Raw genomic sequence first — 576,716 nt, forward strand, 5'->3', positions numbered from 1 at the left:
CTTCTACCAAGAGAACAGAAATATGCAGTAGTAGAGAGAGAATGCCTTGATGTCAAATGGACTATGGAGACACTGCGTTATTAGCTCTTAGGCCAGCGATTTACTCTTGTGACAGACCATGCACCCCTCCAGTGGATGCAGCGGAATAAGGAAAAGAATGCAAGGGTAACCAGGTGGTTCTTATCCCTCCACCCATTCCAGTTCCGCGTATGGCCACAGGGCTGGATGCCACCATGGCAACGCTGATGGTCTGTCATGAGCATACTGCCTGGCATCCCAAGTTGCCAACTCTATGGTGTTGAGCAAGGGGCGGGGATATGTGACGGGGCAAGGCCAGATGGCTATGGAAGAGTAGTCCTTTTGGGATCCAGGAAGTGGGCAGGCGAAGCCTGTCCACTGCTAAAGGATCCCCCCCAGCCTAGAAGGGAGATCCACAGGACCTAGATTCCAATTAATTTCTGGGGACAACTAATGAAATAACAGGGACAGGAGTGTGGTCAAAGGGTCAAACTAAGGGAACCGGATGGGGACACCGAGCAGAGAACCCCGGACAGCGCCCACTGCTCCTCAAAGGCGTCAAGGGAGTCAGAGGACGCCACCCAGAGGAACTATGCCCGGATACGTGAACGGACTGAGTATCGGAAATAGGCCCCACAGTCACAGGAGACTCCATCGGCCAACCTCCTCACTCTGGTTTTATAGATGGCCATTTTAGCTAGGGCCAGGAGGAGGTTGACCAGGAGATCCCGTGACTTTGTGGGGCCACGGATAGGGAGTGCATAGACAAGGTGAGGGGAAAAGTGCAACCAAAAGCGTAATAAAATATTGAAGAGCCGGAATAGGGGCTGCAGCCTGGCGCACTCCAGGTATACATGTGCCACGGTTTCCCTCACGCCGCAAAAGGGGCAAGTGTCTGGGATTGAGGTGAACCATGCCAAGTACACACCCGTGCTCACGGCTCCGTGCAAGAGCTGTCAACTGACATCCCCGGCGGGCCTTGGAACTAAGATGGAATATAGGCTGGCCCACTGGGGCTCCTCACCCTCCAAAGGTGGCAGGAGGTCCCGCCATTTTGTATCGGGGCGGGACATGAGGGTGAGGGCATGAAGGGGGTGGAGTACAAGCATGTAAAGATGTTTTCTTGGCGCGGTTTGAAAGCAGACCGGCTGCATCTCGTGCAGCCGGCTTACAGTGAAGAGGTGAGGGGGTCGGTTGTGTCCACGGGGCAGGGGTCCAATTATAAGGTCCGGCGGGCCTGAGGTAGGGGGTGGACGGGGCGGGCCCTCGTGCAGGACCCAGTCGAGATAAACCCGAGCAGCGGGCGGCAAAGGGTCCTTCACCTCCTGAAGTATGCGCCGGGGAGTACAAGGTCTGGAGAGCCCCATGCGCTGAGCGAGCATCAGGGTATCCAGCCAGTCTCCCTGGTCATAGTCCAGGAGATCTCCAACTCTTGTGACCTCTGCCAGGACCAACCTCTGGCGCACCGAGTGGGACTCTGCCACCTGCACACGGAGCTGGGGGTTGTGTAGCAGGGGCTCCGTGAGGAGATCTGCCCCCTCGGTGGCCGCCACGGACCTGGTCATTGAAAAGAGTTTCCAGTCCGGAGGAGGTCCTGGTAGAAGACCAGCAACCCGGAGAGGTCTCGCGGAAGACCTCTCGGATGGAGATAAAGGAGCTGCCGGTCATATCGGAGCCCTCGGAAGCAGCGCAGAAAGGCGTGCATCAGTATGCTCCACGCCGGACTACCTGCACCATAAAGGAGCCTCTGCAGGGCCTGGAGGCGGAAGACATGGACCTGAGTAAGCGGATATTTCAGGCCCTGCCCTCCCTCCTCCAGAGGTAGATGGAGAACCCCTGCAGGGGCCCAGTGCAGTCCTGACCAAAAGAACTCCAGAATCGATGTGCGGAGGTTGGCGAGGAAACCCGGGGCCGGGACCAGGGTGTTGAGCCGGTAACAGAGCATGGACAAGACTAGTTGATTAAGCACCAACGCTCTCCCTCGAAGGGAGAGGCACCGGAGTAGTCCTGTCCATTTCTGGAGCCGCTCTGTCACCCTGCCCTCTAAATTCTGCCAGTTCTCCGGCGGAGAGGGATGCACGGCAGAAAGGTAAACACCGAGAGAGCAGAGGACCTGTACTCCAGCAGATGGCCTAAAGCGTGGGTGGGAGGGAGCTCACCTGCTGCCAGTCCCCTACCACCAAGCCAGAGCTCTTGACCCAGTTGACCCGCGCAGAGGAGGCTGCCAAATAGATGGCCTGGCAAGCCTCCACCCATGCCAAGTCGCCTGGGTCCTGGACCACGAGGAGCACGTCATCAGTGTATGCCGACAGGACCAGCCGTAGCTCCGGCTCCTGCAGCACCAACCCTGTCAACCTCCTTCGGAGGAGACAGAGGAAGGGCTCCATCGCCAGAGCGTACAGCTTCCCGAGAGGGGGCACCCCTGCCGTACTCCTCACTCGAAGCTGACCGGTTCGGTCAGGGTCCAGTTGAGCCTCTCCAAACACTCTGCAGAGGCGTACAGCACCCGGAGAAAACTCTCAAACCTGGGTCCGAAGCCAAATGCTTGCAGAGTGCTCAGGAGATACCCGTGATCCACTCTGTTGAACGCCTTCTCCTGATCTAAGGACAGAAGGGCGAACGACAGACCATCCCTACACCAGAGTTCCAAAAGGTCCCGGACCAGATATAGGTTGTTGAAGATGCTGCGGCCCGGGACGGTGTAGGTCTGGTCTGGGTGGACCACGTCCGCCAGCACGGACCCTAGCCGCAGCGAGATGGCTTTTGCCACGACTTTGTAGTCCGTGCTGAGGAGCAAGACGGGACGCCAATTTCGTAAATTGCGGAGGTCCCCCTTGTTTGGCAATAAGGCAAGCACGGCTCACCTGCACGAAAGAGGGAGGACCCCGCTCTGCAAACACTCGGCCCAGACGGTGACTAGGTCTGGGCTGAGGACATCCCAGAACACGCGGTAGAACTCCATGGTCAGCCCGTCCATGCCCGGAGATTTATTGGTGGGCATGCGACAGAGGGCTTCCGAGAACTTGGCCAGAGTGAGAGGCAGCTCTAGCCGGTCTCGGTCGCCCGCGCTGACCGTCGGGAGCTCCTCCCAGAGCACTCTGCAAGCGTTAGGATCGGTCGGATCTGGGGAGAAAAGGCTTGCGTAGAAGGCTCTCACCCCCCCCCGCACATCTCCACTGGATCTGTGAGGGGGTGCCATCTTCTGCCAGTAGGCAGATGACATGTTTCTTAGCCCCCCTCTTTTTCTCCAGGGCGTAGAAGAAGCGGGAGCCGCGATCCATCTCCCGAAGGAGACTGATGCGGGATTGAACAAAGGCACCCCGGGCCCGAGGGTCCGGAGCTCCTCCCGCTTCTCCGGCATGCTCCACAGAGGGGTGGATCCTTGGTGCTGGCAGCCAGACGCCTCTCCAGCTCTAAGACCTCCCGTTCCAACTGCTCTATCGCTGCATCCCTCCGTCAGCTGACACCCCGGGTGTAGTCATGGTAGAAGAGCCGGGCGCGCACCTTCCCTAGGTCCCACCACCACTGCGCCGAGGGAAAGGTATGCCGCTGCCCTCGCCAGGCCAGCCAGAACTCCCAGAAGGATGCCACGAAGCCCGCATCCTCTAGCAAGCTGTTGTTAAAATGCCAATAGACCGGCCTCGGCCTCTCCGCGCATAGGGAGACTGTCACGGTGGCTATATGATGGTCAGAAAAGTGGGCTCGTGAAAGATGAAAGCGTGATAAATAAATGCGGTCCAACCAGGAGTGGCGCGACCGATAGGCCTCCACCCGGACAAAGGTGAAAGTGGAAGTGTCATCCGGGTGGTGGTCGTGCCAAACGTTCACCAGGGAGTGGTGTTCAACTATCTCCTGGGGGACGGCGGCGGCAGCCAGGCTCCGCTCGGTCTCCGAGCGGTCCCGCTCCTCAAAGGTGATGTTAAAGTCCCCTCCCAGGACCAGGCACTCATGAGGATCCAAGGTGCCGAGGAAGGCGGATGCCTTCTGATAGAATTGCAGCTGCTCTGGACTCGCTGCCGGGGCATAGATGTTGACGAGGTTGACTACGAGCCCCTCCATGCGGACCCGGAAGTGCAGCAGGCGGCCAGGCACAGCCTCGGCAACCCCCAGCACCTCGGGCCGTAGGTCAGGGGAGAACAGGGTCACCACTCCAGCCGTATGAACTGTGAGGTGGCTAAAGTAGACCCTGTCCCCCCAATCCAGCCGCCAGCTGTCTTCGGCGGTCAGATCCGTATGGGTCTCCTGCAGGAAAACCATAGAGTACCTCCCCTCCCGAAGGAAGGAGAGCACCTGGGACCTGCAGAGACCCGTCCTACAGCCGTGGGTGTTCAATGTTGCGATGGTAAGAGGTGCCATGAGGAGGGCTAGGGGGGATCCTCGCCGGCAGGGACGCTCGCGGCTCCCGACGGGCCGCGCAGCAGTCCATGACCTACCCCGTAGGTGAGTAAGGAGTCACGGAAGAGGCGGACCCGCTGGTAGGGCTTCCGAGAACTTGGCCAGAGTGAGAGTTTATCCTCCCCCATGAGGGCCCTTGCTGCCCGGAGGATTTGATTAAAGTCCCCCCCATTGCTGGAGAGCAAGCTGTACTTTGTTGCGGGAGCTACGAACGTCTTCTCGAAACTCCCGCAATTCCTCTCGCAGTGCATGGGGGACTGGGGTTACGGTCTCCTGGTTACTCCCCGACAGTGCCCTTGGTACAGCCCTGTGGCCCACCGAGATGGGCAGACAGGGTGCAGACCTATACTTCAACAGACAAGACTCAGAAGTAATCTTACATCTTTTCTGTACATTTTCTTTAATTTTTTTTATACATTTTAGCATCACCTCGATATCATTAAAAACTTGTCTGTCTTTCCCAGTTAATCTGATTAGGAGGATAGGCACCTGTGTATCCTCTGGGATACCGTGCATCCCACATAGTCTCTAAAAGGTGGACAGGTTCTCTTCCATACAGTCAGTTTCTTTAGAAATTAAGCAGATGTTCTCCCACTCCTTTGTGTTGTGGAGGGGTACGCTTGCTGGCTGGGGAAGCTCCTTTTGCTGCTCCAGTACTCTGTACTGCAATGTTTGAACTTCTATTTGCCTCTTGTGTGCCCCCTCCTTAGCTTTCTCACTGGCTTCGACAGTTAGTTGTTCCATATGTCTTTGGTGGGATCTCTCCTCCTCCTCGGTCTTGACTGCAGCCAGGGCTGCCTCCATGTCCCTGAGCCGCAGCTCTGCCATCAATCTCTGATGCTTGTGTTCTTCCTGGGCTGCCAGGTACTGCAATCAGGCCATTTCCAATGCAGTGTTTCTCTCTGCGGTGCCTAGGGCAGGGAGGGTCCTTGGACAGCTGGTCAAAACTTATGAGCAAAGCTCTCAGCTCCTGAACTGGAGTTTTTCTTTTTATGGGATATTCCCCTCTCTTTACATAACTGCTCAAGTCTTTTCTGTCAAAACCATCATATGACTGTGGTTCACTCACTGTGTCTATTCTTTAACCTTTCAAACTCTCAGTATCCAGTCTAAACTTTAACAGTGCTGGGTTATGATCTATAAACCCAACTGTCCTGTGGCATATGCATCCTGCCATGACTATGCCACTGTCATGCTCTTTGGAGCGGCTCAGTAGCGTGAGTACCAACCTCAGGGCAGACTGGTAAGAAGCAGGGCACAAATCCCAAACTATTTGTGAGTACTATACTTGGATTTCACCAACCAAGCATCAAGAGTACATAAGAACATAAGAATGGCCATACTGGGTCAGACCAAAGGTCCATCCAGCCCTCAGTATCCTGTCTACCGACAGTGGCCAATGCCAGGTGCCCCAGAGGGAGTGAACCTAACAGGTAATGATCAAGTGATCCCTCTCCTGCCATTCATCTCCACCCTCTGACAAACAGAGGCTAGGGACACCATTCCTTACCCATCCTGGCTAATAGCCATTAATGGACTTAAACTCCATGAATTTATCCAGTTCTCTTTTAAAACCCTGTTATAATCCTAGCCTTCACAACCTCCTCAGGCAAGGACTTCCACAGGTTGACTGTGCGCTGTGTGAACTTCCTTTTATTTGTTTTAAACCTGCTGCCCATTAATTTCATTTGGTGGCTGTTATGGGGCTTATTCCTTCACCCGCTTACTTCCCTGGTCCTTCTCGCATGAACAGAGAGCAACAATACCCAAAAGTGCAAACAATTTGATGTTTATTGGGGTGAACTTCCAGCAAGCATGATTCCGGTTTCCTTCCTTAGTATCCCCCTTCCCATATCTGACACCACAGAGCCTTACCTGTGTCCCTGTTCCCATTTCCCCCCTTAGCAAAACATGATTCCCATTCCCCCCCTTCCTGATTGACTACAGACTATATAGTAAAACTTGAGTTCTGCTTAGCTATACCTTAAGCAATCATTTTACTGAAATTTAACTAACCAATCCTAACATATTGTAACATGATTATTTAACCAATTATATCCCACCACCTTAATTAGTTTACACCCAGCAAAATTAATTCTACAGCAGACAGGAACAATCACAGAACCAGACGGAGATTATACACAAACAATAGGGAAATGAGGATTTCACATCCCAGCTATTGATAAGTGAGTTCTTGCCAGACAGGATGCTATCAAACTAAGTTTCCTTTTACATTTTCTAGGGACTTCCCTTTCTCCGGAGGTGATAGGAATACAATCCTGTCCTGATAATGCCTAACAGCCCAATAGCACCTTATTTCAATGTGAGTAGTGAGGATGTGACCATTCGCTTCCCAGCTTAACTAGAGGCCTTAGCCTTCGACTGTCACAGTAAGAGAAGGCCCTTACACCGGCAGACAGTGATTTTGATTTTTATACCTCTATAACTAGCTAAGTGATAAGAATACACCTAAATTCTTAGAGTACAGGCCTTTACAGACAGGCCTGAATATCTATATCCTAACAGTGGCCCCTAGTTCTTATATTATGGGAACAAGTAAATAACTTTTCCTTATTCATTTTCTCCACACCAATCATGATTTTATATCCGTCAATCATATCCCCCCTTAGTCTCCTCTTTTCCAATCTGAAAAGTCCTAGCCTCTTTAATCTCTGCTCATATGGGACCCGTTCCAAACCCCTAATCATTTTAGTTGTCCTTTTCTGAACCTTTTCTAATGCCAGTATATCTTTTTTGAGATGAGAAGACCACATCTGTATGCATTATTTAAGATGTGGGCATATCATGTATTTATATAAGGGCAATAAGATATTCTCCAACTTATTCTCTGTCCCTTTTTTAATAATTCCTAACATCCTGTTTGCTTTTTTGACTGCCACTGCATGCTGCGTGGACGTCTTCAGAGAACGATCCACGATGACTCCAAGATCTTTTTCCTGATTAGTTGTAGCTAAATTAGCCACCATCATATTGTATGTATAGCTGGAGTTATTTTTTCCAATGTGCATTACTTTACATTTATCCACATTAAATTTCATTTGCCATTTTGTTGCCCAGTCACTTAGTTTTGTGAGATCTTTTTGAAGTTCTTCACAGTCTGCTTTGGTCTGAACTCTCTCGGTTGAGTATCATCTGCAAACTTTGCCACCTCACTGTTTACCCTTTCTCCAGATCATTTATGAATAAGTTGAATAGGATGGATCCTAGGACTGACCCTTGGGGAACACCACTAGTTCTGAAAATTTACCATTTATTCCTACCCTTTGTTCCCTGTCTTTTAACCAGTTCTCAGTCCATGAAAGGATCTTCCCTCTTATCCCATGACAACTTAATTCACATAAGGGGAGGGACCTTGTCAAAGGCTTTCTGGAAATCTTAAATATGCCATGTCCACTGGATCCCCCTTGTCCACATGTTTTATTGACCCCTTCAGAGAACTCTAATAGATTAGTAAGACATGATTTCCCTTTACAGAAACCATGATGACTTTTGCCCAACAATTTATGTTCTTCTATGTGTCTGACAATTTTATTCTTTACTATTGTTTTAACTAATTTGCCTGGTACTGACGTTAGACTTACCAGTCTGTAATTGCTGGGGATCACCTCTAGAGCCCTTTTTAAATATTGGCGTTACATTAGCTATCTTCCAGTCACTAGGTACAGAAGCTGATTTAAAGGACAGGTTACAAACCATAGTTAATAGTTCCGCAATTTCACATTTGAGTTCTTTCAGAACTCTTGGGTGAAAGCCATCTGGTCCCGGTGACTTGTTACTGTTACATTTCTCAATTAATTCCAAAACCTCTTCTAGTGACACTTCAATCTGTGACAATTCCTTAGATCTGTTATCTACAAAAGATGGCTCAGGTTGGGGAATCTCCCTAACATCCTCAGCTGTGAAGACTGAAGCAAAGAATTCATTTAATTTCTCTGCAATGACTTTGTCTTTAAGTGCTCCTTTTGTATCTTGATCAACCAGGGGCCCCGCGGGTTGTTTAGCAGGCTTCCAGCTTCTGATGTACTTAAAAAAAAAAAAAAATTTTATTACCTTTTGAGTTTTTGGTTAGCTGTTCTTCAAACTCCTTTTTGGGTTTTCTTATTACATTTTTACACTTAATTTGGCAGTGTTTATGCTCCTTTCTATTTACCTCACTAGGATTTGACTTCCACTTTTAAAAAGATGCCTTTTTTAGCTCTCACTACTTCTTTTACATGGTTGTTAAGCCACAGTGGCTCTTTTTTAGTTCTTTTACTGTGTTTTTAAACTTGAGGTATACATTCAAGTTGAGCCTCTATTATGGTGTCTTTGAAAAGTGTCCATGCAGCTTGCAGGGATTTCACTCTAGTCACAATACCTTTTTAATTTCTGTTTAACTAACCTCCTCATTTTTGCATAGTTCCCCCTTCTGAAATTAAATGCCACAGTGTTGGGCTGTTGAGGTGTTCTTCCCACCACAGGAATGTTAAATGTCATTATATTATGGTCACTATTTCCAAGCGGTCCTGTTATAGTTACCTCTTGGACCAGATCCTGCGCTCCACTCAGTACTAAATCAAGAGTTGCCTCTCCCCTTGTGGGTTCCTGTGCTCCAAGAAGCAGTCATTTAAAGTATCAAGAAATTTTGTTTCTGTATTTCGTCTTGAGGTGACATGTGCTCACTCAATATGGGGATAATTGATATCTCCCACTATTATTGAGTTCTTTCTTTTGATAGCCTCTCTAATCTCCCTTAGCATTTCATCCTCATTATCACTGTCCTGGTCAGGTGGTCGATAATAGAGCCCTACTGTTATATTCTTATTAGAGCATGGAATTACTATCCATAGAGATTCTATGGAACATGTGGATTCATTTAAGATGTTTATTTCATTTGATTTTACATTTTCTTTCACATATAGTGCCACTCCCCCCCGCCACGACCTGTTCTTATGTGTAAACTCCTCAGACATTTTAATAGCCTAATCATGGACTCACAGACAGTCCACTTGGGGGTACTCCAGTCTATCTTGCCACCTAGGCAAGCTTGCCTGTGATAGATGGTCCTTTATACCAAAAATCACAACAATATTCAGTAACTTCCAACTTATCTGTATTGTGTGTGCATATATCCTTACTATATGTTCCATTCTATGCATCTGATGAAGTGGGCTGTAGCCCACAAAAGCTTATGCTCTAATAAATTTGTTAGTCTCTAAGGTGCCACAAGTACTCCTTTTCTTTTTGCAGATACAGATGAACATACTGCTGCTCTGAAACCTTTCTCCTGATAATAGTTCATCTTAACTAATTAGCCTCTCCTAGTTTGTATGGCAACTTCCAACTTATCTGTATGTGTATATATATATTTCTTCTTACTGTATAAAGAAAAGGAATACTTGTGGCATCTTAGAGATGAACAAATTTATTAGGCTGTAAGGTGCCACAAGTACTCCTTTTCTTTTTGCGAATACAGACTAACACGGCTGCTACTCTGAAACTTCTTACTGTATGTTCCATTCTATGCATCTGATGAAGTGGACTGTAGCCCATGAAAGCTTATGCTCTAATAAATTTGTTAGTCTCTAAGATGCCACAAGTACTCCTGTTCTTTTTGTAGATACAGACGAACACACTGCTATTCTGAAACCTAACAATATTCAGATTACCCCCAGTCCCAAAGGACCAGTCACTTACCCCAGGTCAATTGCACTTAAGATCTTACACCAAAAACGGTGCTTGTAGCCGATCCTATAATAAACTAACTACAGATTTATTAACTAAGAAAAACAAGTGAGAGTTATTTACAAGGTTAAAGCAGGTAAACATATGCAGACAAATGAGTTAGTCTTAGATTCCAAGAGATGGTAGAAACATCTGCAATAAGAAAGCTCTGTCTGTCTTTTAGGGATACCCAGACAAATCACAGAGCAGCTTTTGCTTAGTAATCATTTCCCCTCAGATCCAAGTAGCATAAAGATAGTGGTTTTTTTTTTTTTTTTTTCTTTCTTATCAGGGATTTTTATTTCCTTGTTCCATGAGTTTGAGCTGGTGGGGTAGCAGTCTACATGCATGTCTTATCTTCACAGGTGCGTGGGGAGTAATCAACAAAGTCTTTTGTCCTCCAATGGTCTATAATAGTTTGTCTGGTATTTCACATTCGGTAATGCTTTTCTCCTGACTGGTGGTTTACGATTTCAGAACCAACACTTAAATGCTACTTTATAACATGGGCTTCCGATACTATAAGTGAGATTAACGCATGCAGCCATGTACAGGCATTTCACAGAGGTTATAGATTAAACATTTGTATAAATCTAATACCTATTTTAGCAACGCTAAGCCACAGGTCGCCAGCTCTGCATTTGTCAGTGCTCAGCTGAGGCCTAGGGGCCTCGGCATGAGCTGGCACCGAGCCTGCCACCATCACCCCGCCCCATCTCTGCTGGGGCCCCCAGGAGCCTCTCCCCTACCCCATCTCTGCCAGGGCGTCCCTCAGCCTCCCCTACCCCATCTCTGCCAGGGCGTCCCACGGCCCCACCTTTGTAGGGGCTGCCCAGAGCCTGTTCCCCGGCCAGGGATCGCAGGAACTCCCCCTCCCGCCTTGCCTGGCCCCGTCACCTGGCCCCCGCGACTCTCAGCCTGCCCCTTCCGCGCTGCGACGAGTCACTCGCACGCGACAGCCTAGGCCCGGGCGCACGCGCACCATGAGAACTACAGCTCCCGAGAACCCTTGCGGCCGGGCTGGGGTGCGCGCTGCGCTTGCGTACATCCGGGGCTCGGCCGCTCTGTACGGTCGCTGATGCAAGAGAGCTGAGCTGAGCTGAGCGCGGCAGCTTCGGGAGGCGACGGACTGGCTCCGTGAGCGGCGTCGTAGGGACCGGCTTCGGCGACTGACCCTTCTCCGTCTCCGTCGCGCGCGCTGTGCGAGCCCGGCCCTCAGCCATGTCGGGAGACGAGGTGAGGGGCTCCCAGGCTCAGGCCCGCGCCGCCGCCGCCGCCATGTGGGGAGCCGGGCCTCAGGCCCGCGCCGCCGCCGCCATGTGGGGAGCCGGGCCTCCGGCCCGCGCCGGGGCTGGGCGCGGGTTGCTCCGCGCGGGGCTTGTCCCGGGGTTGTGAGGGAGCCGGAGCGGGGTTTGCATTTCTTCCGCCGGCCCCTGCTGGGTGTGGGGGAGCGGGGCCTGGCGGGGTGGTGCCGGCCGCTCCGCGGGTGGGAGGGGAGGCCACCCTCTCTGGGTGGTGGGGGGATTGTGGCGGGGGCTGCGCTTGTCTTCCGGTGCGGACGGCCCTCGGCGCTGCACGGTGGGCTAGGGCCTCTGCTGGAATGGAGGCTTCAGGCCTGCTCAGGAGTGGGGGGGGAGGGGAGCCTGCCTAGACGAGGGGGCATCCCTCCCGGGAAAGGGGGTTTGCTCTCTGGATACTAAAGAGAAATTAGTTGTTTCTGTCTATCAAATAGTTTCCTTTCCCAGGAAAAAAAAGCGGGGGGGGGGGGGGAGGAATTTTTAAAAACTGGACTCCAGGCTGGCTACTAGTCTTTGTAGATGAGATATGACCCGTTCATTGGATAACTTGCAGCAATTGACAAAGGTATTTGATCTGGTGCCAAGTGCTGCTTCCCTCCCACCCCAGCAGTTTGTCAGAGGGTGGTGAGCTTTGTAACATTAGTAATAGTGATTATATCTGGGGGAGCGGGGGAGAATGGCTACATTGTTTTGATGTGGGCCAAACAAAGTTGGTTTCGCTTGCCAAAAACCCACAGCATTTCTTGACTGTTAATTGATGAAAACTAGAGCCTCGAACAATGTGGTGTTGCTCCTGCTTGCATCAGTTAATAACTGGGAAATAATACTCAGTTTTTTTGCAGTGCTTTTGCTGTTTTTTTTTCTGGGAGAGAAGGAAGCCTTTATTTGCAGAAGAGTTGTAATGGTGTGGGTGGAATGGGGAGGGGTGCTTTCCTCTAGTCAATAGCACCTTAATCTTTCGCCTTTTAATACTTAAAGAACACCTATTTAGGCCTTGTCTACACACAGTGTTTGTATTAGTATAATTATTTTGTATACGGGTGTGAGGTTTTTTTACCAGTATCATTACACCAGTTCAATTCCTTGTATGGACACAGTTATTATGGTATAAAGATGCGTTTAACTGATATAGCTTATTCCCATTCCTGTATGGGAATAAACTATACCGATATAAGGTACCTTTATACTGGTATCACTATCCATGCTGGGAGGATGTATGTGTGCAGCTCAGTTTGTGTCTCTTTAACTGCTTAAAAAAAATGAAGATTAAGCCACTGTTAATTGGAGGGTGAACCACCCACATTGCAACCTCTGTTTCCAGGTCAAGGCTAGCTTCTCACTCCAAATACTCAGGAATTTACTGGCTTCTAGCTGATGCAAGCAGGGGCCAAATGACCATTGAAGACCGTGAGCTACACCAGTGGTTCAAATAGGGGCTAATTCCAAGTGTAGACAAGACTTAAGCTCACTAACTGTTAGATGTACTTTTTCAGTTGCTACCATACTTATCCCCTAGTTTCAGTTGAGTTCTCCTCCCTTATGAACCGCTCCAGGGCTTGCCTCGGCTGCTAGCTTTGTCAGATGCAGTGTTCCCCACAGAATTCTGGATAGCACAAGTGTAAACAGACTTGCAACTCCTGAGTTTTCACTTTGTTGCAGCTTGCAAAAGCTTTAAGCTATAGTACAGGCACTAAAATTGTCCTAGACTCAGGCAGACATTACACTGGTTTACACTCATTACATCTACCTAGACGCCAAGTTTCATGCAGCTCTGTGTAACACTATGTCAGTAATGACTTAATTTGCCTATTTGCAGTGTTACATAAATAACTTTAAAATCGTGTTGATGAAAGGTACAGAACTATTTGATCTTTGATGAAGGGAGTCACCTTCATCTATAGGGCAGGAGCAGGGCAAGTTTCATGCACACTACTTTGCTAGGGCTAACACGGACAGTTTATCTCCATCATGGATGCAGTTCTGGCCTCTGTCAACCTGTCACTTAGTGCAAACCATGGTGGAAAACTTGTGGTAGGAGAGGACCTCAATATGAAATGAGTATGAGGGTATCACATATACACTGGATGGGAACAATTTTTAATGCCTGAGCTGGACTGGATTCAAACTGATGACTGGCTCTACAATTCTTTGATAATGCTCTGGGTCATCCAGTCCCCAAATGAGAACTACTGACATACCTTCAAGAATGAAGCTTCCTTTCTTTGTCAGTGGGTCACAACTATTTGTGAGACAGCAGTGAAATGTTTAGCATCACAATTTTTGGGTCCTACTCCTGGCTCTGGGAGAAAACTGTGATCTAGTATCAGAGTAGCAGCCGTGTTAGTCTGTATTCACAAAAAGAAAAGGAGTACTTGTGGCACCTCAGAGACTAACAAATTTATTTGAGCATAAGGTTTCGTGAGCTACAGCCCACTTCATCGGATGCATTCAGTGGGGAAAAAAAAATGCTCAGATAAATTTGTTAGTCTCTAAGGTGCCACAAGTACTCCTTTTCTTTTTGTGATCTAGAAGTTAGAGCTGTGGTTACAGCCAGGCTAGTTAAGCATATAATTTGGTACATTGATTCTAAAAGGCAGAGTGGTAAGACTTAGCTTTGTCATATTGGAGACCTGGGTTCTATTCCCAGCTGTGCTTAAAGTTACCTTGTGATGCCCCTCTTAGTTATCTTGTTTGTAAAATGAAGGGAATGATAGTTGCATATCTCCCAGACAAAGGTCAGTAACAAGGGTTGTGAACCACACAGAAATATTAACAGCGCTCAGTGGAAGAGGCAAGACCAAAACTCATTGCCTCCTGGCTTCCATCCCAGTGCACCTTCCCACAGATCAAAATATGAGATTCCCCTGCTTCCCCCTCCCCAAACTATGCAAGCAGGTGTGACAGGGAGGATGTGGCCGCTTGTCAATTCTGCATCTGGAACATTCTCTTTGGAGCCCCAAGGACTAGATAATTACATTTTCATAAACAATAGTTTAGGCTCTGCAAATGTGATGCTATTTATGAAAATTTCCTACATGATATAGGCAGCTAGAATTTTCAAATCCTGATATTTGAAACAATGAAACTGGCTAAACACATCAGAGTGATGTTAAAGGCATAAAGTACAAACTGAAAAAGTGCATCTAACTTCCAGTTAGTGAGCTTAGGTCTTGCGTACACTTGGAATTAGCCCCTATTTGAACCACTGGTGTAGCTCATGGTCTTCAGTGGTCATTTGGCCCCTGCTTGCATCAGTTAGAAGCCAGTAAATTCTGGAGTATTTTGGGTGGGAAGCTAGCCTTGACCTGGAAACGGGTTGCAATGTGGGTGGTTCACCCTCCAATCAATACTAGCTTAACCTTCATTTTTTTTTAAAGCAGTTAGACACAAACCCAACTGAAACTAGGGGATAAGTATGCCCCAGTTGAAGCAGCCAGCATGTGATGAAATCGTAGGGACTAGCCCACTCTTGCGGTGTTGAGAGGCTCTTAGTTGGGAGGAAGGAACAATAGTGTGTGGCAGAGGGTGGTCTTCGTATTTATTAGCCAGATGGCATGGGATCCAGTTACAGCACTGTCATAAGAATCTCAGTATGTTCTGCATTCCCTGCAATTTGGGAGTTGCATTGTCTTCTTACCTGAGTATTTCCTTTGGACAGTGGGACCCTCACATTTTCTATTGTCTCTAAGTAGCTTTAGTTTTTCTGGCTATGAAGGCTCTGAATTTTTTGTGGGGGGGGAGTAGGGGGAGTGGATATATGTGGGATTAAACGGGAGAGAGGGAGGGTCTGAATTAGGAAAGATTAATGTAGTTGAGAGACTTTGGCTATGTCAAAGCTACCGCTAGTTTGAGGCACTGACGATTGATTTAGCAGGTCTAGTGAAGACCCACTAAATCGACTGCAGATCGCTCTCCAGTTACCCCAGTACTCCACCATGAATGGGAAGAGTAAGGTAAGTCGATGGGAGAGTGTCTCCCATCGACCCAGTGCAGTGTAGACACCACAGTAAATCGACCTAAGCTATGTCAACTCCAGCTACGTTATTAGGACAATTTACTTGGTAGTGTAGACATAGCCTTTGTGGGAAAATGGGAGGAGAAATGGGGTAGAAAATAATAGAGGAGGTGGTCCGTAGAGCAGCATAGGGAAAGAATGATGTAAGTGGCTTTTAGGTTGTAAGCTCTGTGGGACAGGGATGGTTACTTTTTGTTTTTACAGTGCCTAGCATAATGGGACCAGCCTGGTTAAGATCTTTAGGTACTCCTCATCATGGCAAATTCAAATAGGATGTTGCCTACTTGCAGATCCAGTGCCACCTGCATCAATCTCTGGCTAGATCCTTAGTGTGGTCTGGCTGGATATTTAGTTAGATCCCTCACTGGCAATCTTATCATGCCATGTAATCTTTTGGCATCCCTGTGATTGCTGAGCTTGTAGTGGCATTCCTTGGTAAACAAGTTTTGGAAGTTGGCTGTTTCTAATGAGGTCTCTCTATACTATTTAAATATAAAAATGGTGGGAGAGAGAAGGAAGCAAGGAAGCTCTATATGCTTATTTAGTAAGTGTTTGCATGCCTCCTATTGCAATCCCTGATTAGAACTCTTAGGTGATACAAATAATAACTATACTTCAAACAATACAGGAAAAAATACATCATAAAGAAAATATGAAAGAAAAAAAATGCAGTGAAGCCGGGGGGGAGGGGAAGAGGCGCAGAGAGAGAGAGAAGATTGAGGTACTTTTAAAAATGTGTATTCAATAGGAAGTTTAAGTGCAGGGGACATTGCTTGGGAAGAAAGATGGCAGCACAGATAGCCAAACAGTCAGGGTGACAGCTTAGGCATTGTCTAAACAGGAAAATTGCACTGGTTTCACTTAAATTAGTTTTTACACTCCTTTAATGCATGTAATAGATTAAATTTAAATGCAACAACAGATATGTAACCGTTGAGGCATAGGGCTAGTGTATTTTTGTGTGTGGGGTATCTTTTCCCCACCTTCAGATATCCGCACACGATTCAGGCTACTTCTGAATTTTGTTTATATGGTCAAATCTACCTTTCCTGCCCACGAATCTAGCATTGTTTTATTCTGGACAGAAATCTTAAGCTTCCTGCCTTTCTCTCATTCCATTTTGACTTGCGAGCTTCCCAGGTGCCTCTTTAGCAGCAGCACTTCTCAGCAGAATTTGAAACCTTGTATTATGCCATGAGTCTCCCCAATAAATTTTTTTATTGTACACATCTCTAGTATTCAAGTGTTTTACAGAAGGGAGATGCAGCTGTCTCCTTTTTAAATGACAAACTCCATTGCAATCCATTTAAGCCTCTTAGGCTGGATCTACATAAGCAAACTTTTGGTGACAAATGTCTAAATCTACAGTACATTTTCCACCGTTGATAACCCTGGTGGAGCTTCCTGAATTACAGCTGGGAAGTTTTAGTGCAAACAAGACATTCGTGATCAAAATCTAATAAGCTGACTTTTTATATAGGGTTTGACAGAGCTCTTAGTTACTTGGGAAATGCCTCTGAATGAGTGACTCTGTAGCCTAACTTGTATTTGATAGTACAAGTCATAGTACACAATTGGGCTTCCCCTTATTCACGTAAACAAACCTGTGTCTTAAAAGAAATCCTGGAGGATTTCCTTTACAGATCCCCCAAAGGATGCTTTCCCATCTGGAGGCAGTCAGAGTGCAGTGTGCTTGGTTGTGCATGACTTTCGCTGCCATGATGCTCCACCTGCACAATTGGCTGAAGGAGTGGTGTCTTAAGAGCTGCCTATAGCAGCTTGATGCCTGTTGCATAATCTCCCAAATTATAGGAATCCCCAGGTGGGGAGATGTGGGAGATTTCTGGCCAGGCAAAACAAACTATGGAACAGGACAGGACTGAGAGTGGCCCTGTATTTATGTGAGAAGCTACAAAGGGTTTACTTCTGGTGTCTTACAACATATCCTCATTAAAATGAGTCATAAGTAGGGCTGTCAAGCAATTAAAAAAATTAATCTCTATTAATTGCACTGTTAATAGAATATAATTTAAATATTTTTGGATGTTTTCTACATTGTCAAATATATTGATTTCAATTACAACACAGAATACAAAGTGTGCAATGCTCACTTATTTTTGATTACACTGTAAAAAATAAAAGAAATAGTATATTTCAATTAATCTAATACAAGTACTGTAATGCAATCTCTTTATAATGAAAGTTGAACTTACAAATGTAGAATTATGTACAAAAAATAACTGCATTAAAAAATATAACCATGTAATACTTTAGAACCTGTAAGTCCACTCAGTTCTACTTCAGTCAGTTGCTTAGACAAACAAGTTTGGTTACAACTTGCAGGAGATAATGCTGCCCATGTCTTGTTTACAATGTCAGCTGAAAGCGAGAACAGGGGTTCGCATGGCACTGTTGTAGCCAGTATCTCAAGATATTTACGTGCCAGATGTGCTAAAGATTTATATGTCCCTTCATGCTTCAGCCGCCATTCCAGAATATATGTGTCCATGCTGATGACGGATTCTGCTCGATAATGATCTTAAAGCAAAGTGGACTGACTTGTGTTCATTTTCATCATCTGTGTCAGATGCCACCAGCAGAAGGTTGATTTTCTTTGGTTCATAATTTTTTGGTGGTTTATGTTCTGTAGTTTCCACATCGGAGCGTTGTTCTTTTAAGACATCTGAAAGCATTCTCCACATGTTGTCCCTCTCAGATTTTGGAAGGCACTTCAGATTCTTCGACCTTGGGTCGAGTGCTGTATCTCTCCTTAAAAATCACACATTGGTAACAAGAAAATGCATCCGATGAAGTGAGCTGTAGCTCACAAAACCTTATGCTCAAATAAATTTGTTAGTCTCTAAGGTGCCACAAGTACTCCTGTTCTTTTTGCGAATACAGGCTAACACGGCTGCTACTCTGAAACCTGACATTGGTAACGTCTTTGCATTTTGTCAAATCTGCTGTGAAAGTGTTCTTAAAACGAATGTGTGGTGTGTCATCATCCGAGATTGCTATAACATGAAATGTATGGCAGAAAGTGGGTAAAACAGAAGAGGAGACATACAGTTCTCCCCCAAGGAGTTGAGTCACAAATTTAATTAACGGATTATTTTTAACGAGCATGGAAGCATGTCCTCTGGAATGGTGGCCGAAGCATGAAGGGGCATGTGAATATTTAGCATATATGGCACATAAATACCTTGCAACGCCGGCTACAAAAGTGCCATGCGAATGCCTGTTCTCACTTTCAGGTGACATTGTAAATAAGAAGCAGTCAGCAGTATCTCCCGTAAATGTAAACAAACTTGTTTGTCTTAGCAATTGGCTGAGCAAGAAGTAGGACTAAGTGGACTTGCAGGCTCTAAAGTTTTACATTGTTTTGTTTTTGAGTGCAGTTATGTAACAAAAAGAAATCTACATTTGTAAGTTACATTTTCATGGTAAAGAGATTGCACTACAGTATTTGTCTGAGGTGAATTGAAAAATACTACTTTGGGTTATCATTTTTACAGTGCTAATATTTGTAATAAAAATAATATAAAGCGATCACTGTACATCTTGTATTCTTTGTTGTAATAGAAATCAATACATCCAAAATATTTAATAAATTTCAATTGGTGTTCTATTGTTTAACAGTGCAATTAATTTTTTTTAATCCAGTCAATTTTTTGAGTTAATCGCGAGTTAACTGCCATTGACAGCCCTAGTCAGAAGATATAATCCTGAAACTAGCATTGTTTATATGCAGCCAGCTCTAGAATTGTGGAATATGTTATCTATGCAGAATGTCTTCCCTCTTAGCTGATCATAAAGTTGGTCAAAATTGAGGAAGCTGGGGCAAAATGTAACTTTCAAAGTTGATTCCAAATGATTGTGCACTTCAAGGCGGAGAGATTCACAAGTGTGTATTGCTTAATAATATTACTAGAGGAGGAGTATAGTTTACAAGGGCTTGGAATGTGCAAACATCTTGTAAAAGACATTCAAGCACAGAATTTATTAGCCAGTTATACAGAAACACTTAAAAAGCTCATAGTTTGAGAACCTCAGTCTTATGTACCTGCAGCGCACATGCAGTCTGTATATTGCTTATACTTCAGATAATAGCCAACATGTGAAGTCTTTCTCACTTCAGTAGCTTAGCACAGTGCTCTGTGAACTGGCCTGCATAATAAATATGTTGAGACCCAGGCAATGAGGGATTGGGAAAAGCGTAGAACAGTGTAGAATTACAAGAGGTATGTCCATGAAAAGAAATCTTGGATAACCATTATCTTACTAGAATAATATAATGAATGAGGTTAGTAGCTAAATACACAAGTGTAAAAATGTTAATTTGTAGATCTGCTGGCATAACTAAGTTACAAGGCAACAAAAGTCACTAACATAATATGCTGGTGGTTCTGACTGTGCTACTTACTAGGGCAAGGCTGTGAATGAACTCTATCCTGCTGGGTTGTTGCATCAATGGCCTCAACCTGTTTGTGATGCTGTCACATTTAATAATAGAGTAGATATCCCTGTGGAACAAAATGACTGGCAAACCAAATAGGTCTATAATGTTAGGAGCAGGGTGGATAAAAATCAATGATTTAAAAAAAAGGGAGGGGGGAAGGATTTTTTTATTTAAATCAGATTTTTTTTGATAAAATGCTTTTTGAGGAAAACTATCTAAAGATAGTTTTAATTAAGATGCATTATAGCTCAAATATCTCATAATGGAATAGGGATTATAGATTCTATAGTATGAGACAATATATTCGTGTAATGTTTAAGAAAAGTTTTCTAAATGATTTCCAATTGTTCATGGATTAGGGACTCAATTTTATGAGGTTCCAGGGGCTTCTGTGTAGATTATTTAGGTTAATCTTTCTGTCTACCCAGTGGGACTTGGTGATCAGTCTAGAACAGTGGTTTCCAAACTTTTTGACTTGCGCACCCCCAGGGCCAGCTCTGGGAAGAAGGAAAAAAAAAGCTGCCGCTGGCATGCCACCGAAGATGGAGTGGGGAGAGCTGAGCTGCCGCTGGCGTGCTGCCGAAGAATCAAAGGTCCAGATAGACTGCTGCTGCCGCCGTACCGGCGGTGCTCCTTCTGCCACCCACCCCCACGGATGGTCTTGCACACCCCACTTTGGAGACCACTGGTCTAGAAAATACCATCAGAGATGCTTGGTTTCACAGTTCTCAAACTGTGGATTTGTGTCTCCAGAGATAACGTGCTTGTTAACAGCAAAAATGTTTTAATATATAGAAATGAGGAAAAAAACAAGACTTCAACCCTATAATCCCTCTGCAAATTTGTGTACACAAAGTCAATCCCTCACCTCTCTCTAAAAGTGCGGAGTTTTGAAAAGTTCAATAAATAGAAGATTGGTGGTGGTGGAATAGATCTGGATAAGAAAAAAGTCTGGAGATAAATGTGAGAAGGGAGGGACAGGCAGTAGAAACAAAAGTGAAGCTCTTTGAGCAGGATATCCCAGATGTTTTGAGGTCTTTCTGAGTGTAGCCTTCATTGATTTGAGATCTACCATACCTTTCTCTCACTAGAAGGGAAAACCTGTAATGGCAGCAGGCCTTAAAAGAGACCCAGTTTGGGAATGAGAACCATTCAAGAAATATGTTTGCTTGTGATTTTTTTAAAGAAAGTTACACCAGTGAACTGGTGAAAGTCGTCACTTAAGTACGTGGATTCAGAGACTGTTAAAGTGATGATCTCACTTTTAACAGCAGTAGCTGCTTCTGCTGGTATAGAAAGAATATTTTCTTCCTTTGGACTAATTCATTCCAAATTGAGAAATCATTTGGGACCTGAAAAAGCCGGAAAGCTTGTTTTTCTTTTCCAGATTATGAACAAATAGGAAAATGAAGGTGAAGATGACTGAGTTAGGTGCAGAAGCCAATATTTTAAGTTTCTTATGTTGACCTGGCTGACATAGTTGATTTGATTTTTGTTTTTTTTAAACATTTCATTTAACTATTTTAGTTAAAAACAATTTTAACAAAAACAAACCTGATTTTAAAAAACTTGATTGTTTAAGTTAAAAAATTCATATGCTTGTTTAGTTAAAATATTTTATGTTTGCTGTTGAAGAAAAAGATCCAGAATACATAATGTTGTTGTTTTAGTTAAATAAAACAATTTAACTGTCTGTCTGGTGGTGGTCTTCTCCTAATACAGCATGGCAAGAAAATACTCCAAATATTAATGATTAACCTGTTGAATTGGAGATGGTTCATCTCCCTGTGACTTCATAAATATCTGCTTCATCTACCTTTGGTAAATGAAATAACCAAACAATCATTCATTTTCCAATATAGCTGTAAAACTAATCAGAAAAGTTTTCAAAATAAATCACTTTAAAAATGTATAGTGTGTACCTTCTAAAAATATCTGAGTTGTGAAGAATATGTATTAAGGTTATAACAACCAACAAGAATGCACTTTTATGTAGAAAACCATGATTAAATCGAGTCTTCCTGACTAGTGATTTAAATCATGATTTAAATCAAATCTACCCTGATCAGGACTAAACTGAGAGGCAAAATATTAAGGTATGATAGAAATTTAACGGCTTTCTTAAAAAAAACACTGTGGTTATACCAAATACTCATGTTCCTCAGATGCTGGAGTGGAAGGGTGGCTCAGTATTGAGGGCATTAGTCTGGAATGTGCGTGGCCGGATTTAGTTTCCTTTTCAGCCCCAGACTTCTTGTGTGACCTTGAGCAACCACATAGTTTCTTTGTGCCTCAGTTCCCCATTTGTAAAATGAGAATGATAATCCTTTACTGTCTCACAAGGGTGGTGTTAGGATAAATACACCAAAGAGTATCAGATGCCCCAGTAATGATTAATTGAGGTCATATAAATATTCTAGGTTGAGATCATCTTTTTGTACATGGAACAAACTGATAAAGTGCTGAAAATGGAACTGCCGCTGAAGACCAATCTACCCTAAGGATCCTGACTCTAATAGCTGTTCAGCTGAACACAGAGTTGATAAAAATAGATTTTTTTATTTAAATCCAGATTTTTTATTTTGTTTAAAATTATAAGTTTTTCTTTTTAAAAATAAACCTGTTCAAAATGAAATTGGAATTTAATACAGAATATGTTAAGGCCTAAACTATTTACAATCACAAAATGTTTAAATAAAAAATAAGTATGCTGAATCCATGAGCCTCTATTAAAAACTTTGAGTTAAAGGTTGCTTTTCTGTGTTAAGAGAGATGTTCTCCTGATTCTGACTTTTGAGGTCAAGCTCCAGAAATATGGCACAATGGGTCATGCGCCATATTAAGGGATTGGTCTGTGGAGGATATAGGGACTGTGCTACTGGGTGCAAGAGACTGGCAAAGACATCAGAGGCATTGGGACCCAGTCTCCGACTCCAGCAGACCCCATCATGTACCTCGTCACTAGGTAGCAAAAAGATGTACCAAATATAGTGTAAAGGCTTTATTTAGTTATAAATCTACATATTTAGAGGCTATATCAACCAATGATAATTCACCTTACTAGGGAAAAGTTAATTAAGATCTATTTAAATTGAGGCTTTCCACGTATGTGATTTAAATCCTCATTTAACTCAATCCACCCTGGCTCAACTGATTTTAAAATGGCTGGAAACGTTTGAAAAATTTCACTAAGTGTGGACAAACGAAAGAGCCTTAGTACTAGAATAAAAGGTTACTTTAGAGATGTGTCCTGGGACAAACATTCATTCTAAACAAGCACTTGCAGTCATGTTAACTTGGACTAGTTGTCAGTTAACTCAAGTTAAAACAGAACCATAAATTATAGTCTTAGACAAACTCCCACTTGGGTCCAAAGCTTAAGGACTACTGAGTTAGCTGAAAAGAGTACTATACAATAGCCTCATTCAGAGTTACCTGCATAAAGTCTGCTGGCGCTACTGTAACAAATTAAATGATGGTAAATAATGTTGCTAATGAACACTTGACTTTTACAGATGATTTTTGATCCCACTATGAGCAAGAAGAAGAAGAAAAAGAAGAAGCCCTTTATGCTTGATGAAGAAGGAGAGACACAAGCAGAAGAGACACAGTTGTCAGAAACAAAAGAAGTGGAACCAGAACCAACAGAGGACAAAGATATAGAAGCTGATGAAGAGGACAGTAGGAAGAAAGGTACAGTGAAACATTTCAGTGGGCAGTTTCAAAACACAGCTTCCAGCTGTGTGTCTTCAGGGCAAGGGCTATGTATAAGTACATGAAGACAGCTGACCACAATGAGGCCCTGGTTCTGATTGGGTTTCTTGGTACTGCTGTAACACAAATATGTAAAAGTGTGATTTCTTCTCTCTCCTTCTTGAGCTTGTCTGCTGTACTCCTATAAGCAAAATGGTGTCTTAATTTACAAGAACTCTGCTTTCTCCACTGCAGCTGAAGTCTTTGTCATGAACAAAATTGAGAGGTGCTCTAAAAACTGCCAAAATTCTTATGGTGTGCTGTATTATAGTTCTAGTGCTTTGTATTCTGAGCCCATTTAATGTAGAGTTGGAAAGCAGTTGCAATAATTTCAGAGTAACAGAAAAAATTAGGATGGGAAATACTCAAAACCATTGCAAGACAAGTTTTTCTTAGTGACCTGGTTGATGACAATAACCAGTTAATCTAATATTGTACTCTTCAAGATCTTGCAAGAAATAACTTGCAGTTGTATTTGACTCACTTTAACTGAAGTTAGCCATATTGAGATGATCTGATAACATGAAGTAAACTGAAGGGACATTCCTAACTTAAAATCACATTTGTGTGTAAAATTAACCTGTTACTTTTAACACCTAAGATGATTGAAAAGGCAATTTTATCTTTTCCACATTATTTTTTTTGTGAAGTCAAGCTTCTCTATCAAAAGCACAAACTTTGCTTTCTGTGGTCAGTTTCCCCTTGTGTGAGGAACAGCAACAGGGAAGATGAAAAAATATTTAAAATAAATAGGAAAACATGATTGTATGCCACAAATATTGTCAAGGGGTATTCTGTGGCATGTGTAGCACTTGTAACTACTAAACCAGCTATTTTTTTTTTAATCTGACTAGTTTATCCTAGTGAGTAGGTGTCCCTTTAAGTCTTTCACAGGTATGTTTTTTAGAATTCATATCTGAACCAGAATACTTAGGGTATGTTTATACTGTAATTTAAGCGCAGGGTTAGTGGGACTTGAGTCAGCTGACCCATATTAGGGAACCATAGGCTTGAGCGTCCCCATTTTATTTTAACCTTTTGTTAAGACTTTTCTAACAGGTGCTCAAACCTAGGGCTCTGGCATCCACACTGCAGTGCGCAGACCTGAGTCAAAGTAACCATATCCCAGAGTCCCTAGTACACACCTCCCTCCCCTTTCTTCTCCCTTCTTTCTCCCCGCCCCCCATGTGGCTGCTCTAGCCCTAGGACTGTGGTGCACTGTGGAAAAAATTTACTGCCTACCCTGAATGTTACCAGGAAGCGGGTTGATCACTTTGCTCTCCATTACAAACCCAGGAGGTTCTCTGATAGCGTGCTTGCAGATCGGCGCTCAGAAGATAATGAGTTAACACTGACTTAAGCTGCTGCCATTGGCAAAGGGGCAGGGGGGGGATTGTGGTGGTTTCCGTTTTCAGGACTGGATTGTAGATTGTTGGGATAGAGAGGACTAAGGAAATTGTCCCATGAAATGGTGGGATACTTCCAGCTGACTTCTGGGACCTGAGTCATGTCCAGCTATGTCTACACTGCAGAACAACAGGGCTCGTACGCTGGGTCCTGGCTTAACTTAAAACTCAAGCTCAGACCTTCCAGCCCTACAGGGTCCTGGAACCATGGATCCAAGCCCTGAGTTAGCACAACTGTACTGTAGATGTCGGGGGAGGTTAGACTTGAGTCCGGGCTCAAGCATGGGCTTGCATTACAATATAGACATACCCTTAGTTTCTACACAGGTAACATTGTTACTAAGCCTGGTCTTTTCAACTTTCTGGTTTTTTAGATGCATCAGATGACCTGGATGACCTAAACTTCTTCAACCAAAAGAAAAAGAAGAAGAAAACAAAAAAGATGTTTGATATAGATGAAGCAGAAGAGGGTGTAAAGGTCAATTTATAAAGATATGACCTAGTTTGTATAATTAAATCCAGTGGGCTTACTGAAAATTCCCCCTTTCCTCATCCACCTGTGTCCTTGTCCTGTGCCTGCATATCACTCTTCCATTCTTTTAAGATTGACAGTTCAGGAATTCCTTGGCAGTCTGTCATCTTAATTAGACAGTAGATCATTATTAAATGATATACAATGTTCCCTTTATGTACACTTTGGGAGTGTGTGTGTGTGTGTGTGTGTACACATACACCCACCCCAATCTGGTGTTCAGGTTTATAATTTCATTTGTTTTTTGATTTGAGAAAAGTATCATGGATAACACCAGAAGCCACATGCATTAAGTTTCCCTGAAAGTCAACTTTTCAAATGTAGGGCTAATAGTTTCTCCTGTAATATCTTTGTTTCTGTTCCTCATGATTTCTTTAAATATTGGGTGTAACTTCAGGTACTCCGGGGGAGTGTGTGGTATTTTTACTCTTGACTCCTGTTTTTATAACTCTGACAAGTAAATATATCACGTTTCAACATGGCTGATAAACCTAAAGAGCAGCAGAGCAAGGATATATGCTACACAATTTGCACATTTTTCTGCCCTATACCGAAGGGAAAAAACTTCACCTCTGACCGTCACAGCATATCTAAGCTCTGTTGTTCTGTGTTCTTTAGACGTTCAAGAACTTCTTTACGTGTAGCGAGAGCAGGATTGGAGGAAAACTTTGTCTTCAGTTTCTCTGACACATAAGGTCTCTTGCCCTTGTTGTGTGTCAGTGTGGCTGGAAGCCTCTGATAAGTCAAAGGTGTTGTGTGACCCTGTACTGGTCAATAGTTCAAAAACTACTAATCAGCTGCAGTAGGGAATGGCCGTAGTTGGTCACATGACCCATGTTAGCTAAACTGTTCATCAATCCAAGGGAATAAAATAAATCCTATTCTTAAAAAAATAAAGGCTAGACTTTTATATCCACAAATGCTGATTTGCACATGTGCACCAGAAGATGCACCCCAGCTGTGCATGCAAAGTTGTGCATTTAAAAATCTGGCCCCAAATTCCATCTCAATAGTGTAACTAGCAAGGGAATATCAGGCATCTGCCTTTAGCATAACCTAGATCACTCCTTCAAACTTAAATCTGTCATATTTAAGAATTGCTAAGGATATTCTGTCTCACTTCCAGCATGCTATGTTGGGTGTCACTTCCTTATGTTCTAGCTTTATTTTTTTTTTTTCTTTTTGTAGGATTTAAAAATTGAAGGTGATGTGCAAGAACCGGTGGAACCAGAGGATGACCTTGATATCATGCTTGGCAACAAAAAGAAAAAGAAGAAAAATGTGAAGTTTCCAGATGAAGAAGAAATATTGGAAAAGGATGAAGGTAAAAGTACAACCAACTTACCAAGAGTTTAAGTCCTGGCTTGTACTGCTGTTGAAAGTGGGTAATCTTGCAAATAAAGTATACTTATTGCCTAAATAGGCAGTTTTTTAGTTAAAATGCCATCTCCTTGTTTTGGGATTTTCCATTATAAGGTTTAGCAGCAAAATAATATCTCAGTTGTGGAGCCATATGGTCCTTGTTTATATTCTGGTCATCTCCGTAAATGTGTGGAGGAAAACTTCGGCTCACAACACACATTTCTTTGGAATCTTCTTGTACTTGCTGCTAGAAACAGCATTAGCACTGTGTCCAAGAAGTCCACTTTTTTTAACAACCTGTGCTTCATGAATCTCAAACAACTTTCCTTGTTCACAGCTCTGGAGGATGAAGACAGCAAAAAAGATGATGGAATTTCTTTTAGCTTTCATACTGGACCTGCATGGGCAGGTTCAGAAAGGGACTACACATATGATGAGGTAAAGTTAAAAATGCTTTCCAAATATTTCCCAAATCCAGCTGTATGAATGCTAATTAATTAATGTCCACGTATTCTGTTTCTAACTTAATCCTTAGGTATATATGATCAAAGGTTTCTGGAAATATTAACAAAAATAACTAGAAACATAAAATTGCTTTAAAAATACAATACAGGATTGGGTTCTTGTTATCAAATCCATCTCGGAAGACCCCTGTGCTTCACCATGGACTTCATTAGGGGTCCACATAGACAGATACAAGGATTTGTGTGGATCAAATTATGGGATTTGTGCCCATGTGTGAAAAAGCTTGTGCGCTTATTTAACTACTTTATAAAGTGTAAATGTTTCCCTCAAGAAAGGTCAATAATGATTTAAACAAATTTGTATTATGCATGTTAAGAGCAAGTTTTAGACCAAGATTCGTAGATTCCAAAGCCAGAAGGTAACATTGTGATGATCTAGTCTGACCTCTTGTATAACACAGGCCATAGAATTTCCCCAAAATAATTCCTAGAGCCGATCTTCTAGAAAAACATCTGATCTTGATTTAAAAATGGTCAGTGATGGTGACTCTGTCATGACCTTGGTAAACTATTCCAGTGGTTAATTATTTTCTCTCAAAATTTATACATTATTTCCAGTCTGAATTTGTCCATTTTCAACTTCCAGCTGTTGGATTGTGTTATACCTTTGTTTGCTAGATTGAAGAGCCCATTATTAAAAATGTTTCCCATGATTGTGGAAGATGCGTCATTTTTGGGAAACAAAGTGCAAAAACTAAGTGTCAAAGGGCTTTTTATATGCAGTGTTGCGGGCATGTTGGTTCCAGGATATTAGAGAGACAATGTGGGTGAGGTAATACGTTCTTTGAACCAACTTCTGTTGATGAAAGAAACAAGTTTACGAGCTTATGCAGAGATTTTCTTTAGGTCTGGGAAATGTACTGGGAGTGTTACAGCTAAATACAGATTGTTTTGAGTACAAGTAATTAACACACATTTCCAGGGACCATTTGGGGGAAGTGGCCAGTTTACACCTCTTCAGTCATAGGGGGATGGGAAAAATTTGGGGGGTGGGGGCGGGGTGTTGGTTACAGATTGTTATAATAAGCCATAAATACAGTATCTATTCAGTCCATGATTTTCAGTATCTATCAAAGTTATGAATTTAAGCTCCCAGGCTTGTCTTTTGAAGGTATTGTAAAGATGAGGACTGAGAGCCCAGAGAGTGATTGCTTTGTGTAGGCATGTGTAGGACCCATGGATCTTAAAAGGTGTGTGTGTGGGAAGTGCTGATCATCTTATCAGTGGAAATATAGCTACAGGTTTTGCATCTTTTGTTCTGGCAGGGTCTGGTGCCACTTTTAGTTGGTGTATCCTTGTCTGTGGGGAGCTTGCTTCTGATGAACGTGGAGAAGTTTCGGGGGGGGGAGTGGGGAGGGAGGAGAGAGGGTTATTTGAAGGCCAGACGAGTGGTTTAGGAAAGATTTCTTTCAGGATTTGGTTGATTATGGTTTGTAACTGTTTAATACCCTCTATGGGATCCAGTGTAGGATGGTAGGTGACAACTAGGGATGGGTGGATGGAGGAGTTTTTATTTCCATATTGCAGCAGGTTCTGTTTGGGTGGTCTGTTCCATGATACACTCCACCACAGAAGTAGATTACATCTGAATACCTGACTGTGGAGAACAGATTTCTTGGTGTCCTGGGTGTGGTTACTGGATCTGTGAAGGTAGGTGTGGTGATCTGGGTTGTCTGAAGCTGATCGTGGTGTCCAGGAAGTTGATGCAAGTGTTGGAGTGTGCTAGAGAGAGTTGAATGGATGGGTGGTGGTTGTTGAAGTTGCAATGGAAATCAGAGGGAGTTTAGGTCACTTGTCCAGAGGATGCAAATATCATTGAAGTATCTCAGGTATATCATTGGTTTCGTGGTGCATTTCTCTGGAAATTCTTCCTCAAGATGACCCATGAAGAGGTCATAGCATATTGGGGAGCCCTAATGGTACTCATGGCTGTTCCCGTGTTTTGGACAAAGTGTGTGTTTGAATGTAAAATTGTAATGGATGAATTTAGTGTGTGGGGGGGGGTGTCTTTGGTGTTTTAAACATGCAGTTGTAAGTATACTGGGGAAAAAAGTACATTGTTAGACGTTCAATCTGGCAGAATGATCTTAAATGCTATACCACTTAGTTCCATGGTAGTGGGAAAATTATAAACATATCTAGACATAAAATACAGCAATATAAAATGTTTTGTGGATGGCAGGATAAATTATGAAAGGTACGCATATTGATGTAAACATGTCTGTTCCTGCAGTTGCTGAATCGAGTATTTAACATAATGCGCGAAAAGAATCCGGACATGGTAGCTGGAGAAAAAAGAAAATTTGTCATGAAACCTCCACAGGTTGTAAGAGTAGGAACCAAGAAAACGTCATTTGTCAACTTTACAGATATCTGTAAACTGTAAGTTTGGCAGCTTTTAAGATCTCTTGGGGGCTCAAGGCAGGAAATACTGTAGCCTTCCTGTAGTGCATAGTTAGTGATTTGTCTAACTGCATGGACTTGCAAAAAGCTATGTTAAACTGTTAATCACTAAAATTTGTAAATGACAGAATTGGACAGGGTACACCAGCTGAGGCCTCACCAGTGCCAAGCAGAGTGGTACAGTTACCTTCTGTGTTTTATATACAGTAAAGCCTCAGAGTTATGAACACCAGAGTTACAAACTGATTAGTCAACCACACACCTCATTTGGAACTGGAAGTACACAATCACCATCAGAGACAAAAGAAAGAAAATACAGTACTGTGTTAAATGAAAATTATTTAAAAAGGGAAAGCAGCATTTTTATTCTGCATAGTAAAGTTTCAAAGCTGTTTTAAAGCAATATTCAGTTGTAAACTTCTGAAAAAACAACCATAATGTTTTGAGCAGATTTATGAACATTTCAGAATTAAGAATAACCTCCATCCCCGAGGTGTGTTTAACTCTGAGGTTCTACAGTACAACACTCCTGTTAATGTACCTCAGAGCCTTTTTTGCAACTGCTCGACCTTGATTCTTTTTCGATTTGTGATTCACAATTTGTAACTCCTCAGATCCGTGTGAGGAGTACCACTGCTTAGCTAGTTGTTCCCACTTTTGCTTTGTGCATTTGATTTTTTTCCTTTCCAAGTCTAGTACTTGAACTTGTCGTCTTTGAATTTCATTTTGTTGATTTCAGACCAATTCTCCAATTTGTCGATGCCATTTTGAATGGGCTGTAAATAACATTTAAAACAGTAACCGTGTAACCGATTAAAATTCTGTCAGCTACACAGTTAAATGTTTACCCAGAGAGCTTTTTTTTGGGGGGGGGAGGGGTGCTGCAGCCCCCCCCACGTTTTACATGGAGCTCTGCTGCTGTCCCCATGCCTGGGGCTATGCTGCCTCCCGGCATCATGGCACGCTCGAGGTCCCAGGCAGCCAAGATTGACCCCAGCTGCAGGGCTGGCAGCCCAGAGGGCCCCAGGGCATGCTAGGATGCTGGCCAGCAGCCCAGAGGAACCCCAGGCACACGGGGCCGGCAGTCTGGACCCTGGGTGAAGTTTAACCATTAACAAAACCCAATAAGTATCAAGCTTATTGGTTAATTGGTTAAAGTCTTACATCCCTAATTCTAATCCTGTCCTCCAAAATGCTTGTAGCCTCTGCCAGCTTTGTGTCATTTATAAATTTTATAAGCATACTCTTTACTTCAATATCCAGGTCATGAATGAATAGTACAGGACCCAGGACTGACCCCTAGATGTGCTCTCCCAGTTGTACAGCAAACCAGGGATGACTATTTTTTGAATACAGTCTTTCAACCAGTTGTGCACCCACCTTATAGTAACTTCATCTGTACCACATTTCCCTAGTTTATATATGAAAATGTCATGTGGGATGGTGTCAGAAGCCTTACTAAAATCACAATATATCACTTCTGCTGTTTCTTATCCACTAGGCCAGTAACGCTGTCAAAAAGGGGAATTAGGTTGGTTTGGCATAATTCATTCTTGACAGATCCATGCTGGCAATTCCCTATAACTATTATTCTCTTGGTGCTTACAAATGGATTGTTTAATAATTTGTTCCAGTATCTTTCCAGGTATTGAAGTTAGGCTGACTGGTCTATAATTCTCGCTATTCCAAAGATAAAATCAGAGCCCTGTTTGTGCCAACACTTTTTACAGGCTTGCCATTCTGAGAAGTTCTTATCTATTGTGATTCTTAAATATCAAGTTCTTCTGAAAGGTGGAGGTTAAAAATAACTTCACTTTTATTTTTAGATTGCATCGTCAGCCAAAACATCTCCTGGCATTTTTGTTGGCTGAATTGGGTACAAGGTAAGTAGCTTGTACTTATGTTTTTGAGTGCCTTCCTCCTCCCCACTCCTTTTTCTTATCCAAGTGTATCTTGGTTTAGCGGTCCTGATGTACATATTTGAATATGCTTTCTTCCCTCTAATGGTGAGAGTGGAGATGCAACATGGTAACTCTCCTTTCCTTTCAAGAGCCTCTATGCCAGGGGTTCTCATAACAAATTTTTTGGTGGCCTCAGAGTGCGACCACCACCTCTTGCTGGTGGCTGCTCTGACAGTTTTTCCTAAAATACTTAATTAACATTAGGAAAAACAAATATGCATAGGTACATGTCCAAATAATTGTAACCTATCTATGTAGGGTGAGTGGGGTTTTTTGGGGTGGGGTTTTTTTTACAGACTCAATAATAATAATTAATAATAGTATGCAGTTGTCTCTACTCTTTATTGGACCTAAACAGAATAGAAACACGCACAAGGTGCTTTGAATGTTCTTGTCATTTTTCTTATTGTTTCTGTTGCTTTTTTTTAGACTTGCTAGCTACTAAGTGTTCTGTGAAAAGTGATATTAACAAACATACAGATATCATTTTTCACAACAGACTTACTCAGTCCCAGTGAGCCTGGGGACAAATTAAGTCTTGGATGGTAGGTAGGTAGGTACAGAGGGGTCGGGGTGATAGGGCACTGGGAGAGGCAGTGGCGGGCAGAGGTAATGGGTGGATGAGCTTGGGGCCAGAGCCCATCACCACACAGCCAGGGAATGGAGCTCGAAGCCCCATGGCTGGAGGCTGCATTTGAGAAATGCTGCTCTATGCTGCGTGTGGTTAAGGTGGTCTGGTAGGTCAGGGAGGAGTTGTAACTTGCAGGATAGTTCATAAACCATCTATCACTGTATAAAAGAACACTTTATGGATGGATTTTGTATTGCCTGTTTTCAGATTGCACAGTAGTCACTAGCTGTCTACAAAAGACAAGCATGGGTAGACTTACGTGCTATTATCTGCAGATATACAGAGAACTGAATAGCCTAGTCACAAAATGCCTGACTAATTTTTAATGCCTATTAGTTCAGGGATTGAGCTCCCTTCACCTCAAACAAATCTTACACAAAAGCTTCTAAAACTTGGTTTGAAAGATCACTGCTAACATTCTTTCTCGCTTGCATCAGCATGGCTAGAAAAATGGTTTGTTATAACGGCAGCCACCACAGCACGGTTCAGAGGAAGTTGTTTGTCAGATCAGCAAAAGTACCATGTTCACCATACCATTGAAGAGCTTAAGTATTTTCTGGATTCGTGTGGTGTGCCAATTAAGCTGTCTTATTCACAATAATTGTTGCATTGAGGATTTATGCTCAGATGAAGTTGCACTTTGAATCCCTGACCATTAGTGAAATTTTTCAGCAGTGTTTTTGTGCAGATTAAATCTTGCTGATTATATTGCTTTTATTAAGCAGCTTTATGCCCAACAGTGCATCAATTGACCTTATTATATGTTTCAGATCTTGTTTCCCTTCTTTACAACTTGATATGTTGTTCTGATTTGCACATTACTGAATTCATTTTTCTTTTAAATTAGTGGCTCAATAGACGGTAACAACCAACTTGTAATCAAAGGACGATTCCAACAAAAACAGATAGAAAATGTTTTGAGAAGATACATCAGTAAGTACAATTCCCTCTTCTACAAGTTTCTCTTCCTAGCATCTCCATTAACTTTAGAAAATTCCTTTTATCCTTACTCAGTCTTGCACATTTAAAGTTTACTCAGTTTCTTATGACCACTAAAATTCAGTACAGTGTCATTTACATGGAAGTAATCATTACACCTACATTGATTCATATCTCTTTTTATGATACATTTTGATACCTATTTTCCCGTTGTACATTAGAAGGCTGTCTTTATTTTAAACGAGGTCACTGGTATAACAAAACAGATCATCCCAGCCCAGTTCTGGTCAGGATAATCCTACACAGCTGGAGATACTAAAGAATACATGACTTCTCACTGTGTTATAATGGAGTAATTATAGATTACTTGGTCCTGATAGCAATAAATAAGTGGACCTGAGTGAGGCATTAGTTCAGCTCTATCCATGGACTGAAAACATGGCGAGAAAGCTAGTGATAATATTGTAGCATTGCTTCCTGCCAGTCTCAGTGACTTTTTTACTTTCTTGCCAGGGCAAAGGCTGATGGAGGGTACTGTAACGGTGACCTCTGAATAACGTATGTTGTACACATTAATCGTTTTACCGATACAATGTGTGTACTACTGTTCAAAGGAAGCTTCATGAGATCATCTCCTCTAGCTCTATAGTTGTCATTCCTTTCTATGCAGATCTGACTTTTTTAAAGCACTACTTTCCTAACGAGGTGTTGAGATCTGGAAATGCTGCCTCAGGAGGGAAGGCATCTGCAGAGAGTAAAATATCTTGGTTAGAATCCACTTTTTATAGCATTGGTGTCAGTGCTCAAGGCAGGTAAAACGTACACCTTGTTAGCCCAGGAACTAATAATAATCATTAGCTTGGCTCTGCTTTTGAAGTCCATGTACTAACCACATTTAACTTCTGGGACACTCCTTAACTGCAAAAGTTTGGTATAGTTATGTTTTAAAAAAAGATTGAAGTAGCATTTACTAGTGAATTGATGCCTCTTCCAGTGATGTCTTAATGCAGTACCTTTCAATTACAACTTTAATTTCTTTTCTCCAGAGGAGTATGTTACCTGTCATACGTGTCGGTCACCAGACACGATCCTACAGAAGGACACCAGATTATATTTCTTGCAGTGTGAGACCTGCCATTCTCGCTGCTCCGTTGCCAGCATCAAAACTGGTTTCCAGGCTGTCACAGGCAAGAGAGCACAGCTCCGTGCCAAAGCTAACTAGATTGTTAACTGACACTGGATTTTTGCAAAGTGTTCAGGGGAGATGTGACTGGACAGGTTTACAATCGGAGTGGATTTACCATTGTATTAAAAACAAGATTGTAAAAGATACCAAGATATTTGGCTTTTGATTGGTTGGCCTGTGAAATCCTTGCAAGATGCAGATCCTCAAGCTGTTCACATACATTTGCTCATTGAATAGATTTTACCAACTGTCAGAGAAACGTGATGGGAAAGGAGGTGCTTTTTAATCCATTCATAGACTTCTGTAAAATGCAAGATAAATTAAAGTTATTATAACAATGACTGTCTTTCATTTGAATTTTTCCTCCAGTTTTTCTCTCTCAAGTTGTACCTGACAATTGCCATGAACACAATTTTACTATGACTACATGCAGACTGTTAATGAATTATGTGCAAAGAGCAGGATAAGACTTAAGCACACACTTCAGAGTGTTTTTTTTCATCTAGCAAGCTCCTTTTTAGGGAGCCTATAGCTAGAACAGATGAACTAGTTGTTATACAAAAGGGATGCTGGCTGATTCCCAATGGCTATAATAGTCATGTTCATGTGAAAACTGTTCGTTTTTTTAATACATGTAAGGATTCCTGGTTACTTTCCCTCACTACTCCTGTACTTTCATCCTTTGTACTATGAGAACTAGCTTATGAAGTGATAAGCTGTTCAGTGTCCGCTTCCCTTAATGTTTGTGTTCATAACAGCTATTAAGGTCACTTTATCAATGCAGCTGAACAGTTTGGTACAGTTTATTAAGGAGAAAACATAACCCTTAGGTAGTTCAGAAGATCAGCCCTGGATACCATGTTGGTCCTGAATGTACACCTAGTGAGTTGGTAAACTATTGTAAACATTCAGTGTCACTGTCCTAAATTTACAGATTCTGCTACATGAATTTCTCCATCTCTTCTTGCTTAGCTCTGTGCTTTGCACCACTTTAAATAACCAAGTTAAATGAAGCAAAAATGAAAAGGGTATCAGTAACTTTTTATTGCAAACTAGCTCCATTACACTGGAAATGTAAAAATAGTATCTTGAGTTAAAATGTGACACTAGCAGGTATTTTGGGTTCCAGATTTAATATACAAAATCTGTGTAGTGTAAAACATGCACCTTTCTCCACTCGCAGAAGGTCTTTTTAGAAAAGAGAATTCTGACACTTAAAAACAAAAAACAAAAAAACCACTGAACTTAGTGTAGGTCCTACACACATCTGTACACTCATATCTTAATGTCTGCTACATGCAGTAAATGCTGCTGTCTCTTCAGCTTTCTTGTCTAGGAATCTAGTTAAAACTGTTTAAACACTAGCTGGGAATAGGAAGGCATGCTTTCCATTATCGTAGTCACGTAAAAAACGTAGTTTCTATTTGAATAACTGACCCCTAAAATTGAAGTGTAGTGCCAGTCTAAGGAGTAATTCGGCAGCAGGTTGGTGGCTTGATGGGAGTTGAATGGCTTCCCTGCATGTAACCATAGTATTTATGCATCTAGTGAATGAAGTGTGGATGACCATATTACTGACTCATTTTAAGGCTGAAATTGAAGGGTTTCTGTTCTGAGTTTTTTAATCTTTATTTGTATATATACTAATATACAATCCAGTTTTGTTGGTAAACCATTTTTATTTGCTATTTGAAAACTACTTGACAATACAGTGCAGTTAAAGTCAAGGTTTTATAGCTTGTTTCTTAAAAGCATTTTGAATTTAAAGAGTGAGCTGTAACCAATGTTGGATATGTCTTTAAGTGAATAAAACCAGGATCAGTGCCTCTTGTGTAACATAAGATTTGTATTGTAGTCTTGTTTTCTTTAACAAATAGTACGGGGCATTCTTCTATTGGAAATGAGGCTGAGGAGTGGGGGAGGCACAGAGCTGTTGGGGTGCACTGAAGTAGTCTTTAAACTGTGATTTACATTGAAAACAGGCTTGCTTTGTCCTAGGTATGAAATCTTTAAAGACTCCTTTGAAATCCAGTAAAATGAATGTGCTTGGTCTTGAGTTGGTGACACATTGTAATGCATCAAACAAGCATGGTTCACCTCTAGTCCCCCAATGAGGATGTGTTTTAGAATATCATGTTGCTACTGAATGATCAGTCAGTTACAGTATCAGTCAATGGTTTGCATACTTTTATTGCGTGATATTACCAGTTCAGTCTTCGGGGAAAATTCAGAGAGGTTAAATTGCTGTAGCTTTTTCCTGGCATTGCCCTCCCCCGCTTGCCTTGGTCCAGTGTACAGTCTTAGGCTTAACTCCTCCCTGCCCCCTCCTGACTTAATTCATCGAGAGGAGTTTCTTAAACTAGGATATGTGCATGTTGCACACTCCTGGCAGTGCTGTTTCCTGCTTCGCCTTGTTCTCCAGCCAACTGTACAGACTTCCTCCTGTTGGCTTATTGGATGAAACCCAGGAGGATGGCTAAGAAGGTGTGGTCAGTGAGTGAGATTTTAAGGAGGTGAAATCAATGTAATTTACAGTCGAAGGGTACCAGGATGTAAATTACACCAGCTTCTGTTTGCCTCAAATTTTACCTTTTTAAGAGTAGGCTCACTTTGTTTGTCTTCCTGTCATTATGTTTGGAGCTCTGTACTTGGTTTAGTCACTAAACCCTGAGCAGACGAAATAGTCACTGTCCCCATGAAAAGAGTTTCCTCTGCATTTAGGAATATATGGGATCTGAATGAGGGGGAGATGTAATGTGCATGATAAAGCAAGTATAGGCAAAATATATATATGTACAATTTAAAGTCTGATGGGATCTCCTGGGACACCTCTCAGGCTGGTGTACACTTATGCATTCAGATTTCCAGGTGCAAAGAAATGTACTTCCGTGGGAGTTGCACATTCATATAGGATGAGTGAAATAGGAGGAGGAGGAGAAGTACGATACTCTTCATGCAGAAGAGTAAGATACTAGTTAGACTGAATAGGGGAACCTTAGATGGGGCAAACCTTTGCTTGCCTTAGGATAAACTCATACCCACACACTGCATGGGAGTTTCCGTAGATAAGGGACAAATTTGCTATCTGATTTCTCAGAGGTGTCAGGCTTTCCATTTTCTCCCATCCTAAATTTAAACTACGGGCAAAGTTCAGCTGTAGCCCCACCCCCAAAAAAGTGCCAGGTGCTCTGCAAGCAGTCTCATTTGGGGGAATGTTGATTAACACTGAAGCAATCTTTCATCTTGGGGAGTATTCTCAATGGATGGCTGTGGTGATGAGGTGGGAGCAAAGCCTCCAAGCTCTTGTTGAGCAGTCTAGTCCTGCCACCTCAGCTGCACAGCAAAGGTGAAACTCACCATAGTCATGGTGAAGTTGAACTAAAAAGTTGTGGCAAAATAGAAGGGTTAGCTCCAGCCCACACATGTGGTGCGTAGGCTTCTTTAAAAGCACTTAAGATCTGTCTGTACAGCAGTAAATCCCTGCACCTGGTCCAGGTCAGCTGGTTCAGTCTGCAGGGCTGTAAAATTGCTGTGTAGACATTGGAGCTGGATTCCAGGCTCTAGGATGCTGTGAGGTGGGAGGGTCCCAGAGCTTGAGCTGCAGCCTGAGCCCAAACATCTATACAGCCATTAAATAGCCTCTTAGCCTGAGTCAGCTGGCACAGGCCAGCCATGGGTTTTTAATTGTGGTGTAGACAGACCCTAAGGGACTTGCCCAAGGTTACAAAGGAAGTGGTGAAGCAGGGAATTGAACCAAAGTTCTAGACTAGCACCCTCGTCTGAGCCATCTATCCTATCTGAGCACATCCATCAGTACCTTCTGGCTGTTCGAGGCTCTACTCTGAAATAACCATCCACACCAGTGTACCTATAGCTTAGAAGCAGTGCTTAAGGGTGGGATAAACCTTCACCAAAAGTCTCTAAAATAGCTAGTCTGTGCGTGGGGCCAAACCTCTTTTCTAGCTTGCCAGAGCAAGGATGAACACTGCTTAAAGCATGTCTTTAAATTCTTTCACTGTGGTGGATAGGTCTGTAGATGGTGGATCTTGATTCCATGACTGAAAGATGCATCCAGCAGTGAGTCTAGCAGTACTCCCGTGAGGACAATGGCTTCTCACACAGTGGGTTGTGGCCCAAATCATTCTGTTCAAGTATTTATACTCCATCCCCAAACCCTCATCTATGGAAATCAAGGGCCTGGTTGCTTACACAGTAGGAACCCTGCAAACTCTGCAATTAGATTAGGGCCAGGAGAACCAAATGCTAACATCTGTGACTGCTGTAATTTGGGGACCTAGAATCAAGGACACTGCCTGTGCAGTCAGAAGCCTGTAGAGGGGTTATCAATCATTGGCCAAACTGCTGCAGGAAGCCAAAGCCCTGGTCTACACCAGTGGTTCTTAACCAGGGGTCTGGGGCCCCTTGGGGCCTGTGAGCAGGTTTCACAGGGTCCACCAAGCAGGGATGGCCTTAGACCAGTGGTCCCCCAACCTTTCTTGTGGGAATAGCATATTGCTATTCCCAGAAAACTCTGGCAGACACCATGCTGCCGCCAAGGAGCGGCAGCAACAAGAAGCATTCCTGCCAAAATGCCGCCAAGAAACGGCAACGCTTCTCGGTGGCATTTCAGCGGTGGGGTGTCCTGTGGGCACGATGGCACCTGCAGGCACTATGTTGGGGACCCCTCCCTTAGACTTTCTGGGGCCCAGGGCAAGAGGCCAAAGTCCCGCTGCATGGGACAGTAGCTCGGGACCCCGGGCCCTGCCACCCGGGACTGAAGTTGAAGCTTGAGCAACTTTGCTTCACAGGGCCCCTTGTGGCATGGCGCCCCAGGCAGTTGCCCTGCTTGCTACCCACTAATGCTCATCCTGGCTTTTATATGCAGAAAAACCATTATTGTAGCATAAGTGGGCTGTGGAGTTTTTATAGCATGTTGGAGGGTGGGGGGAGGCTCAGAAAGAAAAACGTTGAGAATCCCTGCTCTACTCTACAGGGCGAGGTCAACATAAGGCAGCTTATACACTCCAGCCTTGCTCCTGCTGATGAAGGGCCTTACTACACAGACATCCTAATTCAAGCCCTATGCCTCTCATGGGGATATCATCAGTGTAGCTAGGGTGTTGCAGTGTCAATGTAGACACGGTGGTTGACTTGCAGGGGACAGAGTACTCAGAGGGGAAGGTGAGAAAGCTGCCAGGTTACCAGCTCAGCAGGCACCAGAGCAGCTCCAGGGGGCAGCCTGGCTAAACTGCAGCCCAGCCACTCCTGCAGGCCACAAGCACAACTGGGTGTGTGACATTCAGGCTGGGCTGTGGGAATGCACAGGGGGCCGCTGTGTGCATGAGACACTGAGGTGAGTGACACCTGCCATGTGACACAGACACACACGCAGGCACTGGTGTGCATGGGACACCTGGCAGGTCACATGGAGTTATTGCAACCTCTTAGTAAACTGGCCAGCCCAGAGGTGGCTGGCACCTAGGGTCAGGCCATTTACCCATGTGGCTGTGAGGGGGGAAAAGCTGAGGCCTGGTCTACACCTAAAACAGAGGCTAATCTCTGTCATTCTGGAGTGTGAAGAATTCACACCTCTGACAAACATAGTTAAACTGACATAAACCCCCATATAGACATGTCTAGGTCAATGGAAGAATTAGTCTGTCAATCTAGCTAACATCTCTTGTAGGGGTGGATTTACTACAATGACAGAAAACCCCTTCCCTTGTTGTTGCAAGTTCTACATTACAGCAGCATAACTGCAGCACCCCAGTTGTGTTTGGTGTAGCATGGTGTGACAAAGCTCTGTCCTTGCCTCCATGGGTCCCACGTTTCCTGGTGGATTTTGCTAGCCTCAGAGGCTCACTGTGACCCTCCATGTAACCCTTCATCCTCTAGAGACAAGGGTCACAGTCTACGGAGCCATTTTCATCATAAGCCAGCGAGGGAGGTGAGGAGAAGTTATCCTTCCTTGCACAGTCTCTGTTGTCTCACAGTCTCAGTGATTAATCAGGGGGTAAAGGTGGGGGGGGGGGCCCAGGCCCACCCCCCTACTCTGGGCTCCAGCCCAGGGACCCTAATAGTATCGGCTATGGTAGCTGACCTTTTAGAAACATGACATGTACAATTCCCTGGGCTACTTCCCCTACAGCAGCCCTTAACTTCCTCAAGCTCCACTTCACCCTTACCTCAGGGCCTCCTTCCTTGTGCTTGATATGGTGTGTACTACTCAGCCTCTCCAACCGCGCAACTTCCTCCCACAGCTCCTGACATGCACACCCACCTGACTAACTGGGAGGCTTTTAACAAGTTTCAGCTAGTCCCTGATTGGCTTCAGGTGTCCCAATCTACCTAGCCTTCTCCCTGCCTTCTGGAAAGTTCTTAATTAGCCCCAGATGTCTTAATTGACCTGGAGCAGCTGCCATTTCACTTACCTGGTACCCAGGGATTTGTTTAGCCTGGAGCTAATATATCTATTTCCCACTCCTCTTCCATAGCCTTCTAGCTTGGAGGGAGGTGGGAAGCTGCTACTCCTGCTGCTACTAGGCCCTAAGCTCTCCCTGCTGCTCCCCTGGCTGGGCTAGACACCCCACCCCCCACCGCATTCTCTGCTACCTGGTTGCTGGACCTTCCCACTCTTGGGTGCTGCTACTGCTGCAACTGCAACCCTGGGGGGGGCTGCTAACCCACTCCCCAGAGAGGAGGTGAGGGACCCCAGCCACTGCTGTTGTGGACACCACCACCACCACCTGAGAGAGGTCCTTTCTGCCTGCCTGGACCACCACCTGGAGTTCCTGGAGCTGCTGCTGCTGCTGCTGCTGCTGCTGTGGAGTCTGCTGGCTGGAGCTGCTGAAGCCCAAGGAGGAGAAGAAGAGGACCATCTACCAGTGGGGGAGCACCTAGAGACTTTGCAGACCACCGTGGAGGGGGTCTAAGACTGAGTAATTTTCAAACTGTGCTCTTGTGGTGGGGGTCTTGAGTGTGTTCGTAGGGACACGGGGTGTGGCGTGGAGCTGCCCCCCAATCCATCTGTGTGTCCCCCCCAACCCCCACCACTACTACCACCACCACTGCCCCCTCCACCACCCCCACTGGCTGTATACCATCTGCCTCAGCTCCTGCCTCTGGACTCAGCTGCTTGCTTGGCTTGCCATGCCCTATTTCCACCCTTTGGGCCAGAAGCAGCAGCCAGCTTAAAAAGACTTGTGCAAGCGCATGTGGGTGCATGTGCCCCTCCCGGACCGTCTGCCCCCCAGCTTGCCCTTTACTCCCTGAACCATTTGCCACTTGTAGCTTTGCCCCCCCCTTTTGTCCCAGCCCCCCGTACTAGCTTCAGTTTGTTTGCCGGCCGCGCCCATTTCCTTCTGAAGCCTTTGTTTGTTTGCCCCACCCCAGCCTCTGAAGCTAGCCCCTTGTTCTACCTCCACACCGCTTAGCCCCTCGCTCCATCTGCCCATGCCCCCTCCCATGCGCTTGTGCTATTCCCCATTTTAGTTGCAACCCTCTTCACTGCACCCGCAATGTTGTTATATCCCCCCCTCCCCTAGTGCACCAAGAGGAGCCGGAATTCCACTTTGTGTCGGTGACTGACCCCTAACCCCTGATTGCCCCCCATCCAGCCCACCCCTTTTTGGCGCCCTCCTCCCCTGCCTGCAGCCTAGCGGGGAGGAGTGGTCGACCTGCTTCCCCTCTCAGCTCCTCCTTTTGGTGTCCCCCCTTTCCTCCTTGCTCATGATGGCGGGGGGTGAGACGGGTGAGACCCCTCCAGTAGCCCGAGCTCCCCCTCCCCCACCTGCCCCTCCGTCACCCCCCCAAGCTTCTACCTCCGCTGCCGAACCATCTGCCACCGCCCCCGCTGGGGCACCAGCAGCGACGGGCACCGGGGTGACCTCCACAGCTGCCACGTCTCTCACCCCCTCAGACTCGGGGTGAGTCCCCCCAGCTGGCGGGAAGGGCCAGGGAAAGAAGAAAGGGAAGGGCAGGCAGACTACGTCGGCGTATGTCCCTCCCTACGTGTCCCTCCCCTGGCCCCCAGAGCGTACGCCCAGGTGGCGGCAGCCCCCCCGCCTGCCGCTACATCATTTCTCCTGCCCACCGCCTCCACTACCTATACCTACACTATCTATAGCGGCCGGGGCCCCTGTCCCATCATGACCAGGAAGCACGGCGTCCGTTGCCTCCTGGTGCCCGGCTCGCCCCACGTGGAGACCTATGTGTGGGCGTTGGCGAGGGTGGTGGGGCCCACGGCCATTGTGGCGGCCTCCAAAATGTATGGCAAGGTCGTCTTCTTCTTAACATCGGAGGCCGTCGCCCAGGAGGCGGTGGAGAAGGGCCTGGCAGTAGGTGGTGTCTTTGTCCCCTTAGAGCCGCTAGAGGACCTGGGCGTCTGCCTGGTCCTGACCTCCGTCCCTCCCTTTCTCCCCAATGCCGCCCTGTTACCCGCCCTTTCTAACTTGGGGAAGCCCATCTCTGTCATCAGCCCTCTCCCGTTGGGCTGCAAAGACCCCGCCCTCCGTCACGTCCTCTCCTTCCGCCGGCAAGTGCAGCTTCAACTGCCGCCGGCGGCGCGTGACAGAGAGGCCCTGGAGGGGTCCTTCCTAGTCCCCTACCAGGGGGCTCGTTACCGGGTGCATTACTCCGCGGGGGAGGCCCGGTGCTACCTCTGCCGGGCGATGGGGCACATCCGGAGGGACTGCCCCTTGGCCCGGCAAGGAGGGGCATCTGGGACCCCCGAGCCCCAGCAGGGCACCGGCCCTGTCATCGCCGATGCCCCGGCTGCCCGGCACCCGAAACCACCCCTCCTTCTTCCCAGTCCACCATTGCTCCTGCTCGGGCCCAAGGGGCACCTCCACAACTATACCCAGATGAGCGGGAGAGCCCCGCCCCCGCTACTTGCAATCTGGCGGGGCCTGTGGAGGAGGGTGCGGCAAGGACACCGCTGGGCATGGGAGAGGGCCCGCCCTAAGGGGAATCTTCCCTCCCTTGTGCTGCCCCACCGTTACCCCCTCGAGTCCCTGAGCCATCGCCTCTGCCCCCTGACACAACCCCTGCTAGCCAGCCCCCGGATGATGCCATGGAGGTCTGGGCCCTAGTCCAGGGGAAGCGGGGCAAGCGGAAGGCTCGAGCTCCGCTCCTCCCATCTGACGCGGAGGCCCGCCGGAAGACCAGGAAGGGGGACACCAATGCCGAGCCTTCCGCTCTACCCACGGGTGTGCTCCATCCACCGGTGCCAGCTGGGGAAGACGTGGCAGCACTGGAAGGCGGTATCTCCCTTACACGGGAGTCCATCCCCTCCAAGACCCCCGAGGCACCATCTGAAACCCCAGTGTGCCCCGAAGCAACCGTCGCGTCAGATGCCGGCAGGGAGAATCCCGGGGTAGCGGAAAACAATTTCCCATCTATATATGAGGAGATCGAGGCCCTGGGTCTGACCCCGGTCACCCAGGGGGAGGACGATCCTATGCCAGGGGGCCTCGATCTGGGCGACTTCACTCCAGCCCCCCTTTCCCCATATTCCCTCCCCCTAACCGTTGCTTCCGCTCCCACCTCCGAGGAGCCCCTGGACTCCTCCATCAACCCGGCTGCAGAGGGCACCCCACTGAGAGCCGCCGAGCCAGTTGAGGCGACGGCCAGTACCACGCGGCTGGAAACTGAGCCACCAGGGGCATCCCTCGCTGGTGAGGAGCATTCGACCTCCTCTCCGGGAGAGGACCCTACAGAAGAAAGTCCACCTCCTGATGCCGTGGCTGCCAAATCCACCAGAGAGCTTGCGCCCGGCATCAGTGAGAGCCCTCTCCCAACCCAGACTATCACCTCTACCCCTGCCCCTGCCCTTATCCCGCCCACCTCCCGAGATATCATTGCCACCCCTGGGACTGTCTCCTTCCCCTTGCCAACAGATGACTCCCAGGGAATGGCCTTTGTGTTTACCCATCCCGACCCCCCCAGGGGCTGCTATCCTCCCTCCGCCGCCCCCTATCGCCCCAGCATTCAGGTCAACCCATCAAGAGCCCCGTCGGGGGTCCTCACCCTGTCTGCCCATCTCGCTGGGCCAGGGGGCTGTACCAAGGGCCCCATCGGGGAGCAACCAGACCGTAACCCCAGCCCCCCATGCGCTGCGAGAGGAGTTGCGGGAGTTTCTAGAAGATGTCCGTGGCTCCCGCAACAAAGTCCAGCTTGCCCTCCAGCGATGGGGGGACTTTAATCAAATCCTCCGGGCCGCAAGGGCCCTCATGGGGGAGGGGAAAAGGACCGGGAGGCAGGGCGCCGCGGCCTACCAGCGGGTCCGCCACTTCCGTGACTCCTTACTCACCTACGGGGTGGGTCACGGACTGCTGCGCGGCCCGCCGGGAGCCACGAGCATCCCTGCCGGCGAGGATCCCCTCCAGCCCTCCTTATGGCACCCTTTACCATCGCAACATTGAACACCCGTGGCTGTAGGATGGGTCTCCGCTGTAGGATGGGTCCCAGGTGCTCTCCTTCCTTCGAGAGGGGAGGTACTCTGTGGTTTTCCTGCAGGAGACCCATACGGATCCGACCGTCGAAGACAGCTGGCGGCTGGATTGGGGGGACAGGGTCTACTTCAGCCACCTCACAGTTCATACGGCTGGAGTGGCGACCCTGTTCTCCCCCGACCTACGGCCCGAGGTGCTGGGGGTCGCCGAGGCTGTGCCTGGCCGCCTGCTGCACTTCCGGTTCCGCATGGAGGGGCTTGTAGTCAACCTCGTCAACATCTATGCCCCAGCAGCGAGCCCGGAGCGGCTGCAATTCTATCAGCAGGCGTCCGCCTTCCTCAGCACCTTGGATCCTCAGGAGTGCCTGGTCCCCCCTGGGAGGGGACTTTAACATCACCCTTGAGGAGCGGGACAGCTCGGGGACCGAGCAGAACCCGGCCGCCGTCGCCGTCCTCCAGGAGATAGTCGAACACCACTCCCTGGTGGACATCTGGCGTGACCACCACCCGGATGACACTTCCACGTTCACCTTTGTCCGGGTGGAGGCCCATCGGTTGCGCCACTCCCGGTTGGACCGCATTTATTTATCACGCTTTCATCTTTCACGAGCCCACTCCTCCAGCATCCGGCCGGCCCCATTTTCTGACCATCATATAGCCACCGTGACAGCCTCCCTCTGCGCGGAGAGGCCGGGGCTGGCCTATTGGCATTTTAACAACAGCTTGCTGGAGGATGCGGGCTTCGTGGCATCCTTCTGGGAGTTCTGGCTGGCCTGGCGAGGGCAGCGGCGTGCCTTTCCCTTGGCATGACACTGGTGGGACCTAGGGAAGGTGCACGCCCGGCTCTTCTGTCGTGACTACACCCGGGGCACCAGCCGAAGGAGGGATGCGGCGATAGAGCAGTTGGAACGGGAGGTCTTAGAGCTGGAGAGGCGTCCAGCCGCCAGCCCCGAGGATCCACCCCTCTGCGGAGCGTGCCGGGAGAAGCGGGAGGAGCTCTGGACCTTCGAGGACCAGCGGGCCTGGGGTGCCTTTGTTCGATCCCGCATCCATCTCCTTCGGGAGATGGATCACGGCTCCCACTTCTTCTACGCCCTGAAGAAAAAGAGGGGGGCTAAAAAACATGTCATCTGCCTACTGGCAGAAGATGGCATCCCCCTCACGGATCCAGTGGAGATGTGCGAGAGGGCGAGAGTCTTCTACACAAGCCTTTTCTCCCCGGATCCGACCGATCCTAACGCTTGCAGAGAGCTCTGGGAGGAGCTCCCGACGGTCAGCGCGGGCGACCGAGACCGGCTAGAGCTGCCTCTCACTCTGGCCGAGTTCTCGGAAGCCCTCCGTCGCATGCCCACCAATAAATCTCCGGGCATGGACGGGCTGACAGTGCAGTTCTACCGCGTGTATGGGACGTCCTCGGCCCAGACCTAGTCACCGTCTGGGCCGAGTCTTTGCAGAGCGGGGTCCTCCCTTTTTCGTGCAGGCGAGCCGTGCTGGCCTTATTGCCGAAGAAGGGGGACCTCCGCGATTTACGAAATTGGCGTCCCATCTCGCTCCTCAGCACGGACTACAAAGTCGTGGCAAAAGCCATCTCGCTGCAGCTAGGGTCCGTGCTGGCGGATGTGGTCCACCCAGACCAGACCTACACCATCCCGGGCCACAGCATCTTCGACAACCTATATCTGGTCCTGGACCTATTGGAACTTGGGTGTAGGGATGGTCTGTCGTTCGCCCTCCTGTCCTTAGATCAGGAGAAGGCGTTCGACAGGGTGGATCACGGGTATCTCCTGAGCACTCTGCAAGCGTTTGGCTTCAGATCCAGGTTTGTGAGTTTTCTCCGGGTGCTGTACGCCTCCGCAGAGTGTTTGGTCAGGCTCAACTGGACCCTGACCGAACCGGTCAGCTTCGAGTGAGGAGTACGGCAGAGGTGCCCCCTCTCGGGCCAGCTGTACGCTCTGGCGATCGAGCCCTTCCTCTGTCTTCTCCGAAGGAGGTTGACAGGGTTAGTGCTGCGGGAGCCGGAGCTGCGGCTGGTCCTGTCAGCATACACTGATGACGTGCTCCTCGTGGTCCAGGACCTGGGCGACTTGGCGCGGGTGGAGGCTTGCCAGGCCATCTATTCAGCAGTCTCCTCCGCGTGGGTCAACTGGGTCAAGAGCTCTGGCTTGGTGGTAGGGGACTGGTGGCAGGCGAGCTCCCTCCCATCCGCGCTTCAGGCCATCTGGTGGAGCACGGGTCCGCTGCTCTATCTGGGCGTTTATCTTTCTGCCACGCATCCCTCTCCGCCGGAGAACTGGCAGAATTTAGAGGGAGGGGTGATAGAGCAGCTCTGGAAATGGACAGGACTACTCCGGTGCCTCTCCCTTCGAGGGAGAGCGCTAGTGCTTAATCAACTAGTCCTGTCCATGCTCTGGTACCGGCTCAACACCCTGGTCCCGGCCCCGGGTTCCTGGCCAACCTCCGGTCATCGATTCTGGAGTTCTTTTGGTCAGGACTGCACTGGGTCCCTGCAGGGGTTCTCCATCTACCTGTGGAGGAGGGAGGGCAGGGCCTAAAATGTCTGCTCATTCAGGTCCATGTCTTCCGCCTCCAGACCCTGCAGAGGCTCCTTTATGGTGCAGGTAGTCCGGCGTGGAGCATACTGGCGCACGCCTTCCTGCGCCGCTTCCGAGGGCTCCGATACGACCGGCAGCTCCTTTATCTCCATCCGAGAGGTCTTCCGCGAGACCTCTCCGGGCTGCCGGTCTTCTACCAGGACCTCCTCCGGACCTGGAAACTCTTTACAACGACCAGGTCCGTGGCGGCCACCGAGGGGGCAGATCTCCTCGCGGAGCCCCTGCTACACAACCCCCAGCTCCGTGTGCAGGTGGTGGAGTCCCGCTCGGTGTGCCAGAGGTTGATCCTGGCAGAGGTCACAAGAGTCGGAGATCTCCTGGACTATGCCCGGGGAGACTGGCTGGATCCCCTGACGCTCGCTCAACGCATGGGGCTTTCCAGACCTTGTACTCCCCGGCGCATACTTCAGGAGGTGAAGGCCCCTTTACCGCCCACTGCTCGGGTTCATCTCAACTGGGTCCTGCACGAGGGCACGCCCCACCCACCCATTACCCCAGGCCCGCTGGACCTTTTAATTGGACCCCTGCCCCGTGGACCCAACCGACCCCTTCATCCCTTCACTAGAAGCCGGCTGCATGAGATGCAGCCGGTCTGCTTTCAAACCGTGCCAAGAAAACATCTCTACACGCCCGTGCTCCACACCCTTCACGCCTGCCCCCTCGTGTCCCACCCCAATACAAAATGACGGGACCTGCTGCCACCTTTGGAGGGGGAGGAGCCCCGGTGGGCCAGCCTATATTCCACCTTAGTCCCTAAGGCCCGCCGGGGATGTCAGTTGGCGGCTCCTTCATGGAGCCGTGAGCATGGGCGTGTATTTGGCGCGGTTCACTTCAATCCCAGACACCTGCCCCTTTTGCGGCGTGAGGGATACCCTGGCACACGTCTACCTGGAGTGTGCCAGGCTGCAGCCCCTATTCCGGCTCCTCACCAATATTTTATTATGTTTTTGGTTGCACTTCTCCCCTCACCTTCTCATTTATGCACTCCCTATCCGTGGCCCCACAAAGTCACGGGATCTCCTGGTCAACCTCCTCCTGGCCCTAGCTAAAATGGCCATCTATAAAATCAGAGTGAGGAGGTTGGCTGATGGAGTCTCCTGTGACTGTGGGGCCTATTTCCGATCCTCGGTCCGTTCACGTATCTGGGCAGAGTTCCTTTGGGCGGCGTCCTCTGACTCCCTTGACGCCTTTGAGGAGCAGTGGGCGCTGTCCGAGGTTCTCTGCTTGGTGTCCCCGTCCAGTTCCCTTCGTTTGACCCTTTGACTGCACTCCTGTCCCTGTTATTTTATTAGTTGTCCCCTGGAATTTTTTGGGAATCTAGGTCCTTTGGATCCCCCTTTCAGGCTGGGGGGGATCCTTTAGTGGTGGACGGGCTTCGCCCACCCACTTCCCGGATCCCAATAAGACTACTCTTCAATAGCCAGCTGGCCTTGCCCCGTCACAGTGAGTAGTGTAGATATACCCAGGGCCCCTGCAAGCAGCCCTCATGTTCATGGCATTCACATTGAAAGGTTAGATAAAACCATTTTAAAAAAAACCCAAACAAAAACAGTTGCTGGAAGGTTGCAACATAACATAACTTTAGTTTTTAGAATTCAGAATGATCAAACACAAGAACCCAATCCAGAGAGAGACAAAGCAGGCTGCTCCCTGAAACAGAAAGGCACAAGTCGCCCCCCACCTTACTCAAGGCAGGCTCGCTCGCTGCAAACTGACTCATTGCATGCTTCCCTACAGAGCCCCCTACCTTGCAAGAGGTCTAGGAAAACGCCTGAGAAGTTAAAGAGAGAGATTGTAATTTTAACACAGTTCTCAATACACCATAAGCCTCCCTTCACCCCTACAGGGAAGTTACTGTGTCTCCAGCTAGACATCTCACTGTTAGCTATGTTCCCGTTTCCCCTGCATGGCAACCCGTTCATGGAAGCAGAAGAGGCTAAAGAATGGGGACTTTCCTGTCACTTCAAAGAGCAGGCCAGTGGGTGTCATTGCAGGCAGCTCAAGACTCTACTTCCTCTGCAATAGGGGACTGGAGGCTACTGAGGGCTGGGAAGCTGATTCTGAAGAGGAAGGAGAGAGGCTATTGGAATAGAGCAGGGGCAAGGCCAGGGGTGGGCAAACTTTTTGGCCCGAGGGCCACACCTGGGAATAGAAATTGTATGGCTGGCCATGAATGATCACAAATTTGGAGGGGGTGCAGGCTCTGGGGTGGGATTTTGGATGAGGAATTTGGGGTGTAGGAGGGTGCTCTGGGCTGGAACCGAGGGGTTTGGAGGGCAGCAGGGGGATCAGGGCTGGGACAAGGGTGTGGGAAGGGGTGCAGGTTCCAGCTGGGGGTGCAGGTTTTGGGGTGGGGCTGGGGATGAGAGGTTTGGGGTGCAGGAGGGTGAGCCAGGCTGGGATCGAGGGGTTTGGAGAGTGGGAGAGGGATCAGGGCTGGGGCAGGGGAAGAGGTTTAGGGGATGCAGGCTCTGAGCGGCGCTTATCTCAAGTGGCTCCTGGAAGCAGTGGCATGTCCCTTCTCTGGCTCCTACGCAGAGGTGCGGCCAGATGGCTCTGAAACGCTGCCCCATCCACAGGCACCACCCCTGCAGCTCCCATTGGAGTGCGTAGGAGCCGGAGTGGGACCATGCCGCGGCTTCCAGGAGCCACATGGTGCGGCTTTGGAGTGCGCCCCGGCCGGCGTGCCAGAGCAGAGCTGAGCCGCGTGGTCCGGCCCCTGACCCAGCGCTCCAGCCAGAGCATCAGAGTGGGGCCAAGCTGCATGCTGGGGCTCGCGGGCTGTAGTTTGCCCACCCCTGAGCTAGGCCCTGCATAGGGAGTGGAACTCAGGCTCCTCATAGTTTATTTTTCCTTCTGCCAGGATCTCTCTATTCCTGGGGTTCTCAAACTTCATTGCACCGCAACCCCCTTCTGACAACAAGAATTACTACACAATCCCAGGAGGGGGAATTGAAGCCTGAGCTCGCCCAAGCCTGGCCACCCCGAGTTCGGGGCCCAAAGCTGAAGGTCAAGGGCTTCAGCCGCAGGCTGGGGGCCTGTAAAATGAGCCCTGCCGCTCAGGGCTGAAGCCCTTGGCGGTGGGCCTTGGGCTGTGGCCCCAGGTCCCAGCAAGCCTAAGCCAGCCCTGGCACTACCATTTTAATGGGGATCCTGACCCACAGTTTGAGAACCGCTGCTGGTCTGTTTCAGGTGAAGTGAGCATGACTATTGCTAATCGAGGTTAAGGATGGGCAAAGCCACATGGATAGCTAAAGTTCTCTCCTTGTCCCCAGCCTTTGCAATGAATCAGGGGTGGCCAACCTGAGCCTGAGAAGGAGCCAGAATTTACCAATGTACACTGCCAAAGAGCCACAATACTATGTCAGCAGACCCCATGAGCTCCCCCTACTCCAACCTTTAGTGTGTCCCACCCGCTGGCAGGCCCGGCAATCAGAGCCTTCCCCACCCTCCCCACGCCTCCTGCCTGCTGCAACCAGCTGTTTCCGGGTGGATAGGAAGCTCTGGTGGGGAGAGGGGAGGAGCAAGGGCATGGAGTGGGGGCAGGGCCTGGGGCAGCACAGCGGGTTGAGCACTGAGCACCCCCCAACACACTGGAAAATCAGCACCTGTAGCTCCAGCCCCAGAGTCAGCACCAGTGCAAGGAGCCACATATTAACATACGAAGAGCCCCATGCAGGTCCAGAGCCACAGGTTGGCCACCCCTGCACTAAATGCTAGCTGCACCCTTTTCTTAATGCTCAGAAGAGTTCCTTCCATTAACAGCAAGGGAACCGAATGTTAATTTTCATGCCTGCTCTCTCTCTTTTGCTGCTAGCCAGGTCAGAAGCAGCCAAAACACTTGGTGCAGGGCTCTCCTTGCAGTATTCCCACACGCTAGCCATGCACTTAGGCTCCTGAAGGAATGTAGACGCTGTCCCACACCCAGAGCATGCTCCTTTCAAGTCAAAAATATGCCTTTGGCTGGAAACAAAAACAAAAAAGCAAGGCAAAAAATTAGAAACCAGATGTCTGCGCTGAAAGCCATTCCAAGCAGCCCGCAGTTCACGTGTGAATTTCTATAAGGGCAACTGCAACCCAAAATCCTAACTAATCATTTCAACAAAATCAAAGAGATCTCCACCACAGTTTGCGAGGGAGACAGGGAAAGCATTAGTCATTCTCGCTGCCTAAGCCTTGGATGGAACTTCACAAGATAATACCCCATTATTCAAGGGTCCTGGACAATGCCTGTGACAACGGAACAAAGCGAGAGAAGATTTAACACTGCCCTTGAAATGGGTTCAGGCCTCTAAGTCTGGATTTATTCATAATAGCAAACCAAGTATTCATACGTAAGCTAAATTATGACTTAACTGGTGTAACACGCACTTGGTGGGCTAAAAGTCATGACTGGAATATTGGCATAGACGTGCATAGCTTGCTCAGAAAGGACAGGCAGATGTTGTGTATCAAGAATATATACACTTGTTCTGAAAGGTGAGAGGAAGACCAGTTGAAAGTCTCTAGGTAAAGATGCGGGGGCGGAGCAAAAACAATAGAGATGGTAGCGGGTCTACTGTAGACCTCTAAACCAGGCAGAGGATGTGGATGAGGCAATTCTGGAACAAACAAATACCCAACCATCCCTGGTAGTAATAGGAACTGTAACTATCCAGACATCTGCTGGAAAAGTAATGTGGCAAAACAATGTTTTCAGTTAAGTTTGTGGAATTTATGGGGAACAACTTTTTGTTTCTCAAAGCGGAGGAAGTAACTAGAGAAAGAGCTATTTTAGACTTGCTTCTGACCAACAGGGAGGTTGCGAATCTGAAAGTGGAAGGCAATTTGGGTGAAAGTTATCATGAAATGATAGATTTCACGGAATCTAAGAAAAAAAAGGAGTGAGAGCAGCAGAATAAGGCCAATGGACTTCAAAAGAGTAACTTTAATAAACTCAGGTTTCAGAGTAGCAGCCATGTTAGTCTGTATCTGCAAAAAGAACAGGAGTACTTGTGGCACCTTAGAGACTAACAAAAGAACTCCTGTTCTTTTTAATAAACTCAGAACTGGTAGATAAGGTCCCACGGGTAAGAAAATCGAAGGGCTAAAAGGAGTTCAATAGAATTGGCAGTTTCTCAAGGAGACAATATTGAAGGCACACCTGCAAATTATCCTGATGTGAAGGAAAGATGTGCCTCTTTACTATTCATCCTATATGGCTCCACCAGGAGCTCTTAAATGTCCTGGAAATTAAAAAGCAGCAACACAGATGAATTGCTAAGGAAGAGTACAGAAGAATAGCATAAGCATGTAGAGACAAAATTAGGCTAAGGCACAAAATGAGTTACACCTAGCAAGGTATTTAAAAGGCAATAAGAAGAGGTTCTTTTTATACAAAGGAAAGTATAGGTTCTCTGCTTAGCAGGGAAGAAGAGCTAACAACTGCTGACATCAAGAAGGCTGAGGTGCTTAATGCCTATATTGCTTCAGTCTTCAATAAAAAGGCTAACGGTGACAAAATACTCAACACAAATTTATATTAAAACTAGGGGAAAGGAATGCAAGCCAAATTAGAAAAAGAACAAAAGTCAGATGTATTCAAGTAGACAGGGTCTGATGGAATTCATCCTGTGGTATTTAAGGTAGTCGCTGAAGCAATCTCAGAACCATGATCAATTGTCTTCAAGACCTCATGGAGGATGGGTGAAATCCCTGAGGACTGGAGAAGGGCAAACATAGTAGCCATCTTTAAAAAGGGAACAAAGAGGACCCAGGGAATTATAGACCAGTCAGCTTAACTTCAGTACCAGGAAAGGTACAGGAACAAATTATTAAAAATCAGTTTGTAGGCACCTAGAGGATAATAGGAGCCAGCATGGATTTTTCAATACCAAATCATGCCAAACCAGCCTAATTTACTTCTTTGCCAGGATTATTGTCCTAGTAGATGGGAGGCAGGGGGAAATATGATATGTACATATGATATAGCTTGACTTTAGTGAGACTTTTGACACAGTCCCACATGACGTGCATAAGGAAATGTCTAGATAAAATTACTAAAAGGTTGAAATACTGTAGTCAAAGATCAGTTATTAATGTTTCACTGTCTAACTGGGAGGGCATATCTAGAGGGGCCCCATAGGGGCCAGCTTGGCTCTGGTACGATTCATTATTTTCATTAGTGACTTGGGTAGTGGAGGGGTGAGTATGCTTATAAAATTTGTGATAATACCAAGCTAGGAGGTGTTGCTTTGACTTTGGAGGACAGGACTAGAATTCACAATGACTTTTACAAATTTGCGAACTGGTCTGAAATCAACAAGATGAAATTCAATAATGACAAGTGCAAAATAGACTTAGGAAGGAAAAATCAAATGCACAACTACAAAATGGGGAATACCTGGGTGTCAGTACTGCTGAAGAGGATCTGAGGATTATAGTGGATTCCAAGTTAATATCAGCTAACAATGTGCAGCGCTTGCAAAAAAAGGCTGATACCCTGCTTGGATGTATTAAGAGGAGTGTTGTATGTAAAACAAAGGTGGTAATTTGTCCTGCCCTACACAACACTGAGCTGGAGTACTGTGTCTGATTATGGATGCCACACTTTAGGACAGTTGTGGACAAATTGGAGAGAGAGAGTGCAGAGGAGAGTAGCAAAAATGATAAAAAGTTTAGACAGCCTAACCTCTGAGGAAAGGTTAAAAAACCTGAGCATGTTTAGTCTTGTGAAAAGGAGATTTGGGGAGGAGGGGTGCTGATAAAAGTCTTCAAATATGTTAAGGGCTGTTATGAAGAGATCAGTGATCAAGGGCTTAGTTTGCAGCAAGGGAGATTTAGGCTATGTCTACACTATAGCATTAAGTCGACACACATTATGCCAACGATCATAAACTGCTATAATTACATTGTATGTGCATATTCACACATTGCTCCTTGTGTCGGCGGAGCGAGTCCACAGTTGGTGCTCTAGCTTCAACAGAGAGAGCCATGCACTGTGGGTAGCTATCCCACTGTGCAACTAGCTACCTTCTGCGAGAATGGATCACAGTGCAACGGGGTGTGAGCTCACCATCCCATGATGCATTTTTCTCTGTCCCAGCATTCCATGGGCTACATTTTGCGCTGTTTTTCAACAGCCTGTAAACTGTGCACCCACCATCTCTGCCTAAAAGCATGGATCCTGTGCTGCTCTCTAGTCTTGTGATAAGTGTTATGAACACAACACGGCTGATCATGCAGTACTTCATGAGCTGCAAATCCGTGGTACCTGCCCTACAGTGTGCCATGGAAAGAAACAATTCCAGATTACTTTTGGCATTCACAGAGAAGCTGCACACAATGGATCATTGCTATTGGGCTCATGAAACAAACACTGAGTGGTGGGATCGCATCATTATGCAAGCCTGGGGTGATGAGCAGTGGCTGCAGAGCTTTCAGATGCACAAAGCCACCTTCCTGGAACTATGTGCAGAACTTGCCCCTGCCTTGTGGTGCAAGGTCACCAAAATGACAGCTGCCCTTATGTGGAAAAGTCAGTGGCGATCTTTTGCAACTCCAGACTGCTACTGGTCAGTCGTGAATCAGTTTGGAGTTGGGAAGTCCATCACAGGAGTTGCATTCATGCAAGTGTGCAGGGCCATTAATCACATCCTGCTATCAAGGACTGTGACTCTGGAAAATGAGTGTGGAATAGTGGATGGCTTTGCAGCAATGGGATTCCCTAACTGCAGCAGGGTGATAGTTGACAGGCATATCCCAATTTTAGCCCCAGACCATCTTGCAATGGAGTATATCATTAGAAAGAGCTACTTCTCTATGGTACTGCAGGTGCTGGTGGATCACCAGAGTCATTGCACTGACATCAGTGCAGGACATGCATCTTCAGGAACATTGGCCTGTATAGAATGCTGCACTCTGGGACTTCCTTTCCAGATCAAAAGATTCCAGTGGGGGACTGGAAATGCCCATAGTGGTCCTGGGAGACGATGTAAGCCTATTTCAGTCTTACGGTAAAAGTATAACAGAGAAAACTCATTAAATACAATAGAAGAACCTTACATGCATGATAATAAGCTTACAAGAGATCACCCCAACCTTACTCTGGGCTCCGGCAGGAGCTGTCCTTCAAATCCCCACCCAAGGGGTTTCCTTGTGACAAGTCCATCACAGCTTCAGCTCAGAACTAGCACATGGTCTTATGGGACCTCAGTAGGCCCAGTCCAACCCTTCCCTAAGGACTGGGGCCTTCCATGGCCTGGGGCCCTGTCTTTTTCCTGGATCAAAAGGAAGTCCCTGTGGCTGTTTAAAATCAGGCTATTTAGCCAAAACGTCCAGGTCCATGGAGAATCCAGTTTGAATGAGTATACGCAAACCTCTGTGGGGGGGGTGGCTTAAAAGAAATACCGGAAGCCTGTTAGCATCCTCCACCTCTGAAAGGCCACAATAACACATATCCAAATGCATTTTTAATGCAATGAACCCCGACAGTATTAGCCCTAATTCAATAAAGTATCTTAATTCCATAAGGTTATTGAGGATACGGCAGGATACTGTCAATCAGTCTCACTAGCGTCCCAGCACAGCCTTTGGGTGGATCTTTCCAACAGCAACAGGAGAGAGAAAATGTTCAGATTAGGAAGAAGTGATTGGAAAACCACAGCAACAAGCTGGACGACACAGAGGGAGGTGGGGTATGTGAGCCCGCTTTCACTCTGGCCCAATTACAGAGGTCTGCAAACTGCACTTGAAATACTAACCCTGCCTGTGTTTTCTGCCCCTTCAAACACAAAACCCTCCTTCCCCCTTAAACAAGTTTTCAAACTTTTTTCATACATCATTAAAGAACAGCAGCAACATCCCTCCCACTTCCCTTTGTAGGAACTCCTTTAAAAACTGAAGGAAACCAGAAGGTCAGTTTTTAATTCACAGCCATGGCTGCAAATATGCACCTGCCAACTCCTTGATTCCCAGAGGGACATCTCAAGTCTTCCTGTGTGTTCTATAGGAGATGGCCTTGTCACACTATGGTAATTCTGGAGTAAGTCAATTGTCTCCAAGGGACTTATTTCATATTGACAATCTAACAGAGCAGGCTAAAGAAATGGGAGTTCTAGTGCTCAGACAGACACCACAGACCATATACACATTATCAATACCAACAGAGTCTGCAGAAGTCAGCTCTAGGCTCTTGTTCAGACACTACACCCAGAAGTCACATGGCACCCAACAGGAATTGTTGCCTACTTTTTGTCACCCATAAGTTTCTCACAGTAAGTGCACATCGTACAACTCTGAGCTACAGGAGAATAATGTTATGGAATAGTTACCCCCATCCCTAGATTTAGCGTCCCTTCCATTCTTGTGTCTTGACTCTTTCCAGTGCCAAATGTGGAGAGTTTGGTAACACTACAGTCTTCTGGAAAAAAACCTTGTACCTGCTCACAGACTGGTCACACCCTCAGTCCCACCCGCATTCACCTATGGAAACTCATGCAGTTTTTATTCTTCTGCTACCCCCTGCCTTCCTTGGCTCATAACGCGGGACCAAACCAACTGCAATTTGGGGCATGTCTACATTACAATCTTAAATCTACCTAGGTTAGGTTGACTTACAGCCACTGCAGTAATTACTGCCATCACTGATGTCCACATTACCCTTCTGTTGGTGGTGCATGTCCTCTCCTAGCACGCTTCCACCCACTGAAGAATGGCAGTGTGGGGGGCTGAGAGCCAGGGTGCTACCCCCCGAAGTCCCTTCCTGCCCAGCAGCCCTACCTACCCCCATCAGACTGGCCTAAGTTCCCCCAGCCTGCCAAGCTGTCTCTGGCTCCCTACTTGACTCAGTCTTCTGAGGAGTGCAAGGTATAAGGTCCTGCCTCCCCCAACACTTGCTGCCAATGCTTAGTGGAGCCCTATATGGGAAATCTAGGCTCAATCTGACCTCTTTCACCAGCACTAAATGGCCACATGCAAATTATTTGTAACTGCAAATTGGACACTTGACTAAGTTGCAGGAAATGTTCAATTTGGGACTTGGCTGGTGGTGTGAGAATGTGTGTAACTCTTGTGTGCATGTGAAATCTGTCCAGAGACACACAATCGGCTCCCTTATGCAATTATTCGTTCTGTAAAAAAATGACTTCCAGTCCCATGAAACTTTCTTGCTTTGGCAATGATTCTACAAGCAATCTAAATAACTAAATAAATATTCCCGCAATGCTGAGTGAAGCTCTGAGTTCGGAAATGGTCTATATCATAATATCATGGCCGGTGAGCCATTAAAAAGGCAACTGAAAAATCATATAATAAAACCAGTCCCTAAATTGTTACCAAAACCATCTGAAATTTTAGCAACAAAGGGTCAGGGTCCCCTGTCCCTTCCCCTGCTGTAAATGCCACTGGCATGATAAATTAGTGAGTGAGTGACAACAGAATAAAAAAAATCAAATTTACTTTTCATGAGCGATATCTATTTTCATTCCCCACAGCGAGGACGTTTGTTCAGTTCCACTTTCTGCTTCTAGTCAGTTTTTACTTTCAGGTTCTCATAATCCTGCATAATTTGTGTAGGCCACACTGCTGAGGAAATAGAGCTCCTAGTCACTGGGGACTGAGTCAGCTCTGAGTTATGCTGGCATAATTGAGGTTGTTAAGGGAAATGCCAAAGGAGACGAGCCATTTTGTGGAGTATCATTTAAAAAAACCCCAACTTACTGTATGGTGACTGAATTGTGAGCTAGCACTATAAGAAAGGTATTTTGCTCCTGCATGGAAATAGAAATGTCTTCTGTCATTGACTCATCCTTTCTTTACTGCTGGCTTCCCCTCTCCTGAAGCTGTCTCCAAGTATTACTGTTGCTATCACCATTTGGGACTGTGCTGGTATAATGTATGAATTCTGTGTGAGATAAGGTTGCCAGGTGGCTGGTTTTCAACTGGAAAGTCTGGTCAAAAGGGACCGTGTGCAGTACATCTGACCAGACACCAAAAGTCCGGTTACCATGGACCGGGGGAGGCACCAGGTCATCATCCCGCACCAGGCCCTGCTCCGCCAAGATCATCTCCTACCTGCAGCTCATGGGCAAGCAGACTCCATGTTGGGCCTGCAATTCCTGTCCCAGCCCTGGAGAAGAGGGAGCCCAGTTTGGGGGTGGGGTGGGTGGAGGTGGAGGGGATTGAGTGACAAGGAAGGGGGAGCGGGGAGAAGAGGGAGTGATGGGGGAGGAGGGGAGAGAAGTGAGTGGGGGGGCGCGGGCTGGGGAAAAGGCGGAATAGGGGGAGGGTCTTGGGGGGAAGAGGCAGAGAGGGGGCACAGGGGGGGTTCTTGCTGTAGTGTCCAGTTTTCAGACATTAGAAAGTTGGCAACCCTAGTATATTTCTTCACCAAGCTGCAGACTCCATTTTGAACACGCAGCCCTTTGTCTTCTCTTTGCTTCCAGCTTGGACTGAAATTCTAACAAGGTAGAGGGCAAAGGCCTGACAACAGAGAGTCGTTAAACTTTGATGATAGACCATCAAAATGACAGAAATGGCTGTCCCCACCTCCCGCCAGTTTTTCAAGGGAAGATCGCCTTGGCAACAAAGTCACCTGGCAAGGGCCTGAACTCACCTGAGCAGAATGTCACCGGACAAAGGGACTGGCAGTTATAAAAGGGTAGGGGCTACTTTGCTGAGGGGGCCATTTTTCTCCAGCTCAAGATGAGGGAGAAGGAAGTAAGCAACTCAGGAAGTAGGAGCTTGATGAGACAAGGGACCTTCCTACCCACTTGGACCCAGATGGGCCCCAAAGAGCTCCTCAGGGAAGGGTGAGCTAGCCTGGGGCATTGCAGTTAGGAAGTTTGCTGTGTCCTAAATGCTATGGCCTCTCTTGTGAGTTAGCTGTTAAGAAAAAGTGCAATGGTGTTAGAATCCTACACAAAATGGCTGTGTGTGATATATGCTACACCTACTGTGTGTCTCTAGCAAGTGAAATGAGATCCTGGAAGCCTCACACCTTTGGGGTGCAGTTCCAGGAGAAGAGTGCATTTTGGCTACTGGGGGGGCTCCAGAAATCATCGAATCATAGAATGTTAGGGTTGGAAGAGACCTCAGGAGGTACTATTCCAACCCCCTGCTCAAAGCAGGACCAACCCCAACTAAATCATCCCAGCCCGGGCTTTGTCAAGCTGGGCCTTAAAAACCTCTCAGGATGAAGATTCCACCACCTCCCTAGGTAACCCATTCCAGTGCTTCACTACCCTCCTAGTGAAATAATTTTTCTAGACCTCTCCCACTGCAACTTGAGGGTAACAGACTGAGAGTTGGCGCCCAGGAAATGTGCCACTGAGAAGAAAGAGTGTTGCAGCCTGCAGAGACCCACGGAAGCTTAAAACACCCGAGGATTGAGAGGCTTGGATTCCCTTCACAGCAAGCTTTTGGGTGGCTGGTGGGGATCCGTGACAGTTGCGTGGTGAGGTAGCCTGCCTTAATGTGAGTTACTGTGAGGCTATCATTTGGCCCATATTGAATCTTTTCTTAAGTGAATGTATTATTATGTTTTTTGCAGAGGGGAACAATTTGCAATGACTAGAAAAAAAGTGAACAAAACTTGATACGCAAGATGCAGTAGGCGGGAGCTGTATTGTGCACCTGCTTCCCCAGTTATACAGCAGGAACCTAGGGTATGTCTACACTATGAAATTAGGTCAAATTTATAGAAGTTGGTTTTGTAGAAAGTGTTTTTGTACAGTCAATTGTGTGTGTCCTCACACAAATGCTCTAAGTGCATGTAGTCGGCAGAATGTGTCCACAGTACTGAGGCAACCGTTGACTTCCAGAGCATTGTACTGTGGGTAGCTATCCCACAGTATCCGCAGTCTCCACCGCCCATTTGAATTCTGGGTAGAAATCCCAGTGCCTGATGGGGCTAAAACATTGTTGCGAGTGGTTCTGGGTACATATCGTCAGGCCCCCCTTCCCTCCCTCCTTCCGTGAAAGCAAGGGCAGACAATCGTTTTGTGCCTTTTTTCTTGAGTTACCTGTGCAGACGCCATACCATGGCAAGCATGGAGCCCGCTCAGCTAACCGTCACTGTATGTCTTCTGGGTGCTGGCAGACGTGGTACTGCATTGCTACACAGCAGCAGTTTATTACCTTTTGGCAGCAGACAGTGCAGTATGACTGGTAGCCGTCGTTGACATAGTCCTGGGTGCTCTTTTAAGAGACCTCGATGAGGTCGGGGCACCTGGGCAAACATGGGAGTGACTCAGCCAGGTCATTTCCCTTTTAAGTTTTGTCTCATGGCGATTGAGTCCTACCGGCAGTGCACTGCCTTTTAATCTGCAGCCAGCAGAAGATGATGGCCAACAGTCATTCATACTGCACCATCTTCTGCCGAGCAAGGAGGTGACGATGGCTACTGTCGTACTGCACAGTCTGCTGCCAGCAAGATGTATAAAGATAGATGAAGTGGCTCAAAATGAGAAATAGACCAGATTTGTTTTGTATTCATTTTCTCCTCTCTCCCTCTGTGAAATCAACGGCCTGCTAAACCCAATTTTGAGTTCTATCCTTGAGGTTTTGAGTTCTATCCTTGAGGGGGCCATTCAGTTTCTCGCAAAGCCACCCCCTTTGTTGATTTTAATTCCCTGTAAGCCAACCCTGTAAGCCATGTTGTCAGTTGCCCCTCCTTCCGTCAGGGCAACGGCAGACAATCGTTCTGCGCCTTTTTTCTGTGCAGACGCCATACCATGGCAAGCATGGAGCCCGCTCAGATCACTTTGGCAATTAGGAGCACATTAAACACCACGTGCATTATCCAGCAGTATATGCAGCACCACAACCTGGCAAAGCGAAACCAGGTGAGTAGGCGACGTCAGCGCGGTGACGAGAGTGATGAGGACATGGACACAGACTTCTCTCAAAGCATGTGCCCTGGCAATGTGGGCCTCGTGGTGCTAATGGGGCAGGTTCATGTGGTGGAACTCCGATTTTGGGCTTGGGAAACAAGCATAGACTGGTGGGACTGCATAGTGTTGCAGGTCTGGGAGGATTCCCAGTGGCTGCGAAACTTTCGCATGCGTAAGGACACTTTCATGGAACTTTGTGACTTGCTTTCCCCTGCCCTGCGGTGCAAGAATACCAAGATGAGAGCAGCCCTCACAGTTGAGAAGCGAGTGGCAATAGCCCTGTGGAGAAGCTTGCAACGCCAGACAGCTACCGGTCAGTCGGGAATCAATTTGGAGTGGGCAAATCTACTGTGGGGGCTACTGTGATGCAAGTAGCCAATGCAATCAAAGATCTGCTGATGTCAAGGATAGTGACCCTGGGAAATGTGCAGGTCATAGTAGATGGCTTTGCTGCAATGGGATTCCCTAACTGTGGTGGGACCATAGACGGCACTCATATCCCTATCTTGGCATCGGAGCACCAAGCCGGCGAGTACATAAACCACAAAGGGTACTTTTCAATAGTGCTGCAAGCACTGGTGGATCACAAAGGACATTTCACCAACATCAACGTGGGATGGCTGGGAAAGGTACATGACGCTCGCATCTTCAGGAACTCTGGTCTGTTTCAAAAGCTGCAGGAAGGGACTTTCTTCCCAGACCAGAAAATAACGAATGGGGATGTTGAAATGCCTGTAGTTATCCTTGGGGACCCAGCCTATCCCTTAATGCGATGGCTCACAAAGCCATACACAGGCAGCCTGGACAGTAGTCAGGAGCTGTTCAAGTACAGTCTGAGCAAGTGCAGAATGGTGGTAGAATTTGCATTTGGATATTTAAAAGCACGCTGGCACAGTTTACTGATTCGGTTAGACCTCAGCAAAACCAATATTCCCACTGTTATTACTGCTTCCTGTGCACTATACCATATCTGTGAGAGTAAGGGGGAGACGTTTATGGCGGGGTGGGAGATTGAGGCAAATCGCTTGGCGGCCGGTTACGCACAGCCAGACACCAGGGCAGTTAGAAGAGCACAGGAGGGTGCGGTGCGCATCAGAGAAGCTTTGAAAACCAGTTTCATGACTGGCCAGGCTATGGTGTGAAAGTTCTGTTTGTTTCTCCTTGATGAACCCCCCCGCCCCTTCATTCACTCTACTTCCCTGTAAGCTAACCACCCTCCCCTCTTCCCTTCGATCACCGCTTGCAGAGGAAATAAAGTCATTGTTGCTTCACATTCATGCATGCTTTATTAATTCATCACACAAATAGGGGGATAACTACCAAGGTAGTCCAGGAGGGGTGGTGGAGGAGGGAAGGACAAGGCCACACAGTACTTTAAAAGTTTAAAACTTTAAAACTTATTGAATGCCAGCCTTCTGTTGCTTGGGCAATCCTCTGGGGTGGAGTGGCTGGGTGGCCGGAGGCCCCCCCACTGCGTTCTTGGGCGTCTGGGTGAGGAGGCTATGGAACTTGGAGAGGAGGGTGGTTGGTTACATAGGGACTGTAGCAGCGGTCTGTGCTCCTGCTGCCTTTCCTGCAGCTCAACCATACGCTTGAGCATATTAGTTTGATCCTCCAGCTGCCTCACCATTGAATCCTGCCTCCTCTCATCACGCTGCCGCCACCTTTCAGCTTCAGCCCTCTCTTCAGTCCGCCACTTACTCTCTTCAGCCCGCCACCTCTCCTCCCGGTCATTTTGTGCTTTCCTGCACTCTGACAGTGTCTGCCTCCACGCATTCGTCTGTGCTCTGTTAGTGTGGGAGGACAGCATGAGCTCAGAGAACATTTCATCGCGAGTGCCTTTTTTTCGCCTTCTGATCTTCGCTAGCCTCTGGGAAGGAGAAGATCCTGTGATCCTTGAAACACATGCAGCTGGTGGAGAAAAAAAAAAAGGGACAGTGGTATTTAAAAAGACACATTTTATAGAACAATGGGTACACTCTTCCACGGTAAACCTTGCTGTTAACATTACATACATAGCACATGTGCTTTCGTTACAAGGTCGCATTTTGCCTCCCCCCAGCGTGTGGCTAGCACCTCCACCCTCCCCGCTCCCCATGGCTAACAGCGGGGAACATATCTGTTCAGCCACAGGCAAACAGCCCAGCAGGAACGGGCACCTCTGAATTTAAGAAAAGCATCCTATTTCAACCAGGTGACCATGAATGATATTACTCTCCTGAGGATGACACAGAGAGAAAAAGAACGGATGTTGTTTGAATGCCAGCAAACATACACTGCAATGCTTCATTCTACAGTGATTCCCGAGTACGTGCTACTGACCTGGAGTGGTAAAATGTCCTAACATGGTGGATGGAATAAGGCTGCCTCCTCAGAAACCTTTTGCAAAGGCTTTGGAAGTACATCCAGGAGAGCCGTGAATGCCAGGGCAAATTAATCATTAAACATGCTTGCTTTTAAACCATGTACAGTATTTTAAAAGGTACACTCACCAGAGGTCCCTTCTCCGCCTGGTGGGTCTGGGAGGCAGCCTTGAGTGGGTTCAGGCTCCAGGTTCAGGGTGAAAAACAGTTCCTGGCTGTAGGGAAAACCGGTTTCTCCGCTTGCTTGCTGTGAGCTATCTACAACCTCCTCCTCCTCCTCATCCCCAAAACCTGCTTCCATGTTGCCTCCATCTCCATTGAAGGAGTCAAACAACACAGCAGGGGTAATGGTGGCTGAACCCCCTAAAATGGCATGCAGCTCATCATAGAAGTGGCATGTTTTGGGCTCTGACCTGGAGCGGCCATTCACCTCTCTGGTTTTCTGGTAGGCTTGCCTCAGCTCCTTAAGTTTCACACGGCACTGCTTCAGGTCCCTGTTATGGCCTCTGTCCTTCATGCCCTGGGAGATTTTCACAAATGTTTTGGCATTTCAAAAACTGGAACGGAGTTCTGATAGCACGGATTCCTCTCCCCATACAGCGATCAGATCCCGTACCTCCCGTTCGGTCCATGCTGGAGCTCTTTTGAGATTCTGGGACTCCATCATGGTCACCTCTGCTGATGAGCTCTGCATGGTCACCTGCAGCTTGCCACGCTAGCCAAACAGGAAATTGAAATTCAAAAGTTCGCGGGCCTTTTCCTGTCTACCTGGCCAGTGCATCTGAGTTGAGAGTGCTGTCCAGAGAGGTCACAATGGAGCACTCTGGGATAGCTCACGGAGGCCAATACTGTCTAATTGTGTCCACAATACCCCAAATTTGACCCAGCAAGGCCGATTTCAGCGGTAATCCCCTTGTCAGGGGTGGAATAAGGAAATCGATTTTAAGAGCCCTTTAAGTTGAAAAAAAGGGCTTCGTCGTGTGGACGGGTGCAGGGTTAAATCGATTTAATGCTGCTAAATATGACCTCAACTCCTAGTGTAGACCAGGGCCTAGAATAAAGAAGAGAGCAACAGGGATTTGGGCCAAAGTAGCATCCCTTTCTGTGCCCAGCCGTTATTAGGATGTGGATTTATTGCTGTCACTAAGGGCCACAGTTCCAAAATAGCCTTGCTCCAAGTTAGGCACCAGCATAAGTGAGCAAGTTTTCAAATGAGCTCAGTGTGCCAGGCACGCATTGGGTGCTAGGGATTTTTGAAAATGTGGTCCTTGTTAGGTGCCTATATGCGAGCATGAGGTTGTTCTTGTAGGCAGTTTTGAAAATCTGGCCCTTTGGGCTTTTCTTGAGCCATAGGAGTAGGACAGGCTTTTCACAAAGAATTAATGGCTGTGGGACAAGTTTTCCTCCCAGTTACACCAGTGTGGATTTACAGTAACACCAGTGAAGTTTCTCCTGATTGACACTGATTTGGGTGAGGTCAGCATCTGGCCCTTCCATTCTGGAGGAGCTCCTGTACCATGATCCCAGTTTGACATCACCTCTCCTCTTGCCTTCTGGAACCTCGTCAGCGCTCTTTCTGAAGGGAAGAGTGTCACTTCGATCCTTCGCTCTACGAACAATATTTGATCTAGTGGTTCATGGATATTCTGACCACATTATTATCACAATTACTGATTATTGTATAGTGACCAAAAATGTGCTCAACACTTATGAGAGACTTGAAATGGACTAACCTTTGGTTCCTTCTGTCCGGTAAATCCCTTCTCAGGTGATCTTGAGAAATGCTCTTCTGGACTGTCAGAAACAGACTTTTTTTTAGATGTCATCTCCAGTTTTAAATGTTTCTTTGGGGTCTCGAATAGGATAGGACTAGACACAGGTATGTCTCTCAGAAGGGAGGCTATTCTCACTGAGATCTGCAACACATTCCTGATGCTCTTTGGATGAAATGATTATCTGTCTCACTTTGTATGCCAACTTCATCAATATTCACATTTTTAACCGATTGACCCAGAATGCAGAGCAACAATAATCATGTAATATGCCACCCTCCAGTCTATACTGTGTGATTGCTTTACCTCCGTATTTACGCCCCTGGGGACTGGACATCTGGACCTCCAACGAGTCTCAATCGACATGTAAGGCCCATTTCAACAGGCAATGGGCCTGATTCACCTTTGCATTATTCTAGGTATGGAATTACTTTGTAAGGCTGCTCTAACCTATGCCAGGGTTGGACACAGCTGAACAGAGACTCAGAGAACTCCCTGATGCATCCCACTTCTGGTGCTCTGAATGGATCCCAGCCACAACAGCGAATTTGCCCCTTAGTTTCTAAAAAAATCATATTAATCATACAGGGCCAGAGCCTCTGCTTACCTTGCACCTTGTGCCATCATTTGCATCTATGCAAAGCAGGGGGTAAGAGGTCAATGGTGCAAGTGGAAAAAACATTTACACTCACTTTGCACGGGTGTAAATGATGAGACGTTGTGAGGCAATAGGGACTCAGGCCTGTTGCTTTCAAATTCAGCAAAAAGAAAAGGAGGACTTGTGGCACCTTAGAGACTAAGAAATTTATTTGAGCATAAGCTTTCGTGAGCTACAGCTCACTTCATCGGATGCATTCAGTGAGTGCATCCACTGAATGCATCCGATGAAGTGAGCTGTAGCTCAAATAAATTTGTTAGTCTCTAAGGTGCCACAAGTCCTCCTTTTCCTTTTGCGAATACAGACTAACACGGCTGCTACTCTGAATTCAGCAAAGACATCAATCATCATCAAATGCAGTAGTAGATTGTGCAAATACTACTGAGCAGCCTGCATTTGTATCCCTGTTTGATTCAAAGGATGTTTTAATAAATGCTCTTTTTTGGGACAAGGGGGAGGCAGGAAGGGAGGAGACAGGTGAGGACACATACTTTAGATTTAGGATTATAGCAAAAGTGTTTTTTTCCAGTTCACAACATGGAAATGGTGAGACACTGATGTATGTTCAATGTGTACTTACAATGGTTGCTTTTCTTCAAAACGCTAAGTTCCGGAGCTGACTTAAATGGTCTCCCAGGGGGAAAGCAGAGAGAAAGAATGGGCACAAAGGTCATGGGGCATGCTATTATCAAAGAGCTGGGGATAATTCATGGGGAAATAAGAAGAGGGACCACAGCATGAGAGATCGGAACATGGAGGAGACAGTCAAAAGGAAATTGACTTCTGGAGAGCTCAATACCCACATTTATTTATCCAGGAGCTAATTATTGACTGAGCTGTTGCCTCATGAATATTTACAGCACCTTGAGGGACCATGAGTCTTAATATTGACTGAAACTCAGTCAATGTATGTACTGTTATTTTGTACAGACTACTACCTTGTACAATCAAAGTGTCTTTTAAGGGATGACAGCAGGGTTGTGTAGTTAGAGCTCTGCACTGCTGACTCTGACAGAGCTAAACTGCTGCTGTGTGATGTGATTTTTAGCTCAAGCAGACATACTCACACTAGCTCTAATTGGGCTAGCATGCCAAAAATAGCAGTTTGGTCATGGTGGCATGGCCAGCAGCTTGGCCTAGCCAACCAAGTATTACCCTGCTGAGCTCCTAGGTGCAATCACAACTCAGATCGTTATGGCCTGGACCTGTAAAAACTGGAAGCACAGTAGAGCCACCAGTATGCTGATGCCCTTGTGCTGTTCTGTAACAAACAAGGAGCCGTGCTGATACAGGTTCGGCAGGAGAGAATGTGTTCTAAACAAGACCATCAAAATGATTGGGCAGGAGGGGAAACCCGAGGGTTGACCATGACCAGCTAATGCATTTTTAAACACCGCTTGCTTTGTCTACGCTAAATACTAAGAAGTGTTTAAAAGTTGATTAGTTAACACTTTAAATATTTGCCAAGCACTCCTAATTTTTCTAGTCTAGACAGGATGCAAAGAGCATTCCGGCCCAGCTGTCGCCAGGCAGGGAACTGCACTCTGCTGAGATTAAAAGGTTCTCCAATCTCCTGATTAACCTGAATGGGTCAGTTTCTCCTCTCACTTACACCAGTTTTACATCTGCTACACCAAACCTGGCCATTGAATTGGGACCCAGAAATAATGAGATTATCTTGAAAAATCATGAGATTATTAAAAATAATAATACATTTTGGGTTCTTTGTATTTGCCTTCTGGTTTCTGAACCTTTAGGTGGCTTTTGGTTCATTCACTCAAGTTTTTCTCTGCAACCCAGAGGCCTACAGACTTACTTAAAAAAAAAAAAAGCAAAAAAAAAAAGCAAGATGAGAGTCTCACCTACTCATATGCCTCCAGGAGGTGGGACTTTAAGAAGAACATCAAATGTCATGAGATTCTCAATAAAATCATGAATTAGCAACACTTGCTTAGAGACCATTTGTAACCATTGCAGGTTGGCATAAATTAAAGCAGCACGTAGCCTGTTCTAAGCTGTTGGGGTTGGGAGCCAGTGCAGCTGTGCCATGAGATCCAGGGAGCTGTAACTGGCTCCTGGATGGCTCCTCCCTGCTGTCCTGCACTGAGTGGATCTCCACGTGGAACAGAATCAGGGTCTTACAGACAAAACATCCTCAAATCCAGAAGAGCTTTGTTCAACCCAACAGACTATGCCTCATCCCAGGCAAAGCAAACCCACTGGCAGAGATGAAACAGGAAAGAGTGAATCCAGAAACACCAGCTGGGTCCCAGAGGTCCTGAAAAGGTGAGAGAGAAGACAGCAGAGGTGGAATAATTTCCCTTTTTTTATTATACAGGATTTTATATACAAGGCCATCTTCTTCCCACACATTAGCATCATGGTCAGTTCATAGCAAAAAATTGCAGCTCATCTCTCAAAGCCTAGACAACAATGCTACAATGGCTCGGCACAGCACAATGGACAAACAAATAGTACCGGAACTGAAACATGGAAGGAAGAGGAGAAGGAAAAGAAAAGAATGGTCGTCCCTTTTAGCCCTCATGATTATTTCCAACGACAAAATGCAAGTAAAACGTTGTGCTTCAAAAGCCATGCTTACAAGCAGGCCAGGCTCTTTCGGGGAGGGAAGCACGGCCCCATGGCTTGCTTTCCACTCTGTCTCCCTCCTAAAGACTCTGTGAGAGGTCTGGGTTTGAGTGCTGGAGCAGAAACCAGGAGGCCGCTGGGAAACTGTTCAAGCAGCTCTCTGTGGTTCTGCTTTGTTTCATCCAGTTTCTTGGAGTTGGTCAAGGAGAAGATGTGTGCAGCACTCGGAAGGGTGCGGGGTGGGGCTCCGGTTGGCATGGCAGCATGGACTGAGTCTCAGCCCCATCAACCTCTGAAGCTAGAGACTAGGAATAGGCCCAATAAAGAGGGAATCTTTGACCATGCAACAGATGGGGAAGTGGGGATTCTTTTACAGACTGTTTCATTTGAAGAAACCACCCATGTCTGCTGACCTTTGTCTTCTGGGCTGTGACCGGGCTAAGGGCAGTGTGAATTCAGGGGTGGGGAGGGAAGCGGATGTTCTAATTCCCTCAGGCCCAGCATGCTGGACACTAACCCTCACAAGTCTTTTACGCTCAGGCGAGTTACTGCACCCCCCAGCCCCACTGCAATACACAGCGATGCAGAGTGGAGCCTGCGGGATCTGGTGCAGGGACCAGCTCATCCCTCCCGCATCGCCTTCCAGCCAGACCTTGAAGGCCCAGAGGGAGGCTGGAGCGAGGGGATTGTGTGTGACCATGCTGCTATAGGGGATTGGGCCAGAGGGGAAGAGGTGGCATCACACCCCTCAGCCTGAACTGTTTGATTGTCCAATAAAAGGGTGTCACACTAGCCACCTGGGTCCACTTTCACCCACACCCCCTTATTCCACAGTGGCTGTTTGCGTGCTTACCCTTTAGTTACACATTGTCAGTCGGATGGCTAAGAAACCAGACCTCTGAAGACTAAAAGTGCTCTGTTTCTGCTGCTCTGGCTCACCTATTCTCCTGTCGATGGCTTCCTTCTCTCTCTTCGTGCTGACATGGTGGTCCAAGGAGCCCAGTGCGTAACAAGGGGCATGCTACCGATTCCCTTACACTCGGAGGTGACCGTGCATCCAAGGTGGCTCATGGGATGAAAAGGACTCGGAACGAGGTGATTGGTCCGGGGAGGAAAGGTGCCCCTCTGCCCCATTCATGAACATGATCATATTCGTGAAACTACAAATTGTCCAGACCAACATACTCATTTCCCCAATTAACAAACACTCCGGCCCCTTCTACCTCAGGAACTAAATTCTTTATTGGATTACGACTAGCTATCTCTTCCCGCCTCTAAGGACAGTTCTACAATGTCCCCAATTCATTTTACAATACAACCTCCATCCCAGAGAGTGGTCAGTGACAGTCATGGAGCGTGTGTTTGTCCACTGCCTAGGCTGGCAGCAGGGCTCTGAGGAGCAGGGATCCACTTGGATGACTGGTTTTCTTTGTTTTTGCTTTACAGATGGGTTGAAGATGTCGGTCCATGTTTCTCCTTTGGAATGCCAGGCAGAGATGACAGCAGCCCTGCATTTTATGCTTGTCCGGCTCAGCATGCCAGTCCAGGGTATAACCTCGTGCTCTCCTCACACTGGTGTTCATCGCTGCTCTGAATGTGCTACTAGGAGAGAGGAGGGAGAAAAATAGGAGCGTCACTCTCCTTGTGATTTAGGAGATGCACTTAGGGGTCAATCCAGAGCCCAGCTGAGCAGCCAGGCTTGGTGCTGGGAAAATGCACAGGGTTTGTTGGGTGACGCATCTTCCAAAGAAGCTAAGATACATAAGGTGGAAACGTTTCCCCTGAATCCAGCATGCAACTCTTGGAGACTTGAGAGCTGCGCTAGCTGTACCTGCTTACTGTAGGCTGGCGTCACTCCATAACTGTGTAATGGCTGTTCTCCTGGTAGGAGGGAAAAGGCAAAGAGAAACAGAAACAGGAAATCAACATTAGCCCCTCCTCTTGGGCTGTTCCAGCACAGGGAGTTCAATGATTAGCTCAGACCATGGTGAAAGAGATGGAGGGTGGGGAAGGTGTCAAATAATCCAGGAACATGGATGGAATATATAATGTCGCTGGGAAGCAGCAACAGTTGGAGTCCCTAGCATGGATATTCACACACAGCACCAAAAGCGTGCAGTGAACATAACAAACGGCCAAATCCTACAGGTGGTTGCTTGTTGTTTATGCCCTCTCAGTCTCTCCTATTGAAGCTGTTGCATTCTGGGTGAATTAGAGTCATTGGAGCAGCGGGACTGGATCCTAGGGCTCCTACCACCTCAGGGAGTGCTCTAACCACAGATCTCACTCTCTCGGGATGGTGGGAACTTCTGAGGGCGATGCTATGTTTGTTACATGCTGTGCACACTAACTGGGCTTCTGTTAGTCTATGTTTGTTTCTGTTTTGTTACTTGCTGTTTCATTGTTTTAGGGGTGTTGTTGGGTCCCCGGCCTTCTCCTTGGGCATGGTGGGGGGATCATATTGGGTTCATGGGATCTGTTTCAGATGGGTTTAGTGGTTTGATCCACAAGCACTGGGTTTGGTGTGTGCCTGCTGTCTCCTGCACTGGGGAGTGTGTGTTGCTGAGTGTAGGTGAGGTTATTGGCCATGCTAATATAAAAAACGCCTCTTGAATGAACAAATCGATAGTGATTTTACTGGCTGAGGAGCAGTTTGTGAATAATTTGGTACTGCAAGGACTTTGGATCAAGGAATCTTTTGTTCATGTTTTTCCCTTGTTTATTCCTGTAACGTCCCCACTTCCTTCAGAGTGAGACACTAGTGTCTGATCTCTTCCATTATGGGATGGGAGTTTCTCCTGTTAGTATGCAGGAACCCAAATGTGAAATATGTTATGTCATTCTGCCACTAGGTTTAGGTGGTTCTAAACAGCCTTGAACCTGGTTTTAAAGCACCATATAGATGGTGTTTCCTGTGTGGTGCTGCTGGTCTTTGAGGGGTTCCTGTCCATGCATGACTGGCTCAGGGGTTTCTGATTAGAATATGGGACTCCAGGATAGTGTGGAGGGTGCTGGGACATCAATTAACCTGCATCTGTACTGCCAGATTCTATCCCCTCACTCAGCGTATATGGCCTGCCATTGTCAGGGAGCAGCCCCACAGAGGAACCCTCTATTGTGACCCTGTCAATTGCGCCTGGACAGATGCGAGTCCAGGAGATTGAGGAGCACCTCCCTTGGAGAAAGCAGAAACAGGTTCTAGAGATGGGGGTGAAGAACAGATTGACGAGATGGACTTTTGCAGGGCTGTTTCTAAATGGGCTAAGACTCTGACAGCCCTTGACCTGCTGGCAGTGGCTGAGGATGGAGCTGTGTACCCTGAGAAGGAGGATAGCATTGCACTGGATGGTAGCTCCATGCCTGGAACTCCCAGTGGGGTGCTGTCTTCCCCTGGCATGGTGAGTCCTCAAGCCCCCAATCCTGCATGTTGCACTGATGATTCTGGGTCCCAGCCTGGGACTGCACTGCCTACCACTCTTGGACAATTGGTGTGCCAGCTGCTCCCACTGAATCTCTCTCCTTTGTGAATGGTGAAAATATTACAGTGGTGGCTCAATGTTCTTCTGAGCTGGTGGAGCATGAGGGAGATGAAGAGGACGAAGATCTCTCTGAGTCCTCACTGATTCCTGATGTCCCAGCCAGTCAGCTAGATAGGAAGTGCGCTAAGAGCCATTCGATCTTACTGGGCTCTTGCCAGTGTCATGGTCCCCCTTGGTTGACCCAACAGTTGCAATGGGGCACCTCTGGGTTTTAGGGTTGAGGGTCTTTTTCAGATCTGAAATGGCTCCTTCCTGGACTCTCTTTTCAGGGATGGGTTTTGATTGCCAATAGTCTTGTGGCCACAGGTGGCCTGGGCTAGCGCCCCTCCCCCCGGGCCTTTTGGATCAGATTCTGAGGCATACTTGTTTGAATAGTTACCACTGGCTGCACCCTGCTTTGTTGTTCCTGCCATTAGATGCAGGGGGCCAGGGGCTCATTGATTTAGTCAGCAGAGTGGCAGCCTTTCGCCTCCAGTCTGTTCAGTGGTTGCTATATTCTGTCTTCCTGCTGGCCTGTATGTCCCTTGCTTTTTCTCTCCTCCATCCTGCTGCAGGGATGGGCTTTGACTTTCACCTATTTTTGTTGGACCTGGTCTAGATTTGCCTTCACTCTATAATGGTCTTTTTACCGCTTGTTACCTTCTGCGAAGTGCATGGCCGGACCAGATGTTTTCCAGTTTATGGTTCTTGTAAGAGCTGTGGTTTTTAATCCATCTTTTCACGCTGCAACTCTCTCCTCCAAGAGCCTGTTTTCTGCCTTTACTCAGCCATCAAAACCAATAACACTATAGTATTCAAGAGTAATATTCAAAACAATATGGGTTACATTAATGTGACTGCCATTTTGGGGGCAATTACTGTATAATATCGCAGTTTTTGTAAATAAGGGGGTATGTACTTTTGTAAGTTTCCCCCATGTCACTATTTTACAGTATATTTAACTGGCAACTCTTTCTGAAATGTAAATGCTCATCTGTAGTGATTTATATTCTTGCACATACAGTGGGGGCTAATGCTGCTGTCTTTACCTAATCCTTACTCTGGTAAAACATCCAGTCAATGCAATGGGAGTTTTGGATTAATTGAGTCTGCAGGATTTAACCCTCTATTCTGAAATCAGGTAACAATGATCAGATAACAATGATGGAACGATTACGTGCTGGGGGGATGAGTGAAAATTTCATGTGGAAAATGTAGTTCTGAATTTCCAGACATTTGTGCGATTAAAATGGCAACCTCAACATTGCATTAGCAGAGAGCCAAACCCCAAGAAAGACTGCTTCCTCACAGCTCCCATTGCTTGCAATGGGAAATGCACCTCACAAATGTGGGCCAGGGTTAGTTTGTTTTAACAGTCCTTGTTTAGTTTTTCAAAAAATAATTCTGATAATAAATAGGGAAAATGCATTTTTCTATTTGACCAAAAATTGCCTTGGCAAATATCTAGGGTCCAATTCTGATCTCAGTCACTCTGGGTGTCAATCAGAGTAACTCCACTGAACTCAGTGGCGAGCCAGCCTTGTAAGAGCTCTGTAAGTGAAAGGAGAATTGGGTCCGCAGTTTGCAAAGCAGCTGCTGAGGTCTTCTCCAAACACGTTCACCTTCTGGATTGAAAACAAACATGGTCTATTTTTGACCCCAAAGGGAGTTATTTCAGGAAATTATAAGCCACAGAAATCAGAGGCTGAGAATGAAGAGGCCACCTTGACAGTAACTAGAGTCAAAACAGCAATGCATAAGTGCATTCTAGCTAAAATGAGTGCCCATTGCAAAGCCTAATGTGGCTGGTAGTGAATGCAGAAAGGTATGCAAGTGAATACACATCAAATCAGTGGTGCTGGAACTAGGAGTGCTGGGGGTGTTGCTTCTCTCCCCCCCCGGCTTGAAGTAGGAAAAACAAACACCAAATCCATGGTATCCATGGTTTCCATCAGCAGCACCCCCACTATAAAAATTGTTCCAGCCCTCTTGCATCAAATGAAAGATCCTTCTTGTGACGAATATGTGAAAGAAAGAAAGAAAGAAAGAAAGAAAGAAAGAAAGAAAGAAAGAAAGAAAGAAAGAAATGGTGCCACGGGATCTCTTTATCATGCATAGCAAAGGCACCAGACCTCATCAAAGTAGGCACAAGCCGGAGAGAGTGAGGCCTTGTCTACACTAAAGGGAAAAGACGATATAAGCTACACAGTTTGGGTTATGTGAACAGCATAACTCAAGTTGATGTAGCTTAGATCTACTTACCGCAGGGTCCACACTGTGCGACGTCGACTCTCCCGTCGACTCCCCCTACTCTTCTTGATCTGGTGGAGTACAGGAGTCAACGGGAAAGCAATCAGCGGTCGATTTAGTGGGTCTTCACGCTAAATCGACCTCTGATGCGTCGATTGCTGCAGTGTCGATCCTCCGGTAAGTGTAGACAAGCCCTGAGAGAATAGAGCTCTATAGCTCAGTGGTTTGGGCACTCACCTGGGATGTGAGTCACGTTCAAATCCCTGCTCTAATGAACATTTAAGTATTTTAGACAAAGTGGAACAAGGCTAGGGCACTCATGGGAGGTGGGAGACCTGAGGTCTGCTGGGCAGCAGGGGACGTAAAGTTAGCCATTGTGAAGGTAAGCCTAAGTCCCCTTTGTGGATCTAGCCTCGAGGGCCCAAATTCTTTTTTCAAATAAATAAGCCAAATTCCATCAAAGTCCGTGGAGCTGCAGCCATTTACATCTGCAGGGAATTTGGTCCGAAACATGCAGACTGCCTCTCCCTGTATTGCCATGCTCGCTGCTTCTCTGGCACCCCAACCAAGCAATGCTGGTGGCTTGGCCATGCAGACCTGCTGCAGGCACCCATCCTGCTCACCTTCTGAACTCTACAGGGCTGGAGCTGCTTCCCTAAGGCCTGGGCATCTGGCCCATTCCGTAAGAGGGCCCAGTTCCATTTCTAATTGAGATCTGTGGAATGGGTTATTAAATTTAGGGCTCGATCACCCCAATCCTGATGGGGTCCAGGGGAGACTGGCACAAACACCAGGGGCAGAATATGGCATTTGTGTAGTTACTAAACTTCTATTGTGGGATTTCCACAGGGACAAAGGAGGCAGGTGCCCTACTTCTATTGACTTTCAATGGGCGTTTGGTGTCTAACTCCCCTAGGCTCATTTCAATGTTACAGCCTTACCTAATACCATTGTTAAATATTTCCATACACTTTTTAGCAGTGTGGCCTAGCGGATAGAGTGCACTGAACTGAGACTCAGGAGATCTGAGTTCATTTATTCGTAGAGTCCAAGGCCCAAAGGGACCATTATGATCATCTAGTTCAACCTCCCATATAACACAGGCCAGAGAACTGTCCCAACATAATTCCTAGAGCAGATCATTTAGAAAAACATCCAATCTTGATTTTAAAATAGCCAGTGATAGGGGGTCCACCACAATCCTTGGTAAATTGTTCCAATTGGTTCTATTCCCAACTCTGAGATTGGCCTCCTGGGTGATCTTGGACGAATCAATTTACGTATCTTGCCTCAGTTTCCCCATCTGTAAAATGGGGCTAACGCTATCAACCTCCTTTGTAAAACATGTTTGCAATCTACTGAGGAAAAGTGCTCTATAAGAGCTAAATATTCTATTTCTTCACCTATATGTTATGTATTTGGCTAGTATTGTCCGTTTTATGCATTACATTTAGATGCATGAGCTTTTGCTCCATGAACTCCTCGCCTGAGGAGATGGATGGTCACAAGAGATGCACCCTCACCTTAGGAGACATGCAGGGGCAACTCCTGTATTGAGCATCTTGGGAAGTCTGCAGCAATGGAGCTCCCCTTCTACACACCTTCTAAGCTGTGTAATACAGGCCTGACCCAAAGCCCATTAAAGGCAATGGAAGGGATGCCATCAGTTTCCATGGGCTTTGGATGAGACCCTTGGAAGATGCTTCTCAAAACGTGTGTAGAAGGGCAGCTTATTTGGCTAAAGCTTATTTGTATCTGCTGAGGCATAATTTGACTGGCTCATAGACTCAGATTTTAAGACCATAGCAGATCATGATGATCATCTACTTTGACTCCTTGTATAACAACGGCCCTAGAACTTCACCCCACATTCTCTGTGTAAATGACATATGCAAAAGAAGCTACATGTAAAACGTGTCAAACAAAGAAGATGCTTATTGCAGTAGAGAACAGAGGCTCCAGTCAGGATCAAGGCCTCCTTGGGCTGAGTGCTGTACAGTCTCTAACAAGCTAACAGTTTAAGATATGTGGCCTATCTGAACTGGGGTTGCATCCATCTGGCTTTCACCCAGACAACCCAGGTTTTGGTTTCTGTGTCTGGGTGCCATTTAGGGTTGCCTGGTGCCTGGTTTTTGGGTACTTGGCAATCCTAAATGGCACCCAAACCAAAAGTCTGGTTACCGCAGGGGCAGGGGAGGTGCCAGGTCATTAACCCATGCCAGACCCTGCTCAGCCAAGGCCGCTTCCTACCTGCAGGCAGACTCCTTGAGACAATGCAGCAAGCAATGGGGGGATGGGGGAGAGGAGCGAGCAGTAGGGGCCAAGCCTTGGGGAAAGAGGTGAAGCATCTGGGGGAAGAGGTGGCAAAGAGGGTGGGAAAAATTTTCCAGCTTTTTTAAACTATATACTTTTTTTAAAAAAAGTCCATTTCTGAACAAAATGTCATTTTACACTGAAAAATTGAAACATTTTGATTTTTTTCAGAATTTTTTTAGGCTTTTTTTCTTTGGCGAAATCAACATGAATTCATGAAATATTTCAGTTGACCTGAATCTGCATGTTCAGAAAAAAAAGTTTCAGATGAAAAATTTCACCTGGCTTTAGTTCTGATGTTTGTAAGTCAAGGGATACATGGAACGGAAGGAGCCAAAAAACCCATTGGAAGTTATTGCAGAAATGTTCAAACATTTCGATTTTGCGATTAAAATATCTTGAAAATGGCATTTGTGATTTGCCTTAAAGTTTGTGAGAAAATGCCATCTGGTGGTAAGATGCAGCCTGACAAGTGGCAGGGCCTTTGAGAACTTTTTCACCAAGTTAGAGAACTGTGTGTGTTCATTATCAGAGTCTTGCTTTAACCTTAATTTTGGGGAAACAACTGAGCTTCTCTAATTATAATATGCATTGCAAAGGCTCCTATCACAGTAGTATCTAAGCAGGGTCCTGATCTTGCAAAGCACTTAAGCAGATGCTTAACTTTAAGCATGTGAATAGCCCAGTTGGCTTCAATGGGAGTAGTCAGAACCCCAGATCCATACAGCATACCATTAAACATGTACTTCATATTAAGCACGTTTCAATCCCACTGAAGTCAATGGAGTTTAAGCACATGTGTAAAGTTAAGCACATGCTTAAGTGCTGCCTTTAGCTGGGATGGGAATAAGTGCATGCTTCAGTGCTTTCCTGAATCAGAGCCCACATGCTTAAACTTAAGCACATGTCAATGTTTTTCTGGGTTGAGGCCCAGGACTTGTACTGAGAAACAGCTGCCATAATTCCCCAGAGGTGGCCACATTTCAGTGGTGGGTGAAGGCTCTGCTTCTACAGATTTTGCAACCTGCTTTGGGAATTTGGGCTCTGTCTGGATGAAAGACGCTCTGCAAATGCAAATCATTATGAACGTGGTGCTGTAATAACATATCTGTGCTACATGCTCCAGCACATCTCAGAATCATTTATTACGGAGCAAAGCAATTTGTACAAACCAGGGATTAATTGTTACAAAAGCACAAATAAACATGGCCTGAATATGCAAAGCTAGCCATTTTTCTTCAGCATCTCTGCGTATTGCAATTAATGTAATGCTTTTCCATCATGGAGGAAGGGCTGGGGTAGTGGAATACAGCTGCAAACAATCACAGCATTAAAGATAGTGATTTATTTTTAAGACGGAAAAATGAATTTTTCCAGTGGTTTTAATAAGCACCAGTAAAATCAGAGCTGATTGATTAATTCCCTTAGCAGAGTGGGGGCTCCTCTCCCATTGTTGCTTACCAGTTCGTCTTCACAATCATCTCGCGTGAGTCCCTCCTCTTCTCCCTCCTCCCCATTCAGTGGCTCCTCTGTGTTGATTTCTGCCTCTGATGCTGTGTCGTCCTGGGAGATCTCACTTTTGTTCCCATCTGCCTTCTTTCGTACCTCTGAGAGACAAGAGCCGGGGCAGCAAAGTCAGGGGGATGCAAAGGAAATGGAGGAGAAGGAACAGTTTGGAGTTACACTCAAATAGTCCAATGGGGGCCAGATATTCAGAGCCCATGAGGAGCAATTTTATAAATAATCAGCATGTGTCTCTTCCCACACTGGGATAACTCCATTTACTCGGGTGAAGCTAACCCACACCGGTGTGTGTGTGTGGGGAGAACTGGATCCAGTGAGTCAACTCTGACCTTCAGGAACCATTTCCACAAATGAGGATGGGACTCCCATTCAATCTTCAGTGGTGATTTTGTGTGGTGGATGCCTGTCCACTAGGATCCACACTGAAACCCGCCCTATAGCTCCTCACAACTGTCAGTCATTACACTAGCAACCTGGGCTGGATTTGAACCAGCAAAATCGGGGAATAGCAGGCTCCATGTCCTGTTAGCTACTCTGTGAGTCACCCAGCTCCGCAGCTGTGGGTATTTAAAGCATTCTCCCCTGTTTTCCATGGTCCAGTGTCCGTTTGCATGGGAATCAGAGCAGGAGTCTTCTACATTCCAGTAGCTGAGGCTGAGCTACAAAGGACCTATTTTCCAACACTATCAACATTCTCCTGAAGTTTGTACACTTAAATTCACCCTCTGCACCACCCAAGTCCTCATATAGGGTTTAAGAAGCGGTGACTAGCCCATGTGCTTGACCTCTGCATAGGGGAGAATTCCATGCCTTTGTGAAAAATATAATACAGCAAACCAGTCAAGTAAAACAACTCTACCCGCTGTAGCTGGAATCACCATGTCCTGTCCTTGGAGGAATACAAATTGACTAAGGCGCTGTAGCCTGGGCACTTATACCACACACCGACAGTCAGGGCATTTACCAACTGGGTTGTAGCATCTATTTAAGAATTTGGAATCTTACTGCTTTGGCGAAGAAGTTGGCTGTCTCTGCTGCTAACTCTGAAGGAGAAATCAATTAGTGCCTATGGCTGGGATCATGCTTCCCCTAGACTCGGGCCCTGACCGTGCAAAGACTCATATGCCTGACTTGACTTGACTTGTCCCTTTAAATCGATGGAGCTATTTGCAGTGTGTAGGGTTAACCTCCCTCTGTTTAAGTCTCTGCAGGACTGCGGCCTGAATTGTTAAAAGTAAAAGCAAGCGAGATCATTGAGTGTTTCGATGCACATTGGCTCTGCCTCAAGTTAAACCAACTCAACAGAGCCAGCTCTAAGGGCGAGCAGGGCTGTTGCACTGGGCACCAACTTCCAGAGGGCACTGTTGTGCTGTGCCTTTTTTTTTTTTTTGCACTGCTCTGATTGGCCAGCCTTTTTCATTGTGATTTTTCTTGGCTGATTGGCCTGCTATGGGGTTTGTTAGGTTGTTTTGTTTTGGTTTTGGTTTCTGCTCGGCCACTGTGGGGGGTGGCTCTGAAAACTTTTTCCAACCTGACCAGCAACATAGCTCAGGCCACTCCTGAGAGCCAGGTCAGGGTTATCAGGGCATGCACACCCAAATCTTTGCCAACTAGGGTTGCAAACCCTCCAGGATTGTCCTGGAGTTTCCAGGAATTAAAGATTAATTTTAAATTAAAGACGGAACCTCCCGTAATACTTACAGCCGAAATTGGCAACCCTGAATGCCAGCCCAGGCAGGAGTGTTAGCAGGGCCTGGAGGCATAGGAACATTTAGCAATGAAATTTGAAAGGATGACTCAGCATTGCCAATTCTCACAATTTTATCACAAGTCTCATGATACTTGAAGCCCAAGCTCCTGGAATCATATGATGATGAGCTAGATTGTCAAAGGTGTTTAGATACCTAACAATGCAATGGTGCCTAGCAGGATTTTCAAAAGTGCCCATGCTTTAAAAGGCATTTAGGCACCTCTCTGTATCTTTAGGCATCTAAATGCCTTTAAATATTTGGTGAGTATCTCAGCTTTCTTTTAAAATGGCAAGTTTGTTTCTAGCCATCTTGGCTGCATAGAAAAGCTTGAAAACATGACCCTGGTGTATCCCCAGGGCTCAGAAACCAGAATGCTAGGAACCCCTGCGCCTCAATTCATTATTTTTGAAAATTTCCTGATTTAAAAGTGAAGCTTATGATTTCTGGGGACATGACATGCTTTCTGAAACTCGTGGGGTTGGCAGTGCTGGATTTCAGAATCAAGATTTACCACGTTTTGTTGTGATTTTTAAGGGGGTCCAGATTTGTGGATGGGGAGGGGGAAGGAAGGGGAAGCATACCATTTCTTTTTTTTTCTTTCTTTTTTGCTTGAAATAGGACAATTTTTGAGTGAGCATGGATTGAGTCTTCACTCAAACATGGTTCAAGTCTGAAGCATAAAGCCCACAAAGTTGTGGATTTCAATTTCAGGCAAAACTGAATTTACACCAGAAACACGCAAAAACTATTGTGTGCGACAATTTCACCAGTTAGCAGAAATATGGATTTCAAACTCCTCAGGGCAGGCACCTCATATCCATTTTGGTCTGCAGTGTACCCAGCATGCTCTAGGTGCTATATAAACACACAATAACAGCATTTTGGAAAGTGGTGATCCAGTGGGGTCATAACTTAAAGTAACAGCCAATACAAGAATACAGGCCTCAAGTGCCCAAAGAATGGCCTGCAAAGTCGAAATAACTGGTTTTGAAATGGGCTGCTCTGCATTTGAGCTCCTTGCCCTATCTCAGTGCCATTATGTGCAGCTAACTGACCTGTGGATGATTTCTGTTCTTCAGCAATCTGCTCCAATCTGCCCAGAAGAGCATCAATGTTGGATTTGATCTGTGTCAGCTCAGTTTTGATTGTCTGCAGCTCGTTACATTTCACTTCAAAGAAGAGAAGGAGAAGGACAGGCTTTATTCCATGTTGTTATTTTACAGATTAGTGTTTGATTGGTTTTTAAAAAAGATTTAGGATTAATCACAAAACCTTCAGCCCTAACAGAGCTTGGCAGCCACAGCAATACTGTGGAAATCTCCCAGTGACTGAGATGGTGAGGATGCAATTGGGGATAATCTGGGGTGTCAACACGGAAACTGTACTGAGCCACTGAAAAGACGGGGTGGGGACTGCTTAAATGGGACATCCTAGGAAATGAGATGGGATATAACTGGGGCAGCTAGCAGTGCACTCCCAACAAGAGTTAGAGCTGGAGGCTGTTGTAACTGTATAAATATTATGCATACATGTAAACCCACTGCATGGAAATCCTGGGGCTGCCACCAGCCTGCTCCATTCACTGGGGGCCAGGTGGAACGCCAGGGGCCCTTTCCAAGAAACACTGACTACTGGCAAGTGGGACAGGTTGAGACTTTTGGGAAAAGCCCATTGCCTCTTTGCTGTCCCAACAGTAACCTGCTCCCTCCTCCTCTGGCCTGCCTTTCTGATGTGATTCACTGCCTGCTGCAAGTTACTGATCATGCCATTGGGTGAGGTGGTACCAACAACAAGGGGGAGACAGGAGGTTAGGCTGTGGCCTGGGTGGAACTGGTATGAAGCCAGCATGAGCTGGGAACCACCGTTGTAAGGCTCAAACAGTTCCTGGCTAGCAAAGCTCCCCTCAGTCTCCATGTTACACTCCCCATTCCCAGCCACTAGCCAGCAGCACTGTAACTTTTCTTTCTTGGAACAAATTACTGTGTCCCATTCCTGCACACAGAGCTTTGATCGCTTGGGCCAGCAGAGTCTGGGAGCAGGGCTGCTGCTGTCCATACCAGAACTCACAGGATGTTCCCAGGGCAGGCCTGCAAGTCCACATTCCAGGACAATTACAAAGTCCCAAACTGACTTTGGATGTTGGATCTGTATATGCAGACTCTGTATTGGAATGTGCCAATGGGCATATGTGTGAGCAACTGGGCAGCTTTGAGCACCAACGAGAGAGGTGCACATCTACCCAAATGGCATGCATGAATGCACTGCCAGCAAATCTGGAGGGTGTAACAGATGTAGTTGCACATTTAGTAGGTCTATTTTAGACAGAGCCTTTGAAAATCCAGCCTGCATCTTCACCCCTTGACTTTGGAGACCACTGAGAAGGCTTGGGCTGATTATGTCAGGACCACTTGCTACCAGTCCCCTTAGGGCAGGGAGGGGCCCAGGACCCAGATGCTGGTGCCCCGAAACAGCTATCTGGAGGGTCACATTTTGTACCTTACTCAACTTGCAGCAATGTCTGCCCCCCTGATTTTTGTTTATTTCACCCACACCTGTCAGCAGGTGGCTGTGCTAGTTCCAACCGGGACAGGTAATCACGGTATCTTGGCCTTACCCACAGACCCCAGGTGCATGGTCATTTAATTTACCTTGTAATAATTTCCTCAAGAGGAAAGCTCCATACTTCAACCTCAGACCCAAACTTTAGAGTAGCAGCAGGGCTGGATTATCCAATAGGCAGACTAAGCACGTGCTTAGGGCACCAGCAAAGTGGAAGAATGTGGAAAAAATGTGATATTTCAAAAAAAGCATCGAAGTAATCATCATGGGAAAAACCAGAACTTTGTTAGACTTCCTTACACTCCACTCCACACTCTTCCCCCATTTTTCTGTTCTCTTTTTATTACTTATCCCCATCTAAACCAGGGGGGCATCCTACTAACGTAGATTGAAACAATGTGAGGAAATCAGATTCTGTCATGTATTGCAATAAATTTATGTTTTATTATTAATATATTCTTCTGAGTTATACATACTTGATTCATTTTTTTCTTTCTTATATATATATTATATATATATATATACATAAAAATAGTGTACGTTGTGTAATTTGTTTTTTTTTAAGTTCAGATAACTGAGATAAGGGGCAGGATGAAACGTAACCAACTGAGTGGAGCACAGAAACATAAACTGGTGGAAGAAAAGAAACAAAAAACTAGTGAAATTTTCCAAAATCTTCCAAAGCTGACATCATTTTTCAAAGCGAATCCAACAGAAGCAACATCTTCTCTCAGTAGCACAGACATCGTTCCAAAACCTATAGGTGTTTCAGAGACTGACCCTTCTTCTATTGGTGAAATAAACACCATTCCAGAACATGTGGATGTGTCAGAGACTGTAACTGATCATCCTTCTCCTGGTAGTAAAACAGACATTGTTCTAGAAGATGTGGATGCGTCAGAGACTGAACTTGCTCATGCTGTAAATAATAGGAGAAAAGATCCTGGTATGTGGGTTGATTTTAGTACCGATGATGTAGCTTACTGGATAGATCGTGGACCAAATGACTCTCAACACCACACTGGGCCATTTGAGAAATCACGTCGGACTTTTACCAATGGCAAACAAACAAGATATTGTCCACAAAAAATACTTTTTGGCATGAAAGTGAATGGTGAGAAATACACTCAAGAATGGCTACTGTATTCACCATCAACTGAGTCTGTGTACTGTTTTGTTTGCAAACTTTTTGCATATAAACCTTCAACATCTCGGTTTGCTGTAGATAGATTTAGTGAGTGGAGGAATACTGTTTTAATTGAACAACATGAAAATAGCACTACTCACAGAGATTCAATGTTGACATATTTAAATCAAAGACAGGGCTTTGAATTGACACAAAAATTGGAAGAACAAATTAAAGGGGAGCATGAATACTGGCAACATGTCTTGCAGCGTGTTAGAGCCTTTATTCAAACATTAGCTGAATGTGGTCTGCCTTTCCGGGGATCAAATGACACATTTGAATCATTGCAGAATGGCAATTTCTTGGGATTGTGAGTCAGTTTGACCCATTTTTAGCTGGCCATATCTCAAAATATGGGAATGCTGGCAAAGGTAACCCATCATACTTATCCAAGAGAATATGTGATGAACTCATTGGTCTAATGAGTGACAAAGTTCGTTCAGCTATTGTGGATGAAATAAATACTGCTGGGTACTCCAGTTTATCTGTCAACTCTACACCTGATCTTTCACATATTGAACAATTGAGTATTGTACTAAGATGTGTGTCTCCCACAGATGGGAAACCAGTTGAACGATTTATAACATTCCTCAATTTGAAAAGCCACACTGAACTAGAGTTTGTATTCATGTTGACCATGTGGAATGAAATTTTACAACATCTTTACCACACAAGTCAAGCTCTCCAAGAAAAAGAATTGGATTTGAAAACATGTGCAGATCTCTGTCAATCATTAGCAGACTACTTACCCACTTTGAGGAATGATTTCAAAAGATTTGAAGACATATCAAAAGATATCTTGTCTGATACTAACTACAAAGAAGCCCAGCCCTGGAAGCGAATCAGGAAAAAAGAAGCAAATGATAGCAGTGCAACAGAAACAGCACTGAATCCTAGAGACAAATTTCGCATATCTACTTACTACACTATAATTGATATACTTGAAACTCATATGAAGAGGAGAGGTGAAGTGTACAAAGAAGTATCAAGTAGATTTTCTTTTGTAAACAATATGGACTTATCTGACGAACAATATTCACAAGATTCCCAAAAGCTAGTTGACTCATATTCTGTTGACTTGAACATGAATTTCTGTGGAGAAGTACAGCAGTTCCACTGTTATATGCACACAAAGTTTAATGAAACAGGAAAAATGAAATTCAGTCACACTGATCTTCATGACACAATATTGAAAGATGGAATACAATGTGTATTTCCAAATGTAGAGATCACACTACGTATTTTTCTAACATTGATGAGTACTAACTGCTCCGCAGAACGCTCTTTTTCTCAGTTGAAAAGAATAAAAAGCCCTCAGAGAACAACAATGTGTCAGGACAGACTTGATTCACTTTCCCTATTGTGCATGGAAGCGGACATGCTTTGTCAAGTCAGCTTCGATGAACTTATCCAGAATTTTCCAATCAGAAAATCTAGAAAGAAGCTATTTTAATTTCAGCATACATGTAAGTTTTGTGTCATTTCGAAAAATAAAATTTTATTTTATAGTATAGTATTGTTTTTATTTTGAATTACATATGGGGGGGCACCATAATCTTTTCAGTGCTTAGGGCCTCTAAAGGTCTTAATCCGGACCTGAGTAGCAGGGAATGACATTGCCATAGGTGCCGACTTTGTGGGTGCTCCAGAGCTGGAGCAACCAGGGAAAAATAGTGGGTACTTAGCATCCACCGGCAGCCCCCCTGGTTAGTGCCTCCTCCTCCTCTCAGCGTCTCCTGTTCCTCCCAGCTCCTCCCACCCACCGTGAACAGCTGTTCCGCAGCATGCAGGAGGTGTGGGGGGGAGGGGGCAGAGTGAGGGCAGGGCACGCTCAGGTGAGGGGTGGAACAGGGCAGGAAGAGGCGGGGCAGGACGGAGCGGGGGCAGGAAGAGGTGAGGTGGGGTGGAGCGAGCGCAGAACTGGGGTGGGAAGAAGTGGGGTGGAGCTTGGGGGAAGGGGTGGAGTGGGGGCAGGGCCAGGGGTGGAGTGGGGGTTCAAGCACCCCCAGGCAACTAAGAAAGACACTGCCTATGGACATTGTCCATGCAATCAGATCCTGTGAAATCCTGCATGCTGACGGTTTAGTGAAGTCAGTGCTCCTGATTTACATGTAGCCATTGACATGCAGGACAGAGTATATCTCAGGAACACCCGCTCCAAATTCAAGGCTGGCACTTCACAACGACTAAAGAGGAGACTGCCTGTAAAGCGCAAATTTTACACTGAGCCCAGTGCTGCTGGAACAGGACTTTGGGAGTTAAGTCAGCTCTCTTGGCCCCTCGTGCAGGAGTCTCAGGTCTCAGTAATCTGGGACATAGCAGTGCACAATGTGCCAATACTGCCCCTCTTCACTGGCGAGCAGTACAAACATGGAAATGGCGAGCAAGGAACAGTCTTTGGCTGAGTTCTTCGGAAGAACTGAGTATGCTCAGATGGAGGATTGTAAAATAGGGAACCACGTGCAGCCTTAGGAGAAAGTGTAACCAATAAATAATAATATCAAATCAATCCTTTAGGTGAAATCCTGGCCCCACTGAACCACTGACTCCCGGGATTTCACCCTTTGTACAACACAGAACCTTGCTAGCTTCTCTTAATTTGCCGCTTGTCAACTACTGACTGTTGTATATCGGTGAGTGAAAGTGAAACAACAGGATTTAAAAGAAAGGAAGGTCAGCGCATCCCTGGGTATTCGCCCTTGGTTTGTTTGGAAAGCAGCTGAATGTTAATTATTTAGAAGACTTCACAGTACATATTGCACAGTATATTGTGTAAAGGTCTTAGAAATATGAGGCCTCATTATAGATCTGTGCCAATGAGTCTGGGTTGAGAGGTGGGATGAGACTGACTTTATGAGTGTGAATGATGGGGGTGTGCAAAGTAGCCAAGTGTGAATTAGAAGAGCTTGCCTGTATACACACTGCATTTCATCCAGAGAGCTTGCAGATCCTTACCAAGTAGGTTGGTGTCATTATTCCCATATTACAGATGGGGAAAACAAGGCACTGGAAAGGGAAACTGACTTGCCCAAGGTCACGCAGTAGGCCAGTGGTAGAATTAAGAACAGAACCCAGCTCTTCTGAGTTCTGCAGCCCTGATCTCAGCAATAAACAATGCTGACGCCTTATCGTTCCCACCCACCCACTCCCTATTATTGCAGCTGCTGTTATATGTGAGCAGCTAGAACTCGTTCTTACTGGTGAACCAAACCAAAGACCCATTCAGTTACTCTATCGAGCAGGTACAAGTAGAAGCAAACATTGAGGTTTTCATATTTTTGTATTTTATTTTAATCTATGGTCCCTGGGCTCCTGACAAATTACCAATATGGCCCTTGCTCTTCCAAAGAATGAGCACCCTGCTCTGAATTATGGGTCAGCTCCAGGTGTATTTAATTAGTGTAATTAAGGAGGAAGCACAATCTAATGGTTAGAGCATGGGACTAAGAGGTAGGACTCCTGGGTTCTATTCCCAGCTCTATCAATGACTTGTCCACTGATTTAGGGCAAGTCACTTTCCATCTCCATGCCTCAGTTTCCCCATCTGTAGCATGAGGATAATAACATTCACAAGGGGGCTGTGAGGCTTAATTGATCAGAGCTTGGGAAACACTTGGAGCTTCTCGGTGGGCCATGTTTTATAATATATCATACAGGTGATTTGATGGGATGTCGGCACCTTGTTCCTTGTGTTTGATCTACCTGCGTACATAGGTACTCACATTTTAATTTGGCAGAGCTGTTTGCAATGGCAGCCGATCTGGCGAAAAGTTTGACGGGGAGTGTTGCTTTTACGCGTCGGACTAAGGGGATGGTCACCCGGGGACGCTTCACAGGAACCACCCTGGGGACAGGAGAGACCCGGCCTCGATACTCGAAAAGCCTGTGTGTGTCAAAACAGGTTACAGTCTGCAAACAGTGGAGTGAAAGCCGCACTTTCAGCATGAAACGGGACTTGGAAGATAGGCCAGCAATAGCCACAAAGGGGAATGGTACATGATCATGCCACTAGAGGTTGCTGCCGCTACACACAAACGAACTGCTGCTACATGACACCATGAAGAGTGAGACAAGGTGGGGGAGGTGATATCTTTTATTGGACTGACTTGTGTTGGTGAGAGAGAGACAAGCTTTCAAGCTTACACAGAGCTCTTCTTGTCTCTCTCACCTACAGAAGCTGGTCCAATAGAAGGTATTACCTCACCCACCTTGTCTCTCTAGTACCCTGGGACGAACACGGCTACAACACCACTGCAAACACCCTGACTAGTGACAGAAAGGAACCAGGACTCTGGCATACAGTTTGACTGTACACGTTTCAGTCCTTATGCTGGCAATTTCTCTGTATGCTGAGATCACTCTCTCTAAATGCAGTGGTCTGTTATTTAATGTGTTTTGTTAACCTCCCCCTGAAGGCTTTTGTTCTCAGAAATAATTGAGGGGATCAAGACCCTGTAAGGGCTGGGGTGCATTTACAGGGGAAGGACCTTTGGTTCCTCTCCCCCCTTCCATTCTTCCTCTTCTCCTTCCTTTGAATTTCCTCTCACCCCACTTAGTGCCGCTCCTGTCTCCTGTACCTCCCCAGCTGGTTTCAGACCTCATCTGAAAACTTCTCTTTTCTGCCACTGCCTTGCCTTTGCAAAGTCTCTCTCCCCCAGCTCTGCTGTTCTTTATTCTACTCTGTCCAGCGTTTTGAGCTGTGACTCATGGAGAAGCATACACAGAATACAGCACTGCTGGCAATCGCTCCTCCGCTCACCTGTCGTAGAAGTCATCTCTGTAGTAGTCATAGTCAAAGTCGTATCCACTGTAGAGACAAGAAGATGGAAAGCTCTGATTAATTAGCACTGTTACTAGCACTATTGTAATTACTCTATTCCTGCTGCAAATGAAACATTTTATGAAAAATCCCAGTCCTTTAGCTTCATCGTGTTCTAGAGCCATGTTTTATAAGTGTGAATGTAACCAATCATCTTCCACAGTGGGCCAGTTCTGAAGCATAGGAACATAGGACCTGCCAGACTGGGTGAGACCGGGGCTCCATAAAGCCCAGTATCTTGGCTCTGACAGTGACCAGCACCAGTTGCTTTATATGAAGGCTTAAGAACCCCATAATAGGCAGGCAGTTGTGGGACAATCTACCCCCATGAAGGTCTCCTCCTAATCCCTACCAGTTAGACTGGGTTAAATCCTGAAATGTGATGTTTTTATCTCTTCCAGAACTGTTTGTCTGCATTCACTGTTGTAACTGGGTGTTCGTGCTAACCAAATACCCATCTCATTGAGTTATTTGCCTCAGCGTCATCATGTGGCAGTGAGTTTCACAGGCTAATTATGCATTGCATGGAAAAGAATTTCCTTTCATCAGTTTCAACTTTGCCACTTTGCAGTTTTACTGAAGGTCCCATTGTTCTTGTGAGACAGGAACAGCAGAAGTTCCCAATCTGCCTGCTCTGTCCTCTTCATTATTCTATATACTTCTATGATGATGCCTCTGACTCATCTCCTGTCAGGTAAACAATCCCAGTCCTTTCAATCTCTCTGCGTATGAGCTATGAGGGACTGATTCTGCCCTCACTTATATGGGTAAGTCAGAGGTTATGCTATTAAAGTCATTGGAGTTACCCCAGTGTAAAATTGGTGCAAGTGAGCTCTGAATCAGGTCCAGCATTCACTGGTGGGCTGACTTCTCCCAGCTCAGAAGGATCTGGGTCAGCACAGCCTGGTCTGGGAAAGAACTATGTAGGTTGCGCCATCTGCTTAGCTAGCCTCTCTTTCTCATCTCAGGTTCTCCCCAGCTGGTGCAACAGCCTCCTCCTGCACAGCCCCCTCCTTCTAGGGCTGGCTCTGAGTAACCCCCTCTTAGGAGCTCAAGCCAGTTTTCCACTGGCTTTGTGTGTATTCTCCCCCTTTGCGTCCACTGCTCTGTGCAGACCTCCCTGCTCTTCCGCCTAAGAGATTATGTACCCTCTCCCAAGCTGCTCCCGGTGGCTCTGGCATCTCTCTCCATGCCTGCACTTTACTGCACAGCTGCCCTTTGCCACATTTAACCTTAACATGGATCAATTTCTATTTCCTTCCTCAGCCTTTGTCCCTGCTATTTTAATACGTATAATGCTTATTATCAAGGACATGCAGTTCTGCTCCAGCACCCTCATTACACCTGCTCCTGATACCTTTATAAATGGTATTGACCTTTTCTCTGATAATCCTCCTCTTTGCTTTCCCCAGCAGCGTCTGCTGGGAGCTACAGCTCCTCAAAGACAAGACCCACTTCTAAATGTTTCTTTCCTCCCCACATCATGGGAAATACTAGGCAGGCAGTTTTCCATACTAGGCAGCCCATCTGCTTAGTTTCTGCATAGCATGAAGTCAGTTCCCCCCAGAGACAACACCCATCACATACACACAAACGAGCAGGCAATGTTTGCACTGGGGAAGAAGGATGAAAGTGGCTATCTGCCTACACTAGGCAGGTAGGTCAGAGTTGGGAGGGTGATCTGTACTTGGGAGGAGGGAGGCTGGGGAGCTCAATGCACTGGACAGGATGCTTGTCTGCTGTGGCACGTGCTTGCAGCACAACCCCCAAGCCTGCATCCCAGCTGGTGCACTCCAGCGAGGACTTGCTGCATAAGAGTTCATGCCAAAGCATCCATGCACTTTGTGCCCACCCGACTGGTGCCCGAGCATTGTCTGAGTAGCATGTGCAGGTTGGGGTGTGGCCTGTATGGAAAAGTGATTGTGCACTTTTACACCCGCACTATGGAAAACATAAGTGCTTTAGCTAAAGTATGAGGCTGGGTAAAGTGGGAGCCAATCTGAGCATTCATCTCATGTTCAGAACCAGCCCAAATTCTTTCAGAAGTTCAAAGCATGGTTAACTTGTTTTCTTTGCAATACAGCTCTGCAATTACTGGTTTGAACCATGATCAGAAATACTCCCTGTCTGTAGTGGTACCCATCTCGGATGAACATTAGTCTATTCGAAGGGCTGAATTAAGGCATAACATTTATAGCCCTGTGTCTAGCCCTGTGTCTAAGGCCCCAGCTTCTGGAGTCACAGGATTACATCAGAATTTTAGCTCCACTTAAAACAGTGAGTTTCTAGCCCTCCTTGTTGTGAATAAAAGCTTGAAAATGTAACCTGAGGGTATCTGATGCAATGATGTTTGCCTGAGTCTGCAGGCAGCCTGACACAACAGCACTGTGAAGTGTGAACTGCTCACTACTTTGAGAGGCCCTGCCAACATGACCCTAAGAAAGAACTCTGTGTGTGACAGGGGAAGAAAAGTCCTTCAAGCCCATCCCTCCTAGCTAAGCAGATTTACTCCAGCTGCAAGGCAAAGTACTGGGATGCCCCAGTTGCTAATCCTTGGGGGAGAAAAGAGGGTCCCATGGCACTGCCTCTCTGGAACAGGACCTTGGGGAGTCCTGTGTTGTGGTGTCAGGAGGGACCCAGGTTACCTTTATCTGGCCCTGTCTGTCCTAAGATTTCCATCTCTCTTTCTAGACTGCAGAGCTTTGGAGAAACACATGAACTTCTGGATGCTCATCTGAAAACCTCCTTTCAAAACATTCTGTCCCTAGTTCCAGCAAGAGTTTGTGGACTAAGTTAGTTCTAGGGCTGGTCTACACTAGCTTGACCTGGCTATGTCGCTCAAGGGCATGAAAAATCCACACCCTGAGTGACATAGTTAAGCCGACCTAAGTCCCCATGTAGACAATGCTAGGTCAAGAAGAATTCTTCCATCGACCTAGCTACCACCTCTCAGGGAGATGGTTTAACTACACTGATGGGAGAGCCCCTCCTGTTGGCGTATGTAGTGTTCACGTAAGCAGCACCTCTGTAGCATTTCAACTGTAGACGAGCCCTAGTGTGAGTGAAGGGAAATAGAGGAAAGAGTCCTAGATCTCGTTGCCTGTTGGCCCTGGTTACACTCCTGCACTCACATGTTTCATCATCTCTCCCTAGCATCTAATTCTCCTTGTTTCTGCATTACACAGTCCTCCTTGCTAGGCTCATTGAGAGAGTAAATAAGTGTGAAGCTTGTGAAACAGGAAAGCAATAGGATTTGGCAGTCTGTCACAGTGGAACCATATGGACACAGGCTGGTATTGTCCAAGGAGGCTAAGGGAGTGAGATACCCAACTCCTTTTGAATTCCATTGGGATCTGGGCACTTCCTTCCTTTTTTTTTTCATGTATCAAGACATCCCCAGAGGAACAAGCCTGGCACTTTGGGCTAGATTCCCAGCTGGTGTAAACTAGCCCAGTTCCTTTGGCATCACTAGAGCTGCTCCAATTTACTCCTGCTGGGAGGATGAGTAATGGGCAGCGGCAGCTAAGAGAATGTTTAATACACTGCTGGGATACCGGCCATGGTCATCAGAACCAAACTGGTGCCGTTCTCTTAAGCCTGAATTTCGATCAAGATGTGGTGGTTTGCTTGGCCAGAGAGAGAGAGAATGTGTGCACATGCACACCAGAGGTGTCGATATTACATTTCTTGCCTTTAGTATGCCCTGGAGACTAGATAACATTCTCTCCACCCTGCAGCTGTTTTTCACAAGGCAGGGGAAAACACATAAGAAGTGCAGAGGACTTTCAAAGTACTTCAGAGACAATGATGGCTTTGCTCAGGCCAGATATCCTGGCATGCCAAGGTCCATGGCACAGCAAGGAAAATGCAGCTGCTGAATGTACCAGGATCATCCAGGTAAAACATAGCTGCTGCCAAATGTATCAGGTGTGCACCCGCTGTGCTGCTGATTAACACATGCATCCACAGAGAAAGCAGCGACTATGCTGTTGACTAACTATAGCAGGTTCGCTTTAAGTATGGAGAGGTGAACCAGGCTGCATAAAATAAAAAATGATTCTGGCAGAGGTTCATTCATCTGTGCTTCCAACGTTCTCTTGTGTCTCCACAACAACACTCTGTGCTCTCACACACCCAGCGTCTGTCCTGGGGGAACCTGGAACACTCTGTTTGCAGGGGGGCTGGAGGCGCCATGGGGTTTGTGGTTCAGGGAAGGTTTGGGAAACAGACTGCAGTCAATGGGGCAGTGCTCACTGGGGTTTCAGATTCTGCTTTCTGAGATGGAAGGTTTCATAGAATTGTAGGACTGAAAGGGACCTCGAGAGGTCATCTAGTCCAGTCCCCTGCACTCATAGTAGGACTATTATCTAGACCATCCCTGACAGGTGTTTGTCTAACCTGCTCTTAAAAACCTCCAGTGATGGAGATTCCACAACCTCCTTGGACAATTTATTCCACTGCATAATCATCCTGACAGTTAGGAAGTTTTTCCTAATGTCCAATCTAAACCTGCAATTTAAGCCCAGTGCTTCTTGTCCTATCCTCAGAGGTTAAGGAGAACAATTTTTCTCCCTCCTCCTCTTTGTAACAATCTTTTATGTACTTGAAAACTGTTATCATGTCCCCCCTCAGTCCACTTTTCCAGAGTAAACAAACCCAATTTTTTCAATCTTCCCTCGTACGTCATGTTTTCTAGTCCTTTAATCATTTTTGTTGCTCTTCTTTGGACTTTCTCCAATTTGTCTACATATTTCCTGAAAGGTGGCACCCAGAACTGGACACAATACTCCAGTTGAGGCCTAATCAGCATGGAGTAGAGCAGAAGAATTATTTCTCATGTCTTGCTGACAAAACTCCTGCTAATACATCCCACAATGACATTTGCTTTTTTTGCAACAGTGTTACACTGTTGACTCATATTTAGCTTGTGATCCATTAGTACTCCTTCCTTTCTGCAGTACTCCTTCCTAGGCAGTCATTTCCCATTTTGTATGTGTGCAACTGATTGTTCCTTCCTAAGTGGAGTACTTTGCATTTGTCCTTACTGAATTAGCTATAGTGGTCCATGATAATGGATGGGATGAACACAGATGATAGCCCACAAGAAAGTACCTTACAAAGCTAGGCTGCATCCATTCAACAACTACTTACCACACCACTAACTGTGGCTAAAAGCATGGGTGTGGTAAGAGGCTTTGACCTCACCCGCTCTTCAGTGGCAGGGTGTGGCATGGCTGAGAATCTGGCCCACAGATTGTGTCCTCACAGCACATGATTTATACGTGGTTACTAACCAGTGAATTTTAACCATCTACCCGCAGTGCTGAACAGACCTGGACAAAGTCTGTCTATTGCGCTCATATAGAAGAATCACCTATTCCAGCATCTTCCTATCCCTACCTATAAAATGGTCTGTGTTCTTCTCCCTGGACACCTTTCTGTATCTGGCAGTCAAAGCAGATTCCAATCACACCAGCTCTTGCTGGGATCCTGTTCCCAAAGGTTAGGAGACGGGTGACTCTACAGAGGGAAATGTTCCCACCATCCATAGGCTGGGGAGGCAGGTGGTAGCATCTCTGCATGGTCCCCATAACTCCAACCCAGAGAAATCACTCTCTTTAGTCACTGCAGTAATTCATTCCATGTGCATGCTCACTGCCAGATCTTGCAGGTGGGAAGCTTGCAGTGGCTGGGGTAGAGGAAGGGAGGTTACACTGGGAATCACAAGAGGCAGAAAGTCCAGTACATTCAGCACCTCTTTGAATCATTCTTGCTTCTCTCCTTTCCTGCCCAGTTGATTTTTCACTGCTCCTCTCAGATCACTGTCGGCCTTTAGTACCTTTAGTTACTAATCACGTCCTTGAAGCTCGCTCTGAATTAGCATTCCTCTAAGGCCCTGATCCTGTGGTTGGAACCAGGCGGACGGAACTAAGGGCCCTAGGGGTTCCACATATGCACAGGGGCCGCCCAGGTGGATCTCATTGTAGGACTTGAGCCTATTTTGTTGATGAGCCGAATTAAGTCTCCTCCCAAGGAGGGGAGCAGCTAGGGAGACACAGTTCCAGTGCTTAAAATAACGTCATTTCTACATATGTACTAGTGAAAGGGCAGGAGCCCTCCCTTTGTTAAATGGTTACCATTCAGCTCCAGATTTTCACTCGGGATGCTGCATAAAATACCTGTTGCTCCTCTTTCTTTAATCAGAGTCCCTCCCCTGAGGGATCAGTGGTCCTGACTAATGACTTAGAATACAACACAGTGTAATTTGACAATGAATTATTCATTCAAGGGAAATAATCTGTGTAATCCATGGAGCCAAGGTGGGGAGCCAGGCACTACATAAACATATCTCATCACTGTTCTCTGTAAGGAGACAATGTTCTCTCTCCTCGATAGCTAATATTATTGTTACACTAACCCACCCTAAGAGAAGTCTTTGTAAAACCCTGACTTGCCCAGTATGCAATGAGTCAGGGGCAGAATGAGCAATAGAATACAGGTGGTCTGATGTTTTAACCAATAAACTATACTGTTTCCATAGTGTTTGCCAAGTCAGTTATCTTTCTTTCTTTCTTTCTTTCTTTCTTTCTTTCTTTCTTTCTTTCTTTCTCATCCATCGATCCATCATATCATTCTCATCCTTGTGGCATTGGAGCATCTATATGACTCATTCTCAGAATCAGAATTGTGTATTTTTGGATAATCCCTGTCTAAAACACTTGTGGACCCACCCTAGCACAGCCAGCTGGAAGGATGCCTTTTCTAATGCCAAAGACAACACATTTGTAAAGAGTTATGCCTATCTTAGAATTGTCAGACCAGTAAATTGGTGTTTTAAGTGGCCTGTGCTAAAAGTTGAAATATTGTTTTCAGTGATGAACACCTCTCAGTGCCATTTTGGGTATTAGAGATGGAAGGGCAGATTTGGAAACCCTCCCATTTTGGTGGTGGAAACATTTATGAGAACAATTTTGCACCTCAGTATTTGCAGATACAATGATGTTTTGAAATTTACATATCTGATTTGGAGGTGCAGTCAAGAACATTGACATCTATAAATAAGTGGGAGTACAAAACCAGAAGCTGGATAAAGACTAGGCTGAAAACCAGAACATTACTCTCTCTAATGCTGAGAGTCAAACTTTAGGGTAGGATGGGGAGCTGGTCTGGTCTCAACATGGGTAAATGCTATGTTCAACACCTGCCAACCATGACCCAGCGACCGATGGAAGGAAACTGGGCTAGTCCAGAGATTTTCATGTGGCTCTCCTGGTGTTTACTCTCATGGAATCCCATTTTAACCCTGTGATCAGAACTGCAGATAAAGTAGCATCCTGAGTGTTAATGGCCCTTGAGTAGCTCAAACAATGGTACAAACGCTGGAGATGGGAGAGACTGTGTTTGTGCCGCATAGGATCATCTGCTATCAGACATGCTACCAATAGGCAGGTACCTAAATCCCACCCTAAAGCTGCATAGACCTCATGCGGGCTCTGTGAATTCTGCCCCAATAGGGAGGTTTGTAATATAAATGAGGAAATAGACAGACCTTCCTCAACTACAACCTGGCTATGAATCTTGAACCTGGCCATTTAACAATTGAAAATTGGCTTAACTTGGAGAGAAGGAGCCTGATCTTGTGAGCTGTTTGGCACCTTATAGCATCATGCTCTCATTAGCTCTGCAGATAAAGAATTCAAAGCCCTTATTTGCTGATGTGCAGACGTCCCCATCAGCTCATTGCTAACATGCTTAGCAGATTTCAGAGTAGCAGCCGTGTTAGTCTGTATTCGCAAAAAGAAAAGGAGTACTTGTGGCACCTTAGAGACTAACAAATTTATTAGAGCATAAGCTTTCGTGAGCTACAGCTCACTTCATCGGATGCATTTGCCCCTACATTGATGACATCTTCATCATCTGGACCCATGGAAAAGAAGCTCTTGAGGAATTCCACCATGATTTCAACAATTTCCATCCCACCATCAACCTCAGCCTGGACCAGTCCACACAAGAGATCCACTTCCTGGACACTACGGTGCTAATAAGCGATGGTCACATAAACACCACCCTATATCGGAAACCTACTGACCGCTATTCCTACCTACATGCCTCTAGCTTTCATCCAGATCATACCACTCGATCCATTGTCTACAGCCAAGCGCTACGATATAACCGCATTTGCTCCAACCCCTCAGACAGAGACAAACACCTACAAGATCTCTATCATGCATTCCTACAACTACAATACCCACCTGCTGAAGTGAAGAAACAGATTGACAGAGCCAGAAGAGTACCCAGAAGTCACCTACTACAGGACAGGCCCAACAAAGAAAACAACAGAACGCCACTAGCCATCACCTTCAGCCCCCAACTAAAACCTCTCCAACGCATCATCAAGGATCTACAACCTATCCTGAAGGACGAGCCATCACTCTCTCAGATCTTGGGAGATAGACCAGTCCTTGCTTACAGACAGCCCCCCAATCTGAAGCAAATACTCACCAGCAACCACACACCACACAACAGAACCACTAACCCAGGAACCTATCCTTGCAACAAAGCCCGTTGCCAACTCTGTCCACATATCTATTCAGGGGATACCATCATAGGGCCTAATCACATCAGCCACACTATCAGAGGCTCGTTCACCTGCGCATCTACCAATGTGATATATGCCATCATGTGCCAGCAATGCCCCTCTGCCATGTACATTGGCCAAACTGGACAGTCTCTACGTAAAAGAATGAATGGACACAAATCAGACGTCAAGAATTATAACATTCAAAAACCAGTTGGAGAACACTTCAATCTCTCTGGTCACTCGATCACAGACCTAAGAGTGGCTATACTTCAACAAAAAAGCTTCAAAAACAGACTCCAACGAGAGACTGCTGAATTGGAATTAATTTGCAAACTGGATACAATTAACTTAGGCTTGAATAGAGACTGGGAATGGATGAGTCATTACACAAAGTAAAACTATTTCCCCATGGTATTTCTCCCCCCACCCCACCCCCCACTGTTCCTCTGATATTCTTGTTAACTGCTGGAATTAGCCTACCTGCTTGTCACCATGGAAGGTTTTCCTCCTTTCCCCCCCCTGCTGTGGGTGATGGCTTATCTTAAGTGATCACTCTCCTTACAGTGTGTATGATAAACCCATTGTTTCATGTTCTCTGTGTGTGTGTATATAAATCTCTCCTCTGTTTTTTCCACCAAATGCATCCGATGAAGTGAGCTGTAGCTCACGAAAGCTTATGCTCTAATAAATTTGTTAGTCTCTAAGGTGCCACAAGTACTCCTTTTCTTTATGCTTAGCAGAGACTTGAAGGTATTTAAGCACCTAACTTCCATGGGAGTTAGGCAACAAATACCTTAAAAGAACTGGGCCTTAGGCACCTCTTGAGAGATGTGAGAACATGGGCCTGGGTACCCTAACCAGCATCTCCGGAAACTGGTCTCAGTGCATCAAACATATATTTTCAATCTAACTGCAAACTGCACTGATTAAAAGAGAGTGTTGTCTTGTGCCCTAGATTGAGCTGTTTAGCTGCAAATTGTGTGCTCGGTAATTTCACAGATCATGATTCCCTTTATGTTCAGGGATAATTGTTGCAATTTTCCAATCAGTTGGTAACAAAGAGGGCTATATAGTATTTAAAAAGTAATACGTACGCTATTTAAGAGATAGAGCCAGCACCATTCCTGAATGCTATGATAGGCTTAGTCTCCGGTTCAATTCCTTTTTTCAGCTTTAAATCACTAAATAACCTATTAATTATTTATGATACACACAGGTTCATGACTAGCAAATTAAAAGGGACTGAGGAGAAAATCTTTTTAGCTTTGTGGTTCATTTTGCACCTGCAAAGCTTGTGCTACCTTTTTTGAGAATTTACCTGACCTGCAGGTGTGAATCTGAGTGGTTGCACTGTTAGTGGCCTGTCTGAGGGCACATCACAGGCAGTGAGAAGTGGCATACTGTGCTGATTTACTCCCTGTATTAATTGTTGTAGTGTCATAATTATTCCAGCAGTAGAGAAAGTATCAGCTGAAAAGATACTTTGGTAGTCTTGAGTTGATTTAGCTGCTGAGCTCCATTAGTTCCGCACATATGGCATGAAAGTCCCTTCTCCAACATAAAGACTGAGGCCTTGTCTACACTAGTGGTGTAATTTGATCTCAGTTAGGCTAATTAAGTTATGTAAGTTACGTAACTTTAAGTTGACGTTACATCTACATGTCTACACCATGCTATGTCAATGGGAGATGCTCTCCTATCGACATAGCTTCCACCTCTCATTGAGGTGGATTAATTACGTTGAAGGGAGACCACTCCTCCGTTGACTTATCGTGTCTTCACTAGACCCGCTAAATTGATGCCCGCTGCATTGATGGTAGTGGTGCCAATTTAGTCCGTAGTGAAGACACACCTCAAGTAACTGGACACTGTGCAAGAAGTATGGGAGGGTGAGGGAAGTGGAGTCTATCCCCTGATACAGTCAGCAAGGCAGTTATGCCTATTTATGGGCTGGAATACTGGCCTCAGTCCCTTCTTGCCATGTGCATATGGTGTTTGGGGCCAGAGGAGTTGCATAAACAAAGATCCCAAAGTCCATCCCCCCTCTGTCCTGATAACCGCCCTCCACGATTGGCTGTGTGGAGCTGCACCGAGAGCTTTCCTATGGCTGCATTGGTGTGCAGGCACCTCCGAGAGGCTACTTGGCCTGCAGCTCCCAAGCACAGCCCCAATGGGACCGGAGCCGCCCGGGTCCCTTTTTGACTGGGTGTTCTGGTCGAAAACTGGACTCCTGGTCACCCTACTTCCTCAGTAGTTAAAGAACGATTTTCCACCATTCAGAGACATAATCTTTCCTTTTATGCTGAGTTTTATGGCTCTGAAATCATGATGATATAACTCCGTAACTCCCTCTCACACCCTCTCCTTCCCGCCCAGGCTGACTTGCTGGAATTTCCTTTCCTTTCCATTCCAGGGGACAAAGGTTTAGAACAGACCGCAGACTTTAATGGCATCCTCCCCATAACTGTCTGTAATAGTTTATAAGCCCGTGGCAGACAATCTGATGCCATCATAGATCATATTCTTAATGAATATCCCTGTGGGTAAAGGCACAGTATACAAAACATAGTGCATTATTATAATGGGTTCTCTGCTGAGTTTAGTTACTAACTACTGGGCTCTGAACTTAGAAAGGTCTCAGCAGAAGCTATTCTCAGAGAGGGGCATCAGACACGCCCACCATTACTGAGAGTGGGTGGGTTCTTTTCTTTTCGGGGTCTATAGTACTGATGAATGATCTTGGATTGACAGGCCTGGCACCTGAAGTCTTCTATAGCAAGGGAAGTGGCAGTGCGAACTTCTTCCAAAGTAACTTTCTGATGTGGTTCAGCTTTGACTTGGAGGTACCATCTCTGGACACTGCCTGACTCAGGGGTGGATGAAGATAGCGTCCTTGGGAGCTTGAGACAACAATGCAAAACTGTCTGTCTTCTGGAAGTAGACGATCAAGGAGCTCATCTAGCAGGGTTTAGGGAGAAAGTGAATTGAGAGGAAGATGCTGCCCAGGATTGGGAACAGGGAGGAGGTGAAGGAAAGAAGATTTAGTTGTCCAGAGGACAGCATCTGTAGGAGACTAATCAATCTTTGGGATGCAGACAGGGATTCCTGAAGTTTTGGATAGTGTGGTCCCCATGAAGGGACATGTTACCAGAAGGGAGGTGTCTCCCATTTCTGGACACAATTTGTGTCACTGTTGAACCGCCAGGGTGAGTATGAGCACATGTGCCTCCACCTACTGCACCTCACTGTGGACACAAAGAGAGTAATCAGAGATGCGAGCGCTCATATTTGAACTCTGGCTCGAAACTTGGATTTCTGAAAGCTTGGCCCATAACATCCACTTCATAGACATGGCACCATTTCTCTGGGGAGGGAAGCAACAAAGACGGCTGACGGTAACAATAACAAAGGAGCTGCAAGCCAGACCATACTTGCCATTTAACCTCACTAGCCAGAGCACATAGCCAGCAATATTAATATACCTTAAATACACAGGGTCAATGGCAAAACTCCCATGGTCTTCAATGTGGCCAGGATTTTACCCCAGAGTAACTAGAATCTCCAAACACCAGGAGAGAAATACCTCGTCGGGCCCTTTCCCCATCCGCTTGGTGACCAGAGAAGCAGTCTGTTTTCCTCTGAGCTGCCTGTTAGCAAACTGGCTCAGATCATCCCCACTATTCTGTTTCCCTCTTAGGTATTTCTCTTAATTTTGGCCTGTTCATTATTTCAGGGTGTTTCTTAGTGTCCTAAATCAGAGGCTCTAGACTCAGAAGAAATCCATTGCCCACCACTGTTTCATGTAATTAAAAATAATAAATAAATGCCTGCCCTACTTTAACAGCCACCAAGTAATAAAACTCAAATCCCCAAAGCAGCATCATTCTGTCGTCCTCTCTCCCAACAATTACAGAGCAGTGGGATGCCCGCCAGGTGAATATCAATAAAATACAGCTACTGGAAGCAACAGAAGCCAGTTTACACTGGGTTAAATTCCTGCTAGGGCAGAGAGGCAGCAGAAGTCCCACATATTGCATTTAGTTCACCATAACCAGAGAGTTATGTTTTCTTCCTTATTTTTCCATTTCTCCTTTTCTTTGTTCTTCTCTTTTGCTCCATCTCCGTGTTCCATCCCCTCCCCATATCTGCATTTCCTTTCTTTCCATTCTCTCTCCAGCGCTTGTGTTTTCCCTTTCATGTACCTCTTGTTTTCCCTTCCTCACCCCCCTCCCCTTCTTTTTTCATGGGAAAAAACACTATTCTCTCCTAGTTTCCCTTTCTAAAAAAAAATCCTACCACAACTCCTTCCCTTGTTATCTGCAGGTGTTACCAACACCAAGCAGTCAAAAATCATGAGTCAAACCCCATAACATCATAAAAATCATGAGATTTTATAACAACCCAACACATTTTGGGGTTCTTTTTATTAGCCTTCTGGTTTTTGAGTCTTCCCTTGGTCACATTTAAAAGTTTTTTCTTTGCAACCAGAAACCTACTGTATTTTCAAATGAAAGCTGAATTTCTCCCATATTCACATGACTCCAGGGGCAGGGGCATAAGAAACCCATCAGTAATAAAGAGATTCATGATAGAATCTGGAGAGCTGGCAACACTGTCTCATTCCAATTCACCCCACACTCCTTCACGTGCCTCAGGCCCTGCCCCTATGTCCCATGGCTCCTCCCATTGTCCTGTTTTCTAGTATCCTTGTCTTTCCATAGCTCCATACTCCCACCTCGTTTGCTCTCCTTGCATTTTTCCTTTCTTCCCCCGGCTCCTCCGTTCTACCCTCTCATTCCCCAGTCTCTCCTGGTTCCCCATGTGTCAGGATCCCCGGCACTGTTTGCCCAGCTCCCTCACTCTCTTCTCTTTCCTCACTGTATCTCCTTCTCTCCCTCTCCCCATCATTATTTCTTTCATCCTCTCCCCAAGGTCTTCCCTACCAAATTTCTGCTGGTACTCCCCTCCCTTGTCCCCCTACACCTGGTTCCCCACCCTTCAAGGTCCCTCTGCCCCCACAGTCTCCCACTCTGAAGTCCTCCCTGCCCCTCCATTTCCCCCACATCTCCTCTTTCCAAAATCCCCCCAACAAAGCCCCCTTCCTGTCCATCCCCCCACCCCTGTTTCTCATTCTCATCTGGAGGGAAGAAGAGGAGAAGAACCTGAGGCTGGGTGACTGGCTGGCAGCTGGGGTTCCCCTGATTATGTCCATCTCATCCACTCTTAGCTGCCAGGGGATGAGGGTTTGGCAGGGGGTCAGAGTAGCCCCTAGAGGCAGGGTGCTGCATTGCAGCTGCCTCTTTCCTGCCTGCACCTGTTTGGCTTGACAGAGCTGAGCCTGGGATATTCAGAGTGGCTGAATGGAGCCTGACACCCAAATGCCATTAAAGTCAGTGAAAGCTGGGCTGCTCCTAACTCCCTTGGACCATTCTGTCTATGTTTTTTAAAACTGACCCGCCCACCTGAAGAAGTGCTCCTAGAGCCCCCTTCCTCCTCCTGCAGCCGTGGCTTTCAGCTGCTGCCAGCATAGTCCATGTGCAAACTGCTGCTCTAGCAGTGAAAAGCTCTGTACCTCACTCGGGTCATCCAGTGCTCTCTGATCTGAGGGCTCCGGGAGTGGAAAACCTCGGTGGACTGTGCTAGAGAGCGGAAATGCCCCCCCCCCCACTCCAATGTCTCCATGACATTATCAGGAATGATTACCCTGCCCCCTCCCCCCTTTAATGCAGGCCTTACAGCACTTGATGCATCTCTGGCTGCTGGCAGGCACTGTCACAAAGACTGCACCAGGTGCCTGATCTGGGCAAAGACAAAAGCCTTGGGATAACCACTTGGCAGAACAATAGCCTGTTTCCCTTTCATCTCCAGATGGGGCTTTTCAAGGTGTGGAAGCAGGACTGATATGCAGCTGCTGAAAAGAACACGGAGATTTGCTTAAAACAATTATGCGACTTGAAAGCAAGTTGCTGGGGAGGCTGGGGAGGGAAGGTTCATTAACTGGAGAGCTGGGTAATCAAAAGCGAGCGAAGCTTTATGGATCCAGCAGTGCGGGATGGAAACCTTTGAATTTGCCGGCTGTTTTCTTTTGACTCGCGCTGTGTCAAAGCAGAATAGATCATTTATTCCCTCCCTCTGGGGGCCTGGTGAAGATTCCCATAAAGCTGTTGCTTCCCCCTTGTATCTTCTGGACAAACCTAGGCTATGCCAGCAAGCATCCTCGGCCCATCATCCCTTGTGCTTGCTGTAGCCTACCGTGGAAGTTGGGCTGCTTCTGGTACAAGCCTGGGGTTCAGAGTAGCCCAGCTCTATGGTGGACTGCAGCAGGAAGAACTGAATGGGTAGTTGGCAGCATTAGGGCCTGGCACTGAGATTTATGGTGCAGCCCAGGAGTGGGAGCTCGGAGAGTCCACCCAGAGGAGCATGACATATCAGCCCTGGTTGGGATCCCCTGCTGAAAAGCCATCCCCCCTGCTGTCTCACTCTGGGGAGCTGAGGTACTGAAGACCTACCTGTACAAGGCGGAGGTTGCTCTCTTCAGCCCTTTGGGTCTGTTGGGTTTAGGTTCTCCAGCCATGTTGATATCTGCAATGAATCAACTCCCTGAATTAATGTCAGCATATAAAACTCATCTCACGCATGGCTGGCTCTCTGAGAACATGCAGCCATCTTGTTGACACAGATGCAATCCCCACATCATATGGTTCAATTACCTGCCCACACAGACTCCTAGCAGGGAGCTGTGTATTGTGCTAACCAAACTGTTTTGCTAAGCTTCTGCTGGGACTCCTGCTGGGCCTTGTCCACATGTCCAAAGCAGCTGCTCTCTCTACAAGCCTCTTTTCCCTTACCTAAGGCAGCTGGCAAACAATCAGCTTCTAATCAGAGAACCCACTGGGCGCATGCTAATCCTGGCTCCTAAAGCCCCTTGCAGCTCATGCCTGTCTAGGATTGGCTTCCAAGGAGAATTCAGTGTTCTCTTTACGAAACATGGCGAATGTGTAAGCCCCTCGCTGCTATTGGCTGATAGATGCAATTTATTTCTCTTCTTCCAAGTATAAAATTAATACTAAATATAGGACACAAAAGAAAGGTCTGAAGTTCCCTTTGAGGTCTCCTCTGATTGGTCTGTTCTAAAAGCTGCACAGGGTGCAGAAGCATGTCTGCAGTCACCCCAATTGATCTCAGAGGCAGGTTTCATTCCAGTGATGGTGAGAATGAAATTTTCTGATTGGCTGAGGAAATCTCTGTCCTGAACCTCCACGCTGAATGAGCGCATTGGACGTGAGAATAGAGAGATATGGCCAATTTCATGATATCTGCGCAAAGCCTAAGCAAACTAACTCTGGGCATGGACACAAAATTGCACCGAAACAATCCATCAGAGAGGTGACATATTGCACTGTCCTACTTTCCCAGGCTGGGAGTGGAGCAATTCTCTTCTGCCTGGCAGAGCTTCCCAGGACTCCCCCAATTCTTCATCATTTGTACCCACAAGAACCAGTGTGCTGCCAACCAGTCCCCTCCTTTGAATCCAGGGAAGGCAGCCAGATAGCAGGGTGATAGGTGCTTTTGATCAATGTGCTCATGCTTGGAGGGGTGAGGGGATGGAGGGAGGGAGCATGTGCTGCGTGTGTAGCACTCCCAGGAGAGCGGTGATAAGTTTGCTGGGTTTGATTCATGCTGGGTTTCTACTATTATTATTATTGCTTATCTTTATTACCATCGCTGCCAGGAAACTCAGTCCTGGGCCAGCATCCCATTGTGCTAGACGCTGTACAAACATGGGTCTGTACCCCAAAGATTTTACAATTTGCGTACAAGACAAAATGGTGGAAGTGAAATTGGCTAAGAGAAACCCCTTAGTTAGCCTACCCTGTACACTTCCTCCTCTAATTCTCCTTGCTGCTTACACATTCAATCCTTGTGGACATTTATTGTGTCATCCTTTCACTATCATTAGGCCACACTGCCAACAGAACTGCTGCACTTTTAAGTTCTCTGTGGATATGTCTGCACCGCAAAAAAAAAAACAACCCTGCGGCCACAGGTCACAGAGCCCAGGTCAACTGGCTCGGGCTTACAGGGCGTGTACTGTGAGGCTAAAAATAGTCGTGTAGACATTCCTACTCCGGCTGGAGCCTGGGCTCTGAGACTCCCTGCGGGCCAGATTTCAGAGCCTGCGTGGGACCCTTTACACCGCTATTTTGAGCCCCGTAGCACAAGTCCCAGTCAGTTGACCCAGGCTCTGAGACTTGCTGCTGTGTTTTGTTTTGTTTTCCAGTGTAGACATACCCTGTATGGTATGGTATTGCTTAGGTCTCCCAGGGGCTCACAAGGGTACAGCTGAGCCTAGGGACCTAGTCTGTGAATGATGCATAGCCGCCAAATTTTGTGCAGTTCCACACGTGCCATTTATGCAAATGACCGAATGGGCTAATTTGGGTATTTGCAAATAATTTACCTCTATTCATAAACTTCATCTTATGGTCAACATGCCCTGGCCCAAGCAACGACAGGGACAGGATGGGGAGCGGCACAAAACTTGCCAGCTCTGGCACAGAAGGCAGAAGGGTGTGTGGCTGGATGGCTTAGGGGGAGGTGCTGGACGGTGCCTGGAGGCAGCCTGCGAGGTGCCTGGGCGGGTGAGGGAGGCTGTGGGGGTGGCTGAACACTGGGACACCTGCAGCGAGAGGTGAGGGAGCGGTGGGTGCTGGGCATCTGGGGGATAGCTCAGTGCTGGGTGGGGGAATCTGAGGAGGAAGCTGGGGCATGGCTTGGAGGTAGCAGAATGAATGAATATGGGGGTGTCTGTGGTGCACAGTGGGGTAGCTGTAGATGCTGGGTAAGTTGGAGCTGGGTGTCAGGCTGGCTGTGGGTGCTGGGTTGGAGAGCCTGGGAGGTAGCTGAGTGGGCGGTTGCTGGGGCATTGCGGGTGGGGGTGGAGCGCTTCGGAGCACTGGGGTACCTGGACGTGCTGGGTGTGTGGGTGATGGAGTAGATGGGAATGGCAGAGTAGCTGGAACTGCTGGGGTAGTCACAGGGGTGCACATACGCTGGCTGCCTTCTCAGGAGTGAGTACTGTGGTGCAGGGGCATGTTTGCTGGTGCTTTGTGATAGGGGGAACTGATGCAGCTTGTTGTGGGGTGAGGTTGCCTAGGGCCAGTATTGGGTCCCTTACTTTGTACTGCTGTCTCCTCCCACCCCCTTTTTCCTGGTGGTGATCCAGCAGGGTGAAGAACAGAGAGGAGAAGCAGACAGCTCATATGACTGCAAGGAGCCTTCCCCCAGCAAAGCTGGAAGCATGAGGAGCCACTGATCTGTGGGAACATGATGGGATGGGCTGCCACAGGCATGAGTGTCCCTGAAGCAGCCCTGCTAATGCCAGCGAGGTTTGGCAGGAAACTAAATCTTGAAACATGTGTGTCTTTAGACTAAATTTGTCAGGACCCATTGCACTTTGCATGAAATGCAGTGAGTTAAATTTCTATTCTTATTTTTTTCCATTATTTATATAGCACAAAAAAGTGTGCTAGGTACTGTACGGACAAATAAAGATCCACAGCCCTGCCCCTAGGAACTTACCGCCCAAATAAAGACCTTACAGTGACCCACAAGTAGCTGAATTTCAAGTTAACTTGTACATGGAATCATTTTCAGGAGCTCCAGGCAAGTTGCAGGGCTCATAAACCCTGAAAAAATGATGCCTAGGCTATAAATACAAAATATGGATGTATAAGAACATATGAGGGTCACGGACAGAGAACCAAATGCAAAATGGGGTTCTCCATACATGTATGCCCTAGATCTGCACTCTTGAGAACTTCGAGGGTGCGCATTCTGGCTGGTGGGCTCTCACTGGCCAACAGGCTTTCGATGACATTTGTCCAACCCCTTTGTTTGGTGGCCTTCAGGGTGCTCAGTTTTGCCAGACACTCAATTCCTATGGAATATAAGGCCTGTAATACTTCACAGCACTGGGTTTAGAGTCCAGTGCCAGGCTCATCTACTCAATCAAGCATTTGTCCGACCCTGGGCTGAGGTTATGGAGATTTGTTTCATTTTGTGGAGTGGGGGGCCTGATACAAGGGTTGGTTGGTGTTGCAGCACCACTGAGCCTACGGCAGGTTGATGTTTCGTCCATGTCAATGGAGACATAGTACATTATGAAATAAATTAAAATGAATGAGCCTGAATTTTCCACTGCCTTGCACCGTCACTTATCCCTGTGCAAAAGCAGGCGTGAAACACTACTGAATCAGAGTGGAAGCATTTTATACCCACTGAAACATGATCTATTAGAGAGGGGCTTGAAAGGTGCCAGGAGGATAAGCAGAATACTGTAGCAGCTCAGACAAGAACAGCAGACACTGAAGCACTGACATTCCATGCAGAATATCAGGGGTTTTCAACAGCATTTAATACAACTTCTTTGGTGCTAATTCCTATTCTTGTCTGAACAATGGCAACAGGAAAGACCCTGCTCTCTGAGAAGGGCTGTTTCATTCATAGTGTTTCCTGCAAAGCCAGTATGGTCATTACTGAAAGTGGGCCGGGCTGTTCAGAAACCAGTGCACCTGGGTGACCCCCTAAGGATGGAGGCACTGATCTGATCAAACATAACAACAGATCCGAACCTTCAGCTCCCACTCAAACTTGGAGCCTTTTTCGAGGCTTGAACTTCTTGTTTTAATGGTGCTTCTGGTCTCATCCAGAAGTAAAAATCCCAAAGTATATTGGGACAGATCCTGAGCGGATGTAATCAGCATAGCTCTGCTGAAACTCTGCCAGTTTACCCCAGCTGAGTATCTGGCTCAGTGAGAGTGGCTGTTGTTAAATGAACAGTGTTGCCAACTCTCATGCTTTTATCATGAGTCTGGTAATAGTGCTTTTTCTGAAGCCCTAGCACGTGTCATATGATTAGGTGAGATTCTCTGCTTTCACTGGGAAAAAAAAGAAATGTGTAGCCCTCATGGCTGCAGAGAAAAGCCTGAAACATGCACCTTAAAAATTCAAAACCAAGAAGGAAAATAAACAGAGCCCCCAAGTTTTTGTTGTTGTTTCTGTTTTATGATCTCATGATTTGTAAGCCAATCTCGTGATTTTGGGGGCTTGACTTGTGGTTTTCAAACACTTGGGGTTGGCAGTACAGGAAACATGCCAAGAATGATTGCTCTTGCTTTCACTTCCAGGCCCATTTCTACATCATATCGGCCTGAGTGTAAGTTTAGAGAACCAAAGCTCTGATTTCTTTGAGGTGTTGTTTCACTTTCGTAGGTGAATCGAGACTGTCCTGAACCTCAATCCACCCCACCACTAAAAAATAAAATATTATAAACCCTTTGAAGAGGCAACACTCAGACAATTCCCAGTCACTGCTCATCCCCCTGATCATGGCTCAGTGTGATGTGACATGAGAAGATCAGGGAAAGTGGAAAGGGCCACTCATAGAAAAAGAGGGCAAGGAGCAGGGAAGGGGACAGTGGCTGGACGTGGCAACCAAGGCATGCTAAGTGGTGCTAGTGGTGGACACAGCTCACCTGTCCTCTGCTGTCCCATACCCTGTTGTCTATGGAGGTCTAGGAATGGGCATGGATGGCACAAGGAAGTGGCTGAATTTCACTGGCAATTAGCCCTTCCCAGCTGTGTCTGTGGAGACAGCTGTGCCAGATGAGGTGTTCACCCCTGGCGAGAAAGCAGGTGGTGATGGCATTGCTGCTTTCTGCCAGAGGCAGGAGGCTATATCCTCTGGCTCAGTGAGAGTGGTCTGCCAGTGGAAAGGTCTGCCAGTGGAAAGCAAAAGCAGGGCAATGCTCTTAATTAATATTTGCCAGGTGCCTTCCCTGTCTACCCCTGCTCACCTCTTGGGGAGAGCCTTTGGGGGCTATTTGTGCAGCTGTGACCTCCCCTTTTTGAAAGGCCTTTCCACTTGCAGGTACCAAGCAGGGACTCTGTCCCACTGTCCCATGGGACTACACTTTCTTTCCACACAGCCTGCTGTGTGTGAATTTGCAGGATTCCCATGGTCCCCCAATAAGGAAGGGGTATGAGCTGGAGTCTGTTCTGGCTCTCACATCACCCACAGACCTGTCAGCTGAGTTCTAATTGCAGAAAGTTTGTTAGAGGGGATGAGGTATGAGGGAGACAGTTTCCAGTTCCTCGGTGGAGCTTGCAGTGCTGGCCGCTATAACAATCATCCTTTGAGTTGCAGGCTGATCTGATCTGTGGGGAAGTCGCTGAGTGAGAAGAGTAACTAGAGAACCCCGGAATATCCCAATTTGTGAGTTGCTCCTCTGTTCTGACCTCCCTGCAGGAAACATGGCTGGGAAACTTTTGCCTATTTGTAGTAAATTCTATGTAACGGTTGCTTCCGATGCATGCATGACCTCCCTCTCCCAACAAGGTCTTGTCCATGCAACTGTGAGTCTGGTGACCATTGGGATGACATCTGGAATGGGAGTAAGTGACACTGCAGCTGCATTTCACCTCTGACCTTCAATTCTGCTTCTGCTTCAAAGGGAAGACACACAATAAGCAGTTTTCATTGCAGGCCAAAATCTATCTGTTTGAACAAACCCAAGATGGACTTTCACTGGGTAAATAACAACACAGCCTCTTTAAAACATATCCAGTAGTCAAGTTCTTATTTCAGATTGTCATACTCAAATCAGAGCAAGGTGGGAATGGCTTTCAAATCTCTTATACTCGGTGTCTAGCACTGCTGGTGCCCTCAGCACAAAACCGCTTGCTGGAGGCTCAGAAATGCCAATTTTTGATTAAAAATGTTGTCTGCAGCTCCAATTCTCAGTTTGTACCTGGTGACAAGAGCTCCTCAGCATGTGGCATTTCAGAGCAACGTGAAAAATAAGGATGCAGCTGGGGACGGTTTGTCTCAGGCAACTGGTAATGCGCTAGAGTAAAGCTTGTCAGTGTGGGAGAGACAGAACTTTCTCTGGGGATGGTCCAAGACTGTGGAATGAACTCCCTCTAGAATTTGGGATTATCGCAAACCTCACCACTTTCCTTTCCAAGGCCAGGTGCATTTCTTTGACCTTGCCTTCTGTAACATAAACACAGAGCAACAGGAATATTTATTTTTTAAAAAAGCAACCACAAAACAAGACACTCCCCTGCACACTCTTCTCCCTCTGGGGAGAAGATGAGAGAACAAACATGTGTGGTCAAGATGTGTGGTCAAGTTGCTTGATGAACGGCTGGAAGGCACGCAGAGGCTATGATGAGCTTGGTATAGGGACTTATATAGAACAGAATAGAAGAATAAAGACTTTTACATCTGTCTGTCGCTGGCAGAAGCACTACCCTAGACCTGCTGCTGGCATTTCAATCTGTTGGTCAGAGCAGGTCAGCATGATTTGGTGATTAAAACACAAGTGGCTGCTAGTGCCTTTACTATGCTAGGGCTCTCATGGCTGCTACAGCACTACCAGTAAAGCCACAATAGGCAGGTCTCCAGTGGAAGTTTTTAAAGAAAAAATTGACACCTGCAAGAGGAAACATGCTCCAATGGGCAGGGCCTGGGACTCAGGCAAACAGGTTTCTATTCCTGGCTCTGCCGCTTCTCAAATGGCAAGAGAGGATAGCCAAGGCCAGATTAATGAGCCAGGAGGCAGCTTCGGAAGAGTCTTGGTGTAACTCTGAAATGCCACTGGCAAACGGTTGAAGCAGGGACTGATATACAATGTGGTCCATAGCTTGTGACTGCTGCCCAGTCACATTATGCGTTGTCTCTCCTCTTCCAGAGGTGTAGGAGATGACAGCACTTGCCATGGGCCATTGCTTCTGGGGTAGGTTGAAACCTGGACATTATTTTGAGGGGTCAGCAATTAGTTGTTTGTTTGGGATATTAGCATTATCCCAAAATTCTTTCCAGTGCACTTTGGGATTGAATGAGGACTCCTTAAGAGCTTTAGCCTCATCCCAAGAAGGCTTGGGGGATTTCAGATGTCTTTGGAAAGTTCTGGAGGTGCTCATGAAATGATAAATCCAGGTCAGCCATGGTTCCATTGTACTCACAGGCTGTGTGCGTGTATATCTCCAGATTTTGGGTAGGAGTATATGTGCCAGAATGTGCAACCATTGGTTGTGTGTTCATTTAAATGTTCCAGGTGTCATACTCATCGCAGCATTGAGCTGCTTGTCCAGATAACTGGTATCTGAACTGCCTGCTTAGACTGGTATGCAATATGTAGTGGGCATGTATACCAGTCAAGAGTTTCTGTTTGAAGTGTGTGTGCATTGGCACCCCATGTTGTGCTTGTGAGTTTTTGGACAAGACTAGTCCTTGCTTTTACTTTTTCATATCTTTTCCAGATGAGCTTTTGAAGTCAGACTTCTATCCAAGGTTACACTCAAGTACTTTAGACAGGTCTCATTTCAGACCGTTGATTGAATAAGGAGACATGAAGTGGTTCCTTGGTGGCTTTGTTGTTTCGGTGAAAGGCTATTACCAAGGTTTCGGAGGCACTGGGATGGAGTTTCCAGTATTGAGGTTGGAGGAGAGGATGTTGCTGATGGGGGTAAGGTCTTTGCCTTGTGGCACAATAGCAATGCCATTGGCACAGATGAATTTATGCCAAGTTTTATCAGGTAACTTGCTAATGTAGATGTTGAATAGTGAAGGAGCCAGCACAGATTCTTGAAGTAGACTATCACAGAAGGTGCATTCTTTGCTGATATACCCATTGACCAGGAAACGGTATCTATGGTTGCTCAACATAGTGGCCAGGAGTCATATAGTGCTATGGCATTTGATAACTTTTGATGTCTTGAGTAATAGCCCATATCTCTGTACCATGTCATACACAGAGGAGAAATCTATCAGCACAGTTCCAGGTTTTAGATTCCATCTGAAGTCAACCTCAATGTGACCTGTAATGCTGAAAACCAAGTGGTGGAAACTTCGTCCCAGTCTGAAACCAGCCTATTGCTTTGGCAGGATGGCCTAAACCATAGGGGTGAGAAGGCCAGTGAAACCCTATCCATTAACTGGTGAGTTGTGGAGAGGAGTGATATTGGGCAACAGTTGATTTCCCATGTTTGTGATGTCAGTGACTATCACCTCACACCAGTATTTTGGGATCTTCTCTGTCAAATATATGGCAGTGAATACATCTGCCAACTATCCTCTTCTCTTTGATCCCAAATTCTTGAGGAATTTGGGATATATCATCCTTGCCAGAAGCTTTCCCACTTTAGTGATGATGTGGGCCTTGATTATTTCTTCTCGACTGTCTAGGGCTGAGAGTGAAGTGCCGGGGCTTTGTCAGACATTTCAAAAGTGCTCTCTGCACCTTCTGTCTAGTCAGTTTGTCAGTTTTGGTCATTGAATTCCAGAGAAGGTGCGAGGCGACAGCATTAGCCGTCATTTTTGATGGATGGTATTTTGCTGGATCAGCAGTTCAAGCTCAAGGAGGCGTGCTCAAGCTTTGCGACGGCAATGAGTGAAGTCAAGACCCTCCACGGTCTCATTCCATCTTCTCAGGGGCACAGAGTTCAATGAGTCTACTAGTGATTTTTCTGCATCTGGATCACTGCTCTTCTCACCCTTTTTAAAAAGTGCCTCTGTTTCTGGCTGCCAGCAAGGAGTACAGACCTCGCCATAGCCACAAGGAATGTGTTTAACAGCAGCTTTGATAAGAAGATGAACAAGGTGATAGTATTCTAGGGAAAACTTGATATGCTGCATCCTGTCTTCAATGGCTGTGGTACATGCAACCCAGTTTGCTTTGCAGAAATTCCAGCACCGTTTCAGCATTGATTCAATCAGCAGAACTCCACAGCTGACCTGCAGAATGGTGGAGTCGGGTTGGCTCCAAGGAAAGTTTCCAAGCACTGTTTGTAAAGCTTGCAGGGGGACATCTATATAGTCCTTCATCAGAAAACAGAGATCTGGGTTGTGTTTAGTGTTCCATGTGGCTGAGTGAAAATTCTTTACTTGTTTAGGGTTGTAAAAAGGTAGACATCTACAAATGAGGCCCAGTTTGTGAGTTGCTCACCATTTCTGCTGTAGCCCCATTGTGAGTGGTGGCTATTAAAGCCACCAGGGTACACAGCTGGGAGGGGAAAATATAGTAATGTGGGCTCCTGCCATTCAAGATTTGGAGGTTTGTAGATGTTTGTTATGGTCAGTCAGTTCTCTGATTCTTATTGCAGCAACAGAGTTTCCCATGGTCTTGGATTCCTCCAGGACTGCAATATCTTTAAGACCATGGCTGATGGATGTGGCAAGGCTGTACTTCGCGTTGTTCATAGTGGCAATGAGTTCATAGCCATACATTTAGGATCTTGCAGCTTGCTCAGACTCTGCAGCATGAGTTTCTTGCAGAGCAGCAACATCAATGTTATTCACCTAAGAACTCTTCAAAGATAGTCACCCTTAGTATGCGACAGATCGTCCACATTATGTTGATCTACACATAGAGACGATCCTGCAGTTCTTCAAGGCTGCTCCAGATAAGGACTCTTAATAAATGTCACAGGAGAGGACAACAGCCTTCATGTGGTGCTCTGTTCCATGTTATTGGCTAACATAATGTATTTCACTGACCTCCTGGTAGGATTATCTCTGCCACTGATCTCCTGTATTACCTTGGGTGAGGTACTTTACTTATCTTACATAACAAGGAGTAGTGGTCTCAAGTTGCAGTGGGGTAGGTTTAGGTTGGATATTAGGAAAAACTTTTTCACTAGGAGGGTGGTGAAGCACTGGAATGCGTTACCTAGGGAGGTGGTGGAATCTCCTTCCTTTGAGGTTCTTAAGGTCAGGCTTGACAAAGCCCTGGCTGGGATGATTTAGTTGGGGATTGGTCTTGCTTTGAGCAGGGGGTTAGACTAGATGACCTCCTGAGGTCCCTTCCAACCCTGATATTCTATGATCTGTGTCTGTGTTTCCCATCCCACCCTTTCTCAGTTTAGATTCTAAGCAGTTCAGGATAGCTCACTCAGTGTATATAGAGTGCCTAGCACAACAGAGCCCTGATCTTAGTTTGGGCCTCTAGGTGTGACCAGAATATAAATAATAATAACAAGGCCTTTTGCTTCTTTGACTTTTAAACTCTATTGCCCACCCACTGTGATAAATAAAATAAAATAAATACAGATAGATATTAAATGACACACACACGGATTGAGAACATCTATTTTTCTCCAGACAAACTCCCTGACAGATGTAGAATGAATTGCATATGCGATGCAGAAGTTATTTAACATTAGCTACAGTAGAAAAATGTATTAAAGGAAGACATGTGATTGTTCATGGCCCTGTGCTTTCAGGACTCCCCTCTAACAGTTTCTGCAGCTGCAGCTCATGACCTGAGTTTGTGCCTTGATTACAAGGAGTAGAAAGAGGACATGAGGACTCCTTACCCAGCGTCTGCCCGGCAAGTATTCGTCCGTTCTCCCCCAGGACAGCGGCCCGTGCATGCCTCTCATTCGAGTACTGTACGAACGCATAGCCCTTGTGAACGGAGCAGCCCACCACTCTGCCATACTTGGAGAAAATGGTTTCCACATCTGATTTCTTGACTACGGCTGTGTTGAGATTCCCAATGAAGACTCTGGAGTTGATGGACTTGGGGTCGTTCTTGTTTGTGATGTTACTTGTCTGCACCTTCAATGACATCTTGAACACCTGAGTAAACAAGTCAGGAGGGTCAGGAAGGTTGTGTGACATGCTAGAGGGAATAGCATGAATGTAATAAAAATGGGGGGCAGAGAGAGAGGGATTTGGGGATTACAACCCTTTGTCAAACTGCAAACCAATAAACAACTCCATCACTTCATGCCGCAGTTTTTGGAGGCTGCAGGCGCCCCCAGATGCATGGCTGGAATAACAGCTGCAGAAGGAAGAGGCTACACTGCAGTTCTGCACCCCAGAATTGTATTTGAGGGGATTGCATGTGACAACCCCACCACTTGGGCCCATCCATGTAAACTTTGATTACTCCAGCTCCCCATGGGTGGAGTAGATTGTCCCCAGGCCATTCCTTTCACCCAGTTCTGGTCTTTTTCATTCAGACAGACCTAAAAAAGTCAATGGAAACTTCAGCCTTCTGTCTGCCGTGCATATTTTGCTGAGCTGCTGTAGAACTATGCTATTCAGCAGGATGCTTTTGTCTGCCACTTAAACTGTACCTGAACATGTATAGTAGTACTGAAAGCTATTTTTAATATGCAATGTGGTGCCTGCCTTGGAACACCACTGGGCATGTAAGATTCACATTTCCCACTCTCTCTCCTGACTCATACATTATTCACTCCCCCAGATCAATCTGAACAGCTTTGTACTGTGCATTAGAAAGCCAAACAGAGCAGACAGCCAGACTTTCACTTTCATTTTCTTTTCACCAACACGAAGTCAACATAACCAGTGCCAGCTCAGCTCTGTGCGGGTGTCACTAAAACCAATACCAGGGTTTGGCTCATTTTTCCTCCAGTGCCCTACAGCCTCTGCCTTCTCTGGTGCATCCTGCTCCAGGCTGGTGCAGAGATGTGGTGAAGCCAATCCCACCTCTTCTGTTGGCTGTGTGTCTGCAAGTGTTTACAGAAGCCTGAAGGAGACTCTGAGTTCATCTGAGAAAGCACTGAATGCCTGCAGCTCTCACTAGAGTTGACTGAGTTCTGGTTGTTCAACGCTTCTCAGGATCAGGGACTAAAAATCACTCACCTAGGCCAGTGCCAGGAATATTGCAGTTTGCTCCAGAGCGAGATTGCTTTGTGTGTAAGATCCTGCAAGCGTCATTTCCTAGACTAAAGGTTTCATACCAGTTATCAGAGCTACAAGCTATAATCTGGGAATTTTAGATAAAACATATCTAAAGTTCACTTTCTTTCATCTATAAAGACTGTACAGGGATATCAGGAGGTTCCTCAGGCTTCTGGTAACCATGGGAACAGGGTCTGTGATGTTGTGAATACCCTCTAAGATGTGTGTGTGTTCCGATTTCGTTTTTCTGCACTTTACTTTGCATGTGTGATGGTTTATTAATTATTTCAAATAAAAAAAACAATCATTAAAAATAATGAAAGATCTCATTGTAGGATTCTGAGTAGCAGCCGTGTTAGTCTGTATTCGCAAAAAGAAAAGGAGTACTTGTGGCACCTTAGAAACTAACAAATTTATTTGAGCATAAGCTTTCGTGAGCTACAGCTCACTTCATTGGATGCTGTTCCCTTGCATGCTGAGTCTGATTTTAAGTTACCTAAAGAAAAAGTCACAGCAGTGTTTTCACAACTAGCTCAAAATGAAACTCCAAGGGCCAGTTTTTGAATGATCTCAAATGGATGCTCTGGGGAGAAGGTGGCTGTGACTTCCCCCTCTCATGCACCTGTGCAGGGACCACTTATTTAGGTCCCTACACATGGATTTTTGCAGGCAAACTTTAGGCTCTCCATTCTCCTTTGGCATAATTCCTTTCTGTCATGCAATCCCTGCCCTGAGTCCTCATGTGCTGAACAAAGTGAAGTTAAGTGCTCCATTCTGGGATCCTGTAACTGGAATAATACACAGGCATTCCATACCACAGCTGGAATCGCTCAGCAGTGCAAATTATGAGACTGTGTGCTGAAATCCAAAAATTCTCCTAATTGACTCAGCTACCAGAGGTACCTGTAATGCCCAAGTGAGTCCTGTCAGTCACACAGGATATCCAATCCAGGTTTTGCACAGTATTTAAATGTGTCTGGAGGCACAACTAGGGCTAGATGGTGTCATCTAGGCACAGGCCTGAACTGAGGGTGTGAAACCTGCTCTCCATAGCATTTCCAGCCAGCTCTGTGGCTGATGTGAAGGAGAGGGAACAGGGGAGTGGCCCCTCCTCCTTCCCCATCCCATTTGCAGTGATGTGAGTCTGCACGCCCCTAAGCAGAGGGACTGCTTGTTACAAGCCCCTGTGTGACGTGTGTAACAGACAAGAGCTGCCTCCTTCCACAAGGGTCAGTCTTAACGTGACCCAGAGGAGTCAGACACCTCTTGGAGCACAATGTATTAAATGTCCACCAGTGAGTTCAGTTGCTTCTCACAGCACAGGGGCGAGTTTTTTCCCCTTCCTGAATCCTGTGAATGGAAAACTATCTGAGTCCCGATTCCTAGTCAGGTGAAATATAAGAGTTGGCTAGTAATCCGGTTGTGCATATGTTATTTGGGTAGAGCACACACTAGGCATTCTCCACAGTGTGACAGTTCCTTCACTGCTTGCTCACATTCTTGTAATGAGCTCAGATACCAAAATGATGATCATGGTATAAAGACAAAATAGATAGACAGAAAGCACAGTGTATAGGGGGATACATAGACAGACAGACAGCAATGTGTATATGGGGATAGATAGATAGACAGATAGATAGATTTTTACATTTATCCATAATTTTTGCATCATGAAGAGAAAAAACCCAGCAGCTATAAGTAGCTGTATGGGAAAAAATACAAGAACTGAACATATTTGCATACTCTTGTAATACATCCCAGTAACTTGGCTGACAGGACAGTCTGGCTTGGAAGCCAAAACTACTGGTTGTAGTAAATAATTTGTAAATTCGAAAGGTAGACAGTAGAATTTAGACTATAATGGGGTTAGCAGTTTATGTTGGTTTCCCATCCTATCAGTCCTGGCCCCTTTGAAATTTGATTTGATTTGGATTTCATTGAACACAACCTGCAACCTAGTCAAAAATGCCTGGCATCAGCTGATTTCATGACAAGTTTTGCATGGTTTTGAAATCACAGCTTAGCCCCTTGTCACTCTGTCCCCGAATCAGCAGAGTGCTTAAGCATCTGAGTAGGGAAAGTTAGGCAAGTGCTTAAATTTATGCTGAATCAAGATTGATGACCTGGGTCTGGGTTTGCCTGGAAGGCTGCAAAACTTACAAAGCTTTGGCTGAGTTTGTAATGAAACCTGGGATGTTTGGCTTGGTTTGGGGATTTGTAATATATATATTTGCAAAGTTCGACTCTGAATTTTCTTGAGGCTGGAAACAAGAAGTCCTTGTGATGAGCCCAGTTAGCTAACTACCCTCACACACAGGCCATGGGCTGGGGCTACAAGATTGTCTGCAATGCTCTTTTGATTTTGGGTGAACATGTCATTGATTCATCTGTTGCTTCCCCAGCACATCTGTATCGGTTGCCATGTCCCTATTACAATCTCTGTCTCAGCTATTCTTGAATTTCAGCATCTGATATGTTTCCATTCTGTCTTGTCAGCCTTATTCCTGTGTCACCCTGTACGGAGCGGAGCCATTTCTCACTCCAGGAGCTTCTCTTTTCATCCCTCTCTGAGCTGATTGATTGCAATCCCCTCCTGGTCACTTGTAAAAAGCCTCAGTGAATTTGTTGGCCTTCACTCAGTTCCTGGTGAATTATAGTTCACACCACAAAACAACAGCTTTCTTCTTGCAGGTCCAGACAAGTAGCAATCTCAGCTACACAACAACATGCAGCATGGAATAAAAACAATACCATAATGTTGCTTCACTAGATAATGGATTTTGGTCACCGAGGGTGAATTCACCCTCTGCAAAGGGTAGCATGAGTACACTAGGCCCATGTACATCTCATATAAGCTCTGGTTTGGGGAGCTAAGTGGTGAATAGGCCTTGCGTGGATGCTCTGCACAAGGGTGAATTTCACCCTAAAGGAACAGTTATTGTTGCACTTCCCTGCCATTAGGCTATCTGTAAGTGGGGGGTTGTAGAAAGCAGTTACCATATTCTACTGCTGTTCAGTAGCCCACCTGGAAAGAGGTTATGACTGAACTCTGTTCCCCAGTGGGTAAGTGTTAACATCAGTTATCACCTCTTGCCCTACAATGCCAGTCTCCTCAGAGAGACCATGGGTTCAATGTGCCATGGACCCCTGAAATCCTCTCCCAGCCCAAGAGTTGGTCCCTTTACAGCAGGACTCAGGCACATTTCGGGGATGGAGTCAGGTTAAGATTACACGTCAGCTGCCTGTGCTGTACCTGCCCTGAGGGCTCCAGTCTCCAGCGATGTCAATTGTACACCCTGCAGAGTTTTGCCAACATGAAATACATTTAGAAAAAATGGTCTTAAAAAAGGAAAGACCGTTCCCAACGAGCACAGAGCAAGCAGACCCTCTGTACATCATCACGCTAAGTGCCATGGAGTGGGAATCGTGTCGCCCCTTGTTGCAGGGTTCAGAGCCTGTCTGTGAGGGAAAGGACTCTGCCCCAGCCATGGGAGAACTGCTGCTAGCTATACTGTACTTACCAGGATTCTAATCTGACACTTAGGGTTTCAGTGAGATGCTCTGGCGGGGAATCTTGTTCAATATTGAAATCCATTTTTATTCTAAACCAGAGCTTTAAAAATAATATAGAAAAGCTTTTACCTGCTGGTACCTAATGAAAGTTCTAGGGCCCCAAAGTGATCTCAATCCAGCTGTGCAATTACCGCTGTATCTTTAATGCACGGCGAGCATCTTTTAAAAATGGTTATGTCTCTCAAAATAAATGAAAGCCAGCATTTGCACCCAGGGTTTTGCACTTGCAATCAGCCAGAAGCTCAGTTTCGTGGTTGCAGATGATGACATTTAGGTGTCAAACTCCCTGTTCTGCAGCCTCAGGCAGTCTGCTGGCTCTCTAGTCTTGCTTTTACATTTCAGTGGCAGGGCTTGTGAATTCAGCCTCCCTTAATGCTTAGCGCTGCAACGAGCAGAGTTTCCGATGAACAGCAGGTGTCACTGTTACCTTGGGAACAGACAGGCTGTCAGCCACCCAGTGACTTGGCTATTAACTAACTCCAATCCCTCTTCAATAACCCTAAGCCATGCTGTTCCGATTGCCTTGCCTGTGGTATTCCAGAGACAGCAGCTGAGAAAAGGACTCATCTCTCAAAACAAGGGGGGAAGGCTGAATTGACAGTTCTGTGAAATCAAATCTCTAGTCCTGCTCTATCCGCCTGACATCACGCCTGTTGCGGTGGTTGCTGAGCACATAAGAAGATGACAGCAGTCCGGTGATAGCCTGGTTTTTCCCTTCCTCTTTCCAGAAGCAGATCTGATTGTAGGGAACACATTACTGCATGTTTCATACATATTGTATGCTACTTCCATGAGAAAAGCTAGCTCAGAGAGATGGAACATGAAATCTCTTTCTGAGAATTTCACTTTAGAGCTCGGGGGGCAGGAAATGTACCTTTGCTGTGTATGCCAGACTGGTGACCTTACCTGGACATAGCCCCTTTCCTCCCAAAGCACTTTCCAGACCAAACATGTTGCTACAAACGAGACAGCAACCTCCGCTCAAATGCAGCGGCCTCTCTGCCAAAATGCAGCGCCTGCTTAGCAGAGCCCACCAGCTCCCTGCTTCCTTCCTCTTCCTATGATGTCAAACACCCCTGACTCAGCCCTTTAATCTTAAAAGCACAAAGGAAGAGACGGTCCAGTTCCGTCATTGTTTAAAACCATATTATACCAAGCGCTTGGTAATATGGCATAGGGAACAATCCTTTCCTGGGTGCAGTGGGAGGCACTTAATGGCCTAATACATCATTTCCATCTCGACCCTCTTTGATTCTATTAACCCAGCACTAAAATTGGAAACACTATGCCTGCTAGATTCCACTCTTAACAAGCTGGATGTAGTTTGGGTTTGCTACGATTAAATTTCTCTTTTCACTCCTGGAGCTTAAAATAGCCAGAGGTTTGTTTTCTTTAAGAATATAAGAACGGCCATACTGGGTCTGACCAAAGGTCCATCTAGCCCAGTATCCTGTCTTCTGACAGTGGCCAATGCCAGGTGCTCCAGAGGGAATGAACAGAACAGGTCATCATCACGTGATCCCTGTCATCTATTCCCAACTTCTGGCAAACAGAGGCTAGGGACACCATCCCTGCCCATCCTAGCCAATAGCCATTGATGGACCTATCCTCCAGGAACTTATCTAGTTATTTTCTGAACCCCGTTATAGTCTTGGCCTTCACAACATCCAGTGGCAAAGAGTTCCACAGGTTGACTGTGCGTTGTGTGAAGAAATACTTCCTTTTGTTTGTTTTAAACCTGCTGCCTATTAATTTCATTTGGTGCCCCCTACTTGTGTTATGAGAAGGAGTAAATAACACGTCCTTATTTACTTTCTCCAAACCAGTCATGATTTTATAGACCTCTGTCATATTCCCCCTTATTCGTCTCTTTTCCAAGCTGAAAAGTCCCAGTCTTATTCATCTCTCCTCATATGGAAGCTGTTCCATACCCCTAATAATTTTTGGTTTCAGAGTAGCAGCTGTGTCAGTCTGTATTCGCAAAAAGAAAAGGAGGACTTGTGGCACCTTAGAGACTAATAACTTTATTTGAGCATAAGCTTTTGTGAGCTACAGCTCACTTCATCGGATGCATTCAGTGGAAAATACAGTGGGGAGATTTCTCTTTTCTAAATCTTTTCCAATTCCAATATATCTTTTTGGACATGGGGCAACCACATCTGCATGCATATTCCAAATGTGGGCATACCATGAATTTATATAGAGGCAATATGATATTTTCTGTCTCATTATCTATCCCTTTGCTAATGATTCCCAACATTGGTTACAGAGACAAGCTTTTGAGCTTACAGAGACGTGTTGACGTTCTCACAGTGCTTTATACAGGTTAGCATCATTATCCACATAGCAGAGTTGGGGAAACTGAGGAATAGAGACGTTAAGGGCCAAACTATTTCAAGTGCTCACTAATTCTGGTGCCTCAGTTTGAGATATCTAGGGCCTGCTTCTCAGAAAGTACTGAGCAGTCACTGAGACCCCTTTGGAAAATTTGGTTCTTAGGCCTTCTACTACTACTGCTGCCTTCCAAATCAAGGGCAAAGCTGAGAGGATAAAGGAAGAAAGAAGCCCTTGAGCTCCCGAGCCCAGGAGACACCTAAAGTTAGTGTGTGTGTGTGTGGGGGGGGTGCCTGTTCTGTTAAGGGTGACTAAAGTCCTGTAAGAGGGTGGGAAAACTTGCCAGTGATAATATAACGTTGAGTTCACCTGGGGCGCTTTGAAAAGCCTGTTTGCCTGATCTAGCCACATGTACTAGCACACACACATAGCTAAGAGCAATCCAAAAGCTCACGCTGGGTGCTTGCAACAGGTTCCACATGCCCCCATGTTAGATGCGCTTGCTTTTGTGCATGTACTTTTCAAAACATGGTTCAGGAGTTGGGCAAGCCTGAAATCTCTCCAGAGGGAATCTAATCCACTTGCTTGGGTTTGCCAAGATCAAATACCATCATCCACCTCACACCAGCGAGGTGTGTGAAAAGGTCGCTCTTGGGTTTTGCACAGGCAGGTAGGAATCTCATTGCATTATGCAGCCACTTGGTAGAAGGGGCAGAAAACTAGTAGTCCATTTGGTTGCTCTTATTGACAAATGCTCCCCCCATCAGTGTTTCAGGTTAACTTTTAGAATCAGATGTTTAGAATTTGCATAGCATTTTATTTGGTTTATTTTAGCTCCCAACCTGCTCAGATAATGTCTCCTTAGTTTCACTGCTTCATGCTATTTTGGTAGAGCCAGGCCTTTTCATTCTCCTCTCTCTCAGGGATCCTGGGAACCCTGGTTAGGAAAAAAACCCACCCAAACCCTAGCACCAAATCAAATAGAATCCTGCCTGCCCTCCACCCCTCCCCGCAGCATCTCTGAAGAACAAAAATGCTGATATCTTCAAGTGCTGGCTTAGGGAAGCTTCAGCCTGCTATTAGCCTAAATGCTTTCCAAATTCTAATGAACCCAGAACGGTGATATTTACAAATGTTTGACTCTCGGACCAGCTGTTTGTGTCTGTAAACACTAATAACATCAGCAAGCTGAGCTCTCTCAGACTGTGTAGGAGGAATGTGGGTAAAGCTGCCTCAGTGCAGCAAATATGTGGCCTGAATAGAGAGAGGGATATGATATCTGAATGATTTTCAGCAGAATAGCAGGCTGTATTCCATTGAAATCAACTGGGCCAGATCCTTAGCGGGTGCAAATCAGGGCAGTTCCATTGAAGTCAGTGGAGCTAATCCATAGAGTGTGTTTAGTTTTGTAAAAGAGGGAAAAAGCTGGGGACAAAGCACATCTTGTTCTGGGAGCATTGCTGCCTGACGAGTCTTTCACTCTGAGAAGTGACATATCAGTGCTCTGCCATTTTAACTTCCTTGCTAACTAATAAAATAACCACTTAGCACTCTTACAAATCGCACTTTTCACCCCAGATCTCAAAGCTCATCACAGAGGTGGGTAATCACTATTATCCCTCCTCTTACAAAATGGGGAAACTGAGGCATGGACACATGACATGATGTGCCTTGACTCACAAAGTGAAATGGTAAACAAAGCAAATCCCTATAACTTGCTTCATACAACTGCTCTGACCTTGGACCAGCCTACTCCTTCACCTGGCAATCTGATCATTGTAATTCTTGGGGTGAAATGACCAACCTTAAGAAAGCTGCAGCTGGTTGAGAACTCGATAGCCCATGTGCTCAGAAACACAAGCTCTCGAGATCCCCACCACTCCTGTGCTCTGCTGTCTTCTTTGGGTCCACTGGAAACCATGGGATTCCATGGGATTGGCCCAAATTCTCTGAGGGGCCTCATCGCTCTACATAATTATGGCCTTCCATAATGGTTATCTTCTCCCACATCAGTGGAGTTGCCAGCCTTCAGAGCGAGACGGAGTGTGCGGGAGACGACTGTCTCAGCACCTGGTCCATGCCTCCAGAGTTCACTCTCAGACCACATAAGGATGAGTAGGAATCAAAGGCAAACCCCATTTCTCTTGTTACCATTCCCACAGTACCACTACCACAGCCCCCTCCCCTGAAACCAATCAAAAACCCCATCAACAGTAAACAATCAAGTCCCAGCTGACAGGAGAGGAACGAGAGAAGCCTCTCTTTGTGTGCACACGTTACTTGGAGAGGAACTCGGACGCCATGGTGATGAGGAGCCATAAAGGGACCTCCATCGATAACTCTGTTTCTGCTGTCATGTCCCTGTACTCCCCTCACCCACCTGCCGCACAGCGCCACCCATTCCTCCAATCTCTGTCCAACTTCCCTGACCCTGGAGCATGTCACTCCACCTGCAAGCTCCCTCTCCCTGCAGTCTCCATCCTAGTTCTCTGCTTAGCTACACCCTCCCCACACACTCATTCATCTAGGTGTTTATGTCCTTCACTGTCCTACATCCTATCGCTCACTGCACTTCTGTCTCCATCCCCCGCTGGCCCCATATCTAGTCATCCCACTCCTCATCTCTCCATCACTCCTCTGTTCCACCTGCCCTCTGGGCTCTCTTACCGATCTTTACCTCAGTCTGGCTCGTGACACTCCTCCGCTCTTCCCCCTACTCTGCTGGCCTCCCTCCTGAAGCTGGGCACTCTGCTACTCCCCTCTCCTGGGCACAGCTCCATTATTTTACGTGGTGCTTTCCAAACTCTGACTGAGACATACTGCACCAGCGCTTCTTGTGACCCTTCCAGAACCCCTTGCGGCTGGTGCGTGCGTGTCCCTCTTTCTCTGGTACTGCCCCATCTATCTGGACTCTTTCCCTCCTTCCTTCAGTGGCACCAAGTCACAGCCACCCTTTGAATCCAGTGGGTAGGGCAGACTGAAATAGGTGGGGAACTCTCACTGCCTTGGCCAAGGAAGAGGGGAAGTTCTCCCTAGCCCTTGAGCACCAGCCCAGGAGTTGGAGGAGCTGTGCTCTCCTCCCCCTCCCCAGAACTCCTCACTTTATCATCCTGGTGCAAATCTTTCTCTCCAGTGTGTGACCAGTTCTCACTCTGGGAAGCACCATGGGCATTTTGTGTGAAACGTGTTACAGTATATGGTAGGCTTGCACGGAATGGATAATAGATCGTCTTTCAGGGTGTCCTGTAACCGCTCTTGCTTGAGGAGGCTGTCCAGGGATTGCAGAATGAGATAGGATATGGGATTGAAAGGCGTCTGGATGGCAGGCACACATTCCTGCTCAGACCCCAGATGGTGGACACAAAGTCAGATGATGGGCAGGCCACTAAGAAGGACTTGGGATGGAGACAGCAAGGATCTGGAGTCTCCACTGATGTGCCAAGCAAGATGCTACGTGACTGTAACCTGACCATCAAAATTCTTCTTTCAAGCTGGATAAGGAACAATAACGTCTGCTCTGGGGCCAAACCTGTAGAAAGCAAACATACTTCTGGGTTATAATGCTAGCTCTGAGAGGAAGTCTGGTATAGTGGTTAGAGCAGGAGGCAACTGGGAGTCAGGGCTCCTGGGTTCCAGCTCTAACTTGCTGTGAGACTTTGGACAAGTCATTTACCCTCTCAGTTTAGTAACAGTGGCCTGTCTGAGTCTTAATGAACTGTTTACAAAGTGCTTTGAGATCTTGGACAAAAAGCATGTGCGAGGAATAATTCTGCTGGTGAGACAGTAGCCCATACTAGCCTATTGTTCCCCAAAGAAAGCACCCTCTCTGCACCCTTTCAGAGATTTCACTGCAGGCCTTTTCACCCTGTTTTCTTTAACATATAATATTCGTTTCACAGCACTTAGTGCCCTGTTACTGTAACAACTAAAAAAGGGACATTTTTAATCATCACATATTAATATTTCATGCTTCCACTAATTGCATTCTAGTGATGTGAGCATTACACGGCGTATGCAGATTAAATCCAGCACTTTATCAACCACATTGGCTTTGGTTCTTTCCACAGGGGATGGGGCGGGGGGGTGTACAGCTCTCCAGAAAGCATCTACATTGTGCAGCATCTTATCAAGCTGTTCTATTTTTGATATGTTGAGTAAAAGACCAAGGGGAGTCCTGGCTTGAAAAAGAGCAGAGGGTCTTGGTGATATGTCTGATTCATAAGTGTGGGGACTAGGAGTGCAGGGGGTGCTGCAGCACCGCCAGGTTTTATGTGGGGCTCCGCTGATGGCCTTGCTCCCACCCCCAGCTGTGGCCCCAGCCTCAGCCCTCTTACTCCTGTCTGGGTTCCCACCTCCCCGGAGACAAAACCCTGCTCCCGGCCCCAGCTCGGAGGGGCAGGGGGTTTGGAGAGTGGGCAGCAGACAGGGATAAGGGGGCTGGCTTTCAGCACCCCCACTATTAAAAGTATTCCAGCTAGGGTTGACAATTTTGGTAGGACGAATTCCTGGAGATTTCATTAAGACATAATCTTTAATTAATCTTTAATTCCTTGAGACTCCAGGACAATCCTGGTGGGTTGGCAACCCTAGTTCCAATGCCACTGGTCTGATTAGAAAGGTACATGCTGCCGAGACTGACTCTATATGACGATTATAATGATGATAATTGTATTCATGGGATGTTACATTACCACAGCCATTCTACCGATCTACAGCACAACGAAGGCTGCAACATGCTCGACTTGAGTTAAAAAAAAAAGGAGAAGAAAAAAGAAAAGAAACAAAAGGGTGAAATGAACTTCCTGCCATAATACCTGTCAGTTACACAGGCATGCTTCATCTGTAGAGATCAGAATGCTTCACAAAGGCAGGCAAGTACCTCTATCCTCCTGTTCCAGGTGGGCAAACTGAGCCACAAAATGGGGAAGTGACTTGTCCAACTTCACACAGCAAACCTGTGGCAGAGCCCGGGACAAGATGCGCATCTCTCAGCAGGATGCCCAGTCCACGGGGCCTTGCCATCCCCCATGGACTGGAATGTGCAAAGCATACGCAGGCTTTGTGGAACCAGCTTACAAATATTCCCATCTAGACCTTGCTCCCTTTCTAGTGGTTGAGGGGAGGATGGTAAGTCCACTGCCCCTCCACTGTCCCTGTGGTCCCTTCAGGTATTATCTCACCCATCTGTCTCCCCTTATGAGCTCCAGAGTCTCTCTTGCATCTTCAGGACTCCCTTTTTTTCCTGGCTAAGGTTCTGACTTCTATCTTTCCCAATGGTGGGGTGTGAAAGCAGGAAAAAAAACAATGTGTGAGCAGCCAGGAAAGCACAGAGGGCCCCCTAGAATCTTATCTTTCCAGCCATGTCTCAATGTAGAGTATTCAGACACCGAAGAATTAAATGTGCCTTATAACTGGTTCCCTGACTCAGAAACGCACCTAAGGAGACTAGAGGCAGTCAATAAAGCAGACCTGGAAGCATGTATTTCCATGGCTTTGGCTCGACCAGGATTTAAAGGCGTAATGTTAGATCGTGCGAGCTAGCTCGATCTAACGAACACCTTCTCAATCTGTAATCAGAACAAAGCATATTGTACTGCTGCCCAAGTTCACTAGTTGACATAAAGCCTGCGTGAGCCTTGGCTCTAATTTGATCAGCTTAGCATATCGTGCCTTGTTTTAGAGTTTGAGAAAGCAGCATTGCCCACCCAAAGCATTACACATAACGAGGCAACCCCCCAAAATCATGAACTTGCCTTAAAAATCACAAGTTTTTAAAAATGAAGACATGTTGGGCCTTCCCCTCCCCCCCCCACCTTCTGGGTTTTGTGGTTCTAGGGGGGTCACATTTTCTGGCTTTCCCCCAAAATCAAGAGGCTACGAACACCCTTTTCCAAAATGAAAATTTGAGAATCTCATGACCCTGCGGCCTGGAGCTTCAAGAGAAACACCAAATATTGCAGGACTCACAGTAGAACTGTGAGAGTCGAGAACACTGAGACTGTTAGGTCGAGCTAGTTACCGTGTTCTAACATCACACAACTATATCCTAGTAAAAAAAGAAAGTGTGTGTGTGTCCTATAAATACCGTAATCACTTTAAAATAGTACCTACCTGGGAGATCATTAATGTAGGGGAATATTTATTTCCCTTTGTAATTATACTGAATTAAAAGGAAGTTTATATTGGAAACATCTGCCCCATATTAAGTCACCGGAGTGAAGATCTTTATTTTTTTTAAACTCCCTCCTGAAGAGCAGAATTTCTTTAATGCCTTTTTAAACATCTGTTTGCTCACATGCCATTTGACCTGTGGTTTAACACTGACACAATCACTGTGAATTACAACAGAGTAGTTTCATTCATAATCAATTCAAGCAACATAAGGCCCCATTCAGTACTCAGCTATACTTGTGTATATCAGTGGCAGCTCAGCTGATGTCAGCGGGGTTACTTTGCATTTACACTAGTATAATGGAGAGCAGAACATGCCCCATGGGGGGGGAACTTCGGTTCTAATGCCAAGACTGGTAAAAGAAACATCAATATTCAGAGGAAAATTGCCACTGTGAACCATTTCCCTCGGTTGGGAAGTAGGTTTAGTCATTCCCTAAATTCCTGTTTCAGGAGATAGTGAGAAGAGTTAACAATTTTGTCAGTCCTGGAGACTTTATCATGAATCTCACTTATTTGGCCTTTCTCTTAAAGCACCAGCTCTTGGAGTCATGTGATTAATGGAGACTTTCAGCTTTCATCTAAAAAAACCCCTCAAATAAATTTCTAGCCCTTGTGGTTGCAGAGAAAAGATTGAAGATGTGACCCTGAAAAGCTCAAAAGACAGAAGACAAACAAAAATAACCTCATATTTCTTATTTTTGAAATTCTCATGCTGTTTAAACTAGTCTCCTGATTTTTGATTGCTTGGGGTTGGCAACACTGTGACATTTCTGCCAGTTAAAATGTTACCAAAACCAGCCTTTTACAGGCCCTTGACACCTGATGCCTGACAAACTAAAGACAGCTTTTAGGAAGGGTTTTAAAATAAAATAATATAGTGCCCCATTGCTACCAGCAGCCAGAGGTTTGCTGGTAAAAGTGTCATTCTTCTCCAGCAGTATATATCTGTCCACATCTAGCAGTGGCTCAGAAGCAGCTATACCTGTGCACTTTGGTGGCCTGTTTTGTTAATATGGCAATGCTTGTTGTGTGCTTACCCCATAACCTCAGCCATGCAGAACACAGTGCCATCCACAGCCTCAGAAACAACTCTGACATCATAATCAAAAAGGCTGACAAAGGAGGTGCTGTCGTCATCATGAATAGGTCGGAGTATGAACAAGAGGCTACTAGGCAGCTCTCCAACACCACTTTCTACAAGCCATTACCCTCTGATCCCACTGAGAGTTACCAAAAGAAACTACAGCATTTGCTCAAGAAACTCCCTGAAAAAGCACAAGAACAAATCCGCACAGGCACACCCCTGGAGCCCCGACCTGGGGTATTCTATCTGCTACCCAAGATCCATAAACCTGGAAATCCTGGACGCCCCATCATCTCAGGCATTGGCACCCTGACAGCAGGATTGTCTGTCTATGTAGACTCCCTCCTCAGGCCCTTCGTTACCAGCACTCCCAGCTATCTTTGAGACACCACCGATTTCCTGAGGAAACTACAGTCCTTTGGTGATCTTCCTAAAAACACCATCCTAGCCACTATGGATGTAGAAGCCCTCTACACCAACATTCCACACAAAGATGGACTACAAGCCGTCAGGAACAGTATCCCCGATACTGTCACGGCTAACCTGGTGGCTGAACTTTGTGACTTTGTCCTCACCCATAACTATTTCACATTTGGTGACAATGTATACCTTCAAATCAGCGGCACTGCGATGGGTACCCGCATGGCCCCACAGTATGCCAACATTTTTATGGCTGACTTAGAACAACGCTTCCTCAGCTCTCGTCCCCTAATGCCCCTACTCTACTTGCGCTACATTGATGACATCTTCATCATCTGGACCCATGGAAAAGAAGCTCTTGAGGAATTCCACCATGATTTCAACAATTTCCATCCCACCATCAACCTCAGCCTGGACCATCCACACAAGAGATCCACTTCCTGGACACTACGGTGCTAATAAGCGATGGTCACATAAACACCACCCTGTATCGGAAACCTACTGACCGCTATTCCTACCTACATGCCTCTAGCTTTCATCCAGATCATACCACTCGATCTATTGTCTACAGCCAAGCGCTACGATATAACCGCATTTGCTCCAACCCCTCAGACAGAGACAAACACCTACAAGATCTCTATCATGCATTCCTACAACTACAATACCCACCTGCTGAAGTGAAGAAACAGATTGACAGAGCCAGAAGAGTACCCAGAAGTCACCTACTACAGGACAGGCCCAACAAAGAAAACAACAGAACGCCACTAGCCATCACCTTCAGCCCCCAACTAAAACCTCTCCAACGCATCATCAAGGATCTACAACCTATCCTGAAGGACGAGCCATCACTCTCACAGATCTTGGGAGACAGACCAGTCCTTGCTTACAGACAGCCCCCAATCTGAAGCAAATACTCACCAGCAACCACACACCACACAACAGAACCACTAACCCAGGAACCTATCCTTGCAACAAAGCCCGTTGCCAACTCTGTCCACGTATCTATTCAGGGGATACCATCATAGGGCCTAATCACATCAGCCACACTATCAGAGGCTCGTTCACCTGCGCATCTACCAATGTGATATATGCCATCATGTGCCAGCAATGCCCCTCTGCCATGTACATTGGCCAAACTGGACAGTCTCTACGTAAAAGAATGAATGGACACAAATCAGACGTCAAGAATTATAACATTCAAAAACCAGTTGGAGAACACTTCAATCTCTCTGGTCACTCGATCACAGACCTAAGAGTGGCTATACTTCAACAAAAAAGCTTCAAAAACAGACTCCAACGAGAGACTGCTGAATTGGAATTAATTTGCAAACTGGATACAATTAACTTAGGCTTGAATAGAGACTGGGAATGGATGAGTCATTACACAAAGTAAAACTATTTCCCCATGGTATTTCTCCCTCCCACCCCACCCCCCACTGTTCCTCTGATATTCTTGTTAACTGCTGGAATTAGCCTACCTTGCTTGTCACCATGAAAGGTTTTCCTCCTTTCCCCCCCCCCCTGCTGCTGGTGATGGCTTATCTTAAGTGATCACTCTCCTTACAGTGTGTATGATAAACCCATTGTTTCATGTTCTCTGTGTGTGTATATAAATCTCTCCTCTGTTTTTTCCACCAAATGCATCCGATGAAGTGAGCTGTAGCTCACGAAAGCTTATGCTCTAATAAATTTGTTAGTCTCTAAGGTGCCACAAGTACTCCTTTTCTTTTTGTGTTAAGACAGAGGCAGTAGGATCTGCCAATGACCTGACCACATTTAACCCAGGTCAGTAAGTTGAGAGAATGCTACCAAGTGATCAGATGCATCTTTCAGGAGCTCCAGGTACCTGGGATGTGGTCGGTTCCCTACTAATTGCAAGGAGTGGCACAATGATGAATTGGGCCTCAAGGGTTTTCACTTCAACCGTGCCTGACCTGGGCTGCTGGAAATCCTGTCCCAGCACATTAACTCTCTGTCTGCCAGACCAATAGGCCAGACATCCTCCTGATGCATGCATTTATTTCCTCTGGCTTAAGACACCTGCCTCACACAAACAGCACATTAAAATAGAAGGATCCTCAATCCTATCTGAAAAAAAATACAGTCACATTGTCTATGTTACAGCCAGTGCTAGAGTAGCAGGCTTCATTAGGGGAAGAGAGAGGGTGGGAGTCCACACCCCCATAAAATGGAGACCCCCTCATTGCCTCCCTGCTCTCTAATCATGATCCTGGGACTGACACTCCTCATAGATTTCATGCCCAATTAACACATCAGAATGAAACTTGTTTACCAAGGCCAGGGCTGAAAAAATTAACATGAGATTAATTAGCTTTGCATCCCCTAAAGGTTAAGGAGCTCCTGCATCCTTACTTGCTCTCCTAGCTCAGGGAAGCAGCCAGAGTGATTAGCAACATCGAGCAGGCTCTCTGAGCTCTCTTATGACACCCCTCTGCCAGGGGAGAGGCAACATGACCAGGCAGCACGCATCCTCGGCCCAGAAAGGGCCGTGACCAGCTCTCCAAAGTACACAAACTTCCCTTGACAAAGTGACTCAGCCAACGGTGCTTTCCGCCTCTGACAGATTAGAATAGGGGTGCTTGAAACAATGCCATGGTCACTGCTGTCACTACCATGCAGGAATCCCTTACAAATATTGATATTCAATTCAGTCACAGCCTACGGCCAGAGCTGGTTTACTAGATAAGCTATTTTTCCTTCCTGCTGTAAGTGCTTTGCTTCACAGATTAGCTGTTTAATTGAGAGCCAGGTGTCTAAGCCAGAGGACTCAATCTTAGTGATGAACTGTCAGTGAAGAAAAGGCAAAAAAAAAAAATCCACTTCTCCCCGTTTACATAAGGCTCTCCTTATTTCAGTGCAAGGATGACACATAGCTGGGCTGTTACTGCCTTGTTATCACAGTTGTTCACAAAGGGCAAACATGAGTTTTCATCCTGCACCTCGGCTCGGTTTGGTAACAAGTTTCCCACAACTTGGTTTCTCTGAGAATTAAAAAAAACAAAATAAAAGCCCCTCACAGAGGAAGTCTAGGTGGGTTCCGCAGTCATCAAACCCCTCTGCTCGCGATCAGCCACTCATGTTCTACAACAGATGCCCAGTTCTACTCTCTAAGGTGCCACTTCTGTGGAAGCCTCAGAAAGGCTTCGAAGGGCAGAATTTAGCCCAAAGAGCGTTCCAGGTAGGATGAAAGCATCATCTTTGGACAGATGGTTGCTGTAGTATCTCCAGCCTATCTGGAAGTAGCAATAGCCACCAAGCTTTCTGCAGCAGGTTAGTCTTAATTGTTATAGCAGAGAATGGAGAGCCAGGACTCCTGAGTTCTATATCCAGATCTCCCTCTGATTCAGTGTGTGACCTTATTCAGGTCACTGAATTTCTGCACCTCAGTTCAGCTGGCTGCAAAATGCGGATACTGGTATGTACTGACTAAAGGGTGGGAGGTCCTGCATAGTAGTATCATCTTCTGAAAAAGCTTGCTATGATCAAAATTCCTATCCAGGTTTGCAGACTCTAGAGTTTGGGGCAGTTTTGAGAAATATTCAGAGTTCTGCAACTTTTCTAGGCTGAGTCTCCAGACTCTACCACGGAATCTCTCAGCCCATCAGCCAGGCCCTTTGCTTGCCCCCCCCAGAAGAACGCAACCTTTTCAAGGAAAAATATGAAGGGATTCCAGATAAATCACTGAGAGCCATAATCTAGCCTGGCTTCTTGATTTGGCATCACAATATTGTCAGTTTTAATGATCTAGTTGCCCCATAGGATGATGCCAGTTGGCAGGGCCTATGTCAGAGTCCCAGGTGCCTCTCAAAAGCCTATAAACAAGTGGTTTGTTAATAAAAGATGGAAACCAGATTTGCTGCTCAAAGACTTTCATTTGGATGAGGGAAGGCTTGTGAACTCAACCGTTTTTGCCCTTAAAGGTCATTTTTTCATCAAGGGTTTCCAAGAGAGACAAAAAGAGCCAGCAGGAGTTCTCTATCTCTGGTCCCAGTGATTCTGCAAACCATCAGACTGAGATTATTTGCTTTGCCGTGGGTGGTCGTCTTATCAAGAGGGGATTGTGTTTTGTGGTGGGGAAATTTGTGTAAAACAAGGCTCAAGCGCCGGAGACTCTGAGAAAACACAAAAGCATAGAGCAGATTGGGAGCTCACCTCAGATTGACGAAGATTGACTCTAGCCTGCCAGAAGGCTTGTTGGGGTCAACAAACCTACTGTGACTCACCAAAGATGCCATTTTCCTTTGATGTCACTCCTGGTACCATCCAGGAAATGGTATTTCCAAATTGGTTCCCCTCATTGGCCAGTCTGCATGCCCAGTGACCCAATGAGAGCATCACTCTTGGAGGCGTCACTTTCAGTGCCAGCACTCCTGAGCAGGATATTAGAGGACATGGCACTAATAGGCTTTGCTATGGGGTCACGGTGCCTTTAGTCTGCTGTACCATCCGAATGCTTCAACACCAGCAGTGTGCAGGCTGGAAGACCCCCACCCCTGATGAACTGTGAGTGGCAAGGCTAGGGACTCTCGTGTGAAATTATTCCAAATGCACTTATCTGTCCAACTTGGGTTAGTTCTACTTTAACTCCCTCATGCTATATGGGACAAAACACACTTCAAGTGCTGCCCCACACATCCGCTATATCCCTTCTGCTGTCCCAATATTCAGCTTTTGCATATACGGCCATTTCCTTGCGTCCAACTACCATGTCAGAGCACTCTGTCCAGCTCATGAAGTCATCAGGACTTCATCAGGAAATGAACTAGCCAGAGTTTTTAGAAAGAGAAAGAAAATCTAGCTATATGACAGCGTGGCTTTACTAATCACACACACCCAACAAAATGACAGGTTTCAGAGTAGCAGCCGTGTTAGTCTGTATTCGCAAAAAGAAAAGGAGTACTTGTGGCACCTTAGAGACTAACAAATTTATTAGAGCATAAGCTTTCGTGAGCTACAGCTCACTTCATCGGATGCATTTGGTGGAAAAAACAGAGCCTCTGTTTTGCATCCGATGAAGTGAGCTGTAGCTCATGAAAGCTTATGCTCTAATAAATTTGTTAGTCTCTAAGGTGCCACAAGTACTCCTTTTCTTTTTACACCCAACGAAGGGACTTTTCTGATTACACACACACACACACACAGAAAAACACACAAACATGACTGGGGAACTTTTTTGATTACACATCCAACTGGTGGACTTTTCTGATTATACACATACACACATGACAGGGAGATTGTTCTGATTACACACACATACACAACAGGAGGACTTTACTAATCATACACACACATGACAGGTGGACTTTTCTGATTACACATACACACCAGAGGGACTTTTCTGGTTACACACACACAGACACAGACACAGAAAAAATCCCATCTACCTTTGGTACTGATCATTCCTCCCAAGAGAGCTCAGAGAGATATGTGGAGTGATTCTCCGAAGAGCGCAGCCAAGTTCCAAAGCTTTGGTTTAATAACTAAAACAAACACGGCAATCTTTTTAATAACTCAGTCCCCAACTGTTCCTTCTCAGAAAGCTGGAAGGTCTCGGCATCTCTCCCAGAAGATGGAAAGACCATTCTCGCTCTGGTGTAGTTCAATAATTAGAACAAGCCAGAACTACAGAACAGTGTAAAATAGTCCGATGGGTGTTTGGGAAAGCGGCTCTGATGCACTCATTGGCTTTCTAGGGAGAGGTTATTGGAGGACTTAGAAGTTATTACAAAATGGAAGAAAACAAAGATGTCAGAGTTATTAAACTAATTCTAACAAATTTATTAGAGCATAAGCTTTCGTGAGCTACAGCTCACTTCATCGGATGCATCCGATGAAGTGAGCTGTAGCTCACGAAACCTTATGCTCTAATAAATTTGTTAGTCTCTAAGGTGCCACAAGTACTCCTTTTCTTTTTGCGAATACAGACTAACACGACTGCTACTCTGAAACCTAAACTAATTCTGTGAAACTGTCTTTGCCTTTTGAGGAATCTTAAATACCCCAAACAAGTTGGAAATAAACTAAAGTTTAAGGCAAAAGACACTATTTGCTGGGTCTATTGACTGGTCTGTTGCAAACCAGCAGGTTCCCATTGCAGAGCCTGCTCTGTTGTGCTCACATGCTAGCCAGTTAGGAAGGGGAGATTTTATGTGGCAAACGAGGACATTAAAATGTATCTTGATGGTCAGATGTGATCCATTGAATTTTAAAATTAGGTGAGTGGTTGCTCTCATTTGTAGTGCGGGGGTGCAACTCACGGAGACTAGAGTCCTCTCTGACAGGGTGCCTGGATTCTGCTGAGTAATTATAGTGGGCTAAGTCTTGGCACTCTCTTCCATGAGAGTAAACAGTGCGTTGGCAAGCTGCTCCTGCATCTGGTGGCTCTGCAATGACTTATCCTGTGGCCAGTCAAGCTGCAGTGGAAGGAGGTTTGGAGTGACTCCAATGAGGACCTGCAGAGCTGCTGAAATGAACTGAGAGCACACGCAAATATCTACCATCTATGGCAGGTGGAGCAGTCAGAGACTGTATCTCCATGCCAGGAGGCAGGTCCCAGCAGCTTCATAACAGCTACATGGCTGCTGCCATGGAAAGGCCTCAAGGATTTCATTTCTGCTCCATGAGCATGCAGGTTCTGAGGCCTCTGCTCTGGGGCTTGTGGGGAATTTCCCATGGTTGTTACTGTCTGTTAGACATGCCTACAGAATAATTCCTATGATACCTGCTAAGATCATCCTAGGTATTCCGCAGGATCATGTTTCTTCTCTGTAGTTATGGTGTGTATATGGGGAACTGAGTGGCAATTTTTCGATTAAACATTTTTTCATCAAAAGATGCAGATTTGTCAAAACTGAAACGGTTCACAAAATGAATCTCCCGACTCACAAAACTAATTTTCCAAATCGAAAAACTTCTGGAAAAAAAAAGTTTGAAATTGTTGAAACATTTCGTTTTGACGCTTTTAAAACAAAAAATTCCACTTCTAATCTGAGCTCTCAGTGACCTTGGGCAAGTTACATCACTGCTCTGTTTCTCAGTTCTCAGTCCTGCTTGGTCAGCTGTCCCAAACGGCCAGAGTCCCCTGCAGCCCCTCCGCACACCCTAGGGACTCCCCGCGCAGATCGGAGCGTAAGTTCTTCCTTCAATAAAGCGTAGCTTGCTATTCTTAGGCTTGGGTGTCATCCTTTTGCTGGTATCTCCCCCACCCTTGCGGGCACAGAAAGAAAGAACAGTCTAGTGATTAGACTGCTGGCCTGGCACTCAGGAGACCCAAATTCAATCCCTTGCTCTGTCACAGGTTTTCTCTATGACATTGGGCAGGTCACTTAGCCTCCCTGTGTCACAGTTCCCCATCTCTACTCGGGGGATCAGAGCACTGTCCTGCTGCACAGGTGTGTTGTGTGGATAAATACATTAAAGATTGTGAGGTGCTCAGATGAAAGGAGCCCTAAAAGTACCATAGGTGGATCCAGAGTTTCCCAACTGAGATCACAGCCCCTTTATGGTAACACACACATTGTAACACTTGGGATCCCTAAGGCTATTTCTATACAGCATAAAAAGACCTGTGGCAGCTAATCTCAGAGCTGGGGTCAACTGACTTGTGCTTGTGGGACTCACACTGTAGGGCTAAAAAAAGCAGTGTAGATGTTTGGGCTGGGCCCTGGCCTCCAAAACCTCTCTTCTCCCCAGAGTTTAGAGCCCAGGTCCAGCTCAAGCCTGAATGTCTATACTCAGATTTTTAGCCCCACACATGAACCCCGGGAGCCTCAATTAGTTGACCTACACTCTGACACTCATTGCTGCAGGGTTTTTTTTGTTTGTTTTTTAGTGCGTTTTTTTTTTGCTGTTTGCTCTCTCAAAGCTTTCAGAGAACTATTCACAATGACTCCAAAATCTTTCTTGAGTGGCAACAGCTAATTGAGATCCCATCATATTGTATGTATAGCTGAGATTATTTTTTCCAATGTACATTATTTTGCAGTTATCAATATTGAATATCATCTGCCATTTTGTTGCCTGGTCACCCAGTTTTCTGAGATCCCTTTCTAAGTCTATGCAGTCAGGTTTGGACTTAACTGTCCTGGGTAGTTTTGTATTGTCTGCAAATTTTGCCACCCCACTGTTCACCTCTTTTCCAGTTCATTTATGAATACAGTAGAACATCAGAGTTATGAACACCAGAGTTACGAATTGACAGTCAACCACACCCCGCACTGGGAACTAGAAGTATACAATCAGGCAGCAGCAGAAACAACAACAAAAGCAAATACAGCACAGTACTGTGTTAAATGTAAACTACCAAACAAATAAAGGGAAAGAAGCATTTTTCTTCTGCATAGTAAAGTTTCAAAGCTGTATTAAGTCAATGTTCAGTTGTAAACTTTTGAAAGAACAACCATAACATTTTGTTCAGAGTTACGAACATTTCAGAGTTATGAATAACCTCCATTCCTGAGGTGTTGATAACTCTGAGGTTCTAATGCAGGGATTGGCAACCTTTTGCACGCGGCCCATCAGGGAAATCCGCTGGTGGGCTGAGACGGTTTGTTTACCTGCAGCATCTACAGATTCGTCTGCTTGCAACTCCCACTTGCTGCGGTTCACCGTTCCAGGACAATGGGGCTGCGGGACGCGGCGGCCAGCACATCCCTTGGCCCACGCTGCTTCCCCCAGCCGCCATTGGAATGGCGAACTGCAGCCAGTGGGAGCTGCGATTGGCCGAACCTGTGGACGCTGCAGGTAAACAAACTGTCCTGGCCCGCCAGCGGATTTCCCTGACGGGCTGCGTGCCAAAGGTTGCGGATTCCTGTTCTACTGTATGTTCAACAGCAATGGTCCTGGAACAGATCCTTGGGGGACACCCTTCTCCTTTGTGAAAACTAACCATTTATTCCTACCCATTGTTTCCTAACTTTTAACCAGTTATTGATCCATGAGAGGACCTTCCCTCTTATTCCTGCATGACTTAGTTTACTTAAGAGCCTTTGGTGAGGGACCTTGTGAAAGACTGTCTGAAAATCCAGCTACAATATATTAACTGCATCACCCTTGTCCACATGCTTGCTGACACCCTCAAAGAATTCTAATAGATTGGTGACATGGTGTGCATATACATGAGTGCGTATGTATGTACTTGATTCCTATGGGTATATTCTCGTTGGATGGGTGATGTGTATATTCTCTATCTAATGTTAATCTTGTTCTGGAATACTGGAGAAAAGATCAGCTAATGGCAGGGCGTGATCTGTTATCCTCTGTCTTCCAACTGCACAGCAGAGCTAACGAAACACTCAACTTTCACTGAAGAAATTGCTTACATGTTTCATTAAGGATGCTTCCATTTGCCTGAAGACTTTAAGGGAAGACTTACAAATGAATCTCAGTGCACTACAGGTTCAGAGTAAACTTCCTAGTGGTTCTAAACAGGGCTGGGGTAAAGGTGTAAGAGGTCCTGGTTAATGGAGATTTAGGAAATGAAACTAGAAGTCTGCACAGCTTTTACTGCACTCTAAGTTACCTGTCTGCAGCACAGAGTAAAGGCCTATTGTGACCTAATCGTTTTTCTCACCTATATCATCTTGGGTATAACAAAATAGCATTAAGAGATGATCTGGGCAAAATGTTATGACCAAAAATTTTTGATAAAAAATGTAGATTCGGTGACACCAAAACGTTTATATCCCTGGAAGGGTCATTATGGCTCAGTGTGTTAATTAATATCACAACAAGGAGCTCTCCAGATCTAAAGGAATTGTCTTCTTTTCTGTGTCTAGCTTTTATTGCTTTCGTTTTTCACCTTTCCTTCCGAGGCTGAGCTAAGAGCTAACAATCAGATTATTAATTATATTATATTGTATTATTATTATTAATGTGATCTCTTTGAAAGCAGCCCAGAAAACTCCAATCAAAGAGAGCGAATTGATTTTCCAAACGGATAGGCATATGAATTCAAGTTTTCATTTCACCAGGCCATAATTATGATTTAATTTCTCTATATCTTTTTTATTAAAAAAGAGCGAGTTTGTCAAAAAGTTTTTGCAATGAAAAATTGTTTTTTGACAAAAGTTAAATTAAATTTAGTTTTGACTGACATTTTTGATGACAAAATTTAAAATGAAATGAATTTCAAAAAGAAATTAATTTAGTTTTCCCCCTTCTTTCTCTTGATCATTTTTTAAAAAGCTTTTAACACTTAAAATAAAAAAAAGGGGGGGAATCCAAAATGAAAGAAAATTTCTGAATTTGAAATAAATGAAATGAAAACTTTTGTTTCACTTAAAATTTTCTTGCTAGAAAAATTTGTGAAAATTTAAAATGAAAGCAGAAAATTTAATTTCCTTCAAAATTGTTTGTGAAAATGAAAATGAAAGCTTTAGACCAGCCCTAAACAAAACAGACATACCAAAACCAATCGACATGGGGAATGCGCTAGGAGGACATTCTTGCTCTTTGTATGGGTCCATTGCTTTTAAGACCCCAGCCAACACTTATTTCTTTGAATCAGTTTCCTAAACTCCTGCTTGTTTTTGACCTATTTAGTCACACGTTTGGGGTCTGATCCTGAAAGCTTGTCTACATGGAGAGTTAGTGTATAGCAAATCAGGGTATGAATCTACCAAGGACCAGCTTGCCATGAACTAACTGGCTGTGTGGACCAAGCTGATGTGCACTAAGTACTACAGTACACTTTAAGGTGCTCCTCTTTCAAATGTCAAAGCACATTATGGAACTCTGAGTGCATGGCAGCAGGGCTCACACACATAGTTAGTGTGTTGCCATCTAGCGCATTGGAAATTCATACCCTGGCTTCCACTCACTAAGTCTCTGTGTAAACAAGCCCCAAGTACTTGCACTCTCATTGATGGCAGTTTGAATTGTGGGTACTCAGCACCTCACAGGATCAGGCCCCTGACAATCTTCTCCTCCACTGTTCACCTTATGCTGCAAGGGGCTAAACAGATTTTTTTTTATTTTAACTTAAAAAACATAATTTCACTATGAGCAATCCAGCTGATCCTTTACAAACATGGGTAGCAAAGTGCCTAAATGTTAGTCATTGCAATGCTAAGCCTAAATCCCCTTTGTAGATACAGCTCTGGGTATCTTTCACTGTATCATGGCTACAATGGGCGGGGGGGGGGGACTTAAAGATACAGGGTAAACTCCTGACAAAACTTCCATTGACTTCAATAGGTCCAGCATAGGTTTGTCAGCAATGCAGGGCCAGGTTCTACTCTCAATTAAACTGCTTAAGACCTGCAGTACTCCAGTGAAGTCACTGGTGTTATACTGGATTTTCACCAGTGGAACTGAGAGCTGAGTCTGGCACACAAAGCTCAGTTGCCAAACTTGGATGACTAAATTAGGGCTCCCATTTCTGTATTTGAGTGCTCACATGATCACATAGGTACCTCAATCAAGCCCTGGTGGCTTCGGGGCATGGCTTACACTGCCAGAAGTCTGAGGTTTAACTTATGTGAAACCATCATGGCAATAATGGAAATTATGGGATCTTTGGAGATCAGGATAGATTAATTTATGGTCCTTTTTAGTCTTAAAATCTATGAAACTGAGCTCCTAAATGCCAATGTGAGTGATTAATTAAATACCAGTGTTTGAAAATGGGCCCACAGACTGTATTGAAGCTTCATGAGTCTGCTTTTTGAGTTTCTTAAAATTAAAATTCTTCTAGGCCCCTTACAAAAAACAAAACACCAAACAAAATGCAAAGTTGGATTCATCCTTTGACTTCAGAGAATGCAACAAATAGACTTTTGAATACTCTGCTCCTAATCACCTTCAAAATCTATCTTGAATGGGCTAATGTTCTTTTTGACTGAGGCAAAATAAATATTAAAGGTCAGCTGTATCAACTAAACCTGTTTGGGGAGCACTTTCATACTTGGAATTCCATGGGTAACATTTAGGTTATGTTAGCACATGGGAAAAAAATCTTTGGAGGAAAGAATCTTTAAAAGAAAGAAAATGGAAAAAAAACAGCAATTAAACAGAATGTCCCATTGGTGCAAAAACTAATGATTACCTACCGGCCAATGGCACATGTATTAATCTAATTAAATCCTTTGGTACAGCAGTTTGTAGCCAGCTCATTAGAACACTACCAAGATGATCATTAATGACCGGCCATGACTCATTTCTTGAGACTTGAACTTTAATTCTTTATCATTCACATCCTAATAGGAAAACATGATGCTCCAGTCCCCTGTCTCCCTCTCACATCCACCTTGCAGAAAGCTTCTCATCAGCTGCCTATTGACTTGGTGGTAGCTCATGAAGAAACCCTCAGAAGCGCTAATGCTGTTTTAACTACAAATGATTTATTTAAGGGGAAAATGAAATTTCCACCAAGTGAACTTTCAGGGAAATTTCTCAGTTGTGCAACAAATTGGCATCTATATATTTGAAATGGATCTAGTGCTGGCAAAAAGGGGCCATGTCGTCAGCTTTGGAGAATTAACTCCTGCTTTTTCCACCCAGCAGGTACAGCACAGACTAGCCTGCATTGATGCAATGGTCATCCTGCTTTGCCCACCAGTATGCTTCCACCATTCCTGGAGCAATCACATCTGGGAGTTCATGAGCAGTTCAGCCTGCTTGCCCCATTCAGTCCTTGGTGTGCCTTTGTGGATATCTATCCGCTATGGACTGGACAACTCCAGCTAACTTCACACAGGCTGGAGAACAAATGCCAGATTTTTCTTGCCTTGTGCCCAGGGCAATGTCTGAACCAGACTGCTTGTGCTCTTTCTGGACTTGTTCCCTAGCTATCAGAAGGAATGCTGGTGGAGAGTTTCGGAACAGACTAGGAGAGGTAAATACAGTTCTTCCATTCAAAATAACTCACGCCCTGCCCCCACCCACATTGGTGCACAGTGGATTGCTGCTAGCGTAACATGTAGCATGAGGAGCTGCTCTGAGTGAATCCTGGGTGCCTTGCCCCCTCTGGTTGTTGTTTCCCACTTGTAAGTTCCTTGATGCAACGATGTCTTTATTTTTGTGCTATGTTTGCACAGCTCCCAGCGCACTGGGGACCCGGTTCATGACTGGGGCTCCAAGATGCTCTGGTAATACAAATGATAAAAATAGCTGACCCTACCCCCACCACTCTATGTTTCATCCCCTGCCATGGGATTATCCCCGATCCTCTTCTCCTCACTCTGTGCAATGCCACAGAGAGAAGAAGGATGGTCCAGTGGTTAGTGCCCTAGCCTAGCCCTTGGGAGATCTGGGTTCAAGTTCCTGTGCTGCCACAGACTTCCTGTGTGACCAAGGGTGAGTTACTTAGGTCAACACCTAAGCTGCAGGTCCCAGCTCAGAGGAGTGTAAATTGTTAAAGAATGTGAGGTGCTCAGGTACTATGGTAAGTAGGACCTCAGAAGCATCCAACCTTAGACAGACAGTTTCCTTTCAATGGGTCCTTCCTTCTCTATTGCATCTGACTCCCTCAGAATGGGTGTATTTCCCTTACACACTTGCCGGTGTCAAGATTACATTCCCCGGCACTGGGCCCTTCACCCATGGCGGAGCTATCCCCCTCAGCACATGCCAATGACAATCCCCTTGCTTCTCCGGGTGCGGAGGTTTCCTTCCTTGTGTATCTTTGCTTGTTTGGTGTCACCCTTTGCCTTCCACAGAGTGTGTGTGTGTGTGTTTTATTGTCTCTTCTCTTTGGCTGTCGCTTGTGCTTGTTTCCTGGCAGGCCCCTTTAAATGGCTCTTGAACCAGGAAAGGGAACAGACCTTTACCAGGAAGCCTCCGCTTTTGAAAACGTGGCCTTTGAAACCGTTTCTAAATAGCCGCCTCAGAGCGGTGGAAGCCGGCCCAGCCAGCTGTGGTGAAAAGCCCACAAAAGAGGTGCTTGCGTAAGAGGCCACGTTGATATTTGTGTGTGAGAAGCAGTGGGCATGGGGCAGCCTGACAGGGACCTGAGCACCGTGGGCAATTACTCTTCTGCTAAAGATTCTGCTAGCTAGTGCTTAGCTATTTAGCTTCCCCAAATAGCCTTACTTAACAGTCCTGAAATTAATCCTTAACTGTCTTATCTGTCTCTTGCTGGCAGGAAGGGGGGTTATTCAGTGCCATTGCTGCATAAGGTGCAGAGGAAACTCAGCTAAAGCAGAGAACTCCCCTTGCTCCATTTAAAGCTCTCGAATGAGAGAGTCAAACCTGCAAATACAGGGCCAGATTAGCTGCTTCTTTCCACAGTGCCCTCCCCCTGCCATGCAATTAGTCCCTGTGCTCTCCTGAGTGAGTGCAGGGGCTGCTCCTTTCTACCATCCCAAAGGGGGGAGAAACCATCAAGCCTCCCCCATTCCAGCCTCACCTACCTCCCTGAGGTTCAATGTTGCCCAGGCAGTGCAGTTTCACACCACCACATGAACCTATATTTAAAAAGCTCAGTCTGACCCCCATCCTATTTCCTCTCCCCAGACTCAGCAGCACTGTCAGATTATCTAGCACTATGGGGGAGGGGTGCCCCTCTCGCACCCCACTCCCATAGGATAGCTGGTTCGTCAATGTGGTGAAATGGAACATGATCACACAGAACAGCAAACTTTGAGCTGTGGTGGTGACTTGGGATTGGTTAAGGTGTGTTGCAGTGGGCTTGTTCATATAGAGCTGATAATGAGCTTTGGGCTGTCAGCACTAGTTTGTTATTGTAGGGTGACTTGGGAGCACTTTGCAGGTCCTAGCTTAATAATGTATGACTGCTCAGGAGTTCTGGGCTGTGCATGCTATAGGCTTGCTGGTGAGTTCTAGGCTGAGAACTGTGGTCTGTTATTGCAGAGTGCTTAGTCCCAGATAGCAACTGTGAAAAAACGGAACGGGGGTGGAGGGTAATAGGCACCTATATAAGAAAAAGTCCCAAAGAACAGGACTGTCCCTATAAAAACGGGACATCTGGTCACCCTACAGACACTAAGCTGGTGGCAATATTTTTTATTTAGACAAAAAAGCTATTAAGTATTTGTTCTGAAAAGCCCTACATAATCACATGGACTTTTCAAACAAATCCATCCCAGTTTAGGGTTTTCACCATTTGAACTTGTATATGGCCATGAGGTTAAGGGGCCATTACAGTTGGTGAAGCAGCAATGGGAGGGATTTACACCTTCACCAGGAACTAACATTCTGGACTTTTTTCAGAGTAGCGGCCATGTTAGTCTGTATTCGCAAAAAGAAAAGGAGTACTTGTGGCACCCTACAGACTAACAAATTTATTTGAGCATAAGCTTTCGTGAGCTACAGCTCACTTCCTACAAAACACCCTCCGAACCTCTCTAGCCCTTGCTAAAGAAAACCTACAGGATGTTCAAAAAGAGCAAAAAGCCTGGTATGATAAATATGCCAGAAAGCGTTCCTTCAAAGTAGGAGACCAGGTTATGGTCTTAAAGGCGCTCCAGGCCCATAAATTGGAAGCATCATGGGAAGGGCCATTCATGGTCCAGGAGTGCCTGGGAGCTGTTAATTACCTCATAGCATTCCCCACCTCCAACCGAAAGCCTAAGGTATACCATATTAATTCTCTAAAGCCCCTTTATTCCAGAGAATTAAAAGTTTGTCAGTTTACAGCCCAGGGAGGAGATGACGCTGAGTGGCCTGAAGGTGTCTTCTACGAATGGAAAAGTGCTGGTGGCGTAGAAGAGATGAACCTCTCCATGACCCTCGGGCATATGCAGTGACAGCAGATGAAGGAGCTGTGCACTAGCTACGCGCCTACGTTCTCAGTCACCCCAGGACTGACTGAAAGGGCATACCACTCCATTGTCACAAGTAATGCTCACCCAATTAAAGTCCAACCTTACTGGGTGTCTCCTCAAGCTAAAACTGCTATAGAATGGGAGATCCAGGATATGTTACAGATGGGTGTAATCCGCCCCTCTGGCAGTGCATGGGCACCTCCAGTGGTTCTAGTTCCCAAACCAGATGGGGAGATATGTTTTTGCATGGACTACCATAAGCTAAATGCTGTAACTCGCCCAGACAACTATCCAATGCCATGCACAGATGAACTATTAGAGAAACTGGGACAGGCCCAGTTCATCTCTACCTTGGACTTAACCAAGGGGTACTGGCAGGTACCGCTAGATGAATCCGCCAAGGAAAGGTCAGCCTTCACCACACATGTCGGGCTGTATGAATTTAATCTACTCCCTTTCGGGCTGCGGAATGCACCCACCACCTTCCAAAGACTTGTAAATGGTCTCCTAGAGGGATTAGGAGAATATGCAGTTGCCTACCTTGATGATGTGGCCATATTTTCAGATTCCTGGGCAGAACACCTGGAACATCTACAAAAAGTCTTTGAGCGCATAAGGGAGGCAGGACTAACTGTTAAGGATAACAAGTGTCAAACAGGCCTAAACAGAGTGACTTACCTTGGACACCAGGTGGGTCAAGGAACTATCAACCCCCTACAGGCCAAAGTGGATGCTATCCAAAAGTGGCCTGTCCCAAAGTCAAAGAAACAGGTTCAATCCTTCTTAGGCTTGGCCGGTTATTACAGACGATTTGTACCGCAATAAAGCCAAATAGCCGCCCCACTGACAGATCTAACCAAAAAGAAACAGCCAAATGCCATTCAATGGACCGAAGAGTGTCAGAAGGCCTTTAACCAACTTAAAGTGACACTCATGTCTGACCCTGTACTAAGGGCCCCAGACTTTGACAAACCATTCCTAATAACCACAGATGCGTCCGAGCGTGCTGTGGGATCAGTTTTAATGTAGGAAGGACCGGATCAAGAATTCCATCCTGTATTGTTTCTCAGCAAGAAGCTGTCTGAGAGGGAAAGCAACTGGTCAGTCAGTGGAAAAGAATGTTACGCCATTGTCAACGCTTTGGAAAAGTGATGCCCATATGTTTGGGGACGGCGTTTCCACCTGCAAACCGACCATGTTGCGCTACAGTGGCTTCATACTGCCACGGGATATAACAAAATTCGGTGGAGTTTAGCTCTCCAAGATTTTGATTTCGACATACAACACATCTCAGGAGTTCTAACAAAGTGGCTGATGCACTCTCCCGTGAAAGTTTCCCAGAATCAACTGGTTAAAATCGTCCTTGAGATGTGGAAAATATTGTTAGTCTTTATATACTTGGTAGTATATTTAGAGGTGCATGTATCTTATTAACTCTGTTTTCTCCTAGAGCTCCAGGAGGAAATCCCAGCCAGCGTTTCACCCTAGCTGTGATTTGGGGGGCTTGTCATAAAAATAAAAGGAAGGGTAAACACCTTTAAAATCTCTCCTGGCCAGAGCAAAAACCCTTTCACCTGTAAAGGGGTAAGAAGCTAGGATAACCTCACTGGCACTTGACCACAATGATCAATGAGGAGACAAGATACTTTCAAAGCTGGAGGGAGGGAGAAACAAAGGGTCTGTGTCTGTCTGTGTGATGCTTTTTCCGGGTACAGAACAGGAATGGAGTCTTAGAATTTAGTAAGTAATCTAGTTAGATATGCGTTAGATTATGATTTCTTTAAATGGTTGAGGAAATACGCTGTGCTGAATAGAATGAATATTCTTGTCTTTGTGTCTTTTTTATAACTTAAGGTATTGCATAGAGGGATTCTCTATGTTTTGAATCTAATTACCTTGTAAGGTATTTACCATTCTGATTTTACAGAGGTGATTCTTTTTACCTTTTCTTATATTAAAATTCTTCTTGTAAGAAACTGAATGTTTTTTTCATTGTTCTTAAGATCCAAGGGTTTGGGTCTGTGGTCACCTATGCAAATTGGTGAGGATTTTTATCAAGCCTTCCCCAGGCAGGGGGGTGCAAGATTTGATGAGGATTTTGGGGGGAAAGACATTTCCAAACAACGCTTTTCCAGTAAACCCAGTCAAACGTTTGGTGGTGGCAGTGGAAGTCCAAGGGCAAAGGGTAAAATAATTTTTACCTTGGGGAAGTTTTAACCTAAGCTGGTAAAAGTAAGCATAGGAGGTTTTCATGCAGGTCCCCACATCTGTACCCTAGAGATCAGAGTGGGGAAGGAACCTTGACAATGTCCCTTTAAATAACCTGTACTGGGAGTTCACAGGTGGCCTGGTCACTCTTATTTATTTGTTTAGTTTCAAGTGCCCTCCTCCCTCTAACCTCCTAGCACACACGGGGTTACCTGTCAATTCCCTGGCGTATACTGGGACTTCCCAGAGCTCAAGGAGTACAGCAAATCCTCTTTGCCTCTGTTTCCCTTTCCGCTCTTTGTCTATTTCCATAATAAGCTCTTCAGAGCAGGGAAGGACTCTCTCCCCCTGCATGGGTATATGCCGTGCCTAGCCCAGACCCAGGTTTTGGTCCCTTATATGCTACTGTAATTCAAGTGATAATAACCATTAGGCTTCACATGCTGTTCAAATCTTCCCAGCAGCAGTAGAGCCTTGGTATGTCTCTGTTGATGGCAAAATCTTTCCGCAGAGCTCACTAGAGAAACACGCAGGGCGGCAATTTCCCAGAACTCCCTGGGCCAGAACAGCACCCGCAGGCCGGAGGAGGAGCAATAGTAGGACCAGCTCTCACCTAGTATGAATTCACGCCTGTGCAAGGCAGGAAGCTATAGCGGGGAAGGCATAATAGGCTCCTCTACCACCCCACCAATACAGGCTACTGAGGGGACTGCCCTTCCCAGCCGAACCCCCCCATGTTCTGTGCTGCACTGGCTCACCTCAGGAGGATGTGGTCATCCTCTACTGACAGCATTTCTGCTCTCAGGTCCCTCCAGCGTGGAGTTACCATACGTCCGTATTTTCCCAGACATGTCCAGCTTTTTAGTTCTTAAATCGCCATCTGGGAGGAATTTTTAAATATCTAAAGTATCCGGGATTTTGCCACATCAGTTGGAACGTCCTTTGTCCCAATATTGGGGACCGCTCACCTCACCACATGCACCAAAGTCCCAGGGCTGGCGGCACTTCCTGGGGCAGCTCCTGGCGCCCGCCCGCTGGTTGGAACCTGCAGTGTGGGCGGCTCCTAGGCACAGAGGCGGAGGGGGTCTCTGTGTGCTGCACCAGCTCCCTCCTGCCCAATCAGAGCTGCAGAGGTGGGGCTTGCAGGTGCCAGCAGTGGGCAGAGAGCCCTCCGCCCCAGCCCCCAACCTGACCCTAGGAGGAGCCAGAGGGACCTGTCGGATGCTTCCCGGGAGCCGCCCCAGATAAGCACCACCGGGACTCCCACCTCGCACCCCGGCAGGTGCCTCTGGCTCTTAGGGTTGGGTCAGGTCCGGTCGGGGCGGGGGGTGGGGGGGGCGGAGGGCTCTCTGAGCGCTGCCGGTGCCTGCAAGCCCCACTCCATGGCTCCGGCAGCTCCCATTGATGCTTTTCCTGGCCAATGGGAGAACAGAGCTCGTGCTTGCGGTGGGCACAGCACGTGGAGACCCCTCAGCTACCCCTGATCCTAGAAGCCAGAGGGACCTGCGGCAGGAGGGGTGAGTAGGCAAGCGGGGGTGGGGTGAAGAGGCGAGTGGTGAGCCAGCAGCGGGTGGCAGGGTGAGTAGGCAAGCAGGGGTGGTGGTGGTGAAGAGGTGAGCAGTGAGAGAGCCAGCAGCGGGCGGGGTCCAATCGGGCAGGGAGGGGGCGGAGTTGGGGTGGGGACTTTGGAGAAGGTGTTGGAATGGGGGCAGGGAAGGGGTGGAATTGGGGTGGGGCCAGGGCCGGGGGGGGCATGAGCAAATACCCTCCCCGTGGAGTGTCCTCTTTTTTGAACGTTCAAATACGGTAACCCTACTCCAGCGGAAGCAGCTGTGGACTCTGGGTGGACTCAGCCCACATTGCTTGTGGCCATTCCTCTTCAGCGGCCCACCAGAGCCTGAGGCCTTGTCTACACAAGGCTTCTTTGCTCCAAACTTCCCACCAGTTCAGCTTCCACAGTGATAGCAATGGATGCGATGATCAAAATGCTGGCAGCCCATCAACAGTAAAGAGAAGCTGAACTGGTGCTTGCAATGGAGGAGAAATTTGGGCAACAGGCCTAGCATCGGCCCACCTGAGTCCCCCTCCCTGGCTCTGTCGCACCCGAGAGTCCATTGCTGGATAATTTAATCAAGTGGCATCGACACAAAGCTGCTAAGGAGATGCTGCCATGGATACTGCTTCCACTGATATAATTGTAGTTATTCATGTCTGTTATTGGTCCCTAAACAAAAGCACTTCATCTTAATGCTACGGATCCTTTAATATGCAAATGCTGCCCGCTGTTCAGCGCTAAAAAGGCCTGTCTCTTGCTCTGGGTCTGGTTTTATTCATGGTGGCAGCACCTGATGACAGTCCCTATAGTTTAGGGTCATTATTGTTAAGATTCACAAGTCCCTGCTTGATTATTGTTCCGACTCTCTTTTTCCACCTTCACATTTCTGAACCAAGGATTTAAGATGAAATTTCACTCCTGGTCAACCTGCAGCCTGGGGGGAAAGTTCTGCGTGGACTAAAGATGGGAGGCAGCTGCCAAAGTCACTCTGTGCACTGCCAGTGGATTTGGCATTGCTGGGTTCACACATCCCATAACGCCCACCAGCTCGTTCCAGCCATGGCCTCATCACTGTGTATCCCACGTGTTCAAAGATCACAAATCAGGCCCCCCAAAAGCATGAGAATGGCTTACAAATCATAAGTTTTAAACCAACATACTACACTGGGGGATTCTTTTCATTTGCCTTCCATTTTTCTGAGCCTTTAGGGTGCATTCAGGTAACCATTTTCAAGCTTTTCTCTGCAATTATGAGGACTAGAAACTTTTTTTTCATAATGAAAGGCTGAGATTCTCACGTCTCCAGCAGCTGGGGATTTAAAAAAAACCAAAAACAAATCACGAGAGTTGGCAACGCTGCAGACTGAGGAGAAGGGTGTAAATATGATCAGCAGCTGGAGGATTGAAAGAGAATTTCCTGGTCCCATGTTGCTGAATGTGGGTGTGTGCTTTGTGTGTGTGTAATTTCTATGAATTTCTGGGAGGAGGCAGCAGATCTGGTCACTCCCAAAGTCAGAGTATGAGGGTGGGTAGGCTTCCTGGGGGAGGGGGTGCAGATTAGTGTGTGTGTGGGGACCATTTAGAAGCAGTGGAGGTAGGGACGAGGAAGTCGAGGGAGCCTATGATGGAGTGGTCCACCTCCGACAGCGATTGCTGATTGGCTGGAGTTTAGTGTGGATGGGGTTTGGGAGCTATAAAGCTTGGCCCAGCTTTGAAAGAGTTAATCCAGGTTGGGAGACTGAGTTAGACAAAATCCTGCTCCAGCTTTGGGAGACCTAGTCAACCTGGTATGGAAGTTGGCATGGAAGCCTGATTTAGAGGCCTGCCCAGTCTGAGAGATGTACTCCAGCCTTGGAAGACTTTGTTTAGCCTTTGGGGCTTGGCTTAGGCAGAGGCCTGCTCCAGCTCTAGAAGATTTAGTTGATCTGGGACTAAAGTTAGCCTGGAAGCCTGTCAAAGGGCCACCCCAGCTTGAAAAGATTTTGCTTAGCATGGGCAAATGCATGTTCTAACCATGTGGCTTTTACGTTAGTCGGAAGCTATATTGTTCATAAGCTGCTATGGGAGTTTCGGGAACTTATTTCCATTCCCAAGGGGCCGAAAATGAAGTATTTTTTTTAGAATTTTAATGCTCCTGAGGCTTTTCAGCCTTATTCCCCTTCACAGTATCTAAGCCTACGACCCACAGCTGACCTGTGTCAGAGTGCCATGGACAGGCCTTTTCAAAGGGAAGAGGGCTTGTGTGGGGAGTGGATGACTCCTGGGCCAGCCTCAATCCTCTTTGAGGCTCATAGGCGGTTTAAGGGTTCATAGGTGGTTTAAGTCAGAAGGGAAAATGGGTCTGGTGGGATTATTCTCTCCCTAAATGGAGGGAACCCATCTGCATAATAAATAGAGGAAGAAGAAAAAGCTCTTCAGCCCATTCTGCCTGCTCCTTTAGGTGTCTCTTAACCCTGCCTTCCAGCAGACTCCTCTGCTCTTCAAGAAACAAACAGTGTGTCTACTGGGTTCATTTATACCCTCTGTGTCAGTTGTCTCCCTTGATCATTTACTCTCTGTATGTGTTACCTGACAAATAAGAGAGTTCTCCCTGGATTTCCTGGGGAGCTTTCATTCCTACATTGGAGATATAGGCCCCCGCTTTGGGAAACTTGCCGCTAATCTGAAAGTGCATCTATATCCTTCATCAGTGTCCTCACTTCTGAAAATCTCGGCTCAGTAACCTCACTCTGTGTGTGGCCCTGCAGGGTGCTGAGCCATCCTTCGTGGGCTAATTACCCTCAGTTCTCACTGGTGTCCGTGGAAGTAAAGTCATTCCTGTGCCTATGTGCCTGTAGAGTTGGGCTCAAAGTTATTCCTCTTAGTCTGATGGCCCTTGTTTGCTGTGCTAACCCTTGGCTTTTACATTTTTTCAAAACTTTTTTTCTTTATTCTTTACAGTTATCTAGTGACTAACTTTCACAACTACATTAGCCATTGGGTAACACTTTCAAAAGCACTCAAGTGATTTAGGTGCCTGAGTCTCCTGACTTAGGCTCCTAAGTCAGTTAGGGATACTGTCTTTTTCCACAGTGTTGTATTTAATCCTTGCCTCTTTCATTTATTTATATTTGGCCATAACCTGTTGTCTTTTCAATTGTTTTAAACTCTTGCCTCTCTTTTCTATTTAGCCTTGCCCTTTTCTGCTTTATACACATGCATAAGATTAAAAATAAGGCCTAATATTCAGAACGACACACATATGAAACTGAGTATCACCACACTTACGTGCACAATCAATGTAGCTGTGCACAAAAGTCACATGGATGTCTCACTGTCAGGTAGTCCGTCTTGCGTGCAAGCCTGATATCTCTGCATACAAATGATGTGCAAATGTGTGTGGCGAGTCTTAACAGCTGAGCCTAGATACATACCACCCTCCTATTAGTCTTTACTTCCATCTTCCCTAGCAGACGTCTGACCCAAAGCTCATTGAGTCAACTGAAGTTCAATTGGCTTTGGATCAAGCCTTAGATGAATATATGTAGTTTGTTGCTTGAATTCCCCAACAATAAAATCCTGCCCTTGATGAGCTCTGTCCTTTCTACAGAGATGGGGGCTGTGGGTCACTGTTTAGAGCCCCACAAGCCACCTTAGCTTGTGCTAAGGCTTCACTTTGTGAATGGCTGTTCATATCCCTTTGCTATCCTCCCTATTTCCTCATGGTGTATAGCAGGCATGGCTCCCTCTGGCGCACTAGGTTTCTATACAGAGTTAAAGCCACATGCCCCCTTTTTTAATAATATGGAAAGATTAGTAACCCATCATTGTTTGTTGATTATGGTCATTCTTTTCTGTAAATGAAGTTTAAAAGTCATTAAAAGATTTGTCAGCTGTGACTTATGAGCCCTTCTTGCTGTAGGGAAGTAAAGCAGTGACAAATTCCCTCCACTGCCACATCATCTGTTATGTGTTAAAAGTTGCAGCATTCCAATTACCGGGGACCCATGGAGTCTGTAAATGAAAAGCAACTCAAATATCCTACACAGTAGCTGTGAACATTAGTCAGAGTTGGCGGATTTCACTGCTGCGCAGTGTTGGACTGAGAGTGACTTGGTAATAAATAACACTTGCATTCATACAGTAAAGCACCAACTATCCAAGAGTCACACACCGCTGGATCAATGTTAATGAAGCATCACATTCATCCTTGATGAGGTAGGTAGGTATAATTATCTCTATTTTACAGATAGGGAAACTGAGGCATAGAGACGGGCTGGGACTGATGAAAGCCAGATGTTGGGTCACTAACAGAACCCAGGAGTCCTGACTTTCCCTTCCCTGCTTTAACCATTTCAGCTTGATTAATCATTGGGGAAAAACACCCATTGGAACAAATTACCATTGAAATAAACTTCCAAAGGAATTTGTGGATTCTCCACTCTGATGTCTTCAAATCAAAACCGGATGTATTTCTAGAAGGCATGCATTAATCAAACATGTTACTGAGCTCAATACAGGGCTAACTGGGTGAAATTCTATTGACTGTGTTATATTGGAGGTCAGACTGTACGATCTAATGGTCCTTTCTGGTCTTAACTCTATGAATCTATGGGCTTGTGTATACCACCGTTTAAGTAGATATAACTTAGTGAAAAAGACACCCCCCTGAGCAATGCGTCTGGTGAAGCTGTGCCGATGTAGTGTGGTAGTGTAGACTTGCCCTATGAAACCATTGAGTGATGCTGAACTCTGGCACCCAACATAAATACATTGGTGACACAAGTTCACTTCTACTTAGCTTTGTCATCTCTTCCTGGATTTCATAGACTGTTGGACCAGAAGAGACCATTCTATTCATTCAGTCTGGCCTCCACGTCTCACCGTGTGTGATTGTTATTGGTTTACGCATAGTGAATTGGGAGTTTCCTTTGTAGAGCACTATTTGAATGTGTGACAGTTCTTATGAACCATGAAGTGCCTAATATGAGTGTTCAATAAATGGAAATAACACTGACCATGTTGCAACTATGCTAAGTGCCAGGAAGCTCCCAGGCAGGGTTCTACACTATTTCGCATTGTGTCACACAGCAACTGGGAAGATGATTCAGGCCAACATCACCTTTGCTGAAAATCCAGGCAGCAGAAAGGGTCAGTCTTTAAATAATTACGGATCCATCCATATCTGACACCTGCAATGCCCAGTACTCATCCTTGAGGCGAATATACCTTGCCAGCCTTGTTGTGTTCCTACTGTGTGCTCTTAGAAAAGCATGTTTGGCTTGTGAAATCTGATCAGATATGGCAGTTGGAGCACTGCACCAGCCAAAGGGAGGGAAAACCTGCTGCTCTCTTAACCATGCAATCAGTGCATGTGCTACATCAGATCAACCCCCCACTCACATTTACCAGAGCGGTGCCAAAGTCCCCAAATGCTACTCCTCCAAAGAGCCCACACTCCAAGCTGCAGGAAACAAATGAAATACAGATGAAAATGACCTGCCTGTTCAGAGGAACAAAAGCACATTTGCATGCCCAATCGCAGTGGTTGCACCTGCAACTGAGCAGATAGATGTGTATTTGGTTCGGATGTTTTTGTGCCCCATTACCACAATTGCATGTGTAGATTGACACACACATACGTGTGTGTGGATATTTCTGTAATAGTGCAGTCCCAAAAGGCTTGGAAGTACAGTTTTCATGATACCACTAGAGAGGCTGAAGGAAAAGTATAGCAGAACAACAAGCTGCTGTCCTGGAGGAAGTCAGACTATTCTTGTGTAAGCACAGCTGTGAATTCTGCCACCACTGTCTTTGTGGTGCTCAAGGGCATGGAGTGCTGGGTGCCCTGCCTCTGAGGAGAGAAATGAAGAATGGCCTGTAGCTGCAGGAAGAGGAGCCACCACAGTCCTCACAACCTAGGCGTCAAGTGCAAGTCACATTCTCCTGAATGAGGGAGCTGCTGCTGCCTGACTCTTCAGGCATCAATGGGACCCTTGCTTGGGAAGGTCCAGAGCTATTAAAGAACAAGTATATCCAGGTCTCTGGTCCTCAACATTTCTCTCCCCCTAGGTATTCATCCCCAGAAATTTTCTCCCTTTCATCCCCGCTTAGGGAGAACTGCTCCCCCTGGCTTTTCTTCTGCTTCCCTTGTCCCATAGACCCTCTCTGCATACGGCCCCTTTGCCTAGCACCTTTCCTGCTTGGCCCAGAGAGCTTGCGCTTGAGGGCCCATCCTGGTATGGAGCATAGACACAAGGCTCACACCAGCAAACGCCAGGCAGGGCCAGTGAGTGTCATGTACTTGCCCAGCCAATCAAGAAGTAAAAGCACTGGACATTCCAAAAGCACACGGTGGTAGTGGGGGGGGGGGGAATATCCTGTTAGTGGATCAGCTTATTGAACCAATTACATCATATTAAATTCCAATTTGGCCATCATTTTGCTTAATCTCCTATATGGGAATGTTAATGGCCCATGGAAGTTTACTGCCTATTTGGTTTTAATTTGCTGGGTATGACAGCTAAACTTGGTTTCCCAGGTAGCAAAATACCTCACTGTCCTTGAAAAGAGAGGAAACTCCTTCTGATTTCACCTGAATTCTCTATTCAGCTCCAGCAGGCACTTGCTGTAACTGGGCAAGCTGGCAAAATCTGAATTCTTTACAACCCGTTCCATTGATTTTGCAGTAACAAGGGGTTTGGGACAATTCAGGCCCAATTTAAGGAAAGGCAGCTGCTTTTTTCTTTTTTTGAGGGATTTGTGCTCCATTGCATCAGAATTGAGTTTTGCCCTTAATGTCTGAGCACATAACACAAACCGAAATCATCGTATTCATTACAGACCTTAACCCTGCGTGGCCTTGATTCTGGTTTTATGTACATGCACAAAAGGAAGTTACCATTAAAGTAACCAGTTAAACTGGTCCCAAACCGGTGTGAGGTCTGAATCAGTCCCACATATAGAGCTGAGCAAATAACTGATTTTCGGGATGGAGGGCTGAACCAAAAAACCTGAAGGAAAAAAATTTAATTTGCTTAGAATCAAAACTGATTTTTTTGTTTTTTCTCACTGAAATGAAAACAAACAAAGAAACAAAAACTTTGTTTCAAGCTGAATTAAACATTTTGTTTGACTTGAAACAATTTTTTTATATAAACAATGAGGAGTCCTTGTGGGACCTTAGAGACTAACAAATTTTTTGGGCATAAGCTTTTGTGGGCTAGAACCCCCTTCATCAGATGCATGCAGTGGAAAATACAGTAGCAGATATATATATATACACACATATATTTTGTTGTTGTTTGTTTCAGGTTGTTTTGAGTGTTTTCACCCTTTTCATTAAAAATTAGCTAAATTTCAAAAAGGAATGTTGAAATGCTTCATTTTGAAATGGTTAAAAGGAACCATTTTGACTTTCAATTTTTTCTGTATTGAGGGGTGTATGTGGGGAGGTGGGGGTGAGGGTTGGTGGGTTTGAAACTATTCACCAAATTTGCAAACAGTTCTGATCGCCTGAAAAATGCATTTTTTGGTGAATTTCCTATTCACCAAAAAAAAAAAAAAAATCCACCCAGCTCTACCTGTGTGTGTGTGTGTGTGTGTGTGTGTGTGAGAGAGAGAGAGCAAGCAAGTGAGCAAGCATTGGAGTACAGGGCCTATTTCCACTGAGTTACTCCAGTTTTACACCAGTCTAAATCTAACTCAATTGAAATCAATGGAGCCAAATCCTTGGCTGATGTAAATCTGCATAGCTCCATTAAAGTCAATGGAGCTATTCCAATTTACATCAGCTGGGGATTTGTCAAAATGGAGTTGTATCAGTGTAAAGATGGAGTAACACACAGTGAATCAGGCTGGTGTGGTTTGTCACATATATCAGACTATTGTGGCTCCTTAGTTCTTGTGTCTTGCTCTGGCACTGGCTAATACTTGATGCTTCTGATAAAGACAGCACCTGGCTAGTTTGTGCAATGCTTTTCTTCTTGATCCCTGAGGTGAGGAGCTGACATCCTGAAGCATGAAGTCTTGATGACCCTTCGCCTACCCTTCATAACTGCAAACAGTAGCTGGCATACATGTATCCAACCTTTCGCAAAATCCCCTCCAAAACTGGACCTGATCTTTCATGAGCAAACCAGTCTGCTACCAGCTGTATTCCCTGGGATGGAAACATAGTTGACCAGTGGCACTTCCACTTTGGAGATCGGCTTGGGTTATTGGGGCATTCGGCTGCTGTTCATTTGCACCACCATGTACAGCAGATTTTACTATCACCAAAAACTCCAAGCAGAAGTAGATCTGTCAAGACACAGCCGCTCCAAAATTATTCTTTTTAACAGTAACAATCATTGAGAAAGCTGTAGAAGAACCATTTTAGGTTTTTAATGCTGTGTTCCCTCTGCCTTGCCTGGAACAGTTTTCTTGCATTATTTTCCTTGTACATGAATGCCTGTGGTCACTCCATTGATCTCTCCTCAGACTGCACTGAGCAGCTCCCAGATGTGCTAAATAGCCAGTCCTTGTGCTGTCATGCCCCCACACAAGACAGATGGCCTGTGCCACCTCCAGTCAGGCTATTCATTAAAACACAAGGCCAGATTCATTCCTGGAGTAAACCTAATGACTGTAGTGGATTTACACCGGGGCAGACTTTGGCCCACACTTTCTTCAACTCGTTAGTGTTAGTCTGGCAATACTAAATAAGACAGGTGAGAATTGCCCTGGCTCTGCTCTGCTGGGCAACTTGTAATAACAACACCACTACTGCCATCAGTCAACCTGCAATCTGCAGCACAAGGCCCACAGTCAAATACTTGCTGTTTGATGAACTGAATCCTACACAGCTAAGATGGGGAATTCAAGCTGGTTTATGAAACGTTCATGGTACAATACGGCAGAGTTTCAATCGTTCACTTGGTAGCGTGCATAGTTTTTCCATGCTACAAGTCTGTGTGCTGTTCTCCTTACTCCCTTTCTCCTTCCCCACAGACACAGACAGACAGACAGACAGACACACGCATAAACACACACACAGACACAGTATAGATGAATCTAGACCAGTGGTTCCCAAATTTGTTCTGCCGCTTGTGCAGGGAAAGCCCCTGGCGGGCTGCACCCTTTTGTTTACCTGCCGCATCCACAGGTTTGGCCGATCGGAGCTCTCAGTGGTTGCAGTTCGCTGCTCCAGGCCAATGGGAGCTGCTGGAAGTGGCGCGGGCTGACGGACATACTGGCTGCCGCTTCCAGCAGCTCCCATTGGCCTGGAGCAGCGAACCGCAGCCACTGGGAGCCATGACTGGCCGAACCTGTGGACGCGGCAGGTAAACAAACTGGTCCGTCCCACCAGGGGCTTTCCCTGCACAAGTGGTGGAACAAGTCTGGGAACCATTGATCTTCTAGACAGACACAAACACTTGTTTTGTTGAGAATCTGAACATGGAAGAGACAAGAAAAGTGCTCTGTGTAACTACTGTCCCCAGACAGAGTCCAATACACTTATCACGTCTCCATACGACATATAATTAACTTGGGAAACTTGCTGCTGCAGGATAGTATCAATGATTCAATTGTAGGTGGAGAAAGCCAGGGAAATTCCACCATCCTGTATGCCATCTGGCCTCTTCAATGATCAGGATTTGATTTTCTAAACAACAGTAACCAGAGTCACATGCAGAATTGTGTGCATAATTGTGAACCTAATATATTTGTGGCTGGTTACTGCAAATGAGTGTGTGTACTGAGTGGGAAATGGGATCAGGCAGCTTTTAGTGCAACTACTTCTTTAGGGGATTGGCTAAAGGCTGGTGCAAGTTTGTATCTTGCATGCAGAGACACAGATCATGGATGGCTATTTATCAGAAATGATCATACCACTAGTGAATGCAGCTCTGCTAGGATCCATCAGATAAAGCTACCCTGAGCCAGAGCCAATCAAGATAGATAAGGATCTAGAACCCACCCAGCACCCAGTCCAGCTCCCTTTGGAGTTGATGGGTGTTTTGCTATTGGGAGCAGAATTGGGTCAGAGCTGTGCATGAATCAGAGTTGTCCAGCTTTCAGGTTGCTGTAATTTACTGGCCTTCAAGCCTGCTAAGATAGTCTTGTGCTATTTTTATTTTTTTTCCAAAGGAAACATTAATAAGCAGTAGTGTTTATCTTGCAAGCTTTGCAGTTTTTATAAATACTGCTGGGACTGCTGATCTCTCTTTCCTGAGCCGTGAGGAGTAAATATAACTGCAGCTGTTTCCCCTGAAGATATTTAATTTCTTAATTTGTCAGTATGGCTCAGGCACTTCTCCCTTCTCCGTTACTGTCTGACTAGCCAAGCAGGCTATTGAAATTCCAAGGATGTTCAGGGCCTTGAATTAAAGCCATGGATTGCTGAGATGTTGTTGGAGTGAGGAGTAAAATGGCCAGGACACATGACAAAAAAGTTACAGGCGTGTCATAATCACAGCAGGGAGGCAATTTTGCTCTCATCCGCCTTCCGGGTTGGTGTTGCGCCTCTGTTTGTTTTCAGCCGTATATAACAAAAATCTCAGCACTCTGCTCTTCAGCAGCATCCTGATTGCAGACCAGCTTCTATAAATAGCTGGAGTCTGATTCATAAAAAGTGTTGGCACCATGATGAAGCGGGTTTTAATTCTCACTTTGCTTGGGAGCAAACTGTGGGAAGCATCTTTTCCTTGGCAAAAGGCAGGATGAGAGTTTGGTGCTTATCAATCCAGTGTCCTTCTTGCTTAGTGATGGGGGGCTGAATTCACTGGAGATGGTGGAGGGAGGTGAAAACTGCATTCCTTGAGCCCCACTGAGGATTCTCCCCATGAGAGCGCAGAGAGGGAACCTCTTTCTATCATTGACATTGGACAAGTCATTTCCCTTCCTCTGCCTCAATGTACTCATTTGTACAAAGGGAATGCTTCTCTGGCTCACAACAGTGTTGGAGGATACATTCCTGTTTGCAAATTGCCTGGATGAAAGGTGGTGTATAAATGCAAATGATGGCAGCGATATATATAAAGTTCAAGTTAGTTTGACATGATCTATTTTCCATATATATATTAACCAAGCTTGCAATCTGAGATATATCTATCTATCTATCTCAGATTGCAAGTTTGGTTAATAAAGGTAACAATAGTGTTGATGTAGCATGCTTAGACTTTTATACCATGTTTGACTTGCTACTCTCAACATTTTGATTAAGAAACTAGAATAGTACACAATCAAAATGGACCATGCTAAATGGATTAAAAACTGACTGATCGTTCTTAAAATGTAATTCTAATTGAGGAATCATCATCCAGCAAGTGTGTTTCTAGTGTGTCCTGCAGGGACTGGTTCTTTGCCCTTCACTATTTATTATTTATATCAATGGCCTGGAAGAACACAATTACTGATAGTTTGCAGATGAGACAAGGATTGGGGGAGTGGTAACTAATGAAGAAGAGAGATCAATGATACAGAGTGCTCTGGATCACTTGCAGCTGGGTGCACGCAAACAATATGTGTTTTAATATGGTTAAATGTAAAGGTAGCCATCCAGGAACAAAGAATGTAGGTCATATTTACAGGACAGGGGACACTACTCTGGGAAGCAGAGACTCTGAAAAGGACTTTGGGTGGTCACGGTGGATAATCAGATGAACATAAGCTCCTTGTGTGATTCGGTGGCCAAAAGGGCTAAGTAGATCTTTGGGTGTATGAACAGCAGAATATTGATTAGGGGTAGGCAGGTTTCATTACCTCTGTGTTTGGCACTGGTGCAACTGTTGCTGAAATACTGTGTCCAGTTCTGGTGCCCACAATTCAAGAAAGATTTCAATAAATTAGAGAGGGTTCAAAGAAGAGCCATGAGAATGATTACAGGATCGGAAAAAGTCTCACCATGATAGATTCAAGGAGCTCAATTTATTTAGCTTAACAAAGGGATGGTTAAGGGGTGACTTGATCACAATCTATAAGTGCCTACATGGAAAACAGAAGTTTGATAATACAGAGTTCTTCAATCTAGCAGACAGATATATGACAAGATCCAATGGCTGGAAGTTGAAGCTAGACAAATTCAGACTAGAAATAAGGTGCAATTTTTGAACAGTGAGGATAATTAAACATTGGAACCACTTACCAAGGGTTTTGGTGGATTCTCCATCATTGGCAATCTTTATATCTAGATTGGATGTTTTTCTAGAAGATCTGCTCTATTTCAAACAGGAATTAATGCACAGAAGTCGTATGCCTTGTGTTATACAGGTGGTCAGACAAGAAGATTACAATGGCCCCTTCTGGGCTTATAACAGATGCATCTGTGAATCTATTCACCCTTCAGTTGTGCATACAAGACCCTCGGATATTGCTCGTTTCATAGATTCATAGATACTAAGGTCAGAAGGGACCATTCTGATCATCTAGTCCGACCTCCTGCACAACACAGGCCACAGAATCTCACCCACCCACTCCTACGAAAAACCTCACCTATGTCTGAGCTATTGAAGTCCTCAAATCATGGTTTAAAGACTTCAAGGAGCAGAGAATCCTCCCTCAAGTGACCCGTGCCCCATGCTACAGAGGAAGGCGAAAAACCTCCAGGGCCTCTCCAATCTGCCCTGGAGGAAAATTCCTTCCCGACCCCAAATATGGCGATCAGCTAAATCCTGAGCATATGGGCAAGATTCACCAGCCAGATACTACAGAAAATTCTTTTCTGGGTAACTCAGATCCCATCCATCTAATGTCCCATCTCAGGGGATTAGGCCTATTTACCCTGAACATTTAAAGATCAATTAATTACCAAAATCACATTATCCCATCATACCATCTCCTCCATAAACTTATCGAATAGAATCTTAAAGCCAGATAGATCTTTTGCCCCCACTGCTTCCCTTGGAAGGCTATTCCAAAACTTCACTCCTCTGATGGTTAGAAACCTTCGTCTAGTTTCCCCCCAGGATCACGCTGCTGGATTATCAGGTCTGAAGGAAGTGTTTTCCCTTTGCCACTCAGTGAAGACTCCATTTCCAGTGATGCCAGTTCAGGTGGCTCAGATGCTAAATGGATCCAATTCAAAGGACTAGAATAATAAGATCCTGGGAGTGCAAAGAGTTCAGCCCATGGGCTGTGGGTGGCACTTTTACCCTCTCAGGTCAGGAAGACTGACTTGAAAATCACTTAACACCTCAGTTTGGTGCTTGAGACCAAATCCTGCAGTCTCTGCTTGGGAGAACCTCCTATTGTGGACCATGGGCTGTGGCTTGAGTGAGGAGTGCAGATTGGGTGGCTGGATTTCCAGCAGAGCTTTTCAAATTTGCCAAGCAGGTTGACTGGGGAGTTTCCACTGACAAGATCTCCACTGCCCTTCCCAATGCTGGCGCCGTTCCGCTCAGCGCCCTGCACAGGACAAGCTGCGGCACAATACAACAAAACATAGCAACATGGATGCATGGACAGGGACTTGGGCATCCCTCATGGTAAACTGTCAGGCAGGCTGCCAGTCGCAGCTTTCCCTTCTTATTTCCTGAGGCTATGCACTGTCCTTTATCCATGTGAGCCAGCCAAACGGAACTGTGCCCCTGCAGTTATTCCTCTCCATTACTTTCAGCTAATGCCCATTAGCCTTTGTGGGGCTGTATCAGGCGGTTGAACCATGAGCCTTTTAAAACCACCATTTACACAGAAAGGAGTCCCACTATGCTAGACCCTGTACACACATCATGAGAGACAGCCCTTGCCCCCAAAAGCTGGCAGACTAAACAGACACATCAGACAGACAGTGGGAGGGAAAATAGAGGCTCAGGGTAGATTAAGTGATATATCCAAGGTCACTCAGCTCGTCAGTAGCAGATTTAGGAATAGAAGCCAAGTTTTCCATCTCTTCATCACCCAGCATCTAATCCACAGGAGCATTATACCAAGGACTCAGTACTCCTTCCGCTTCCCCTTCCTGCACTAAACACCAAGGCAAAGCACCAGTACCAGGAAGTATACACTGGGAAGTCATTACAGAGGAATTTGGTGAGTTTACAGTACCTGTGCCTAGTTTATTCCTGCCTGGATATCTCCTACCTAGAAAGATGAGAGGTTTACAAAGTGCATTGACAAATGACAAGGGAAGGGGTTTAAAAAAATTACCAGGGTCTTACTTTCAAGAGATGTTTAAAAATGAATGCACTAAGGGTTTTCCCCCCAAGGAAAGTCCTCAGATTTATTCTGGGGTAGGGATTTTGCCAATGAAATGGTTTATTTGCTCTGGGTTATGGCACCACAGCATATTTTATATGGTGAGGACACGAACAGCTGCTCTCGCTTACCCTTGTGTAAATTTGGCATAACCCTACTGAGTGAATGGAGTTAGTGGGATGAGGGGAGACTCAAGCCTTGGATATGCACCTGAATAAAAAAGGAGTACTTGTGCCACCTTAGAGACTAACAAATTTATTTGAGCATAAGCTTTTGTGAGCTACAGCTCACTTCATCGGATGCATTTGGTGGAAAATACAGTGGGGAGATTGATATACACACACAGAGAACATGAAACAATGGGTTTTATCATACACACTGTAAGGAGAGTGATCACTTAAGATGAGCCATCACCAGCAGCAGCGGGGGGGAGAAAGGAGGAAAACCTTTCATGGTGACAAGTAAGGTAGGCCATTTCCAGCAGTTAACAAGAACATCTGAGGAACAGTGGAACAGTGTCCATTTATTCTTTTACGTAGAGACTGTCCAGTTTGACCAATGTATATGGCAGAGGGGCATTGCTGGCACATGAAACACCATCCTAGCCACTATGGATGTAGAAGCCCTCTACACCAACATTCCACACAAAGATGGACTACAAGCCATCAGAAACAGTATCCCCAATAATGTCACGGCTAACCTGGTGGCTGAACTTTGTAACTTTGTCCTCACCCATAACTATTTCACATTTGGTGACAATGTATACCTTCAAATCAGCGGCACTGCGATGGGTACCCGCATGGCCCCACAGTATGCCAACATTTTTATGGATGACTTAGAACTACGCTTCCTCAGCTCTCGTCCCCTAATGCCCCTACTCTACTTGCGCTACATTGATGACATCTTCATCATCTGGACCCATGGAAAAGAAGTTCTTGAGGAATTCCACCAGGATTTCAACAATTTCCATCCCACCATCAACCTCAGCCTGGACCAGTCCACACAAGAGATCCACTTCCTGGACACTACGGTGCTAATACGCGATGGTCACATAAACACCACCCTATATCGGAAACCTACTGACCGCTATTCCTACCTACATGCCTCTAGCTTTCATCCAGATCATACCACACGATCCACTGTCTACAGCCAAGCTCTACGATATAACCGCATTTGCTCCAACCCCTCAGACAGAGACAAACACCTGCAAGATCTCTATCTTGCATTCTTACAACTACAATACCCACCTGCGGAAGTGAAGAAACAGATTGACAGAGCCAGAAGAGTACCCAGAAGTCACCTACTACAGGACAGGCCCAACAAAGAAAATAACAGAATGCCACTAGCCATCACCTTCAGCCCCCAACTAAAACCTCTCCAACGCATCATCAAGGATCTACAACCTATCCTGAAGGACGACCCATCATTCTCACAGATCTTGGGAGACAGGCCAGTCCTTGCTTACAGACAGCCCCCCAACCTGAAGCAAATACTCACCAGCAACCACACATCACACAACAGAACCACTAACCCAGGAACTTATCCTTGCAACAAAGCCCGTTGCCAACTGTGTCCACATATCTATTCAGGGGACACCATCATAGGGCCTAATCACATCAGCCACACTATCAGAGGCTCGTTCACCTGCGCATCTACCAATGTGATATATGCCATCATGTGCCAGCAATGCCCCTCTGCCATGTACATTGGTCAAACTGGACAGTCTCTACGTAAAAGAATAAATGGACACAAATCAGACGTCAAGAATTATAACATTCAAAAACCAGTCGGAGAACACTTCAATCTCTCTGGTCACTCGATTACAGACCTGAGAGTGGCTATCCTTCAACAAAAAAACTTCAAAAACAGACTCCAATGAGAGACTGCTGAATTGGAATTAATTTGCAAACTGGATACAATTAACTTAGGCTTGAATAGAGACTGGGAATGGATGAGTCATTACACAAAGTAAAACTATTTCCCCATGTTATTTCTCCCCCCCACCCCACCCCCCACTGTTCCTCAGATGTTCTTGTTAACTGCTGGAAATGGCCTACCTTGCTTGTCACCATGAAAGGTTTTCCTCCTTTCCCGCCCCCTGCTGCTGGTGATGGCTCATCTTAAGTGATCACTCTCCTTATAGTGTGTATGATAAAACCCATTGTTTCATGTTCTCTGTGTGTGTATATCAATCTCCCCACTGTATTTTCCACTGAATGCATCCGATGAAGTGAGCTGTAGCTCACAAAAGCTTATGCTCAAATAAATTTGTTAGTCTCTAAGGTGCCACAAGTACTCCTTTTCTTTTTGCGAATACAGACTAACACGGCTGCTACTCTGAAACCTGTCTCCTGAATAAAATACTCCCTGGGACTTGCTCCTTAGAAGGAGAGTAAAGCTGTTTCTTCCTGGACATACTGAGCCTGAATCTCCTCTTGCTCTGGTATAGATTAGGGGTGACGTCCCTGCAGCCAACAGACCTAATTCCCCACTTCAGTCTTACGCTGATGTAACTCCACTGATTTTAATAGAGTTGGGCCAGTGTAGAACTGGTGTAAGTCTGAGGAGATCCAGGCCCCGTGTATTTAGGCTCTGAGGTGAGCACCTACATAGACCTATGAGGGTATGCGCCAGACTGCTCTGGAAACAAGGCTGTGGAGCAGCTTACACACAGCCCTAGCCTTAGTGACTTTGTCCCAGGCACACAGCCCCACAAGATCAGAAGAAGGGCCTCAACTTCCCTCTTAGTCTCATGGTCTAAGCCTCATTTGCACTCTATGCCCCTGTTTGCACAAAGATCATTGACTCTGGTTTGAATACTCCATTAAAAGCAAACCTGAGCTGGGTTCTCGGTTTCCCTCCCCTGGAAAAATGCACTGAGGGAAACAGCCATTGCCTCCCAAGGTGACTTTTACTGCCTACTGGCCTGCATTCTCCCCATCTCCCGCCAGCTGTGGGACCCGCAGGGCCATGAGGCAGGTAGGAACCAATACAGAACAAACTGCAGAGGCTGGGGAGACATCAGAAACCACTCCTCTGCCCTAGGGATTCCTGGAACCCTTCCTGCAACAACTGTTCAGATTCTACGATGGCTAAACGGGGACATGACAGAGGTCTATACAGTCATGATGTGGAGAAATGAATAAAGCAGCGTTATTTACTCTTTCACACAATACAAAAACCAGAGCTCATCTGAAGACATGAATAGGCAGCAGGTTTAATACAAACAAGAGGAAGTACGTTTACACACAACACACAGCTAACCTGTGGAACTCTTTGCCATGGGAGGCTGTGATGGCCAAAAGTATAACTGGATTCAAAAAAGAACTGGATAAGTTCATGGAGGACAGGTCCATCAATGGCCATTAACCAACATGGTCAGGGATGCAACCTCATGCTCAAGGAGATCCTAAACTTTTGACTATCAAAAGCCTGAAGGGGAAGGCGGGTGGAACAGTTGTACAGGCCACTGTTGGAGACAGGACACTGGGCAAGATGGACCATGGTCTGACCTACTATGGCAGCTCTTATGTTCTTATGTAACTGTCCCTACAGGCTTCTGCCTGCCCCCTGCATGTGTTTTTCGCAAAGGGGTGAGTCACCTGTGTCTATGTGTACTGGAGGGTGGGGAATACCCTACATAACTTCATCTCCCTGCTGGGTGTCCCCACAATGACATTTCCCGTGGTTTTCTCTCCTCTGCAGTGTGAAGATCTTTCTAATTAGGAGGACACAGTTCAACCTGTCCTTCCACAGAAAATAAAATTCAGATGGGCTTTTTTGTACCACAGAGGCATTGCCTCTAAAAATTCACTCAACTTTTGCATGGTATCTCTTCCAGGCCCTCATTTCTGCTGTTCTCAGCAAGCACAGTCAATCTAACTTAAGGAACAATGAGTTATCTTCTGCTTGCTCAGTACATCATCATTCATTACCACAGTGCCGAGGAGAACAGGGCTGGCATTTGACAAGAAGATCAGACACTGTAAGAGGAAGATTAATATACAAAGTGACATTTCACAAAGGTGAGTCACTCCTGCCCCTTTTAACTCAGCAAGATATGGAGGATGCCTGGGTTTGATATAATTTACCAGCCAGAATCTTGGCTCCCTGCATGCAAAGCAGCTAGAAAAATGACCTACCAGGACAGATGGGGGTTCTACTTGGGTAGGGGAATCGCTGGATGGAGTAAATCTGGCATGGGTGGCTCTGTGCCAGCAATTTCTGGCCCCTCCTCCACAGGGGTGTGTTGGGTGCATGGTCACTGGGCTCTAGAGATCCTGTGCTGGTGGAATGGCCCCATGGGACTGCTGCAAGGCATTACCCTGAGGTTGATCTAAGTTACTCCATTGGCTGAATCAGCCCCTAGGATTTGAGAGGAAGGTGCTTAGACCCCAGAAAAAAAACCTTCATGGACAATTGTTTACATTTCCCCAGCTCTAGTTTTTAATAAGCAAAAAGGTAAGTGGAACAGAGTTATATGCTAGGTTTCAGAGTAGCAGCCGTGTTAGTCTGTATTCGTAAAAAGAAAAGGAGTACTTGTGGCACCTTAGAGACTAACAAATTTATTCGAGCATAAGCTTTCGTGAGCTACAGCTCACTTCATCGGATGCATTTACTGTTTTCTTCCACTTCCAAAAGGGCCCAGTAAAAACCTCCCAAGGTTCAGAAAAAGAGCACCATGCACACTCTTGGACTCAGGTGCAGGGGCCATGAAATAACAGTGAAGGCGCACAGACGGGGAGAGAGAGGACGCTTCACAGACAGTAAGGATCTGGCGCCCAGTAATTAACATTGCGACGCTTCCCAAATGGCTGAGAGTCCAAGATTTGCGGAGGCATTTTTACATGTATTTTACATGTATTCAGGCATTTTTTTGATGCAGAGGTAGTCAGATTCTGGTCAGGAAACCTCATCTGCCCCAGCTTGCATGATCTAACCTCAGTCCAAATTCATCTGTTTGTATTGCTAATACAGTTTTTGTTAAAGCAACTATATAAGAAAACTCTCCTCTTGGAGCAAATGGCGCATATCTCATGTGAAATTTCACCAAGAACTATCCCAGGCTGTGTCGGCTCAGGCCCAGCTAATAGCCACAGATAGCAGGAACAGTAGAAGCAGCAGCAGGACTAAGAATTCTTTATCATTTCAAAAAGAAAAGGAGTACTTATGGCACCTTAGAGACTAACAAATTTATTTGAGCATAAGCTTTCGTGAGCTACAGCTCACTTCACTCATCGATGAAGTGAGATGTAGCTCACGAAAGCTTATGCTCAAATAAATTTGTTAGTCTCTAAGGTGCCACAAGTACTCCTTTTCTTTTTGCGGATACAGACTAACACGGCAGCAACTCTGATATTTATCATTTCAAAGGCTGATTTGACAGGCAAACACTACTCGGCTTCCAGAATTAAAGGGACATGAACATCACATTTTAGACACAAAATTTAGATTTTGTGGGTTTCCTTTTTTTAAATAATAGAGGTGTGCAGAGGCATAAAATCTGACATAAACAGAAAGGTCTCCATGATTTTGTTTTTGTTTGAGTTAATACCATTTTTTTTCTGGAGTTCAGCTTTTCCCTGCAGTGTCCTAGACCCTAATCATAATAGGCCTGTGGTAGGGAATTGAATTAGAAAATGAAACTGACTAGAAAGACAAATGAAACTGACTAACATAGTTTTATTTTCCAAAGTGTGTGAAATTCCAATAAACAAACAAACAAATGAAAACAAAGCTTGGGATATTCCAAGGATCATAAGGGAGTTAAGTGCCTGCATCCTGATACTTTCAGCCCTGGTCTACACTAGGCGTTGAGGTCGAATTTAGCAGCATTAAATCGATGTAACCCTGCACCCGTCCACATGATGAAGCCCTTTTTTTCAACTTAAAGGGCTCTTAAAATCGATTTCCTTACTCCACCCCCAACAAGCGGATTAGCACTGAAATCGGTTTTGCTGGGTCGAATTTGGGGTACTGTGGATGCAATTAGATGGTATTGGCCTCTGGGAGCTATCCCAGAGTGCTCCATTGTGACTGCTCTGGACAGCACTCTCAACTCAGATGCACTGACCAGGTAGACAGGAAAAGACCCGCGAACTTTTGAATTTCAATTTCTTGTTTGGCCAGTGTGGCAAGCTGCAGGTGACCATGCAGAGCTCATCAGCAAAGGTGACCATGATGGAGTCCCAGAATCACAAAAGAGCTCCAGCATGGAGCGAACAGGAGGTACGGGATCTGATCGCTGTATGGGGAGAGGAATCCGTGCTATTGGAACTACATTCCAGTTTTTGAAACGCCAAAACATTTGTCAAAATCTCCCAGGGCATGAAGGACAGAGGCCATAACATGGACTAGAAGCAGTGCTGCATGAAACTTAAGGAGTTGAGGCAAGCCTACCAGAAAACCAGAGAGGCGAACGGCCGCTCCGGGTCAGAGCCCCAAACATGCTGCTTCTATGATGAGCTGCATGCCATTTTAGGGGGTACAACCACCACTACCCCAGCCATGTTGTTTGACTCCTTCAATGGAGATGGAGGCAACACGGAAGCAGGTTTTGGGGACAAGGAAGACGATGATGATGAGGTTGTAGATAGCTCACAGCAAACAAGCGGAGAAACCGGTTTTCCTGACAGTTAGGAACTGTTTCTCACCCTGAACCTGGAGCCAGTACCCCCGAACCCACCCAAGGCTGCCTCCCGGACCCACCAGGCGGAGAAGGGACCTCTGGTGAGTGTACCTTTTAAAATACTATACAAGGTTTAAAAGCCAGCGTGTTTAATGATTAATTTTCCCTGGCATTTGTGGCTCTCCTGGATATACTCCCAAAACCTTTGCAAAAGGTTTCTGGGGAGGGCAGCCTTATTCCATCCACCCATGGTAGGACACTTTACCACTCCAGGTCAGTATGTTCCCCGCTGTTAGCCACGCGGTGGGGGGAGGCAAAATGCGACCTTGTAACGAAAGAACATGTGCTATGTATGTAATGTTAACAACAAGGTTTACCATGAAAGAGTGTACCCATTATTCTATAAAATGTGTCTTTTCAAATACCACTGTCCCTTTTGTTTTCTCCACCAGCTGCATGTGTTTCAAGGATCACAGGATCTTCTCCTTCCCAAAGGCTAGCGAAGATTAGAAGGCGAAAAAAATGCACTCGCAATGAAATGTTGTCTGAGCTCATGCTGTCCTCCCACACTGACAGAGCACAGACGAATGCGTGGAGGCAGACAATGTCAGAGTGCAGGAAAGCACAAAATGACCGGGAGGAGAGATGGCGGGCTGAAGAGAGTAAGTGGCGGGCTGAAGAGAGGGCTAAGCTGAAAGGTGGGCGCAGCGTGATGAGAGGAGGCAGGATGCAATGCTGAGGCTGCTGGAGGATCAAACTAATATGCTCCAGCGTACGGTTGAACTGCAGGAAAGGCAGCAGGAGCCACTACAGCCCCTGTATAACCAACCGCCCTCCTCCCCAAGTTCCATAGCCTCCTCACCCAGATGCCCAAGAACGCAGTGGGGGGGCCTCCGGCCACCCAGCCACTCCACCCCAGAGGATTGCTCAAGTAACAGAAGGCTGGCATTTAATAAGTTTTAAACTTTTAAGTTCTCTGTGGCCTTGTCCTTCCCTCCTCCACCACCCCTCCTGGGCTACCTTGGTAATTATCCCCCTATTTGTGTGATGAATTAAGAAAGAATGCATGAATGTGAAGCAACAATGACTTTATTGCCTCTGCAAGTGGTGATCGAAGGGAGGTGGGGAGTGTGGTTAACTTACAGGGAAGTAGAGTGAACCAAGGGGCGGGGGGTTTCATCAAGGAGAAACAAACAGAACTTTTACACTGTAGCCTGGCCAGTCATGAAACTGGTTTTCAAAGATTCTCTGATGCGCACCGCACCCTCCTGTGCTCTTCTAACCGCCCTGGTGTCTGGTAGTGCGTAACCAGCAGCCAGCTGATTTGCCTCAATCTCCCACCCCGCCATAAACGTCTCCCCCTTACTCTCACAGATATTGTGGAGCGCACAGCAAGCAGTAATAACAGTGGGAATACTGGTTTCACTGAGGTCTGACCGAGTCGGTAAACTGCGCCAGCGCGCGTTTAAACGTCCAAATGCACATTCTACCACCATTCTGCACTTGCTCAGACTGTAGTTGAACAGTTCCTGACTACTATCCAGGCTGCCTGTGTATGGCTTTGTGAGCCATCACATTAAGGGGTAGGCTGGGTCCCCAAGGATAACTACAGGCATTTCAACGTCCCCAACGGTTATTTTCTGGTCTGGGAAGAAAGTCCCTTCCTGCAGCTTTTGAAACAGACCAGAGTTCCTGAAGATGCAAGCATCATGTACTTTTCCCAGCCATCCCACGTTGATGTTGGTGAAACATCCCTTGTGATCCACCAGTGCTTGCAGCACTGTTGAAAAGTACCCTTTGCGGTTTATGTACTCGCCGACTTGGTGCTCCGGTGCCAAGATAGGGATATGGGTGCCGTCTATGGCCCCACCACAGTTAGGGAATCCCATTGCAGCAAAGCCATCCACTATGACCTCCAATTTTCCCAGGGTCACTACGCTTGATATCAGCAGATCTTTGATTGCGTTGGCTACTTGCATCACAGCAGCCCCCACAGTAGATTTGCCCACTCCAAATTGATTCCCGACTGACCGGTAGCTGTCTGGAGTTGCAAGCTTCCACAGGGCAATTGCCACTTGCTTCTCAGCTGTGAAGGCTGCTCTCATCTTGGTATTCTTGCGCCTCAGGGCAGGGGAAGCAAGTCACAAAGTTCCATGAAAGTGTCCTTACGCATGTGAAAGTTTCGCAGACACTGGGAATTGTCACAGACCTGCAACACTATGCGGTCCCACCAGTCTGTGCTTTTTTCCCGGGCCCAGAATCGCGTTCCACCACATGAGCCTGCCGCATTAGCACCATGATGCCCACATTGCCAGGGCACGTGCTTTGAGAGAAGTCTGTGTCCATGTCCTCATCATTCTCGTAACTGTGCTGACGTCGCCTGCTCGCCCGGTTTCGCTTTGTCAGGTTCTAGTGCTGCATATACTGCTGGATAATGCGTGTGGTGTTTAATGTGCTCCTAATTGCCAAAGTGATCTAAGCGTACTCCATGCTTGCTGTGGTATGGCGTCTGCAGAGAAAAAAGGCGCGGAACGATTGTCTGCTGTTGCCCTGACGGAGGGAGGGGTGACTGACAACATGGCTTACAGGGTTGGCTTACAGGGAATTAAAATCAACAAAGGGGGTGGCTTTGCGAGAAACTGAATGGCCGCCTCAAAGATAGATCTCAAAACCTCAAGGATAGAACTCAAAACTGGGTTTAGCAGGCCATTGATTTCACAGAGGGAGGGAGGGAGGGAGGAAAAAATGAATACAAAACAAATCTGGTCTATTTCTTGTTTTGAGCTACTTCATCTATCTTTATACATCTTGCTGGCAGCAGACTGTGCAGTATGACCGCTAGCCATCATCATCTCCTGGGTGCTCGGCAGAAGACGGTGCAGTATGACTGCTGGCCATCATCTTCTGCTGGCTGCAAAATAAAAGACAGTGCACTGCCGGTAGGACTCAATCGCCATGAGACGAAACTAGGGAAATGACCTGGCTGAGTCACTCCCATGTTTGCCCAGGCGCCCAGTTAAAAGAGCACCCAGGACAACGTCGACGACGACTACCAGTCATACTGCACTGTCTGCTCCCAAAAGGCAATAAACTGCTGCTGTGTAGCAATGCAGTACCACGTCCGCCAGCACCCAGGAGACATACAGTGACGGTTAGCTGAGCGGGCTCCATGTTTGCCATGGTATGGCATCTGCAGAGGTAACTCAAGAAAAAAAGGTGCAAAATGATTGTCTGCCCTTGCTTTTAGGGAGGGAGGGAGGGAGGGAACGGGGGCCTGACGATATGTACCCAGAACCACCCGTGAAAATGTTTTAGCCCCATCAGGCACTGGGATTTCTACTCAGAATTCAAATGGGCGGTGGAGACTGCAGGAACTGTGGGATAGCTACCCACAGTGCAAAGCCCCGGAAGTCGACAGTTGCCTCGGTACTGTGGACACAGTCCGCCGACTACATGCACTTAGAGCATTTGTGTGGGGACACACACACTCAACTGTATAAAAATGCTTTCTACAAAACCGACTTCTATAAATTCGACCTAATTTCGAAGTGTAGACATACCCTCAGAATCCTAGCTAAAAAAGGACAGAGGCTGCAAAGCAGATTTGCTTCAGACCATCTTTTACTTTCTACTAATCCTTCTTAAATTCTAAGCTTTTTGGGTAGGGCTCAGCATTCTGCTCTGCATTTGTACAACACCCAGCACATTGGAGTCCTGGTCCAGCACTGGGGCTCCTAGGTGCTCTGGTAATAAGAATAATTAATAACTTTTCCATCACTGATATTGTTGCCTCGAGGCCTGGATCTCTTCTCACTTTGCACAGGGTGTAACCTCCATTCTCTTAAATGGAATTACTCCTGATTTACACCAGCATAAGCGAGATCAGAATCAGGCCCTATGTTTCTATTAGCATTTTAATTACCAGGCATTGAATCTATCTCTATTCAGGGCCTATGTCGCCAATGGCTGGCCTCCCTTTTGCATGCAGAAAAACTGAAGGCCCGATGCTTATGCCTGCACTTTGCAGAAGAGTCTGGAAATCTCCGGTGTGCATGTGTTCTGACTATGTCCATAGCCTGAAGAGAGTAGTTTGCATTAGTCCAGTGCAGGGGCCAGTACTGGGTGTGTTTGAGGACTTTGGCCGGCTCATGGGAGCAGGCTGGCTAGAGGCTGGCTGGATGTATTTCAACTATATTCATTTCAAGCCAAGTCCCATGGTCCTTACTTAAGTGAATCTTCCAGTGATGCCCAAATCCAGACAAGAATGGCTTGGCCAAGTCAAGGAAATGGGTAGAGCGCAGGGGAGTTCTGCTAGATCTGGGTGGGAGTATAGTCCATAGAGGGGCAGGGGAGTCACTCTCCCTCCGGACTGCACCTTCCTTCTCCCAGTGCCCGCTTACTGTCAGGTGGATCTACCTAGCCACAGAGCTACGGGTCACAGTCCTGCCTGTCCACCCACACATCCACACTGACATGCATTAGGCACACACACAACAGTTCTCTGTGATGTGCTTTCAGCAACACCCCCAAAGCCAGGCAGTGGAAACTCACCAATGGGGGAACAAGACTTGCCTCAATGAGTCTTGTTAGACTGAGGAAAAGCGTCAGGATAAGCCCTTTATTCTGCATAATACTCCTTGACACTTGTGTCGATCTCTATGCTTTATAGAAGAAGGCAAGTCTCAATAATCCAACTTTACTGATGGAGACAGTGAGGGCTGGTGATTTGCCCAAATTGTGCAGCAGGCCAGAGGCAAAATCAACAACAGAATCCACATTTCCTAAATCCTGGGCTAGTGTCCTATGTGGCTCTTAATTTCACATGGGCCATTTGGATAGTGCTGTTGAATGTGGCAGTGCAATTACCTCTCCACGGATTTGCTAAAATTATGTGAAAAGCTTGAATAACCACATTGAGAATTATCTCTGATGTTCCTGTATTAGTTGCAGGGCTAAGGGGGGGTGGGAGTATGAGTGCGCCTTTAAAACTTTTAGTTCTTTGGATTAGATTTACAGAACGCTGCACTTGAAAAAGTATTTATTGTGGGGCTGAGGCTGCCCTGAACCTGAAGAGTGTGTCTGATGGGGAAAAGAAGGCAGCATGATTCATTGGAGGAGAAGAGCAACACAACTTATCAGTTTCTGGCAATTCCACTTACAGCTAAGAAAAATGTGCCATCTTCACAGGAATTATGTGTGACAGGAAAGGACAACCATTCCCAACAAAACCACAACAACGGTTCAGATAACTCCTGCAAGGATCCACACACTGGAGCTTGATTCGACTCTAATGGCAGCACCAAATTGGGACCCTCCTTGCAGGACAATGGGGTGTGTAACACGTACCGCATGAAGAGCCAACTTATAAAATAAAATAAAGGAAAGCAAAGAGGCAAATGGGACCTCAACAGAAGAGCTCTGGAATACTGATTCTCTGTGCTCATATTTTATGGCTCTGTGCTATTGCAGGGGCAATTTTATTTAAACCAAAACAAATAAATAAATACATGAAAAGTACCTGATTCCAGAGTGGACAGAGAGGGGGAAATATGAAAGCAAAAGATAATAATGCAGGCCACAGAGAATGTGTGTCTCCCAGAAATGCTTGAAATCATTCCTGAAAGCAAAGCTTCCATCTAGTTCTCCAATTCATTGTTTATTTGGCTCAAGCAAAATGTAAACATCAAGGTCAAGAGCATTACATTCAAACTCCTCTCAAGTTAGCTGGTTCCTAAGCAGTGACTCAAGCAACAGCCTTCTATTGTCATGTTAGCAATGATCAAATCCTAAACCCAGAGAGATTTTTATCTCCTTCAGAAGGAAGGAAGAAGGTCTGATGCATAAAGGCACTTTAGGAGAGGACTTTGGACTTTACTTAGCAGTTAAGGAACACCAGCCATTTATACACAAGCTAATAACTATCTCTTTAAGAAATGGATGGGGAAGTGGTTCAGCGGAAAGCCTGACCCAAAATCCAGCAGGTGAACACCACTGAAGTGGGGTATGTGCAGCATAGTGGGAATCCAATAGGATGCAGGAAGAGAGTTAAGCACCTAAGAATGGGATTCACAGAAGCCAGCGTTCTGAGCAGAGAGCCACCTAGGCTAGCCAATAGGAAATGCCAAGGAGAAGGGTGTGGCCTAAAGGGACCTGAAAGGGACTTAGATGCCTATGTCCAGGCTAAAGGGATGTCCCCATCTCCGCTCAGGATTTACAGCTGAGCTTCTCCTGGAGTTAGGAGAAACTGGTGGGTGGGAAACTGAATTAAAGGATGACTGCCAAAAATACTGTGAGGGAGTGCTTTACTTATCATTCATTTAGATATACTGGTGCCATGTTTTCCCATGCTGGTGCTGGGTTCCCTGGCTTCCTAATACAGTTTTCCCTGGTTTCATACACAGGGTCCATGCTTGAGGGAGGGGAAGTATTGCCTGGTAAGGTGACCCAGGGAAGGCAGTTAGTTTTCTCAGGGTCCTAGGTAAGGGGTCAAGCTGGTGTGTGGGTTAATTTTAAGAGGAACCACTAGACAGTTGAACCCAGCCCCTGTTGCACTAGACGACACTTGCCACTAGTGATACACATGTAACAAAATAAGCAGTTCTCCAGTTGCAGTCATTCGCAGGTAAGGAGACAGGTGTTCAAAAAGCCCACGACTGGAAATGTGTATCAAATACACTAGGCTTGTGCCGAATTGCTGTTTCCATTCCTCCTATTGCTTCTAGCCCACTTCCTTAACTACCTGGTTATCCTTGCTCCTTCCTAGACAGTCTCTTTTTTCATTACAGAGCAAACTCCATAGCAGACCCCGGGGGCCAGATTCTGATCTCAGTTATGCTGGTGTAACTTCATTGAAGTCAGTGGAGTTACTCTGGGTTTACACTGGTGTCACTGAGATCAGAATACAGCCCAAGGAGAGCAGACACTAAACGATCAGTGTTGCATATGAGGTCTGACTGTCTGCCAGGTTACTGTATGTCACAAAAATGTATAGGGCCACATCCTCATCTGGTGAAAATTGGCATGGATCAGTGGAAGTCAAACAGGTGATGCTGACCTGCATCGGCCAAGGAGCTGACCCATATACAGGAAAGGGGTACATTTAATGAATTACCCAGAGAAAGACAATTAAGTTGTTTTCTCTACTTTTTCACATATCTCTTCAGATTTTAAAGATACTCCGGGCTCTAGTACTGATACTATGAGAGATCAGCCATCTGTTTTGGAGTCACTAAAGTCCTTTTAATTAAAGAAATCAGCATTTGTTGCCTGTAGTTAAGTTCTGGTGTTCCTTCAGTACTCCTCCAGTTCCTTCAGGTGCCTTGCAGTAGAAAGGAAGCCATATGCCCCAATGCACAATTTGAATGCTATTTTTATGGTGATCTCACACTGGCTAACCAAATGGTGCTATTATTACTGTAAACACCTTGGAAGAGGAAGCTTCTGGGATTTGAGTTATCGACTTAGCAATCGCACTCAGCACATCTACAGAGCCTTTCCCCCAGGGAGCAGAGGGCATAGGACCTGATTCTCCTATTGTGCTGTTAGAGCTTCGGGAGTTCCTTCTTGCATACACTGGGGCGAGAGAGGGGAGAATCAGGCTGATTGGACGAGATTCACCATGATGCAGACTGCACTCCCCACCAGCAGTGAGACTCTGCTGCCCTCCGAAGCGGACTTGCAAAGCTGCTTCCATTGTCACTCTCTAGATGGTGATTTTCAGCTTCAGTGGGCAGCTGGGGCTTCATAAGCACCCCACTGGGCAGAGGATAGCATGAAAAAGGCACTGAGGCAGCCGCACATCTCCTGGCTGCCTTACCCATGTCCCTTCACTGCCCAGCACCTTCCTGAAGAAGGAAGGTTTGGCCACTTTCCACCACTGCAGCTCTCTTCCATGTCTGTCACTGGGGCCTTGCTGCTGGGTTGATGCTGGTAGGAGCTGGAGTAAATCTTGCTCATTAATCAGTGAAAGCAGACCTAACCCCAGTCGTGATCCAGGGGCTGAATCCAACCCTCCATCCTGAGAGGAATCTTCCAGGAGTTACAGTGGTGTTTGCCCGAAAGACAGCCAGACAGAGCCTAAGCCCCATTTTAAAGAGAAACTAAGCACCTGCCCCCAGCGAATTGAAGCTATGGGAGTATTTCTACTGACTTCAGTGAGCCTTTAGACACAGAGAAGTAGAGTGACAAGCCCAAGCTAACACAGGAAATTGATTACTAAGAAGGGAAAATAACCAAGGGGTCTTGAGTCCTCATCTCCAGTGTTCTAACCAGTCAACCACACTACTTACTGGTTTTGTATTGATGATGTTTCTATGAGAGGTCCTGTACAAATGAGTTGTTATTTTATTATTTTTAACAGGTGACAATTCACAGGGCCACAGCTTTAGCTGAGGGGAAATTCATTTTTGACTGCCCCAATGGGGAAACATCTCTCTTATCAGCACTGCACTGTAAAGCCAGCCTGGCACGGGAAGAGGTTTATTAGAGAATTGCTAATGCAGAGATTTCCTCTTGCTTCCAAAGAATGCACTTCTCAGGGTGTCTACAATGTAATTAGACACCTGCTGCTGGCCAGTGCCAGCTGACTCAGGTTCATGGGGCTCAGGCTATGGGGTTATTTCATTGTGGTGTAGATATTTGGGCTTAGGCTGGAGCTTGGGCTCTAGGAGGTGGGACCACGCTTGGTCTCTGGCAACCTAGAATTAGAGCTGATGCACTGAGAAGCTGGAATATTCACTGTGCCCGCTGCCGGAAGCACAAAGGAATAGTTTGTGACTAGTTGGCATCTCCTCTCAGCCAGCAGGAAGTACCCTGCTACAGCATGAGCTTCCTGTTCAAAAGCCTAGAGAGGGATCTGAATGCATCCTGAGAAGAGGGCATGGAAGGGAACACAGAGAGAGCCGGTTGCCTGCAGACAAACGATGAAGAGGGGAGTGAAATAGATCCAGGAACCCATTCCAGACCTGAGCCCAGACACTCCCTATGTCGCCAACTGGTTTATATGAGATTGAGAGCAACTCACAAGCCAAATTAAGGGCAACATCTCGTCTCTGATCTGCACTGTCCATCTCTTCCCTGCAGTGCACAGGCCTGATGCTCCAGGGCATTGCTCCACTTTTAAGATGATGCAATTCCATTGATTCAAAGAGATTCTGAGCTTGATCCTCCCCCTCCCACACCCTATTACAGCAGTTTTAGATGGATGTAATTCCCCTGATTGGAGTTACAGCAACATAAAACTGGAGTAGTGGAGTGGTGAAAATGGATACCGTATAAAGCCCAGCACTGGGACCCAAGAGACCTGGATTCTGGTCCTGCCTTGGCCACTGGTTTTCATCAATCATAAAAGTCCCTTCTGGTTTTAAGATCATCTAGTCTGACCACCTGCACTACAGTGACCACAGAACTTCGCTGAAGGCATATCCACATGGAGACTTACTATGCAGCAAGCTGGGGTGTACATCTACAGTGTCCTGGTGTGGGCCCTACTGCTGTGCACTGGATACATCCCAGCTTGCTGTGCAGTAAGTCTCCATGTGGACATGTTCTGAGTGATTCTTGCATGAAGCTCATATCTTACGGTTGAGCTAGAGCATATTTTTTAGAGACACCTTATTTTGATTTAAAGACTTCCCCCACATCCCTACGTAAGCTGTAACCCTTATTGTTAAAACACTTGCACTTTATTTCTAGCCTGAGTTTATCCAATTTCTGTTTCCAACCGCTGGATTTTGCACAAGTCCCTAGTTTGGGCCTGTCATGACCGCTCAGTGCCTCAGTTTCCCTATCTATACAATGGGGATAATAATGTTTATCTAAGGGCCAGAAACCTCAGCTGATATAAATCAGCATATTAAACTCAATGGAGTGATGCCGATTTACAGCAGCTAAGGGTTTGGCTGTATGTATTTTTAATGGGCTCCTTGCCATAGCAACTCACAGAGGGTCTGTGAGGTTTAATTCACTAGGGTTTGCAATATGCACTGTGGAGCTATTGAAAAGGAGAGTGTTATCAGTGTGATAGTTGACCCCCACTATGCCCTGGTCATCTGGGCGTGCAGCAGAGCTCTGCGGGATGCAGTAGCAAGCAGACATTGGACTGGCCTAACTGGAGCTCCTGCTACAGCTTATTCAGTTCAGGCCCATCACGGGATAGTGTCAGGAGTGCATGCTTGCCAAGCAAATTCAGCTGAAAGGGCCACTGCTGAGTCACCTGACTAGGCAGTGATAACAAAGGAGCCTTTCTTTATGCAAAAAGAAAAGGAGTACTTGTGGCACCTTAGAGACTAACAAATTTATTAGAGCATAAGCTTTCGTGAGCTACAGCTCACTTCATCGGATGAAGTGAGCTGTAGCTCACGAAAGCTTATGCTCTAATAAATTTGTTAGTCTCTAAGGTGCCACAAGTACTCCTTTTCTTTTTGCGAATACAGACTAACACGGCTGCTACTCTGAAACCTTTCTTTATGCAAATACCTCTTCCTTCTTTCCCTTCCTGTCCCTACTCTCTGCTCCCTCAAGGCCTTAACAGATCTGCGTTGGGGGTTGTGAAGTGAATCTTCTGGTCTTGCTTCCACCATGCATGGAAAATAAAGAGCAATGCAGGGCAATACATGGTGCTGTCCCCGCTGATTAGCTCCTGCTCTCTCCACAACGGGAATGCCTGCCTTGCTAGCTTGGTGGGCACGTGGCAAGGAAAACAAAAATCTCCAGGAACAAGAAAGCCACAAGGATGATGAGCAGCGGAGCAAGCGCCACCCTGATGGAGCGTTACTTGGGCTGCAAGCACGGCCAAAAGGCAAGCCAAGCCTCATTTCTCCCCAGCCCTCCCAAGTGGGACTGTCAGTTCATTCCCCTCCCCAGACGGATATTAGTGGCTTGCTTATTTCCAGTGATGTATGGCAGCTGGGAATGCTCATATATCCAGCGGGCAAGCTCATTTATAGTGTTTGAAAAATAGATGGTGTATGAAGTGCAATTTGGTGCTGTAGCAGAGCTCTGTCCCACCTGGGGTGTCAGGGCATGTGATTAAAACCCTTTTACGGGAATCAATATTTCACTCATTATAACATTCATTCTCCTCTCTAAAAAGCACAAAGATGGACTTGTAAGATGGTGCACTACAGACACACACACACACACACGTTTGTCCATTAGGAAGCCCAGTCCCCTCAGCATTTATTTCCATTTCCTAAGCATATACACAGGTAAATAAACAGTAACAGGATTCTTTCCTAACAGGCTAGTAATAGGCTGGAGCAGGTATGCACTAAGCCCGCTAACTGTAAGATGAAACATCCCCCACAGAAATATTGGCCCAGATCCTCAGCGAGATACTGGCCAAGGAGAGCCCAGAGCAGCTCAGGAGAAGGGGTACTGAGGTAGCCATTGGATTTCCCAGATTCTGGCCCTCTGTGTGCCAGGCTGGACCCGTAGAGTAACTTAGAGCAACCTGAGGGTTGCTTTGAATTACACCAACTGTCAATGGTCTCGGGGCTCATGTGATAGCTGTGCTTCACAGAAGACCAGGGTCATCCCCTATGTCATAGCAGGGATGGGGGCTCTTGACTACTGAAGAATCTTGGTGAGTGAGGAAGGTTCCCCCAATGGCTGGTTAAACTGGGTTTTTGGGCAGAATGCGCAGCAGCCTGGCAGGAAGTGGCTCTGCCACACCCCAGGAGCTGGGATGTTATTAATAAAAGTAAAACCCTTCGAAATTTACCAAGGCTTTTTTCATCTGAAAGGTTGTTTTGCTTCCCATACTGTGATCAGTTAGTATTGAAACCATAGCAACAGAGTGGATTGTACTGCTAAAAATGGGGTGAAAGCAACAATCATTATCTGTGCATGTACCTGTAAAGCTGGCTTGTCTCAGTTCTTGCAAAGACAAAAGATGTTTAGGTTTGAAGTGTGAGTATGGTGGCAGGGGAGTGTGGGGGGGGGAGCAGGAACACCCTCTGTGTCCCTGGACATGTCCCTTAATACCTCTGTCTCAGTCTCATTTTCTGTAAAATGGGCTCTGGGATGAAACTTCCAGCCATTCCTCAGGTAAAACTGTCATTGATTTTCATCCCAACCAACCCAGCTGGAAACTGAAATGTGCACTGCAAAAGCGGCCTCAACATTCCCACCCCAGCTGCCACCCCAAATCTCATGCTCCACTTCAGTGATATTTTCACTTGCACTGAAAATGCGGTGCAATTGTGCACTCCATGGACTGCTGGGTATAGTGCGTGCAAACGACACGTTGATACAAGGAGTGTTGGATTAACTCAGCTTGGAACGTTGGGTTCTAAATGGCTTGTGCAATTATACTGTTTTTCTATGAAAAATGGCCTTTAAGTTTAAACCTTTTAAAAAAATCCATCAAGAAGATCAAAGAACAACGAATTTGGGGGTGTAAAGAAGTTGGCAGTGCCCCTTATAAGAGTGTTATAGTATAAATAGCACATGAGAGAGTTCGCGTACCCATAAAACCAGCTACTCTTTACATATGGATCAATGCCTTCACTTTACATTGAGCTGGTGATGTGAAAGGAAAAAAAGGTGATTCACTAATGTTTTTGTAAATAAAAGTGACATTTTAAGCAGATTATTGTTATTTATAATTTGTATCATGGTAATGCACAGGAGACCCAGTGGATTCTCAAAGATTTTTAAACCTAGACTGGATGTTTTACTAAAAGATATGCTCTAGTTTAAATAGGCATTACTTCAAGGAAGTTCTCTGGTCTGTATTACACAGGAGGACAGACTAGGTGATCACAGTGGTGCTTTGTGGCCTTATAATCTATGAATCATGGACCAGGAGGCCAGTGTTCTAGGGACTGCAAATACAGAACAAAAGATGGCCCGGAGCTCACAGAGTTTACTTATTACGTACGAATCATGAAAACTGAGATGGCTGCTGGCAAATCCCCACAATGGAATGAATTTTAGTAGGGATGCTTATTTGTCCTGGAGAGTATGCTATATGTTATTCCGCTGTGCAAAGAACTCCGGCCATTGGACACCAGCCACACAAAATGAATAGTCAAAGTTGATCAGCATCTAAAAAACCCAAATGTGGTAGTGGTTGGGAGGAGAGAGTGGATATCACAACATTTGTTTGGATTTTTTTCCTGATTATCTTTCAAAATTTGGAATATCAAAGCTCAAAACATTTCCACCAGCTTAATAGTCATTTGAAAATGTGTGTGTGTGTGTGGGGCAGGGGGGTGAGAATGTTTGTGATTCTGTTTTAATTTAATTCCTGGTTTTTTTTAATTTCAGCTTTCTGCAAATTTCAAAACTCAAAGAACTTTGACCAGCGTTGAGAATAACCTATACTTTGAGAATTATGTTTCGATGTAACTAGTTGGTGAAAATATATGAACTGCACCCAATCCACGCAGAGGAAATCCATGTGTGAATGAGCCTCTACACTCTGTGAGACTAGTGGGATCAGAAAAGGAATCTTCGTACACAAATGGGCAGCTGTTCAGTTATTTCTGGACAATCTGCTTCACAGAGAAAGTAGCTGGAAGAGTAGGGACTGGACTAAACAGCTTAAGATAGCCAACTCTGACCTAAATCTTATCAGATGTTGATCTGTGCGGTGCTATCTTCCAACTGCCCATATGCTGAATCAGTCTCACTGTTGCAATGTCTTTACAAAAAATAAATGGGATCGAGCAAAGGCATCCATAAAAGAAATAAGAACGAAACAATGTGTCAGATTTCTAGTGGAGACTAACATGGCCCCAAAATAAATGACTCTCCCTAGGACATTCTTCAGGCAAACTCTATCTTAACATTTATGCCACGGGGGGGAAAAGAAAATCTTACAATCACTGTGATAAGGAGACAACCAACCTTTCTTTCATCTGTCATTGTCATCATATAGGGAAGCATGGGTTTGTGGCCCAACCCTCAGGTTTAAACACCCCTAGAGAATTTGCCTCAGACTCGCTTGCACCTCAGGTTCAACCCATTCCCTTTTTCTCCATAATTGAATTATGTGCATTGCTGGGGCAGAGTTGTTTCCTGGGGTTTGGACAGGGATGGAAACTAGTAGTTGCTCTGAGATGAGCTGCATTAGAGAGTCAGGCTCCAGCTCAGACATTCGGAGGTTGGAAGGAAGGAAGTACCAAGGTGGGTTGCATGGGCTGGTATGGGTGTGGGAAGCTGTCTGACTCGAATGCAGGGGGACAAGGGCTGGTTCTGCAGGGGATGGGATAGTAGATTGGGACAAGAAACCTATGGGAGGGGTGATGGAAACTGAGATTGGGAGTTGGGGAGGGGGAACTGTGACTGGCTGGTTAAGAAAACTGGAAATGGGAAGGGGAAGCTGGGACAGAGAGTCTGGAGCGGGAAGAGTAGGACTTGCTGAGCAAGGAGACTGGGACTACAATGATAAGCATGGAGAATGAAGACTGACATGGCTAGGTGGGAAGAATAGGACTGGGACAAGGAGCGGGGAAGATACTGGGGCAGGTTGGATGAGATAGGGCAGAAGGCGAGATTGGCCGAAAGAGTTGTGCCCACTACAGCACACTCCCCTACAGAGCCTGGGTAGGAACCCAAGGTTCCTGAATCTCACCTTTCCTCCACTCTCAGAAAGTGTCTGTGAAACCCAGTGGCAGAGGGTCTCAGTCCCCTCCAGTTCTGGTTCACAGAGAGGATGATAGCCTACTATTACTATCAGTTAAATAGCAGAGGTCTATGTGATGGATCTAAAGGTTCCAACCCTATTGATGTCCCACGGGGGTGTCGGAATGATGCCACATGGTGAAATTTTGGGTTTTTTTTTAAGTTTTCTTTTTTAAAATCCTACATAAAAATAGCAACATAAAAAGAACATTATTTTGTGCATCTGCATTACGATCCAGTCAGTAATTGCATCCTTACATACTGTTTTCTGCACAGTTCACTCTTTGTGGGTTTTTCTTGTGAGCACAAGAGCTTTTCTGGTGTGTGTGGAGACCTGATATCTTGTTGTAAGGGCAAGTGTTTGCTCTGGTGTCCCCAGAAACTATATTTTCTCCACTGCCCCACTACAGTGCAGCAAGCTGTGTGTCTACCTGCTGTCCTCCAACCCAAAGGTGCAGGGGTGATGGAACAATTTGTGTAGTGGGAGTGCTTGGAGTCATTGAACCAAACTGTAAATCCGGTATATAAGTGAAACCACTTCAAGCCAGGGGGTGCGGCAGCACCCCCAGCACCCCTAGTTCCAGCACCTCTGCAAAGGCATCTGTATTTTGGTAGCACGAAGGATCCCATCCGTGAGCACACGGTTTTGGGATCATGAGTGGTGTGATATAAATGCAAAACATTATCCAGTTCACTAGCAATAACAGGAATTCCTTGCTGTGTTAACTGAGGTCACTCAGTGGCAAAAGCACTCATTGCCCTGTGCATGCCCCCAGATTTCCACTAAGGTGCTCTGGGATGCAGCTGTGGAAGAAGCTAATTGCTACTGCCTCTCATTATGCAGGCAGCTTTTCAGGAGTGCATGGGTCTGCCCCTTGAGAACTCCTGGAGCACTCTGCATGAGGTGGGAGAGAGCCTCTCTCCCAGACCAAAAGAGACAAGGAGCTTCTTCTGCCCAGACAAACCCTGCTGTGAGAGAAGGCAAGGGATTGGTATGGTACTCATTAAATTCAAGAACCCTTTCAAGAGCTGGGGTAATTTCACATTCAATTACTGCAGCTGGGAAAGTGAGGAGATAAGCTTGTTGTACAGGTGCTTGAAAGGGTTCTAAGATCCTCCAGGTGCATGGGCTGTCTGCCTCCCACCCTCATCTCTAAGCAAATAAAATGTCAAGGGGGCAGAATAACCTTGCCAGGCTCCCTCCAACCCCTTCATTCCGAAGGCACTCCCTGGATCGCAGGTGGTAATTAAAGCAGTGAGAGACCATTGATGCTGGTGCCTGAACTATGAAATTGTTTAAAGCAGCTGTGAGTGTTCCCAGGGAGTGTGGGAGGTAGGGGGATGATGGCGCCCCTGTAATTTCAAGGTCTTTGCTTCACCCACTTAACAGCAACAAAAACTGTGCAGGCATATTAAGGATTCTGACAATTTATTGGCTACTCAGCTATCAGAACCTGGCTAATTACTCAACCTCTCACCTCTTTGTTGTCTGGAAACATTTGTTAGCAATTAAGCACATCTATCTAATTTCCCTCAGTTTGCTGGAATAAACACATTATGTTTTCCAGGGCTTGAAGAGAATAAAGGCCATCTGATTAGCAGTCCCTCACCCCTCTAATTTAAGATTTGCTAGCTTGGTATTGTCATCCTGTTTCTAGATGCTTATGGAGCCATGCTGCTTTCCAGCACAAATGGGATTGGGGGGGAGGGGAAACCCTTCTGAGATTTCTATATTTTTATTTGAAATGGTCATTTTCTATTTATTGACCTGGGTTCACATTCACACCCATGGCCTTGTGGATTAATGTTAAGCAGGCGACCTGCTTTTTAGAAGAGTTAAACCTCAAACCAGGCTTTTCTCCTGGGCTCTCCAGGGGAACACTGCTATTGGGGTCCCTTAGTACTCTTGGCTGATTTGCATGTGCATTTCGGAACCATAGCTCTTTGCCATGAGGCTTTTAATAAGCACCACAAAAAAGATCAGAAATGGTCCTTCATACCATTGCAGATCTAACAAGTGATGGCAAGAGACCTGATGCAGTCATATGTCAGAAATCCAACATACTGCAGAAAGCTAACACCTTTTTGACTAGCTCCCTCCTTCTTCCCTCGCACTACATGCTCATAACGCCCACTGGTGTCATTGGAAATTGTGCACCAATAACTAGCTTGTGCATAAGTAGTGAATCAAAGTTGTGGGGCACAAGCATTGGGTTTTTTTCCACACTGTTGCTGACTGAGTGATAAAATCACAGTGCTAAGATTTCGACCTCAGAACAATCCAGCCTTGAAAAATTGTCATGAAAATGTTACCAGCCCAAGCACAAAATTTGTAAACTAGCTAATTACCAGGGTGACTGAAAACTCTAAAGGTATTTTATCCACTGTGCAAAGCTCTGTCCTTGCCTCCATGGGTCCCGCGTTTCCTGGTGGATTTTGCTAGCCTCACTGTGACCCTCCACGTAACCCTTCTTTCTCTAGGGACAAGAGCCACAGTCTACTGAGCCATTTTCATCATAAGCCAGCGAGGGAGGTGAGGAGAAGTTATCCTTCCTTGCACAGTCTCTGCTGTCTCCCAGTCTCAGTGATTAAACAGGGGGCAAAGGTGGGGGTGAGGGGGGAGCCCGGGCCCACCCTCTACTCTGGGCTCCAGCCCAGGGACCCTAGTATCAGCTATGGTAGCTGACCTTTTAGAAACATGACATGTACAATTCCCTGGGCTACTTCCCCCACAGCAACCCTCGCTTCCTCAAGCTCCACTTCACCCTTACCTCAGGGCCTCCTTCCTTGTGCCTGATATGATGTGTACTACTCAGCCTCTCCAACAGCGCAACTTCCTCCCACAGCTCCTGACATGCACACCCACCTGACTGACTGGGAGGCTTTTAGCTAGTTTCAGCCAGTCCATGATTGGCTTCAGGTGTCCCAATCAACCTAGCCTTTTCCCTGCCTTCTGGAAAGTTCTTAACTGGCCCCAGGTGTCTTAATTGACCTGGAGCAGCTTCCATTTCACTTATCCTGGTACCAGGGATTTGTTTAGCCTGGAGCTAATATATCTATCTCCCACTACTTTTCTATAGCCCCGGTGAGCCAGCCTATATTCCACCTTAGTTCCAAGGCCCGCCGGGGATGTCAGTTGGCGGCTCCTTCATGGAGCCGTGAGCACGGGTGTGTACTTGGCACAGTTCACCTCAGTCCCAGACACCTGCCCCTTTTGCGGTGTGAGAGATACCCTGGCACATATATACTTGGAGTGTGCCAGGCTGCAGCCCCTATTCCGGCTCCTCACCAATATTTTATTACGTTTTTGGTTGCACTTCTCCCCTCACCTTCTCATTTATGCACTCCCTATCCGTGGCCCCACAAAGTCACGGGATCTCCTGGTCAAACTCCTCCTGGCCCTAGCTAAAATGGCCATCTATAAAACCAGAGTGAGGAGGTTGGCCGATGGAGTCTCCTGTGACTGTAGGGCCTATTTCCGATCCTCGGTCTGTTCACGCATCCGGGCAGAGTTCCTCTCGGCGGCGTCCTCTGACTCCCTTGACGCCTTTGAGGAGCAGTGGGCGCTGTCCGAGGTTCTCTGCTCAGTGTCCCCGTCCGGTTCCCTTCGTTTGACCCTTTGACCACACTTCTGTCCCTGTTATTTCATTAGTTGTCCCCCGGAATTTTTTGGGTATCTAGGTCCTGTGGATCCCCCTTTTAGGCTGGGGGGGATCCTTTAGCAGTGGACGGGCTTTGCCCGCCCACTTCCTGGATCCCAATAAGACTACTTTTCTATAGCCATCTGGCCTTGCCCCATCACACCACCCATCAAAAATGAGTAGGACAATTGAATTGTGCAATCATATTATAATTCTGGACAAGTTTGATTTGGCATTATTTATCCCAAAAGGCTATAACCCACCCAATCCAAAGGTCATTATGGAAAGGGTCTTGTGAGTTTTCTTGGGATTGATTCAAGTAGGAGGTATTATTTCTTCCTTGAACAGTATCTTGAATAGAGCCAAGCTCACATTAAAGTGTCTTGAGGAACTGGATTTCAGGAAAATTAAAGGAGAGAAAATCATGCTTATTGATTTGGGTCCTTGATGCCTAGAGCTCAACCAGCTGTTTCCATGTTATTCATATTTATTGAGTTTTTGAGTCTCATTCAGGGTGACAAACCCTAGATCAAAACTTGCTGAATGAAAGAAAGAGACTGCAGCCAACAATGGAGATAGAAGATCAGATTCCAAAACACCAGCCAAGAGTAACATAGATGTGGTGCTTCTTACACGACAATTACCCCAGTTGTCTTTACAAAATGCAATTGCTCTAGGATTCCTGAGCATGTCAGAGATGCACCCTTGGACCCACCACTATTCCTAATTCCCAGTTTAACTCAAGAAAGTAAAAGAATCAGCTCAGCTTCAACTCAACAAGAAACAAAGGCCATGAGCCCAACCTCCATGGGACTTTGCATGAGTGTAAAGATCCACCCACATTAGTCCAGTTTCAGGACTTGGTCCAAACCTTGGATTTCACCATGGCCTAAAATTATGCACACAGATATGTGCACACATTTGTACACTTGATTTTTGTGTACAATACTGTGCTAATGGGTCCTTTGCACCCACAGGATTGTGCATGTAGTCACACTAAGGCCCTGATCCAGTGCAGCCCTTAAGCATATGCGTAACTTTCAGCATGTGCTGAAGTCCAGCTGACTTCAGTAGGAATGAATCACATTCTTAAAACGAAGCACATGCTCAGATGCTTTCTTGAATAGAAATGCTTTGCTAAACTGGGGCCATACTTAAAGTGCTTTGCTACACTGGGTTTGCTAACTGGTCAAACAAACAAGCGGCAGTTTTGCACCCAAGATTCTATTTATCTGGGTATCTGAGCCTGTAAATTGGGCTGTTTTCTTTTCATCCCCAAAAGCCTGAGAAACTCCCCCATCTAATTTTTGTGACTTAGATGGTTTACCATCTGCTGGCAAAAATATATTTTTTTATATATTAAAAAATCCCAATAAACCGTGATGTTAAAAAAAGATAAGAATCAACATAATCTTGGGCATGGAAGGGTTTTTCAATTCATGCGGGGTGCTTAGTGAGTGAGGCAGACAAACAGAGACATTAAGTAACAAACCCTCTCCATTCTCTACACCCAGCACTTTGTACTTTTTAGTCTATACATCACAGGCAGTATTAAATTAAGTTAGTTAGATAGATAATTTAATTTCTTTTGATTAGGTGCCAGAAATAAGCCATTGGTGAATGACAGAATGTTTTAATGAATCCAAAGTCTATGGAACACTTTTTTCCCCTGTGTCAATTATAATTTCAAAGCAAAATTCCTATGAGACCAATTTATTGGGAACGCAAAGAGCCTTTTGTTCTAAGGCTCCCAGACTACAGTGTGCCCTACCTGACCCTGCATCTGTTTGCTTTGCAGTGATTCTACTTACTCAGATAAGATGCTGAATGCCACAGCAGAAAGCTCTCGGGAGCAGATCTCTCTTCCTGGCTAACCTAAATATTCTTGTGTGATTACTTACAAAAAAGATAAATAACCTGCACAATGAAGACTCTTTATTGATTTCTGAAGCTCTCCTGGGATTTCTAGAATAGCGTCATGTAGAATTCCTTATTCATGTATTGCAAGAGCCCAGGCTATTTCAGAACACCCTCCTCTGAGTATGCACAACACACTCTGAGCGAGAGCCTCAGCTAGTGTAAAGTAGTGTAGAGTCACTGGAACTTGGTTTGATTAACACTAGCTAAAAATCTGGCCCTGTATCTAAAAAAGATACATTCCCAGAGCTTTAATATTCTACTTGTGCTACAAAAAGGCATAGCATTTTGATTTCCTAAACAGGAGCTCATTGTTGTTCAGTGGTGCTCACCCTGAGGGCACATGGAACATAAAGGCTCCAGGGTGTCCTCTGCCCAGCCCCAACAACAGAAAATATTTATTTACCCCATCGCCCATGCACAGGCCTCTCCTCACCTTACCCACCCCATTCTCATGTTGCTGTTCCGCCAATATCTTGACCTTTCCTTGTCCCTGACCCCAACTACGGACTCAGCATTTCAAGGCTCAGCACCTCATTGGATTGGGGCCTCAGGCTGTAACCTCTCTGGGGCAGTGACCCTGTCATTTCTTTAACAGACTGTGCAGTGTCGGGTCCACCTGTGACATTTATCAGTCACATCTAATGCTAGTAATAATGGAAACAATCTCAATATAGTGTGTGTTCCAATGATACCATGTCTGTTATGTTTACATGACAGCTGGAATCAAACTTGGAATTTCAGTTCCCCTGGAAATTCCAATTTTACAGGAAAAAAATTTTGCTCAGAATCTGTGCTTGTGAACATTTGACTCTAGATCCCTTTGTGTGGTACCAGTCATCTCTAGCCAGGGTGCCACCATTCAGTGCTTGGGCTTTTTCCTCTTCCTTCCTAAGTGAACCATTTTAACAGAGTCTGCAATTTAACAATCCCAACCCCATTTCTCCAGTTAGTCAAGACTGGGCTGTATTTTAATTCTATGCTCCAAAGTATCTGTGATTAAGTATCTTCCCACCTTCACAGCCCAGCATCACTATCGATTCTATGCTTCAGCAGTGGAAATGATGAACAGGACTGGGTCCTGTGATATCCCATTTGACACCCACCTCCCAATATAACACTGAGCTCCACTCAGCCCTGGCATAAAAAGATCCAACTTCACTGCAGTCAATATAGCTTCACGAGCTTACACCAGCACTGAATTTGGTTCTCCGTGTTCAGGTTTTTTTAGCCACGAGGGAATCCATGTTATAATAGTGTCATCCAATCCGTATTTCTCCCATTTCTCAATAATAATGCCACGTGGAACACTATCAGACCATGTACTTAAAGGCCTATGAAATAGGTGAGCATTGCAAAATGTGGACTAACAGAATGCAACTGCAAAACATAGGCAACATCCCTCTGGATTAGACCCACCTAAACCAGCATCTATCTCTGACAATGGCCAGCATCAGATGCTTCAGGAGGTGATGCAATAATCCTGGAAGTAGCAGATGTGGGGTAAGCTGCTCCCCACATAGGTCTCCTCCTAATCCCTAGAGATTGGTATAAGGCACAAAACCTCTTCCTGTTTTTTATAGCAATAACTGTCATTGCTGGATGTTCTTGTTATCCACATGAACACCCAACCCCTTTTTGAATTGTGCTAAATTTCTGTCTTGTGATATCATGTGGCAGTGAGTTCCACATATCTATTATGTGTGGTGTGAAAGAGTATTGTTTTTAGTGGTTCTGAATTTGACAACTTTTCATTTCTGTGAATATCCCCTTGTTCTTGAGTTAGGAGACCGGGAGAACAGAAGTTCCTGATCACCCTTCTCTAAAGCATTCATTATTTAATATACATTTTTATGTCCCCAATTATTTGTCTACTTTCTAATGTAAACAGTCCCAGTCTTTTAAATTTTTCTACATAGGAGAGTTTTTCCAGGCCCTTGATCATTCTCGCCACTCTTCTCCAAACCTTCACCAGTTATCCTATTCCTTCTACATCCTAACATTTTGTTTGCTATTTTGACCACAGGTGCACACTGAACAAAGCTCTCAATTGAACTGTCTACTGTGAAACCAAGATACCTTTCCTAAATTGACACGGATAATTTAGAACCCTGTCAGGTGTACAAACAGTTTACATTTTCCCCTCCGTTGTTCATTATTTGCATTTGTTGACATTGAACTCCATTTGCCATCCTGTTGCCCTTTCAGCTAGCTTGGTTAAGTCTCTGTGACATTTCTCACTTTCCTCTCTGGTCCTGATTAAACTAAATAAGTTTGTTTCATCTGCAAAGTTTGCTACATCACTGCTCAATCCCCATTCCAAACCATTAATAAATACACTGAGCAACACTGGGCCTATCGAACAACACTGAATCTACTATAGAACTTTAAGGAACCTGCTGTTAACCTGTTGCCATGATGAAAATTGACTGTTTAATTCTACTCTTGGTTTTCTGAGTAGCAGCCGTGTTAGTCTGTATTCGCAAAAAGAAAAGGAGTACTTGTGGCACCTTAGAGACTAACAAATTTATTTGAGCATAAGCTTTCGTGAGCTACAGCTCACTTCTTGGTTTTCTGTCTCTTAGCCAGTTTTTGATCTGTGACAACACTTTGTCTCTCACTCATGACTGCTTAGCTTCTTTAGTCACTTTTTGTGAGGGACCTTGCTAATGGCCTTTGGAAAATCTAAATAAACAATGTCAGTGAGATCTCCTTTATCAACTCCTCTACTGACATGGTCAAAGAATTCTCACAGGTTAGTTTGACATGGTTTCCCTCTGCAAAAATTATGCTGGTTTGACACTATCTTGTACAGTGCCTAGCACTTTCTAGTGCTATAGCAATAAAAACAATAATAAATAATAGTTATCTGCTCATGCAAATGTAACACCGACAGACTCCGGTCGTCGTTGGGTGTGATCAGACCTGGGACCTTGGGAGCTAAATGCATGAGCCTTGACTGCCTGAGCCAAAAACCGTAGGACTGTTAGCTAGGCTGTAGAGCATACTCATTAATCTCTCTCTCTCTCTAAGTGGTCTCGGTGCCACTAGATGGGAGAGAACACCACACCCAGGAGGTGTGTGGGTTACACAAACAGATGTTTGTGCCTGCACCTTTGCTAACTGCATGTATAGTTATCCATATGGAAGTACAATTACGCGGCTTTGCATGCCCTCTTACAGGACTGTAGCACACACAAAATGCAAAGGGCAATAATCTCGTTTAACCAGTATGTGGAGCTTTGAAAATGATTCCACAATAGTTTTTACTAAAATGAAGGTAGTCTGCGTCTCCTTTATCTACTAAAGGTGCTAATCCCACCAAAGAAAGAAATGAAGTATATTAACTAACAATTACTCACACACACACAACCCAATATTAACTATGCAACTCATTTGACATAGGTCACTGAACATCCGCCAGATAGCAATGAGATTCAGATCCTGTTGACCTGGGCCAGATGCAAGCTGAAACCCTTTTGTTGATATGCTGTGCCTAGCTATTGCAGTAGTATTCCAGCTGTGCTTTTTGATATCAGACATTCTGGGGTGAGTTAAGGAGGAAGCAGAGTGAAAAAAGCAAAACATTTTCTGTGACCATGTGCTTGAATTTTAAAAGGAATTTCACGCTCACTTCCCTTTTTGCTTTCCACAGGCAGTTGAGAGATTTTTACTGGCAAAGATGTTTGCTGAAAATGAATTTCAAAGTCACTTGCACCAGTGTTCATGGAAACAAAATTTGAAACCAGGAAGAGCATTTCCACTAGAAGTGAGTATTCCTTTAACCAATCAGCGAACTGCAGCAATACCATGTGACTGACCTACTAAACAACACAGCACTCACTTTGAATATTCATGATTAGTCCAAAGAGTGAGCATTTTGAATAAACATTTACCAAATATATGTGAATAATGAATGAATCTCAGGAAACTGCAACCTGTTAGTGGACACTCCATGAGCAGATAAAGAAGCAACATTGGGTGAATAAACTCTGCTCTGAACTATTTGTTCAGCTCCAAGATTTAAAGGCTCAGCCCTGCAAAGTGCTGAGTACTCTGTCCCCAGTCCAGCAAAGAATATAATCAGGTGCTTAACTCTAATCACAGGAGCAGTCTGCTTGGCTGCAATGGGACTGCTCACGTGCTTACATGTTTTGCAGCACTGGGTCCAGAGCGCTCAGCACTTTGAAGGATCGCTCCCTAAATGTGGAGCCCAAGAAGGAATTCAGATTAGATTCTCGTGATATTCAGCGGGTGCATCCTATTTATCTAATGCCCTACTTCATTTAGTTTCATTCCCAAAGTGCTGTAAACTATTGGTGTTATGTTCAAAAGAGACAGACTTAATTTCCCACCCCCTCCCCGCTCCTAAATCTAGACCTGAAATCTAAGGAGGAATCATATTGTCTCATATTTTCTACTTAAAAGAAAATTCAAAACAGCTGTGTTGCATCAAAGAAGAAATGTGGCTGTGACTGAAGCTTTTCGACGGATTCCACAGATGCCCAGAAAGATCCATGCACTCCAGCAGAGCTTTCATGCTTGGACAGCAGGTAAGAGGAGTGGCCCTGCAGAGAGCTAGATCTTAAAATCCATTTTAAAATCCATTGGAAACTCCACTGGGAGCTAAACAAAGCATGAGAGAAAGATATTGATCATGTTGTGGCACCCCAATATTCACCACTGTCATGTAATTAGGATATGTTTTGTACAAAGTAGGCCCTTGTGAGGTATCAGTCTAAAAGTCTTGATCTGCTAGACAGTAACATCTCATAGGATTGTATGTGCTACCATTGTATGTGAAGTTATGAAGTTCAGCTATGTGTGTGTTACGGAAACATGTTGTGAGGTTGAAAATACCCACAAGCAGCTTTTCAGGTACAACAGTAAAAAGGCCAGACAATGTTAATGGCTTATGGAGGAAATGCACACAAGCACAAGGATACCCCAGGAACTGTGTACAATAGAAACGTCTTGGAGATAGCACTACACAATGGGAACTGTTTGACCCAGGTCACAGCAAAAGAGCTTTCCAGCAAGTGGGAAGAAGATATAAAAGGGGGACAATGACATGATGATGGAACCTTACTCTCCCTACAACAACACACCTGGAAACACCTGAGGGGCAAGGACTGAACTGTGGAAAGTGATGGTCCCAGGCTAGAGGGATTTTTAGCCTGTATATGAAAACCTGGGAAAGTCAAGGCAACTTGTGCCTTAAGAATCTGCCAGCCTGTTTATCACTCAAGGTGAGAATTTTCTAATTCATATCCTACCTATCTAGTGTGTTAAACTCAGTTTGCGGTTTTGTTTATTTACTAAGATAATCTGCTTTGATCTGTTTGCTATCACTTATACTCACTTAAAATCTATCTTTTATAGTTAATAAACTTGTTTTGGTTTTTGTCTAAAAGCAGTGTGTGTGGAAATTATAACTTGGGGCAGAAAGCTATTGCATCTCTCTCTCTCCACATTGAGGGAGGGGGCGAATTTTATGAGCTTACACTGTACAGTTGCCTGTGCAGCACAAGACATTATAACTTTGGGTTTACACTCCAGAAGGAGGTGCGTGCCATAGCAACTGGGAGGTGCCTTAGCTGAGCCTTCCCATGCACAGCTGATCTCAGCATCTATGTGAAGCTGCAGCTGGGTGTGTCCCTATCTGTGTGTATGCTGGTAAAAGAGCAAGCTCGGAGAGCTTGGCAACTTATCACAGCACCACAGGGTGAAAGGGAGCCCAGGCTGGTGGGTCAGGCAGTCTCAGTGGTGCCCTAGTTCCAAGTGGTACCCTGGGGAGAACCCATCACACATGTATAGATACAATTAGAAGATACTGGGAGTTTCTGCACAATTTGAAGGTGCTGAATTTGCCCAGCGCACAGGATGAGAAAAAGGAATTATCTTAGTCAACCAGCAAAATACACATAAATCAACACCTTGTCATCTTGGGCAGACACCACTGACTTCATTCCTGCTATATGCTTCTAATGAACAAAATGACTATTTAACATTCAGTTGATCTGCAGAGCTGGCCAAGCAGAACGTTTTTAGCTATCCAGGCAGCCTGGCTTTAAATGTGACCTGGAAGTGTTGATCAACCAGGTGATGAAGTAAAGTTCGGTGGAGTTTAATCTTTTCTGAATTCACTTTTAGGACATTTCCTGCTCTTCCTACACTAAGCACCAGCCTAAACAAGCTGTAATTTAGAACATGTCTCCAAACTGCAGCTGAAGTGGGGAAATCAATCTGCACCTCACCTGCACAAAGATGGTGGGGCAGGGCACATGTGAGAAAAATAAGCAGGGCCTGGCTGACAGCCAGGATGGACCTCATGCCAGATGGAAACCAAAGCTCATAAAGCTGATAAGGACTGATATGTGATTGCAAGATGAAGCAAACAAGCTCAGTAGTTCCTGAAAAAGCTTCCCAAAGACAAACTGCCATCTAGCTGATCAGTACATCACAGCACATATATCTTCTGCAATGAATCACAGAGGGTGGCATTTTCAGAGCACTGGCTCAGCTTTGTTCCCATTCATGTCAGTGGAAGTTGACTTCAGTGGGAGTTAGGCCAGTGCTGAGTGCTTCTGAAAATTGCACCTCTATCTGAGATACACACAAGCCTATCTTCTACTATACAGCCCCTTGTGGTGGTGAAAGACAGGCTATGTTTAACTCTCCTCAAGGCATAGACATGTGCATCCTATCCTATGTTGGAAATTACCACTGCCTCTGCTTCTGTAAATGCTGCAAGTTCCTGCCACATGTTTCAACCTATCTATCTGGAAGATATTTTCATTTTAATGTGAATATTAAATGCAAAGAGACACTGTCAATTTGAAAATAGTATTTCTGCCTGAATGCTTTGCAAAGACAAGGTGGGGGAGGTAATATCTTTATTTGGACCAACTTCTGTTAGTGAGAGAGACAAACTTTCGAACTACACAGAGCTCTTCTTCTAGCTTTGTAAGCTGGAAAGCTTCTCTCTCTCTCATCAACAGAAGTTGGTCCAGCAAAAGATATTGCCTCACTCACCTTGTCTCTCTAATGTTTTGGGACTGACAGGACTATAACACTGCATACACCAATGAATGCTTTGCACACAGTTTTGCTACATGTAACAACTGTATTCACTAAAACTGAAAGAAGCTAATGTACAGATTCATTTTTCTCCATGTTTCAGTTTACTTTGTTCATTTGAACTCACTTGGGCCCTGAGTCTTCATTTACCCTAAGTCTCCTTGCAAATTTATCCCCACTCAGAGGCCCCTTATGCTGCCACAGTGGTGTAAAGGGGCCCTAGAGTAAATGAAATCAGACTCCATGTTTCACTTGTTCCTGTGTTAGTTTGACAGGGGATAGTCACGTAGCAAGCAGTAGGAAGGGTGGATTAGTGGCTAAGACATTGGTGTGGAGTGCACGAGCTGATTTAGCCACACACGTCTTGCATGACCCTGGACAAGTCACTTACTTTACTCCAGGCCTTAATTCCCCATGTATAAATTGGGCCAAATATTTCCATACCCCACAATGCTGTTGAGAGGTTCAAATCCTTTAGTGATTGTGTGGCACTCATATACTGTGGTGATAAGGACCCAGACAAGGGGGAGACTAAGTGAAATGGCTTTTATATGTGAGCAGGGTCTAAATGAAACTCTCCTATGACAGAGCGGGAAGAGACTTCAGGAGCAAACTGTATTTACATGAACACACCTACTCTGTGTAGGTATCTAGCAGACAGGAGCTGTGTAGCTCCAAGTGATAAGCTTTGGCTGGTGTTGGGTTACAAATCACTTTAGTACTGAAAGCAGAAGTAGTGAAATGTTATCAATGTTACCTTCATTGTATGACTAAAGGAGAGCAGAACTGTGCAAGGTCCCCTCAACTGAAAGGAACTCACTAAGTCAGGGGTTTGAATGCCAGACCCCTGTGAAAGTCAGAGGGGTGGGGACAGGTGTCCCAGCCAGGTGATGTGGCCTCTCCCTTAGGGTCTCTGGTCTGGTTTAACCTGTTCTTTCCCATTGTTCAAAGATAGACCTCAATAAGCTTCATTAGGAGCCTTTTGTTATTTCAAGTACTCAATAAGAGCTGAAATCACTTATGGAGGGGCAATGTTTCTGCCCAGCCTGCTGAGAGCTAAAAACCACTAAGAGACTGATGTGCAGAGGTCACAGGGGAGAGCAGGTGGCAGCAGAAGGTAACTGACAGGCAGCTGGTGAAAGTGATGAGCAGTTGGCAGGTTTCAGAGTAGCAGTGTTAGTCTGTATTCGCAAAAAGAAAAGGAGTACTTGTGGCACCTTAGAGACTAACAAATTTATTTGAGCATAAGCTTTCATGAGCTACAGCTCACTTCATCAGATGTTGGCAGTGGCTGGTGGGGCAGCCAGGTGGCGAGGGACAGTGACTGGAGGGGTGGCCAGGTGGTGAGGAGCAGCAGCTGGTGGGGCAGCTCACAGAGAGGAACTGTGTCTGGCAGGGCGGCTGGTGGAGAGGAGCTGTGGCTGGTGGGGTTGTAGAACTCAAGAACATGAGGTGGAAGGCACCACCCCACACACTCTGGGGTGGGTGTCCTGCTCGCAGTTTAATGTTTATGAATCTGGCTTGTGGCATTTTCCCTAATTAATTTCAGGTGACTTCCCTCCTTTCATTAAACGTTTCTTTTTTACACTCAGACTCTGGGCTTGTGAGTGGGGAAATATTGCCTCTCAGAGGTGCCCAGGTGTGTAATTTTCCCAGGTTACTGGGTGGGGGCTCAAGCCAATTCTGTGTTGTACTGTAGATATTGAACCAAGCCCTGGTTGCTGCTGGCTCCACCTGGCAGAAGGGTTACATATAGATATCAACAAGGGAGCACAGAAGCCCTTATAAAGCATTTTTGAAGATTTTTTTAAAGTCATGATATAATGGGCCTCCTTCTGCACCGTCCTGCACTCTATGAAATCACTTACATCATCCCAATTTGGGAAATTGCGCTGCTCTATGTGACTGCATAGGATGCAGGGTGCTAGAGATTCAGACCCGCAAAGGGCAAGGTGGCAGAGAATCAGGCTCAGAGTTTAAAACAGGAGCGATCAGAAAATGGACGTTTGTAATTAGTATAGTCTCAGCCATCTGCTACTTGGGAGCAGATGTCAACTATTTACCAGAAGTCGAGAGAGATTAAACGAGGAGAGGGGAAGAGTAGACTAAGACACTGGAAACAACCTTTGACAAGTGAGCATGGCCAAGGACAGAGATTTAGAGGGGGTTGGATTAAGCTTTAGAATTATCTGATTTAAATCCTCAAGAGAAATTAAATTAAACTGTGGGATATCTTAACTGCTACCTCTATCAGGACTAAATGGTCACGCAAAGGGAGGCAGTTTTGGACAATTAATTAAACTACAGGGAAAAACCCCAGATGTGTCTGAGGATCCCATTAGCTCTACAAAGTAGGGCAGGGACTGTCAGCAGAGGTGCTGGAATGTTTCAGATGTAGGAAGTCCCCTAATGGAGGGGATTACGAGACATATACAGAGAGCCTCAAACAACAAACACACCCTTGCAAAATCAAGCTTGAGACAGAGCTCCTTTAAGCATTAAGACCTAGCATGGTATCATAGCATTGGGGCTCAGGGGAAGATTACAGGCTGCTTTGAGTGGTTGTAGGAAGCAGAAAGCTGGAGACTGAGTGACTTTAATCTCTCCAGAAAAGCAATAATTGCCCTGAAATTGCACCATCTTGACTGGTTTATTGCTGACACAAAATGGAATGTACATGTAAGATTGGGTGACAACCCCAAGAGAGTCGTCAGGGCTAGCTGATTTGGGGGTTCAAACAACAAGGGATGCCACACCTGCAAGTCTTTTAGGGAATGTCTCAGATGGCTCTGGGAGCAATCATCCCAGCCTGGGTCCACAGACTTGTCTTAGCGGGGCTCATGCTAATGCTCTAGAAATAGCTATGTAGACGGTGCTTTGAGCTGCAACATCTACACAGCTAATATTAGCAAGTTAGCGCAAGTTTGTAGACCCAGATGCAGACTCGCTACCAGATGCAGTGTAGATATGCCCAGACAGAGTTTAATTCCAATTTACTGGAAAGCTTCTCTCATCACAAAACAGTCCGATGTCTGCAGGGGAAGCTATGGCCAGTCAGACTCACAAGTATTCATTCAGGGTCCCTCCCAATCCAAGCCAGTCCTAACATGAAAAACCAGTTTAGTGAAAAACATTGTAATGCAGAAATTTCGTTTTGAAGGTTTTGAAACAGACACATTTTTCAACTTTAAAAACTCATGAATTTAAAAAACATATGTCCATAATTGTTCCAGAAAACATCCTCAAACATGATAGAGAAAGTTTTCTGGTATCAAATATCCAGGTTTTTGGTAAATGAAAAACGTTGATAGCCATGCGGATCACATTATCAACAAACATTTACATATATTTTTTCAAGCCAGGTGTATTTTGCAAAAAATGAAGTTTTGATGTTGACAATTTTTTGCAAGAAATGTTTTTGGGAAAAAAAGAAGCTATTTCTAAATGAAAACCTGGTGACTTGCAAGTTGTTTATCAGGTCTAGCATGGAGCACTGGAAAACAGGGACCTTTCAGCTGCAGGTTCAGATAGAACATGTTCCTTCTTGGTTGCCGACTAGGGGCATGACTATAATCCAGGAATGGGTGAACCTCAACACAGTGGGATCTGGGGTTTGCTTTGGAGAGCTGTTCAGATGCACATCCAAACTCTATCTTAACTCTATGAACTATGTGGGCTGGAAATCTCATAAGAACAGGCATTCTTGTAAATGTCTACTTCTGGCCCCAGAAATCATGAAAAGATAGCATATCTTGGAGAGTTTTGGAACTTCCACATTCAATCCAAGCATGGAAACAGAAGTGGGAAGGGGATTCATAGATTCCAAGGCCAGGTGGGACCATTGTGATTATTTAGTGTGACCTCCTGTATAACACAGGTCAGAGAACTTTCCTAAAATAATTCCTAGAGCATCGAGTATTAGGAGGGCAGGGGGAGACTTGCCTAAATATTTCAGAATCATGAAAAGTGGTTTGGTTTATATTAGGTGGAAGTTCAGGTGGAGGTGGAAGATCTTCTTCTGTTCCTAGTATGTTGAGTGATGATCAGGAAATTTTTGATGAAATGTTTTCATCAAACCTAAAATTTCAGGGGAAAGGGTGTCCAATTTCCCATTCTGAAACATTTTTGAGAAAAAAAATGAAAACCTTTCAAAATTGTCAAAATGTCCCATTTTTATATTTTCACAATGAAAAGTTCTGGGGTTTGGCTGAAAAGACTTTTCAGTTAGAAATTTAAGTTAATTTATAGCATTTTTTAAAATGAAAAAAGGTCATAATCAAAACAAAATGTTTATAATGACGTTAACATTTATTTTTGATGATCGGTTTGCAAAATTTTTCAAGATTTCAACTTTTCATCCCATATTGGAATCAGAGAAATTTCAAAAATTTTAAAAAAATGTCAGGAGGCGAGATCTAGTTCCTTGCTCCTCTCTACACGTGACATCAGTGAAAGCTAATCAGAAAATGCTAGTTGTGTCCAGATGCAATTTTATATATAGCCCCCACATGCAAATATCTTCTATCCAGCTTGGAATGGTTCTTCTTGGGTGTCTTTGCCCTGCTCCACTTTTTGTATACCCCAGTGAAGGAGATCTGACCAGGGTATGACAAACGTTGTGAGGGAAAAATCATTTCTGCAACAAAAATGATTAGAGATATGGAACAGCTGCCATATGAGGAGAGATGAATAAGACTAGGACTTCTCAGCTTGGAAAAGAGATGACCAAGAGGGGATATGATAAAGGTCTATAAAATCATGACTGGTGTGGAGAAAGTGAATCAGGAAGTTTTATTTACTCCTTCTCATAACACAAGAACTAGGGGTCACCAAATGAAATTAATATGAAACAGGTTTAAAAACTAACAAAAGGAAGTATTTCTTCACACAACGCACAGTCAACCTGTGGAACTCCTTGCCAGAGGATGTTGTGAAGGCCAAGACTATAATAGGGATCAAAAAAGAACTAGATAAGTTCATGGAGGATAGGTCCATCAATGGCTATTGGCTAGGATGGGCAGGGATAGTGTCCCTAGCCTCTGTTTGCCAGAAGCTGGCAAAGGGTGACAGGGATCACTTGATGATTACCTGTTCTGTTCATTCCCTCTGTGGCACCTGGCATTGGCCACTGTCAGAAGACAGGATACTGGGCTAGATGGACCCAGTCTGACCTAGTCTGACCCAGTATGGCTGTTCTTATGTTCTTATGATATTTACCATCTGTTAATTAGACAAAGCAATTCTTGCCCACAAGGACAGTACAGTGAGATGACATGGGTGGAGCTGAGGAAGCAGCTATCAAGAATCATCTTTTGGCAATTGAAATATGCCTAAACCATCCAGTGTGTAAAAATACAACCCTGTAATTTGGTGCTGAAAGGGGATATTGAAACCCCATGCAAAGTTATCAGAAATTTGCTAGTGACTATGACAGAGCAGTGCAAAGGAACCCGTTTTCTATCCTCCTATTTATGAATATAGGGTTAACCACATAATCGACATGTCACACCTCTGTCATAAATTGATGGGAGAAACTACATTTTTATGTTTATTTACACAGATGTTCCTTTGCAAAATCACTAGAAGACAAGCTCCAAACAGCTCACAATCTCATTCTGTCTGATACAACCCACATGACAAATGACCAGGCACAAAAGCAGACAGTGAAGAGGAGAGAAGAAATCAGTGCTGGATGGCTAGGCAAAAGGAGTATTTGCAGAGCAAATCTCAGGAAAGAGTGGGAAGGGCGGGGGAGGGGAGGTCCATGGAAAAGGAGGGCAGTGGGATGAATGTCTGCAGAACGATCTACAGTGTAAACAGAGATCACTTCACCTGTGTCTGAGTTGTGGAATTGTGGCCAGCTTTGCACCAGCATCACACTAGCAGAAGGGCAGAAGGGGGAGTGAATAAGAATATTGTATCCAGATGAGATGAGAGGGTACTTGGGGTTTTGCATCAGCAGAATTAAATATGAACCAGTATTTCATATTTATTTCATAATATTTCATAATATTTCATATTAAATATGAACCAGTATTTAACCAAGACAGTAGGGCTGACACCTTTGTGCTGAGGTGGCACATAATGTCCGGTGCTGCAGAGAGCTTTCCTTTTCTCTTTTGTCCCCCCTAGCTTCCTCCACCTTCTGAGAGTGGGCAAGCTTAGTGTTATCCCACAGCTGCCATCCCTTTCCTCACTCTGTCCTGCTCTCCCTGTTCCCTTTTTCTTTTCAAATTATCATGACCTGTCCCTTGCTGCCTCTCTGCACCAAGAGCTGTGGTTGGCTGGAAAACAATCCAATATGGAGGACAGTCCTTTTATAGAATAAGCCCCTCTCCCAGGAAGGCATATGCCAAAGCTCCTGAGCTGTTTCATCTGTGCTGGTCAAAGTCACTTTTGCATCCACAATTCGGGTCACTTGGACACACACAACACACAACTACAGACAAGTACTGATGCATGATCTGCAGGTGCAATCAGGTAAGTAAATGTCCAAGCCGCCTCAATGGCAGATACAAATAACTGCAAGTGTTAAACTGTAACTGCAAATTGCAAGTATAAAACTAGAGGCCAACTTCTGACAATCTGGTACTGCATTTGTAATAACACATAAGAGACTGTGTTGCATTAGAATGACAGGCAACTGGAGGTTTAAAGGCAATATTTTTGCTGCTCACTAATTGCTGTATGCTAAGTAAAGAAGCAGTCATTATTAACCAACGATTTTAGAAGTTCCAAGACAAAAGAAAACCCAAGTGTGAAAATAAATCCCAAAGATTCGTTCTAACCACTGTTGTGGAAACACAAGAGGTTTCCAGCAGTCTGTGATGCCACTTTCATAGTATGGCAAGGGACCTTAACCAAAAAATTAACAAGCTTTAACTATGCTAAACATATCACTTAGGTTAGCAAAGTTTTAGTCAATGTCCAAGCCTTCAGATTTAGACCTTCAATCAAGTGACTAATTACCAGCGCTTTGGAGAGCAGAGATTTCAAATTTAATGAGACACTCTTAACACAGAGCTAACAACTTCAGATATCTAAGCATTCTAAAATCCAGGAAGGATGATAAAAAAGGGAAGATTGTATCCCCCCCCCACCACACACACACACACTTTAGGGTTTGCTTAAAAGAAAACAGGGTGCACCATCCCTGCTAGTGCTTTGAAATTGTGATGTATTTATTATGAGGGGGCAGATCCTGAGTTGCTGCAGATGAGTGTAGCTCCATCGATTTCACCAGAGCTACACGGATTTAAAGCAGCTAAGGGATTTGGCTGCATGTTTATGTGCTCGCTTGGGGTCTGCCCATACTGCAACGAGAGGTGGGACTGCAGTACAAGGAGACATGCTCGAGATACCTTTGGTCTAGCTAATTTGAATAACAATAGCAGTGAAGCCACGGCAGCACTGGCAACAGCTTGAGCTGTACAAGCCCACCTGGGACTTGTCTAGATAGATATTTGAGTGGCTAGTCCAAGCTGCTACGCTTGCTGCTGCAGCTTTCTTGCTAGTGTCATTTGAGCTAGATCAAAGCTAGCTTGAGTATGGCTACATGTGCCGCAATCATACATCTGACTGCAGTGTAGACATACTCTTGGATCCATCCTCCCCTTCATATGTTAAAAGCCAGGAGAACCCAATTGAACTAGTTCAGATAAAGCAGGAAGTGACCCAAACATCAGCCATCACACAAACTGGAGTGGATCCAAAACTTTTACAGGGCTCAGAAAAAATTGGATAACGTTAATTTTTTCCCCTCATTTTCTCAGTTCAGGATCAGAAGTGAAAGTGCCAAAATACCGTGAGGTAGACTCTATCCCCACCCTGACATCAAACATTTCCCCAGAGATGCTGTTATGAGATCTCCAGCCCAATGCTCTTCACTCCAGATGTTCTAAGCATCTGAACTTTGGTGTGTTTATGTGAATCAAACTTCTCAGCCTTCTGCATGCTGCATGTCCCCAGGATACAAAGAGCAAAAGAAATAACGTCATGAAAGCACCAGGGAGTCATGACTAAGAACAGGAGAGAGGTACCAAAGATCAACAAAAAACAGCAAAATCAGAGAACAGATACCTGAACTACAGCTCATGTGATACACTCACAGTCACCTACTATGTAGACCAGAGGTGGGCAAACTATGGCCCGCGGGCCACATCTGGCCTGTGGGACCATCCTGTCCGGCCCTTGAGCTCCCCGCAGGGGAGGCTGGCCAGGTCACGGGCCGTGAATTTTTGTTTATTGCCAATGACCTGTCCATGACTTTTACTAAAAATACCCATGACTAAAATGTAGCCTTATTCATACATCATGTTTTCTAGACCTTTAATCATTTTTGTTGCTCTTCTCTGGACTTTCTCCAATTTGTCCACATCTTTCCTGAAATGTGGCACCCAGAACTGGACACAATACTCCAGTTGAGGCCATATTAGTGTGAAGTGGAGTGGAAGAATTACTTCTTGTGTCTTGCTTACAACACTCCTGCTAATAATAAACAACTCCTATATACTACAGAGTAATGGAGTTTACCACAGACTTTAATGGAAGCAGAATTAGGATAGTACTGAGCACTTCTGAAAATCCCCTCCCTTAATTCAGATTCTAAATGTTTTAGGGCAGGGATTGTCTCTTACTATGTGTATTTACAGTGCCTAGAACAGTGGGGCCCTGATCTTTTAGGGCCTTTGAGCATGATGTAAAACAAAGTATTTATTATTAATTATTATTATTATAACAACAGTATGGTTGGTCATCAAAGCCCAGTGGGATCAAATTCTGGTCTCTCTCACACAGATGTTAATCTAGATCTCAGTGGAGTTATTCTGGATTTGTATCCAGATAACTGAGATCAAGATCTGGCCTCTGGTTCTGTTTATCTTCTCTGAGCGGATAATTAAAGAGAAGGAGGGCCTGAGCAAATCACTTGGAACAAGTATTCACCCATCTTTAGCTACCAGCAAAACCATTGTCTATAGCACTAGTAGTATACTGCATCCAGTTCTAGGGTCCACATTTTAAAAAGCCTGGTGAAAAATTGGAGATGGCGCAGAAAAGAGCCACAAAAATGATCTGCGGGCTAGAGAAAATGCCTTACAAGGAGAGACATAAGAAGCTGTTTAGCTCATCAAAAAGAAGATTGAGAGGCAACTTGATTACAATGTATAAGTATCTTCACAGGGAGAAAATACCGAGACCTAAAGAGCTCTTTAATCTAGTAGAGAAAGGCAGAACAAGAACAAGTGGCTGGAAATTGAAGCCTGACAAACTCAAATGAGAAAGAAAGTACAAATTGTTAACAGTAAGGGTGACTAACCACTGGAACAAACTATCAAGGGAAGTGGTGGATTCTCCAACTTTTGAAGCCTACAAATATAGACTGGGTACCTTTCTGGAAGGGACGCTTTAGTCAAAACACAAATTATTGGGCTCAAGATCGGGGTAACTGAGTGAAACTTGATGGCCTGCGATATACAGGAAGTCACTAGAAGATCTAGTGGTCCCTTCTGCTCTTAAAATCTATGGAACCCAATTCACTGGGTCTCGTGGCTGTCAATCACTTTCTGCAGTGGGTTGATTTCTCTTGGGTGTTGATTGGACTAATCTTCATGATACTGTTTTGGAGCAGATTGAGTCTGGAACACAGGGATTGAAACACCAGATCAGAAGCTGGTCTGTGTAATCTGACATTGGCCCAAATTGGGAGCTTCAGAGGAAAGCAAAAAAGTAGGACTGTCAATTAATCACAGTTAACTCACGTGATTAACTCAAAAAAATTAATCGTGATTAAAAAAATGAATTACGATTAATCACACTGTTAAACCGTAAAAGAATACCAGTTGAAATGCTTTAAATATTTGTGGATGTTTTTCTACATTTTCAAATATATTGATTTCAGTTACAACACAGAATACAAAGTGTACAGTGATCACTTTATATTATTTTTTAATTACAAATATTTTCACTGTAAACATGATAAAAGAAATCGTATTTTTCAATTCACCTCATATAAGTACTGAAGTGCAATCTCTTTATCATGAAAGAGCAACTTGCAAATGTAGATTTTTTTTGTTACATATAACATTCCACATTTACACAAATGGAAAATTAAAAGCTCTCCTGTTTGCAAGTGTGGTCACTCAAAACCAAAACAATGTAAAAGTTTAAAGCCTACAATTCCACTCAGTCCTACTTCTTCACTAAGAGAAACAAGTTTGTTTACATTTAGGGGAGGTAATGCTGCCCACTTCTTATTTACAATGTCACTTGAAAGCGAGAGCAGGCATTGAAAGGTATTTATGTGCAAGATATGCTAAACGTTTGTATGCCCCTTCATGCTTCAGCCACCATTCCAGAGGACATGCTTCCATGCTGATGATACTCATTAAAAAAAGAATGTGTTAATTAAATTTGTGACTGAACTCCTTGGGGGAGAATTGTATGTCTCCTGCTCTGTTTTACCCACATTCTGCTACATATTACGTGTTATGGCAGTCTCAGATAATGACCCAGCACATGTTCTTTGATTTAAGAATACTTTCACTGCAGATATGACAAAATGCAAAGAGGGTACCAATGTGAGATTTCTAAAGGCAGCTATAGAACTCAACCCAAGGTTTAATATTCTGAAGTGCTTTCCAAAATCTGAGGGGCGAAGTGTGAAGAATGCTTTCAGAAGTCTTAAAAAGGAACACTCCTATGTGGAAAGTACAGAACCCGAACCACCAAAAAAGAAAATCAACCTTTTGCTTTTGGCATCTGACTCAGATGATGAAAATGAATGTGTGTCGGTCTGTACTGCTTTGGATTGTTATTGAGCAGAACCCATCATCAGCATTGACGCATGTCCTCTGGAATGGTGCTTAAAGCATGGAGGGGATCATATGAATCTTTAGAACATCTGGCGTGTAAATATCTTGCGATGCTGGCTACAACGTTGCCATGCAAATGCCTGTTCTAACTTTCAGGTAACATTGTAAACAAGAAGCAGGCAGCATTATCTCCTGCAAATGTAAACAAATTTGTTTGTCTGAGCGATTGACTGAACAAGAAATAGGACTGAATGGACTTGTAGGCTCTAAAGTTTTATATTGGTTTATTTTTTAATATAGTTATTTTTTGTACATAATTCTACATTTGTAAGTTCAACTTTCATGATAAAGAGGTTGCACTACAGTACTTGTATTAGGTGAATATTATTTCTTTTGTTTTTACAGTGTAAATATTGGTAATTAAAAATAAATATAAAGTGAGCACTGTACACTTTGTATTTCATGTTGTAATTGAAATAAATATATTTGAAAATGTAGAAAACATCCAAAAATATTTAAATAAATGGTATTCTATTATTGTTTAACAGCGTGATTAATTGCACAATTGTGATTAATATTTTTAATTGCTTGACAGCCCTACAAAAAAGCAATCCCTCCCCCCCAAAACCCCAATGCACTTAGCTGGTTGTTCAATCCTGTGCCAAAGGATTAAATATTTTCCTGCATTCCTAAACCACAGGACTGCTCTGTTTACATTGTTCCTTGCCTCAGTATTTTCAAGATCTTGGTGAGCATCATTATAACACACATGCAGGCAGTTTCCTGTATTGTACAGCATGGTTGGTTTTTTTTAAATACACAGTGTGATTATAGTCTATTGTGCCCATAATCCAGGGAATAAGGGTCCTTAACAGAGTGCATTGGCCCACTTGACCAAGAGTGCCTGCTATCACGCTATTGATCCAGGGACTACAGGGGCATCTCACACCCTTTCAATGAAATCCTCGGTCTCTCTGTTGTGATAAACATGTGCAAACTGCAATGAGTGTTAGCCGTTGCCTGCTGTTTCTCCTTTCATCTATTCAATGGAAATTGCTAGGCCTTTCCCCTTGTGACTCAGATCAGGCCCTGAGGATTACAAAGAAGTGTGCTGGTGTCCTGAGCCTCCTACTATTATTATTTATTATTTCTATTACAGTATTGCCTCAAGGCCTCAACCAGGGACTAGGACACAGGGTATAAACACCTAGTTGCCTGCCCTAGAGGGTTCAAATCCAGAGATTCTGACACTATGCATCAGGGAAGCAACCACACAAGTTATAGGAAGAGAAAGTAATAGTGACGTCATGCACGTTTGCTTGATTTATTAGTCACCATTGGAATCAGAGGATTTCTGTGCTTCCCCGCTTTCCAAATTCTTCCAGGGCATGTCTCCAACTCAGACTATATTCAGGAGCATCCAGGAGGCAGCATGCTCATTCCCTCGGAGCCGGAGAGGGAAGAGCAATCACCTTGCAAACTCAGGAGTGACTCCTGTTGACTGATGCTTGGTGGGGCATTGACTCTAACCACCCTTGAAACCTTTGGACTCTGTGGCCTGACTCTCAAATAGGCTGAGCACCGGCTGCTCTCACTGTGACCCAATTAGTTCCTTAGTCCCTAAGAATATCCTAATTGGGAAGATTATTCATTATGCTTTATGGAGAACTCTCCATGTAACCAATGAAAGTCACACCATGCTGTATTGGGTTCTCTCTCTCTAACTGGGTTACAACTACTCTATTCATTTTGGTTGCAATGGCTCGGTCCTGACAGGAGAATGGGAGGAGACCATATCCCATGAATACTTTGGGCAGTGAGATTCTAGAAAGCAGGGTTGCCTTTTATGGCAGCACCACAATGTGTGCAAAAATTATTTGAAATCGTTCGACATCAATGTAGACAGCAGGGAGGAGCATGCAGACTCCCATTCAACCTGGAGGGAACATCTGGCACTGGTGGGTGCAGCTCAACATGAAGTGGCTTTGATCCAGAGGATGGAAGGAAAGTGCAAAAGAAGAAAGCAGCGTGCTGTAATCTTGGACTCCAACTCAGACAACAGATGGATCTGTGAAACTTGTAACAAGCTGTGTTGCTCTCGAATTGGGGTTGTCAGCCATAAACAGATTCATCAGGCACCCGCCCAGACCTTTTACACATACATCATGATTGATGGTTGCCTATACTATATTGATTTTCCGCTTTAACGTGTGAAAGCTCTAATGCCAGATCCTCCAGCGCCCCGTGGCTGCATTGCACTTTGCTCTCAGTAATGCCAATATTAAAGGGATCTTAACCTGCCCAGGGAAGATCATACCTTTTAAAGCTAGAAGGGACCATCTGGTCTCACCACCTGCATCTTTCCAGCAGCACAGGGTCCCCAAGCTCCATGCTGTGGGTCCAATACTAAAAAAGTGCCATCCATGGAATTATTAACACAGTTCCTTCAGCTCCCCACGTTCATTGTTCTCCCACCCAAATACTGACTAGGCTAGTCCTTGCTCAGCTAGTGAGACATGATGAGCTCACAATCCAAGGGGGTATGGTCACCATTAGGCAACCTCCGGCAGCGAAAGAGCTGATGTTGGGGCTCTGATGCCATGCATGTTCCTGGCAGAGCAGGAAAAAGGTAAGGCCAGAATACACTGTGCTATACTGACTCTTGGCTCCCGCTGTGGCTCTTCCAGCCCAGGGTAATTTAGAGCCACCCTTGGGCTGATCTAACCTGGCCCAGGCACATAAACCAGTGCAGCTCCATTGACTCCAGTGCTGATTTACACCAGCTGAGGATCTGTCCTGACATCTCCACAGCAAAAAGGTAAGGCAGGAGTGATATTTATTCCTCTAATAATATTTATGTGCTGGCTGCTGAATGTTATTTGACAGGGTAAATATTTATGCTCACATAGCATCAGTAACCATGAACAGCATTATCTGAAGAATAATCAATGTTCAGCTGAAACTCTCGGGACCCAACACCTGATCCTAAACTACCTTGGTAGATAGAGAATCCTGGTCAAACACTCCAATATATGTGTCTGCTTGCAATATCTGTGTTTACATTTTTTCAAAAGCGTCTCCAGGATTGGCAGTTGGGTAGAACTGGGCCGGAAATGTGTTTCCCACTCTGGGAATATTTTTGAGAGTTTGGATTTGTTTCCCATTCTGCATCAGGAAAAACCAGAGGCCCTCCCCCCGCATTTTTTTTTTAAAAAATCACAAACTAGAGAGAGGGAGCCCCACCCCTGCCTAGCCAAGGACAGGACACTCACCTGGGCTGGGGGAGACCTGGGTTCCAGACCTTATTCCACATCAGTCAGATCAAAGACTTTAACTCAGGTCTCTACATATCCCAGGTGAGTGCCCTGACCACCACCAGGCTACAGACTGTTCTGGAGCGGGGCTCTCTCTCTTTTTGACCAGCAATTCTATTTTGGAACAGTCCTGTGAACAGTTTCAGATTTGACAAATCAACATTTTCCAATGAAAAATAATTTTGTCAAAAAATTCCTGACCAGGCGAGCTGCTAGGGAGAGTAGTCCCAGGGCCCTAGAGGCTCTTCTGGGGCAGCTGTTCACAGTTCATGTATGGCTGTGCACCAGTGATCTTCAACTGCCAGAAGGCAACTGGAATTGGGCACAAACTGGAACAGTACTGAGGCTGCTGTAAACTGCTCCAGCTGTAGCCTGGCCATGATACATAAAGCTGATACACTGCCAAATATGCCCAGTGTTTAAGGACATGATCACATACTATTTTTTTCACACTACCACTACCTTGTTCAGTGTATAGGATGGGCAGCACTCCCTGAAAGAGCAGCAATTCAGTATTTTGTCAGGGGTCCTATGGAAAAACTAGTGTGATTAAAAACTGTATCAACACAAGTTCACAGGCAAGCTTAAATCTGGGATTTCCTAACTGTTGAGTGCCTGACTTTGCAACCTGACTAATGTTCTTTTAGCTTGTCCCTTTCTGCACCATCTCCTCCCAGGTGTACCAGTTCTGTTTACACCGCAACACCAGCTCCTCATCCCTCACCTGGTCAGTACTAGGGTTGCCAACCCTCCCAATTTTGCTGGGAGTCTCCTGGAATTGGGCTCTATCTCCTGGAGGCTACTGAAGCAAAACCGGGAGATTTTAGGCTGCTAAAAGTCTGGCATCGCAGCGGGGCTAAGGCAGGCTCCCTACCTGCCCTGGCTCCACACTGCTTCTGGAAGCAGCCAGCATGACCCTGCAGTCCATGGGGTGGAGCCAGGGAGTCTCAGTGCACTGTCCTACCCCGAGCACCAACTTCGCAGCTCCCATTGGCAAGAAACTGCAGCAAGGCAAGGCAAGAGCAGCGCGCAGAGCCCCCTGTGCTCCCCCCCCCCCCCGCCAGGGGCCACAAGGATGTGCTGGCAGCTTCCGGGAGTGGCACAGTGCCAGGGCAGGTAGGGAACCTGCCTTAGTCCTGCTGCACCACCGACCAGGAGGCATCAGAGCTGGAGCCAGCTGGAGCCAGCACCCCTCACTCCCACCTGCACCCCAACCCCCTCCCCCAGCCCAGAGCCCCCTCCTGCACCACAACCCCCTGCCACAGCCCTGAGACCCCTTCTGCACCCAAACTCCCTCCCAGAGCTTGCGTTCCGCACCCCCTCCTACACCCCAACCCCCTGCCCAAGGCTCATCTTGGAGCCCCCTCGCAGACCCCAACCCTCTGCCCCAGCCTGGTGAAAACGAGTGAGGGTGGGGGGAGAGTGAGTGACAGAGGGAGGGGGGATGGAGTGAGTAGGGCGGGGACTCAAAGAAGAGGTAGGGCAGGGGTGGGCCTGGGGGAAGGGGTGGGGCAAGAGTGTTTGGGTTTGTGTGATTAAACTGTTGGCCACCCTAGTCAGTACCAATCACCCCCTCTCAGGCTTCTGGTCCCAGGTCCAGGCTCCTTACCCTGTTAGTCCTAGTCTCATTCATCCAGGCTCCTGATCTTAGTCTCCCCTCATCTCCCGTTCCCTGTTTCCTTGCCTAGCCATTCTCAGTCCTGTTCTCTCTTACCCCCGCCGGCTCTTTGCTCCCAGTTTCCTTGCCAAGCCAGCCCCACTTCCCTCCCACACTCCCTGAATATCTCCCTCTTTCTCTTTCACACAGGCTCCAGTGGCCCTCTAACCATGCTCCCCAACCCCCAGTCTCCCAGTCCCAGTCTCCTTTCCCAGGCCTCTCATCGAATCTCAGGGTCCCTTCCTCCCCTAGCTTCTTGTCCCAGTCCCAGTCCTCCCCCCAAAAACCAGCTCCATATCAGACTATGCCCTGCCCCCCACCTCCTTCACCCACTCTACTGGTTCCGGGTCCAAGTCTCCTCCCCAGCTCTTCATCCAATGTCAGTTGCTCCATCACCTGACTCCCACCAGTCCCCTTGCCCAATCTGTCCCAGTCACTGCCCCCATCAGCCTCCAGTCCCACTCTTCACCCCCAGGCACTGTCACAAGCCACTCCTCCAGCCTTCCCCTGCAATGCCCTTGTCTCCTCTGTATTTGAATGAGAACACGTCCTACTCCACATTGCCTGGCTGGCAGCCGGAGTGCGGGGGCATTGAAAAGACAGGACAGGCAGGCTCCCTGCTCTCAGTTCCAGTGCCCAGCCCCCACCCTGGCCCGGAGCAGCTTTGAAAGAGAAACTCTGGGTTCACCCCTGTAGCCCTGGGCTGGAGGGGGTATGGTCAGTCACTCTGTGGTGAGGGCACATGTGTAACATAGGAGCTGACAGGAGATGAGAAGGCTCAGTGAGGACTGGATCTTGGGAGATTTTAGCTGTTAAACTCTAGCAAGTCTCTAGTGAGCCTATGTAAACTGCAATTATTCCAAAGATACAACTTGTATAGATTTGGGAGGATTTTCATGGGGATGGCAAAAGACACATCCCTGACACACAGGTCACCTCCCCCTACCAAATTTCAAGTCCACGCTCCACTGCATGAGGTGCTAGATCTTTTTTGTAATAGACAGCTGAGAGCCAGCAGCTGACCAACATTCTGATCACTTAGGCAATAATTAGCCCCACCAGGTAAGGCCTGATGGAGAAGGGGAGCACTTAATTGCCTAAGCAGATAGGGAGTTGATGAGCTGTGGAGCTAATTATCCCACCAGCTGGGAGGCTAGTGTGATGAAGTGGGAATATTTTTATGAGCCCTGTGCGTGCACCTCAGTTTCCCCTATATGCTGCATTGTTACCCAGTGGGTGGGAAAGGACTGAATGCTCTTGGAGCAAGCTAAGAGACATGGGGTGGGTGTTACCAAGTGGCCTGGGCCTACTCCCCATATCAATGGAGCATTTGAGAAGACAATGGCAAAACATTGACATCTAGCACTCAATGCCCCAGAGGGACATTGTTCAGCAGGGAAGCTGAGCATTATTCCCCAGCTGAAAACAAAGGACTGTAAGGTGTGTGGGGGAAGGGAGAAATTGGCTGCTGGAAGGAGTTGGGGCTCTCACTGAAGGAGGACAGGTGGAGAGACAGACAGTTTGAACCAAGGGCTTCACTACAGCTTTGACTGGGCTCTGGGCTAACCAGAATGGACTAAATTTAACCTTCATTTCTCTACACTACCCTAAGGACTTCCTGTGCTGTGTTCCAGTTAATGAATAAACCCGACTGTTCCGACCATGCTGTGTGAGCCTCACTGCAAACGCTCTGGGAGGTGCATTAATCCCGCCAGAGTGGACAAGTCTCCATCAGGGCTCTCTCCCAGCTGGACTGGCTGACTGGAGCTCACAGTGTGAAGCAGGTGTGCTGCAGGCCCAGAGGGCGAGTCTAAGGAGGCGGTGAAGATGCCTGGCTTACCCTGGAGGAAGAGTGAGATCTCTAGTGGATGTGGGACACTGATGGGGTTCCTTCTAGGGACTGTTCCAAAACTGGGGCTGTAGCACTGATCCTGGGGATCTGTGACAGCTAGTTAAAAGCACAGTGAGGATGTGCAAAGCAGAGAAGGGCTAGCAGAGCCCAGGGGAAGCCTGGTCTCTGGCTGGTGAGACTGCATCCTCTCCCTGGAGAAAGGGCTGAGGATTGAAGGACAATGTATATAGAAATGCTGCATGGGGATTGTGACGGTGGCAGAACATAAATAAAAAACTCACCAAAGTGTTCACAAAGCAAGAGGTGTCCGAGGCTGTTTGCAAGGGACCCCAGGGTGGGAGAGGAGCCTGTCACGTTATATTTCCAAAGCAAAGGTCACCAGAATTCTTTTAACATTGCAAAGTGATGTAAGTTTCCTAAGCCCCATTTGCAGAAACAGCTCAACGGTTTTGGCTGAAATTTTCCCAAATAATTCAGCCCGAGGCAGACATCCAGCTTGGAAAATTTGTCTCACAATTATAACAAGTCAAAGTTATCAGCAACTGAAAATGGTCCTATAATGGGACGTGCCAGGCAGCTCTAATACTAGGCAATGCTATCAGCCCTGCCTATAATATGAAAGAGTTTGGGAGCAATGTCTATGGAACCCAGTTCATCCCCATTAAACACTATAGGGCTTTTCAATACAGATTAGGGATGTGGGCAATAGTCCGACTCTGCTCCCCATTGCCATTGGCTGGCAATTCAGAGATGATACTGGTGGGCCCTCTGAAAAGCAGTAGTCCCAGTTGCTACCACATTTATTCCCTCAGTGCCCATGGTGGGACTGGACTTGCCTTTCCCCTCCAAAGGCAGAATGGCACTAGGCAGTAGTGTGGCATCACTATGCACCCTCCTTCCCAGAGCTATGGCAGCTAAAGCCCTCCACTGCCTGTGATGGGAGGGAGACATAGCAGAAGTTGCTACCAATGAGTAGGTTTCAGAGTGGTAGCCATGTTAGTCTGTATCAGCAAAAATGAGGAGTCCTTGTGGCACATTAGAGACTAACAAATTTATTTGGGCATAAGCTTTCGTGGGTTAGAACCCACTTCATCAGATGCATGGAGTGAAAATACAGGAGCAAATATAAATACATGAAAGGATGGGGGTTGCTTTACAAAGTGTGAGGTCAGTCTAATGAGAAATCAATTAACAGCAGAATACCAAGGGAGGAAAAATAACTTTTGAAGTGGTCAGAGACTGGCCTATTAGAGATAGTTGACAAGAAGGTGTGAGTAACAGTAGGGAGAAATTAGTATTGGGGAAATTAAGTTTAGGTTTTGTAATGACCCAACCACTCCCAGTCTCTATTCAGGCCTAATCTGATGGTATCCAGTTTGCAAATTAATTCCAGTTCTGCAGCTTCATGTTGGAGTCTGTTTTTGAGTTTTTTGTTGAAGAATTGCCACTTTTAGGTCTGTTATTGAGTGACCAGAGAGATGGAAGTGTTCTACTACTGATTTTTGAATGTTATGATTCCTGATGTCAGATTTGTGTCCATTTATTCTTTTGCATAGAGACTGTCCGGTTTGGCCAATGTACATGGCAGAGGGGCATTGCTGGCACATGATGGCATATATCACATTGGTAGACGTGCAGGTGAACGAGCCCTTGATGGTATGGCTGATGTGGTTAGGTGCTATGATGGTGTCCCTTGAATAGATATATGGACAGAGTTGGCACTGGGGTTTGTAGCAGGGTTTGGTTCCTGGGTTGGTGTTTTTGTTGTGTGATATGTAGTTGCTGGTGAGTATTTGCTTCAGGTTGGGGTTCTGTCTGTAAGTGAGGATTGGTCCAAGGTCTGAGAGAATGAGGGATCGTCCTTCAGGATAGGTTGTAGATCCTTGATGATGCACTGGAAAGGTTTTAGTTGGGGGCTATAGGTGATGGCTAGTGGCGTTCTGTTACTTTCTTTGTTGGGCCTGTCTTCTTGTGACTTCTCGGTACCCTTCTGGCTCTGTCAATCTGTTTCTTCACTTCACCAGGTGGGTATTGCAGTTTTAAGAATGCTTGATAGAGATTCTGTAGGTGTTTGTCTCTGTCTGAGGGATCGGAGCAAATGTGGTTGTATCTTAGAGCTTGGCTGTTACACATTGGATTGTGTGATGTGGTCTGGATGAAAGCTGGAGGCATGTAGGTAAGTATAGTGGTCAGTAGGTTTCCGGTATAGGGTGGGGTTTATGTACCATCACTTATTAGCACTGTAGGGTCTAGGAAGTGGACCTCTTGTGTGGACTGGTCCAGGCTGAGGCTGATGGTAGGTTGGAAATCATTGAAATCTTGGTGGAATTCCTCAAAGGCCTCCTTCCCATGGGTCCAGATGATGAAGAGGTCATCAATGTAGCACAAGTAAAGTAGGGGTATAAGGGTACAAGAGTTGAGGAAGCGTTGTTCTAAGTCAGCCATAAAAATGTTGGCATACTGAGGGGCCATGCGGGTACCCATAGCAGTCCAAATAAATTTGTTAGTAAGGTGCCACAAGGATTCCTCGTTATTTTTACCAATGAGGAGGTTGACAACAGATGCTATTGGAGGAGGAATATTAACGGGGAGGCATCCTGTGATAACCTGAAATTGGGAGGTGATGCAGACAGACTTTTGGGGTATGGGAAGAATTGGATTACTATGAAAACAAGGCAGATGCCTTCAAGGAAGACAGCATCTTCAAGAAAAGCATTTAACAAGGTGAGATCTATACCCCTCCTGCACCTGTGTTTGATCTGAGAAGGGAGCTGGTGGTGGCGGCGGGGACCAAAGCATATTCCCAGCTTGCCAATTTGTCTATGTTATTTTATACAGCTTGCACTGTTCTCACTGGGTTTGGAAGCTGATTTCTACCTGGAAAATGAATGTGTGCTGTGAAAAGAGAACCCACTGAACACAATTGTTTGCTGCTTGGAAAGTGGCACTAACAGCTGGTGGAGAAGTTTTCAACAACATTTTTTGTTGAAAACTGACAATTTGTCTAAATCAAAACTTTCCACGGAAACATATCGGTTTCAATGACAGTTTCCTCAGGTTGAGGGTGGACTTTTTGGTCAAAACAAGAGAAAGAGAGACACCCCCCAGAATAGCCAATAATTAGACTTGGAAGAATTAATGGGATTTTTATATATTTTGGACAGATACATCAATATTTATTTGAAGCTTTTTTTTTTGGTTTTTATAGATTCACATTTTCTCAGTTGTGTGAAATTAGGGGAAGTCAGACAATTATTTAATGGTAGCAGATGTTGAAATGTAAAAAGCTTAATTCAAAAGTCCAAATGACTGGATTTTGACTCTAAGTTCTCAAGCAGCTTTTTTCTTACTTTGCCTATATGTAAATTTCTGTTATCATCGCTGGACATATTTTTGTGTTGGTTTGTGTGCGTGTGTGTGTGTGTATGGTGAAATCAATGTTTACCAATATTTAAAGATAAAAATTTAATCCTTCCAAGCCTACCAATGCAGTGCTGGCCAATGAATTATAAAGTGATTCATAGATCCCTGGATTCCAAGGCTAGAAGGGGACCATTGGGATCATCTAGTCTAACCTCCTGTGTAACAAAGGCCAGAGACCTGCTCCAACTGAATTCCTAGAGCAGAGCTTTTAGAAACACATCCAATATTGATTTTTAAAAAAATGCCAGTGATAGAGAATCCACCACAACCCTTGGTAAATTGTTCGAATGATTAATTACCCTTACTTTACACTTTCTTTCCAGTCTGAATTTGTCTAGCTTCAGCTTGCAGCTGTTGGATCGTGTTATACCTTTCTCTGCCAAATGGAAGAGCCAAGAGTCATTGGCAACATGGCAACCTCAAGTCACACCGTAACCTTCTGTTTGTTAAACTAAACAGACTGAGTTACTCGAGTAAGGCGTATTTTCTAATCCTTCATTTGGTTTACACAGTGTGATTTACACAAACACTGATAAACTGTTTTCTGTGCTTCTCAGAGAAATAAATAAATACTTTGCCCTTCTCTAGCATTTATCAGAGAACATTTACAATTAGCTATTACCTGATTTATCCGCATTTATATATATGGCATTTTATATACTTTAATTTAAAGATCTCAAAGCAATTTAGAGGCATTAGTCAACTAAACCTCACCCTGGTGTGATAGGTATATTAGTCACATTATTTCACAGAAAGTTAAATTGGGATACAGATGGTCTGATTTTCAGGAGTCTGAAACTACTCTCCCACACTCATTGAAGTCAGTGTCAAAGCTCTCATTGATTTTAACGGTGCAAGGTCAGAGACCGGGTATGCATAAACAGCCAAAAATGCACACACATGCCTGCATTTTCATGCAACCAGCATAGATGCATCTGTCTAGCCACACAGGCCTCCAATTTTGCGTGTGCAAAGTAGACATACATGTATGTGCCTAGAGGGTCCTGAAAACAGGAACCAAAGTCATGAGCAGTGCTCCCTTTAATTTTTCCCACCCATGTGCGGAATGAATTTTGTTATGTGCACAAATATAGAGGTGATGTGTCACACAACCTTCATATTGGTGCACATAAAAAAATTCATGTAGTGGGGGTGGGAACAAGGGTTTTGGAGTGTGAGAGGGGACTCAGAGCTGGGGAAGAGGGTTGGGGTGCAGGGGTGGGAGGGCTTTGGCTGGGGGTGCGGATTCTGGAATGGGGAAGGAGATGAGGGGCTTAGGGTACAGGAGGCTGCTCTGGGGCTACAGAGGGGAGAGAGAGGACTCCTTTCCACTCTCTCTCCTTGCAACTGCACCTGGGCTGGGTGGGAAAGATGCCTGTCCCACGGCAAGTCCTGGGTGGCCTGGCCCCTGCAGGTCCGGGTCGGGGCTGGTTTGGGGAGGGGTGTCCCGGGCGCAACAGGTCCAGGCCAGACCACTCGGGTTGTCCCGGCGATGGCTGGGTCCAGGCCGCCCTGGCAGGGTCCAGGCCGCCCTGGCCGTGGCTGGGTCCAGTCCGGGCCGCGCCACCCCAGCTGGGTTCGGACCTGGTAAAGGAAACTCAGCCACGGTATAGTTGAGGCCGTGGCAAGTTGGGGACCGGGCTAGGTTGGGGCTGGGGAGCCCCTCCCCTGGCTGCAGTAGGTCCCTGGGCGAGTTCCCTGAGTGCCTGCTCAATGCTAAATAGGCTGCTGCACGGCCACACAGCTTACAGGGAACTTAGGACTGGTCATGGAGTGACTTCACCAGGTGATCAGTGGCAGAATAGAACCCAGGAGTCCTGACTCACAGAGTACCCTGCTCTAAAAGTTAGACCTGCCAACACAGCCATTTCAGCTTTGTTGCGAGGTGAGATATAACCCCTTTTAATGCTGACATGTTACACATATCATTGGAGGGCTGTGGTTTTGAATTTTTCCAGGATTTTTCCAATAACTTTGCTCATTTTGAAGTTTCAGGAGTAAAAGAACCCTGAGCTATTCTGCACTGGTGCAGTTTTATTGGCATTAGTGGAGTGACACTGATTTACAGCAGCTAAGGGGCCAGTCCATTGACTTCAATGGAACTACACTGATATTCACCTGATGGGCATGTGGCTCACTTAGCAACTCCCTTGTTATCATTTACACCAGCTCAGGATATGGCCCATTGACTTCAGTGGAGCCAGGTTGATTTTCACCTGCTGAGGATCTGGCCTCTGAAGTTTATTGGATTTGTTTGTATTATTTAGATTGTGTCATTTTAATAATTCACACGCACACAGGATGAGAGGAAAAGGGAATTTCCTGGTTCTCATTCATGCATCTCATGCTCCCCTCTGTATTTCCCCCTACAACAACATGACACTATTTTTCCTCCCAGTGCCTCAATGGGATGACTCCACTAGGTACAAAATGAGTAAAAAAACCCTTCTCAGCTCACTTACGTCAAGTGGTGTATGTTTGTGAGGGGACAGTGGGGCAGGAAGTTCTGGGAATCACAGGAGAAAGTACTGTCTTATGAGAGTTCCAGCCGAATTGTATGACTCAGGTGGCTGGGATGGTTCATCTCTAAAATGTAGCCACCTCTAAAGAGGAACGGTGTGGCTCTGCACTGGTAGCACCATGTCAAAGCTTTTGCCAGGAGGAGAAGTAAAAAAATAACACGTCTGATTGAAACAAGTGGAATTTTGAAGTTGGGACTGACCAGGCCATTGATATAAATCCCACTGCTCTTAGCTTTTAACAACTACCAAGTGATCGGTATTCTCTCTACTGCCCCGGTGTGAGTCATCATCAGCAGAAATGGAGCCTATTACATCTGAATCTAGAAGCATGAGCCTCTATAGCTTGAGCTCAAATCCCACTGCTCGGTTGGCTCAAAGGCAGTCGCAGAATCACAAACCTCTGTGTTGTCTGGCCACTGGATGGGGACAGAGTCACACGCTATATGCCTGGGTTACACACACACAAGTGATGCCCTATACTTTCAGTCTAAACAACATTTATTTTAGCTACATGGAGGGAAAATAAGGAACCAGGAAAGAGCAACTGAGAATTTCCCTGGGAGCTCTGGTGCTCTTGCACCAGCTTTACCTGAGGGTCACTCCAGGGACGTCAGTTCTGGAGCTGGACTTGATCTGTACTAGTAAGAGGCCCATTTCATGGGTTGCTTGTGACACAGGCTGCAGGTGAACTGAATGAGAAATGGCAGCTGCCTCCAACAGAAAGTGGGCCCCTTAAAACGCAGGGAGCACTACTAAGCAAACAAAATCACAACAGGTGACAAGCCACATACAGCATGGTTGGGACTTTGGTTTATATCTCAACCAAAAGCCAGCAGCGCTGTGCTCCCAACCCTATGCTGGGGAAGAGTGCCACCAGCTGACTCACCAGCATACTTCCCTCAGCACATTTTGGCAGATGCTGTTCCATCCCATGCCCTCTAGAGGATTCTGAGACCTGATGAGGTCAGAGCCTGAAGAATTCTGCTGCAGGCAGGTTACTGAGCACCTTCATTCAGGTGACCTCTCTGCTTCTCCATGTGGTTTATCATGGGGGTAGCTAGGGACAACAGCTGCTGCTTGACTTCATTCCTGGAAGTCCTTCAAAGAGCAATGCTGTAAGTACATCAACTCTATCTCCCTTCAGTTCAACAACGCAATCCATAAAACTAAGTTGTTGGGGCAACTGTTAGCTTGGGAGAATAATTACCCATCCATGTTTATTGTTAATACGCATTCATGGCACTCACCCTACCAGATCTGCAGGAGCGTTGCTGTGAGGGATACTAGACTGGGCAGATTCTGTTTTATGGGTCTTTGTATATGGGACTCCGGAATGCTTCTAGTTCCATACAGAGGACCAGTTAGACAGACAGAACTGCAGGACCTCACTACGTGGATGAGACGATGGTGTAGGGAGAAGGGGTTTAGGTTTATTAGGAACTGGGAAAACTTTTGGGAAAGAGGGAGCTTATAGAGGAAGGAGGGGCTTCACCTAAACCAAAATGGAACCAGGTTGCTGACAGTTAAAATTAAAAAGGTCGTAGAGCAGTTTTTAAACTAAGGGATGAGGGAAAGTGAACAGGTGCAGAGGAGCACGTGGTTTGGTCAGAGACATCTCTCAGGGGAGGATCTATTAATGGAGATTCTCTATGTCCTAGTAAGGAAGAGAGGATGGTAGATGATAAATACGGGTATGATCTGATGAGAAATAGTCAAATGAAAAAAGTTCCATCCAATTACATCAACTAATGGCAGACAGCTAAAAAGTGACAATTTTTTAAAGTGCTTATATACAAATGCTAGAAGTCTAAATAATAAGATGGGTAAACTAGAGTGCCTCATACTAAATGAGGATATTGATATAATAGGCATCACAAAAACTTGATGGTATGAGGATAATCAATGGGACATAGTAATACCAGGGTACAAAATATGTTCTTATGTTCTTCTGCCATCACCACAGGGTTCTTAGAGTCCCTGCAACCCCACAGAAGCCTGCGTGGGAGGTGGAGGGTGAACTAGGACTGAGCTTGGCCCGCAAACTTTTTCCTACTGTTTATCCTAAAGTTTTCCTTCTGCATCGTCCCGCTTTGTCCTTGGCAACCAGTGAGAATCACTGATACCAGTTTCCTTTCCGCCTGCCATGTTTCACCCAGTGAAACACAGAATGGAGGTGCTGCCCATTTCTAGTTGTTAAAGATCCCATAGTGCTTTAGGTTACGAGTAGCGGTGCTTACTCCTGTGTCTTAGTGAAATTCTGATTGGGGGCAATTATGTTCTACCTGCCTGAAGTTCTCTCTGTTGCTTCAACTGCATTCAGCCGTCTTGTTCACCGATAGTCTTAGACTGCTGTGTTCTATTAAACAGTTGTTTGATTCCACCCAGAAGTGGCTGCAGTAACTCCTTTTCACTACATCTAACCCATGCCTCTGTATTTCAGTTTATAAAGCTCTTTGGGATCTGCCAGACTAAGAACAGATATATAAATGTACAATTAGATGTACAATTACAACAGTTTCATTCACCTTGGGTAGTACCTTATTCCACTTGAGAACTTCACTTGAGGTGCTACTCAGCACTACTAAGGATGGCAGAATATGGCCAACTATTGTTATCTCTGAAGTGGTGACAGCAGCTACCAATGAAGGGCAACATTTTGAAAGGCAAATCTGGGCATGCACCTGTAAACCCTGTGGCCAGAAGCACAAGAGAGAGTACGGAATGTACAGCTTCAGTTGCATAAGCTTTTTACCCAGAATTCCTCCAGTGGGAGTGACCATAACTGTACATAAACAAAGAATTGGTTGGATTGTGGAACTGAAATAAGAAAGGGGAAAAAAGAGCTCTTACCTCATGGCCAGGATGCAGCTCAAAGTTATGCTACTGGTTATCCTCCACTGAGGATCCTGTGCTGTTGGGAAGATTCTTTGCTGGGAGGTGGCACAGAGATGATTCTTTGCAGCAACAGAGCTGAATGAAGTCTGGGATGGCCCTTCCTACCCAGCCATTATATAATTTTGAAATCACTATAATTGGATTAGGTGGTGGAGCAGGATAAGGCAACACTTCCTAAGGGACTGGAGCCAGGCCTGCCTCTGGGAAAACACTACCCACTGACACCAAACTGTGAGTGGGGTTTAGTGGATGTGTTAAAGGGCATTGACATGCTGGGCATTCCCACGTGTGAGTGGGGAACCAAATTAGTGGACTGGTGCCACAGTTACAGTGTGTGACAAAGCTCTGTCCTTGTCTTTGTGGGTCCCGCATTTCCTGGAGGATTTCACTAGCCTCAGAGGCTCACTGTAAGCCTCTATGTAACCCTTCTCTCTCTAGAGACAAGAGTCACAGTCTACTGAGCCATTTTCATCATAAGCCAATGAGGGAGGTGAAGAGAAGTTATCCTTCCTTGCGTAGTCTCAGTTGTCTCCCAGTCTCAGTGATTAGTCAGGGGGCAAAGGTGTGTGTGTGGGGGGGAGCCCGGGCCCACTCTCTATTCCAGGCTCCAGCCCAGGGACTCTAATAGTATGAGCTATGGTAGCTGACCTTTTAGAAACATGACACCTACAATTCCCTGGGCTACTTCCCCACAGCAGCCCCCCACTTCCTCAGGCTCCACTTCACCCTTACTTCAGGGCCTCCTTCCTTGTGCCTGATATGGTGTGTACTGCTCAGTCTCTCCAACAGCACAACTTCCTCCCACAGCTCCTGACATCTGCCCCCACCTGACTAACTGGGAGACTTTTAACTAGTTTCAGCCAGTCCCTAATTGGCTTCAGGTATCCCAATCAACCTAGCCTTCTCCCTGCCTTCTGGAAAGTTCATAATTGGCCCCAGGTATCTTAACTGACCTGGAGCAGCTGCCATTTAACTTATCCTGGTACCAGGGATTTGTTTAGCCTGGAGCTAATATATCTATATCCCACTACTTTTCTATAGCCATCTGGCCTTTCCCCATCACGGGGGGGAGTGTTTTATGTACTGTTCAGTTAGCTATGTTGTTGCTTTGTTTTCTCAAGTCAGTGCTGTGTTCCCTTTCCCCCGCAGCCAAGCTGTTTCTTATTTCACACACAGGCTCAGTGCTTGCAAGTCGGGAAGCAAGTCTTTCTAAGGGTACCCAGGGAAGGAACTGAATGATCTCAGAAATTGTAAGTGGGAGCTCAAGCTACTGGTGTTTCTTAAGTTGAAGAGGGATTCTTCACTCTTTGAACCCGGCCCTTGTTGCTGCCGACAACACCTGGCAGAAGAATTACACGTGTAAATGCCAGTGCACTCCCTAAGCCACAACTTGCAGGTGTGGCTAGGTGCTTACATGTGCACAAAACTATACTCTGTGGGGCTCTGGCTCTGCGTGCTCCAGCCACTGCTCACATTTTTCAGTTGTGATTATATAGACTCATAGACTTTAAGATCAGAAGGGACCATTGTGATCATCTAGTGAGACCTCCCGCACATTGCAGGCCACAGAACCTCATCCACCCAGCCACAGAACCTCACCACCCGGTAATTTATCCCTAACCTCTGGCTGAGTCACTGCCATCCTCACATCATGATTTAAAGACTTCAAGTTACGGAGAATCCCCCATTTACACTAGTTTAAACCAGCAAGTGACCTGTGCTCCATGATGCAGAGGAAGGCAAACAAATAAAACAAACCCAGGATCTCTGCCAATTTGTTGGTTGGTTGATGCTTTTATTTGGTGTCATCTTTCCACCCTTGACCAGTGCAGGGAGTAGTTCATGAGATTTTTTGGGTGAAGTCAGCTTTCCCATATCACATTAATGTTGCATTGCTATCTCTTTAGCCAACCATATATTGCATCTGCAGAGCAGTGGCCAGACACTAGAATGGGCATAACCAGTGAAGGACTCCCCACCTGGTGGCTGATTATACCCTGCGCTTTGCTACAGCCAGGACTCAACCCAGGAGTCACATGAACTACAGGCAGCATCTATACCAGGTAAGCCTTATATTATCATTATTCAATTGTGACACCTAGAGGCCAGACTCTACTGTGCTAGGTGCTGTACAAACATTTAACAAAGAGAGAGTCCCGGTCCTGAAGTGCTTTCTCGCTAAGTGAGCAATCTAAGCTAGAACTGTGCAAATAACTGGCTTTTTGGCTTGCTGGAAGTTCCAAACATTAATTTTGGGTTAACCCAAAATCAAAATCTTTTGGAACTTCCAGAGAATCAAAAACTTGGAAAAAAAATTTGTTTTGGGACAGACAAAATGTTTTGTTTGATCTGAAACTAAACATTTCATTTAAACTTTGGGCATTTAACCCCCCCCCCATTTTTTTGTTTTAAATAAAACAAAATTAAATCTGGAAATGAAAGGCTAGGTTCACAGGCACCTAAGTCCACTTAACTCCAATATCGAATCACCATTCACAAACATGGAGAAGGCGGTGGTAGCAGCAGCAACACCTTTACACTTGAGCTTGGAAGAATTCAGTTTTCAACAATAAATTTTTATAAGCAATACTGATATATACTTTTAGGCATTCTTTTTAGGGCTGTCAAGTGATTAAAAAATTAAATTGCGATTAATTGTGTGATTAAAAAATTAATTATGATTAATCATGTGATTAATTGCACTGTTAATAATAGATTACAATTTATTTAAATATTTTTGGATGTTTTCTACATTTTCAAATATATTGGTTTCAGTTAGAACACAGAATACAAAGAGTACAGTGCTCAGTTTATTTTTTGATTACAAGTATTTGCACTGTAAAAAAACAAAATAAATAGTATTTTTCAATTCACCTAATACAAGTACATTAGTGCAATCTCGTTATCATGACAGTTGGATTTACAAATGTAGAATTATGTACAAAAAAACCCTGAATTCAAAAATAAAACAATGTAAAATTTTAGAGCCTGCAAGTCCACTCAGCCCTACTTCTTGTTCAGCCAATCGCTCAGACAAACATGTTTATTTACATTTGTAGGAGTTAATGCTGCTCTCTTCTTGTTTACAATGTCACCTGAAAGTAAGAACAGGAGATCTCATGGCACTGTTGTAGCTAGCGTTGCAAGATATTTATGTGCCAGATGTGCTAAAGATTCATATGTCCCTTCATGCTTCGACCACCATTCCAAGGCACATGCGTCCATGCGAACGATGGGTTCTTCTCGATAACAATCCAAAGCAGTGCGGACCGATGCATGTTCATTTTCATTATCTGAATCAGATGCCACCAGAAGAAGGTTGATTTTTGTTTTTGGTGGTTCAGGTTCTGTAGTTTCCTTATCAGAGTGCTGCTCTTTTAAGACTTCTGAAAGCATGCTGTATACCTTGTCCCTCTCAGATTTTGGAAAACACTTCAGATTCTTAAACATTGGGTCGAGTGCTGTAGCTATTTTTAGAAATCTCATATTGGCACCTTCTTTGCGTTTTGTCAAATCTGCAGTGAAAGAGTTCTTAAAATGAACAACATGTGCTGTGTCATCATTCGATACTGCTATAACATGAAATATATGGTAGAATGCAAGTAAAACAGAGCAGGGGACATAGAATTCTCCCCCAAGGAGTTCAGCCATAAATTTAATTAACACTTTTTTTTAATGAGCGTCATCAGCATGGAAGCATGTCCTTGGGAATGGTGGACAAAGCATGAAGGGGCATACGAATGTTTAGCGTATATGGTACGTGAATACCATGTAATGCCGGCTACAAAAGTGCCATGCAAACACCTCTTCTCACTTTCAGGTGACATTGTAAATAAGAAGAAGACAGCATTATCTCCTCCAAATGTAAACAAACTTGTTTGTCTTACCAATTGGCTGAACAAGAAGTAGGACTGAGTGGACTTGTAGGCTCTAAAGTTTTATATTGTTATGGTTTAGAGTGAAGTTAAAAAAATCTACATTTGTAAATTGCTCTTTCACGACAAAGAGATTGCACTACAGTACTTATATGAGGTGAATTGAAAAATACTATTTCTTTTGTTAATCATTTTTACAGTGTAAATGTTTGTAATCAAAAATAATATACGCTTTGATTTCAACTGCAACACAGAATACAATATATATGAAAACGTAGAAAAACATCCAAAATATTTAGTACATTTCAATTGGTATGCTATTGTTTAACAGTGCGATTAAAACTGCGATTAATTACAATTAGTTTTTTTAATCGCGATTAATTTTTTGAATTAATCGTGTGAATAAATTGTGATTAATCAACAGCCCTAATTATTTTATTTCTATCTATAATTTTTCACAGTTGGGGAAATTATAGAGTGGTCAGATGATGATGGGAGACTCAGACAATAATTCTTTAATGACAGCAGATGCTGAGATTCAAAAAGTTAAAGCTCTATAACCATTAACACACAAATTGTCATCACCTGCCACAATAAAAAAGTTAACATCCTTAAATCACCCACTGATATGTTCTCAAGCAGCATTTTTCATACTTTACCTATCTGTAAATTTCAATTTTTATTGATGAAAATATTTTCCCATCGGTTTATGGATGTAGAGGGAAATAAATGGTTACCGATAAAAATGTGATCCTTCCAAGCCTAGTGATACTTCATAGCCCATGGTTAGGACACAGACCACAGGTAATTAAATACTAATTGGCAGGGGGACTGGAATCTGGGTTTCTTCACCCCCTGAGGTGAGTCCTCTAACACTAGGCTATGGAGTCTTTCTTCCTTTCTGTTGCCCAATGGATATTTAATTCTTTATACAAAGTGTAACAGCTTCAACAGGAGAGAAATGCAGCCCAGACTACCTAATAGACTAGTAGCAAGGACATTGAAGTAGGAGACCTGGGTTGAAGTCCTGTTTCCAGATCAGGGATTCAAACCTAGGTCTCCTATATGACAGATGAGTGCCCTGACCACTGAGCTCTTGGGTACAAGGAGGATGTTACTTCCTCCTTGTTTTTTTATGAATGTCACCTCAATGCTGGAGGTAGGCACCTAATTCGCCTTGGGAATCTAGCCTGAAAAATCAAAATGCTCTGTTCTGAAAATGTCAAAATTAACTGCTTTGGCATCTGAAGATTTTTTCTTCCTCTCCTCTGACTGAAGCAATTTGCCAAAATCAAAACAAATTCACAAAATGTTTTGGGCAATCTGAATCTGCATTTTTCATCTAAAAAAGAGTTCTGCATAAAAAATGTTGGCCAGCTCTGATCTAATCACAATCTATAGACAAGCGGTTACAATTTCTTCTATCTGGTGGGCTCTCCCCTCTCTGCAGCAAGGCATTAGGAACTGAACTAAACTCATCTCAGCTAAAAGCTTCTCTTTGCATCCCTTCCTATCAGTTCAAATCCCAAATGTTTCATTCATTCACTCTCTATCAATTCCAGTGCTAATCTGTTCAGTTCAGTAATTTTCTCTTACTGGAGAGTGTTCGCTCAGACTGAACTGCTTATTAGTTTGAGCTTTTATAGGATATAGATCTGTTTCCCTCCCACCTATGAACTTTGCTGACTCAAAGGAAAGCGATCTTTAACAATCCCCCAGAGAGCTGTATTTTTCCTATCTAAGTGCACACAAATTGTAACCTACAACCAATTAAACAGACCGTTTCTCGTTTTTCACAACAAATGCAATTTTTAATTCCAAAATGTCAATAGAGAGTCCTTTGCTTTTATATTCCATAATATTTCCAGCTAGGCTCAGTAATTTTGGAGTCAATCAAAGAACGTGACTGGGCCGGCTAATTGAGAATCATCAAGTTACTTCATATAACATGCCATATGTTTATTCACCTGTGTATGGTTCTCTACAAGATAATGTCACATTAAAGGCTGTTCCATTATTGCAATTATGCCTTCTAAAAAAAGGACAGTTTGTCCCTTGTCCTCACAGCTTTAAAAACTCCGGACCAGGCTGTGGCTGGTACACTGTGAGTGCAAGATTGTGGGGAAAGAGCACAAGGAACCACAATGGGGAAAGGAGAAGCACAGGCACTGTCCTAGAGTTGTGCTGATAACTACAGCTGCTTGAAAATGGGTTCCCCACTCCCACCAGAAACCGATGAGAGATTATTTTTGTCTAAATTTGGATTTTTGGAAAAAATTAAAAAACTGAAACATTCTGGCTGAAAACAAAAGTATTCTGAGGGAAAATCTTTGTTTTGGAAGTGTTGCTTGGCCTCGTGGGAGTCATAGTACAGATGCTTCACGCTCACATTCTCCTCTATGTGCCAGGCTTCCTCATTGGACTACATCTCTCATGATGCACCATGGTCTCCCCTCTCGTAGGGGGGAGGTGGTTCATCCTGGGAGTCCTGACCATGGTGCATTGTGGAGAATGTAGTCCAGCTGGGGAGCCTGGCACATAGAGGAGAATGGGGACACAAGACTCCACAGCACCATTGCCAAATCACTATATTTTCTTCTTCTGATGCTATATTTCAGTTTTCTGGCATTTGGTTTTTTCAACAAAACAAAAAAAAAAACAATTCCGCAGACCGCCAACTCTTTCTGCAAAATAATTCATTTAGTCAAAAAACTAATGTCCTGTTGAAAAAAATGTTCTGATGTAAAATATGCTGCCAGCCCTGCTAGCCGGTCTACAGGAGACAGGGTTAAAGTGAGGCTATGGCTCACCACTCCTCTCTGTCAGCCAGGAGAACTGAGCTGGAATCGCAGCCAGTGCATGTTGCATCCCTCCAAAGAGTGGCTTTGGGGCTCTCTCTCTTAAAACCCAATGGGAATGGTAGTTGAGACTTTGGGGCCCCCGTTGCTGTGCAGCCCCTCCATTCCACCCATTCCTAGTGGAGCTGTATCTTATAGACATTGGGGGCCAGATCTGGCCCTTTTGCTCTGCTCAGGTGGCAGAGGGGTCTGGATTCTGGCTGTAGGTGGCCAGTGGAGAATTCCCCTGGTAAAGGGGAACTCATCACTGGGACAAAAGCTGAAGGAGGTGGTTCTTGTGCCAGCTGCAGCTGGGCACTCCAGGCTAGGGGGCATGTCCAGGGCATAGTGGAGTTCCATGATGGCTCTCCTGCTCTGGATCCTTTAAACACGCCTCTGCCAGTGGTGAAGGTGGAGCAGACTCTCAGCTGTTCTAATGCTCATCAGGGTCAGGACTGGCTCTCAAGATCACAGAGCCATAACCAGCTATCCGATGGCCTCTGGCCTCTGGCCTCCTGATCTGAGTGGATTTTGGCCAGGGGAGCCCCTAATCTGATTCTATGTATTTAAAAGAAAGTAAAGTGCTGAATATGGAGGTGAACTGAACTAGTTAAAGAAGCACAGGCAGTGTAATCAGAAGAGGCTATTAAAAATGTTTCTCAGGAGCCTGCAAAAACCTTTACTGAAGGCCAAGCTATGGAATGACACCTGCTGCATATGCTCCCTCTGTCAATTCCTCCCCCTCACACCTACACGGCCGTCTCACAAGCTGACATTTTCAGAGCTGGGTTGTTATTCTTTCTTCACACTAATATTCCGATTCATAGGGGGCATTATTGATGTGACAGATTCGTTCCACATTCAAATGTGGAGCCTAAAACCCCAGCGTGCACACACATGCCCAGAAATAAGAGCAACACACTCAGTTTTCTAAAGCTCTCTATTGGAGGGATATTTCTGATATCAGAGTGCTAATACAGTTCAGCATTAGATGGACTGGCATCATACCACCTGCAGTATTACGGTTTCCATCAGCCCTCTCATCGCACAAAGAACTGAGTTTCTATAAAACCTATTACCTTGGCACTTTACAAGCTAGATAAATTAATACAGAGACTTAGGGAGAAAGCACAAGTCCGCTGATTACAGTCATTTGTTCTTCTAATTTGATGACACCATGGCTGGTGGAGAAAGGGTTCTATAGCAGTGGGGAGATGCTGCTATCAATATTTCAATGGTGGGTATTGGAATTTAAAGGGGAAAATCAAAGCCAGGGAAGTCCAAAAGTGTGCCCCGGGGGTCATATGCTCAAAGAGCACAGCAGCACAGTGGTAGGTGCCTTAGAAATACCAGTGCTAGTAAAAGGGACAGATTAGATTAGCTAGAGATTGGATAAAGGGGAATGGAAAAGGCATGTGAGAGGAAATAAGAGATCACAGATCAGATAAAATAGCAGCGCTGGCAGAGATAAGACAGACAGACGCAGCCTGCAGTCTTATGCTATGATGTACAACACCGTATTTCTTACATATAGAGGGGGGATCCTACAGAAAGCACATAACAGTGCTCTGTCTGAGTCAGAACTCCATTCCCCTAGGGCAGCTGGAGTGCAAGTCTCAGCTGTGGCGCACAGGAGGAAGGGCTCCCTCATCCGGATGTAGCAGAGCCCATCAGTGCACTGCTTGCTCCACCTACACATCCACTGGAGCACTAGACACTCTTCCAAGGAGCTCACCAGTGCAGGTGAGCCCATCTGCCTGCCTCTGGACTCCACCAGGTGAAGCCCCTCTCCCAGCCTTTAGTTAGGAGTATGAGAGCATGTGGTAGGAAGAAGTATCCTGTCCAGCCCTCTGATTCCTCAAGGGGGAAGGGAGAAGGACATGCACCTGATGGCTCCCTTTCAGCATGGGTGAGGAGAGAAGGGAGAATGGCCCATGGACAGCTCTCAGCGGGAAGGCCTCCAATACAAACAGACCAAATACCCCATGGCCTCAAGCCACCCAATTCAGATCTGGGTGTAACAACGCTATGGGTTGTGCCCTCTTCAGGGGCAGAACCAGGACCACTAGTGACAAAACCGCAAGCTGATGCTGCTTGCAGCCCAGCCATCCGAGGGCATCACAGCCAGTCCTGGCCTCTATGGGGATTTGAATGGCGATGGACCTGTGACACTTAAAACGAGCTTCCTCAACCAGGGGGAGGGTGTCACCCAGGCTAATTCAGTGCGACTCCGTCCCCTTCCAGGAGACAGACCCCATACACAGGGTTGTCAGATAGCAACTGCCTCTGTGCTAAAGTGGCTGTTCCTTTAACTCAAGCAGTTGAGGCTCATGTTTTAGATTCACAAGTCCCAAGTTCTATCCCCACAAATAAGATGAACATGGGCATCATTGAACATACCAGACCCTAATTCAGGGGCACGTGGATTTGGGGTTCTAGTCCAGCCAAGAGCCAAGTTGTGCCACCTCAAGGAAGGGTTTTGCCTCTCTGTGGGTACAAGGTGTATTGTCCTATCTGCAACTCTCTCCCTGTAGGAGAATATCTGGAGCGCCAGGCAATATTTGTATTTACTATAATTTTTCATTTTATGCTTCAGAAATCTCTTATTGTGTTTATTCTAGTAGAAATTATGTTTGATTTCTATTTACATTAATGAAATACCCCCAAATGACTGTATATCAATACAAACGGTGCATAATTGCCAGTATATCTATAGTACATCTTTCCATTAAGCGTAACTCAGCACCTTGAGGCATTCAGAAACCCCCACCAGAATTCAAAATCAAAGTTCCCCCGAGCCAAAGGCTCATTGGGCAGGCAAAGGTGGTTGGACGTGATACTGGTCACATCACTCCCTTGGGTAGGGTTGGCTATGAAACTGATGTTCTTTGACCACATCAGCCCAATGAGCACTATAATCAGCTCCTTAGGGTTCTCCCCTTGAAATGTACCCAGTACTGCAGCCCCCACATAACCCTACCTCTCCATCCCCATGCAGTGGGGCATCATGGGTCTCCCTAAACCCTACTGATTCTGTCTCAAGCCCTCACATCCCAGGCACTCCATCCCCCCCTTATTTATTCCTCTTCTCCCATCAAACCTTACCCCATTAGCCCCAGAAACCTCTACCCAACCCCTTCTTTCCCCCATTCCCTCTCCCCCATTTAGCCCCAGTCTCCCATTAGTCCCAGCGACCCCTCCCCTCTTCTCCCTTCTATTTTCCCCCTCTCGCCCTGGGCTGTCTCGGGAAGGTAGGACCTGTTGGGTCCTGTGCCCAGGGTGAGAGGCCCAATGGGGGTGCGGGGGGTTGCAGAGCATGCCACCCTACACTCAGCCTGCAGTGGTAGCTCTTGTCCTGCAGAGCTGTGCGACCAGATACAGTGCCAGGCAGATGTGGCCTGACCACTCCTTCGTCATGAGGGTGGCGTTGCTATGCTGGAGTGGTGCTGCCACCCTGTGGACCAAGTTGCAGTGCCCGGAGCAGGGAGCCCCGCAGGGCAGGAGACACCACTGCAGGGTGAATTTTTCATTTGATGTCATTTTGTGTGTTCTTGTTGGTTTTATTTTGTGGTATTTTGCAAATGAGAAATACACACAGCTCTAATAAAACCCCATGGTCTCTCCCAGAAAGCCACCATTAGAGGGCTGAATTGCAGGGCTGAAAAGACAGATAAAGGGTAAGCAGGAGAGCGATGATTTGATAGCTAAGCCCACATTATGTCTTTGCTCTCCAGAGCAATTGAATTAGATTCTGATAAGGGGTGGCGAGGGATTTTCAGGCCACATACTGTACAGTAAATGGAGTTGCTGATCTATGGATTACTTTACAGTTTATCAAGAAGGCGTCTCTGCAGAGAAAGGCATTTTTTTTAAGGATTAAAAAGATTGGAAAGAAATTGTTCTAAACAAAGAAGTTGGTAAAACAACCACAGTTAAACCTTGTACCAGGCACTGTACAGTCACCGCGGTTGGACAGTTAGTGTATAAGGCCTGATCACAAATCCTCTGATGTCAGTGGAAAAGCTTCCACTGACTTCAGCAGGCTTGGATCAGGTCCATTGTAAGGATGGGCTAGCACAGTTCAAAAATACTTTATGAGGGTCGCCCATCCGGATCAACCCTGTGTTTTTAAATACACTTCTGACTAGAGCTGAATAATAACTGATTTTTCAGTTCACGGAAAAGAAATACATTAGCATTGAAAAGAAATACATTAGTTTGGGTCAAACCAAATCCAAATACTGCAAAAAATGTTGACAAATCGAAAACATCCATTTTGGGTCGAATGAAACTATGTTCAACTGAAAACATTTTGTCTCAGGCATTTTTAAAGGGCTAGATCCACAAAACTTTCAAAGAAGGGGGTGGCTCTCTTACAAGCTGTGTGCCAGTGGTTAGAGCACTCACATGCAATGTGGTAGACCTGGATTCAAATCCTCCCTCTGCCAGATGTGGAGCAAGGATTTGAACCCACTTCTCTGGTGAGTTCCCAACCCACTGAGTTAGGGAATATCCTGTGGGGAGTTTCTCTCAATCTCTCCAGTTGCAACTGTTCTGCTTTTTGCAATAATTAAATAGTCATTGGGCCTTCAAAAGGAAGGAAGGGTCTTTCTACGCCTCAGAGACTGTACTGACACAGCTATGTTGGCATAACCCCGTAGTGTAGATGCAGCCTACACTAATGGTGTAGGAATACCACCTCCCTGAATGATGGTAATTAAGTCGATGGAAGCATGCTTCCATTGACATAGCTCTGTCTAGACTGGGGGTAAGGGTGTCATAGCTATGTTAGTGGTGTGGATTTTTCACACCTCTGATCTGTGTAGCTCTGCCAGTCGAACTTTTCAGTGCAGACCAGGCCTAAGAATGATTCTATAACTGGGTAGTTAGGGTATTCCTTAGATTGTAGGAGACCCAAGTTCAAATCCCTGCTCTAATGATGATTTAATGATTCTAAAAAGCATAATAGTTTCAACAGGAGAGAGACACCCCAGAACGTCCTACTGCCCAGTGGTTAGAGCACTCACCCAAAACTTCCCTGATCAGGTCTCTGTGTCACATCAGGCAGAGGGAGTAACTGAACCTAGGTTCCCCACATCCTGGGTGAGTACCCTAATAGCTGGAATAAAGGTCATAAGGGAGCTGCTGCTACCACCTCCTTCTCCTCCAGACATTTTGTGAATAGCATCTAAGCCCCTCCTGCTTCCCTCCAAGAAAAAATAAATCTGTGTCAAATTTGAGAACAGTTTTGTGTTGACCAAAAGTGCAATTTTTGGCAAATTGACTATTAGTCAAAAATATTTCGCCCTGTTCTACTTCGAGATCTTCAGATCCACCTGCCATGACTCAGGGCTTTCTTTCAATTACTTCCGTCTCAGGACAAAAATGTCACGTGGTTTTGTCTCTGACACAAGGTCCCATTGTCAGTGGCTTGCACTGCTTATTATCCAGGTGGCTATCAGCCAGCTGTGTTTCTGACCTGCTGCTTTTGCATTAATTTACAGAAACACTTACCAGAATAAAAAAACTAACCCTTTGGTGTCAAACCCTATTCGGTGGTGGCCCCCTTCTGCGATTCAAAGCTTCACGTGGACATCATGCATATTCACAAGGTTTAGCAGGTATCTCAAAGGTCCAAAATCTGTAGCAGCCCCGACTCAGAAGAAATGTTTAAACCTCAGCCATGCAGCTTCCCAAGCAGAGCTGCAGAAATCCCTCATTTGTGAGACATCTAATCAATGTTGTTCGTTAGGGTTCATAATTAAAAAAAAAACAATTATGGGGCAAATGTTTAAAGAGGCTCCTTTCCGTGCATGCAGTTGTGTCTTTTGCATAATTAGTACCTGATGCAAATCCCATGAAAGTCATTGGGAGTTTTTCATTGACTTCCATAGGCTTTGGATCAGGCCCTCACTACATCTGTGAAATCAAGTCAGTTGGGGGTGCACTCAGTCAAATCACTTTCATGTACTAAGGACATGCACAAAGTGCATTTACAAAGGAAGGATACTGTCAAGGTTCCTTCCCCACTCTGAACTCTAGGGTACAGATGTGGGGACCTGCATGAAAACCTCCTAAGCTTACTTTTACCAGCTTAGGTTAAAACTTCCCCAAGGTACAAACTATTTTACCTTTTGCCCTTGCACTTCCACTGCCACCACCAAACATCTGGGTTTATTTTTGAGAAAGCATTGTTTGGAAACGTCTTTCCCCCCAAAGTCCTCACCAAAACCTTGCATCCCCTGCCTGGGGAAGGCTTGATAAAAATCCTCACCAATTTGCATAGGTGAACACAGACCCAAACCCTTGGATCTTAAGAACAATGAAAAAAACATTCAGTTTCTTACAAGAAGAATTTTAATATAAGAAAAGGTAAAAAGAATCACCTCTGTAAAATCAGGATGGTAAATACCTTACAGGGTAATTAGATTCAAAACATAGAGAATCCCTCTAGGCAAAACCTTAAGTTACAAGAAAGACACAAAGACAAGAATATCCATTCTATTCATCACAGCTTATTTTCTCAGCCATTTAAAGAAATCATAATCTAACGCATATCTAGCTAGATTACTTACTACATTCTAAGACTCCATTCCTGTTCTGTCCCCAGCAAAATCATCACACAGACAGACAGACAGACCCTTTGTTTCTCCCTCCCTCCAGCTTTGAAAGTATCTTGTCTGCTCATTGGTCATTGTGGTCAGGTGCCAGCGAGGTTATCCTAGCTTCTTAACCCTTTACAGGTGAAAGGATTTTTTCTCTGGCCAGGGGGGATTTTAAACGTGTTTACCCTTCCCTTTATATTTATGACAGATACTTATTAAAACTCTCTCATGTCAAAGTCCTAAAGCCAAAAATAAGGAAGGAAACCAAAGGCAAAGTTGTGTTAACTTGGGCAGGTTGCGTGTTGATAGTTTTTTCTCTTAAACATTTCTGTGTTCTGTGCAAATCTGAATTCCCATTCCTTTATTAGTGCATACAGGAGGACATGCACCACGTGCAGGATGGCTGAGTTAATGCACCAGGACCTGTCTTACTTTTACAATCTACTGATATTTCAAGTATTTGATTTCTCCACTTTAACATTAAAGATTGTATTGGATGGCTCCACATTTGTGGGGAAAGAAGGAAATATTTCTCTGGCAAATTACTATTTGGGTTTGGAGTCCCCCCCCCCATGGCAGCTGTTTGAAGTTACTCAGGGGTTTGGAATGTTAGTAGTGCCAGCAGAGACGGATTGCTGGGTAGAGTGCAGGTGATGCAGTCACCATTCATCATTTACATACATCACACTTTTATCCACAGATCTCAAAGCACTTTACAAAGACGGGTGAGTGTCCCCTCTGACCCCTGGTTTACAGATGGGGAAATACATGGCATACTATGGCTGTATATAGTTGGGATAATCTGAAAAAAATAAGTGAACTTGCTAAAGCGGTGCACTTTAAACCCAGCCTAAGCTCAACTAAGTTTGAAACCAGGTTTCATTTCCATGAGCTTGGGTAGTGCCCAAAGAGGCTGACTCTGACACACAGCTCCTTTGTCTTTAGTTCCCAAGATGAAGTTCATTACAAACATGTGAAAGACCTGAACCGATAGCATTTAGACATTCCCGGTGTGTAAGTGCAGCTGTATAGTAATGGCACACTGCTCTCAATCAGTTAGCAACCAGAATAAAAAGCCAAACATGAACTGCATAGGACAGCAAGGTTCTACAGCCAGACATGGTGCTGGCAGCTATAGCACAAGGTTTCTTGAATCTCAGGAATATACCTCCCATCATACATCATCTGTTTGTGGGTAAGGAAGAGGAAAAGCCATTGAACAGTGTGGATGTTATTTATTATTAGTGAAAAGTCCCTGCAACATGTTCAACTCTGTTCTCAAAATACAAATTAATATGAGGTAATTTTTTCAATACAATGGCTTTTTCGTGCCAGAAAAGGAGCACTTTAGTGCTTTCTAAATTACAGTACTTCCAAACAGATTTGGCTCACAGAATCCCTTAATGGTCCATTTTGTTTGCAACATGCAAAGGAAAAGATCAAATTCTGCTTTCTCTCCCCTGCAGATGCAGATCTTCTTGGGTTTTTTTAGAGTCTCCTTTTTCCCCTCAGAGCCTATATAGAAATGAGATGCAAAGAGCCATTTGCAAGGAAAGGGAGACATATTATACCAATCACTATGCAAAGAGGGCTGGGGCATGTCACAAAAGAGTTTTAGAAATGCAATTCACAATGGATGATAAATTATCCAAACCCTTGTACGATCTCTGCTGGATGTGTTACTGTCTCAAAACACACTAGGCAAAGAATTTAAAAAAAGCCTTTACTTTGGCTATAACAGAAAGGCACAAATCTCTGTTCTTCAGCTTGTAATTTTACCTAAAAGTGAATTCCTTACAAATACAACAGGATTTTCCTTTTACTGTTTTTTAAAGGTATAAACAGAGGGGTGCATTATTTTAGACTAAATCTGATGTGCTTTACATGCCTCAAAAATCTGATTTCAACTCCTCTGACTATGAAATCTGGCATAACCCAGGTAAAACTGTTCCTTTGATTTCCAGTTTTTCTGACTTTGTCTTCTTTTTGTTTGAAGCTTTTCTTTGTATACTGGGAGCACAGGAAAAATGGCTCCCAACATGAATGAAATGTAAGCTGCTGTATCCAATCTCTGAGCTGCCTGTAGGTTTAGGGCTGTGCTGTCATTAAAATGAGGCTTATTGAGGTATCAGTGGAAATAGGCTCATCTTCCAGATGAAACAGAGAACTTGTCTCCCTCTTCTGATTCACAACCAAAACTTGGCATGTAAGGAAATAACTGCATAAATCAAGGGGTTAGGAGGGCAGATTCCCAGGTGCTTTAAATGGTCACAGCTCCATGGAAGTCAATTTTTACCAACTGAGGATTTGCCCCTGAATGCACAGGGGCAGATTATGATTAGCATTGGGATTTCTATGACATCCCACCACTTGGGTATCTAAACTAATTATGAAACGGGGTAATGGAATGCAGAAGGAACCAGAAAATTGCATGTGTCTACAGCATTTGCCTTCTTCTACTGAATCTACCAAGAGGGAGCTGTAACTTCCTCCTTCATCACTTCCTGATACTAAACCTAGCAGTGGCTGAGTGTGGTCTCCTTTTGATGGGTGATATGGTGGCCTATGTGGTCCCAGTATAGTTCTTGGTGTGGAGGTATCTGCATCACAGAATGTTGCCATTTGAGTTGACACTAATTGCCCCCCGTTGGCATCCATAGCAGAAAGACCAAGGACTTAGTGATCCATGGAGACTATCCTTGAGAGAGAACAGCTGAGCAGCATAGAGAATCTTGCACTGGTGTCCTTCAGCCATAGCAAGAGAGCTCTTCACTCTCCGAAGTTGCCATCTTTAACCAGGAGCAAATTTACGGAAAAATGTAATAAAGGAAAGAAGAACAAGTCTTCTTCACCAATCTGTCTTGGGCCTTCCATCTGCATGAAGCAAACAAGTGAAGAATAAACTTAGATCCAGATTTTCCAGAGTGTGCATGTACTTAGTGCCAGGCTGGCCAGGCTGGAGGGGAGCTCCTGCTCCGGCATGATGTCTTGTGCAAGTAGAACACTACCCTCTCCACCATTCAGGCACCAAAACTGCCCACCCTCATTTCTGATCTGCAAACAGGGAAGATGGGACATCACAAAACGTTATATGAACTTCCGGCAGAATGAGATCACAAGTGGCTCGAGGATGGTAGAGGGTGTACAGGGCACCTGGTCAGAAGGTGCAACATCAGGGGGAGATCAGGAAAAACTAAGGAGCTGCATGAAGAGAGATTTTAACTCCCTAGACACAACATGTGCTTAATGGGAGGAATCAACTGAGCAATGATAAAGTCTAAAGTTAATCCCTTCCTGAGATTTGCCTTTATTAGTAACTTTGAACAGCACACAAGCAGCCCCCTCAGCTTTCTCCCTAAGCGTGGCAGTCCCTGCAGACCAGGCCAGTTTCAGCACACCCTGGGCGCTTTGCAGACCAATTCAAACGGGGACTCCTATGAAACTCTGCACTTCCCCCCACCCCATCTGCAGGGGCAGGAGAAAGGAGAGGTGCAGGGGAGACACATAGCAATATCCAAGCGGGCAGCAGGCTAGAGGTGGATGGCTCTGAGTAGCGTGTGAAAAGTACTGAGGTCCCAGAATGCAGTAGCCAGAGAGGAGAGGCCAGATGAGGGAAGATAGAACATCCTGCTCCAATTGCTGGTGGGTATCCATCCCTCACAGTGGTGGGGAGAAGCAGTTACAGCAAGAGATGAGAGAACTAGGGCTGTTCAGTGATTAAAAAAATTAATCATGATTAATCATGCTGTTAAACCATAATAGAATACCATTTATTTAAAAATTGTTTAAACATTGGCATCTTCTCTGCATGTTGTCAAATTTGCAATGAAAGTGTTCTTAAAATGAACAACATCTGCTGGCTCATCATCCAAGACTGCTATACCATGAAATATATGGCAGAATGCAGATAAAACAGAATAGGGGACATACAATTCTCCCCCAAGGACTTCAGTCACAAATTTAATTAACACATTATTTTTTTAACGAGTGTCATCAGCATGGAAGCATGGCCTCTGGAACGATGGCGGAAGCATGAAGAGGCATACAAATGTTTAGTGCATCTGGCACGTAAATATCTTGCTACTCCAACTACAGTAGTGCCATGCAAACACCTGTTCTTACTTTCAGGTGACACTGTAATTAAGAAGCGGACAGCATTATCCCCTGTAAATGTAAACAAACTTGTTTCTCTTAGTGATTGGCTAAACAAGAAGTAGGACTGAGTGGACTTGTAGGCTCTAAAATTTTATGTAGCTTTGTTTTTGAGTGCAGTTATGTAACAAAGAAACCATTACATCTGTAAGTTGCACTTTCACGAAAAAGAGATTGCATTACAGTACTTGTTGAGGTGAACTAAAAATATTATTTCTTTTGTTTATCATTTTTACAGTGCAAATATTTGTAATAAAAATAATATAAGTGGGCACTGTACACTTTGTACTCTGTGTTGTAACTGAAATCAATATATTTGAAAATGTAGAAAAACAGCCCAAAATATTTAATAAATTTCAATTTGTATTCTATTGTTTAACAGCGTGATTAATCACGATTAATTTTTTTAATCGTGATTAATTATTTTGAGTTAATCGCATGAGTTAACTGAGATTAATCGACAGCACTAGAGAGAACCTTAACTCCCCTGCCCCAAAAATATCCCAATACATTTTAAATGCAGGCCACCAAGTAGATCCCAAATCTCCTGGAAAGCAGCTTGGGGCAGCCAAGGTGTCTTCAGCCTCTACAAGGCAGGTTCAGCTGGTTTGCTCACTTATTGCTTAGCACTGAGGAGGGGTAAAGAACCAACAGGAGCACAAATACAGCTCCCTCTGGGGACCCCGCCAGCACAGGTTCTGCCATCTGATAGCCCCAGCACGTCAAACCACTCCTGCCCTTCACCCCAAAGGGGTTCTCAGCCTCTCTCATATCCACGTTGGAGCTGCCAAGCTCCACCGGCTAGCACAAGTTATCAGAAATTAATCTGTGTCTTTCTGAGGGGTACCAGAATCTACTTTTAAGGTGCCTCAACTGAGAAGCCCTGCTCCCCTATTGAGGGAGACAAATCCTGTGACAGGGTTTAGGAAGAGGCTACTGGAAAAGGATTGCTTCCTTCCCTAATATGGGAACTTAGATGGAAGCCACTCCTGATTTAGGCCAGATTTTTAAAGGTATTTAGGCACCTAACTCCCAGAGAGTAACAAAGAGCAATCTCAGTGCAGCTGTGCCAATAATGAATATGAAAGCAAAAGCCCAAATGAGAAGAAATAAATTCAACAGAGCAATTTAGGGAAGATGAAACTGGAAGTGCTGGGTGAAATCAAATGGGAAAAAAAATCAATAAAGGAAAAGGACACAGAGGGGAAATGGGAAGCGGTGAGCAATAAATTAGAGGCCTGCCCAGAGGTTATGATGGCCAGCGAGCAATAAATTAAATAGAACAGGGCAACAGGGACGAGCGAGATAGTGCCAAAAAAAAATTAATTAAAGGGAAGGGAGGCATATCTGAAGCATAAAACACTGTGGCCTAGAGGAAAGATTAGAGAGTGCAGTGAACAAAGGGTCTGAGAGCAGTAACTGGAGTCAAGGTAGAGGATGAAAAGGCTGACTGCACACATGGGTCTGATAATAATACAGACGTGTTTTCAAGCATATGAGAAGCAAGAGGCCATTGAAGGAGTCCCAAGGTATGTCCGAGTAGGCCAGGGCATTGATTGACAAGGGAAGAAGAAGCTAGGATGGGTCAGAACTTGGAATTCTCAAATTAAAAGAAAAATAGTTCCGCATTGGTCTGAAGTTCTCATTAAAACCAATGGAAAGGACATTCCGCTTCAATTTTTTTCTAAATGAATCTGACAAGGTTCCCTGAGTGGCCGGCAGCTCCCACAGTGCGTCAGTGAGTTATCAAGCCAGGACCCTTGCAACTCTGACATCCCCTGCTCCAGCTGGAGTATGAGCACATCCACTGGATTGGATCCTGCAGGTGAGATAGGAGAACGCCCAATTTGAGAATCTCACTGGTGATTAGGCACAAGTCATGGCTCTGAGCGGCTCATTAGCTGTGAGGCAGTGTCAGAACCTTAGGCACCTTTGCGCACCCCATCCAGCAGAAATGTAGGCACCTCCAGGGTTAGGCGGCAGCTGAGCAGTGAGCTAAGGATGTCAGTGATGCCTGAATGTTAGACGTAGTCACCTAAAGAGGCCCTTAGAGTCACCGTTGTGAATCTGGCCCTTGGTGATCTGCAGGCTATCACCTGATCTACGACTTCAGACCCTGCCGTGCGACTTCAGGGGAAGCAGCTAATTAGTCACAGGTGGAGGGTAAACACAATTCCCTTAAAGGGCAATCCAGTCCTATGACAGAGAGGATAACAAGAAGCTTGTCAGCTTTGCAAATAACAGAACAAAAACATTCTCAATACTCAAGCTTTGCACTGAAAGGTTCTTTTGTTTTAAAATTAGAGCCTCATCCCATCTTTGCAGCAATTAGTGATAGCACTGGCATAAACCAGATGGTCAAAGGGGAAAGCACACACTCAAACTAATGTTTAGAATTAAAAAAAACAACCCTCATTTTATTTATGCTACCTCTCTGGAAGCTTGAATGCGGCTCGGCTTCCTTGCTAAAGCATCTCTTCCTTACTGGCTCTTAAACGCTGGTGTGTTTTTGTAGGGTTGCTCATGAACACGGACTAGTGTACACTGTTGTGTTATCATGGAGCACTACATGAGCACTACACCACATTTGCTGGTTTATTAATCTAGAGTTGCACTTGAACACCGAGTAGTATATGATGGCGTGTTACTGTAGATTTGGTTGTGATCACTGACTTCATCTGCTGTTTTGTTTTTGTAGGGTTGTTCATCATGAGCACTAGGGATGCAACTTGTAGAAAAAGAGCAGTGTATCATTTGTTGGAGGGAAATACTTCCCATAAAAGAATTGCCAGGACTTTGGAATAGTACACTACAGTACACTATAAAAACCTAAGATTGGACAAAATTTGGAGCCTGTCCGCCTTTAATTCCTCTTAAATTAATCATCTGACTCAGTGTTCACAAAGGAGAGTGGGAAACAGATGCTAGGAAAAAAGATACACACCCCAGAAGAGAGGAGAAGAAATACTAAAGGAATTCAAAGCCAACCCAGAACAGGTGATCGAGCAATTAGACTGTCCCCAGATCGGCCAAATTAAATTAAGTGGAATTTCTTTAAACAGAGAGCAGTTTCTGTATGGAGACACACTAACAATGGTGGCAAAGAGCAGTTAGGAGCATGTTCTGAGAGGCATTGTAGGTTTGATCTAAAGTCCATACAAGTCAATGAAAAGACTCCTATCAGTGTCAGCAGGCTGTGAATCAGGCTCTACATGAGCACTTATTGGAGAAAGTACTATAGGCTCACAGTAAATGTTAATTCAGCATAAAGCAGAGAAAGCTAAATGGGTTCCCCAACCTCTTTCTTCCCTAACAACCTTATAAATGACTGAATCAATGACCGTTTATTTTGCATTACACATAGTAGGAAGCAATCCCTGCCTTGCTGACCTCACAGTCTAAACAAACAAGGCAAGTGATGGATTACCAACCCCTATTTACAGACTGGGAACTGAGGCACAGAGATGAACAGCCCAGTTCAATAAAAGACATGCTTCACTTTAAGCGCTTTGCTTTGTCGGGTTCTGCATGATTTGCTCAAGGTCACTAAGGGATTCTGAGGCAGATGCAGGCAGTTGAACGTAGATCTCCCATTCAGTGGCTTACCTGCAAGACTACCCTTCCTAATTTTCTTAACATCCACTGACTAAGCCTGCAACTGAAAATCCTGGTGTGGTTTTTTTGCCTCTTAAATCATCCTCAGAAATAAGGATTCTGCAGCTGAGAAATAGCGGACCACTTTGTCGATGGTGCATGAGTTCTGCTCACTCTCTTAGTTGGTGTTATAGATTACTAACATCCACGAACATTTGCTCTTGTCCATACAGTAAGCAGATGTGACTCTAAAGTCACACAGGCAGCAGATCTGTTCCGTGAGAAGATGTTCTTTTTAAAGTTACTTCTTTGACAGTAACAACACTTTAAACTTTGGCAATTTAAAACCATCTCATTCCTTTAATTACTAGCCTCTCCGACTACAAATGCTCATTGTTCAATAATAGGACATTAACAAGACCTTTAAATTAGACGTTGCCACATATATTATAATCCAACTCCAGAGAGCTGCAAGAGAGGAGCTAGTAATTAGAGGGATATTTCCACTCTTGACCTGTAGCGACTACCAGCTAAAGTTAGCATCTTTGAATATGAAATGTTTTTTCAAGTGATTTCATGTGAGGTCTCTGGTATTTCCTGCTTCTGGCTGGGTCAAAAGAAATTTGGATCCAATATATACGACCACTGTGTGGCTATGTATGCGAAAATGAGAGATCCAAGTGTCAAGCTCACTGTCGCCCTCTCCCTGCCACGTATAGCATTGCACTAAAGACAAGGATCCTGGTTTAACAGTATCTTGTGGCTTCTTTGCACCATCTAGGCTCTAAGGCTCTGCCAGCCCTGCACTGCCTATGCAGCCTCCCCAAGAGCAGACACGAGTGGGAGTAGATGTCACCAGGTTGATTTTATGCCCCAGTGGTTCTGCAGCCCTGAAATGGCCCGTAAGGGTATTAACCTCAGCATTGCAAGTTAGGGCAGTCCTATCCTGCACAGTGGCCCAAAGCTACCTCAACTTTGTCCCTATGCCAGAGCAGGGATTAATTCAATCCTAGGCATATTAAGACGTGGTTCTTTGCTTCCCTCTGAATCCTTAATTATTGGTCAGGAAACTGGAGTATGGGGACCAAGGGTGCTTCTTAGTGTCTGACCTTTCTCAATACTGAGGGGACCCTGTCTACCCTGGCCCACGCCTGTCAGGCAGTGAGACTAGCTGAATGGCAGTGCCTCCGAGAAGAAAATGAACAGGCAAATCAAACTATTGTTCACATCCGTGTCTGTGGAAATTATTGTAAAATGATATTTATGGACAAGCTAGTAGCAGCAAGAAACATCCGTGGACTGACAGCCACCAGAGAAAGATGAGAGTGTTGAATCTACTCATTCCCAAGTAACACTGGCCTGGAGTTAGAGCCCCCCTAGTCCCTCAAGGAAGGGGATATGTAAGCTGCACCCACCCCAACCTCACAGGAATTCACAGTTATACAATGCAATCCACTTTCAGGGCAAGGGAATTTTAAGGCACCAAAGCCGTAAACATAAAAGGATCTATGCTCTCCCTTTGACATGGGCACATAGCTTCCAGCAACATTCATGGGGGAGAAATATGCACATCATGGGGGAACTAGGCCCCATCAAATATACCAATTATTCCTCCAAGCAGGTTCTCTTTATTATTACTCATTTTTATGACAGTAATGCTTAGGAAGCCCAAACAGAAATCAGGGACCGATTGTGCTAGGTGCTGTATAGGCATATCATAAAGAAGAGAGTCCCTGAATATAAGACAGGAGAACAACACATAAGAACTGCCATCCTGAGTCAGACCAATGGTCCATCTTGCCTGGTAGCCTGTCTCTGACAGTGACCTGTACCAAAGCTTCAGGGGACTGTACAGAACAGAGCAATTATGAAGTGATCTTCCCTTGTCTTCCACTCCTGGCTTCTGGTAGTCAAAGGTTTAGGGTCATCATGAGTATGGGTTTGCCTCCCTGACCATCTTGGCTAATAGCCACTGATGGACCTATCCTCCATGAACTCATCCAGTTCTTTTTTGAACCCATCATACCATCCCATGGAAATGAGTTCCACAGGTTGGTTGTGCACTGTATGAAAAAGTACTTCTGCTTGTTTGTATTAAACCTGCTGCCTATTAATTTAATCAGGTAACCCCCAATTTTTATATTGTGGGAAAAGGTAAATATCGTGTCTCTCTTCACTTTTTCCACACGATTCATGAATTGATAGACTTCTATCATATTTCCCCTGAGTTGTCTTTTTTTCTAAGCTGAACCCTAATCTTTTTAGTCTCTCCTTATGTGGAAGCCATTCCATACCCTTGATTATTTCTGTTGTCCGTCTCTGAGCCTTTTCCTGTTCCACTATATTCAAGGTGTGGGTACACCATGGATTTGTATAGTGCTATTATGATATCTTCTGTCTCATTTTCTATCCCTTTCCTAATAGTTCCTAACATTCTATTAGGCTTTTTGACTGCTGCTGCACATTGAGTGGAAGTTTTCAGAGAACTATCCACAGTGACTCCAAGATCTTTTTCTTGAGTGGCAACTGCTAATTTAGATCAGACAGAATGGGGTGGGGGAGTAGATTGGGAGGATGAGTTAACAATAGAACCGACAGGAAAGCCGAAATCACAGCTTGACACTTGCCTGACCAATGCCAGACAAGAGTGATTCATAAGCGTCCTGGCAGAGGTAGATTTTAATTACGGATTTACAAGAGGATAAGGTGGCAGCTTTACCAGTTTTGGTGTGGAGTTTTCTCTACACACAGGGGGCAGGATGGAAAAAGCATAGGAATATAGGAAGAAGAAACAGACAAGTGGATGATCAAGACTGCAATCAGTGAAGGCCCTTTTTCTCTCTCTTTCCCCATTCCAGAAGCAGGCTAGAACAGCTACTTGTCTGTGACAAAGAATCTGCATTTTCTTGCCTATCAAGCTTGCCTCCCAAGGCCAGATCGAAGCCCCAGATCTGTCCCTGAAGATTAGGCACAACGTCATGAATTCAGCCTCGCTGTATCTCTGACCTTGGTTACTAACATACCTTTCGCTCTTGTAATGAAAACAAAAGGACATGGTGTGGGAAGAATAAACAATTCCCACCCTTGCTGCCTCCCGAAAGCCTGGGGGGTGGGGGAGGGTGAACACTAACATACTGAAGACATAGAGGTACATAGTGCAAAGGAATTGCAACCTGAAATTTCCAGATAGCATAACATTTCATATGCTAGTGCCCTTTCTGTGCTGTCACATCCCAGCCTCGGAAAGGTCAACGCCTGATGGAACAATCATGTACAATAATGGGATGCTGCAGAACAGAGATAGAAAAAGGAGCAACTTCCTAGCTAATTCTTTCAAATCCAAAATTTCAAATCTGGCAGAAAGCCATCGTTAAGCCTGGTTTTTCACTGGCGAAAGAGTGTGTCCATCTGCTTGTCTGTCCCTCTCTGCTCACTACCAAACCATACTGCGCTGCTTAATTTCCTAGGCTCACACGTCATGTTCGATGCATCAGACAGGGTTATGCCCGTCACATCCCATCATATACACTGCAACGCTGTCTCGCGAATGACTCAGATGAAAGATGCATACAATGAGATATACAGAGAGAGAGAAATTATTTATTTTAGGGGGTTTTGTTTTTTAATTTGTAGCTCATGATCAGAAAAGGGCGCCCCAAGGCTATTTCCCTTTGCTTTCTGAGATGCCTTATGCCTTACTACCCCAAGCTGTTGTATCTACTAAGAGCAACAGTCATGGTACTCCCTCTTCAATTGGGAGTTTGCCTATTTCAGGCACTTATTCAGCCCTATTAGCATAGTATCCGAGCACCTCAGAATTCAGTGGGTTTAGCTTCACAACATCCCTGTTAGAGCGGGAAGATAGGCAGATAAGCTATTTTACAGAGGGAGACTTGAGGCCCAGGGAGATTAAGGCCCAGATCCACAAAGGTTCTTAGGCTTCTAACATCCTTTGGATCTTTGTGGATCTGGGCCTAAGTGACTTGCCCAAGGTCATAGAGAAAGTCCATGGCAGAGGAAGGACTCAAACCCAAGTCTCTAGCTAACACAGTCTCTAGCTAACACTCTAACCAGTGAGCCATACTTCCTTCCTGTAACATGCAGCCTTCTGTGGAGAGGGCTGTGAATGTTTCCTCAAAACTGATAGGAAAGGAAATAAATGCTTTGCACATGGTTCCCGCTCTTGTATTTGGCCTTCCTCCGTCACAATGATTTATGGCCTGCCATCTCAGATCAGACCAATAGGCAGTACAGTCCATTATCATGGAACCAGCAATGGTCAGTACTTGATGTTTTGGGGGAGTGAAACCAGAGGTGTAATGCTATACCAGGAGAGAAAGAAATCACTCTTAAGGCCAGCAGCTATCAGCTATGTCCTGATGGATAGCCAACTACTAATCTGGGGGAATATTGGGGGTGGGAGGGGGTGGGACATCTGATTGTTCGTTGTACATCTGTACAAACTGACTGCTGTTTTGTTCCCTTTCCATGATCATGCATGTGATTGAAATACATTGTCATGAATGCTCTCAGAAAGAGAATCTTGAAGCTTGCCCACTTCAGCGCTCCTGGGAAACAAGTTTTAAACTCACTTGCCAAAAACATTTGCACCTGAAACTTGGATATAAGAATTATGCTTATCTTATCAGGGTGCAGAACAATAGCGTGAGTTGCGTGATCACTTCTCAACTGAGAAACACAGCTGATTTCCAACAGCAAGTAACGGAATAAAAGTGAAAAAAAATGTTTCATTAGAGAATTTTAATTAATGAGTGTAACAGTGCTCTCTTGCCCAGTCTAGCAGCAGGCTAGCTGCTGCCTCAGTTTCCCCTCACTCAGTTTGATTCTCCCAACTATGGTGGTAGTGGTGAATGTTTAGAGCAGCCACTAGGGGATATAGAGTAAGGAGCAAGAGGCTGTGTAGACAGGAAATAAAGACAGTTTTACTTTAACCCCAACCAGGATGTGCCAGGTCTCTAATCTCTACCCCCATCTTCACAGGAAGGACTCACTGTCATGCCCAAATCTGTTTCATTGTACTTCGCTGTCTTATTGTATCTATCTCTGCTGCCTCCTGTCTTACACTAAGGGTATGTCTATACTTAAACAGCTTCAGCAGCATAGCTGCGCCGTTGCAGCACTTCAAGGTAGACCAGTGATACTCAGCCCTCAGTGGTTTAGGAGCCAAATTAGCAATCAACGTTACCTGAAAGAGCCACAGCAATGTGAATTCATTGTTTCATTTACTGTAGTACTATATATAGATATTATTCTCACAGAAAATACAATAATAAATTAGTGGAAGTTGATAACTTAATTGGGGGTTAATAACATAATAAAAGCATCCTGATTGCATCCAGGATTAGCATCCTGACTAATTTAGTAACTTGGATTGGTTAATAATGAAATCACACAGTGTTTTAATATCATGTGCTGCAAAGAGCCGCAGGAAAACACATTAAAAAGCCATTTGTGGCTTGCGAGTCTCAGTCTGAATATCACTGGTACAGACACTATCTATGCTGATGGGAGGTGTCAAGGTTCCTTCCCCACTCTGAACTCTAGGGTACAGATGTGGGGACCTGCATGAAAACCTCCTAAGCTTATTTTTACCAGCTTAGGTTAAAACTTTCCCAAGGTACAAACTATTTTCCTTTTTCCCTTGGACTTTATTGATGCCACCACCAAGCGTCTAACAGATATATAACAGGGAAAGAACCCGCTTGGAAACGTCTTTCCCCCCAAAATCCTCCCCAAACCCTACACCCCCTTTCCTGGGGAAGGCTTGATAAAAATCCTCACCAATTTGCATAGGTGAACACAGATCCAAACCCTTGGATCTTAAGAACAATGAAAAAGCAATCCGGTTCTTAAAAGAAGAATTTAATAGAAGAAAAAGTAAAAGAATCACCTTTGTAAAATCAGGATGGTAAATACTTACAGGATAATTAGATTCAAAACATAGAGAATCCCTCTAGGCAAACCCTTAAGTTACAAAAAGACACAAAAACAGGAATATCCATTCCATTCAGCACAACTTATTTTCTCAGCCATTTAAACAAACAGAATCTAATGCATATCTAGCTAGATTACTTATTAAGTTCTAAGACTCCATTCCTTTTTGTTCCCAGCAAAAGCGTCACACAGACAGAGAGAGCCTTATTTCTCCCCCTCTCCAGCTTTTGAAAGTATCTTGTCTCCTCATTGGTCATTTTGGTCAGCGAGATTATCCTAGCTTCTTAACCCTTAACAGGTGAAAGGGTTTTTCCTCTGGCCAGGAGGGATTTTAAAGGTGTTTACCCTTCCCTTTATTTTTATGACATGCCCCCCAAATCACAGATAGGGTGAAACGCTGGCTTGGATTTCTTCCTGGAGCTCTAGGAGAAAACAGAGTTAATAAGACACATGCACCTCTAAATATACTACCAAGTATATAAAGACTAACAATATTTTCCACATCTCAAGGACGATTTTAACCAGTTGATTCTGGGAAACTTTCACGGGAGAGTGCATCAGCCACTTTGTTAGAAGCTCCTGAGATGTGTTGGATGTCAAAATCAAAATCTTGGAGAGCTAAACTCCACCGAATAAGTTTTTTGTTATTTCCCGTGGTGGTATGAAGCCATTGTAGTGCAGCATGGTCGGTTTGCAGGTGGAAACGCCATCCCCAAACATATTGGCGTAGCTTTTCCAAAGCGTAGACAATGGCGTAACATCCTTTTTCACTGACTGACCAGTTGCTTTCCCTCTCGGACAGCTTCTTGCTGAGAAACAATACAAGGTGGAATTCTTGATCTGGTCCTTCCTACATTAAAACTGCTCCCACACCACGCTCGGACGCATCTGTGGTTACAAGGAACAGTTTGTCAAAGTCTGGGGCCCTTAGTACAGGGTCAGATATGAGTGTCGCTTTAAGCTGGTTAAAGGCCTTCTGACACTCTTCGGTCCACTGAACGGCATTTGGCTGTTTCTTTTTGATTAGGCCTGTCAGTGGGGCGGTGATTTGGCTGTATTGCGGTACATATCGCCTGTAATAACTGGCCAAGCCTAAGAAGGATTGAACCTGTTTCTTTGACTTTGGGACAGGCCACTTTTGGATAGCATCCACTTTGGCCTGTAGGGGGTTGATAGTTCCTTGACCCACCTTGTGTCCAAGGTAAGTCACTCTGTTTAGGCCTGTTTGACACTTGTTAGCCTTAACAGTTAGTCCTGCCTCCCTTATGTGCTCGAAGACTTTTTGTAGATGTTCCAGGTGTTCTGCCCAGGAATCCGAAAATATGGCCACATCGTCAAGGTAGGCAACTGCATATTCTCCTAATCCCGCTAGGAGACCATCTACAAGTCTTTGGAAGGTGGCGGGTGCATTCCGCAGCCCGAAAGGGAGTACATTAAATTCATACAGCCCGACATGTGTGGTGAAGGCTGACCTTTCCTTGGCGGATTCATCTAGCAGTACCTGCCAGTACCCCTTGGTTAAGTCCAAGGTAGAGATGAACTGGGCCTGTCCCAGTTTCTCTAATAGTTCATCTGTGCATGGCATTCGATAGTTGTCGGGGCGAGTTACAGCATTTAGCTTACGGTAGTCCACGCAAAAACGTATCTCTCCATCTGGTTTGGGAACTAGAACCACTGGAGAGGCCCATGCACTGCCAGAGGGGTGGATTACACCCATCTGTAACATATCCTGGATCTCCCGTTCTATAGCAATTTTAGCTTGAGGAGTAAGGTTGGACTTTAATTGGGTGAGCATTGCCTGTGTCAATGGAGTGGTATGCCCGTTCAGTCAGTCCCGGGGTGGCTGAGAATGTTGGTGTATAGCTAGTGCACAGCTCCTGGATCTGCTGTCACTGCATACGCCCGAGGGTCATGGAGAGGTTCATCTCTTCCACGCCACCAGCACTTTTCCCTTCGTAGGCCACTCAGCATCATCTCCTCCCTGGGCTGTAAACTGACAAACCTTTAATTCTCTGGAATAAAAGGGCTTTAGAGAATTAATATGGTATACCTTAGGCTTTCGGTTGGAGGTGGGGAATGCTATGAGATCATTAACAGCTCCCAGGTGCTCCTGGACCGTGAATGGCCCTTCCCATGACACTTCCATTTTATGAGCCTGGAGCACCTTTAAGACCATGACTTGGCCCCCTACTTTGAAGGAATGCTCTCTGGCATGTTTATCATACCAGGCTTTTTGCTCTTTTTGAGTATCCTTTAGGTTTTCTTTAGCAAGGGCTAGAGAGGTTTGGAGGGTGTTTTGTAAGTTGGTTACAAAGTCCAGAATGTTAGTTCCTGGAGAAGGTGTAAATCCCTCCCATTGCTGCTTCACCAACTGTAATGGCCCCTTAACTTCACGGCCATATACAAGTTTAAATGGTGAAAACCATAAACTGGGATGTGGTACAGCTCTGTAGGCAAAGAGCAACTGCTGCAACACTAGGTCCCAATCATTGGAGTTCTCATTTACGAATTTACGTATCGTGGCCCCCAAAGTTCCATTAAACTTCTCCACCATGCCATTTGTTTGATGGTGGTAAGGAGTGGCAACCAAGTGATTTACCCCATGAGCTTCCCAAAGTTCCTGCCAGGAAATTAGTTCCTGCATCTGTGAGGTTGTCGGAGGGCCAACCTACCCTGGCAAAAATGTCTGCTAGTGCCTGACACACACTTTTAGCCCTGGTATTGCTTAGAGCTACTGCTTCCGGCCATTGGGTGGCAAAGTCCATGAAAGTCAGTATGTACTGCTTTCCTTTGGGTGTCTTTTTCGGAAAAGGAAAAAGCTACTCGCTGAAATGGAACTTCAGTGATGAGGAGTGGCTGGAGAGGGGCTTTGATCTAGTCTTGGGGTTTTTTCCACTCTTTGGCATACCTCACAAGACTGGACATAGATAGAAACATCCTTGCGCAATCCCTCCCAGTGGAATGACCTCCCCAAACGGTCTTTGGTCCTGTTCACCGCAGCATGGCCACAACGATGATTGTGGGCTAAGCTCAAGAGCTTGACCCGGTACTTAGTTGAAACTACCAACTGTCTCCGAGGATGCCAGTCTTCCTGGTGTCCAACAGAAAGAGTTTCCTTGCATAAAAGTCCTCTTTCTACAACAAACCTGGATCGATTAGAAGAGCTGAGAGGCAGTGGGTTGCTCCGTGCCGCCGTCCAAGCTCTCTGGAGGCTTTCATCTGCTTTCTGTTCAGTCTTGAACTGTTCCCTTGATGCTGGAGACATCAGTTCCTCATTGGATTGTGGACCTATGCTTGGTCCCTCTGGAAGTGATGTAGGGGATGGGGCTGTTTCCATTGACTGTGAACTGCTCTCTGCTAGTGCACTATGTTGGGTTTCAGGCTCCATCCGAGCCTCTTGTGTAGGGTTATTGGCTGTGGCCGGTTCAGGTTCGGGGGGGGGGCCCTCTGGTGTTGGAATTGCAAGTACTGGATTCAGAGCTGGCAATGGGTCCAGTGCTGGTTATTCCGCCGGTTCCGGTTCTGTGACTGGCTCTGTCTGGGTCTCTGGGACTGGATCCACTACTGCTGTTGCAGAAGTTGGCCTGGGGTCCGGGTCCATCACCTCTGACTGGGTCCTGGTAGAAGTTTCCAGAACAGAGCTAGGTGTGATGGCTTGTTTAGCCTGGCTGTGGGTGACCATTCCCACCCTCTTGGCTAGCTTCACATGATTGGCCAAGTCTTCCCCCAACAGCATGGGGATGGGATAATCATCATAGACTGCAAAAGTCCACGTTCCTGACCAGCCCTTGTAATGGACAGGCAACTTGGCTGTAGGCAAATTGAAAGAGTTTGACTTGAAGGGTTAAATCGTCACTTGGATCTCTGGATTGATTAAATTGGGGTCCGCTAATGAAGCATGGATAGCTGACACTTGTGCTCCAGTGTCCCTCCATGCGGTGACCTTCTTCCCGCCCACACTCACAGTTTCCCTCCGCTCTGAGGGTATCTGGGATGTAGCTGGGCCTGAGGACCTCTGGTGTGATTCTGGTGCAATGAATTGTAATCTGTTGGGGTTCTTGGGGCAGCTGGCCTTTACATGTCCCGGCTCGTTACATTTAAAACATCGTCCAGCTGATGGGTCACTGGGGCGAGGTGGGTTGCTGGAGAACGGTGTGGTGGGACGATAAGGTGACTGGAAGATTCCTTGAGGGGTAGTTGGGGCCTTGGGCCGCCCCCGGTAGTAGAGTGTGATCTGAGGTTGGCCCTTCTGGTATCCGCTCCAACTGCAACCAGGTTTTTTCTTTTCTGCCACCTCCACCCATTTGGCTCCAATCTCCCCCACCTTGATTACAGTTTTGGGCTTCCCATCTAGAATGCATCTTTCTATTTCCTCAGGAACACCCTCTAAGAACTGCTCCATTTGCATTAGAAAGGGAAAATCTTCTGGAGGTTTAACACTTGCTCCTGATATTCAGGTATCCCAATGTTTCACAATGTGGTAGGCATGTCGGGTAAATGACACATCTGGTTTCCACCTTAAGGCTCTGAATCGCCGATGGGAATGCTCGGGGGTTAGCCCCATTCTGACTCTCGCCTTGGTTTTAAACAGTTCATACTGGTTCATGTCTTCCTTAGGCATTTCAGCCGCCACCTCAGCTAAGGGTCCACTGAGCTGTGGCCTCAGCTCTACCATGTATTGGTCTATTGATATGCTGAACCCAAGGCAGGCCCTTTTGAAGTTTTCTAAGAAGACCTCGGTATCATTGCCTGCCTTGTAGGTGGGGAACTTTCTGGGATGGGAAGTGGTACCTGGAGAAGGATTGCTAGGGTTTGTTGGTATATTCTGCTGAGCCTTTGCCTTCTCCATCTCTAGTGCATGCTTCCTCTCTTTTTCCTTCTCCTCCAGTTCTTTGTCCCTTGCCTCCATAACTTTCCTGTGGGCAGCCTCTTGGTTCTTTTCTACCTCCATTGCTCTCCTGTGGGCAGCCTCTTGGTTTTTTTCTGCCTCCATAGCACTCCTGTGGGCAGCCTCTTGGTTTTTTTCTGCCTCTTTCGCTGACTCCATTTCTTTGTTCTTTGCCTCCATTTCTCTCCTGTGGGAAGCTTCTAGGGCCTTCTCTGCCTCTTTCGCTGCCTCCAGTCTGGCTAACTCTAATTTGTGTTGTGTCTTGGTTTCTGTCATCTTTGCCTTTCTGTTTTTAACTAACTTTACTACTCTCTAACCCGAGAGTTAGAAATAAAAAAAACAAAGAAAAAAAAACCTTGGCTTGTAAAATTTTGCTGTGCTGTAATATGATACCTATATTCTCTGATAGTGATTGTCAGCCTACAGAAAAATCCTTAAAAAAACCCAAACAAACAAAAAAAACCCTAACAGTTTGTCTCCAGGCAAATAGACAGAAAACCCCTCTAGTTGCTCTTAGGTTAAAAAAAAAAAACTTCTTCAGGTCTGTGAAGACTTATGAATTTCCCTGCAGGAGGTTAACTACCCTGCCTTTAGGTAGAGAAAACTCCAGCTCACAAAAGACAATTCCCTTTTGTCTCTGCTCTGGCCCCCAAGCAGAGACAAAAAAAAAAACTAAAAAAACCTCTAACTGCTTTCAGCTTAAAACCAGCTTTCCAGCAGCCCAAAGGAAAAAAAAACATTTCCTTTTAAAATCTGTGCTTCTGGTTAAAAAAATCTCAAATTGATCTCAAAATGATTTCAAGTTAATCCCGCCACTCTGCCACCATGTCAAGGTTCCTTCCCCACTCTGAACTCTAGGGTACAGATGTGGGGACCTGCATGAAAACCTCCTAAGCTTATTTTTACCAGCTTAGGTTAAAATTTTCCCAAGGTACAAACTATTTTCCTTTTTCCCTTGGACTTTATTGATGCCACCACCAAGCGTCTAACAGATATATAACAGGGAAAGAACCCGCTTGGAAACGTCTTTCCCCCCAAAATCCTCCCCAAACCCTACACCCCCTTTCCTGGGGAAGGCTTGATAAAAATCCTCACCAATTTGCATAGGTGAACACAGACCCAAACCCTTGGATCTTAAGAATAATGAAAAAGCAATCCGGTTCTTAAAAGAAGAATTTAATAAAAGAAAAAGTAAAAGAATCAGCTCTGTAAAATCAGGATGGTAAATACCTTACAGGATAATTAGATTCAAAATACAGAGAATCCCTCTAGACAAATGCTTAAGTTACAAAAAGACACAAAAACAGGAATATCCATTCCATTCCGCACAGCTTATTTTCTCAGCCATTTAAACAAACAGAATCTAATGCATATCTAGCTAGATTACTTACTAAGTTCTAAGATTCCATTCCTTTCTGTTCCCAGCAAAAGCATCACACAGACAGAGAGAGCCTTTGTTTCTCCCCCCTCCAGCTTTTGAAAGTATTTTGTCTCTTCATTGGTCATTTTGGTCAGGTGCCAGTGAGGTTATCCTAACTTCTTAACCCTTTACAGGTGAAAGGGTTTTTCCTCTGGCCAGGAGGAATTTTAAAGGTGTTTACCCGTCCCTTTATATTTATGATAGGAGGATTCTCCTGTCAACGTAGGTTATCCACAGTAATCACTGGTCGATCTAGCGCCGTCTACATGGTTACTGAAGTTGGCTTAACTATGCCACTTAGGGGGTGGATTGTTCATACCCCTGAGAGTCAGTTATGCTGACCTAATTCTAGTGTAGATCAGGCCTTAGATTGCAAGCTTCTTGGGTCAGAGACTGGTCTTTCTGTTCTGGGTTTGTACAGCACCTACCACAATGGGTTCCAGGTCCATGATGAGAGCTTCTAGGCAGTATAGTAATACAAATGATAATCTTTCCAGACATAGTTTATTCTTCCAACATAATATTTTAGCAAAACATAAGCAGTTCCTCTGCTCATCCAGGGCCACTGCTCCCAGAGGCTTTCCCCTTGGCCTCTCTGGGTATGTCTATACTGCAATTAAAATCCCGCGGCTGACCTGTGCTGACTTGGGCTCCTGGGGCTCAGGCTGCGGAACTGTTTAAGTGTTGTGTAGATCTTTGGGCTCATTCTACAGCCCAAGCTCTGGGACCCTCCCACCTCGCAGGGTCCTAGAGCACAGGCTCCAGCCTGAGCCCGGAAATCTAGACTGCAGTGAAACAGCCCCTTAGCCCGAGCCCCAGCATCTAATTGCAGTGTAGACAGACCCTTTCAGTGGTGACTGGAGGACACATCCTTCACTTCAATCCCCCTGTGTCAGGTCCTACAGCAAGACCCCATCTCTTTGTTGCAGCTCTCTCTCCTGAACTCTCTCACCCTTGTATAGGGATCACCCAGCCCCTTCCCAGCTGGGTCTGATAAACAAACTGGCCTGGCCCTTAAAAGGGGCAGGCCATCCTATGACAATGAGTCATTTTGATGAGATAGCAATTGGCAGACATTATGTGTAAAGAACAAGACCTAATTCACCGAATAAATTATTCAGGATGAATTAATCACTCAGCTCTAACAATAACAAATGTTTTTTATTGTTCATGGTAAAATTAATGAACCTATTTATAAGTCTGCTATAGAACATAAGCCCAGATCCAGCAAGGTACTTAAACACATGCATAACTAAGCTCGAGTGTTACCATTGACTCTGTGGACCATTTAGGTGCCTAACTTCCACCAAAATCAATAGGAATTGGGTGCCTAAATAACTTTGGGGATATGGGCCCATATGCCTGAAGTTCAGGTGCTTAGGTTGAAGTGGGACTTCAGTTCTCAAAGAGCAAGTATTGTAATCCACAGGCTCACAACATGCAACATGAAAAAATATTTCCTTTTCTGTGCGACGCTTGCTTTCCATTAACTGCGCTGAGCGAGCTGTTATTCTTGTATGCAAAGAAATGACTGAATTCTCCAACTCTCCCTTTCTGGACTGAATAAGTAGTTGTAAGGCTGAGAGTCTGAAGGTTGTTCCCAGCTAGAGCTTCCAGCGTGGCATTGTCTTTAGATCTATTTCCAGGTGTTTAAAACATACCAGTTTCCTCAGCGTCTTGGTAGAGGAAATGAAAATCTGGCGATATTATTATGCTTTGTTTAAAAACATAACCAAGTAAGACAATGAGCCTCTATCGGTTAAAAAGATTCAGGGCACAATTGTGCTACAACCATCCTTTTGTAACCGGTTGATAGGGCATTGAATTGCTCATGGTAGTTTTAACCGGGGCTGAGTAGATAACTACCCATTCAGAGATCTTTGAATCTTTGCCCATTGAGGTTATTATCATAATTTAATTGGAATCTCTCTCTATCCACCTTTCACTAATTCACAATGAGCACAGCAGTGCAAGCATGGCAGCCATACTCATGTAAGGGCTCCCTCAACAGAAATTTCTTTGAAGCTAAAGTCAATGAAGAATGAAAAATTTAACACATCAGAGCTCATCTCTAAGTTGAAAACTTGATGTCATATCAGTCCTGTTTAGATTCAAATTCAAAGCCAAGCAAGCTAGTCTATGCATAGGTGGAACATATGTGGGAGGAAAGAAATATAGGGGCTTTCCCACCTGAGAAATGTGGAGCTGACTGAAATCTGGATCTGAATTTTGCATATGGATCCTCCTTTCCTTACAGGAGCCAAACTATATCTAATAATCTTCGCTTTGACAATCCCTTACTCTGGTTTGATTTGGCCAAGCAAATTAACAAGTTTTGTTGCCACTGACATAGTCTTTTATTCTGGTTCTAAACTTATCTGATCTAAAGAAAGTCTGCACTGATAATGCTCATGGCATAGGTTTTCCAAACCACTATATTGTTCATCTTGGTTTTCTCATTCACCAGCCATAGTCCACAGCCTGTTTTTCACTGGACAAACACAAATCTATTTCAGGTGCCACCTATTCCACGTGAATTACCAGCCTGAGAGCAGCATCCACTCTATAATCTATGAACAATGCAGACCTTGTTAGCCAATTCTTTTCAGCTCAAACAGCTGCAGGCAATCCTTGGATTGGGCCCACCTGGAAGGGATTCTAGCTGTGTTCTTGCCTTTATGTTTTTTAGGTACAGATTAAAGGGCTCTCAGCGTTTGAAGAACAAAACTTTCTATTTTCCACAGCCTATGATGAAGAGTCAGCTAAGCTGCCCTGCCACGTCCTCTTGACTGATCCAGGGGATTATTTTTTAAAAGGAGCTGATTTTCTATGCCAGTTTCCTCCTGCCTCTGGAGTCCACACTTTCTTGATTCATGCACAAAGTGCAGCGTATGTGAGAGATGCTGATTGTTCACTGAGAATTTATTAGGATCATTAACAAACTACACAGAGAACTGAGCTTGTAGGTAACTGGATCCCACAGTGTCCTGAGTTGAGGCGTTCTCCAGCAGAAATTCCCATTCTCCATTAGCAGGGCTTCTCCACGGCATGTGACAAATACGAGGCACCACTCTTTCTGTCCTGACAGATGAGCTTGTCCCAAGTGTCACAGGAAATTAGACTTGGGTTCCTTAGAATTCTGATGAAATAGGCATCTGAATTCAGATTGAACCATAAGGCATTGATAAATATGTAGACAGACACACAGACAGCACCCCTCCCCACAAAACAGAAGTGAATTCACCTAAATCTCCCTGGTTTTTGGGGTTTTTTTTTTTGCATTTATTTCAGTGTTTTAAAAGAGCCAGGAAGTTATTTTCTGCTTTAGAAAAATTCAGGGAAAATCCCATACTCAGCCCACTCAATACTGGCCTTGAAAAAGCCATTTGAAATAGGACCAACTCCTTCTCACCACGCAGGGCTAGTCAGGCATGGGTAGCACATTTCATGACTGAGCCTTAAGGCTAGACTAGGGCATGCAGACTGACTGCAGTCTCCCTAGTATTTAAACTTCCATGGGCTAGCTCCCTGGCAGGCTGATCAAAGTGATGTGAGAGGAGACTGGATGAAGGTGGGGGGATATTTTTAGACTTGGATCCTGCTAAGTTCAGACTCTAATATTCAGAAAGAAAGTGAAATATTCCCATTTGGTTTCCCCAGAGCAGGGCTCTGAAATCAAACTGTGTGTGTGTGTTTTCTAGGCCCTGCCAAACCAGCCACACTGTGCAGTACAACCACAGCAACAACTGAAAAGGAGTACTTGTGGCACCTTAGAGACTAACAAATTTATTAGAGCATAAGCTTTCGTGAGCTACAGCTCACTTCATCGGATGCATTTGGTGGAAAAAAAAGAGGGGAGATTGATATACATACACAGAGAACATGAAACAATGGGTTTATCATACACACTGTAAGGAGAGTGATCACTTAAGATAAGCCATCACCAGCCGCAGGGGAGGAAAGGAGGAAAACCTTTCATGGTGCTGGTGATGGCTTATCTTAAGTGATCACTCTCCTTACAGTGTGTATGATAAACCCATTGTTTCATGTTCTCTGTGTGTGTATATCAATCTCCCCTCTGTTTTTTCCACCAAATGCATCCAATGAAGTGAGCTGTAGCTCACGAAAGCTTATGCTCTAATAAATTTGTTAGTCTCTAAGGTGCCACAAGTACTCCTTTTCTTTTTGCAAATACAGACTAACACGGCTGCTACTCTGAAACCAGCAACAACTGAAGCTCCATACCAGTCCTTGCTTGCATCTCATTTGAAGTGAGGAAAAGTAAAGCGGGGCAGAATTTGGCTCAGTGCATGTGTTTCTTAATAAGACATGAATAGGTCAAAGACTGAGGTTTACAGCAGTGTAATTAGCATGCTAATCAGTGGATGTAACTGTCCAACATTGAAATGGAGACTCCTCTAAGAGTCAATTCGAGTCCAAGTTAAGGCTTTACACATCACCTCTCAGTTCAGCCTTGTACCTTTGATTAGGGTGTGGATTGGTATACGAACAATCCAAAGTAAAGAGAGAAATGCTATCAAGGTTGCTATTAGTAGAAATGGGAGAAACAGTTCTACTAAAAATACTGATACTGTGCAATGCGACCAACCCTTCCATCGCAAAGCTTTTCACAAACATTAGTTAATTTAATGTCATAGCACCTCTTCATGCCTCCTCCTTCAACCTGTTCTTGGCAGGTATCTGTGCTCAAATACCACCTGCTATTTAAGGCTCTCACCCTGACACAGTAAGTGAGCAGGTGATTTCCTCTGTGCTGTGGTGGGCCACAGGCTCTGCAACCTTGTTTTTCACTTGTTATCCAGTCATCTCCCTACTTTCAATAAACATCACAACAGCAGAGAAGCCCCAAACCAAAATACCAACTCCAAGATGCTGAAATCTGGACTTGAATTTTTCATATGGCCCCGTCTGATCTTACAATGAATCAACTGGGGTTGTCAAAATCTGGATCCAAATTCTGCTGCTAAAGCCAAAACATTTCCCCACAAAGGTACCAGTAAAAGGATCACCGAGGAATTAGTTGTTATCTACTAATGAGTAGTTATCTACTCAGCCCTGGTTAAAACTGCCAAGAGCAATTCAATGCGAAGTTCTGCCATTAACTGGATTATTACTTCCTTAACCCCCCAGGAAGCTAAAGGAAATACAGAAATATGTTGTTCTGTTTTCACCAGTGTGCTCAGGCAATGGCACCTTACCTTGGGACAGTAGAAAGCCTAAGACCCCCCCAAAACAAAATCCAAATCCTTTGTTTTTTCTGAAAAGGACTTTGGCCTCTAACCCTAGGGAACAATGAGAACAATTCTAAGACCAGAAGTTGGTCTTCAGTGCGATGAAATAGGAAATGTGACAAACACTGACTTTCATAGGTACATGTGGAATCTCCAAGAACACTCAGTACTGGACTAACTCTGCTCCCACTGAAGTCAACAGTGAGCACTTTGAAAATCCAGCTCTCCACTGTATATTTTATATAAAATCAGATAGCGAATTAGGTGTTAAGGAAGCCCTGAAACTTAAATGTTTCCAACTAATCATCTGCTTCCCTGTCTTCTTTCATAATATGTGTTATCCAAGTTCAGATTCCCCATGCCCTCCTAGCAGACAGAATTATATATGCTTAGAATTATGTTTTTTGAAAGTGTATGGGGAATCTGAACTTGGATAATATAAATTTTGAGAGAAGGCAGGGCAAAAGAAGATTAGTCTGAGATATTTCAGGGCTAGGGCTATTTCTAAACATTGATCATGATCTTATTACATATGAAATCTCTCCAGCTTGATTCCAGAATGAGAAATAACAGCACATTAGTCAAATTATTCAGCCGAAAGGCACCTCGCTAAGGTACTGTTATGGTCACCATTACCAAAACACATGAGCATTTTAACCTATCTAACCTCCCTATCACCTCAAGTACAGAAGCATCATGAGCTCCTCTTTGTAGGTGCAGAACTGTGGCACACAGTGACTTGCCCAAAGCCGGACAGGAAGCCTGATGAGTTGAACCCAGGTCGCCAGCATGCCAGCCTCAGGCCCTAACCACCTCCCCTCTTCCATCAGTATCTGTAAGTTCTCCTACCTAGGGCCTGTCTCATCCGTGTTTGTACGGCAGTCAATACAAGGGCAACCCCATTTTAGTTGGAATGTTTGGGTGTTACCATAATATACATTAATTATTATTATTATTATTATGTGCTGTAGATACTGCAGAATATACCATTGGACTCGACAGGCCTTTATCCTGTTTGTGCCCTTTCGTCCTGAAAAGAACCACATAATTTGTTGTATTTATTTTGAATTTTCTGAGGGTGATTTTGATTATTTGTTGGGTTTTGTTTATTTTTCCATTGTGCTTTCTAAAGCATTGTATGGCACCACAAGAACCTGAAGACTGTATTATTAATACTCCCAATTTACAGACAGAAGGGCACAAAGAGATTGAGTGATTTTCCCAAGGTCACAAAGGGAAACAGTGGCAGAGCCAGTAACAGCACATTGAGATCCTAGCCTCCTAGTCTAACAACAATGACAATGGTCATTAGCTGCATGTGGGAAGCACAACTCCTCCCTCGTTAGCCTGGCTTCTGGAAGTGATGTCATAGTATCAGACAATGTGGATTGATAAAAATTAAATGGGGACAGACTGAAACACACTCCCCAACTTCCCCATCAGATGCACCCAAAACCGTACAGCAATCCAGCATCACACTGTGATATCATATCAGCTGATTATAATCACATAGAGTGAAACAGAGAACTGGATAGATGGAGCCAGCCGCCAACAGGCCAAAGCACAAAGCACTTGTCTATTTCATGTTGAAAAGTTAAAGTTGCAAAGTGAGCCTTTTAAATAGCAACTGATTGCCAAGGAGTCAATATTAGGCTAAATTCACTCTTAAGGCTTTGCTCACTGCTTCCATTCCTAAAGTGCTGAAGTCGTGTTCTTGTGGTTTATGACATCAGTGGAGCCCTGGGAGTGAATTACAGCTTTGTAGTCACTCCAAATACATCTGTTATCCTACTGCACATTCCTTTCCTTGACAAAGATCTCATAGGCCCAGAAGGATAATTCGTCCATACAGTTAAGCTTTTCTTGACTCTATCACGCAACTCCATTAACTCTTATGTTGAAATCACACAACCTCAGCCACAAGTCTTACAATAATCAGTAACCGAAATATCTCAATGCCAATTGCAGGCAGAGTCTGTTATATACATTCAAAATGTTGATACTTGCCATTTCGCCCCACCACACACACACCTTGTCTTTTCCAAATACGGAAACATGCTACACCCCTTCTTTCCCTCGCCCACTCAGGGGCTAAGAAGGTCACCGGCAGGCCACAGCTTTTAGTGCTATGGAGTGCTGTACTAATCCTGAAAGGACAGGAACAGCCCTGGCTGATAACTGACCTGAACAAGTGATTAGAGTCTGGATTAATTTGCAATTAGACCCCGCGATGAAGCTCACAGACACAGTTGGTTTCCGAGAGGGGAGACCGAGTTTCATTCATCTACTCTCACCTGAGAAGCTTAAACACTGGCAGTACGAGAACTACTCCAATCCACACAACCAGCTAATGGACATTTTCACAACCAGTGCTGATCACCAGAACAACAGGTATTCTGGCACCTTTTCTGGATCGCCAGAATAACGGGTATTTTCAGAACACTTTCTGGACACTCCAAATAATGAGCATTTTCATTGCCCTTCCCAGATTGCCAGAATAATGGCATTTTCATGAGTCTGTCTAGAATAAACTCTTATTTCACTAACTCTGAATTCTCGTTGGGGAGTGAGAAATGAAAGAGACACAAGCCTCTGCAGCAGGAGAGCCGCCACCCTTCCCGCAGAGTTCAGGACTCAGCAGGCCAGTGGACGGTAAGGGCTCTGCAGTTCAAAGATCTGCTGCATTCAGATCCTGAGATTTTTGTGCTGACATCGCTCAAGAATGACAAAAGCCAGTCTTCTCAGTTATGAAGCTCAGCAGTGTCAGGGCACAGAAGAACAGTGGCCGGACACAGTAGATACTGTGAAGAAAAATGAAGCTCCATAAGGCCCTGGGGTATTCATTGCACACATGGTCACAATGAACTTAAATAACTGCTGGTAGTGTTATTTACAAAAATATCCTTAACCTTTCCTTCCAGGCTGCTGAATCCTCTCATTTAAATTTTCATACTGAAGCCTAATTACACCACAGTATTTCCTTCATCCATGAAGAATCAGGTCTTCTGTTACGCCATTTGTTTATTCTGCCTATATAATGGAATTTTTCAGTTCTATTTTGTGTCAAGACTTTTTCATTAATAGTATGGGGAAAAGGGAGTTTCTATTAACCTGGAAGCAGAAACTGATTCAGCTAAAATAAGAACAGTTCTAAACCTTCCCCCTCAGACTCAATTCTCTGATCCGCATTTCCGGTTTGCAAAAGTTTGGATGACTTTTTGTTCCTTGATTCTTTTTCAGTTTCGTGGACCTCTGTATTTCTGCATAGGGTCAGGAGTGAGCCTCTGGAGAACCTCTTTGAGCCTCTGGAGAACCTTGGTATTTCAAGACAAAAAAGTTTCTTTTGTTCTATGGCCATCTCAAACAGAAGCCAGTGGTACCAGAATTTCACTGTTCCCATGTTTAGAAGATTCAAGACACCCAGAGATGCAGCTGAACTTTTGGGTGCTTATCTGAACTGAACATCTGAAGATTTTGAGGTCCTTTCATCACGATCATAAACCCCAACCATACAATGAGGGAAAAGGCCACTGCTACAAATATAACACCGCAGCCATGTTAACATGCAGTGCCACTTACTCAGCATACACAAATATAGTTGCTTTGGAGTAGATCCTGAAGTCTTCATTCAGTCCCTATTCAAGCAAATCTCTGAAAGAATCAAATCCTTCAGTTCTTTCTCAAGTTTTTACAGACACAAAACTCCCAACAAAGACAATGAGAGTTTGCCCAATGAAAGACCCTGATGGGCAGCTTTGTCTGAGTAGTAAGGTCTAAAAAACACTGAGGGAGCATCCCTCAGTTTACTGCAGCACAAAGAACCCTGGGAGTTGCTCCCAGAAATCCTAGTGTCGCCCATGGGTGAGCACAGCATCAGTGAGGACAGAATAACTGTGGTAGGGCATTGCAGAGTGGCAGGTTGTTGCAGTGTGGCAGCTCACAGCTAGGTTAGGGTGGCCCAGGTGCCCATCTCCTGAGCTAAGTCTGCACTGAAGGAATACCCTTAATCACTGGTTTTGCCTCAGTCATTAACATCCTAGAAATGCCATTCCTGATGGTCCTTACTAAATTATTTACTGCCCTAAATGCTATGGGCTCCTTTAAGATTTGAGGGAGGGTGGAGCTGCCTTGCTCCAGTGGGAGCACGGGGAGCCGGAGGCCGTGTCTCAGCCTAGCATGGCCCCACCAGAACTCCAGAAAATACAGAAGGAGTGCAGCCCTTCTACCACTGTTTGAAAGGATGCAGAGTTTGCTCTGCTGGACAGTGCAGAGACACCAGAGCAAGGCTTTGATCTATCCCCGTCATCCTCTTGGGCAGCGGCACTAGCCCTTCAGTGTTCTGGCTCTCCCTGAACATCAGTATTTCCACTGGGCACCATGCCAGTCAGAACCATGCTCTAGCCCTAGAGTAACCAAAGGTCTCGGGGATGCTTACATTAATGCAACCAGTTGTTACCACAGATCTAGAAACCTGGTTAAATCCCCCCTTGAGTACCACCATTTGGCCCCTCCAGTTTCACCAGCACAATGTCAGCAGGAGAATGCAAACATTCTCAGATAACACTCGTTTGATTCTAAAGTGTAATAGAAGATATGATCAGTTGCTCACCGGGAATGGTGTCTGGCGTCTGTGTCGGGTAATCCTTCCTGTCACCAGTCCGGGAGCAGACACGGTATCCCTTTATGGACTCGGCTCCGACCTACAAGAATCAGGTAACACAAATTGCTGCCTGTTGTGGTAAGAGGATAATCCAATACTTCATAATCCTCAGATGACAAGGGACAGCAGACAGGGCTGGCATATACTGCAGTAGAATTAAATGGATTTAACAATGCCTGCTGCTGGTTGTGTCGCCTGCAGTGATCCAGGACTTTTGGATCCTAAAGCATGAGCTTTGTAGTCTAAAGGACTAGCTCTTACCAGGAAGGACATACAGATACGTTGTGTTAGCATGGATTATACACACAGAGAGAACATGGTGGGTAGTTGAGTGAGAGTGCCTTGTTGTGGGGAAATACCACTGAACACACCATTTTAAGTGAATTCATGTGTAGACGTCATGTTAACTGATTACTGGAGCCGGGCAGAAATTTTCCACCAAAACTTTTTTTTCCCTACAAGGAAAAGTGCTTTCTGCTAAAATTGAAGTTTTCCCACAGTAACGTTTTGCTGAAATTATCAATTTTCCTGGTGAGAAATCAAAATTAAAATTTTGTGTAAGGTTGACCTAAATCACAGAAATTTGGGTGGTTGAACTGAATTGAAGCATTTTGTTTCAGGTCACTGCCATATTAATCTGTGTCTGCCTGAGCTGCTGGGTGCTTGATGGGAGTTTTAGTTCAGGTGCTTTGTGCCCCCATTCTGTCCTGTGGGTTGGGCTCTCTGCTGGACTGCATCTCCCATGATGCAACTGATTCTCCCCTTTGGAGACATGAGAAGAAATACCTAGACTGGTATTGGTTCTTATTGGAGACATCAGGTAAAGAATTCTACAGCCAATAGCTGCACCTGCAGGAAATCACAGGCCCACAACTTGCTGTGGAGGGACACCCTCATAGCTACAGAGCATGGAAGCTACTTCCCCATTGCCCTCACAAATTGCCTTCCTCCTGTGCAAGTCTCCCTTGTGCTCAAGCAGAGCAGATAATGTTTTTTTATGACAGAGACGGGCAAAACGGTTTCTAAAAAGTGAGACCCACCCCCGCACCAAAATCTTACCCACACAGAACCAAACTCAAAGCGAGCCCTTCCTGAGGTTCATCCAAGTGAGGACCTTAGTCATTTGTGTTCTGGTAGCACATACAGGCCATGACTGAGATCGGGGCCCCACTGGGCTATGTGCGGCACTAACACATAGTAAGATATAGTCCCTGCCTCAGGGAGTTGCAGTCTAAATAGACAAGGCACACAAAGGGTGAGAGGGGAAACAGAGAGACTGAGTGTCTGTCTAAGGTCACACAGCAGATCAGTGGCTGAGCCAAGAACGGAATCCAGTTCTCCTGACTCCCAGTCCAGTGCCTCACTCACTATATAAAAATATCTAATTAGTTCTCTTGTCCCCACACATCAAATCTGCTTTGTCTGGGATTAACGAAGTGAAGAGGTACAAATACAGGGATTAATTCAGCACCAGTGCTCTCTTCCCACAATCCCCAAATGGGTAAAGATTCCCCAAATAACCATCCCCTGCTACTAACTTTTTCATTCAACTCCAGATAAAATTGTTCACATTATTTATAAGATATCCAGGTAGCCAAACTGCCTGATGGAAAACCAGCAGGTGTGGACAGGGCCCTGTCAATGATGATAAATGTTAAGGAGGAAGGTCAGTTCATCAGTCTGGTTTGCCAGATGAGAAACCTGCCTTGCTCCTTGCTAATTAGAGACTCCATCCAGGCTCTGACATGCAGCCAAACTGCAGAAGGTCCAAATTGCTGATGTTAAAAGGAGACAGGGTAACAACCTGCTGGGCTTTCACCAATAGAGAGTTTGCACCTATTTAATGAGCTAGAATCCCACTGCAAACTAAAGAAAATAATCTTCAGCTGCACAGTGGTTCAGAGCTGTATGTGATGCAGCCTCCACATTGATTGAGGCTATAGATCAAGTAATTTTTCCATATAGCAGCACTTTCTTCCATCTTAAGGGACACAGTGAAGTGCTTTATGAATTTGCTGGTACTCATAGGGTCCAATATTGCTCTCTTTGAAGTCAGTGGCCATGCTGTTGTCAACGTCAGCTGGGTTAAGCCCATCATTCATATTAGCTGGACCTTTCCATGGGTTGGCAAGACCTCTCAGAAGCTTGCATGATTATCTAAACCCCTGAGCTCTGCAATAGCAGGGTAGAAATGTCATGAGAACAGGCTTTCACAGGGAAGTTGGGGAATTTCCTGCTTCCACTCCAGGGTAGAACCCAGAAGTGCAGAGAATTATGGGATTAGGTTGAGGAAGGGGAGGGATGAGAGGCAGGTTATATTGGTATTTTGGATGAAGAGCTGAACCACTTCATCCTTCCTCCCTAGATCAGAAAATTAAGCAAGCAAACCCATGGGACCTCCTAATCTGAGGCAAACTGCCAATCCTTTGAAATTCTCCCCTCACAAATAGGGAAAAGTCCAAAAGGAGCATGTGTGAATGTGAAAAACATGTGATGGAAGAGGGACAGCTGGGTGTTGAAGCCACAGAAAGGGGCCTCTGGAGATGTGAGTTCCTTCCCTGGTTCTACCACTGACATAGTAGATGACTTTGGCTGCACCTCTTTGTGCCTCCTGCACTATGGAGTTAGACTCAGATAAGGTTTGTAAAATGGGCTGGGATCCTTGGATGGAAGGTGCAAAGCATCATTCATGCTGCAACCAAATTCAATTTACCTCACCCATGCACCTATAAAATACAAGATGACATAGGAGGCAATCACCATGATCAAGCCTGAGAGAAGACCTGAGAAGAAAAACCTGCCTCTATTGTACATAATCCCCAACTTCGCACGCAAACAGCTGCATTAAGGACTAGATTCTCCTGCCCTTTCACAGAGCAGTACCTCAGTGAAGAGGGGTCCCAATGGAACCAACAGGACTATACACTCTAGTGAGAGTGGCAGATGCTAGTTCTTACAGTCCTGGAGTTAATCAGAGTGTAGTTTACTGTCCTGGGAGTTTGCTGGAATCACTGCAGCCTATTCTGAATGATGCTCGAAATTGGAGGGGGAAAACAAACCCTGCCAAGATACAGATAAAACCAAACAAAATCTCTCAGACAAAGGAAATGCACTAAAATGTTCAATTTTATTCTTGCTCTGGGCCCCCAAAGCATTTCCCTTTCCTCCCTGAATGATAACCGATATAAAAATTAAATATAAATTCGCCAACAAAAAACCAAAGCACACTGAAAGGCAGTAAATCTCCGGGACCAGATGGTGTTTGGGGGAGGTTTGGGAAGGGAATGAAGGATGAAATAGCAGAGATACTGACTAAGATATATCATAGAACTTTAAAAACAGTAACTCGTCCTCAAGGCTGGAGACTCACTAATATGGTGCCTCAGTTTGAAAAAGAAGCCAAGGGAGAAGGCAGGGGAATGACTGTGGGGGAGCAGTACCTCAATCCTGAGGGGATCAGAGACTGGCCAGCCTCATCTCACCATGGAGGGAACTGATAAAAGGCTTAATTCACTGGTTTCTGTCCCACTTGGGGTCACTGCACTCAAGGAGGCAGTCGCCCCTGATGCATGGTCACTCTCCCCTGGGAATTCAGCTATCTTTAAACAGTGACAGAGATTCCCTGCTGGATGTGCTGAGTCAGGCTATTCCCCTGGTACCCTACCCATGCCCTTTCTTCAGTCACTTTTGGGTACACACTGGAGAGCTGCCCACCCTTCAGAGGAGTGCAGGTGGTGTGGCGGGTCCTTGAATCACCAGAGACCCCCACAGAATGGGTGTCACACCATCAGGGTCCCCTTGGCCTGTGCCATGCTGGCTGAAGCTGGCTCCAACCCAGGTTTGTTAAGAGCCTCGCGAACCAGCTGAGCGGCAGCGAACCAGCGGAGCAGCGGGGACAGCAGAGCAGCTCACAGCAGGAGTTTGCCTGGGACTGGTAAGTATCCGAGTGTGTGTGTTTGCTTGCTGAGGAAGTATCCGAGCGTGTGTTTGCTGGGAGGGCAGGGAGAGAGCCTGAGTGAGTGTCTGATTGGCTGCTAGCCTGCAGGGGGCGGGCATTAGGGTGTCTGTGTGTTTGCATCAGGGAAGCCTGGCTGTTTAAAAATAGCCAGAGCCTCGCGAACCCGCTGAGCAGCGGAGACAGCAGAGCAGCTCACAGCAGGAGTTTGCCTGGGAGTTCGCCTGGAGTGAGCCCAGTGAGGCTTACATCTTGCCAACGTCTCTGAGGAAGCTCATAGTAGGTAGGTGATATGGAAGGGGGGGGGTTCAGCTGTTGTGACCTGCACTGGATGTGCCATGTTTGTCTTTCTTCCACAGGACAGAAGCGACTTTGTCTGTACAAAGTGCAAGCTGGTCTCCATATTGGAAGAGAAGATTGAAGGTCTGGAGCAACAGGTAACGACCCTGCATTGTATACGAGAGACTGAGGATTTTCTGGACCAAACTCAGGATAGCCTTCTAGGGGCACAAAGCTCTAAAGATATAGAGCAGGTTGCACAGAGGAGCCAAGAGGCCAGTGAAGAAGCTTGGCAACATGTGACCTCCAGAAGAGGTAAGCGGAATGTCCGGGTTCCAGTAACACAGACACAGGTAACTAACCGCTTTCATGTTCTCTCCACAGGTACCAATGCGGAGAGTGGACCAGATGATATGTCTGGGGGGAGAAAGCAGAAGGACATTCCGCTGGTTGGGAGGCATGAGATGCGATGTCCTGAGGTTGGGGGTTCCACGACCACCACTCCCAAGAGGAGAAGGCGGGTGGTGGTGGTCGGGGACTCTCTCCTCCGGGGGACTGAGTCATCTATCTGCCGCCCTGACCGGGAAAACCGAGAAGTCTGCTGCTTGCCAGGGGCTAAGATTCGTGATGTGACGGAGAGACTGCCGAGACTCATCAAGCCCTCGGATCGCTACCCCTTCCTGCTTCTCCACGTGGGCACCAATGATACTGCCAAGAATGACCTTGAGCGGATCACTGCGGACTACGTGGCTCTGGGAAGAAGGATAAAGGAGTTGGAGGCGCAAGTGGTGTTCTCGTCCATCCTCCCCGTGGAAGGAAAAGGCCTGGGTAGGGACCGTCGAATCGTGGAGGTCAACCAATGGCTACGCAGGTGGTGTCGGAGAGAAGGCTTTGGATTCTTTGACCATGGGATGGTGTTCCATGAAGGAGGAGTGCTGGGCAGAGACGGGGTCCATCTTACGAAGAGAGGGAAGAACATCTTTGCCAGCAGGCTGGCTAACCTAGTGAGGAGGGCTTTAAACTAGGTTCACCGGGGGAAGGAGACCAAAGCCCTGAGGTAAGTGGGAAAGCGGGATACCGGGAGGAAGCACAGGCAGGAATGTCTGTGAGGGGAGGGCTCCTGCCTCATACTGGGAATGAGGGGCGATCAACAGGTTATCTCAAGTGCTTATATACAAATGCACAAAGCCTTGGAAACAAGCAGGGAGAACTGGAGGTCCTGGTGATGTCAAGGAATTATGACGTGATTGGAATAACAGAGACTTGGTGGGATAACTCACATGACTGGAGTACAGTCATGGATGGTTATAAACTGTTCAGGAAGGACAGGCAGGGCAGAAAAGGTGGGGGAGTAGCACTGTATGTAAGGGAGCAGTATGACTGCTCAGAGCTCCGGTACGAAACTGTGGAAAAACCTGAGTGTCTCTGGATTAAGTTTAGAAGTGTGTGCAACAAGAGTGATGTCATGGTGGGAGTCTGCTATAGACCACCGGACCAGGGGGATGAGGTGGATGAGGCTTTCTTCCGGCAACTCACGGAAGCTACTAGATCGCATGCCCTGATTCTCATGGGTGACTTTAATTTTCCTGATATCTGCTGGGAGAGCAATACAGCGGTGCATAGACAATCCAGGAAGTTTTTGGAAAGCGTAGGGGACAATTTCCTGGTGCAAGTGCTAGGGGAGCCAACTAGGGGGAGCGCTTTTCTTGACCTGCTGCTCACAAACCGGGTAGAATTAGTGGGGGAAGCAAAAGTGGATGGGAATCTGGGAGGCAGTGACCATGAGTTGGTTGAGTTCAGGATCCTGACGCAGGGAAGAAAGGTAAGCAGCAGGATACGGACCCTGGACTTCAGGAAAGCAGACTTTGACTCCCTCAGGGAACAGATGGCCAGGATCCCCTGGGGGACTAACATGAAAGGGAAGGGAGTCCAGGAGAGCTGGCTGTATTTCAAGGAATCCCTGTTGAGGTTACAGGGACAAACCATCCCGATGAGTCGAAAGAATAGTAAATATGGCAGGCGACCAGCTTGGCTTAATGGTGAAATCTTAGCGGATCTTAAACATAAAAAAGAAGCTTACAAGAAGTGGAAGGTTGGACATATGACCAGGGAAGAGTATAAAAATATTGCTCAGGCATGTAGGAAAGATATCAGGAGGGCCAAATCGCACCTGGAGCTGCAGCTAGCAAGAGATGTCAAGAGTAACAAGAAGGGTTTCTTCAGGTATGTTGGCAACAAGAAGAAAGCCAAGGAAAGTGTGGGCCCCTTACTGAATGAGGGAGGCAAGCTAGTGACAGAGGATGTGGAAAAAGCTAATGTACTCAATGCTTTTTTTGCCTCTGTTTTCACTAACAAGGTCAGCTCCCAGACTGCTGTGCTGGGCATCACAAAATGGGGAAGAGATGGCCAGCCCTCTGTAGAGATAGAGGTGGTTAGGGACTATTTAGAAAAGCTGGACGTGCACAAGTCCATGGGGCCGGACGAATTGCATCCGAGAGTGCTGAGGGAATTGGCGGCTGTGATTGCAGAGCCCTTGGCCATTATCTTTGAAAACTCGTGGCGAACGGGGGAAGTCCCGGATGACTGGAAAAAGGCTAATGTAGTGCCCATCTTTAAAAAAGGGAAGAAGGAGGATCCTGGGAACTACAGGCCGGTCAGCCTCACCTCAGTCCCTGGAAAAATCATGGAGCAGGTCCTCAAAGAATCAATCCTGAAACACTTAGAGGAGAGGAAAGTGATCAGGAACAGTCAGCATGGATTCACCAAGGGAAGGTCATGCCTGACTAATCTAATCGCCTTTTATGATGAGATTACTGGTTCTGTGGATGAAGGGAAAGCAGTGGATGTATTGTTTCTTGACTTTAGCAAAGCTTTTGACACGGTCTCCCACAGCATTCTTGTCAGCAAGTTAAGGAAGTATGGGCTGGATGAATGCACTATAAGGTGGGTAGAAAGCTGGCTAGATTGTCGGGCTCAACGGGTAGTGATCAATGGCTCCATGTCTAGTTGGCAGCCGGTGTCAAGTGGAGTGCCCCAGGGGTCGGTCCTGGGGCCCGTTTTGTTCAATATCTTCATAAATGATCTGGAGGATGGTGTGGATTGCACTCTCAGCAAATTTGCGGATGATACTAAACTGGGAGGAGTGGTAGATACGCTGGAGGGGAGGGATAGGATACAGAAGGACCTAGACAAATTGGAAGATTGGGCCAAAAGAAATCTAATGAGGTTCAATAAGGATAAGTGCAGGGTCCTGCACTTAGGATGGAAGAATCCAATGCACCGCTACAGACTAGGGACCGAATGGCTCGGCAGCAGTTCTGCGGAAAAGGACCTAGGGGTGACAGTGGACGAGAAGCTGGATATGAGTCAGCAGTGTGCCCTTGTTGCCAAGAAGGCCAATGGCATTTTGGGATGTATAAGTAGGGGCATAGCGAGCAGATCGAGGGACGTGATCGTTCCCCTCTATTCGACACTGGTGAGGCCTCATCTGGAGTACTGTGTCCAGTTTTGGGCCCCACACTACAAGAAGGATGTGGATAAATTGGAAAGAGTACAGCGAAGGGCAACAAAAATGATTAGGGGTCTAGAGCACATGACTTATGAGGAGAGGCTGAGGGAGCTGGGATTGTTTAGTCTGCAGAAGAGAAGAATGAGGGGGGATTTGATAGCTGCTTTCAACTACCTGAAAGGGGGTTTCAAAGAGGATGGCTCTAGACTGTTCTCAATGGTAGCAGATGACAGAACGAGGAGTAATGGTCTCAAGTTGCAATGGGGGAGGTTTAGATTGGATATTAGGAAAAACTTTTTCACTAAGAGGGTGGTGAAACACTGGAATGCGTTACCTAGGGAGGTGGTAGAATCTCCTTCCTTAGAGGATTTTAAGGTCAGGCTTGACAAAGCCCTGGCTAGGATGATTTAACTGGGACTTGGTCCTGCTTTGAGCAGGGGGTTGGACTAGATGACCTTCTGGGGTCCCTTCCAACCCTGATATTCTATGATTCTATGAAGTCCTGAAGTGTCTGATTAAAAAATGAATAGCTGAACACTTGGACTGGTATTACCTGACGGGGTCACCCCAGCTGGGCTCCAGTGAGGCCTCTCTAACCTGCTGGAGGTCTTTAAAAAGAAACACGAGACAAAGGTGACATCATCTGCTTGGTTTCAGAGTAGCAGCTGTGTTAGTCTGTATCCACAAAAAGAAAAGGAGGACTTGTGGCACCTTAAAGACTAACAAATTTATTTGAGCATAAGCTTTCGTGAGCTACAGCTCACTTCATCGGATGCATTCAGTGTAAAATCAGGAGATTTATATACACAGAGAATATGAAACAATGGGTGTTACCATACACACTGTAACGAGAGTGATCAGGTAAGGCGAGCTATTATCAGCAGGAGAGTGGGGGGGGCAAAAACATCTTGTATTGATAATCAAGGTGGGCCATTTCCAGCAGTTGACAAGAACATCTGAGGAACGGTGTGCACGTGTGTGTGTGTGGGGGGGGGGGATAAACATGGGGAAATAGTTTTACTGTGTGTAATGACCCATCCACTCCCAGTCTTTATTCAAGCCTAAGTTAATTGTATTCAGTTTGCAAATTAATTCCAATTCAGCAGTCTCTTGTTGGAGTCTGTTTTTGAAGTTTTTTTGTTGAAGAATTGCCACTTTTAGGTCTGTAATCGAGTGACCAAAGAGATTGAAGTGTTCTCCGCTTGGTTTTTGAATGTTATAATTCTTGACGTCTGATTTGTGTCCATTTATTCTTTTACGTAGAGACTGTCCAGTTTGGCCAATGTACATGGCAGAGGGGCATTGCTGGCACATATCACATTGGTAGATGTGCAGGTGAATGAGCCTCTGATAGCGTGGCTGATGTGATTAGGCCCTATGATGGTGTCCCCTGAATAGATATGTGGACACAGTTGGCGACGGGCTTTGTTGCAAGGATATCACTATAAAAGGTATTTCCTCCCCCCCCCCCCCGCTCTCCTGCTGATAACAGCTCACCTTACCTGATCACTCTCGTTACAGAGTGTATGGTAATACCCATTGTTTCATGTTCTCTGTGTATATAAATCTCCCCACTGTATTTTTCATGAATGCATCCGATGAAGTGAGCTGTAGCTCATGAAAGCTTATGCTCAAATAAATTTGTTAGTCTCTAAGGTGCCACAAGTACTCCTTATCATCTGCTTGGATTTTGAAAGGAAGCTCCATCACAGATCAATATCCCTGGGGCGACATCTGCAGTTAAGGCAGCTGAATAATGGCAAACAAAGGGCTGTAACATGCAGTGCTGTGTCAGAGAGAAGTTGATAGAGGGGTGTCTCAGGGGTCCATGTACTTGTCAATGGAAAGTGGAAAGCAAACGGGTGATGTCTGGGGATGGACACTATGTCCGAGATACAAAGGAATGTGAAAGGCTCTGGATAGAATTCCTGCAGACGGCAAGCAAGGCCCAGCATTTAACGCCCAGCCCTCAGAGGCAAAGGTTCGGAGTTCCATACTTAGCTCTGTCACAGATTTGCTGTGGGACCTTGGGCATGTCATTTAGGTACTGTGTGTCTTAGCTTTGCCACCTGTGAAAGGGGGTTAATAACAGTTTGCAGGATTTTCAAAAGAGTCCAAGTGACTTGGGAGCACAGAGCCAACTGATTTTCAATGGGACTTCCCCTAAATCACTAGGGGCTTTTGAAAATTCCACACAATGGCAATACTCACCCATCACAGGAGAGCTGTGAGGATTAGTTCATTAATATCTGCAAAGTGCTTTGAGATCCTTCAGCAAAAAAGGACAAAGAACTATTTTCATTAGTAGTTTAAAGCTAGAATTTTCCAAATGCTCAGCACCCAGTTTGGGGCCAGATTTTCAAGAACTCAGCTCTTGTTTAGGCACATCAGATGCTGAACTCTTCAAAACCTTCAGTTACGTGCTTAGGTGACTTGCCCAGGGTCACACAGGAAGTCTGTGGCAGAGCCAGGAATTCATGGATTCCAAGGCCAGAAGAGACTATTGTGGTCATCTAGTCTGACCCTCTGTGTAACACCAGCCAGAGAACTTCCCCAAAATAATTCCCAGAGTAGAGCTTTTAGAAAAATGACCAATCTTGATTTTAAAATCGTCAGTAATGGACAATCCACCACAACCCTTGGTAAATTGTTCCAATGGTTAGTTACTCTCACTGTTAAAAAAGAAAAGGAGTACTTGTGGCACCTTGGAGACTAACAAATTTATTTGAGCATAAGCTTTCGTGAGCTACAGCTCACTTCATCGGATGCAACACGAAAGCTCACAAAAAGCTTATGCTCAAATAAATTTGTTAGTCTCTAAGGTGCCACAAGTACTCCTTTTCTTTTTTGCGAATACAGACTAACACGGCTGCTACTCTGAAACCTCTCACTGTTAAGAATTTATGCCTTATTTCCAGTCTGAATTGCATGCAGGTCTCCTGAACAGAGGTGTGAATAACTGAGTTTTCATTTTGCTGGCCATACCAAAAAGTCAGAAAAAATGTAAAATGTTTTAGGTCTAACAAACCATTTTGTTTTCAAGTTTTTTTAACCTTCCAAATATTTTTTTTAAATAAAATGAAATAAATTTTGCAGTGAAAAGTCATTTTGAATAAAAAACCCAAAGTATTTCATTAAAAAAATTCTTCTTTTTTGTGTTCTCCCTCCCTCCCGCAAATTTTAACAACTGGATTATGTAAATCCAAATTTATGACATGTCTCAGTCGACCCAGTCTGCTTTTTTCATTGAAAAAAAGTTTGGGCAGCACCCAGCTCAACTCCTCAATCCCAACCCGGGGCCTTTTAAAAAACATCCTGCCCCTTCATACAATTTCTAACACTCAAAAATCTCAAAATGAACAATGAAGAGATCCAGCCACTTCCCCACTGTCACATCATCTTTCATCACACACTATCATGCATCAGACCTGATTTCTCACCACCCAGTTTCCCAGAGGGAACAATGGAAGACCAGGGAACTTCACTGCAAGAGCAAAGAAGTGCCAGAAATGCCATGAAGGGCAGTAGAGATTTTTGTATTGCTGTCGAGTTTACATTGAAGGTGCACGCATGGTACAGTGGTGAAGGCAGACAGACCGATGGGATGGGAATAGAATGTTTTAAGAATTTGGGCACTCGTTAAATTATCCAGGGCATGACACATAAGCATCTTAATTATTGAATGGTGGACACGGCTAGAACATGGGAGAAAGGGGTATATTCCAGTGGGAAATCCAGAATTTGTGATAGCTCCATCAAGTTCCACTGCTGGGTGTGTGTGCGGGGGCGGGGGGGGGGGGAATCCTGTCCCATTCAGTGAGCAAAACTAACTGGGCTGCCACATGGTAGCAAGATGTTTTGGAAGCACCACATCACCGCTGCATTTTTTCTAATAACTCAGATCACGGTTAATTTTGCAACTGCCTTCCGCTCAATTAAATGTAAAGATGCTATTCTGCAGGTTTTTCCAAGTGGGGCAGGAAATGGAAAGATCTGGAAAAGGCAATTTATGTGGAAGAGGTTTCTTTTAACATTGCATATCATTGTTTAAAAAGGAGTGCAAAATTATATCAAAAATCGTAATAGCAGCATTTTGCACTCAGTTTGCACGGATATAAAATAGCAACACAAGGGATGTGTTCGGGGAGAATCAGAAAAGGAGTTTTCAGAAGCTTACATGAGTATCTATACCCTAGATCAGTGGTCTCCAAACTGTGGGGTACCCCCCTGCCAGGGTCACAGAGGAATGTTCAGGGGAATGCAGCAGGCCCTGAACTAGCCCCCAAGGGGGACAGGGAGGGAGCACCACCCAGCTCTGCTCCACCCCCCAATCTGCTCCAGCCCCAGCCCCGGCTTGAATCATAGAATATCAGGGTTGGAAGGGACCTCAGGAGATCATCTAGTCCAACCCCCTTCTCAAAGCAGGACCAATTCCCAATTTTTGCCCCAGATCCCTAAATGGCCCCCTTATGGATTGAACTCACAACCCTGGGTTTAGCTGGCCAATGCTCAAACCACTGAGTTATCCCTCGGCTGTGGCTCCACATCCAACTGCGGCCCTGGCTGTGGCTCTTCTCCAGGCCGTGTCTCCACTCCCAGCCCTTGCCCCACTCCCAGCTTCAGCCATGGCTTCAGCCTCAGGCCTGCTTCCACTTGTGGCAACAGCCTCAGCCCCCTTAATCCTATCCAACCTCGCCCCCCACCCAAGCCATGGCCCCGCTCCCGGCCCCAGCTCTGGGGAGGGGTGCGGATAGGGCACAACTCTGAAAAGTTTGGGCACCACTGTTCTAAAGTATGCAACATCAGGGTGATGTCACAAGAACTGGGGATTTTGGGGGCACTTATTTCTCTAGGTATCACTTTACCCACCATTAAAATGCTGCCACCTCTAGGGTGAAATGGAAAATGGCAGCTATTTAATAGCATATAAAAATGCTACATAACAGTTTAGGACGGGAATAGCAGCAAAGCACCACCTCTTAATGAAACTGCAATCAGAGTTTAGGTGGCCAAAGGAGAGGATTAATTTTGTCTTGGACAATGGAGTTCACTTCTTTATTCAGCTTGCAAAGGCAGTCTGGATCAAATGGGCACAAATGGTCAGGATGTGCTTGGGTTAAAGCCTCATCTTAGCACTTCCACCAGCAGAGTGAACTGTAATGTGTGTGGGCATCATCTACTTGTATTAAGGCCCAAATAGTTTTCAATGGGAAAACTTGTTAATTTAGGAGAATATCTCAGCACCCATCACTCATTGCCTACCCCATTTCTCCCGTTAAGTACTGCAGCAAAGGAAATGTTGACCAATAGAGTTTTGCCAAGGTAACATTGAAGAGCTAAGCTGGGGAGTTGAAACACATCTTTCACTCACTAGATAGCACCTAGAGTAAGTTCCATGGGGTCTCCATGGATGGGGGTATTTACTATATGCTCATTATACATAGGCAGAGCAAGATGAGTTATGGTTGGAGCTTCTGCAATTCATTCCCAGTTGCTTTGTTAATACAGGTTAGTTAAAAGGGGAATGGAAATTACCTGGGAGCCAGGAGATGTGGAATCCATTTTTGGCTCTGCCCCGACTCCCTTTGGGCAAGTCACTTAGGCCAAACTTTTCAAAAGTGGGCACTCATTTCAGGTGGTCCCATTTCTGGATGCCTGATTGGAGATTTGTGTAGAAGAGCTTGTGACCTGGCCTGAGGACTTCTTGACAGCAACAGAGTAGGTGTAGCCAGAAGATGAAGACATTGTAGTGAGTTGTGTTTTTCCTACCTGGAGTGGAACAGGGAGACTGACCTGTCCCTGATCCCATCCTGAGTCATGATGTGGTTTAGAGTTTCACGTCTCCATTATGGAGAATACTTTGGTCTTCCTGCCTCAGGAAAGGGGAACAGCTGGCACATCTTGCTAAGAGCCACCTGCAGTTGAGCTTGTTGGCTAGTTTTTGGCTTATAGCTTGTTGCTGCTGCTTCTTTTTTTTTGATCGGCTCCCGACAAGCGGGGGCAGGGGGCAGGGGGCAGGCAGGGGCAAGGTGGGGAGAGAGTCAGGCTTGCATAGCGGGCCCACCACAGTCCCAGCCCACACATTGGCTTGTTCTGGCCTTGTTTTAAAATGCGATTAGCTTGATTTTTGGCTTATTGTGAAAGTCGGGGTACTTATTTACTGCATGAAAGTTGGCAACTGTGTACAGCTCATTGATATTGGTATCAAATACTGTTTCCCAAAATTGGAGCCTCAACTTTTTTGTGCCTCTGTTTCCTCATCTATAAAATGAGTGTGCTGTTACTTTGCAACATGCACCGAGATCTAGGGATAAGAAGTACCATGGAAGTGCTCAGTTTTATTGAAAAGCAGTCAAGTTTTGAGATCCCCAAAACACTAGACTTAAAAGAAAAATTAAACTGGTGCATTTAAAAAGTGAATCAAAAGGGTTTGTTTGCATGATTGTGTAGTTCTCCTGCAAGAGGAAATGTACCATGGAAACTTGAAATGGAGCATGGAGCTTGATTCTCTGTGCTGCTTTAGGGGCCAGTTGTACCAGCAATAAAATCCTGAATTTAAATCTTGCCCATGCTTGATATATATGGATGCCAAGAATAAGTGAATCTCAGGTCATGGTAGGTAAGATGAGGGGACACTGTTGTTTTACTCAATCTGCTTTAAAATGTGTTCATTTGCCATTTCTGAAGCTCCCCTGTATATTCTGATGCTAATTTGAGATCTCAGAATATGCTTCTTCCTTTCTACACAACATTTTCATTCACCTTTACTCCAATGATCATTTCATGTCATATTTTCTCCCCAGTGAATCTTCATATGCTTTAATTGGAGCTTGTCTGTTCATTCATCCCTGGGTAAGGTCTGTTTAGAAGCTGAGAGTATCAGACACTTTTACTTATGGAATCAGTGGAGCTGAACTTTGCAGAGTGACTTTTCCCTGAGTGCAGAAGCATTGTGCTGTTGAATTATGTTTGCTGGGAGGCAGCTCTCTCTTCCTTCCACTTGTCTCTCACTCACCCATGCTGGCTTGCTTCATGAGCCATACAGCATGCAAGTCCTATGCTCAGCTGCAGGTGGCTATTAGCAAGAATAGCTGTCCCCCTTTCCTGAGGCAGGAAGACCAGAGTATTCTCCGTAATGGAGACATGAAACTCTAAACCACATTGTGACTCAGGATGGGATCAGGGACAGGTCAGTCTCCCTGCTCCACTCCAGGTAGGAAAAACAACTCACCACTGCTCGTAATTTGAAATCACTACCATGTCTCCATCTTCTGGCTACACATACTCTGTTGCTGTCAAGAAGTCCTCAGGCCAGGTCACAAACTATTCTACACAAACCTGAGACTTAACTCACTGCCTATTCCCATCAGTAAAACTACAACAAAACTAACTACAGTAGGAAAACAGAGAGGGTACAGCGGGGCAGAGGGAAAGAATTGCCAGGACATTAAGGTACTGGACTGGAAATCAAGAACTGGATTCAGTAGCTGGTTCTGTCAGAGACTCCCTGCGTGACCTTGGACACTTGTGTCTCTGTGCCTCACTCTCATATCTTTAAAATGGGGCTAATAGCATTTGACCGAGGTGCTGGGTGGATAAATTCATGGATGTGTAGGAAGAGCACTGATCCGATGGATATAGGGGCCCATATAAGAATTTATCTAGATAGAATTCGCTGTACCACCATTGAGTGCAGTGGATTACACCAGGGATGAATTTGACCCATTACATCGAGGGTTGATTCTTTTTGTAGAGTTGTGAATATTCTGAATTGTTCCCAACTGCTTGGATTAAGTTAATTACACAGATTGTTTGTGCCACTCTTTAGACTGAGGCAATGAATTGACCCTGAGAAGCACTGCTTCTTGGATAGAAGACAGCACACTCTCCTTGGAGAACCCAGAGCAGCGACAGGGACATGAGTTGTCCCCACGATGTACTGTCTAGGGGGCCCCATTGTGCGAAGAACAGAACATACACATAGGGTAAGTCAACACCTGGAGCTGGGCGTGGGATGCCCAGCTCACATCAACGTACACCAGCTCTCATTGAGTTAGCGTGCTAAAAAAAAGTAGAGTAGCCATGGTGGCATGGGCAGCAGTGGCATGGGTAGCCGCCCGGAGTACATACCCGCCTGAACACCAATGGCAGGTACTGCCTGTGCTACTGTGGCCACATCGCTATTTGTAGAATGCTAGCTCTATGAGAGCTAGCAGGAGTATGTCTACACAAGCTGGGAGTCACACCCCCTACCTCCAAGTGTAGACGTAGCCATAGTAAGAGACCGTCCTTGCCCTGAAGCACTTAACTGCATAGACAACACAGACAAACCAAAACCCCAGATCCAAACACCCCTTATCTCTGAGACAGCCTAGGTCCAGGTACAAGCTTTATGGCTATCCTCTGTCTCTGCCATGGGCTTAACGTCAACCTCCAGATTCAAAGTCTCCCTCTGCCCCACCAGCCTAAGCCCAGAAATACAGAGCTGGCAGAGCCCTTGAAGGGTCAGCTAGCCCATCCTCCCACACTGAGGCAGGATTACGCGTAGCTTTGGGAGAGTTCAGATCTGGACTGGAACTTTGCAGCACAGGCTGAGCTCTAAACATGAAAGATGAGGACTATATTCTCCCCTCCTCAGGCAGGCAAAGCTCCCATTGCCTGAGACAGCCTCCATGGGAGTTTGCAGGACAGAATCAGGCCCTGAGGAAAGTGGCCCTCATTTCTTCCCCGCGGTAACTGTTGTTGTATTTTCTAAAAGTTCAAAATGTAGAAAGTCTAAAAAAGAAAAAAATCTATACCAAAATAAAGGTGCGACCTAACTTCTCAGGTCAAGGATTTGATGGGCCAGGTCAGGCAGTGCAGAGGTGGCGTCTATACTGGGCAGCTGAGGATTCCTCCAACACAGGGGACCTGCCAGGTAGCCATCGCTGTGCTACTGCCACATGGTGCCTCCCAGCGGAGGGGTTTGCGATGGGCAGGAAGGACAGGGCAGGAGTGCACTGTGCTCGCGGGAACCCCATCAGTGTAATTTAGAACAGTCCTGAAGATGCTCTAAGTGACACCAGCGACTGCACCAGCCCCAGGATCAGGGTGTGTTGGGGGAGGGGGAAATTAGAAGGATTGAAAAGCCACCACTCCCTTCCCCTCAGGTGCAGGTGCCATGGAGAACTGAGCCTGATGTCTACAAATCTGGCAGAAATTAAAATGATCTCCCTTTAATTCCAATTGCCACCTCCAGGTGTATTTAAAGTCAAGTCTCAGGTCCCGCCAGGCCTTGAAATGACCCCTGAATTCAGACAAGTTGTCATAAATATAAAGGGAAGGGTAAACACCTTTAAATCCCTCCTGGCCAGAGGAAAAACCCTTTCACCTATAAAGGGTTAAGAAGCTAAGATAACCTCTCTGGCACCTGACCACAATGACCAATGAGGAGACAAGATACTTTTAAAGCTGGGGGTGGGGGGAACAAAGCTTCTGTCTGTGTGATGCTTTTGCCGGGACCAGAGAAGGAATGCAGGTCAGAACTCCTGTAAAGGGCTAATAAGCAATCTAGTTAGATATGCATTAGATTCTGTTTTGTATAAATGGCTGATAAAATAAGTTGTGCTGAATGGAATGGATATTCCCGTTTTTGGTCTTTTTATAACTGAAGGTTTTGCCTAGAGGGATTCTCTATGCACACATAAGCTTGCACAGGTATATCTAGGCATGCTGCAATCACCCCTCGGATTGCAGTGTAGACATGCCCTTAGCGCTGGTATAAGGTGCTGGCTTGGCAACCCTGGCAGACTCAGGGGCATATACAGCAGTGCACCATGACCCCTTTGTGCCAGTTCCACTGTGGGGCAGGTATAAAGCCCCTCCAGGAATATTCCCAGAGCAGAGAGACTCTGAGCAGCCTCTACAGCAGCTGGGGCACATGGGCATAGTGGGGTGCACAGGATTGGAGTGCCTAAATAAGAGCCACGTTTTCAAAAGTACTCTGCCAATTCCCTGATTTAGGTACGCACCTGGGAGCGGAGATCTGCTGGGAATCTGGCTGTAGGTGGGCAAAGAGATAAAGAGAGGCATGAAGCCAGACTGTGCACAAAGGGGAGGAGGATGCGAGGAGCCTTTCAAGCCACTTGTGCGCCTTGAGCAGGGAATGGCCAGAATTACAGTCACACTCCCCTGAGCACAGGGGCTGCTCCTGGCTATTAGCTTTAGGAACCCAAAAGGGGCAAGGAGAGGTGAGGTCATGATCCAACCTCCAAACAGTCAGGAGAGCTGACCGGTCATAGAAGGAAAGTCACTCTGCAGCAGCAGCTGGGTGCTGCTGGAGACACTGTTGGCAGACAATACCTCCCAGAGAGCTTGCTGGAGCAATCCAGCTCCATGCTGCCCCCAGCTTTGTGCAGAAATTGAGCTCCTGGTTTGTAAAGCCTGTTAGGATCCTTCAGGGCAAGCAGTGCTATATAATTGCTACAATGCAGAGAATGAAAAGAACCTGCTGCTCTCCTCAAATTAAAGCCTGAAAATCCACCTGGAATGGGCTCTCCTTTGTGGAGAGAAATAATAATTGCTCCAACAGGGATTTATAAATAATTGCAACTGACTCAGATTCTAACAGGGGTAACCATGCTGTTGAATTAAACAAACGTATGTGCAGAACAAAACATTGCACACAGTGAAATTACTATATAGGAGGAGAAAGGTGAGGCTGGGAAGGGTCACAGTGGCTCTGCCTTGGCTTTCTCACACAGGAATAGGGCAGAACAGCCTGGCCTCAGGATTTTCTCATTATAAGTAAAGCACAGAAAAGTCAGATATATAGGTCTGATTCTTCAAGGTGCTGGGTGCCTCATGGAAGAGGTTCAGCACCCCTCTGGACTAGACTCTGTGCCTGCACTGCTTAATAAGTCTTTCATTTTCTATCCCTTTGTAGCTGCTCACCCCACTCTCGTATTCAGTTGGTTCTCCTCAACAACTCACTACCGTGCTTTTTGTTTCTTCCTCAAAGCTCAGAGATATCGACTCCTGCAGGATCTCAGCCACGTGCTTTGTGGCGTCAGTGCAGGGAAGGTTTGTGCTAAAGATCGGGCTTTGGACACTTTTTTTTTTTTTTTTTTTTTTTTTTTTTCCAGCAATTGCAGCATATCGTTCTGTGGCAAAACCTATCCGGACTGATCCCTTCCAGATCTTAGATGGGTGCCGTCCATGCCAGGATACCATCTGGTACCTAATTCCAAACAGCCATTGTAAAAAGCAACCCCTCCTGAGATGAAGGGCAGTCACTCAGGTAGAACCTGCATCCTTAGCTTACTGTCTAGCTGGCTGAGCAAGGGATGGCGAGAAGAACTGGATCCTAATCCCACTGCTGACACTAACTCCCCAGGGCTCTGAAGCAAGTGACTTAGGTGAAAGTCTTCAAAGCTGGGTGCCAAAAAGAAATAGAAGTGGCCTGATTTTCAGAGCTGCTGAGCACCCCCATTCCCACTGAAATCAAGGGGCAAGACTGACTGTTGCCTTGCACCTTGTGTAGTCAATTACACCAGGCAATGTGAGGGCAAAGTCCATGTAACTGCTACCACTCTGATAAGGTAGCATTTTAACACCCCCTTTGCACCCGTGTAAGTGGCTGCATAAGGTGCAGGGAACTGGAGAATTGGGCGCAATGCTGTAAAGCACTTTGTACCTGAAAAGCCCTCCACAAGTGCTAAGTACTATTATTAATACACTGAATGAAGGGATGCGTCTTCCCCTGAATTCTAACAACACATCCCTGCTTTCTCCCCCAAACTTCAGGGAATCTTCACAGCCAGTTAAATGCTGCTGAATGTTCCAAATGCAGCGCAGCAGCTGCTCTGTTCAATGCACCAGCTGTGCTACTGAAAGTCCCAGGTACAATACACCAATCGCAATAGCTGTGCCGGACAGGTGAGCCCTGCCATCCCATGGCATTCACTGAAATACTACTAGCTGGTGGCAGCAAGTGCCTAGCAAGGGAAGTGTTAAATCATTGTCTAGTTTTGCCATGTGAGCTGACGAAATCTCCACCGAGGTGCCGGTGAAAGGATGCACACTGACCATAATTGTTTTTAAAATTAAATTAGGGACTTCAGAGTCTCATTTAGTCTGCAGCATAAACTCAAACGTCCCATTAGAACCTGAACCGAGCATTTCAAAATATTCGCCCCAGGCAAACACTGAATACTCTGGCTGATGGAAAACAAAGTTTTCTAATGCCCTCTTTTCTAGACAGGAAAACATGCTTTCAGGTGACAACTATAAGGTAGTGGATTGTTCAAATTCGTACCATACCAGACTCCTATTACAGGCTCCTAATTCCCCTAGACAGGAACCCGTATCCATAATACTCTGGAACATTTGCCTGGAAGGAAAGGAGATGATCCCATTCTATAAGTGGCACGAGAAGTGCTTCCCTGCCCATTCGGATACTGATTCTTGCAATCTAGAAAATCTGTACAGCACCAAACCTGAGAGCTCTGCAGTGATGCAAGGGACTATGTGCTAAAGTTTATTACACCAAGACCACACAGAGTGGAGGGAGGAAAAAATCCCCAACCCACCTGTCACAAGTGTAACAGTGGAGATAAATGGCTTATATGCATTTATCCCTTGACCCGATTATCAACTCCATTTTAATGCTTGATTTTAAACAACTCCCATCCAGGCCTGCCATTGTTCTGCTTATTCTGTTACTGTAAAGCTGGGGTATGTATATTTTATCTGTTCACTAAATCCTTTTAATAGCTTTTTCCCAAGCCCCCCTTGTTTTAATTCTGGAGCTATCAGCACAAAGCAAGGTGGAGATATGAAGAGGCTGACATTTCTCTGAGTAATTTGCGGTGAAATTGTCACTGGCTTGATGCAGTCGTTTTGTTCTCCATGCCGATGTGACATTAATTATTGTTAAATATTCTTCTCTGTTACACAGAGTTCTGCTTAGATAAAGGTCAATGTCTGCACCCATGACAGCGCCTGTTGTCACTGTGCTGTGGAACTGATCTGTCACTCCTTACCGTTCAGTACCCTCCTCGTCATGTGAATCCAGTTTTCATTAATTCCCACTCAGTTAGACAGACATTAAAAAAAAAAATGCAAAATGCCTCAGCTGTTCAGATCAGCGCCTGGATATGAAATTATTAGCTTGGCTAGTGCTGCCTGCACAGGAAAGTCAGATACTATTGCCTGTGCAAATCTAGCAGCGGCACCTCATTAAGGAGCCATGCATTTGCCCGTGGGAAAAAAAAAAAGTCTTCTTTTAATTAAAAGCCAGCTCTGACTGGAGAGATGAAAGCTAACATTTGCCACAAGGGTTTGCACTGACTGGCTTCCCCCAGCTGTATTTGGGGTGGGGAAAAATGATAAATGCTTCCCTCTTTCCTTTGCCACAGGCTTGGAAACTGAAGTCCAGAACTCAAGCTCTTGCAACCAATTCTCTCACCAGATTCCCCAGCTTTGTTTCATCTTCTCGGCTCCTTAAAGGGGCCAACAGAGGGCAGCTCAATTCCAAACAGGAACCTCCTGGGTATGCGAGTAAGGTAATTGTAACACCTGCCCAATAGCACCCTCCCCACAACTCCCACAAGTCACCTCCCTCCTCATCCAGGGTGTGTTTAATTCCATGTGTGCTGCAGATGTGAGGATGCAGGTGATCAAGCCCCAAACACAGTGTTCAGAGTAGCAGCTGTGTTAGTCTGTATTTGCAAAAAAGAAAAGGAGTACTTGTGGCACCTTAGAGACTAACAAATTTATTTGAGCATAAGCTTTCGTGAGCTACAGCTCACTTCATCGGATGCAATCCGATGAAGTGAGCTGTAGCTCATGAAAGTTTATGCTCAAATAAATTTTAGTCTCTAAGGTGCCACAAGTACTCCTTTTCTTTTTTGCAAACACAGTGTGTAACACCATCCTAGACAATTCCCCTCCCCACCCCAGGCAGATACCGAGAGGTCTGTCTTTTTCTTACACTTTGGCAACACTTATCTAGCTTGTCATGCCACTATGATCCCACAGAACTGGAATCTGAAGACATGCGTGCACCCCCGTGTCACACACTAAGACACTTGACATAGCGCGCACATTTAAAATACATGAACGCATATTTTTACTAGCTTGCTGGAAGTGAAGACTGCGGCAGATGTGACCTTTTTGCAGCGCTCCCAGAGGAGATGGCCGTCATACAATCTTACACCAACCAACGTCAGTCCAGCACAAATAACCGAATGCAGGACACTTAGTCTACAATAGCAAACATCACGGAGCAGCCGCAATTCCAGGGTCATCTTATGCCAGCCTCTACTCAGTGGGGATGCAGGGACTTGACAGGTTCCAAGTGCTGCATAGCCTCTTTTACGTCTTAGTTGAAACAAATATGCTTTTAGGCCTCAATCCAGCAAAGCAGTTAAGTGTGCTTAACCTTGAGCATGTGCTGTTCAAGTCAATGGAAGTCAATAGCATGTGCTATTGAAGTCAATTCACATGGTTAAATTCAAGCATGTGCTTAAATGCTTTCCTGAATAGGGACCTGATTGCAGGAGGACTGGGAGTGAGGAAGGATGGACTGGAGACCTCAGACCCTACCTCGTGTAGGTTGAAGCTAAAACCCATTAGTGAGTGGGAGGTACTCCGGTATCGACTGAGCCAGAGTGGTCTCTAGATAGAACACACATTTAGGAATAAAAGTGGGCATGTTCGCGATTAAATACAGCTCAGTAAATATGGAAGTGACGATTACATGAAAGGGGCAAAGGCAAAGAAAATGCCTGGATGCCTTAAACCTGGGTGATTTCTGTAGCTTTTAATCCCATTCCTTCACAATACCACAAAGGGAAGTGGGATCCCTAAGGGGATTTCTGAACACACAGTCTTATTCCGCTGTGACTTCTACTGCTGTGAATCAAAAATGAAACCAGCGTTGTGCGAGAGAGCTGCAGCATTTCCCAATGTGCAGCAGGGCAGACTGAACATACCACACTTGATTAGGATGGTGTACATCAGGAGTGACTCCGCTGAAATCAGTGGACTTTATACTGGTGTAAAGCTGGTTTAAGTGAGATCAGAATGAGGTCTACTCTCTACAAAGACTATATATAAAAAGGGGAAAAGATAACAAAGGACTATGAGGTACTGTAACAAGCTTAGGGGAGCAGTTAGTCCAGAAGTATCATGTACATTGAATATTGCCTATGTCACCTTAGATATAGTAAGAACCTAGCATGCACTTGCTAGGACTGGCTACATTGTGGTACTAATATGTGCGGAGTATAACTTTACTTTGACAGACTGGAGGTATGGGAGGGTGAAATTGTGAACACCCGGTTATTTTGTGAACTCCATTTGGAGAATGCCATGTTGTGACTGAAACCTTCACTTAGCATTATAACCTCCCCTTTCGGTTAGGTCACCCAGGTAGTATTGAAAACCAGTCAACTCTTGACAAGGGCAGCCTATTCTAGGCAGCGTGCACTCATGCTAGAGGGTGGGAGTCCTAGAAGAGGGCTAACAATGAGAGAGCCATCACTGGCCATCACCGTTGCAGGACTTTCCAGTTGGTGGGCTTTGTACCACCAGGGCCTTGGAATGAACTATCTGCACTACTAACATGTCTGTGAGGAGGGGGTTGGAATTTGTCAGTCTTAGCCTATGGCTGGAAGAGCTGCAGTTTCTCCTTCTGACTAAAGAGGAGAGACTTTCTTTAAAGAGGGGGGCTATTTCATTGCCACTTTTGAGCAGAAGTTGCTGGGGAGAGTGAAGGCAGAAGAGACGCTGCCTGTCTGAAGGACACTGACCAGATCTCAGGACTCACAGGAGGGCTTGTGTTCAGGAGTTCATTGTTTTCCATAGATCTGTAGGTCTCTTGGGCTTTTTAAAGAGCAAAGTGTATGTGTTTAAACCTTCCTTTGCTAGGACAGTGTTCCCTGCTTTATTGCCACATAATTAAACTCTTAAGGAACAAGGAAACCAGAGGGGTCCAGCAGCGAGGTGGACACTGGGAGAAAGTGCTTAAGCAACTCATGACTCAGGAGGGCTGAACACTAATTCTGCGGTCAAGGCAGTTGGACTGCAGGGGTCCCGCAAGACCTGGTAGTGTGCCTGAGAGACACCCAGAGCTAAGAACAGTGACCAGTCACTGCCTAGACCTGTGGGATTTAGTAGTTGGATGCAATCGTAACAGACTGGTCTCTGTCCAGACAAGCTAGTGACACTTAGGGCATGTCTACACTTAAAATGCTGCATTGGCACAGCTGCACTGCTGAAGTGCTTTAATGAAGACACTCTAAGCCAACAGGAGAGAGCTTCTCCCACCATTTTAGTTAATTCACCTCCGCGAGAGGCGGTAGTTCTCGCGCCGACATAATTCTGTCTACATGTGGGATTAGGTCGGTACAATTACATCTCTCAAGGATGTGGATTATTCTGTAATGCAGACCAGGACTCACTCTACACTGAAATAATTGAAATCAATATGCAAAAATACTCATGGTGTGAGGAAAGGTCTAACAATCTATCATAACCCAACATAATCCAGAAACTAGAAGGTACAACCTGGGGTGCATCAGCATCAGTGTTGCGAACATCTGAAATAGCACTTGTATATTCAGTAGCTGAATAATGTGCAGTGATATGGAGCAGATGCAGCCACACATAACATGTTGACATCCAGCCAAATACAGTGATGTGGTGCAGCACGGGAACCCTTAAATCAACTCCAACATCATGGCTACCTGTTTTGTCTAACATCGCTCCTCCGCCGATATGCCAAACTGCTGCGACGTTCTGCTAAGCTCAGCAAATCCAGGAAAATAGTTGTCTTCCTATCCACCAAGACCTTGACAACATCCCCCCTGCCACGTCTTAAGTCCCGCAAACGTTTCTGGGAACATTCGTTTAGCCTCATGCAATCAGACTATGATCAGAAGGAGGCCTAGAAAGCAGATTGGCCTAAACAGGATTTAAAAAATAAGCACCTTGTGCCAGATCCCACACAGACAGTTCCTTGGTTTGACCTTCCACGACCATCTTGGTCAGCTCTGAACCGAATCCGAACCAACCATGGTAGATGAGGACATTTAATGCACAAATGGAAAATCAAGGACTCCCCGGTGTGAGAGTGTGGTTCCCCATGACAGATCATTGAATATATCACTACCTACTGCCCAATTTATAAAGATGAAGGAGGCATTACTGCAATAAATTCTCCTACTCCTGATGTAGCAATTTGGCTCAATCAACTTCAGGTGAAATTGTAGTTGCTGCTCTACACCAGCCATATGAAAGAAGATCACGTCTTTAAAATTCTGAACAATGTAGTGGGCTACCCATGAATTTGTGAAAATTTAACACCAGTCTGGTTCCACCCCTTTGACTACATCTTTGACTTAGTGTGGTGGGACACATTCACCATGAGAGAGTTAGGAGAATGGAGTTAGTTTCTATGGTGAAAGTGTCTTCCTAATCTAATAGCCCAGTTCCAATTTCATTCAGCATCTCAGATTTTGGCAAGTAGCCTGATTTAAAATCCCCATCATGTGCAGCTTGGTACCCCAAAGCCCCAGGGCCAGATTGCACCAGCGTGTTTCTCATGGGTCCTTAGCTGGTTTACCTCAATCTCACTACACAGAGGACAAAAAGCCCTGAATCTTCAGTTCAATCAAATCCAACTTCTTCAGTACAAAATGACCCCAAGAAATATGGGCCTGATTCTGATCTCAGGCATATTGGTGTCAGTCTGGAGTAACTCCAGTGATGTGCTCCAGACTTTCACCAGGGGATGAGAGTCAAGTCCTGCCCCTTTATAAAGCTAATATTATCTACTCTCTAAACCAGCGTCTTAATCTAACCTCCCTCCAAGTTTGGAGACGGTAATGTGCAGCTAAAAATACAGAGGCAAGCAGAAAAGTCAAGGCTAGCAAGAGGCATTTGCAGGGTGACTGAAGACAAAAACAGAGCCTGAGCCAGAGCCAAAGATATTCCCATGGGTGAGACTGAAGCTCTCTCACACATGCTGCTGGTGTGACTGATGGGCTCTCACCAGCTGCAGGAGTCGGATTTCCCACATCCAAACACAGGGGCTTCCTTCTCCCCTTCCCCTGTCTCAGGCTGGTGTCTTTTCTTTTAATTATTTTTAGCGGCAGCATGAAATTAAATAATGTGCAGGAATATGACATGCTAAGATGTCAAGGGGTGAAACCTGATGCTTCTAGTGCGGTAGGACATTGCCTGGACATCAGAGCTACCAGTCATTGCACTGTGAGGTGGACTGGCTGATTCCTCAGCACCATGTCTCACTCAGTGTCATTAACCCTTTGTGCTGCTGTTTTATGTGCAATTAGCATTTCCAAGGTGGGGTGACTGGTGCATGAAGCAGCACCAAAATGGCTAAATCCAGCTGCAGATTCCAGGTAGACTCACCTATATAAGAGCTATCATACTTGGTCAGACTATGGTCCATCTTGCCCAGTATCCTGTCTCTGACAGTGGCCCGTACCAGAGCTTCAGGGGGAATGTACAGAACAGGGCCATTATGGAGTGATCCACCCCAGTCTTCTATTCCTGGCTCCAGGTAGTTAGAGATTTAGAAATATCCCAAACATCCCAAACCTTAACCATCTTGGCTAATAGCCGTTGATGAGCCTATCCTCCATGAACTTATATAGTTCTTTTTTGAACCCAGTTATACTTTTAGCCTTCACAACATCCCACAGTAATGAGTTCCACAGATTGGTTGTGCATTATCTGAAAAAGTATTTAATCTAGTTTTTATTAAACCTGCTGCCTATTAATTTCATCGGTGACCCCTGTTTTTCAAATTGTAGGAAAGGGTAAATAACACTTCTCTATTCTTGCACAATCCACACCATTCATGATTGTATGGATCTCTATCATATCCCCCTTTAACCATCTGTTTTCCAAGATGAACAGCTCTGATCTTTAGTTTCTCCTCGTGTGGAAGCCATTCCATATCCTTGATCATTTTTGTTCCCCTTCTCTGAACCTTTTCCACTTCTTCTATGTCCTTTTTGAAATGGGGAAACCAGAATTGGACACAGCATTCAAGGGGTGGGTGCACCAGGCATTTATACAGTCACATTATGACATTTTCTGCCTTATTTTCTATCCCTTTCCTAATATCTTTTTACATTCTGTTAGCCTCCTTGACTGCTGCTGCGCATTGAGCTAAAGTTTTCAGAGAACTATCCACGATGACTCCAAGATCTCTTTCTTGGGTGGTAACAGCTAATTTAGACCCCACCATTATATATGAATAGTTGGGATTATTTTTTCCAATGTGTAGTACTTTACACTTATCAGTGCTGAATTTCATCTGCCATTTTGTGGCCCAGTTAGTTCCCCTGCCTCTGGGCATGCGTGTTGTGCTGCTCCTCATTCCTGTGGTGGGGATCATTTCTATGCTGTCCGCCCTTACTCAGTCCAGAAGCATCAGCAACATACAAGGAAGGCTATAGAGCCACATGGCTGCATTTGCTACAGATTTAGAGTTGTCGTGGCAAACAGTTTTGTCCCTCACCATCTCTTCTGATGGCCTTACACTCGACGAACTGATTTCTGATCAATGCCCTAGTCAGCCTCCAACTCATCGGATCACAGGCACCGATTCCGTGGATGCTCTGGGGCTGGAGCACCCATGGAAAAAAACTAGTGGGTGCTCAGCACCCACTGGTGGGCCCCGCCGATCAGCTCCTCCCCCTGCCCCCAGCACCCACTACCCGCCACTGATCAGCTAGTCAGCGGCAGGCAGGAGGTGCTGTGGGTGAGGGGACAGGAAGAGGAAAAGCGAGGGTGGGGTGCTCGAGGGAGGGGGCGGAGCGGGAGTGGAAAGAGGCGGAGCGGAGGCAGCACCTGTGCATCAGATGCCTCATTCTTCCAGAACTTTCCCACCAGCGCTCCCCGACATTCCTGCCCACTTCGTCTCCATCACCTCAGCTGCTGCACTTCCACACTCTTTCCTCTAGATCCCTGTGATATTTCTTCCCTGCCATGCTGCACCTCCTGGGCGACGCACAGTTCTACAACCGTCTCTTGATCTCGGTAGCTTTACTCTGCCTCCAGGGGCTGGTTTCTCAAGGCCTGATTCTGCTCTCATGTACACCAGGGCAAGTCAGGAGTAACTCCACTGGGGTTACATTGGGATGAAACTGGCAGGAAGATCAGAATCATTCCCTTCCTTTTTCCCAAGAAAAGGTCCCACAAGCAGTGGGACAAATTCTGAGTTTCACCACCTGATTTTTTTCACTCCTTACTCAGACAAATTCCATTGACTTCACAGGGAGTCTGCCTGAGTTGGAAGTGACTAAAACCAGAGTAAGGAAGTCCAGAATGGGCCCAGGGGGATGGAAAATGGACCAAGTATCTTTTTCAAGTAATATGTGCTACTTAAAAAAAAAAAAAGGTTAAATGATGCCATTTCTTCATGTGTGAATGCAAAGTATATAAGCAGAGAGCCCAAATCAGCTCTGGCATAAGAGGGCACTGCTCCCGTTTACTTCAATGCACCAATGTGCACCATGGCTGTATTTGGTCCAAAGTATTGTATCTACATATATTAGAAACACACACTCCAGTCAGTGACAAGTGAGGCAGCAGCAGGCCACATCTCACCCACGCAAAATCTTTACAGCATGGAAATCCGAAGTTAATGAAAAAGTCTTCTGCATTCCTTGCCATCCTCACAGTGCCTACCACACTGGTGGTATGGCTCTCCAACACTAAGGCTCTCACTTTCATCCCCTAGAGAGAGCAAAAAGCAGCACAGATCCTGACTTCAGACCCACACTAATGCAAAACTTTAATGGTGACCACGCACACCCATTTGTCAAGAGATCGGCATATATGACTGTCAGGTGGTCCATGCATGTGAGAGCTTCTCTGCCTTAGCACTGCCAAAGTCACCATTCAGGTTTTACACAGAACGCATGATTTGCCTAACTTGTCTCCCACTGCTCACTAGAGCTACAGGGTGAAAGAACCCAAACCTCAAACCAATCTTGCTCCCTTCATATGCTCAACACATGGTTGCACCATTCCACCTCTCTGTCATCCTAAGGCGGTGCTCGAAGAGCTGCATCTAGCAAGGTGTTTTTTGTGGATATGGCACTGGACTGGGAATCAGGAGACCTGGAGTCTACTCTTGGCCCTGTCACTGCCTTCTGCGTGACCTTGGGAAAGTCACTTCCTCACCCACCCTTTGTCTGTCTTTTCTAGTTAGATTGCGAGCTCTTCAGGGCCAGTCCTGTTTATGTTCAACTGTTCAGCCTGATTCTATTTAGCTTGGCAAACAGCATAGACAAATACAGAGCCCCTGAAATGAGGTTATATGCTAGAGCTGAATCTCAGTGACATGGTTGTTGTATGGTAAATTCATTGATTTCACTGGATTTACACAGAATAGCTGAGAATCTGCCCTTCCATGAACTGAAGAAATGAATTTCACATTTGTTCAACTTCATTGCCCTGTTATTTTCATCTGTGTACCTTATTTTGGCTCTCCGTCCTACATCTAGATTCTGGCAGGGAAACTATGGGACAGCTAGAAATTTGGGCTCTGTCTCTATGCCATAGGATAAAGTTTTTGACAAGTTCACAAAATTAAAGCAGCAACAGGAGAAAGATTCTGCTGTTTTCGCAGGACTGACTTCAACATAAACAGCATTGCAAAAAATATTAATAGAAAACTCCACTCGGGCTTGCAAGTGCATCCACTCCCTTTCCCAGCTTGCTCTCTATATTGCATGGATTAAGGTTTGTGTCTTGCTGTAAGAAACTGTCTCCTTCTGATATGAATGCTGCTGGAGCCCTTCTAAAGGAGTTAGTGTATCACAACTGATAGGAAGAATCAATAGACCAGTGCATCAGTTAGCAAAGGGCTGACAAGCTATCTGGCACCTGGATGGTGTGGTGGGTATTAGTTTACTGACTGCTACTGCTCAAGTTGGTTATTTGCTGTTATCTCCTTGCTGATGTCAGACACACCTCTCAGGAAAATCTGACCTGAGAAGTTTTACAAAATGCACTTTAATCAGACAGACTGTGTCAATTTCAAGCTTTGGTGTAGTTCACTGAAAAAAACTATACTTTGGAAGAAAAGAGCTTTGGCTTGTGGAAAATAAAAATCGCCACTTCTGCCTTGAAGAGCAAACCAGAACATCAAGTGGAACTGAAATCAAAGGTACACACGAGCATACGCACCGCTCTCCCATTCATGAACTTCAAAAAGAAAACACACTGCATGATTCCCAACTGACAGCCCAATGCTCTGCCAAGGTATATGAAGCATGATAGATCTCAGTCCTTCAGAGCTGAATGTCCTTTGGCCAGGAAGGAGGCTCTTTCCTCATCCTGAAACCTTAATATACCCTTTGAGGCTCTTCTTATGAAGAAGCCAGCACGTAGAGGTGTATACGATGTACGTTTGTAATGTGGACCTGACCTCAGAATGGGCCTGAACTGGAAGCCCAAAGCCAAACTGCCCTGAACTTTGGGACAGGTAAGATCTGAACTCTGTGACCAGAGGTCCGTGTCTACTCTTGATTTAAAACAGGATGTGACGAAAGGTCGGCAGAGATGGAAAACCTGTGCACAGGGTTGCCAACTTTCTAACCGTACAAAACCAAACACCCTTGCCCTGTCTCGCCCCTTCCCGATGCCCCGCTCTGCCCCTTATCAGAGGCCCCGCCCCCACTCGCTCCATCCCTCCTCCTTTCATTGCTTGCTCTGCCCCACACTCACGCATTTTCACTGGGCTGGGGCATGGGGTTGGGGTGCAGAAGGGGGTGCGGGCTCCGGGGTGGGGCCAGAAATGAGGGGTTCAGGGGTCAGGAGGGGGCTCTGGGCTGTGGCAGGGTTGGGGACAGGAGGGGGTGAGGGCTTTGGCTGGGGGTGTGGGCTCTAGCATGGGGCTGGGGATGAGGGGTTTGGGGTGCAGGAGCAGGCTCCAGGCTGGAGCTGAGGGGTTCAGCATCCGAGAGCAGGCTCCAGGCTGGGGCAGGGCTGAAGGAGGGGGTGAGGGGTTTGGAGTGCAGGAGCAGGCTCAGGGCTGGGCCAAGGGATTGGGGTATGGGAGAAGGTGCAGGGTGCATACTCCAGGAGGGATTTGGGGTGCAGGAGGGGACTTAGGGGGTTGGGGTGTGGGCTCTGGGAGGAAGTAAGGGTGCGGGAGGGGGTTCCGACCTGGGGCAGGGGGTTGGGGTGCGGGCTCCAGCCAGGCAGCGCTTACCTCAGGCAGCTCCCAGTTGGTGGCGCAGTGGGGCTAAGGCAGGCTTCCTGCCAGTCCTTGCTCTACGTGGTTCCTGGAAGCAGTGGCATGTCCGGCTCCTTAGGCGGACGTGCAGCCAGGCAGCTCCACATTCTGCCCCGGCAGCTCCCATTGGCCGCGGTTCCCCTGGGCCTAGGAGCTGGACATGCTGGCTGCTTCTGGGAGCTGCACGGAGCTAGGGAACCTGCCTTTGCCCTGCTGCATACCAACGAGACTTTTAACGGCCTGGTCAGAGCTGCCAGGGTCCCTTTTCGACCGGACATTCTGGTCGAAAACCGGATGTCTGGCAACCCTACCTGTGCACTATCCCCCTAAATTGTAGCTTTCTAGCTAGAGTTTGTGCATTAAAATGCCTCCCTCATAGAGAAGCATAGAAAAAAGAAGCAATTATTTATACAGTCAAGTAACTTCACCTGGATAAGAGTGTTTGATTAAGGAGCACTTTAAAGAAACTTCTTAAAAGCAGTTGAATGAATCCTAATATATGTTTGCAGTAATGTCTGGAGCTAGTTCAAATAAACATCTATTTGAACAACTAGGTGGGACTCAAATCACGGAGCAGCTTCGTTGGGTTTTTGGTCTCCCCCCCCTCCCCCGCTGCTTTTCTTCACTTCTCCATAGATACACTTTGTTCCAGCACCAAAAAAAGCCTGAGTCTGAATTGTACTGACCCTCTGTAGCTGTTCAAGCCACTAAAGGCTTTTCTTAAATGTCTCTGAAGGCTGGAAGTGCTCGTGTGCTCATCCAGTCATGAAGCAGAAACAAACTCTCAGGGCCGGTCTACATTTAAAAAGCGGCACTGGCATAGCTGCGCTGCTGTAGTGCTACTATGCTAATGGGAGACCGTCTCCCGGCAGGGTAGTTAATCCACCTCCGTGAGAGGCGGTAGCTGTGTTGGCGGGTGAAGCTCTCCTGTTGACATAGTGCTGTCTTCACCAAGGGTTATAACTGCAATACTCAGGGGTGTGGATTTTTCACACTCCTGAGCGACCTATTTATACCTGTGCAAGTTTGCAGAAACATAACATGTCTGCCCAAGTCCTTGATGAAATCCAAACAAATTAATTCCTTCAGAGCCCCAGTGAGCGTATGCACATTGTGGTGAAGAATTCAGAGGTCCAGGGATAATTCCACAGCTCATGGGTACAGGGCAAACCTTTGAAGTTTTAGTCAGGTCTCATATTTGTACTTGGAGCATTCCACGGGCAAAATATCTGCCCCAGCGAGGGAGCTGAGCACCAGCTATGGGACAGTGCAGCTGAGGTCAGGAAAGCGACAACGTGACTAAAAATGGCCCCTTCTTACTCAGCAGATCTGCTTCCTCTGTGTCCCCTGGATCATATCTGCTCATTATCCTGATCCAAAAGACTTTTCTCCTTTTAGCCCAGCAGTGGCAGAGAGAAGCAGCTGTAAGTATGGGCTAAGTGTGCTGTAACACAATGCTTCCCCTGCTTTGAGGGGATCCTGCTTTGTCAATGCCCCAGCATGTGCCCCTTCCCCAACCAAAATCCCTGGAAGATGAACTGTGGGTCCCAGCGCCTTCCCAATTACCAAAACTTCCCCCAACTCCATTCTTACTGATGAAACATTTCTAACACCCTCCTCCCCTATTGACACTAAGCTCTTCTTCCTCTCTCTATATGCAAGTACCCTGGCCACACCTGCCTTCCAAACCCTCCCACCCCAAATATAGGGAATTTTGGCTAACGGACTGAAAGTTTGAATTCACAGAGGCTGGCTCTAGAACAAAATCAGCTATAGAAGAGGGCCTCAGAGCCTGGTGGCAGAGTTCCTTTACCACTGCTGGGGATGAGAGGAGCTAAGTTTTTCAGAACCTGGGGGGAGACTGCAGTGCTGGCTGCTAAAAGGAATCCCAAAAATATGTTTTGATTTTTATTTTTTAACTTGCAAACTGAACATAGTTGCTAAGACCTCACAGAAGCAAAATAAAGATGGTGTCACTACTGCAGAGTATTTTAACTAAGGGCCAGGTGCTAAAATTAATAGGAATATGTCGCCACCTGGTGATTTCTGTTACTGCACCTCAGTGGTAGCAAAAGGTTTGTTTCTTAGGGTTCATTTACATACATTCCTCCCATTTCTTACTGTTTCAGATGGAGATGGATTCTGCCTGTCATGATATCCATCTGCAGGAACTTAAAGGGGCACTAAGATTGGAGCTATGCTGTGTGCTAGACAGAGCACAGTGTGTGCTTGGAAGTGCTGCCTCAGGATTACATCCATGCAATGCAGAGCTCTTCCTGTGATGGGCTGAGGACTCTCAACTCCTCTCAACTTCAGTGGGAGCCCATCACCTCACAGGATTTGCTCTGCACCCTGCTGGATACACTTCCTAACTACCTGCTGACAAACCAGCGGTACATATTTGTAAGATACCATCAGACCCAGACACGGCTGGCTTGGTGTGCAGTGTTCTGCCTACGAGATAAGATGTTAAGAGCTCATTTAAACTTTACATGTCCTCCTTGACAAAACAAGGAGCAATGGTCTCAAGTTGCAGTGGGGGAGGTCTAGGTTAGATATTAGGCAAAACTATTTCACTAGGAGGGTGGTGAAGCACTGGAATGGGTTACCTAGGGACGTGGTGGAATCTCCATCCTTAGAGGTTATTAAGACCTGGCTTGATAAAGCCCTGGCTAGGATGATTTAGTTGGGGTTGGTCCTGCTTTGAGCAGGGAGTTGGACTAGATGACCTCCTGAGGTCTCTTCCAACCCCAATCTTCTACTATTCTATGATTCACAGTCCATTTATACTTACAGGAAACCTACTGCTGCACCGTTACTGTAAGATCACAACCCAGATCTTCAGAAACAGGTGGTTAGCTGGTGCAGAAGGCAAGTGTTGGCATGGATTAAAACCCATTCAAAGCAATAGGAAACAGAAGTCTTAGAGAATAACCACTGCTCAGAGTGGCGCAGGCTGGACTCAAGGGTCAGTGTTACTGAATGTAGTTTTTGAAACTGCAAATTCTTCTTGGCTGGGAATTCCTTTTTGTGACACAGCTCCTCTACTTTACAGCCCTGTCTATAAATAGGGCACTAAACAAATCATAATGAAGGGAGAAAAGGTTTACAGAATGAAGAGGAGAAGGAATCTGGCTGAGTTTGCCCATGATACAAAGTTATTTCAGTTAGTAAAGACTCTGGATGATTGTAAGCAACATCAGATGAGCTTAGGTGCAGTGGGAGACTGAACAATATCATGGCTGGTGATTTGATATGGCTAGTGTAGGACAGTGTTCCTCACAGGGGGTCATGGAAGGCAATCAGGAGAGTTGGGAGGTGCTGAAAATTTTATTACAATCTAAAGCAAAAAAAAAATCTCATTCCCCTTCAAAGTAAAGTATTCTCTGTCAGCGTCTGAAACACACACACACTCTCTCTAAATAAATTACCTAGGCGTATCACTGTGATCTTTGATATGTTTTTAACTCTTACTTTTATAGTAAACGTAAGGGGATTGCAATTTTTTTTTAACCTCAGATAAGGTGTTTCCAACCTGAAAAGATTGAGAAACACTGCAATGCACATTGGCAGAATTAGCCTGAACTTCTCCCTCCTGCTGATGGGCTCAGAACGTTGGGAGCCTCTGCAGGAGGCAATGAAGTGATCACTGGTGGTAGTAGATAAGAATCCCATCATGGCCCAACCAGCACATACAGCACTGAATGGTAAAGGCTGAAGTAATGCTAAGTGGGGAGAATTTACAAGACCCACCACGTTGTCCTCTATCAAGGGCATCTGTCCTTTGGCTTTTAATGAAGGGTTGGGAATCATGCTGGATTCATTATTGACCTTGGACCCTCAAATAGGGGCAGTCACCAGAACTACCTTATTCCATACATTCCCCTCCACGACTATCTTGTCACAACTAGAGCTGAGAGGAAAATTTATTTTCTCCCCGGCAAATTTCAACTATTTGTCAAAGAAGTAAAATGTTCACTTACCAGCTGAAAAGGCTGAGATGAAAACTCAACAAGCTACAGAAAGACACTTTTAGGGGGAAATAATGAGTTAGTTGAAAACCCCAAGTTTACATCAAAAAACAGTTTGGATTGAAAATGTTCATCCAACCCTAGTCACCACAATGCATGTGTTTGTCACCTCCCGGTTGGACCATTGCAGTTCACGCCATGTGGATCCAGAGGGGGGCAGGAATCTGTTGCATAACCCAGCCACCTACTGCTAAAAAAAAGTCACTCGGAGTTACACAGTATTTCGCAGCTATGACATAGCTACATATACCACACTGAGGAGGAATCATTCTCTGCTGGGACTCCACCCATAGGCCCTCCACATCAAAAGCAGCTGTTTGAATCACTTAATGGAGAGTAAAAAGAAAAGGAGTACTTGTGGCACCTTAGAGACTAACAAATTTATTAGAGCATAAGCTTTCGTGAGCTACAGATGAAGTGAGCTGTAGCTCACGAAAGCTTATGCTCTAATAAATTTGTTAGTCTCTAAGGTGCCACAAGTACTCCTTTTCTTTTTGCGAATACAGACTAACACGGCTGCTACTCTGAAACAAAAAATTAATGGAGAGTGGTTTTGGAAACATTCTATGCATGGCAAACAGTGCAGTATAGGACACCCGGCCCCTGGATGAAATGTTAGTTATAATCTTGGGGAAAAAAGGACAAGTAGCATGTAAAGTTCACTTTCAGGATGATCAACCTGCCTGGCACAGGGCCTCCCTTTAGGTAGAAATTGAATCTCCAGTTTAGCCTTTCAAAAGAAAATAAAAGCTAGATAAAATTCAACCCCCTTTTGTGAGACCTGGAAAAGGCAATGTTAAAGCTCATACTGCACAGGAGCCCGCCCATCCCTCGTCACAACTATTAACATGCCATCACCAAACCACTGACAGTACAGCACAGTGCCCAGCAATGCACATTAACATTCACTGGTCGACTGGCCATTGCTACTGATAGGGGGCATTCAGAAATAAAGACACCACAAACCAATGCAATCTCTTTAACAATCTCCTGATTTCCAACTCTCCAGAACGTACTGGGTAAGGTGATGTCAGCCCCTGCTACGGGGCTCTCAGCCACACATCTGCTCCAACCCTACCCAGCAGTTAATTCCACCTCCCCCCCCACTCCAGCCCACAAATAATTCTCAGTGTTGGTGCTAGCCCATTCAGGACCCTAAGCAGGAATATCTCCCCCCAACACACACACATACACACACACGACACACTAATAATTAATAACACTAAGCAATTGCTTAGTCTGCTTATGCCTAGTGCCAGCTCTGATTCCTGTCCCTCATCAGTTCTGTCCATAGAATCATAGAAGATTAGGGTTGGAAGAGACCTCAGGAGGTTCTAGTCCAACCCCCTGCTCAAAGCAGGAGCAACCCCAACTAAATCATCCCAGCCAGGGCTTTGTCAATCCGGGCCTTAAAAACCTCTAAGGATGGAGATTCCACCACCTCCCTAGGTAACCCATTCCAGTTTTTGCGAATACAGACTAACACGGCTGCTACTCTGAAACCATTCCAGTGCTTCACCACCCTCCTAGTGAAATAGTGTTTCCTAATATCCAACCTAGACCTCCCCTACTGCAATTTGAGACCATTGCTCCTTGTTCTATCATCTGCCATAACTGAGATCAGCCTCGCTCCATCCTCTTTGGAACCCCCCTTTAGGTATTTGAAGGTTGCTATCAAATCCCCCCTCACTCTTCTCTTCTGCAGACTAAATAAGCCCCGTTCTCTCAGCCTCTCCTCATAAGTCATGTGCCCCAGCCCCCTAATCATTTTTGCTGCCCTCTGCTGGACTCTCTCCAATTTGTCCACGTCCTTTCTGTTGTGGATGGCCCAAAATTGGACACAATACTGCAGATGTTGCCTCATCAGTGCCGAATAGAGGGGAATAATCACTTCCCTCCATCTGTTGGCAATGCTCCTACTAATGCAGCCCAATATGCTGCTAGCCTTCTTGGCAACAAGGGCACACTGTTGACTCATATCCAGCTTTTTGTCTACTGTAATCCCCAGGTCCTTTTCTGCAGAACTGCTGTTTAGTCAGTTGGTCCTCAGCCTGTAGCAGTGCATGGGATTCTTCCGTCCTAAGTGCAGGACTCTGCACTTGTCCTTGCTGAACCTCATCAGATTTCTTTTGGCCCAATCCTCCAATTTGTCTAGGTTACTCTGGACCCTAATCCTACCCTCCAGCGTATCTACCTCTCCCCCCAGCTTAGTGTCATCCACGAACTTGCCCAGCTTGAACCAGACCCTTCTTATTCTCCTCCCCCCACAACAGTTCTGTCCCGCAGCTTCCCCTCTACTCCTTCTGGGTTCTTCACGCCCCCTGTCCCAGGGCCAGGGGGCAGTTGCAGCAGGCTCCTCTCTTCCCCTTCACAGACCGGGTTTTGCAGAGAGGTGGCGGAAGGAGCACATCCCATTACTCCCAGGAGGGACCAACCAACCAGCTACGTGCTCTGCATCCTGTGGCAAGAGTCAAGCTTGGGATTAATGTGCTGAAGAACTCCAGAGAGCCAGAAATGATGTTAACAGGTCTGAAATGCCGGGAATTCTTCACCCTGGGGTACTTTATACACAGGTAACACCCAGGAACACACACGTTCTAAGCCACTGTCCTGCTACGTGGGAATCATGTATCCCTCTGGAGCTGGTGACCCTGTCACAGAGTCCCCTCTCCTGGCTCTTGGGGAGGCACTGCAGGCATTCCCTGCCTCAATTTCCTCCTCAGAGGGGAAGAGGGCCTCCCTATACCCAGATCACTGTGGGTCTTGTAGCTTGTCCCCACCCCACAACTCAGTCACTAAACAAATGTAACCCCTTCCAGGATAGCAGAAGTCCAACTAAAAGTCCAAACAAACAAAAGGTTCTTCTGCCCCTCATGGGTTACTCTTCAGTCCTCCCTCTGGGCTCAACTCTCAGTCCCTTTGGGGCTACCTCTAAGCCCTTCCTTGCTCTGCTAGACCACTAACTCTGATGCAGTTTTCTCTGGACTCCAGTTCTGAGCCTACCGCCCCCTGGGGACTCCTGCTTGCTACAGACACTATCCTAGAGCCTCCCACAAGGGGCCTAAGCTGCTTTCTGTAATTCCGCCCTAAACAATAATATGACAGCATCTGGTGTGAGTCAGTCACAACTTCTGCCCAGGCCACCCACTCTTTTGAGGGACACAGTCCATCGCTGCACCCCATCCTTTCTTTGGGGGTGGGGGTGGAAATCTTACTTCCTGCATGTGTCCAGCCAGTGAGTCAGGGGACAGAGATGAGTCCATCTACAGCACCTTACCCAGGCAATGGGGGCACAGCCCCGCTTGCCTCCATGTACCCAGAGAATCCAGCTACACAAGGGTGGGGTGAGGAGGTTCTTTTCTCTCTTACTCTCCCCTGGCGGGGGGGTGGGTGCTTTAAGGGACAATCTAGCTCATAGTCTGTGGTAACATAAAAGAGCATTCAGTGGTCTCTGGACCTTTCCAGTGCACGTGTGTGTCAGGGAGCGAGAGAATATTATTTGGCCTTTCAAAGATGTTGAACTATGGCCATGTCCTGGAGCTTAGAGGATATTCAGCCTCATCAGAGCTGATTTAAATAACATCTGATAATATAAGCAGCCAATGGTGCTGTATTTACAAGAAAAACTGCCAACCTTTGGCATCAGCACCCACCCTCAGCATGAGGATCTGGGGGAGGTTATAGGCAGCTGACTTTTCTTTCTTGGGGCTAAGAATATGATCCTTCCTTAATAACTATGGTTCCAACCAAACAGCAGACCGAATCCAAATCTGCTGCTGTTGTGTCCTGGGTTACCGCACAGAGAAGGGCTAGCGATGTACATAACAGCGAGCTTTGCTGATCGGGACAGCTCTGCTTGGGTAGCTGTGTGGCCCTGGTCAAACTCCTGAATAGGGCTGGCTGGGAAATGACATAGCCGGTTTGTAAAAATGTGAGGTCTTGATTCAATTTGTTTCCATTCTGATAAAGAACGAACCCTTTTTTAAATTTTCCAAGAGAAAACCAGAGAGAGGGCGAAAAAGCTATTGGCTATGCTGGGGTAGGTCTCACTTTCTCTGGTTTTGATCAGAAATCCTGGCCTTGCAAAACCTTCCTAATGAAGGAATGTTAGTTGAAACGATGGAGGCTGCTCCATCTGACTCAAAGCAGGAAATTGAAGCTTGTTTTCCCATACCCTAGGTTACAGTCCTACCCACTGGGCTATAGAGTCAGTCTCTCTAGCCTACTGACTAATTATTTATACAAAGTGGAACAGATGTCTAGCGCTGCTTTGGGAACTGTTCCAATTCATATAAAAAAAAATAGTCAGTGGCCTAGAGAAGTGAGCTGTAGCTCACGAAAGCTTATGCTCAAATAAATATGTTAGTCTCTAAGGTGCCACAAGTACTCCTTTTCTTTTTTGCGAATACAGACTAACACGGCTGCTACTCTGAAACCTGGGCGGGAGAGAGATTGACTCTGTAGCCCAGTTGGGTAGGATGTTCACCTAGAATGTGGGGATTCAAGGCCCTTGCCTGAATCAAGCAGATACCCTGGGTCTTCCACATTCTGTGAGTGTCCTAACCTCTGAGCTCTCTCGTTCCATCCTGGACCCGAAAAACCTTCCCAACAAGTTTTAGCTAAACAAATCCTTTCCCACAGACAGTTTCTGTTTTAAAAAAATAGGCATTTTCTGACCCCAAATCCTGTTTTGTTGAAAAGTTCAAAACAAGCTCCTGAAGTCCTGCCAGTGCAGGCACAGGGCACCACGCGAAGCTGGCGATGGGTTCTTAGAGGATCTTCTCTGACATTACTCCAGTCTGTTCTGGGACCTTGACTTGGCCAAGGTCTGCATCAGGGCTAGACTGCATCAGGACTAGAACCCAGAATGTGCTGTAACCAGAAGAACTCCCTTCCACTCTGTCCTTTATTTCACCACCACTCTCAAGCTCCCATCTTGTGGCCATTGTCAGGAATCAGGTCCGGTACAGAGCCAGCCTCTGGGCAACCTAATGAGCACAGCTGGCCTGGAGCAGGCTGCCTGATCAGCCACATTGCCCGATCAGTGGGACGAGTCAGACGACTGGCTCTTAAGCCCAGCATCAGTAGAAGTTCAGTGGTTGCTCAAAGCATTCATCCATGGTTGTGATAGCACCTGTGGCTACTTGCACCCAGCCCTGCTCCTGCCCTACCCCAGCCTGCCTCACTCCAGGTAATCCAGATCTGACCCTCAGCTTCAATTCCTGGCAACCGACTCCTGCTCTGACCACTGGGTATGACTGGTCACTGACAGCAACCCTCCTGTTAATTGAAGGTAGCTGGACACTGCTGACACTAGATGCTGTCAGGGAATCAGCAGAGGAACTCCCTGTAAAGCAATGGGAATCTCATGAGCCCTTGAAGTAAGGGACTGAACTTGAGGCACTGAACTGAAATAGCTGCTCAAGACACTTCCATTTTATGGCCCTAGCTAATATGAAACTCCTTCTGGGCTGCTGCGCAGCTAGAAACAAAAGAAGCGCTAATAGGTGAGGACGACAGTTCTGTTTTGCAGCCACATTAGAGGCTTTGAAATTTGTTTGTGTCCCGCACTGGACTGAAACAAAACCTTTCCGATGTTGTCACAAAATGGAATGGTATTGAAATGTCCATTTTCAGCTTTAGAAAATAAGTTTTTCGGTTCTGCTCTCTCTCTTTCTGGTCACATCTGACCAGAGAGCCCAGAACCTCAGAAATCTTCCAGATGAGGGCTGTCTTTGAAATCAATGCACCTTCACCAAACTTTTCAGCTTCATCAAAACAGCATATTCTATCGAAAACAGTTAGTTGAAAATGTTCCAACCAGGTCTAGTTGATGAGATAAGGACGTCACCCATTCTGGTTCCAAACCTTTGTAAGGTAAGGCAGTTACTGCTTTCTCTAGTTCAGGGATTTACAACCTTTTTTCATTTAGAGATCCCTAAAAAATTTCAAATGGAGGTGTCAGCATCCAATTGCTGTACATTCCACATCTCTGACTGGTAAAGGGCACCCTTGCAGCCTGGTTTTACAGATCTCTCAGAGCACCATGAATTAACTGGGGCACTGAATCAGCGAGGTAGCTTCTGTAAATGTTTGACCCAGATGTTCTAAGCATCATTTTTGAAACACATTGGAGCTCAGGCAAGTTCATCTTGTAAAATATAATCTTCCTCAAAGTGGCTTTTCCAGGTGTGCTACCTTGATCTTTAAGGATACATACTCACCCTTTATGCAGGCGATTTGACTGCAGGCACAAACCCAAATAGCTGACCTCTGAATACCAGACTGCAGGTAGAAGGGAGGAGGGTCTGATGTTTAAGACATAGGGACTTGGGAGAGCCGGCTTTAATTCCTGGCTCTATTGCAGATTTCCCAGTGGGAACTTGGGCCAGTGACATAATCTCTGTGTCTCTGTGTCTACACTACAGCTTACATTGCTCTGTGTGTGAATAAATCACCTCCCTGAGTGATGTAAGTTTCACCAACAAAAGCACCAGTGTGGATAGCGCTAGGTCAGCGGAAGAACTTCTCCCAGCGATGTCGCTACCACTGCTCGTGGGGGAGTCATTAAGCCGATGGGTGAGCTCTCTAATGTAGCCACTCTAAGTCAATGGGAGAGCTCTCTCCTGTCGGCTTAGAGCAGCTGCATTGCAGAGCTTACAGTGGTGCAGCTGCACCGCTGTAAGCTCCCATGTGTAGCCATAGCCTCAGATTCCTGTTAGTAAAGATCATTGTTGTCTGTCTTTTCTATTTAAATTGCTAGCTGTTATGGTCAGGGACTGTTTCTCACAGTGAGTTTGTACAGCGCCCAGCACAACGGAGAGGTGATTCTAGACTGGGGGCCTCTAGAGGCTATTGTAACCGTGTGGCTTGCCTTTAAGGGCTGGAGGGCCTTGGGCTACCAACGCTGATTACAAAGGAGCCACACCTGGGTTGGACCAAGCAGTGCCACTCGAAGAGCAGCAGGAAGCGGCAATGAGGAAGACACTGTGGTGGGATGGGGTAGGTTAGTTGCTGAGACTGTGAGAGGCAGGAGGCCTGGCAGTGAGCTGTGGTGGAATGACCCTTGTGGGCCAGAGCTGAAAAGCAGCAGGGTAACTACTAGATAGTTTTCAGGTTTGCTTTGCTGTAGTAGGAAAATAGATAACAGATAAAAGCCTGGCCAGAAGAGCCCGGAGACTGTGTTTGGTGGGAATGTAATGGGAGAGCCCTGCAGATGGGAGAAATTGTTAGCAGGGCACTACAGAAGCACTGCTGGACACAGGGAAGTGCATGGGAAGTGGCAGACAATACTACGGCTACCATAATATAAATACTGCTAATGATAGAAGCAAGTGTACTCGGGCTTGTGCAGACTTCCTTTTGTGGATACAAACTGCATTTGTGGAAAGGAAGGCTGGACCTCAGCCCCGGTGATAATTTACCCCTTGAAGAGTGATTTCAGTTGAAAGTGGCTTCAAAACTGGCAGTGTGGTCCCATTTTTACGCTCATCCAGTTTGACTCTGCTGGGGTTGGTGGCTAGGAAGGGATAGAGGGCTCTGAGATCCAGATACCCCTGGCTGCCAGAGCACTCCTGGGGGATATATGAGAGTGGGAGTAGTTCTGTTGCTGGCCGAGCAAACTCAGGAGGGAAGAACCTGACAAGCAGCTGAGCCTGGAGAGATGTTATCCTGCTAATTTCTCCGTTAATGAAACCAAGCCTCAGGAAGCAGGTGAGTGTAGGTTCTGCACAATGTGTGGACTCTGAAACGGCACCTGCTCTCAACTAATAAAAAGGGACTCCCATGTGACATACTGTCATTATTGTGGCAGTTCAGTACTCTGCTAGAAAAGCTCATACAGGCAGGTGTACATTTCCTTCCATAAACGGAAACCATCATTCTCGTTTGGAACAGATTGTACACTGCACTGGTTGCTAAGCGGCTTTTCCCACATTGAGGTAGGCTACTAATCAATGCATCAGTGGCAGCATGATTTGCTTTAGCTACCCTTAAAAGGTCAGCAAGCCTGCAATTTGACATCTTGCAGGCAGTTTTTAGGACTTTATACCCAGATACAAACTACAAGAGGAATTTTGACATGCAGTTTGTATTTGTGTTGAAAAGGTCTCTATTCGACAGACAGGTAGAAAGAGGATGGCAAGTGACCATTGCAATTGGCATTCATTTCCCTTGCCTTTCTCAGAACAAGGCTCTGAACAGACAAGCAAACAGGGTAACGGCTCAGCTTTGCTTTAAAAGGGGGTGCATTTACAGTTATACAAGGTGCTACTGTTAGTAAAAAGTAGGGGTCCAAAACATTCTTCTACTAATGCTGAAAACTGTAGTGTATTGGGCCCTTACTCAAGAATATTGTGGTATTTTCTCATAGGAGTATTTCACCAAATGTAGAGCAGCCAATGAAAGATGGGATATCCACAGACAATGGTTTTGTTTAAAAAATCTGTGCACGTATAGTGCAAAAATGATATTAAGTCTTTTCAGAAAGAGATGCACGGTGGAGATGAACTAATGCTCATGCACTTTACTGGGGGGTGACACTTACCAGCACAAGAGCCTCAAAAGGTCCCCAGTACAGCAGTGATTATGAGGTGTGAGGACTGGCAACTGCAGACTGGGTGTAAAGGGTCTCCCTAAACCTCTGTAAATAGCAGAGCTGGACTTGGAAGGCAGGCTTGGAAGGATTCGATTTTTATCAGTAAATGTTGGTAAACAGACTTCGCCAGCCACACACAAACATCTCCATTGATAACAATCAATTTACAGACAGGCAAAGAAAGAAAAATGCCCGTTAACAGTTTAGTCAAAATCCAGTGACTTAGACTTTTGAATTATGCTCATTACAAATAGACTAGCAAATGAATAGTAAAAACCAGGGATGATTTAAGGATATTTGCTTTATATATTTTGTCATGTGAGGTTGACAACTTGTTTTAAGAGTTGATGCAGCTTCAACTTTTTGAATCTCAGTATCCGTCATTAAACAATACTCTCCCCATAATTTCCTGCAACTGTGACAATAAAAAATCTAAACAATTGATTAAAAATAGATTATCCACCAAAATTATATTTTAAAAATTGAATTCTGCCCCTGTTCCTTAGAGATTAGAACAGGTTGGAGGGACAGCCCAAGGGAGAGGAGACACCCTGGGGCCACTCGTTCTACAATGACGTGAATCTAATGGCCATAAACTCCCAAGAATCTTATCTGCTATTCCAGATCAGGGTTGGGAACAGTAGGCAGAGGGGTTGTGTCGCTGTCCAATACCCACGGGAAGAGAAATGATTCCACTGCTTCCCAGACTTCACGTAATTCCCTGCCCAAAGTTGGCTTTGTACAGCAGGGTTGGGAGGTGAATTTCACAATGAGGCTTTATCATTTTAGACTACACTTTAAAGGCATGACTCTAGAAAGTGTCAGCTAACACCTTCTAATTAACATGTGAAAATACAAGGAATATGGCCTAGCTGGTTGAATTAAAGCCTAGGGAGGTCCTTAGGATAAATCTGACAAACTTAGCACATGTTAAATTACATGCTGCCCTGTCTACACTAGCCTCTTAACATATGGTCTAACCAACATGGTAGATAACCTCTTCTAGCATCACACCTGTAAATCCCAGTCTAGAGCAGGCTTAAGGGAGAAACTTTCCAAGGCTCCTGGAGTGACAAAGGGTGTGTCAACATTGCAGCATGTGTAGACATACTCAAGCTTGCTTTTGATCTAGCTAGTTTGACAAACAATAGCAGTAAACTGTGGGAGCTTGGGCAACAGCATGGGCTGTAAAAGCACAAAGGGACCCTGGGCACTTATTCCAGTGCTAGCCTGCACTGCTGCCCATGCTACTGTGGTTTCACTGCAATTGTATCATGCTGTAGTCACACCTCTCATTGCAGTATAGACATACCTCTCGGAGAGGCAGACCCATTTTCAAAAGGGAAGTCCCACTTACTTCCAGTGAGATTTAAACTTCTAGGGGCCAGAGTCTGTAAAAATACTTAGGTAGCTAAAGATGCGGAGAGGTGCCTAGGTGATTTTTAAAATCCCACTAGGTGTCTAACTCCCATTAATTGAAATGGAAGTTAGGGGCTTTTGAAAAATCTCAGTAGACATGTATTTTTAGGCACCTAAAAAGTCAGGGCCCTTAGGGCCCAAGTTTGTTTGGAAAATGGGGCTTTCCTAAGTAGCTGCTTTTGGAAAATGTATCCGAACTGTGTATTTAATGTGCCCTGAAATCATAAATCATGACACTCACCATCCAATCGTATTAAATGGGGAGTGCAGGAGACATTGGCTAAGCTAGCTGGAGCAGAAGCAAAGCCCAGAAAGTAGCTGCAGCTATCACTCTTTTAACCTACAGTGTGGAAAAGCTAGTGACAGCTGTTGTCACACACCGCTCCTCTCCCTCCCACATACCCGCACAGCACCTGATGTCAAGCAAAGGGCACCTCATCCACAGCAGCCGAAACAATCTCTTTGCTGATATCAAATATTGTTGGATGCATTTCATTGAGGCTGCTTGGGGCCATGATTGTGCCCTGTGTCTCCCTTCGTTCTCACTATTAGCTAGCCTTGTTGGAGTGACTCCTGGCCCCTCTTTGCAAACAAATATATGCTGCCTGCCCTCTGCACACCTGTGTTTTGTTTCAACCAAAACCGGCGAAATGTTCCATGCCTGCATCTCTGACTCTACACTCCTATCCATGAAACATTTTTGAGCTTTCAACTTTTTGTCTTGTTTTGGAATGAAAACTAATATTTGAATTTCGGGGGGCGGGAGGGCAAAGCTTCTGTTTCCCAAACAGCTGAATTGATTATGGTGTTCTACTGCTACTAACAGCGTTGGGGAGTAATATCAAGCTGCGTTGTTTGGGAGTGCCCACACTGTCTGGCAACCAATGAAAACAGTTTTCAGACAGATTGAAAGGAAAACCTAGTTCCAGCTCTACTTTAAAAAAGCTTCAGATAAGGATCCAGACTTGTGGCTGCAGTTACATCACTGCATGTGTATATCTCTGTCCCACTAGGCGCTGGTTTCACAGGAACAGAGTGCACTGTGGAACTGTCCCTTTGGGGGAGCTCAGTCTTGTCACATCTTGTCTCCTTGGTGTCTCCAAAGGTAACTTCTTCAAGATGGCCACTGATGGATCACATGACCACATCAGGTCTCAGGGGTCTCTTAATAAAATGGATGCTGATTCAGCTCTGATATTGGCTTTCCGTAAACATAAAACTAATGTCTGAAGTGGAGTTAACTACAGCATAACTGAGAATGGTTCCCATGTTATCTTTCATTAACCCTGTCTAGGCTGACTTGTCGCTAAGGCACCTATGAGACAAGATTGAAAAAATTGGGTTTGTTTAGTCTGGAAAAGAGAAGACTGAGAGGGGACATGAAAACAGTTTTCAAGTACATAAAAGGTTGTTACCGGGAGGAGGGAGAAAACTTGTTCTTCTTAACCTCTGAGGACAGGACAAGAAGCAATGGGCTTAAATTGCAGCAAGGGAGGTTTAGGTTGGACATTAGGAAAAACTTTCTAACTGTCAGGGTGATTAAGCATTGGAATAAATTGTCTAGGGAGGTTGTGGAATGTCCATCACTGGAGATTTTAAAGAGCAGGTTAGACAAACACCTGTCAGGGATGGCCTAGATAATACTTAGTCCTGCCATGAGTGAAGGGGAATGGACTAGATGACCTCTAGAGTCCCATCCAGTCCTATGATTCTATGTTTGTCTGTGATTTCTATCATAAAACACCTGGGTTTTGGGTGAGGATGGAAGGGTGTTCATAAAACATGACTTCTGGCCCCCCAGCCAGTCCACTACTCAGCATGAGTCTGCCAGGAAGCACGGGTAGTGTAATGAAATCGAGGGGGTGAGGGGGTTAACATTATTTAAAACTATTTTAAACAGCATATTTAAATATTTCTTTTACTGTAAAAGTAAGGATGTTTTGCTCAAAATATCTCTGGATGTTTGCATTTTACTCTATGCAGTGGAGAATTTTTTCCTCCCCCCGCCCCCCCCATGCCAGACAACCAGCCCTCCTCATCTCTGGGTAAAACTACACTGCAGCTGGAGGTGGCAATGCAGCACGCATAGGCACACCTGAGCTAGGTTCAGTTCTTGTGCTAGCTAGATTAAATAGTACTGAAGCTGCAGCAATGCAGGCTGTACAAGTCCATTCTGCCAAAGCTTCACTGCTATTGGTACTTGTGCTAACTAGAGTAAAGCTAACTCGAGTATCTCTACACATGCTACAGTCACAGATCTGATTGCAATGTAGACGTACCCACTGTTACCTGTGCCTCATCCTCGCCAAAACATAGCCTGCTTCTCTTCAGTATGCCTAACCTCCTCCTTAGGCCGCAATGACTGTCACCTGATTTAGTTTTTGCTTGTTTCCACAAACTCTTGGATTAAAGAGGAAGACGACACAGTAACCACAGGCTATGCACTATGAGTAACGTATATTTCTGATTTGCACTGGTCTCCCAACAAGTACTAGTCTGGTGCTCGGCCTAGGGAATTCCTAATTCCCTGAAACAACTCTTGTCTAGACTTTGCATTGGAATATAGATACAGTAAAACCTGCCAAGAGCGACCACTCATGCAATTAGCAAAAGTGATCCCTTGTAAGAGGTGATCTCTCTTCAAAGGTTTGCACACCACAGAAGAGTCGTGTTCTGTGGCTTCTGCAAGTAGTCGCTTATGACAGGTGGTCTCTAAGGCAGGTTTTATTGTACTAACATGGATTACAATCTGTCAGACACAAAAAAAGTCAGGTGAGTCCTAAGGTTCAAGAAGCCTAGACAACTAGAAGAGTGAGTTCTATGCCTGGCTCAGGGCAAGGCATGTCACTGCCATGCCTCCATATCCCCATCTGTCACATGGGAATACCAGCTGCCTCAGTTGGGTTTTGAGGCTTAATTAATATCTAAAAAGTACTGTGATACAGGAGGGCCAGGGAGCAGTGGGAGAGTGCTAGAGGGGAAATATATAAACTCAAGGCTAATTAAGGCGTGGTTCTCTGTAGACCAGAGATCAAGATCCAGGGAAACACTACCAAGATGACTGCAGGCTCCCCTATCCAAGCTCCCCTATCCGGTCTTAATTGGCAGGGACTTTCCTGGGTTCGAGAGCTTACTCCTTCCCATCGAGTTAGGGGAGGGAAGTAAACCCCGAACAGAGTCTGAGGTGCCCATGGATGACCCTACCACAATTTTTGCTGGGTTTTCCCCAGAGTTATTTTCACCCTCCGGGAAGTCTCGGAAATCCAGACGGGAAAGGAGGGCAGACAAAAGACTAGGAACCAGGATTTTGGCAGCAAACCAAAGAGCTGCCCTGGTTGGGAGGAGGTCCCAGGGAGACCCAGAAATGGCCCCCAGCACAAGCAGAAGCACTCCAAGAGAAGGAGGGGAGCCCATTGCAATAGAATCAGGCCAGATTGGTCCCGCACGCAATTGTTTTGGGCAGGACCAAGCCGATGACCCACTGTATGCAAACGTGAGGGAGAAGGTAATAGAGGTAAATGGTGTGTAAGTAGAAGGGAAAACCAAAGGCCCAGGGCCCCACTATATAATCAAGCAGGATCTGTTGTATCGGGTAGTGCCAATATGGGGGGAAGTAGTAGAACAGCTCTTGGTGCCATGGAAGCACACAAGGGCCGTATTAGAGTTAGCTCACACTCATCCGTTTGGGGAACATTTAGGAGTAGACAAGACCCTGGATAGAGTCCTAAGGAGGTTCTACTGGCCGGGGGTACGGGCAGAAGTCCAGCGCTATTGCACCTCCTGCGCAGAGTGCCAGCTGCATAGTCCCCGACCTCAGTTAAGGGTCCCATTGGTACCCTTGCCTATAATTGAAGTACCTTTTGAAAGGATAGCAATGGATCTAGTGGGCCCACTAGAAAGAACGGCCCAGGGCCACCGAAGCATATTCGTCACTCTGGACTACGCTACACGGTACCCCAAAGCCATTCCTTTAAGAAACCCCACATCCAAAGCAATTGCAAAAGAACTGGTGCAGATTTTTGCTAGGGTAGGCATTGCTAAGCATCCTGACAGACCAAGGGACTCCCTTCATGTCAAAAGTAATGAAAGACTTATATACCCTGCTCCACATCCAAGCCTTGCGAACCTCAGTCTACCATCCCCACACAGATGGTCTGGTTGAGCGATTTAACCAAACTCTCAAGACCATGATCCGAAAGATGGTGGCCCATACCTGATGTTTGCAATACAAGAAGTTCCCCAAGCATCTACTGGATTCTCCCCCTTCGAGTTACTGTATGGATGCCACCCACGTGGCATATTAGACATTGTGGAGGAAGAATAGGAGTAACAACCCAACCCGGGGAAGAACGTCATTACACATGTAGCCCAGATGAGAGAACCAATAGCCCAAGTGACCCCCCCATGGTATGAGAGCATTTTGAAAAAGCACAAGTTTCCAATGAACCTACTACAATCGTCGGGCAAAAACACGGAAATTTCAACCAGGAGACTGGTGCTGGTGCTGGTACCAACAACAGAAAGTAAGCTTCTGACCAGTTGGCATGGACCCTATGAGATCGTGGAAGCAGTTGGGGAGGTGTATTATAAAGTAAAGCAGCCAGACCGCTGAAGGCCAGAGCAGATATACCACATCAAGTTACTGAAACCCAGGCATGATCGGGAGATGTGCCTGGCTGTCCTGCCAGTTCCATCACAGGCAGATGGCCCACAAGGGCAGGTAAAGATATCCCCTGAATTAGCCCCAGAACAACGAACAGAGGTTGTCGAAATGATCCAGAGGAACCAAGACGTGTTCTCCACACAACCAGGCCTTATGATGCTGATCCAGCACCACATCATCACCTGTCGCGGAGCAAGGGTGACAGTAAAACCCTATCATATACCAGAGGCAAAAAGAGAAGAAATTAGGGCAGAAGTAAAGATGATGCTGGAACTTGGGGTGATTGAGGAATCACACAGCCAGTGGTCCAGCCCTATTGTCTTGGTCCCCAAGTCTGATGGCAGCCTGAGGTTTTGAAATGACTTCCGGAAGTTAAATGAGGTATCCCAATTCGATGTCTACCCAATACCACATATTGATGAGCTGTTGTATCAGTTAGGTAAGGCCGATACTTAACCATCTTGGACTTGACAAAAGGCTACTGGCCGATCCCCCTGGCTGAGGACTCCAAGGAAAAAAATGCTTTCTCTACACCCAATGGCCTTTTCCAATATACCGTCCTCCCTTTTGTGCTCCATGGGGCCCCCATGACTTTCCAGCAATTGATGGACAGATTACTTCTACCCCATACCAAGTATGCTGCCACCTATTTAGATGATGTGGTAATCCATAGCTCTGACTGGGAGATGCACCTGGGGAAAGTGGAAGCAGTACTAGATGCCCTTAGACAGGCTGGCCTCACCGCTAATCCGTTCAAATGTGCAATAGGGTTAGCCAAGGCCAGATACCTCGGGTATGTAGTCGGAAGGGGCCTGGTGAAGCCCCAGTGGAACAAAGTGAAGGCAATACAGGAATGGCCCCACCCGATCCGCAAGAAGAAAGTCAGAGCATTTTTAGGGATAGAGGGGTACTATTCGCCAGTTCATCCCTCACTTCGCCACCAGGGCAGCACCTCTGACGGACCTGATAAGAGCTCGGGGCCCGGAGATAGTTAAGTGGACCGAAGCGGCAGAAGAAGCTTTCACAGACCTAAGAACGGCCCTTTGCAGTCATCCAGTGCTCATAGCCCCAGATTTTAAAAAGGAATTAATCCTACAAACAGAGGCCTCAGAGGTAGGACTTGGGGCCGTCCTTTCACAGATGATGGGGGATGAGGAGCACCCAATCCTTTACCTTAGCCAAAAGCTCCTGCCCAGGGAGCAACGATACGCCATAGTAGAAAAGGAATGCCTAGCAGTTAAATGGGCCATGGAGATTCTACGGTACTACTTGCTTGGGCGGCTGATCACCCTTGTGACAGACCATGTCCCACTCCAATGGATGCATACAAACAAGGAGAGGAATGCATGAGTGACTAGATGGTTTCCATCCCTGCAACCTTTCCAATTCCAGATACAGCATAGAGCCGGAAGCTAACACGACAATGCGTACAGCCTGTCATGACAACACTGTCTCTCGTCCCAAGTAGCCCAACCCCGTGGTGTTGAGCAGGGGTGGGGGTGGGTATATGATACAGGAGGGCCAGGGAGCCGTGGGAGAGTGCTTGAGGGGAAATATAGAAGCTGAAGGCTAATTAAGGTGTGGTTCCCTGTAGACTAGGGAAGGTGGCTGCAGGTTAATTTGAACACCTGCAGTCAATTAAGGCCCTGTTAGGAACCTAATGAAACCCCCTGTGTCAGGCAGACAGGGGAGGAGGAGGAAGGACTGGAGCTTGGAGGTATGTGGAGAGATTTGGAAGACCTGAGAACTGGAGTAAGGGAGACGCTGCCCAGCAGGACAGGGATACTCCCTTCCCCCCAGCACCTAAGGACCGAGGGTAACCCCACCTAAGGGGGACGAGGATAAGAAACCTACAGAGGTTGAGAGGGGCTGGGACTCAGAGCAAGGCGCAAACTCAGACCTCTCCCCCGTTTCCCTCCTCTACCACCTTCCCGGGCTAGTAGCGGGGCCCTAGGCACCCAAGAGCAAGGGCAAAGGGTGGCATCTTAGCTCCCCGCCAAGAAAAGCGCAGGACCCCCCAGACTAAAATCGGCCATCTTACCACAGTACTTTGAGGTCCCCAAACAAACAGCTACGCAAAGTATTATCACAAGGAGTCTATAAAATGGAAATCAGCATAGTACTTTTTTTTGTACTTAAAACAAGTAGACTAAAGATGGTCTTAAGGCATCGGATTGGGACTCAGGAGACTTCCTGTGTGACCCTGGGAAAGTCACAATCCCTCTGTGCCTCAGGGCTTGTCTACACTGGCAATTTTCAATGCTGCGACTTTCTCGCTCAGGGGTGTGAAAAAACACCCCTTCCTGAGTGCTGGTAGCTACGCCCCTCATGGAGGTGGGTTTTTAGAGTCCACCCGCACAAGGCACCTTAAAGTTCTTCCATCTTAAACACGGGGATCCCTTTGGTTCCTTTGTCTATTTAGATAGTAAATTCTTTTAGGGCGGGGACTGGACTGTCTTTTATGTGTATGTACAACGCCTAGCACAATTAGGGCCCAGATCGCTAAACACTACCATAATAGAAAAACAAACAAAAGACGTGCAAAAAATACTAAGAATAAAATAATTAACAGCTAGTTTTGCAACCCTTGCTTCGGTGAGTGAGCACCTACTCTCACAAGCAGTCAGTAAGAATACGCAGGTGTGTAAATGCTCATCAACATGAGTGTGTGTATTGTACAACCTAGCCCTCACTGTATCCCCCCAGCCTTGAAATAGTAGATTTTAATTTTTTAGTGTATACTGAAACACTGATTCCATCTGTCAAGCTTAATGAAAGCAACTGAAGCTAAAAGTGTCCTTTCCCCTATTTGGAACAGGTTCCATTACATTTTTAAAAGGCCAGAAGCGTAGCGACAACTGAAGGTAAAACATTAACAAATGCAATTGGATATGGAGAAGCAGAAAAGGCAAACTGCGATGTTGCTCCACCAGGATTCAAACAAACGTGTTCTTAGAACGCAGAAGAAAAGAAGGTTCTTTGTGCACACAGCCATAAAATAGAAATTAAGCAGTATGGGAGGCCAACAGGAAGAAAGCAAGTTAACAAGGGGATATTTCTGTCCATACACGCTGGTTTCAACTAGATACGTTATTTCCCACATGCTGCTAATGCAGTTTAATTGGGAGGGGAGTCATGCAGCACGACAGTTGCTTAGCAAACTATCATTCCTGCCCCCCCACCCCCCAACTAGCTCCCAATTTCCTCTGCTGAGTTGGATTCACTGCATCGTTGTGGGTTTTATTCTGTGGAGCTATATCCTTCTCCACACTCACCCCCATTGTTTTATTGGACTGGGTACCAATAAGCCTCCAGCAACCTATTATCATTGGGCAGTAAACAGCCGGCTACTTGGCCCTGAGGATTGAGACGAGGCATTATACTCTTGGCATCCTGGGATCTACAGCTTGTCTGGTTTGTGGCATGCAGGAATCTGCTGGATTATGTTTCACTGCCCATCAGCTGAAGTATTGCCAGGGGAGTGCAGTAACAACTGCTCAGTGCTCTTCAGCTACAGCAATGCTGGGTTGCTTCCTCTGCCATTTGTGCCGGGATTAACTGTAAATTGTGGCTCTCTCTCACAGGCACGGTAGCTTTTACCTTTGCGGTGAGGAGATGCAGGATTAGATAACCCCACGCATGTGGGAAGAAGCACGCTACAGCCACTCTCAGTTCCTGGCTAAGAGGCTGATGCTCTAGAATAGCAGAGGGGAGATGCATTTAAGGAATGTAATGTGAAAACTTAATCCATACAATACCCAGGTTCCATCAGCCCTCTGCCTATTTTCTCCATGGTCCCAGCCAGGTACATTTTTGTGTCTGAAATGCACACATTGATCCAGGAATGTAAAAGCCCCAGGATAGAGATGAGATAAGCATAGAAATCTCATTCAGGTTGGCGTTAATAATTCAGCAAGCATTTAATTTCCTGCATGCAATTTTGTGCTTCCACGTATACACAGGGATGAGGCTGTTTTGCATTAAACGTGTGCTCTGCCAACTTGTGGCCAGATACAGGAGCGGACTCAGCCAGTCAGCGGAGCTCCTGGTCTGCTGGCTGAAGATGCTGAGTGAGTACATTGCAATAGTTGAGCCCCAATACACCAGCTGCATGGCGGGCAGGAGGGTGGGAGCCGCTCTCTGCAGTGCCCCCTGGAGCTATGCTGAATTGGTTTTGGCTGCAAAGCCTCTGACTGAAATTCAGTAGGGGCACCAGCAGACCTCCAACACAATGGAAGCACATGGTTCCATTGCTCGAGATGCATTGTATAGCAGAGCAAGAAACAGAGAGGCAGCCAGCGGCATTCCCATCTCTTGTCTCCTGGCCCTGCCCCGTGGCAGCAGCCGCAGGATATGCTTGCCCGCCCACATGTTGAGGAGAATGTGTGCGCATGAGAATAGGAGAAAAGGGACCTAGCTGAGAAGTGAGTGGAGGCAGAGGGACCTGGTGGGGAAGCAGAGGGACCTGGTGGGGATGCAGAAGGACCAGGAGGGGAATGGACTTGGGGGGGATGGGGGCAGGTAGGGAATGTAGGGGAAAAAAGAGTGGGAAGATGAAGGAAAGAGGGTGGGGAGAAATATGGGTAGGTACAGAGATGTGCAAAGCGACAATGCTGGAGAAAACAGATGGGGCCAGAGAAAGCGGGGAGGGTAACACTAGATGTGGAGGGGGACACACTGAACTTGGAACAACTCCCTCACATCACTCAGTCACTCATATCAAGCAGAAATCCTCCTCAGGGAGCGCCCCAGAACTTGGCAGCTGTGAACCGGGCAGGTGTTGACTAGAAGCTAGTTCAGATTCTCTCATGGCCACTGGGTAGCTTGGATGACTTCACAGGTCTTATCTCTAGCCCCAGTTTCTAGCTGTCTGGTTTTCAGAGAGGAAACATTCCAGCTGCACTGGGCATAGTTGGGGGCAGTGATTGAGCTGCCAAAATCTTAACAATGGGTTCCCTCCTCACCCCACAAGGGGGTCGTTGCCCACCCCCGCCCCCCAGGACTCCTGCCCCATCCAACCCCCCCCCCCCCGTGTTCCTTGATGCCCCCCCTGGATCCTTCCCCCATCCACCCCCTCCCCTGTCCCTTGACTGCCCCCAGAACTGGGCAGGGGGGTCTCGTGGGCCACCGTAGTGGGTGCCCACCCCACCCCTAAGAGCCAGAGGGACCTGCCGGGGGACGAGGTGGGGAGTCCCAGTGGTGCTTACCTGGGGCAGCTCCCAGGAAGCATCCGGCAGGTCCCTCTGGCTCCTAGGGGCGGGGGAGCGGCCGTTCCCCCCACTGATCACATCGAAAGTGGTGCCTTAGGCACCGACTCCCTGGGTACTCCGGGGCTGGAGCACCCACGGGGAAAATTTGGTGGGTGCAGAGCCCCCACTGGCAGCTCCCAGGCCTGCGCCCGGCCCCAGCTCCCCTCTGCTCCGCCTCTGCCTCCTCCTCTGAACGCACCGCCCCGCTCTGCTTCTCTGCCCCCTCTCCCCCGCTTCCCGCAAATCAGCTGTTTGGCAGGAAGCCGGGGAGGGCTGAGAAGCAGGCGACGGCTTCACACTCGGGCCGAGGGAGGTGGAGGTGAGCTGGGGCAGGGAGCGGTTCCCCTGCGCGCCCACCCCCCCCCGGTTACCTGCTGCGGGCGGGCGGCCCACCTCGCGCTCCCCCCCGCCTGAGCTCACCTCCGCTCTGCCTCCCTGGGCCTGAGTGGGAAGTCGCCGCTTGCTTCTCAGCCCGCCCCGGCTTCCCGCGCGACCAGCTGATTCGCGGGAAGCGGGGAGGTGGGGTGGAGAAGCAGGGCGGGGCAGCGCGTTCAGGGGAGGAGGCGGAGGTGAGCTGGGGCCGGGGGTGGGGCGGGGAGCTGCCGGTGGGTGCTCTGCACCCACCAAATTTTCCCCTTGGGTGCTCCAGGGCTGGAGCACCCATGGAGTCGGTGCCTAAGGCGCCACTTTTGGCCGGTTAAATATAGAAGCCCTTTTATAACCGGTTGTCCCTCGCAGAACAACCAGTTCTAAAAGGGCTTCTAAATTTAACAACCGGTTCTAACGAACCGGCTCCAGCTCACCACTGGTTAAGGGTAACAGCCTCACGTGCAAGGATGAAGTGGGGACTGTCCTGGTATGACAAGAGTCACCTCTTCAAAATGCCGTTCCAGCCAGACACTCTCCACAGTGCAACCACCTCTGATTTCCCTCATCTGATGGTTCTCACCACCAGGCTGGTACCTTCCCTCATCTGACCCACATCCTCGCCCCGTCTGCCTTCTCCACATAAGCCCCTTTTAGCTGTAATACCAGGCCCACTGTTCCCTCTAAGCTGTATGCGTGGGCGTGCACACACAGATCCTAAACCCCGCGCAGAGGGCGAAACACCGCACGCACAAAAATTTGCACAGAAGCACAATTTGCACGGAAATTTTTTGTGTACACGGCCTGTCAAAAATTAGAGGGAACATTGACCAGGCCTGTGCTTAATTCTAAGGGAGGGTAGATACCCAATGATGGCTTTGACAACATTTGTATCCTGACATTTTTTATACTATTGGAATTCTTTAAAAAAAATGTATGTTCCGAGCATTGCTCTGCGTACAACAAAGCAGAAGCTGATAAGTAGCTGTGCTTTGCCTGTGCCCTATTCCAGCACTGCCTGGTAGTCAGCCCCTATTGATCATTTTCTAATTAAGCACTAAAATGCCTGACACTGCACCCATAAGGTCAGTGGAAGACTATCCTTTGGACTGAATCCTTGGTGGCTGCTTGCCAGCGTTACGAGTACACCCATGGACGGCACTAAGGATTTATACACTTCATCTTCTGTCATTTTCTAGCCTGGAGGAAGCAAGCTTCTAAATTGAATTATCACAAAGAAATCAATTGCAGATCAAACCTCTGTGAAATTATAATTGCTTTAATGATCTGCAGGCTGGAGTAAAGAAAGGGCCAAGACCAGGCATTGTACATTTACTGTTCAATTCATAAAGTTCCTATTGGATCAGTCTTTGTTCATGGGGAGTATTAGCGATTTCTAATTATGTGTTAATTTAAGCTTCTATTAATTTTCAATTATTGTTATTTTACAGATGCTTCCTTTTTCTTAATGTGACTGCAGTGTCGGATGCTGAATTCCAAACAGCTCTGCGGCTAGCCGACAAGCAGGCATCTCAGGCATGGTTTTATTTAAGTTCAAATATCTAATTTTGATGAAGACATTCCAGATGAAAAATACAAAATAAGAAAGGAGAGGCACATGAGCCTTTCTGACTCATCCAAAGTGTTATCAGCTGCCGGTTTAGCCTAAAGGCTTAAACCACTTAGGTATAGCATGTTTGTGGAGATTCTCATTAGAATTGACATTTTGACAACGTGGAGAGAAGAAAACCCCTCAAACTCACCACATCTCGAGTAATTTAAAAATAATCACCACCGGCCAAACAAAGTCGAGCGAGGAGAAATGAAATTGCACTAACCTCTTTCCTTTCTGAAAATATTAGTGAATATCTAAAAATCAAGCTCTCTTTCTCGATCAATTGTATTTGCCCCCAAACCTCAGGCTTTCCTGCATTATGTATTAGGATGAACAGAACTGCCACGGCTATGACCAAAGCTGGCCTGCTGGATGGAATACAGGAGGTTGTGCAAACGTGTGTGGATTTAATTCTTGAATTTTACATGCCAGGAATCCTGCTCCTTGGGAAGCAGGCGGCTCTAACGCAAAATTGTCTTTACTGTGGAAAGATGGCATGGCAAGAAGAGGCACCTGGATTCAAATGGGTCCACCAGAGCAAGACACATTTCAAAGCCTGTTTTGTTTTGGTGCCTGTCATCCCATCTTACTGGCTCCTTTGTGCCTTGGGAGCTGGGCAAAGGGCCTGGAGCAGAGTCACAGATCTCACCTAACATGGTCCTGATCCAAACCCCAAGTATGGGCGGTGGGTATAAGAGGCCAGGGAAGGCTAAGCCTCCCCAAACAGGATGTGGTGCACCTCCCTCTGGATGCCTTTGGAGCGCCACCACCGAAAGGGCGCACGGGCCATGGCTCTGCCCCCACTCTCCCCTGGGGCCCCACTCGTCCTCTTCCCCTGTGGCCCTGCCCGCTCTGCTAGTCTTCCCATCCCTGCTCTGCCTCTTCCTGCTGAGGTCCCACACATGCTGCTAGTCTTCTCTCCCTCGCTCCGCCTCTTCCCCCCAAGGTCCCATCCTCACTCTTTCTTCCGCCAAGGACCCCCCCACCTGCTGCTCACAAGGCAGTGGGTGGGGGTTTTCGGGGGAGGGGGCTGAGCAGGATCAGGGCCTGGAGCAGAGTGGGGGTGAAGCATTGGCAGAGCCTTGGGGGAGGAGGCCAAGTGGGGGCGGGCCTTGGGGCAGAGCAGGGGGCAGAGCCATGGTCCAGGCACAGTTAATAGAGAGACTCCCCCTGACTTTACTGTTCTTCGGATCAGCCCCTGTGTTGTCATTATTACAATGTTCTTTGTCTACCTTCAAGAAATCACCTTTCTTATATGAATAAATAAATAGGGCAAGCGAGCTCATTTGTGAGGAGCCTTTGATTTAATCTTTGCCAAGCTGGGAACCAAAGGCAAATGGTTTGTGAAATGTAAGTTTTGCAGCTTATGATTTTCTCCCCTTTAGGAAGTTATTGGGCTTGTTGCAGAAATCGTTTGGTGAAATTCTCCAGCCTGTGTTATACAGGAGGTCAGACTAAATGATCATAATGGTCCCTCTTGGCCTTAAAAAATCGATGAAGTTTCACCAATGCAGCATTACAGAATGAATTTCATTGTTCACCCTTTGAAAAACCTCCATGATCTCTGGCAGACTCCCTAACATGCTTAAAACTTTTGCCAACAATTTGCAAAGTGACACAGCAGAAAAGCGAAGTAGCCAAGATTTTCAGAAGTGACTGGTGATTGCTGGGGCCTTAATTTTTAGGTGCCCAATTACAGACATTTGAAAGGAAGGCTGATTTTCACAGGCCTGGTGCTCAGCCCTTTGTGGCAATTCAAAGTTGAAGTTTTCAAAATTGCTAGTCACGCTGGAAAATCTTGGGCAAAGCTTACGAGTTTCACATTCTACGTGATTCCTTTTAATAGCACTCGAGTAGAGAATAAGAATGTGTCCTCTGAGGTTTCCAGAAGAGGGTACACACGCATTATTCAGTGTTCAAAAAGAAAGAGAGCCCAACAGTCTGGCTTTACTCCTTCCTTCCCGTACTGTTCTTTATCAAGCACTTCCTGAAAGTAGAGTAATCTATAGACATTTCGCTGTACATAAGCATACTGTCATAATTCCCTATGGGGAAGATGTTTATCGTAACACCTATCATCTGCTTGACGGGCAGCTACATTCTCAGACACACTATATGCGTGAAAGCATGCAATCCAGGCTTTCCATGAAGGACGCTCCACAATCCATTCTTAGCATTGGAGAACAGCACTGTTTTCCTAAATTGGGGATGTAAAACTATCGAGCGTGCCATTAGACAGTAGGTGGGGAAGGAAATTCTTACCTTGGAGACCTTGACACAGACTCAGCTATTGTTTTTCACTAAGGTCACCATTTCATCTGCATTATGAACAGAGGCATAAGGAGGCCAAGGGCCCCGCCAAAGGCCATACAGTGAGTCCTGCCCTCCAATTATTTTCTCTACCCACCAGGCCACACAAGCTCACTGTAGCTATATAGTGAAACTTGAACCAGGTTGCTCGTGTCACACTCCACCCTGGTTGTCTGCTGATCAGCAGATATATTGATCCCATACTGTCAGCCTAACCCAAAGCTCACTGAAGGCCATGGGAAGGCACCTGTTGACTTCAATATGCCCTGGATGAGGCCCATAGTGTTAACGTCATTATCTTTGTGAACAGGCTGGTTCCCTGGCAGTCAGTCACTCAGTTCTCACATCCACACACGTGCCATTAGGGATCAGAATAAGTGAGTGAGCGTTAGCACGCTAGCCCTTCACTCCTAGCTGTGCCACCAACTTGCCCTATGCCCCAGGGCACATAACTAATGTGATTTGGAGTTCACTAGTCTGTACATGCATGAACTCAATAGCATCTGTAGTGCTTTCCTAGCATCGGGGATGAGAGGCATGAATATTTTCAAAGACTGGCGGCGCTCAGCCGCTGCAAAGTACTTCTTGTAATATTCAGGACTTTGATTTTGTTTGCATAGCAGAACATTAATGTAACGTGGTGGGTGGTGTTAGTTCTCTGCTCATTCGGCACATGCAACTGTCCCTGAGATTGGTGGGGATTAGGGCCATAATGAGCACAGCATCTGCCCCCTGGACTGAAAGAGACTATTCATGCTTCAGCATGCAAAGTATACCTTTCCTAGGGACAGCAAGATCTCAAAGCACTTCCCGCCACAGCCACCAAACTATGGTTGCAAATCTTTGAACCAGCTTCCACTAAAATCCATTTGCTGACATTGCCTTTTCCAGCCTCATAGCCAGATCTATGGCATTCCCTGTTTTACTGCTGGCATAACAGCAAACGAGCGTGTGCACATCATCAGCATAAGAATTAAGATGCCCACACATTGCATAAATGTAACTTCCCTCCTGATTTAGCAGCCACGGGATGAAGTAGACATGCAGTTCAGCAGAAGCAGCACATTTAACTTAAGTAAACCCAATTATCACCAAACAGGATTGGGGCAAAGCACGCTGACAGAAAACCTAGTCTCTGTTTGAATAAGACTGCAAGTGTGCTAAAACAGGGCCTTTTGTTGCCCTCTAGTCACTGATGAGCTGCAGGCAGGTTGCAGGGATTGACATGAATCCCACAGAGCTGGCTTTTGGCCCACAGGAAAAAAATCTCAGATCTCTCCTTCTCTTTTTTTTTTAAAAAGGAAGTTTCTAGCCTTTGAATCAAATTCTGCACAAGGCTGAACCAGTGAATTCGGAGTAAGATCAGTGAAGTTGATGGAGCTACTGCAGAGAAACCCAGGTGTAGCTGAGAGCAGAATTCAGCTCCTTTTCTTTGCAAAGTTAACTTTGAAAACATAAACCAAATCACTAGGTCTCCAGGGTGAAATCAGCTGGCCTCCATGTCAGCAGCTGGAGCGTGGAGGGGTCCTACCATTCCCCCAAACATGTGTGCTTATTGGAGTGTCGTCAGCTCTCACATCTCATAATATTTGTTGCATTTTCTAAAGTTCCAGCTCCTGGAGTTTAGTGATTATGTGAGAATGTCAACTTCCATTTTTACAAAAGGACATTTCTAGTCCTCCCAGCTGCAGAGGAAAGTTTGAAAAATACGACCCGGGAGCACCCCAAAAGTTCAGCCACAAAAAGGCAAAGGAAAAGAACCCAAAAGATATTATTTTACGCCAATATCATGATTTTGTCTTCTTGATGCATTTTCAGCACTTGGGGTTGTCAACGCTGGGGAATGGGGCAGACAAGAACTGGTTGCAGTTGGGATAGGAAGAAGGTGGCAAAACATAACGGAATAAAGGGCTGGTGGGGAGAAGGTGGAATTGATGATGGATTTTGGGAGGAGGGAAGCGTACAGAAGTTTCAGATACCATGATAATGGGCTCGGTTTAAAACCTGGATAGATAGATCAAACTGATGGGACTATTTGCAGTGGAGAGCAAATTCTTAAAGCTTTTTGCAAAGTGAGCTGCTTCCTGGTAATGTGCGGGGTAGGCAGTAAAGTTTTCCCACAGTGCACCACAGTCCTAGGGCTAGAGTGACCACATCTGGGCATGTGGGTGGGACACCCTAGGGACTCTGGGACATGGTCACTTTAAACTGGGACTGCACACTGCACACCACAATGAATTACTACCCTCTACTGCACTGCCTCAGCTGCTACAGCTACTGAATAGAGGGATAGATCCAAAGATCCAGTCATTCCCCAGTCCAACCCTGTGCCTACCGAGCAAGAAATAAGCAGGCAAATAGCCCCACCGACTCCTATACCCCTGGACCCAAGCTCTAGGATCAGAGATAAAGAGCCTGCGTAAGGATGCAAGGTGGGGAGGTGAGGGGAGTTCTTACTCCTCCTTAATTTCCTATATGGGGACATAATCCAAATCACAACCCAATTTCACAGATTATAGTTAATTGATGCTGAATGCCAGGCCAATGTAGAGATTCCTCTACCTTGTGCTGGGGTTGAACTGGTACTAGCTGGCCCCAGGATCAGGGAGGTGTAAAGGAGGCATAAAGCAGGGTGTAGCTGGACATGAGAATTGGGACCCACATCTCATGAACCCAAGCGATGAAGAAGGGGATAAAATATTACAGTTATTCGGACCCCAAATGATGTGCTCTGCCACAAGTTTGCAAAATGATGCAAGGGACTGAGACAGTTAATGGATGCAAATATTTAAATTGTCGCTGGGCTCAAGAAGCAGCAGGAAATCTGAAGTTCAAGAGCAACTAGAATTAAAAGTGGAATTTATGCAAACCTATTGTATTTCATGCAGCAGGTAATAAACAGAGAAGAGAAATTGTGGGCAATGAACACAGCAAAGTGTGCAGGTGAGTTCAAGAGGCAGATTTGTTTTGGGAAAAGGAAGGGATTGAGGGATATGATGAAAAGGCAGGAAAATGGGATTCAAATAAAGGGAGGGAAAGTGAGCGTATTGAGCTTGCTGGCCTTTTCATATTCTTAAAACTTCTTAGGCTCTTACTACAGTACTTTACCTGTGAAATCATGCCTGGTTGTCATGGAAATTACTGTAATAATGGCACACATACAGGACTGTGACTTCACTCCAGTTATAAAGAATCAGCAAGGGAGAGAACAGGCTGTTTGAGAAATGGCTTGGCCCTGATGTAATCAGGACATCGTTGTGACAATAGTGTTAGAAACAGGATTCATTCGATATTGTCAAGATCCATTTAGGCAGCACCTCCTCCACAGCTGGTGCGGGGTCTTTAACCTAAGCTACGCCTGCACTTGAAGCTGAGGGTGTGATTCCCAGCTCATGGAGACATACTCACACTGGCTCTTAAGAGTAGCACAGGGAGTGGCAGCACACAGGTCAGCCATCACAAGTGCAAACCTACCTGGATCCTGTGATAGTAGCAGTGTCCCTATGATACCTTTGCTTTCAATAAGTTGATATTGCAATGTGGAGCCCCTTGCCATCAACACGGGAGCTAGTGTTTCTACTGCACAAACATCACTTCACTGCATTCACCATGCTGAGGTTCTAGACACAGCTGCCAATGGCCTTTTCAAGTGTGAGAACAATTTCAAGAGAATGGGGTCCCCCAATTCACTCCCACCCTTTAGAGTGCCACTCTGTACTGCGAAGAGACTCTGTAAAAATAGTCCCTCCTTACTCAAAAGTAGAACTGGTCAGAAAAATGTCATGAAATGTCATGAAAACTATTTTCCATTTGTTGATGAAATTTTGTTTTGGATGAATTGTTTTGATCACCAGCCTAATAGGCTCCTGCTGGCTGTTTTAAGCAGGTGCAATTTAGAGCAGCCTTAAGATGCGCTAAGTTGGGGGGGGCTAAGCAGTCCCTGAAAGCCCCAGGAGAAGGGGAAAAGAAAAGAACAATGGTGGAAAGCTGCCAATGCCCCAGGGCACCAAGCACTTCGAGGGGACCTGAGGATGTGTACCAGTGGTGCAAGCTAACAGATAGAGTCAGATATGTCGTATCATTAAGACATTTATTGTCAGTACGCTACACTGAAAAGACAAATTTTCAGAACCACAGCAGGGCTCTCCCGGGAACCGCAGTGGCAAAAGGAGCAGAATGCGGGGCTGCCCACAGCTCCCCCAGCAGGGCTGTACTGCCTTCAGCCCTGACCTCAACCCCTCCACGCATCTGCATCTTCTGTCAGGGGTCTGTACAGGCCTGCTGGAGCACAGGGCTGGGGGTAGTACAGCCCTGTTAGAGGAGCTACCGGCGTAGGGCTGCCTGGTGGCCCCATGTTCTGCTCCGTTTGCTGCTGCAGATTAAAATCTACTTGCACCACTGACGTGTACCAAAACTCCAGAGCACCACAGAGTTACACACTGTGACCCATACCCACCTCACACAGTACCGTGTCCTCTCTAGTGGTGGCTGGGTCACATGTAGCTGTTGATAAGCCTGCTACAGCCTTGGTTAACAGCGCTAGAACCTATTAGCTTAGGCTTTGAGATTTAAAGGTTCCAGGTTCAACCCCTGCTGCTAACAATGCATCCAGGACACAGCAGTTCAACGGGTGGATTGTATGCAAATATTTGTAAGTCGCTAATACCAGAACAAGGACCAAAAAAGACAAAACCCCTTTGCACACTCACAAACAGTTGTTGACACATACACAGAGGGGAGATGGGCACCTAGCTACCTGCCTAGCACGAGGAAATGGAGGTTTCTGCAGGTTCAAAAGTAGCAAATGACCGTTTTCCTAACACAATTAGCAGCACATCAAAGTGGAGACACAAAAGAGGAGACTATAGCTGAAATGTGTTCCCTTGTATTTCATGGAGCATGATTCACTACACAGAAATGATACTCTTACGGTTAAAGCACAAGACTAGGTCCCATGAAACTTGAGTTCCTGGCTCTGCCACAGACCTCCTGTGTGACCTTGTCCAAGTCACTTTTCTTTGTGTCTCACTTCCCCATCTGTAAAATGATACTTATTTTCTCCAACCCTTTTCCTGTCTTGTCTATTTAGACTGGATGCTGTTTGCAGGAGGTACTCTTATGTGTTTGTATACATGGGAGGCACATGAACGCCTCCTTTGGAGAGGCTAGCCCCCAGGCCCTGCCCCTTCCACCTGAGGCCCCACTCCAACCCCCTCCTTCTGTCCCCCCTCACTCTCCAGATCCCTGAGCCCGTCCCCAGCCCCGTTGCAGCTGGAGCAGTACCGGCCAAACTGCCCCAATTCCCGGCCACCAGCTGGCCTGCCTGACCCCCGGGCTGCAGCTGGCCAGCTGGCCCCAAGCCACCCCCTGGCCTGAGCCACTCCGGCTGCCAGCCAGCCAAAGCAGCCAAGCCCCAGCTCCAGGCCACCAACCACAGCGGAGACCCTGCTGGCTTCTGGGGAGAGTGGGAGTCAGGGTGGAGCCTCAGGCCAGGCTGTGGTGACAGCCTGGATTAGGGGAGGCGTATCTTATCCTGACTATGCTACTCGCTACCCAAGTTTGTATAGTTCCTAACAATGGAGCCCTGGCTCAGCTTGGTCCTTTCAGTGCAATTACAATACTGTGTTATTTGCAGTATTGTTAGCACAGAGCCAGATTTTCAAGAGCTCTGCACTCTCAATTTTCAAAAATGTTCAGTCCATAGCAGTGCTCATTGCGGCATTTATGGCTGGATTTTCTACAGCTACGATCACTGAGGGTGCTGATTTCTTTTGAAAACCTGCCCCTAGGATTTCAGCAATTAGGTGTTCCCTTATTCCCAGATCCTTGGTTTAAAGAAGAACACTACCTCCAAATATTTGTAATAATCTGCATTGCTTTCCAAACCAGATTAAAGGATGAGTCAGAAGTATTCATGATTAGGAGTCCTGATGAATAAACAAGACAATGCAAAATCCTTATTCTTCTCTAAACTTTGAGGCTATTAGCAGCAGCCGAACCTGGCATTATCCCATCATCTTCAATCTAACTCTAAATTTACATAAAAGTAATAAAGTCGTTGCTGAGCAGCAGGAAGGCTCAAGCAGGCTGAATTCTCTTGAAGTGCTAACTTCATCCAAATCATTCTGAAAAGGTGCTTATTGCTACAAAAATATTCATCTTGCCTTGTTTTGATCAAACCAGACAGTCATTGCAGTTCTGGTATGTAAATGTAGGGCAGGGAATGCAGAATTTATATATTTTTATTCCAGAAAATAAGGATTTTATGCCCTCTGTTTAGCATCAAGTCAGAATAAAACTGAAAAATGTCTTAGCTTCTCTGTTTGCTTTGTAATGGGAATCAGTGGAAAGACTCCTGCCTGACTGCCCTGAGGCCTGAAGTCTTCTGCTTATGCACAGATCAGGGACAACAGGAGGGTAACCTTCCTGACATCACCCTGTATGTCACTCTATCTTAAATCTTAGAGCTTTATACTTCTGTTCATCACCAGAGTATCTGAGCACCCTCCGCATCAAAATTAATAGCAACAGCCAGGTCCCTACTGGACTTCATGGAGACGCTGGCACCCATCCCTTTTGGGGGTCAAAATTCTGCTTGGGTTAAGGTGTGGGGGCATTCTTAAGATTGTATTAATGTCCTCTTCTTTTTTTGGTAGAGGTTTAGGGGTAGGAGGTATCAGTGCCAGGTGGTGCCCTGCCAATGTGCCTTGACCCAAACCTCAAGGGACCATCTACCTGAGCGAGGGAAAGCTGGTCTCCATGCTTATTCAGTTCATTGGCCTCTCTGCTGAGTCTGTCAAAAGATAGCAATTATGAGGATTCCTCAAATGGGGATACCCGTCTATTGAAAATTAGCCATGCAGTTACCTATTACCTTTCGAGTACAGTGGGACCAGCAGAGGGACTCATGCTGGAGTTCTCTAGACACAGGAAGATAGAGGAGAGGTTGCTGCCAGGGGGGTGTTCTGTTCTTTATGCCCATTACTGTGCTGTCCAAGCCCCTCCATGGAAGCCTGGAACTCACTTCCCCCACTTGGCCTGCCAGAAGCCAGGGCCAACACAGCAGTCGAAAGTGTTTGGCTCCTGGACCCACATGCAGCTTGATTTTCAAGAGTGCTGACCATCTGCCAGATCTCACCAAAGTCACTTTATCCAATTGAAGTCATTGGCAACTGCTGACTGCTGAGAACATAGGAAACTCATGCCACTTATATAAGTGCCTAAACATAGATGTAGGAGCCTGTCAGCCCCCAGTTTCAAAAATCAGGGCATGGATGTGTTAACCCTTTGGGCACATCTTTCTTCCCAGGTGTTTGCAGAATGGACAGGTGGGGGAAAGGGAGATGTTGCAGCCATGCAGTCATTACAAATGATTTTTTGGATGGTTTTGGAGGGCAGCCGATTTTAATAAAAGTACTCACTGCATGGGGTGGTGCCCATTAATATGTTTATACATCAAAGTAAGTGAATATTTAGGTGCAGGTATTTCCATACCAGCTGTTCACATACAACAGGTCAACAGCTGGTCATGACTTCAGGCAGCACTGCCAACCCAAAATGTTCCAAAATCTTGGGAACTCACGAGATTTGCTTAAGAATCATGAGATTTTAACACAAAATAAACACTGCGTTCTTTTTAGTTTCGTTTTTGAGCCTTTAGGTTGCACTCGGGTCATAATCCCAAGATTTTCTCCACAACTATGCAGCTAGAAACTTTTATTTCTTTAAATGAAAAAAAGAAAGGTTCTTCCATCAACATGACATCAGGAGCTCAGACTTGAAGAAGGCCCCCTAATGTCATGAGAATCAGCAACACTGGCACGGATCGCTAAGGACATAGAATCATAGAACTGGAAGGGACTTTGAGAGGTCATCTAGTCCAGTCCCCTACACTCAGGGCAGGACTATGTATTATCTAGACCATTCCTGACAGGTGTTTGTCCAACCTGCTTTTAAAAATCCCCAGTGATGGAGATTCCAACACCTCCCTAGGTGGAGTAGAACGGAGGAATCACTTTTCGTGTCTTGCTTAAAATACTTCTGCTAATACATCCCAGAATGATGTTTGCTTTTTTTGCAACAGCATTACACTGTTGACTCATATTTAGCTTGTCATCTACTATGACCCCCAGATCCCTTTCCGCAGTACTCCTTCCTATGCAGCCATTTCCCATTTTGTATGTGTGCAACTGATTGTTCCTTCCTAAATGGAGTACTTTGCATTTGTCCTTATTGAATTTCATCCTATTTACTTCAGCCCATTTCTCCAGTTTGTCCAGATCATTATGAATTTTAATCCTATCCTCCAAAGCACTTGCAACCCCTCCCAGCTTGGTATCGTCCTCAAACTTTACAAGTATACTCTTTATGCCATTGTCTAAATCACTGATGAAGATATTGAACAGAACCAGACCCAGAACTGATCCCAGCAGGACCCCACTCCAACATGCCCACTACTCTCTGGGAATGATTTTCCAACCAGTTATGTACCCATGAACTGGATCAAACTGGTGACCCAGAAGTAAACAGCTCCCTAGGCCACTACTAATCTCCTTGTCTCACCTTTCATCCCAACCAACCTTGCCTTGGGGTGGTGCTCTCTGCAGGAGCCACACACCAAGGGCCTGATCCAACACCCACCAAAGCAATAGGAGTCTTTCAATTGAGTTTAGCTAGTATTATGGCAAATGGAGAATTCTGACTTCACCTTGTGCTCACTTTCCCTACCAGTAAGACCAAACCAGAGGTACAGGAATGGGTCAGCGAACACAACAGTAGGACAAAGCGGGCTTTACATTTACATGTATAAACCAACAAAGAATCACAAGCTCCACCAACTGAAATAAAGGCCTTTTATAAAGAGAAAAGGAAGGCAAAAGCATCTGTTAGAAGCAACCCAGAGCCCTTTCGTATTTTGCATTGTAAAACTAATATGATATGACATTGCATCAAACCCTAGTACACAGCTCAGATAAATCTTTCATCAGTAAAGCTCATTGTCACAACCTGAAGCACATGGCAATACCACTGCAGTTCACCTGCAGGTGCTTCTGCTTTAGGGCTCTGTTCTTAAAAACATTCCTTACGGAGTTAGCATGTTAATTCCGTGATTTTCTTTCCTTCCTTGCACAGAGGAAAGGCTGTCAAGTTTCGTCTTCATAAAGAAACTAACACACATCTGACCTATATAGAGTGCACAGATGTGAGTGGCCCTTCATAGCACTGCATAGATGTGTGTGCAGAAATATTAAATGCTGCCTACCCGCCTGTTGGAAGTGGGTAAACAGACGTAAATTACCTTTATGAACCCTTAAGTGAAAGCCCACTTGGGAGTCAATCCCACTGCATTCCCGACCTTTTTGTTTACTTTTCACAGTCCAACTCCATTTGCATAAATAGCTCGAGTAGAGCTTTTATTCCTTTACATACAAATATTCATGTGCAAATGACACATTCAGAAGTGAGCACATTTGCATTGCTTGGGCACCATACTGGGCTCAGTTATGGTGTTAGAATGGGACAAGAGCAAATGGATAGTGAAGTCTGTGCCTCAGCCAATGCACCTGACATCTCTCTCCCCACCTCAGTCAGGGAGGAACCCAGCTATTTTTAGGATCCACTTGTATAGCTGAAGAAAATGCTCTTCTGCAAAATAAAAATGAAAAGGTTTTGAATGTACTAAAAATTCCTCAGCCTGCTCACCTCCCAAGCCTCTATCCCTAAAGTGCACCATTTCTCCTTGAGATCCAACCTGTTCCATCACTGTTCCTGTTTATAAAGGCTTAGTAATCCAATCAGGGAACAGGAAACATATTATGTGACTTGGGTGGCCAATCACAGGCCGACTACCAAATTCTGAACAACAGAGTAATCTAAGGAGCTGAAAGGGAACCAACAGGCCCAACCCCTTTTAGTTAAAGCTATTTGTACAATTTAGAATAATGAACAAATTAGCAAATATCAGGAACATGAAAAGAACAAGGAATGAACTGTTCACTGTTCTAGAGATTATACAAACTATTTATGTTACAGTAGCACCTAAAGGCCCCAGATAAGTTCAGGGCCTATAGTGCTAGACACTATACAAAACACATAGTAAGAGACAGTCCAAGCCCCAAAGATCTTATAAGCTAAACAGACAAAACATAGCAGGGGAAACCGAGGCACAAAGAGGTGAAATGACTTGCCTCACATCACACAGCAGGTCAGTGGAAGAGCCAGATACAGAACCCAAATAACCCTGAGCCCCAGGTATGTGTCCCACCCACTAGACAACACCGCCGCTCTAAGAGCAGGGAAATTTTGTACCATATCTCAGTTGTCAAACAATGGGTTAACTCCTTGGAAACCAAATACTAGCACAGTAGTGGTATTTGCAAGACTTAAAGTCTTAAGCTAAATATGGTAAAACACATCCATCCCAGTGAGACTAAGACATTAACTGTGACAGAGTGAGTCTCTTTCCACCTGGCATCCCCGGCAAAAGCACCGGACTTGGAACAGTGGTTTTAGGCATATTTCAAAATATATTTAAAATGTGTGATTGTGTGTACTTCTCTTACACGTGAACTGGGTTTGCATACTTTCAAAGCGGATGGAGTCTTTGGGACTGATGGGGGTGGGGAGAAGTGCGTCTCAGGGTACATAATGGGGCATGAGGAAACGTGGGATTTATTCCCGGCTCTGCTCGGGACCTGCTCTGTGCCCTTGAGCAACAGACATTCCCTCTGTTTCCCCTCCCATTCTTTGGCCATTTGTACTGTAAGCTCTTTGGAGCAGAGATTGTCGGTGTGTTTGCACAGCCCCTAGCTACTGCTGCAGTGAAAAGAATAATGATGAGGATAGCTGACATGGACTAGGGTTCTTATGAAGTACTCCTCTAGCTCTCTTCCCCCACGGTGGGAGAGGTGAGACACTGGCTTTCCTAACCAGACAGCTTCACTCTTATTCTTATGCAAAAAGAACAACAACAAAAAACCTCATTGGCAATAAAGGAGGCTTCTCAGGAAAAACAGCAATACAAACAAGCTAATGAGTTTGCATTCATTGTGTCAGCTTGTTTTCATTCCACTTGCTAGAAAAACTCCCTTTGTTAGTTGCAAGGAGACCTCTGAGTTGGCATAAAAGGAGAGGGAAGCTCTAGCACAGGAAAAACAAACATCTGCTTTCTCCATTTCCACACTGGATTGAAACTTAGTTAAAAAACAGCATTCAGAAGCAGAGTGCTTTCCTCACTGCAGTCAGCGACAGAGGGCGTCTCTCCATCGCTGTTCATCTGTTCACATGGAGACAGAAGCCTCCATCAAGTAAGCTAACAGCATCCCAGTGCATCAGAAGTGTTGAAAAACTTCTGCAGGCATTTTATTAAGTGACATTTATTCATATGACTATTTTACTGTATATACATACACACCACAACATTTGCTGCAATCACTCGAATTTCCCTATTTGCATCACTGACCCAGCAAAATTTCAGATTTGTGGAGTCACTTGCTAAACCAAGAAGAATATTCCTCCTCATTCCCTGCCCTAAATTGCTGAGTAATGTTGTATGCGTAACTGAGTTTGGCCCCACGGCAGGCTGCGTTTTTGGCATTAGACATAGCAAGCTGATTGGACGCATAGTTTGTTCAGCTCTTCATGAGCCTGCTAGATGAGGAGCATTGTGTAAATACAAGATGTTATCCCATCATAACAGTAGGAAGGATGGCCTAGTTGTTAAGACACTGAACTAGGATACATGGATTCCAATCCTTGGTTACCTACAGGCTTTCTGGGGGACCATGGGCAAGTCACTTAACCCATTAAGGGTATGTCAACACAGCAAAGAAAAACCGGCAGCAGGCCCAGGCCTACTGATTCAGGCTCACATTGCTTGGGCTGTGGGGTTGTTTCATTGCAGTGTAGACTTCCGGGCTTGGGCTGGAAATGGAGCTCTGGGACTCTCCCACCTCACAGGGTCCTAGAGCCTTGGCTCCAAACTGAGCTCAGCCAACATTGACACAGTAGTGAAACAGCCCCACAGCTCGAGTCTCAAGTCAACTGGCACGGGCCAGCCACAAGTGTCTAGTTGCTGTGTAGACATATCCTGGTGCCTTAGTTTGCCAGGTATAAAATAGGCTGATACAGTATTTTCCTATGCCCCAGGAGTATAGGTTAAAAATCCATTCGTTATGAGGTGACAAGTGCTGTATTTTTTCCTTAGATGTTAGCAGCTTGTTAGACAGACCTGCTAGAGTCACACAAAGTCAGACATCAGCGTTAACAACTGTAAACCTGAACTAGAGAAGTCAATGCAGATAAAGTAGGGAATGACAATAAAAGTTTAGAAACATTCTTAACATAGCCTTCATTTACCATTCAGGTTTCAGAGTAGCAGCCGTGTTAGTCTGTATTCGCAAAAAGAAAAGGAGTACCCGTGGCACCTTAGAGACTAACAAATTTATTAGAGCATAAGCTTTCGTGAGCTACAGCTCACTGCATCCGATGAAGTGAGCTGTAGCTCACGAAAGCTTATGCTCTAATAAATTTGTTAGTCTCTAAGGTGCCACGGGTACTCCTTTTCTTTTTACCATTCAGGTTATTCACTTTAGCCCCTTGCTTGGAGTCCTTCAACTGGGTAATTCCCTGTATATGTTCTGAGGTGCTGTAGCTCTTGTCTCATAAGATCTGGTATTCTGAGACATACTGTAGAGGAACAAGTACGAGCAAGAATCTGAATAATGAAATCAATGATGCACTCCCTGGTCTGACCACTGCTTAGAAAACACATATCAGTTTTTTCCACTAAATGCATCCGATGAAGTGAGCTGTAGCTCATGAAAGCTTATGCTCTAATAAATTTGTTAGTCTCTAAGGTGCCACAAGTACTCCTTTTCTTTTTACATATCAGTTGATGATTGTATACATTCTCTTGCTCTATAGCATTTATTAGGGATTAGAAATTGGTGTGTTAGAAAAATATCTGCATACCTAAGGAAGCAGCCCTAAATAAAATGTCAGGTAATGGCTTATTAATGCTTGTTCCAAGTAAGACTGCAGCTTCCAGGCTTGCCTCCCTTGAATTAGCTACGCTCACAGTCTACCTTCAGTACGTTGGAGCAGTGCCACTCCACTGGCTTATTCTGTATATGTAAAAATGATGCCTTGCTGCCTTTATACACACAGAGGCTAGATGGGGAGCTGTGTTCCCTCTAGGACCATACCCCAGGCCATCACTATAGCATCACAATGTTCTCAAGTGGGGAAGTGGAAGATAGAGATGCTGCAAGTCCCCTCCACCAGCCGTACCACTATTAAATTGTGGTGCTAACATTTATTGGTTCTGGGCATCAGACTCAGCTATGGCATTCCTCCCACTGCTAAATGTTACTTTATGGTGCCCTCACCCTTGTGCCAAACAGAAAGGACAAATGGGAGGGGACTGTTGTCTCCTTACTAAAACTCAGTGGGGGTGTTCTGGTCAGCTAGCTCTCAGTACCAAAAGAAAGGGGAAGGGTTGATGGGAAATCAGGACCCTGAGACTGACAGTCCCCAGGAACAGTGGGGAGAGGCTAATGCTCCAGGTCAGCCTGATTAGCCTGCCCACCCTGTTAATCAGGGAGTCAGGAGGCCAGGGGGGTCCCGTCCTCCATGTGAGCTGGAATTGCCTGGGTCAGACAGAGTGGGGCCGAGCTAAGGAGAAAGCAGGGGCCTGAGTTGAGCTGGGGAGCAGAGGGGCCAGAAAAGCAGCCCAGGGAGCAGAGCCACAGAAGTAGCCCACAGAGCAGAGCTGTGCTGGGGGGAGAGCTGCAGCACCCAGAGCCAGAGGGGCCAGAGCAGCAGCCCGGGGAGCTGGAGGCAGAGTAGCAGCAGCAGCCATGCTGAGGCGGAGTGGAGCTGGAGCTGAGGCTGGAGCCTGATGCGGTGAGCAGCTGGGAAGAGCGAAGAGGACCCTGGGCAGCAGGTCCAGTGCAGGGAGATGCCCCAGCCAAGAGTCCATGCAAGCTAGACTTGGATGGGGACAGGGCAGAGGCGATGCTAGGAGGAAAGGCCCTGCCACCTAAAGCCTGAGGGCATGCGGCCAGCGCCAGAGCAAGTGACTGACCTGCAGCATCCCTGCAGCACAGCCAGGGCCTTAGGAGGAGGTCTGGGACTTGTAAGGGAAGTTCAGTCTGTTACTCACATTCCAGAGATGGCTGGTTGTGACGTCCCCGTGCCACAGAGCGGGGTGACACGTTTTCCTTTAACCTTTCCCATTTTTTCTTTTTTTTTTTTTAAATTGATTGCTGTTTAATAAATTGCATTTGCTTTGAACTCTATGTAATGATCAATGGGTCAATCATCTGGTGCTGAGAGAGCACCCCAGATTGGGGACACCCTAGCCCCTGCCCTAAGTGACCACAACAAGGTTGGGGGGTTGAGACCCCCAGGAATCCTGGGCCCAGCCTTGTTGGGGTTACCAGGACTCTGCCATACAGGAGAGTGGAAGGGGAGCCCTTGAGGTCAGGCAAGCCTCTGGTAAAGGTAGTGGGAGCGAAGACTCAGATCCTTTTGCTAGCCCATTTCATTGGGGTAGTGTATAAGCCAGGAAAGTTCCCCACAAGAGCAGGGCCATTCCCCTGCTTACACAAAGGCTCATCTGTTGCAGTACGGGAAGAGCCAGCTATTTGTAGACGGGAACCAATGCAGTGGTTCAAGCACTCGGAGTTTGCATTTTTTATCATCATGAAAGCAAATGGCACTTCGGTGCCTCGTTTCTTTGTTTTCATTACACCCCTGCTTGCTTTTGGGCCTGGCCTCAAAGCCTGTCTGCGTAAAGAGAGCATTGGAGGGCACTGATGAGGGTTACAAGCAAACAGCCAGAGTAGAGGCTACCCCTGATTTATGCTTCAGATGAAAGAGGTCCACCACCTGTGAGTTTACAGGGCCTGTTCATTTTGGAAAAGCGATAATTTAAGGTCCATTTTGTAACATTTGCTGACAGAACAAAGAGGAAGGACCGCAAAAGATGATCAATGCTTAGCCCTGTATTAAAAGTGATTCAATAAGCTGCAGAAAATAAAGAAGTAATCAGGGCCCAGGAGCCTGGATAAAAGCTGACAGAGGAATTGCATTTTTTCCTAAGCAAATATTACCCAGCTAATGGCTGGGCTCAGAAAGGTCCCAGTTCTTTGAGGAGAGGCAAGAGTTCACCGACCCTCATGCCTGTGGGGCAAGACACCAGCTTTAATACCTTTTGTGGAACTATTATAAATGAAAAGTTTATAAACCCTCCGTCCCCTGATAACACTGGGGGCAGTTCTGCTTCCAGAAGGAAATAAGCTACTGTTTGTTAATAAATATACCCTATGGAAAGATTATTTACACCACATTCAAATTATTGGAGAACATCTTCTTTTGCTTCACTATATGAGACCCTTCCATTCCCATTTAAGATGGAAACCAAAACAAAACCACTTTTGATGTTTCTTTCAGTGATTGTTCATGTGTTTTTGATGTTGTACAACTGAATATTCAATTCATACCAAACTCTTTTGGTGAAATTTTACCATCATACACTTCTCTCAGCTGTTTCTTGCATTCAGTTAATAGAGAGAATTACATGAGGTAAATGGGGGGTGCCTGCTGTATAGGTTGATCAGAGGGCCTTTTTGAACAATCATCATTGAAAAAGCTGCAGCTCCAGGGTTTAGTTTCAGGGCTTAGGACAGTGATCCTACCATAAGAAGCAACAGGGCTCCATATGGGCCCAGGAGTCTGCTCATGGAGGTCTCTTGGCAAGATCAGACCTTTAGTCTCCATTACAGGTGCTGGTAGTATTCACCCAGCTAACTTTTAGAATGGACCATATGTGCTGGCAATACCTTCAAGGCCCACTTGTGCAATGGTGCTACTCATGTCAGTAAGGCTCACCAACATAAGTAGGGGATGCACAGTCAGGTCCTAAATTCTAATAGCAAGATCCATGGTCAAATCAAGTTTAACTTAACTTTGAGCTATTACAGAGGAGCCAAACAAGCTACTACAAACTGGAATTTTTGCATGGATCACAACAGCTTTGTGTTCCTTTTATAACATCTGACGAAATGGGGTGCATCTGACAAAGTGAGTATTCACGCACGAAAGCTTATGCTACGATACGTCTGTTAGTCTATAAGATGCCAATGGACTCTTTGCCCCTTTTATAACACACGACCTGCCACAGTCCAAAAGCCACAAGCAGATACTCCCTGGTAACCAAACAACCTCATACAGACACAGTGACACCTGTCTGACACAGCCCATCTGAAGCCTGGCCTCCAGCAGTGACATTAGCATTCAGGCTAAGCAGTATTGGTAGTTCTGGAATATCATTCTAGGAGGGTCTTCTAAGATTTCCACACACCCCATGCCAACTCCAAAGAACCCACCACTTCTAAAGCATCTCCACTGTGCTTCAGGCCGTCCTGGTTAGGAACAAATTCACTTCCCTCATAGGCTTCCATCAGGCGGCACTCCTTCTTAATTAGCTCTTGCATCAGTCACCCCCATCTTCATATCCTCTTGCCTGGGCTGTTCTAATTAGGTCTACCTTGAAGGCAGGCAAGTCCAGGTTGAATGAAGGAGCTAACAGGAGCGCATCAAACCCTAGCTGTCAGGTGAAAGGCAAGGAACTGGTTGCTGTATATACAGCCCTAAATGGTCTAAATACAAATCTCTTTAGGACTGCTCCAGCGCAGGGTATGATCCGAGCTTCTCTGGATCATGAGAAATTGATACATAAAGGGAACAATTGGCAGAATTTTTTCAGTCTCAGACCCACGCCTCTGGAATTCACTCCCTGTGGAAATATAACTGAGCGCAGAACTAGAAGGAGATGGAGATGAACTTTTCTGTCCAGACCCTTCCAAATCCTGCTTTCCCAAAGGGCTAGCAAACCTGAAGTCAGCAGGCAAGCCTGGGATTTGGGCTTCTCTTAGTTAGATCGTGAATGTCTCATCTTAAGTCTTGTAAAGCATCCATGTACCAGGGCATCTAGATACCAGGATGATGGGCATTAGTAACAACAGCTTCTGCCCATGCTCCCTCATGCTAGAAGACGTGCCTGGCTCCAAGGAATTGGTTATGTAATCAACTTTTTTTTAAGAAGAAGAAAACCCCCAATTCTGACTGTATACGTCTGGCTTCATATATCGGTTCCCATCACCGTTATATGTATTGATGCTGACATTTACTCTGGCAGGAGATTTTACTATTCACCCTCATGTCCAGGCTTAATTCTTTTACTGAAAGGCAGGACTCCACTTGGAACAATTTGATGCATCTCTTCTTAATATAAGAAGTGGCACAGTGTAAAGGCTGGGCCTAGCTACTGTTTGGGTTTTGATAGTGGAGGAGCTGGACCTGAACTTGCTAGTATCTTCACTCTTGTTTATTTATCCTTCTTATAACTCCCTATAGTAGCAATCTGAGACATATACACGGTTATCCTTACCATAGTGTAGTAGAGAGCCCAAACTGTCTGCTAGGGAAAGCATCTGAATGATGAAGCAGCACCCCTGTCAGTTTCTAATCTCCTGTGGTACCAGCATATGCTGAATTGATGCTGCAGATTTCAATAAGAGACTATTTGTATTAGGCAGGGAAAGAGACAAATAGCCCAAAGGACTCCATGCCATTTAACTTGCTCCTGTTTTCTAAAAAACAAATGCCATTCACTTTCCTTTGATTTTAAAAAAAGATCTTTCTGAAGAAAAGAAGGCAACTCATGCAATATCTCTAGTAAATCCTTCCAAAGGAGAAGGACAGATGCACTAGAGGAACAAGGAAGCTGTTTGTGGCACTGGGGAAACTGGGTTCTAAATCCTAGTTTTAGGGTAGGAGTCAAGAGCTACAATATCAGGCTCAAAGCAGAACCAGTCCTGCTCCCTGTAATGTCAATAGCAGAACTCCCAGTGACTTCCATGGGAGGCAAGGCTGAACCCAATATGCTTCAGCATTTCTCCTTTGTGGGACAGACGAGAAATAGCCGTCTCCTTTTAGGCCATCATTCAGTTTCTGACTCTTCTGAAGAGCGGCTTGGAAATGGTTCCAGCCTGTGCTTTTCAAAAAAAGGAAGAGACCAGCCCTTTTGAGTGGAAATAGCAGCTACAGAAATTCATTTGATCCCACACACGTCCAACACAAAGATTCTGGACTGAAAGACACAAATGTCCTGATAAGATCAGTAATGAAGAGGATTGTCATTTTGAGTCTGCGTGGCAGAGTTGGAGGCTGAGCCTACTTTGTCTGTGTAACTTGTTTGGTTCAAATATGACTCGTGCTGCCCTGAACAGGGTGTCCCACTAATTAGCATCCTCTGTCTGTTCAAGCAGGACTGTTTATAGTGAAAAATATATATGCACAGTTAAGGAAGAGCAGCCTTGGAGAATGAGTTTGTTTTAGAACTTGACCTCTGCAGAATTATAACCTTCTTCGTAATTTCACTAACGAGGAGGCTTTGGAGGATTGTATTTATGCCCCTTTAATGCTATCACAATCTATCTAATATTGCTAATCCAGAGAATGAGTTTTTGGGCTCTCTGAAGCAGTAACCTGTCCTCAGCTTTCGCCTCATTATTAAAATTGAAATAGTTATCTCTGATGCTCCTAGTACTTGAATTTTATTAAAAACACAGATAATTTCTCTCATCCATTGTTAAGATCCTACAGAGCTCAGATCCAGCTTTACAGTCTTCATATACATGGTCTATTCACCGATTGCAGGGCCTGACCCAATCGAAGTCAATAGAAAAAGTCCCATTCACTTCACCTCTGGATCCTGCTCACCGACTAACAGAAACAGGATACTAAGGATGACTGGCTTAGGTTGCATGGAGCAGATGAAGATATAAGAAAGGTTCATGAATTTCTAAAAAAGTTGAAGGGCTTTTTGCAATTGGCCTGAATGTTCCTCATTTGTAGAGGAATGGAGGGTTACCTAGAATGTGCACAGTAAACAGTTCTCCCTCGTCCCACTTCATATCATTATAACCTTTGCTTGAAGTCTCAGTTTCTGATCCTAACAGGTAGCCCACTTGTAAAAAACAATCTTACACTCACGTGTTAAGTCTGTAGAATGCCAGCAAGCTGCTCTTAAGTCAGTCTCTGCACTCATATCACTTCAGTCCCATCTTCTGTAAAGTATGTATAATTACATTTACATCAGCGATGCAGCTACCAAAAAACTGACCCTCTAAATCAATATACACCTCCGAGTCAGAGGAACTAGATACTCTCACTCGCCTGAATTCCTTACAAATAAGAAACTGGTACTGGTGGGGGGAGGAGGAAATAGACAGTTCAAGCTGTGCCAAGGAACAGTGCTGCATTCTTGTGCAACAGCAAAATCAACTTAATCACAAATGACAACTTCTGAAAACCTTCTTGGGATTCCTCCCTTGCATTTTTCTAGGCCAGCTTGAAAACAAAAGCTTTGTCGTCTTCTTAAAATGCAATGGCCTCAGGCATTCTAAAAAAAGGTGACATAACTCAGGTCTGAAAAATGCCTGTTGGCTTTCAGATTCTCCTAAGAGCCTTTCTTTACTATTCAGCTTGATTCAGATCAGCATGAATTCTACCTATTAACCTTCCGCTCAAACTATAAATCTGAAAAGTAGAGATTTAGGATTATATTTTAATTAGCTCATTAAAACTTTATAGTTATGAAAAAATAGCTTATTTGCTTGAAATATTTTCCTTTCTCCCCTTAGTACGTTATGAATTTATAAATCATTTGCTGGGACATTTTATCCTAAAGTTAGCTCTGTTCAGCTCATTATTTCAGTTTTTTCCCCCAGCATGTATTACTTGCTAGACATATTCAGTCTTTCCATCATTACTTCCTAGTTTCAAATCAAACAATGTCTTCAGACTAGCTTTCAATTGAAGCCTGACCCCAGAGACACACAGTTTAATTCTGAAATAAATTTATTTTGTGTTTTTCCAAATAATAGAATGCAACCCTATCTAGAGTAACACATAAGGGAATGACAAAGCAGGGGACAGGAATAGATTCAGATCTCTTCAAATGAAGCTCCGCCATCTCCAATATGCATAACTAATATTTTGGAAAATTCTACAATAGCTTTAGCGTATCAAGGAGCTTCTGAGATTTTACATCCAGCGGCCTTTTCCTTTGACTAGATATAAAATTCTAGGACTGAAAGTTCCCGATGCAGCCATCAATACAGAACACAAATCAAAGAAAGTTCTGCTGCTTTTACTTAATAATTTGGTGCATGGGTAGCTAAAGAGTCTCCTGGTGCTGAAAATATTTTATTTTTTGAGGGACTGTATTTTATTTCACACAAGCCAGTCTCCATTCGTTGAAAGACTTAATCCTCCCCTTACAATCTGTAAGTAAAACATTGTTCCAAAATCACTGCCTATTATCTGCCTTTTCTAAAGAAAGTGGTTCTTAGAGACACACTTTCTTTGCTTTGCCATTCCCTTAAAATCCATTGACAATGTTATCTTGACAGTCAGAGCCAACATACAGGCAATCTTTCATTGGCACAGCACTGAGAATTAAATGAATACCTGTCTTACTATATTCACTTCATGAAGAAAGCTCTTAGGTTCAAACAAGCCTAATTCTGCTGCTTAAAAAAAAAGTCTTAAAAACTTCCAGGAATAATCGGTGTGACAAGTGGCCATTAGAATCTCTTACAACCTACTTACTCCAAAGAGCCTTTTTTCTTTTTACACTGCTTTGGTGCAACAGTGTCTAGATTTTGGTCACACAACATGTGCATCTTAGTCATCTCCCCCCCCCCCTTTTTAAACTGAAATCTCAGTTAAAAGACGCAAAAAAATTCTACATTGCTTAGAAGCTCCTCCTGCACCTGCTTTCTTTAGTCCAATGACATGAAACTTTTTCCCAAATAAAATTAGACCCAAATCATAAGAAACAGGAAAATGAAATGATACAAAAACCCAACTGAATGTCCCCCCCCCCAAACTGACAGATCCTAAACCACCAAATTGACTATCTGAGATGGATTGCCCGGCCCCTAGCTGTAACAGGGGAAGATGGGCTAGTTTTGAGGGATTTAGCTCCTTAGCAAATACAGCTCTGAGCCCCTGCACTGCTCTCTCCCACTCAGGAGACCACTGTCATACAGATGTCTCCCATAACAGCTCCCTCCTGGGCACCACACACTGTTATAGGCCATTGATTAGCACGCTTATGACGCCTACTCACAAAAGGCAAGTCAATAATAACATGTTTAATATGAAACAGGATGCATCCAGCCTCAGGAGCTGTCAAATGCAGCCTTAAAACCCTCCACCCTTTAAAGTTCAAAGAGGAGAGCTACCAAGCATGGAGAGACTGCAGGGAAGTGGGAAAGCCTCAGTTTGAAGCTCAGTGCAACCCTCTCAGAAATAAGCTTAAACCATCTACATTTCTCCCTTTACTGCAAATTGTGGCTTAGTTTAGAGAAGGTCATCAGACATGGAAGAGATTAGATGTGGGAATAACTTTATAAATAGGCATTGTTTCTCTCTAATCTGGTTTCCTCTGAAACAAATGGAGTCCAACACAAATAGCCAAGCCTTTGAGAGCACAATTTTGTATGAAAAGTGGATTTTTCTTTATCGTCTCCAATGGCCATTGAAATTGCCAGTACAGATATAGCAATGGCAACCCATCAGCTTCAACTATTGTATGTTAGAAAACTACCATTTAAAAAAATAAAACAAAAAAAGTGTTTTAACAATAACAGGCAAAAGATTTATTTCAAGCCCCCATTTGCTACAAAGAAAGCACTTTTGTTCAGGTGTGGTTCAAGCTGACATGGGATTTGATTAGTGCATTCAGAGTCTATTCAGTCAGCACAAAGCATCTTAAATAAGTTCCAGCAGGCACAATAGTAATCTTAGCCGCTGAGAGCACAGAGTTTAAATTTTACAAGAGCGATAAAATAACTTGTTATTTCACTCACTACTACTTTTCCAAACAGCACCCCTGATTGCAATAATGGATAGAAGTGTTCTTTTGAACATAACAAGCAAATCCAGCATCAAAGATACATGACAAAAAACCACAGACACACCTGGGTCAATATATTTCCATCAGTATAGCGCTGAGACACAGGGAATGGTATGGCATTCAATAAGAACTGGTTTATTGTTTCCCTCATAGTGGATTAAGGTAGAAAAGGTTTTATCCCACACTCTGCAGGTGAAATCTGGGCCCCTTTCAAGTCAATGGCTGCTTTGCCATTGACTTCAGAGGGGCCAGGATTTCACAGGGATAGTTTTTGAAACATGAAAGTTTCTCATCCACCAGCCTACCGCTGTTGATGCCTCTGTCCTCTTTCCCCCTTCCTGTTCTCCCTGCATTACTAGATAGGTCAAAAACCTTGAGTCAGGTCAATACTCCCAAGAAAATCACTTCCAAATAACAGTTAAAAAAAAAAAGAGGGGAGGGGGAATTCTCATGTCCTTCAACACATCCATTTTTTAAAATATCTTCCAAGAAGATTCTATGTATTTTTGCAAGACCCAAGGCTGTAATATATCCAAGAAAAAAAAGCGGGGGGGGACGACAAAAATTTAAAAGTTAAGAGAAAGAAGAAACCACACACAGCATTCAAACATTGGCACCTGCAACAAGAAGGACAAATGTCTCTGAAAACAGAGCATGGCAGTGCTTAAAACAAACCCACTTTCAAAACAGACTTTTTAAAAGAGGGAGCGTATTTCGTTTTTAAAAAGGAAAATAAGAGGGATCAAAGGAAGGAAAAATTAGCGGGTGCGTCAGAAAGGGATTTTAGTTGCTACATCTCACGCTGTAAGTGGCAGAAACAAAGAGACAGAAAGGGCCTGATTTAATAGAAAAAAAAATCCCATAAACCTTTTATTGGAAAGATGTTTTTAAAAATCAGGATTAATTTACTAAAAGAAAAAGACTCGGGAAGGGGGGGGGGAGGGAGAAGCAGCCCAAGAAGAAAGAAGAAGAAAAAAAATACTCACCAAGCAAGAAAATGTCAGAGGTAAAAATGTCAAAGAAGAAGTGAGTGAGAAAGGGGAGGAGGAAAGAGTGAAAGCCAGCCCAGCGCACACACACAGAAAAACAGCAGCAGCCCTAGCTACTGCTGCCCCTCCAAGCCAGAGCCTGTCCTCAACTCTAGGGAGCTGCGAAGACACTGACAGCAGCAGCGCTCAGTCCAACAGCTGAGAGCCCTCCCAGCTGCACGTACCATTGCCGGAGCCAGGGAGGGGGAGAAAAAAAAGCTCTCCCTCCCCCCCGGTCTCATCTCCTCTGCCCTGCAGAGATGCTGCGAAGCAGCCAGTAGGTGCATAGCTTGGGGGTGGGGGGGTTACACTGCTTTTACAAGCCCCTGTCCCCGGGAGGATCTGACTGTGCCCAGCATCTGGGAGTGGAGAAGCGTCCCTCCCCCAGGCTGCTGATGGAAAAGGCCAGCTCCTAGAGGTAGCGAATGTGGGAGAGGGAGGAAGCCCAGAGGAGGGGTCTGGGAGCTGAGGCTTAGTTCTAATCTCTGCTTGATTGTATCCCAGGTGTGATCCCCTTCAGTGAGCAGTGTAATCACAGTGGGACCTCCTGCTGGACTGCCCTGCACTTGCTGTGGGTGGCAATGGCTGGATCCTTGCAAGAAGGGATTGGCTTGCTCTTCAGAGGAGAGGGCTGGTTGGCAGTGTGAGGCCCCCAGCAGAGCAGGCATGCTGCAGGGAAGAGACACAGCTCAGCCCACCTAACCTGGAACTCCTATGGCAGAGGGGGGAACCTCAGTTCCATCCACTGCTGGCTGTAGCATCTGATCCAGAGAGCCCTTACTCACTTGAGCAGTTCTCCTTACTCATGGTAGTAGCTCGGCTGAAATGAATGGGACTTCTTGCGTGAGCAAGGACTACTGAAATAGATTCATAGATATTAAGGTCAGAAGGGACCATTCTGATCATCTAGTCCGACCTCCTGCACAGCGCAGGCCACAGAATCTCACCCACCCACTCCTACAAAAAAAACCTCACCTATGTCTGAGCTATTGAAGAATTCCCCATCTGTAAAATGGGTTTAATACTTCCTTTGTCTATTTAGACTGTAAACTGTTAGAGGCCAGGACTGTGTCTTACAATATGTTTGTACAGTACTTAGGCAGAATGGACCCCTAATATCAGCTAGGAGACACAAATAGTACCTTGGATGTTATGTCTGGTCTGTGATGCTTTAATTGATACTTGGGGATGATAATACTTCCCCACCTCAAAGGGGGTTTAATTCATTAATGAAACTTGATAATGTGATTGTTCAATGCTCATCTCTGATTCATTACATTAATAAAGGGAACAGACCATATACCTGTTTGCCCCGGTAGAAGAGCCTTTGCCTGTTGGGTTCCACGCCGTCACCGAACACCTCATGTATCCTCAGCCGCAGTTCTTCCACCATGGTGAGTTTGGAGAGCGAGTCCACCCGGTGGGTCTCCTTGCCATCCATGGTGCGCACCTGGATCCACATGGCGGCGACTCTTTCGCAATCCCTTGAGTAGACGCAAAAAGAAAAGGAGTACCCGTGGCACCTTAGAGACTAACAAATTTATTAGAGCATAAGCTTTCGTGAGCTACAGCTCACTTCTCTAAGATGCCACGGGTACTCCTTTTCTTTTTGCGAATACAGACTAACACGGCTGCTACTCTGAAACCTGAAATGAGTATGGGTTTGCAGGATCAAGCGCATGGTGAACAGACTAAAATGGGCCCAATGGTGCAAACTTAATAATAATAATAATAATAAATAAATACTCACCCAAGTATTTAGGAAAATGGTAATTGCCAGATTGGATCAGACTCAGGCTCGATCTAGCCCAGTATTTGGTCTCTGACAGGGGCCAGCACCTGATGTTGCAGAAGGTGGTGCAGGAAGTATGAAAAAGCACAATTACAGAATTATCTGCCTACAGGGGATAATTTCTTATCTCTTCTTAGCTATATCTGGACTTATGACCTGAAGAATGAGGGTTTATATCCCTTTTATGTTTAAAATTCCTCTGTGTAAAGTAATGGTAGCTGGCCGGTAGGCATGGCAGACTTTGCTTTTGATTTTTGTTATAATTTTGACAGATAATATCTTGGTGTTTAAGCTTTGCTATTTTCATCAGTTTAAATCTTCAGAGTTTTGGGAAATTATGGGAGACAGACAGTTATTATTTAATGATCGTAGATGTTGAGATTCAGTAAATTGCGGCTTTGTAACTGTTAAAACACAAATGGTCAACATCACATGGCACAATATACAATGTCAATCGCCTTAAAGCAAACTAATAAATTCTCAAGCAGCATACTTCTTACTTTGCCTGTCTGTAAATTTCATTTATGATCAATGTAAATATTTTTCATTTGGTTTATGCGTCTGGTGAAATTGGCATTTACCAATGCAATCCCTGTTAATCTCTAGGCTTTAGTAATATCCTGTAGAAGAGTGTTCCACAGGTTAATTATGGAAATCAGGGTCCAATCCTGAAAACCCCTATTCAAGTGAGAAGTCTCATTGAAAAAAAAAAGGATTAACATTTTTTGGCAGAATTGGGCTCAGATGGTTGCTTCTTTGGGCCAGGATAGTACAGTGGTGGGTGCTACAGAGAAGCCTAAATTAGATAGGAACCATGGGTGAAATCTTGACCCCAATGAAGTTTTGCCACTGATTTCAAAAGGGTCAAGATTTTCCATCCCATCTCTTTTGTTTGTGAAGAAGGTTCTTTCTAGTAATGGGTCTATGTCAGGGTATATACACTAGTTCAATAGTAGACTCTTGAGAAAGGAAGTGTCTGTCTTTCTCATATGCAGTCAGCTGTCGTCTGGAGAAAATGTTATCTAGAGAGTAGATCATCGAGCTATGAATTAAAAGACTTCTCTATTTCCAGCTCTGTCTTTGACTATGATCTTGGACAAGTCATGTTTCTCTGAGCCTCAGTTTCTCTATCTATAGAAGGGGGATCACAATTAGAGCTGGCCAAAAATGGGGTGGGGGATGTCAGACTTTGAACAAAGAACAGAAATACTCCAGCTGAAAGCCAAAATGTTTTAATTCTGAAATGATGCCTCTCTAGGTGGGGCTCCCTGACTGGACTACATCTCCCATGATGCACCATGTCCTCCCCTCTTGATGAGGGGAGGCCATGAATTATGGCAGGTATAGTGCCAGAGCACCATTCTCCCAGAACCACAATAGGTAGATGGCCACAATGAATCATGGGAGATGTAATCAAGCTGCGGATCCTGATTCAAAGGACAATTATGAGAAACTGAACTACAACTGCCAGGAGGTATCACAGTGCCATTTTAGAAGAAGATATTTTTGGTTTTGGCCAAAAATCTTTCAGTATTTAGACAATTTTTTTACATATAGTTTTGGGGGTTTTGTTTTTTGTCAATACATATCTTTCTGTGAAAAGTTAACACTTTCCACAGGAATTATGGTCACTCAAAAAATCCAAATTTTCCATCAAAAACAGTTTTGATGGAAATTTTTTGACTAGCCTTCGTCAGTTTTTACCATCCTTTGTAAAGTGATTTGAGATCTATGGATGCAAAGCAGCATGAAAGCATTTGGTATTATCAATTGATAGGAAAAATGGATGAAATAATTCTTTGGATAAGGGCTTTTGCCATGAAAGGGAAAGTATTTATTTTTTAACACCTTCCATTTTTTTCTTATCAATAATGCTGCAGAGAGATCCCCCTCAGAGATGCTGCAGGGATACTTCTGAAGTTAAGACTTTTGATCACAAAGAGAAATATCTTCTCCCATGACTGACTGAGCAGGGTTGGTTGGATTTTTTGACCTTTTCCTACAGAGCGGAAAATATTATGACAACCTGGCTAGGGAAACAAATTATTATTATTAATAACAAAAAGAAGTGAGTTGGCCAAGGTCACATAGTACATCTGTGGAAGGGCTGGAAATGAAACCCAAGAGTCCATGCTCGCATTTCCATGGTAAGAAGAAATATAACATTAAGTTAACCTCCCCGCTGTATTAAGGATCAGATCCTGTCCTTTCTTTCACAGAGGGACCTGTGGGACCAGCACTATTCATACATAGAAATGGGGGTATGCACCATGGAACTGTGGTCCTTGTGTGACTCTGCATCCTAGCAGAGATGAGCAGTGTTCAAGGAGAGGCATGAGGCAGGGATGGGTGAGCAGTGGGCCAGGGGATCTGGAACTCTGAAGGGGAGAGTGGCTGGTGGATTCTGAGGGATAGCACCCTGGACTCCAGACTAGATGTACAGCAATTCTGCTCCTGTTCTACAGCTTTAGGAAGGATTCTTTGCCTCTGACCCTCCCCCAGCCTTTTTGGGGAGGTACAGAGAGGCACTGCCCCAAGGGGAGGGACTGTGTATTGACTTCAGTGGAGTTACTCTTGAACAACACATATTTAAGTCAGGAATATGTGACCACAGCAGGAGAGATGACTTTGTCCCTCATGCAATATGAGGTCCCAAGGCTAATTGTTTCTAATGTATCTGGTTAGCAATTCTTTGCTTTTCACCGACCTCTCAGAGTGATTAGGAAAAATGAGCACAAAGTTCTTTCTGAGCCCATCTTCTACCCCGCTGTTGCTTCTTGCCTCTAGAAACTGAGTTTGAAAATCTGGGAAAGGTAGACCAGAAGTTAAACCTTCAAAAATGTATTTAGAACTCTTAAAATGTTTGGGTCTTCCCCCCCTAAGATATTCCTGACTTTAGGCCTTTGGACTTGATTTTGTCCTGGAGAAGAGAGGTAGGGCAGTTTTATACTCTTTCCCTTTCTTTTTAATGATTTTTTAATTTTCTTCCTTAGGTATAGAAAGAACAATGAAGCAAACAATGTCAGAGGAAAAAGAGAATTCGCTCCAAAGTTACATAGCAACAAATATGCAACAATAGACATTAAGAATTCCAATAAAGAGAAGATTCTATTTTTCTCTTTCAAGTACTCCAGAGTTATTTGTGCCTTCTGAATAGTGAAGCCTGTCATAAGCAACCACACAAGGGTCTGGCAAAAACAGAACAAAACAAAAACAGAAATGGATTTCCAATAAAAATGAAGCAGAAGTGTACTTGATGTACTGGAGGATGCTTTCAGGACAAGAGGTTGCCTAGTAAGGATGGCTGTGTGGGCTTTGTACCCATTACTGATGAGTAAAATGAGCAGCCCGGAATTGTTGCTGGGTTAAACAGGGCTGCCTTGTCTACACTTTCAGCTAAATTGCCTTCAAGCCCCACTCAGTAGCCCCCACTGCTGAGATCAACAATGGGTACATTTCCATGCACAGACAAGGTCTTGTCTGGTTTTTCACGTTGTATGTTAGTAGTTTTACTGTTGAGCCTAGTTACAAAAGGTGACATGCACCAACTATGACATGATTTCAATGGGAGTTAAGGTAGGATTGGACAATAGACCGGTTCAAAAATAATTGGTCAACTAACCAGTCAAATCTTGTCAAGTAATGTCAAAAATAGTCAAATGTTTTAGCGCACAGATTTATTAGAACAGTAACAAAAGTCTCCAACAGGCTTAGCTAATTATGCCTTATTACAAAAAACAAGTTATTTAATTGTTATTTTAACTAAGAAAAGTATGAAACGAAATGAAGTTTTAAAAAAAGAAGAAATAATGGCACCATGATGCAATCAAAAAGTGCCTTGATGTAGGTTGCAGCCACTCTTGATAGAATATTTGACAGAATTTAACCATGGTCAATTGCCATTAATTGACCTGTAAATTGACTAACTTGACAAACCGGATAAGATCTTTGTATAGCATCTTCCACTCCTTGATCTCAAATCTCTTTACAACCAATAAAGGGGCCGGGGAAGGGGGTATTTTTCTTTTTTAAAAGTTTCAAAAAAATTGTATGGGCACATTTTTAAAAGCATGTGCAATTTTTCATCCTCCTGATTTAGAAAAAGACCCTGATGTATGTGCAATTAACTCATAAGTGAACAAACCTTGGAATATTTCTGTGTGAAGTCACATGTGCAAATGTGTATGCAAAATTGCTCAGATGAGTATTTATCAATTCACATGTGATGAAATGTTCATTTTCATTATTTTTAAAAATTCATTTATAAAAAATGGATTGAAATTTTCCTTTATAGTGGCTGTACCCGAAATGTAGCTATAGCTCATTGGAAAACAACCCCCCCCCACACACACACACTTTAACATGATCATTTTCTAGTTGAAAAGAGTATGAAAAGGTTAGAGAAAATAACCACTTGAAAATCCATAAACCAAAAAGGGGCAGGGGGGAGGGGAAACACCCTGCAAACAAATTCAAAATGCAAAAAAAATGTTTCATTTCATAGTGATTCACAGTTTACTTTGATTTTTTCCAAGAGGCAAATCAAAGTATTTTGTTGAAGTCGGCATTTTCCAAGTGACCATTATCACAGAAGCCATATTTTTCCCATGGAAGACTTTTCAGTTAAAAAAAAGGTTAACCAGCTAAAATTCTAGTATTGTGCTAATAGTTGAGTGTTAGAAAGTGAAACTGTCTAGTTTTTTCCCCCACTCTGAAAACTGAATGGAACGGAGTGAACAAATACAATTCATACCTCTTCGGTGTGGCACTCGGACCCTTTCTAGTGGTGACTGGGCACATTTAGAGCTTGATGAGCCTGGTACAGCCTTGCTTGATAGAATCCTGTCTTTTAGCTTAGGGAGGAGAAGTTCATGCTGTAAGACCCAGAGGTTCCAGGTTTGCTCCCCGCTGCCAACAACCCACTCGGACGCAGCATTACACAGCAGCAAGAACGATGAAGATTGTCAGATTTTAAAAATCCATTCATCTTTATTAGTGATTCTTGAGATGACGAACACAGGGAAGAGACAGTAGACCAGAGCTGATGCAATCAGTGTAGCCTTGTTGACTTCAATGGAGCCCTCTGATTTACAGCAGCCAAAAATCTGGTCCTCTGACTTTGTGTGTGTGTGTGAAATATGGAGACCTGCTTCTGCCACTGGCTTTGGGTGCTTAGCATTGAACTCCTTTCTTTGATCAGCTCTGCCTGGGTCAGCAAGGACAGAGCAGAGAAGCAAGAGACAGAGACCAGCAGATATCAACCCTCTCTGTCTGCAATTCCCCAGCCTATCTCTGAGGAGCCACAGCACAGTCTCACCCTTGCAATGGCTGGGTGAGGAAGCTTGCACTAGCACTGTCCATTATGTAACTGTCCTGGTGGAAACAGGAAAAGAACAGAATGGAGGGGTGGGGGGAAATCATTGATCCTATGTCAGTTTCCTGCTTTGTGGACACTCCTGTCTGTGATTTCTCCATACTGCAACAATAGTTTTCACAGCAGAGCAGTAATTGTCCTTCTGTAATATGCCAGCCACTAGCACAGCAGCCCTGGCCCAAAGAATCCAGAATCAAAGAGGATTTTCTGAATTACCTTGGGAAAGCCGATACCATGTTCTTCTCACATAAGCTTCCTATGGGTTTACATCAATGAACATCTCTAGCATTTCAGGAGGCAGCAGTGGAGATGAAGGAAAGAGCCAATTTAGACCTAGAGGGAAATTAGGAGCCTTCAGGGGAGATTATGAGATCTGAGAGCCTGCAAACAGCAGGTACTAAAGCCTGAGGACAGTGATCCTGAGACTGGTTAGCTCCTGACGGCTTTGCAGAGAAGGAGAAATATTGAACAAAATAGAAAGGCAACAAGGAGGAGAGACAGTTCAGTGGTGACCTAGGGAAATGTATGAAAAGCTGAAGCTCCCAACCAGTGTTTTGCAAAAGATCTGAGGTCTTTATTATTTGTGTTGTATTGTAATCACAGAATCCTCTTTCCTGCCAGACCTTGCTTTTTGTTTCCTATGGAGTATTTCATTTTTTTGGTAAAGGGAAACCAAAAAGAAACAAGACACTCTAGCAACCTGGAAGGATGACTTCCATTCCATGTGGGGTGGATTGGAGCCCACATGGCTCAAACCACAAGTGTTGTTCCTTGGGAAGAGTGAAAAACAAACATTTCCCAGTGACCCTTTAGTCCATTCATTAGATGCACAGCTGCAATCTGGTTTAAATGCTTTAATTAGAATCGACATTAAGAACTCACTTGCTCAAGCAGAAGAACATTAGAAAGAATATAAATGGGGAGGTTTTTAGATCTGTGACATTTGTTCTAATGAGAAAACCTTTCCCTAATATCCACTCCCACATTCAAAAATGAACTGAGGAGATTAAAGAATAACTGCTCTTATTTGCAACCATGTGTCCTGTCATTAACATCTCCAGCTGCAAAGCATCTAAAGTTCACATATAAGCCTGAAACTATGCATTAAAAAGCAGTGTGTATACACACACACACACATGTGCAGTCAAACAGGTGACAGAATCCAAGGAAATTACCCCAGTGTCAATTCCAATATGGGGAAGGGAGAATACCATTATAAATGACAGAGCATTCCCATTCCACCTAATGAAAGGCATATTGCTGTAATGTTTCAAGTCTTGAAGAAGAGCAGGGAAACAATCTGTCTCTAACTGACAAAATAAGAAACACCTCCAGTAATTTACTGAAGCAGGAATATTTTCATCTGAAAATATGGATAATGAAATGCAAAACAACAAGAAAGAAGCATAGAGCAAAGCCTGAATAACTGCTTATTGGTGATCCAGCCAAGCACTACAGCAATATTTTAGATAGCTAGCTAGGTGAAATACATTGGGGTTGCAATTCCTCAGTCAATTATCTTTGAGACTGTTCTAGTCATAATCACATCCCTATTACTTTGTGCTCCTCCCATCTGATTGTTGTAGCCACCTGTTGTCTCTCACCTTAGACTTAGGGCTTGTCTATACAAACAATTAATGAACAGTGAACTGGGGTGTAAGTCTACCTCACGCTACTTTGCTGTATGTTAACGTCTATGCTGTCTCTGCTGCCAGGTACTAGAAGTTCTATAGTGCACTTTGATCTACCCCACTTTGAAACAGGTTTGTAAGCTCTTTGGGAAGGGGCCGCATTTTTATGTGCTTCTACAACACTCAGTGCAGTGGGGCTAGGGCTTCTGGTTCTATTGCAATACAAACAACCAACAATAGTAAATTGTATCATGGTAACCCAACAAGTCTCAACACCAATATAGTAAGGAAGAACACCCACTAGCTACTTTATCAAAACGGATTGCTGCATATTTTTCTATGTACCTTGCTGGTGAATATTATGAACAATGGAAGCAAAGGGACATGACACTTCTGTGGTCTATCTTTCAACTAGATTAACTTACATTATGCCATCAAATGGTCAGATATAAAAATTAACTTGATTGCCTGATTCTCTCCAGTATATTGGAAACCCTAGTCACCCATGACCTGCGAGGATTTTCTGCTTTGCCTTAGTATTTGAAAGCATTTCTTCTCTAACCAAAAAAAAAAGCAGCCTTTGAAACATTAATATACCAGATCTTTATTGTCACTGCAGATCTGGGTTATTTGCTTTGCTACTCCAAAGGAGTGACGCTCTCACTGTTCCAACCCATCTCTTCCACCTCCCCACTGTAAGCTAAAGCAGTGTCTTCTGAGGTATCCATGCAACCTGCAATGTAAACATCAGCCTAATCAAAATCCCAGATCCAAATACCTTCAAAGTTTGGGAGAATTTGGCTATGGATCAGAACTTCATATTCACACCTATTTTTGTAACGGGACAAATCAAAACCCTGGATCTGGACACCCAAACTCTGTTGAAGATCAGATCAGATCTGAAGTTTGTGGCAGGAATCCATCTCTCGGCCAACACACAACATTGTCTCCATTAAGACAAAAAGCAGTTGCATATGATATTATTTTAATCACCCACATGGGGCTGGATGATAGTGCTAGACTGGTTTTAATGCAGTTGGTGCCAGATGGACTACATTTGAATCCCTTTTTCATTGGCTTGCTGAGAATGCTCCAGCACGATTTCACTTGTGGTAACGTTCCCAGAAACACCAGTTTTTAAATGACTTTTAGAAACACTTTGTTAAAATGACTTTGAAAACATCCTTGCGATTATTCACATTGGGAACCTGATTCTGAAAGTGGTATAATCCAGTCAGGAAACACCATGTGACCTGTGCATCCACACAAAACAGCTTGGATTTTGAAGACTGAATACTCCCAGCAAATGTCTTGCAAACAAGCTACATACCAAGAATAATCCAGAGGGTCAGATCCTCCTCTGGTGTTAACGGGTTAAGCTGCATTGAAGTCCAGGGAGCTACACCTATTTATACCAGTTAATAAAATGACCTAGATATGATTTGGTAAACAATGTCAAGTACATCTGATAAAAAACAGTCTGCTAAGAATTTGTAAACTGAAAAAGAGGGACAGCGTCTCCATGATTTTGCTGTGGATTACATAACCAGCTCTGTCAAATGGAACTCGGCCACGTGATTAGTGATTTTGGGAGCCTTGGTTTCTGAAGGGCCCTGGATTTCAGAGGGTAGATGCTCAGCAATTTCTGAAAAATCAGGCTCCTTTGAAGCATCCTCAAGTAGGACAGCAGCGCCTTTGAAATCACATATCAGTCACGCTTGGCAGTCTGCTCCCTAGTCTTGTCAACTGCCCCTCGTAGCTGCAATGTATTGGAAACTGGTGACAAGCTGTCACTTTAAGAGTGAGGGTGTCTCAGATCCTAGGGAGTGCCCCGCTTTCTGGCCACTAACTAGGACTGCTGAGAGGGGAATCCTAACCTCTGTGCTCTACATCCCCAAGGGGTTTCAAGCTCCTAGAGCCTCAGCAGGCTTCAGCCCTGGTTCCTCCCTTGGCCACAATTCCTGGGTGCTGACCCTCTGTTACCCCTTCTCAGCCCACCTGTCCTTGGCCTCAGGACCAGTGTAGCTCCCCAAGATAGTGTGCTGAAGCAACAGGGGTCTTTTCCCACAACACCATGATGGGACACTGCTGGTTTACAGTTTAACTATCTCATGGCAGGGGCAGTTGTGAAGCAGTAGACACAGATGCACTTTGTACAGCCTAACGCCTTTACGCTCAGTGATACTTAATCATGTATGATCCGTGCTGTCCTGTGTTTTTACAAGGCCACACACACTAAATGCATGCCTCGGTCTCCTCACTACCCCAGGGTATTCTTTAGGGTGTGGCACAGGAAAGTGGGCAGGAAACTGCTACATACTGGGTGACCTTTCCCTCCTTGAGCCCTTTACCCAACTTCTGTGACTTTATACTCTCCTGCCCTATACTTCCTCTTCTTGCCTGGTCCCTGTGTTTCTCTATTTAAACCCCTCCTCCTGGTCCCCTGGCCTCTTGGTGACTTTCCACTGCTACTGTCTTCCCCCCTCCCTTCCGGGGAAAGAAAGTAAAACTGGTTTTCCAAGGCTTGAACTGCTTTTTTGCATAATTTTCGAGGGACTCGTAAAGGGGTCAACTCACTGAGTGTGCCTCCTTGTGGCTAGGCCTGGGAATTAGTTCTTGCCCCGCCTGGCACCCCTGCAATAACCCCATTGGTTACTCATGCTACAACCCTCTCTCGCTCGTTTCACAGTTCAGGACGCTTTCTCTTCATGACTCAGCCCTCCAACCAGGTCACTATATAGCCCCCCACACCCCTTCCATGCTAAGGAAATCCCACCAGACAAACTGGGTGAACAGTCTCAGGGAACCTTCTGTTCCAAGTCTAGGACCAGTGCCACTTTTCCAGTGTCTGGTAAGGGAACCTAAGCATGCCTGCTAGACTAAGTTCAAGCCTGGGGACCCCTGGTCTGCCCAGTCACTATTTCCCTGGGTTCCTTCCTACCCCAGCTCTCTATTTAGGGTTGCCAACTTTCTAATTGCAGAAAACCGAACACCCTTGCCCCACCCCGCTTCCCTCAGTCCCCACTCCTTCTCCAAGGCCCCACCCTCACACACACCATTTCCCCCGCCCCCGTTGCTCAGTCCCACAGCCTTGCTAACTTTCACCAGGTCATGGTGGGAGGGTTGGGATGCAGAAGGGGGCTCTGGGCTGGGGCCGAGGGGTTCGGAGTGTGGGTGAGGGCTCCCGGCTGAGGCAGGAGTTTGGGCTGTGGATGGGGTACAGTTGAGAGTGCAGGCTCCAGGGTGGGGCCAGAAATGAGGGGTTCAGGGTGCAGGAGGGGGCTCCAGGCTGGGGTGGGGTGCAGGCTCTGGGGTAGGGATGCAAATGAGAGGTTCAGGAGGGGGCTCCAGGCTGGGGCAGGGGTATAGGCTCTGGGGTGGGGATGCAAATGGGGGGGTTGGGGTGTAGGAGGGGGCTCTGGGCAGTGCTGACTAACCTCAGGTGGCCCCAGCATTTCTCTCCTCTAGGCCTCTTGTAAAACTCCCTAATCCAGGACATGGCTTACTCAACCCATGGAGCTCTGCTGTGTTCCTAGCCAACACCCCTTCCCTCCAGGGAGTGACTGCAGACTTTCCACAGCCCCTTCCAACTCTCACTTCCTTGCTTTATAATCCTAGCCCAGCTCTGCTCCCAGCAGGGCTTCATCTGCCATTAGGCCCTGTCAAGCTCTGGTTCCTTTCCAGGTGCAGCATCTAGAATTAATTGGTCCCTTTTGACCCTCATCAACCTGCTCAGGGCTTGTGTGGGGTAGACACCCCATCACAGAGCTAACTGCCATTGTCACCTTCAGTATTTACCATTGTCTCTGCTACAGGACCTGTCAGCAATGGTGGATCCACATACCTATGAGCATTCATATTACAGTAATCTTTCATAATTCATCTTCACAATGTCAACCAGAATTCATCAATTGTACAGAGATAGTCCCAATTCATCACAGAGGGATTTCCTGGTCCTGCTTGCAGGCTCTGAAGGAAGCCATGCCATCTGGGTCCTCTGAGTCAGGCAGCAGACAGCCAGGCTAGAACGAGCCAATATAAAGCAATGGGGGGAAAAGTGTGCTTCTGTTTTAAGAGCTGCTTGTTCTCTCTCTCTCTCTCTGTTTGTTAAGTTCTTATGTGTTATTCTTATGAACTCTAAGAAATAAAGTTGTGTTAGGATGCAACTTTCCAGACAGAGTATTTATGTTTTTATCTAATTTTGCTGTGTGTATGTTGTGGACACAATAATAATGCAGTTTTTCTGTGCCCCCAGATAATTTCTATTGTCCTTCAAACTTTTACTGTTCCTGCTATATTCATTTACCATGGGGTGACCCATACCACACGCAGGGGGAAGATTTCCAAGCACCATCAATATATCTATATCTATATTAGGGCTGTTAAGTGATTAAAAAAATGTGTCGCAATTAAAAAAAAATTATCTCGATGAATCTTGTGGTTAAAAAAAATAATAGAATATCATTTATTTATATATTTTTGGATGTTTTCTACATTTTCAAATATGTTGATTTCAATTACAACACAGAACACAGTGTACAGTGCTCACTTTACATTTATTTCTTATTACAAATATTTGCACTGTAATAAAACAAAAGAAATAGCATTTTTCAAATCACTTAATGCAAGTACTGTAGTGCAATCTCTATCATAAAAGTTAAAAACTTACAAAGGTAGAATTATGTACAAAAAAACTACATTAAAAAATAAAACAATGTAAAACTTTAGAGCCTACAAGTCCACTCAGTCCTACTTCTTGTCCAGCTAATCGCTCAGACAAACAAGTTTGTTTATATTTACAGGAGATAATGCTGCCTGCTTCTTGTTTGCCTGTTTTCACTTTCAGGTGACATTGTATTCACATGACACCCTTGTAGCTGGTGTCGCAAGATATTTATGTGCCAGATGTGCTAAAGATTCATATGTCCCTTCATGCTTTGTTTTGGTTTTGAGTTCAATTATATAACAAAAAAAATCTACATTTGTAAGTTGCACTTTCAAAATAAAGAGATCGCATTACAGTACTTGTATGAGATGAATTGAAAAAGACTACAGTATTTATTTTATCTTTTCACAGTGCAAATATTTGTAATCAAAAATAAATATAAAGTGAGCACTGCACACTTTGTATTCTGTGTTGTAATTGAAATCAATATATTTGAAAATGTAGAAAACATTCAAAAATATTTAATACATTTCAATTGGTATTCTATTGTTTAACAGTACTATTAAAACTGTGATTAATAGTGATTAATTTAGTTGCAACCTGGAACACAGGGTCACAGTGCTGCTCGGGTTTGGCCTAGTCTCCCACCACGGAGGAGCATCTGGACCAAACTTGAGCATTACTATGATCCTGTATGCCAGATTGCAATGCACGGAGCAGGGAGCCAGGTCCAGTCCCAGGAGACAGGAATCACTGTGAAGGGTGAGTGTGGTGCAGACTCACTCTGCTGCCCCCTCCCTGTGCCTCCCCCCATTCTCAGGCCTCCAACCTGCTGGCAGCAGGACCCAAACCCTAGGGGGTGGGTAATGAATAAAACAAAATAATAATAAATTCCCTAAAAGTAAAAGAAAAAATTATACAAAATAAAAAGAATGTCATAGAGCTCTACATATACAGTACAATCAAGTGAACTCTTGATCTTCTTTTTGATCATCTAAACAGATTGAGCTCTTTAATGCTCTGACAATAGCCATTTTTTTGAGTTATTCTCTGCACCCTCTCCAAATTTTTCAACATCCTTTTGAAACATGGACTCCAGAACTGGACTAAGTATCCTAGTATTGGTCTCACCAATGTCACATAAAAGCACTTCCCTGCTCTCTCTGACTCCCTGGTGGATATGTCTGAGGATCTCATTAGCCCTTTTTTGTCAAAATTATGGGCATTGCAAACAGATTTTTAACAAACTGATTTCTTATTGATATGGGACCAACTGTATCAACCTTACTCTTGTTTAAAACCTTACTCTGGAAACAGCCTTATAAAACTTAATGGGACTACCATGGTGTAAGGCACAACATGAAGTGAGTAAGGCTGTTTAAAATAAAAGGTAAGTGAAATTCACCCTCCAGCATCCATTGCAAGTGAGGTTGTTCTGCATTCTTTATACCATGCAGAAGGCTAGAAGGCACTAATTACATCTCTCTGGATTCATAACATCCTTGATCTTCCAGTGAATTCAAAATAACATATAGCAAGTGTATAACTAAGTCCTTTTAAATAAGTAACTACAAAGTGCATAAAAGCGCTTATGGGGAGGGAGCCTTTGTACTGAACACAGCATGTGAAGTCAGATTGCATTGAAAGATTGAACAAACAGACCTGTTACCCTTGCAATTGGACCTGATCGAAAACACAGAGGCCTTTTCCATGTTTGCCTCCAAATGTACTGGGGCCTCATTATCTTTTTATAACAGCACCATGATGCTTAAAGCTATCCCCCTGTATCAGCAAGCACTCCATGATGGTCTGTCACTGGTGATATTATTACTATTATTAATTATTTGTATTGCACTAGCACCTGGATGTCCCAACCAACATCAGGCCTCCATTCTGCTGTATGCGGGCACAGCAAGAGACAATCCCCATCCTGAATTGAAACAGACAAGGCAAAGTGTGGGGAAAAGTGTTATGTTCATGGCATACACAATAAAATACTCTTGCTGGAAGGTTGCAGTGTAATGCTACTTTATTTCCTACAAGCCAGAATGACAACAGATGGTAACCAATTACAGAAAGAGACAAAGCAGGCTGCTCCCTAACACAGAAAGGCACAATTCACCCCACCTTACTGAAGCCTCCTTTTTTTCCAAATTATACCCTTCGTTAGAGAGTCCCTTACCCACCAAGAAGGACCAGAAATCAAAGTGATGGCTTGCAATTCCAATTCTGTCCCAAGGGCTGTCAGTCCTGGCACCTTTCACCAGCATGAAAAATAAAATACTAATAAAAAGATGCTTCTAGCTGTTGAGTGCTTGCATTGTAGTGTCTCACTCTGAGCGTTTTTCTCCAAACAACATGGTTAGGGTATAGGAAAGAGGGATTTCCAAACGGCATTAGATGAAGCAGAAGAGACTGGATTTCATTAGGCTGGAATGAGAAATGCAAAAACTTTGGAAGTGAAGTTTTTCCAACATTGCAGCTCATTCGCTGGGAACATCACATTTTGTTTCACTAGTAAATACAAGGTCTGAGTTACGTGTTTATATTATGGTAGCATCCAAAAACCCCAACCGTGATTGGGACAACATTGTGCTGGTTGTGGGTCAGATCCTGGTCTATTTAACCTACTTGTGTAGGAGCTTACAAGGGGAGAAGGTGCTTGCTTGGTCCTCTATGCTGGCTCCCCCTTTGTGGATAGCAGTGCAGTGTCGGGAAAGCAGCCCTGCAAGGTGGGCTGGGAATGGGTGGGTGGGGCATGGAGAAGGCTTTTTGTGATTCTGAATCATAATCGGCTTTCTGGGCTATTCCCAGAGTGGCACCTTATGTTGCTTCGTACACAGGACTCACAGAAAACACACAATTGATTCCTAGGAAAGAGATAATCCATTCCTCGGGGGCAGAGGCTGTGCAAAGAACAAACTTTTCCGTTCACTGACAGTTCCAAAAAAAAAAAAACAAAAAAACAAAAAAACAAAAACCAGTCCAAAACAATAATTTGTCTTGGGTAGACCAAAAATCATGTTTTGATTTGGAGAGTTTATTTTTATTCTGTAAGTACATTTGCAGGGGATTCCAAAACAAAACGATGCTTCAAACTGAAACGTTGAAAAGTTTCATTTAAAAAAATGTTGACACAAAATGTTCCAAATTTTTAAAATTAATTTATTTTCTCGAGAGTTTCGCAAACCAAAATGCGTGAAATGTGTATAATCTGCATTTTTCACCCCCAAAAAAGTTTTGGACAAAAATTTTCGCCCAGCTCTGCTTACAATCCAAAAGACACAACCCGGCAAAGTGCTGGGAATGGGAGTGTGGTGAAGGCCTGGCACAGCTCTGTTATGACACGTACTTGGGGTGGCCACTCACACATCCCCAGAATTCTGGATATGCCGGTACATGTAGGAATAGCATGGGCTCGCCCCCACCTGTGTGACCCCACCCCTGCTGGTGTGACCTCACATGCCCAGTGAATGTGAGGTCATGCTGGTCGGGGCGTGACAGTCCGCTCTTCAAAATATCTCCCACACCCCATCCAATATCTGGACAAAATTGTGTCCTTGTTTGTCTCGGTACCATAAGGGGGACAAACCTTAGAAAAGCAGGACTCTTGGGCTTAAAACTGAAAGAATGGCCTGCCTACATGTTGTGGTGGTGGGTTTTTTTTCTTTTCTTTTCTTTTTTTTTTTTGGAGGGGGGCATTTTTTAATTGGGGCAGATGTAAGGTGGTAGGACTGAAGTTCAAATGCAAGGGCCAAAACAAGCACTGGGGTTAAAACTAGGCAGTTCAGAATTGAATTCATTCAAAGAGTACCCTTTTCACTTCTCCACAGTAAATATAAGCCTTTGGCCTGGTGCCTTATGCCAGCATCTAGGGACTCTCTAATCACCCTGTGATGCGCTGCCTGCCATCCCTTATTGCTTAATGACTCCATTCCCTATGGAGAGAAAGGGTTCACTTGCAACCTGCTTTCCTCGCACACAGGAAAGCCCTTCTGGCCTCCTCAGGTCCATTCGAATGATCCTGTCTGCTCCCCAAGTGCAGGCACCAGGCAGTGCCTAGGCAATGGTTGTGAGCTTGAAGAACACGGGCAGGCAGGTAATGTGAACAGGCAGTGCACCTTCTGAATTCTCATCTCCAGCATGCCTCCAAGGAGGTGCATTCAGCCTAGTGTCAAGGTTACACTCAGGCATTTTTAGGTTTCAGAGTAGCAGCCGTGTTAGTCTGTATCCGCAAAAAGAAAAGGAGGACTTGTGGCACCTTAGAGACTAACAAATTTATTTGAGCATAAGCTTTCGTGAGCTACAGCTCACTTCATCGGTTGCAGCTGTCCCTAAGATCTGCTTCCCTGCAAGCTTCTGGGATGTTGTCACTCCCCTCTCTCCAAGGCACATTTCTGCCCAGAGCACTAGTGGCACAAGTGCAGAGGAGGGACTGTGTTGTAGCTGCAGCCCTGGAACGCTGGCTCAGGGGTAACTGCACCACCTGGGAAAAGTGCGATGTATCCTCCACTTTGGACCTGGCCGGCATGAAAGGAGGAAGAGGCACCGCACCAGTGCAAGGAGTGGCCATAATCTGTCCCTTCTTTACTTAATCCATGTATAGATTTATATAATACCTGCCCCTGCAGAATGAGACTGTAGAATCCAAGGTGTCAAAGATAATTAAGTGTGTAGGTCTTACTTTTGTAAAAAAAAGGCCTCAAAAGGTGATCAGAGTATAAACAAAGGCAGCAATTGTCTTCCTAAGTCTGCAGAGAGACACCCTGAAGCAATTGCCTAATTCATTCCAATGAGACGTTCACTCTGAAACATAATGATATCAACACTGTTAACAACATCGCTGCTGATCAGTTTAACAGATAGATCCAGCTAATGTGCTCATCCACCACTGCTGGATACAATACTGAATAGTTGGTTGAGGAGAGTGGGGCAGTTATATTCAGCGACAGGTTGCCGGGTGGGAGAGCAGATATTCAAACTCCCCCAAACTGTTGCGCCAACAAAGGGGAACTGATGAAGAGATGTGTCTTCTTGCCAGTGCTAAGAGTCTCACCTGCTCCCCAATCCGCAAAGTCCCAGCTATGCCACAGCCAGTGGCTGCAGCCACCAACTTCCCCCCGACAACTGCTGCAATGCAGACATGCCCTGTTAATGCAAAGAGCTGCACTGCATGGAGAACTCGGGCAGAGAATACAAGAAAAGGGATTTTGTATAAAAATAGAGAACATAAGACAAATGGCACTGACTGCGTTATTCATTGCCATATACAACTCCATAGAAGCTCCTAGTTTTTAGTTTATGAGAAGCTGCTGTAAGTTTGTGGGACTATTTCAGAACTCAGCACCAGAGAGCCAAAGAATTCACCTTTGGATCACCATAGAAACAAGGAGGCCAGGCAGAAGGTAGGCTCAGCATGCTGATGACTGTACTGGTACCAAGAAGGCATGTCTGCATCCAGCCAAAACACACTCTTCTCATGTTATGGAGAGAGATAAAAAGTCAACAGCAGCTCAGCTAGGGAAGGGAAGAGATGAGAATGGTAACTCTGGGATTAGCGCTCACTAAGAGCATTGTGGTAGACATTCAAAAGAACTCTCCCGCTCTGGGTAGCAAGTCTGACATTGTCTTAAAAAGGTACAAACCCTCATATAACACAGCACATACACCATGGCATAACGGCATGCCAGCCATGGCCAGTCGCATCCCATGCATGCTCCACTGCAGCATATCATGGCACATGCCAGCTGAGTTGGGTGGTTTAAGATTAGTTGGGAATCCATTAGAGAGACAAGGGACTAAATCCTGCTTTCTGTCACCCTGGATTGACTCCATGGATGTGAGTGGAGTCACTCTGGGGTTACAGCCATGAAGCTAAAAACAGAACATGGACCAAAGTCCACACTGCATCATCCCCTCACACAGCCCGCCTCTGATCTCCACTCTGGATGTTCTGTCAGTTGCGTGGCTCCCTCATGCTGTGATCATGCAGACCAGGAGAGAGACGAAAACTATTCATTCTCCAGACACCACTCCCCAGCCAACACATTTTCAGGTATCAAGAAGATCAAGAGACTCTGTTACTTACAAGTGGTACCCATGCATTTCCAAGACGGGTTAGACAGTCATCACTGCCGATCTTTCTTTCCCGACTAGAGATGACTGAAATAAGGTGGAGGGAACTAAAGGGGCTGAATGGGAGAAGGGAAAGGGCTAGCCCTGCTTATTCAGATTTGAGACTTTTCCTCCATGGAACTTGTAAGGCCTGGAGGAAAGAACTGGGAATTGTCAGTTCTATCTGTGAGCTGCCTCTATCTTCCAATGCGGCTAGGTGCCAGGCCGTGCTCCTCTGGGAGTCTCAGGGTGTCCCTAGAGAGATCACTGTGCTGATCATTGTACAAGGAGAGTGGAGCAGGTTGAAAGAAAGAAAGAAAGTTTTACCCACAGACACAGACACTTCTATTTTCTAAACTCTTTTGCTGGCATTTGCCCAGGTTTTGGAATCTGGTTCCAGCTGCTAATGAATCATTCTGCTTTCTTGTAAACAAGGCCCTTATTAGATTCATAAGCATGTGCTTGTTTCTATTTATACCTTTGCTTAGTATTAATATTTGAGGGCACCGCTGTGCAACCCTTGAATTCTTTCTCTCTGCTCTTTCGCCTCTATGGTCCCCTCTCTCCAGTCTCTCTTCTTTCTCTTCTCAGCCTGTCAGTCTGTCTCTGATCCTCTCTCCCCATTGACCTGGTCCTGCAAGGGATGGAGTGCATCCTTACAGAATCAGGCCTCATCTCTTTTTTCCAGTTTCCCTCTCTCTTGTTTGTTTGTCTGAACAACAAGCATTTTGAAACTACTTCCTCCAGGCTTCCTTCAAAGCCATATAAGGGGTGTGAAGGCCCAATTCCATTGGAAATCCATGGGAATTCGGTATCCAAAACCTAAGCAACTCAGAATTCCTACTTTAAAAAATTTCTCGGCTCATCAGCTTATTGCTGAAGCAAGTCATTAACCCACTGGTTTATTGTGACCCTTGCTCCTCCCGTTTAAAATAGATGTCTCATTATTTCAGCTGGTCAGAATGCTGGGCTTTAATAAGTAATTCTCTCCATGTCCTGTATTTGGGGACAAGGCTGTGTGTGTGTGCTAGGTGTAGCCTTCTAATGTAAATGTGCATCTATTGTGTCTTTTATACGCACAGGCTTTATCAGGGTGCCTAATGAGAACATGGACAGAAATGGCAATGAAAGCAAAAGAACACGGAGCCTGGCATAAACTTAAGAGTTAGGTTGACATAGCTGAAGTAGCTCAGGAATGTGAAAAATTAACACCCCGGCACCCCGTAGCTATGCTGACCTAGCCTACAGCTAGGTCTACAGAAGAATGCTTCCACCAGCCTAGCTACCACTGCTCAGAGGTGAATGACCTACCATGATGGAGAAACCCCTTCAGTTGCTGAAGGAAGCATCTACGACCTCTCCAGTCTAGCTGAGCTGCTGAAGTGCCAACAGGGTAGACTCTTCTTCAAGCTAATGACCAGGAAATTAAATTAAAGTGACACACACATATATTCTGGGCTTCTCCATCTGAGAGGAGAGAGCGCTGCCAAGGTATCATTAGTCACTTTTGCCATCCTCTGTTTTGTTCCCACTTTTACCTCACCAATTACCTGGGGAGGGGAGGGAGAAAAGCATGGCAAAGCCAATATGATAATTCTCATTTACATAATAATTTCCCAGTATTGTGTTTAATAGTCTGAGAGCAACTGGAAAAGTATAGAGAGTCTAATCTTTAAGAAGCTTCAATGCACTAATTGAAATTAAATTACATGGAACTCAGTCTCTGTCTTCTGCTAGGCGGGAGATAATACACAAGCCCCAGTTTTATGCATTATTATTAATATTGATAAATGAACCACTGTGACCGCCCTAGAATTGCTTCCCAGATGTATTTTCCCTTCCTTCACTGCGGATAAGCCTGGGATGATATTTTTCCGCATTAAAATGCCTCATTTGGTACCCATGGGAATGGAATACGTTAGCATTCGAGACAGTCATTATGGCAGGTAGCGGTGCCTACTGGAGGTGCTAACACTGGGTAATGCAACTGCATTCTCTTTTTACATTTCTTCACATACGTTATAGCTCAATTAATCCGTCAGGGTGACATTTCCATCTCAAACTAAATCTTTTAAGATAGATTGGCAACCCAGCAAGTGTCGAAGTCTAATACTTGATTCCCAGAAACTGGTCCAGCGGCAGGACAAACTTCCCTTACACACTGTCCTGCCAACACACCTGCTAATGTGCTGGTCCATGTAACTTGGGGTTGTTGGTTTACCCTGATATTCCTTTTTTTAAAATGATGCTTTACACAAAAAAGGTTGCAAATTTTAAATGGGTAAATAATCAGATATTCCCCGGAATGCCGTTTTATTCATTACAATGCTTTCTATTTATATTCATAATAGATACAAAGTATTGTAAGCACACAGGCTAAGTGTGTCAAGGGTCCCTTTAGTTGCTGGACTACATACAGGATATAAAACTATTACTACTACCAGCTAATTGAATTACTCCTTTACCTTATGGGCAGGACTTAAAAATCCTGATGTGTCTTTAAAACTCAGTTTAATCTATTCTTGGACCACAAACACTAAAATCCTCTAACTCGAATATGATTATTGCATTGCATCACTGCAGGGCAGAGTTAAGGTTGTTTGGGTGCCTTGTGAATTTCTTACCTTAACATGTTTGGATTTCTTTTCAGTGTAACCATCATTCCAAATTTCCTGAGTTTATAATGCTGGCTTCTGAGATAATTGCAGCATCCCTTTTATCCTTAAGTTACTGATTCACCCTCTCAAGTGTAACTCCTTCTTCACATCATTTTATCTCTGGGAATTAATAAAGTCTTCTCCCATGGCATTCAGGCTCTAGTCAATGCCCCCCCCCCAGCCCCGACAGCCTAGATCACAGGAGAAGGCCCCTTGGGAGGGTCCTGTGCTCCAGTGCAGCTGAGACACCAGCGTTTTTGGGGCACACTAGCAGCAGGTCAGTGCCGAATGACTCAGTGCAGGATGCAGGGTGGGGAGCCTTGTTCCGGGCAAGCGCTGCTGCAGTGATACTGGCAATGCCTGTGCACTATGGGAAGCACACGAGATGTGTTACAAGCACGACTGTGGCTTGCAATACCAAACTCCCTAGAGTCTTGGGAGGGTCCCTACAGACACTTCCCTGGGAGCAGGATTGGACCCCAAAGTCCCAAGACCTGCCTGAAGATCTTGGAAGCTTCCTGAATGCTGCCTCTCCTGAGCTGGGTAGGGCTGGCAACCTCCATCTATTGAAAACCACTCGCACAGGGGACGTCTGCATGTCACTTTCAATCAAACTAATCACATCAGAGACACAAACCCACCCTCCCCTGCGCTTTAGATGAGTCACCAGCTCAGAACACCAGGAAAACATTCCTGAAAACCTCTTGTCAAACGGACTTTATGTTAAAGGGAGCATCAGAAAGAGCAAAGTGTTTTTCTCGGGGATGCATTAAAACTCTGAAGTTTAATTTATTGGGGCACATGCAAAGGCTCCACAATACAGACTGTTCAGCTGAGTTCAGGATCTCAAAGCAAGGATTCAAAGTTGGAAAAAGACAGCAAGAGGGGAAGGATCCTGTGTATGTGCCCAAATCTTTTGCTTGGGAGATTTCTTCTTTGAGAGCCAAATCCTGAAATCCCTGGAGTCAAATTCTATGGTCCTGCTTGGGGCAAAATTCCTACCAGGCTCAATCCTGGCTTCCTTACCCACCTTTTTATTCAGACAATCTCCCACTGACTTCGATAGGAGTTTGGCTGAGTCACAAGTCTTCGTATGGAGCCCAAGTTTTGTCCCATTGACTTTGGCGGGAGCTTTGCTTGGGAATGAGCTGCCAAATTTGGCCCTTAGCAATGGTTTCAGGAGTTTTTCTGTGGTGCAGGGAGAAAGAAGGAAGATCAGGGGCAAAATCCTGTGAGTTCAAAGTGTGGGAACTTGGGACCATTGCCTTATTTCTCAGACACACTGTAGATTTAAGCACAGAACAATCAGCCTAAACCAACTGCTGTCAGTGGTGGATTAAGGCATAGGCACTATGGGTTTGGCCTTAGGGTCCCGGCTCCTAGAGTCACATGAGGATGTCAGAATCTCAGGTTTTGTTAAAAAAAAAAGTTTCTTCTGCTCCTGGCTGCGAAGAAACTATTGAGAAATGCAGCCCAGAGCCTGGGACAAGTCTTGGAGGGGTGAACCCCCCCATTTGTACCCAGGGGGCATCAGTGCTGAAACCTGGGGCTCTAGGGGCACCCACCAGCATCAGCCCAGCAGAGAGCTATGTGTGTGTTTGTGGGAGTTGGGCGGGTGGTCTCTTGCTGTTGCCACCACATCATGGTGCTGCTGGCATGGCTTTAGCAGGGCCACAGGACTTTGGGTATGAGGGCTCAGTCCTCCCTCCTCTTGGATGTCCCCCAGCCCACCTAAAGGAAAGGAGCAGCAGTCCAGGGAAGAGGAGAGCCCCTTAGTTTGCCACAAGACATTGGCAGTCTCCATTCCACAACAGCCTTACAGATGGCTCCTGTGCAGTGCCCCTGCCCTACCATCACAAGAACGAGCAGAACCAGAGCAAAGAGTTGGGGCAATGGTGGGAGGGAGGGAGCAAGGGGGGCTCTGTGTGTTGGGGGGGTGCCAAAGCCCCCAAATTGTCTTAATCCAGCCATTATCATTGTGCTTGCACGTGAGGCCTGCCCAATGTGTGATGTCCATACAGCATGGTGACTAGAGCGACTCAAACACCCACAATGGAGAACGTGCACTGCAAATGCAGGCATTCTAATCTCTGCATTATGCCAGCAGCTTCAGCCGTGGGCCACAAGGAATCAGAGGGGTGAGAAGGTATCTACCACAAGCCCCAAGATCACGGTACCTGAGCTAGATTTAGCTGGGGACATAAGAACAGCTTGGCAGTATCTTGGGATTTGGGGTGAAGTAAGAAGAACAAGGCTGAGTTCACAAGAACTTGCCTACTGACTTCACTATGGAGCAGCTTCGCACCTTACCAATTCCACTCCTGATTCCAAATGGAGATGGTGGACTTTTCATTGATTTTAGTTTTAGTTTCCTGGTTTCATTGTGCCGTTGCCAGTAGCTCAGTTTATATCCTGTGCAGTTCTGTCACTTATTCCTTGTTTCACCTAATAGGTCAGTTCATAGGGTACAAGGGTTGGCTTATGCACGGGTATGTAAAGGGTGACTGAATTTCAGCAAGAATTAGAAGTTTTCTGCATTCCTCATGGAGCAGCAAGGATGTGAATCTCTTCCCTAGTGATGGAAATTTTTGGCGTGGCCTCCTCTTTGAGTGATTTACAACGTTGTATGCCGATAGCTGAGCAACAAGCTTTTTAGGCTTGTTTAGCCTAACTAAAAGAAGGTTGAGGGGAGATATGATTGCTCTCTATAAATATATCAGAGTGATAAATATAGGAGATGGAGAGGAATTATTTAAGCTCGGCACCAATGTGGACACAAGAACAAATGGGTATAAACTGGCCACCAGGAAGTTTAGACTTGAAATCAGATGAAGGTTTTTAACCATCAGAGGAGTGAAGTTTTGGAATAGCCTTCCAAGGGAAGCAGTGGGGGCAAAAGATCTATCTGGTTTTAAGATTCTACTCGATAAGTTTATGGAGGAGATGGTATGATGGGATAATGGGATTTTGGTAAGTAATTGATCTTTAAATATTCAGGGTAAATAGGCCAAATCCCCTGAGATGGGATATTAGATTGATGGGATCTGAGTTACTATAGAAAATTCTTTCCTGGGTATCTGGCTGGTGAATCTTGCCCATATGCTCAGGGTTTAGCTGATTGCCATATTTGGGGTCGGGAAGGAATTTTCCTCCAGGGCAGATTGGAGAGGCCCTGGAGGTTTTTCGCCTTCCTCTGTAGCATGGGGCATGGTTGACTTGAGGGAGGCTTCTCTGCTCCTTGAAGTCTTTGAACCATGATTTAAGGACTTCAATAGCTCAGACATGGGTGAGGTTTTTCATAGGAGTGGGTGGGTGAGATTCTGTGGCCTGCGCTGTGCAGGAGGTCGGACTAGATGATCAGAATGGTCCCTTCTGACCTTAGTATCTATGAATCTATGAATTTATAAACAGAACTAAGAATACCGGCTCAGTCTGCATAGAGCAGGGTGGAAATCGGGGCTGTATGTGAAAATTTTCATTTCCATTGAATTTTTGTCCATGTTTTCAGATCAGCTCTGGTCTGGATGTTTTTGATTTCAGATTAAGGAAAACATGAAACAAAGAAAGAACAAATGTGACTCCATGGAAGCAAAAAGAGCGAGCGAGTGCACAGTGTCTTTTTCATTCTGTAACACGTATCTTGAATTAACGGTGTTGCCAATTCTTATGATTTTAAATCCCTAGCTCCTCAAGTCACATGTTTATATGAGAATCTGGGCTTTTAAAAAAAGAATAAATTTCTATTGCTCAGTTTCAGAGAAAACTTGCAAATCTGACCCCCAAAGGCTCAGAAACCAATAAGCAAATAAAAAATCCCATTTATTATTTTTAAAATCTAGCCACTCTCACCGGTTGTTGGCACCTGAGTCATGATTTTTGAACTCCTGGGTAGAGTTGGCCAAGAATTTTTTGATGAAACATTTTTACCATTCGTCAAAACCCAAACCATTCATGAAACAGGGTTGATTTTGAGGCAGTGCCTGACTCAAAAAAAAGTGTTGAGAAAAATGTTTCAAAGTAGTTGTAATGTTTAGTTTCAACATTTTCAAAATGAAAAACTTTCAATTGTCAAGCTCAAAATGACTTTGTTTTGAAATTTAAAGTAGACTAAAAAACATGGTTAAAGAAAAAAGATCACAATTGAAATGGAACATTTTGTCTGACCCAAGCCAAAAAATAAATCAATTTTTTTTATTCTTGAATATCTTCAAGATTTTGACTTTTTGTTCTGATTTGAGACTTTTCCCTGACCAGCTCTACTCCTGGGTTTCGTGATACTGAATTAACTCACACAGCATTGCCTAAGAAGAGACACCAAGAAGAGTCTTCACATTTAAAGGTGCAATACATAGAAGATAGGATCCTGACATCTCCACATGTAATATAGCAAGGTCAGCGTGGAAACAGGGACAACTAAACAACCTGAGAGGTTCTAGGAATTGTTACATTGCCCTTTCTATGAAGCTCTGAAACTATGCGGGGAAGCATCTCTTGAGTTATTCCAGTCTCCTTAATTATTTCATAATCATGGTCTTTAATGCATTTATAGGAGCTTGCAAGAGCTGCTTTTATACCTAACTGCAAGGCTTTCTGAGAAAGCAATCATTGCTCAGAGACATTTTCCAAGGATTTTGCTGTCTTTAGCCGTTGCAACATCAGTCAAGCAAGCTACTCTTCAACAATCTCTCTGCAGCCTCACTCCCTTTTCACCCTGTGCTGTAAAACCCTTGGATATTATTATCCTTTCCCTATTTGTTCATGTCCTACAGCTACAGATGCTTATTTAGAGCCCACATGAGCAGCCTCCCTAACCAAGGAGGAGACAAGAAAGAAGCAAAGAGAGCAGTTGTGTTGAAAGTCCCCAGGATGGCTTGAAAGTTATTTGTTGCCCATTGAGGAGTGCAGGCTTTCATCTGCTTTCACCCACTGCCACTGCAGTTCAGGGGGGAGCCTTGGGAGGAGAGAGGGTGGGTTAGGAATCCAGTCACAAGTGAAACACATCTGGAAATGAAAATAGTGCTGGTATCTGACAGGAGAAGGCTCCCTCAGGCTATGCATCCCAACACCTATGCTACAGCAGCAGAGAGGAGCACGGGAATTTGGACCAGATCCTTGTCAGAGACACTTGCAGAAACATGTAAACCCAAATACAGCACCCCTGCCACACATATATAGGCCAAGGCACACTCAGGGCCAACGACAGTTGTGTGCCCAGCTTCCGGGGATTACTGAAGTTCCCCAGCAATGCAACAGAACCGCCAGCCCCAGAGCCCAGTCGCAGGGGGAAATGGTGCAGCAGAATTCCCGGAGCAGCAGAGCCTCCTTTCCTACCTCGAGCCACAGCGAGTGTGACACATTCTGCCTGGACCCAGAGGGCTCCAGGCTGCCCCAATTTATAGCTGTGGCCCAAAAGCTGGCTGTTATGTGGAAATGCGGCAGAATAATCCTCTCACTGTCACTTGAGGCTGGGCCGTCCATCTCAAACCACTAGTTTTGACACCAAGGACTGCATTCAGCTCTGTGCTGGTGCCCGCACAGAGACTGAGGGGAGATGGCTTTCTCTCCCCTATTCAGCTGAAGGAAAGGGCAACCCATGGGGGCTTCCCTAATTTGCATTCCTGTTGCAAGAGCCCTTATGAGCTCTTGCAGGGGGCACAGAATTGCTAGGCACCAGAACAGCCCAGCCACATCTCCTGCCACTCTCTCCACCCCCTGGCTCCTCTGCCTGCACCAGTGGGGGTTCCTGCAGAAGCATGACATAGACCCCCTGAGTTGAGGGTTCCCCCCTGGAGTGTAGGGGTGTTAAACTCAGATACTGCACATAGGTGCTCAGCTACTAGGGTGATGAGTGCTACATAAGAACTTATATAGAATATAGAACACCCACCCCATGGTTTGTGCCAGCCTAGCAGGTGCAAAGGAGCTGCAGGGTAATGCTGAATGAGGCCACAATGGCCAGATTTTCCTGTCACTTGCACTGGTATAATTCAGCAGAAACGGCACTGAGTTCATTGGAGTGAGCCTGGTGTCGAATTGCTTTTCAGTCAGGTTCAGGCTCCATCATGGGATATGGATGTTTTAAAGAAGAAAGAAAGAAAAGCAAAAAATAGTTGGTCTGCAGAGATCTGAATGAAGTGGCTCGTTTCCCCAGGACCTACTCATCAGTGTGGGTAAAGACTTCACAATCTGGCCTCAAATGAATAAGTAAATATTTCTGAGAAATAGTATGTGGCTGTGTGATTGAAGAGTGTATTCTGATGTGCACACCAGGGGCAGAGTTAAGGTTATATATGCATCCTTCACTGTAGCATTTTGAGACTTTTGATTGTGTATCCGTGAAATCTTAGCCCTGGTCTACACTACGAGTTTAGGTTGAATTTAGCAGCATTAGGTTGATTTAACCCTGCACCCGTCCACACGACCAAGCCTGTTTTGTCAACTTAAAGGACTCTTAAAATTGATTTCTGTACTCCTCCCCGGCGAGGGGTTTAGTGCTAAAATCGACCTTGCTGGGTTGAATTTGGGGTAGTGTGGATGCAATTCAATGGTATTGGCCTACGGGAGGTATCCCAGAGTGCTCCATTGTGACTGCTCTGGACAGCATTCTCAACTCAGATGCACTGGCCAGGTAGACAGGAAAAGCCCCGGGAACTTTTGAATTTCATTTCCTGTTTGGCCAGCATGGCGAGCTGATCAGCACAGGTGATCATGCAGAGCTCATCAGCACAGGTGACCATGGAGTCCCAGAATTGCAAAAAAGCTCCAGCATGGACCGAATGGGAGGTACTGGATCTGATCACTGTATGGGGAGAAGAATCCGTGCAGGCAGAACTCCGTTCCAAAAGACAAAATACCAATATATTTGCCAAAATCTCCAAGGGCATGATGGACAGAGGCTACAACAGGAACACACAGCAGTGACGTGTGAAAGTTAAGGAGCTGAGGCAAGCCTACCAAAAAACAAAGGATGCAAACCGTTGCTCCAGGTCAGAGCCCCAGACATGCCACTTCTATGATGAGCTGCATGCAATTCTAGGGGGAGCCCCTATCACTAACCCATCACTGTCTGTGGACACCTGCAAGGGGGGAGTCTCACGCTACAGGGATGAGGATTTTGTGGATAAGGAAGATGAGGAGGAGGTTGAGGATAGTGCACAGCAGGCAAGCAGAGAATCCTTTCTCCCCGGCAGCCAGGAACTGTTCATCACCCTGGAGCCAATACCCTCCCAACCCTCCCAAGGCGGGCTCCTGGACCATGAAGCTGCAGAAGGCACCTCTCGTGAATGTACCTTTGTAAATACAATACAGGGTTTAAAAGCAAACGTGTTTAATGATTAATTTGACCTGAAGACTTTAGATGCATTTGCGGCCAATACAGCTACTGGAAAAGTCTGTTAACGTGTCTGGGGATGGAACAGAAATCCTCCAGGGACATCTCCATGAAGCTCTCCTGGAGGTACTCTAACAGCCTTTACCACGTGGTGGGATGAGGCCCATTCATGCTGAGCTGTTCGCGTTTGGCTGAGAGGGATCTTCCCTGACACTAGCCATGTGGTGGTGGGGAGGGGAGGGTGAAGCACATGTGCTATGTAATGTGAATCACTTGATTCAGTGTGAAATAGTCTTCCCTTTGTTCTCTAAAATGTATCTTTTAAAATACTACTCTCCCTTTTTTTCCTCCCGCAGAGGCAAATGTTTCTACGTTCCCCCTATCGTCTCAGTCCCAGAGGCTAGCGCAGGTTAAAAGGCAAAAAACCCGTACTCGCAACGACAGGTTCTCAGAGCTCATGCAGTCCTCCTGCACTGAAAGACCTCAGCAGAATGCTTGGAGGCAAACAATGGCAGAGTCAAGGAAAGTGTTAAATGAATGCAATGAGAGGAGGAAGGAGCACACTGAGAGGAGGCAGGATGCAATGCTGAGCCTAATGGGAGAGCAAACTGGCATGCTCAGGCATCTGGTGGAGCTGCAGGAAAGGCAGCAGGAGCAAAGACCGTCACTACAGCCCCTGTATAACCACCTGCCCTCTTCCCCAAGTTCCATATTCTCCTCACCCAGATGCCCAAGAACGCAGAGGGGGGAGGCTATGGGCACCCAGCCACTCCACCCCAGAGGATTGCCCAAGCAACAGAAGGCTGGCATACAATAAGTTTTGAACTGTAGTGTGGCCTTGTCCTTCCCTCCTCCCCTCATCCACCACCCCACCTGGTGCTTCCCTCCTCACCCACCCATCCTGGGCTACCTTGCGAGTTTTCCCCCTATTTGTGTGACGAATTAATAAAGAATGCATGATTTTGAAACAATAATGACTTTATTGTCTCTGAAAGCGGTGTTCGAAGTGAGGAGATTGGTTGGCTTACAGGGAAGTAGAGTCAACCAAGGAGGCGGGTTTTCATCAAGGAGAAACAAACAGAACTGTCACACCATAGCCTGGCCAGTCATGAAACTTGTTTTCAAAGCTTCTCTCATGCGCAGGGCACCCAGCTATGCTCTTCTAATCGCCCTGGTGTCTGGCTGTGTGTAATTGGCCGCCACGCGATTTGCCTCAACCTCCCACCCCGCCATAAACGTCTCCCCCTTACTCTCACAGATATTGTGGAGCACACAGCAAGCAGCAATAACAATGGGAATATTGGCTTCACTGCAGTCTAACCTAGTCAGTAAACTGCACCAGTGAGCTTTTAAATGTCCAAATGCATATTCTACCACCATTCTGCACTTGCTCAGCCTATAGTTGAACTGCTCCTTAGTATTGTCCAGGCTGCCTGTGTATGGCTTCATGAGCCATGGCATTAAGGGGTAGGCTGGGTCCCCAAGGATACCTATAAGCATTGCAACATCCCCAGTGGTAATTTTCTGGTCTGGGAAGTAAGTTCCTTCCTGCAGCTGTTCAAACAGACCAGAGTTTCTGAAGATGCGAGGGTCATGCACCTTTCCCGGCCATCCCATGTTGATGTCGGTGAAATGTCCCTTGTGATCCACCAGTGCTTGCAGCACCATTGAAAAGTATCCCTTGCGGTTTAAGTACTGGCTGCCACGGTGGTCCGGTCCCATGATAGGGATATGCATTCTGTCTATCGCCCCACCAAAGTTAGGGAACCCCATTGCAGCAAAGCCATCCACTATGACCTGCACATTTCCCAGAGTCACTACCCTTGATAGCAGCAGCTCAGTGATTTCATTGGCTACTTGGATCACAGCAGCCCCCACAGTAGATTTGTCCACTCCAAATTGATTCCCAACTGACCGGTAGCTATCTGGCATTGCAAGCTTCCAGAGGGCTTTCACCACTCACTTCTCAACTGTGAAGGCTGCTCTCATCTTGGTATTCTTGCACTTCAGGGCAGGGGAAAAGAAGTCACAAAGTTCCATGAAAGTGCCCTTACGCACGCGAAAGTTTCTCAGCCACTGGGAATCATCCCAGACCTGCAACACTATGTGATCCCACCAGTCTGTGCTTGTTTCCTGGGCCCAGAATCAGCATTCCACGGCATGAACCTGCCCCATTACCACCATGATGTCCAAATTGCCAGGGCCCATGCTTTGAGAGAAGTCTGTGTCCATGTCCTCATCACTATCATGATCGCACTGTCATCGCCTCCTCGCCTGCTTTTGCAGGTTCTGCACATACTGCAGGATAATCCGTGAGGTGTTTACAATGCTCACAACAGAAGTGATGGATGATGACAGATGCCATGAGAGTAGATATTTATACAGAATGATGAGAGGTGGATTCATGGCACCAGGAGAGCAGAGCTGTAGTAGAAGCGGTGGATGACGATGGTTAGCAGTCCTACTGCACCGTCTGCTGACAGTAGTATGGCATTTGAACGGAAAAAAGGTGCGAAACAATTGTCTGCCATTGCATTCATGGAGAGAGGGGCGAGTGACCACATGTACCCAAAACCACCTGCGACAAAGTTTTTGCCCCATCAGGCATAGGGAGCTGAACCCAGAATTCCAATGGGTGGCAGAGACTGCAGGAACTGTGGGATAGCTACCCACAGGGCAATGCTCCGAAAGTTGACACTAACCACAGTACTGTGGATGCCCTCCGCCGACTTAATGCGCTTAGTGGGGACACACACAATCGACTGTATAAAATCACTTACCAATAATCGACTTCTATAAATTTGACCTAATTTCGTAGTGTAACATACCCTTAGTGTTTTCTTAACGCAGGGTTTGTTTTTTCTCCCTTTTACATGGAAAACACATTATATTATTTCACTTCGAGGTTGGTGCAACTCCACTGATTTCAGCATAAAAGTGGGGTAACGCAGAGGTGAATCAAGCCCATATAGTATAAACCCCTGACTCTTTACCCGGTTTCTACCAAGAATAAATAACAGACCAAATAACTATTTTAGCACCTGAGATAGCAAAGGAACTGAGTTTTATGATCAGTCTTGGACCTATTTTTTAGATTTGTATCCCTTCTTCCATCCCCCTTTACTTAATAAAAGCCCTCAGCAAATCTCTTCGGCTTTGTCTACACTGGCAAGTTTCTGCTCAGTAAAGCAGCTTTCTGCAGTGTAATTCCTGAGATGTACACACTGCCAAGCCACTCACTGAGCAGTTGCAGCTCTGTAAAAAACCCACTCAGACGAGAGGCGTACAGCTTTCTGCGCCGGGGCTACAGCACCCCATGCCAGTGTAGACACCCTGGTCGATTACAGTGCAGCGATTGGCCTCTGGGAGGTGTCCCACAATGTCTGTTCTCACCTCTCTGGTCATCACTTTGAACTCTACTGCCCTGCCCCCAGGTGACCAACCATGAGCCCCACCCCTTAAATTCCTTGGGAATTTTGAAAGTCCCCTTCCTGTTTGTTCGGTGACGCATGCAGTGGTCTCAGCGTATCTTTCCAGGTGCCATGCTTGCTCCACGCACCAGGCGATACCCCGCTTAGAGCAATGCCAAGCTGCTGGACCTCATCAGCATTTGAGGAGAGGAGACTGTCCAGTCCCAGCTGCGCTCCAGCCGTAGGAATATGATACCTGCAGACAGATTTCATGCTGCATGACAGAAAGGGGCCACGACCGGGACACACTGCAGTGCAGGGTCAAAGGGAAGGAGCTGTGGAACACCTACTACAAGGCATGGGAGGCAAACCACGGCTCCGGTGCTGCACGCATGAGCTGTCGCTCCTACAAAGAGCTGGATGTGATACTCGGTGGTGACCCCACCTCCATTGCGAAGGTCACTGTGGATACTTTGGTGGCTCGCTGGCCAGTCGAGAGTGGACCGAGCCAGGAGGAGGAAATCTTGGACAAGGATGTGGAGGGGGAGGGGACCCAGAGGTAGAGGACGACTTGGAGGTCAGAGATGCATGTGCCAGGAGCTCTTCTCTACCCCAGAGCAGGCTAGTCAGTCACAGCGGTCAGAGCTTGGCAAAGCGCAAACAGAAGAGGAGGCACCTGGTAAGTGGCTTTGATTTTGGGAAGCACTGAAGCGAGTTGTCGGAGGCAGGAGGGTTGCAGAAAGCAGGCTTGTGTCTGTATGATGCGCGTACCACCACATACCTACTCTGAGCAGTGGAACAGGGTGTTGATGGATTCCCTCACTTCATGGGAATCTGCCTCAGAGATCTCCACGAAACTCTCATGGAGATACTGGGCAATCCACTGCTGCAGGTTCTTTGGCAGAGCTGCTTTGTTTCTTGCCCCATTAAGGGTAAATTTCCAGCGCCATTCTGCCATCTATGGGGGTGGAGTGGGGGACCATTGCTGCACACAGGCAAGCCGCATAAGGGCCAGGGCAGTAGCCACAGCCTTGGAGAAGACCTTCCCTTGATTCCCTGCTCACCCTCACCACCGAGATATCTTCCATAATGAACCCAGCCTGTGGAAAATGTGGGGACAGTAATGATTATAAGGCCCCCCCTACAGTGCAGGCTTTTCCCAAGAGCCACGTGCCCAGTGTACAGTATGGTCCTGGAACACTGATTTCCCCTGCCCCTGCGGTTACTCACCATTTTGGGGGTATTATGGCTCATGTATGTGTGCCTGGGGTCAACCAGTTAGTGACAGGTATGTGAATAGTGGCTGTGTTTTAAATCACTGAATCAGTGGTCTCTGTGTTGGAAACAATACTACTTCTGTAAAGTGTTGCATTTTGGCTTCACAGATATGACCTTGGGAGCCCAGTCTCCCTCTTTGTTATAGCCAGCTGAATGTCTGCACAAAATTAGAAAGCGGCCACAAAGAACTAAAGAGGACTTTCTGCATGAGGTTATGATGCACTCTGTGGCTGAAAAACAGGAACTGAAGGAGTAGGTGGGACAGTGAGAAGAGGGACCAAAAGGAGAATGCGGCCTGTCAGAACGAAGCCTCGGAGTGGCTCTTAAAAGTTATGGAGTGCCAAGTGGACATGCTCCAGGCCCTACTAGCACTGCAAACCGAGCCACTCCGCACCTGCCCTCCCCTACAGCCGCTGTCACAAAACTCTTTCCCATGCGCCCCCCAGACACCGCCAACAAACTCTTATCAACCTCCTGGCTCCAGTCTGTACCTGCTGTATTCCACTCCTGTCCCGTTACAGTCCAGCCCTGCAGACTCCCAGTACCCACTGCACTCAGAACCCGTCCCTCTGCAGTTTAGCCCTGCTGAAGTATAGTACCTGCTGCACTGTACTCCAGAGGACAAGGTTGCATATGATACCTGGACATACACAAATCTTTAATGGTCCTGGAACCCTTCTCCTCCTGGGACCCTCCCTTCTCCCATCCCGCACAGTGCTGATGTGTTTTTTTGTTTGTCTCTCTCCTCCATTTGTTGTTTTTTAATAAAAGAATTGGTTTGGTTTGAAAGCAATCGTTATTCCATTCACTGAAAGCAAACAGAGCCCTGCAAAGCAACAGGCAATTTTCTTAAACCTTCACAGTGCATCGTCTGCACCAATCACGGTCACCTCCTGCCATTACAAGCACTGCACTCCCAAGCATAGCAACAAATATTAGTGGATTTCAGCTTCAAATTGCTGCCTCAAGGCAGCCCTGATCTTTATGGCGCCACGCTGCACCCCTCTAATAGTCCTGGTCTCTGGCTGTTCAAATTTAGCCTCCAGGCACTGAGCGTCAGTGGTCCAGCCCTGAGTGAAGCTTTCACCCTTCCCCTCACAAATATTATGAAGCATACAGAACGCGGTTATAAGCATAGAAATATTGTCATCGGCCAGGTCCAGCCTCCCATACAGGCAGCACGAGTGGGCCTTTAAATGGCGAAAAGCACACTCAACAGTCATTCTGCAATTGCTCAGCCTGTTGTTGAACAGCTTCTTGCTGCTGTCAAGGTGCCTAATGTATGGCTTCATAAGCCACTGCATTAAGGGATAGGCGGGGTCTGCCAGGATCACAGTGGGCATTTCCCCTACAGTGATCTTCTGGTCCAAGAAGAAAGTCCCTGCTTGCAGCTTTCTGAACAGGCCAGTGTTCCAAAAGATGCGTGCGTCATGCACCTTTCCGGACCAGCCTGCGTTGTCTGTGAAATGCCCATGGTGATCCACAAGTGCCTGGAGAACCATAGAGAAATACCCCTTCCGATTAATGTACTTGGTGGCTGGGTGATCTGGTGCCAGAATTGGAATATGCATGCCATCTATCGCCCCTCCGCAGTTAGGGAAGCCCATAGTGCAAAGCCATCCACAATGTCATGCATGTTGCCCAGAGTCATGGTCTTTCGGAGCAGAATGCAATTAATGGCCCTGCACACGTCCATCAACACGAGTCCAACGGTCGACTTTCCCACTCCAAACGGGATAGTGACCAATTGGATCAGTCTGGAGTAGCCAGCTTCCACAGTGCAATCACCATGCGCTTCTCCAATGACAGCACAGTTCTCATTCTCGTGTCCTTGCATCACAGGGCTGGGGCGAATTCATCACACAGCCCCGTGAATATGGCTTTCCTCATGCGAAAGTTTTGCAGCCACTGCTAATCATCCCAGATGTGCATGACGATGTGATCCCACCACTCAGTGTGTGTTTCCCGAGCCCAGAAGTGGCATTCCACTGTGGTCAGCACCTCCGTGAAGGCCACAAGCAATCTCGTGTCGTAGCAACTACTTGTGGCGAGATCAATGTCAAACTCCTCTTGCCTTTGTAGTTTAAGGAATAACTCCATTGCCACTCATGACGTGTTGGTCAGAGCAAGCAGCATATTGCTCAACAATGCTGGATCCATGCCCGTAGACCAAAGAGGTAGAGCGCTCAGTACACAAACGGTTGAAAGATGGCGCCAAATGCAGACGGAAGCACGGGGATTGTTGGGATGCGAAGCAATGCATCATGAGGCATTGGGACAGGACCCATGATGCCCCACAACCCCCTCTGCCTTCCCACAGCTCTTAAAGCAGAAGAGGAAGAGATGCTCTGTGGGATAGCTGCCCAGAGTGCACCGCTCCAAATACTGCTGCAAGTGCCGCAAGTGTGAACATGCTATTGCGCAGGCAGCTGACAATGTGAACACACAACAGCGGTTTCCCTTCAGCGCTCTCTGAGCGGCGCTGTAACTGTGGGCGCTGTAACTCTGCCAGTGTAGACATACCCTTCCTGACTGTCCTTTCCCCTCTGCACACACAGCCATAGAAAATAAAGTCAGCTCTGTATAGCCTTGAAATTACAAGGCTTAAAGTCTTACAATGTGTTTGGTGACAATTCCAATAACAGCTGTTCAAGGCAGGGACCATCTACTACTCTGTGTTTGTACAGGGCCTAGCACCATGGGGTCCCATAGGCACTACCAGAACAAACAAGACTGATAATTATTATAAAGTCATCCAGCCCTAATTCTGTTCCTTTTATTGCTCTCTCATTCCGAGAGCTCAGGAAGGGCCTTTATACCTCTTAGAAGTCCAATTCTTCATTTCCGTTCAGGGCATACCTCCATTTCTTTCCCTTTGCAAAATGTCCCAGGAGTGTAGTTCTACACAGGGTAAGCAAAGGGGAAATTGTCAATGATCCAACAGATAAGGAAGCACTTGTCAGCTGGAAATAAACTAAGTCTGAAGTGTTTCTTGGTAACAGAAGATAACAAGTGTTTCTTGGTAACAGAGAGGTCCCCCTCCCCCTATTAGAAAGAGCACCAGGGTGAGAGGTACAGAAATTTGATAGCTCAGATGAGATCACTTCCTAAAAAGAATGAATCAGATGATAGGTTCACCCAGAGTGGGGCCAGTTTGTTGTTTCATATCTCCACTGAAGACTCAGAGGGCTAATCAAGAGGAAAAATTTCCTCTGTGGGTCCAGGGTGATATGCAACTTGTGTACAATGTTCAACTGTGTTTCTCAGATTTCACTACCCTCCATGATTTCTTTATTATTTAACATTATTTTGCCCTGTCTATGAACCTCCATTTCCTGACTTTTCCTGTTGGCACCCACATCCCTCTCCCCTGTCTCATTTAGCACTTATCAAGTTAAGGAGATTAGACTATCTAATCTAGGACTTTTTCCAACGGGCAGGGAAAGCATAGCCACAGAGTTTAGAGCCAGATGGGACTACCAGATCATTTACTCTGAAATCCTGTATATCACAGGCCAGCAACACCACCCAGCCACCCCCATACCAAGCCAACTATCAGAATTAGACCAAAATACTATAGCCCTCGGGAGATTCAGCTATTGCAGGGGAAGACAACAGAAGAGACTGAGGTGCATCAATCTACACTAGTCTCTCAGATCCAGGTACTTATAGAATGGCAAAGTTAGAGATATGCAATGAAGCTAGACCTCTGAAAGTCAATGAAGATGGCAGAGGCGCAAAAAAACATTAGGCCTCGTGTTTGAAACAAATTGGCCAAGCATCTAACGCCAGATCTGAGCAATCACAGTATAGTATCATCACAAGTACTTTGCCCATCTGCTGTGCCCAGTTGTGGGAAATGCCAGCTACGCCTTCTGGTTCGGACCCAGGAGTTCCTACAAAGGTGAATGAGACCAAGGGTGGGTGCAGGGTCTTGTGGGAGTGGCTATTGTGGAGGGGTCATACACTGAAGCTACTGGCTACCCACATCAATGTTAATTAACAAAGAGGAAGTAGCACAGAATTGGTATGGCCCCGTTATTATGGGGTAAGCACATGATTATTATTTCTGTCTCCCAAGGCAGGTTACACAGCAATAGCTTTGGGCTTGCTAAGTGTAATTATACTAGGCAGGTTATTCATCCAGTTTTAAACCAGACAATGCTCTTTCTGTGTGATTTGTCCCCTGTCTGGTACTGAGACAAAACTGGATATGGTTTTGTCCCGTATTGGATGGGGATGCCATTTCGAAGAGTGTGTAGCTCTGCCCTCCCCTGCCGTGACCTTGCACACACCAGGCGTGGAGCGGTATGCTCTTCACAATGGTGTCCCCCCCGTGCAGTGTGACTTCATGTGCAGCAAGGTCATTCTGGCGGGGGTGGGCCCATGTTATTCCAGGAAGTGCTGGAATGTCCAGTACTCTGGGAATGTGCAAGTGGCCGTGCTAAATTACATTGTAGCCTGTAAATATGCTTGCCATTCATGGCCAGGAACCCTCTCTGGAGTTAAGCACCTTTTGCCATTTTAGCGAGAGGCCCTGAGAGTGGGGCAGAGATGAAGGAGGAGCAGGAGGAGGGTGACTTCCCCCATAAAGAGCAGGGGGACTGGATCCTGGGTGAGTGCTCAAGCCATCAGGGTATCAAGCCAGTATCATGTTTGTTTGCTCTCAACCCCCTCCCCCAAAATGACTCTTTAAGTGAGAATGAGAGAGGCTCCCCCACCTGGTGTATAAGGCTCAGTAGAACTGGAGTCAGAGGGCCCATCTTCCCTGGGAAGGCCAGGTGGGGCATTATTGAGGGGACAGCAGAGGAACAGGTAACACAGGGAGTTGGGCTGGAAGTGGCTCAGCCATGTGGACAGAGCAGTGCACAGGGTTCAATAAAGTTCAGCTTGTTCAGCTTAACCTGCATTCAGAGTCACTCTTTGCAAAGGGAACACCCAACAAGCCCTGTTGCCCACACTGAGCTAGTATCCCCACCCAACACCTCGCCCAGGTTCCCACCTACCCCCTAAAAACCCACACCCTTAAGTTCATTCCCATAACCCCCCAGAGCTCTCTCCCACCCCAAAACCCGACCCCCCAGTTATCCATATCATCCCCCAAGCCCTCCCCTGCCACATCTAAGGGGTCTTGCTCCCCTCCGCATGCCCCTGCTCCTCCCACAGCTCTGGGGATGCTGCGAGGGATGGTGGGACCTCTATGAGTGGTTGCCAGTATGTAGTACAAAACTTGACACCTACAGATACATACGTGCCCATATAAGCATATGTACATGTGCACACCTGGGCTGCATGTACGCACACAGTAAACACACATATGTATGCAGGCACGCTCTACAGCACTTACCAAGTTCCCTCCATTCCCAGCAGACAACTTTCCCGTGTTCCTGTACCATACAAAGGAGTATGTTTGTCATACAGACACCTCTCACAGACCTCCAGACACAGGGTTTTAGATGTATAATGGAAAAAACCTTGCTCCATTTATACACCCATCAGAGCTGTACTACTGCATTACATCTTAAAACTCCCCTTCCTTTTTAATAGCCGCTTCTCCCACCCAGACTGTGCCTGTACTTACTGACAGTGGTGGCTAATATAAGCTGAGATGAAATGCTCAGACTGTACCCACACTGAGATCCTAAAGGATTGTGCACCCAGAATCTCTCATAATTCTTCTTTAGCTGAGATGGGGAAGGTTGAACTCTGACACTTACGGGCCATTGTGTTCTGATCTCCCTGCTTTGTCAAGTGGTCTGTTTTGCTGGTGAGGTTGGGAAACATAGAATATCAGGGTTGGAAGGGACCTCAGGAAGTCATCTAGTCCAATCCCCTGCTCAAACCAGGACCATTTCCCAATTTTTTTTGCCCCAGATCCCTAAATGGCCCTCTCAAGGATTGAACTCACAGCCCTGGGTTTAGCAGGCCAATGCTCAAACCACTGAGCTATTCCTCCCCCCCCGAGAGGAATCTCCTTGCCTTTCTGCAGGCATCGCCATCACCTCCCTGATTCCTGCAATCCCACTGGTTATACACCTACAATTTCAGTAAGTACCCACTGCAGTTTGTCTGTGACTTACAGCTCTACAGTCAGAGACCAATATAAACAATGGAGCTGGGTTCTGAGCATTTCCTTATATTGCTCCTAAATGCCCTTCCCTTTAAATTTCACTATGTTTCTCCTTGTGTCTCACCTTGGAAAACATGTGCCTAAGAAGAGACTTGGGTATTCTATCTGCTACCCAAGATCCATAAATCTGGAAATCCTGGATGCCCCATCATCTCAGGCATTGGCACCCTGACAGCAGGATTGTCTGGCTATGTAGACTCCCTCCTCAGGCCCTACGCTACCAGCACTCCCAGCTATCTTCGAGACACCACTGACTTCCTGAGGAAACTACAATCCATCGGTGATCTTCCTGAAAACACCGTCCTAGCCACTATGGATGTAGAAGCCCTCTACACCAACATTCCACACAAAGATGGACTACAAGCCGTCAGGAACAGTATCTCCAATAATGTCATGGCAAACCTGGTGGCTGAACTTTGTGACTTTGTCCTCACCCATAACTATTTCACATTTGGGGACAATGTATACCTTCAAATCAGCGGCACTGCCATGGGTACCCGCATGGCCCCACAGTATGCCAACATTTTTATGGCTGACTTAGAACAATGCTTCCTCAGCTCTCGTCCCCTAATGCCCCTACTTTACTTGCGCTACATTGATAACATCTTCATCATCTGAACCCATGGAAAAGAAGCCCTTGAGGAATTCCACCATGATTTCAACAATTTCCATCCCACCATCAACCTCAGCCTGGACCAGTCCACACAAGAGATCCACTTCCTGGACACTGTGGTGCTAATAAGCGATAGTCACATAAACACCACCGGAAACCTACAGACCGCTATTCCTACCTACATGCCTCCAGCTTTCATCCAGACCACACCATACGATCCATTGTCTACAGCCAAGCTCTATGATACAACCGCATTTGCTCCAACCCCTCAGACAGAGACAAAACACCTACAAGATCTCTATCAAGCATTCTTACAACTACAATACCCACCTGCTGAAGTGAAGAAACAGATTGACAGAGCCAGAAGAGTACCCAGAAGTCACCTAGTACAGGACAGGCCCAACAAAGAAAATAATAGAACGTCACTAGCCAACACCTTCAGCCCCCAACTAAAACCTCTCCAACGCATCATCAAGGATCTATAACCTATCCTGAAGGACGACCCATCACTCTCACAGATCTTGAGAGACAGGCCAGTCCTTGCTTATAGACAGCCCTCCAACCTGAAGCAAATACTCACCAGCAACCACACACCACACAACAGAACCACTAACCCAGGAACCTATCCTTGCAACAAAGCCTGTTGCCAACTGTGTCCATGTATCTATTCAGGGGACACCATCATAGGGCCTAATCACATCAGCCACACTATCAGAAGCTCATTCACCTGCACATCTACCAATGTGATATATGCCATCATGTGCCAGCAATGCCCCTCTGCCATGTACATTGGTCAAACTGGACAGTCTCTACGTAAAAAAATAAATGGACACAAATCAGATGTCAAGAATTATAACATTCAAAAACCAGTCGGAGAACACTTCAATCTCTTTGGTCACTTGATTACAGACCTAAAAGTTGCAATTCTTCAACAGAAACACTTCAAAAACAGACTCCAACGAGAGACTGCTGAATTGGAATTAATTTGCAACTGGATACAATTAACTTAGGCTTGAATAGAGATGGGGAGTGGATGGGTCATTACACAAAGTAAAACTATTTCCCCATGTTTATTCCCCCCATCCCACCCCCCACTGTTCCTCAGACTTTCTTGTCAACTGCTGGAAATGGCCCACCTTGATTATCACTACAAAAGGTTTTTTTTCCCCCCACTCTCCTGCTGGTAATAGCTCACCTTAAGTGATCACTCTCATTACAGTGTGTATGGTACCACCCATTTTTTCATGTTCTCTATGTATATAAATCTCCCCACTGTATTTTCCACTGAATGCATCCGATGAAGTGAGCTGTAGCTCACGAAAGCTTATGCTCAAATAAATTTATTAGTCTCTAAGGTGCCACAAGTACTCCATTTCTTTTTGCGAATATACCCCTTGTAACATTGAATTTCTCAATGACTCCCCCCCACTCCGTAAGGCCACATCTACACAATACGCCAGGGGCATGATTCCCAGCCCGGGTAGATTTACACTAGGTTGATGAGAGCTAGTGCAAGCGTAACCAGCAGCGTCGCCGCAGTAGTGCAGGCAGTGGTGGAACGGCTTAGACACCAGAGTACAAACCCACCTGAACCCTTTGGGTACATACTCAGCTGGCTAAGGAGTACCGCTGCTGCCCCTGCAGTGCTACTGTGGCTGCACTACTATTTATACTCATGCTAATTCTCGTCGAACTAGCACGGGTATGTGTACGCGAGCTGGCAATCACACCCCTACCGTGGAGTATGGACATAGCCTGACTCTTCTTTCCAAGGGAAATAAGCCTGGTTTTGGCAGTCTCCATCTGCAGCTGTGCTGGGGCTGCTGAGTGCCATGGGAGGATCGCCCCAGTGAAAGGTGTGCCGCTGGGAAAGGGGTATTTATGTCACTCCCAAACTATGGCTAGAGTAGGGGGCATCACTGGAGGGACGACTAGCAGTCACCGATACCCTGCTGATTCTAAGCTGCTGTAATAAGCTTTTGGGGCAGCTGATATAATTTAAAGCAACACTCAAGCTGCAGTAAGTTATGCTGGGGAAACGGACTGGTATATAGCTGGCTCCAGAATCTGGGGGGTAGTACAAGGTCACCTGCCCTCCTGAGTGTCACTGAGAGTCCCTCAGCCATAACTGAGGCCCATGGCCATCGCATTTGAACCATGGATGATCTTCCCTTTCGCTAGACCTTTGCAGGCTCTGCTAGATCATTTTTGAGGCAAGGCAATCAAGCCTGGAGACAGTGCCTGAGATCTGGCTGGACCATTGTTGTGTGGAATAATAGGTTCTCTTTCCTAGCCAGTTTTTCCAGAGTCATCATGAGTAGATACAAGCAACACAAAAAGCACACAAAGGGAATCCAAAGGAGGGCAACACTCAGTACAAACTCTCCTTGCAAAAGCCCAGATCCATTCAATCTCAGTTATTTTCAGGCAGTTTCAAATAGCTGCCACAAGGTGCAATGCCAGCAGACTCAGCAGCCTGGAAGGATTTTACTTTGATCCAGCAAGTGTAGGCTGGGCCAATTGCACCAAATGCCATACAAATGTCAATCAAAGGTAGGACATCTGGTACCTGGGATGATCAGGAGCTGAAATGCCATTCAAAAGATAAATTAAGTTTTACGGGCAAAAATCCATGTAAAGGAAAAACCCCAGGAAGCCACGATATTATGGGCCAGATACTCAGCTGTGTAAATCAACGTAGTTCCAGGGAAGTTAATGGAGATTTGTCAATTTACAATAGATGAGGACCTGTTCCTCTCTTCAGTAGTGGAGGAGGAACAGATATAACTGGTACTGTCTCTGAGCACCACCTCAGTGTGTTTTTCTGCTCAGATTACAAGTCCCTCTGCCGTCTGCAGCAAGAATGGCTGGTCCAAGGAAAACATTACTGCAGGAAACAGTAACCCTCAAAATGAAGGCTCCATTTGCACAAGCTGAGACAGGACCCCCAGCCACCCAGTCAGAAAGAGCTGGCTGCCAGATTTAATGGCTGTTTTAAAATCCAAGCTGAAGACTTTCTCTGCTCCGAATTTGTATGTCACTTGTCCATGTATTAGTTCTAATTTTGTGAAACTTGGATACTTGTGAACTGTGCTATGTACAGGGATGAATAGTAAACATAGGGATGTCCCTGGCGGCCTCGGAGACACATGACCACAGATTGCGTCATTGTCACTGTCTTCTGTCTCCATCGCAGTACATGCCAGTGAGGAGGATTCTAATGTATAATGAATCCTGGGCTTAGAGACTGGTGGGTTAGATGGCACCCAGCTGGCACTGCCACTCCTGCAGCAAGAGAGCCACTCTGTGTTTTTTTTTTACAATACCTAAATTTCAGAGTGGTATGTTTCCTTCTTTTCTAGGGTCCAATCCTGTAAAGCCTAATTCATATAATTATGGGCTTGCTAGATTTGGAGAGTCAGATCATTCTCTAGTATGAACTTGGTATGGCTCCACTGACTTGGATGGTGTCCCTCGCCTCTTTTTACCAGAAGCTGGAAATGGGCCACAGGGGATGAATCTCTTGATGATTACCTGTTCTGTTCAGTCCCTCTAGGGCACCTGGCATTGGCAGCTGTCAGGAGACAGGATACTGGGCTAGATGGACCTTTGGTCTGACCCAGTATGGCCGTTCTTATGTTCTTATGACTTCAGGGGAGTTAGACTGATTTACATCCACCAAGGATCTGACTCAGAAAGTTAAATAATATGAGATGCTGGGCAGTAGAAATGGAATAGGGAGAACTGGCATGCCACAGACACTGTATAGTGAATGAACGAAAGTATTCAGTCACGACAACAGTAAGGTATGCTTTAAGAGGAGCTTGGTATAGACATGGAACCCTGAGAAGATTGTAGCCACTCTAAAATTATATCGTGCCTTTAAAATATGACGCAACTGGAACGTAATCAGCCGCTTGCTGTATAGCAATGCAGTGCTACTATCACTTGCAATGACCCAGTTGGTAAAGTTCATCACATGCTTCACCTGCCGCGAAAGCCCTATGATGTCATTCTGCTGTTGTATTAGCTTCATCTGTCTTTCCTTTGTCACATTCTAAATTGACTATGTTTATAAAGTCTGACAGCCCTAGGGTTGCTATTGCCTCTTTTCTGAGGCAGGGACTCGCTATCTTTTCTGCAACTTGCAGTCAAAGCCTGTTGCGAAGAATTTTCTTTCCTTGGCTCACTTGGTACTTCATGTAAACCATCTCAGGAGTAGTATGTCTCAGGGAAAGAAGTTCTTGTCAGAGTCCTGGCAGGGCTGGTTCTGGAGAGCACTTAGTAGAGCAACATCTGCGGAAAACTCTCCATTTATATTAGTGTCATCCTTCACCTTGATGAGAACTAAAAATAAAGCACTGCAATAATCAACTAGATTGACTAAGACAGATGCAGCTTTTAACATGTGTACTGTAATTAACTTATACAAGGCTAAAAGGATCCAGCTCAGCCTCTTCCCATGAGAGGAAATTTGGATTTCTAATAATAGGAGCTGGTAACACATGTTGAATTATAAAGTAGCAAGTTGGTTTTGGCACGGACACTCCAGATTTGTTGTGCTGCCTTTGAATCTCCACATCTGAGGGGATTTAATTTCTTAATTAATAGCAGGTTCTGCTGTTCTGCCCTTAGATCCTCTTGAATATCTCTCCTCTATTGCAAGGAAGGACATGAATTTTTCATAGATGTGTGTGTTGCATTCATTTACTGACCTGGACTCAAATGCAGACCCTGGCACACATCACATGTCTTATTTGCAGTCTCCCACACATAGTGGCTGATATCTCTGTACCAAGCCGTGTACAAGCACACGCAAATACTGGCTAATTTACATATGCTGCATACACACACAAATACTGACAGAGCCACTTGCTATACTTTTATAGATATAGCCCTACATACTGGCCTGTTATACACAGCAATATACTGTACTATTCACTACAGTTGGTCAGCAAATGGAAGACACTTTTCACAATACTTTCTTACCATTTTCCCAGCCAATGTACAGACAATACTATTATTGCACTACCGATTCACTGATTTTGTTTTATCTAAATTGAACTTTTTTAAAATTTAAATTAAATACAGATTCAAAAAAATAAACCTATTTAAAATTAAATTTGAAAGTATGACCTAGGTTGCCTACATTTGTCATAATCTGTTAAATCATTTAAAATAAATACAAAAATATTAAGCAATACATGTTTGCTGCCAAGTTTTAAAGAAAGTCAAGCTACTTAACTAGTGGAAGTCATTGGCTAAGCACTTGGAGCCAGAGATTGTTAAAGTGCTAAATCAGCTTTTAACAGTGGTAATCTAACTTCTGCAAGTGCAAAGTTTATTCAGCTAGTTCAGTTCAATGACTAGTTCAGTCAAAGTTAAGAAACCAATTGGGAGTTCCTCTTTCAACCTGTGAATAAAAACTAGGTGCGTGAGGATGAGATCTACTAGTTCTAAAATCTTGAAGGACATGATGACCAGACACAATCAGTTCAATTCATTATTTACAGATAAAATATATCCTTTGTTTAATATATCACTTAGTTTTAAATGCAAAACCTGTTAATAAATGGATACACTTTTTTCTTATGTATCCAGCACTTTTAAGGTAGTTTTATTTAATAAAGCAATTAAAATGCTTTTTTTGTGTCTTTTTAATTGAATTTGAATTTCCATCCAAACAGAGCTTGACACAAAATAAAAAAAACTAATAATCATCTGGTATATAAGAAATGCATCACTCACCATTTTCTAAGATAAAAAGGTAAAAATTAAGACTTTGAATAAAGGTAAATTAAGCTATACAATGCTTAAATAAATGTTTTTAGATATAGTGTAGCCTCCTGGTTAGCAAATAGAAGCACCAAATTTAGTGTAAAGGCTACATTTATTTGCCTACAAAATGTTTTAATGGTTACCAACCAATCGCAATCAATCTTCTTTTTTTCTTTTTTTCTGGGGGGGAAAATTATTAAAATGTCCGAATGCAAAACACCATTAAAATCAATGATTTAAATCAAGGTTTCCCGATTACTGATTGAAATCAGCAATTTAAATTGCTTTGATTTAAATCAATCCACCCTACTTGACAACTTTATCATCTTTTCTAACACCCAAGCTTGCAACCTTGGTGTTATCTTTGACCTCCCTCCATTCTCTTCCCCGTTACAACCAGGCTCTTGCTAAGTCTCATCGCTTCCTATGCAGTGTCTCTAAGGTGCCACCGGTACTCCTTTTCTTTTTGTCTCCAAATGTTATCCTTTTTTCCCCTTCCTTACCGCCAAGATGCTGCTAACCTGTGCTCTGCTAATGTCCTGTCACTGCAAGAGGTTTCTCTTTGGCCTCCCATTCTCCAAGCTCCCTTCCTTCAGTTCAAAATGCCACTGCCAAGAATTTCTTCAGTGTCCGTGGTACAATTTGCATCTCCTCTGTCTTGAGACTGCACTGGTTTCCACTCTCTCCTCAGAAAGAAACTTTCAGAGCTATCATTTTGCCACTGCCCTTATCTCTGCCTTCATCACCTCCTCTGCTCCTTCAAAACCAAAAAAAGAAGTCTCTGACCACTTCTTTTGTTTCCTTTTCTCCTTCCCAATGTTGTGCTTTGTATATGCCACTCTGTATGTCTGTAGTTAATATACATATGCCAAGCCCCCTCACTCTGCTTCTTGATAAGACTTGGACATCCTGTCTGACCCCAGAAGCATTCTGCCAACAATCACTGAGCCTCACTCTGGTTTTATTTAGATTGCCTTGCAACTGCTTCTGCAGTTACATTTTGGGGTAGATTCTCAGTCAGTTCTCTACCTGGCTTCTAGTTGAGCACAAATAAAATTGACACAGACATACTCATGCCTGCACTTTGAAGGTGCAAACTCCTGCTAAAAATGCCTAGATTCCAAGGCTGTAAGGGACCATTGTGATCTTCTAGTCTGACCTCATATATAACAGAGGCCAGAGAATTTCCCTCCCCAAATTCCTAGAGTATATCTTTTAGAAAAACACCCAATCTTGATTTAAAAAATGCCAGTGATGGAGAATCCACGATGATCCTGGGTACATTGTTCCAATGTTAAACTTGTCCTCACTGTTAAAAATTAGTCTTATTTCCAGTCTGAAATTGTCTAGTTTCAATTTCCAGCCATTGGATAACGTATACCCTTTCTCTGCTAGACTGAAGAGTGCATTCTCAAATATTTGTTCCCATGTAGCTACTTATAAATTATGATCAAGTCACCCCTCAACCTTCTCTTTGTTAAATTAAATAGATTGAGCTCCTTTAATCTGTCACCGTAAGGCAGGTTTTCTAATCCTTTGTTCATTCTCATGGCTCTTCTCTGAACCCTCTCCAATTTATCAACATCCTTCTTGAATTGTCGGCACCAAATCTGGACACCTTATTCCAGAAGCAGTTGCATCAGTGCCAAATACAGAGGTAAAATAACTTTTCTATTACTTCTAGAGATTTCCATGTTGATATATCCAAGGATCCCATTAACTCTTCGGGTCCCAGTGTCACACAGGGAGCTCACGTTCATATGGTTATCTACCATGACCCCCAAATTCTCATCTCTGCAGGAACTTTCACATGTCAGAATTTGCACTCACAAAACCTTTTGGCCACAATGGGTCCTGCATGCATGTGTTAGACTATTTCAAGGGCACACACACCAGTGTTAATGTACTCACAAGTTTGTGCACCTGAAAAGTTTAGGCACATGTTTGGGCACATGTAACTATACGTGCTCACAAGTGGAAGCCAAGGTCTGAAAGCCTGACCTTTTAAGATCTTCAAGGTGCTGTCTAAAGGTGAGCAGAGAGACAGAATTTTATCTGATACAATTTTCTTTTTAAATTATAATTTCTCATTTTGCCTGTTTTTACCTTATCCAAATTTCATCTGCATGATTTCCAAATATATCTGCACTGTGCAGCATTGGCCTGATTTCCCAGCTCTTCTGACAATCAGGTGCCCTCACTGAACATGAATACAAGTTAGACAGCTAGATGAACAAACAATCATTTCTGATTGCTTATGCCAATGCAAAAATCACTAAAGCTAATCCATATCCAAATTTGTTATCAGAAGTTCGGCTCAGCTCCCACTTTGACCTGTTATTTGTTATCTTTCACCTAGTATACAAACGTGATAATAATTTATGGCATAAAAAGAGTGCTTAGATTATTCAGTTGAAGAGATTAGACAGAGCAGATCAGAGTAACTTTTCTTTCCAATATGTCAAACTAGGGGACATTTAAAACAGAAAATACCTTTGTAATGGGAGGGTAGGGCAGTCGCATAGGAGACAGGAAGACACTCTGTAAGCATGTTAATTAAATGATCCACATAGAGTTGGCTGTCCCTTATGACTTTCATTTCTAACTGTTGAGCCTCCTAATGAGGACCCGTGATTTCACTTTGTTCAAATGTCACTTCAGTTCAGCTGATGCAAATCAGGCTTTCTTCTTTATGCTTTGTACATTAGCAGCAGGAACAGGAAAGTCATGTCTCTGAATCCTACATTAAAGAGAGTGACAAACCCGTCGTGGGAGATCTGGTTACATCTCTAACTGCAGCTAATGCAGGTGTGATGCAGAGGGTGTGTAAAGCTCAGATTTGAACATCCCTGAACTATGAGGTGTATGAAATCCAAAGCCAGAGATCCAGGTCTAAACTTTCCAGCTTGGCCAGCCTATAGCATGAGATATCTGAGATGGGCGAATCAGCTAGAATGACGGAACAATGCTGACCCCTCCACTTCAGTCTACACTTTGAAAGAAAGAAAGTAATGCTGGCCGAGTAGATCTGAAGTTAGGGTGACCAGATGTCCTAATTTTATAGGGACAGTCCCAATTTTTGGGTCTTTTTCTTATATAGTCTCCTATTACCCCCCACCCCCTGTCCTGACTTTACACATTTGCTGTCTGGTCACCCTCTCTGAAGTTAATGCTTTGCAATATACTATGCATGAGATGGTGGTGGTGTTCAGCTATTGGCTCTGGTCCTTTCTTCCTTGAGACAGGAGGGGTTTCTTCAGAGCCCCTTGCCCTATGGCTCACCTAGAAGTAACACTGATGGTGCTAAAAGGAAGCCTCTAGCCAGTCAATGATAGGTCACTATAACATAGGGGCCTGCAAGTCAGTAGAGAAGAAAAGGGCCTTTCCACAAAGGACCTCTAAAGTGCATCCATTTCTTGCTCCTCCCATTCCCACCCTTTCATTGTTCTCATGGGTCTCTATTATTTACTCAGGTACATTGAGGATCAACCAATGCACCCAATGCCAGATTGTGGATGTCTCTTGTACAGGTGCCCAATAAGTCCTCTCCCTGAGCACCCCACTCCAGGGGCCAGTCCCACCACTCGCCTCCACACTGGCCAGCAGCATTCCCTGACACAGTGTGTCCCTGTGCTCCCATCCTGGCTGTGTGGCTCCTCATCACCCCTGAGGCAGGGCAGTCACTAACCCTCAGGCTCTGGCCCTTAGGGATTCATTTCAGATTCTGTTATTACACTGCAAAGTTCTTCATATTGCTGCACTTGCCCATCTAATAACAAAACTGGAATTTCTGCCCCTTGGGGAAATTCCAATAATTCAACATTTGTTTTCATCTCAGTCAGGACAAAACATTCCAATATCAACATTTCTTGCAGAACAAAAAGTTTTTAAAAAATGTGTATTTGGCACAATCCAAGCAAATGAAAATTTTACATTCCCGAATCAATCCATTTTATTTCAAATCAGTTCAACATTAAACTGTTTCTGCCTATGTTCCTGTCTCATGGGAGTTTTAGTTCAGATGCCTCATGCCCTCATTCTTAGTCCAAGTCTGAAAGAAACATCCAAACCAAATATTCCTCAGCCCCACAGGGTTCTGTCTTCAGCTTCCTTCCTTACAGGTGGGGTCCCAATAGCCTATCTCACTGGCTACCCTCTTATCAAGGGCCTCTGGCAGACCATAGCCCTCAGCCAGTTCCTAGCTTGAGTCCAGCTTCTTGCCTCACATTGGACCAGCCTGTCTGCTCTCCTACCCAGCCAGCCCCAACGGTGGACATCCTCTGTCAGCTTCTCAACTCTCCTCCTCTCTGGCTGCTCCTTCTCCTCAGGGCTAGTCACAGGAGACACCCCCAGTTCTTTCCTCAGCCAGCCAGCCTGTCCCAGGGAACAACTCCTCTTAAATAGCCGGCTGGGCTAATAACAGGACCGATTGGCCCCAGGTCTCCTGGCCCTTAAAAGGGCAGCCAGGCCCATTATCGTCACTATCTGAGTTTGCTGTGTTGTCGTGGTGTGCATGCTTGGTGCATGATTTTCAAAGGCTCATAGTTTGATCACATCAAACCCAATTTGCATCTGAATGTGCAAAGGCTTCTCTGAGAGGGGCATGGCAGGGACATATGTCAGCTTTTAATTTCCAGCCTTTTCAGCTGCAGGGGTCTTCAAACAAGGTCACGAGAATGTTGTTATATTGGGAAAAGTGTATTTTTTTCCACTCTCCCCTTAATCAAAGAGAGGGACTGGTTTTGCTCAAACATTGCATTCCACAGAAATTCACCTTCAGGCAGATACCATGCCTGGAAAATTTCAGCCCCAGTGGTGAAAGTTTCAGAAAATTATGAGTGCCCCAAAACAGGAAGTTAGAATGGAAACTGTTATCAAACAGCTGTGGTTCTGACTGCTGTAGCCACCTAAATTTTGCAAGTGGCCTTCTGTACAGAAAACCTTTTAACTAATTATTCTTATCCGAACATTTTACTGTCTCAGGTCTTTAGAAAGAAGCATGAACAATTACCTATTTTATATACTCAGGGAAGTGTGGTAATTGCATGTGCAAATGACCCGTTACACCCCTGGCTCTCTTCATGCACAAGTACAGTAAATGGGGCATGCCAACCAGGGCCTTGATCCAATGCCCACTGCAGTCACTGCTGGGAGTCTTTCCATTGCCCCCATTGGGAGTTGGAGGAGGTACTTGGTGTGCAAATGCACCAGGGCTTTATGATAACCAGAGACACTCTGTTCTCTTGTTATAGTCTCTGCTATTAGCTGTAACCTTTGTTGAAAAGGTAACAAGGAAGCAGAGCTAAAAATGCAGAACTGAGTGGAACTCAGTGGCTCAGGAACTTTTCATGCATGTCTGGTGCCCCTCTCCCCCCTGCCCAACTCTGCCCACAGATCAGCAGGAGTGTGAATAGGCCAGCCCTATCCCACCAGCACTGACTGAGTGGGCACAAGGGGATTGCTGGCCCCAGAACACAGATTAGCTAGCAGACTGAGAGGAAACAACACCCTGACTCCCTGCTGTCTGCCCACCTCCCGAATATTCCTCCAGAACAGAGTTCAGCCCCAACCAAAGGGAACAGAGGATGGGTTGCAGGCCACCTGGTTGGCTCTGGGCTGTTCGGCAGGCACAGCGGCAGCACTGGAGAGAGGAAACACATGCTTTAGCCTGGTTTATGGTTTAGCTGGAGGGAGCAGTCCCAAACTCACTCAGCCAGGGCCTGGCCTAGGGGATGGGCCCAAGGCGCAGGATGGGGGACTGGCTGCCACACGGTGACCAGAAAGATGGTCACCAGGGGACACAGCAGAGACGGGGTCCACCCTCTAAGCTCACGCTGCACCCAAGCACAAGTGCCCAGTGCAAGGCGCAGGAGGTACTGGTTTGGGACTGAGAGGCTGGGGCAATTTGGGCACTTAATTGAGTTAGAGAGTGTTCCTTTATATTGCTGGTGGGGAGGGGAAGGATGGAGGCAGTCATACAAATGCAGAAGACTTGTTCCCAGCAGAGTTATCCTTTGTAGCCAGATTACAGCCAAACGGAGCTGTACATTCAATCGAGAATCTGGCCACGTGAGTTCTGAGTGATCCAAAACTCTCAAAATTCAGTCAAAACCCCTTGCACTTAGTTTCATGTCAACCCCCACACGGCAAAACTGAGTTTCATGCAAAACCATAAGCTATCAAAGGTTCCATTGCAAGACTGGTGAACTTTAGCAAAGCCTTTGATGAAAATGGTCTGAGATTCAAGTGTGTAATGAAACCCCAAATCAGTCAAGTTTCAGATGGCTGAAAATATGCCTCACAGCTCTGATAAAAGGTATATTCAGCAAGGATGCCGCTTTGATACTGCACTATACCACATTCCCAGAAATTTTCAAAGCTATGCCCAGGGATTTAGCTCAGAAACTCACGTTAGGAGTGATGCAGCTAAATTGAGCAATGCTTCGGGGGAGGTGACATGAAGATGTCATATTTTCGGACCATGCTACATTTCTCCAGAGGCAACTTTGTAATTCCACAGCCTTCACATCAAAGTTCAAAAAAGCAGTGTGAACCTAAATGCATGATGGGAGGGAATAGCTACCTGTTATGTAATGATTTCAAATATTCTTTTCTGTGGAAATAAAAGGTGCCACCAGAATTATTGCTTCTCCTAAGTACAGCTTTTCCTCAGAGGAAAAACCCGAGTATATTTTGAGGAAGAAAAGGTATTAATGCTGTGCAATTGGCTGTTGACCCACATTCCAGCTGCCAGATGCAAGTGCAGCTGTAGCACAGATGGTAGCAGCTACGATTGCCCGATTCCAAAGGTTATCTGTAGAGTGGAGCAAGGAACTGATTGTTTTTGGTTCGGTGGCCAACCCAAAAAACCAGAAAAGAAAAATCAGTGTGTTTTGAACTGAAACAGTTTTTTCTCGCTGAAACTAAAATATGGAAAATGATTGTTTGGGCTGAATGAAATGTTTTGAACATTGTTTCAAATTAATGGTTTGTTTCAGAATGTTGTTTTGAAACGTCAAACCAGTTTGTTTTGAAAACGTGAAAACTTTTCGACAATTCCATTCCCCGCCTCCCCCAGTTTTTTCCAGCCCAAACTATTTGCTGAATTTGAACTGACTTTACAAATAGTTTTGGTGCCCTAAAAAAATTATTTTTTGGCAAATTTACTATTTGCCAAAAGTTAAAAAAATGCACCCAGATGTAGTTATTTGCATTTTCCAGCACATCACTTTAAGTCACCATCTGAACTAAACCAGAGGATGGCCGTCTCTGAAACAATGCACTCAGTAGCTAGCCCCCATTTCCCAAGAACCAAATACTGATATGTCATTTTTTCCCTTTCTAAGTCCATCTCCTCCCAATCTTGGATCCAGCTATGAAGTAATCATGGCACTGAATTTGTAGATTTCCCCAGCAACAGACTGTGATATCGTTATTGGGATTGTGACTCTATTACATTCTACTCTGTGTAGATTCTTACTCCAGGACTTTGTCTCCACTGTAGGAACAAAAAGAAGAGGTGAATACAGGAAGCACAAAGCATTGTGGACTTAAACCATGATTTAAGGTCTTCAATAGCTCAGACATAGGTGAGGTTTTTTGTAGGAGTGGGTGGGTGAGATTCTGTGGCCTGCGCTGTGCAGGAGGTCGGACTAGATGATCAGAATGGTCCCTTCTGACCTTAGTATCTATGAATCTATTGTCAAAAAGAAAAAGGAAATACTGTATTTTTTCAAAGCTCACTAAATGTCAAAGACCTCTTTAAAGAGGCTTTCACCTGATACAGGGAGAAAGCATTGTCTAGTGGGGGATGGTGTTGTGGGTAATGTACTGGACTGTGACTCAGGAGACATGGATAAAATTCCTGGCTCTACCGCTGACTGGCCTTGGGCAAATTATTTCATATTTCTCCGTGCCTCAGTTTCTCCATCAGTGAAATGGAGATAACGATGCTGATTTCCTTTGTAAAGAGCTTTGAGATCCACAGATGAACAGCACTGTATATGAGGTAGGTATTATTGTTAATTATTATTATTATTACATTACAGGCTGTGAGGATAAATGTATTAATGTTTTTGGAGTGCTCTGTTATTACCGTGATGGGGAGGGAGTCATTGACGTGGAAAGACAATGGGTAAATTACATTCCTGGGCATCACCAGATCTAGGTTCTGTTCTTGGCACTGCTGTGTTTCCTTGGGCAAAGTCCAAGAGCTACCTGGTGGTCTAGTGGTTAGGCTTTGGCACTCTCAGCCCTGTGGTCAGGGTTTGATTCATGGACAGGGAATGTGATTTTGACTATAACAGGGTTCAAGAAAGAACTAAATATGTTCATGGAGGGTAGGTCCATTAATGGATAGCCAGGATGGGCAGGGATGGTGTCCCTAGGCTCTGTTTGCCAGAAGCTGGGAATGGGTGACAGGGGATCACTTGATGATTACCTGTTCTATTCATACCCTCTAGGACATCTGGCATTGGCCACTGTCAGAAGACAGGATACTGGGGTAGATGGACCTTTGGTCTGGCTCAGAATGGCCATTCATATGTTCTAAAAACACTTCATTTCTCTCTGCCTCTGTGTCCCCATCTCCAAGGGGGAGGATACTACCACTGAGCTACCTCACATAGTTAATTACTTAATTCTTGTAAAGCACCTTGATATCCCTGGCTAGGTGGCACTGCAGAAATGCAAAGTATTATTATTACACTATCTGATGGCTGTGTCTACAATACACAGTAGGAGACGTTCTTGGACATGCCCATGGCATTCTCCTAAGACCAGCACATTTTACAAACACCCTGGCATAGTAAAATGATTCATTTTCACATCCAGTTTCCCATCATTGCAAACAATGTATGCCTATGACAGAGCCATCAATCCAGCCATCAAAGGAACTAACACTTTTGTGGGGAGTGCAGGGAGGTCAATGAGTTTTTAGGAAATTACACACTTTTCTTTGTGAGGAGCATTACCTTCATGATGATTTTATAATGCTTTTACCCAAACCTTACAGTAAGTGGGTTGGTAACACTTCTTGTGAAAGCGACAGTTATATCACATCACTGCTATTTACCTGCAAAACTAGCCCCTTGCAACAGTTATATTTCATTTTAATGTCGCTAGATGCATTTACACAGGAAGGCCTGCATGTGAAACACACACAGAGGACTTCAAAGGCCACACTTTTCAAAGCCAGGTCATTCTCACGGGGGATCCATGGGAGAATCAGAGTCGTACTGAGTCTTATGGTCTGTATGCTAGGGTTGTAAGCATAATAATACAAATTAATAAATCATTAATGTGGCAGAGAGCTAATTTCCAAGCAGCCAGGACTCTTTTTCAAGGGTCCTAACTACTCCTGGATCCCTTCTTGTAGGGATTTTGCTAGGAGAGGCTGCCTTAGAGCCTGTCTACTGGATTGGGCCCTGCACAAATCAGCAGGGGTGGTGCTGGTTTCCCACACCCAGAGCACTTCTAGCTAGCTCTGTCGCTCTGGCCCAATGACGAGGTGAGAATGCAGACTCTCATAGCCTTGCATATTGCTGGATCCAGCCTTCTTTTCCTCATCAGAGTAAATAATCACATTTCTGCCTGTTTTGCTGGAACTGAATATTTTTGGACCCTTTATGGAAACAAGTGGTTAATTATTTAGAAGTCTGTCCACACTACTGTGGTTTACATGCTGAGATTTACTTCATTTGTTAAAGGATGTGGCATTTAAAAAATATCTCTGTCATGAATCTGTCAGGAGAACTGAAAAGCTTTTTCTAAACAAAAGAAAAATACTTAAATACTTAAAAAATTGCTGAAAATCCCCAAATCAGCACTGCCTTCTTTTGTTTACCGCCTTTTATCCACTTAAGTAAATCATCTGCCTGCCTTTCACGCAAAGAGTTTTGTGGAGGAGGCTGATTAATTGACTCACCTTTAAGAATTTATTAGTGACACCAGGGATGAATTTGGCCCCTCAAGAACTATTTTGCATTTGACTGTAGTGTTTTAAGGGACTAACTGGAAGGGGCCAAGGGGCTTTCGGAAATTGCCCCTTAGCCAGTGGTCTATAAAGTAGCTCAAAAGAGAACTGAAAGGCTATGTTACTCCCAAGTTCATGGCTCTCTGCATTTCCCGCTGTAACCTGGCAGGCACAATATGGATTTCCAAAACGCACCCATCAGACCCCCTGGATTCTGACCCTGTAAGATGCAGAGAATCTCCTGGGTCCTCATCCTGCTTCCATTAAAATCAATGGAAGCTTGGCCACTTTCTTCTATGGGAAGAGGCTCAGGCTACTTGTGAGAGTTTGAATACCCTCATGGTTCAAGCATAAGAAGTAAGCCAAGGCAGGGCACCATTCTGGCTTTACACCTTCCTCCACTTAGCCTGTACTCTCTATCAAGCACTTTCTAAAAGTAGAGTTCTTTAAGTTCCTGTACATTACCTTATCCATAAGCATACTACTAGCATACCCATACAAGGAAGCTGTCTGTCATAAGATCCCTTTTATCATATATTTGAGATAGCAAAATTAAACATAAATAACCTGCTTACATATTTAACATTCTATTACACTCCCTAAAAGACTATATCTAACTTAATAGCCACTCTTTTTTAAATTAAAGTATTAACTTGGTTGGGAATGAAGATATTTTCCTCTGGGTTTCCTCTTTCATGCCTTAGTATTATATAGGGAGACCAGATATCCTGATTTTATAGGGACAGTCCTGATTTTTGGGTCTTTTTCTTATATAGTCTATTATCCCCCATCCCCTGTCCCGATTTTTCACACTTGCTGTCTGGTCACCCTAGTATTGTATAAAGTCCTGTGCGTACCTTGCAGGCAGGTTGATGCTGAGCAAGTGCAAGTCTTTCTTATGACAACTGGAGACTGCCTGGCCCTTGGTTCGTGCAGTGTTGAGAGAGGCTGTTCTGGAATCTATCAGTCACTGGTCAGCCCGTGTTCCTTTTGTGTTGTGCTGATCATGCCTCAACAGAGTACATATTTCACCATCCTCCATGTTTATGTCTTGCTTTCATAGTGAGTGAATGTATTTGCAGTTTCGGTGAAATATATGACCACCCTCTGCTATGTTATATGAATGAGAATTTCTCTCTTCATTGCAAGTAGTTTGTTTCCAAAAAGCAGGATTTGTCTTAAGGATAATATGATTTTTGCAATTAATTTATCTTTAAATATTCATGGTAAATAGGCCCAACAGCCTGTGATGGGATGTTAGAGTTACTACAGAGAATTCTTTCCTGGGTATCTGGCTGGTGAGTCTTGCACATATGCTCAGGGTTCAGCTGATCGCCATATTTGGGGTTGGGAAGGAATTTTTCTCCAGGGCAGATTGGAGGAGGCCCTGGAGGTTTTTCACCTTCCTCTGTAGCACGGGGCACGGGTCGCTTGCTGGAGGATTCTCTCCACCTTGAAGTCTTTAAACCATGATTTAAGGACTTCAGTAGCTCAGACATAGGTGAGAGGTTTTTTGCAGGAGTGGGTGGGTGAGATTCGGAGGCCTGTGTTGTGTGGGAGGTCAGACTAGATGATCATAATGGTCCCTTCTGACTTTAGTATCTATGAAAAAAAAATAGGAGACTATCAAGTTGGATGGTGTGGATTGCACCCTCAGCAAGTTTACAGATGACACTAAACTGCGGGGAGAGGTAGATACGCTGGAGGGTAGGGATAGGATACAGAGGTACCTAGACAAATTAGATTGGGCCAAAAGAAATCTGATGAGGTTCAACAAGGACAAGTGCAGAGTCTTGCACTTACGACAGAAGAATCCCATGCACCGCTATAGACTAGGGACCGAATGGCTAGGCAGCAGTTCTGCAGAAAAGGACCTAGGGGTTACAGTGGACGAGAAGCTGGATATGAACCAACAGTGTGCCCTTGTTGCCAAAAAGGCCAATGGCGTTTTGGGATGTATAAGTAGGGGCATTGCCAGCAGATCGTGGGACATGATCGTTCCCCTCTATTTGACATTGTTGAGGCCTTATCTGGAGTCCTGTGTCCAGTTTTGGGCCCCACACTACAAGAAGAATGTGGAAAAATTGGAAAGACTCCAGCGGAGGGCAACAAAAATGATTAGGGGGCTGGAACACATGACTCATGAGGAGAGGCTGAGGGAAATGGGATTGTTTAGTCTGCAGAAGAGAAGAGTGAGGGGGGATTTGATAGCTGCTTTCAACTACCTGAAAGGGAATCCAAAGAGGATGGATCTAGACTGTTCTCAGTGGTGGCAGATGACAGAACAAGGAGTAATGGTCTCAAGTTGCAGTGGGGGAGGTTTAGGTTGGATATTAGGAAATATTTTTCACTAGGAGGGTGGTGAAACACTGGAATGGGTTACCTCGGGAAGTGGTCAAATCTCCTTCCTTAGAGGTTTTTAAGGTCAGGATTTAGTTGGGGATTGGTCCTGCTTTGAGCAGGGGGTTGGACTAGATGACCTCCTGAGGTCCCTTCCAACCCTGATCTTCTATGATTCTAAGTTCAAACTAGTTGTATTTCTTGGAGGTCTTTAGCTTGTCGGTCATAGTAGGCTTTGGCTTTTGGGCATCTCTCTTCATTTTTGTCTGTTACTCCTTCCACCACTGCCAGTTGCAGTAATGCTGGGGCTATAGGCACCAAGGTATGCATTCATCTTGATGTCAACTCTTGTACTGGGCAGATATAGGTCTTTTCTTGGAATGTTTATCCATTCAAGGATGACTTGCCTTATGTTTTCCTTGCTCTTTAATAGTCTTAGCAATTTTAACTGCCCAATCAGCTTTGCTACATGACTGTCTCTGGTATAGTGGTGATTTGATATGACTGAATTCCCATTTCCAAGTATATTGCACAAACTCACTGCATGTGAACTGGGGTTCATTGCATGAATCATTTGTCCCAAATATAGTGTCACTACATTTGTGAGTACTCTTGTTTCAGTGAAAGCAGTGGCTTCTGTGTTGTGGATACTACCTGACATTTCAGCCTACATACTTCTCCTTGGTATTCTGCTTGTAATTTACATTGTCCTAGCGGTATTATGACCATGCCATTTGCTTGACTGCAATTGCAGTCTCTTCTCTTGCATAATGCTGATTTATTTGTAGCCTGTCACATTCACTGATGCCTAAATGTCTATTTGGCATTCAGTTTCCTGTTTGCTTGTGTGCTTCTACCTTGTCTTTGCCTCTGGTGCTAGTCTCAGCTTTACAAACTATTTATTTTGGCAGTTTTGCATTGCATTAATGTCCTATATATGTAAAAACCTTATCCTCTGAGTAACTGCTTGCTTCATAAATATGGAATAATATTGTTCTTTGTATTTCTTGTCTGCAAGCTTTTGCATAATGACTTCCTTTGCCACAACTATTGCATTTGACCCCATATACAATTTTCCATTATCATGTTTTTCTTCACAGTACGCACAGGTCTTCCTTTGCATTTTGTTTATCTCTGCTTTGTATTTTCCCCCTTTGTATTTCCATGCTTCTCCTGTGCTACCTGGTGAATTCTTGGTGTCTGCTCCACTTATGATCTACATTTCGATGTGAGCTTATTCTAGCTTTACTCACGTCTATAGCTCTTTGTAGAGCTAATGTGGGCGCTGAGCATCCTCATCTGAGCTCCTGCATTTTTTGTCCCTATTACTAATCTCTCACAAATTAGTTTACCTTATGCAATTATCAAGTCTTAAGAGTCCAGCACTCTGTGCTGTTTGGCAATATACTGATCCATCATTTCTCCTGCTTCTTGATTACACTTATTGAAAAGATACCTTTCATCTGGCAGTTTTTGTGGATTGAAAATGCTTTTGGAGTGCTTCAAGGCTGTTACATGGGGCCTCCTGATCTGCTGCTGCCATATTTGGAAGCTGTTGGAACATGTGGCAGACTTTACCCATTACTCCTTATAATTGGCAGCTCTTGTTTTGCATCTCTTTTTATCCACCCCCATTGCAATTCTGTAGCTTTCTCATTATGATTTAAAGGCTGTATTATTGCTTAACCCCTCCCTGTGCATGGCAATCCGCTCAGGGGCAGGTATTTGGTATGCTGCCATACTTGTTTTTCTTTGTTTGAGTTTCTTGCAATATTCTTAGTTTCCTATTTCACCAACTCACCTCTGACCATGTTCAGTGTTTAAGCAGAAAATGAGAAAAAGCTACAACAGTGTAACAATCAGGCCTTATTTCTGCTTCCATTTTTCCTGTATTCCCCATGAAGCATTTCCTGAAAGTAGAGCCCACTATGAACTTCACCCTATACATACTCCTACCATAATGTCCCATATTGGAAATCTATGTATTGTAACACTTCATTTCTCATTGAATGGCACTCACTGTGCAAGACAGATCTCTTTCTGAGTTTATGATCATACTCTGGAGTCTAGGACACACAATTTGCTCATCAATGTCAGCCTTAAATAGAAATGAAGCAAAAGTAATTTAGAGGGTAGGCAGAAGCCATTGGCCTCCAAATTATAAATAATACATATGCAGAGAACTAAAGTTGAAAGTCTTTTCTTCTTTATTGTATGCCACCTGTAACAGCTGATGAACTTACTAACATCTGTCACAGCATTTTCCTTATACTCTACACCACTTCGAGTGTTAGTGACCCTGCACTTTGGCATTGGAAACACAAAGCCCCTGAACTCAAGTTTTGGCAAGTAAAAAGCCTTTTAGTTCCCCTTGAAGTTGCTTTTGTAATGAGCAGGTGTGATTAGATACTGCAAAAAAATACACCCACACACAAAAAACACATGGTTAGTTTTTGCAGAAACCGCCTTACAATGAAACAATTTAATAGAAAATACTCTGTAAAATCTCTGGATAATAAGATCTGATATCTGGAAGTTGAAATGAAACAAGTTCAACTAGAAATAAGGTTCAGATTTAGGAATGAGGGCAATGAACCATTGGGAAAGTTTTCCAAGGGGGGGCGGAGTATCAAGTGTGGATATCCTTCTAAACCATGCACTAGTTCAATCCCAAGTCATTGGCCTTGATGCAGGAATCAATGGGTCAGGTTCTATGGCTTGAGTCTTGCTGGAGGTCAGACTAGATGATCATAAGGGTCCCTTTTGGCCAGGGGTGGCCAACTTGAGCCTGAGAAGGAGCCAGAATTTACCAATGAACATTGCCAAAGAGCCACAGCAATACATCAGCAGCCCCCAACCGCTACCCCTCTCCAGCCTCCAGTGCCTCCTGCCCACTGGCAGCCCCGCCAATCAGCACCTCCCTCTCCCTCCCCACGCCTCCCGCCCACCACAATCAGTTGTTTTGCAGTGCGCTGCAGGCTCTAGTGGGGAGTAGGGAGGAGCGAGGCCATGGCAGGCTCGGGGGAAGGGCCAGGGGCCTTGGGGGAGGGGTGGAGTGGTGGCAGAACCTGGGGCAGAACAGGGGATTGAGCAGTGAGCACCCCACAGCACACTGGAAAGTTAGCATCTGTACCTCCAGCCTCAGAGCCAGCACCTATGATAGGAGCCGCATATTAACCTCTGAAGAGCCGCAGCCAGCTCCGGAGCCACAGGCAGGCCCTGCTTTTGGCCTTCATATCTATTAATCTAAAGCAATGAATCAGATATAGATGCTGCATCCCAGAATTCTGGGCCAGATTCACTGAGGCAGGTGAAAGGAGGAATAAACAGCAGCTTCCTGTGCCAGTTAGGTTCCCTCACTCATGGAAGGTCAGTAGTCTCTCTGCCACTGCCCCATCCATCCTCAGTGAGGTTTCCACTGTTGGGCAGAGTGGCAGGACATCTTTAGATGGTGATTGTTCTTCACAGGAGCCTCACCAGCTGAACTTACTGTAGTAGACCAATGCATTCCCCCAGACACCTTGCTCATGAACCCACCTAACTGGTACTGTGCTAGGTCCTTAAGGCTCCTTGGCTGGGGAGAAGTTATGAAAACTTTCTGTTGCAAAATCCCCGCAGAAATCTCCTCCCTCTTGCAACACCCACCACAAATGGCTTCAGCCAGGGTCTGTGCCAGCAAAAGCCTCCCTGTAAAACCCAAGCTGAATTTAGCCCTTTTGCTAAAGTTCAGGAAATGGATTAATGAGGAATGGATAAACTGCTGCAAACAAGCCAAGAGCTGTCAAGTTAATGGAATGCAGACTCTGTCACACTGTGTGAAGCTGGTGGATGACTGCATGGGTCAGGAGACAGGAGACATGGGTCAAATCCAGCTCAAGTCAATAAAGGTTCAGCTCTGCAAGGTGCCTCCTGAGAGATGCTCAGGGCCCTCAAAACCAGTGAGGCTACTCTGCACCTCTTGCACCCAGCAAAAATAAGGTCTTACGAGCCTAATTTAGTGCCCATTGTAGTCAGTGGAAAGACTCCGATTGGCTGACTTCACTGAGTCTCTACTTGCTAAAGGTCATTGCCACATGATGGCTGTTTGGGGACTTCAGTGAAATGAACTGGTGGCTGTAAATTCCCCTCAGTACATTCCTTAGTGGTGCTCTCAGTCCATTTTTTGCCACTTTAGCTTTAAATATAAGCCACCACCTACACAGCTGGCCCCTTGTGGTATTGCTAGTCCTGGACCTCTCTGCTGAGTGGTCTCATCTCACTCCCAAGAGATGGGATCTCCAGGTAATGGCTCAGATGCATTGGTGGCACAGTCTATGAGGGAAGCTCTCTCTGCCGCCGTCCCTGTGATAACTACTCAATGGGTGAACAGGGTGTTATAACGCCAGTCTTCGCAGCTGCTTGTCTGAGTCATGATCAGGATGTGGTCAGCCTGACCCAGTGGTCAGAGCAGGCGTCAGATACCAGCAGATCAGAGTCCGAGATGTGCCAGAGAACAAACTGCCTGCCAGGTGTCAGGAGACAGGCAAGGGCAGGTTACCAGATCAGAGTCAGGCAGTAGGAGCAGGTAGTACAAGAGAAGCAGTGCCAAGGAGGGAAAAATCCAGTTTCATGGACAGCTTCCTGCTCCTGTGCTTGATTTAAATAGAAGCAGGGAGTCAGTCAGGACCCTAGAATTCCATCACTCAGATCCCAGCGCTGGAGTCTTCTGTTGGACTTGGGCTTCTAATTCTGGTAGCAGGTCACTAGGTTGCATATTGCACCTTACTGGCTCCTAAGCACCCAGTGGACCAGGCTTCAAAACCCATGATGCCTGATAAACTAGCACTAAATTCCCTTAAAAATATGTTTCAGAGTAACAGCTGTGTTAGTCTGTATTTGCAAAAAAGAAAAGGAGGACTTGTGGCACCTTAGAGACTAACAAATTTATTTGAGCATAAGCTCACGAAAACCTATGCTCAAATAAATTTGTTAGTCTCTAAGGTGCCACAAGTACTCCTTTTCTTAAAAATATGCTGGCTATTGCTTTCAGCCAATCAAGGACTACATCATCACAGTGTTATCTAATGTTATCTAATCAGGCCTCTCATTGCTATTATGTCCAGTCAACAGCGATACCATGGTCATATTAGTTCCCCGTTACTCTCTGGGTCCCCATGTTTTCTTCCTTCATGGTTCTGTTATTTGCAAAGAGGTGGGAGTCTTCACTGACCAGATATAGGAGACAGAAGTGGCAGCCAGACAGACTGATATGTCCTTTTGTCTTCCACAGTTGCAGAGTCCATCAGACCAACCAGCAGGCAGGTTCAAAAGGCAGATAGCTGTGCTAGCTGAAATAGTGTCACAAACACAGCTCCTCAAATTAGGGAACATTCATGACTCAGGTCGGATGAATGACTTAATCTGTAAGTATAAATAAATATCCTCTCAAACTACCAGGTACTTCTGTTTCAGACAAGTGGAAAATGAAGTTCATTTTTCCCCCATTCCTGAGGGCTCATTCTCCTCTCACTCACACTAACATAGATTGGGAGTAACTCCAATGAAGTCAGTGGAGTTAGACTGGTGTTAAACTGGTTTTAGACAGAAGGAAATCAGGCGCCTAGACTTTGCAAGGATGGACTGCCCAAACCTTCACCCTAACCTCTCTTTCCTTTCTTCTCTAGGGTGTTGGAGTGAAGTAAACTCAAGTTTTTCTTTGCATTCCAAAGTCTGCCAAACTCTTTAGTACATACTCTTCCATTCCCACATTAAATAGAAACATGAACCTTACATTACCAGTTTGATCTTACACAAAGTCTGCTGCCTCTGTCCCATCATTTGGTTCAAAGAGGGATTGGGCAAAGCATCCAAAGTCAGGGGGAAAAAAAAAAAAGAAAAGAAAGAAAGTGCTGGCCTCTGAAGGTGAAATCAATTCCTGTTAGTATTCAGTGCAGTAGGATAGAAGCAATTCCATTTGCTCTGTTTTAAATGCCATTGGATGTCACCCTCTCCAGAAACTGATCATTCCACTTTTAACCTATTGATTTCCCATTAAATCAATAGTTTAGGGTGAATTCTCCTATAAATCCATAGATCTCAGTATGACAGATTCAGCAATTTCCTGCATATCCTTGGGACATTTTACTGAACTAAGTTTAAGTATCTTTGGGGTAATTGTATTAAATGCAAAGTTTACATATTATTTTGGACTGGGATTGTAGACAACCCTGGGAGACAGATGTGACAGGTGTAAGACCTGGAAGTTCAAAGACATAATTAAAAATGTGCCAGACAAGAATAGACTTTTGGGACAATAAGTGTTAAGTGGAGTTCCTGCAAATCCCCACCTCTGGTTCTGAAAACACCCACCCTGAGAAGAGGGTGATTGTTGATTACCTGTTCCTGGAGATGGAAGGTCAAAGGCCTGAGCTGTATAAAACAAACACAGTGAACTGCTTTCTTCTAAATGAACTTGTAACCACAGGGAAAATCCAGTTGTGGGTTTTGAAGGGCTGACTCCTGCCAGAGCCTGAGGGTGGAGTTGGGGTGAGTAAGCTTTTTAGCATGTGTGTAGGCTCTTGTAGTTTCCAGTTTGTTTCCTCTGTAATGCTTTCACCTTAAGAATAAAACATGCTTGCTTAGAAAGAGCTGTGTGGTAACTTGTAACTGCTGACAATTACACTGTACATAGCCTTCATAGAGAAAGCAAAGTGCAAACACTGGCCTATTTAGCCAGTCTGTCTTGCTGGAAACATCACAGTGTAGGCAAGGAACTGTACATCCTGGATAAACCTTAGTCAGGAGGGAGTGAGACACAGGTCTCAGCCCAAGAGATGATGATGGGGGCCAGAAACCAGGAGGTACCCTTAAGGGACAACAGATGGGGAATACAGGTGCAGTTACCATTAAACTGTGACTCTCAGTGCTATAGCAGCAGCCACTTTTCAGATCAGCTGCTCAAAAGAAGCGTATAGGAGAAGGCTGAAAAATGAAACTGGGGATCTGTGTAATTCTCCCACATCAGAATGTGTGTTATGCTGTATCACACTGGTGATACTTGACATCAATATAGCACCTCCCATCCAAAGATCACAAACCAAAACCTTATAAATGACACATACAGGGTTCACTCAACTCATCAGTGCAGCCACCTCCACAGTGGAACACAGACAGCAAGTCTACTCAAGAGGTGACTACAGATGAACAAGAATATTACAGCCAATTGAAATTACAGAGGGAATTTAGGGTAGGCAGGATATAGTTATCTAAACTGAAATCTGGCCATGACCCCAAGGCTAACATCTCCATTGACAGTGTCATGGGATTTTTAATTACCACCACCATACAGGACCTCAATTTTATGTCTCCTCTGAAAAATAGCATTAGAAGTACTGTGAATCCTAATACTATGCTGGAGTATTGGTCAGTATTAATTCTGAGAGAAGAGCATCCCCTTCTGAATCACCAAATGTCTCATCTTGCAACACCAAAGTTTTTTTCTTCTGAGTAACCATCCAGACCAACTCTACAGTTGCTTAGATCATGAGATCTGTGGAGATGCTGAGGCCCTTTCTGATGTCCTGTGGCTAATATACCTCACCACTTGCTTTACTGAGGGTAAATTCAGGTGAGCAAATTATTCCAGTCTTTCAGCAGAAGAAGATGTGGAGCCAGGGAATTGTCTAGCTACATATACCTTAATATTTATTCAGCATCTGCTAATGTAACTCCATTAATTTAAATGGACACAATGACAGCTAGTTATAAAGTACCACACAAAACAGCATGACACTAACAAGCCAAGCAGCCTGGCCAGGAAGCAGCAGCATTGCAGAAACAGGTAGACAGAAGAGGAGAAAAGTGAGATTTTTTCCCCCCCTTGATGATTGTGGTGGTCAGTGATCACTCAGTGCCTAAAGTGCTTGCAAGAGATCTGCTGTATTGTGTGTCTGGTTCCAACTGTCTGTGCATAACAAGAGCTTCACAGCACCCCACCCATACTGTCTGGGAAGCTCAGCCCTTAAAGGCACAATCATCCATAGCACAATTGTGACTGTGTAGACTATTGCTTATGAGGTAGCTGAGGCAACAGCAATGGAGAGATGCTGCCCTAGGTGGGAACAGCCCAATGTAGGAATGGGAAACAAAAGAAAGAAATGGACCGTTTTCAAAAATCCAGTAGCATTTAATGGAGAATAAGAATCTTCCTTTATGCTTCTTGAGCCATCCAGTAGAATTCAACAGAGAATGAAATCCTTGCTATAACATTCAATAGGATAATTCAGAAAGCCTAGAGAAAGGCGATTATTCTCCATTAAGTTCTATAGGTTTTTAGAGTAAATTCTACAGAACCCAGAAGTTCTTAAAGTTTTCATAGACTAAGGCCAGAAGGGACCATCATGTTCATCTAGTCTGACCTCCTGCACATCGCAGGTCACAGAACCTCACCCAACCAGTCTTGTAGTAGGCCCTTAACCTTAAATCCTGATTTAAAGACTTAAGGTTACAGAGAATCCACTATTTACTCTAATTTAAACCAGCAAGTGATGCTACATACTTATGAAAAGGCCCTGTCAACTTTAATAAGAGGAAATAAAAGGAAAGTTGTGATGATTAGTCAATACAGATAAATGTTTACTAAATCTGTGTGTGTGTTTGAGAGAGACAATGCATGTTGATCTAGCAGAACCATATGATAATGGATTGGATTTCCTTTTCCCCATTGGCTGGGTTGCAGATGGGTGTGGTTGGGGAGGGGCTGGCTGGGGAAAGGGAAGTGTAGCCCTGTTTTTTTGGGGATTGGGGTGGGTAAGAGAACAGGCACTGTTGTGTGAAGGCTCTGGTCTGGTTGCATTAAAGTGGGTTGGCTTTTCAGACAATGTAGTCTTGCCTTATATCTTTTGATACATCTGATGCTGTGGCAGGCTGCACTTATCATGCTCAGTTGACATCCTCCCCTGTATTGTGCCCATCAGTTCATTTCCTCTCAGCACCTTTTATTTTCTAAAAACCATCTGCCAGCGAAACATATTCAGCTTTTCTGCAAATGTGGAATTCCCTTCATAGAATCACAGGGTTAGAAGTGACCCACAAGGGTCATCTACTTTAACCCCCGGCCAAGATGCAGGACTTGTTCTATTTAAACCGCGAAGACAGATGCTCTCCAGCCTCCTTTTGAAAACCTCCAGTGAAGGAGCTTCCACAACCTCCCTTCCCAACCCCCCCCCCCCCCGTTCCATTGTACAACTGTTCTTACAGGTAGGAGGCTTTTCCTGAGATTCAGTCTAAATCTGCTATGCTGTAGTTTGAACCTATTGCCTCGTCCTGGCCTCTGTGGCAAGAGAGAACAAATTTTCCTCATCTTTTTTATGGCAGCTTTTCAAGTATTTGAAGACCGCTGTCATATCTCCCCTTAATTTCCTCTTTTCCAAACTAAACAGACCCAGTTCCTTCAGCCTTTGCTCATATGACTTGCATTCCTTCCCTTTGATCATCTTTGTCACTCACCTCTGAATCCTTTCCATTTCTCTACCTCCTTTCTATATATTGGTGACCAAAACTGGACACCGCTCTCCAGCTGAGGCCTAACCAGCACTGAGTAGAGCAGTACTATCACCTCCTGTGACTTGCAGGCTATGCCTCTGTTAATGCAACGTCAACTTTCATTTGCTTTTTTTTTTTTCCAAACAGCATCTCATTGTTGACTAATATTGAGGTTGTGATCCACCACAACTCCCAGATCCTTCTCAACTGTGCTGCTGCCAAGCCAGTTAGGCCCACATTCTGTATTTGTGGATGTGGTTTTTCTTCCCTAAGTGTAGCACTTAACATTTGTTTTTGTTGAATTTCATTTTGTTGTCTATAAACCTGTTGTCCAATTTATCAGGATTCCTATGAATTTTAGCTCTGTCCTCAAAAGAGTTGGTAACCCACTTCCCCAGCTTTGTGTCATCTGCATATTTGATCAGGGTGCTCTCTATTCCTATATCCAGGTCATTAATAAAAATGTTAAGTGACACCAGACCCAGAAGAGATCTCTATGGAAAACCCCACTTGAGACCTCCCTCCAATCCACCATCATTCCATTAATAGTTACTCTTTGTTTGCAGTTGTTTATCCAATTCTCTATCCACTTAATGGTCGTTCGACCGAGCCCGCATTTCTCCAGCTTACTTGTCAGAATGCCATGTGGGACTCTCTCAAAAATCTTGTTGAAGTCCATGTATATTATGTCTACTGCATTTCCCCTATTCATCAAACCAGTTACCCTGTCAAAGAAGAAAAGGAGTACTTGTGGCACCTTAGAGATGCATCCGATGAAGTGAGCTGTAGCTCACGAAAGCTTATGCTCAAATAAATTTGTCAGTCTCTAAGGTGCCACAAGTCCTCCTTTTCTTTTTGCGAATACAGACTAACATGGCTGCTACTCTAAAACCTGTCAAAGAAGGAAATCAAGATGGCTTGGCATGATTTGTTCTTAGTAAATCTATGCTGGCTGCGAGCGATCACCCCTTCATCCTCCAGGTAGTCACAAACTGAATGTTTCATATATTTCTCTAGTAGCTTCCCAGGTCAGGCTGACTGGTCTATAGTTTCCTGGCTTCTCCTCCCCCACCCCCCCTTTTAAAGATGGGCACTACTTTAACTCTTCTCCAGTCTTCTGGGACCTCTCTGTAATCCATGAGTTAGCAATTATTATTGTCAGAGGCTCTAAGATTTCTTCGGCTAATTCCTTCAGTAACCTGGGGTGAATAGCATCCGGCCCTGCTGATTTGAATTCATTCAAATTGGTTAGAAGATTTCTGAGGTGTTCTTTACTTATCCCAATCGGCATCTCTTCCCGTTTATTGTCTGTGGTAACTTCACTTGTTGTCCAGTCACACGTTATTTTTTGTGAGAAGACTGAAGCAAAGTAGGCATTGAGCAGCTCTGCCTTCCTCTCATCTTCCGTTACCAGCTCACCTTCTCCATTGAGCAGCAAACCCACACCCTCCCTGATCTTTCTTTCTTGTCTCACCTATTTGAGGAACCCCTCCTTGTTGCCTCCAACGTTCCTTGCCAGCTGTAACTCATTCTTGGCTTTCCTGATTTTGTCCCTGCACTCTCCTGCTCTCCCTGCAACTTTAAACAATACCAGCAGTGGCCTGAGCCCCAGGATGGCATTTCTAAAGGGTTGACCCTGCTCACTAGCTAAACTTTTCAAATGTATGAGGCTTCTGGGTGATAAATGCATACTTTGGGGGATTCACTTGGGGAAAGTCTTTACCTTTGTCCGTCTCTCTTTCCTGTTTGTGGCCCCACTGCCTGGCTACAGCCCCATGATAGAGAGGCCGGATCCTGTTTGACTAGGACATGTGGGCTGGCAGCTAAGATACAGGTGATACAGTGCAGCTACTATTCACCTACTGAGGCACAGAGCTCCTGGGAGGAGGAGGAGGAGGAGTCCTCCTAAGACTGAAATGGCGGTTGAGGAGTGACTGAATAAGGCATGTGCGTCATGCTTCCTTACACTGACTACAGGGCAAGAGGGAGGCATAGAAGTCTCTATGATGGATTTTGGCCACACTGGGAGCCCCCTCTGGTGGATTGCACATCCTGTTGCCAGTGATGTTGGCATAGCAGTGAGAAGCAGGCACACCACACTTGTGACCCTGCCCCTGGCCTCTTTCTGGTGGTGAAGCAGCCATCTGCAGGCTATGCTCTTCTTCACACACCTTCATTTTTACAAAGTATTGGGTGAATAATCTCGGTGGATAATTCCTGGCTCGTGGATAATGTGAGGATTCAAAATTTGAGCTGAGTAGAGGTAAGTTTTGATCGGATGCATAGAGTCATGTGCTACTGTTTCTGTTTCATGACTGGAGATGTGTTTCTTAGAGTCAGGTATTTCCAGTGCAAATGCTAAAGGCTGTGTGTTCAACATTTGTTTCCTGCCACTATTTGCTTAAAATTGATTAATTCCCACCTGTTCTTCCCTCCAAAGGCAAAAAAGGGGAAGCAAAAACAGCCCACGTGAACCCAACTTTTATTTGAGCAAATATTTGTGAAATGTCTCTTTGAAGTAGTTGCCCAGCTCTTGCACTGAATCTGTACAGTGGAATCCCAGTTTAGCAACCCCAGTTTCTCCAGACAGCTAAAAAACAACAGAACTACCAGCGTGCCATGGGGGTAAATAGGGAAGTGCACAGAGGAGCTTGCTCAAAGAGGAGTGCAAGTGCAGGCTTTAGGCCTAGTCTACACTAGAAGCACGGCAGCGCCGCATCTGGTGAAGATGCTCTATGTCGGCAGGAGAGAGCTCTTCCGCTGGTATAATAACTCCACCTCCGTGAAAGGCGGTAGCTATGTCGGCAGAAGATGCTCTCCCATCAACATAGCACTGTCCACTCCAGCACTTAGGTCAATGTAACTTATGCCACTCAGGGGTATGGTTTATTCAACCCCTGATCAACGTAAATTATACCAAATAATGTATATGCTCTATATGTAATGTAATGCTCTAATGTAGACAAGTCCTTAGTCTTTCACAGCTACTTGTCTCCTCCCAGTTATTACAGGAAAAGTTGTATACAACTTTCTGCTGCCCTGGTCTCCCAAACTACTGGGAACGTGCAAGGAAATCTCTCCTAAAGGGAGGATGGAGCCCTTTGTGGGGGCACTTGTCTGTGGCCGTTTAAGGTGAGCCAAAAAGCCTTGAAAAGTTCAAGAGCCCAGCTCAGTGACAGAATCCCTGGGGGCCTGAAGAATTGCAAATAAAACATTTTAAAGTTATTTTCGCCTTTGCTGACTTATTGTTAGTGCTGTTTCAGGGGAATTGGCAGACTGCACCGCTTTGGTTTTAGCTTGTAACACGCTTCCCAGTTCACCTATAAATGCATTTCATTTTCACCTGTATTTTAAAGTTTAATTTCTCACAGAATTTGTGACCCCCTTGTCCATTGTGGTCCAGGGCCAATGAGTGGTTTTGCTTGTCGTCCTTCCCTGCATGAAAAAGTGTTCTTGGCTAAATTTCATTTGTAAATGCTAGAATTGGGGGACTAAGGCGAACATGTATGCCTGAATATTGTTTTGAATGAACTCCCTATGTTCCTTGAGCTGGGATTCAGAGCCTCTTTCATTCACTTTTTGCAATCATTTGTCCAACTGAGTTTTTATTCATAATGTTGGTGGAAATCAAAAGTGTCAGGAATACTCATGCAAATATTTGCACTGGGTGAGTGAGCGAAGCCATCTTGAAAACTGTGGGTTGGTGAGTCAGAAGTTCATCCAAACAGGGGACAGAATCAATACCATGTGACTTAGAAGACCAATCACACAGCAGTGTTGTTGAATTGCAAGTCTCCAATTAGTTTGCACAATGCGTTCAAACTATTGTGAACTGCCAACAAACGAGTGAAAATCTTGGTCCATGGGCAATTCAGATTTACCAGAAAAATTCTTTATTGCAGATTGTGCTCGCATAGTGCTCAGAAGTCTAATTCAAAGTCTGAGGAGTGCAGTGTAAGCGTTAGCTACTCAGTTTAACAGGAAATAATAGCTTACATCTATATAGTGCCTTTCTTCCCCTAATGCTTTGCACACTATACATATACACAACACTTCACCATGCAGCCACTGCTGGGGTAGATTGGAACAGCTGTTTAACAGCACACAGTGACATTACACAACATGTTAAGACAGGAAGAGATGAGTACATACTGTCTAGTTGAACCGGTGGAATTTGGGTGGTCAGAGCATAATGGCTCAGACTGAAATTTGGCCAGAAGGCCTTTGGGAAACATCTCATTGGATCTTTAATAACCACAGGCGGGATCACAGTTTAATATTTCATCCAAAAGGAGGATGCTCCCAGGGTGCCTCCTAACATCCTGCTGGGGGACCAGAGTCACCAATTACATTGCCAGCACAACTTCCTATAGACCCTGGATTTTCCTTGGAGGTGTTCCATCCAGGTGCCCATCCATTTTTAGCTTGTGAAATCAGTGAACTTGCAGGTATAGTTGCAAGTGCTGCCACTACTTAGCTGTGCCCCTCTTGGAGCACTATTACATGTTCAAGTCAGAAAGGTTTAGCCCCTCTCTCATTTTTCTGCAGAATCCAGAGATGGCCTGAGAGGGGAACACTATTTCCTTTACACCCACAGGAAGCAAATCCTGAGTATCCCCTTCAGCCGGGAATTTCCCTCTCCCCACTCCACCACAAGAGACCCACTGTACTAGGCACTGCATAGACACTTAGTAAAGGTCTCTGCTCCTAAAAGTTTACAGATTAACTAGCCAAGAAGGACAAAGGATGGGAGGTACTCTCACTTCTCTGGGCTTTGTAAGCATCCCCACATGGGCCAAACTGATAAGATAATTGATTAAGCACCAGGTGATTAACAAGTTAACAAGGTGATTCAGCTTGTCTGTTGATGACAGTAAAAAAGCCAGAGAGGAAGACACAGGATGGGTGAAGAGAAGCCCAGGATGCAGGTAGGCGAGTGTGCTCACTTGCGCGTGCGCGCTCTCTCTCTCTCTCTCTCCCTCCCCCCCCCCCCTTCCCTTCCTCCCCCACCTCTGCTGTCCAGGCAGATGGTAAAAGGCTTATGCCGTGGGGAAGGAGCACGTGGTGTTGAACTTGCCTCTGGAGTGCACGAGGGCTGTTTGCAGCAAGGAGCACAGGGTGAGGGAACCCTGGCATGTTGCACAGGGGAAGCAACCTTCCCAAGGACATGCAGTAGATTAATAGCTGAGCAGGGAATAGAAGCTGACTCCCAGGCCTGTGCAGTGAACCAAACTGCGTCTTACAAGCAGCGCAGATTCCTTAGGGAGCACTACAAAAAGACTTAAAAAAATAAAATGGAGACGCCTCCTTAAGCGATAGGATCTCCCTCCCTGCTAGACTCTGAAATGATTTTTATAGCAGGTGTCTGAAGTCCTGATATCTTCTAGTCACCTTTAAATCTTACTTTTAATCCAGTAACATGCTTGATCAACTCCTCCAGAGGTTAAACCACTAGACATCATTTGGGGAATTATACATTTTGATTTGTTTCCATTGTGGTAACAATGCCTAGAGTTAAGGTTACCCAACACATTCTAAGGCTATGTCTACACCACAGACCTTATAGTGGCACAGCTGTAAGGTCTCCCGTGTATCCACTTTATGCTGATGAGAAAGAGCACTCCTGTCAGCATAATTAAACCACCTCCAATGAGCAGCAGTAGCATCTCCCATCGACATAGTGCTGTCCACACCGGTGCTTTTGTTGGTGAAAGTTCAGTTGGTCAGGGGTGTGGTTTTTTTTCACATCCCTGACTGACAAAAGTTTTGCCAACAGAACTGCTCGTGTAGATATAGCTAAGACTCTTTTCATTTGCTTATACATATTCCAGACTTCAACTGTTTGGGCTGCAATTTTCCATGCTCAGAATCTACCTCTGGCTGAATGTGTTTGTTCATTTGTTTTGTTTGACAGATTCGGCTAAAATGGTCTTGCTGTTTCTGAGAACGAAATATGGGGAAAATACATTGTTTTGCCTATGTTCAAAAAAAATTCATACAGCAAGAGCAGGACTGGGCATCTTCAGTGCACAAGTTAGCTACTCTGGGACATGCTATACTTGGTCATACAAAATGTATTTGGGGGAATCAATGCCCAGGAAACTCCATGAGGTTTATCCTGTGGAATTTCTTCTGGAACCTTAGATGGCTGTGAAGCAGGCAGAGGACATGAGCCTGAGCGTCCCTCAAGAGCTCTTCCCTCAGCCTCATGAATCCCAGAGCTTTCACCTTCCTTTGCTGCCTCCCTGTCCCCTGATAGCACAGCTCCGACAGGAGTTGGGTTGCCATTGGCTGCCTCCCTGATGGCTGGAGAATAGGGGATTACATGGCAGAAAGGCCCCGATTCAGGAAAGTACTCCTATTCAGGAAAGTACTTACAGTAAGCATGTGTTTGTTTTCTGCATAGGCATAAATGTAAGTATGTGCTTAAGTGTTCTCTGGAGCCAGGTGAGGTCAAAACTTGGACCACAGTTGGTACAGTGATTTGGGATTCTCCAGAGAGAAAGGCAAATGGAAAGATATGTTGTCATAACCATAAAATTCCTCCTTTCCTGTAAGGGGTTAAGAAGCTCAAATAACCTGGTTGGCACCAAATCAAAGGAACCAATGGGGACAAAAGATACTTTCATATGGGGGTGGGAGAAAGAGGATTTGTTTTGGGTTCTTTGTTTCTGTGTTCATTCGCTCTTGGGACTAAGAGGGACCGGACATCAATCCATGTCCCCCAAACCATTCTGAACCAGTCTCTCATATTACAGAATTTGTAAGTACAGCCAGGCAAGGCGTATTAGTTTATCTTTGTTTTCTCAACTTGTGAATTTTCCCTTTGCTGGAGGGAGGTTTATCCCTGTTTTGTTGTAACTTTGAAACTAAGGCTAGAGGGGTTCCTCTGTGTTTTGTTACACTGTAAAGTTATCTTCCAACCTGATTTTACAGAGGGGATTTTTACCTTTTTTTTTTTTAATAAAATTCTTTTAAGAACTGATTGCTTTTTTTTTTCAGTGTCCAAAGATCCAGGGATTTGGGTCTGTGTTCACTTTGTAACCAATTGGTTAGGATATTATTCTCAAGCCTCCCTAAGAAAGGGGGTGTAAGGGCTTGGGGGGATATTTTGGGTGAACAGGAACTCCAAGTGGTCCTTTCCCTGATTCTTTGTCTAAATCACTTGGTGGTGGCAGCATACTGTTCAAGGACAAGGTGGAATTTGTGCCTTGGAAAAGCTTTTAACCTAAGCTGATAAAAATAAGCTTAGGGGGGTCTTGCATGCAGGTCTCCACATCTGTACCCCAGAATTCAGAGTGGGGAAGGAATCATGACATATGTATTATTACTGAGTGTCATAACTATGCCTGGCTCATGTCCCTGCTTAGAAGTGCTGACAATCTAGCACTTTGGTTCCTTAAAACACTTTCCTTTCTTCCCTGCTAAGCTTTATTTTTAGCCTTGTTACAGTGCAAGCACAAGAGTAGCCACATAACAATCTTACAATGTAGGATCTTTTTGCCAACTGATTTCTCAGCAGCCTCTGATAGTGCATTAGGTGCCTGAGAAGTGTTATTTGACTCAAAGTGGCTGGGTCATGGTCTTATAGAGACAGGGAATAGGGCAGATGTTTTGCAGTATATCATCAGCTGTTGCTAAAGTGCTAGCATGAGTCCCTCACCAGCCATATACTCTGAGCAGCCATCAGGCCCTGGCTTCCATGCTTTTGATAAGGGTCACTGCAGTGTCTTGGAAGTAAAACTGTCTGTGACTGACATATTTTGCTTCAGCTGTCAGCACAGCATGTTATTTCTGTGCTAAAACGGAGATATAATATGCCTAATGCTGTCAGGCTGATTTGCTGTTTGTGCTGCTAGCCTAAAAGGTAACCCCATTAAATGTATTAGGTTAAAAAAAAAAAGACTTCTAAAAACATGTGCTTGAATAAAGATGGGCAAACAGGTATGTTCTGCTCAAAACCACAAACTCACTTGGATGGTATTTCTGATCCTCTCTATTTGTTTCCCCATCAACCTTTGTGCAAATGGCTTTTTTTGCTCACAAGAGAATTCACAGCCAAGGAAGCAAACCAGTGTTAATGGAAATGACAAGAACGTCTTCCAAATACTCATGCATCCATATGCATGAAGTTTCGCATCAGAAACGTTCGAGCATCTCATTGATTTCCCTCATTTTGGTAACTTTTCAGGCAGCCAGTCTGGGAGGGAGAACACAGTACCACATGATTAACCTGAACAATTGCACCCCACAGGTAATGAATAGCTAATAGCCAAAGGGAATAAGCTGCTGACAAATCCTAGGCTCAGAGCTGTTTATCTAGAGCGTTTGAACATTTCTGAATACAAAACAAATTCATAAAAAGTGTAAAAGGTGAAATCCTTGCCCTACAGCAGTCAATATTATAACACCCCATTATAATACCCGTCTCGTCATGCTTATAGAAGAACGGACTCACCACTGGCATGCCCCCTTGAGGCAGAGTTGGTAGCTGTTTCCTCTCTAGTGCCCCCTGCCATTGGTGAGACTCATTCTGTGGTGGTCTCTCTTCTTACAACTCGGCTCTCCAACTGGTCAGGTTTTAGTTCCATCCCTTCCAGGGTAACAGCAAGTCCAACACCTTGTCCTTGGCCTCTCCTCTTAGTCCTATGGTCCTTACACTCTTCTCCCGGGGCTTTATCTCATCCTTATGTCAGGGGGGGCCTTCATGCCACTTTCCCAGTGCTAGCAGGGGAGCCCAGGCCCATCCACTACTCTGGGTTCCAGTTCAGGGACCATAGAATAAGCAGACAAGGTCTGTTCTGTCAGACCCCTTGACACTTTCTTTCTCCAGGCCGTTTTGTGGACCCCTTTAGCGAGCAACCCTTCTCAGAGCTTTTCCCTAGAGGTCTAGTTCTGCCCTTGTATCAGGGTCAGCCACAGGGTTCACTCCAATCTTGTATCTTCCAGGTATCCCAATAAGACAGCTTCCTCCTCATCCTGCAGCAGCTTTTCTCTTTCCCTCTCCTCTCTGTGTCTGTTTAATCTTTAGTACCAAGAGAAGGGACTGTAACGTTCTTTCTTCTCTCCCTACACCACCTGCCTCTCATTACAGCACTACCCAGCTCCTTCCCAGGTGGGCTTCATCTTTAATTAAGCGCCCTTCCCCACCCCTGCCACCACGTGGGTTAATTGGTCTCTCAGGCCCACATTAACCCTTTCACCACCTATGTGGGGTAACATAGGTGCTGGAACTAGGGGTGTGGGGGGGGGGGTGTGCTGCTGCATCCCCTGGCTTGAAGTGGTTTCAGTTATATACAGGGCTTACCATTTGGTTCAGTGGCTCTGACAGTACAGATTGTTCCAGCATCCCTTTGGGTTAGACATCCCATCACAGTATATAATTTGCCAACAGCAAAACAGGGCTGAATTTGTTGGATAAATGACTAGCTACAACTAGTATGCAGTGTGCAGAATGCTCCTAAATAACCTGGTTAACCTTGTGCCTGGCACAGTGGGGCTCTAATCTCATTGGGGCCGCAGAGGACTCCAGTTATAGGAATAATAGGGGAGGAGGAGGCATAGGGGGCATTCAGTGTATTTGTAAATTACTTGTTTTTTAAACATTTTCCTCGAGGTCCCAGCCCTGACCTGGATCAGTGATTTCCACTTTGCAGACTTCCCAGCTACCCATGATGTTGCGATCAGTGCTGATTGTCATGGCAGGAGGAATGAGGTAAGCCATGAGATTTTTGTGGGTTTAATGATTTTGAGTGGCTTTTCAATTTCTTTTTTACTGTTTATTTTAAACCTCATGACATATCAAGCAAGTAGATGAAAAACATGGCACACTCACAGTGTAGTGCAAACAGGATTGACATGAGTCCGGTAATCCAGCATCTATAGCAGGACTCTCTGTTGTACTGGGTGTGCTGCTGTCTAGTTGAATGTCTCTAGCCCACTTCATTGTGTTCTGGAAAGGATGTGATCCTGCCCAAACTTACTGGATTGGGAGTTAAAGTCCAAGGGCCAGATCCTCAGCTAATATAAAACAGCATAGCTCCACTGACTTCAACAGAGTTATACCGATTTCCACCAGTGAGGCTGTGACCCAAGTGTTAAATAAAAGACAACTGCCCAATGGACCTCTATAGCCAAAAGAATAGGGCGCTTCTCTTTATTTGCTTAATTTTTTCCTAGAAAAATCTTGTTGCTGAAAATGGCCTTTTGACTAAAACAGAAATTTTCTTTGAACATTTTCATTTTTGTCAAAATTTTTCAGTTTTTCTCTACAAAAACTAGAAATGAAAAACCAAACACGTTCAGGCAGTGGTAAAAAGTTTCATTTTTTGAATTTGTAACAAGTACTTTATATGACACATCTGGCCTTTCTGCTAATGAATGGTCTCTGTGGCAGCTCCTGACTTCCTGACCTGTATTGGTCATTCAAAATCATTCCCCGAATAATTTCTTCAAACAATTTTTTGCTTTTTGATTCTTCCTGAACAATTCATTGTGAGTATTCAAAACTGTGTTTCATTTTGAATGGACACTTACAGCAGGTCACATGTTACTGTTTCTGTTCCCTGATTGGTTAGACCATCATTCTCATTCTCAGGTCTATGAGTTCAAAATTCACTTTCTGCAAATGTTCAGTATTAATGGCTTAAAATGCATTGTTCTTGCTCGTAAACTTGTTCTCAGAATACAAATGCAAAAGGGGCACTGCAACAGGCTAGCTGGTCAACTAAATGAAACTGGGTTCGGCACTCTCATTCCTGTCCAGGTGCTCCCAATTGGACCAGCTGAGGGGGCGGGGCAGCCCTAGGGACTATAAAAAGTCAGTCAGAAGTCAAGCAGGAGATAAGAGTTGACTGAGGAGGAAGGTGGTTCCTGGAAGAATGTTGAAGGTAGCAGAGTAGAGAGAGGGATTTGCTGGTTGGTGTCCCTAAATGAGGGTCAGGAGGCTGCAGGCAGAAAAAGTAAAGGCAAAGGGCAATGTTTGCTGGCTCTAAGCCAGAGAGCTGGAGCAAAGGGCCTGAGAGAGCTGAAGGGAGGGGATGCAGTGGAGGGGCTTATCCACTGATATCTCCCTGCTGCAGAGCAGACATAGGGGAACAGTGAGACGGCAGGAGAGTGAGCAATGTTCCTAGGAGAGAGGCTGTAGGAGTCCCTGCTAGGAAGAGTGGGATTGCACCCCAAAAAGAAAGGCTGGGGTGGCTGTCATGGAAGAGGATGGAGAAGAGTTCAGCTGTAATGGAAACACTGAGGTCTGGTGAGAAGAAAGTCCATATGCCCCAGTGCATATAGTCTATGTTTTGGGACTCTTGTTAAGACTCTTTGCACAAGGTGTCTGTAATAAACTTCCCCCCAGGAGGGGTATTGTCTAAGTAAGAGCCTGAAGTGGAGTCTTTTGGGTCACCCAAGATGGAGACTGAGACAATGGGCCACTTGCAGTGCTTCCCTGGGGCCATGAGGGGGGCACCTGGATAGAGGCCACTTCTTTACAGGCATGAACAAGGTGAGTGAATTGAATGAGGTGAATATTCATGATATTTTTGAGGCATTTGCCTGGCTCTATTTGTGATATCTGGAGGTGACTGGCCCCTTTCTCTGTGATGCATTGGGAAATAGAATCACCATCAGGTAGGAACAAATTGACGGTGGGTGGAGTGCTGCCACCTTTTGGTTAAACAATTTAGAAATAGTGCCTTATCAATCGTGGAAGTCTTGTTTTCACAAGACATTTAATAATAATTGTTTCACCATAGTCAGATCCTCTTCTTTTTTCTTCCTCCTTTGTGTGACCCTTTGTGAATTCTGCAACCCTTCCTCCCGCTGAATACATCAACTCCATGAGTAGTTCTGTTGACTTCAGTGAGACTACTCAAGTGAGTAAAGGCTTCAGAATCTGGCCCTGTAGTGAATATCACACATGCAGCATGTAAGTCACAGGATATTGTAATTACCTTTTCAAGATACCTTAGGAAATTAGCATGTTTTCTTCCATCCCAGAAATAAAAGCAAGAGAACTATTTGAGTGAGTAACCAAGAGGAAGCTACAGAGGAAATTTAAATGATGCGCAAAATACAAGATGTTGAGGTTTGACATTTATTCCAACTTGTAAGAAGACATCTAATAACTCATAAGTGAATGTAAATGTCATATCACTCCTAAAACATTATGCATTTTCTATCACCCCAGATAATAAATGATTGAGTGTCCCAGTGCATAAAACACCAACAAAACAAAAGTGAAGCATGAAATTAAATGAAAGAAGCAAAGCAGAAAATAATGATAATGCTACTGTTCCCTACATTTATAAAGTTCCTCTTATGTAGAAGGCTCCTGAAGCACTTTGCACATCATGGCTCAGGTCCTCAGCTTGCTGGCTCCAATGGAATTACATTGATTTACACTTACTGAAAATCTGCCGTGTACTCTCTCTAATATCTCTTCTGTGCAGCTGTTGGCACATGGGAGCTATTGTTTCTGACTCCCTGCAGACTGAGGCGCACACTACTGCATCAATTCCATTCAGGTCACTTTTTGAAAATTTTCTTTGAAGTTGCAAGGGCTAGAGACTTACTTTCTGTAATGAAAGCTTTTGGTATAATCCTATGACTCCAGGAGCTGGTGCCTGTATGCCTGCCTTCATGTGTCCCTGGCCCTGACAGATGACTGAGTCTCAGCTGTGAGAGTGTCTGGAGAACAATGCTCCATGTTAAACAGTTTAAGGAATCCCTGTAGTTTTCACTTTTCTATCAAGCCAGCCACACTCTTGAGTTTCCAGGCAGCAGCCTAGCAGTAATGACTCAGACTTGTACAGCAGTTTGTGTGTGTGTGAACCTTTGAGCATCCCCCCCAGTTAATGTTTATTAAATTGGTGTGGATTCAGTTTATCAGGGCAAGGCCAGGGACTGAGGACACTGCAGGAACAGTTGAGGTGATGGGAGATGGATAGGCACACACAGAGACAAACAGGGAATGCAGATCTTTTGGCTTAATTAATATTCATCTTAATAGTTGGATCAAAAGACTGTCTCCGGGTTCAAGCACAAAGCTGGTAGCCAGGGAAGCTAGGGGCTAGAGTCTCAAAAAGCCTTGGGCGGTGTGACTCTGAGCGTTGCCACTTCTGGTGTGGGGCTCGTGCAGTCTCTTCCGCTGAATTTGTTCTACTGGGATAAATAAGGAGAGAGTGTTTGGAGCAGAGGGAGTGGGTCCTGGGTCTCCCACATCCAGAGTGAGTTCGCTAACACCAGGCTAAAGTTGTTCCTCCCTCCCACCCTCTGGTCCAGCAGTTCTCTCTTTATTTATCCACAGTGGAACGGTTCCAACAGGAGGGACTGCGGGAGCCCCACACCAGAATTCTCACAGCCCAGTGGCTAGGGATTCCAGCTCAAATCCCCCCCCACACACACACACACTAGGTAGAACAGGGAATTGGGCTGGAGGTCTCCCACATCTCAGCTGAGTACCCTACCACTGGGCTAAAACACTGCTGCTGTTGTGTGTAAGCTTGTCTAGAAGGGCCCGCTTGGATAGGTGAAGTCTGAATGTGCTACTGAATCGGGCCGTGCATGTGAGTTAGGTGGAGGGACACCTCTCTTGCCCTGGTGTGTACGTCACTTGGGTGCTTAGGCAGCAGGACACCTGGTCCAGGGCTGCAGTGTGTGTGTGTGCTCAGAGGCAGAAACATAAGTGCCTAGGGAAGTTTGAGTGCAAAAACTTAGGTGCTGAGCAAGTTTAGGCACCTACAGGTTTGGGGGAGAAGGGGTTGTAAACCCTGGTGGGGCCTGATTCTGGGATTTAGGCACCTAAAGTGACAGTGAGCAGCCTAAATCCTTTTATGAATCTAGCCCGGGGCTCCTCGGTGGCTCCAAATTTTGGGTGGGGCCTTGTAACTTGTCTTAGCTTTGTACTCAGGGCACCTGTGAAAATGCCCCTTAGTGCTGTGCAGTGACTGACAGCCTATTCAAAGCCATTGTGCTGGAGGCCACGTGCACTATCCCCATGTGCACGTGCACTATCCCCATGTGCACGTGCACTATCCCCATGTGCACGTGCACTATCCCCATGTGCACGTGCACTATCCCCATGTGCACGTGCACTATCCCCATGTGCACTGTAGAGTCTGGGGTCAGCAAGGCACAGCGGCTCTTCTGGTAGGGACAGCATCGTTCAGTAGCTGTGACCAGGGCCTGGAATTGGGGTGAAGACGCATCCTGTTACTCCGAGTTGCTCACCGGGGAGACCCGCCACTGGTTCCATCCCCGGCTCTCCTGCTTGACCTTGGAAAATCCGCAACCTCTTTATTCTTCGGTGTCCCTAGCTGAAAAATGGGGATAATGGATCTTTTGCCACACAGGATATTATGAGGCTGTCTGCAATTGTTATCATTTGCAGAGTGGCTTGTGGCCCTCTGCTGGCAGGCACTGCAGAACAGCCAAGTGTTGTGTTTCATTATTACTCCTAGGCACCATCCGTTGTCATTCCCTCCTGACTTGCTGGGATGCGGTGACTGAGGACTGAACACAGGATCAGGAGCCAAAATCTCCCTGCTATTCCACAGACTCCTCCAAGAGGAAGTTACTTATCCTCTGCATATCAGTTTCCCCACTGGCCAAACTTACGTCTCTGCACCACAGGGGTGTTTGGAAGGATTAATGAGTGAAAGGACTTGTCAGCACATGCAATTATCCTTGATTAACCATCTCTGATTAACTTCAGGTGTGGACAGGGATAACTGTCAGGGATAACTCCACATGTAGACAAGCCCTTACTGTTTAAGTGCTTTGAAGATTGAGAGCTCTGTATCAAGCATGCCTATTCACTTAATGAGATCTGTAATTGCTGCTATATCCAAGACCCATAATAGTGAGTGTCAAGGTTACAGTGCCAACTGCACCTCTGTCCCCTCACTGGCAGGGCTGGATTAAGGCACGGGCTTTAGGGGCTGAAGCCCAAGGCCCCGGCTCAAGGGAGGTTCTGCAAAAATAAATCACAGCCAGCGATCTCGAGGCCACTAAAAGAGGCACTCAGGCAGGCTGCCTGCATGCTGTGGCCCCACGCCGCTCCCAGAAGTGGCTGGCTGCAGGCACGTCTCTGCGGTCCCTGGCAAGAGGGGGAGGAAGGTGGCTCCGTGTGCTGCCCCCGCCCCCAGCACCATCCCCGCAACTCCCATTGACTGGTTCCCAGCCAACGGGAGCTACAGGGGTGGCACTTACGGGTGCGGTCAGCATATGGAGACTCACTGCCCCCCTCTCCCCATAGACTGCAGAGACGTGCTAGCAGCCAGCTGATTCCGGGAGTGGTGTGGGGCTATGGCAGGCAGGCGGCCTAAGCCCTGCTGCGCCACTGGCTGGGAGCTGCGTGTGCAAAGTGCCTCCTGGCCGGAGCCTGCACCTTGCACCCCCTTCTCCACCCCAATCCCCTGCCCCAGGTCAGAATTTGCTCCTGCATCCAAACTCCCTCCCAGACCCTGCACCCCAATCCTCTGCCCCAGCCCCCTCCTGCACCAAAATCCCTCCCAGGAAAAAGACTTGTATACAGGAGCCTCACAAAATCTAATAGCCCCAGGCCCACAGGAGAGTTAATCTGGCCCTGCTCACTGGTCTCTCTGAATGCACCCCTTCAGGTATCAGGATGACCCTCTCCTGGATGGGATGACACAATTCTCCCACCCTGGGACCAGGCCCTGGGCTGCAGGGCCTGTGTATAAACTGTGCACACCCAACAGCTCCACCTGGGTTCAACAACTGTGGCTCTTCCTTTGGGGGAGTTTGTGACCAGTGGTGTATAGAGTGACCAGGCAACCTTCTTAAACCAAAATTGGTGTTTAAATTTTGACAGTAAGAACAAAGCATTTAAAAAATAGGATTTTAAAACAACAGATTACATGCATGCTGTTTTACCCACAGCCTACCTATTCTGTGATGAGGCTAGGCCTGCCTAGATCATCTTCAGCCATCCCATTGCATGCCTGCATCTTAATGCTTCCCCAGATGAACTCCTGAACAGCTGCTCCCCTGTTAAGACACAGGCAGAGCCCCTTTGTTCTTGTCAGTCCCTGGGGTTTTGCCCTTCTGGTGAGCTCAGCAGGAGGTTGATCCAGAAGCCTTAGAGCCAAGGGTTCTGCCATTGTCCTGTAACAGCCCTCAAGTATTTGCTGCGGGTGGCTTATCTTGAGCTATTCTTCCTCCTTCCTGCTTGTTTTCCATACAACTCACTGTAAACTAACTCAATATATTTAATACAGTAAACCTCCCAATAAGCAGGTCAATACACCATGGTCATGAATTAATGACAGAGCAGCTCCACATCCATCAGTGAGCCAGTAACACCTTCATATATTCATGCATTATTTATTCTTATGATTTATTTAGACTTAGCTGGAACTTTACAGACAAAACAACTTTGTTGAAAAATGGCCTTTTTTGAAAACAAAGTTCATGAAACAAACAAAAAAATCTTTGCTTGACATTTTTCAACAGAATCATTAAACAAATAAGTAGCCTGCTGTTGGGGAGAGAGAGGATTGGTCTTCTTCCTGTTTGGACTTCTGCTGACATTGCCAGATCTTTCTACTCTTGGTTTGTGTTCAGTTGTCGTTGTTCTCTGTATGTTCTATTGTTATACCTCTTTTCTCCCCCGCCCCTTTTTTTGGGTGTAGTTGGCCATTCAACTTTTCATTTTGTGCATGTGGATGCCTATTCACTCATTTGTCATCACCCCTTTCTTCTATTTGTGTGTCTGGTCGTTCTCTTTGGAGGGTTCTGGTTGGGGGACCAGTTGTGTGTCCAATTTTGATGAGTCGTGTTAGTCATGTGACTGTTCCTGCTGATGTACGATAACTGCTCTGTACATTATTTATAAAGGTGTCTGTACAGGATGATGCATAAATAAATATACCATTAATTCTTTAACAGTCATGACAATTTTGCTCATTCAAAATAAACCAAAACCAAAACCAAAACCAAAAAACTACAAAAAAACCCAACACTCCCAAAAATCAAATTCAAAAATGACTCGTTGCACAAATGAAAACAAACTGATGTTGTATTAAAAATTCTAGGGGAAACTTTTGAAAATAAAAAAAAATTGGCCTGTTTCAAAAGTTAAAGAAACAAAAACAATATTGAAATTTTAGCAGGTTTTTTCTACCTCTGGTTTTGACCAGCTCTACTATTATTATTTTAAGGATCAGGAGCAAGAGACCCTCCCCCTCCCTTTTTTAAAGGGATTTTCTACATCATGGGGAGATTTTTTGAAAGACCCCAAGGGCTGACCATCTTCTGTTGCCTCTCATGGGGAGCGAGGTGCCGACGTACTCTTTTCACCTTTGAAAATCTCCCCGTACATATTGAATTGAGCATTTCATTCATGGCAGGTGTAACTGGGTTAAGCCAACCCCAAGGACCTCCATGGGCGATGATTCGCCAGATGTTTCAGAAAACATGTACTTCCTGATGCGCGCTGCACTGAACCATATGCTTTTGGAGCCTCTCTCAAGGATCACTTGTCAATGAGGTCTAAGAATTGATGGTATATTTAGAATGCATCATCCTGTACGGATACCTTTATAAATAATGTACAGCGCAGTTACCCCACCTCAGCAGTCGCTGCAAAGGCAGTTACTCTGTTTCCAGGTGTGCTCACCTTGTGCTATCTATTACCAGCTAAATGGGGAGCCAGAGATAGAGTTAGGCGTTTTCCCCTCATAACTAATTATGGGGATTGGGTGGGTGCTGTAGGGTCATCTTGTAGTGAACTCTGTGTAGTGGCCTAAGGGGGCACTATTAGAGTGAGCCATGGGTGGAGCTGACCTAGTTGACTCTTTCTCCTCTGGTGCTGTGTGTAAGTAGAAATCCCAGCAGAGCCCAGCAGCGCCATGCTGAGTGTGGTCTGCGTTAATGGCCATGCTCATAATACCCAGCTCCGTGGGACAATGGGGATGCCTTAAGGCTTGCCTCCCACTGCCTCTGGCCCCACAAGATTACCCTGCTCGTGTTAAAAGCAATCTATCACCACCGTGATTGCTTGGACAGTGGGCCCCACCACTCTTTGCCCTTTCCTAAGTCTGTTGTTCTCAGGAGGCATTTTCGCCTTCTGTCTTTCTTTCTCCCCAGCCCTGACTCCCAAGGTCCCCTCCTGTCTGCCAAGGCTACCCCCTCTCCCTCTCAGCCCTATGTGCTTTCTTTGCTTAGAGCCACCAGAACCCACCCTCTTTTTGCTCCCTTCTCCCTGTGCTTCAAGGGAGAGAGGCCAGTGTTTCTACCAGTGGGTACTGCTCTCTCCCTCATCCTTAGTCCTCCAGCTTTGCAGAGAGACAGAGTTAAGTGGGGCCAGACGGAGCCCAAAGGCACAGTTTCTTGCCCAGTAACAGCAAGGAAAGTGGCCCCTATGTTGGGGAGGGAAGGGAAGACTGCGAAAATCCCGCTTGGTGGTTGGCCAGAAACCCAGAGGTCAGGCAGTGAGACCAGAGGGTTGGAGGAATGAGCAGAAAGCCAGAGCCTGGGGTCACGATTCGCAAGTGCCTACTGATGCTGGGTGCCTCCATTTTGGGGACCCAACTTGAGACACCATAAAGAACCAGGGGCCAGAGTTTCAAACGTGATTAGCATGGGTGGTGACTGAGATCATTTGAAAATCTGCCCATAAGCCCCACAATGGGGGCTGGGCATTACTGGTGGCCTGTGATATGCTATGCAGGAGAATAACTGGTGGTCCCTTTTGGCCTATGACTCTATAACAACAGGAGCTGGTGTGTGCTGAGCTCTTGTGAAAAAATGCGCCCCCTAGAGTCCATGTTCTCTACTTAGTACCACCAGAAAGGCCTTATTTTAGTGTCTGAATGGGAGCTGAGGTCTTCTAAGGGTAGATCTTCAGACATTTGAGTTCCCTGCCACATTAGGTAACCAGAGAACAGCCTTATGGAAAAATCCTATGGCATTTAATGGACTTGTACTCCTCTCTATAGGCTTTCTTAACCATCGTGTCGAATTCTACAGCAGGGATACAATTTTCTATTAAATCATGTAGGTTTGTAGCATCATTTGTATAGAAACCTATTGATTGCAAACCTATTACATTCTACAGAGCTTTGCCATGAAGACAGAAGCTGAGTGAATAATTCACAATGAATAATATATGCAACTAACAGATTATTTTACTGATTCTTTCAAAATTTCCTACAGTTTATTCATTTTCCTAGTTCATTTAAATATCTCTTCAAATGTTTTTCTCTGTGGGTTGACTGCAAACAGTAGTCAAAATTTGAGCTAAGTCACATGATCGGATTTCTGTTCCCTGGTTGAATTAGAATGCAGGGGCTTCCAGCAGAAACTATTGCAAACTTAGGGTGGGATTTTCAAAATCTCTCTGTATTGCCAGAGTTAGGCCAATGCTGAGTGCTTGGAAAATCTCTCCCATAAATATTGGTTCCATGAATATTTGTCCATGTTACTTTGAAATATGTTGAAAGGAGCATTTTATTTCTGTCTGTGGGCTTGTCTACATGGGAGAGCTGTACCAATTATCCTGCTGTAGTTAAACCAGTGTAGTTATACTGGTATAGCACCCCAGGTGGACACACTATTCTGGAGTCAGAGTGGCTTTTTTGGTTTAGTTTAAACCCCTTCCCAAGAGATATAAACTAAACTGAAAAAAACCATCCTTATTCTGTAATAAGCATATCCATGTGGAGAATTATATCAGTGTAATTATATCAGTTTAAATTCACATGTTGGCTTATAATGGTATCATTTTCCCATGCAGATAAGCCCTGAGACAGCATGCTGACCTTTGAAATCTATTAGTCCATCTCTCCATCACAGAAAGATCATTTTCAGAGTTTGCCATTTGTACCAGTTGATGACAAGATATAACTAACATAGACACCAACTCCGTGGATGCTCCAGCCCTGGAGCACCCATGGAAAAAAATATAGTGGCTGCTTAGTACACACTCGCAGCCAGCTCCCACCACTCTCTGTGCCTCTTGCCTACCCCAATCAGCTGTTCCGTGGTGTGCAGAAGGCACTAGGGGTGGGTGAGGGAGGAGCGGGGACGGAGCGCCCTTGGGGGAGGGGGAAGAAGTGGGTGGAAAGAAGCGGGGTGTGAAGGGGCAAGGGTGGAGCTTTAGGGGAAGGGGTAGAGTGGGGGCAGGGCTTGGGGCTAAGCGGGGGTTGAGCATCCCTGGGGAAAGGCGGAAGACGGCGGCACCTGTGATAACTAATGAAGAAAACTTGCATGGAAACCTCAGGGCAGATATCAGTGTTTAAAAACAGTGACTACAGTATGTACTACATCATTCACAATGAAATAGGTAACCCTCAGAATAAAATAAATATATGCTTAATAAATCATTCACAACAAACTATTATATATGCGGATATAAATATTAGATAGCTATTTAAAAAGCCTTATAGGAAAACCTAAAAATCAAGTAAATTATAACATATGTGGTGGTGGTTGGCCAATAGATCTAGTCAAATTATTCATTATTGGATCATATTTATTGCAAGATAGTCATTTTGGATTTTTTTTGGGAAAATCATTAATGAGCTAGTCCTGACTTCTCTAAAATTATTAGAGCTGTAAAATGATTTTAAAAATTAATTGCAATTAATCAGTTTTAATCACACTGGTAACAAATATAATACCAACTGTAACTTATTATAAATATTTTGGATGTTTTTCTACATTTTCAAATATATTGATTTCAATTACAACACAATACAAAGTGTACAGTGCTCACTTCAAATTCATTATTTTTTATTACAAATATTTGCAGTGTAAAAAAAGATAAAAGAAATAGTATGAAGGCATGTCGTTGGGAATAGTGGCTGAAGCATGATGGGGCATACGAAAGTTTGGCATATCTGGCATGTAAATACCTTGCGCCACTGGTTATAAAAGTGCCATGCGAACGCCTGTTCTCATTTTCAGGTGACGTAAATAAGAAGTGGGCAGCATTATCTCCCGTAAATGTAAACAAACTTGTTTGTCTGAGCGATTGGCTGAACAATAAGTAGGACTGAGTGGACTTGTGGGCTCTAAAGTTTTACATTATTTTGTTTTTGAGTACAGTTGCATAACAAAGAAAAATCTACATTTGTAAGTTGCACTTGCATGAGGTGAATTGAAAAATACTATCTTTTATCATTTTTACAGGGCAAATATTTGTAATAAAAATATATAGTGAGCACTGTACACTGTATTTTGTGTTGTAATTGAAATATATTTTAAAATGTAGAAAAAATCTAATTTATAATTTCAGTTGGTATTCTATTATTTAACTGTGTGATTAAAACTGCAATTTATTGTGATTTTTTTTAAAAATCACGTTTGTTTTTTTTAGTTAATCACATGAGTTAACTGAAATTAATGGACAACCCTAAAAATTATTGGTCACCCACAGAGCTGGTTGCAGATTTTCAATCAAAACTGTTTTCTGATGGAAAATTGAGTTTTCCATAAAACATTTTTTCATGCAAAGGGAAATTTTGTCTTTTCTTTGGGGGGTGGGGGCACCTGTACTTGAGATGTTCCTGTTTTTTTCAGTTTTCAACTCCCCCCTCCCCCCCAAAAAGCCACTGTGATACCTTGTGAAAGTTGTAGTTCAGGGGCTCATTTCCCCATTCTCTTCTTTGGGTCAGGTTCCCAAAGCTAGACTACATCTACCAATGATTCACCGTGGCCAGCAACTCCCAGGATGCACTGTGGCCTCTCAGGAAGAGAGGAGATCTGTGGTGCATCATGGGAAATGTAGTCTGGCACAGCAGCCTGCCCCATAGGGGTCATGAGACACCCAAACTATAACTTCCATGAAGCACCGTGGTGGCATTTCTGATTTGGAGTTTTCAGTCAAACATTTTCAGTTTTTTATTTCCCCCCCACACACAAAGGTCTAAATTTCCCATTGAATTCTACATAGGCTACTTGGACAGGCTACTGTCAGCTTACTGCCTTCCTGGACTGAGTGGAGAAGTGGTGGCTTGCTTTGGCTCCACCTCCGCACTTGCTGCAGTCTTATTTGATTTGTATCTTTGGGAGAAAGGTTAGCCCAGTGTAATGTGTGGCATGTATGTGTTATAATAAAAATAATTGCCACATGTAGTCCTGATGCTGGCTGAGAGCTACCCAGGCAGTCCCCTGTGTTTGTGCAGAGCTCCATTCACTGTAATTGGGAACTGTGCAGGCTCAAGGATCCACAGGTCTCAGTGGAGGATCAGGGCCATATAGCACTTTTCATCCAAGGATCACCATCTCTTGTACAGTCATTAGTTCAGGCTCACAACCACCCTGGTAAGAATGGTGGGGAAACCAAGGCAGAAAAATGAATGAATTGCTCAAGGACACGCAGTTAATTCTGGCTCCTAACTCCCTGCTGTCCCACTAAAATCCGTTTCAACCTTTCTCTACACTACACTAGCTCTAACATATATTAGCTGCTAATAATGTATTAAATATTAGGGAGCAGATATTAAAACAATGGGTAGGGCAACCTGTTTTTAATTTTTCAAATGTTTTTAATTTTTCAAGTGACTTTAGTGCTCAGCTCCATAGCCCTGCAAACTGGAATCTGCTTCACTTCAGAGTAAGAACATCCTGGGTGATGGCAGTACAATTTTTCCAGCTCCGACTCCTTAAATGCTTCATCCCCTCTAACCTGGAGGACAAGCAGAGTAGCTCAATTTCAGTGGCTGTTCAGTCTCTGGCCTTTCTCCTGAAATTAACCCAGGAGTGACTACTGCTACTAGTAGTGATGTTTAATTTTATTTTGTTGATGCGTAATCCTGACTAAGTAGGTGCAATATATCAAATATAGCCAACTCTTGCAATTTTATCTTGAGGATGGTGATATTTGATCTTTTATTTAAAGACCCAGCACATGAGTCACATCAATGTCTGAGACTCTCAGATTTAATTTTTTTTAAAGGTACTTTTCTAGCCCTCGTGGTTACAGAGAACAGATGGAGAATGTAGCACTGAAAGCCTCCAACACCAGAATGAAAATAAAAAGGGGAACCCAAGATTTATTGTTTTTAAAATCTTGTGATTTTTTTTTGGAGGCACTCTTGTAATTTCTGGGGGCTTGACTTGTGATTTTTTTGAATGCCTGGGGGTAGCGATACTTCACCAAATAACACACTTGCACCAGTTCAAGAGGAGTGATGGTATTTTTTTCTCTCTCTTTAATGTGGACTCTGGGAAATGCACAGAACACCACTAGTTGATTTCATGTCTTCAGACCCTAACAATTTTCAATTACTTCCAAGCTAAGCTGAATTAGAGCCAGCAACCTAGATAGGAAATGTTCTCTATCCCCTTGTTAAGCCTCTGAGCCATCCAATCTGCCTGCTTGCAAATGCTTTGGGAAAAGTAGCAGCATATTTAGGGTCATGAATTCAGAGCCTGTCCAAAACCTACACAAGTCAGTGAGAGTCTTTCAGTTGGCTTCCGTGGGCTTTGAATGGGGCACTAAATTCACCAAACAGTGTTCAGGAAAAATGAGGTGTTCAGCTCATACAGTATCTGTCCTAAAATTTATCTTCCTTCTCCCCTTTTTCATTCAGGCCCCAACATGCAGAATTATAGACACCCCCCACCCCCCAATACTGTGAGATAGCAAACATACTCTATACCTAGGGTAACACCCAACCATCATGGTATCCAAGAGAGCCAACCTCCCCCTGGCTTCAACAGCCTCATTCTGGACCACCATAAAAGGGTATTTTGTGGGAAATATTTAAAAAGAACTTTGTAGAACAACCTGTTGCTCACTAAAACACATAAACAAAAAGCACAAAATGGGGCCCCTTTGCCAGCTTCGAAGGGATTCCAGCTATCTACCGCACCTAGCTAGCTAGTCAGGGCTTGAAAATGTGCCAGTTGCCTTAGATAACTAAATGAGGATTGCAATTAGTTACATCCAGCCCTCATCCTTATGACCGAGTGCTGAGCAACAGCAGCTAAACCAGCACTCTGATCACTTTATCACCAATTAAGTCGCTCAGGAGGAAACCTGATGGGTAAAGCTGTGCCTAGTTGACTGATTAGAGTGAGCTGGGGAGAGTGTTAGTTCAGGGAGTAGAAGAAAAGACAGGAAGGAAGTGGAAGGGAGAGAGGAAAGGAGAGTGACTTGGTTGGCTGGCTTTGAGAGCTAGAACCAAGAGAGATCTCCAAGGATGAGATCTCCTTCCTCTCCTATCCCTGGTCTAAATGTTGGGGCTGAGGGATTCATAGAATCATAGAATATCAGGGTTGGAAGGGACCTCAGGAGGTCATCTAGTCCAACCCCCTGCTCAAAGCAGGACCAATCCCTGTGTTAGAAGGTGCTGCATGGTGCTGTAAAAGTGATAGGAACATTGTAAATAAACCACACATGATGTTTGCAAGCAGAGCATCTCCAAACAGTCTGTGTGCTCAGAGGCAGTGAGGAACGGATGGTGGGGGGACACCCTGATATGATTCCACAAACATGTATGCACGTGCACAGCTCTACTTGCATAAGTGGTCCTACTGGCTTAGATGTGACCACTCACGTAAGTAATGAGAGCACGGGCATAAGTCCTTCCAGAACTGGGATCTTAAAGAAAAGAGAGTGAAGCAACAATGGTCTAGAGGAAATGGCACTTGGTTCAGGAGACCCGGGTTAAATTCCTGTCTCTAACAGACTTTCTGTGTGTTCTTGGGCAAGTCAATTAATGTCCCCCATGCCTTAGTTCCCCATTTGCAAAATGGGAGTAACATTTCCCTTTCTCACAGGTGTCTGTAGGGTAAAATCCATTAATGATTGTGCAGTGCTCAGAAACTATGCTGAGGAAGACCAGGTAAATATCTAGGTAGAGAACAGCGCAGTTGACAGGCTTCAATTTAGTTGCTATTGTAAGTATGGCGGAGTACCAGGGAGTATTGGTAATACAAAAATTAACTTCTTTCTTTGTGAGGTAAAGCAGGCAAGATTCAGAACTGCCTCGCAATCTATAATTCTGTCTTTCCTAGACTAGGCATTTCTATGACTGATGCATTGTTGGAGCAAATCATGGAGTGTTAAATGGAAAATTTTGATTTTTGGGGATGTAGAAAACTTTTAGAACAGGTAAGTTTAATTAAATTTGGGGCTGAGAGCTCCTCTTTCCCTGATACTATTTGGAAATTCAGCACTAAATTGAAAAAGTAGCTTTGAAAATTAAAGAATTCAGTTTCCTTTTAAAGATAAAGTAGAAAACGTTTCATGGGTTACCTTATGAGATCATTCCCAATCACAAAGAGTGAAGAACTGTGGGAAATACTGGTTTTCCATCTCAAGATGGTGCTAAAGCATCCATTGAAACAGATGGGAGGAGTCCCAGTTTTTGCCTTTCAGAAAACACAGCTCAGTTTTGTTTGGTTTTTTTTTTCCCCTGATTCAGGAGAGTTGCAAGTCTCAGTGGAAAACTGGGAGAGCTGAGAAGTGCAGTATAGTAAGAGCAGTGCTAAAGGTTAATATAGAAGTATTAAGCCTTCTGCGCTTGGACTCCAGCCTGGAAATTGCCTGCCGGCGGCATGGATCATTACCATTATGGCATGCTCGTTGTTGATGATTCTATAGGAAAAAAGACAAGCAAGCTCTGGTAAACTGTTCTCACTCTCAAGTGCAGGAATTTCAGGTGCAGTTGCTCCCAGATAACATAGTGGAGGGCACATAATGGCCCCAATTCTACAAAATGCACATGCTTAGCTTTACTTACATGAGTAAACCCAGTCAATGGCAGCTGCTGGGTGAGAATGCCTTTTGGAAACCAGGCCACCTAATTAGGTTCTGAGAGGGGAATTTAGGAACCTAAATTTAGGCTCCCAAGTGTGAAAATCTTGGCCTTCATGTATAGAAGGTATTCAACTAGGCTTGTGTCTCAGCAAAATGTGTGAATCAGCCTTCAGGAAAGACAGCACAAGAATCGGCAAACCTCCTGGGCCTCAGACAAAGATCAGCTAGCGTGCCCAAAGCCTCCAGGTTTGCCCAAATAGCTACAGCACAAGGGGTGGCTGCCTTCTGACACATGCAGTCTGAATTTGTATGTTCATCATGTCTCTAACACAAGCACAAGGGAATCTTCAATGAAATTAAAGGGTGGGAAATTCAAAACCAATATAAAGGAGATACTATTCCACACATGTGATTAAACTGTGGAACTCACTGCCACTGAAAATATTTGAGGCCAATAAATTAACAAGACTCAAAAAGGGATTGGACAGTTATATGGATATCAAGAATAACCAGTGTTATGATTAATAACAAAAAAATTTGGCAGGGATATTAAACCTTGTTCTTTGGGACTCAAGCCAATCTCTGTCAGAGACCAGAATGAGAGTTATGTCAGGGCAGATTATCTCACCTCTGCCTATTGCATTTTCTGAAGCATCTGGTGTTGGCCACTGTGAGAGACAGGACACTGGGCTAAATGGGCCTTGAGTCTGATCCACTCTGAGCCCTGGTCTACACTACAGAACTTGGTGAACTATGTTGCTCTGGGGGGTGAATAATCCACACTCCAGAGCAACATATTTATACTGACCTAAGCACCAGTACAGACAGTGCTATGTCAGCAGGAGAGCTTCTCCCGCCAATACAGCTACCGCCTTTCACTGAAGTGAACTAACTACTCTAACAGGAGAGCACTCTCCTATGGGCATAGAGCATCTTCATTAAAGTACTACAGCAGTGCAGCTGCAGCGTTTTAAGTGTAGATCTGCCCTGACAATTCCTATGCTCTCTACTAGGTTTCCATCTCCTTCTGAAGAATGCCGGTCTAAATGGGAAGGATACTTTTTAATTGTATATTCACCAAACCCTTTGATATGAGCAAATAAACTTTGATCTCAAGCTACTGACGGAAAGACACTTCCCTCAGTCTGGAGGAAAGAGCTCAGTTAAACGTTGAGGATCGTGAAAGATACAAGAATGATGTGGGCTATTAACATTTGAGACATCAAAGGGAAAGAAACAGAATAAACCATAAACACAAGGTCAAAGGGGGGAGAGGTTTCTGAAATAAAAAGAATGTATCATGCCAAACCAGCAGTGCTGCAAAAACACAATGAATCAGTCTGCTGGAAAAAAATTGTACTTCTGCTTATATTGTGAAACTAACTACTAGAGCTGGATGAAATTGTTTGGTTGAAACTTATGGGGGTTTTGGCAAAAAATGCAGATTTGGAGACACAAACTTTTTGCAAATTTGTGTTGGTTTTGCCAATTGGTGGGGGGGGGGGTGAGGGGGGACAAAAATGATTTTTGGTTCAACCCGAAACTTTTTTTCCCTTTTTTGGAATTGCCAGTGAACCTAAAACTCTGTTATTCATACAACTCCCATGGCATAACTCCCATTTGCTCAGGTTTTGCCCCATAAATTGTGCTGCCTCAGCAAGACTTAAAACCAGTATAAGAAGGTGCTGCGTTACAACTTTTAATGCTGTTAATGTAACCTGCTCACCAGGAGGGTTTGAACCCTGGAGTTCATGTATGAAAAGCATGTCTCCATTGTTCAAGCTTAAGGAACTCATACCAATTGAAGTCAATAGTAAAGCTTCTGTTGACATCAGTGATTCAGGGTAAAGTATTAACTGCCTTATGTAGTACCTGTAGAAGACAAGACCAATATACACCTTGCCTGGGTATTCCCAGAAAAAATAAAACTCAATATTCAGAAGATTCTGAATAGGAATGGAGGAACCCATCTGTACCACTTGGTCGAAAGTGTGTATATAGGAAACCTATGCCTAAGCGATGCAGCGGAGATGCTTGCTGTGCTCGGATGAGATGAGGGAAAACCCCAAAGACCAAATCTGGCAGGCATGGAAAACTGAAGTGGTGACAGCATGTGAGAAAATGCTGCAGTGAATTCCAAAAGTAACGGAAGTCTCATCTCCAGTAGCAGAATGCATGGATTCATCAGGAAATCACCTAGTTAGTTATGTGTTAGCAGACCTGTTTGTTCCTAGAATGGTTTGGTGTTCAATTTAAAGTGGAGTTGGTCAAAAAAATTGTAAATGAATATTTTTTCATAGAAAAATGGCCTACAGAATCAAAGGTTTCCACAAAAAGTTGTAGACTTATTTGAATTTCTTTTGCGGGGGAGGGGGACGAACGTTCAACAGGTTTTTTAAAAATATTTTTTAATCAAAATTTTCATCAAGAATGGTATTGAAATGTTTTGTTCCCTGGAAACTAGATTTTGATATAAATGTTGATTCAAAGATGACACACACATTTTCAAAACCACAAAGAATATTCAAGACATAGAAAAAATGTTGACATTTTTCATAAAAATGTTTCAAACATCAACCAGCTCTACTTACTGGTCTGTGTTTTGGAAACCAGCGTGTTGTTTCCGATGTGTGGCATACCAGCCAACCATTCATGTAGCAATTGACGAAACCATTTTGGTCTACTCAAATTGATTTTTTTTTTGTTTTGTTTTCATTTTGATTCAGTCGTTGTCATGTGCTTTTCACCCACCCATTTTTTTTATTGCCCAAATATCGAAGGGGAAATGAAAAGTCAAAATGAAACATTTCAAAACAAAAGTCAAAAAGATAATTTTTGAGATGATTGGAATGAAGCATTTACTTTTTCAAATTTGTGTTTGATTTTTTTCCCAGCCCAAACTACTGGTTGCATTTTTACTTCAATTCACAAGTAGTTTCAGTGCCCCCATCACAATGAATTTTTTGGCAAAAATACTCTTCACTGTAAAAAATTCACCCAGCTCTAATTGTGACCTTTGTGGTTAGATTTTTTAAAAGAGCCAATGGGCAGAGCTCTTTTATAGATTCATAAATACTAAGGTTGAAGGGACCATTATGATCGTCTAGTCCGACCTCCTGCACAACGCAGGCCACAGAATCTCACCCACCCACTCCTGCGAAAAACCTCTCACCTATGTCTGAGGCTTTTGAAGTCCTCAATTTGATAATATGCCCACAGTTGTGGATGGTAAGGACTTGAAAATCTGGCCAGTTCTGATTTGCCTCAGGTCACCCAGGAAGCCTGTGACAGAACTAGGAATAGAATTCAGATAATCTGATTCCTAGTCTAGTGCATTAAGCACAACATCATTCTTCTCGTTTGAAACACTAAGCTCATAGCTCCTGGTATTGTTCTCTGCACAACAAGTGCTCTCGAGAAACTGGTAAAATATTGTATGACCTGAAGTTTGCTAATACCCTGCCCTACAGGTTCAAAGGGAAATCACATGATTCCTTTCAGAAATTGCTTCCGCTGTTAGTTCTGTCCATTGTGCAGATCTATGGATGTGTGCTGATGGCTGGAGACAACAATGACCACTGCAGTGACAAGCAGAACCACGCCTGGGAGAGAGAAATCACTGGTTTATTTATGTAATGTTATTGAATATTTCAGTCTTTCAGTGTGTTTTGCTGCTTAGCTGTTTTCATCCTCTACTCTTCATTAAATCTGCCCCATCGAAGATCCACAGACGCTACCAACAGCAGCATTGTTAGAAACGTTTTAATTAACCCCTCTTGTCTTAAAGAAACAAGACAGGGGAACGTTGGAAGACTAGTATTGATGTGCTGAATTTGTAGCTCAGTTTAGGAAATAGTTAAAGAATGGGTGTATGGAAGTAGAGTTTCCATATAAGAAGGAATTTAGGCATATTAGCCCTGATTTATGCAACTCAGGACACGTAGCCTAGGGTAGGGGCAAGGGAATTGTTCTAACTTATGTCCATGCTGCCTCTTTCTCCCCATCATGTCCTCTCCCAAACTTGACCACATCTCTGGTATGTTCCTATGCCGGTAGCTGTGAGGGAATGCACTGTAGGACTTTCATACTAGTTGTGTTCCAGCCTGTTAACACTCCATTGTGGCAGATGTGGAGCTGCTTTGTAATCATTTATGAATACTGCATATTGACCTGGTTATTGGGGTGTTTGCTGTATGAATATGGTGGTTTAGTTTAATAGGAGGCTATAGGAAAAACAAGAAGGAAGGAAAAAGAATTACTCAGGGTAAACTACTGCTCTGCAAACACTTGAGGGTTGTTAAGAGACAAATGTCAGGTCAGGAAAAGGCATGCCCACAATGAAGATCAAAAGAAACATGGCAGATTTAAAAAGGAACACTCTCTCTACAGAGTGGGGGGAGTTGTGTGGGAGACTTAGAGTTAGAGACACACCTGCTGGGAGTGTCTGAAGACACTAGGCCTGCCTAGGTTGCCATCAGGGGATGGGAAGCTATTAGGTAAAACAGACTTGGGTGTCGATTGTTTTAAAGTCCCTTTTCTCTAAATGCTTTGTTCCTAGTGCAAAATAAACAATACTTTGCTTTAAGAAGGCTGTTTGGTCTCTATATACCCAGGATCCCAAAGGGAAGAACTGCAGGTGTGCAATCTCATTGGATCTGCTGGTGAAGTATGGTGGATACACAGAATACTGTTACCCAGGGCTCAGTCTAAGAGTGGGCAAATTGCAGAATTCTTCCCTGGGATAGGTGAAGGCATGAGTCCTGACACCTGCGTGGGTGCATTCAGAAAAGGAATAAAGGAGCAACATAAAGGGGCCGGGGTCAGGACAGAACTGGGGCCATTAGCTACTAAGAGCCATTATGGGAGCATTGCCTCAGTGAATAAACAGACACAATCATCAACAGAAGGGCAAGTTCTCATTTTAAACAGGAGAACATGAGGATTCCAGGTTGTAATGATGACCTTACAGAGGACAAAGTGACGACTGTATAAGGAAAGGGGAAATATGGAAGCAGTAGCATGGCCTGGCTTACTAGGAATGATTGCTGGGGACACTAACATTTTTGGAGTTTCAGAGTAGCAGCCGTGTTAGTCTGTATTCGCAAAAAGAAAAGGAGTACTTGTGGCACCTTAGAGACTAACAAATTTATTAGAGCATAAGCTTTCGTGAGCTACAGCTCATTTTTGGAGTTGTGATTCAACTCAAATATGTGCCCCCCCCCCATATGGATACTTAGTCATAGCTTGTCCAAACAGCTCAAGGCCATTCAATTGGACTGGTAATCTCGCAAACACAGGCTAGCTCTCCTGAAATTTTGAAGCACTCCCACATGTGGCTAGAAATATTCTGAGAAGATGGGCCTTTCTCATGGCATTTCATATTTCAGTGTTCCTAGATAGACCCTGCTCCTACTGAAGTCACTGGAAGTTTTGCCATGAGCTTCAATGGAACAGATTCAGATCCAGAATTATCTGAATATTTATTTTTGCTTGTAAATTGAGCATGTTTGACAGGGAAATAACTGGGAAACCATGATCATGGAGACATTTTTACAGAGACACTTCTCAGAGTAGATCCCCATGTCAGAAAAGATTTAGTTTTATTAAGGTTTCTATTATCCCCATGTTTTATTGCCTAAGATTAACAACAGCTGCTTTCTATCGATCTGGCTATCAACTGACCATCACTTTCTCATGAAAGTGCTGCTTAGGTGGAAGGTAAGAAAGGGAATTTAGTGTGGGAGAGGGTAATATACATGTGCTGAATGTGATGTGTGTTTGTGAGAATATTTTAAACATAACCACGTTTTGCTCTGTTTCAGAATGTGGTTATTGGTATTAGTGGCTGTGACAGTTCTTGGGCACCCTGTTATCTCTGCTTCCAGTGTGAGGCAACCTTGCCCATGGGGGCTGGGCGTCAGCTCCCTAAACCACTAGTTTTTCAGTCACTCAAGCGCTCTCCTCAGGGCTATGCCAGCTCTGTCTTTGCCTTGCAGGTTAATAGTAGATGAATCCCCGTCCTCAAGTGCCTTTGAAGTGTTCCCCTGTGATGGCCATCCCCTGACACTGGCTACTCACAGAAATCCCAGGTCCTCTGCCCCCAAAGGAGCGGTGTGCCCCAATTTTCCCTTAAACCAGAGCTCCTGAAAATCACACAGCTCTCATGGAACACTTATAATCAAACAAAAGTAGGTTTATTTAAGAAAGAATAAAGATTTAACAAGAGCCCGGAGAGTGGTGGAAACAAATGGTTACAATACAAAACAAAATCATAAAACATGAACCTGGGTCTACACTAATCAATAGCTACTTTTCCTAGCTAATAAAGTAGGTTTGCCCCCGCCCCCCCAAAGTGCATGCTGTTGCAAAGTTGCCTGGTTTCTCAATAACCAGGATCTCAACGTTTGTGAAAGCATCCTTGCCTCACAAGGGGTTTTCCTCAGTGAATGAATACAGAGTGCTTCTCCCTCCTCTGTGTTATACTGAAAACAGCCTGTTGTTTCTATTCAAAGACAGGGTGAAGCCCAATCTTGTAAAGTTTCTTTTTCACCTTTAAGTGGTTTTGATTGTTTGTCGTTGCTTCTGATGGTTTCCTGTTCAAAGTCTTAGTAGTTTGCAACGCTAAACAGTTGAGCCTTGCATTGAATCACTGGCCAAACAGGGTGGAGTGACAAATCCCCCCCCCCCCCCGGCTCAAATGAGCCATCACCAAGACATGGTATCTCCTGGTGATGAATTTCTACTCCAAATCCATAAAGCATATTTCAGTAAAAACACCTTATTCCTTAAATCTTACCAATATATATATCTCAATGAGTCCTGCCAAGTTATAGGTTTCAGAGTAGCAGCCGTGTTAGTCTGTATTCGCAAAAAGAAAAGGAGTACTTGTGGCACCTTAGAGACTAACAAATTTATTAGAGCATAAGCTTTCGTGAGCTACAGCTCACTTCATCGGATGCATTTGGTGGAAAAAACAGAGGAGAGATTTATATACACACACACAGAGAACATGAAACAATGGGTTTATCATACACACTGTAAGGAGAGTGATCACTTAAGATAAGCCATCACCAACAGCAGGGGGGGGAAGGAGGAAAACCTTTCATGGTGACAAGCAGGTAGGCTAATTCCAGCAGTTAACAAGAATATCAGAGGAACAGTGTGGGGTGGGGTGGGAGGGAGAAATACCATGGGGAAATAGTTTTACTTTGTGTAATGACTCATCCATTCCCAGTCTCTATTCAAGCCTAAGTTAATTGTATCCAGTTTGCAAATTAATTCCAATTCAGCAGTCTCTCGTTGGAGTCTGTTTTTGAAGCTTTTTTGTTGAAGTATAGCCACTCTTAGGTCTGTGATCGAGTGACCAGAGAGATTGAAGTGTTCTCCAACTGGTTTTTGAATGTTATAATTCTTGACGTCTGATTTGTGTCCATTCATTCTTTTACGTAGAGACTGTCCAGTTTGGCCAATGTACATGGCAGAGGGGCATTGCTGGCACATGATGGCATATATCACATTGGTAGATGCGCAGGTGAACGAGCCTCTGATAGTGTGGCTGATGTGATTAGGCCCTATGATGGTATCCCCTGAATAGATATGTGGACAGAGTTGGCAACGGGCTTTGTTGCAAGGATAGGTTCCTGGGTTAGTGGTTCTGTTGTGTGGTGTGTGGTTGCTGGTGAGTATTTGCTTCAGATTGGGGGGCTGTCTGTAAGCAAGGACTGGTCTGTCTCCCAAGATCTGAGAGAGCGATGGCTCGTCCTTCAGGATAGGTTGTAGATCCTTGATGATGCGTTGGAGGGGTTTTAGTTGGGGGCTGAAGGTGATGGCTAGTGGCGTTCTGTTGTTTTCTTTGTTGGGCCTGTCCTGTAGTAGGTGACTTCTGGGTACTCTTCTGGCTCTGTCAATCTGTTTCTTCACTTCAGCAGGTGGGTACTGTAGTTGTAGGAATGCATGATAGAGATCTTGTAGGTGTTTGTCTCTGTCTGAGGGGTTGGAGCAAATGCGGTTATACCCCTCCAACGCATCATCAAGGATCTACAACCTATCCTGAAGGACGAGCCATCGCTCTCTCAGATCTTGGGAGACAGACCAGTCCTTGCTTACAGACAGCCCCCCAATCTGAAGCAAATACTCACCAGCAACCACACACCACACAACAGAACCACTAACCCAGGAACCTATCCTTGCAACAAAGCCCGTTGCCAACTCTGTCCACATATCTATTCAGGGGATACCATCATAGGGCCTAATCACATCAGCCACACTATCAGAGGCTCGTTCACCTGCGCATCTACCAATGTGATATATGCCATCATGTGCCAGCAATGCCCCTCTGCCATGTACATTGGCCAAACTGGACAGTCTCTACGTAAAAGAATGAATGGACACAAATCAGACGTCAAGAATTATAACATTCAAAAACCAGTTGGAGAACACTTCAATCTCTCTGGTCACTCGATCACAGACCTAAGAGTGGCTATACTTCAACAAAAAAGCTTCAAAAACAGACTCCAACGAGAGACTGCTGAATTGGAATTAATTTGCAAACTGGATACAATTAACTTAGGCTTGAATAGAGACTGGGAATGGATGAGTCATTACACAAAGTAAAACTATTTCCCCATGGTATTTCTCCCTCCCACCCCACCACACACTGTTCCTCTGATATTCTTGTTAACTGCTGGAATTAGCCTACCTGCTTGTCACCATGAAAGGTTTTCCTCCTTCCCCCCCCTGCTGTTGGTGATGGCTTATCTTAAGTGATCACTCTCCTTACAGTGTGTATGATAAACCCATTGTTTCATGTTCTCTGTGTGTGTGTATATAAATCTCTCCTCTGTTTTTTCCACCAAATGCATCCGATGAAGTGAGCTGTAGCTCACGAAAGCTTATGCTCTAATAAATTTGTTAGTCTCTAAGGTGCCACAAGTACTCCTTTTCTTTCTGCCAAGTTATGAGGTTTCTGTAGATACATTACATGTGTGGTGTAGTGAGTTTGTCAGGTGTGAGATGTTTGCAAAGAACAGAGGATCCTTTGCCAATGGGTATCTGTGTCCCAGTGAATTTTCTGCATCTGATATTACATGGAGATTGCCTCATACACATTAAAACATATTTAGAAAAAGATTTGGCTCATGTTCAGGTTTACTAATAAGTAAAGAATCAGTGGAGCAACAGGCGCTGCTGTGTTTTTTTCCAAACTGGTTTTCTCACCACTGCTAGAAAGTCTGAGATTCAGTTCACGTCCACTTAATTAATGTGCTTAAGTTATCCTAGAGGAAAGGGAAAATGGTTTCAGGACAGGGAGAATTGATGAAGAAAGAGAGAACCAAGTTGTTAGCTAAAGGTGGACTAAATCCAGCAGCATTTATCAAAGACCCTGAACATTAGGTTTGGGATATTAATGAGTCCAGATTTGAACCCTCCCCAGCTTTATATTTGCAAAAGCAAAGCTACACGTGGTTTTGTCTCTCTCTGTTGGCAATTGGTCTCTAATTATTTCAGATTATAGCTCAGCTCTAAAAAAGCAAATGCGAACAGGGATGTGTGCCAGGGCAAACACTTCCCATGAATAGTGCTTGGATCTCCTTAAAAATAAGTGTTAACTGTTGTAAACCATTTCTGATTGTTGTCAGGTACCGTGAGTGCCTTCTGGGGATAAGAGGAGCAGTATTTGTCACAAGCCCATCTTATTTCATACTAAAATAAGTGATGTGCATGACAGGGAAAAGGCTATCAACACAGTTTGGCCTTGGAAAAACAAAGCAAAGGGGACATATGACTCAGGAACCTTAATCTTCTGGATGGGCATCCATAAAACTTAGGCTTGTCTATATTAAATCTTTCACAAGTATTGCTAAAATCAGTTTTTAAGTCAATTTAGTTAGACCACTGTAAACTTTTGAGCAAACACTCAAATCAATTTAAACCTGACTTGTACTGACTTAGCTTAGCACAGTTTAGGATTGCTTGAAAATTTTCCATCAATGTTATTTTATGGAAAATTCAGTTTTTGACAAAATGAATTTTTTTTGTGGAAAGTATATGCTTCCCTCAAAACAATTTGATTTTTTTTTGCCAGAAATCTGAAAAATGTTCATCTATTAACATTTGGGGGGAGGGAGGCAAAATTCTTCAGATTTTGTTTTGTGACGGGGCAAGGCCAGATGGCTATAGAAAAGTAGTGGGAGATAGATATATTAGCTCCAGGCTAAACAAATCCCTGGTACCAGGAAAAGTGAAATGGCAGCTGCTCCAGGTCAATGAAGACATCTAGGGCCAATTAAGAACTTTCCAGAAGGCAGGGAGAAGGCTAAGTTGATTGGGACACCTGAAGCCAATCAGGGGCTGGCTGAAACAAGTTAAAAGCCTCCCAGTTAGTCAGGTGGGTGTGCATGTCAGGAGCTGTGGGAGGAAGTTGCGCTGTTGGAGAGGCTGAGTAGTACACACCATATCAGGCACAAGGAAGGAGGCCCTGAGGTAAGGGTGAAGTGGAGCTTGAGGAAGTGAGGGCTGCTGTGGGGGAAGTAGCCCAGGGAATTGTACATGTCATGTTTCTAAAAGGTCAGCAACCATAGCCGATACTGTTAGGGTCCCTGGGCTGGAGCCTGGAATAGAGGGTGGGCCCGGGCTCCCCCCACACCTTTGCCCCCTGACTAATCACTGTGACTGGGAGACACTGAGACTATGCAAGGAAGGATAACTTCTCCTCACTTCCCTCACTGGCTTATGATGAAAATGGCTCAGTAGACTGTGACCTTTGTCTCTAGAGAGAGAAGGGCTATGTGCAGGGTCACAGTGAGCCTCTGAGGCTAGCGAAATCTGCCAGGAAACGTGGGACCCATGGAGGCAAGGACAGAGCTTTGTCATAGTTTTTTCTGTTGATGAAAATACAAATTTTCTGTGCAGGAAAAAAAACCTATTTCACAACCAGCTCTACTTCAGTTGCTAACCTTTAAGCCAGGTTTAAATCAATTTAAGAGAGATTACAAAGGGGTTCACACTAGTTTAACTAAACTGATTTAAAAACAAGTTGAATTGGTGCAAGTTTTAATATAGACAAATCTTATCTACAACTTGACATATCCAAAGCACTGAAGAAACATGCATTAGTCCTCACCCATTCATCTGGTCCTGTGAGTGTAATTATCTACATTTTACAGAGGGTGAAAGTGAGGGCTTTAGAGGTGAAATGACTCACTGAAGGTCACACAGTAAGTCAGTAGCAGAGCTATGATTTTATAACTCACAGCTACTGACCCCCCTGTTCTGTGAACATTCCTTCAGATTATGCAGCCTCCAAGACAGTCACAAAGAGATGACAAATAAGATAATCAATTCCAGTTTGATACAAATCCACCTGCTTGGTAAAGGGTCAGTTTTCTGGGAACATAGCAGGAGCTGGCAGAAAGGGGAGACATGGACTTCTAGGCAAACAGGCCCAAGACAGGCAGATGAGGACATGTCAGAATAAAATTATTCCTAGTCTGGCATTTCTCACAGTGCTCTCTGCTTGGCATTCCATTGCACAGTGGATGGTACTATCAACTGAGTGATAAGGACTGTCCGATTTTAAACACTTTGGCCTTTGTTCAAGGCCTCATGTATTCCATGGCCTTGATGCAGCATTCCCCTCTTGCCACAGGATTGGACTCCAGAATCTCAACTCCTGATTAAAAAAATGTGTCTTGCCATTATGGTTGTGCAGATAACCTTGAAAACATGACCCAAGTATAAACTGATGCATTGTCACCTGTGTGAGTCTGCAGAGAACCTCAAGCAATAGTTCTAAGTGGTGTGAACCAAGAGGTTTGACTAACTTCCAAGAGTCCACAGAGTTCAGCATTTTAGCCATGGAAGGTGCCATGTTGTTGCATCCAGGTGCCCAACATCTTGTTTTCTGTCTCTCTGCCTTGCTGGGATTTCTCCAGTTTTGGATTGCAGTGTATGCTCCCGGTGCTGTTCCAAAGCGCCAGGTTGCTGGAAGCCAGGACTGGAAGCCAGCTTGCGGCCAAGGAGTCGGGGGGAGCTAGAAGTGAAGGGCAACAAGCTGGGCTGCCCAGAGAACAACACAGCTACTGAAACTTGGATTGATGAGCCATTGAATCCAGCTACACTCTCCCCCACGTCCCCCTCACATGGGGAAAGGTGGTTCAGGCTGCTTGGACACCTCTGTGGAAGCTGAAGCCATGGGAATGGGGCTGGGCTGCCTGGAGAGCACTGTGCAGAACCCATCCTTGCAAACAAATTGCTGTTTAAAATAATCATCACCCATTTTGTCAATTATACTGTGCAAGTACCGACCACAGGACCGGGAATGAGGGGGATTCCATGGCAGTAAAGTATTGACATCACGACAGAACGTAGGAATCGCTGCCATGGAATTTGGTCCTGTTCTGCTGTGGTACACTGGCTATCTTGTGCCTTGAGCTCTGCAGGCATGTAGCTGTGTTATGTGGAGTAACCCCTCCTACCCCACCTCTTGTGGTCACCCTAGACTAGGGATATGGGCATGTGACAGGGAGCAGGCAGCTCATTCCCCTCCACTAGCGGGTGAATGAAAAATTACCATTAGCACATTACTAACTCCTGCAGGAAGGGGGGACCACAGAGGAAATCATACCTCTCCAAAGCATGTATCCTGGTGACATGCTGCCCTGTGTTCAGGGCAGATAATGATCAAAGGCCTAGACTGGAAATTTACCAAATAACACATGGATTGTCTGCTGCACCTGCATTTGTTACAATGGGATAAACCACCACCCCAGATGCGAACACCCCAACTACTGAACATTGTCAGGCTGGTCCATCTTGTATTACCAAATACTATTACCAATAAAACCCAAGCAGGGCATTATTTCTGTATCCTCAGACCTGTGCATGGGAGCATTAGATTTGCATTAAGCAAAGCTAGTAAGGAGTCTAGGCTGCTCTCCTATCTTCTAGCACTTCTCCCTTACACCTTTCTGCTGAATGACAATACAACTTTTATACGGCGACTCTACCCCATAAGGTTTTTCTGCACAGAGGGAAAAACAAACCTTTACTCTCTCAGCTGTGCTGTGTGGACTTGATTGGATCTTATAACCTCCCTGCAGGGGCTTCCCCTCTGCATTCTCTGCAGACCATCCAATTGGCAACTTGTGTGAGCTATTTTTGCTACTCAGAAAGAGAAGCAAATAAATCAGAATTCAGAAAAGATGTGACCAGATATGAGAAAGGGGAACATGAAAGATGCAAATTTTACTTATTCACTTCCATTCCCACCTGGAGAGTTTTCAGCAGATCTCTCTCCAAATGGCAAAATAGCATGCAAAATGACCACACGTTAACAAGAGCCACCTGAAACCAATTATCCAGATTCCAGTATTGCTCCTGTTCCTATTGTTCCCTTTTTTATCAGGATTCTGTTCTTTAGAGTAACCAAAGCCACTCTGAAGAGAATAGATGCAAATGCCTCAGAACATTGTCTTTATACAGTAGCGGTCATTCCATACACTGAAGTGAGCTGTAGCTCACGAAAGCTTATGATCAAATAAATTTGTTAGTCTCTAAGGTGCCACAAGTACTCCTTTTCTTATTCCATACACTGCATCCTTGCTCCTAAGCGTTCTGTGTGTGTTCAAGACACAGCATGTAGAGCTGGGGAAGGGCTTTAACTTTCTTAATATTGACATATTCAGGAGTGAGAGAAACCCAGGCTGTAATGACTGGAATGTGATCTAAGAAACTACTAGAGTCTCAAACCTGACAAGGAGAGGCCAGAGAGCCTGTTGTTCTGAGGAAAGGAGGAATTCTCCATTGCAAATCAATGGAGACTCCTCAGCACAGGCCTTTACCCATTTACCTTTGTTTTTCAACATGGTATCCAAGTACCTTGCAAATTTGATTTTTTTTTTTTTTTTTACAAAAGTATATTTCATACTTTACATTTCTTTTTGTCTCTCCCTTAACATAAGTTATAGATTTATTACTTATTGTGGAATAGTTAGGTCAAGTAAGTGAGCTTTGCAGCTCATTAAGATGTCTTGTGAAGGTGACAAACTGTTATAGGTCACAACTTTATCAGCTGAGTCTGTGACTGGTTGGAATGTCTCACTAGTTCTTCTGTTGTTTGGTCACCTAGCTGGATAGAGTTTTCTTTCTTTTTAGAATTTAGAAGCTCAGTCTATGAGCTTCCAAGGGCAGGCCATGATGATAGCATCTCCTTGCTTGGAGATAAGAGAGAGGATAATGGCTAAACAAGACATTGGATAATGTTTTTGCTCCTGTGTCCACATCCAGTCTAAAGATCAGGTCTGGAATACGGGGTCTTAAGTGAGCCATTCCAGAGATTTCATGAGAGCAACCTGTGGTAGAAAGGATAAATGAGAAGTTTTGAGCCTGAGTATTGGACACCAGAATTAGAGCTGGTCAAAAAAAATTGACAGAACGATTTTGCATTGGAAAATGCAATTTTATTGAAAACAAAATGTTTCATGGGAATGTGATTTCAATGAAATTTTAGAAAGAAAAGTGTCAAAACAAATCATTTTGCTTTCTCATTTCATTTTGAGAAATGTTAAAACTTTTCATTTTGATGAGATAATACTTTGTTTTGACTTTATCATTTCATTTTATTTAGTTTTGATTTATATTATATTTGGATATTTTAATGTATTTATATATTATATTATACATTGCATTTTATATTATGATATGTTGACATCATTAAAACCAAATGTATTGATGGTTCAGATTTGACTTTTTTTGGAAATTCTGTTCTGTGAAAAATTTAAACTTTTTATTTCAATTTGGAACAAAAACAAATTTTGAAATATCAGAATTTCCTGTGGAATAGAAGTTCCATTTTCTGACTGGCTGTAGTCAGTACACATGTTGAAGTCCTGCATCTTGAGAATTTCAACACCACATCTGAGAGCAACTCCCTCAGATTATTTAGGAAACCTTCATAGTGTGGTGGTCTTCAAATTAACTGATTACCATGCTGACCTGTTCTTGGCCTTGCAGATTACACGGATGCTTGTGAAGCACATTGTTTAAAGGGCACCTCTCTTACATTTGAGGTTTCCTTGGTCTGGGTCTGTGATGTATCTAATATCCTGAGGTGACCAGGTAAGCTAATATTGGACTTGCCAGATTTCAGTGATAAAGGCTGGGTTGGGGGCCTTGTTTGATCATGTATGCCAGTTGTCTTGTTGGACACTGATCATTTGTTGGTCAGCATAAGCATGGATGGATTAATATAAAGGAATCAACAAATACCAAATACTAGGGGTTACAATTTCCAACCTTCAGACTAGTCTTTGTTTTTGGAGAACTTTTGAAGTTCACTGATATCTCACTTCATTCTCTAATCAGGCTTTCCCTTCTGTGCTATGTGTTGGTCGTTTTCCATGGACAGAAGTTACTTTAAGGTGGTGGGTGTATCTGTTCAAGGTGGAGAGAAAAAGGGAACATTCGTGGAGGGAAGGAATTATTTGCCTGACACAGAAGCTGAAACTTGGCTTGAGCTGGGCTGGAACTAAAAAGATTCTAGTAAGCTTTTAAAAAAAGAATTAAATGAAAAGAAAATAAAGAAAAGCTTTGAATCCCAACATTCATTTAGCATGTTTGAATCTTAGAACGTGTTTCTTGTGGACATGACTACCATGCAAGCAGCCTACAGATGCAATGAACAAAGATCCAGCAAGTTTTTGTGTCTTTGGAGTGTCCTCGCAGAATCTTCAATCATACGCCTCTTATATTGACATCACACTTGTTTGTTTTTTCTCTTGCCATTTTTCTTTCATTTTCTCTTTCCCCTTTATTTTTAAGTTGGATGTCAGCCACATGGCAAGGTTATTCTGTTAGACAAGTTGGCAAATGACAATGACAGGATTATAATTAAGTGCCAGGACATGCAGCCAACACAATTACCATGCTGTTATTACACTCTATGATGTGCTACAGAAGCTCATAAAAATGCCGTAAAGAATATAAATCACAGGGCATGTATACAATCAGGGAAGAAAAATGTTTCCCCCCTTTTTATATATGAAACCAAACTGGTTCAGATAACTTTAATGAAAGAGATGTTTTCTGCACTGACAGTCTCAATGGTGTTGGTAATAAGTAGCACTTTTGTTCTACTTTCTTCCGTGGGGCTGCAAATTTTAATAACTCTTAAACTGATATTTAATCAGACTTCTTTTCCATTGCTTTCCTTTTGTCATTTCTGCATTGGCAGTCTGGCTAGATCTTGCCAGTTGACCAACTTTTGTTTGGTTTCCATCGGCACCTGCTACTACCAATACCACCTTCATCTGAGATCCTGCAGTTCTTCTCCTTGATAAGATGGTTAAAGCAACAGCAGAACTGATACTGATCACTGACTGCAGAAGACCCAGGAAGCTCTTGTGAAATGTCATTACATAAAACACTGATTAATAATGCATGTCTCCAAGTGCTATTTTCAATTTCTCTTATTCTCCAGTATTGAATTTGAGATTCTCTCTTGTCAACATTTACCTTGAGTCAACACATTTTGACATTTAATTTAAAAGAGAAGTTGATCTGTTAGCAGCTGTAACCATAATTTCTAAGTCCTTGTAGGGGGTACATCTGGAATTGAATGGCCCCATTGCAGAGACCAAATTACTGTACAGGAGAGCTGGTCAGAAATACTTTGACAAAGGCATTTTCTGCTGAAAACTGCGCTAAACCGAGACACTTCATGAAGTTGTGTCCATTTTGCTAAACTTTCATTCGGAGAGGGAAAAAAGCCAGAAAAAAAATTCTGTTTCCTCAATTTCAAAACAAAGCATTTCAAATTTTCCTTCTAAAATGACTTTTTCATTTTGAATTTTTGAAAATGTGGATTACATTCTATATTGCAAAATAAAAGTCAACATTAAAAGAAGTGTTGTAGCTGTATTGGTCTCAGAAAGAATGTCCACACTGGACCAGAAGAAGAGCTCTGCATAGCTCAAAAGCTTGTCTCTTTCACCAGAAGTTGGTCCAATAAAAGATTCCTTCTCTTTCCTTGTCTCTCTACAATTGAAACAAAACATGTCATTGGACCTGAAATTATTTTTTTTTGTTTGGAATTTTCTTTGTGCGAATTTTCAGATGTCCTTCCAAATCTGAATGAAAATGGATTTCAAACTCCTTCGTGAAACAGAATTTCCAGATGCCACAGTTCTACTGCTAACCTCATGTCACCTTTGCAGCACTGGGGATGAATAATTAATGGACAAGAGTTTGAGGAATTGTATTTTTGCTTTTAATGAAAAATTTGTGAGTTTTGTGCTTTTGAAAAAGGAGGTGACAATTGTACTGGCTGATACAATGCAGACAACTGCTCTGGAAGCATCTTCCCCGCATCCCTGCCAATGCACCACTGTCCTCTGACCCGCAATACTCCCAGCCATTCCAGCTACACTGTGGACACATCTGTTAACCTATCTCAATCCTGATCTTTGACCCCACCTGCTGTTCAGGTCCTGGTGCACCCACCAATGGCTCTGCCAGAGCATCCCAAACCTGACCAACAGTATGTCCCCCACTGTTCACCATTTCATTAAAAGTGAGACAGTTTTGAGACCTGCTGCAGCCATGTTGAGAGAAACTGCAGCCTTCATGAAATTTTCAGAGCAGCTGAGGAGGTAGGCAGAGTTCTGGGTGGAGAAGAAGGAAAAGGGGAGTAAGAAGGAGGAAGCAGAAACAGCTGAGTAGGTCCTGTTCTATCTCCCTCACCATCCCTTGCAGCCCTGTAACTGGAAAGAGGATTTCTTCCTGCTGGTGCTTATCCCCACCCAGCTTGAGTCCCTGGAACTATCCTCCCCTGGCCTGGGTGAAAGGATGAAGAGCTTTTATTGCTGCAGGAAGAGCACAGGTGTGCTTGGAAGCAAGTCTGACAGATATTGCAACAACGGACAGTGCCTTTGGGGACCATTGTATTAAATGTATGAATGTTCTGTGTGCGATTGTGTTCTGCTCCATGGGGCAGTGTGACCGGGTGCTATCAGCTGCACCCTGATCACTGATACTGCTGCAGCCTGGGAAAGCCTGAAGGCCCAGCTGTGGGCAATTACTCACTTTCTGGTGGGGATTGTGAGACACTGGGTGACAATCACAAGGCTAACAAGGTAATTGGGGGAGAATATAAGGAGAGGAAACAGGACGCAAAGCAGCTCAAGAGGGAGCTCAGAGGGGGAGCCTGGGCTGGGGAGTGAGGGCTATGGGGAAGCCTGTCTTTGCTGTAAGCCTGTGTTGCATAGTATTATTCTGTAAGAGGGGAAAGAAATGCACACCTTGGTGAAAGATAAACAGCCCACTATGCATTTGTGACTGAGAGACCCTCTGAACTGGCTAGGCAGTGAGGTTCACTTGGTAGCCATGGAGGTGCCCTGTGGCTTGGAGTGTTACTACAGCTCCTCCAGGGTCTCAAAACAGTGTGTGTTTGGGGTGGGGGGGGGATTAAGGTGAGTTGTCAAGACTGTAATCCGCTCCAGGGTGGTATCTTCCCCTGGGGTGGTTTGCGCAGACTAGTTCAGCTGGGGTTTTCCAGAGACGAGAGACAAAGAAAGAACTCAAGATACATAAAGGCTGAGTTTAAACAGACTCAGGGCTTCCTTTTGATTCAGCAAACAGACGGGACCTTTGGTCCTAAGGGGACCCCAAACCTTGCAGATGGGCTATGGGGGACATTAGCTCCCCATATGGAAGATGGGTAATTTCTGGTATATATATAGTAAGCATGGAGGAATTCTTATGTTTTTTTTATTCTCTCTGATGCTTTTGCCCTTTGGAGAAAGGTACTTTGCCTTGGAAGAGCTGCATGGTAACTTGCAGCAGCTGACATGCACTAATCACTGTCCTCTGAGAGAAAGCACAGCCCAGGTGCTGCCATTGGGCAGGTTGGCTTGCTGGGGATATCACAGTGTAAGGCAGGGAGCTATGCAGCCTATAAACCCCAGTCAGAACAAAGTGGTACAAGGGTCTCTGCCCAGAGACAGGTGACCGCTGGAGGACTGAAACCAGACTGGGTACTCCAGGGGGGAATGCAAGTATTGTTACCATTAAATTAAGGCAGCAAGATGTGTGTCTGGATGGGCAAATCCTTTTTTTTGATAGAAAACACTTCATAATTTTCATGTTTTTAAAAAATTGCCCCCTTTGCTCACATTTTCTTGGCTTCCTCTAACATATGCTCAACGCTGTGCTTGACATCTTGTACACTTAATTCCCCTTCACCACCTCAGACAAGGAGAGGAATTTGAACTTGATGTGTTAAATATAACCATCTGCTCAGCAAACCTGACAGGGTTTTGTACTTCACATAGCATGGCTAGTGTTAGTGTCATTGAGGGTATGTCTGTACTGCAAAGAGGTGTGACTGCAGCATGTGAAAACATGCGTCTCAAAATCAAAAACTTAATCTAGCCAGATATATGTTTTGGTTCAAGATGGTTTCTCATGTATATTCAGTTTCCAGAAACTTCAAACCTCCCCTCAGTTGAAGGACTCACCTTTCTCAGCTTGCAAGAGCTCTGTTCCCTTGTGTCTGTCTAGTGATGGATGCCAAAGATGTCTTCTGCCCTTGCTCATATCTTCCAAAGTTCAAATAACTTGTTTCATGGGACAGGATGACCTCATGCTGTTTTTCCCTTCCTGGGGGCTTCCCTCTATTGATTTCTATGTAAATATAGCTTCCATTGTTTTGATTCCACCTTGCTTAATTTCTTTGGAGACAGGTAGATAGCTCCCTTCCCTATTGTCTGGAGTAAAGTCTGTTTATCTCTTTGTTTGGTCACAGACAGGAAAGCCTAATACAAATGAGTATCCATAATTCCTTATTTTGTATTAATTCAGACAATTCAAAATGATATTAATCACCAGTGTCAAGTATCACCAGTGAGTCATTAACTTTCAAAAAAGACCTCACTTGATACACTTTGTATACAATATTACTGTATTGTATATCAGTGGATTCAATTACTTATCACCTGAGATTTAGACCCCTGTCTTTATAGACCAGTAAACCTTTGAAATGTTTATTCAACTCTGATGGTAAAGGAATCTCCATGCTCTTTCTTCCCCCACTTGTTAGCTTAATAGTTTACTTAATATGTAAAAAAGGGACCTTCATTGTCTTTGCCTGATGACCGGGCTGGAAAGAGAATTAAATATGCATTCCTTTGTCTAAGGAAGCCTTGTTACCAACTCCCCCTGAAATGCCTGGTTTAAACACTTCAGTCATAATTCGAGCTTATATCCATAACTTTTTGTACACAACCTGTGAGTACATCATGCAAGAATATTAATGAGCAGTGAGCTATTAGTTTTCAAATGTTACCTCACAAGGCATATTTTGTACAAAGAATATGACAGTACTGTGTAGGGTGTGAATACAGGGGTGCTTAGTATCACAGGGGAGATGCTCATATGTGGTTAGGCTGGAGGTTGGCCATAGCTGTATAGGTGATCTGGGAGCCCACTGTCTCCACAACAAAGCATTGGTACTTGAAGGGCTCCTGCTGCTTCAGGTCTCTGGCATACTGGGACAGCAGGGCCAATTATCTCTGGGCTGAGGCACTGGGGCATCAGGAGCTCCGCAGAGTGCTGTAATCTCTATGGTCAGTGAGCCAAAGAGTTGGGGAAACCTTTCTTTTTTAACTTTATTTTTCCTGTTTTTATATAAAAAATAAACACATAAAACATGTAAACATGCATGCCGAAGATGGAAATAGCACAGAAATAACAAAATTCAACGTTCATTTTTGCAAAACCTGGGGAAAAAAGCCCTGAACCTGTGGAGGTCAAGTAGAGCATCAATTATTAAAGTGGCTAAATAGATAAGTGAGAACATAACCTATGAGTATTGGGAACTAATATATTCAAAACTGCAAAACTATGTAATAGTTTCATATGTTGGCCAGACAGCCTCATATATTTTTCCAAGTGCTTCTATTAGACAGAATCATTTTTTTTCTTTTAATGAAGTAGTAGAGAGCTCACTAGATCAGCCTGCGTATTAGGAGGAATTGCAAATTTTCATTGTCTCAGAATAACAATTTTGGTCGCTAACATAGTTACTGCAATCCATTTCTTAATGTTAACTGGTAATACCAACTCATCCAGCACCTCTGAAATATACAAGCCTGGAGAAGAAACAAAAGATAGCAACATTTAAAGTTTGAGAGAGCACTGAATATGGTGTTTCAGAATACATGCATTTTGGCAGGCATAGAGGAGGTGCAAAAGGTTGTCATGTGGTTGTTTGCATCTCCAACATTCTCTGTGTGTTGCCAATCTAGCCATAAACAATCGTTCTGGAGTCCAGAAGAATCACAATGATCAAGAGCTTGAAGTATCTTTCACATTATGCCAGATAGCCTCCTAGGTTTCTGTTGAGATAGTAAGGCTAAGTCCCTTTTCCCGTTTTTCTTTGAGATGAGAGGATTTAAAGCATTAAACCACCTATAAGTAATTCCTAGAAAGTGACTTTTGTTTTCATATTTCTCAACACATTCTTCTAGAGGTGAGAGAGTTGAAATGGTGCATTCATTAATATTGAGGGTTGGCCTATTGTGCTTTGAGTTCTGGGTCACGTGAAATTGATTTTGTCCAGATGTCTGTCTAGTGTAGTGCCCCAATTCCATCCCAGTATTACAGGAATGTCTTTTTACTAGAAAGAATCATAGGGTTAGAAGGGACCACAAGGACCATCTAATCCCCTGTCAAGGAGCAGAATTTGTTGTATCTAAACCAGCGGTTCTCAAACTTCATTGCACCAAGCACCCCTTCTGACAACAAAAATTACTACATGACCTCAGGAGGGAGGACTGAAGCCTGAGCCTGCCCAAGTCCCCTGCCGCAGTGGGGGAGCCAAAGCAGAAGCCCAAGGACTTCAGTCTCAGGCAGAGGGCCTGTAATCTGAGTCCCGCCACCCAGCGCTGAAGCCAGCAGTGAGTAGAGTGGTACTATCACCTCCTGTGACTTGCAAGCTATACCACTGTTAATACAATCTAAACTTGCATTTGCTTTTTTTTTTCAACAGCATTGCATTGCTGACTCATGTTGAGGCTGTGATCCACCACAACTCCCAGATCCTTCTCAGCTGTGTTGCCACCAAGCCAGTTATTTCTCTGTATTTGTGCATTTGGTTTTTCTTCCCTAAATGTAGCACCTTACATTTGTCTTTGTTGAATTTCATGTTGTTGTTTATAGCCCAATTTTCCAGTTTATCAAGATCCTCCTGAATTCTAGCTGTATCCTCCAAAATGTTGGCAACCCTACCAGCTTTGTGTTATCTGCAAATTTGGTCAGGATGCTCTCTATTCCTACGTACAGGTCATTAATAAAGATGTTAAACAACACCAGACCCAGAACAGACCCCTGTGGAAAACCCCACTTGAGACCTCCCTCCAATCCAACATCATTTCATTAATAGTTACTCTTTGTTTTAGGTTGTTTAACCAATTCTGTATGCACTTAATGGTAGTTCTGACAATCCCACATTTCTCCAGCTTACTTATCTGAATGTCATGTGGGACTGTGTCAAAAGCCTTGCTGAAGTCCAGGTATATTATGTCCACTAGATTTCCCCCATCTACCAAACTAGTTATCCTGGCGAAGAAGAAAATCGAGCTGATTAGACATTATTTGTTCTTAGTAAATTCATGCTGGTTGCTAGCGATCACCACTTCATCCTCCAGGTACTCAGAAACTGAATGTTTCATACATTGCTCTAGTAGCTTCTCAGGTCAGGCTGGCTGGTCTATAGTTCCCTGGCTTCTCTTTTTTCAAGATGGGCACTACATTTGCTCTTCTCCAGTCTTCTGGGACCTCTCCTGTCATCCATGAGTGAGCAAATATTATTTTCAGTGATTCTGAGATTTGCTCCGCTAATTCCTTCAGCACCCTGGAGTGAATAGCATCAGCGCCCACTGACCTGAATTAATTCAAATTGGTCAGAGGATCTCTGACGTGTTCTTTACTTATCTCGATCTGCAGCCCTTCCCCTTTATTGTCTGTGGTAGCTTTGCTAGTCAGCAGCTCACATGTTTTTTGTGAGAACATTGAACCAAAGTAGGCACTGAGCAGCTCTGCCTTCCTACCATCTTCCATTACCAGTGCACCTTCTTCACTGAGCAGCAAACCCACACCCTCCCTGATCTTTCTTTCTTGTCTAATCTATTTGAGGAACCCCTTCTTGTTGTCTCTAATGTTCCTTGCCAGCTGTAACTCATTCTTTGCCTTGGCTTTTCTGATTTTCTGCTACATGAGTTTCCTGCAATAAAGCTACTGGGCACTTTCTAAGAAAATTAATGGAAAAATTTTAAAAGATATACTAAGATATATAGCCTTATTCTAAAGAAATGTATTTCCCCGTTGATATTGTAAAACCACATCTCTAAGAGATTATCTGTATTTATACATATTAGATACTGGTTAGTTTGGAATTAATTTATGTTTTGAGCCTCTAAGGCAGTCAGGTATACAAAAAGACCTATGGCACCTTAGAGACTAACAAATTTATTAGAGCATAAGCTTTCGTGAGCTACAGCTCACTTCATCGGATGCATTTTCACGAAAGCTTATGCTCTAATAAATTTGTTAGTCCCTAAGGTGCCACAAGTACTACTTTTCTTTTTGCGAATACAGACTAACACGGCTGCTACTCTGAAAAAAGACCTATGTCTCTCCCCATAGCTGAGTCCAATATCAGATAACTGTCGAAAAAGAAAAGACAACTAAGCTTTCAGCCCCGACTGAGCTCACTAGGTGGTCCTATTCGTCACAGGGTGGCTTCTCCGGCACCCTTGTTTGGGAGCCTCAGGGTCAGTCTGTCTTCCTCCCCAGCCTCATCCTTCTCAGCCAGGCTGCTGCCTTCTAAGCTTTCTCTCCAGTTGAAGCATGCTCTGCAGGTCTGGAGAGGCTATCATGGCCCAGCATTGTCCTTTAACCACTCCAGGCCCAGTGTTGGGTTTGTACTCCCCATCACAGCTCCCCTTCCCAGGCAGTCAACCACAGAGCCCAGACCATTCAGGCCTTCCCAGTCAAAACCTCCCCTCTATAATCCCCTCACATCCCCTATCGTCACTCTGCCCCCACATAACCACTCACCCCGTCGGCTCTCCCTGGCTCATCTCTGTTTGGTTCCTGTAGTGTAGGGATGGAGGCAAAGGGGTGTGTGGGGAAAACTGGGACCTGACTTGGGAGGGGCCCGGGGAGAGAAATGGAAGGGAGAGAAGCCCTGCTCTATTCCCCCTCCCTCCCCCACGTTCCACTGCTGGGCTCCTGCCATCTTCCCACATCACCCTGCTCTAGAACATGCTCGTTCTGTCAACACCCTCACGCTTCCTCAGTGCTCCCCTAACACAGTCACCTTCCGGACACTGAAACATCCACCATTCAGTTGCATCAAACATTCTGCACAGCAACCAAGTGGCAGCTGACAGGAAGCAATGCCACAGCCTGCTGCGTGATCCATCCTGCTCATCAGCAGAAACCACTCCAAAGCAGCCTTGTCTCTGCCCCTGTAGTGACACAAGCCTACATCTTTTCATTCTTTGTTCCTTCCTTCCCTACTACCTTGTCTTAAGGAGCTTTCTCCACACAATGAAAGGGAGCAGAGTGGAGAATCTGGCTCTGCTGACGAATCATAGAATCTCAGGATTGGAAGGGACCTCAGGAGGTCATCTAGTCCAACCTCCTGCTCAAAGCAGGACCAATCCCAACTAAATCAAAGCTTTGTGAGTCAGATGTATGATGTATGCGGCTTTGAAGTTTGGCACTGATTTTATTTTTGATATTTTTTTCATATCAGCGTCATTATCCTGAGAGTGACTGAGCCTGTACAGTGTCTATTGTCTTAGTGGGTGTAGAGTGGGCTAGGCATCTCTCAGGATTTGGCCTTGGAAGAGGAAAATGCACTGTCCTCATGGATGTCAGCTTCTTCCTTAACAATATCCCAGATCTCTAGGGACTTCAGAGCAAGCGAGGGCCCCGTTGAACTGAAGAGCCCCATTGCAGGATTGGGCCCTCAGTCCTTCTGGCTGTAATATTCATCTCATTAAACCAAAATAAAAGCACAGACAGGGAAGGAGGTTTCTGCGAAATCTACATTGGAACAAATTTTGAAATATGGGCTGGGCCAACCTGATTTACTCTCCCAGTAGCTGGTAATTAGTGTGGCTATTTGTAAACGTCATGCAGCCTAATCTCTGCTCCTGGGATTTTCCTCCATTAAATCTCTCCCAGACGTTAGCACTTCCATTTGCTCTGAAGTTACCTGATGGGAATTTAGGGACCGCAGGCTGAGCCAGATCTCAGCAGCAGCACAGAGGCGTGGGAGGGAGGCAAAGGTTCCAAGCCTCCATCTGCTTTGGCCCTGGGAATGTAAAGCGTTATTTCTCAGCAAGCTGCCTTTGTGATAAAGGGTTGCCAAGGGCCAGTGCTAAATCCAGCCAGAGACAACATGGCCTTTTCTTTATGTAAGTTCTTATCACATTCAATCCAACAGAAGGCAAAGGCCTGTGCAGCTAACAGGGCTTTATTATTATTATTTTCAACTTGCTCTTTCATAGCAGTGGAAACAAGAGGCCGCTGCCTGACATTTCAATCAACCCTTTTTTCCCCCTCTACATTTTAAACTTAATGAGGAGCCTGGCATGTTGACCGGCAGCCACAGGCAAGCATCTTACACTTTAAAGGACTAAAATTTAAGGGCAAAACTGTTCATTCAGCGCAGACCTCATGCTGATACCCGCAGGTGTGCAGTGAATACAGAATACATCCTTATGTTCAGAGAAAGATTTGGCACTGGATAGAGGGATTCGGGCTAGAAAGGAGAGTGCAGAGATTACTGCTGCTAACTTGGCTCAGTAAATATTGCAGTCAATTGGCATTTGTGTGTGCATGCGTGTATGTGCACACTGCCGCTGTCTGCTGGATGGAAGCAGAACTGCTTAACTGTGAGTCATAGGCTAACACCTGACAGTCTCATATAGCCCAAAGGGCCAGGGTCCTTTTGGAGCAGGAGGAGATGAGCTCTATCCAAGCTGTTGCAATGACGTTCTAATGGCTCAGAACAACAGTTGAGGAGAGCTAGGTGGCCATGGATTTGTTACAATATTTATTTTTCCTCCATACAAAAAGGGAGAAGGATGGGAGCATATACCCCAAGTGGTACATGGATTTTCCATGGCAGCATCACTGACAGTTATATGGAAGGGAAAGGAGGCCAAGAATAATTTTGCCAAGCAGGCAAGGGATGTGTAGAAATTCCTGGTCCTGAGCACCCAGCCATGTGGAGGGGCTCTCCTTCTGCACAAATCTGTAAGCAGCCACTGTCTCTGATGCTCAATGGCTTTGTGATCACACAGCCCCTTCTTGTTCTCAAAACAGCTCCTCCTGCAATAGCCTTTTCAATTTTCGAGTTGGATCTGCCACCTGGATCTTGGGCTGCTTCTGGTGTTTTTCACTGTCAGTGATGGGGTGTGTGAGCCTGTAGTGCCTCTCACAGGGCATGAGCACTGTCCGTAGCATCCTGACACAGGAAGCCGAGTAGGCAGCTGCCATGCTGAGTTGCCAAGCGGTGCAGGAACTCTTAATCAGCTTTTAAATATTTCCCTTAGGTAACCTTTTTTCACCATAATTTTCTGAGTTTGAGGCAGACAGATTTTCATATTGGACTTCACCCTGCCATGAAACAGGATTCAGCTCCTGTTGTCTTATTTTTGGAATTACTTTAGTAAAAGTAATGGTTACCAAATGATTCTGTATTCAGCCACATCATCCCCAATTAGCTGCACAGCTCTGTTGCATAAATCACGGGGCCTTGGTTCCATAATTAGAGTGCAATGCACTCCATAGGTCCAGGGCCTGTCATTATGAGTCCTCTCCTGAACTCTGGCAGTGTCGCCAACTCTTGTGGTGTTTCACGTTTTTCTTAAACCTCCAGCTCCTGGAGCCACATGTTTATCTGAGAGTGGCAGCTTTTTTTTTTTTTTTTTAGTAAGTGTACTTAGTGGTTGCAGAGAAGAGCTTGAAAATGTGACCTCCAAAGGCTCAAACTAGAACCCTCCCCAATTTTTATTTGTTTAAAATCTCATGAGTTTTAAGCCAAACTCGGGATTTTGTGGGGGCTGAGTCATGATTTTTAACACTTAGGGGTAGCAGTACTGCTCTGGTAGCTGCCTAGCCATTTTATACCCTACCAACCATTGCATGAGCCAAGTGCACATGCTACACTGAATGGTTTCCCTTCAGAGTAGCTGCTCATTCATCTCTCGTCATTATCATATGCATGCTGAAGGCTGTGGGTACAACATTCTGCTTGTTCCAGTTGGGCTGTATTCTAATCGTGGGCTGAGGGCATTGTTCCCAGAGCTTCTGCCTGTGTCTGTGAAGCTCAATGGAGAACAAAGTGTGGGGATGAAAGTCGGCAAGATCACTGAGTTTTATTCAAACAGGCTATTCAAAAGCTCACCTAAAAGTTTTCCTCTTGGGGAGGAGATGAGATGAGTGGCAGTAACTCAGCAACTACACCAACTGACCTTATTTTCAACATGTCACTCACCCTGGAAAACGTTAAGCATGAAAGACAGGAGACCTTGTAAAGAATTATAGTATCTGAGGGCAGACTCTACCTTGCAAATGTTCAAGGAGTTTTTTCCTTCACATCTCCTGCCACCAGCTGAGTCTGAAAACATGTTTGCATTCCCTTAATTCTGATGTCTCATATCATCAGAAATAATGATAAGACAAGTAATGCCGGTGGGAATCAGTGCCTGCCTTTGCCTGCCAAAAGCACTAAAGGTATCAAACATCTCAGTGGATTCCTTTTAGTAGGAAAGAAACAGTGAGAAGAAAAATATCGGGAGGCCTGGTTCTCCATGCCATCGCTGCTGGTTCACAGCAGTGGCACTCCACGGCTTTCAGTGCAGTGACAGCAATGCAAAACTGGAGAAATACAGCCACGATTCAGGCTCTTCCTCGGCTTCTTTGAAGGAAAAGGGACCTGAGAGGAACCCACCAAATTTACTTTGTTTATGATATAACTAGAATTTAAAACCAAACTCGTAGGACCGGGAGAATTAGGTTCTGGAACAGCTTTCCAGTTGGAGGAGTGGGGGGCAAATAACCTGGCTAGTTACAAAATGGAGCTTGAAACATTTAGGAACAGGATGATGTGACAGGGTTGCCTGAGATAGCAGGGGACTGGATTTAATACCCAGAAAGGCCCTTCCAGTCCTTATCCTATGTTCCTACAGACTAGCATAACAATCATCATCTCCTGAAACATTGCCAACCAGACTCCCCCACCCTGTGCCTTACCGCATCAGAAGAAGTGCAAGATACTTGCATTGGTGTGAGGAAATTGGTGGCATTTCACATCCATTTTGCACAGGCTGAAATAATGACGCAAGTAGCAGGGCACTAGTGAATCAGGCCTGGAATCAGAGAGCCAGATTCTCCACTCTGCTCAGGCCAGAACCAGCCAAGCACTGACCCAGCCTGGACCCATTCAGCTTGTGAAAGCTGATCGGATCAATGTCCATGATGGTTTGGTTGCAAGATGGGGAATTTGTCCATGTGTCACTATTTGTGACTATGCAAAGGGTGAGATCAGTTTACGATGCTTTATGCCTCTCTCTCCATCTGCTCAAACGAGGAGTGCTGCTGACCAGCTGGAATTCTATCCTGCATGTGGTTGAATGACTCGCAGTCAGTTGAAAGCTACTGAGGGTGTAAGAAATACACAGCTAAGCCACAGCAAGAGAGAAAAAACAACTTCCAAACAGTGGGCCAGATTCACTGTTGCCTGATACCTGGTGCAGTTGTTTACACTAGTGCAGAGTGGGTGTAAAATGCTACTGAATACAAATGATTGTGATTCAGATTCCCTTTGCACTGTTGTCAATCACTGCACAAGTCGCTAGATAAGGGAGAGATCAGGCCCACAGCTGTATATTTTGTAACTCAGCCTCTTTCTCACTCCTCAGTGTGGTTGTAAAAAGGCCATATTGAGCTCACCTCAAACTTGGCTTTTGCTTTTGGCTATAGCTTGAGGTCATAATTTGAGCACCAGCCAGCCATTAAAGTTCAGAGAATTCCTGCTATTGTCTCAGGCCTTTGTCTCCTGGAAGTCTTTGCGTCAGGCATGACTGAGTGTGACACCAGTGTGGATGCAGGCCAGGAGAGCAACCTGCACAACTTGCTCCAAACTGACTGGAGGGAAGTCAATCGAGGTTGAATTACTTGCGTGAACTCTGGAGTGTGGACATACTAGTGCTGCTGTCTCCCTTGTCTGTGTCAATCCACGTAACAGCTTTCTGCTCAGAAAGGTCACTGAACAACAAAACCTTAAAAAACAAATACAATGTGATTTGCCCAGTTGACTAAGAAACTGCTGTTCCCAAATCCTGCTCTTTCAAACAAATGACCTATTAAAAATAACCTTCGTTAGAGTGGGCAAATACTGCCATTGCAAGTCCTCTGTCATGCAGCCTTTGCTAGAACAGTCATTCCACAGCTTTATGATCATGGAGGTGGGAATTTTTAGTTAATTATCTCTACCAGATATTGGGGCGGACAGCCATAAAAAGCAGGAGCAGGGATTATGCTGATTTCCAAATATTTCCTTTTAAGGTTTATTGTTTCTTAATCTATAATCAGCGGTGACGGTGCCTTCTATTCTGGATTTTGTCATGAACAACCCCCCCCCCCCCGCACCCTCGTGCTTTCAGCTCCTCAAGCTGAGGTGGGGATGACAGGGTTAGTAATTGGATGGGCAATTTAGGCACAATAAAAAGTGATGCTAGTGATTCAGTAGGTGGCATCCTTCCTTCTGAGACAATACTGGAGCCATGCAGCAGGATGGAGTTTGCAGTGCTGTAGTGCTCGAAGTGCGTTTCTGAGGAGATTTGCAACTACAGGTGGGCAGAAAATGGGTTTGAGTAACAGGAAATGTTAACTTTGTATCAACCCCCCCGCAAACTGAACATTTTTGGCCGAATGCTGCCGAAAACTAAAACAGATTCAATCTTTGGCCCAAGATTTTCCATTTTCTAATGTTCATTTTTTTCAATAAAAAATCTAAACTTTTCAGACACTTTTCATGAAATTATTCATTGATCCAAGACACTAGTTTTCCATGAGGCCATTCAAAGTCACATATCACTTGTAGAAGAGTGCTAACTCTAGTAATCAGACCGCATTCCCGTACTTACATTCTGCCTCCCCTGCAATTTCAATGGGATAAGATATTTTTCTTGCCTTCCTCTTGGCTCCTGGTCTGAAGACCATTGGATGAAACTGTTGGGCACTGTTGCTGTTAAACAACAGCTGTGTGCAACCCTAGCAGTGGCTGCATTTTGCTGATGACCTATTTGATTTTCCCTTCCCTTATCTCAAAAGGGCATTATGAGACACTCAGCCCTATACTTATTCACACAAAGCCCCTTTGTACTACTCTGGCAGGCCAATGAGTGTCTCACTGGTCAGTGTGTGTTACATGTTTCCCTTTGTGCCCGATACGCAGAGGATATGAGTCTATTACAGAGCCCGTGGCACAGAGCCGGGTTCTTACCGTAAGCTATAGAAATTCATGCTTTTGGCTGTGGAGGTCGCTGCTTCGCTCCCCCATGAGTTGCCACCCTATATACACAACTTAAATCACACTGAAGCCCTGTTTTGAGATCTTAGTAGAGATGTAACATCTTTCTGCGGACACATTGTTCACCAATCACAGCCCAATTTGGTTCCAGCAGTCCTACTATCGACAAGATTGCAGGCAAACCTGAAAGAGGAAGAAAAAGAACAAGCTGTATTGGAAACATGGCTGGCAGATGACTGGTATCCAAAGAACAATGGAAGTTTTACGACGCTATGGCGAATGTGAAAGATGGAAGTTGGTGGTTAATAATCTCCATATCGGTGATGTCACTTGAAGAAGAAGCAGTGACTGTCTAGGGTCTGTGCATGGGGTGGATTTTACCCCTACCTCTTTAAGGCTGAGATTTTCAAAGGACCCTAAGGGAGTTGCCACTCAAATCTCACTGGGAATCAGTTGGAGTAGAGCTCAAACCCTAAGTGAATTCAGGGGGGCCTAGCTGAAGTTCACAACCAAAAGAGCGTCATCTGACTCAAATGGCTGTAATTGCAAATGGCTAATATTCAGAGCAAAAACTATTAGTGAACAATTGAGCAGGAAGTATTTGCTGAAGGAATTCACAAATCATTTCAAACCACAAATACAGTCAAGGATGTTCCGGTCTGTTTGAAAATAACGAGTGAATGGGGTGGGGTGCGGAGAAACGCAGACTGTGCGGTAGATCATTCGCTCCATTCTAGTTTAGATGTTTACAAGGCAGTGTGATTATAGATGTTCATATTTTACTATGTTGTTCCCAACTGAGTATATTAAAAAATGTTTTATATTCCAGGTGTCCTACTCTCTTTTATGGCATCTGATTCAAAGTCAGTGAAGAGGGGAAGGGAAACATTCTTTATAAAGGCCCTGATGGCATTTAAAGGGTAGATGGGAAAAATTGTGTCTTTACTACTTCCAATAAGCAAAATTACCTATTATAAACTACAGGTGAGACTGTGCCTTTGGCAACAGCCTGGGCACGGAATGGGGTGTAACCTGTATCATCCACAAATAGCCCTGAGAGGCACTGGGACACTGAATCACAATATCTCTCTACTTCTTAATCCAGGGGCTAGTCATTTATTGCTGACCATTCCCAGTGGCAAATTATGAACTTCCTTTACTGGTCCCAAGGCCTCGTTCACTCCCTGCCCAGTTGATCTCAGTGATAAAAGGAGTGATTGGGCATGCAGTGCCCACTTTGGCATGCATACCTGGTCCCAAGGTCTGGGTAGCCCATACAAGGGTGTAAGAAACCTCCTACTCCCCTGTATAGTCCATCTAGCCAGGGGGCTATCTGAGTGGACACAACCAAACCCAGATTGTGTACTGTAATGAATCTGCTGGCTTGTTACTGGGCACTGTGTTAACCCCCGATTAAACGCCCAGCCAGCCATAACCTTCAAAGCATAAAAAAGGGAAGTACAATGGGAGGGAAGGGACCTAGCTCAGTACTGAAGAATGGACCCAGAGCCATTCTCTAATTGTATTCAAAGGAAGTGAAACTTCTTCTTTTTTTTTTTGGATCCCTTCTCCTTGGCTCTACCCTAGTTTTTCCCATCTCGTGTCTGGGAATAGTCAGAGAAACAGCCATGTCAGACCAGCATTTTAGCCTTTTCCTTTAACACTTCCTAGCCACTTTCCCTTCATCTTTCTCACATTGTGTGAAATGCACCCCTGCAGGACAGAGGTTATGTGGCACCTAGGTCTCATTCAGGTCCCTCATACACAGGGTGGAATTTCACCTATCTAGACGGGATATTGGCAACACAAAATATTGGCAACACAATGCAAAACTACTCTGAATTCAAACTTCTTTTGCAAAGTTTCCTGCTTTAATGGAAAATAGCACTAAGGAATGCACATTTTTCAAGCAAAAGTGGGTATGCTATCTAGTGAAAATGAGCCAGTTTCTAGCAAAAGTTAACCCATTTCTGGGGAAAATGGGCAGGAAAGTTCTATTTTTGGAACTGAGGTTTGCCTCGGAAAATTCATGTTTTCATGAGCTTTAATTGCAAAAAAGCCATTTGGCTGGAAATCTGAATAAGGCAAAATTTGAGTCCCAGGAGGCTGGTGTAGGACCACCAAATGCAAAATGGCACAGATGTTAGCATGGCAATCTGGGAATCACAAATTGGGGTCTGGCTCAGTTTCACTGCTATCCTTTCAGAGAAGCAATGTTTACCATTTCAGTCATGCTGTTCCTAGTGTCATCAATATTATCTAAAGCTCCATCTAAGATTGGGGAGAAGAACTTTGGGGGCTTTCTTATGATTCAGCAGCCTGTTCCCCTGTAATGGTTCAGAGCAACTATGAGTGGGCAGCAGGGCATGCAGAGTGTACAGGCCATTAGAAAAATGAACTGTTTGGTTTCTTCTTTCCTTGCACAGTGGCAGAAATTAAATTTGTGTTGCAATCTGTGTCTTCGTTTCTCTGAACCAAGTTATGGTGGGGCCAGGCTCAGAGGGTGTGTCTATACTGCAGTGTAAGCCCAGGGTTAGAACTCAGGCTCAAGCATAACCCCCTTCCATCTACACACAAATCGTGCGAACCCAGGGCTCAGACTCAGGGTACCAGTACCCTATGGGGATGGAGGATCCGAGCTTGAGTCAAGCTGGGACCCAGGGTTCAAGGCCTATTACTTTGAAGTGTAGATGCAATCCCACTGGACTCGTGCTCTGGGTCAGTGGTTCTCAAACTTATTTGATTGCACCCCCCTTCTTTGTTTCTGTAGTAGTTTACACCCCGACCCCACCTGCCACACAAGTACGTATACCAATATGTATACCACCCTGCCTTCAGAGCTGGGCAGCTGGAGAGCGGCAGCTGCTGGCTGGATGCCCAGCTCTGAAGGCATCACTGCTGCCAGCAACAGCGCAGAAGTAAGGGTGGCAGTACCATGCCATGACACCCTTACTTCTGTGGTGCTTCTGCCTTCAGAGCAGGGTGCTCAGCCAGCAGCTGCTGCTCTCTTCTCTGCTTTCAGGACTGGGTGGCCAGAGGATGCTGGGAGGCTACTTCTCATGCCCCCTCAAGGGGACACACCCCCCAGTTTGAGAACCTCTGCTCTGGGAGTCTGCCAAAAGTATCCCACAATCCCACAGGCCAACTTTGTTGTCTGGACAGTCAAGTTTGGTGGACAGTCAAGTATTCCCAAACCACAAACAAGGGGCTAGAGCAGCTACATTTTGGGGGGGTGCTAGAAAGTCTGGAATATGTGTGGTTGAACTTGGGCCCATATAAGGCAGTGCAGACTTGGAGCCCTAGTTTGGGCTCAGGGTTCAACAATTCCTAATCTGGGGTTACAAATGAGTGAAGACACTCAAGCTCTAGGTAAACAAACCCCGGGTCTGCTAACTGGAATTCTACCAACCCTGGGCTTCCATTAGAATGTAGACATAAGCTGAGTGACTAGAGAGAGATGTCCACATGGGGGGCTAGGATCTGGGTTTATTTTGGAAGTTCTGGTTTAACCAAAATAAACAGACATTTGGCAGACGACTCTGGCTGCTGCATTCCTCCCCTGCAGTTTCCCAGCCAGGCATCTACAAAGCAAATACATAAGCTACAAACAGGGAAGCTCTTGTGTTTCCCAGAGCTCTCTGGCCTGACTTCTGGTGAGCAAAGCTCCTTCTCCCGTGGTGATGACCCCACTTTAAAGTGCTGACTGCCCACCCCACCCCGACTCACCTAGGAGTGCCTCCCTGTGCTGACTTCATGACATTGCTGGGAATTAAACCAAGACACCCCGGGCTAGTGTTTGCTCAGCATGGCCATCTAATGAGAGTCCCACCAGAGATAGGGGTGACAGGGCTGAGCCACCCTCGGGGGCATACAATTGCAGTAATATACAAAACAGAGAAATGGTGTAACTCGGCCTTCTCTGAGAGCTGTGCTGGGACCTGGACCCCACTAGCTCTTGATCCCTCTGGTCTCTGTGGATATGTTTGCACAGCTGCTGGGAGTGAGTCTTGCAGCTCGGGTCAACAAAGGCAAACTACAATACTGTGCAGTGACTAGTTCCAGTGAGCTCTTTGCCCAGGTGTCCCCCTGCATCTTCCATGCCACACTGCATAGCTGTAGTTAAAGAGAGCGTGGGTCGTGGGGAGAACAGCCCAGTGCTCAGCTTTCAGCCCATTCCCTAGCTGGTGTTTACATGGGCCCATCTCACATGGTGTCCCACCATTGCACTATAACATCAAGCCTGAATGGTTCTGTGGCAAAAGACATAGAAGGCAACATATCTCATCCTTGCACATTTACAGCCGTTCTACTTATTGTTCTAAATGGATTTAAATCTAGATTCCCAGGGGATACAACTAGAATATTAGCTGACCATGCCCTCCAGTGGATTCCTGTTTAACATCCTCTCCCCAGAGCAGTGAGCCCAGCTCAAGATGTCCTCAAGCATCTCCATTGCAGTCATTCACACTCAGGTGGAGGCAGTATGTGGGTTTATATCAATGCGCCTGGATGTCAATAAACTGCCATGTTGATGGAGCATAAAACTAGGTCTGCAGTGTACAGCAAATAAGCAGCCTTCCCAGAGCCTGTCTGAGGGGGATCAGCCAGCCAGCCACCCTCTCATTTCTTCTTGCTCACCTGATGTTCGGGTTCAAATTTTCCAGCTAACACCCTGCTAAATGATTTACATGAAATGGCAGATAACTGCTTTTCTGTAAATCAAATCTCCAGTAAATGGGAGGGCAGAGAAAGGAAGCCCTCCATACTCTCCATTTTACATTTTTCTTATATCCCCCACCCCAGAGGTGTATGCTAAAATGGGCACACAGAGTGCAGTAAAAATTAGGCAAATTTGAGGACAGTTTTTTTCCAACATGCCAGATTGTTATTAATTATTATTTATATGGTGGTGGTGCTTAGAGAGCAAAATCAGGGATCAGGACCACATTGTGCTGGGTGCTGCACACACAGATATTGCGTTTATGTTACAGGAACTTAAGAATTGGCAGACTGGATCAGGCCCGAGGCCCATCTTGTCCATGATCCCATCGGGGCAAGCATCAGATGTTTCAGAGGAAGGTGTACAAACCTTGCAGTAGACAAATTTGGGATAACCTGCCCACCACATAGGCCTCATCCAAGTCTCCAAGGGTATGTCTGCACTACAATGCAAGAATAGGATAAGTGGGACTCGAGTCTGTGGGCACTGGGTTAGAAAGCCCAGGACTTGAACATCCACACTCATTGGTGACCCTAGGTTAAAAAATTTTGAGCCCGGGCTCTGCACCGGGCTCCAGCGTCTACATCAGTATGCAGATGCATGTCAAACTACCATATTCCAGGCTTTCTACTACCCCCCTGAAATGTGACTGCTCGGGCCCTTTGTTCATGGTACAGCGTGGGACAACTTGACTTCTCCCCGCCCCCCCTCACACACACATTACAGGAAGTTATTGCAGCCCGCCAATGCTGTCTTTTGGGGCAGCATGCTCCAACAACTGGAGCCAGCAACATGGTGGAGTTGCCACTTGAAGAGCTTCTCTTGTTTGGGCTTTTACTCCTGTTTCAGGAAATGGGCAGAGGTTCCATCAAATGCTGGTGGACTTTTTGGCTCGTTTTTTGACCTACCTTGCATGCCTGATGGAGGACGAAGATGACACAGACACGGTGGACTTGAACTGGCTGATGCTATTCATGACACTCAGTACAGTCACTGATGATGTCCCCTGAATAGACTGGTGCTTCTGGAGAAGGACCAGAAGCTTAGACTGGTGGGATCACATTGTCATGTGGACCTGGATCCAGAACTTTAACATGAAGAAAGCTACATTTCTGGAGCTTTCTGAGCAGCACACCCCAACCCTCCAGTGTCATGACACATGTAAGAGGATAGCCTTACTGGTCCAGAAGCAGGCTGCTATAATCATTGGGAAGCTGGCTACCCCAGACTGTTACAAGTCCATTGCTAACCAGTTTGGTGTTGGAAAGTCAACTATTGGTAAAGTGGTGGTGGGCGTCTCTGAGGTGATCATGTTACCCCCCAAAACAGAATTAGGGTACCCCCAGAATAGCTCACCTGTATACCAATCTGTTCTCCTAAGGTATGGATCTCCAGGGTGGCTAAGGAATATCTTGGGATTGCCAGGGGTTCCCTCTTTCAGAAACTCCCCAGAACTGCTCGGACCGGTTACCCTTAGAGGACATGAATACAGCCTTCCCAATAAATGATTGACACAAGCAGTGTTCTTTTCCAAAATAAGGCATCTTTTATTGGTGCAAACAACAATCTCTGACACAATAATAATCTAAAACACAAATCCCCAATGCAATAATACAAATCCCCACACAACAGGCTGTTGCACCCCAAACCACAGTGACAAACAGTTAAGATGATCCTAAGTGGTTGTACCCCACTTCAGGTGATCAGATTTACACAGGTCCCTGGTAATCGTCTCTAAGCATTTTTCATGTCAGATCTCATCTCTCTTTGGTCTCCTCTCAGGTCTCTGCTTCTTCTCTCTCTCTCCTTGCGTCTCCTCAGCTCCTCAGTTCTAGTGACAGCACCGGACTCCTTCTGCTGCTGTTTTTCAGAGAGTGCTCCAACTGTCCCTCTCTCAACTGTCTTCTCAGCTGTCTCATCTGTCAGCTGCAGCCAATTTTTATACACTACTTCGCTAATGGTCACATATCAATTATTCCATTTGACTGTTATTTCCATTATTTATCTCACAGTGTTATGATCTGTCAATCATTGTTTACCACCTTCTTTTCCCCACCAGTTTGATTTTCCCACCAGTGCTATGTGACCTGCAGCTTCCATCTAATGGTGGAGTGACTCTTGTTTATTCAAAATGGAAGCCAGGGATACAAAATGGAGTCTGGGTACTTCAAAATTGAGTTTCTCTGATGTGTGATTTACCCAAAGGTGATGGGCATAAACAATATTCCTGGTTTTGTGTGAATGGGATTTCCACAGAGTGCCAGGACCTTCGATGGGACTCATATGCCCATAATTTGTCCTCCTCAAGGAGCAAATGAGGACATACACCACATAGGGTACTACTTCATTGTTATACAGGCCTTTGTGGGCCCCAGAGACAGATTTATGGACACCAGTGTGGGCTGCACTGGAAAAATTCATGATGCCAGGGTTTTCCACTGATTGGCAGTCTACCTTCATGGACAGGCCAGGACACTATTCCCACCAAATGACATTGTCATAAGTGGAGTTACTGTCCCCACTGTTATCCTGAGGGTCCCCACATACCTCCTCCTGCCTCAGCTTATGAGATCACATTGTGACCTCAGAATGCCTGGCAACTGAGGGTTTAATTACAGTCTCAGTAGGTGTAGAATTGTGGTTGAATGTGTGTTTGGCAGATTGAAATCCTGCTGGCATTGTCATGAATGCCGTCCATGTTATTGTGCCTTGCTGTGCTCTTCATAATCTTTGTGAAGCCAAAGGTGAGCCATTTACCCCTGAATGGAGCTATGACAGTAATGGATTGCTGAACTGGTCCACTCAGCCAGAAAGTTCATTTGACACAACTGGAGCAGGATGCACATGGGCAAGAGAAATCAGGGATGCTCTGTGCTCCCACATTGTGGACTTGCATGGGCCAGTGGAAAAGAGAAATCAGTACCTTTGTGAATGTGTTTGTATATCTAGGTTTACAGTAAATTAGGCAATGTCATATCACACAGTAGAACAGGGGATATGGTCAGGGGCTTATTGTTATGAATTTTCATTATGGGTGAGCTGACTGCTTATGAAATGGAAGTGGGGGAAACTGTGCATATACATTTTGGATAGATGTACATAGATCTATTGAGAAATTGTGTTCAGATACAGCTTATCAGTTGTGCCTTACCCTGTGTTTATCTTTATGATTAGAAATACATGTTATATGATATGATGTACTGATGGCAATAAACGTTCTTAATAAAATAAAATACTTTATTTGTGGACATGGCTGTATTCCAAACAAAAAGAACCCCCAACCAATGTTACAGCATTGCCAGGGAGGCCAGCTGCCATTAGAACAGGAAACAACAGTAATAAACAAACACCCAAAGCAGTAATAAAACAAAGTGCATAAATCAAACACTGAACAGTGCAAACAGTGCCATAAAAAAATCCCCTAAAAATGTCCCGTTGGCTCCCCCATTCTCCTTTCCCTTTCTTGTGCATTTAGCACATACTTAGCACTGCTGCCCAGGGTGGAGGCCTGCAGGTAGAGGGAGTGAACATGGGGGAGGAGACATGCAGGGGAGAGAGGGCCTGCATGAGGATAGAAGACTGCATGGGGTAGATTTGCCCTGGCCAGCTCCTGTTAAGTTGTGATTGCATGGGCCATCCATGGAACTGTCCAAAGTGTTCCTGGCCTGCAGTACATGGTACCGATGGGGGGCCTCAGGCTGTGGTGTGGGCACAGCAGGAGCCTGGATTCTTGTGGCCATTAGACTCTCAAAAACAGGTCTTTCTGCTGCACTCTCATCCTTCTTCAACCAAGGTTCCTGTTCTAGAACCTGCGCTGCAAGTCTCGCCTTGCATGCTGCAATTCTGTCCTCACACTCTGCAGCCCACCTGTGGCTTTCACTTGCCCTGAATCCTTCTCCCTTTGGTATTACACCCGCTTGTTGACCCTGTCCAGCATGTCCATTATAAGTTCATGACAGGAACGCTTCCCCTTGGACTGGTCTGACAGTTGGAGACCCAGGCTTCTGCTGGAATGCGGGTGAGCTGCCGAGGCAGAAGGGGCTATAGAGGCTGAAGGACCTGCAAGCAGATCTCAAACAGGACATTATTGGCTCAGTCATTCAAAAAAGGCTTCACTTCATCAGCAAAGAAAAGCGCCTTTTGGAATCTCAAGGCCAAAAAGTGATACTTTGGCTATGTACTGAGGCTCAGTTTTACAGAGGAATGTTTCTGTTCCAACAAGCTCCATGGAGAAAAATGAGCTGGCCAGCTGGGTCACAGAAGGGGCAGACCACTGCACACAGATCTCTGTCAAACAGGGAGTGCCAGGAAAGAAGGGAGCTGGATTTCAATGGTGCTCGATCCAGCCTGTCAAGGTTCATTCCCCACTCTGAACTCTAGGGTACAGATGAGGGGACCTGCATGAAAACCTCCTAAGCTTACTTTTACCAGTTTAGGTTAAAACTTCCCCAAGATACAAACTATTTTACCTTTTGCCCTTGGACTTTCGCTGCCACCACCAAACATCTAACTGATATTATCGGGAAAGAGTCTGTTTGGAAACGTCTTTCCCCCCCCCCCCCCAAATCCTCCCAAATGTTTCCCCCCTTTCCTGGGGAAGATTTGATACAAATCCTCACCAATTTGCATAGGTGACCACAGACCCAAACCCTTGGATCTTAAGAACAATGAAAAAAGCATTCAGTTTCTTAAAAAGAAGAATTTTAATAGAAGAAAAAGTAAAAAAGATCACCTCTGTAAAATCAGGATGGTAAATATCTTATAGGGTAATTAGATTCAAAACATAGAGAATCCCTCTAGACAAAACCTTAAGTTACAAAAAGACACAAAAACAGGAATATCCATTCCATTCAGCACAGCTTATTTTCTCAGCCATTTAAAGAAATCAGAATCTAATGCATATCTAAGCTAGATTACTTACTAAGTTCTAAAACTCCATTCCTGTTCTGTCCCCGGCAAAAGCATCACATAGACAGATCCAGATCCTTTATTTCTCCCCCCCTCCAGCTTTGAAAGTATCTTGTCTCCTCATTGGTCATTGTGGTCAGGTGCCAGCGAGGTTATCCTAGCTTCTTAACCCTTTACAGGTGAAGGGGCTTTTCCTCTGGCCAGGAGGGATTTTAAAGGTGTTTACCCTTCCCTTTATATTTATGACACAGCCCTTGACATAATTAAATCTACATGCTAAGTGTCCCAGCACAATTTATAATAACCCACCACCAGGGAGCCAGGGGATTCAAACCCCAAATTCTCCTCCCCATCAAACAATTTCTCCTTACAATTTAGAAGGAAGTTTTCTACCCAAATCCCATTAGCTACCAAACCACATCCTTCATGGGTGGATCAGTTTCCTCTTCATTACCTGCTACAAGAAATTACCTGGTAGTGTTGGAATTGCAACCCTGGTACCTGAGGAAAATCCAAGCACATGCACAAAAGAGCAAAGTGGGAGCAACTGATTTTTTTTAAAGAGCAAATCAGAAAAGAGAAATAAAAAAACCATCTCCTTCTTTGTATGTGATCTGCTTAGATTGCAGACCCTACGGGGCAGGGGCCTGTCTTCCTACATGTTTGCTAGGCACCTGACACACATCTAGATGTTATGAGCAAAATTCACTACATAGCCAGTTTAAGACTCGTGTGTTCCATTTACACCCAACACAAGCCATCACATTGGGGCTTGAGTGAGACTCAGATGGCGGTTAGGCCTCGTGGTGGGGTGAATTTCACTCCATGAATAATAATACTTAGTAAGCTGAAGAACTGCCACACCGGGGTGTAGCCTTCATTAAAGGGCTTATACTGCACTGGAAGCTCTTTGGGACAGGGACTGTCTTTTTGTTCTGTGTCTGTACAACACCTAGCACCATGGATGCTGGTCTGACTGGGCCCTCTAGGCGCTACTGCAATACAAATGCTATAACAAGCATTGTAGAAGTGAGTGCTGCTCGGCTGTGGGCAGTAGCTTGTCACACACAGCGCACTGACTGCTTTAAAGTCATTCTGAGGGTCCATCTACCTTCACCTGGAGGGGTAATTTCCAGCTTGTGCCTTAGCTCATGCTAAAAATGGAAGTGTAACCATGGCAGCGTGGGTGGGGGAATGGGCTTGCCACCAGTGTAAGTATGGAGGGTCCCATGTGGGATTGTACGTGGGCGACTAGTCCATCCCACTGCTCACACTGCCAAGGCTATACTTCTATCTTTAGCATGCTGATTGGATCAAAGCTAGCACACATACATTTGCTTGAGCTGCAAATGACAGCTCCAGTTCCAGCTCCAGTGTAGACATACCCTTAGTTACCATGCATTTCTAGAGAAAGACCAAACTGGGGGGAAAACAAAGATCCCAATGACAAATCAGCCTCAAGCCGGGGATAATTTAGGGCTCCCCTTCTTTGATCTGAAGTAGATTTACGTGGGCTGCAGGATGCCTGGCGAAGGCCCCTGAACACTGCATGGTGTGAGCATCCTTGAATGCTTGAGAACAGTTCCTTTTTCACTTGGACAGAGTTAATCTCGTTATGCTGACCCAGATGGTATGTTTAAAGTGTTCATGGTAATCCAAGCTGTGGCAGTGAGAACAACAAGGCTGGTTTGCAACAGTGAGGCAAAATCAGTGGCTGTGAGTGCTAGGAGGCCTGGAGGGACGGCTGGGGATGCAAACCCTGGAAAATCAATACAAGGCTGAAATACTTATTTTGCGGAACCATCTATAAAGGAACAGAGCTGCTTCCTCCCTCCCCTTCCCCATTGCACACACGCTGGAGGAAATCTCCTTTGAAAAGGTCTAATTACATTGACTTCAGGCCTGCCAAGTGTCACTCATCTTGCAGGTCTGTCACACATTGCTGCACAAATGGTAGCATATCACATGTTGGGGAAGGATGACAGAGATTTAGTCCTCCTACCCTTGACAGCATACTGAGCTACAAGCCGAGGAGTCATGTGTTCTAATCCCAGCTCATCTCTGGGCTAATCTTATACCCCCAACCTTAGGGGAGGCAACTACCATTCATTGTTGTATAGATGAGATAGCAGCAGTCAGACAAGGTCACACAGCAGAGCTGATATTACCATTCCGTCTCTAATACATCTTCCAGTCTTTGCTTTGCCTTGGTGATAAAATTGTAATGTGCTTGTCTACTGCCCACAAACAGTGCAGATCTCTGTCCCATTCTATTGATGGGACCACATGTAAAAACTTACGAGGCTACTACTGCTTCGGCATCAACATTCATTGTTCTCTAGCTCAGATTGTAGAAGTGCCTGTTTTTCGATCCAGAAGTCTCAGGTACACTGCCTGCAAATAGTCCAAGCATTACACATGGTGATGCAGCCTCTAACCAGTAGATCAGATTATGCTTCTAGATATAAAGCCTAGTAGCTCTTGAATCTGGGCCTATAGAGCTGCCAGGCAGGCACCACCTCTATGCTGCTACCCAGCAGTAGCAGCTGGCTTGCACTCCACTAATGACCACCCACTGTGGACACAGATCACCAAAGTCCCACCTCAGGGGATCTGACAGACAGCAGCATCATAGTTCCTGATTGGCTCCTCAACCTACATAAACCCAAGGGGCAGTCCAGGAAATGTCCAGGCAACAGTGTGGATCTCTTGTAGTTGTCATGATTATTCCTGCTCTTGAACTGTGGGCTTTGACCTCAGCTTGATTTGGAGCTTGGGTGACCAGATAGCAAGTGTGAAAAATTGGGACGGGGGTGAGGGGTAATAGGAGCCCATATAAAAAAAAAGCCCCAAATATCAGGACTGTCCCTATAAAATCAAGACATCTGGTCACTCTATTTGGACCTTGCCTCCTGACCTGGACCCTGACTTAGGCAAGGGATCAAAGCCTGTCACCTGACTACAGACTCTTCTGCTATTCCAAGCCTCAGGTTAGACCCTGGGTCCTGACTGCCCTTGTCTGGATCCTGACACTGGCACAGAGATTAGAACAGAGGAATTCTGATAGCTAACATTTTAGGGTTAGTTCACTAACAGCTGGCTCTGCTGCCATGGGATGCTCCTCAGAAACAATGACAGAATGTTTCTATCCCAGTTATTCTCCCTGCTCAAGTGACAGTTCTCTGAGTTGTGTATCTGAAAGTTGGAGGGTCAAACTTACTCAACAACCTAGGCTGAAACAGTATATGTGAATGTGAGGACTTTAGAATAGATGCTGAAACATTGCAAAACCTTATATTTAGAAATGAATGTGGATGCTGCATTAGTAGTTGATTGCTGTATTTTTAATGTTTGTATTTGGTTAGTGGGTGCTGTCCTTTAAAGGTCAGAACTTGAATTAATACACTTATTGTTCCACAAAACAAGGGTCGCTCTCGCAAGCATAACTTACTAAAGGACTCGGTGCTTCAGGACATTGCTAACGAGCATCTGATCTTTTGCTCTTTAAATTACCATTAGGAATCCAGCCCAGCTCAGGGATTTAAAATTTTTCCCATCAAATGGCTCTTTGGAGGCCCCCTTTGAGCCTCAACTCCAGCTCCCACATCCCAAACTAACCACTAGGTTTACACTAACTAGTGGCCCAGTAGAGAAGCCAAGAACTGCCTAAGCCATGGGTCGGCAACCTTTCAGAAGTGGTGTGCCGAGTCTTCATCTATTCAATTTAATTTAAGGTTTCACGTGCCAATAATACATTTTAACATTTTTTAGAAGGTCTCTCTATAAGTCTATATATTATATAACTAAACTATTGTCGTATGTAAACAAGTTTTTCAAAATATTTAAGAAGCTTTATTTAAAATTAAATTAAAATGCTGATCTTACGCCGCCGGCCCGCTCAGCCCGTTGCCGGCCTGGGGTTCCATTCACCTAGGCCGGCAGCGGGCTGAGCAGGGCCTGCCACCGGGACCCTAGCTGGCAAGGGGCAGGCAGCCAGAACCCCAGACTGGCAGTGGGCTGAGCGTCTCAGCCCGCTGCCGGTCTGGGGTTCCATCCGCTGGCTCCTGCCAGCCAGGGTCCCGGCTGCCAGCCCCACTCAGCCCGCTGCCGGTCTGGAGTCCCAGCCCTGTCCACATAGAGTGAGTACCTACCCTCTCCCTAGTTCTAGCCATTCTCTTCCTCTCTCTGCACTGAGATGAGGGTGGGAGTGTGCTGAGAACAGGGCTGGGGGTGAAGGAGCAGGCTGGGGTTGGGGTGCAGGGTCTGGCCAGGAGCTAGAATGAGAGAGGGGGCTCAGGGTTGGGTGTGGAGCACTTACCTGGGCAGCTCCCATTTGGTGCGAGGGGTGCAGGTGGGAATGTGTGTGTGTGTGTGTGTGTGTGTGTGTGTGTGCAGGAGCTCCTGTTTGGTGCTCAGGGTGGGAGTGGGGATGTGGGGGGTGCAAGAGTCAGGGCATGGGGTGTGGGGGGGCTGGGTATGTGTGGGGGCTGCAGTAGTCAGGGCAGGGAGCTGGGGGTGTGTGAGGAGGGTGCCGGAGTCAGGGCAGGGGTTATGGGGGGAGTTCAGGGGTGAGGGCACGTGGCTGGGGTGTGTGGGGGGTGAAGGGGTGAGGGAAGAGGCTGGGGTGTGTGAGGAGGGGTCAGGGCAGAGGGCTGGGTGTGTGTGAGGAGGGTTCAGGGGTCAGGGCAGAAGGCTGGGTATGTGGGCTGGGGTTGTGGGGCCCTGAGCGGCTCAAGGCAGAGGGCTGGAGGGGATATGCCCTGATTCCACCCCGTTCCCCAAGGTCCCGGGAGTAGAGAGTGCGCTGCGGCTCCGCTTTTACCTCTCCCCCTCCATAGCAAGGGCTGTCAGCTGATCGGCCGCAGGGAGGCAGAGAAGGAGGGGCAGGAATCCAGCACACTGGGGGAAGAAGCGGGGGGAGGGGGAAGCTTGCCTGCCCTTCAAGGAGAGGGCGGGGGCGGAAAAGAGCGGGACGGGACGGGCAGGATTTTTAGTGGCGCGCTGCTATCTGCCTGGATCCGGCAGACAGCAGTGTGCCATTAAAAATTGATTCACGTGCCGTCTTTGGCACGCGTGCCATAGATTGCCAACCCCTGGCCTAAGCCATGGAAACTGAGCTACTCTCTTAGCCTTAGAGAAAAGCACCCTCAGATCAGGATTGAGGCCTGCTGGCAGGTCAGCGTGTATGCAGGAAGTTTGCCCTGCTGTTGCCTTGTAGAAACAGCAGGCTTCCTTTGCCAGGCTTCATAAGCACCAAATCCCCACCCTCTTTTAAAGCCAGCTGTGACTCACCACTGTGGCACCTCCTGCTGGTTGTCTTGGGAATTAGCTCTGCACCCTCTTCTGGTGGTATCTCACCCATGTCACCTCTGCTCCTGGACCTGTGTCTCCCCAAAGACCACAGCGCCTTCTTCAGGACACAGCCCTCCAGATGTGTCACACTTCTTTCTCCCCCCTTCTGGGGGAACTGCAGTCAGCTACCCAGCCAACTCTTTCAGTGGCAACCACAGCCAATTGTCTGGTGACTTTTCCAGTGACAAGGAATGGGTGGGGGACCTGGGCCTGCCCACTACTCTGGGTCCTGGCCCAGGGACCCTGTACATGGCAACCACATGCTGTGTCCCCTCCAACCTCTCCATACCTTTCCCTGGGCCACTTCCACATGGCCCCCACCAGCCTCTTTGCCCTTACCTCAAGGCTTCAGCCTGCCAGTCTTAGCAGCTAGCCAGGAGCTCTCTCTAGCTTCCCTGGTCCTTGCTGGCAGTACTGATCTGTCTAGGGTACTAGCATTCCTTCCTCCTGCTAGGAGCCTGATTTTCCCTCCTCAAGCTCCAGGCAGCTATTGAACTCTGCTCTGCCCTGCAGCCCTTCTTAAATGAGCCTGCCGGGCCTTGATTGGCTACTCCTCTCAACCATTTTCTAATTGGCTGCCTCTAATTGGCAACCCCTTTTCTGCCAGTGAGGGGCAGCCGCCCCATCACACCAGCATTATGGTTATATGCAAATTAGTTGTAAATATGCGTAGTAATTCATTCAATAATTTGCATGCCATGTCACTCATGCACAAATCTTGGCAGTTATGTTTTGTTTTAGTAAACGTTGCCATGCAATGAGAAGTATCAGACTAGCAGACTTCAAGGATGAAGCCATCATCTCCCTCATCCCAATCCTATACTATTTCTTCTTAGGACTTATTCTTAGCATTATTGTAGTTCCTAGAGGCCCAAATCAAGGATGAGGGCCCCATTGTGCTAGATGTGATGCAGTCAAGTACTAAGAAGACAGTCCCTGCCTCAGAGAGCTCACAGTCAGTTCATGCATATCTGAAGCACTCATTTTCTCTTTTCTTTTAAATCTCAAAAAAATCTGTTTCTTTCATAAGGCATCAAACTCTCACCCTGGCCAGGAAGAACGTTGTCACTAATCCATTATGAAAAAAGACTCTGTATGTCAGCATCATCTTCTGAGGTGCCTAGTTCATTGCTGTGTCCAGCCCATGTTTGTTTAGTCCTTCAGCTATAGATGTTGCTTTCTTCCAACTCTTACAACACCAGACCTAACAAATAATGATGTCTGTTGAACTATTTGGTATGAATAATATTCATACAGAATGTAGCTCCTTTTTAGGCCATGGGCCCATCCTGGTTTTTTAACATAACTGATGTCTGTAAGTATTCAAGGTGAAACTCCCCTCAGTGCAGACAGACAGCCCAAGGAATAGGCACTACTTGCATCTCTCTGAAACCCACCATTCTTGGGCTGGCCCTCTGCCTCCTGGGGGAATTCACCTTCACTGCAAAGTCTGGGTGAACCATTCTCAGACTATGGTTTGTTCACTACCTGCTTTGTCTCTTCATGTTGTGCAGTTGGTCATCTAAGTTACATGGTGTTTTTCTGTTCCCTGATTGGATGACTGGAACATATTAAACAGAAGGAGAAGAGTGAAAAGCATCTAGGTCAAGATTTATAAAGGTATTTAAACATTGCTGTGCTCAGTGTTGCAATGCCTGATTTAGGAACCTAAATCTCACTTTCAAAAGGGATTTAGACACTTGAAAAAATAAGATTTAGGCACCTAAAACAGTTAGGTGTTGTAAGATTAGTTAATAACTCCTTTTCTGGTACAGATTTTCCCAGGAATTCATTCTGAAACTGGTGAAACTTCTGGGATTCAGGGACATTTTCACAAATAGCCAGTAATTTTCCCTATACTTATAACATAAACGACAGCTCCTGAAACATAGTGAACCATTTGTAACTCACTTTTTGACTATTCAATCCACTCTACATATAATAATAAAAAAATCTTATCTCAAAAGTATTGTCACCTTAAAAAAAGTTGGCAGTGAAGAGAAAATCAAGCTAGCTGAGTATACCTAGCAGTGTAGCTGTGGTAGCAGCAAAGAATGCATGGCTGAGTCATACTGGGTATCTCCTGCCTGACACTGATGGATATGCACTGGGCATGGCTCAGCTGTACCTCCATTGCCAGTACAAGTCCTACCACAGCTACACTGCTATTTGTACTTGCACTAGCTCTCATCAAGCTAGCATGGGTATGTGTGCATGAGCAGGGGAATCACGCCCCCTAACTTGCAGTGCAGACATAGCTTCCCATACTGGTGACTGGGCCATACAGAGGTCCAGTTTTGGCTAATTGAGTGGGGCCTTTTAGCTCCAACTGTAGAAGCACATGCATTTAGGTCCAAACGTGCTCGGCTAATCTGCTCCTGACAACCTGACCAGGAACAGGGCATAATTAAAGGCACAGTGCATACACATTGTAAGAGAGTTCCTACCCTGAAGAGCTGGCAAATGAGATAGGGAAACGCAAAGTGGTATGGGTGCTCAAGCATGAGCCTGGAAAGATCCGGCTCGCAAGTCTGGGTCCCATAGACTTGGGTTTGCTGTACAGGATAGATATACTGAGGGAGGTAAAGGGACTTGTCCAAGGTCACACAGCAGCTCAGGGGCAGAGCTGAGAACAGATCACAGTTTCTCTTGACTCTCAGTTCAGTGCCCTCTACACTAGAGCATGCTGCATCTCCAAGAGGCCTTGTTTAGCTGCAGCAAGGTGTTTTCCATACAAAATTACTCAGAAAACCTTTTTCAAGAGTAACTTTTTATGGCAAATACGGTGATGTATTTCTTTTCTGTAGGAAGATGTTAGTACAAGTCTGTAAGATACTGGAGGTTGGAGCTGTTGTCTGTCACAGTGACGTAACTGAGAGGAAATCCCATTTTTTCATAGGTTGATCTTTTTACAGAGTGAAAGACAAACACAGGCATGGGACAGCCCACTGCACTGTTAATTCTGGGCTCTCAAAGAAGCTTGCAGCTCAGACTGCTTTTGCTTGTTTAACTCTGTTCCTGAGGTCAAATCTAAGGTTGTGCAACTTTAACTGTCTTAAGAAATGTAGATTTAGGATTCCTTTTGTTTGCTGGCAATTTTTATTCTTCCAGAGCTACCCTAAATTCCATTAACCTGGAATTAAGCTAAGGTTACACTGTTCGATGAGCATAATAAAATGCACTGCCTTGACTATGGAAAGTTTTTTTTTTCCATGCAGCTTTAAGAGGTCCATAAAACCTGTGATAAATGATCTCTAAGTTTAGCTCTTTTTCACAATTCTGCTGAGAATAGAATCAGAACCTTCTCAGGCCAAGATGCTGCTGGGCACAGATACAGCTGGCCTGCTTATTTTAAACCAGCAACAGCTGAAGTGAAAGTGTTCCCATTGCAAATGCTTGTAATGCAACACCAGCTTTGGCAAGGCCCTAATTCTCTCAGGTTGTGAGGGAAGGAGCATATTCCCTGTATAGACGTCAGCAGGCGCCAGAGTCAAGGTCGGGCAAGTCTGAGCAACACAACACAAACAAAACAAGAGACTGAGAAAGGGAGCGAGGCTAAATAAATGGCATGAAAGTCACAGGCTCTTCCCTGTCTTTGAGCACAGCTGTTTTGTTTTAGCAAACAGCTTTCTTCAGTCTGCCTCAGTGCTTGGGATTATCTCTTGTGGAAGCTGCTCAGTTTCTGCAGAATGGCAATAAGAGGCACCTGGATCTTCTTTTATTGCAGTGTTGCAACCACCCTGCCATTAAATCACCATGCACCTGTGGGAAAACGTTCCCCGTCAGGTAAAAACACAAGAACGGCCATACTGGGTCACAGCAGTGGTCCATCTAGCCCAGTATCTTGTCCTCCAACAGTGGCCAATGCCAGGTGCTTCAGAGGGAATGAACAGAACAGGCAATAATCTACTGATCCATCCCCTGTTATCCACTCTGAGCTTTTGGCAAACAGAGGTTAGGGACACACAGAGCTAATAGCCATTGATGGACCTATCCTCCATGAAAAGCCCCTCCCCAAGGTAGTGCTGCAAATTGAAGCCTCTGAAAGATGAGGAGGAAAAAGTAACATCTCAATTGTGTGCACCATTCATGACTGTGAGCAGAGCTGAGAGCTCCCATCTTCTAGATGAGGGATTTACATAGAGGAAGTTGGTGCTGTGTCCCCAGGCTATGTAGAACACATACCATGTGGGAGCTCCAACGCAAAGAGAGCTTAGGAAGAGTTGCCCACATTTTGTTGCCCAACCTGGCAGCAATAGCAGGGAACTGAGCTCTGCAACTATGTCTAGCAACATTGGACTGAATGCTTCTCCTGTTTCATAGGCTCTGTGGGAGAAGGTTCTTGTTATATTATATGGAGATGCCCAAACATGTGCAGTTAAAGAATTGAGCCAGAAACTTCACCCCAAAGTTGAACTGATTCTGAAAGATTTGGGGGTGGGGTATATTTATTTTGTTTTATTTCATGTTTCTCTGCACTTCCTGATTTCTTTTTTGTTGGGGGCGGGGGGAAGGCAGAAATAAAAGTGTTGTAGAATCCCAAGAGAGGCTGATGATATAGTGTTTCTGGCCATACAAGAAGCAGGAAGTCTTGGAAATCTCTGAGGAAGATTGATGAATCTGAAATGTGCAGTTGAATGATACGGACTGATAGCTAGGCTAAACATCCAAACCCTTCTATGTTTATCCCAAGTCTAGCACTCTGAGATTCTTTTATGTGAATGGCTATAAAAAAGAACACATATTCATTATCAATATTCCCCTCTCTTTCCAAAGGATTGTCCTGCACCCCCTGGCAGATCCTTCAACCCATGCAGAGTCCCACAGACTTCAATGGGACTCCAGCAGGGCAGATTCTTTGCAGCACTAGGGGCTAAACCATATATCTTTTAGATTTAACTTCTATTAACTGATGCAACAACAACCTTCTGATTGAGTACATGGCCTATAGGATGTGATTATTAATTACAATGGAGCCCAGAGGCCCCAAATGAGAATACTTCCCCACTATGCTAAGTGCTCCACATACCTGTGGTACAATCCCCGCCACAAAGAGTTACAATCTATCCAGACAAGACAGGCAAAAGGTGGGAGAGGAAACAAAGGCACAGATAGGAGAAATTACTTGCCTAAGATCACCCAGTAGGGCAGTAGCAGAGAGGGGGATAGAATCCAAAGAGGAGTCTCTATCTTGGGCTCTTTTTTTTACATGTTGTGTTATTCAACACCACAGAGGCTATTACATAATTCTTCCCTTTCTCGCTGTGTTATTTGCACACAGGAGCAGGGGAAAGCTGAGCCGTGTAGCATATGCTTGATATTCAGCAGTGCGTTTCCAGCTTCTGACAATTCATAAAGCTATCTTAAAAAGTTTCAGGCACCTCCCATGTTCCACCTGAATTTGGTGAGAAAATACCTTTACTTTTCTTGGTCCAGATCCTGATGTCCTCTCATTGAGCTGAATAGGACTTTATCTCAGTCAGAACTACAGGACTGGGCCCCTGAATGTGCCATTCTCCATCCCAAATATTTTCAATGACCCTCCCCACAGCCACTACCAAGTAACCCTTTCAGAAGTGGTGAAGAACCAAGGTCTCTTCATCGGTCCAGCAAAGCTGACAAATAACTTCAGAGTCTCTCTCAGTCAGAGCAGCTCCCTTCACATCGCTGGGCGCTCAGGATGTTTCCATGCATTGGCTCCAAATGTTTTAAATGGCACAACTGCTTTGTCTAGAAAGAGCCTCTTCAAACTGAAGCAATCGAACACAACATCAGTCGGATCCCATCCTGCCAGTCATCGATCATGGTGGTAGATTTGCTGAGGCCTTTTGAGCAAGTGACTGGCAGCCTGAGTGCTGAACAGAGTCTCTTTGGGTCAGGTCACTCCTTTGATATGTATGCTATGTTCAAGTAGTTAAGGAGGAAGGTTTGAAAGGAAGGAGCATCCCTACAGAAGGCCGGCGTCTTCCTGGAATGCTTGGTTCAGCTATTAACTAGACGACTGAAAACTCGTTTGAATGAAAAGGCCTTTGTGTCACCCCGTGGACCTTTCATCTAAAATCCTCCATTTCCACCAGAAGAAATATCAAAGCAAAGCCATGATGAGATGGTAACGGAGGTTAGGGGGTATAAGTGTCAATACTTCTGTAACTCCCTGCCACTTAGTGAAACAGCAAGACCTGCGGCCAGGAAAGGACAGAGGCCGTGCTGCACACCTCACAGAAGAGATTGTGCATGTGAGAATGAAGTTGCCAGTATCATGGGAGAAACTGACCAAGGGGAAGGGACAAAGGAGTCGGAATATCAACGTCAAAGGCTACAATTTGAGGTCCATGGGGTTTGCCCTCATTGGGAAAAGTATCAAGCCCAAAGTCATCTGCGAGGATCACACAGGACACGGATGTGCACAAAGTGCTGTGGGTGTCTCACTGAGAATTGTTAGCTCCTTCATGAGTGTTCCAGCAGGCGGGCTTTTCCTGTGGGATATTAACACTTACATCCCTCAAGGATAAATTCATTAACATTTGTGACCTGCTCAGATACAACCATGATAAAAACCACAGTAAAGCTTATGAACAAGAGCCTAGATTTTAACCACCAATTCCATTCCCCCATGGATCCATCAGCACCAAGATCTGGGGCAGTGCTGATAATGCAGGAGGAGTATGGTGAAGTAATTTAAGATGCCTTCCTTAGCCAGTGTGTCCTCAGGAAAACAGGTGTCCTCTGTCAACCCGGGCATTTAAGGGCTTGACAGCCTAGATCACTTTCTCTTGGCTGAGGGTTTTCCCTGAGACAGTACATTTGCTCAGAGAAGGGAGAGAATGCTGTGCTTTCTCAGAGGGTCCTAGCCCTAGAAATTTTGTCAACCCACCAAACAAAATTGTGGCAGTCTCTGTTCTGCCTTGAAAATGGGTTTGATAATTCATTGGAGGGGTAGGTTAGCATGGTGGGAGTTCTACAAAAAGGACAGCTTCTTCTTCCTTGTTTTCTAATACAGGAGTAGGCCAAGGCTGTTCTTCCTGTCCCAACTTCTCTTCTTTCCCCTCTTCCTTTCTTTTTCATTAATTAACAATTACCAGCTGCAGGGCTGCTCTCTGCATCAGGAACTGTCCGCCACTGAACACAACATAGAAACCAAGGTAAAATATGCCTCTGCCCTTGGCAGGTAGGTAATCAGAAGACTGAGCTAGAGTCATTATATATAGTAGTGACTCTGAGATCAGGCAACCTGGGTCTAGCTCTGGAGGAAGAAGAAGCAGGAAAGACCAGGATACTTCCCCTGTAGCTGATGGGAGCTTTCTGTCTCTAAGCGATGTGTAGCAGCAGTCAAAAAAGCTAACAGAATGTTAGGAACCATTAGGAAAGGGATAGATAATAAGACAATATTTATCATAATGACAGTATATACATCCGTGGTACACTCACACCTTGAATACTCCATGCAGATCTGGTCACCCCATCTCAAAGAAAGATATATTAGAATTGGAAAAGGTACAAAGAAGGGGAACAAAAATGATTAGGGGTATGGAACAGCTTCCATAGGAAGAGAGATTAAAAGGACTGGGATTTTTCAGCTTGGAAAAGAGACGAATAAGGGGGGATGTGATAGAGGTCTATAAAATCATGGGCAGTGTGGAGAAAGTGAATAAGGAAGTGTTATTTACGCCTTCACATAAGACAAGGAGTCATGCAATGAAATTAATAGGCAGCAGGTTTAAAGCAAACAAAAGGAAGTACTTCTTCACACAATGTGCAATCAACCTGTGGAACTGATTGCCAAAGGATGTTGTGAAGCCCAAAATTATAACAGGGCTCAAAAAAGAATTAGATACGTTCATGGATGATAGCTCCCTCAATGGCTGTTAACCAAGATGGTCAGGGATGCAACTCCATGCTCTGGGTGTCCCTAGCCTCTGTTTGCCAAAATCTGGGAGCTGACAACAGGGGATGGATCACTCAATGATTCCCTGTTCTGCTAATTCCCTCTGAAGCACCTGGTGTTGGCTACTGTCGGAAGACAGGTTACTGGGTTAGAGATTCCATTGGCCTGACCCAGTATGGCTGTTCTTATGTTTCTTCATATATACCCTTATTTCACTCACCTTCATTTGGCACTTTTTATTAAAAATATATTTGCAATACTTACTGAGTGTTTGAATGCTCTGATCAGCAATTAACAATTCCACAGACAGAAACCGAAATATGCTACTTGTATGTGTGAAAATATTCAAAGATCACTTTTTGGCTTATTCTAGCACCTCTACCAGTGATGTTCACCCAGTGAGTAATATTAGGGTGAGTGAGAGAACACCCACAACACAAAGTGGATTAATTTTAAAGGATCTGAAATATCTGGTTAATAATCCCCATCCTGCCCTGCCCCCCCCACTAGTTTACATTTTCATTCCCTCTTGTATCTTTCATAATACTGAAATACCACAAGAACAATAGGGTTGATGGCCTGACTAGAAAGAGGAGGCACTGGAAACCTCACCAGAAAGTGGTGAGCTCAGACCTGAACTGTTAAAAGGGGCTCAAATTCTCCTCACTGAATGGAGTTGCAGCTGCTTATGTCATATATGAATCTAGCCCGAAATCTGGATGAGCATCTTAAATATGGGGTATGCAACCAAACTGAACTGCCTGAGGATCCACTATCAGTAAATCAAGGCTAGATAACTGTTGCAGGTGTGTGCAGTCAGTGTTGTATGTGTGAGAAGGAGACTTAGATGTCCTCCTTTTCTCTTGTTGAAGGTCATGCAAACGTTGGCTCAGAGGTGGTATCTTAACTGCAGCTGCGCGCTACGTTGATGACAATAGACTTCTTGGGGGTGCGCTGCAGGGCAGGTACTACTTAGTGTGGGTAAATGTATCCCAGTCTGCCCAATTATTAGCACATATCAGTGATTTTTTTTTCATACCAATACATCCAGCAGCTTCTGTTTAAAAACACAAAACACCATTTCCCTAGGTTACCAAGTCAAAGTCTCAATTACAAGTCACATGTATAAACATTTGGTTAGTCACTTATCCAGTTTATAAAAATGGCATATAATTTAAATAGCATATGTAAAGTTAAAAGTCCAAGTGCTGATTTAGTAGCCTTATTATTACCGTCAGCAAAATGAATGTTCTATTTGCAAACAGCGCCCATTCAATCTTCCCAGCTATAGAAGCAGGTTGGGATATATTCGGAGCCACCTGACAACTGAGAAGTGCACTGTACGTCAGCTTCTGTCACCAGTGCAAGCAGAATAGGCACTTTCAAAGATTGTCTTGCCTTAAAAATAACATGTGTGAAATGTCCCTGTTACCAAGTTAGAAGTGCAGCAACAGAGAGATAGGAAAAACAGTTTCAGAGATGCTTTTGCAGTGGGTAATGTGAGCTCCAAAATTAGCTTCTTTTAAACTAGGCTTTGATACTTTTCAAGAGGTCAGTTTTAATGGAGATGGATTGTAAGTGATAAGAGTAGCAAGTAAAAGCATTACACAGAGATGTGCAATAATAACACCTAGCGACTTTCATCTTATAGCACTTTTAAAAGATTGGACCAGACTCTCTTCTGCCTTCTAACCCTTCCGTGTTGCTTTTATGGCAGAGATGTCCGGTTGTGAATTTCCCTGGTGGGGGAGCTCTCAGTAGGTATTAAGCCAGTGTATTTGGTCCCTGCATGAATCATCCCCCCCAACCCTGGCATGGGGGCCATGATGGGGGCAGGGAGGGGGCCCTGGCCAAAGCACCACTGTGCTCTGGCAATCCCCAGCTGTCATAGAGTCCATCCAGTCCAATTAGAGCAAGCCCTAGGCTGACATAACCTACTTTTGGGTCCAGCACTGGTGCAGATGCATCATCAGACTCAAATAGCCTACTTGATCCTATGCTGAGTGAATCTCCCTGCAGGAAAGCATCTATGCCATTGTCTGATTCTCATAGCAATCCTGCAAGGTGGGCTGGTATTACTATCCCCATTTGAAACTGAAAAAGAGAGGCTAAGTGATTTGACCAAGGTCACAGAGAGACAGCGTCAGCATTATTAGAATTTAGAAGACCCTGGCTCAGTTCTTTGCTCAGACCCCTAGCCTGCACATTCTTCTCTCTCTCAGGTGAGCAGCTCACCTGGGGCCTGGTCCAAAGCCCATTAAAGTCAACGGAAAGATTCCTATTGATAGCCCCCAATGAGCCCTTCTGTAGCGATGAGGTGGTCTGAAAGAGAAATTTTATTCTGAATAAGTCGATTACTAAAGCAAATTAATTGGCGAGGCCATTAGGTATCTGATCTTTTTGAATTAATCACCACAGATGGACTGTCAGTAAATGGAAACTGAGTATCACTGCCTGAACCCGGAATTGCCAAACCCAGACGTTTACAAATCATGAATGAGCCACCCCACCTGCCCCAAATCCTGAGATTCTATAAAAATAGATAAATTTTTGGTTCTGTGTATATGCCTTTCTGAGTCTTTAGGAAACACAGGGGTCACATTTTCAGGTTCTTCTCTCTAACTAACCATGAGGGTTAGAAGTTTACTTATTCTTAATTGAAAACTAATGTTCTCATGTGACCAATTGATTCCAGCAGCTACAGCTTTAAGAAAAATACATTTTATCTTATGATAAAATCCCGAGAACTGGCTGTGACGGGTTCCACCCAGGGCACCACCTGGAACTGGGGTACCACCGAGCCCTCTGACCCACCAACTTGGACTCCCTCTCACACTGTGCTGCTGTGACAAGCTGCAGACACACTCCCGGTCTTACACTTCCACCAGCATACACACAAGTAGGGACTCACCCAGCTGCAGTTACATGCAAGCTCTCTGACTAGCCACAAACCAACAGTAGAAAGGCTAAACCAAAGTAACACTCAGCTCCTTAGGCACGCTCCCCCCTCTGGGGCTTATAAGGGGGGCAGAGGGGCAAGCCCTGAAAATCCAAAAACCAATATGAAGATTGCAATTTGAAATGAAAATGTTTGTTTTGAGTTTTTCAACGAAAACTGAAAACTTTGGAGTAAAATGTTTTTTGTTTTGACTAGCTCTGGGTTTAAGGTTCTCTGGCTCCTTTCACAATATTAAACAGATTAAGTCCCCATTCCACCAGGGGCCTTTATGTCATTGTGAATTCCCATTGACTCCAGCAGGGCTCTTGCCAGGAAGGCTCTGCCTATGTGAATGCTTTTACAACTCTTCTGTGCAGTATCCTTTTCTGCTCAAGAAGATTCCGTTAAAAATAGGCTAGAAACTAAAATTGCTCAAAGGTGCAAGGATCCCTCATCTCTATGGAGATGCTCTTAAAATTACTGTTATCAAAAATAATAGGCACAATGGAACACATGGACATGGATATCAGATCCCAGATAAGGCAGATGTGCTGTGGTTTTTCACTCCATTCAGATACACAGTCCTAAAAGCTGCATACACATACAAGGAAGTGCTTTGTAAAGCTTACAGAATACACGGTTCTTCCTAGAAGTAGTCCTGCTACTTCACAGACCAGGAGAGAGGAGCCTGTCCTAGTTAGACAAGTAGATGCTACTGCTGACATGTTATTTCTGATGAAGCTGAAGATCTGGGCAAAGCGGAGCACAAGAAAGAGGTGGATGCAGAGGCACTGGAACAGTTTTTATAGTGGGGGTATTGAGAGCCATTGAACCAAACTGTACACCCTCTATATAATGGAATCCACTTCAAGCCAGGGTATAGTAGCACCCCTTGTTCCAGTACCTATGGATGAACGTGGAGGGGCCCAGCAGCTGAGGTAGAAAGAATCAGACTTTATAAATCCTTCATTCCTTACAGCCTTCCAGAGACTCTTTCTTGGAGACTTCCTGATTGAGAATTAATGTTAACTCCAGATGGTACAAAGAATATGTCTCTCTTGTGCCTGAGGACTGTCTAGTGCTATCACTTTAATGGTTTGACTTGGCTTTTTTGTTTGGAACAAAATTAAGTTAACTATGTCCCTTCTGTGCCAGTGGGAGCTATGTCCTGCAGAACACAGTGGTGGAGAAATGCAAGGTAATATGTCAGGAACTGAACAAGATGCTCCTGGGTGCCCAGCCCTGCATGAATGAGAGTACTGCCGAGTGGCTGTCAGATTACTCCTACCCACGCCAATCTGGGGAGAGCATAGCTAAGTGCCCCACTGGGATGACAGTGACTGTGCCTATGCACTCGGTGCCCTGAACGCTTGCATGTAAGAGAATGGGCACCCGGGGGACTAGAAACTCCCTGAGGACTGTACTTGCTGTTTCACCTTGCTTGACTTCTGCTGGAGCTGCTGCTTTCCCTGGAGTGCACCAGCTTCTCACATTCTGCTGCTTGAGAGGCAAGGCTCCTCTGGGTAACATCTGTGAAGAACGCTCCCACTTTCTATTCATTTCTTTACCTGGCCCATAGGCTTGTAGCACTGATACATTTGATTCACCATTGTTCATTCAGGATGCAGAGGGCCAACACAAGGTCTAGGCAGTGCTTTACCCTATTTTGAGGGCTTCAGTGGGATTTAAAAGGTGCAGCAGCACCCTCTGCACAGAGGTGAATAACATAGAAGGTTTGATCATCCCCTACCATGTCATTCCAGGAGGGTTTAAAATGTAAAATGCGTATGCTTCTGCGGGATGTTCCTTGCCTGGGACAGTACCCGACTGGTACCAACATGCCTGAAGAGTCACTCTGAAGCTTGAGCATATAGGGCGGCTTTTCTAAATGCATGCTGCATTAGCCTAACTCTGCTCTGATGGAAATAGAGGGGAGTTTTGCCACTGACTAATGGGAGCAGAGTTAGGCTAATGCTTAGTACTTTGGGAAATTCCTCGCATACTGACTCTTCTGCAACAACTGTGTTTTCTGTGAGCATTCTCTCTTTTCCCTCATGAAAAGCCTGCTCCTGGTAAAGTCTATGGCACATGCCCTGCTGAGTTGAGTGGTCCAAGATCAGACCTCACCCACCTTCAACAGGGCTACATGCTTGTTGGATTAATTGACTACGGAGGGTTGACAAAGGAACAGGTCCAAATTCATCCCTGGTGTAAATCCATGCAAATCCCTTGTGGTGACACCAGAGGAGAATTTGGCCCACAGTGTGCTCATCTAAAAGATTTCTTCTCTTGAGCCATCCAGAAGTTGCAGAGGGAATGTCAGCTCTGATATCCCCATTTTTCATTCTGCTTAATGTTGCTGGTTGCAGATTGCTGTGTAATTAACTTCTGTGTAAGTACGTTTCCTTTTGGAATCTGGCCACTCATCATCTGTGCTCAAGGTCACACCTAGATTCTGGATTTTCTGTATTTCCCTGTTCTCCCTCACAAGAGAGCCTGGGGCAATATCTGGGGGCTCTGCTGTCTGCAGACAGAAACAGGGCACTGGCATTTGAGTGTATGGTGAATAAATTTGTCTGCACAGAGGGTGAAATTCAGCGCAGGTCAGACCTGTGCAAGGCTATGCCAGTTTAAACCCCTCTCCAGACTAACTTTGAGGGTTTCAGTGGCACTTAAGTGGTAGACTTCTGCAGGCTCCCTGCACAGAAGTGAGCTTCATGGATGTAATTCATGGGGACTGCCAGCACATGTAAAGAGATTGGTTGAGAATTCTGTCTTATAAATCTGACCTGTGGGTTACTGTTCCTACAGTCCTTTGGCAATTTACTCACAAGACTGCAGGGTTTGGCTGTAGAATCCCAAGAATTGGCCTCCACATTGGCAATGCTGGAGCCTGCTGTGAACGGCTTTACTGGCTTGCAGGTTGTAGCAGCAATGCTGGGAAGACCTTTTCAGTGATATGATGGATGGGCTGGGTATAGACTGACTGAATAATGTCTGTGTTTCCCTGCAAGTGCTGCTGTCCTTTGTCAAAAAAGTGGCTGAAGGAAGCAAATCTTCTTTTAGCTGCTCAAGTGTGAGCTTTTATTTTCCTGCCTCTCTCTGAAAGAGTGCGGAGCGGAGTTCAATAAGTGGACAAAGCCATCGAGGTGCACAAAGCGCCCGTCTGACAATGCCTCCTTTGTATTACCATTGTCTGCAGCAATAAAGCCAACAGACAGGCCCTGTGATAGAAACCAAAGCCACCTCTCTTAACTGTGCTTGTGGTATTGAGTGTGCCCTGCATAGCACAAGGAACTATTGAATCCAGTCAAAAGCTGCTTGCTTTCCAGGGATCATGACATGTCAGTATTAAAGACACAATCTGCTATTTTCCCCATTGATGGACGCTTTATTCATGCAGCTAAATGACAGATTTGGAGTTTACAGCGTAATTAGGGCTGGTTTTATTGCTTTGCTGCCTATATATTTCAACAAATACAGCCTTAGTGAACAAGAACTGTCTGTTAGATACTACTTCATATAATTAGCTGATGGTAAACATCAGGGACAGGTTGTCAGCTGGGAAAACCTTCATAGTGCCATTGACTTCAGTAGAGCTAGAACAGTCTTCACCCACTGAGGACCAATCCTCAGACCTCTGAGGACCAACAGTGGAGATAATGCTGGGGAAAACAGACCTGACCCAATACCTTTTTAACTGAAACTCTGCTTCAACGTGACTCAATGTATTAAGGATACTTGCTATTTTGCCTATGATGGCAGCTAGTGGAGTGCATTCTTCTTTCCCTCTTGCTTATTTGCAATGCACTACAATGACTGAATGGATGAGCTTTCTTGCTTATTCATTGAGCGCTGACCTAAAATACCACCCAGGTATAATTGCCCGCTTGGTAAAGATACTTAACACCTCAGAGATTATTGCTTATCTAAAAAGTTAAATATTGAGCAGCTCACAGTCTTTCATAAACATCCAGCTAAACTGCATGGAGGTTATTTACATAATGTAACTTCTTTGCAGACTGTCCCCAGCCATGCCAAGAGCATTGCAAAGTCTGAGATCTGTGATTGCTAAGCCACATTGCTTAGGTTATATATTCACCCTTTTTGCAAGGGACTGATATCCCTTCCAGTAATTCTGCACAGTTGATCAGCTGCACATAAAAGTCAAACATCATCAAAGGCAACCCTAATTTTTCATGTTGCACTTTCTCTGGAAACACATAACTTAATTATTTTTCTCCCAATTTTGTCCACCTTTCAACAATCAAAATGCAGTTCAGTTCCCTTTCATCTACTTGCCTGACAAATAGAAACATACATCTACCTCTAAGAGCTCTTCAATTAAATACCATAAAAATCTTTAAGAAAAAAAAATTAATTGGTCTTCCACTGAGCAGATGCACTTCTTCCTGCTAACTGAATTTCACAATAGGCTGCAACCCACCCCACTCCTGTCCTTCGCCCTGTGCCTTGTTCTGCTCTTGAATGGATATTTGGAAGTTTTCTGCATGTAAAATGTTTTGTTCTCTGTATTTTTACATTTTCTGAATGCACTGCTCAGTTATGCTTTCATCCAGGAAGAGATAAGGGGAAATTTACATCACCTTACAAATTCTAACATAAATGATAACACACAAAAATATATTTCTAAGATGCAATGTGGTTGACACTTGGCAAACAAGACTGAAAAAAAGCATGTCAGTGCATGAAGTTATTGCTAACTGAAATATCAGTAGATTGACTACATGGGAATATACTGAAAAGAGGAACTTGATATGGGTGTTTCTACATCTTTCTGTAATCAAGAAGCCAGGAGAAATTTTGCATGTTGTGCTCCAGTGGGGCTTAACATGTTTTTGAACCTACGGGTGTAGGACTCTCCTCTGATCTAGCTGGGATCTAGCCCATTAGCTATGTAAGGCCTGGTCTACAGTATGCAGTTATTTTGGAATTAGCCGAGTTACCTTGAAATAAAACTGGTTCCATCCACACGACCAAATCAGTTTTTTCAATTTAAAGGGCTCTTTACTCCGATTTCTGTACTCCACCTTGGCAAGTGGAGTAGCGCTAAAATCGAGATCGCAGTTTTGGGTTACAGGTACTATGGATACAATTCAATGATATTGGCCTCTGGGAGCTATCCCAGAATGCTCCCTTGTGACCACTCTGGAGAACACTCTGAAGTCCGATGCACTAGCCAGGTAGGCAGTAAAAGCCCTGGGAACTTTCGAATTTCCTGTTTCGTCACCATCAGCACAGATGACCATCAGCACAGTACACCATCACAGGCGACCATGCAGAGTCCATTATCACAGGCAACCATGTAGAGTCCATCATCTCAAGAGACCACGCAGTCCCAGATTCGCAGACGAGCTCCATCATGGTCCGAACGGGAGGTACTGGATCTCATTGCATGTTGGGGAGATGAATCTGTTATGGCAGAACTACGTTCCAAAAAAACGAACGCAAATACGTATGCTAAAGTCTCCAGGGCCATGACGGAAAGAAGCTACTCCAGGGACACAGAACAGTGTCATACAAAAATCAAAAAAGAAAAGGAGTACCCGTGGCACCTTAGAGACTAACAAATTTATTAGAGCATAAGCTTTCGTGAGCTACAGCTCACTTCAATGCATCCGATGAAGTGAGCTGTAGCTCACGAAAGCTTATGCTCTAATAAATTTGTTAGTCTCTAAGGTGCCACGGGTACTCCTTTTCTTTTTGCGAATACAGACTAACACGGCTGCTACTCTGAAACCATACAAAAATCAAGGAGCTCAGGCAAGCATACCAAAAAGCCAGGGAGGCGAATGGGCGCTCTTGGTCACAGCCCCATACATGCCGCTTCTACCGTGAGCTGCATGCAGTTATGGGAGGGGACGACACCACTACCCCACCACTGTCCGTGGACACCTGCAAGGGGGAAGTAGCACGGAGCAAGGAGGATGAGTTTTTGGAGGATGAAGAGGAGGAGGAGGAAGACAGTGCACATGCGGCAAGTGGGGAATCTGTTTTCCCCCCAGCCAGGAACTATTCTTAACGCTGAAGCCAATAGCCTCCCCCTACACCCAAGGCATGCTCCCGGACCATGACCCTGGAAAAGGCACTTCTGGTGAATGAGAGCTTGATCGGAGCCACGTGGTGGGGGGTGGGGAGAAACCCAGCTGTGCTGGGCTGTTCGTATTTAGCTTAAAGGGCTCATGCCTTCTCAGAGTCTCATCGGAGCCACACTGGGCTGTTTGCGTTTAGTGTAAAGGGCTCATTCCTTCTCAGAGCCTCATCGGAGCCCCGCGGTGTGTGTGGGGGAGGGGAGGGAGGGTGTTGTGTGAAGCGATCATCCCAGAGAGGCCGCAGGCTGCCTGCAAGCTGAATTCTGTTGCCTTGCTGCTGCCTACAAGCTGAATTCTGTTCCTGGCCACATATGATGGCTTACTCACACCAAAGTGGCAGGCACTTCAGCATAGGAGGCAAAATGAGATCTTGTACAGAAAGAATATGTGCTGTGTACTATGAATTGCCTGTTTCACTGAGAAACAGTGTCCCCTTTGTTCTCTAAAATGTATCTTTTAAAATACTACCCTCCCTTTTTCTCCTCCTGCAGAAGGTGCAAATGTGGCCTTTTCAATGTGGCCCCTATCTACTCCATCCCAGAGGCTGGTCCAGATTAGAAGGCGGAAAAAACGAACTCAGGACAACATGTTTGCCGAGCTTATGCAATCCTCCTGCACTGATAGGGCCCAGTTGAATGCATGGAGACAAACAATTGTGGAGTCACGTAAAGCGTCACATGAACATGAAGAGAGCAGGGACGCACACGATGAGAACAAGTAGGATGCTATGGTCAAGCTCATGGGGGAGCAAACTGACATGCTCCACTGTATGGTGGATCTAATGCGGGAAAGACAGCAAGACCACAGACTGCCACTGCAGCCCCTGAATAGCCGCCCTCCCTCCTCCACAAGTTCCATAGCCTCTCACCCAGAAGCCCAAGAACACGGGGGGGGGGGGGGGAGGAGGCTACGGGATTGCACAAGCAGCAGAAAACTGGCATATCCTAAGTTTTGATTTGGTTTCTGGACTTGTCCTTCCCTCCTCCTCCACCTCCCTAATCCAACCCCCTCCCACCATCTAGCTTCTGATTTCTCTCAATGTTTTGTGCAACAAATAATAAAGAACATTTTTTAAACAATTGTGACTTTATTTCCTTTAAAATATATATATGGGGGCGGGTAACTTTAAGAGAAACAAACACAACTCTCACACCATACCCTGGCCAGTCATGAAATTGGCTTTCAAAGCTTCTCTGACGTGCAGCGCACCCTGTTGCGCTCTTCTGTGCTGGCTGTGCAAAACTGGCCACCAGGCGAGTTGCCTCAACTTCCCACCCTGCCATAAACGTCTCCCCCTTACTCTTACAGATACTGTAGAGCACATAACAAGCAGCAATTACAATTGGAATATTGGTTGTGCTAAGATCTAACTGAGTGAGTAAACTGCGCCAGCGCACTTTCAAACGTCCAAACGCACATTCTACCACCATTCTGCACTTGCTCAGCCTATAGTTGAACTGCTCCTTACTACTGTCCAGGGTGCCTGTGTATGGCTTCATGAGCCATGACATTAAGGGGTAGGCTGGTTCCCTGAGGAAAACTATAGGCATTTCAACATCCCCAACAGTAATTTTCTGGTCTGGGAAGTAAGTTTCTTCCTGCAGCTGTTCAAACAGACCAGAGTTCCTGAAGATGCAAGCGTCATGCACCTTTCCCAGCCATCCCACATTGATGTCGGTGAAACGTCCCTTGTGAAACATCCCCCAGTGCTTGCAGCACCATGGAAAAATACCCCTTGCGGTTTATGTACTGGCCGCCCCGATGTTCCGGAGCCAAGATAGGGATATGGATTCTGTCTATCACCCTGCCGCAGTTAGGGAACCCCAGTGAATTAAAGCCATCCACAATGGTCTGCACATTTCCCAAAGTCACTACCCTTGATAGCAGCTGATCAATGATTGTGTTGGCTACTTGCAGCACAACAGCCCCCACAGTAGATTTCCCCACTCCAAACTGATTCCTGACTGACTGGTAGCTGTCGGGCATTGCAAGCTTCCACAGGGCTATGGCCACTTGCTTCTCAACTGTGAGGGCTGCTCGTATTTTGGTGTCTTTGTGCTTCAGGGCAGGGAACAGCAAGTCACAAATTTCCATGAAAGTGGCCCTACGCATACAAAAGTTTCTCAGTCACTGGGAATCATCCCATACCTGCAACACTATGCAGTCCCACCAGTCTGTGCTTGTTTCCCGGGCCTAGAGTCGGCATTCCACAGCATGAACCTGGCTCAACAGCACCTTGATTTCCCAATCACCACATGCTGTGCTTCTAGGAACAACTGTGTCCATGTCCTCATCAGTATAGTAATTGCGCTATTGTCGCTTCCTCGCCCGGTTTTGCAGGTACTGCACATACTGCTGGATAATGCGCGAGGTATTTACAATGGTCAAAACTGCAGTGGAGATATGATCGGGCTCCATGGCTATGGTTCCTGCACGGGTAATCCTGGAAAAAGGGCGCAAAATGTAGGAGAGCAGAGTGGCAGCGGAAGCTGTACTGTTTGGTTCATGGTAGCTGAACAATGGCTGAAAATGGTTGTCTTCTGTGGCTTTCACGGAGGTGGGAGCCCAGGACAGACAACATGGAAAAGCTTGGAAGCATGGCAATAGCGGGAGAGCAGAGTTGGTGGCGGAAGCTGTGCTGCTCGGTTCACGATGGCTGAGCACAGTTGAGTTGGAGAGGTGGATTCATAGTAGCAGGAGAGCAGCGGTGCACCATCTGCTGAAAGCAGTATGGCATCTGCACTCCAAAAAGGTGTGAAACGATTGTCTGCCATAGCTTTCTGACGACACACACCCAGAAACACCCGCAAGAATGTTTTTGTCCCATCATGCACTGGGAGCTTAACCCAGAATTCCAATTGGCGGCGGGGACTGTGGGAAAGCTACCCACAGTGAACCGCTCCGACATTCGATGCTTGCCTTGGTACTGTGGATGCAATCTGCCGAATTAATGCGCTTTAGTGGGGACACAGAAGACCGAATGTATAAAATAGCTTCCGAAAATTCGAATAGAATAATTTTGAAATAATTTTGTACTGTAAACATACCCTTAGAAGAACAGGTAATCATGATCCCGATACTTGTTTGTGACCCCCTGGGATCATGATTCCCTGGGTTGAAACCCTATGCTTAGCTCAGTAGTCCAGACCCTCAGCTGTTGTATATAGCCCTACCTCCATTAAAGCCAATAGTGCTGCCTTGATTGAGATCAGTTTTGGATCTGGCTCTTTATGAAGAGTGGGTGAACGACCATCTTGTTAGCGGAGATTACAGATGGGAGTAGGTGAAACAGGAAGTACCTTCTTTTATGGGTCTTTTAGTGGATTTGTGGGGAGGGAAATGAGATTTTTTTTAAGTCAGGAAGATGGCTTTGACATTTAATAAGCTATATTTATCTTTAGATGGCTACATGAATATTTCCACATAAGAATATTTTCATATCTATTCCTATCTGGAACATATCTATATGAAAGTATTGTATTACTCCAGCTATACACTAGTGTGAGTCTATTATCATTAGTTAACGGGGCAGAGAGAATTACCCAAGAGCAGCTTTGAAATGCTCTGAATTCTAATGCACTCCACTTTGTGCCTTAACCTCTGCTACTTCCTGCCAGGATCTCCACTTTTAGACATTGTAGGAAATATGTGAGCTACTATGGAAGAGCCAGCACCATTTTCTGAATGACTTTATGAACGCAGATAGTGGCAGAATTTTCCCCAGGAATTGAAATTAGGGGAGGTGTTTGAATTATAGGAGGGTGATGGCTGAGATCAATAGTGGCATGGGTTAATAAATCTTTTCCACAAATGCATGAACCATAGAAAGGAGGGAAGAGTGGGGCAGAGGGAACAGGCAGAGCTCTGCCTTCCTGTGATCTGCCACTGATGCTCCAGGTAGGGTTTTCCTGACCCAGCAGAGCCCTGTAGGAGAGTGGAGAAAGCCCTCCACTGCAAGAAGCATGCTGGTGTGGCTGTAGAGGTGGAAGCTGGCCATCATGGTTCCAGCACAGGGGGAGAGAGGCGAGGAAGTGGGGGCAAAAGTCCTATCTAGCTTTAAGATTAAACTCGATAAGTTTATGGAGGAGATGGTATGATGGGATAACATGATTTTGGCAATTAACTGATCTTTAAATATTCATGGTAAATAGGCCCAATGGCCTGTGATGGGATGTTAGATGGGGTTACTACAGAGAATTCTTTCCTGGGTATCTGGCTGATGAATCTTGCCCATATGCTCAGGGTTCAGCTGATCTCCATATTTGGGGTCGGGAAGGAATTTTCCTCCAGGGTAGATTGGAAGAGGCCCTGGAGGTTTTTCGCCTTCCTCTGTAGCATGGGGCACGGGTCACTTGCCCGAGGATTCTCTGCTCCTTGAAATCTTTAAACCATGATTTGAGGACTTCCATAGCTCAGACACAGGTGCGAGGTTTATCGCAGGAGTGGGTGGGTGAGATTCTGTGGCCTACGTTGTGAGGCGGTCAGACTAGATGATCAGAATGGTCCCTTCTGACCATAATATCTATGAATCTATGAATCTATGAAGTGAATGTTTCCCCTTTCCTAAGAGTATTTCACAACCCTAAAAATTGTTGCACACAAATATCTCACTTTTTATTTTTAAAACAGTCACCTTAGTCCTAATGACCCAGGTCCTGCCTACTCTATTTCTGCAAGTCTGGCTGGCCTGTTGACAATAGCCGCCTAATGAATGAAGGGCTTGTCTAGACTAGGGAGATTGATACTGGTGTCGCTTCTTCCGTGTACTCTCCCAGTCACACTGGTGCTAACCTCCAGAATGATGTCCTCCAGGGCAAACCAGGGCTTGCACTGCTGGGTTTTATCTGGTAAAATACTAGAAGAGATCACACCAGTGCAAGGAAACTCAGTTCAGGCAGAGCCTAAAAGGTATGACACGGCTCACTGATTAGGCATTAGCAAAGGAAGGGATCTTCTCAGGACTGGTCTACACTAAAAAATTAAATTGACCCAACTACGCAGCTCAGGGATGTGAAAAATCCACCCCCTGAATGACACAGTTAATCCAACTATCCCCCCAGTGCAGACAGTGCTAGGTTGATGGAAGAATTCTGTCTGAAGGGGATTACATATGCCAACAGGAGAACCCCTCCTGTCAGCATAGGTAGAGTCTATACTGAAGCTCTACAGCAGTGCATCTGTTGCATTCCAAGTGTAGACAAGTTTCAAGTAAGATGTGAATCCAGGGCCACCTGGGGACGAGGTGGAAGAGAAAGTTTACCCCAGGTCCCTCATTTGAGAGAGCCCGCAAACTAAGTGGCGTTGCAGCCTGACACGTACTATTAGGAGCTGGACCCCGCCCCATGAGACAGGAATCACTGCTGCTGGGTGAATAAATCACAGCTCTTTATTTGTCCCCAGAAACCACCCAAGTTCTTCTGAAACAGACACAGACTAAGCAATAAAACATAATAAGAAAAGGCTTTCCCAGGAAAACAGTTTACAGAGATGTATTTACAGAACATGTTTACAAGTCTAAATGGGATGTAAATACAAACCCTGCTGTCTGCAGCCTGTCCTCAGATAAAATAAAACTACAAGAACTTTTCTCTTTGCAATTCTTTGCAGTTTTATTTAAAAAAAACAAGCAAGCTGCATTGTGCCCCAATTCCTTTCATCCTTGTGCACTTCTCAAAAGAGCTCTTAGACATGTTCTTTGCAGCAGATCAAATAGCAAAGATTTCCAATCCAAACCATTTCACCTGAAATAAAGGCAAGTTCAAAGAAAAATAGTTTGGCCACATAAAGAAGAGATGGTTCAGACCCTCAGCAATACTGGAAGAGTAGCAAATGCACCTGAGGAGGGCAGGACTGGGATCTGTTTTGGACCCTGGCACAATTTAGAGCAGTCTTAGGGCTGTTTTAAGTGTGCCTGGCCACCTCCAAAGCCTACGGGGCCATTTCAGCAGTTAAGGATCACTGAAGCATAGTTATACCAGTTCTGTGCCACTCTGGGGTTCCCCTTAACTGGCTTTCAGGCAGCTTTGCATTGTTGAATCACTGCAAAGTAACTGAGTTCTAGGGGGAATCTGGCCCAATATCTGTAAGATTGCCACCTTACAGGCAACTTGGTCCTCATGTCCAATAGCTGTCCACAGTGTTTGTGAGTAGGTTTGGAATGAGCTGGCCTTGTAGAAATGAAGGGAGTGCTATTGCTCTCCACTTCCTTGACCCACATGGAAATAAAGGAATTGTAGTATCAGCTGTGCAATTTCAAGTGTTTTGGCATGGAAGGACCTGGATTCTAATCCCAGCTCTCCAGGTGAGCGTGGGATTTATACGATAACTGTGGCTCTAATCTGTCTGTATAGTTTATGTATTGAGGGTGATATGGTGAAGCTTTTATGAAAATTGCTGTACCAGGAAATGTCTCCATGTCTGTGTGTATCCACCATTGCTGACATTCAAGATGCTGGAATGGCTCAACCTTCAGCACATTTCCCCAGAAGTGGAGCCAATAATCAGCATTGATGAAGCAGGCTTTAAGAGAGGCCAGAGCACCTGCAAGCAGATGCTAGCTTTGACAACATACATCAAAAATGATTTTCAGAAAAATCTGAAGATGGGAGCTCTATTTCTGGACCTAACAGCAGCATATGACACGCTTTGGCAGATGAGATATGTAGTCAAATTGTCAAGAGCACTCCCAGCATAGATTGTCAATTTCATGGCCTTCTCCTCTGCAACAGATGTGTCTGAGTGCATATGGACGACAGAGGTAGCGAATAGAAAAAACAAACCAATGGTCTATTCCAAGGCTCTGAGCTGGCACCGATTCTTTTTCAATCTGTAGACAAACAACATTCTGCTTATGAACTCCTACAAGTTCATGTTATGCTTAGGTTTTCAAGCACATTCTTTCCCAGAACTTGAAGACACCCTAACCACTGACTTGATTAAGATGGCTGAATGCTGTACATGGTGGCATTTACAACCAAGTGTTACCAAGACAGTTTCAAGTATGTTCAAGCTTTACAATGCCAGAGCAGATCAATAACTGAATCTCTCTCTCAGTGGTCATCACTTGAAACACAAATCCCATCCAGTCTACCATGGAGCAACCCAAGACAGATCTCTCATGTATTTTAACCACTAGAGGGAAACTGTGGCTAAGGTGAGGATGCTTAGCAACCTTCTAAGCAAATTGGCCAGTACTTCTTGGGGAGCGAATGCTCAAACTCTCCGATCATCTGGTTTAGCCCTCTGTTACTCTGCAGCAGAATATTGTGGTCTGGTCTGGCTCCATTGATCTCACGTCAAGTTGATTGACACAACTACACTCAACCATGTGCATCATAACTGGGATGATTCAATCCACACCAGTACTGCAGCTCCCTGCGAGGATGCCACAGCCAGAATGGTTGAGAAGATCAGGGCAAACCTGAGACTACCACTATACACATACCTTGTCAACCACCCGAGAGCACAAAAAGACAATGTCACACATTACTGATGGTTGCCCTCTGACCAGATTGGATGATGGTCTGAGGTCTCTGCACTTTGTGACTTGGCATGGTTTGCATCTGATAAGAAGATTGCTGACAAGCCTGTAAGCATGTGTCTCCCAGACTAGATATGATGGAGTTAATCTTAATGACTGAAAGAGTGTACTCAGACTGTTCAATAGATATGCTAAGGGTATGTCTACACTACAAAATTAGGTCGATTTTATAGAAGTAGGTTTTTAGAAATCGATTTTATACAGTCAATTGCGTATGTCCACACTAAGTGCATTAAGTTGGCGGAGTGCATCCTCACTACCGTGGCTAGCATCGACTTATGGAGCGGTGCAATGTGGGTAGCTATCCCAGAGTTCCTGCAGTCTCCGCCTCCCATTGGAATTCTGGGTTAAGCTCCCAATGTCTGATGGGGCAAAAACATTATTGTGGGTGGTTTTGGGTATATGTCATCAGTCGCCCCTCCCTCCGTGAAAGCAATGGCAGACAATTGTTTCATGCCTTTTTTCTGTGCAGCTGCCATACCATGGCAAGCACGAAGCCCGCTTAGCTCACCATCACCGCTGCTGTTGTGTCCTGGATGTTGCTGTCAGCAGATGGTGCAGTACGACTGCTAACTATCATCATCCACCGCTTCCTCTGCAACTCTGCTCTCCTGGTGCCATGAATCCACCTCGCAGGTCCTTTCATTGTGCTATATAAATATCTATTCTCGTGGCATCCGTCGTCATCCACCGCTTCCGCTGCAACTCTGCTCTCCTGCAGACACCATACCATGGCAAGCATGGAGCACACTCAGCTCACCGCTGCTGTTGTGAGCATTGTAAACACCTCACGCATTATCCTGGAGTATGTGCAGAACCGGGCTAAGAGACGCCAGCACAAGGACGATTTTGATGAGGACATGGACCCAGACGTTCCTGAAAGCATGGGCCGTGGCAATTGGGACATCATGGTGGCAGTGGGGCTGGTTGATACAGTGGAATGCCGATTCTGGGCCCGGCAAACAAGCACAGACTGGTGGGACCACATAGTATTGCAGGTATGGGATGATTCACAGTGGCTGCGAAACTTTTGCATGCATAAGGCCACTTTCCTGGAACTCTGTGAGTTGCTTTTCCCCGCCCTGAAGCTTGGGAATACCAAGATGAGAGCTGCCCTGACAGTTGAGAAGCGAGTGGCGATAGCCCTGTGGAAGCTTGCTACGCCTGACTGCTACCAGTTAATCGGGAATCAATTTGGAGTGGGCAAATCTACTGTGGGGGCTGCTGTGATCCAAGTAGCCAATGCAATCATTGATGTTCTGTTATCAAGGGTAGTGACTCTGGGAAATGTGCAGGTCATAGTGGATGGCTTTGCTGCAATGGGTTTCCCTAACTGCGAAGAGGCGATAGATGGAACGCATATCCCTATCTTGGCACCGGACCACGTTGCCAACGAATATGTAAACTGCAAGGGGTACTTCTCAATGGTGCTGCAAACACTGGTGGATCACAAGAGACGTTTCACCGACATCAACATGGGATGGTCGGGAAAGGTGCATGACACTCGCATCTTTAGGAACTCCGGGATGTTCGAGCAGTTGAAAGAAGGAACTTACTTCCCAGACCAGAAAATTACCATTGGGGATGTTGAAATGCCAATAGTTATCCTTGGGGACCTAGCCTACCCCTTGCTCCCATGGCTCATGAAGCCGTACACAGGCAGCCTGGACAGTACTAAGGAGCAGTTCAACTATAGGCTAAGCAAGTGCAGAATGGTGGTAGAATGTGACTTTGGAAGTTTAAAAGCTTGCTGGCGCTGTTTCCTGACTAGGTCAGACCTCAACGCAACCAACATTCCCATTGTTATTGCTGCTTGCTGTGTGCTCCATAATATCTGTGAGAGTAAGGGGGAAGAAATTTATGGCAGGGTGGGAGGTTGAGGCAAATCACCTGGCATCTGATTTTGAGCAGCCAGACACCAGGGCGATTAGAAGAGCACAGCAAGGCATGCTGCGCATCAGAGAGGCTTTGAAAACCAGTTTCATGACTGGCCAGGCTTCGGTGTGACAGTTATGTGTATTTCTCCTTGATGCAAACCCGCCCCTTTTGTTGATTTTAATTCCCTGTAAGCCAACCACCCTCCCCCCTTTGAAATAAAGTAACTATTGTTTTGAAACCATGCATTCTTTCTTTATTAATTAAAAAAAAGGTGGATAACTGACAAGGTAGCTTGGGTGGGGTGGGGTGGGGGAGGAGGGAAGGACAAGGCCACATTGCTTATTGTAGCCAGACTACAAATCAAACTGTTTGAATGACAGCCTTCTGTTGCTTGGGCCATCCTCTGCAGTGGAGTGGCTGGGTGCCCGGAGCCTCTTCTCCCCCCCCCCCCACGTTCTTGGGCATCTGGGTGAGGAGGATATGGAACTTGGGGAGGAGATCAGGCAGTTGTACAAGGGATGCATCAGGGGTCTGTGCTCTTGTTGGCTTTCCTCCAGCTGCACCAGATGCTTCATCATGTCTGTTTGCTCCCCCATTAGCCTTAGCATCACTTCCTGCCTATGTTCTTTGTGTTCCTGCCTCTGCTCTTCATGCTCACTCAATGCTTTCCTAGCCTCTAACACTGAATGCCTCCATGCATTCAGCTGTGTCCTATCAGTGCGGGAGGACTGCATGAGCTCAGAAAACATGTCATCGCAAGTGCGTTTTTTTCACCTTCTAATCTGCGATAACCTCAGGGACGGAGATGATAGGGGGAGCCTAGAAACATTTTCACCTGGGGGGAGATAAAAAGGGAGAGTAAAATTTAAGATGATACATTTCTGAGAACAAAGGGGAGACTCTTTCACAGTGAATCAAGCAATTCATAGCAGACAGCACATGTGCTTTAGGTACAAGGTCGCATTTTGCCTTTTATATTGAGTGCCTGCTGGTATGGTGACACATCACACACAGCTGGGCAACAGAACTCAGTTTCCATGCAGCCATGGTAAGGCAAAGGGTATGCGTGGTTGGTTTCTTACGCATAACATGTGGGAATGGTTTCAAACTGCAGTGCCATCCTTTCCCATAGCAAGCAATGGGTTGGGTTTCACATTTAAAAGGCGCCGCTGCGGTATTCGGGTGGAAGTGCAGCACGCACCTACCCCCACCCCACTGTGTGGCTATTCTCCGGGATGATCCCTTTTAGCCAAACACAAACAGCCCAGCATGAATGGGGTCCTTTTACTGTTTCCTTACAAAAATTCCCCTATTTCAACCAGGTGACCATGAATGATATCACTCTCCTGAGGCTAACACAGAAAGATATAGACCGAATGTTGCTTGAATGCAACCAAAACCCAGGACCATTTGCTGCCATACTTTGCGTTGCAATGATTCCAGAATACTTTCAGACTGCCTTCAGGAGAGCTTCATGGAGATGTCCCTGGAGGATTCCCACTCCATCCCCAGACACGTTAACAGACTTTTCCAGTAGCTGTACTGGCCACAAATGCATCCCAATTCTTCAGGGCAAATCAAACATTAAACACTATTACTTTTAAACCCTGTACTGTAGTTACAAATGTGCACTCACCAGCGCTGCCTTCTCAAGCTTCAGGGTCGGGGATCCCGCCTTCGAAGGGTATTGGCTCAAGGGTGATGAAAAGGTCCTGGCTGCCGGGGAGAATGGATTCACTGCTTGCCTGCTGCACATTCTCCTCCTCCTCCTCCTCTTCCTCATCCACAAAATCCTCCTCCCTGTTGCTTGAGATTCCCCCCTTGTAGGTGTCCATGGACAGTGGTGGGTAGTGGTAGGGTCCCCTCCTAGAATGGCATGCAGTTGATCATAGAAGCAGCATGTATGGGCCTCTGACCTGGTGCAACCATTTGCCTCCTTTCTCTTTTGGTAGGCTTGCCTCAGCTCCTTAACTTTCATGAGGTACTGTTGTGAGTCCCTGTTGTAGCGTCTCTCCAACATGCCCTGTGAGAGTTTGGCAAATATATTTGCATTTCTTCTTTTTGATCAGAGTTCTGCCTGCACAGATGCTTCTCCCCATACAGCAATCAGATCCAGTGTCTCCCTTTCGGTCCACGCTGGAGCTCGTTTGCGATTCTGGGGTGACTGCATGTTGTGTGCTGCTGAGCTCACCACGCTGACCAAACAGGAAATGAAATTCAAAAGTTCCCTGTGTACCTGGCTAGTGCATCAGAGTTCAAAGTGCTGTCCAGAGCAATCACAATGGAGCACTCTGGGATAGCTCCCGGATACCAATACCGTCGATTTGCGTCCAAATTTGACCCAGCAAAGTCGATTTTAGCTCTACTCCCTTCGCCGGGGAGGAGTACAGAAGTCGATTTTAAGAGCCCTTTAAGTTGACAGAACGGGGTTGGTTGTATGGATGCATTCATTTTAAAATCGACCTAACGTGGCTAAATTCAACCTAACCCTGTAGCGTAGACCAGGCCTAAAGAAGTTGACTGGTGCTGGGAGCAATCACTTCCTTCAACTTGTCTATAGGGGGCTGGAATTTGAAGAGTGGAAAATTATTAGCAGCAGGATAAAGGAACCAGATAGTGGTGATGGGACATATAAACTCAAGGGACTCCAGAGATTCTAGGCTCAGCTCCCCAGGTGTGTGTGGAATTTCTATAGTAACTGTGTCTGCTGTCTGCAGAGCAGGGGCTCTTTAAATTTAATCAAGGGCCCTTTGCACCCTTCCTCTGTGAGGAGTGGGAGGGAATGAAACTACAGAAGTAGCCAAGTGGCATCTTTACAGTGGCTTCCTCACTGGGAGCATGTAGCAGCTGTACTGTTGGACTGCTGAATGCTCAGGATTGTAGAGATTTGGGGGAATGCATGGAATCATGCTCTTGTCCAGCTTGCTGGGAATTGCAGCAGAAGATAATGCTGACTTTGTCACAGAGCTATTTGCCCAATATATGGGCTTTGTTTGGCCTTTCTTGAATTGTGCTGTTTCATTATTCTTTTATTTTTCATTTCTATAGCATCTTCAAGTGAAGAACACAACGAGCCAATTGCTGCCACTGTTACTCTTGGTGAGTAGTGCCTTACTCAGAGAGTAGTTCTATTGATTTCAGTAGAATGGCTCATAGAGTACAATACTACTCAATACAATTAAGGGTGTCAGACATCGCAAACATCCGTGAGAGGTAGATAAATATTATTCCAACTTTACATGTGGGGAAACTGAGACACTGAGACAAGTCTTTTTGCGTATAAACTCAACAACTGAAATGTTCAGAAATGGAACACACAGGGATATTGCTGAAGTAAATTCACATACAAATTTAAATTGATGTTACCAGATTATTATTTCCAGTATTTGCCCACCTCGATCTTTGACTAAGAATGGCTGTTTTTATAGACATCTCTATATGGCTGACCTCTTACTTAGTATTATTTGACTTTTGGGCCTTGTCTACCCTAGAAAGTTGTGCTGCTTTAATCATACTGGTATAGTTAAAGCACTACAACCCCTCTAGTGCGGACTAAATTATATTGGGATACTGGTGTAAGACATAAGCATTGTACTAGTATAAATATATCAATACAAAACAATTCCCCATCCAACCAAACTAGTTATATTGGTTCAAAATCTGTGTGCAGATCAGGCCTTAGTACATGTGAAATCAGTGATGAGCTGCCAAAATCTTAACAACCAGTTCCCTCCTCACCCTACAAGGGGGTCATGGCCCACCCCTGCCCCCTGAGGACTCTTGTCCCATCCAACCCCCCGCATTCCTTGACGCGCTCCCCCCCGGACCATTGCCCCATCCACCCCCTCCCCTGTCCCCTGACTGCCCCCAGAACTGGGCAGGAGGGTTTCGTGGGTCACGGTACTGGGTGCCCACCCCACCCCTAAGAGCCAAAGGGACCTGCCAGGGGGCGAGGTGGGAGTCCCGGCGGTGCTTACCTGGGGCAGCTCCCAGGAAGCATCCGGCAGGTCCCTCTGGCTCCTAGGAGCGGGGTAGTGTACCAAGAGGGGGAGCAGGGGGAGCGGCCGTTCCCCCACTGATCACATCAAAAGTGGTGCCTTAGGTGCCAACTCCCTGTGTGCTCCGGGGCTGAAGTTCCCATGGGAAAATTTGGTGGGAGCAGAGCCCCAACCAGCAGCTCCCCGCCCTGCACCCGGCCCCAGCTCACCTCCACTCCGCCTCTGCCTCCTCCTCTGAACGCACCGCCCCGCTCTGCTTCTCTGCCCCCTCCCCCCAGCTTCCCGCGAATCAGCTGTTTACGCAGGAAGCCTGGGAGGGCTGAGAAGCAGGCGGGGGCTTCGTGCTCAGGCCCAGGGAGGCGGAGGTGAGATGGGGCAGGGAGCGATTCCCCTGCACCCCCCCCGGTTACCTGTTGCGGTACGGGCGGCCCGCCTCGCGCCCCTACCCCACCCCAGCTCCCCTCCGCTCCGCCTCCGCCTCCCTGGGCCTGAGCGTGAAGCCGCCGCCTGCTTCAGGGGAGGAGGTGAGCTGGGGCCAGGCGCGGCGTGGGGAGCTGCTGGTGGGTGCTCTGCACCCATCAAATTTTCCCTGTGGGTTCTCCAGCCCTGGAGCACCCATGGAGGTGGTGCCTAAGGCGCCACTTTTGCCTGGTTGTTAAATTTAGCAGCCCTTTTAGAACCAGTAGTCCCTTGTGGGACAACTGGTTCTAAAAGGGCTTCTAAATTTAACAACCGGTTCTAGTGAACCGGCTCCAGCCCACCACTGTGTGAAATGCTTCTGACCTTCATTTTTTCCCTATAGAAAAGTGCTAAGAATTAATCTATAGTTGCAAGAAAAAAAGAAACAACAGGCATTTTAATAGAAGAATAACCTTTGGGAGGCTTTCAACAAAGTCATGAATCTCTGTATATTTTAAATCCAGGATTCTCTTTACAAATCCAGCTTTTCTACCAACTAATATGTAAGTTCCAGCACTTATTGAGCTTTATTAAGGTTCTAACACTATATTCCATCCCAAATCCAAATTAATCAAACATCAAAGAGCTTAGAGACACACTCAAGCATCTTAAGGTTTTTAAAGATGTATTTCATTTTCTTGTGAAGTACAGCTGGAATTGACACTGTACATGTCAACAATAATGGCACTGTAGAACAGGGACAAAAAAACAATAATTGACAGAACAGGCATGGAAGCGGTCTGCAAAGATTTCTACACTGAACTGTTCATGTCTCAGATAAAAGTCCCAGTACCAACACCTCAACAGACCAACGAGCATGTACTCCCAGTCCTTGTCAGCAAAGTTTGACATGCAGTTCACCAAATGAAGGAAGGAAAAGCCCCAGGTAAAGATGGACTGACAATTGAAATGATAAGAGCTGGAGGCCCAGACCTCTGGGAAACCCTTGCTCAGAGATTTAGCCATTACTTGGAAATGCAGAAGATGCCAGCTAGCTGGAAGGAGTCCAACACTATTCTGCTGTACAAGAAGGATGACCATGAAGATCTAAAGAACTATCATCCAATATGCCTGCTCTCCCATGTCTACAAGCTGTTTACCAAAATAATAACAAACCAACTCTCACAGAGTCTGGACAAGCAGCAGCCGAGAGAGCAGGAGGGCTTTCGAATGAATTTCAGCACAATGAACCACATTTTCATTATAAACCAGCAATTGGAATGGTCAAGAGAATACAAATGCCCTTTATGTATTGCCTTCATCGACTATGAAAAAGCATTCGACAGCATAGAGATCAATGCATTGTTGAAAGCTCTTGCAGAGCAGGGCATCAACACAAACAATATCAAACTATTAAAGGAAGCAAATTCTGACTGCACTACAGATATAACTTTATTTGATCCCCCACCCTTCACATCCCAGTTAAGAAAGGTGTGAAACAAAGAGACATGGTTCCGCCGAAACTCTTCACAGCCTGCCTTGAAATGGTAATGAGGCAGATGAATTGGAAGGGTGGAATCAACATCAACAGAGAGCAGTTAAACCATCTCAGATTCACACAGACAATATTGTGTTGACCACCGAAAATACTATCAAACTACAGAAAATGCTGCAAGAACTCACCACAAAAAGCAGCCAAATCAGACTGAAAATTAACTGCTCCAAAATAAAATTTATGTGGCCTGATACCTTGCCAAAAGCCCAAATAACAATCAAGGGAGAACAAATACAAGAAGTTGAGCAATATGTCTATTTGGGCCAAAAAATTAACATGCGCCACGATCAGGAAGGTGAACTCTCGCGAAGAAAGCAAGCAGGTTGGTGCACATTCAGTTCTATCAGGGATGTCCTCCAAGGAAAAATCAACAAGGCAACATGCCCCAGCCTCTTCAACTCAACAGCACTGCCAGCAGTGTTGTACGGCAGCAAAACACAGGCGCTGATGAAGACAGAGGACCAGCAACTCTCTGTCACGGAGAGGGCGATGGAAAGAAGAATTCTGGGAATTTCAATCCATGACCAAGTCCCAAATGAAATGATCAGACAGCAGAGTGGAGTGCAGGACGTCATTGTTGAGAGCAGGCATAGTAAAATGTGATGGGCCAGGCATATAGCAAGGCTCACTGACAATCGATGGACTGCAGCTGTCGCTAAGTGGTACCCATGGGAAATTAAACAACCACTTGGCCGACCTCCAAAGAGATGGGAAGATTTTATTGTGAAAAGACATGGCCGCACATGGAGAAGAAAGGCCAGGATACGAGAAGAATGGAAGACTTGTTGTGTTCGGCGAAGTCTATATGAGGGCCGAAGGACCGATCGATCAAGGTGATTGAGGTGATCAAGGTGAAGTATAACTATATAAAAAGAAATGCAAACTTTAAAAAAACTTTATAGATCAGAATGTCAAATTTCCATGCAGTGGGTGTGACGGCAAAATATAGACAAATTAGGTAACTACCCCTTTGAATGAGTATAATGTTATGGACTCCATAGATGTTGTTTTATTTGCTATTTGCATTACAGTAACAGCCTCAGCCAGGCTTAGGGCTCCCATTGCCACTGTAGAAACACCTAGTAAATATCTGCCCCTAAGGACTAACAGACAAATTAGACATGACAGACAAAGCCTGGAATGGGAAACTGAGGCATAACAAGGCTAAATAACTTGTCTAAGATTGTACAGCAGGTCAGTAGCAGACATGGCAGTAGAACCCAGCTCTCCTGACTCCCCCTTCAGAGCCCAATCCACTGGACCATAGTGGGCTCTTTTGGGGGTGGTCATGGAGCAAGTTTAGAAAGACATTGCCTAGTAAATGCTCTTATTCCTTGGCTTCTGGTTTTTAGAATTCTTCTAAATTTAAACCACAGTGGTATTCAAAGAGAGAGCAAAAGAAATAAGAACATGCTCTGTGATGGGATGTCCCTCCCCACATAAAGTTGAGCAGGTTAAATTAGGTTTATTAACCTGATATGTTGCACCTGAGGGAGAGACAGAGCTTGAAAGGCTGATTGTTGAGGGAGCCCAGCTGAGAAGGATCAGGCAGAGCTGGTATAAAGTCAGGAAGCTGGCAGCAGAAAGGGTCTGCAGGGAAAGTAGCCTGCAGTTACTCTCTGGGAGGAGGGAGTTTGGGCTGGTAAACTTGGAGGCAGAAGATGTAAGAAGGAGTCCAGGGAAACAGCAGCAGACCACAAGTGCTAGACATAGGGACCCTGGACTCGAATCCAGAATAGCTTGGGGGCTTGGGTTTCCCTACCAGCCACTACGGAAGTGGCATGGTCTGCTCAGTGAAGGGAAGATGCCATTTTGGATAGAGAAACTTTGGTAACTTGGAAGGGGAGGAATATAGTGACCAGGCTAGCGAGCCAAGTCATGAAGAGAGCACCCTGACTTGCAGAGAGAGACAGAGGGGCTGCAGGATATGCAAGCAAGTGGCAAGAGAGGGTGTTGGACCTGGAAGGTACTAATCCCCAGAGTGACCAGGAGGAGGTGCCCTAGTGGTGAGTGTATCCCATGACATGATCCTGAGCCATCACTGCAGTAACTAGATGACCTGGAAGCATGGGTTTGAGGGTAGCACATGGTGGATTGGTGAGGGCTATGCCATGTGTTTTTCTGGAGCAGGAAGCCTTGCATGGGTTTGGAGTTCCATGGGCTTGGGAAGGGAGAAGCAAATTTGAAACAGCTCTGTGACACGCTCTCCTCAAACACTTCCAGGTAGAGACGGTGTTACTAGAAGTCGAATTAATACATTCTTGGTTTTGGTTCCTTCTGAGAGAGGACACTGCACAGCCACAAACAAGAGAGGTCATGGTTGCACAGTGTCTGAGGGATTGGCAATGCTGCTTTCTGTGGATGTCCGGGATGGTGGAGGGAGAGACCATGCTTTCCTTCCAGACCCTCGGGTGGCAGTATAGCTAGGTCACGCTTCTGTCCCCTTAGGGTATTTCTACACAGGAATAAAAAACCTGCGGTTGGCCTGGGTCAGCTGGATCAGGTTGCAGGACCAAAAATTGCTGTGTAGTTGTTTGGGCTCAGACTGAAGCCTGGGTTCTGGGACCCTTCCCCCATTGTGGCAATTTTTAGCCCTGCAGCCTGAGCCCTGCAAGCCTTAATCAGATGAGCCAGGGCAGCCATGGATGTTTAATTGCTGCATAGACACATCTTTAGAGAGCTAGTAAACCTCTCCCCCACCAAGGCAGTGTGTGTTGGGAATTATGTGATAGTCTCACTGGGGGAGAGGGGGTCTCCTTACAACTTTTGCACCCTTCTACGGGTCTTCCCACGAGACACTGTAGAATCCACTTGCCTTTGCTTTAGCCAAATTCTTGTCTCACATTATCCCTAAATAGATCCAAAATGACTCCACTGAAGCTAATGGGGTTGCTCTGGATTTACACCATAGTAACTGTGCTCAGACATTACCCCACAGTGTTTAAAAATGATTTGAATCAAAGCTGCTTTGACAGGGAGACTGACTGGATGATCTATCAAGATTTCCGTCTGTAATGTCTGTCATTTAGCCTTGATTGAGTCCTTTTTAAACGTATTAAATAAATAAACTTACTATCACCTTTGAGGAGGCTGCTGAATGTTCCGGGGAGTTTCATGTGCAACACTTATGACATTTCTCTCTAGGAATACAATCGCTTATATACTGCAGAGCGGAGGCACTATAAACCAGAAAACTCAGTGCTGGTGAATGTGACTTTCCTACCTTATCTTTTTCACCCTCACTTGCATCTTGGGGTTGTAAATTTTTTGGTGGGGAGCAGTCTAAGAGGCATTTAGCCCTCTAATGATTCCTCTTCTCCTTTCTATGGCAAAGCGGCTGGCCTTAATGTCTATGAAAGGATGAATTGTGCCCCCAGCCCCTTCTCTCACTGAATCAGTGCCTTATAGAGCATCTGGATGCAGTCACTTGGCTTTTATCTGTTTTTTTGTAAACAGCTGGTATCTTTGTATTCCATGCAATGCCCCAAAATAAAACTCAGTAAGAAATACACAGGGAAGGATACCAAAGTCCTAGGAGACTTGTAATTCCAGAAAGATTATTTTTGTGGAATTACAAATGTGTGAAATTACAAGTGTGCTCAGGCTATTAACTGTTACTATTTTACTGCAGCCAGACCAAGAAGTCGTCTTAATAATGAGATGGAATTTGTTATTAGTCATTTTTGTTGCGCTTGCCATAGGACCCTAGTTCATTCCAGCATTTTACGCCTCTGGATATATGGTCTAATTACATTGCTTTAAAGGAGGAGGCTCATGCCACACAAACCTGTGATGAGGGAGCACATATGCAATAGTAGAGAAGCAGTCATTTGGTTTGCCACTCACTGCCCTTGCTGTGAGGGAGATTTGTGTTTAACTAAGGGCTTTTCTACCTCAACGTTGAGGTTCGCTTTTGCTTGATGTTGTTAGTGTCAAATTCATGCTACCATCCCAGTGCATTGTCAGGGAAATGCTACAATTCTTTGCGCTAATGTCCACGGAGCTGTTATAAAAGGTACTTTAGTCTTATTGCATGGGGGAACTGGCAGCAGGGGAATATCCAGTTCCCTGAAGTTCTCTCCAGTGTGTTTCTGCCTTCCTAGTGGCAGTTGGCTCTCCCAGCCCTCCCGAATGTGGAGTGTTTTGGAGGAAAACTTTTCAGCTCAATACTGCAACTGTCTGATTCGCAGCTATGATTCTCAGGGCTGCATTTGATTTGTGGAGGGGTGGCTTCTCTCCCCACCCAGCTCCACTTCCCCCTCTGAAGTGTTTGCAATGGCTGGTGGCCTGCAGTCTTCTCGGCAAACTAAGCTGAGAAAAGCTCCTGCTCCCTGACATTGAGCATCTCAGTGAGGAGCTTGGCTGGCTCTGTTGGCTGAGTGCAATTAGCCCCCTCAGCTCAGTCCAGGTACTGGTGCTTCAGCCCCTTCCTTCCCCAGCGAGAAAAGGAGCTTGTCAGGATTGGAAAAGAACTAACTCCAGGGCAAGCAGCTCCCCAGCTACATGAGGAGAGTGAAGCCAGAAAGGCAGCGTGCCAGAGGGAAGATGGAGTCTGAGTCCCTATAGCCTGTGCCAGTAGCCTTAACTCTGAGTGTGGTGCTCAGGTGCCATATCCCCTCCCCCTCAGCTGCCTATGGGTTGCAGATGGAGGGCACCAGACAGCATGGGATGCTGCTAGCACCAGAGAGTGCGCTAAGAGGCCTGCTAGCTCAACTCTATCCCCCTGCTGCCTCGTCTCTCATAGCTCCCACTCCCAGATGCCCATTGCTATGCCAGGCTGAGGCCTCCAGGGGAAACACAAACCCACCTGGCCCCTGTGGCTCTGGGTGCCAGGCAGGGCCGTCCCCAGGGAGGTGCTGGGCCTCGGACATAGGAGCCGAGTTTCTAATCTGCCCGGGGAAGGGAGCTGCCCCCCAGCTCTGCCCAGGCCCCACCCATGCTCTCTCCCTTCCCCTAAGGCCCCACCCTCGTCCCTCCTTTTCCCACCCCGCGTCTTCCCCGCCCAGTTCCACCCCTTCCCCTGAGTGTGCTGCGCCCTCGTGCCTCTCCCGTCCCCCCCCCCCAGCACCTCCTGATGCCATGAAACATCTGATTTGTGGCAGGCGGTAGGTGCTGAGAGGGAGGGGGAGGCATTGAGAGTATTGGGCCAAAAGAAATCTGATGAGGTTCAACAAGAACAAGTGCACTTAGGACAGAAGAATCCCATGCATTGCTACAGACTAGAGACCGAATGGCTAGGCAGGAGTTCTGCAGAAAAGGACCTAGGGTTACAGTGGACAAGAAGCTGGATATGAGTCAACAGCGTGCCCTTGTTGCCAAGAAGGCTAATGGCATTTTGGGCTGTATAAGTAGTGGCATTGCCAGCAGATAGAGGGACGTGATCATTCCCCTCTATTCGACATTGGTGAGGCCTCATCTGGAGTACTGTGTCCCATTTTGGGCCCCAGACTACAAGAAGGATGTGGAAAAACTGGAAAGCATCCAGTGGAGGGCAACAAAAATGATTAGGTGATTGGAACACATGATGTATGAGGAGAGGCTGAGGGAACTGGGATTGTTTAGTCTGAGGAAGAGAAGAATGAGGGGGGATTTGATAGCTGCTTTCAACTAATTGAAAGGGGGTTCCAAAGAGGATGGATCTAGACTGTTCGCAGTGGTAGCAGATGATAGAACAAGGAGTAATGGTCTCAAGTTGCAGTGGGGGAGGTTTAGGTTGGATGTTAGGAAAAACTTTTTCACTAGGAGGGTGGTGAAGCACTGGAATGCTCTCACTAGGGAAGTGGTGGAATCTCCTTCCTTAGAGGTGTTTAAGGTCAGGCTTGATAAAGTCCTGGCTGAGATAATTTAGTTGGGGATTGGTCCTGCTTTGAGCAGGGGTTTGGACTAGATGACCTCCTGAGGTCCCTTCCAACCCTGATATTCTATGATTGGCAGGGCCCACTGGCAGGCAGGAAGAACTGGGTTGGGGGAGGTTCTAGTAGGGGGGCTTCTCCTGCTTCTCCCCCCTCCCCACCTTCCAGATAGCCTGTCACTTGCCTCCCCAACCCATTCACCCACCCACCTCCCTGCCCACCTCCTCATGATTTTATCGAAGTTCTGGGCCCCCCAAATTGCAGGGCCTGGGGTGGTCACCTTGATTCACCATACCCAAGGGACAACTCTGGTGCCAGGCAGTAGAAAGAGGTAGAGATTCTGGGGAGCCTGTCCTTGAGTCCCAGGCCCGTATGTTCCTAAAGAGACGCAGAAAGGGCCCATGTAAGGAAAGGGAGACAAATGAAATCCCTAGCCACTGGAAATATTTTCAGAGCAATCTCTGAATCCAATTTCATGCCCCTCCCCTCACGCCCAAGCAGGATTATGGGGACAAACTCCCAAGGATAAATAAATGAATCATAAAATCAGTAGTGGTCTTTCCTGTTCACCTTCAGGGAATGCGGAAGGGCAGATAATCTTCAGCGCTGTGTCCCCCTGTTCACCTTCCCTGAGCGCAGATTGGCAAATTAATGCAGAAATGCTCAAACAATAGACATGTGTTGATTCCTCTAGGCATGCATAAACACCCCATGCAAAGGGAATTCTCCCTCCTTTGGGGAGGAAAGCCAGCAGTGCAGATCAGATTTGGAATTAGAGCATCGAATAGAAATATATACTGAAACACACTCAAAAGCCACACAGAGGATAAACTGTCAGGTCAGTGCGTGCTGAGTATTGTAACTACACTTAGGAGATCTGAAACTGCCCTCGATAAGCAATAGATATGTTTCCCCTCATGCATCCTGGGATTTTTCTGCCACCCTAAAAGATTAGGAAAGTATCAGGTTGCCATCCCAGTTGCCACTGCAGGTCACCAGTCCCAGAGGTCCAGGTTATTGCTCCCAGCCAACAAAACTAAACAAGCAAATATGAACTGTCATCTGACACCCTAAATGCCTCCGCATGCCTTGATATGTGATGCTAACATGGGTGGACAGTATTGCCAGTATGGTCCCTCTCAATCTATAAATTGCATGACCTAAGTATTTCTCTCTGGAAAGGAAGAAGGGGTGGAGGGAGGAAAGTGGGATTCAACTCTGTTTCATGCAGGTTCATGGGGCTCGACAAATCAGATCACAGATATCTTAGTGGTACAGTGGAAAACTCTATGGAAAATGGAGGCTGTTCAGACTCATCAGGAAAGTAGACTTACACCCATGGCTCCTGACAGGCTCCATAGAAAGGAATACAGGTCATATGACAAGATGAAGCAGTCTGTGGAATAAAACAGGAGAAAATACCTCTTTGCAAGTAGTAGCTATAAAAACTTCAGGACTAGTAACTGCCCTCCATTGCTTCCAAGTTATTAGCCCTGTCTGAAGTTAGACCTCCAGTTGGTGCCAGGCTCTCTCAGTTTGGGAGCAAAAGGACTACCTGTAGTTTTGATCCAATTAGATAACTGGACATTGCCCAGAGGTGGCCCCATATGAAGCTCCACAAGAATTTCAAGAACAGCTTTGTTGTATTCCTGATCTCAACAACCCATGGAAGGGCCACAACATGAATGAAATCATCCATCTGCTTTAGATCATGACATTGCAACCTGCTCTCCATCCTATTACTAGCTTTAGTGAATTGGGGAAGGAGAGCAGGGCCCCATCTGAAACACCTGCTAGTTCCTAATGGAGGATTGTCTTCAAAATATTCTCATATCTCAATCTTTAGAAAATATTATGTTTTGTAGATTGGATGGCAGCCTTTTTCTTTTTCCAACTTCGATTATCACTGTTTGATCTTATATGTTGTCCCAGGTTGTGTCTCCAGCATCATGGTGGCAAGAATATTGGCTTTAGGGAAGAAGAAAATGTATTTATCTCTTTCTGGACAATTTTTATGATCAAGGTTTTGTATGGTGAGAAAGATGAAGCAAACACAGCATGATACAGTCCCTGGAGTGTGTTGGATTCAGGACAGATACATGGTGCCAGGAAAGCCCTTGATAGGCCTGGGCCTAAAATGAATACTATCAGGGACAAGGTCCCATCTCCAAGGAATGTTAACAGAATATGAAGATGATCATAATGGAAAACAAGTGGTGTTTATTTTCACAGAAATAAAAAAATCCAATTCCTATTGGAGTTTATTGGGAACTCTGATTTCATACACTTGCATGCTTCAGTGATCTGGAATTCATATGATACCTGTCCACTAACACTAGGTTCTCTGGCATCTTCCCCTATCTCATCCATGAGCAGAGATTTAGTGCCGATTGAATATTTTCCACTCCCACAACTGGTTAATGCAAAGAATCACTTATTTTGAAGAGATCCTCCTGGTTTAGTTCTGGGAATAGGTACGAGAAAGGGAGCACGTGGCATCCACCAGCTGGAACACATTGATTCACTGAGGTCTCAGATCATTGCTCCTTCCATGGATAATAGACCTCTTCTGACTGCAACACTGAATGTGTCTGATGGGATTTCCTTAAAAAACTGGGAAGAACATGATCAGCCTCTGCTCAGCCCAGGAACATCATTCTGGGGTAAAGTTTCTTATCTGTGTACCCTGCCCACCTAGTCGGAAAGGTTTACCAAGATTTACATGGCAGAAGTCAGATTGACAGAATGACTGCTGCACCCAGAATATCTCACTTACTGTAAGTCAGTTTGGTGGGCTGGTGATTGACCTCTTTGCCTTTGGGAACAGTGAACAAATTGCCCTGCAACCACTCTATGTGAGATAGTGAATAATAGCTCACAAACCATATGTTCAGCCCTGGCTGAGTTTCCTTTTGTGATTGGTCACCAAACTGCTTTTTTGGACCCAATCTTTGGATTCCATATGCTGATAAGCTCCCTGGGTCTGGGCAGTGACTGATCACTGTCCAAACTCTGGGTCACTCAGGTACACTCCCATTTTCTGGCCCCATGTCGGACAATCCTCTTGGCAGTAGGGACTACAATCTCGTTGTCTACACCCTAGAACCATTGTCTGAACTCTCTGGAGCCCCCTCAGTTGCTCAAGCACACTATCACTGAAGCTCCACGCATATAGGCAATCCAGAGTATAGTTTTATCTTTGGGGACCACATGATAGTTAAAATCAGGAACATACAGGTTTTGCAAAGGAATTTCTTAAACACACACATGCTTTATTTATAGAAAAGCACAACAGTTACAGTTCTAGGCCAAAATACCAAACTGGCATGCAATCCCCACCTCAGTTCCTCAATGCTCCTGTGGACACAAAGGGTCCTTACAGCAAATAAGAGTAATTAGCAAGTCAATAGTATTTGGCTGATGGCTCCCATTGCCCCTCCAGGGAAATTCTATTCAACTGCCAATGGCCCTCGATGACCCTGGTTCAGTTTCAACTGGAATGTTTGTTTTTTTTCCATAAAATGGAAGATTTAATCCACACTGAATACTATATCTCAAAATAATTTATAAAATAAAATTGAATTGATACATTTGCATATACAGATGCCTCAATCGCTTATAGTCAGAACCTGGGGATGTGAGATGTTGGTGAATGGTATCTCACAAAACTGGGCAAGGTTTCTGCTATATCTTCCCACCTTTTTCACTGCTCCCCAGGATAACACAAAAAATAGGAATGAGAGAGTGACAATGATACAGTTAATGCCTTTCTGCATGAAGAGGCCATGGCTCTTAAGCTTGATTAACCTAGCAATGTGTCTTCAGATGTCTCTACTTCACAGAGGAGATCTGCTATTGCAAGGTCAATTGTCCATTCTGGACAGGTTTAAAAAGAATGCTTGGATGAAGTGATTACTCTCAGACTCTGAAAGTGAAGTCAACAAATCTTGCATCTTTCACCAGCACAAAATTAACCAGTTGACCAGAAACCATGGTGATGAGTATAAACCTAGATACTTAGATAGATAAATAGAAGCTAGGAAAACTGAAAATGCTGCATGAAGGGCAAACTTTTATCTTCTAGGATTGCTTGTCTGCATCTTGATTGTTGATAAGACAAAATAAGGTAATTAAAACAAAGGACCTGGAAATAAACAAGGAAAATACTGAAGCTTGAATTGAAATAATAAATACTTGCTTGTCAGAATGGAGTTTTGTTTAATGCAGTCAAAGCCACACAATATGTTAGCATATGAATACATGAAAATTTATATTTCAATTTAAGCATTTTATTTTCTGATCGAATCATTTAAATAATGCCAAACTGAGCCTGAGCCTGCTATATGCTAATAAATGCAATTGCATACAATAGAGTGATTCAGTTGAGAAGGTCCATCTCTCCTCCCCAAATCAGTGGACTAGCTGAATATGCTGTCCAAAGGCAATTGAGTGCACCAAAATACTATTGCTTATATGGTAATAACAATCTCATTTTATTGATACAACCTCACATTGTTTAATTTTCTATACATAATGCAAAGCATGATAGCAAGATAATTGAGCTTCTACTGCAAACTGGCATGCACAGCTCCTGGTACTGCCTTTGATCCTGATGCTTCTCTTAGTTACACCAGTTCTACGGTTGAGTAACTCCATTGACTTCAGCTGAGTTACTCCCGCTTAAGACCAAAGCAAGATCATATCCTTGCTTGATGTATGTTCACATGATGCTCAATGTAACAAAGCAGGGAAGGACAAAGGGAGGGAAATAATTTTCCTTTTCCTTTTGTAAATATATGGACAAAACCTTTACCTGATGTAATCGGACATAGCTCCATCAAAATCAGTGGAGCTATACCTTGAGACCCCAGCAGAGGATCTCGTCCAAGTAGTTTTAGGGGGAAAAAGATTAACATAGTTAACAAAATATTTGGAACCATTTTAGGGAACCCCAAACTTCCCCAGATCACTACTTCTCCCCCCCCCCATTTATTACCATGCACAGTCTTGTATAACTGGTCAAACACTGCCAATTATTTTTGTGCTAAGTTTGAAGAAAAAATCCTTTTTAAAAAACGAACCTGTAAACCAAAAACATTTTAGTTTTCAAAGAATTCGTTTGGAGATAGATATATATTTCAGTTTAAATAAATCATGATTTTTTTACCAAAATCCAGATTGAAAACTGAACATTTTTACCAAAACCTGAACAATCTTAATGAAATATTTTTGTTTTATGTTGAAACACCAGCAAATTTAAAGCAAAATTAAAATTTCCCATAAAAATGTTTCTTTTGGTAGAAATGTCATGTTTTATTGGAAATACGTTTAGATGAAAAAAATGTGACCAGCTCTCTCATGTTCTTTAAGCAAAGGGAGCTGTCTGAAAAACCTCCTTCAATTAGTAACAGTTTTTGGCAATGTAATGACCTGATCTGACTTCCTTTGGAGTCCATGACAAAACTCCCATTGACTTCCAGGCCCTCAGCACGATCATTTGAATCTAACAGCAACTGAAAAATAAGCAACTTGATACAAATAGTATACATAAAAAATGAGACGTGGACCCTTATTGTTCCAAACCCTGTTCAACACACTCCTTAACTTGGGGAAATATCAGATCTGAATCTAGAGCCAAACTTTGCTTGTCAGTCTTTCTCTTTGAATGTCTCCAGCATTTTGACTTATCTGGGCCTTTCTTCCAAAGATCTTGGACCATTTTACAAACATTATTTAAACTTCACAATATACCTGAGAAGAGGATATTGTTATCAGAACTGTTTTAATGGAGAATATACTGACTCACACAAAAAGGGCAAGTGACTTACCATCAGTCACACAGCAAGCTGCAACAGCTAGGAACAGACTCTAAGTAACCATTAATATGACCATTAGACATACTGCCTCATATAGTATACTAATACATTTATACAGGCGGGGCATTGAAGGCAATATTGCTTGTGGCATGGTGAGAGAAGGGAGATTTTTACTGGAAAATTCATCATTGGTCAGTGGGGACTATGTATATATGTAATTTGTAGTTTGGATGTTTGTCCTTGTTTTTTTCACATGATAAATACTCTGAAAAACTCTTAAGAGTTACTATGATTAGCACCTCAGAATAATAAACAAATATTTGGAACTATGGAAAAGCAGAGTCAACCACAGGGCACTGAGTTCATATGTACGTACTTACATGCCTCTCTGATCTTTAGCATGATGTTTCATCATCGCAGGTGCCTTAATTTTATGAACTTAACCTAGGAGATCTGTAAATGTAGGCACATTAGCTCTTTGTCTAAAGAGAGATGTATAATTTGTGGCAGTGGAATTTGTTGGTTGAAATTCACCCCTATGCAGAAGTCCCTTATGCCTCTTGAAAACCAAATAAGCCCTAGTTTGAGGGTTTAACTGGAATTAAAGTGGTGCTGAATATGCCTTGTTAGGGCTTTCTTGCCCTCTGAACAGTGGGAAACAGTGCTCTTAGTATGCCATTTGACAGACCAGTAATTGTTAAAAAAATATCTTAAAGACAGCTGGATTCTGTGAAATTACTGTATACTATAAGAGTAAGTTATTGATGGTTTTGAGGTAGCTGATGACAAGAACCTGTATGATGGATAGTTAAGGTTGTCTCAGTCTCTGATTGTTATCAGGGTGCTGGTGGTTTTGTTTTTGTTTAGTTCTCATGCTGTTGTTTGGACAGTATGCTGGCCACAAAATGCATTATGTGCTTCCATGATATTATGTCCTGAGCCATATCTGGTATATTATGGGTGTGATGGATTGCATCACAGAAAACCCCTTGGGAATGGCCAACTAATGTGTTGAGACTACTTCTGCCCCTGCTTTCCCTGCCAGCTTGGGAAAAGCTGAAAGCCACTGAAAGCTCAGTGCCCTGCCTGGTTTGAGCCAGACACACTAGCCTGCTGCAAACCCAGGCCCAGGTCTGAACAATGTCCCCGCAAACTACAGGCTTAACTGAAAACAGCTTAAGAAGTGTTCCTCTCTCCAACACTCAGATGCCTAACTCCCAATGGGGTCCAAATCCCAAATAAATCCATTTTACTCTGTATAAAGCTTATACAGGGTAAACTCATAAATTGTTGTCCCTCTATAACACTAATAGAGAGATATGCACAGCTGTTCCACCCACCCCACCCCCGGTAGTAATACATACTCTGGGTTAATTAATAAGTAAAAGGGATTTTATTAATTACAAAAAGTAGGATTTAAGTGGTTCCAAGTAATAACAGAGAGAACAAAGTGAATTACCAAGCAAAATAAAATAAAACACGCAAGCCTATGCCTAATACAGTAAGCAAGTGATTACATATGAAACCTCACCCTCAGTCATGTTCCAGTAAGCTTCTTTTACAGACTAGTTTCCTTCTAGTCTGGGTCCAGCAGCCACTCACACTCCCTGTAGTTCCAGTTCTTTGTTCCAGTTTCTTTCAGGTATCCTTTGGGGTGGAGAGGCTCTCTCTTGAGCCAGCTGAAGACAAAATCCAGGGGTCTCCCAGGAGTTTAAATAGACTTTCTCTTGTGGGTGGACACCCCTCCTCCCACCCGTATAGAATCCCAACTACAAGATGGAGTTTTGGAGTCACATGGGCAAGACACAAGTCCATGCATGACTTAGAACTTACAGGTAGCAGCCATTGTTCACATGCTACCTTGAATGTCCTCAGGTAGACTTCTTATGTGGATTGGAGCCTTCCAAGATCCATTGTCCATTAAGTGTTTCTTGATTGGGCACTTTACTTGCAAATTCCTTTCTAAAGAAGCTGACCAAGTGCCTTACTAAGGCTACTTAAAATCAAAAAAGTACACAGCCAATATTCATAACTTTGAATGATACATGTATACAAATAGGATGAATATGTTCAGTAGATCATAACCTTTACAGAGATATGTTACATGACATATGTAGCATAAAACATATTCCAGTTATGTCATATATACATTCATAAGCATATTTCCATAAAGCATTATGGGCTGCAACATCACAGTGGGGTAGGATGCCTGTGATGGACAGGTGTCTGACGCTTTCCAGCAATCATGTTTTAGGCTTTCCGGTGGATCTCGTCCATCCTGCATTCATTGGGTCATAGTTGAAGATGGTACTCACAGGGAAGATAGTAGGTATTCAGAACAGATGACAAACTTAGGCTTGAATAGAGACTGGAACCCCTCTTCCCCCCCTCCTGCTGGTAATAACTCACCTTAAGTGATCACTCCGATTACAGTGTGTATGGTAACACCCATTGTTTCATGTTCTCTCTATATATAAATCTCCCCACTGTATTTTCCACTGAATGCATCTGATGAAGTGAGCTGTAGCTCACAAAAGCTTATGCTCAAATAAATTTGTTAGTCTCTAAGGTGCCACAAGTACTCCTTTTCTTTTTGAGAATACAGACTAACACCGCTGCTACTCTGAAACCTAACCTTACAGAGCATTTGGTGACCATTTGAGAGAGCAGCATCTATTTTATTAGAAAATGGATCTCTTCCTTTGACTTGAATTTGTACTGTTTGATGTCTTCGATCATTCTGAGATGTTTCATCTGAATGGTGTCTAGCTTTTTTTCAATTTTGACCAGGAGGGACCATGTTTCAGTCATCTAGATTAGAATATTGACCACCGAAGTTTTATATATCTTCAGCTTCATCTCTGCTTGCCTGGGGGGTTGGTTTATGAAAGATGTTCTTGATGAGGCACCCCACTATTGACCAGTGCTTTTGTGGTGTGGATTTCAAGTTCTTTCCTGGTGCTGCCCATGTTGTTAACAACAGAGCCAAGGCAGGTGAAATCAGTGACATTCTTGACTGGGTGGTTCCTCGCTAAGATGCTAGAGCCCACAATGTGTCTGAAATTGCTGACTGGAAGAATTTTGGTTTTACCCTAATTAATTTTCAGGCCATCTTTTGTCACTAAGTTTTCCAGAGCTTTAAATATTGTGACTAGCTTATCCATTTGCTTAACAACTAGTGCTATGGAATCAACAAAATCAACATTTGTAGGGTTCTTATCATCAAGGCATATGCCTAATTTATATGTATTTATCCTGTGGTCAAGTACATAGTCTATGATAGCCCTGAAAAGTTCTGGGGCTGCAATGCATCCTTGTTGAATGCTCAGTGCAATTTAGAAGAAGGTGGGTCTTTTCCACTTACAAGAACACAGTTTGTGAAGCCATCATATAGGAGCCAACATTCTACAGAGCTTGTCAGGGAAGCCTGCAAGTTTCAAGATCAACCAAAGCAATTCCCTGTCAACAGAGTCAAATGCAACTTTGATATCCACGAATGCAATGGGAACAGGGTGCTTGAATTTTTGTGCCTTGTTCATAAGCTGGCGCACTGTGAAAATTTGCTCTATCGTGGAATGGCCAGGAGTGAAGCCAGCTTGTGGTCTTCTCTTATTTCTTAAGAAATTAGTGACTCAGGCCAGCAAATGGAAGGAAAATCTTCCCTCAGGACAGATAGAGTAATGCCATGATAGTTACAACAATCTTGTTTGCTGCCTTTTCATTTCTAAAGTGGCAAAATAATGCCTTTTTGCCAGTCAGATGGGACTGCCTCTGTTCTTCAGATGATATTGAACAGCATCTGCAGCCAGAAAATTACAGCTGGTAGAGCAGTTTTAACAATTCCTCAGAAATTCCATGGATTCCTGCCACCTTATTTCCCCGAGATTCTTTACATCTCTGAGGATTTTGTCAACAGTGAATTTGCCAGGATCATTTTGTGTGGAATGGGTCAACTTGGCAGTAGCTTTATAATGTCACGGTCCCAAGAAATTGGGGTTGCATTTAGCAGCTGGCTGAAATGTTCACTCCAGTGTGCCATGCACTCTGCTTTTGTATTGATTAACTGACCAGAATTGGAGTAGCCTGCATTGCATGAATGACTATTTTTGTCAGGCTAGGGTAAGGTTGTTTGGACGACCTTAACTCTTTTTTCCATAGTCCCCAAACTTTTTTTTTTTTGCTTAAAATGGAAACATGAAAATTCAAAGTTTTTTTTACATTTTACTTTTTTATCTTTAAGGCTTTTTTTCCCAAAACAGTAAAGTCCACTCAACACTTTTTTCTATTTTTAACTGAGAATAGCATTTCTACAGCCTTTCTTCTAAGAACCTCAAAGTACTATACAAAGGCAGATACTCTTATCCCCACTGTTCCAGATGGAAACAGACACAGGTTAAGTGACTTACCCAAGCGGGGGACAGTAAATTTGTGCCATGGCCAAGAACAGAACTCGGGTTACCTGATTCTCACTCCCCCATATTAACCACTAGACTTGTACATAGTCAATTATTTTGTCTAAAAACTTCTCAATGAAAAATTGCATACTGTTTGAAATTCTTTTGTTTTTAATCAAAAGGAAAAATGTGTTTTGATTCAAACTGAAACAAAAAAAAACAGTTGTTTTTCTTTCTTTTTTTCCTGTTTTTTTTCTTTCTCTACTTCTTGGTGGAAAAGCAGGGTGAAAGGAAGATAAAATGTGGGAAATCACCCAAATAAATGAATAACTTTTTTAAAAAAATTGTGTTGACCAAAAATAAAACACTTCCAGGAATTTTTTAAAAATACAAAAATATTTAATTTTTTCCCTAGAAAATTCTTATAGTTTTTTGACTAGCCCTACACCAGGACATGTTATCTGGTCTACTGCAGTGCCATTTAGAAACATAGGGTGAAATCCTAGCCCTATTGAAGTTAAAGGCAAAACTTCTATTGACGTCAATGAGACCAGAATTTCACCCATACTGGAAGAGGATGGTCAAATCAATTTAACAGGACCTTTCCTCTCCCTCATGTCTTGTGCATGTGTGCGAATGATTGTCCTTATAACCCTTATTTTTTTTAAACTGGCAGATCCACTACAATCTTCTAAAGGGATGTGACAGGATGATGTGAAGGCTTGTGGATTTTTTTGGGGGGGCTGTCATTTCAGTACATTCTTTATTGTATCTGCACAGTAGTCATTGATTTAAGCATAGGAAGTTTTAATTAATGTGTTGCTCTACTTTATTTAGTTTTGTAACTAAGTTTTAAAATCCTGGTGTAGTGCCTTACATCCGCTTGAAGGAATGTGTGTGGGTGTGTTATTGCCTGGGTGCTTTATAAATTCAATTTGTAATTATTATTATTATCAGTCCTGGGTGGTGCCCAGTGTAAGTGAGGGAGAGAATTGAAAGTGCATAGCACCCCCACCTCCGCTGTATGTGAAATGCACAAAGTAAACAAACTAACAAACAATAAACTGCTTCCCCCTCAATCTCTTTCATTTCTAGGCATTTTTTTAAAATGCTGACAGAAATATAATTTTAAAGTTGATAGTCTCGGAGTGTGTACCCTGGGCTAGTAGATAGAGCACTGGCTTGGGAGTTGGGAGGCCTGTATTCTATTCCTGCTTCTGCCATGGATCTGCTGGGTGATCTTGGGCAAGTTGCATCTCTTTCTTGTGCCTTAGTTTCCCCATCTTTAAAATTGGGATGGTGACTTCCTTTGAAAAGATCTTTGAGATCTACTCATGAGAAAAAGCTAGGTGGTATTATTAACGCCAGATGTGCTCCTTGTAGTTCCAAGTATTGACTTACTACAATGCTAATAGTTTTATGGAGAGATGGAAACTGGTTTTGTGTATGAAATTTTCCAAAAGTGTATGACTTAGGGACTTAGGGTCATTCAAGAACTAAGTTTCATCTTCACTTGCACTAAGCTTACACATCTTCATGTCTTCCATTGCACTAGGCTTACATTAGGCACTTCACTTACAGGCCTAAAAATAATTCTCCATTTTTGTCTGTACAGTTTTATGCTCCTAACACCAAAACTCAATGCTTTATTATTCTTTATTATGATTTACATAGTACCAACACCAGGTTAGTGCAAGATGCACTCTTTGAATATATAGTCCTCTGTATCCTGTCCCTCTCAAATACTTTTTAAAACACAGAGCTGAGGTTGGAGATTCAATTGCATGTCAAATTGTTGTACTTCCTAGTAGCAACCATTACAACTCCCCCCCACAAATTTGCCTTTCCTTATTGCTTTCCCCCCACTCTTTACACTCTGGATCTGGGTCATCTAACATCACAGGGTAGGCTCATGTTAAATTGGATGTGGATGTTTCTTTTCCATCTTTTCAGTCTAGGATCAGGAAGAACAAAGTCCTGAGTAGCCCTCATAACATTTATAAATGGGTCTGATCGCCAAGCAGGTCACAATACCTCCCACTGGAATCCGATGCATCAGTGCTTAATTTGTAATGAAAGAGGTGCCAGGAATCAAGAAATGTTTTTACATTCATAACTGATGCAGCAAGCCCAGAGGTATCGGGGCTATGAACCGGCAAGCTTAAAGGTGCCAGGGCTCAGCCCTGGCAAGCCTTGGCACAAATTAAGCACTGCTCTCCATCCTAGAGGTGATAGTTAATTGTATATTTAACAGGTTTCAGAGTAGCAGCCGTGTTAGTCTGTATTCGCAAAAAGAAAAGGAGTACTTGTGGCACCTTAGAGACTAACAAATTTATTAGAGCATAAGCTTTCGTGAGCTACAGCTCACTTCATCGGATGCATTTGGTGGAAAAAGCAGAGGAGAGATTTATACACACACACACACACACAGAGAACATGAAAGACATGATAACATGATAAACCCATTATTTCATGTTCTCTGTGTGTGTGTGTATAAATCTCTCCTCTGCTTTTTCCACCAAATGCATCTGATGAAGTGAGATGTAGCTCACGAAAGCTTATGCTCTAATAAATTTGTTAGTCTCTAAGGTGCCACAAGTACTCCTTTTCTTTTTGTATATTTAACAAACAGTCTAGACTGTTGGGTGAATTCTGTGAATCCCAAATGCTCGAGCAAGAGCTGTGCCTAATTTGTTAGCGTATGTTACGTGACCTACAGATTAGCTGTGTGGTATGTCTGTGCCACTTAGTACTTGGAAAACACTATACAAGTGCTAAGTGTCACTGCTATGGAAACATCAAGTTTGCAATTATGTTGCCCTCTAGTGTCTGGAGTTCCACAAAGAAGCCATTAGCACCAATATTATGGCCTGCGAGAGGTAATGCATGTGCTAGAGGCTTGTACTTTGGAAGCAGAGGGTCCTCATTTTAGATATGGGCCTGGACTAGAACCCTGAATCTTTTGCTGCCCTCCTGACTCCCTCACTATCCTAGATCCGAACATTGCCATTAGAGCCTCTGTATAAAATCCACTTCCCCCAGAACTTTTTGTGATGCTGGTAGACTAGGTGCCAGCTTATGCCATGGCCTCAGGCCTCACTGACCACTTACAAATGCATAGCTGGAAACCAGCCTTGCTTACCTATGTGTTAGCATTATCAAAATGTGTATTAGATGCTAAGTTGATAAGAATGTGTTTAGTATTTAGACTTTATAAAATGCTTGTAGGATGCTGCATGCATTGATCTCACTTACAACCTCTATAGCCCATGGTATAACGTTATATTGAGTGTTTACATTGTAAACCTCTACACTTGTGTAACTCACCAAACAGGAGAAGCATTAATTAAGGTAAAGTGCTGGAGATGATCCATTGAAGGCAAATAAGGTATTGTGTAGCATCAAAGGTGAGAGGCCCTCTTGACTGCATTGCTAACCCACTCTAGGAAGGGGAGACCTACAGAAACTCATCCCATCAGTTTTGGGCTCAGGAATGGAGGGCATAAAAATCCCTGACAAGGAGAAACTGCATCTCTTTCCTACTATCTGGACTTTGAGGGGTAAAGATTCCTAAACATAAGCAAAAAAGAAAGGGAGTACTTGTGGCACCTTAGAGACTAACAAATTTATTTGAGCATAAGCTTTTGTGAGCTACAGCTCACGCTTATGCTCAAATAAATTTGTTAGTCTCTAAGGTACCACAAGTGCTCCTTTTCTTTTTTGCGAATACAGACTAACACGGCTACTACTCTGAAACCTGTTATATGCAAGGCACTAAACATAAGCAAAGATCCCCAAGCTGCTTGGCCTGGGTTAGCCCTGAAAGACATTTTGAATTGACAGATTACTACAATTCTATCACCTTTTGAATCACAGACTGAAGCTCATTTTTGTATATATGCTTACTTGCTTTAGCCTGTAAATAACTCTTATTCCTTTTTCCTAGTTAATAAACCTTTATTAGTTTATTACAGGATTGGCTGCCAGCATTGTCTTTGGTGTGAGATCTAAAGTACAAATCGATCTAGCCTAAGTGATTGGTGTCTTGGGACTGAGGTGTGTGTGTGTGTGTGTGTGTGTGTGTGTGTGTGTGTGTAAGTGACCATGTATCACTAAATCCAGCTTATCTGGGTGGCAAGTGAGACTGGAATGCCCAAGGGGGCTGTTTGTGACTTCATGATAAGACTGTTACATTTGTTACTGAGTTGGTAAAATCTAATTGTAGCATACACCACCAGTTTGGGGTGTCTGCCCTGCTTTTGACAGTCTGCCTGGACCGGGTAGGCATTCGTGACCATGAAACACTCCAGACAGCGTGACACTTGTGAAGACTGAAATCCAGACTGAAAACAGTTAAGAGTTTTAAAACCTAGACCTCTATTACCCATGTAAAAGTCCCATTTAGAGTTTTGGAATTTTTCTTCCAATATGTTGGGTCCCATGTAGAGAAGAGACAGAGTTTGGCTGTAAACAATGTAGAGGAGATTCTTTATTAGGCTTCTGGACACAGACAGACCCTGCAGTTTTTTCTGCTCCCAGGCTGACTCCCAGACACAGCCTGTGCTGCCTAGTGCCACCACAGAGGGTATCCCTAAATCCTCATCTGGATTAAACAAGGATTTGTCATTTTATGCCTCCTTCAGGATGCCATAATCCCATATGCTTTGGTTGTCAGTCTCTGTGATCCAAAGATGCCTTGATGCCAGCTGGCAGAGGGCACAGAGGTGCATATGGGTTACAGTCTCCTTCCCAAAGGTGAGTATAATTTTCTCTCTCATTCAGTGTAAAATACCATCTAAAGGGTCTGTGTGCACATGGGGTTGCTGCACAAGCAGTCCAGCCTGACCTCATGAAAAGGCTGAATGTCATAAGGGAGAAAATCCACCAAAGCCCTGTCTATTCAGTCCCTGCTTGTGTGAGAACAGATGGGAGCTATTCAAAGGATTTTAGATCTGAGCCCAAGAACCACTACTCCAAAAATAACCTGTTTTATTATACATGCTCCCATCTAGCCTCAACCTCACAGGGAAGCCTGACCCCAAGACTGGGCTATCTAGAATAAGTGCTAATCCCCAGAGGGTAGCACTAATGGATGATCTCATTTTAAAGTTGTTTCCAAATGGCCAGTGCATTATTAACCAACACTTTAGCCTGAACAGGAGCCCAAAGCTTTTACCTTTAGAAAAATCTACAGATGGAACAGACACCATGGCTATAGAGGGGAACACAGACTGCTCAGCTTGGGCCAGGCAATAGTAGTTGTTTGTTTAGGGCTAGATTCTGTCAGCTCTTGTCAGGATATATAAGAGAGCGAAGAGCACAGGTTGGTTATGTGTCACCTTCAGCATCTGGGGAGGGGACAACCAGTATCGCAGGGTGAAATCTTGGCTCCCTTGAAGTCAATGGATATTTTGCCATGGATCTCAATGGAGCTGGGATTGCACCCATTGTGCAGTACATTCCCTGGGGGAAATTTCCTTTCATTCAGAGAGCCAGCACAAGCCCTGTCGCCACTTAAGTCCCCCAAATCAGATGACAAGTGCACCTGGTCAGCACCAGCCTATGCACCAGAGCGGGTTTCCACCAAATGCATCCGATGAAGTGAGCTGTAGCTCACGAAAGCTTATGCTCTAATAAATTTGTTAGTCTCTAAGGTGCCACAAGTACTCCTTTTCTTTTTGCGAATACAGACTAACACGGCTGCTACTCTGAAACAGAGCGGGGAATGTCACCCTCAGAGCTCAAGGTGATGGGGAATCAGAGCACAGCCAGTCCACAACTGTGGACACCCCAAAGGGTAAGGCTAGGGATCATAGTGGAGTCACCCTGGTTCCTTCTCTTTTTGTGTAGACTGGCACCGTGGGGGTGGTACATGTTGCACCCCTTCAAAAAATGACTCTGATTTATTCCAAGATGCCATGTCTATCTAAGGGGGGAAATCAAAAAAGGGTCAGGTGTATTACTGGAGAAACAGCATGGGATCATGTCACTAAAGACCAAGGGCCTGCTTCTCCACTCTCACTGGAGTGCAAGGAGAATGGAGGCCCTGGACATCAATGCACAGGCATAAGGGGCAGGAGGCCTGGTGGACAGCAAGGCCTCCAGATGTGCATAGCCTCTTCATGAGAGGGATAGGGAAGCCTGTTGTGTGCCCCTGCATTCCACACCTGCACACCAGCCAGGTGCTATCTGGCTTTGAGGGGTGGCCCCAGGGAAGAGTGGCGCATCAACACAGGTAATACAGCCTGGGAGTCCGTGACCATTTCCAGGCAGTCTGTGTTGGGCAGGTGGTGCTGGTGAGATGATGTGTCCCACTTACCAGCTCTGTCCCAGCCTTCTTGTTCCCTGTCTCCTCTCCCCACAGTGATGCTTGCCCCACAGAAAGCCCTCCATAGAGTCCCAAGAAATAGGGATGGTGCCACAGAGGACCCTGAACCTTCTTCCATGTAGGAGGATTGTAATTCACTCCAGGAGAATTCCTTTGTGGGTAGGTCTGGGAGACATCATCTGAGCGTGTCAAGGTTCCTTCCCCACTCTGAACTCTAGGGTACAGATGTGGGGACCTGCATGAAAACCTCCTAAGCTTACTTTTACCAGCTTAGGTTAAAACTTCTCCAAGGTACAAACTATTTTATCTTTTGCCCTTTGACTTTCGCTGCCACCACCAAATGTCTAACCGGTATTATTATTAGAAAAGAGTCCGTTTGGAAACATCTTTCCCCCAAAAAATCCTCCCAAACATTACACCCCCCTTTCCTGGAGAAGGCTTGATAAAAATCCTCACCAATTTGCATAGGTGACCACAGACCCAAACCCTTGGATCTTAAGAACAATGAAAAAGCATTCAGTTTCTTAAAAGAAGAATTTTAATAGAAGAAAAAGTAAAAAGAATCACTCCTGTAAAATCAGGATGGTAAATACCTTACAGGGTAATTAGATTCAAAACACAGAGAATCCCTCTAGGCAAAACCTTAAGTTACAAAAAGACACAAAAACAGGAATATCCATTCCATTCAGCACAGCTTATATTTCTCAGCCATTTAAAAAAATCAGAATCTAATGCATATCTAGCTAGATTACTTACTAAGTTCTAAGACTCCATTCCTCTTCTGTCCCCGGCAAAAGCATCACACAGACAGAGAGAGAGAGGCTTTGTTTCTCCCTCCCCACAGCTTTTGAAAGTATCTTGTCTCCTTATTGGTTATTTTGGTCAGGTGCCAGCGAGGTTATCCTAGCTTCTTAATCCTTTACAGGTGAAAGGGTTTTTCCTCTGGCCAGGAGGGATTTTAAAGGTGTTTACCCTTCCCTTTATATTTATGGCAGGGCGTAACTCAGGTTACCAGTAAAATGGGTTTGGTGCAGGGGGTAGAGTGGGTTGACCGAAGGGGAGGCACTCACCCCACCCCTAGCTGTAAAGGGGAGCTGTAGAGGAACACTGTTAGCCCAAGCCAGGAAGAGGAGAGGGAGCTCCCCATACCTTTTAGTGGAGGAGGGGGAGCTGTGCTTTTCTGGTCCCCCTTACTTGACCTTTTGGTTTGGCAATTCTGAGACTATTTCTTGTTTGTGCACATGAGAAAACCCCAATGATATCTGCTTAGGCAGAGCCGAGCACTGGACAGGTAGAGGAGCTGAGGTGCAATGGCAGGTCTGAGCGCAGGTCGGGATTCTCTGCCTACCTCCAATCAGTGCTACCCCTTAGTCACTTTTAGCAGTTGAGTGACTCCCCTTCAGGCACATGCAGTGAATGCTGCCAACTGCTGAACTGTCCTAAGTTTATTTAGCGGGAAAGTAACCTGCTAGGACTGCTGGAAACAGATTTGTGTCATACATCCATCTGACACACCAAACAAATAACTTAGCACTGAAATCTCCATGCTTAATTTTTTTCCCCTTCAGCAGCCAGAGCATATAAGAAAATGATGCTGCCAGAAGGTTTACAGAAATAAAATATTAAATGTGCTGAACCCTGTTTTCTGTTAACATCAAGAGAGCAGCATAAATTGGTGGCCTAGTAGAGATGGCTCTTTAACCAAAGGCCATACATAACAGTAGAGGGAACCTTATGGATACTTTAAAGGTGTTGCTTAAAACAGCGGCTTGCCTAATCCAATGACCCTTTTGATATAATGCATCCCATACAGTGTTCTAAGATTTGCTTATCGCCTCATGTTGGCCTGCAGCAACATCCCCTGGGCCCCCCTCCCCTGAGCCAGGCAGCTTCATGGCAGAATAAAACTTATGCAAACAGAGATCTACAAAAAAACAGAATTAATAAAATATGCCCTGCCCATGCATTATGAAACACATCTGCCTGCAGAGTGAAATGCCAGCTTTAATTTTTACTAGGGCTTGGGGGAACTGGATGGGAGGGAAATAAATGCATTGGTGAGCAGCAGCTTCCAAATGTTTGCAGAGGTCCAGAGACAGCAAGGAAAAATGTGAGTATCTGAGTCTGAGGGAAAGTTTGCAGGTAAGAACAAGGTTTGTGTAAGTGGATGCTGGTTTGTGAGCATAAGGCTGATTCTGAGTGCAGCGGAGAGCCAAGCTGAACGTCCCATAATCCTCTAGCTCAAGGGATGGAGGAATTGCTATAGCAGGGCTTCATCTAATCCAATATCCTCTCTCTACCAAGTGCATACAGGAAACCCCATAGTGGGCAATCATGGAATAACTTGCTTATGAAGGAAGTTTTTTACTTCACTCACAGCTAGTATGATCTCCAGTGGAAGGGTTTATATCACTTGTAATTTTTTTTCTTTGCAGTTTAAAAGTGGATACTCTTATTATTCATATATCAACATTTTTTTCCATGAAACCTGCTCTTAACTTTAATAAGATCACGTGGCAGAGAGTTCCACAGGTCAACCATCCATTGTATAAATTAAGTATGTCCTGCTACCAGTTTATATTTGCTGCCTTTTACTTTCAATGAATCAGCTCAAGAGGAAAAAATACCTGTAGCACAAAGCCTAGAAAGTTACTCTGGATATATTACACATTGTACTATGTAGCAAGGCCAGTTCAAACACCTCTGAAGGTATGTCCACACTAGAGCTGGAATATGGAGTGTACCTGCTGTGACTGAATGCACCCCTGTATTCACACCCTAAACACAATGCTCTGTGAGGTATCATTTGAAAACTAATAACTTGCTGGTCAAAATATCATGGTAAAATATGTGTAGCAAAATTATATGTAAAGTTATGAATTCCCTCTGAATGATGTTTGTGGCACATGTTCAAACCCACATAGTGCCGATTAGGCAGAACTGGACAAATAGGCCTATCTTAAACAAAAGAATCTGCATTTATCTCAATTTAAATATAAGTAGTAAACAAGGTCCTTGAGACAGCAAGAGGGAGATGAGGCAAATCCGCATTTTAGCAAACAGCATGGGACCTTTTTCACCACCATACTCCTTGTCTCTGACCTTACAGCAAGAATGAACTTTAACTAGGTGTAACCCTCAGGAAAATGCATTTCAAAGGGTGACTGAACTTAAAAGTGAGGGGTAAAAACATCCCATGTTCTCTCTCCCTATCAATCTCCTTCTTTTCCTCCTAAGAAGATGAAAGAAACAGCCGATGGACTTTGGGAGCAGATCCTGACCTGAAACTGGGTCAGCAATGTTACTGGGAACCATTTTTGACTGTAATGCCTTATACTTGGTGTCACGCTCTGTATCTTGGGGGAACACCCTGCACCCCCATGTTCATCCTTATAAAATGATTGTGTGGTATCCAGTGCAAAGTTTGTCATGCCGGGTGTCTTCGGCAGGCTCATGATGCACTGAGCATTGTTATTATAGTAATGTTAAAGGTTGCAATTTCATGTCTATAGTTATGAGGCTGAAAATGTGTCCTCATGGCTTAAAACAAACTCAGGCAAAACTCTCCAGGAGCAGAGGGGCAGTTCGCACCTCATCAGGGCATGTATGGGACAAACCCAGCCCAGCCTCACAGGAACAAAGGACACTGACCTAAGCAGCAACAAAGGATCTGTTGGACTCTTGAGTGAGTCACCCCCTTTCCCTTGGTCAGTTTGGGACGATGATGAGGTAATGCTCACCTGACCCTGAAGGGGGGGGAGGTAAAGCCAAAAGGGAAGAAAGAACATGATAAAAGGGAGAGATGTTTGCCATGCTCTTCCTCTCTCTCTTCCACCTCCATCTACAGACACCACCACCAAGCGACTGAAGTGCTGATCAACAGGGTGAGCCTGGGTGAAGGGCAACCAGCCAGCCTGTGGTGAGAAGCATCTGAGTTTGTAAGGGCACTGAAAGTGTTAAGATCAGCTTAGAACACATTTTGCTTTTATTTCATTTGACCAAATCCGATTTGTTGTACTTTGATTTATAATCATTTAAAATCTATCTTTTGTAGTAAATAAATTTGTTTGTTTATTCTACTTGAAGCAGTGTGTTTGTTTTGAAATGTGTCAGAGACTCCCCTTGGGATAACAAGCCTGGTACATATCAATTTCTTTGTTAAATTGATGAACTCATATAAGCTTGCAGTGTCCAGCGGGCATAACTGGACCCTGCAAGATGGAGGTTCCTAGGGTTGTGTCTGGGACTGGAGATATTGGCTAGTGTCATTCGGTTGCACAATCCAAGCAGCGGCTGGCCAAAAGTGCTCACTCATGTAATTGGGAGCAGCTTACATGCCAGAGGCTGTGCGTGTACAGCCCAGGAGTGGAGGTTCTCACAGCAGAGCAGGATAAGGTTGGTTCCCAGAGTCGAGGATTAGAGTGACCCAGCAGATCACCGGTCCAGATAACACCAGGAGAACGTCACACTTGGACTCATTTAAAATCTCTCTGTTTGTAGTTAAATAAACTCGTTTTATTCTTCAGTCAAAAGTAATTCAGAGTTGTGAACTATTTGGGTAACTCCATTTGAGGTAGCAGACTGTTTTATGTTGATCTCCTTAGAGATACAATGGATCTGATATATCTGGATTATCCAGGAGAGGGGAAATCCAGCACTGTGAGTGTGTTGGGGTCACCCTGCAAGTAATAACCAAAGCTGGTGGAAGCCAGAGTTTGGCTGGTATTTGCCAACAGGCTGTTGGGCTCAGAGCGGCTGGACCAGGGCTATGGCTATACACAGACACTCAGGGGGTGACCTGAGTGCTGTTTGTGAGGAGCCCAAATTCGGAGCTACAGGAGCAAAACATTGTGAGGTACCCCAGGTTGCAGGGCAGGAGTGACACAGGAGTGGTCTGTATTGTACCCCTGACTGTCATACCTGTCCTAGCTCTGGTTGAGCTAACACACTAAAAAATAAAATGTAGCCACAGTGGTGCAAGTAGCAGAAGTGGCTAGCTGCCCTGAGTATGATCTCATCTGAAACCCTGGGTACATACTCAAGAGGCTAGCCTCTCCCACTGTTCACACCACCACACCTACACTTCTGTTTTTAGCACATGAGCCTAGGTATGTTCCTCGAGCTGGAATTGCCACCTTCCCGCTCTAGTGTGCACATGCCCCGAAGGCTCCTACACAATGTGATGTTCCTCTGTGTAATCATTTGGCCTCCCTACTCTTCACTTATGAAAAGGTGAATTATTTATTACAGATAGTTGGTGAAAAGAAATAGGAAAAAATCAGAAATGGAAAGCTTTCTAAACAAATCACGTATGGGAGTGGGCATCGACAGAAGTCAGAAATCGTTTCTGTTTTAGCCAAATACAGGATGGTTCCAGGAGGAAATATTCCACCTGACAAAAAGTGCAAGGAACAAGCCTCTTTTCCCTACTTTTCAAAGCCAGTCACCAAAATCACAATGATGAATGTTTAACAGAACTTTCCTGCTATAATTATCTGAGCAGCATTTTGTTAATTCTGGTTACTTTCAATGTGGATTAATCGCTATTTTACATCAGCCTCAGTTTCTATTCGTTTAGGATTTACATCTGAAATGATAATATGAGCACTTGTCTTGAATAAAACATTTGTTAACCTAGACAAGTTCATTATGTTCTTGAAGGTGAACTGACAGATTAAAGAAGCCTGGAAGTTCCTGATATGCTTTACAATTGGAAGGATATTAATTGAGAGTTAAGAAAAAATAACGTCACATGTTTAAGATATTTCAACTTCAAATGGATTGTTATCTTTCCTTGTTATTTCCTGTGAACAGTTACACTTCTGTTCTAACTGCAAATTAGCACCTAACCTAACCCACTTCAAAGCCTAATGAGATGCCATTTTACATTATTAATAGTGCAAACCACTGATGTTTCATGGAGGTGATGGAATAAACCCCACCATGTTGCTCTTTCACCTAATTAAACTTGACTGTGTGGGATTTAACACGTGATATTAGAGTGTGTGCTTAGAGTGAACCTAATACTTATAACATGGACATGATAATTATAGTGCTCCAGTGTTTGAGTGGTGAAGATCAGATGTGGAAGGGGGAGAGGAGATATGTCCCTCATTCATTTGGTATAAATCATTCTTCTGTTGCTAAATCAGTTAGATTCAGAGAAGTGGTTGATTTACCACAAAGAAAGACAACTTACCCATGAAAAAGTGGCAGCCTTTACACTGACTTCAAAAGGCATTGGATCAAGTCCATGGAGCATGACTCTGTTCTCATACCCACTCTGGAGCAACTCCATTGACAGAGATGGAGGTACTATGGTATAAGTGAAAGCAAAATCAGACCCAAAGAATATGCATGATTATCTGCTAGAGAATGAACAAAAGTGTACAAATAGTTATGAGATAGTGCTTATTTATCACCCATGATAAGGAGCATGCAGCGGAGCCCGAAGCCTTTTCCACCTTGGACTTAGTCTACAGATTCTTTAACGTGCCCTCTCCTAAGGGAAGGTGCTGATCTGGCTCTGTGAAATAAGACCGGCAGAGCAGTAAAGTCAGGCTCTCACCCAACCCCAATCCAAACACTCTCCCTTTGAACATGAGGAGATTCCGATCCAGTGGCTCAGGCCCATTTCTAGCAACTCACCTGTGCTCTACATGATCCTGAAATCTATTTCTGAGAACATGTTCAGCAACATGGCTATACTATGGGTGCTTTTTCTACATTATACTCTGTGAAGTGGTGCTGCAGTCTTTGGGCCAAATTCTCCTCTACCACACTGGTGCAAATCTAGTAACTCCTGCTGGTCAATCAAAAAATAATTGTTTAACGAATGAAATACATTTTAGCCACTGTCTCCTGTTTCCCTGTCTAGTGACAAACTATACTGATTGCTCCAAACACTGCAGCTATGGGACAAAGCCTTGTGTGCACTGGGTATTTGCCTTGATTTCAGCTGTTGGTGTAGTCAGTGCAGTGTAGCTGCATTTATGCAAAATGCTAGCCTAGACGGAGTATGCCCATGCACTTTACTCGGGATTCATTGCATTGGGGACTTTGCACTGGTGCAGCCACAGTGGTGACGGGGCACTGGTGGCTGCAATTGGGACAAATCCCCTCTGTAGACAAGGCCTGAGAGTTTATGAATTGCCCCGGGACTCTTAGGTGTAAAAGGTGCTGTGGGAATGCACATTACTAATTATAATTGCTAATATGTTTTGGAGACCTTGGGCCAGATTCTTAGATGAAGTCACTGAAGTCAATGGAGCTAAACAGATTTACAGCTGCTAAGGTTCTGGCTGTGTATGTGAATTTTGCGGCTGTCAGAGAAACTCAGGATTTGATGATGCGGTGAAATCCATGTGCTTTTAGTACAGAGTATAAAACACTTCCCTTTTTTCTTTCAGGTAAGGACTGGCACTGGCTGTAAAGGAGCGAATAACTTGCACATCCTAGGATGGACAGAAAAGGAAGGCGACAGTTGCCTTTATATATAAAACTTGAGAGTTCATCATGTAGTGAGCCAAAGTAAAAAATGCAAAGCCACATTAATATGGCTCGATACCTCCTATTCTCTGCCTGTGGCACATAACCGTCTGTGGGCTGTAATACTTTGTCTCATTTCAATTGTTGGGTTTAGGACATGGGTACTCAGTGGTGTTGATGGCCTGTGATATGCAGGAGGTCAGACTAGAGGATCCACTGATCCCTTCTGGCCTTAAACCCTACGCCTCTGTATTGTGCTGCTCTGGTCTATGCTCTTGGCCTTTTCTTGAGAAGATTACATTGGTCGATAGAATGCTGTCAGTTGTTCTCACAGTTCTGTGGTCTGTTTCAGTTGTACACATTACCATTATGTCTGTGATGATCAGTAGAACAAAGTGGGTGGTGTTGCTAGGACTCACTTGGAGGGAATGATGGGAAGCCTTGGAAAAGCCCGTCTGTGATTTACTGCCCAGCTGGTAGTTGGGTTCATTGTGTGTCTTCACCTGGCACATTGCCGGCTGTACCCAAGACTGGAAGTGGGAGCCCTGTGGCATGCAGGCTGTAGTTCTACCATGTGAAGCCAAGAGAAGCATCCCCTGGCTGTGCAGAGAAGAAGTAGGCTAAAATCGGTCTCAGCTGGAAGATATTCTCTGTATATGTTAATGCCCGATGCAAAATTCCAGCCATAAACAGCATGCTGCCCTCCTGCGAAAGGGTAAAACATGAGCCCAAAACTTGATCAGGAGGAGGCAGTGACCATGCGACTGAGCACAGGGGTACTGACTGCAAGTGGAGTGTATCCAGAGGGTTCTCTGAGGCTATCCCCACAGAACATTTAACCCCTTCATGCCCAAGCCAGGAGTGGTTAATAAAATGCTCCATTTCTGAACATTTTGGTGAGAATCCACCGTACGCACACCACTTTCACCAGCCTCTTTGATGGAGGCTCTGCCAGGGTGCCACACTCAGCCTCACCACCCCTGCTAACCTCAGTGGTGTCCCTCTGACTTCATTGTCAAAGTTCGCTGGGAAATATAGCCCTGGCATTCCACCCAGTTCTGTGTAAAACACACATCAACACCAACAAACACATCCTAACCTTTAAGAAAAGGAGTACTTGTGGCACCTTAGAGACTAACAAATTTATTAGAGCATAAGCTTTCGTGAGCTACAGCTCACTTCATCGGATGCATTTGGTGGAAAAAACAGAGGGGAGATTGATATACACACACAGAGAACATGAAACAATGGGTTTATCATACACACTGTAAGGAGAGTGATCACTTAAGATAAGCCATCACCAGCAGCAGGGGGGGGAAAGGAGGAAAACCTTTCATGGTGACAAGCAAGGTAGGCTATTTCCAGCAGTTAACAAGAATATCTGAGGAACAGTGGGGGGTGGGGTGGGGGGGAGAAATAACATGGGGAAATAGTTTTACTTTGTGTAATGACTCATCCATTCCCAGTCTCTATTCAAGCCTAAATTAATTGTATCCAGTTTGCAAATTAATTCCAATTCAGCAGTCTCTTGTTGGAGTCTGTTTTTGAAGCTTTTTTGTTGAAGGATAGCCACTCTTAGGTCTGTAATCGAGTGACCGGAGAGATTGAAGTGTTCTCCAACTGGTTTTTGAATGTTATAATTCTTGACATCTGATTTGTGTCCATTCATTCTTTTACGTAGAGACTGTCCAGTTTGACCAATGTACATGGCAGAGGGGCATTGCTGGCACATGATGACATATATCACATTGGTAAATGCGCAGGTGAACGAGCCTCTAATAGTGTGGCTGATGTGATTAGGCCCTATGATGGTGTCCCCTGAATAGATATGTGGACAGAGTTGGCAACGGGCTTTGTTGCAAGGATAGGTTCCTGGGTTAGTGGTTCTGTTGTGTGGTGTGTGGTTGCTGGTGAGTATTTGCTTCAGATTGGGGGGCTGTCTGTAAGCAAGGACTGGCCTGTCTCCCAAGATCTGTGAGAGTGATGGGTCGTCCTTCAGGATAGGTTGTAGATCCTTGATGATGCGTTGGAGAGGTTTTAGTTGGGGGCTGAAGGATGGGTACCCGCATGGCCCCACAGTATGCCAACATTTTTATGGCTGACTTAGAACAACGCTTCCTCAGCTCTCGTCCCCTAATGCCCCTACTCTACTTGCGCTACATTGATGACATCTTCATCATCTGGACCCATGGAAAAGAAGCCCTTGAGGAATTCTGTTGCTGCTAGCAGGCTGGCTTACAGGACAACTGAAACAGTTGCTGGTAAAAAGCACTTTATTTCCCTTCCCACAGCCATATATATACAGCACTTGTTTATTCCTTTTCTGTTGTTTATCACCCAATGTTCTCATCATTCTTATCTTTGGGTTCCATTATCTTGTGGTGGTAAAGACTTTCAGGTGCTGCTTATATCATTAGTCCTCAGTTCAGCCAAAGTTTTCTGGCCTTGTCCTTCAACTTGTTACCTGCAGCCCGGCCTCTTGTTCTGTTCTTTTCCATTACTTGGTACACATTTCTAAAACATCTGATACTCAGCATTTCCCACATCTCCCCCTTTTTGTTTAAAAGCAGCTTGAATCATCCGTGACATTCCCCAACGCATACATTGAACTATATATGGACCACCCAAACAAATTATACCAATACAGATACCAATTAATAAAAGGGTATGCAATAACGATGTTATCCAAACAGGCCATCTTGTTCTATTTTGCAAGTACTTCATGAACAGAGTGAGAATGATCTGACAAATTAAAGCAACACATACCCTCAAAATCTTCACATCCGTGTCCATGTGCTAATAACAAAAAATCAATTGCAGCACAATTTTGTAAAACTGCATGGCAAATGCTATCTACATCGGTTAATAACGCAATTAATATTTCAAAAATTAGATTACACTGTTTAATATTCCAACACACTAATTTCTCTAAATTAAAAGCATTTTCCATAATAGCAACATTAAAAGCAAAAAACGCCTCTCAATGGTTCACCAAAAGTTCATTAAAAGTTCACCGCGCTCCCAACTATCCCACAAACACTCTCAACTTGCTCACAAATACACCATGTTCTCACATCTCGTCCCTTATTATTACATGACACACGAACCACCGGCTACTTGCATAGTTCCATCCAATTTTCATTCATCAGCAGGGGCAACCCAACAGGAGCGGAGCGATGCATTTCACAGAACATATTGAACAAGGAGGGGAGACATTGCAAACAGCAACATAGGCAAATAAGGCCAATACATACAAAAACTATAATTCCAAATAATTGCCGAAGCCACCCCAAAGAAGGCAACCACCCTGTAAGCCAATCCCCAAATCCCGCAAACCCGGTATCTTGACGGATGTGCTCAGTGAGAGAAGTCAATTCATCCAGGCGCTCCTCAATGGATCGGCTATTATCCGTAAGATTAAAACATCACATATGTTTAAAAGATTCACATCCCATATGATGCTTAAGCAATAGAAAATCAATCGCAGCTCGATTATCTAAAATGGCATCTCTTAATTCCTGTTGTTCCATACTTAAAAGAGCAATTGCCTGTGATGTAGCATTAAGCGCTTTAACAGCAAAACAAGCTAATGCATTCAAGGTTTGTACCGTATAATACGTTGAAAAGCCAGGAATGCCTGCAACAGCATTCAGCAAAGCCAAATATTCTGAGTGACTATATAAGGTAACATCGGCGGAACACGTATTTTGCAGGGCCGTGCTTCGCCGATTTCGCTGCTGATTCTTTCCAGGCAACAAAAGGGTCATTCGGCTAAGACGGCATAAGGTATTATGACTTAGATTAGCAGGAATATAACTAAAGGTTCGTGCGCCGCAGGTAAAAAACCAACCAGACGGCAAAATAATATGTCCATAATTAAAAGAAACATTAACCGCATTAGTACAATTCAAAAAGGGGGCACTTACGGTTTGGCAGCCCATGGGTTCTTTTGCATGTGTGCAATTAACCACTCGCGCACACGTTACATTATCTGCCCCGGCTGGGTACGGGGTATGTAAAGACAGGGCCCCAGGGGGCAAGGAGTAATTGGCGGGGCCCCAATTTGCCATATTCGAATACTGGGAAGACAAATTGGCATAAGCTGCAAGCATGGTGTGACTGCCAATTTCTTCGGGATGATGACATATGGGCACAAGACAAGTGCCCAGTAGTTCCCCGGCTGCCACAGAATCAGACAAACAAAACAAACAAAACAAAACAAACAAAAGTGTGTGACATTGGCTATCAATGCTAGATGTTCCCATAGGTTATACGTCATTCGCACGCGTAGGGGTACAAGGAGTCCCCCCTGTAACCCAAGCAATAACACTATAACAATATCGATAACCCACATCCTCATTCTGGAAATAAACAGGATATGGCCACAAGCACAACCTCCTCTGATGCTTCCCTTCCAAGCGCGGGATCTTGTTCTCCAGGCGCCGGGTTCAAGGGCGAGCAAGGTTGCTGTAGCCACGGCCGCACCCACTTAGCAGGTATCCACCGAGGACCTTCATCAAGGGAGACACAAGCATAACCCCGTCCCCAGGTTAGCAATTGTGCTGGCCCCTTCCATTGTTGAGATGCATAATCAAACCATTTCACCTTAGGTTTCTTCTGCTCATGTTCTATCCTAATACTTCCTAGATGTCTTTGCATTGGAACATGATTATTATCCGCACTACTAGGTTGTAACCAATTAAGGACATATACCGCCTTAGCTAAACGCCCAGCTGGTGTCTGAACTACTGCATCCTGTCCAGTTCGTGCCTGCTTATCCAACATTCCTTTCAAAGTACCATGAGATCGTTCAATAATGGCCTGGTCTGTCGAATTGCCTGGCACTCCTGTTTTGTGTATTATCCCCCATATTTGCAAAAAGGTTGCGGTGCGCCTGCTCCATTATCTGTTTTTATCGATCGGGGCACCCCTAATGCAGCAAAACATGCCTGCCAATGTTTTATCACTTCCTTACTGCCCGTGGACACGTGGGGTGTAGCCCAGATAACTCCAGAGAAGGTGTCTACTGACACATGGATGTATTTCTGCTTTCCGAATTGGTTATATTGGGTGACATCTGACTGCCATAATGTTAAAGCCTCTAGACCTCGGGGATTAATCCCGGCAGGAAAGGTGGGTGTCAACCTATTACATTCTGAGCAAGAGGCTACAATACTTCGGGTCTGGGATATAGGTAGAGAGAATTGTCGTGTTAGGGCTTTCGCAGATTGATGGAAAAATCCATGAGACAGGCGAGCTTGCTCAAACCGATTGGGTACTACCACGGATCCCACCAGTGCATCCGCCTGATCGTTGCCCGTGCTTAAGTATCCAGGCAGGCCAGTATGGCTCCTTATATGGCCTACAAAGTATGGATACTTTCTTTCATTGAGTCGATGCCAAAGGCGCAAGAGTATCTGTTGCAATGCTGGATTATGAACCTTTCCCAGCATAGCTCTCTCCAACCTGTTTACTAACCCCACGGCATATTTAGAATCGCTCATTACGTTGAGCGATTCTTGGTTCCAGTGATCGAATGCCAAAAGTATAGCTAGGAGTTCTAATATCTGTACCGACCCCTCACTAATAACCTTCTTATGGGCCCAAGTATGTCCATCCCACCAGACTACCCCTGCTCTCCCTGTTCGCCCCGCCGCATCGGTAAATACTGTTATTCCTGTCACTGGATTCTCCTGTCTCATAAGAATCATAGAATCATAGAATATCAGGGTTGGAAGGGACCCCAGAAGGTCATCTAGTCCAACCCCCTGCTCAAAGCAGGACCAAGTCCCAGTTAAATCATCCTAGCCAGGGCTTTGTCAAGCCTGACCTTAAAAACCTCTAAGGAAGGAGATTCTACCACCTCCCTAGGTAACGCATTCCAGTGTTTCACCACCCTCTTAGTGAAAAAGTTTTTCCTAATATCCAATCTAAACCTCCCCCATTGCAACTTGAGACCATTACTCCTCGTTCTGTCATCTGCTACCATTGAGAACAGTCTAGAGCCATCCTCTTTGAAACCCCCTTTCAGGTAGTTGAAAGCAGCTATCAAATCCCCCTCATTCTTCTCTTCTGCAGACTAAACAATCCCAGCTCCCTCAGCCTCTCCTCATAAGTCATGTGCTCTAGACCCCTAATCATTTTTGTTGCCCTTCGCTGTACTCTTTCCAATTTATCCACATCCTTCTTGTAGTGTGGGGCCCAAAACTGGACACAGTACTCCAGATGAGGCCTCACCAGTGTCGAATAGAGGGGAACGATCACGTCCCTCGATCTGCTCGCTATGCCCCTACTTATACATCCCAAAATGCCATTGGCCTTCTTGGCAACAAGGGCACACTGCTGACTCATATCCAGCTTCTCGTCCACTGTCACCCCTAGGTCCTTTTCCGCAGAACTGCTGCCGAGCCATTCGGTCCCTAGTCTGTAGCGGTGCATTGGATTCTTCCATCCTAAGTGCAGGACCCTGCACTTATCCTTATTGAACCTCATTAGATTTCTTTTGGCCCAATCTTCCAATTTGTCTAGGTCCTTCTGTATCCTATCCCTCCCCTCCAGCGTATCTACCACTCCTCCCAGTTTAGTATCATCCGCAAATTTGCTGAGAGTGCAATCCACACCATCCTCCAGATCATTTATGAAGATATTGAACAAAACGGGCCCCAGGACCGACCCCTGGGGCACTCCACTTGACACCGGCTGCCAACTAGACATGGAGCCATTGATCACTACCCGTTGAGCCCGACAATCTAGCCAGCTTTCTACCCACCTTATAGTGCATTCATCCAGCCCATACTTCCTTAACTTGCTGACAAGAATGCTGTGGGAGACCGTGTCAAAAGCTTTGCTAAAGTCAAGAAACAATACATCCACTGCTTTCCCTTCATCCACAGAACCAGTAATCTCATCATAAAAGGCGATTAGATTAGTCAGGCATGACCTTCCCTTGGTGAATCCATGCTGACCGTTCCTGATCACTTTCCTCTCCTCTAAGTGCTTCAGGATTGATTCTTTGAGGACCTGCTCCATGATTTTTCCAGGGACTGAGGTGAGGCTGACCGGCCTGTAGTTCCCAGGATCCTCCTTCTTCCCTTTTTTAAAGATGGGCACTACATTAGCCTTTTTCCAGTCGTCCGGGACTTCCCCCGTTCGCCACGAGTTTTCAAAGATAATGGCCAAGGGCTCTGCAATCACAGCCGCCAATTCCCTCAGCACTCTCGGATGCAATTCGTCCGGCCCCATGGACTTGTGCACGTCCAGCTTTTCTAAATAGTCCCTAACCACCTCTATCTCTACAGAGGGCTGGCCATCTCTTCCCCATTTTGTGATGCCCAGCACAGCAGTCTGGGAGCTGACCTTGTTAGTGAAAACAGAGGCAAAAAAAGCATTGAGTACATTAGCTTTTTCCACATCCTCTGTCACTAGCTTGCCTCCCTCATTCAGTAAGGGGCCCACACTTTCCTTGGCTTTCTTCTTGTTGCCAACATACCTGAAGAAACCCTTCTTGTTACTCTTGACATCTCTTGCTAGCTGCAGCTCCAGGTGCGATTTGGCCCTCCTGATATCTTTCCTACATGCCCGAGCAATATTTTTATACTCTTCCCTGGTCATATGTCCAACCTTCCACTTCTTGTAAGCTTCTTTTTTATGTTTAAGATCCGCTAGGATTTCACCATTAAGCCAAGCTGGTCGCCTGCCATATTTACTATTCTTTCGACTCATCGGGATGGTTTGTCCCTGTAACCTCAACAGGGATTCCTTGAAATACAGCCAGCTCTCCTGGACTCCCTTCCCTTTCATGTTAGTCCCCCAGGGGATCCTGGCCATCTGTTCCCTGAGGGAGTCAAAGTCTGCTTTCCTGAAGTCCAGGGTCCGTATCCTGCTGCTTACCTTTCTTCCCTGCGTCAGGATCCTGAACTCAACCAACTCATGGTCACTGCCTCCCAGATTCCCATCCACTTTTGCTTCCCCCACTAATTCTACCCGGTTTGTGAGCAGCAGGTCAAGAAAAGCACTCCCCCTAGTTGGCTCCCCTAGCACTTGCACCAGGAAATTGTCCCCTACGCTTTCCAAAAACTTCCTGGATTGTCTATGCACCGCTGTATTGCTCTCCCAGCAGATATCAGGAAAATTAAAGTCACCCATGAGAATCAGGGCATGCGATCTAGTAGCTTCCGTGAGTTGCCGGAAGAAAGCCTCATCCACCTCATCCCCCTGGTCCGGTGGTCTATAGCAGACTCCCACCATGACATCACTCTTGTTGCACACACTTCTAAACTTAATCCAGAGACACTCAGGTTTTTCCACAGTTTCGTACCGGAGCTCTGAGCAGTCATACTGCTCCCTTACATACAGTGCTACTCCCCCACCTTTTCTGCCCTGCCTGTCCTTCCTGAACAGTTTATAACCATCCATGACTGTACTCCAGTCATGTGAGTTATCCCACCAAGTCTCTGTTATTCCAATCACGTCATAATTCCTTGACATCACCAGGACCTCCAGTTCTCCCTGCTTGTTTCCAAGGCTTTGTGCATTTGTATATAAGCACTTGAGATAACCTGTTGATCGCCCCTCATTCCCAGTATGAGGCAGGAGCCCTCCCCTCACAGACATTCCTGCCTGTGCTTCCTCCCGGTATCCCGCTTTCCCACTTACCTCAGGGCTTTGGTCTCCTTCCCCCGGTGAACCTAGTTTAAAGCCCTCCTCACTAGGTTAGCCAGCCTGCTGGCAAAGATGTTCTTCCCTCTCTTCGTAAGATGGAGCCCGTCTCTGCCCAGCACTCCTCCTTCATGGAACACCATCCCATGGTCAAAGAATCCAAAGCCTTCTCTCCGACACCACCTGCGTAGCCATTCGTTGACCTCCACGATTCGACGGTCCCTACCCAGGCCTTTTCCTTCCACGGGGAGGATGGACGAGAACACCACTTGCGCCTCCAACTCCTTTATCCTTCTTCCCAGAGCCACGTAGTCTGCAGTGATCCGCTCAAGGTCATTCTTGGCAGTATCATTGGTGCCCACGTGGAGAAGCAGGAAGGGGTAGCGATCCGAGGTGTTTTTCCAACTGCAACGAGGAAGAAAACAGGCAGTGGGGAGGGTAATGACAACTCAATTGTCCCTGATAATTTGCTAGGGCAACAGCAAACACAGTGTCATACATCAACAGATGTGTAATCATCGTTTTTGAAAATGGCAACAAAATCTGATGCGGATCAATTCCTGTCATTACAGTTACTCTTTTCCGCGCTTGCACTATTAGCATGGCTATTGCTTCAATTCTGGAAGTTACCGTACGCACATTTTTACACGGTGGGAATATCCATTCCAAACCGACTAGGGGGTCTTTATCTTTATCCCTTGTATCCCACTGAAATAATAGCGCTTCCAATACTGCATCTAGGCTAAAGACCGTGACCACGAAGGGTAAGTTTTCCCGATATCTCCCGGAATAACCCTCCCCCACCTTCTGTCCTATTCGTTGTAATGCTTGCTTCTGTAGTACCGACAGTTGTCGTTTATCTCCAGGGGCTCTCCCCCCTTCTAATAAGGGAAGAAGAGGAATTATATCCTGATTTGTGATGCCACAAAGGGGGCAAAGCCATTGCAGTTCACCTAGCAGTTTCTGTGCATCATACAGTGTGCGAACATGAGGAGAGATTTTCAACTGATGGGGGCGTACGGTGCAGTCAGTGATCCGAAGTCCCAAATACAAAAAAGGGGCTTTAGTTTGAACCTTTTCTGGGGCCACAAACAGACCAGCTTCTGCTAACGTGGAGGTGATCTGTGTTATAACCATGGGTTCAAAAGTTACTGGTGCCGCAAATAAAAGATCATCCATGTAATGATATATTTTCCATTGGGGATATTTCACTCGGATTGGGCGTATTGCCCATGCAACGAAGAGCTGGCAGATGGTAGGGGAATTTTTCATTCCTTGGGACAAAACCTTCCACTGATACCGTACGGAAGGTGCTTCACGAATTACCATCGGAATAGAGAAAGCAAAGCGCTCTCTGTCTCTCGGGTGTAATGGAATAGTAAAATAACAATCCTTCAGGTCAATGATTAGTAATGGCCACCCCGATGGGAGCATGGATGGGGCAGGTAAACCGGGCTGTAAAGCACCCATGTCGACCATAATAACATTAATGGCACGCAGATCTTGGAGCAAACGCCATTTTCCTGATTTCTTTAGGATAGTGAATACAGGTGTATTCCATGGACTAACTGAGGGTTCTAGATGGTCAAGACGTACTTGCTCCTCTACTAGTTTTGTTAATGTGGCAAGTTTTTCTGTTGGCAGCGGCCATTGAGCAACCCAAATCGGCTCATCGGATTTCCATTCCAATGCCAGGGTTGGCCGCTCCTCAGTGGCCGCTACTAGAAAGGGGGGGAGCTGATCACCACCCCCCATTGACTCAAGCAACCCCTCCCCAACAGCCAAATAGTTGTATCGACAAGGTAAGGGCGGACTGACCCCTTCAATGCATTATCGGCAGCATCAATAATGTCAATAAAAAATTCACTTAGCATGGGCTCACGCTGTCCGCCAATGCCCTGAAGAGGTATGGTTACCGGTCGAAGTGGCCATGTCACCAGCCAACCTTGCAGGGGCAACACCGTCACATCTGCCCCAGTATCGATAAGGACCTGATGCTCGAAAGAATCACCATCTGGGCCCTTAAATTGAACTAATCTAGTGGGATGATCTTGTCCCACTGACAAAACAAATGCCGTTGTTAGTGGTGTGGGGTCTACCTGACTGGACGACCTGAAGCCCCCAGTTCCTCTTATCTGGGGTGACTTCACAGGAACATTCGCACGAAAGGGTATTAATTGTGCAATTTTGGTTCCGGCCATTATTGTAATAGGCGGGCATATAGCTCGTACCATAATCCCTATGTTCCCTCTATAATCAGCATCAATTAGCCCTGGAAGCACAAAAAGCCCCTGTAAGGAGGCGGATGATCTACCTATTAACAATGCACTTAACCCATGCACCAACGGTCCAGATGCCACTGATGGAACGAGCGTCACCCTATCATTCTCTAAGGAGACGTCAACGGCGGTGGCCAAATCAACTCCGGCACTGCCGGCGGTTGCCCCGTGGAGGCCATCCAAGCAGCCGGAGTATTGTTTGTCCTCACGCCCTGCCGGTTGGCACTCCACGAGGCGTTTCCCAACCCCGACAAGGGGATCCCATCTTTTTTAAACTGGGAGTGACACTCAGTAGCTTTATGACCGAATTTTTCGCATCGATTACATGTCCCGGGAAATGGGGAGGGAAGTGCATTGTTTTGTGGCTGACCTCTTTTCTTGGGGCAATCCTGTTTTAAATGACCCATCTTTCCACACTGATAACACGCCCCCTCCCTTCCTCTACGCCAATTTGACTTGGAGGTATTCAAGGCTACCGCCAAGGCGCGTGCATGAATCTTTGCCTTATCCTCCTCCTCCACCAAGGGAGCATGAGTGCAGGCTTCAATCATGTCGACTAGAGAGGCCGATTTTGGTAAAGTCACCAAAATCTTCTTACACGTGGGGTTAGCATTTTGAAGGGCTAAATCTACCCCCAATTCAGATCTGGCGTCTGGTGTTAAATTAGGGGCCCTATCCAATGCCGTCCTTAGGCGGTCCAAAAAGAGGGCAAAAGATTCGCCCACTCCCTGCGTGACTTTTAAATAGGGAGGTGACGGGGCGCCCAAATCAGGGAGCTCTTTGAATGCCTCCAATGCTAGAAGCTGAGACTGTTGTAATATTTGGGGTATCAATCGCGCCTGTAGCTGAGGCTCTTCAAATCGCCCCTGTCCCAACAACATGTCTATATTTGCTACATGGAGAGGGTCGTCCTGGGGTCTATCTAAATTAAGCACTGCCGCGTGTTCAGCCTTTTTTCTCCATGAATCCTTCCATAATAATCTCTGTGTAGGTGTTAACAACATATCTGCAAATTTCTGGGCGTCAAAGGGGCACATCGCTTGCCCCGAGAATATCTGTTCTAATAACGCTTGTACATATGGATTTTTCAAGCCGTACGCCACAATAGCTTTCTGAGCCTCCCTCATCAATTTCCAGTCTAACAGCACCCAAGATTTAACCACCTCCCTTGATACTGATACCGGGAAAGTAGCCGGCATGGCATCCAAAAATTCCCCTTCAATTATAGCATCCTTTATCAATCCATGCCAGCGCTTAATTGGGTCAGGAGATCCCACTCCTCCCCCCTCCTCCCTCCAAATCACCCCCGTCCCCCGTTCTTCTTGCCCTCATCCAATTGAAGAACTCGTAGGTGGCGGAGGTTTCACTTTTGGTCGAACCGGTTGCGTAGCGGGGGCATAAATTTTGCGATATTCTTCCTCTGCTGTCGGTCGCAACTCTCCCTCGGGAGTGAGGTGCTCCGTACAACCATAATACCCACACAACCTACAAATATGGGGCAAATGTGAGGGGTCAGGTATGCCGTGCTCTTGAAGCTGTTGTAGCAGATGCGATCGTGACGATCCTTGCGGTCTGTTTTCCTTTCTATCCATCTCATCCATCATCTGTTGAGCTGCAATACCTTCCTTATATAACCACCGAATTATCTGGTCCTGCGTCAAGTTATCAAACTCTCCAGTTTTAGGCAAGTCAGTAATCCGAACGTGTCGGGAAGGGGCTGGTGGCACAACCGCGGGCGGCAATCCTGACCCCCCTTGTAACGGGTTCTTTGGATTGCCCAATGACGATTCCCCCGACACCGGCTGATCCACGGCCATCGGTTCGCCCCGATCTGAGTCGTCATCCTCCAAGGGCAACGGTACCTCACTGGGGTCCAACGGCGCCAAAGGAATCATAGGCGTTGTTTTACCAAAAAAGTCTTTCTCTCCTACCGTAAAGGCCCCTTTCGCTGATGATTCTAATGCCTCGCGTAATGCAATATGCGCCCCTGCCTGAGCCGCTGCGGTGGTAATGGCTTGATGAACAGTCTGCCAGATAGGGCTCAAGGCAGTAGCTTCTTTATTTCCGACCCCCACAGAGTCCCACAGGTCTTCCCCCAATGTTTTCCACACCGAAGAGTCAAACACATTCTTTGCATTAACCAGGAAACCCCGTCGCTTTCCCCACTGAAGCAATTTTTGCAGAGCTTCTGGAGAAAATTTTTCTCCCTGGTTATTAAGCAGATTGCTTAAGACCTTAAACACGGCCTGCTTATCTGCCAATGCTGCCGCTCCCATTATGAGAGATATTCCCCACCGCTCACCTTTCAGTGGGAGCTCCCCCCGCCTCAGTTGGGCGTCCCGGTTCCTCACCCGAATGGAGGACACCGGCAGCGGCGGTCCCTGCTATTTCTTCCTCTGTCCGTGGTACCAAATTCACAGAATTCTATCACGTCGGGGTCACCATTTGTTGCTGCTAGCAGGCTGGCTTACAGGACAACTGAAACAGTTGCTGGTAAAAAGCACTTTATTTCCCTTCCCACAGCCATATATATACAGCACTTGTTTATTCCTTTTCTGTTGTTTATCACCCAATGTTCTCATCATTCTTATCTTTGGGTTCCATTATCTTGTGGTGGTAAAGACTCTCAGGTGCTGCTTATATCATTAGTCCTCAGTTCAGCCAAAGTTTTCTGGCCTTGTCCTTCAACTTGTTACCCGCAGCCCCACCTCTTGTTCTGTTCTTTTCCATTACTTGGTACACATTTCTAAAACATCTGATACTCAGCATTTCCCACAGAATTCCACCAGGATTTCAACAATTTCCATCCCATCATCAACCTCAGCCTGGACCAGTCCACACAAGAGATCCACTTCCTGGACACTATGGTGCTAATAAGCGATGGTCACATAAACACCACCCTATATTGGAAACCTACTGACCGCTATTCCTACCTACATGCCTCTAGCTTTCATCCAGATCATACCACACGATCCATTGTCTACAGCCAAGCTCTACGATATAACCGCATTTGCTCCAAACCCTCAGACAGAGACAAACACCTACAAGATCTCTATCATGCATTCCTACAACTACAGTACCCTCCTGCGGAAGTGAAGAAACAGATTGACAGAGCCAGAAGAGTACCCAGAAGTCACCTACTACAGGACAGGCCCAACAAAGAAAATAACAGAACACCACTGGCCATCACCTTTAGCCCCCAGCTAAAACCTCTCCAACGCATCATCAAGGATCTATAACCTATCCTGAAGGATGACCCATCACTCTCACAGATCTTGGGAGACAGGCCTTGCTTACAGACAGCCCCCCAATCTGAAGCCAATACTCACTAGCAACCATACAGCACACAACAGAACCACTAACCCAGGAACCTATCCCTGCAACAAAGCCCGTTGCCAACTCTGTCCACATATCTATTCAGGGGACACCATCATAGGGCCTAATCACATCAGCCACACTATCAGAAGCTCATTCATCTGCACATCTACCAATGTGATATATGCCATCATGTGCCAGCAATGCCCCTCTGCCATGTACATTGGTCAAATTGGACAGTCTGTACGTAAAAGAATATATGGACACAAATCAGACGTCAAGAATTATAACATTCAAAAACCAGTTGGAGAACACTTCAATCTCTCCGGTCACTCGATTACAGACCTAAGAGTGGCTATCCTTCAACAAAAAAGCTTCAAAACCAGACTCCAACGAGAGACTGCTGAATTGGAATTAATTTGCAAACTGGATACAATTAACTTAGGCTTGAATAGAGACTGGGAATGGATGAGTTATTACACAAAGTAAAACTATTTCCCCATGTTATTTCTCCCCCCCCCACCTCACCCCCCACTGTTCCTCAAATATTCTTGTTAACTGCTGGAAATAGCCTACCTTGCTTGTCACCATGAAAGGTTTTCCTCCCCCCCCCCTGCTGCTGGTGATGGCTTATCTTAAGTGATCACTCTCCTTACAGTGTGTATGATAAACCCATTGTTTCATATTCTCTGTGTGTGTATATCAATCTCCCCTCTGTTTTTTCCACCAAATGCATCCGATGAAGTGAGCTGTAGCTCACGAAAGCTTATGTTCTAATAAATTTGTTAATCTCTAAGGTGCCACAAGTACTCCTTTTCTTTTTGCAAATACAGAGTAACACGGCTGCTACTCTGAATCCTAATCTTTGAGGGCTAAACTGTCACTGGCTAATCTTCCCACGCTGGCACTCCATTCCAGCAGGAGAAGAAAGCACAGAGTGGGAGTTGCTGCTGGTCAAAGCAACAGGAGCTGAAGAGCGGATTTCTGATCTCCCCTTCACCCAGTTCCATGGGGCACATGCTATGCAGAGCGGCTGCTCCCTGCATACCCCTCACAGCCCTGAACGCTCGCAGTTGGAACATGGGGACTTGGAGGCTGTTCGCCTATAATCCCTCCCACCTCCATTGCAGTGCATAATGTAGAAGGTGGTACTTGACCCTGGGTTAGACCCAAGTTTGATTCATAGCTGAGCCCATCATATGCACAGTACAGAATCCAGCTTTCCTAAAATACCTCTAGGCTCAAGCAGTGCCATTGGGATGGGAATGAAGGAAGATGTTCTCATTCAGAGCTTAGAGGCCTAAACAAATAAACACACAATGTGGGAAAATAGCACATGGCTTAAAACAGAGACAGGGGCTCTTAAAAATATTATTCTAGCTTCTTGTTTAATTCCACAGAGATTCCTGGAGGGGCGGGGGGAAGGTGCGGGGGATGACACAGGTGCCACAGTCTGTTGGCCTCCTCATACCTTCCCACAGTAGGTTGTGGAGGGTTTGGGGTGATTTGTTCATCTGCGGAGCGAGTGTCTGTGTGTGTGTGGGGGGGGGTGTTCAATGATTTTGTCAAATCCATTCCTGTGAAACTCCACTTAAGGGAGTTAAATCTGAATTTCACCCATGGAGACTTTCACCCCACATATCTGAATCCAGACCAGGTCAGTAGTGAGCAAGATATGCTTATGTAAGTGGGGGAATAGTCCCGCTATTGTGGGGAACTTTCCTGGCTTCTGCACTACCCCGGTGAAGTGGGCTAGCGAAAGGATCTGAGTCCTCGCTCCCACTTCCTTTACCCAGTGGCCTCCCTGCCCTTGAGGACTCCCCTTCCACTCTCCTGTCTGGCAGAGTCCTCGTAACCCCAACAAGGCTGGGCCCAGGATTCCTGGGGGGCTCGACCCCCAATCCTGCTGTGGTCACCTAGGACAGGGGCTAGAGTGTTCCCACTCCGGGGTACTCTCTCTGCACTTCTCTGACCTACTGACCATTACATACAAGTTAAAGCAAATGCAAGTTATTTAATCAACAATTAATTTTAAAAAGAATAAGGAAAATGGGAAGGGTTAAAGGAAACACATCAACCCGCTCTGTGGCAGGGAACATCACAAACAGGGTCTCTGGAACGTCAGGGCAGTTCACAGTCTGTTCCTTGTAAGTCCCGGGCCTTCTTCTCAGGCCTTGGCCGTGCTGTAGGGATGTTGTGGGTTGGACACTTGCTCTGTTGGTGGCCAGACGCTCTCAGGCTCTAAGTGGTAAGACCCTTCTTCCCAGTGTCGCCCCTGCCCTGTCGGGGTTACGATCCAAGCCTGGCCTGCAGAGCCTCTTGGCTGAGGTGTCTCCCTGTGCTGGGCCTGCTGCCCAGGGCCCCCTCGCTCTTCCCAGCTGCTCACCGCACCCAGCTCTGGACTGCTCCAGCCCCAGCTCCACCACTCGGTCTCAGCACGGCTGCTGCTGCTGCTCTACCTCCAGCTCCCTGGCTCTGGTTGCCTCAGCTGTGCTCCCAGGACAGGTCTGCTCTGCAGGCTGCTTCTGTGACTCTGCTCCCAGCACTGATCTGCTTCATGGGCTGCTTTCTGGCCCCTCTGGCTCTGGTTGCTGCAGCTCTGCTCCCAGGGCAAGTCTGCTCTCTCTGGGCTGTGCCTCTGGCTTTGGAGTTGCAGCTCTGCTCTCAGGACAGGGTCTGCTCTCTCTGGATCTGGCACAGCTCTGCTCCCCAGCTCAGCTTGGTCCCCGGCTTTCTCCTTAGCTCGGCCCCACTCTGTCTGACCCAGGCAATTCCAGCTCACAGGGAGGACAGGACCTCCCTGGCCTTCTGATTAGCCTGCCAGCCCTGTCATTCAGGCTGACCTGGAGCATTGGCCTCTCCCCATTGTTCCTGGGGACTGTCAGTCCCAGGGTCCTGATTCCCCATCGACCCTTCCCCCTTTTTAGTACTGGGAGCTAGCAGCTAAAACACCCCCACTGAATGTTAGTAAGGGAGCAACAGTCCCCTTACACTTAGATAGATGTTTAGTGACCTTATGGAAAATGGCTTAATGGACAGCTGGAACTATCTGGCAATCTTAAAAGAATGACTGATGTTATCATTGGCATTGAGAATGAACTCACCTCTCAAGTTTATGGGCAGTCATTCCAGCACAAGGGTTTATCATTGTTGGAGATGCTTTCATTGCCATTGTCTCTACAGTCCCAGTTCCAGGGGCTACTTAGGCACCCAAAAACTCTAGGGTTTTTTTTTTTTCAGATAATTTAGAAATTAGCTGACTGGAGCACTGTATCCAATTCCTATATACAAAAAGGGAATTAAATAAATATGAGACCCACTCAGCTCTAATACTAACATGATCTCACATCTTGTGTCAGTATGCTCTAATAAATTTGTTAGTCTCTAAGGTGCCACAAGTACTCCTTTTCTTTTTGCGAATACAGACTAACACGGCTGCTACTCTGAAACTTAAGGGACACTGGTTTGGTTTAAAATTTTAATATATAGTCTTACTTACTAACTCTTGAATACAACAACTGAAACAATTGTAGACAAATCTAGATTACTTTCTATCACTTTTTTTGCAGGTTACCAAACTTGGATTAGATCACTTAATTTTGGAAAGTTCCTACTAGGCCAAGGCCCCATGAGTTTATACTGTACCTGCCTGGGGCTCTAGAGTTGTTACCCTACTACAGATAATAGCCTAGAAACTTACCTTAAACAGGCGTGAAACTGGCACTTTCAAGTCACTTTTACAGTATTGCCAATCCCAAATATTCAAAAATCATGAATCAGGCTCACTAAAAATCATAAGATTTACTTTAAAATCATGAGATTATGTAAAAATAATAGATTTGGTGTTCTTTTTATTTGCCTTCTGCTTTCTGAGCCTTTAGGGTGCACTGGGGTCACATTTTGAAGCTTTCTCCACAGCCCCGAGGACTCGAAACTTCATTTTTCTTTAAGAATGAAGGCTGAAATCACCACATACCCACTTGACTCCAGGAGCTGGGGCTTTAAGGAAAATAATAATTATCATGAGATTCATGACAAAATCATGAGAGTTGGCAACATTGCTTTTACTTCTATTTAAAGGCTAGTTACTTTCCAGAAGGTTCCTAAACACAACACTACAGTGCTTGCGTTGCAGTTCTCACATGAGAATATTTAAAACCAAACACCAAGAACATTCCACATTTTAAAGTTGAGAAAAAAATTGAGACTTCTGAGGTATATCAGGGCCACTGCAGGCAGGAAAGGAAAATAAACAAGCACAGGAGCTCTGGGCAGTTCTGCTTCTTGAAAGAAAGTTGGAGGGTCTTCTTGTTGTTAATTCAGTAAAACTTTTATTGCCATCTATGCCTCCACTCATAGTTATTAACATGGGCTTAATAACTATAAACTTCATACTTAAATATCGGAACCATCTTATCCATAGCTACACATTTCATACATATTGGCTCAGGGACTACATTTTCTGACATATTCTGAACAGTGCTAAGCACACAGATGGCGCTCAGTGAAAAATACAAATTATGACAATAATCATCGACTTTATGGACTCTGTGGATGCAGTTTCTGCTCTTTGTTCTGGAATTGGCCTGGATACAGCTGAAACCCTAAGAATTTGAAGTATAAACACATTTGATACTTCTATGACACTTTCTCATTCCTTCCTTTTCTCAAACTCAGAGCAAAAATGACAAAACAAAATGGTTTTCAGTTAAAATGTAAAATTGCACAGCAGCCATCGCTCTACAACCCAGCATGGGGCAGAACCTGCTAGCCTTTGGAGGTTAAGTGATCTTCTTTCTCTCTGAATCATAGAATATCAGGGTTGGAAGGGACCTCTGTGCTGCTTTTTATGCTGTCAACCATGACATCCATCCCAACCTCCTGGGACCATGTGCTGGACCCTCATAGAACTGGTTGCCTTGGTTTTGCTCCCATCTATCAGAGTCTTTTTTTGCAGTATGCAGCAGAGAGAAAGGCTGGCCTGCTGGATAGGGAGTTACCCCTGAAAGACCTGGGTTTTACTCTCCCCATGGACTTTCTGTTTGACCTTAGGCCAGTGCCTTAAGGACAGAGTTTCAAAAGTTTTTAGACACCCAAAGATGCAGCTAGGCATCTAGTGAGATTTACTCAGCACCTAACCTTCTTGGCGCTTTTGAAAATCCCACTAGGTGCCTAAATACCTTTGAAAATCTGTCCTTTAGTCTGTGTGTGCCTCAGTGCCCCATCTGTACAGTTGGGATAACAGCATTGCTCTACCTCACCGAGGGGCTGTGAGGAGAAAAAGGTCAGACCTTAGGAGGCGCTCAGATACTACAGTGATGGGACCACGTAAGTACCACAAGTAGAGTGGGAACTTCTCTATCTATACCACTGCTATTCCTTTCCTGGGCTTGGCCCCTTCTTTTCATCTACACCCCTCAAATCTTCCCCTTTTCTGAATATAACCTTGGCTCAGAGGGCTTGGCTGTATATTTTCTGAGTCCCCTGTGTTATCTCTAAAACAACCCTTCCTACCTCACCTCGTCCCCCCCCATTCCTGTTTTACAAGCTAGGGTTGGGTTAGGGTTAGTGTTAGGGTTAGGGTCACCTCGCCCCCCCATTCCTGTTTTTCCAGATCCTTAATTTAATCACCAGCCCATTCTTATCTTAATTACCCTGCTTCTGTTTATAAACAAAATACTGACTCCCTGCCCCAGGGGCACCTCTCCTCCACAGAACTTATATCACCCTAATGCTGTGCTGTAGTTAAGTCCTCCATCGGAGAGTTCCACCTGGAGCTTGCACATCTCCTGTATGAAACTCAGGGGGCGGCTCCCCCCCACCCTCCCTAGATGGCACCCTTGCCAGAAGGCCAGGACTGGGAGTCAGTGACAGTTTTTTAAGAGCAGGAAGAAGATGGGAAGGGTGAGAGCAGAGTGATCCTCATTGGGAGAGGCTGGTGGAAGCAGCGAGGTCAGTAGGAGTGTGGAAAGAGAGTTAAGGAAACTTGCTCCCCACCCAGCAGTGCAAGCAGGGCGGTACAGTACAGTGTGCCATACCAGAAAGATATTTATAGCTGGTATGGCAAACCGGAAAGAGGAGCAGCAGAACAGCTCCTCTGGCGCAGCTGCTCCACCCTCTGCCCTTCCACGCAGGGTTCTGTACAGCACCCCCGCCAGAAGACAGGGCTGGGGGTGGGGTTGGGTGTGGTAGAGCCCTGTAGTTCAGGGCTCCTCCTGGGAACTGCAGCGGGGAAAGGAGCAGAACCCCAGCCCTGTCCCCGCCCACCCCCTGCCCTTCCATGGGAGCTGTGTCTCCTCCAGCTCCCAGCAGCAGCCCCACCAGAGGACAGGGGTGGGGGCGGTACAGCCGCGCCAGGGGAGCTGCTGGCGTAGGGCCCCCTAGCAGCCCCATGTTCTGCTCCTTTCAGGGCTGGGAAGGGAGGAGTCACATGGACGGTCACGTGAGGTGGTCACATCTCCCACCCCCACCAGTAAGAAATGGATTCCACTTGCACCATTGTCCCCACCGCCAGGTGCTACCTGCTCTTCCTCTAGCAGAATGTGTCCTGCGCTGCTAAGGGGAGAAGCACGGCTCATCTGATGCCATGTTCATTCCCCACCTAGTGGCATTTGACTTACTGATGAGCCAAGCTTTGCACAGAAAACAATGGCACAAGGGCTGCTGAGCTGCTGTCTTACACAGGAAGGGCTCTGAACCCAGAGGGAGCAGCAGCGCACTTGTGTTTAAGTTCTGAAGTTGATACTTTAATTTGATTAATTAGGTGGGCATGCTTTACACTGGAATTTTGCTTGCACAGCTATTTAAAGCCTGTTTATATGTTTGAGGAGCTTTTAGGGCTGTTAATTAACAACTGGATGGCAAGAAGAGAACACACACACACAAAGCTATCAGACAAGATGCCAGGCCAGGGAGCCCAGCTGACCAGATATCCCTGCTGTCAGATGAGGATGTCACCTACCGGCCTTTATGACAACTGTATTACATCATTAGGGAAGGTGGTTGCTGGCACTTGGGGCTCAAGCTTAAGGGGAACATGGTGTTGTTGATCCACTGAACAGCCTGATGAAGGGCAAACTGAAGTGAGAACTGGCTTCAGCCCAGAAGTAAATGTTGAGTAATTTATCAAGCTGTTTGTGTGGAGTGAGGGTGGGGGAGATTAATCAGAAAAATAAATGTTAATGAGGGATGAGCTCAAGATTCCAGACTTATTTCTGGCTCAGGAGCCAAGTTAATCCAAAATTTGGGCCGATTAAGACCCAGGAATTTGGGCCAGGCTCAGAACTAGCTTTAAATTACTTTAAAATCTATATCTCGCAGGGATGAAATCCTCTGGCACTTCCTCATATGCTACAGCCGTCTCAGGGTGCATCGTTCTGTGATATCCGAGGAAGCAAAATATATCAGTAATGTCACAGGATGATGCATTGTGAGATGGTCTTAGCGAATAAGAAAATGGTGTTGGATTTTGCAGACAGGAAAAAGAATGACTTAAAAGTAAGTTAAAACATATTTCCATGCTATTTGCCCCACGCACACTAGATAATGGGGGCGGAGAGCACGTATGTCCATGCTTCCTCAGTATTCCTTCCCCTTTGATAACCTTTCAAAGAAAACTGAACGTAATATAAAACATATTCTAATCACTGCAGCTAATTACAGGCCCTTCCACTTAATTAAATCATTGGCTAATTTGATCCTCCACTTATTAATTTAATCAAAACCTCGGGAATCAAATCATTTGTAGTGATAAAAATAACACTACTTGGACTATTTTCCACTGAATGCATCTGATGAAGTGAGCTGTAGCTCACGAAAGCTTATGCTCAAATAAATTTGTTAGTCTCTTAGGTACCACAAGTCCTCCTTTTCTTTTTGCGAATACAGACTAACACAGCTGCTACTCTGAAACCTGACTACTTGGGCTCTTTATTTTGATGACTTCTGATAGCTATAGGCCCATATTTGGATAACCTGTTCACTGGCTGCAGAAAGTTGCCATTTAATTAATAAGGGAGTGGCTGAGGTACTGAACTGTACAGAGATGGAAGGCCCAACCCTGTGGTCATGTGGAGACCCATTGAGGACACTGGGCTCAGCGTAGATATAGGGGTCCACCTGTATGGTGCTCACTGCAGGGTCACAGCCTTATTCTATAAGCTCCCCAGTGCAGGAAGCACCTGATTTCATTTGTCTATTGATTTAGTTATATTTCTGCTGCTTGGTGGGTTGACCGAGTAACCCCTCTCTGATTTGGTCCTTTAAGATAGCCACAGATTTGAGACACTTCCCTCTATACTCAGCCAGGATTGTGTGGCAGAGACCAGCGAGTGAGCAGATGCTCCCTTGGGCTGTGGTGTTAGGTTCTTTGTGTAAGTGCCAACCAGGCAGGAGCACTAATGGGGAAGCCAGTGAAGCTGATATGAAGACTAACATGGGAATGCAATGGGGACTTGTGAGGAAAAGGGACTGCTTCTCTGTATTACTGGGCCAAATTCAGAAAACCCCAACCTTTAACCTAACTTATACCCACTTATACTCAGTTAAGACTTGCCTAGATCTTTTTAAACCAACTCTATCCATGTGTAAGGGTGTCTAAGACTGGCTAACTACCCTCCCCAGAGCTGGAGAAATATGTGAGAAGGTGTAAGCTAACAAAGTCATCACCTTACCTTGACTCCCACTCTCATGCATCTCTCTCCTCAGCATGTGTGTTCAACCAATTTAGCTTCCTTTACACATGGGTAGAGTAGTTTTTAGGGGATTGTAAAATAGTTGAAGTGCAAGGAGATATCACTTCTGAATTTGGTCCCCCATGTCCAGCTGTCCTAAATCCTGGAGAAGGGGATGGAATTGTCACCTCTGCTTTTGTAAAGGGAGATGAAGAGTGACTGGAGAACTGGATGAGCTGTTTGCCACTATAAAAATTGTTAGTACATATACCTCCTAGTCTGGCTGCATTTGGACAGCCATTGGAGACCCTGTTGTAGATCAAAATTTTCCACTTATACAAATAACAAAGTTTAATCTTCCTTTTTAATCTTGATTTTGACTTTCAGTATAAATTACCTACTCTCATGTGTCACTTTAAATTGATTTGTTATGCTAAACACTTGCCAAATAAATAATGAGCTCCCAAATTAGTCTATATGCAATATGACAAGGAGTAAATTATTTCTAACAATTCCTTTTATCGGGAAAGGATTAAATTATTTCTGTGCTCTGACTCTCAGGGCTGGGCCTCTCTGAAAATGTGCTAGTAGCACTTAGCAATTCCAAGCTTCCTTGCATGCTCTTTTCGGATATTAAATGTCACCACTTTCTACATTTTATCACATTATTACAGCCTGGAAAGGATCAAATTAATGAAGGCTGGAAGAATCCAACGTGTGCATGTGGGATATTGCTTATAAAATCATCCTTCACATTTTAGAGCAGGTTCCAAGGTGATACTATAAGGCAGAAGAGCAACCCAATCTAAGGCTATGTCTATACTAGCACTTTTATCAGTCACACTTTTGTCAGTCAGGGTGTGAAAAAACAGCCCGCTGCTCAAGTTTCACTAGCAAAAGCTCCAGTGTGGACAGCATTATGTCTGTCGGAGATGCTCTCCCGCAGACAAATCTACCGCCGCTCATTGCAGGTGGTTTAATTATACCGTCGTGAGAGAGATCTCCCATCAGCATACAGTGGCTACATGTGAGACCTTACAGCAGTACCACTGTAAGGTCTCTCGTACAGACATAGCCTAAGAGAGAGGAAGTAGGTGAGGTAATATCTTTCACTGGACCAGCTTCTGTTAGTGGAAGGTACAAGCGTTTGAGATACACAGAGCATTCAGGTCCTGAAGAACAACAGAAGTTTGATCCATAAAAGATATTACCTCACCTACCATATCTCTGTCATATCCTGGGACCTACATGGCTACAGCAACCCTGCAAACAAACCGATCTGATTACAACCTTTTCAAAAATCAGAACAAAACAACTGAAACCACAAAAAACTGAACGGCATTGAAATCTACTTTAAGTGACCAATTTGTTCACTTAGTGCAAGTAATTGGGGTTTTTTTTTTCATAAAGGTGGAGCAGAACTGTACCTCATATACATCAGGGGCCATACTGGGTCAGATCAGTGGCCCATCTAGCCCAGTATCCTGTCTTCTGACAGTGGCCCATGCTAGTTGCTTCACAGGAAATGAACAAAACAGGGCAATTTTGAGTGATTCATCCACTCCCAGCTTCTGACAGTTGGAGGTTTAGGGACACCCGGAGCATGGGGTTATGTCCCTTACCATCTTGGCTAATAGCCAGTGATTGACCTATCCTTCATTAATTTAATTCTTTTTTGAAGCCAGTTATACTTTTGGCCTTCACACCATCCTCTGGCAATGAGTTCCAGAAACTGACTCTGAGTTGTGTGAAGAAATACTTTCTTTTGTTAGTTTTAAACCTGCTGTCTATTAATTTCATTGGGTGACCCCTGGTTCTTGTGTTATGTGAAGGGGTAAGTGAGAGTTTGCAGTTCTCAGACTGGGAACATAATGCCACTATAGCACTAGCAAACACAAAAGCAGAGGACATTGGTAATGAGATCGTAGAATCAGAATCGTAGGACTGGAAGGGACCTCGAGAGGTGATCTAGTTCAGTCCCTGGCACTCATGGCAGGACTAAATATTATCTACAATCCCTGACAGGTGTTTGTCTAACCTGCTCTTAAAAATCTCCAATGATAGAGATTCCACAACCTCCCCAGGCAATTTATTCCAGTGCTTAACCACCCTGACAGTTAGGAAGTTTTTCCTAATGTCCAATCTAAATGGCCTTTTCTGCAATTGAAACCCATTGCTTCTGTTCTACCCTCAGAGGTTAAGGAGAACAACTTTTCTCCCTCCTCCTTGTAACAACCTTTTATGTACCTGAAAACTGTTATCATGTCCCCTCTCAGTCTTCTCTTCACCAGATTAATAAACCCAATTTTTTCAGTCTTCCATCAGAGGTCATGTTTTCTAGACATTTAATCCATTTTGTTGCTCTTCTCTGGACTTTCTCCAATTCGTCCACATCTTTCCTG

At 45.3% G+C, this 576,716-nt stretch overlaps 2 protein-coding genes across 6 annotated transcripts; one reads left to right on the forward strand and one right to left on the reverse strand.

Annotated features, from left to right (window-relative positions):
* Positions 1-11,015: 11,015 nt before the first annotated feature.
* EIF2S2 (eukaryotic translation initiation factor 2 subunit beta) lies at positions 11,016-36,447 on the forward strand. Its single transcript, XM_038369935.2, has 9 exons — positions 11,016-11,373; positions 23,425-23,602; positions 25,443-25,546; positions 26,789-26,924; positions 27,300-27,400; positions 29,720-29,868; positions 31,716-31,772; positions 33,329-33,414; positions 34,467-36,447. The coding sequence occupies exons 1-9, from the start codon at positions 11,359-11,361 to the stop codon at positions 34,640-34,642; spliced, it is 1,002 nt and encodes a 333-aa protein (XP_038225863.1). The 5' UTR covers positions 11,016-11,358; the 3' UTR covers positions 34,643-36,447.
* Positions 36,448-67,537: 31,090 nt separating this feature from the next.
* RALY (RALY heterogeneous nuclear ribonucleoprotein) lies at positions 67,538-349,419 on the reverse strand. Of its 5 annotated transcripts, none has more exons than XM_043495639.1 (10): positions 349,235-349,418; positions 266,950-267,040; positions 114,805-115,069; positions 103,932-104,004; positions 88,782-88,829; positions 87,745-87,905; positions 81,333-81,446; positions 78,464-78,609; positions 70,753-70,802; positions 67,538-70,520 (listed from the first exon to the last, which is right to left on the reverse strand). In XM_043495639.1, exons 3-9 carry the CDS (start codon positions 115,058-115,060, stop codon positions 70,773-70,775), a joined length of 828 nt encoding a protein of 275 aa, XP_043351574.1. In that variant the 5' UTR covers positions 115,061-115,069; positions 266,950-267,040; positions 349,235-349,418; the 3' UTR covers positions 67,538-70,520; positions 70,753-70,772. The 5 variants fall into 5 exon arrangements, with proteins under 5 accessions (XP_043351574.1, XP_038225731.2, XP_043351573.1 ...); XM_038369803.2 differs by having other exon boundaries at positions 67,539-70,523; XM_043495637.1 differs by lacking the exon at positions 70,753-70,802 and having other exon boundaries at positions 67,542-70,520; positions 349,235-349,419.
* Positions 349,420-576,716: the final 227,297 nt, after the last annotated feature.

Source organism: Dermochelys coriacea, chromosome 13 (genome assembly GCF_009764565.3).
Source record: "Dermochelys coriacea isolate rDerCor1 chromosome 13, rDerCor1.pri.v4, whole genome shotgun sequence".
Taxonomy (NCBI): Eukaryota; Metazoa; Chordata; order Testudines; family Dermochelyidae; genus Dermochelys; species Dermochelys coriacea.

Bases quoted from the DNA above. Each gene is read 5' to 3' on its own strand.
- EIF2S2 (XM_038369935.2), top strand. The intron at 23,603-25,442 runs GTACAGTGAAAC...CTGGTTTTTTAG, and splicing joins AGAGGACAGTAGGAAGAAAG to ATGCATCAGATGACCTGGAT. The intron at 26,925-27,299 runs GTAAAAGTACAA...CCTTGTTCACAG, and splicing joins AATATTGGAAAAGGATGAAG to CTCTGGAGGATGAAGACAGC.
- RALY (XM_043495638.1), bottom strand. From the start codon at position 115,060: ATGTCATTGAAGGTGCAGACAAGTAACATCACAAACAAGAACGACCCC. The intron at 87,906-88,781 runs GTGAGCGGAGGA...TGACACACACAG, and splicing joins AGAGATGACTTCTACGACAG to GCTTTTCGAGTATCGAGGCC. The intron at 81,447-87,744 runs GTGAGTACCTAT...TCTTCTTTGAAG, and splicing joins CAGCTCTGCCAAATTAAAAT to TGAAATGTAACGAGCTGCAG.